General features: G+C 31.9%; 9 protein-coding genes, 2 long non-coding RNA genes and 1 pseudogene across 17 annotated transcripts; 5 read left to right on the plus strand and 7 right to left on the minus strand.

Annotated features, from left to right (window-relative positions):
- Nucleotides 1-6798: 6798 nt before the first annotated feature.
- LOC127716584 (regulatory factor X-associated protein-like) lies at nt 6799-277705 on the minus strand. Its single transcript, XM_052222820.1, has 5 exons — nt 277692-277705; nt 13205-13345; nt 9688-9787; nt 7803-7907; nt 6799-7165 (listed from the first exon to the last, which is right to left on the minus strand). The coding sequence occupies exons 3-5, from the start codon at nt 9754-9756 to the stop codon at nt 7067-7069; spliced, it is 273 nt and encodes a 90-aa protein (XP_052078780.1). The 5' UTR covers nt 9757-9787; nt 13205-13345; nt 277692-277705; the 3' UTR covers nt 6799-7066.
- LOC127716571 (formin-J-like) lies at nt 122979-176956 on the plus strand. The gene is made up of 16 exons (XM_052222799.1): nt 122979-123508; nt 134087-134202; nt 149630-149789; nt 151912-151945; nt 158950-159094; nt 160603-161322; nt 165050-165214; nt 165542-165627; nt 166114-166214; nt 167639-167709; nt 168824-168931; nt 169154-169224; nt 169802-169922; nt 170086-170250; nt 170888-170972; nt 171451-176956. Exons 1-16 carry the CDS (start codon nt 123052-123054, stop codon nt 175368-175370), a joined length of 6525 nt encoding a protein of 2174 aa, XP_052078759.1. The 5' UTR covers nt 122979-123051; the 3' UTR covers nt 175371-176956.
- LOC127716583 (heavy metal-binding protein HIP-like) lies at nt 205759-206848 on the minus strand. Its single transcript, XM_052222819.1, has 2 exons — nt 206691-206848; nt 205759-206196 (listed from the first exon to the last, which is right to left on the minus strand). Exons 1-2 carry the CDS (start codon nt 206800-206802, stop codon nt 205790-205792), a joined length of 519 nt encoding a protein of 172 aa, XP_052078779.1. The 5' UTR covers nt 206803-206848; the 3' UTR covers nt 205759-205789.
- LOC127716586 (heavy metal-binding protein HIP-like) lies at nt 213029-214483 on the minus strand (annotated as a pseudogene).
- Nucleotides 223697-240458, plus strand: LOC127716578 (uncharacterized). The gene is made up of 2 exons (XM_052222812.1): nt 223697-223760; nt 230338-240458. Exon 2 carries the CDS (start codon nt 230374-230376, stop codon nt 231676-231678), a length of 1305 nt encoding a protein of 434 aa, XP_052078772.1. The 5' UTR covers nt 223697-223760; nt 230338-230373; the 3' UTR covers nt 231679-240458.
- LOC127716580 (uncharacterized) lies at nt 244720-264712 on the minus strand. The gene is made up of 7 exons (XM_052222813.1): nt 264298-264712; nt 260928-261007; nt 257746-257852; nt 250608-250680; nt 249927-250003; nt 248624-248717; nt 244720-245861 (listed from the first exon to the last, which is right to left on the minus strand). Exons 1-7 carry the CDS (start codon nt 264591-264593, stop codon nt 245644-245646), a joined length of 945 nt encoding a protein of 314 aa, XP_052078773.1. The 5' UTR covers nt 264594-264712; the 3' UTR covers nt 244720-245643.
- LOC127716572 (exocyst complex component 1-like) lies at nt 264735-362840 on the plus strand. 4 transcript variants are annotated; one of them, XM_052222801.1, is made up of 26 exons: nt 264735-264817; nt 267190-267324; nt 270147-270280; nt 271164-271259; nt 272679-272742; nt 273999-274189; nt 274656-274781; nt 278239-278340; nt 281932-282064; nt 282360-282469; nt 285028-285177; nt 288549-288651; nt 289029-289186; nt 293595-293711; nt 323535-323593; nt 326015-326032; nt 328204-328263; nt 333420-333524; nt 334589-334715; nt 356598-356681; nt 357345-357498; nt 357787-357807; nt 359385-359509; nt 359973-360095; nt 360674-360745; nt 362227-362840. In XM_052222801.1, the coding sequence occupies exons 2-26, from the start codon at nt 267201-267203 to the stop codon at nt 362377-362379; spliced, it is 2709 nt and encodes a 902-aa protein (XP_052078761.1). In that variant the 5' UTR covers nt 264735-264817; nt 267190-267200; the 3' UTR covers nt 362380-362840. The 4 variants fall into 4 exon arrangements, with proteins under 4 accessions (XP_052078761.1, XP_052078760.1, XP_052078762.1 ...); XM_052222800.1 differs by having other exon boundaries at nt 264738-264840; XM_052222802.1 differs by lacking the exon at nt 328204-328263 and having other exon boundaries at nt 264738-264840.
- On the minus strand, nt 310392-458529 carry LOC127716576 (uncharacterized). Of its 4 annotated transcripts, none has more exons than XM_052222807.1 (6): nt 440577-440660; nt 438239-438359; nt 319515-320151; nt 316838-316897; nt 313532-313595; nt 310392-312647 (listed from the first exon to the last, which is right to left on the minus strand). In XM_052222807.1, the coding sequence occupies exons 3-6, from the start codon at nt 320148-320150 to the stop codon at nt 311842-311844; spliced, it is 1566 nt and encodes a 521-aa protein (XP_052078767.1). In that variant the 5' UTR covers nt 320151; nt 438239-438359; nt 440577-440660; the 3' UTR covers nt 310392-311841. The 4 variants fall into 4 exon arrangements, with proteins under 4 accessions (XP_052078767.1, XP_052078768.1, XP_052078770.1 ...); XM_052222808.1 differs by lacking the exons at nt 310392-312647; nt 313532-313595; nt 316838-316897; nt 319515-320151 and adding exons at nt 425825-427750; nt 428820-428883; nt 433810-433869; nt 436963-437593; XM_052222810.1 differs by lacking the exons at nt 310392-312647; nt 313532-313595; nt 316838-316897; ... (1 more) ...; nt 438239-438359; nt 440577-440660 and adding exons at nt 425825-427750; nt 428820-428883; nt 433810-433869; nt 457119-457743; nt 458442-458529.
- Nucleotides 380206-391738, minus strand: LOC127716577 (uncharacterized). The gene is made up of 5 exons (XM_052222811.1): nt 391666-391738; nt 385957-386587; nt 383358-383417; nt 381872-381935; nt 380206-381400 (listed from the first exon to the last, which is right to left on the minus strand). Coding segments are annotated over exons 1-5 (1563 nt in total). The 5' UTR covers nt 391668-391738; the 3' UTR covers nt 380206-380594.
- Nucleotides 394708-409349, plus strand: LOC127714443 (exocyst complex component 1-like; the record flags this gene model as incomplete). The annotated part of the gene is made up of 7 exons (XM_052220499.1): nt 394708-394769; nt 397102-397206; nt 399427-399553; nt 400508-400591; nt 401311-401464; nt 405938-406041; nt 409290-409349. Coding segments are annotated over 7 exons (696 nt in total), but the record flags the coding sequence as incomplete, so codon positions are not given.
- A 67099-nt stretch (nt 458530-525628) lies between the features above and the next one.
- Nucleotides 525629-526357, minus strand: LOC127716587 (uncharacterized). The gene is made up of 3 exons (XR_007989013.1): nt 526313-526357; nt 525953-526168; nt 525629-525880 (listed from the first exon to the last, which is right to left on the minus strand). It is a non-coding gene; the product is annotated as an uncharacterized LOC127716587 (long non-coding RNA).
- An 821-nt stretch (nt 526358-527178) lies between these two features.
- Nucleotides 527179-530783, plus strand: LOC127716589 (uncharacterized). The gene is made up of 2 exons (XR_007989016.1): nt 527179-527298; nt 530622-530783. It is a non-coding gene; the product is annotated as an uncharacterized LOC127716589 (long non-coding RNA).
- Nucleotides 530784-539466: the final 8683 nt, after the last annotated feature.

Here is a 539466-nt window from a genome sequence, read left to right on the forward strand (position 1 = left end):
CTCAAAGCCCAACATTTGAAAGCCAAGGATGTATAAGAACCGAAACAGTCAAATAGCTTTATAACCAAAAAGGACCTGTACAAATAGCCAAATCCATAAAAAAAAAATCAACACGTTTATCCAAGATAGCTGATATGTGCTGTTTTACATGATTACATTCACACTACTTGAACATTTATTGATTTACTGGGAAGAGTTCATTGATTTTCCCTTGTACATGCTTTGACATACTGGAAGATGCCATTGATTTCCTCTTGTACATGTAATGACATACTGAAAGAGCTCATTAGTTTCCTCTTGTACATGTAATGACATACTGAAAGAACCCTTTGGTTTCCTCTTTTACATTTAATGACAAACTTGGAGAGCTCATTGATTTAAATGACAGACTTGAAGAGCTCATTGGTTTCCTCTTGTACATGTAATAACGTACTGGAAGAGCTCATTGATTTCTCTTCATGTAATGACATACTGGAAGAGCTCTTTGCTTTACTCTTGTACATGTAATGACAAACTGGGAGAGCTACATGTAATTGATTTCTTCTTGTACATGTAATGACATACTGGAAGAGCTCATTAATTTCCTCTAGTACTGGTAATGACATTCTGAAAGAGCTCATTTATTTCTTCTTCTACATGTAATGACATGCTTGAAGAACTCTGATTACTAGTACCTCTTGTACAGGTAACGACATACTGGAGGAACTCATTGATTTCCTCTTGTGCATGAGATGACATGCTGGAAGAGCTCATTGGTTTCCTCTTGTATATGTAGTGATATAATGGAGGAACTAACTGAATTCCTTTTGTACAGGTAATGCCATGCTGGAAGAGCTCATTGGTTTCCTCTAGAACATGAAATAACATACTGGAAGAGCACAATGATTTCCTCTTGTACATGTAATGACATACTGGAGGAGCTCATTGACTTCCTCTTGTACAGGTAATGCCATGCTGGAAGAGCTCATTGGTTTCCTCTTGTACATGTAATGGCATACTGACAAAGCTCATTGATTTCCTCTTGTACATGTAATGACATATCGAAAGAGCTCAATGATTTCCTCTTGTACATGTAGTGACATACTGAAAGAGCTCATTGGTTTCTCTTGTTCATGTAATGACGTACTGAAAAAGCTCATTGATTTCTCTTCATGTAATGACATTTTGGAAGAGCTCTTTGCTTTACTCTTGTACATGTAATGACAAACTGGGAGAGCTACATGTAATTGATTTCTTCTTGTACATGTAATGACATACTGAAAAATTGCATTGATTTCCTCTTGTACAAGTAAGGACATACTGGAAGAGCTCATTAATTTCCTCTAGTACAGGTAATGACATTCTGAAAGAGCTCATTTATTTCTTCTTCTACATGTAATGACATGCTTGAAGAACTCTGATTACTAGTACCTCTTGTACAGGTAACGACATACTGGAGGAACTCATTGATTTCCTCTTGTGCATGAGATGACATGCTGGAAGAGCTCATTGGTTTCCTCTTGTATATGTAGTGATATACTGGAGGAACTAACTGAATTCCTTTTGTACAGGTAATGCCATGCTGGAAGAGCTCATTGGTTTCCTCTAGAACATGAAATAACATACTGGAAGAGCACAATGATTTCCTCTTGTACATGTAATGACATACTGGAGGAGCTCATTGACTTCCTCTTGTACAGGTAATGCCATGCTGGAAGAGCTCATTGGTTTCCTCTTGTACATGTAATGGCATACTGAAAAAGCTCATGGATTTCCTCTTGTACATGTAATGACATATCGAAAGAGCTCAATGATTTCCTCTTGTACATGTAGTGACATACTGAAAGAGCTCATTGGTTTCTCTTGTTCATGTAATGACGTACTGAAAAAGCTCATTGATTTCTCTTCATGTAATGACATTTTGGAAGAGCTCTTTGCTTTACTCTTGTACATGTAATGACAAACTGGGAGAGCTACATGTAATTGATTTCTTCTTGTACATGTAATGACATACTGAAAAATTGCATTGATTTCCTCTTGTACAAGTATGGACATACTGGAAGAGCTCATTAATTTCCTCTAGTACAGGTAATGACATTCTGAAAGAGCTCATTTATTTCTTCTTCTACATGTAATGACATGCTTGAAGAACTCTGATTACTAGTACCTCTTGTACAGGTAACGACATACTGGAGGAACTCATTGATTTCCTCTTGTGCATGAGATGACATGCTGGAAGAGCTCATTGGTTTCCTCTTGTATATGTAGTGATATACTGGAGGAGCTAACTGAATTCCTTTTGTACAGGTAATGCCATGCTGGAAGAGCTCATTGGTTTCCTCTAGAACATGAAATAACATACTGGAAGAGCACAATGATTTCCTCTTGTACATGTAATGACATACTGGAGGAGCTCATTGACTTCCTCTTGTACAGGTAATGCCATGCTGGAAGAGCTCAATTGTTTCCTCTTGTACATGTAATGGCATACTGAAAAAGCTCATTGATTTCCTCTTGTACATGTAATGACATATCGAAAGAGCTCAATGATTTCCTCTTGTACATGTAGTGACATACTGAAAGAGCTCATAGGTTTCTCTTGTTCATGTAATGACGTACTGAAAAAGCTCATTGATTTCTCTTCATGTAATGACATACTGGAAGAGCTCTTTGCTTTACTCTTGTACATGTAATGACAAACTGGGAGAGCTACATGTAATTGATTTCTTCTTGTACATGTAATGACATACTGAAAAAGCTCATTGATTTCCTCTTGTACATGTATGGACATACTGGAAGAGCTCATTAATTTCCTCTAGTACTGGTAATGACATTCTGAAAGAGCTCATTTATTTCTTCTTCTACATGTAATGGCATGCTTGAAGAACTCTGATTACTAGTACCTCTTGTACAGGTAACGACATACTGGAGGAACTCATTGATTTCCTCTTGTGCATGAGATGACATGCTGGATGAGCTCATTGGTTTCCTCTTGTATATGTAGTGATATACTGGAGGAGCTAACTGAATTCCTTTTGTACAGGTAATGCCATGCTGGAAGAGCTCATTGGTTTCCTCTAGAACATGAAATAACATACTGGAAGAGCACAATGATTTCCTCTTGTACATGTAATGACATACTGGAGGAGCTCATTGACTTCCTCTTGTACAGGTAATGCCATGCTGGAAGAGCTCATTGGTTTCCTCTTGTACATGTAATGGCATACTGAAAAAGCTCATTGATTTCCTCTTGTACATGTAATGACACATCGAAAGAGCTCAATGATTTCCTCTTGTACATGTAATGACGTACTGAAAAAGCTCATTGATTTCCGATTGTACATGTAAAGACATACTAGAAGACCTCATTTATTTCCTCTTGTGCATGTAATGACATGCTGAGAGAACTGATTGGGTTCCTCTAGTACATGTAATAGCATAATGGAAGAGCTCAATGATTTCCTCCTGGTACATGTATTGACATGCTTGAAGATCTCATTGATTATTAGTACCTTTTGTACAGGCAATGACATACTGGAAGAGCTCATTGATTTCCTGTTGTACACGTAATGACAAATTGAAAGAGCTCATTGTTTCCTCTTGTACATATATGATCACACTGGAAGTACTCATTATTTCCTCTTGTACATGTAATGACATACTGAAAGAGCTTATTGATTTCATCTTTTACAAGCAATGACATACTGAAAGAGCTCATTGATTTCCTCTTGTGCAGGTAATGACATAATGAAAGAACTTATTGATTCCTCTTGTACAGATAATGACATACTGAAAAAGCTCATTGATTTCCTCTTGTACAAGTAATGACATACCGAAAGAGCTAATTGATTTCCTCTTGTACATGTAATGACATACTGAAAGAGCTCATTGGTTTCCTTTTGTACATGTAATGACATACTGAAAAAGCTCATTGATTTCCTATTGTATATGTAATGACATACTGGAAAATCTCATTGATTTCCTCTTGTACATGTAATGACATGCTGATAAAGCTCATTGATTTCCTCTTGTATATGCAATGACATACTGAAAGAGCTCATTTATTTCTTATGGTACATGTATTGACATGCTGGAAGAGCTCATGGATTACTAGCACTTCTTGTACAGGCAATAACATACTGGAAGAAATCATTGATTTCTTCTTGTGCATCTGGACATAATAGAACAGCTCATTGATTTCCTCTTGTACATGTATTGACATACTGGAAGGGTTCATTGATTTCCTGTAGGATAACTAATGCCATGATGGCACATTGGAAACAACTCTTTTCAAAAGTCATAAGTGTGTTTTGACCAGCAGTTATTGAAACAATGACCAAGCATTTATGCTGTTAACATTTGGTTATGAGAAATGGTCTTGAAATGGTCGGCAAACTGAGATGTACAGACAGTAATGTGTCTATATAGAAAATATCGTTGTCTAAAGTAAGAAGTTCCTGTCAAACTAACCTAAGCAGAAAACTTAACATTGAAAATTGGTAATTAATTGAAAGTCACTGGACCATGACCTAAGGGGACAGGGCCTCGAAATAGTCGTCAAACTGATATGTACTGATAGTAATGCAACTTTATATAAAATATCATTGATCTATCACAAGTATTTCCTATCAAAATAATTTGAGCAGTAAACTTAACACTGAAAATTGCTAATTAATTCAAAGTCGCTGTACCATGATCTACGGGGCAGGGCCTCGAAATAGTAATCAAACTGATATGTACTGATAGTAATGCAACTTTTTATTAAATATCCATGATCTATCACAAGTAGTTCCTATCAAACTTACCTAAGCAGAAAACTTAACAATTGTTGACGCCAATCCCTAGGTTGCGACTATCGCCGCAGGTGAGACAAAAAATATGTATCAGAGGAGTTTTGGAAATGACTCTTGACACATTTTAGACAAAATCTTGGAAGATAAGGATAAAATTTAACACGAACAATATAAAACGAATAATTAAGTTAACAATGTTTCAGTTCTAAGCAATAGGCTGTACTTAATTGTATTTCTTCAGTTTTCAAATACAAACAGCAATATTCTAGAAGATATTATCTGTACAACCATCCTAGTACAAGCAAATGCAAACAGATAGCCTACATTAGCTCGAAGATAGTACTTAGAGTTAGATAATGACAGACTGTCTGTTTATTTTGGAATACATTGAATTTAGAGCCTATTGATTCAATGACAGGGATTTTGTAGTCTTTTGGAAGGAAACCGACATTACGTATTATAATATTGATTTGTCAATTCTTCCCAAAGGTAATCATCATCCCAGCCAGAATATTACTGGTTTTTCTAGGTGTAAATATAAGAATTAAAGAGAGGAAACTTTTAGGGTTACCAAATCCCTAAAATCCTAGATGAGGCATAAGTTCTTTGGAATGTGAAAAGGTAAGAAGTGAAATTTTATTTTTGGACAGGGGTTTTGGGTCATCAATGGTGTAAGCCTATTTGATGTATGATACATCAAATTGGTATGCAACACAGAGATGTATGATACATCAAATTGGTATACAACACAGAGATGTATGATACATCAAATTGGTAAACAACACAGAGTGTATGATACATCAAATTGGTATACAACACAGAGATGTATGATACATCAAATTGGTATGCAACACAAGAGATGTATGATACATCAAATTGGTATACAACACAAGAGATGTATGATACATCAAATTGGTATACAACACAGAGATGTATGATACATCAAATTGGTATACAACACAGAGGTGTATGATACATCAAATTGGTATACAACACAGAGATGTATGATACATCAAATTGGTATGCAACACAAGAGATGTATGATACATCAAATTGGTATACAACACAAGAGATGTATGATACATCAAATTGGTATACAACACAAGAGATGTATGATACATCAAACTGGTATACAACACAAGAGATGTATGATACATCAAATTGGTATACAACACAGAGATGTATGATACATCAAATTGGTATACAACACAGAGATGTATCATACATCAAATTGGTATACAACACAGAGATGTATGATACATCAAATTGGTATGCAACACAGAGATGTACGATACATCAAATTGGTATACAAATCAGAGATGTATCATACATCAAATTGGTATACAACACAGAGATGTATGATACATCAAATGGGTATACAACACAGAGATGTATCATACATCAAATTGGTATACAACACAGAGATATGATACATCAAATTGGTATACAACACAGAGATGTACGATACATCAAATTGGTATACAACACAGAGATGTATGATACATCAAATTGGTATACAACACAGAGATGTACGATACATCAAATTTGTATGCAACACAGAGATGTACGATACATCAAATTGGTATACAACACAGAGATGTACGATACATCAAATTGGTATACAACACAGAGATGTACGATACATCAAATTTGTATACAACACAAAGATGTACGATACATCAAACTGGTATACAACACAGAGATGTACGATACATCAAATTGGTATACAACACAGAGATGTATGATACATCAAATTGGTATACAACACAGAGTGCAAGTTTACTCAAAGTATGAACTTGCCAAACCCTCATGGAATTTACAAAACTTGGACAGAAGCTTCTTCATAATCAAAAGATCTCCTGGGCTACATTTTGATTTTTTCTTACTTATTTGTCCATTCTTTTACTGATAAATTCACTTAGTTTTTTGACAGTGGATATTACACTTTGACACTGATTGCATCAGGGGAAGGATAAACACAGGGTTGGGAGGAACCCTTTACAATTCGTATAAATTCAAAAATAAATTGTATGCATAAAATTTACTTGATAAAAGGCATAAAACAAGAGGTATTAAATTCATGGTTGTAGCAACATTTAACATACTGTTGATTTAAAAATATTCATTAATATGTATTGTTAATGTAAATGTAAATGTATTTAAAAAACTACATTTGTTGTATTTTATAAATTAAAGTCCATGTACATCAAGCCTTCATGTCTAACAAAGGGATAATCACAAATACAATATGTCAGCTTCTTTGAACAGTACACAATACAGTGATGTAGATGTGATTAATCTTCATCATCTTTGTTTGTATCTTTTTGTTGTTTTGCCAGCTCTGCTTGTTGTGACTGTAAAAACTTCATAACTTCTGGTGACCTCATTAAAGCCTGAAAGACAATACAAACATATTTTAAAAGTACACAACTTTATCTATCTGCTGCCATTTATAATTCCTCCATATACCAAAAAAGCACCAACTCCTACTCAATCTGAATTTTAATAATTTGGCTACAGGTATTGATAATAAACACTTGTTATTTTGGTGTAGTTAAGGTTTCCATATATCTACCAAGCAAGAAAAAATTGTTAAGAAAATAGGCAGTGATTCTATAGATACAGAAAATTGTGGAGAGTGACTCTCTGCATTCCAAATCAAATAGATTTTGCTCTGGACAACTGATAAAAGTTAAATGAAGGGAAGGCAATATTTTGCACAAGTTACTCACTAACATGCCCTATGATAATTTAGGAGATAGCAGTCTCAACTATACTGTGGATTCATTTATTTTTGTGGTTTAGCTAAAGTCTGCATTCATTCTAAAAAAAAAACAACGTTGTAATTCGTTGAACATTTAAATTTGTGGTCCACCTGTACCTTGTAAATTGGCATCCCAAGAATAATAATGATTCTACAGTATATAAAATTAAGGATTATACAGTGTTGATGATTGCACTTTTTACTTTTTAACGTTTTGTTTGAAACTGAGGTGAAGTTTTCTCCCCGAAGACCCTTAAACAAATTACCAGTTTCTTTTCTGCTAACACTTCATCTAACACACTGGGATTAAGAAGTTCTGTGGTTCCTTGTATATCACTGTCCTGTTTACTAACAGTAGATTCTGTTTTTACCTATAAACATATGTTCAAAATATCATAAGAAACTGTTTACCAACAACTGGTTATAACTGAAAATCAAATAGATGCCAGGTGAGCACAACAGGTTCCTCTAAAAAAAAAACTTTAGATGTTATACCACTGATAGTTTGTTTTTAAAAGTATATGTCTCTATGTATAATATTGACTCAATTTTTTACTGTGGATTCATTACCAATTTTCGTGGATTGAAGAAAAAATGTAGTTCATGGATATTTGATTTCATGGTTTTGTCAAAGTATGCATAGAAACATATTGTAAATTTGTATTTCTTTGAATATTTAAATTCATGATTACCTATACCTTCTAAATCTATGGAAATTGGTATCTCACGAATACTAATGAATCTACATGTACAGTAGCATCAATAATGCAAAGTAATGTGGTCTGAATACTAGTAATGTAAAACTACACGTATGTTCTCCAGTGTCAGGTTGTAAGAAAACACATTAGTGATGATTCAAATTTGTTTTCAGGTAGTTCTGTTGTACTATAACTCAAAAGAAATCGGTATTTTTTTACTTTCACTTGGTTGGTACCACTGCTGGTGAAGACAGGTAGCATGTTTATTTTCAGCATGCAAAGTGTTGCATGCATGAAAAAAATTAGTTAAGTTTACCGAGAAAACAAATCTAAATAAATTGCTTCGCTGAGCGCAGCTGTATACGACCACAGATGTCCAACCTTGAAAAGTTTGGGCCAAAATGGACACAATATTCATGCTTGATACAGGTCTGAATTTGGATTGTAATTAAATTTTTGACACATAATAGCTAGGTTTCTGACACAAAATACTGTAGTCAAAGAACTTCAAATTGGTTATATGATTTGAATTTATATTCAATTTTTTTGCTTTTGAGCAATACACTATGCGAATTGACCCCCCCCCCCCCCCCCCCTCCCCAAAAAAAAAAAAAAAAAATTACCCCGTTTTTTTTGCATTTGTGCAATACACTATGCTGTTGAATATTAACCACCCAAACAAAAATATGTGAAGAAATTTTCTTTTAATTTCTGAAATCTGAAATGAGAAAAATTGTCCCCCTCCAATTTTTTTTCACCTCCCCCTTTCCCTTATTCCAAAAAATAATTCTTTCCCTCAAGTTATGGTCAGTATCTCAGACAATCATCATTTCTTAATACATAATTTACAAGCAGTGTAAGGGAGATAATCAAACATTGTTATTTAAATTGATTTGGATTTTGATTTGGATTACTTCCCTTACACTGCTTTTAAATTGTCTCAATTGTCCTTTAACCAGAAAAACCCTTGTTTTTCCCCTTTTTTGCCCCTAATTCCTAAATGGTTTGAGCCATAACTCCCCAAAGTCAATCCTAACCATCCCTTTGTAGTATGGGAACTTGTGGTATAATTTCAGAGAGATTCATACACTTTAACACAAGTTATTGTCTGGAAACTACAAAAATGCTTATTTGGGCCCCTTTTTTGGCCCCTAATTCCTAATCAGTTGGGACCATAACCCCCAAAATCAATCCCAACCTTCCTTTAGTGGTTATAAACCTTGTGTTAAAATTTTATTGATTTTTATTTACTTATACTAAAGTTATTATCCGGAAACCATCTGTCTTCGGACGACGCTAACGACGACGATGACGACGACGACAACGACAACATACCAATATACGACCAAAAAATTTTTAATTTTTGCGGTCGTATAAAAACTCATGATTTCAATATATTGACTAAATCAGACTCATAAATTTAAATTTTCTGATAAAAAAAGCTTTATTTTACCTTCTGTTTCATAGTATCTTTTCCTGAGGAACAATTCTGGTGTGTGTTGTCTAGACTCTTTGATTCCATTTCAAAGTTACAATAAGCACTGCAGATGCACCTGTTTAAGACAAAATACCAGATAAAGATCATACAGTATGGATCAGTATTAAAATGTATGTCAACAACTTCTACTCTGGAACAAGTTTTCTACATTAATTTCAGGAAAGACCATGTCTAATTGACTTTCCTTGCATTTTTCCGTATGCAATGTATTTTAATTTCTAGTAGAAATGTTTTAACTATTTAACTATTTCATAATCATAAGAGTGTAATACATGTACTGTTTATAGACACTTTTCTAAACTTTCAAAAATTGCATTGAAAATCTGCAGTCAATGCTCATATTTCTTTACAATATGTACCCAGTAATATAATAAACTGATGACACACAAAGATATGTCTCGCTGTCGGCATAAAATTCAGAAAAAGAAAATCTGATGGACAGCAACATTGCTTATTATTTCAAAGTCGCTGCAGTATGATCTAGTGGGCAAGGCCTTGAAATGGTCGACAAACTGAAATGTACAGACAGTAAATTAAATTGTAAATTACTGTAATGTAACTTTATAGAAAATATCATTGTCTATTGTAAGTACTTCCTATCAATCTAAATATAACTTAAGCAGAAAACTTAACATTGAAAATTGCTAATTAATTCATGACCTGGGGGCAGGGCCTCAAAATAGTATTCAAACTGATATGTAATGATAGTAATGCAATTTTATTGAAAATACCATTGCCCTATCACAATTTGTTCCTATCAAACTGACTTAAGCAGAAAACTCAACATTAAAAATTGCTTATAAATTGAAAGTAGCTGGACCATGACCTAGGGGGTAGGGCCTTGAAATAGTCGTCAAACTTATATGAACTGATAGTAATGCAACTTCATACGAAATATCATTGATCTATCACAAGTAGATCCTATCAAACTAACTTAAGCAGAAAACTTAACAATTGTTGATGTCATTGTTGCCTGAAAAGCAATCCCTATATCTCGCTTTTCGCTACTTTCATCGCTGGCGAGACAAATATTGCCTTTAATATATTGTAACCAGTTTATTTTGTAATTTTTTATAAACCTTTCAAGACTGGAGGATTTCAATTTTGAGAACAAATATTAATCCAAATTATTTGATAAAGGAGATCTATTCTTTAAGTCTAACATGTACTATTATACAAAATTATTCTCAAGCTATCAAAAACAAAATTAAATATTAATGAAAATAAAAAAAAAAAAAAAAAAAAGAAAATATCCTTAGTTTTCAGAAATGAACAGGTAAATTATAAAAAAAAAATTAAGGTAATTTAGGACAATACTAAAATGCCTGTCTTTAGACTTATTTTTCTTCTATATGAATTCATGAGATATGGCATATATAAATTTCAAATAAAAAAATAGGTAGACGTTTCCCAGTACATTTTAAAGTCTTATTATACATCCATGAATCAATCAAAAATCAATAATTACATTTTTGTTTTTATTTCAATTCTACTTTCAAAAGAGGGAAGGAAAATTATCGCAATAACTAATACAAGCTCTTTGTTTATTGTAAGGCCACGAACATAGCTTACATTTTATAAAGATTGGTCAACAGAAATTACATATAACCCATATAAACTGTATACATTGTACCATAAATAACATAATAAATCAAGTTGATCTTATTACAATTTAAACAAAGTGCTTAAAATATTTACAACTCTATTAAAACTGCATGCATGTATTATATGTCATGTGCCAAAAATTTAACCGCAAATTTTCAGTTCAATAACATTGACCTACATTTAAAAAAAATTTACTACAAAAAAATAACAAATCATAATTCGATAATAAATCTTTCTTTATAATTTATTTCATCATTGATTAAACAAAATTCAGTTTTTGCAGAGTAACTAAATCAATTAAGTTACAATTGCATATTTACACAGATATTATAGAGTGGTCTATAAGTCTGCAAAAATTATAATTAAGTGGATAGAAGTAACGTTTAATGTGTAATAAATCCCACTTAATTTTTCTGTAAGTGAGATATAACAGTTTAGTTTGTGTATATCAGACAGAAGATTCTAGAGGGGTGACAAAGGTTATTTTTCAGCAACTAAATTCATGATTCTTTTTTAAATTTGGTAATGTGTGTTTCATGTAAACATGTATAAATGCACTGTTCAAACAAAAAAAATATTTTCCATTAATTATGAAACCATACTTGTTTCATGTTTTTCCATGCTAATGCCCCTGTTTTGATCCTCTCAAAGAAACTGCACAATCACAATATATTGTTGATTATTTGTTTGGTCATATATACTAAACTTCAAAGGGAATAAAAAAAGATTGTAAAATTTAGGGAAACCTCCTTCATTCTGTAATCATTACTAATGAAAACAACTTATGAAATACAAGTACCGGTAACCTAAATTCACAAATGTTAGCTAGTTTCCAAGGCAAGGTGATTTTACAATATGAATGCATTGTTTTATATGATGGTAAACTCTAATTCAAGCAAATGATTTCAAAACAATTTTCAGGCCAAAGATTTGTTCTAAGTTCTGTGTGACATCAATCACTATTCATTTTGTCATTATTAATTAATATTATTAATTCTGAATCAATAAAAATTTCCAACACAACAGCCTATTCTTAATTGTTACACCCTTCTTATTGCAGTCCATATCAAAATACTTAAAGAAAATAAGACAAAAACTAGAGGATCAAAGAAACTTGTATTGCTCACCTGGCATTTTAGCATAAAATTGATATAATGCTCCAATAATATTTGTCTTCAATGGAAAATGTGTGGGCCAAAATTTTGTTTTGCTGATGACATTTGCTGAAAATTTTTGTCAATTTGATATATTTGTAGTTCATATATTTTGCTGATAATTTTTGCTGTTTACAGTAACTACAAAATGTATACACGTAAACAATGCTAAAAATTATCATCGTTGAAGGGAATAATAATAACTCCTATTAGGAAAGGACAGAAGAGTTTGGCCATATTTCACCTTTTTTTTAGATCTTGTTTAGCTAATAGAATTTTATACTATTCAAATTTTCTCTCTATATTTTGTTTGGCTGATAGTTTTTTTTTACAATTCAAACTTTCAATCTATTATAGTTTTGAAAATAACCATGCCTCATTGAGGCAGGGCTATAAAACTAGGATATAATTTGGTGATATTTCATTACATACAGATCAGGGAGAAAGTTTAAAACTTGATAAATTCAGTTTGTATTAACTTCATATCAAGTTATGTATACATTACTAAACTGATCTAATTATCAGTATGTAAACACCAGGACAGAGGCACAATCAGGAATTTGTTATCAGAAATGCATCTTAATTATCAAATTCTTTTGCTGGAAAACCAAGTCTGACAGTTGCTTGTACAATATGAAATATATCCTTCAACTGAATTGTGTAATGCAAAATACTAAGAGAAAACACAGTACTCCATATAATAAATAACTAACTGTTAAATATTGAAAGACTTGTAGTATCTGTCAAGGTTTTATCACAAAATCAAAGTTCTCACAAATTTAAAGATGATTGGTTTCACACAATTTAGGCTTTTTGAAGTTCAACTTTGGTAACAGGTATCACTTCTTCTTCTTCTTCAAGAAATTCATCCTGAAAGAAATAAATATATTCATTAAAATAATTTCCTTTTAAGGATGTTCGCTACTCTGTTTCAAAATAACAAGCTTTTTAAAAGACTGTTGTAAATTGATAGTATATAAATAAAGGAACTAAAAAAGCAGAAAAAAATGAAGGGTCCGTGTGCTTGTTTTCGATATATAAACCATTGAAAATTTGGCAGGAAATAATTATCTCTAGACTTTTCATACATTTAACATTGGCACCCTTTTTCTTTAAAAAATTATGAAAAAAATAACAAGGATTTTATAGCATTTTCAAATATGGCTTTTTAAACTATATTTAATAAAATTATGAAAAGAAAAGTAGGGGTTAGCGGGGAAATTTTTTTAATGGCAGTACATGGATAAAACCAGAGGATTCCGAATATCTGGCAAAAATTCAAAAACAAGAGGAGCGAACATCCTTAAGCAAATACAATGAAAAACCTTTATACTGTAACACACTTAGCACATTAACGCTCCAGTTCAATGCATCATTCCTTATATTTTTATACAAAATTGGAATTCCCTCTGAAGACCGATCACCTGACATTGAGACAAGAACTTTTCAAACATAATGAACATGAATATTTTTTTTACTATATTTCATTCCTCCCCCTTTAATCTCTATTAGTAGACAAACAAAAGGTTAATTTACTAGATGTCACGCTTTAAAATGATTTCCTCCATAGTTATAATCTAACCTTAATATAATCAACTACAATGTCGTTAATTGTAAGAATGTTACACAAATAATTCAAATTTTAGAATTTAAATGATTTTTCTGATGTTTAATCTACTTACAATATCATATATAACTTTAACCATTAGTGAACAGCTAGGACACTTTGCTATATCTTCACCACTTTGTAATTCTTCCTACATAAATTAAACATATTTAACTTGAACCTTGTGTTTAAATTTGAGACAGTACAAACCTTATGTGATATTTTCTAGGTATACCTGATCATACTTCACATAACATGTGCAGATTTTCACATATGGCTATCCAATGTTTATTACAAACCTATATTTAACATTACAGAAGGTTAATAACTTATAATAGTTTTTGTAGCTCATTTTATAGTGATAAATGATAATTAGCAACAATAAAATACATGGTTGGAATAGAGTTGTGAAGACAGTGATCAGGAAGATGGGATGCGTCATTGGGGAAAACATACACAGAGCAGCCTTTTAAACAGTATATATATTTGTTGCTTTTTTTAAAAGTAGTTGTATATGTTTTTTTTTATCTATTGAATAACCAGTTATTTTAGAGTTACTGACAATGAACATACATATATGTGACGATCTTTTGTAGTGTTATTCACTTTTAGACACAAACAAAAATATTTGAAGTGTGGCAGACAGACATTAAATTGGTTAAGTTGCAGAGACAGAATTTCATATCATAAACTAATTCTATTAATAAAATCTCACAGGATAAAACTCCTGATTATCTGAAAAAGTTGTGTTCAGAATTCTGAAATTTATAAAAGAAATTTAAGATCCTTCTCAAAAAACAATTTGGTAATTATTTGGCCAAACATGAATATAATGAACAAATCTTTTGCATACAGTTCTGCAATTCTATGGAATATCTTACAAACAAAACATATTAAAAACAACATCTTTTTGTTTATTAAAATCTAAATGCTTCAAATATCTCTGTCAAGCCACACAGAGATAGATAATTAACATGAACACTATGAATGTTAATCTTATGTATATATACTGTTTGTGTGTTTTTATTGTTTATTTGTATGTACTTACTGTATGAGCATGAGGGCCCCAAGTAAGATTAGTGAAAACTAATTGGGTTACCCTCTTTAAATAAAGAATATTAATCAATTAATGTTTACTGCTATTATATTTTATTGTTCTTCCCTTTGCCTACATCTCCCTGCTTACATTTGTAGCTCTGTAATTATCATATCACTGCTTTGTGACATGTCTGAGGAGCAGACAAGTTATCAGTAAAGTCACAATGTGTCAGGAGATATTATCAAGCTTACCTTCGTCAAGCGTAAAACTGTCTTAGGGAGATGGAAAAGACCAGAAATAGTACGATAAACAGATTAACAGAGTATATATATATGCATTTAGACATCATAAAATTTCAGTCTCTCGACACAATGTGAAGCTATTTTACTTGTTTGCTACACTCACTCACCAAAAAGGTTCACATTGTGGCTTGCAGTTGATATTTTATTATATCAATCATGAATGTATAGAAAACCAAGAAATCTATACATATCCCCCTCAAGATAAAAATTAGGGAAAAAAAACAGTTCTAAATATAATAAAATGCTCCGCAGAGCGCAGCTTGATACGACCGCAGAGGTCGAACCCTGAACAGTTGGGGCAAGTATGGACACAACATTCAAGCTTGATACAGCTTTGCATTTGGATTGTGATTAAATATTTGACACAGCATAGGTTTCTGACACAGAATGAATGTGGTCTAAGAACTTAAAATTTTTAAATTGGACATTCACCTATTATGGTCCAATATCCAAAATCTAAATACATGGTTAGATTCAGCATATCAAAGAACCCCAAGAATTCAATTTTTGATGAAATCAAACAAAGTTTAATTTTGGAGCCTTTTGACCTCAATGTGGACAAAGTTGATAACGCGGCCCAAAAATCAAAAATCTAAATACATGGTTAGATTCAGCATATCAAAGAACCCCATATATTCAATTTTTGTTGAAATCAAACAAAGTTTAATTTTGGACCCCGATTTGGACCAACTTGAAAACTGGGCCCATAATCAAAAATCTAAATACATGTTTAGATTCAGCATATCAAAGAACCCTAAAAATTCAATTTTTGTTAAAATCAAACTAAGTTTAATTTTGGACCCTTTGGACCTTAATGTAGACCAATTTGAAAACAGAACCAAAAATTAAGAATCTAAATACACGGTTAGATTCGGCATATCAAAGAACCCCACTAATTCAATTTTTGATGAAATCAAACAAAGTTTAATTTTGGACCCTTTGGACCTCAATGTGGACCAATTTAAAAACGGGGCCCAAAATCCAAAAACTAAATACACGGTTAGATTCAGCATATTAAAGAACCCCAAGAATTCAAGAATAAAACCCCATTGAAATTGGTCAAGAAATAAGCAATTTATACGAAGTATCTTCTTTTGCACAATACTGTGCAATTAAATATTTCTTGCTATTGCGCAATACTGTACAATTGACAATTTCTTGCTATTGCGCAATATTGTGCTATTGGATATTTCTTGCTATTGCGCAATACTGTGCAATTGAAGATTTCTTGCTATTGCGCAATACTGTGCAATTGAAGATTTCTTGCTATTGTGCAATACTGCGCAATTGAAAATTTCTTGCTATTGCACAATACTTATTATATAATAATTTACACATCCTGTTTAGTGTGTATCTCCTACCATATCATTATTATTTGCTTTTAAATATAAATCAGAAATAACCAACTTAAAATGGAAAATTTTAAAAGAAAAAAAAAAGGAAAAAAAAAAAAATCCCCCCCCCCCCCCAAATTGTTTGAACCCCCTTATGATTCATCACCCCCAAACTCAATCCCAGCCTTCCCTTTGTGGAATGGTACCTTGCAGTACAATTTCAGAGAGATCCATACACTTGAACACAAGTTATTGTCTGGAAACTAGAAAAATGTGTTTTTTGGCCCCTTTTTGGCCCCAAATTCCTAAACGTTTAGGGCAATTACCCCCAAACTCAAACCCAGCTTTCCCTTTGTGATATGGAACCTTGTAGTACAATTTCAGAAAGATCCATACACTTACACACAAGTTATTGTCCTGAAACTAGAAAAATGCTTGTTTTTTGCCCCTTTTTGGCCCCTAATTCCTAAAATATTGAGGCAATTACCCCCATCATCAATCCCAGCCTTCCCTTTGTGGTATAGTACCTTGCAGTACAATTTCAGAGAGATCCATACACTTGAACACAAGTTATTGTCTGGAAACTAGAAAAATGCTTATTTTTGGCCCCTTTTTGGCCCCCAATTCCTAAACGTTTCGGCAATTACCCCCAAACTCAATTCCAGCTTTCCCTTTGTGATATGGAACCTTGTAGTACAATTTCAGAAAGATCCATACATTTACACACAAGTTATTGTTATGAAACTAGAAAAATGCTTGTTTTTTGCCCCTTTTTTGGCCCCTAATTCCTAAAATTTTGAGGCAATTACCCCCAAGATCAATCCCAGCATTCCTTTTGTGATATGGAACCTTGTGGTACAATGTCAGAGAGATCCATACACTAACACACAAGTTATGTCTGGAAGTTACAAAAATGCTTATTTTTGGCCCCTTTTTGGCCCCTAATTCCTTTACTGTTGGTACCATAACCCCCAAAAACAATCCCAACCTTCCTTTTGTGGTATTGAACCTTGTGGTAAAATTTCATAGAGATCCATTCACTTAAACTAAAGTAAGAGTGAGAAAACCAATGTGTCTTCGGACGACGCCGACGACGACGCCAACGTCATACCAATATACGACCACAAAAATTTTTTTGCGGTCGTATAAAAATAAGATGTGGTATGATTTCCAATGAGACAACTCTCCACAAGAGACCAAATGACACAGAATTACAGAGCTCCAGATAAGCTGCGTATTTGCGTGATCACGCAATACGAATAATTAAAAACCCAATGCAATTGCCCATTGCAGGGTTCAATAACCCAATTAATTCAAAGGAAAACCCAATTATATGCCAAAACCATGAGTTCTTAACGCTTTTATTCGCTATCGTTTGCGTGATTTACCCTTATGTGATAACAGTCGTCGCGTAAATCTTTTTTTATAATATTTATAATTGGAAATGTCCTTTCGTTCTTAAAATAGAGCCCTGCATCAAGTAGCTGTAATGGGTCCCTGTTAGTCCAAATAAGTATGACGTCTTGAAAGGCTATTATATTTTTTTTCTTTGACGCCTTACGTCGATGTAAGGCGTCAAAGAAAAAAAATATAATAGCCTTTCAAGACGTCATAATTATATGGACTAGGTCCCTGTTAGAATTTCCGTTGCTCAAAAGGTACACGTGTTTATGAAAACATTTCGATCTTCTCGGCGTTTATCCAATTAGCGTGTGACATGCTGTCATATTTTTTCGAATTGCTCGGGATTTATCATAACATACAATGAATTAAAATGTCCGATAAAAATATTGAATAGAAGCATGTTTTCGGCTTCTTTTTGATAGCTGAGGGAAAGTTATGATGATAACAAGACTCAGCTAGTGATTTTAGGAAGCGTCCATTGAACGCACGGGCGTGTTTGCGTACTTTAACGAGAACATTGCTATACACCTTATCGCTATTCCCGGCTGACCCGAGAATCTGTCCCGCTTGAACTATTGACGTCATACAACAATCACTTTTCCATTGTGGCGTCAAATATTTTGTATTATGACGTCAAAATTTTAAGGGAACCTGTGTGATGTCCATTAATGGCGGACAAATAGCGCGATAAGGTGTATAGAACGATAAACACGGGGTTTCGTCAAAAACGAAATCAGTTGGAAAAAGTGAAAGGCCAAATCAATTATGATGTGATATTTAGTTGGAAAGCATCGGAAACCAAAAGTTCTGATAAGGGACAACTTAACCCAGATTTATGTAAATTGAATTAAACAAAAACAGTTTATATATTTTTTTTTTTTCATTTTAGTTGATGAATGAATACACATATCCGTTTTTTACGTCAAATCATGCAGCTTGACACTTTCTTTGTTTTGGTCTAATTGTTCTGGATGCTTAGTTGTCTTATTGGCAAGTGCAGTATAACATTGTCATTTATTTACTTGATGTTGCAGAATTATTTGTAAATTTAAGTTGAATGTGGTCTCCATCATTAAACCACCCTATAAATCTCAAGGTTTTGGGGTATATCTTAAATCTGGGAACTACTTTTTATTTTTATTAAAAAGTAGATCTGGCAAATAGGTGAAAGGACTGGCAAAACTTTCTTACAGCACCTAAATTTCACATATATTACATGAAAATCTAAACACTTAGCCACACCTACCCCAACTATAAACTGTAGGGTGATCATATGGGATCTAGAAAGGCAATTAGTTACTGTCCAACTAGTGACACCAGCTGCAGTTTACATAAGTTTTGAGAAAATACGAAACTGACAGAACGTTTAAAACGGGACACAAATTAAACGTACAATTGCTCGTCAGTGAATAAACCAAATAAAACAGCTAAGCACATATACAAAGAAAGAAACACATTTAAGATGGAAACACATCTGGGGTTGATATTATGTGATTATAACATGCCTAAATATTCAATATTGTGTTGATGAAAAAACCCAATACATTAAGGAGCTTGGTGGTGAAAAACCCAATTTGATATTTGCTTGAGGGGTGAATTGGAATTGATAATGCAATTAAAAAACTTTATCACCCAATTACATAAAAAAAATGGTGGGTAAAAACCCCAATTTGTGAATTCTTATCTGGAGCTCTGGAATTAACAACCATAGGTCACCGGAAGGCCTTCAACAATGAGTAAAACCCATACCGCATAGTCAGCTCTGTATAAGCCCCGAAAAGACAAATGTAAAACAATTCAAACGAGAAAACTAACAGCCTGATTTATTTACAAAATAATGAACGAAAAACAAATGACATACAGCAACAAACGACAACCACTGAATTACAGGCTCCTGACTTGGGACAGGCACATACAGAATGTGGTGGGGTTAAACATGTTTGCAGGCGCCCAACCCTCCCCCTAACCTGGAACAGTGGTGTAACAGTACAACATAAGAACAAACTATAAAAATCAGTTGAAAAGGGCTCAACTCTAAACCTGTTTTATCTTTTTTTAAATGGATGGGTTACTTAGTCTAATAATTGCTTAAAATGACACATCTTTTGTTTTTTTTGCCATACATTTTAAGTGGTAAATTTTATAAGCAGTTATTATGATAAACTTTTGCAGCTAAAGTCCAGACGCTTATTTTTTTGAATATTTTGTATAGAATCTATTGGCATGAATCTTCGCTAACCAAGGGTTAAGATCCAGTCCGTAGGGGACTGGATCGTAACCCTTGGCTAGTGAAGATGATTGGCGTGTAGCAGAAATTCTTAAAGGCCCATTAGAAACTTTACAAGCCTGAGCTGGTGGGCATGTGGTCAAGTGTGAAGACTGTATGACGATCAATCAACTATACATTAAGATATTGTGAGAAAAACAAGAGGCTCTCAAGAGCCTGTGTCGCTCACCTGACTCTACTTTGGTTTTAGAAATCATATAAAGATATATAAAAATCATAACAGATACCCAAATAATGATTGAGGCCAAATTTGGTTTAATATTGGTCCCTTTATTTAATAAAATATCCTGGTGGCCATCTTGAACAGTAAATCGGCAACAAAGTAGCAACACTTGGTCAGCACCTCATAAGGAACATTCATGCCATGTTTGGTTTCATTCCATTCAATCGTTTTCTAAAAGAAGACATTTGTATGTATTTCCCATAAGGTCCTATGTTAAACTAAGTCCCCCGCTGTTGGCCATCTTTGATAATGAACCGACTGCAAAGTAACAACATTTGATCAGCACCTCATAAGGAACATTCATGCCATGTTTGGTTAATTTCATTCCATTCAGTGGTTCTCTTAAAGAAGACATTTGTATGTATTTCCCATAAGGTCCTATGTTAAATTAAGTACCCGCTGTCTGCCATCTTGGATGATGTTCCAACTGCAAAGTAACAACATTTGGTCAGCACCTCATAAGGAACATTCATGCCATGTTTGGTTTCATTCCATTCAGTCGTTTTCTAAAAGAAGACATTTGTATGTATTTCCCATAAGGTCCTATGTTAAACTAAGTCCCCCGCTGTTGGCCATCTTGGATAATGAACCGACTGCAAAGTAACAACACTTGATCAGCATCTCATAAAGAACATTCATGCCATGTTTGGTTTCATTCCATTCACTGGTTCTCTAAAAGAAGATATTTGTATGTCTTGCCCATAGGGTCCTATGTTAAATTAAGTCCCCTGCTGTCGGCTCATTGGACTGACTGCAAAGTAACAACACTTGGTCAGCACCTCATAAGGAACATTCATGTCATGTTTTGTTTCATTCCATTCAATGGTTCTCTAAAAGAAGACATTTGTATGTATTTCCCATAGGGTTCTATGTTAAACTAAGTCTCCTGCTGGCGGCCATCTTGGATGATGGACCGACTGCAAAGTAACAACACTTGGTCAGCACCTCATAAGGAATATTCATGCCATGTTTTGTGTCATTCCATTCAGTGGTTCTCTAAAAGAAGACATTTGTATGTATGTCCCATAGGGTGCTATGTTAAACTAATTCCCCGCTGGCGGCCATCTTGGATGATGGACCGACTGCAAAGTAACAAAACTTGGTCAGCACCTCATAAGGAACATTCATGCCATGTTTGGTTTCATTCCATTCAGTGGTTCTCTAGAAGTTCAAAATGTAAAAAGTTAACGATGACGACGCCAGAGGCCAAGTGATGAGAAAAGCTCACTGAACATAACTGATACAGTGAGACTGACAGATTTATATACAATAATACAGGGATAAGTAAGTCTTATAAAAACTAGTTCCTTGATTAAAATGATAATATGTCATGTAAGTATATAATGATGCCCTTAATGTATCTTTTGACATAATGAAGCTGCATATTTCTATTTTCTGTATTGTGATTATCATCTAACATGTCTAAGAGCTCATGAGATGTTCCGGGGACACAGTTATCGTCCTTTGATTTTCATTGTCTACAAATAGAGTCCCTAGTGTGGACAGTGTATAATTTGCAAATTTTTTTCATACATGTACATTTGTACACTTTCCAAATTTATTTCTTTATATTTTAGGCATAAAACAGTAAGTCATGTAAGTAGGGGGATGAAATTACATGTTAAAAAAAAATTGGGGCATGAATTTTAAGGTAAAGTAGTGATTTGGTCCAGTTTGAAAAGGTCAAAAATTAGTATGTCTAAAGCTGTCAAACTCAATTACAGGCCCCCTTTACATAAAATTATCCATACATGTATGGTAGACAGTGGGATTGTATTTCACAAGCTTATGTGAAATTTTAACCGGAAAGGATTTTCTGTAAAATACTTTCAATATAAGATCGAAAGAATTTCACTCCTCTGGAAGATGAAATACCATGTCTGGAAACTAAGAAATAAACCGTTACATACACTTAAAGAGATTCGTATATAATTTTCTTGGCTTTGTGACTTCACCCTTTTTAAATGCTGGTGCTATATTCGCGTGTTTCCAGTCTTTTGGTGTTTGGACAGTTTTTAATGACTTAGTGAAAATGCTTGTTAAGATCGGTGCTATCTGTGTTCTTAGTTCTTGTTGATAACAAAAATCAGCCTTCTCTTGTTTTCATTTTAATACCAGCTGTTTACCTTTGTTATTTGAAATTTGTCGCCGCAAGGGCAAGGATAATAATATGTTTCTGTGTCTTCGTCGTATTCAAAATCTTCAATTTCAACTTCGTCGTGATATATTGACATTTTCGAGAAATTTTACAAAATGTTGCACATGCATTTCTTCAACCGGAAAAGAGTGGATAATTATAACATCGGGAACAAATCGGTTAAGTTATGTGTGTGTTCCGGAAATTAAGTACACTTTAGCTTCAAGAAAATAGCTTGATTAAATTTATTAAACAGTCCAAATTTACTTAAGAACTGCTCATGAGAATTATAGTAAAAAAGTATGTTGTCCATGAACAAATCTCAATTTAATATCAAAGGCACTTGTCTCAGAATCTTTATTTACCTTTGCTGAGATAAATAACAAAACTGACTTCTAGACGGCGTATGGCGGGTGTCATTTCACGAAAATGCAACTGGTTGAGTACCTTGTGTTATATCAGAGACATATATATACATGTGTATATATGTCTCTGGTTATATATAGGTATACAAAAAATGAGACAAGTGCCTGTGTATACTGTCCCAGAAAAAAAACTGCGTGACAGCTTAATATGAAATGAGTAAACCTCATCTTATATTTGATACAGTATTGAAACACTCATCATTTTAAACTGAGACTTCTATGACACATCGCAAGAACATAATATAATTGTTTGGAAATGATGGAACATTTGCATGGTCAACTAGTCGAGGACCGACCATTCATCTTGTGTGTGTGTTTGTGTTTGGGAGGGGGGAATATTTCTTCTCCGCAATTTTTTTTCCAGGCTACTTGAAAAAAAAAACATTTTTCAACTTCATACAAGAGCAAAAAATTATTTAAGAAACGTCTCTTCTGGAACACTTTATTATTTATTTTGGTTCAAGATGTTTGACTGAAATCAACATCTGATACCCTCCCCCCCACACCCCGAAAAAAACGAACAAAAAAGAATAAAAAACAACAAAAAGGATGGATGGTCGTCGCCTTAGTATACATGTAATTTAGTGTAAACTGGATTTAAATACTGTGTACTAAGGTCATACATAGTTTATCATTTACTTATGATCATGTCTTTACATTGTTAACCTAATACTTATCCCTTTAAAAATTAGAAGCTCATGTCAAAATATAAAATTCAGGATCCTATAAATACCTAGTTGAACAGTTATTGTATGTAAAAATCTTTAATAATGATAACTAGACATAACAGCAAGGTTACAAAATTCTTTTGATAAGTAATATATATATTCTGCAATTATTCATATTTCAAAACGTTATCGAAATATACCCAGCTGCTAAATGTCCATTTAAAGACCAAACAGCCTATTCAGTTCTACCAGTGATTTTTCCTTAAAATTTTGTGTGAAGGTATTTCATGTTTTGAGGAACAAAATATGATAAAAAAAATTGGGGGTCACCGACTTAGTTTTGTCACTATAGCAACCTCAGTTTCGTGTTTTCCCGAATATTAACATGATATTTGCTTGTTATTTAAACTCTCAAAAAATACCATTATATCAAACCTACAAGCATAATTCTTGTTTCATGTTAAAGAGTAGACTTGTGTCTATCAAATACAGGTTCAAGACTTTAAGACTCTTATTGTTTTGATCTGAAAAAATATGATTTATTTCATTCCCGCCAAAAATAAAACGCAAGAATGAAAAACGTTTCAAGTATTAAAAAATATCTACCAGTGATTTTTTCATAAAAATTTCAAGAAAGAAAGTGCCATGTGTACTCTTCAAAATAAAGCAAAAAAATGTATATGTCACCGACCTTTCAAAAAAGTTATGATTAATTTTCATGTTTTTTTCTCGTTCGTTTTGAAGAAAAGAGTTGTCGTTCTTCAGAACATTGAATCTGACGTCATAGTACAAGTTTTCCTTGTTGTCGCACGGTTTGAAAAAACATTGCAAATTGGACGTTTGAAACCCACATTTAAATTTTTAAGAATCAAGAATAACAACTATATTCACCTACTTTATTATCCGGTAATACAAGCGATCACATTTATGTATCAGTATCAGATCTCATGATGTTGTTGCCGCACAAAATTAACCTTCAGAAACACCATCCGTCGGAATGAAAAATTGTTCGAAATAACCTTTTACGACGCTTTAGAAAGGAAAGTCTGTTTTTGTCCTCTCCATCTCATTAGCAAAATCATTGAAAATAAAAAGAGAAATGAAAGATGATTACTTACAGACTATTTGACTATATTAGACTAGATGTGTGGGTTTTTTTGTCGCGTCAATTTCAGAACTTCGCCCTAGCGCACACTTTCGCTACTATTGACAGACGGACAGACATTAGCACGGACGGACTTCTTTATACCATTATGTGTCCCGACTAAGACGAGCGTATACAAATTATTCCATCTAGTTTGTGGATTCATTATTTCTTCAAATATTTAAAATATAAGAAAATTTAAATTATAGGTATAATATATGAATTAAAGTTTTTGATTCCAAAACGTTTTACATCCATTTAACCTATCATAAAATACGATCCCCGTTATTACTACCTCACGTGTTTTGAATAAACGAGACAGTAAATATAAAATACAAATAAGTTTTTAATTCAAAAATAGATTTAGAATCTAAGAAATAATTTTCCGTTGAAAACTATAAAGTATTTCTCAAAACAGGATGAAATATTATGAATCTAAATAGCTCACTTTGGAAATAAAAACAAAGACAAGGTTGTATGTATAGCCGGATTGCCGGCATTGAAAATCGAAATTTATTTTCAATCTTTCCGGTCATTGTAGCTTTTTGAAAGTGAGAAATTTTATGTTGGATCTTATTCTTGAAGCAATTGTTTTTGTCATAAGTTAAATTTACAACAAGTTTAGTTTTAAAAACCGTAAATTTTTATTTTAATTCACATTCACTCAGTATATTAATTTCTTATATTTTTATCATTTCTCCTTGAGACAATTTGAAATGAAACAAAAGACAAAATACAATGTACCTTTATCATTTTTATTTTTACTATAAGATTTTGTCAATTAAGCAGTATAGATAAAATTTAACTTCATTGCAAGATCACCATTAATTTACGAGAATCTTAAAGAAATAAGTTAATCTCATCATGCATACGTTGCCAGTATATCGAAACTTCTAGAAAGTATTGTTTATCGGCCTAACCTTCTGAAAACTCAGTTTTGAAAATCACATATTAAGTTAAAATTCTAAGCGTAAGTCATATAAATATACCAGTGTAAAGTTACACGGGCGTACGAGATTTGCGCCGATTTAAAAAAAATTTCGATCTTTAATTTGCGCCGATTTGATTCTTTCATTAGCGCCTATTTTATTTTTTTTATCACTAGCCCCGATTCTTTATTTGCTATACGAGTAAATACATGTACATGCAGTAAACCTAGAATGTATATTGCATGGTAATATATGGATATAAATAGTGTTCCCTTATGTTTAAGATAATTTTGGTCATACTGTTCGAGAACTTCGTTTTTACACGAGAAAGAAAAGATGGATTTCGTTATTGGCAAGTACAACAAGTATAGAAAAGATAAAATGACAAGAAAGAATTATATATCAGATGTGTGGCATATAAATTCTCGGCAAGATAATAATTCATTGTACTAGTATTACATTTTTATGGATTTTATTGTGGTGCTTTGAAATGCTGTAAATAGAATTTTACTCCGTGATTTTAGTGGATGTAAACAGAGTGCACAGATATCTTTTAAATTGACTTATCCTTCTCGAAATTCTACTCCCACCTCCCCTTTGTGAGCAGGGGACAACAGTTATATACATGTTATAATTGACAATTCATAACATATGTACAACTGGCTAACGGAAGAGGTTTACATGATAAATAAAAAAATAACTTTCACCTATAATATACCTGTACACAATCGGCGCAAATGAAATACAAAATCGGCGTAAGTGAAAGAAAAAAAGTGAAATGCAGATCGGCGCAAATGCAAAAAGCCGAGTTCAAAATTTATATTTTTACTATTATTTTTTTTTGAACGGAGGTTACAGATAGTGTAGTATCTTTTGTGTCCATTTGTGTTTAATTTCCACTAGGTATCAGTGCGACGCTTAATTCCACTTTTCTTGGAAGACGTAGTTTTAAGCGTACACCATGTTGGAATCCGTGAAAAACGCGAAATAGGACGTTATAATTTGACGTTTTTTTTCATGGCTAGAAACAACGTCATAGAGCTTTTATGTCACTACCAAATTGCGTTAGTTGATGCGCATCAACAATAGGCTGTTTGGTCTTTAAGGAAAATTCTATTTAATTCTTGTAATGATATTAAAATTATTGGTTTTATGAATATGAATTTCTTCAAAATTTCAAATTATTACGACTTTGAAAAGATATTTAAATTTTCGCACTCATGCTAATAAAACCCCGAAACTAAACATATTATCAGGATGCAAATAAGATTCATCCCTTTCAAAATAATAACCCTACTGTGAGAAATAGAAAAGATTTCCACAGTTAAGTGAATAGAGAGAAAAACCAGTTATTCAAATATGTCCTGTCTTTAACCCCTACAGCTTCAAAATAACGGGTAATTTCCTCTGGGGACATTGACCGGCATTTTCCCGGTGATAATCGATTCCGTAATACCCGGGGTATAGTAATATACATTTTGTAATGCGATTTATATTTACGCAACCAAGTGCTAGTTATGCGGATTAAAATCGTATAAACTGACAGTGAATCATTTACAAAAATTCACCAACTGTAACACTAATGAAAACTTTTGAAGAAGATACGTGAAATTATATATACTAGTTTAACCTCTCTACATCAAGGAAGAAGTTTTTAATGTCCAAAACTTGAAGAAGAAATGTTTCAAAACGATCAGATTCAGAAGATTTAGAGGTAAGTGCATTATTATGTGCAGTGCAAAGTCAAGTAATCTCTATCTGAATCAAATTATTTTGAAATGTATGAATTTGCAACATAATAGTTCACAGCGTAAGTTATTGGGAAAACAGACGGAATAACTATAGTACCAATTTTTAGGATAATTGATACGTCAAAATAGTAAAACTCTTCATTTCTTTCCAAAATAACGTTAATCGTATTGATAAATTATATATATATATATATATATATATATATATATAGGAAGATATATGTTTATCCTTTAGTACATATCAAAAATTCTTAAAATTACTGTATAATTAATACTATATATATATGTATATGCTCGGAAACGGGCCCTTCAATTGGATTCAATAAATATTCTCATTCTTATTCTTATTAAAATGTTATTTTTGATGTCAATGTGACCTCACTAAAACAGAGAGAACTGAGCAATCACACTACAAGCAAAAAAACAAGATAAATCTGTGGCAAAAAGAGAAACATTCGATTAGTTCACAAACAACAGATTGACCAAAAGAAAACAACTCCAAAAAAACCGCGACGAACTCATGTGCTACGGAGATGTAAGCAAGCCCAGTTCCACAAAACACATCCGTTGTATTGACAATAAAAAATGTTTAATTGGTGATGCCGTAAACAAATAGTGGTCTTAAATAAGAATTTTGGTCAACCCGGCCTACTTCATTAGCCGACCAAATGTCAGTGTTATAAAAATTGGGAGAATATACATAGTAACAATAAAAACCATTTATAAGTAGAAGAAAACACAGACAACACCCTGTCCTCCCAAAAAAACGTTATTTTTTTTCTCAAAACACCATACAGAAGAATAATGTTCAGCAACACGAAAACCTTCAGAAACCGGGGTAAACTCGTGTGCTCCAGAAGGGTAAACAGGTCCTGCTCCACTACTGGCACCCGTTGTGTTGCTCTTGGCAAGTATAATTTAATCATCCCTCTTCCTTTTGTGACATCATCGATTTGATCCCTATGGCCATGTTACTACGGGGGACCTCAATATCGTTCAAGACCGAGAGTTTAAAAACTTTTTAAATATCGTCCTCCATCTTAGGGAGCTACCATTTGATTTTTATGGGGGGCTAGGATGAAAAATTTTGTCCTGCCTTTTTAGCTCACCGGGGCCCGAAGGGCCCCATGTGAGCTTATGCCATCACTTGGCGTCCGTCGTCGTCCGTCGTCTGTCGTCGTAAACTATTTAAAAAATCTTCTCCTCTGAAACTACTTGGCCAAATACCTTCAAACTTTAACTAAATGTTTCTTAGGGTATCTAGTTTATAAATTGTATCCGAAGTATTGATCCATCGACAAAAATGGCCGCCATGGCTAAAAATAGAACATAGGGGTCAAATGCAGTTTTTGGCTTATATCTCAAAAACTAAAGCTTTTAGAGCAAATCTGACATTGGGTAAAATTGTTCAATTGGTCTAGATCTATCAGCTCTGAAATTTGCAGACGAATCGAACAACCCATTGTTGGGTTGCTGCCACCGAATTTGTAGTTTTAACAAAATTTTGCAGTTTTTTGTTATTATTTTGAATATTATTATAGATATATATAAACTGTAAGCAGCAATAATGTTCAGCAAAGTAAGATCTACAAAAAAGTTAATATGACCATAATTGTCAATTGACCCCTTAAGGAGTTATTGCCCTTTAAAGACAATTTTACACAATTTGTTCATCAAGTTTGCTAACATTCAAAAATCTTTTCTGAAACTACTGAGCCAATTACCTTCAAACTTTAACTAAATGTTCCTTAGGGTATCATGTTTATAAATTGTATCCGAAGTTTGTATCCATCGACAAACATGGCTGCCATGGCTAAAAATAGAACATAAGGGTCAAATGCAGTTTTTGGCTTATATCTCAAAAACTAAATCTTTTAGAGCAAATGTGACATGGGGTAAAATTGTTTAATTGGTCAAGATCTATCGACCCTGAAATCATCAGACGAATCGAACAACCCATTGCTGGGTTGCTGCCACCGAATTGGTAGTTTTAGCAAAATTTTGCAGTTTTTTGTTATTATTTTGAATATTATTATAGATATATATAAACTGTAAGCAGCAATAATGTTCAGCAAAGTAAGATCTACAAAAAAGTTATTATGACCAAAATTGTCAATTGACCCTTTAAGGAGTTATTGCCCTTTAAAGAAATATTACACAATTTGTTCATCAAGTTTGCTAACATTTAAAAATCTTCTCCTCAGAAATACAGGTGAGCGATTCAGGCTCTTGAGAGCCTCTTGTTATTTTTCCCTCTATTCGGTCCTGCCTTTTTTTTTTAGTTTATCCTGACTTTTTTTTACATAAATTGTCATCCTGCCTTTTTTTTTGGCAAATAATCTCATTCTGCCTTTTTTTTTACTCAAAACTCCTGTCCTGCCTATTTTTTTCAAATTTCATCCTTTTATTGGTATTAATATTGACTTTGTTATCAGTAAATTAAAAGCAAACTAAATATTATTTTTATATACATATGCACATTCATGCCTTTACAATCTGTCGATACCTGTATCTTGGCATTGCACAAGGTCATGTTTTTCTCTGACTGTTAATGACGTCTTTACACTAAATCCATTGTACTGATTGATATTTTAGTCTTAGATGCATGATTTTTTTATTAGTTGTTATTGGCTTTGAACTAGCTGTCAGTAACTGCGAGTACTCTCAGGTCCGTACTTAGTGTCTTTTTATTGTGTTGATGTATAAGTACCCTGCCACGTCAACTTTGTTACTTGTTTTTGTGCTTTGTATCTATCTGATGAGTTAACTTCGGCCCTTTTCAACTGATTTTTATAGTTTGTTCATATGTACTGTTACACCATTGTACCAGGTTAGGAGGAGGGTTGGGCGCCCGCTAACATGTTTAACCCTGCCATATTCTGTGTGTGCCTGTCCCAAGTCAGGAGCCTGTAATTCAGTGGTTGTCTCTTTTGCTGTATATCATATTTGTTTTTCGTTCATTATTTTGTACATAAATCAGGCCGTTAGTTTTCTCGTTTGAAATGTTTTACATTTGCCATTTCGGGGCCTTTTATGGCTGACTATGCGGTATGGGTTTTACTCATTTTTGAAGGCCGTACGGTGATCTATAGTTGTTAATTTCTGTGTCATTTGGTCTCTTGTGGAGAGTTGTCTCATTGGCAATCATACCACATCTTCTTATTTTTATAATTTTTATTTCTAGAATAAGAAACAAACTTCAAGTACTCGCAAAGCGGTTTGTGTTTGTACCGGCCGACAAAGCAGCCAACAATTTGGTGGTGGTATGCCGTAAATACTACACGGACGTTCTTAAGAATGAAATTTTATATTCTTCTACATTCAAGTCCGTGCGCTCCACAGAGAGTCATATAGTAAACAATCATATCATAACAACATCACAGCTTAAGGCCTCTTCTGAACATTTGAAGGTCCCTACTATGTATTGGTTACCTAAACTACACAAAAACCAGTAAAATATCGTTTCATCTCGGCCTCTAGTAAGTGTTCTACAACTAATCTTTCAGTGTTTTTAACTAGTTCCTTAATTACTATCAAGGAACTTATTTTTAACTTTTGTTAATAAACATATGAAAATAGTGGAATTAACTATTTTTGGAGTGTAAAAAAATCTTTGGATGTTTTAGATAAATTACGTGCTTTTGAAGGTCCTTATGATTCTGTTGACAGTTTTGACTGTTCAACTTTTTACACTACACTGCCACACAATCTTATCAAACAAAAGTTTTTCTATTTGATTAAATGGTCGTTTGGTAAGTCTGAATGCAAATATATTTGCTGCAACTCATTTAAAGCCTTCTTCTCTAATGAGTAAGGTAAATATGCTAGATATACTTACTGGAGGTGTGCTGAGATGATTCAAGCTGTTAATTTTTTCTCCTTGACAATATTTATGTACGTTTCGGCAATAAAGTATATCGACATGTTGTAGGTATTCCTATAGGCACCAATTGCGCCCCTTTAATAACAGACTTGTTCTTGTACTGTTATGAATCACAGTTTATGACCAAATTCAGTAAAGACCCGTCTTAATTGCATTTAATTGATAAATTCAACAACACTACCGTTATCTTGATGATATTTTTTCGTTAAATAATCAAGAATATACTGCCGAAATTTACCCAAAGGAACTTACTTTAAATAAATCAAATATAATTGGTAATAACTGTCCTTTCCTAGATTTAGATATTTTAGTTTTACACGGGAAAGTACTCTACACTAAAATTTACGACAAAAGGGACGATTATTTGTTCCCTGTTGTTAATTTTCCTTTTTTTTGGACGGTGATGTTCCTTTGGCACCATCTTACGGTGTTTACATATCACAACTCGTTCGCAATGCCCGTGTCTGTTGTGACGGTTTGGATTTCAATGAACGTAATCTATGTATAACTGGTAAATTATTGAGTCTGGGGTTTCGTTACCACAAATTACTTAAAACCTTTACTAAATTCTTCCATAGATATATTAGTATTTGGTTTGGAAGTTTGGTTGTACCTTATTTTTAACTGGATAGCACATTCTAATTTTTACGGAGATGTTGATTACCGATCCCGGAAATTTAGATACGATCCGGGTAAACTTATCGATCCTTTAAATAAACTTATTCTTAAAGGTTACCGATTCAACTCTATAATTAGATCTTTGAATATTGTTTTATTGTCATTAATATTGATTTTGTTATCAGTAAATTAAAATCAAACTAAATACTTTTTTTATATACATATATGCACATTCATGGCTCTACAATCTGTCGATACCTGTATCTTGGCATTGCACACGGTCATGTTTTTCTCTGACTGTTAATGACGTCTTTACACTAAATCCATTGGATGTTGGATTTGTACTGATTGATATTTTAGTCTTAGATGATTTTTTTATTAGTTGTTATTGGCTTTGAACTAGCAGTCAGTAACTGCGAGTACTCTCAGATCTGTACTTAGTGTCTTTTTGTTGTGGGGATGTATAAGTTCCCTGCCACCTCCACTCTGTGTTTTTGTTACTTGTTTTTATGCTTTGTATATCGATCTGATGAGTTAAGCCTTTTTCAACTGATTTTTATAGTTTGTTCATATGTTCTACTGTTACACCACTGCCCCAAGTAAGGGGAGGGTTGGGTGCCCGCTAACATGTTTAACCCCGCCACATTCTATATGTGCCTGTCCCGTCAGGAACCTGTAATTCAGTGGTTGCCGTTTGTTGCTGTATATCATACTTGTTTTTCGTTCATTATTTTGTACATAAATCAGGCCGTTAGTTTTCTCGTATGAATTGTTTTACATTTGTCATTTTGGGGCCTTTTATAGCTGACTATGCGGTATGGGTTTTACTCATTGTTGAGGGCCGTACGGTGATCTATAGTTGTTGATTTCTGTGTCATTTGGTCCCTTGTGGAGAGTTGTCCAATTGGCAATCATATCACATCTTCTTATTTTTATATCTATATAATATCAATGTTTTAAGATCGTTACAGGGAATAACAATGTTTACCATGTGCTATACTAAATTACTAATCTGCTAAGCTATTCAGTAATCAGAATTTCAGTATGCCTTCAGGATGACAATCTCTCAATAGTCCTATAAAATATGCCAATCGGGATACCGATATGTCTATGTAGTTAGGTATATCACATCATAGTTACAACGTCGAATGATCGCTTTGGTATTTGGTTTAAAACGCAAATACAGAGGCCGTTTTATCTTTTTAAACGCATGCATTTTGGTTTAAAATTTCAGTATTTTTTAAGACTTAAGTTTAGCCATTTTAACATATCATAATACGCAAAGTTTGTTTGTAATTCAGTTTTTAATATAAATCCTCAAATATAATCACAAAAATAACTGAAGCAGCACTAATTGTTGCGTTAGATATAAAGTTAAATTGATTGAGTTTCTGTATTAAAGCCGTTTTATGACTTACATCATCATCAGTGTACGGCAAAAGTACAAATATGTAATTACTCAATAAATGACAATAAGTACACTATATATACTGTTGAAGAAGTTTAAATACTGTCAAGTTGTTTATTGTTCTTAATATTTTCAGAAAGTCATCACACCATTTTTCATATTCAATAAAACAAATATTTCAGTGACATATGTACCAGTGTTGAACTTAATGACCTGGATAGTGAAAGGCAACTTATTGAAAAAAGTCAGACCGTATCAGGGTTGGTCTTGACACTTATTTTAGTCAGCATAACTGGGTTTAGTATCAACAATACATTGTATTATGAATATTTCTTAAAGAAAGCAAAATTCTTTTATTTGCTACATGTTCGTGTTCGTATAAACACTGGTTCTACGTTGCACTATCTGATTCAAACAACTTTTACACCTTTTCCAGATTCTTGGAGCATGGACCCCAATTTTTGTATCGATTCTGTGCTGCAGATTTTTTCTAAAAATCTTTTGACTATAATTGAAGTTATTATTTCTTTTAAACATGTTCTTGTTCGTGTAAAGTTTTATTTAAATATCGTTAGATGAAACACAGTAATCGAAAAAGATATATATGCCAATACTGAATACATTACGTAACCCTGTGTCCGGTTTATATCGCCAGGCTCCCAACTAGGCTAGGATTATTCTGCACCATTACTGACTTGTATTAAATGGAGCAAAAGTGAATTCGTTATAGAATAATGCCGTGTATGCCCATGGAATAAATTTCACGCCTATAAAGAACAAATATCTCCCACATTCGGCGCGTGAAGAGAAACTTATTTCATTCTAGAAATTTAATTCAAACATGTGTCTGTTCAAAAATCAGTCTTGAATTGTGTTTAAAAAAATGTGTTTGCCTTAGATGTTAACTTAAACTTTTATATTTCGAACCTTCTAAATGCATTTATGACCAATTTCTCGTTTGATTTGTTTCTTATTTTTTCATGTCGAGCCTTTGATAATTGACATTATACATGGGTCTTTGCTCATTGTTGAAAGCCGTACGGTTACCATGAGATGCTTGCACACACATGTCATTTGGACTCTGATGGATAGTTGTCTCATTGGCAATCATACCATATCTCCTTCTTTTTATATTCAGATAAACAGGTGATTTTTTATAACACTGAATAATAATTTATGTCAAAATAAGATGAAAAGAATCAAATTGAATTACCTCCCTTACTCCAAAATTTAACATGCGTGTTAAATGCAAGTGTGATGAAAACATTATTGCGTTTGAAGATCATTAACCGTAGGTTCACTTCCAGTATCCAGACTGATAACCTTTTTATAGACGGATAATTTCGCTTTGATGAGGCAAAAAGAAAAAAAATCATATACACTGCGTTTGGGATAAAGGTTAAAAAAAGAAAAGTCCCCTTTCTTCTGCTATTGTTGGTATAATATTCGTTTTGGCAAGACCTCTATTTCAATCTCCTTTCCTTTGCATGTATTTTGCTTATTTCGTCAACCAGTGAGCTTGAAATGGATGTTTTCCTTGAGAATCTGTGTTCACCTGAAGAGGTATCACAACATATCGAATGATATCGAATGATATGATAAATGCGCTCAGTCGTAATGAAGTCGCATACTAACTGAACTTTTTCACAGAATTTTTATAAAATAAACGTTTCTTGCACAAAAAAATAGAAATAAAACAACTACATTTAAAACAGATTCCATTCTTGTCTTGTATCACAGTAGAGAATAGACTTATCACAAGCTTACATTCTTAAGCTATACATTGGCAGGTCCAGATGTGTTTAGGTTTGGTCCCCTTTCCGTGGAATTTGGAATGAAACACCCTTTTCTCAAGTGGAACGCAATAGAACCCTCCCTTTGAAAATTTTCTAGAGCCACCATAAACAACAATTTATATATAGAACTGATATCATCATCTTTCTTAAGGTACGTACATGCAAAGATATTTCAGGGGATTTTTAAAACACATCCAGGATTGTAAATAACTAGCTGGGTATTTGGTCGGAATGTAATTCTACACTGTCAATTATTGACATTTAATGATCAATTTTCAACTTGTTAAACAATCGAAAGATACAGTATCTTTATAAGTACTGATTAAATATTTGTGACTTGTAAATCACACAATCATTACTATGTTCATAACACTAGTCATATCAATTGCTTCTATTACCATACAAAAGACGGGTATTTACATTCAACGAAGAACAGCTCTTTGTTATCCTTAATTTGGTTACACCCATATCTTCAAACCTAAAAAATGTTAATCTTAATATAAAGAACAGTTTGATAGTGTAAACAATTTCAATCGTTGCTAATACAAATAATAATTATACACAAAAAATAATACACAGAAGATTATGATACTGACCATTTGGCGTAAAATAGTGTTTTTCAATACAACGAGCGTCATATTGGCTTACTATTTTCCTTTCTGATTCGTCAAACCAAGTTTTCAAGATGCTGTGTCAGCTTAATAGTAAAAATATTATATACAATATATAACCCAACGTCTCGGTAAAAGCGGAAGCTATATAACAGTGGCGTATTCATATCGGGCGTAGAGTGCATTTTACAGAAAAAATACACGTATCAAATGCATGAACTATGTGCCTGTCCCAAGTCGGGAGTCTGTAATAGAGTGGTTGTCTTTTTTGCTGTTTCTCATACTTGTTTTTCGTTTGTTATTTTGTATAGTTTGTTCCTGTGTTGTGTCGTTACACCACTGTCCCAGGTTAGGAGAGGGTTGGCGCCTTCAAACATGTCTAACCCCACCACATTCTTTATGTGCCTATTCTAACTCAGGAGCCTGTAGTTCAGTGATTGTCGGTGGTTCATGTCTGTCATATTTGGTTTCTTTTTCAAAAATTGTTTTATTATAAATTAGGCCGTTAGTTTACTCAATTGAAATGTTTAATATTTTTCATGTCTTGTCCTTTTATAGTCGATTTTACGGTTGCTGAAGGCTGTACGGATATCTATAATTGCTTACATTCACTTTCTTTGGGGGATAGTTGTCTCATTGGCAATCAGAAAGTGAGTCTATATTGCAGTAATGTAATAGAAGAATTCAATGAGGAAAAAAAAAAGCGTGGCCAAAAAACAACAAAGATTTTAAAGTAGCCAACTAAGTTATTGTCTATAATATACACAATGTATACATATTAATACATAGCCTTTTCACTATCGGCCCGGGTATCATCCCGATACCCCATGTCTCCCCGAGACGTTAGTCGAAGGCTGATATGGGCCAAGGGATGATACCCGGGCCTGTATTGAAAAGGACATGTATTAATCTTTTTATCATACACTACCGATGTACGAACACACCAGGCTGATAACCCCATAACCTCATATCATCCCGAGCACGTGACGTCACATAGGTCTGATATGGAATATTAGCCTTGTTGTTAATTTATGGCTAGTTTAATTTCGCTAGTTACACATGATTTGCAAAAACTATCATATTGATGCTAAGTTTAAGATAAATAAGTATTAACAATGTGCCATCTTCTGTTGTCATCATTCATCGACGACTTGTATTTGCGTTCTTGGTTTAGTTTTGATAAAATTGTGTCTGTCATTTTGAAAATATAATAATTCAATAAAAAATGGATTCCTCACAAACTCTTTTCTTACCTCATTTAGTACGTTTTCGTTCTTTTCGATGTATACAAGAATATCTAACCGTCTCTATACAGGTAACAGCTAATGTATTATTTGAAGACGATTGAGTAAAAAATAAAAAGAAGCTCAATTTATATAATATGACCTCTGTCTCGGATGTTTCTGTGCATGTAACCAACCGAAAATTTAGTTTTTTATGTCTAACGTAAAGTCAATACTATCTTGAATACACAATGTGTAATAACACTACGAGATTCGAATATAAAGATAAAAAACAAGTTAAATACACTACATAGGCTCGAAGAAGTAATAATCTACGTTATTTACAGCCCTCTACTTGACACAGCACAAGAAGTCATCCAGAATAATTCTCAACCAGATAACACGACAGTCAAGGCCCATGTTTCTCTCATGACATTGCATTTTTTTTATGTTTTGACAAGTTTATATCTCTACCCTTAACACAGTGGCATTGAAAAATCCAACAGATTTCAAAGGAATAATAGAATAGAGACCTTGTTTGACAGTACTTCCGACACATCAGTTACGGATAAGTATAATTACCCCTTCAAAAGTGATGCTTGTTTCTTGAACTTTGGTACTAAAAAGAGGCATGATACAAGATAATTTGTGTCACAGAGATTTCAATGTACAGTACTAAAATATTAAAATATCAAACGTAACTTTGATTTAAGGAAAATATTTTTGAGTTATAATTTGATTGATTCGGCCGTATGACTTATAATTTGATTGATTCGCCCGTATGAGTTATAGTTTGATTGATTCGGCCATATGAGTTATAATTTGATTGATTCGCCCGTATGAGTTATAATTTGATTGATTCGGCCATATGAGTTATAATTTGATTGATTCGCCCGTATGAGTTATAATTAGATTCGGCCATATGAGTTACAATTTAATTGATTTGGCCATATGAGTTATAATTTGATTGATTCGGCCATATGAGTTATATTTATTTGTTCTCGGTCAATAGTTTTTTTTTACATGTCTCTTATATGTCCGTTAATAAATTTTGAAATTATTAAGGTACTTAGGTTTCAACTGTATCTGGTAAAGTTGACCTTAGATAGATTTGGATATTTTTAGGTCCTTTTTGGTAGTATAGCTCTTCAACTGTTTCGATTCTTATACATCCTTGGCTTTCAAATATTCCACCTGCTCATTCATGAATTTAGAACAGACTCGAACTTCCTGTTTTAATGAGCATGTTGTACTAAGTATTTATAGTGGCTACCAGCTAGTATAATTGACTAACAGTCTCCATAGTTAAAAAACTAATATTACCTAATATTTCTGTAGCGTTATTTCATATTTTAAAAAGTTATTTAACAGTACATCGACGAAGGACGACCTTCTTCTTTACCTCAACATTTTTTACAAGACACGATTTCAAAAGAAATACAATATTTTTGTAGTTTATTTGCAAGTTTTTGTCATGTTTTGCTTAATCACCACAAAGAGTATGAAGTAAAATTATCTTTTCCTAAGTCATTTCACTTATCTGGTTACTGTACACTTGAACATGAAGTGACACACATATACAGAAGTACTCAGATTTTAAGTCAATACTACTAATTTACATAAAACCTCTCACAATAAATCATTCTAATTCGCTACCCAAAACATTACTGACTAATGAACGCTTGAAAAAGTAAACGATACATTTATTCGATTGATTATGACGGAATTTGAGCTTAAATATTTGCTGTGTAAATTTACCAATAGGATTAGAAAACAAGTTGGTATGTGTTTGATTTACAGTTCCTGGGATTTGTAATTGTTTTATGTTGTAAACCCGGTGCTTTTTATATTTAACGAAACGTGATAATCTTAAAAATTCAGCTTTGTACGAAAGATTTAAATTATCTGAATGCTACGTGGATTTTTGCAAGAATAGTCATAATACAGAATATCGTCTACTGCAGAGTTGAGTCATTTGCTTACAAATGTTTTTTTTTTATCGAATGACCATATTTTATTCATATTGGCACAAATCTCCTTCGATGTATAAATTGCAAAATATTTGTAAAATGAAATACAACCAAAGCACACTCACATTCCTGAGTTTGCTTAGCGTAATAGTAACCGTTGTCTTTTTATGGACTTGAAATTAGAACTTCCCAAATAATTGCTTAAATCAAGACCTTTAAAAAAGGACGGCTTTTCTTCCTTACCATCAAATGTCTTATCCTCGATGGTTGTGTTCCATTTCCCTCATTTTGAGTTTATATTTTGTTAGCTTTGACCATGGTAACAGTAACATCGTGAATTTTATTGAACGCAACATTGATATCACCTCTCAAAAGTGCTAGCCTCAAAAGTAGAGTATTTATACTAGTTTTCCTCCGTATGTCGATCCATCTGTCTTTAACACGTTTCTGTCGCATTTTTCAGCAACTACAAGCCTTAGCTTCTTGATATATATAAACCATATCAGGAAATGATTGAAAATCTGTATCACTGCTTTGTAGCACTATATATATGACAATTTCTTGCGAATATATTAAGCTGCTGTCAAAATTGAAGATCAAACAGCATATAAGTGTTAATCTGTATTTTAAATAAAATATTCATATGTGATCTAAATATCTGTTTCAAATGCCAAGGCGAGATAAATGAAACAGACTAAAACAATCTTAATACTTTCTTGTTGTGTTTCTAATAATTGACATTTCTGCTGAGGAGAATTTTGTACTACCTTATGATTATTTTGCAGATATGATCGTATGTAAGTAGTTTACGTAGAAACTCGACAAAATAATAAAACCAATTACAAAGTCATTTATAAGTTTCTTTTGCAAATAGACATGGCATAATGATGCACATATTATACTATTTTCCCCATTTTTTTTATTTTTACGCATATATTGATGAAAAGTAAATAAGTTCTAGTGCACTTTTACAAATTAACGACTTAATTGCACAGATCAAAAGCCGATATTATGATCAAATATTCGACTGCCGTATTTCTCGTTAGGATTTATACCTTTATTGATGTAAATTTTGTATGATATCTGAAGATTTTGTTCATTATGATCTGCCAAATAGATAATAAAATAAATTTGATAATATTTATTACATTGCCTTTACAGATCGAATTGGAAAAATTAATGTTGGTTTTTATTCTTTTAGTGATTTTGGTTTTGATTGGATATCTTGTATAGTCCCTATTATATTTCTTTATACTTTTTCTAAACTCAGAGATATTTTAAGAGCTCTTCATATTGTAGAAGTATGACTGTTGTTGAACACGTGTGTTGACCTCTAGATGTTGTTTTTATTTGTCATTAGTTTTCTTTTTAATTGTCGTACACCCCATACCTTCATATTGTTCATAATTATATAAGTTATAAACTCGAACATGTATACATACTTTTCATACTTGTGTTTGTATGATGACGACTTTGTTGCACAAATCTATATGTTTCAGATCTATATGTTACAGACCTATTTCACTTAACTATATTTCGCAATTTTTTATGTCACAAATCTATCGCACAGACCTATATGTAGCAGACCTATTTCATATAACTATATTTCACAAATCTTTATGTCACAAATCTATATGTCACAAATCTTTATGTCACAAATCTTATGTCACAAATCTTGATGTCACAAACCTATATTTCACAAATCTTTATGTCACAAATCTATATATCTTTTTGTCAAAGATATATGTCACACATCTATATGTCACAAATCTATATGTTTCAAATCTAAATGTCACAGATCTATAGAGTTATTACCGTAACAGTGTGGACAACCGTAGTACTTTTGTTGTTAATACTACTGAATCATTTACCTTTAACGTGTATGTCGTCGGCTATCGATAACAATGATTTTACGCTCACGCAGTCTGACAGAGGCCACCCAGTGGGGATTTAGATAAACACTTGTTACATATTTCGATACATAAAATGAAATTGTTGATCAAAACATAAAAAAACGCAAGTAAAGAACGTTTAAGTATACAATATTAATCAAAACACAAAGTTTATTCCTGTACTAGTTTTTCGAATTATTTGAGTCATGCGTTGAGAACCTTTGGTGACCCCACAGTTTAAATATCTATAATAAATAATAAATACGACGTGATAAGTGGGCGTTACAGACGAACGTTTACCTAATTTAACCCAGTCAAAGGGAGACTTGGGCGCGCCAAAAATTGGTCTCGTCCACACTGTTATGAAAACGATACTATGTCACAAATCTATATGTAACAGACCTATTTCACATAACTATATTTCACAAATCTTTATGTCACAAATTCATATGTCACACAGCTTTGTTTCAAATAAATATGCCACAGAATGAGATATACATCTACATGTTACAAATCTATATGTCACAATTCTATATGTAACAGATCTTTATGCCGCAATCTATATGCCACACATCTATTTGTCACTGACCTATTTCTCAAATCTAAATGAAATTTATACAGTCAAATGAACATTGAGTTGAGCGCGTCTGAATTGTGGCTGGTTGTTGAAATTAATCTTCATCAATGATTTATTTTAATAGATATTTGCTTACTTCCAAGATAAGCAAACAAACATCAATTGACACACGAACTTTAAGAAGTGAAAATAAATATTCATCATCGTGTTGCTTCATTTTCATCTTTATTACGAAAAGGTTTTGCTTTTGATTTTTACTCGATGGAAGCTGTCATCTGTTTATTTCTGCTGTGGGAATGTCATTGAATAATCATATTTTACCAGTCGGGATTAGAAAATAATTGAATCAATTTAACCTATCACTGATTGAAATTGATTCCATAATGGTAGGTGTGCTATAGACATGATTATGGCTATCTGGATTTATACTGTCCGGTAGTAAAATCAATGCTAAATGAGTGTTTGCATGTTAACCTGTTTGTAATATAAATATGCACAACCACATCCGGTTAATTTTGGACGTTAAATCCAAGGCACGTGTTAGGATGATGCTAAAAAACGAGTAATGACCTAGGGCGGACACTTGTTAATTCATTAACTCACTCATTATGTCCTTTACTTTCTGCTTACCATCAATGTATCTGCTCCACTCCAGGTTCTAGTACTTTTAAGGCCATCTTGATCTCTTTGCGAATGCGCAGGAATTGGTTAACCCTTAACGTAAACCAACCTACTATCATCGAACATTCTTCAACTACCTTTGACTTTTAAGCCATTTTGTATATATATATTTAAAATTTACGATTTCTTAGTTGTTGCACTTTACGGAGCAAGGGGACACCATTTGATAACATAAAGGGACGACCATTTGATAACATAAGGGAACGACCATTTGATAACAGAAGGGGACGACCATTAGATATTTTGTGCAGTTAGTCGGAAGGAGTATTTTGGAAATGAATTATCTGACCTAGAACGAACTGAAAAAATCTGCACAACTAATGTAGTCCCAGGATATAAATGCGTACAAAAGTGAAAGCCGCGCTAGCCACAGTTAAATTAATATTCGGCCTGAAAAAAATCTCCGTGCCCCCTGGTTGTCCCATAGACACCATTACTTTTATTTTTCGGGAAGGGGTATGGATTACTTACAGATTATCCTTGAATCATTTTAAAGGTCACATTAAATGATAGTCGTCGGTGAAAACCATAGGTTATAAAGACATCAGGTCTGTGAAATTTTAATCTTCAACTGACAGGTGATTTTTGACAGGAACTTAACCTTTCAGAAGAAGCAGTCGAGTTATTGCGTCCAAATAAAACGTTATAAGACCTCGAAACAATATCCCGTGATACTTCGGTAAGCTTTACCATATTACGGTTATATAAGCTATAAAATTCCTGATAGGATTTGTAACACCATAGATGCAAAAACCCAAATCTGTTTATACACCTATGGTAATACAGATACATTTCGACATGAAGATATATTTTTGAGGTTTTAGTGAAAAATATTGAAATTATTACAAATCGCGAAAGACCGTATAGTTAAAACCATTATGTAGTTCTTCTAAAAAAAAGTTGAAATATGATTTTATATAATAAAATGGACTTTCTGACATTAAATGACCGACATTTCAGAGCAATTAAACGAAAATCCATTCAAAGCAGATATGATATGTGATTTCGAACACAGTTATTTTAATTTATGATATACAAAGTAACTTCGTTTACTTTTAAGTCAATTGGCTGTCCTAAAAGGTTCGGTAACCCGTGACTATCAAATTACACTCAGTTTATTTTCATTTCATCTTTCACCTATACATCAGTCTCAAAAAGAAAAATATGACCTGTAATGGTAGCACTGTGTCATATCTAACTTCAAAAGTAATTGGGAAAGTAATAAAATATTTTAGGCTATATGATCTTCATCGCTCTTTGTTCTATGGTTTTATGGGACAAGAAAACGAGACCGAAAGCTGGTGCCCTGATCAATGGAAGACTTTTTATGTATTACGAGATATTTATATACTTCATAGTTTGAGATCTACATAAAAAAAAGAAGATATGATATGATTGCCAATGAGACAACTATTAAACAAAGACCCAAAGGACAAAGATATAAATAACTAAATGCTACTAGTATTTCTATTGAGTAATGGAGTTTTCTTCTACCTACAAGTATCAGCTGTTTTTGAATTCCTGCTTAGTGGTATCACCGTTGAAAACCAATATAATTATTGGCCGCTTTTCGATGATTATAAAGTAAAATTACATCTTTTATATTTTCGACCGTATTCTGTAGTCAATACAAAACATTTTGCACATCATAATAATTTGTGATTTTAATACCCCAAGACAAAATAATAGCGAAGACGGAAAAGTTACAAAACTTTAATTCCCACGACTCAATGACACGTCTGCAGGGTTGTATTGTTTTTGTTACTCTTCCGTTCACTGATGACCGAACAGTATACGATCTGCAGATAATCCGGACCAGGAGTCGGTTTCACAAAAAAACATACGATTAAGATTGATCATACTGAATTGTTCATGACTTACGATCAATCTTAGTCGTATGTATTTTTGTGAAACCGACTCCAGGTTTGTCATTTTTTGGCATTGCACGGGATAAGTCTGGAATTTGCAACTCTTTCCCCTCACCTTATTTTCTATTGGTTTAAGTAATAACTGTAAATACAGTCACATAAATATTTGTCATAAATAAAGGGATCACGCATTCCCATGTTTTTCTGTGCGTTCTATTTTTTGGACAACAACTTTGTATTGAGGCGCCACACTAACGGTCACTCAATTCTACTGATTGGAATCTATCTAACGATAAGAGATTCTCAAATAACCAAAACTGCACTTGCCTTGGGGTTAATATAACCTTTTATACATTTAACATGTTCTTTGCCAATTTTTGGAAATGATACTCCTTTAATGTGCAAGAATTCACCGTTTAATTACAAGAGGTCAAAATTTGAAGGTTAATGATCGTTTCGAATTTCAAATAAATTACCATTAGTGCTTTAGAGCTGAAATTATGACGTACTAAATATTTTCTTGTTTCAATTTTTCGCGTTACTTCATTAAGTTAAACACCCACTTACTTAAAAATATGCGGACTGTGAAAGCATGAAAGTTGTATAAAACATAAAAAAAAAGTTCGTCTGTGAAAGTGATAGCATTTTCTTTCCCGTACAACAAAATTAATATCAAGGCACAGTTTTGTAAACTTTGTCACGAGAAAAAGATTTCTTGTTCAATATATGTTAAATTTATCTAAAAATATGGTCCACCACCCGCGAAGAAAAAGCTAAACAGTTCTCTTTGTAATTTGTGTACTTTTTCTCAAATATGCTATAAAATTGATATGCAAGGATCAACCGTGATACAGAAGATCAGATCTTAAACTTATTTTTATTGATTTAAAGGTTTAAGATTTGAAGAAATTTCTAAATGTTTTATATTATATTTGAATTACTTGGCGCTTCACATAAAGAATAATATTTCATTGTTGACCTAGTCAGTTTGAGGGTAAGCTCATCACGAGCGAGAGACACATTTCTTTTGAATCGTCACAAAAACTGAATTTTACTGAGCTTATAAAATATTTGCCTCCTGACAAATTAAAGAAAAATATATTGCTTTGCCCTTAAGTAATGTTATATAAATATACTAACCAGAGTATTTGATTGATTTCTGGTAACCTAATATCCAGAAGCCTATAGAAGCTAAAGTAAACAAATGCATATAAATTGCCTTACATAAATGCTTCTAAACACATTTTTATTAGTTTTTGATCATGATATGAATAAAAAGATGTGTAGATGTAAATGTCAGTAAGACAAAATGTTGGCTTTGCATTGTTCTGGTCTCATCATTCTTTGCGCAAAGTTTAAAGCAATAGCACATTTCGAACCGAACGCAATGAATTCAGAAACTAATTTGCCTTTAACTCTGAATGCCATCTAATTTTGCAGTTATGTATACGAAGATAATTATTCTAAATAGAATTGGTCAGACAAATTACTCTTTATGTTTTTCTTTTGGAACCCAAACATGAAAAAAATCTTTTTGGAAACTATAACGAAAATGCCTGCCTTTGGTGGATTATGCTGATCTACCTGTCAGATAAACGTTTCGATGACATAGCTTTTGATCTTTGTAGCTAAAATGCTTAATGATAATATCTAAGTTTTAAAGTAGTCAAATTGCAAGGTTCTTTATTAAACAATAACAACAACAGTTGACAATTTTCTACTTTATCTGTTTTACTCATCTTAACGACAGAAATTACGACAAACTTGAAAAGAATTCTGACATTATTAAAATACCTTATAAGTTACAAGGACAGGTGTTTAAAGTAAACTTATCATTATAACACTTCAAATTAATTAAATTGTAGAACTTGGACACTGAGTCATTCATTTGTGATTTATTAAAGATACAGATGGGCCCGTTAACTTGGGAAAAAAGACGATGGTATATTGTTAGTTAATACTATTAGATAACATTACACACTATCATAATAGTCTTTTATGTTGAAAAAAGTCTGTCAATTAAAGATTCATATATTAAATCCTCCCAGAAAGATGAAAAGAAAAAATAAGGTTGATTAACAACCAGAGTTATTTATACAAATTACCCAATCGCCCCAAACGATATAAAATTCGGGAACCATTTTTGGTAAGGTTCGTGTTGCTCAGTTTTTAGCCTTTTCTATGTTGTGTTTTGTAGACTGTTGGTTGTCTTTTGGTGGTTTTTATATTTTTGACATGGCGTTGTCAGTTTATCGTCGTCTTATGAGTTTACGAAATAATCTTTTTCATTGACAGTAAGATATACCTTCTTTAAATATTTGGCTGAAGGAATAAAAGTTTCAAGACTATCACTGTGATTGGCAATCTGAAAAGGGGAACAATATATCTAGGTTGCAATCAGAAACCAACAGTAGAAGAAAAACAGACAACACCATAACCAAAAGAATCAAAACGAAAAGACCAACAACTGTTCACAAAACACTTCACAGAAAACTAAAATGTTACCCAACTAAAAGCAGCAGTGAACTAAGATGTAATAGTTTAATTGGCTTCTTCTTTTTGTTTAACATTTTTCCTATTCCTTGGCTTTGCATTATTCCTACTCTGACCTGACCGTTCTATGTTCGAGGTAAAACACATCTCGAACTAAACACATATTATGAATAAAATATGCATAAACATTATTCTATTTTGCATTTTGATTCGCATTTAAAGAAATATAAAACCTTAAAATGTTACATCAAAATAGGAATGTAAAGCAAGTTCCATTCGAGACAATTGTTGATTTATTCACTGATATGTAATAAAACCTTTTGTAAAATATCAAATATTAATACTTCAAATGAAAAGGGCGCAAACTGCACAAAAATGACGTAAGCAGACATTCCCATTATGGGATATGGGGAAAATGAGAAGCTTTATACCATGCACCTGTTCGTAAAACTAGTTTTAGTTCTTTGTTACAATAGTACTAACTTGCTATCTATTTACATGTATTGTGTTGACAGTCATTCTCTCTATTGGTTGTATGGTCACAAAACAATAAACACAAAGTTATAGTGAAGGTTAGTTCAGACATAACCGTTTAATGCTCAATTGTAATGAAAAAATCAGAAACCCTACATCCGGAAAGTATATCTAATCTGCTTGATGTAAAGTCTTCAGATTCTATAGGCTTTACTGTTAACAAATGTCAGGAAATGCCGAAACAAAAGATGATACTTGTCATTTGTTTTTATCTATCTGTTACAATGTCGCCTTGCTTTAATTAATTCTTTAAACTTCTCTTAAAGTAAACTTATTGTAACGAAACTTTTTTTCAAAGGCATACTTGCATAGCGTAATTGTTGTATCTTTGCCATTTAACCCTCCGTACTGTGTTGAGACTAATTAAGACAATATTAACAAGACATTGCCTAACAGCGAGTTAAGTAGTTGTGTGTTTTCAAAGCCAATCTTGTCAATATGAGTGAAAACCATCAACATGTTTAACTGCTTCATGTCGGGGCCTTTAAAGGTAACTGTACAGTATTGGTTTTGCTCATTGTTAAAGGTTGTACAGTGCCAATTATTTGTTTACACCCCCGTCTTCAGTATCTGGTGGATAGTTGTCTCATTGTCAGACATTGGCACTCACACCACATCTCCTTTTTCAAGTGATGTAAACCAAGGACGTGTTAACCAATCGTCGTTTGGCATTCTGATGAGCACCAGTAGTTCATATATAGCTCTTTAATTGTTTGTAATGAAAAAAGATTAGTCAAAAATTTTGAAAAATTGTACAAGAATTCAGCGCAGTACAGTTGATTAATTACGACTTTAATTGGCTTATATTTGATGTTCGTGTTTTTAATGGTTATATAAAATCTAAATTATTTTAGATTCTATCAATGAAAAACAGCTGCTAGATATCAATGATAATACAAAAATCAACAAGGTCTGCTCTCAACTGAACTTTCCCCTATATCAGTACACACCAAAGGTCATTTGAACAAAAAACTTTATTGCGAACATAATGATTTTAGTTTTTAGATACATGCATTTTTTTTTAATGAGCAACATAATAATTCAGAATCTATGCATGATGTAAACAAGTCATAGCTATTTCCCAAGCGCTGATTTCAGCTACAGCAACTTCCTTGAAAAGACACAATAAGTCATAGCTATTTCCCAAGCGCTGATTTCAGCTACAGCAACTTCCTTGAAAAGACACAATCATTTGTTGGTTGACATTATAGACCAACTTCAACGGACCGTTAACCTCGAAAAGTACCAATATAAAAAATTTAAATTATCAATACAATCTTAAGATATTAAAAGCGTATAAAACTTGTAATTTCAAGAACAATCATAGCAGTGACTTATATGAAACGTTACATCAGCAACATGTATTGCATTTTCATGAGAAATGGAAGACTTAATTGATTTTTGAAAGTCAGACGTCGGTTATTTGGTGAACCTAGTTAATATAACTTGAAGTCTACAAATATATCATGTATTGTACAAATTCTATAAAAGCCAGTAGGTTTTCACAAAAATCTTGCGAGTACAATTAATGATAAGTAATACTGATCATGAAATGTTCATTTCTTACGAGTATATTTATACTAATTTATTTTTTTAAAGATTTCTGCTGTTTCATGATTAGCATATATTCAAATATGTAGGTCTTGGTAGTTTCAACTAATTTAAATTATTTGAAATCAGAGTGTAAAATCATCTAAATGTTCGAAGGTTGTCGTCTTTACATCAGACAAGATACGACTTTAATTTATTCACAGACGCCTATATAATCGACATTACTATTCTATTAAGCTTGTGTAATTGAAAATATGGCGTTCGGTAATGTGTCGTAATGTCTTTCCTGCGTGCCTTATGCAATTGAAAACAATGACTTAGTTCACCTTGAATTGTTTAATTAATGTTGGTTGTGTCATTTTCAATGATGACACTTGAAATATTGAATCGTAACAAGTTATATGACGATTGGTCACATCATAGTAACGTCATTCAAATCTTCAAAGAAAAGAAAAAAATCTAATTAAACTGGAAAGATTTTTGAAATATAGTGATAATGAACTTACCAGATTACTTATATTTACCGTATTAAAATAAATGGGATTTTAATAACTAATTTGTTTTGAAAGTAGTTGATTCTCATCTAGGTTCTGGTGTATATAATGGCCTCTCTGTACTTTTTTGTAGCTTTTCTCTTGTTTATAATCTTTATCTGTAATGCAAAATCACAAATTACTGAAATTAAAATGTAAATTGTCCTGATTTTCTTTTGCTCACAGGGAAAAAATCAGAAAGCTGTCGAAAATCAAAGTAATCCTTTATAGAATTGTTTCGTCCGAAGCGGTTTCCTGCATTTACCTTCAACAGGAACACTCAAAGCCAAAAGCTGTATTTAGCCAATGGTGTGCAAATACTCAAACAAGAGCAGAGCTATATGAACATAACGGACTTAAAATAATAGCCAAATTCATCTAGGGTCTTTGCCTGAGAGAGTTGGAACCTTAGTTTCTTAATAATTTATGAATTATCAACGGAGAATCTTAGAAAGGTATCTTATAAATAATGGTAGTACTAAAGCGCTGACTAATGTTAGTACTAAAGCGCTGACTAATGGTTAGTACTAAAGCACTGACTAATGGTTAGTACTAAAGCGCTGACGCCCTCGGGGGACTTACAGTCCATCAGCAGTGGTACTGACCCAGCGCTAGAAAATGAAAATAACTCTTTATAAATTTGTTGCATTCAATGTGCTTTTCTGGATTTACCATCATCAAAAACACTCAAAACCAAAAGTTGGAATGTCTACTTACATGTATATGACCAAAAGCGTTCTAAAAGTAAACCTACGGGAATTGGAATAGTTAAGAGACTAAATAATATACTTTAAATATATTTGAAAGATTTTGCATGTTTCCATGTATCATGACATTGATTTTGCAGACAACTTTGATGCAATACGAAAATTTTAATATGTTTTGATACAAATTTTTATCGAAGGACATCTTATACCAAACTGAATTAAATTGTTTCAGAAAGAAAATAGATTTTTTTTATATAATTGGTTTCGATAAGATTCTACTTATTATTTTGAAAAAGCTCAAAACGCAATCGTTTAAGGTTATCATTTAAAGTTTTGAGTCATCTTCAGACATTTATTATGATTTAATCACATGTTCAGAAATACGTCTTAATTTTGTTAGAAAACTAACACATAGATGTGTGATACTATGAATTCAGTAAAGATTGAAAGATATATTTAAAAAGGCCCTTGTGTGAAAAAAAAAATCAGGGGAACTTGACAATACTCTTCCATATTTCGAGGGGCCTCGGTGGCCGAGTGGTCTAAGTAGTTACTACTGTAATCACTAGCCAGTCAACACTGAGGTTGTGAGTTCGAACCCCGCTCGTGCGGGTGCACTCAACTCCAATCTTAATTGACTAGGATTGTCAGTTTTCCTATCGAAGGTCGGTGGTTTTCTCCGGGCACTCCGGCTTCCTCCACCAATAAAAACTGGCCGCCACGAAATAGCCCAAAAGCGGTGCTTAAAAGTGGCGTTAAAACACCAAAAATCAAAATCAAATCCATATTTCTAAAATTTGTTACACGTGAATGATACCCAAAAACGATTACCTGATCATCGAAAGGATAACCTTTATAGAATCTCATAAATTTACTTCTTACTCTCAACTGAAAATTTCATAAAGTATAAAGTTTGGTTGGAAATGTAACTACATTAAAGTATAGAGATGTGGTATAATGGCCATTGAGTCAACTATTCATCAGAGACAAAGAACTAAACAGAAAGGATGTCATATATATATCACTTTTCAATTTCTTGATAACCATGAAAAAAAGATGTGGTATAATGGCCAATGAGACAACTATTCACCAGAGACGAAATGACGTGGATGTTAGCGATTTAAGCAACTATATAGATTACCGTACGTCCTTCAACAATGAGCAAAATACATACCGTATGGTAATCTATAAAAGGCACCAACAAAAAATGTAAAACAATTCAAACGAGAAAATTAACGACATGACCTATGTACAAAATAATAAACGAAAAACAAATAAGATAGACAACGACCAACCACTGGACTTGGGACAGGCACAAACAGGATACAGAATGTTTTCAGAATTTATATGTAAAACGCATTCTGACCAAATTACTTAAGTAATGAGAATTTGAACCTTTTATTATCATCGTTATACGCTTATACCAATACAAATGATTTACCTCACAGTTATCATCGTTATACGCTTATACCAATACAAATGATTTACCTCACAGTTATCATCGTTATACACTTATACCAATACAAATGATTTACCTCACAGTTATCATCGTTATACGCTTATACCAATACAAATGATTTACCTCACAGTTATCATCGTTATACGCTTATACCAATACAAATGATTTACCTCACAGTTATCATCGTTATACGCTTATACCAATACAAATGATCTACCTCACAGTTATCATCGTTATACGCTTATACCAATACAAATGATTTACCTCACAGTTATCATCGTTATACGCTTATACCAATACAAATGATCTACCTCACAGTTATCATCGTTATACGCTTATACCAATACAAATGATTTACCTCACAGTTATCATCGTTATACGCTTATACCAATACAAATGATTTACCTCACAGTTATCATCGTTATACGCTTATACCAATACAAATGATTTACCTCACAGTTATCATCGTTATACGCTTATACCAATACAAATGATTTACCTCACAGTTATCATCGTTATACGCTTATACCAATACAAATGATTTACCTCACAGGAAAAAATACCAAAGTTTGGAGAGTATCAATGGTGAATTGATTAAAATCACTAAAACTTTTAAATTATTTAGTTTGCATGCTTTGAAGTGTTTTTAACAGATTTTAAATGTAACTTTTTGAAGAGGTAACAAAGGTATGAATTGTAGAAAATTGTGACAGAATCTATTACGTCAGATAAATACTAGTTAAGCACGCGAGTTGTTGTTGTGATTATTAAGATATTGTTCTTTGATTTTTTCTTCATCAAGATGATAAAGTTTCTTTACACCTATTCACAAGAGAAACTTTCACCTCATATTTTGGCTATCAGTTTCTTTTTGTGCTAATAGAAAAATTTACGATTTACTGATAATCTTGACCCAATTGTTCAACTCCCTTTGATTTATATCGTTGCAAGAGGTTTTTAACATGGAAAAAATTCCCTTGCTTTTTGAAAACGCTAACTTGTCATATAAGAAAAAAGGCCTTAGTATGAGTTAATCACTGTTTTATTGCTACATATATTTGTCATCGAATTTTGAAAGTCTTTTAAATTAACAAAGTGTTTTTTATTGTAAAAACTGAGTGCTGTCAATTTTGCACAATCAAAGATTTAATCATTATAAAAGACATCTTATTACCCGTCTGTTGATGTGAAAGTAACTTAATGGTGCATAAACGGATGTTCAAGTCATCTTTTCATTATTAGTAACATTAAAATCATGCTTTCCTTATGATAATTGCCGATATTTGGTCCATATATATCAGTTATATTAAAATTCTAACAATTAAAAAGATTTTCATACTATGATACTTTGTCTTCATTGGCTATACGTTCATTTAATGACAAACGTATGTTACCCATATGTATTATGGCTATTTCATATGCATGGCACGTGTTACTGGATTAACCCTCTCAGATAGGCTCGAGAACAGCATTTTGGAAGTCAAAAATAGAAACTGTTTGCGGGTATTAAATTCAATAACTTTTAACAGTCTAAAGTCAAACATTGTCAGAGGCAGTTGCAACCCTAATTTTAGTTCAATACTTAAAGTGTACCACTGAAAACATGCCAAAGACTTTGAAATTGGTATTTGCTGCTTCTCCTCTAAGTACGCGGCATTAAGGAGTAAGAGCCAATATTGGTCGGCTCGGAGTTAGAATGATGTGTCAGGTAGGGTGACATGTCTTCCTGCGGACCTTGTGAACTAGCAAGTTAAAAATCCGACTAAGCGTGTTGGCCTAATACAAAGCAGGGTTAATATTCATAAAGAATTGATATGTTCTCGTCCGGAACATGTATTTAGTTTGCCGCTGGACGTTAAACAGCCATTCATAATCCTCTGAAAACATACCAGTAGGTAAAATCTGTATCAAGTACGAACCACACCAAAAATATGTAAGCCAAAAAATATAAATTGTTTGAGAGCATAAATAACAAAACAGAAAATCGTTGACTCAATTGTTAATCTGTATCAAGGGACAGAATTTTTCACAGATTGGTTACAAACTTTATTTTTTCTCTTATTGCCTACGTTCATTAATGCACTTAATTCGCTCAAACTCCATTGTCTAACGCATATTTGTTTGGCACAACGTGTATAGAAAAGTGATGATCCTGTCGACAAACCTTAACACAATATTTATTTCATACATTAGGATCCGACACTTTTTTTTGGCATGGAAAGCAGAACTCAAATATACTTATTAAATATGTCTAATTCATATCATTCAAAAAAAAAAATTTCAATTTGGTAATACATTATAACCGTTATCTAGTATATATAGTGAAACAGGAAACTGTTGACCCTTCCGGTCACTTGCATTTTTACATCGCGATGACCTTGAGGTCATCCCGATGTTTTGCTATCGCCTAGATTTCCATTATGTAAATTAGTTTTGGGTTTGTAACCGATCTATAAACATGATAAATATGCGCACATAAACGAGTGCAAAATAACATTCCTTGTCATTTGATATAAATACATCTCTTCAATGAATACTGATAAAAATATTTTTGTTTACAACATAAATTAATAATGTGAAAATGTTTTGTAGTTAGATATATATATATAAGTAAAAAATCATTGATAATATCAATGCAAACGTACCGAAAAATTGTGTTAAAGCATGCGGAAGAATATCTCAAAGAACGTTTTGAAACAGGACCGGTAACTCTGTAATTGTTTTTGCGGGAAAATATGAATGCCTACTCGTATCCAATCTTAGAAAAATCGAATTTTTACAGAAAAGTGTCCACCATGCACTTGCATTGCACTATTATTAGAACAGTAGAATAGAATGATATACAAACGGATGCAAATCATATATATATGTAACTGTTATTTTAATATAGTATATAACAACAAATCAGTGTATACTGATTTGTATCACTACAATATAATAGTTATTACGGTGAAGTTGAATTTCCTGTCATTTATTCATCATACTCGCACGCACTTGTCTAGAAAATAATATATCTCTGTACATTAACCTCAGTTTCAGGTAAAGAGATATGTTGTTTTTTTTCTGAGACAAGTGCTTTTGACCATCCTCAAGAACTTGTGGTCATCCGATGTTCAGTACTTCAGTACTTTGATTAATTGGTTTCATGTTACCCAGTATTTATTTGTCAGTGTATTGTTTATAAATTTTTATTTGTGTTTTCATAGTTTTACATTTTTTTTCATAGTGTTATGATATGAAATAAAGAGATATGGTATGATTGCCAGTGGGACACTATCCACTAAATGACGTAGATGTTAGCAACTATAGGTCACTGCACGACCTTCAACAATGAGTAAAACCCATACCGCATAGCAAGTTATAAGAGACCTCGACATAACAAAATGAAAACATATCAAATAAGAAAACCAACGACCAGATGTATGTACGAAATAACAAACGAAAAACAAAAGTGATATACAGCAACAAACAACCAATGAATTACAGGCTCCTGACATGGGACAGACATTAGCTCATAAGAAATTCAAACATTTATACATTGGGACGATCATGATAATAAAAGGCGAGATTTTTTTTATTTCACCCTTTTACTCGTAAGATTTGCCAACGTGTGCAGTTCATCAATTTACTATACTAAGTTCCATTATTTTCTTTTAACTCATGACTGGCCTATATTTTGTACACATGTATAGTCCTTGTCAATTTTTCTGAAGTAGGTCGATTTATTTTATTGTTAATAACTATGTTGCCTATGATCTAGACTGGAACAACTTATCATAAATATATATGCAGATAATTTGGGTGATTTAACACAGCTTAGATAAAAACAAGACTTTTCATATCTATAAACAATTAAAAGATTTAATTATGCAATTAACATATTTTGTTTAAATCAAAGACGAGCATCAAAGCCCTTAAGAAAAATAGCATATTCTGTGCGTTTTGCATGATGAGTTTCAGATTACAGATTTGCACAATATCCACGTGTTTTGTTTATTAAATGCAGCGTACCGTTGTACCTTTTGTAATATATATGGTTTTGTTATTGAATGTTTTCAAAAACATCTGAATATGATTACGTCTTATGTGTTCCAGTTTTTCCTTTGTAACCAATTTTGAAAGATTTTTTTTGTTTCCTTGTGTTTGTCATTCAAACTTCCTTTCAGTGCCATTTTGCAAGAATGCATATGTATAGCCTCAAAAATTATTTTGCAAGTGTTATTAAAAATCTATCTCGTCTTTTAAAGTTTCCAAGGATCTTATTTTCAACCGGCAATATACTGTTCATGAGAAATTTGGAGAAAAAAGTGATTGTTTCGTGTAATGTAAATAACACGAAACGTTGCCGCTGTCTTCTTTAAATTCAAATAAGACACATAGAAATGAGTGATAAAAAAATAGTTTTCATAAAAAGTGACAGAAGAGTTAGTACGGGTGATGCCTACTGTTTCAGTTGATTCTCGTTTCTAATGTTTCAAAGCAGTGACCTTTATAAGAACTTCTAAATCATTTCAACAGATACTGTCATTTCAAACAGACATTTAAATGATTTAAATCAGAGGTGTAAGCTATCGTTTTACATCTTTTTACAATGAGCATCATGCTCATCTTAACACCAAGCTGATTTTAAAAAATCAAATTTGACGTAAAATTGAATTCTTATTATACAGCGTCGATGAATTGATAGCCAATCGCCGTTGCATATTGGCTTATTCCAAATCTATGAGTAGTTATAAGCGCGTTTTCTGATTCTCCGCTTGCAAAGAAACGCATTGATGAGAGCAATATATTACTACACTTTCTTTATTAATTCTAAAAACACTTTATAACAATTTAGTGCTGGAGTCTTTCTAAGAACCAAACTGAAAAGTCTTAAAAAAAACAGTATTCTGTCGTAAATAACCTTGCGTATAAATGTATTCTTCCACATTCCGATGTCTTAAGAGAGATAAAATTACAGAAAAGTTAGATACCTATAGTCTACCGCAGTGTATATTCATAATTTAAATCGCTACATCAACATTTAAGTTTAACATTTAAAACCACGATTCGAGATATAGTGAATATAATATGTTTTGAATCTTTCGTTGCTTTTTTTAAATAATTATAATGGTACAGATTTTCATCAGATTGTAACATATATGTATCAGTCACTGAGCATGTAATTCGGTTTGTAATATTTTTGAGGTAATTAGTGACCGTTAACGTCTCGTAAATCTATGCAAATCATCTCCTTTAACATCCAGAACATGACCGAACATAACAAATAGTTATGATAGTAGGTTTAAGTTTGAATTTTGATTTAGTAAACTTCTGCTAAACATACAGGTGTGTTTTTTTAATCTAATTTGGGTTATTAAGTGGATACTATGTCAGTCAGAAATTTAGATTTCCATTATTGAATGTGCTCAACAGTTCAGCCTATGCTTGTTTTAATATCGGTTTTAGAAAAAAAAAACAAGTGACAAAGTTATATAAGAGTTTCTTGGATCTGTACGTATGACAGTTCCTATTATTCTACCATTATGAAGACCTAATCGAGTTCGACTAAATGTGCCCAAGCTGCAGATTGTTGGTACAACTTTAATTTTGGACCAACTATCTATTAATATGTGATAAACACAAATGTTTGCGATACATATCCAAAGCTGGTTGATTCTTGTGTTTGACTTAAATCTGTTATTGCACTTATATGACTATAGTTTTTCTTGAGAAAGTATAAGCTAACGTTACAGAAATACAACCAATTATATTGGAAAAAAGTGAAGTTGCACTATGTAAATACGCTTGACCTCGTTAGCTAACAATATTATGTAAAACTTTATTGCTGGTTAGTAGACATGACTTTTGAGCCCACCAGGTGAGATATTGTCTTTAACCAATATTAAAGTGCTTACTTCTCCTTTTGTCTTTGATCTTGGTACGTTTTCACAGTGATTACATAATCTTGATGCCTTGATTATTCTCTGATGCACCGATTATCTACCCACAAAAATCTGTGTTTAACACCCCTTTTCTAGTTATAAAGATGCATAGATAGCCGTCTAATCAATTTATGAATGAATGAACGAACGAAAAGTCAAATAGGCTGAATGACGTTGTAAAGTTTATTGTTGCTGGGACGGTGAGGGTGGGATGTGAACCCTTTTAATAAACTGCATTATTCTGTTAATGGGTGTAAAAGCTTTCACTTCCATATATGTCATATAACGGATTATCTCTCAAAACCACAGATCTAACAAGCCTTAAAAGATGAAAGTTAAACAAAGGATTCATATGGTAATTGTGTTGAGAAAGATTTACTGTAAGGACTAACAGGTGCCCTTTATAATAATAAATGTCCGCATGGATGAGGAATATTTACCCTGAGTTCAAGAAATCACATTATATATCAAAATAATGCATTTTATATTTCATGTGTATGTATTTTATTCCAATATTTCAAACTGAAGAATTTTGAGCAGTTATTTAAGATGGGGTAGATTATCTAGACAAATTTAGTTAATCGCTCGGGATTAGAAAACTATTTCTGTGTTGGCTAAACTATTCCATTGCAGACTTTATGGCTGACATGGGAAAACAACGGCATCAAGCTATATGACTGTAATGACTTGAACTAAATAAACTTTATAATGCTTTCAATTATAAAAAAAAATATCCAGGTATGCAAAGGAATTTCTTTGATTGGTTTTCTCTCCCTTGCTATAAGACTTCCATATCCAAAAACAAAAAGTTGATAAATTATAACATCTTTCGAAAGTTTTACGATCATCATCAAGACTTGGTTGCCTTTGCGGAATATAGGTGACTGTATATGTTTATAAGTAGATTTAAAGATTTAAAGATTTAAAGATCTAAAGTGGGTTTGTTTTGCTCTATCTTCGATACTGAATAGTGTTTTGTGAGTGACTCTTTTTTTTGTGAGTGCAGCCATGGTTTTTCCTGTCCATTCGACTTATGATTTCTTATTGCTCATTCTCATTTTCTAAATTTTTTAAAATTCGCTCATTCTTTTCTATTCAAAACCAACAACTTGTAAAAGTTACAACCTTTCCCAAACTGTTAATTGCGGTGCTGCGTGTAATGCATACCATGCCATTTTTATCCACGCTATACTGAAAATCCAACTAAAAATATAAGATAGTTTTCAGGCTATTTCTTTGGAAAAAGATAAAGTTTTTTTATTGTAAAGGAATTGACTATTGGAGAAAGTATACAACATACCAAAATTATGTGCATGCTTTTTGTAATCAGATATTATGCTTAATGTTGAAGTTAAGAAAAAAAATTAGATACTTTAATAATTACTTCTTTTTACTCATAAACGAAGATGTGGGATGTATACGTTGAATAGACAGCAACCAAAGACACAAACATGAAAAGACTCTATAAACTATCAACATTATGGGGTTCATTTTTTGTCAGTATCTTTCAATTGAAGTAGGACACTGACTTTATTGTGTTAATTATGTAATTAAATAGCTGTCAGATCGTACACTAACGACATAAGGCAGGATCCACATGGAAAACAGCATTCATTTTTCAAAATTCAAAATATTGTTTATAATAAGATACCCAAAGCTTCATTCTGATTGGCGATTTCCGGTATAAACTACCTACTGATTTGTTCAATTTCAAGTTTAACAATCTTACTTTCTACAGCTGTGTAACATTTCACATAGATAAGAAGATTATAATGTCATTTCATTCATTCATTCACATTCTTATATTTGTAATAAATTCATAGCCCTTAGCTCATCTTACAAAATGTTGGACAAAGTATCCACATAAGGAAAAATACATCTCATTTTTTGCTTGAGTGCATAGATGATATGCAACGTTTTTTCTCTCCGTTGTATGTATAATACATTTCACGGTTGTATCCTATTGCCGATCCTTTCTGGTCGTCAAGCATAATGTTCGTGTCTGGATGGTATTTGTACGTTAACCCACTCTAAATATTAAAGTATGTTAAGATTATAGTGATATTTGTAGAAGATTATCCACATCAATTGATTCATAAACTTTTCATAAACTGTATCACACCATCCCACCTACTTTAACTACATACATGTATTCGTAGTATTTCGTTCTCATAGAAACTCATCATCTCACCCACAACTATATAAGTACACACATCTATGAAGGACTAGTTCTAGTATTTAACTGTCTCAAATGAAATTATGTAAGCTGTTTGTATCTGTTTAATCTAAATATCTTGGTTGTTAATTTACTTTTATGGGAATTACTATAACACAAAAAGTTAACTGGTTTCAAAATCAGATTTTCTGTATAATTGTTTTGCTTATAAAAACCAATAAATAGCTGTCTGATTGCACGTTTCTAATCCTCTGTTGTTAGCTAGAGATTCATCAGTTATATCAATTATCATACTAAAGCATGAATGTATTATACAAGTAACTAGATATTACACGTTGAATGAGACTGGAAAAGATGGGACATCAGATGGATGTCAAGAAATACGAAATAACATCATAACAAAGAAAGTTTTCATCTAAACGAGTTCTTTAGTCAAACCTTTTCTGTACTCGCTCCTAGGTACGGGCTAATGCAATCTTTCATAGCTGTTTGACCAGTGATGTGACATTTTTGTTTAGTCTTCAACTCGTTTCGTGCACAAATCATTTGTGATTTTCAATCTTATCACTGATAGGATACAACTATCGCTGACTGGTTTTCTCCGTTTGGTAAAATCTGTTCAGATTCCAGTGGTTTGGCTATAGCATATTACAGATACATCATTATAGAATTTCCTAGGTTATCGATATTATGATTTATATGATACTTTTGTTTTGCACATGACTTGTGTTTCTGGAATGACATTCATCCGGGAACTTTGTGAAGCCAAATGCACAAATATTGAACTACAATTTAAATCGACTTTGACTGGCGAAGTTTTAACCTTTGGCTTATGGATACCTAGATGATAAATAACTGTAAAATCAACAACAACAAAAATGTATTATGGCAGTATTGAAGGACTGGATATTGGGCGGATGATAGTCCACACGCAGCTGCAATGACCCTCATGGTGGTAATACAAACAGGATATAAAATTGAGAATGGAAATGGGGAATGTGTCAAAGAGACAACAACCCGACCACAGAACAGACAACAGCAGAAGGCCACCAACAGGTCTCCAATGCAGCGAGAAATTTCCGCACCCGGAGGCGTCCTTCAGCTGGCCCCTAAACAAATATATATACTAGTTCAGTGATAATGAACGCCATACTAAACTCCAAATTGTACACAAGAAACTAAAATTACTTATTACAGTGCGCACGACACGTGTTTCTGGAAATAACTTCATCCGGTACACTGGAAACAGTATGTCTTGGAAACCAAAGATCCTGTTCCTAAGTCAAAGCGAAATTAGACTGGTACCCGTCCGGTATTTCACAAAGTTTAACAAAACTAATAATATATTAATTAATATTTTACGGAGGGAACAAACCTTAAGTATATTTATTGTTGAGGTTTTTTTCAAATTTCATATGGTAATATTTTGTTTATTTGACATTTTTAAACTTTCATACTTGAGAATACGTAATAAATATCTGTTCAAACAGAAATTCACAGTAAATTTAGTATAGGTGATTATTTATTCTCAACTACCATTCAGATGTGACTGACATATTTCCAACTTTCCTTTCTAATATAATGTATAAAATTGTTATTAGGAAAATAGAGTTGTGTGCCCTTAAATGGGCACCATTGGAATCTTTTTCTAGTGTAAGTGTTGTAAAATCATTCGCTCATTCTGGTTTAAATTCTAATGGCAATATAGATTTGAATTATACATTTGGATAAAACATTTAAAAGGTGAACTATTTTCCATAATTTTTCATATCGTCTGCTTATTGTGATCGCGAAGTGATGTGTAGATAATAGACAGAACTTAAACGATAAGCTGTCAACGGTCGACGGTCCTTTTAACTCACTTTCAATGTAATCTTCCGCATGATCGTTCGTTCTACAGTATGACCTGTCTAGAATGATGGGCAGTTTGAAGTTCTACATGATGTATTGATTTGAAAATTAACCACGTGGAAAAACTTCATTCACATTTCACAGCAATAGCTTTGTTCCTTAATGTTTTTTTCGTCCTCACATACACACCTTATTCATTCATAATTTCAATCAAGGACATTTCAATATTATATTTTGGGTCACGGAACCCATAGGAACTAATTGACAAACCGCAATTTTGATTTTTAATTGTCAAAAATTAACCACGCGTTCTCGATACATTTTTGATTTATTTTGTCTCAATTATATTTGTTTGGAATTAATCTCAAGAAACACATTGATGTAGCAATTTGCAATTAAAAAAAGGGAATAATTTAAGTTAACCAAGTATTGTATCTTCCTCAAATATAGATATATTCCGTATACTATAAACGTGTTAATAATCTTTGTTTTCTCTCGAAAGTGCATAACTGCTGTTTTCCCCACAATAACGATATATATATTTAACTATCATTAGTTAGCACAAAAATCCTTACGAGATGATATCATTTTTTTATTTTCAAAATTTGCAAAAGGCAGTGAGATACTGCACCAGGTGTTTTGGTTCCTCAATATTCAGCCCAATAAGACATTCTTCAATACTGACTGTATACATTTTAGCTTTAAGGAACATATAAGGTGTGAAATTGTTAAAATATGCATCATTTATTTAACATAGGTTATTCTGTCATTATGAATAAGTATTATGAAAATTGTTTTGAAGCAAACATTATTTTATTTGTTGGTTATTGCTGACATCAAATGTTTAATGAAAACTGTCATCGTAAGGTTAAATCATAAAATTGTATCATTTGTCCTTAATGTTTACCTTTTCAGTATGCAGCTACTTGTATGAAGCAAATAAGAAAATACAAAATGGCAATCGAAGGTCGTATTAGTTGATGAAGGTCAAACACCACTTAAGTCAAAAGAAAATCAGACTAAGACATTTCACAAAACAATACATGAAAAATTGTTGATTGAGCAACAATTAACTTATTAAAATACCGATTATTTTATGTTATTCGGGATCTTCACAAGGGATATGGGCTCATGTTCCCTGTCAGTGTTTTATATCTCCTGAGCCGCCTTCCCTTGTGAAGCCCGAATAAGAATTATATTATACGAAGTGTCCTGATTTCAACACTAATTACCATTTTATCTATGTTTTCCTTCCCTGTTTAGGTAACCAGTCAAATTGCATGATTAACCGGGATAATTCACTCCAGTATAAAATTAGCATATATATGCTCTGGAAGGGTGAACGCTTCCTGCTCCTTTAGTGACACCCGTTGTAATAATCGGTAATACGTCTTATCCGTTAAAAAGACGTGAACGGAATGGAATGATAAAAATCCAATGCTTCAGTATTCTGCAATGGAAATTCCTTCTCCCTGTTACATACACAAATAGTTTATTCTTTGGCAGTATCAAAAAGTATATTCTTTATAAATAAGTCAACTCCTGGTGGTTTTGTTATTACTTAATGGTTTTGTTGAGTAAATTTGTTGCATTGAAACTATTTTTTCAGTTTAGGGAGCTACCATTTGATTTCTATGGGGGGGAGGGGGTGGGGCTAGGATAAAAAATGTTGTCCTGCATTTTTTTTAGTTGTAATTTCTGTCCTGCCTTTTTATTTTTCACTCTATTCGGTCTTACCTTTTTTTCATTAGTTTATCCGGACTTTGTTTACATAAATTGTCATCCTGCCTTTTTTTTTGTTTTGCAAAGTTGCTCATCCTGCCTTTTTTTTTTTACTAAAAACTCCTGTCCTGCCTTATTTTAAATTTCATCCTAGCCCCCTCCCTCCATACAAATCAAATGGTAGCTCCCTTAGTGTTTCGGTGTCTGATTTGTTTGTTGTTTGGTTTAAACCGGTCTCGATAATCAATATTTGACATTAATTTATTAAACTGTTCAAACCACACGAGGAGGTTTCAAAAGTGAAGTAAACCGGTTTTGGTTTTCAAAAAAACCAAACGTAAAACCAGTTTTGATTTCGAACTAGTTCGGAAGCGGTTTGAAAGAACAAATAGAAGATTTATCAACCCTAACCAGTTATAAGGAAAAAAAGGGCCCACTATTTGTTATGGCTATTGGCTCTGATGTGCATAGTTAACCTAATCTTGTTTCAGTGTAAGGGGTCTTTTGATTTACAATCTACTACAAAAACTTGTTTACCTGTTCTCAATGCATAGTTCTTACAATGAAGTGTGTTTTATTTTATGGATGCACTTTTTTCAAATATATCGTTAAGCACAACCAATAAGCAATTAATCGTTCATCTGGGATCTTTGCTATACAATGCTTTTTATTTGCATATTTTTTCACACAGATTGTTTAGTAACCAATAAAAATTTTATGAAATGAACCATATCGCCAATTATTCAATATTGCATTTTCTGGTATTACTTTTGGTGTTGCTGTGTTTTTGAAGAAGCTGATATCGTAATCATTGACCGAGGTGATTTCCCGCCTTATTGTTGGATTGTAATCTCATTGACATATTAGTATACCACTTATTTCTTGTTATTCGTATCTTGCCTGTAATTTACAAAAGAACGACATATAAAGAAAGAGTCATGTGCAGGTTTAAAGCATAGCTACTAGACCGGTAGTGACATGTTGTTCTGATTGCAAACTTGACATTTTTAACTTCCCTTCCAACTTGACATTTTTAACTTCCAACTTGACATTTTTAACTTCCAACTTGACATTTTTTAGTTCAAGTTGACTTCATCTTATCTGACATTTAATTTGGTCACTACATATTTTGAATAAATTTTTACGACACAATTATGATTCCTTATATTTTGTCATTACTTTGGCTTGATCATCGCAACCTAATTTCTTAAAATTTCGACTATTTTATATTCGAAATGTCAATATTATTTACGGTTTAATCATAGAATAATGAAGTTTTAAATAAAACTATTGTATGATATGAATCGAATTAAAATTCTATTTGCATTGCATTTTAAAACTATTTGGAACTAACTTAAATCTTTAAATATGTCGAAAATATGATAAGTAAACGGTCAATTACATGTTTATTGCCTACATGGACTTCATCGTACATACAATGATAAAAGTAAGTTAAACGTTATATTATTATTTTATATATATGTTAAAAGCATATATGTCCATCCAACTTCTTTCTACTAATTCTAGCACAAAATAATACCATTACTTCTTACATGAATAAATGATAGGTTTATAAAAATTATGTATATTTATAAAAGAGAGGCGAAAGATACCAAAAGAGACATTCAAACTCAGAAGTCGAAAATAAACTGACAACGCTATGGCGAAAGAGGAAAAGACCAACATTACACAAAACACATCATAGAAAACTAAAGACTATAATCCAAGAACATGTGTCCCAAAATCGTCACAAATTAAATCTACTCATGGGAATTACAAAAATAGAATTCAAGTGTGTTTGTATGGAAATTTCAAATTTGTAAAATAAAAGATTTCGTTGGATATAAATAGAAATAAGTGAAACATATCCTTGTAACTGTGCTAAAATATAGTAATTCTAAAGAATTTTTAAATTTATCTTTCATGTTAAAAGCTTTTCATCTTGATTTGATACATGACTTGGAAAAAGGAGGTGTAACTAGAACTAATATCTGTCCCCTTTAAGTACAAAAACCTTAAATGTATTCACAGATAAAATTATTTCATTACCAAAACTATATAAGACTTTTATATCTTCTATGTAATTTCAATAATGATGTCAAAGTGATATCAAAAGAAACAGCGATGCCACTGAAAAAAACCTGAAATGCAAATGGTACTTTGTATTCGTTTATTGTTTTTGTATTGTTTGTTGTAGTGTTGTGCTGTTGCACCACTGTCCCATGTTAGGGGAGGGATGAGCTTTCGCTAACGTGTTTAACCCCGCCACATTCTGTATGTGCCTGTCCCAAGCAAGGAGCCTGTCATTCAGTGGTTGCAGTTTGTTGTTGTATATCATATTTTTGTTGTTGTTTTGTACCTTTTATCAGGCCGTTTATTTCAACACTTCTTGATATTGCTTAGGGTATAACACATCTGCCAAACGAAATGCTCTTTTATTGACTTTTGTTGGGCTCACGGAACTCATATCATAGACCAGAAACTATGTCAATAGGTCAACTTGATGTCCGAATTCTTTTGATCTGGCTTTGATCATCTGTAAACAAATAATTTAAGAACAAGTGGTTATCCCAACAAACTACACAAACATTTCTATTTTATATCATTATATTTATCTTTAAATAAATCAAAAGTAATTCCTAATTCGTGTAAAATCTTCCAAACTCAAAGTTTAACTTTATTTGTAACAGTGTAATTATAAGACATGTGATGTTCTATGGTCTGATTATAATGGCTAGATCATGTGCTTATAATCCGAGAACTAGTATCCTAAAATCTTCACAAACCAAATCTTCTCATGAGAATTACAGAAAAAAGAATTCAAGTGTGTATGTATGATAATGTCAAATTCGTAAATTACAAGATTTCGTTGGATTTAAATAGAAATAAAATGAACTAAACTAGGAGTTACATATGGTAACTGTACTTGATTAAAGTCATTTTTAAAATAAAATGTGTTTTTCTTGTTTTAAATGATCTTAGATGATTTTGATTTTTTCTGAACAATGATCATGCTTTGGCCTTCATTTCCTAAGATAATAACTAACATACATATATGCATTTTTGCCAAGAAGTATAAAAGTATTTAAACACGACATAAAGAGGATTTTCTAACGGTTGAAAACCTTATACAAACATAAAATATATTCGAAATCTTCATAGTGCAAAAAGGACACAGTTGCTTATGATTTTAATATCAAGTACAACAACCTGTTGGAAGTAGTATAAAATGAGTACTGTGAACAACTTTACGATAAAAAATACAAGATTTATTATTGAATTTAATAAAAAAAATTATGATACAATTCTCTTGGCAAAGTTAAATTTTAACAATTTGGGTGTTCTTTTGGGTTATGCAGCTCATTGTGTAATTTTTTTTATTTTGCTGGCCTGAGCGTTCCTCTTGAATGTTTGATTATAGTGTATACTACTGCAATCAACGTGTCGATACCACTACTGTTGGACTATCTGTCACCCAGGATATCATTTGCTGAGTATAGTCAGTACCTCGATACTGGCATGATTGGAATGATACATTCTTCTATTTTAATCAATAAATGTATACGTTATGTAAGTGAGCTAAAACTTAGGTTTCAACTCATTCAGGCAAAGCTAAATACGTGGATATAGATATTCTGTTTACTAGTATTTGTTTCGATGCTTCAAAAATTTATGTATTAGGCTGCTCAAGTGTAAATGTTTTAGCGTAGCTATGATGTTGATTCAGAAACGTGTGCCGTGTAGGATAGAATAGGTATCATACGTAACATTATCAAACTACATATAACGCAGCAAATACACGGAATAATCTCACGCCTCAGCCAAAGAGTCAAAGAGAATGCAACATATACGCATTCATATGAAATATATTTTATGATATCGGAAGCCTTGTACCACTTCTAAAAGATAAAAAGAGTTAATGCTTTATGAGGTGACTCAAAAACTTGAAAAAAAAATCTGCACTGTACAAAAATTAACTACCACTTTCAACAATAGACTTTAATACCTAGCAGATCATTTATAAGAAAAAATGAAGTTTTCTCTCTTGTTTTATTACTACGCGATGTACGTGTGTAATAAGTATATTTTTATGTGTGTTTTGCTGTGCAAGATAAGATAAGAAGATAAGATAAGAATTTTATTAATCTAATCAAGAACCCATAAAGGGCATCATTTACAACAATATTAAGCACAATATGATTAGAAAAAAGAAAAACTAGATCCTAATATAATATACTATCATATTATGGACAGGATCAGAGCCTAACACATCATGTGTCTTACATAACTATAACAATAATTTCATAATAATTAAATATTATTTTATATATTTTGTATCCACCTGGATCTTATTTCTAAACACTTAATTATATAATTGCCTAGGCACACAAGAGTTGGTAAATGCTCATTTGTGAACAACCAGAAATATTTTTTATCCTTGGGTAATTCTTTAAAATTATTACAAAAACTGTTTACTTTATCCCATAATAATTTTCTCAGTTCGTTATATAAAGGACAACTTACTGTGAAATGGGTCTCATCTTCAATAGAATTTGATCCATGTGATAGGCAGTGATGACATAGACGCTGACTTCTCTCTATGTATTATTTACTATATCTATCTTTCTCAATTTTAAGATCATGTGCACTTATTCTCAATTTACATATAGCTCTTCTTATATTAAAATCTTTAATTGATAAATAAGCCTCCTTTACGAAGTCAGTCTTGAGGTTGAAATAATTTTCTAATTTACTATTACCTTGTGATAAGGTATCAGATCTTTTGACCAACCAAAATGTTTTAAAACTGTTACAGAGTTTACATTTTACAAATTTAATTGATTTATTGAGCTTTGTATTCAAATTTTGTATATCAAGTGTTTGAAGGACATATCTCATAGATGAATACCAACAATTAATGTTTCCTGCATCTAAAATTTTATTACAAACATAAGCATCATAAAGTAACCCATCGTCCAATTTGTTAAGCCTGTGTACATATTTTACCATATATTTAATGACAGAAAAATAAAGAGGAAATCTTGCAACCTCTGATAACACTGCCAAATTTGAGGCTTTTTTATTTACACCAAGAATATATTTTAGATACCTGAAATGTGATTTTTCCAAATAATCATTTATGTAAATTAATTCAAATAGATAATCACTTTTTTTGTGTGCATGTACTGATTTTGTGTCATGGATGAATAGACCATTTCCTTTGGTTTTCTATCATAGGATATCTGTATGTAATACGTATATGTTTTTTTTTTGCTGTGCATGTACTGATTTTGTGTCATGAATGGACACCCCTTGCTTTTCTATTGTATGATATCTGTATGAAATAGGTATATGATGTATTTGTTTTCAAGTGGTTTTTCTTTGCATCTCTGTATCACTGCATTGAAAACTTATTCTGGTGGTTGATATCGCAAATTTCATAAGATATACATGTGTTGCAAAGACCTTTTCTATACTAGCAATTCTCTCATTCTAAACGTCTATATTAAGTTTTTAACACATTTATAATCTCTGTTATTTGCAAAGTGCAAAGTAACATTCTCAATGTTAGTGTTACTTAAAAAAAATCTTTCAAGAATAGTTTTGGTTAACAATTTTTAACCTTTAAATGCTAGTTAGCCCCATCAAAGACGAAGAAAGTCCATCAATAGGTGAGCCAGCATGAAAAAAAAATATAAATAGAAATTATATTTGCATGCAATAAAGGTAATGATTACCAAAATGTCAAACAACCATTCAATCTTATTGTTAATACCATATAATACGTCATTTCATAACATGCTTGCATAATGGTAAGTCTGTGCTTACAATTTTTCTAATTTACACCTTTTTCTTGTGAAGTTAATATTTGAATATAAATTTTTAATGTACATTATTTTTAAGTCAGCTAATTTTCCATAGCTATAGCTGTTTAGTGTGGTATTCTTTTTAAAATTAAGCTGTTCAAAATGTGTCTTTGAACGCAACTACATCTAAGGTTGACTGATAGTCCTCGAGGGTCGCGTCAGCTCAGTAGTCAGTGCTTCGGTACGGGCACCATTTCAAACAGACTTGTCTTGAATTCATTCTCCATTGATAACTTAAAAATTGTTAAGAACGCCAGCAGGCAAAGTTGATCTTTATTGATTTTGGGTATTCTTTTTATGTCCCTTTTGATTATATAGTTCTTCACATATTCATGTATCTATACATCACTGGCTGTCAGATGCTTGGGGTAAAGGTGTTTCCAATAAAGGTAAATACAGAAACTTAGTGCTTCGGACTCAAAAAATTTATAAAGTGTTTTTTTATTTTCAACTAAATCAGGTAAATTTTACCTTAGAGGATTGAATATTGAATTAATTGGTTTCGATGCTCGATGCTATGGTAAGTCTGTGCCACGTGGTCTGTGCTTACAGTTTGTCTGTTTAACATCCTTTTCTTATGAAATTCATATTTTGCTTAGTATCAATTTTTATTTTACCCAAATTTTGTGTCAATAAATCTATCATTGCTGCTGCTTTTTAATGTGATATTTTATAAGCAATGATGTTCAAAATATGTGTTTAATAGAAAATGTAAAAAGGGAAATTGACTATGTTAGATAACCAAAAATAACATGACAATGATTAAACGGTTCATATATAAAAATGAAAGAGACAACAGAGTGTGAAATACACGAGGTCAAATTAGAATTTCATAGAATGGCAGAATATACAACGCAGATGTTAACATGTACATATCACATCATATTTTCATAACCACGTTATTGATTAGTTTCGCTCAAGGCATTTGCAAAAATCATAAGATGCACTCGATCTTTATTTATGTAATAAAGAAAATACAAAGATCAGGTATAATACTTTAAAGAATATAGTGGAAAATCTGCTAATAAATTTCGCAATTTTTGAGAATTTTTTGTTGAGAAAACAGTTTTTGCGAAACAGTTTACTTTCTCATTTACTAGTACTATGTGGGTATCTCCCTTTGCAGATATCTGAATACTTCCGAAGGGTGTCAGCTGCTCAGTAGAGGTCATTTGTCCAAATTTCTAACGTAAATGTTGAAGAAATTTTAATTGATTATATCAGGTTAACTACGGTAGCAACTCTCTCAGACGAAGTTTATGTAGACGTTTGTCTAGTTCCTTTTGGTTATTCAATTTTTCAAGTATCTATATGTTTTCTGTTATCCAAGAGAGGTCTCGGTGGCCGAGTGGTCTAGTTAGTTCATTTACAGTAATCACTAGACTGTCAACACTGATGTTGTGAGTGGCAAGACGGTGCATTCGACTCTGATTTTACGGACAAGGTTGGCCAGTTTTCCTGTCGAAGTTCGATTGTCCTCCGTATGTACTCCGCCTTCTTTCGCCAATAGAACTGACCACTATAATAAAGCTACGTGTGCTGAAAGTGGCGTACACACCAACAATCAAACAATCGAACAATAGGCTCTTCCAGTTTTTGACTAAGGGATAGTGATCAGACAGTACCAGAAATTGACCCGAAAACAGCAAAATCGTTCCGGTTTGCTTTGATTTTCAATTACTTACATTTTGTTGACTACACAAAAGCCGATAGCCATGCATTAAAATAATGCTTTGAACAAGCTATGCCACACCGATAAGTCGTTCGCTGTATCCATTTTTATTCTAGAGATTACAGACATATTCTTCAGTATCTAGGATTTTACGGTAACGACCGAGAGGGCTCATCTTTTTTTCTCTCGATTTATATTAAAGAATAACCCATGACATTTAAGAAAAGAGCGTGTAATGTCATAGACTTATAAAGAAAGCGTGACGTATAAATTGATCTATTGACCAATTATACCAGCAGCATTATAAGTATCGTCTATAAAAAGACATGCCCCAGGGATCTTCAATGTGTAATCGTTCTTAAAAGCAAACAAATTACACTAATTTTATTCATCACAATGCATCTTAAAACTCACACGTTCTTTTTCTGATAAGAACGTTTGTTTGATCAAGTCAACATAATCTGAGATTAAGATTTCATTTTCTAACATTTCACCATCACTGTCTAATTTCTTATAAAGGCCATATCCTTTACTGGATATGGTGTTTAAATACTATCAAGACAACTTAATCTGAAAGGCCAAACAATTTCAGAACATTAGTTCAATTGAAATGTACATTTATCACTAGAAACGTCGAAATAAAGAAAACTTTTGACGCAAGCAGAAGTAAAAATACCCGTATGAAAGTGCAGACTTTTATTGAGTTTGTCAGGAAGGGGAGCGAGGCAGATGACCTCGTATACCTCCTCGAAGTTACCAGTTTAACTTGTGAGTACTTTCGTCTAATTTGAATTGATAACTTATTTTATATAAATTTTAGTCTAAATTGAACAAAAAAAAAGAAGATTCTGAAATATTAACACATGTTTTCCTGTCATAAATTATGTTCCGCTTTGCCTTTCATAGATTTGCATGTGTAATACGTTATATTATTTAACTTTTTACTATTTGACATTTCATCAATTACACTCAGTATGAAATAATGCGTAAAAATACAATGCAAATACAAATAAAAGTTAGGGATTTACTTTCGTTTTTTAGAAAATAACTGAAACGCTATTTTATGAAAACAAAATATTGGTTCAATCATTTTCCCTTTGATTTGTTGCCTCCTTACTATAAAGTTGTAAGAGGACCATCCTAGGATTAAAATGACCATTCTTTTGAATATAGGGGAATATGACCTCTCTTCTCTCTATGCTTTCCTTATCCATGTATTACTGTATGATTTCATTCGAAACCACATGTCAATCGATGAAATATTTGACAGAGTAAAAACAGAAGAATAGTTTACATGATCACTAGTTAGAATCACCATAAAACTGTAAGCATAATTAATTTTTAAGTATAGTTGCACTGGGAAAGGTAAACCACATTCCACAGGAAAAACATATTTCAAGTTAAGGTGACATTAATAAAGGTCGAATACATGTTTTTTTCACCAATTTTAAAGAACCAAAAGACTTCTAATGCGATATATATCAAAATTGCTTGTAAAATGATTGGAACATCGAACGTGTAGATGTCTTTTGATTAATTGCGTCGTTAGTTGGGTTTACGTTCACTCCATTTTTTATTTTATTCATATAGTTCTAATATGACGATTTGTTGCTTCAGTAAATGCACATAAAATTGAAATTGTAATAAACTCACTGAATTCAATGTCATTTTTGAAACAGTGAAGACTGACTATTTCTTGGTTCTTTGAAAATCGCATTTCATTTAAAGCAGCATAAAAGACAGGAAACTATAAACGACACAAACGTAAAATACAACTTTTGCTTATCATAATACAAATTCTCATCGAAAATACCAGACTTATTAAATTTTGTACGCCAGACGCACGTTTCATCTTCAAAAGACTCATTCGTGACACTCGAAAAAAAGGTTAAAAGGCCAAATAACTTCGCGTTTATATTGAACTTACAAAACATGTAAACTTGGTGCCATGAATCAGGTCCATATAAGCTGAATAGGTACACAATAGTGTGACAATGAAACAACATGGACCTTAACTAAACAACCAATATTTTTATCTGGCTATCTTGAATTAAATGAAAATTCTAAATTTTAGTTCGACACTTTCGGTTAAGGACGGAACTGAGTCGTCTTCAATGTTAAAAATTCAGCTTGATGCGTCCTTTCAGATATAAAACAAAGAGTGCAAACTTATAAAATTTGTAAAAGACACGGAAATAGTTCTCCAGCCAAAAAAAAAAAAAACAGAAAAAAAAAATAGTAACGGGGACATACGCTGAAGTAATTAGATTGTTCCGGGTCTGTTCTGTAAGAATGATGCCTCGTTTAGGCTTCAATGACATTTTCCAGAAAACAGAGATATATGCTGGACTGACATAATAAAAAAAAAACCGAATAATTGTACAATTTTACGATGACAGTAAAATAGAAAGTTCGTAATGGCGTTTCATCTCAAATCACAACAGTTCAAACACATTTACCATTAGTATTTGCCGGATAAATCGTCGTGTCTAAGCATTTCTTAATTGGAAGAATTAGGAATTAAGCCTCTGATGAAGTAATGAAGCCTCATATCTAATTCTGAGAGGGTTTGGTCTTACAACTAAGTCCGACCCATGTTCCTGCTAAGCGTCCACTTCTATAAAGTACAAGTTTTCTTTAATGTTGAAAGATGATCCACTCAAGATATGTCAAGGACTATTTAACTAGGCGTAAATACGAGCAGAACTAGATCTGTGTAACAACAACCACATGTACGTACAGAAGGCCCACTGTTTTACATAGCGTCGTTACTTACTACATGAAAGGCTTTTATATCTATAATGCCGACCAATGTTTACTGTAACTACAATCTACAACTCAAGTTAAAGATGTTATGAAAATATGATAATAAATCATTATATAGGTAACGGTATAATGAATGACACGTGACCTTTTCTGAAATATAATCATGAATAAGCATTAAGGTGGTACCCAACACCTTGACCAATATTAATTTGGCTCGTTTAATTTTCATAAAATTTTGACAAAATGCATTCTTTGACCCTTTGACAAAAATACAAAAATTTCAAAAAATTTCAACCAACCACTTTATCAGAAAAATTTCATTGGTTATATAGCAGTTTGACAACACTAATTTTGATCATTGAGAAGCTTAATATTTCCTTAACAATACAACGTGATTAAAACGTTAAGTTGATTTTTACAGAGTTATCTCCCTGTAGTGTTAGGTACCACCTTAAGGTGCAAACAGTAGTTTGACCAATACCTTTTTCATTTTTTTCAGACAAGTCAAAAAGTCTTTCGATCTTCACTATAATTCATATATTGTTGGTATATTCTCTTGGTTTTTGATAATTGCTAACCTGAAATATCTTTGAATTTCCTGATGTATATTGTTTTCATCATCTTTATTCTTGCTATTTTTAAAACAAGTCCATATTTTACATATATCAGTGTATTTTCCTTATGCTTCTTAACTAACTATTGTTTATGCACAATCATAAAGACTGTAGACAAAAGGGCAAATGTCGAATAGTTATAATAATTTTATAAACAAAAAACATCGACAGCGTCACTTCCCATATCTGAACTTGTACATTTACAGTGCTTTCGTCAATATACATTTAGCTCAACGTAAAACAGCTCTGAAAAATATTTAATTTTATAAGCCCTTGACTGTACAGTGTATGTGACAATATGATATCTATCAATTCATTATTTTGATTACCATTTTAATTGTTAATCAAATTATGAAGTGATTGACATCAGGGTTTTTACTTCACTGGAAAATAATTCTTGTAAGGAACTTGATATAGGGTGTGTCAACCGTGTTCTAAAGCATTGAACTTAATCCATTATTCAAATCCAAACTTCAGAAAATGTTTTGCATAGTTGCACTTATATTGATTTTAATCTGAAATTATGATTAAACTCAATGCTAGAAGTTATCCAAACCTTGAAAAAAAAATTGCAAACTTGCACATGGCATTGCTTCAAAACAATGATGTCGATTTTGCTAAATTCTTCAAACAATCGTTGCATATAGTGACGATAAGCATATGTTTATAAGGGTAATTCGCCGAAAACCAGAACAAAATAATGTCGTCAAAATCAATAACGCTTGTTTCGGGCATCATTTGGCGCACATAATACCGCTACTGGCCTACTTACAATGATCGATTATCTAAAGTGATCAATTACTCCTCGATTCATATCTTAAATGATCCTTTAAATTTCTTAAAAGGTCAAATCAATTTAATATTAAAGTCAGACAGAATGACGATAGATATTTTAGTATATTTTGGTAGTTATATAGCATCTAATCAGTGGAATTATAAGTTTCTCGCTACTTTGACGTCATGTAAACCGTTAAGTAAACAAATCTATTTATGTATATTGATAAAATTTTCGATAATTTTGACTTTTCAATATGTTAATGAAAGGGTTGATGTCTAAATTATATGAGTAGTGAATTTATTAATAGTTAAACAAGCTTTCTTTGATAGACGGAGTTAACTTTGAACGTTTTCTTGAACCGAAAGTAGGTTAGAAATTAAAAAAAATATAATAAACTATTAGCCGATTCGATTTTACAATTCATCAACTCTACTAGTACAATCCCAGTATATACTTTTATAATTAATGATTAAGGAATTTTTCTCCTTCATGCAAAATTCTGATTTAATGTCCGAATTTGGCTATGATTTTGGTCCTTTTTTGGTTGATCATCTCTTCAACGTTTGTTCAAGTTTTGGTTTTTCAAATATTTTGGGCCTCGAGCATTACGGAAGAGACATCAAAATGCGCGTCTGGTACAGTAAAATGGTACTGTTAATGTTATTATATAATCAACATGAGTTTTGCTTTACTGCATGTGAATTTTTTGAAATGACAAATGGAAACAACAATCATTAAAAACTTAAAGGAGGTTTGAAATGCACCTTTAAAAAACAAAAACGGTCGTCTTACACGCGTCCGGTCTCGTTACATTTGAAGTTCATGCGATTCAAGGTTGTTTTCACTTGTTTGTTAACTCAAAATGCGAGATTTGAACATCGGTAAACTACTGAGTGGCCTCCCATTTTAAGTTCATTAAAAGCATGTTTGAAAACTTAGTTTGTGTGTTTGTGTGTTTTATACATATTTATAAACTTTGCAGGTTTTATTTGTCAAGTTTTCGTAAAGAAAGTTTGTTGTGTGTTGTTTCATTGTTGTTCAACTTACCTCTTTGCATTCGTCTCATCCCGCTGCGCAATCATTTTACTTTTTCAAAACAAGGGCTGCATTATTCCAATTCAAAACAACTTGGTAATTATATGACCCATTGGCTAAGTGTTTTTTAAAAATCGCAATATTTTGTTTCCTTGCCCTTCTGCTTTTATTTCTATTCCCACTATTCGATTCCTAGCAACTCGAAGCCATTTAAAGAAGTAAAAATCAGACATTCAAAATTAGTGTGATCATTGTATAAAATCAAAAATACACTGTCCAGTTTTCAAGTTCAAGTCACTCAGCTTAATGCTACAAGGGGTTTCACGCAGCATGGTTCACTGACTCCCCGAAGCAGAAGATTTCGTCTCCGATTCGGGGTTGGATTCCTTTTTTTGCAATTAACATTTCTCTGTGGAGTATTATGGGGAAAAATTTGCAAAAGATCCCAAAATTTACAAACTGGAAATATGGTTAAAAGGTTTGCAACAAATACAAGCTGAAGTACTAAAATATAACAAATACGTATCATTATTTTAAATGGTATCAGTACTGATACGTTACTGCAATAGTAGATTCTACTTCTTGCCCACTTAGAGCAAGCATAATACGTTAGTTTTATAAAGTACCTAACATTTCAACAAGTGTATTATAAAACACTTTCAGAAACCAATTATCAATCATTTATGTATGATACATGTATATTAAAGAGCAGAAATGTTTATAAACAAAGGATTTCAACACATCATGACAAACCGTTGTGCGCTCTTGTAAATTCGAACAGGGGGTCGGATGACCACTATAAGTATTTGTTACTACTAATCTTTCAACTACTACACAAACATTTAAAGACAATATTATGGTAGTTATAACAATGCTGGAAATTAATATGCCTTATCTCTTCAACATCAGGTAATTTCCCCCTGAAGATATTTGATCAATAATTTCAAATATAATTAAATTATAAAGCATCCTACACGCAATCCTCTGACCTACTATCATAAACACAACGAGTAATACTCGACCTTAGACACAAGGAGTTAATACTCGACCTTAGACACTGTCCTGGTATGTATTTGTTTTAAACTTAGGTAATTACATTTAATATTTTCAAAAGTTATACGCATTCATGCACCTCACTTGCAATTATGATGTAGTGACCTTTACGTAATTACGGAGGCGCCTGATGGCAAATTACACAAAAAGGTTTTATATTCAAACCTTTTGAATTTTTTAGTAATGTTAATAGTTTCGAAAATAGTCTTTTTACGAGAAAATGTTTGCTTTCAGTAAATAACTCATATCCAGTAAATTGTTTTTGAAACTTTTTATCGGAAAAATAGTCTTTTTCAGACAATTTCGTAAAAAAAGTAAATTTATTCGTCTACAATTCTATAAAGAAAATACATACTGTGGTATAATAATAGATTTCACTATCAGATATTGACATAGCGACAAAATGCCTTAAATTCGAATTCAATGCAAGAACCACAAGAAATTAAAATTAAAAAAGGCAAAGGGTTTCGTTCTAATCGATGATGGACGCCTCCTTGAACTTGCAGTGACATTTTGCTCATTACTGATGGTACCATTGAGACTTCGAGATGATCAGGAACTTGTTTCTTTGTAATTGATTTTGCCAAGTATGAAGGGTATTGTTTTCATAATAAAATGCACCGTAACAAACTTCTTTTGCTGTCCATTCAAATTATTTCCCCTATCAATACACTATTTCCTGTCCAGTTATCTACAAAATATCTTAATGTGCACCGGGGTTGTTTAAAGGATTGTATTGCTTCTGTATTATTTCCTCTGTCCATATACTACTTCCTGTCAAATAATCTAAAAAAATATATCTTACTGTGCTCCGGGTTGTTTGAATGTTTCTATTATTTATAAATATTTTGCAGTTAGATTATCGGGTTATTTATGACAATATTTGTTGAATTTCGTTGCCCGTTCTGTCTATAATTTAGTGATTTTACCCCTCAACTATCTTCTTCAATGCACAGATATAACGTAGTCGATATCTAGCATGGATTTTGCTGAAAGTTGTGCATTGGAATCGTCTTGAACTTGAAGTGAGGTGTGACCTTTTGTTCCTTTACGAATTCGTAAATATGACTTTGACTAAACAACAGCAAAAATCACATGGTTCCGTTGCGTTTGGTTTTCTTAAGTACGAATTTGTTTTACGAATTAAAACACCATATCCTTCTTCTTTATAGCTTTAGTTTTTTTTTCTCGCGCTGTGTGGTCCGTTTCAACATGCTTCAGATATTTGTTTTTATAAAGTAATTTCATTAATGCGATGTTAACAAAATGTTTCTGGAATAACCACCAGTATCAAGAAACATGATTGTTGATGGTACTGACATGTGAAATAGGCACTATGCGTTCAAAAAGTATTTCAGGTTTTCCATTCCGTAATCTGGGCTAGTTTCATGGTAGAAATCATCCATCATAATCAGTAACTAAGACATGACAGATCTCCCCCGTATGTCTTCCTTAACAAAATTCTATCTATAATCAACCCGTGGTCAGTTTCAACAATCTTTTCAATTAGTGAAGATCTTGATGTTATCTCTGTTAACAAATATAAAGTGATAAGATATTTAATTTCAGGGTATTGTTTTTGTTTAGGTTACACCCATAACAATATACAAAACAAAAAATGCTATCAATTATTCAATTTATCTAACCCATTTGTATCAAGTTCAATGAGGTTTGTCGTTTTATAGGTAAGTCAATAAAAACGTTTAACATTTCCTTCTTGATACAAGATGTATCAGATGTTAGGACGATGTGAAATTGGGTGATTTTGTTAATAGACTACTAACTTACTTTTAGAGAAAATTTGGTGACGATTACCGTGTAGGCTTATCCATTCTGTCTCCATTTGGAGTTTCATGCGATTCCGTCTGTTTTTTCTCATGGTTAGAGTTTTCAAATAGCATTACGAATTTTGGGTTTCTAAACGCGCGTTAGGCACATTTGATATCTTCGATGCGTTTTATTCACACCAGTAAACTACATTACCTCCTTTTACAAATAATTTAATTTTGGATGTAACGCGTCTTCCCATTGGCTGACGTTGTTTTGTTTATCAGCTCATAGACATAATTTTGTCATGTGACCTTGACGTCATCAGCGTTTTTTCATGATTTACTCCGGTTTAAAATGGAATTAAGAATTAAATTATAAGAAATGACTGTAATATTTTTTCTGTCTATTCGAAATAACATAAAAATGTGGTGCACACTTTAAAATAACCCGCTACGCGGGTTATTCAGTGTGCACCAAATTTTTTATGTTATTTCTTCATAGACAGAAAAAAAATTACAGTCATTCCTTAAATGTTAAGAACGCGAAATTAAAGTTGACATTGAACATTTATTTTGTATTTTGCTAAAAAAAAGTTATGGTATAAACTTTAATTTTGATGTATTTTCCATCGTAATAACAAGTTTTGGCGCAATTTTTCACGCTTCAGGCTAAACAAACAAGAACTAAAAGTATCCTCTAGTGGTTATAATTAAAATAAGAATGTATATAACATTTATAGTGTCATTCCAATATAAGATACATGAAGGAAAAACAACTACATATGTTTACTTTGTTATCTTTGTTATTCTGAATGAACTTTTATCAACTTTGGATACTTGAATCTTTAGGTTGTACTTCTTTTTCCCTTTCGCTAGCTTCTAAGTCACTAGACCATCTCTTTTCCTTTTCTGCTCCTAGATCATTTTGCTAAAATGTAACGACAGCTGTCCTTTGGAAAAACCTGGGCCTAATTGAATTAAAGTCGCAAGTTCCGATTTGATCCTTGGTTTGTTCCAATCCAAAGTTCAAAATGGACGCCGAGAATCATAATGCCGTATGATCAACCGTCAATTTCAAAGATCTTGTTTGCAACACCACAGGTACACGAACCTGACTGGTGTATATGTTTTGTTTGCTGATTACAACCAAAGATAACAACCACAGTGGAATATAGGTTAATATAATACAAGTGAGAGGTTGAGCTAGCTATAAAACCAGGTTTAATCCACCATTTTCTACATTAGGAAATGCCTGTACCAATTCAGGGATATGACAGTTGTTTTTCAATCGTTTGATGTGTTTGAGCTTTTGATTTTGCCATTTGATAAAGGACTTTCCGTTTTGAATTTTACTTGGGGTTCGGTATTTTTGTTATTTTACTTTTTTTTGTAACGTAAGTAAACAGGTTCTTCTTGAAACTGCTTTATACATTGGAGTAAACAATGTATAACATTTCTGTTTTTTCTATCTGAAATTCTCGTTGGCATCCGTCGTGGATTATATATAGTAAAACATAGAGGTACCTATGTTTAAGGAAAATTGCTGCTGACGAGGGAAAAAAACTCGATTGAACGTGTATGTTAAAATTTCAGCAGCGCCTGCATATGGAAAATATATCTCCCTGTTGATACGATATTCAAGGGCTTGCATTTCCTATCATGATTTCCTTGATATAGGGTTGCTTTTCACAAGGGAGCTATAAAACCAAGAGTTCCAAGTGGTGATGTTGAAATCATCCCTTCGAAACATTTACGGACGCCATCACGAGTTGGTTGACCGTTATGGAATATCTGTCTCACAGATGACGACGGATATGTTCCTGTCACCACAATCCTGTCCTTTTTTTTACCGAATATGACCTACCGAATAAGACTTATCACCGTATTTGTACTTACATAAGCAACCACGACGGGTGCCTCATGTGGAGCAGGATCTGCTTACCCTTTCAGAGCACCTTAAATAACCCCGGTGTTTGGTGGGGTTCGTGTTGCTCAGTCTTTATTTTTCTATGTGTTTTGCATGCTTATGTTTGTCTTTTTTGTTTCAATGGTGTTGTCAGTTTATTTTCGACTTATGACGTTTGAATGTCTCTTTGATATCTTTCGCCTCTCTTTTAATGTTGGTATAATGTATATAAAGTCATAAAAAAATAAAAAAATAATAAAACCTGAGTTCAATCTTTTTTCTAATTTCACATGAACATGCAACCAAATTAAGGTTTCTACTCAATTTATCCATCTAAAAATGGATAAACAGGAAGGTAATACGTTTTTATTACTATGACAAATAACGCTGGGTTACAAGGCCTACATGTTTTCTCATTTATAATAAGTTTACAAACCAGTGTCACAGTGCACTGTAAAATTTGCTTCTTTAACCAAAAAAAGAGTTAATAAACTTAAGAATGATGTTTTCCAATCATAATTTATGACATAAAAAGGAGTTTTAATTATTCCTTTTTTTGTTTGTGTATGTTTCCTTGAACGATTAGGTTGTTGTATGATGGTTTGATTAGTTTATCTACTTTTAGAAACTAAAAAAAAAGTCCTTTTATATCTATACGGATTATCTTCATACTCTTATATCATATCTGTCCGATGTATTTTAACCGAAGTCTGATACATGTATGTGACCGAGATATGACATCTTGACAGATATAGTTTATGATTTGTAAAATATTTCGGAAATTACCATTGTGTAAGTAATGCATATCATTTGAATTGTGTATATAAGGACAATTGGTAATTACATGAAAAAGAAGCTACTTGTGTTCCGCATCTGTTCAGGAACATAGAACTTGTAAACACGCAATTCTTCCGAAGCTGGCTGAAACTAAATATACCCACATCTCATATGCCATATGACTGCGACGTCGCAAGATATTCACCTGAAATGGATAAATTGCCGCGTAATAACACGATATTTTACAGATATGGCCATATCAGGGAGTTGGGCTGATATGATATTATCATGGTCGATACAAGCAAACAACATGGACATCAATGATAAATGCATTATAAATATTATTCATACATTGATATATTAGCATGTTTGAAAAGACCTCTTTCACACATTTGCATACTTCTTACGATAACTTGATGAATTTCATTGTCGTATGTAATGACGAAGTAATTTCACCGAATAACTAATAAATTATAGTAATATGTGTGTTTCTTAATATATGTCTTACACTGACGATGTTGATTACGATCATTAGAACTTCTTAATGCAAAATTAAAAACTTGTGTTATTCGTTTTTCTTTTTTTTTTTGTAGCATAAATCATCAAAATGTATCGCTGTCTCGTTTCAATTTTTAAGTTTTTCCAGTTGTATTTTGGTCTTCCACCTACAGGTCATTTCCGTACGTAAAGGTGTTGAATCTTCAGAGAAAGAATATATATCTTCATCACTAGTTTGAGATCTTTTCGTTTTTGTTTGTTTGAGAACAGCTTAATTTCATAGGTTTACCTGATTTGTGGTAATTATTGAACACTTCTGTCTTAAAGGAAAATATGTATGGCGGGAGCTGATAGTGGAACAAGAACTGTTAACCCTTCCAGAACACTTGAGTTCGCTCCATTATTGAAGGACTCTTGAAATATTTCGTTTTCTTTGATGTGTTTTTACGATTGGTGTTGACTTTTGGGGCCATGGTGTTGCCTGTATTACTTCGACTTCTGCACCTTGATTCCCCAATTTGTCGTCTTGCCTTTATTTCAATACATTTTTTATTATCAATGAGAAAAAAAAATCGCCCAAAGTAAAGAAAAGATTTTATAAATTTAACAAACACTACCAAATGTTGTATGATCATTTGACGTGTTTGCACATTGCTGAAATACTTTCAGCAATGTATGATCAAAGAAAAATCTTTTCTTTTCGTCACTCTTTTCTCTTTAAAATCTAAAACATCGAATTCAAGTCCCCATATTGTGAATTTATAAACGGAAAATTGTGCATATGACAAATTGAAGACTTATTTACTACAATGATGAGTAGATGTAATGATAACATTTTTTTGTGAAGTCTTTACTATATGTATAATTATTTAATTGGTATAATTTAGCATTGACGTTTTTTTCCAAATAAATCCATCATTAGTTAAAAGCTGCACCTTTTTTTCAATTACGGATGTCATTTTGACTGCCATCGAGAAAGGGGCATCATTTTTTTTTGTATAAATGTTGACTGTAATTATTAATTATCCATATTAAATTAAGATATTAAGTTGAAAAATGGCTCACGTCACGCAATCCTGTGAATGACGAACCCATCCTTTTGCTTTAGTGAAAATAAAACTTACAAGAACACTTTAAGTCCTATAAAGAATACAAAATACATCGTTAAACTCCAGTTATATATCTTTCAGAATAAAAAGTACATGAAGGGGTCATTTAAGAATGAATTTACAAACGTTGTTATATAAAGCGACCATTCGTGCCTACTTGAAAATAGTTAAATATTGTGTTATTTACTTTTGACGTCACCAAAATGTGGAGAAATGATATTAATTTGATGTAATTGTACTTACACTTTTTTAATTTCCTACTTATGAAGAACATATGTCATAATAAGTACAGCGTTTATGAATGAAATGCTTCATTTAAAGTTCGCTGATTTACGATATATGTAGACATAGAGACGTATTGCATGTTGCAACTCTCTTTGAAGCATGCAGCTTAAATGACTATAACATTGCTCTAACGTCTGGCGGCTTTTTGAGGGAAATCTCAGCCCCAACAAGTCCCCTAAAAGCCATCTTATTATTTTAGACTAGATTTACAGTGTATATGTGTTGTAATTGGTCCCTAATGCTACAACTGAATGAGGTAAATTGTTTCTATTTAGACAGTTTGAGCTTTCTTAACTCTTAGTTTAAAGTGTTCTAGAGTTTTCTAGGGCTTAACCGATTATGGCAACTCCAGCAACATGAGTCGTTGCCACTTAACTTGGCATCACATGTTTATGATATTTTCGTTTTGTTGTGTGATAAAATAGTCACCTGGTGTGTAAACTTATCGATCATGTACTATTCCTTATTACGCCATTTTCACTGAATTTTGATTTCGCATTACTAGTGATGCAAGCAGAACAGGAGTCGCCTACCCTAACAGGAGGGATTGTGCCTGATATTCATATGATGAAGACATAATCTTTCAATCAGTTTAATTGAGGTCTGGAGCTGGCATGTCAGTAACTGCTAGTAGTCTGTTGTTATTTATGTATTATTGTCATTTTGTTTATTTTCTTTTGTTTCCTATTCTGACATCGGACTCGGACTTCTCTTAAACTGAGTTTTACTGTGCGTACTGTTGTACGTTTGTTTTTTCTACATTGGCTAGAGGTATAGGGGGAGGGGGGAGATCTCAGAAAACATGTTTAACCCCGCCGCATTTTTGCGCCTGTCCCAAGTCAGGAGCCTCTGGCCTTTGTTAGTCTTGTATCATTTTTAATTTTAGTTTCTTGTGTATAATTTGGAGTTTAGTATGACGTCCATTATCACTGAACTAGTATACATATTTGTTTAGGGGCCAGCTGAAGGACGCCTCCGGGTGCGGGAGTTTCTCGCTGCATTGAAGACCCATTTGTGGCCTTCGGCTGTTGTCTGCTCTATGGTCGGGTTGTTGTCTCTTTGACACATTCCCCATTTCCATTCTCAATTTCACCCTGTAGTCTTGATCCGTTTGGAGTTCATGCGATTCCGTCAGTTTGTTTTGTTTTGTATATTGGAAATTGATTTACGAGCTTTGAACATCGGTATACTACTGTTGCCGAATATTTAAACTTTAACATGGATAGCCTTACTTGCTTTTATGTATAGTTTGTTTACACTCATAATAAATTTTGTTTAAAATCTAAAATCTGAAAAGAAATCTAAAGAACACAGTTGGTAGGCACTTAAAATAGAAGGTGGAGTCACGCTGTATCTTGTTGTCGGGGTAAAAATATCTCTCTTTTTGTCCTCCCCTCGACCAGTTTTTGAGTCAAAAGTATTATAAATGTTAATAATACAGCGAAATCCGCTAATTCATATAGCTGTACCGTTATTTTAATACATTCTCTTGATAACAAGTTTGTTTATTCCCACCAACTCTTAAAAGTCATAGACATATATGTACATACATGTTAACCATGTTAAGGTGTATTATCAAGAGAAGTAGACGACAGTGGTATTCATATATAAATAAAGCAATTTCAATGCGAGTACGAACAAACTTACTTTCTTCCTCATCCTCTGCACTAATCGTCTGCAAATAATCTTGCAAAGTCATGGATGTGTCGCACGTATCTGGTAGACGGGCTTAACACTTACATGATATTACATTTGCATCATTTTAATGTTGTTTGCTAACATGACATCCAATCAAATTCACTGAAGAAGAGCCAATTATTTTTTTTATTTATCATTTAATATGATTTTATAGAAAAGTGAATATATTATTGAAAAGTTTTTAAAAATATGTTTTTTATTTGCAATGATTCACACTTTTACATAAGTTAATAAACCAAAAAGTTACGTAATAACTTAGTATCCAAATTTCAATTTTGATATCGCTTTTTTATTTTGTATAAATTATAACTGGTTTCAATTATACAGACTCGCAGGTCTTTAACATTTAATTCAAAAGAACACTGAACTACAGAACTACTAAAACGATCAATCAAATCGTTTTTGTTTGACAAGTTTTGTTACTTTGCACAAGAAGTAGTTAAGCATTCTATGCATATATCTAACCATTTTACTTAACACATGAAACAGTTATAGGCCCATCTTACGAAATGTTACAAGTTGGTAAACAAGAGCTCTTAAATGGATTAAAATTATCACAACTATATTGATTAACTGTAATATCTGATAACCCTTCGTGTCGTAATCATAAATGCATAATAATCCAACAAACCTCATACTTGTCGATATATTCAATCTTTAAACATTATTTTAAAGAAAAGTAAGTGGTTTTTATTTTTGTTTCTTTTAACTAAAAACATTGATTTTTGTACACAAACATATACTTACAATTCTATGATGTTTTCGTCAATAACGATCAAATGCTATAGTTAACCATGTACGCGAATATTATTCAATTGATTGTTTTCAAAATATCTAGATACTTTTGCAAAAACTTTTCTACAGACATGTACGAAAATTATATATAAGTGGTATAAATTATAATTTTGGCGGGAAAACAATCTGCTATCGCTATCTTAAATGAAGAAGATATATAATGTAATATTGTTGTGATTTTTTGATATTTCTGATTTGTTTCCTGTATCAGCAGATATTTTTTTCTTTTCTCGATTTTTTTTTCACGATTAACTTATCCAAATCATTAATTGGCAGTTGAAAAAGAGAAGCAAAAGTATATATTCCTTTCCACACGGCCTTTAATAAAAATGCTTCGTACATAGTTTATGTATCAATGTTTTATTGGAGGCCCAATTTTGAAGCATTATTAATAAGTTCGTGATTTAAGTTTAAAAAGAACCACCTGAAATCATCTTCCAAAATTTTGATTACACATTTTCTTAGTTCAAAATAGTTAAAATGATCTGTTTTATCATTACCTCAGTGAACTTAAAATATATATGATCGTTTGGTCTGATCTGCTTGCAAGCATTTAAACTGAGGTTTATCCTTATTTTCAAATCTTTTAAACATTGATTTATCATTATTATCGGGAATCCGTATTATTTGTGTCTATAAAACATTATTTTGTTTAAACATTTATTTTATACAATTCGTATATAAATCTTTATTATGTCATTATAATGTCATTTTGTATTGACTACAATTTGTTCTGCCTATCTTTATTATGAGTATGCCAGGTGTGCATATACACCATGCAAAATGTATTTACTTTTTTTTAGTTTCATCAAAAGTCCTTAAAGTTATAGTAATTTATATTACTCGGAATAATTCTAGTTTTAGTGTATTTGCACTTTACTTTGGTATACTACAACCTCGTCTATGAAGGGTACGGCCATTTGACATTTGGAGGGGAACGAGGAGGGGCACTCAAAACTTGAAATGACGAAATGAGCTTCTTGAGGTTAAATTTGAATTTACTTTCACATATAAAGATCCTAACGTTGCAGCGTTTTACGCATCCCTTGCTTTCAAATTTTCATTCCTTGTGACGGTTAATTTAGAAAAACGTTTGGGTCGCACGAAATTTATAAAAAGTTTATTTCATTTACTATGTATTGCAATTTTACTGAAGATTACAACCATGTCTCATTTAAATTGTTAAGTGTATCCAAATATGCATTGCTTCATTTATGAACATGTCTGTTTATTCAATAGATGTAAGATACCCGTCGTGTAATGGAAAATTCATATTTTCATTTAAATTTCTTGTGTTAATATTTGTTTTCATAAGGCAGACATTTTCTGATACATTTTAGTGAAAGGAAATTATACATCATAATTTTCAGTAATAAAATGTAGGTAATCTTTGATGTCCTTTAACATCTTCAGGATCTTGCTTGTTTTTTTTTTTGGGTAATTTTGTTACGAATAAATCAAAGCATTGAAACTTTTACCAATTATGTGTCTGGGTATTTTCCTTGTAAAGACTGAAGAAGGATGCACATGTGAGTTTTTCATCAATAATTTATATCCCATATGTTTATACTGGATGAAAAATGGACATCATTACATTCAACAAGTAAAAAATATGTTCTCGTTTCAGGTTGGAATCTCATGTTGAAAGTTCTATAGAATATTTAAGGTAGGTCAGCTTTATTTTCCTAATGCTAATGCTAAATAAGTCATGTAACAACACTGCATATCAATACAACTTGTGTCGTCGTGTATGTTTATATGTATGTATCAGGGGCGGATCAAAGATTTCAGGTTAGGGGGGGGGGGGGGGCAAACTTTTTTTTTTGAGGTAATATTATCGAAATATTCTTTGTTAAGCTTAGGACAACCCACTTTGCAAATTTTAGCACGACCGCCACGGCCCCGCCTGAATCCGCCCCTGTGTATATCATATGTTTATATTGTACCGTTTTTCGGTCGGAACCACTGCTATTAATAGATTATCGATGATTTTTCAAACATCAGGGTGTTTCCCATGTACAATCTCATCAAAGGGCGACAACCCTGAAATGAGATGTGGCCGAGAAATATTCTTGAATTTGAAAGACTTTTTGATAATCTGATTATCGATATTTTGCCTATGACGTCGTTGATGTTTACACTGACAACGACACGAGCGCCCTAAGTGTCTGACGATAATTTTCTATCTCAAGCGAGCAGCATTATGGAAAATTATCCCAAAAAAAAAAATACACAATAAATACACAAAAAAATACACAAAATAGCGATAATGCTTGTTAGGTCTAAAAGGTAGCGTCCACTGAGTGACCAGTACGTTGGTTCTGGCATGATTTGAATGAAACATGTTGATTTAAAAATTATTAGTTTATGTTATATATGTGTAATAATACTTTACAAAACTGCGGTTGCCACTCCCAAGGCAAAGGTATGAAGCCGAAGACTGTATTATTGTTCTTTTTAGGTGCTTGATATTTTGATGCTCTCAGACTTATCTTATGAATCACATATGCCATGGTCACATGAAGAACGAGTTCACATAATCATTGAATTCAATGTACGAACACATGAAAGAAAGAAAGCATCAAATATATAGCACATATAAATTGTTATTCCTGTGTAGAATGTCCAGTTAAAGACGTCTAGGTAGAATAAATGCAATATATCAGTATTCGAATATTTCACAACTAAAAAATAAATTCACACAGGTTTAAGATGTGAATTATTTTTCCAAAAGAGAACTCTTTTTCCTTACGTCTTTTTCCCAAACGTTATAATAGAACAAATCAAATTAAAGTATTCGTTTTGAAACAGTTTTAATAAAAAAAATAAAATAGGTCGACCCGCGCATTCAACAGATATTAAAACTCAAAAGTAATGAACAAGTATTTCAAACATTGCCCTATATATTTCTAAATGTATATATAATGTTTTAATGCACTTTAATGGATATCAAATGTAGTGACAGGGCAATTAATAAAATCTTAATTTTAAGTAGACGCCTAATTATAACTTAACATTGATTTTAATCTATTTAACACATGTAATACAAGTGTCACAAATATTCAATTTGAATTCATTCATAAAAACAGGCTAAATACTTTTGTATAAGGTTTAAATGTATCTAGCTGTTGGATCTTAGACGGTTAGGAAGCTTTATGAGTTTGACAGTTCTCATGGATGTCACCACAATAACAAGGTTTATTCAGTAGTTCCATATATAACAATTTATGGTCCGGTTGTTTGTACTTCTGCAATGTCACGGTTCTATTTTGTCAGTAGTTTTGTAGAGTTCAGTTGGCACATGCAAGACTTTGTATTTGTCTTTGTCTTTTAACTGTGATGCAAGTTATAAAGAATAAGAAAAACATGCCAATGTTGGTTTTTTTTGTTTTGTTTTTTTTTTTTTGGGGGGGGGGGAATTCCTCATTGCAGATCCAATCTCGATCAAATTAAGAAAACGTTAAAACATATATTACGTCAGACGAAATTGGTTTACCTTGGAAATTAAGCTTAAGTGTTCATCAGAGGTTTGTTTTCCATTGCAGATTATAAACATACACAGTTAAAATGGCAAATTCTATGTTTATCATTTACGATGTTAGTATTCACAAAGGCACAATACAATACACTGGAAATGATGATCACATTTTATATGTTTCGTGCGTCCGAATCACCTATCTGGATTTACCTTCTTCAGGAACGCTCAATCATAGGTTTCGTGCGTCCGAATCACCTCTGGATTTACCTTCTTCAGGAACGCTCAATCATAGGTTTCGTGCGTCCGAATCACCTCTGGATTTAACTTCTTCAGGAACGCTTAATCATAGGTTTCGTGCGTCCGAATCACCTCTGGATTTACCTTCTTCAGGAACGCTTAATCATAGGTTTCGTGCGTCCGAATCACCTATCTGGATTTACCTTCTTCAGGAACGAGCAAACCAAAACACTTCAATCAATTTCACTCAAAAAATTACGAGAAAAAATACTGTGGAGTCATGAACATTTCTTTAGAAGTTACAATCAATTTTTGCCATAAAATGTTTTGTTGAAAGAGCACCAGGGATGTATGAATACGAAGAAACGTTATTGTGAAAATATACGATCAAAAAGGCACACAAAAAAGAATGACCAAATTCACGTAAGACCTGAGGGAGTTAGAAGCGTAGTTTCCAAATAGTTTCTTAATTTATCAACGGGGAATTTAGAACATGTTCTCTAATTTCTACATCTCTCTGTTAAAGTCTGGCGTACCTTCCTTTTCAATTATTTTGTATAGGCATTCGACGTTATTTCTTTTCTGAACATGCAAAATGTTTGAACTGAGGGCAATTTTTATCCTTCAAATACAGTTTTTATTCAAAACCATTAGTTCTACAAGGGGACGCATTGACTTTAACTCTACAATTAACAATATTGTACTGACCTCTATCTCTTTTCAAATGACTGCACAGTATTTAATCGCATCTACTTGCTAAACCACTCAATCATGTTATACATTATTACAAAACAAAATAAATTCCACCCTTTCAGCAAATAAGGCGTTTGTGAAAAATAAAATGTAGTTAACATACTAACTTATTTCATACTTTAAATTGATGTTCTCAATCGGTCTGGTTTCCTGTATTGATAGAAGTTCAATGACAATGCGGAGAAAAAAAAGATATCACATTTTTATCTCTAGTCTCTAAACAAACTGAAGAAATCTTATGTCAACAAATCTCAACAACAGTTTATTTCAATGACTATCAAATTTTCAAAGGTTAAGCAAAATTTTGATTGACTAACTTTTCATTGAAAATAGATACCTTTCAAACTATAACATAACCTATTTACTAATTCCTCCTTAAACTCTGCGGGAGCCGTTTATATTTGAAGAAGATGAACTTTGAACTTAATTGGCAAAATCAAAAGTGTCTTTTCTGATGAAGGTCTTCCGGTCTCAAAGCGATTAAGACTCAAAAATGCGAGGCGTGGAATGGTGTCAGTCTTAGTTCTTTTGACATTAGATATAAGCCGACTAGACTGAAAGAAAAGGACCAAATACCAGGATATTTTTATTCGATTGATTGATTGTTGTTTGGCTGAAGATGGCGTTTGTCGTTAAGACACAGTATACTGCGCTAGCAACTATTCTTATAAGCTTTAATTGATTGACAACGATACTGTGTATATTTATTATTCTTTTAGTAAAATACCGTTGCTTCTTTTCCATGATATTTAAGATTGAATTAAATGGATAAACGGGTATATCTATATGGCAATAATACTTTATTGGAAAATCAAGTTCATCATACACTAGGTAATAATACGTCATATGTCTATTTTATGCTTAACCAAGTATTGCAGTCCTATAATTTAATGGATAGGAAAATTGGATTGTCATTTCCTCAAAAAGTTGAAAGATCAAATCATATAAAATAGTATCTATAACTGAAACTATAACATAAATATCTCAAATTTATGGTTAGAAATGGATGTGCTTTTTTTCATTATCAAGCGGAGGTTGTAATTTAATAGTATTGATATAAAGTGCTGAATCATTTCTTTAAATGCTTGACTCACTTTTTATATACATAAACATATTGAAAGTTACATTAAACCGTGTTTAGTTGATCTTTGTAAAATATAAAAATAAGGAGATGTGGCATGATTGTCAATGAGGCAACTATTCAAAAGAGTTCAAATGAAGGAGATATCGATTGTTATAGGCCGCCGTACTGTCTTCAACAACGAGAAGTTGTTAGCTCATTTGGTATCTGGTGGAGATCTTTTTATTTTTATAAATATATTATAGGCAAATCAAAAAGTCAAAGAAAGAGAAGAAATATTTTTTACTTACACAATTTCTTTTACTCATAGTCGTAGAGTATATGTAGATGTTTCTTTTGTGGATGAAACGCGCGTCTGGTTTACAAAATTTTAATCCTGGTATCTATGATGGGTTTATTTACAACCACCGGGTTGATGGCATTGCTGGTGGAGGTTTCTTCTACAGGGTATCACCAGCCTAGTAGTAAGCACTTCTGTGTTTACATGAATTATCATTGATATGGTCAAACATTAACGATAAAACTTTGTACTGAGGATTTTTTAATCCAGGAATAATTACCTTAGAAGTAATTGGCAATATGCCCTTCAAATTCATAATTTATTTAGCCTTTGTAAATTGTTTTATTTGAGCGTCACTTTCGATTATTTGGTGGGCAAATGAGTTAATTTACAACCACTGGGTCGAAGCCACTGCTGGTGGAGGTTTCAGGGTATCACCAGCCCAGGAGTCAGCACTTCTGTGTTGACATGAGTTATTATTGATACGGTCATAATTATAGATTAACTGTTTAGAAAAGTTAGCATTTTTCGAAATACTAAGGAATTTCTACTATAGGAATAGATAACTTTAGATGTATTTGGCAAAACCTTTCGGAATGTTGGCTCCACAAATGCTCTTCAAATTCGTACTTCATTTGACCTTTTTAACTTGTTTCATTCGAGCATCACTGATGAGTCTTTTGTAGACTAAACGCGCGTTTGGCGTACATAGTTTTAATCCTGTTATCTATGATGAGTTTATCTACAACCACTGAGTCGATGCCACTGCTGGTCGAGTTTTCGTCCCCGTGTGTATCTCCAACCCAGTAGTCAGCACTTCTGTATTGACATGAATTATCATTGATATGGTCATACTTTAAATTAACTGTTTAGAAAACTTTGAATATTTCGAAATGCTTAGGATTTTCTACTCCAGAGTTAGTTTACCTTAGATTATTTGACAAACTTTTCGGAATTTTTTATCTTCAATGCTCTCCAAATTCGTACTTTATTTGACCTTTTTAACTTGTTTGATTCGAGCGTCACCAATGAGTCTTTTGTAGACGAAACGCGCGTCTGGCGTTCAAAATCTTAATCCTGGTAGCTCTGATGAGTTTATTTACAACCACAGGATCGATACCAATGCTGGTGGAGGTTTCCTCTCCGAGGGTATCATCAGCTCAGTAGTCAAAATATCTGTGTTGACATGAATTATCTATTATGTTGGCATAATTATAAATTAACTGTTTAGAAAACTTTGAATTTTTCGAAATACTAAGGAGATTTTCTCCAGGAATAGATTACCTTGACTATATTTGGCAAAACCTTTCGGAATTTGGGTTCTCAATGGTCCTCAAATTCGTACTTTATTTGGCCTTATAACTTGTTTGATTCTAGCGTCACGGATGAGTCTTTTGTCTACGAAACGCGGACTGGCGTACAAAACGTTCATCCTGGTATCTATGATGAATTTACTTCCAAATGTACAGATAATTCCTAAATAATCCTCATTAAAAAAATGTTCACCAAGTATAATGAATATATACAGATGAAAAGACCAAAAATATTAAAGAGGAATGGCGATCATGAAAATAACTGGCGAACAATATCTCATCATTAATAAACATAATGCAAAAGTTTTTGTCCTAGGTGAATGCAAGTGAGTTATTTGCAATTTGTTAACTACGTTAACACTGTTGTCCCCCTAAAATAAGACCCAAAACTCAAAGAAATAAATTACAAATCGAGACTTGATGTGCGTATTAGAACAAATTTCTCTATAAAGTTATAAAAGTGTACCACGTTTAACATAATAGAGCATTAACACGGTGTTATAAAAACTCATCACAGATATCTCAAATTATATGGTCTACAAATTCAGAGATATGGGCTGATATGCATAAAACTACTTAAGGTAAGATTTGTTCACCGGACGGATTTTTTCCACGTGTCCTACTATAAATTAGTACTACGATTGGATATCTTAACTTAAGTGGTTTTATGCAAATCAGCCATGGTCTAAAAACAATGAACTAAAATTAGTCTCAAACTGATTCTTTGTATATGTAAGAGAATGTTAATCATGCGACGGTGTAAATTTGATGTCAGATACATTATTCTTTCAATGCCAATGTTAGTGTTTGACACTCTAGCTAGTTACAATGACAAGTCAAAATTATGAAAATGATATGAGGAAACTAAATTGAGGAAATCTAATAGGAAAATGAACAAGAAAAAGTATGAAATAGATACAATAACAATAAAAAGAACGTCGATACCTATTGACGGTTATGATATCTAAAGTTTTTGAACTACAACATTTTAATATGAAACCTTAATACTCTTTCCGGAGAACATTAATATTAGAAGAAATTAAAGATATGTTTTGGTAAATCCTTACATTTATGTTCTACAACGCCAACAAAGCTAAAATAAGGAGGTACTTACTTACATTAATAAATTAATTGATTATAGACTGAAACGGTTATAACCATTTTGAAGTGTTAAGATTAGAAGGCAATTTGAACATCTACACGAAAAACAATCTCAATTCTTTGGTTCGCGATCACGTTTACTGGAAATGCTTAGATTTGAATGTATATCCACAAACAGTCAGGTCTATTATTGTCTGAAAATTTAAATTTCCTTATTTCCTTTGTAAAACATATTTAACTTTACAAACAATCCTCATGATCGATTGTTTATTTCTTGAAACTCTTCAAACAAAACTGTTATCAGACATTCCTAAAGAGGTCGAAAGCCAATAATTCCTATTTTCAAATACTTTGCTTGTAAGGAAAGGTTAGATTGGGAATTGCAAAATATAGATCTGAAGTTTCATATATATTCATACAAAAAGAAGGGTCATTTATGAATAATCTAACATTTAATTGATGTTTCAAGCCTCCGTAGGTTTTACACAATCTCCATTAATTCAGTTATCTTAAAATACAGAAAATATGAGGTCGATTTAAAATTCAATGTGACATAATTGTAAATCATTATACTATTTCGTCTTGTGCGCCAATACACAAGGCTTTTATTGCTGTTTTTTTTATTTCAAAGTCACAATGATGTCATCCATATCAAACAAAATCTCACGCGACCATTGAGTTGAAGACGACTCTAGCACATTATTGAGTGGAATTCCTTTGCTAGATGCGATGTCCTTGATATCCATCCTGATGCAGTTATATGAAAATCTTATATCCAAATTGTGTTTATTTTTAAAGTTTTGATCACTATAGTTAATCCAGTACGGTTAAGACGACTTATCTGTAGTTAAACAACTATTCAGATGATTCAGAGCTTCTTTGAATAAAAGCTTTCTAGTTCATTGAACATATAAGATATATAAATTATTTGGCTGCTGGATCCCACTTATTGTCACATTAACCTTTTATGCCTGTTTGGGTTGCTCACCAAATTTTGTCTATATAACGGAACTATAAACAACTGTCATGCAAGTGGGAGATTTAGCTAGCTATACAACTAGGTTTAACCCACCATTTTCGTCTTTATGAATTTGCATTGGAACACAGTAATTTTGTTAAACTTTTTTATTGACGCAACACAAATATATATTTAATTTAAAGGTAGAGTGACCAGGTACACACATATATATATATATATATATATATATATATATATATATATATATATATAAATAAAAACATAAAGCGTGTAGTGCGTGCATCTGCCGTTAGACAATTTAAAATTCGTCAATAGTAAAAAATCCTATTAAAACTAACAAAACAGGTGTATTCACAAACAAGAAAGTCACAAACACTAATATACAAACCTTAAACCCAAAGCTAAAGGCTTATGTATTTCCTTATTTGCTAATATAGATTTATATTCATTTTTGGTTGCTTTATTAACCTTAAATTTATATTTTGGGTGTTTTTCCTTATTTGCACATTAATTCAAGCACCATAATTTTTTTTATTCAATTTGATGTATTTCCATGCATATTGAAAAAGCTAAAATTGTCTTTTGAATTTTTAATGATATCATGATTTATGTGAATCGTGACACAAGCTCAATACTTTTAAAAAAATTGACGCATTTAATCTGGAAATATCATTTCATCCTTGTGCAATTTTTTACTTCCTGAATAAGATTTAAATTTCATTTTTTTTATCAAAATTTTAATTGCTTTTATTTTTACTTGTATATCTGTGTTTGACTTGGTATTTCCACATCCAACCGATTTCAATTTGTCTGAATATAGACATAATGTGAAATATTGAAAATTAAGTTTCACTAAAAGCATTGTGACTTTAACCAGGACGAAAAATTCTTTATTTTCATCACTTATGTCACTCTTCCTTCAAAATGAAGAACTTGTATTAAACACCGATACTATAAAACATCGTTTGGGATATAAGAACTACAAATGCTTATTGGCTTATTTTGAAATTTCGCAGAAAAATTAATTTTTTTATTTGACTTTTCCTTGTATTCAAAGTGACTATGTATATTTGTGAAAAGACGTCAATCAATCAATCAACCAATCAATCAATCAATCAATCAATCAATCAATCAATCAATCAATCAATCAATCAATCAATCAATCAATCAATCTATCTATCTATCTATCTATCTATCTATCTATCTATCAATCTATCAATCTATCAATCGATCAACCAATCAATCAATCAATCTATCTATCAAACAATCAATCATTTCCCTATATTATTTGCATAGTTTGCTATCTTATATGGCGTTTGTTTTCTGACTTCTTAATAATAACATTCCACACAAACAAGTCATAATGATCGAGTGTTGCTTCAGCGCTTTTCATCTGTTTTTAAAAGTAACTGGATTTTAAATTTTCATTATTAAATCTATCCATCTCTTTATCTATCTATCTATCGTTTTACGAAGATATGATTATTATATGAAACTACAAGATAAAAATGTTTTCAATATTCTTAATAATTTCGGCATTGTCCTCAAAGATAACGTGTTGACGTATATCTGGATGATTCGACCATACGAATATAGTATTATAGTACGGCCGATTAATTTTTGAAGGGTATTATTTTAACACATGTGACGTAGATCAGTTTACAATCAACAAAGCAACAAATTCTGCTTTGGTATTGTTTGTAGAATATGTTCTAACCTGATACGATTCATCTTTAAGCTTTTAAAATTCAATAAATTATAAAACTACAAGGTTCGTTTAAATTCCTCTATGATGAAGCAAACGTTTTTGAAGGGCCTTTAGATACTTTTTGACTAGAAATAATTCCGCTTTGATGACTATTTTCAGTACTAGTCTGTAACTTATCGAAAATTATCATAACTCTGGCTTTGAAATTTGACCTTTTAAACAATACACGGGTGGTCCTTTTGTTGGCAAACTTTTTTGACTTTGAATGGTTGTCTTAACATTTGGCAGTGGTCCCTCAATACAATGCATTGATCCTTCATATCAATCTGTATAGTAATTTAGAAGGTCGTGTGTAGACTTCATGTGGACACTTAAATCTTTTAATTAGTGTAATGAATACTTAGATATAAAATGTCACTTTATAAGTTGTATATCAAAGACGTTATTCAATAGGTAAGTCCATAATATTTATATCTTATTAATACCAATTGAGGATTCCAGAGGATTCAGTCATGCTGATGTCTTGGAAACCGTTTGTTATGTGGAAATTTTGACACAAATTGTAAATTCCAAAATGTGAAGCATTCAGCATTAAATTGATGTTTCCTAATGACGGCATGCTGATAAAACGTAAACTTATTATAGAATCGATAAGTTTATCCCCTCTTATTCCTCATAATTCGAATGCTTAGCATTTTTAGTTTTTTAATCCAATTAAAATCTTAATAACATTATAATGTTAAGTCGATATATTATGACCCTGAACCATTACTTTAAGAAATTACGCAACATTTTGCTGAAGTTTGGCTTCAAGCCGAAGGCGTTTATGAAAAACGCATATCTCATTTATTTTTGGTTTGACTATCTACAGATTCTGATTAAGGGAATACGACAACTGTTGTACTGCCGAAAATATATCCTTGAAAGGTCTGGCGAAAATATATCCTTGAAAGGTCTGGCGAAAATATATCCTTGAAAGGTCTGGCGAAAAAGTTCTTATAATAAATTCACATAATTTTAACGTCTTTTTTCTGATTGGTGACGAATGTTCCTCAAGGCGAATCCTATGGTTTTTCGGCGGTGCCGTTTACTAACGTGAATGAATCTTGATATTTTCGAAGGTATATAAACTATACAATCGATATTTGATATATATGGCTTATAATCTGCAATTTTCATCTGATTTGTCAATTGTCCTTGGTCTCGTTTTCAGAGTTCAATGACTTATAAAAATGAATATTGTTTCCATGATTAATTCAATTTCTCAGTTACTGTAAATATCTAATCAACCCTATTTGGTCTGTAGAATAATTGTTAGATGATGGTGTCTGTCTGACACTTGATGGTTCATTCTTCAACGGTAAGTTTTTTTTGCATAATTCAGTTTTTTTAGAATCTACAGTTTTCGTGTCAACTAAATTTGGGCTATATAATCATTGTAATGTTAACATGTCAGTCTAAAAATGGTCATCTGACCGTGACCTAATTTTCATCGTTAACTAATCAATGTTTAGTTTTCATATTAGTTTGCATTTAAATAACGAAGGAAGACATTTCTGCTTATCTTATCAGGTTCATTATTTTACTCAGAGTAAATATCAAAAAGCAACGACATTCTAATCGTAACCCATAAATACCCAAGCATAAACAGCACTATCTATTTCATATTGAAAATACATATACATATGGAGACTTTTCTGTACTTATTAACATGGAATTTGATAACAAGACGGATTACTCCTGTGGACGTATATTGTCTTTCCAATTTCATCCCATCTTTTCATTCTTTCTCAATTTTATTGGTTTGATTATTGATCTGGTTGATATTCTACTCATCTCTTCCTTAAACGTATAAATCGCCCCCGGATCATACATTAACACCAGAAGTTAGGGACTATTGCTTTGTGGATTTATTGGAAATGGCTATAATGTAAAAAATATTAGTCTATTTTTGTGCATTGTAACAATAAACGCGACAATATCTATTCAAACATAAAGCACAAGCTATATCAGATCTACAATTAACATTGACTACCCAAAAGTTACATAACATTTCACCAAAAGAAGAATAAGATCAAATACCTCGTGACCTTGTGAAACATTAAGATACTATCAACATGTCATTGTTTTGATTTCTGTGTTAACATGTGCAATTACTGCACAATTACTCATTAAAATGCGGTTGGTCTAAAAGTGATCGTATCACCGTTTATCGTGTCTTTACTGTGTAGAATTCAATATGTTTCTTCCTCACTTCGGTGTAATAGATACCATACATTTATGAATATATAGTATGCTTATCTTTCGAATACAATAAACTGTTTTTTGGAATATACGGCATGGAGATATTTATAGCAGATTGAATGTATCCGCATGTCATTTATCACAGCTTGTAAAATATCAAGTATGTCATTACTGTTACAGTTACAAAAGCAAACTATCAGATTCTATAGCTTTTTAGAGATTAAATATCTTAATTTTCATATTTTAGCTATATTTTACAGCATGTACAAGATAGAAAAAAATACTTTATATATTTGGTGCGTTGAATACGCTGCTTTTGGATACTTACGAAGCGCTTTTCTGGTTACCTTCAAAGCGCTTTTCTGATTAAAATTCAAGAGTAACGCGCAAAACCAAAATATTGAAAGCCAAGGATAAATTTCGAGCCAGTTATAAATACCGAAAAGGACTTGAAAATAGTAGCTAAGACCATCTAAAGTCAGCTTTGCCCGAGGAATTTGGAACCTTAAAATCGTAATAACTTCAGTGGAAAATATAATACACAGCCAGGACAAATTCATGAAATGTTTGTTATTTTTTTCTTAGGTCTGTGTTAAAGTTAAACTGTTTCATCACAATGGTTCTTTTCTTATGAGTTCTGTGTAAAACTATGTCTTTCTTTGGTCACAATAATTTTTCAAATCAGTTTATCTGCAAGTTCATTATTTTCTAGACACGTGAAAAGTGTATTTTGTTCGCAACACGAGTCAGCCACTTACTAATACAGAAATTATTTTCCATTTTTGCCTTTGAGGGTACATTTTACATAATTTACCTGCAGAGACAAAAACAACAAATATGAATTATATCCTTGGCCCAGATGTTCATTTATTCAATGTTAAAAAATACATACTTTTGTATATAGTCATTTGTTGTGATGCTTTTAAATTATAAGTTATATTAATGAAATGCCCCAGTCTGCTAAGTGAAGCAAAACAATACGATAATAAAGATGTGTTAAAAGTAAGGGATCAAACAAGTATGGTTCATTGTATATAATCATACAATACACTGTAGGTTAAACATAAAATATGAATCGTGCAAAATGTTGCATGATTAACATTGATCTGTCGACTTGCATAGCAATCCTTTGACATCCTAATGGATTCCAACTGTACATCTTATTTCTAAGCAAAATATCTCACCTTAAAAAGTCTCATGCAAGTGTTTCCGACATTTACAGGTGTCTACAATAAAGGCACCAAATAATGGATTCATAGTTGTTATCTATCTAGGCAATCTTCAGATCACCGGTAGCACCGAAACAGTTCATAATATAACAATAGAAATGAAATTGTAACATTTTATTCAAACCTAAAGCAGTATTGAACAGTAATTGCATTGCATTTTATATTCTTTATTTGTAACTATATACTCTTTGTTGATAAATTTTACTAATTATTTATTTGTCATCACTGCATAATAATATGTTAAGTTTTGTTTGACCTCCCATCCATTAAATGAAGTCTGTATCCAACTAAGAGGACTTCCCCTTTAAAATAAAATGCTTACAGGATACTGTCTAAACATGTACATCAGCCTTTCATCTTTTTTTCTTAATAATTGTGGTCTCATTGATGTTTGCATGGTCTGTGATGACATCATTTCACTGTATAATTCATTTTAGTCTTTGCTAATAGTACACATTTTCTGAACATGTATGAAATATTTGCCACTGGGCGTAAAGCAAACAATAATTAATCATTAGTATATATTCCAATTTCATTTTAGTCTTTCCTAATAGTACACATTTTCTGAACATGCATGCAGTATTTGCTTAAAGGAAGCAATAAGCAATCAAAAGTATCTATTCCAATGAACTTGCAATAAAAGATGTGACCTGCGGATTTCAATTTCGGTTGAATTGTATTGCTGGGTTAATTCTTATTGAACTTTAGCCTACAGTTTTTTCCTCTATTCAGACAGTGACCTAAAGTTGTTAACTTCTACATTATTTGGTCTCTGATAAGAGCTGTCTCATTGGCAATCATACCACATCTTCTTATTTCTGTATATATCACAGTTACAGTTCTAAAATATCTGCTCTATAATCTTGACCTAACTGAACCGAACATCAAGCGAGTCAAGAACGTAACGTAAAGACAACCTGCTGCTCAATGAGCACATTCCCATTCATACATAGCAACATTCAAGCAACCCCTTCATATAAAATTTAAATCTCTTACATATCACTAGATTAGTACATGCTTCACAGTCTCTGTTTCGTATCATCATTGTCTTGGTATTGGGATGCGACTAGTATGGATATGACAGAATGGTAAAGTTTAAATCATCACTTCGAAATTTAAGTCATAACTTTGTATATATGTGTCACATTTCTCTCGGCATATAAACTAGCCAACTGCAACAATACCACTGAAACATTTGTTCGGTCTTAACATATACTCCATGTACTTAAATTTACTTGTAGAATTGTTAAGAGTGCTTACTGGCCATAATGTTGATGTACAAAATCTACTTGGCAGCGTTATATCAGTATATATACGATGATATCTTTAAATACAAAATGAACCAGCACTATGCATCATCGTCATTTGTACTGTTTTCAATGTAGTGCATGCAGGACCGCAATACGAATAAGGCACATTTTTACCTAGTACAACACCCTTAACTCGAGACAAATAATTATCCCTATTACTAGAAAAAAAAAACTATATAGAAACGAGGCAATATTCTTTGCCATCTTTTTTTAACGAAAAGACCATGTTTATCGTTGATTATATTTTTAAAAAACATGAAATGTTTGATCAGTCTTACAAATGTTCTATTTACATGTTATGGATATCTGCCAAAATACTCGGGCTTAAAACAAAATCTATAAAAATAGAGCGTTTATCTTTTCCTTATTTGTAAAGGATGATAACGATGGACATGGAGAATCATATTATATATTATACAAGCTATTTATTTTAAAGTAAAACATATCATTAAATTTACTTTGATCTAGCTACAAATACACACTTAAAAGTTTGTTTTTCGTGTAAATGCACTGAGACGAACCATATTTGCAACGTTTGAAAATAAATAAGATTTTATATGATAAATATTGTTAAAAAGACCGTTTATTATCATATAGGTGTAAGAACTGACGTCTATCTCTTTATTCTACTAAAGATGTATCCAGATTACACGTCTTCTTTATTAAATTATTTGATCAAAAGCAGATAGCAAGGTGAAGTTAGTTTATTACATATATTTTACGATGAGTTATTCAAATACTTTTGTTCAACGCACAAATGTAATATAACGAGGAAATGCATGTCACTTCAGAAGGCAACAATGTGCAGATCTTATATAACTTTTTTTTCGGAGGTAAATATGCTTAATCGACGATCACAAATCTTTAATGAGTCAACAAAAAACAAACAATATAAATGAATAAAAACAAGAAGTTACCCCCAACTCGTTATTCAAAAGTATGTGAAGAGTAAAAAGTAGAAGTCTGACAGAAACGAAATGCATTCAAATGTTACAATTCATCACTGCCAAGCTGCATACCAAATATGAATTCATTCTGTTCAGTAGTTCTTGACAAAAACAACGGCAAATAGAGGATAACATACAGTCTTCAACGAATGTCTACACAATATGCCTCAATCGTCCCTAGTATATATTCCTTCTTTCAGTATATCTTAGTGATGAAACACACAATTTACTAAGTGAACGTACACAAACATCTTAGCAAAAACAGCCCTTACTTAAAGTGTCGACCGGTATACTAAAATTACACATATAAACAACAATAACTAGAATAAGGTGATCTTGAGATAACAGATACCTTCGACCCCAACCCCTTTTACGGAAACCATTTTACGGGAAATATCCACCATTTGAATCAAACTTCCCCTTTATATGGTTAATAACATAATGTTAAAAGTTAAAAGAGATGTCAAGTATAGTACTTTAATTATCACCAGTAAACCAATTGATCAAATCCCAATGTTCATGTTACTTAAGGGTACATGTAATACCTCATGAACGGTAAATATTGAAAGTGATCTTACCCTACAATTTATGATTCATAACATTGTATTAAAAGTTTAAATGATTTGGTCAAGCAGTACTTTATCATCTTTTGGAAACCAAAGGAATCCCAATTTAACTAAGAAACTAAGCCAGAGATTTTGAACGGTAAATGTCAAAACCATCATAATTAAACATGGTCTATATCTAATGATCCATGCCATTATATTTAAATTTCAAAAGATTTGTTCAAACGGAATTTAATCATCTTCCGGAAACAAAAAGAATCCCTATTTTTAGGATAACTAAGGTGAATAACTCTTGAATGATGAATGTAACAACCATCAAAATTAAACATGATCTTTATTTGATGACCAATGCCATTGTGTTCAAATTTCTTACGATTTGAACAATCAGTTCCGGAAACCAACGAAATCCAAAACTTTAAGGTAACGAAAGGGCAATACTCTTCAATAGTAAATTGCAAACACTTTTTGACTTGTTTATGCTGACCCATGACTTTTTGTTCAAATTTCAAAATATTTGGTCAAACGGTTCTTTAATTATCACCCGTAAATCAAAGAAACCTCAAATTTTAAAGGTAACTAATTTATGGACAATACTCTTGAATGCTAAGTTGCAAAACTAACAAAATCGTAATTGACATGGGTTTTATGTAGACGAATCGCTCGTCTGGCGTATTAAATTATAATCCTGGTACCTTTGATAACTATTTACACCACTGGGTCGATGCCACTGCTGGTGGACGTTTTGTCCCCGAGGGTATCACCAGGTTAGTAGTCAGCACTTCGGTGTTGACATGAATATCAATTATATGGTCATTTTTATAAATTTCCTGTTACAAAACTTTGAATTTTTCGAAAAACTAAGGATTTTTTTATCCCAGTAATAGATTACCTTAGCCGTATTTGGCACAACTTTTTGGAATTTTGGGTCCTCAATGCTCTTCAACTTTGTACTTGTTTGGCTTTATAACTATTTTGATCAGAGCGTCACTGATGAGTCTTATGTAGACGAAACGCGCGTCTGGCGTATTAAATTATAATCCTGGTACCTTTGATAACTATTGTGACCCTTAATATTTTGTTCAAATTTCAAAAGATTTGGTAAAGCGGTGGTTTACTTATCATCCGGAAATATATCATAAGGGACAGACGAAATAAAAGACGTTTGCATCAATATAGACTTCCCTCTTTGAGCCACGGTGCTGAGGCAGGGTATAACTAGCACAATAAAAGAAGGCTCGAAGTTTCGAAAGCTTTAAGTAAAACGTTTTACACACTTATGTATAGTGCAACATTATACTTCAAGTTCTTCTGTTCCAGTTTTTGTTTTGAAGATACAATTTGCCTTGACCAAATATGTATGCTTTTCAAAATAAGGATTTGATATTTATCATAGCCCAGCAAACCAAATTTAGGGAGATATATAGGAATCACTTTATCCTTATTTTCCGGCTTATTCAGGTTGATATAGCCTGCCTTCTAAGTCTAGTCAAACACTTATTTGAGATAGTGACATAAATTCTTGTCCATTTTATAACTTTTTAATGGCTTGAAAAACATTGAAAATGACTATCAATTTGTGAACGTTGCTCACAGCATCTTTAATATAAGCAAAATAAGTTGTCAGTTTCCAGTCTGATTTAAAAAAAAAAAAGATCCCAACCGATAACGAGATCAATGTTGAAAAACTGTTGTATGTTATCATGTTTAATAAAATGAGACTTTTGAACTGAACTTGATTTTGATAGAGTACACATCAAAACTATGTTAAACTTTGGGTGTGATAATATTGTTTGTCTGGAAAGTTTCAACTGTGAAACATTTAGACTGCCATAAAAGTGTGATATTTTGTGCCATTAAACATATGGCTTTATCAAGTCGGGAATGTGGAATTTGTTTCCTTTTGTTCCAATTTAGGTTGTTTTTTTACACTTTTTTGCCATTGAATAGCCTGACTTAAACTTTTTTGGAATTGTCTGTTATTTCGTTTAGTTTGAAATATGAACTAGAGAGAAAAACATGTGTTAACTTTGTCATCTATATAGAAATTAGAACATTTCTGCGTTTTGTGTAATGACACTATATATTTATAGTATATTTATATTAATTTCGGTTTAAGAGATGCAATAACTTTTTTTTTCGATTTGAATTCTAAGTTGGAAGTTTAATTGTTTGTTAATGAGGTTAGAACAAAACAGTAGACGAAATTATCATTTTAATTCTCGATGACATTCCTTACACAGGTGTAATTTAATGTAAGTAATGTAAACGTTTATATGCATCATTTACTTATAACCATTATGATACTTCAACTTTTTTAAAATGAATAGTACAAAACTACAAATTATCTACCAGTAACCTGTTATTTTCTCCCTTTTTTAAGTGTTAATTTGTCTTGCAATAATATAATTGACATTGAACGACCTTGGCAGATAACTGCTGAATCACTACCCCAGTGACAATGACAAGGAGTTTTGGGTGAGAAACGGACAATTGAAAGTTTGTTCCACTCCCCTGCTGGGTGGGGCACAACAGTTTATCGTTAATATAAAGAAACCAATAAGAAAAAGCAGTAAATTAAATTAGTTAAACACATTGTGTCGTCCTTCTTATTATCACAAGTGGATAACTGTTCTATATAAGGAGACATTGTATCTCGGTCAAACAATGATGTAGCTAAAATGTTCTGAGGTGTCGATAAAAAAATGCATTTATGAAAATTTTGAATATTTTTTTTGAACAAAGGTTGATAAAAGCAACATACTTCTTGAACGCACTCAAAGTATCTTTAATAGTCCTTGCATAGCGTATATTCATAGCACTTCTATTAATAAGAAACGCATCATAGATACCAGGCTTAACATTGTCTACGCCAGACGAGCGTTTCATCTACAAAAGACTCGTTGGTGACCCAAAATCCAAAAAGGTTTTGCCAAATACAGCTAAGGTAATCCATTCCATCAAATAGTCAAAAGCAACATAAACACGTATGCTTAATTAAATATCCCGGTGTTCGGCAAATGCTGCACAAAAACAAGAGTAAAAGTACCACTTTCCGTTGATAACCTGATACAAATTTCTCAGTTTTGACGTTGAACGATTTTTTTTTTTTTGATTTTGAAATGGTTTCCTTCAGGTTTTTTTCATTTATGCTTATCTCGTTTCTTTGTTTTATTATATAAGTACTTTCTGAGGACAGCGTCTTCCAAAGACTCGTTGGGCTTATTTTTATAACTTATAAACAGAAATTAAAGGAAATTATGAGCGGATTCGGTGTCATTTATAGCTGGTACTTCCGATTTTATTTACATGTTAATGAAACGTAAAGCATCAAATACAGATCGGATTGTTTAAATCATGAATGAACTTTTAAAAATAGATATAGAATACATGAATGAAAATAGAACAGGTGAATCATGAATTCAATTTGGTAAAATGCAATTAAAAATATATATATATGTCATTCGAACTGAGAAAACATTTCAAGACTTTGTCGCCGTAAATTGTGACAGTAACACTTGTCGAAACAAAATTATCATGTTAAGGTGAAATGATTTATGGATGATTCAGAGTTTGAAAATGATGAAGATTGATTAAAAAAGTTCAATTAAACTTGGTATGTTGATAGCATCTGGGTAAAGCTCTTATCTTATAACTATTTGTTAATTTAAGTTGATAGCCCAATAGTTGATTTCAACTTAAGTCAACATTGTTACATTAAATCTGTAGTAAAAATTGTGATAAGCATAGAGATTACCCCGATCACAATCCCTTCGTAGATATAACTCTTCATAGAGCATCCTTGCCTGATGTTACATTGCTTGTTGAATTAGATTTTTAGATATTCAGACATTTGTCATTGGCCTTAAAATTTCTTCTCACTGACGTTATATATATTGGTTGATTGTAGAGATCTTATAATCACTTGTCGACCCCGCAATATTTTGATGTCAAAGGTCAGGAACTAATAACTTAGTGGTTGTCTTTTTTTATCAATGTTATACTTTTTATGTTGATAGTTTTTTTTTTGCCTCTGTTGGTTTTTAGACTTTTTTTATTTTCACTTACAAAGACATAATTCCTTTCCATTACGACATCCACTCACAGACACTTGTCTCTACTGAACAAAAATAATCATATATACCCTAATATATTAACAGTCTATAAAACACGACATAAAAAACTTGTTTAAAAATAGATATCTTTTTTAATTAATATTTTTGTACTTTTACGTTGTCATAATTCAAGGGCTATTAGACAATGAAAAGTCATGAATACGAAAAATCTTATTTGCATTCACAAGAATCGCTTTACTACCATTTCAATAGCCAGAAATATTATATACAGAGTTTTGAAATATTATTATTATTATTGCAGTTATATAGGTTCAATGCCGTTATAACAAATTGAAGAAGTAAAAGTACACTTGAAATTTAACTTACGGGCTGACATGTTTGAAAGTCTTTAATAATAGTAATTGTAACGATTATGTTTTATTTGACTCCTGACCTCTTTAAATGGTGATGTTATTGCAAATAATTATGTTTTTTGGGATCAATGCAGGGGTAGTTTTTAAAATTTAGCTAATCGTTTAAATTTTCAGATGGCTTTGTATAATAACCAGAGGCATTTGAAATAAAAAATAAATAACATTACTTGTGGTTTCAGATCAATTACATTGAAATAAGCAAGAACTACAGGTCTAATTACCCGTATAATTGTATATTTTTCATTTTGGTCACGTGAGGAAGTGGTTTATATCAAAAATAAATATGGAGGTCCAAATAACTATTGTTTGTGAATGAACTTAACACGATATACCGCAAGTCTTAAAAGAATACTTCTACAACACAATGATTATGTTTTCTTGCATTATTGTGGTCATCGAGTGTCCATCTTTTGGGAGATTTTTATCATGTCTAATATTCAATGGAAATGCACAATTTTCTCACGTTGTATATGTACACTTACAACTTATTCACCTGTTCATGGTCTAAAGTACTTTTTTATTTGTGTAAAATTGGTAAAATGTGATTACATCTGAACAAAAAGAAACGATATTCTAGACCAGGGGTCACTTTTAACTGTTTCTAATTGGTTTGGATTTCAGTTAATTATGTATAAATCACTTATTTAAAAAAAAAAAACAAGACACCGGAAGCTAAATAGCAGACAACACACATTAAAACTAAGCTCAATGTCGGACTTTTTGTTATGATATTTATCATTAATTAGAAAATGTGTATCCGAGCGTAGATGATAAAAATCAAGATAGCAAATGGTAAATAAATTCCTTCAGTTTTATAGCTCGTGGAGATTTTATGAATGACGCATTTTGTAGTCCACGAGGCCAGCTTGGTTATATGAACAATTTGTGTATTTCAAACCACGTTCTTTGCTGCAGGACTTGTATGATTATCGTTTGGAAGACAAATTTATGGCTAGATATAATCTCTTAAACTTAAAACACTGTGACGAATCGTGACCTAAAACAAAAACATGTAAGGATATCTTTAATAAAGATAATTACAAAGACCCGTGCACTTAGATATAACAAAACATAAGAATACAGAAAAAAAACCCAACATGTATTGAAATGTTAAATAGCAGAAGAGATAGTTAAGTATAAATATAACTGAAAACTGTCATTATTACAAAAATTGGAAAAAATTGGTATAAGGTATGCTGGGACAATATTCATGCATGCTACAGGCATACACGCATGTATACATTGTTGAAGGCCGTGTTGTTTACCCCTAGTCTGTTTGTCTCTGGTGGATATTTGCATCATTGGCAATCATAACACACGTCCTCATTTCTATATACGGCTACCCCACTGAATAAAGGTTCTAGTAAGTCTCCTTGCCTCAGTTTTAATGACTGTTTGATTAATTGATTAATTGATTGTTAGTTGTTGAACGTCCAGTGGCAAATATTTCATGCATGCTCAGGACGAGAACAAATTAACAATAAATTCAAAACGTAGGTCCTGTAAAAAAGGCCACCCAGACGTGGCTGCGTACTTGTACATCTCGCAAAACTAAACGGTCGGAAGAAGACCTGTAGTGACCATATTTCTATTCCCCAGTCACCCTTGTTTTATTAAAGATACAACTGAAAATATCCCCAGGTGTAGATGGAAGCAGTATTGTACTAAAATATTTTATAACATAACATAAGAATGGTTCTCTAGTATTTATATTTCTAAAGAAAATACACATTAAACATTGGGATTTTATGATATATTTATCCTTGTCCGTCTAGAAGAAATGTGACACACACCATAGTTGGTTTCTTTTCCATCCTTTCTAAATAAAGAAACATACCAACTTATCTTGATTAATTGCTCCTACACATAGGATTTATCTGTATGTAAGTTAAACTAATAAAATGGTAATTAAAATCATATTTAAAAATCATACGTAACATTGAAACCCAGGCGTTCACTTGATATATAGAATCTTAAATAAGCTACACATTGATGTTCATATTGAGTCACTCTATAATTGGGCAGTGGGTGAAAATCTTGTTGCCCACACTGGGGTGGTTCATTTTCTAAATATATGTAACCTGTCACTTTATAAAGATCCTCCCGTCCTAAATTAGACAGATTTGATATTTATTTTTATTTTTCCTGTTCATTTCCTAGTTCTTCCCACTGTAGTCTTCAAATTACATAAAATTTACATATGTTTTACAAAAATATCGTCAACTGACTCATGTTAATATGTAGGTTATATGCAAAAAATATCAATTGTGTTGGTGTTTACGAGAAAACAAAAAATAGTCAATACACAATTCATTGTGACGTATGATTATGTAGGTATCATAAGGTCATCAAGATCAATATCAACAATCATACTTACATCTGATAAAAAGAAATATGTTAACAGTGTTTTCATCTAACATTGTTCCTTGCGTAATTTTAATTGACCATCAAATGCTATCGGCTGTTTTCCAAATACCCACAGATCACCAACCGAAACTTGCGCACATCTGTGACATTCTTATGTACGATGCCTTTGGTAAAACAATTTTTGAATAAAAAAATAGATAGTAAAACAAAACGTTTTGGACATTTGATCTCATCTTGAAGTGTTTCTAATCTGTCATATAAATATTCATCAGCAAAAACTATGGTTGCTGGCAGCAGTATATGTAAAATATGTTTTCTGTGCTCATTGAATGCTCATAAAATTGAGAATGGAAATGTGGAATGTGTCAAAGAGACAACAACCCGACCATAGAGCAGACATCATAGTACATTGGTGTAGTTCTAGTACATTGTGTCTTGGCTTCTTATGTGCCGAACATGCAACGTCAAACAATAGACGCGTTTTCAGAGGGAGAACGTAGCGTTTAGACTGAAGATCAAGATTTGTTGTTTCTGAAACGCTTCATCTGGACCTCTCAAGAAAACCAGCAACGTTGTTCCTGACTTGGGACAGACACATGCACCACGTGACATGCACATATTTGTATATTATTATTTGTTGAATGTCCTGTAAGAAAGTTATAAATCTATAGTACGAATTATAACGAAAGCAAGACTGGTAACAATTTGACCTTAGGAAACGCATTTCTATAGTGTTTTGCCACACAATATTTGAAGAAGTCATTTGAAAACCGAAATCCCCCCAACGCGTAATATTATACGCATTTAATGAAATTTATTCATGGAATTCTTGATAAATAACAAATCTTCAAACTTAAGAAATAATCTGTGAAATCAATTTGAAAGGATCATGATGATTTGTTTACTTTGAGTTCTACCGTCAACACTCATAAGGAACATGTTAACAATCATTCAAGTTATAAATTATGTTTATATCACTTTGGAATATCTAATATGGCTAGAATTATAATAATTTTGCAATATTTCGTACTTTACCCATATTTTTATTGATTATAAGTGAAAAACGAGCCGTGTAGTGTTACAGGGATATATTTCTGTAAATAAAATATAAATTAAAATCAGAGCAAATATAAAAAGTTTTCTGGCGGATGCAAATGATAAATTTTCATTGAACTCCTATAACAAACCAACATTCTTTAATAAAATTATAAACAAACAAACAAATAAATAAATAAATAGAAAAAATTAAGAAAGAAAGAAAATGTGTGTCGAAATGGTTCGTGTTTCGTATACCATATGCGAGCATCTGGTTAAAGAAGATTGCTGAAGTATTTTTCGTGGTCGTCACAGACAAAGAAATATACTACGACTAAAATGAAAATTGTGGTCACTATCAGTGAAACAACAACCAAACAATACAACACACACACAAAAGATATCTTGGGTCATCATACGATCTAAAACAATTGTAAATCAACAGAGACTTCGAAAATCTGACTTTAACAATTAATGTCTTAAAGAAAATAAAATATAAAAAGATATAGATAAAACTACTTGTATTCATTCAAATATATCGACGGTACTGAATACACTACTAAAAACAAAGAAATCAACAGGGGACTTATCATATAAATGTCATAGAATAGTACGAACACATTGATTGTCAAATTTATAGCTGCAATACATATAAAGTCACTCTATATATGTACTCTCAAACGTATATCTATCTTAATACCGTTAAAACAAGGAGAATTAAGAGACAGGAATGCTTTATTGACTAACAAGGTAAACAAATACGTACTAAAAACTTAGTAAATCATAGCATGGGGGATACATAGACAATATGTAAGTTTGAATCATTAGTTGTAAATAAATGTCAACAGAATCGGTCTAGTTCAAAGGACTTGCCATCTTTAACACTCATCCCACTCACACAACAATAAACTAGGGCCATTTAATATCCATTCATGTACTTTTGTTTTTGGTTATCACAAATGTTATAGTAATCTAGACTCAAGTGTTTGTTAGAAAGCTTGGTCATTCATATTTTATTGTTTGGAAGATATTATTTAGTTCACTAAGGACTGTTGGAAATTAAACAATATACGTGAGAAATAAACAGTTCAAGTTTAAATAACTATTTTGTCACACGTTTACTTTCCTGGGAGTTTCTGGTACGAAAGTATCACCAACATTCTCCTTTTGTTTGGTGAAACTGGCAGTGGAGGATCCAGAAATTTTCAACAGAGGGGGAGGGGGGGATGGACTGCCTAAGAGGGGGCCCGCTCCAGTCATGCTTCAGTGATTCCCTTAATAATCAACCAAATTTTTCCCACAAAAGTGTGGGGGGGCGGCCTCCTGGACGCCCCTCCCTAAATTCGCCTCTGACTGCAGAATGATGAGAGCTGCAGGTTATGAGAGGTGTTAGTATATAAATCGTGGCGCTTTGTGTTTGCTGATTACGAGTCTAGCCTATCAAGAGAACATTTTATATGTGGGAATAAGCCTGGGTTAAGGGGGTTACATTTTTAATCAGTAATGCGTTTGTGAAATAGGCAGCTTCGTTTGTGCTCTTTTAAGCACACATGTTAATTAAATGCTTAAAAAAAATCAAGCATGAAAATGTTAGACACAAACGTAGGAGTAATTTTTAGGCCGATGTCCCTTACCCTAGATCTAGCTACTTAAGACTTAGAATATAGGTTAATTTTGGTTTCAAACGTGAATTAAAAAACCATGACTTTAGGTTAATATAACCGTGACGACGATCTTTGAAATTGCAGTTATATAAAGACCAAAGTATTATTGCTTAGAAATCTAGGCTGTTTCATTAAGACCCATATTACAGCAGTATATTTTTGTACGGCTTTTATACTGGTTATATGCATAATTACATGGGTATAATTATTCTTAAATATTTTATTCAATTAAATACATGTTTCCTATTGAAAGAGCAATACAAGCAAAGTGCATATCATGTTTCATTTAAAAATTAAAAGTACGTTTTACCTGCAATTTATCGATATATTTGGACATAATTCATAAACGGGTACAATAGCTTCTAACCTGAGTTCAGTGAAATATGAAAGATTAGTTCAAACCACTTTTTCTTTAGAACGTATATATAGAAAAAAAAATAGTTATGAAGTCCTCGCATTCATGATTAAGATATACATAATAAAATTCGGTCAGTTCGTTCAAAAAGAAGAATTTCAACAGTATCTCCATGCATACAAAATACTTTGTTGACGTAATATTAATTATCACAGTCTCCAAAAATGTACCAAACAATGATTAATTTGATTGTACTACGATTTCAAAGACTAGTCATCATAAATGTCCACCACGCTACATAAAATCTGTCCCTGGCTATTAGGTTAATATGTTTTAGCAATTTATAATAAATATAATGGTGATTAAGGAACCACAGGTGACGAAAGGTTTGTTTTGATAATATACCATAAGATATCATGACCTCACAAAGAACAAGTATATAACCAAATGACAAGCCGATTGATAAAGTACAGGTGTACATTTGATTGCACGGACTTTTTATTCAATTATAACAAACAAAAAAACGAATGGCTTATTATTTGATATTCTTTATTTTTCTGCATTACAGTGAAACCTGATTAAACCGAACCCTGAATAAACCGGAAACCTGTCTAATCCAAAACTGGTTCTGAAGACCAATCATATCACATTTTATGCATTGTGAACCTGATGAAACCTGCCAAAACCGAACAAAATCTCAAGTCCCGAAAGGGTTCGGTTTATTCAGGTTTTACTGTATATTCAATTTTTTCACATACGCTAGAAAAATAAATTTTTGGTAAATATAATATGTAAAGTATATGAATTTTCAGCGATGTGAAACAATCCAGCAACATGAGCAAGATAACATAAAAATAGTTTTTCTAAAATTCATCATTAGTATATCATAGCATGCTGATGCCGGAGGATTTGATGGAAATAATTGGACTACCTGAAAAGCTGAATTTTGTTTGAAATGAAACCTTTTTTGTCGTTGGTGCAACGCCTAACGTCCAGTACCTATTTGAAAATATTGCCTCCCGAAACCCCCTAACAAATATCATCCTATGGGTGATAGTTAATGAACAGATGCAGTGGTAAAAGGGGATCCAAAGACTTTATGAATTGACAATGACAATTCAGTTTACACTGCCACATTAGCCAAGGACGCTAGTTCATCGGTTTCATCTTTTCGGTTCCTCATGTTTTTAAAATATCCTTCAAATGTTTCAATCATTTCAAAATCGTAAACCCAACAATCGGAAAGTATCAACAGTACCTTTTTGTTAAATGAACCAACGTTTTCGCTAATTCGTGCAAACGGATGTCCGGCGATTTATTACAGGTTCTATTTATATTCACATCGGATAGCTAAATGTGATCAGATGACAATATTACAGAATTCATGTTATTAATCATATATAGAACTTTGAGATAAGGTACAGGGTTAGATGAATCAACAAGGTAAGCATTTTCTTCTGTCCTGATTGGAGCGTCACTGATGGATATTATTTAGAGGAAAGGCGCTTCCAGCGTACAAAATTATAATATAAATAAGATGTGGTATGAGCTCGTTGAGAGTATGAGTGCCAATGAGACAACTCTCCATCAAAGTCACAATATATAAAAAGTTAACAATTATAGGTCGAAGTACGGTCTTCAACACGGAGCCTTGGCTCACACCGAACAGCATGCTATAAAGGGTCCCAAAATGACTAGTTTTAAAACAATTCAAACAGGAAAACCAACGGTCTAATTTATATAAAAAACGAGAAACGAGAAACACGAACCACACCAACAAACGACAACCACTGAACAACAGGATTTTATCTGCATTTTATCTTTGATGAGTTTTTATGCCATACTTGCAAATTGTTAAAACGTTGTTATATGAAACGCAATCTGATATAAAGCCGCCGATACATTTGTACTTTTATAGGACGGCATGATTTCATATTATCAGGTTAAGAACAATTTGAGGTTGCATTTAATAACTACATGTCCTTTTAAATACGGTATTATTGATGACTATTTTACTTACACATGTGGCTGAGCTGATTTTTATTGCATGTTTTTCTATGTACTTTTTGTTATTCTTCTAATCGAGGTTAAAACGGTAACAGGATAGAGTATTCACAAAAGCTAATAAAAAATATCAAATCCAGACGCATATTTATATGTACGTGCATGCTCGTCTCAAGTCAGGAGCCTCGTCAGTATAGCTGTCTTATAGACTTATTTTGATTGTTGTTTGCTTAACGCCTAGTGGCAAATATTTCATGTTTATTCAGGAGGAGAACATATTAACAATGACTTAAATAATTACCCTGTTCTGCATAGTGGGTCGACCGTGCTGAGAGTAGGGAAATTTAATCTGCCGCTGGAAACAGGGAGTATATTGTATTGGGAAAGAAACTCTGTACCGGTCACATACGGACGCCTCAGATGATTTTGCTCCTTATGAAATTTGGTGGTGATGGCAGATCTTACGCAGTCATTTAAATTAATTCATAAAATTTCTGATCTCAATGGCGGTTTATAGAGCTTTACATATTGTATGGAAACGTGTATGTTGTTTAAGATCATATTTTGATACTTAGATATTAATGTGTTTGTTTGGTGTCTCATTGATAAAATACTCTTTATCTCCTTTGGTTCCTCGTTTTACTTCTTTTCAGTTCACAACAGGATGGGTTGTGAATGTATATAACAATCGTATACAGAACCACAATACATAATAAAAGGTTTTTAGATGGAACACTTTGACACAAGTCGCATAAAAAGTTAAAAGTTGTCGTACAACTAAAATACAGACGTTTGAAAGTTTGAGGCGACACCCCCTTACTAGGCGTGTTTCTTTTATGATATGTCCATCCTGCAATTGACTTCTCCTGTTTTTGCACGACATGCCATTTATTTATTCAATTCGTGATATTTCCGGATAAGTGCCTGCCATGATCACTTCATGTTATTGTTTGGGCAGCACGGTGTCAAAAAAGTGGAACATAATAGACTTATTTGGTCAATGAAATTCCCACTAAAGTTTTTGTATATCTGTAAACGTAGACATTGATATTAAAAACATGCATTCATAAATAAAAAGTGCAAATTAAAGTACAAAAATAGACTGGCGACTGAACACCCACTACTAGATCAAACTTATAATATGATAAACAGCTACTGTAAACAAATGTCATTCTATAAGGAAAATTATTTTGAAATGCAGACTTGCGTCTTTAAAAACGTTCTCGACAAGAAGCAGTATATTATATTGTCATTTTAATATCCAACAACTCTTGATCATGAAGTAGCCGTAACCGGACGAAGAAGCCGTGACCGGACTTACTTAATTTGCAGGTTGTAATCAGTATTTTATGTATGGAAAATAGATACAAACATGTTGTTCTCCTTTGTTCTTTCCTCATGTCGGTATTGTCAGCACGAACCATATATCTGTGTTGATATGAACAGTTAAAATATAGTGCTAAATGTTCAATGAATAAAAATGAGATGAACTTATAAGGAAATGCTTTCTCTTTCCTTAAAAAATGAGTGATAGCTATTTTATGAAAAGTGATACTTTAAAATACTAGATATTTATGTAGTATTGAAGAATATATCATTTAACCCTCTGCTTTCATATAAACATACTGGAAAACAAGCTAAAATAATAATTCAAGAGGAAAAAGAGAAAAATATGAAATATCGACCACCACCGTAGATTGAGATTTTTTGGACTATAGTAATTATGGTGTCTGCTGTTGTTTTATACATGTATCATTAACAAACATTTTAGTTTTAAATGTAAATGTATAAATATATATACATATATATGTCGAGTGGTCTATGGCGCTGGACACGGTGCTGGTGGTGTTGCCACGATGTCACAGAAGCAAGGGTTCGAATTCCGCTGAGGGAAGAACAAAAATTTGCTAACGCAAATTTAAGGATCTAACATTATTGGGCTAAATTTGAGACGAGTTATATATTCTGTCTTAACAGTCTCTCATTAAATCTTGTTAAGATTGATGCATACATTGCAAATGTTTTAATCGTTTTATATGTTATTCCGTGAATCTAATTATATGTTTGTATGTGGTGAGACTTTGATTCTGAATTTTAATAAAGGATTTTTTTTTTAATTATAAAGAGTCGAGATGAAAATGCAGTGAATCCACTATTTTAAAGTATGAAGTCCATGATTAAAATCTACATTTGGTTTTAGCCGTACTGCAGTAGACAGTAGACAATCTATTGTTTTATATAATAACCACCATGAGTTGATAAAATGTATACCTAGGGCGCAAAAATGTTATTTATTTTTATGAGAAAAGAAGCAGAAAAAACAGACGGACACACAAACATCATCATGTGTGGGCTTTATCCTAATTAATAGATTGTGTTTAATTAAATTGGCTTCTGTGTCTGTCTAAAAACAAGAAATTAATTACAGTACAAAAATGATATTACATTATTCCCTTCAAAAAGTAAGACAGCTGGTTTCTCTCACTTGGAAAAAAAAAGAAGTGCAAATTCTTTAAAATTTCAACAGCTTCCGGGGCCTCGTTGGCCGAATGGTCTAAGTAGTTCATTTAATTTATCACTAGCCTGTCAACACTGAGGTTGTGAATTCGAACCCTGCACGTGGCAGGTGCAATCGACTCCAACTTAATTGACTATGATTTCCAGTTTCCCGCCGAAGGTCGGTGGTAATCTCTGGGCACTCCGTATCCCTACGCCAATTAAATCTGACTGCCATAAAATAGCCAATGGTGCTGAAAGTGGCGTTAAACACCAAAAGTCAATCAACGAATAGCTTCCAGCCTGCATGTTATATGTTTCGTTATTATTTTTGTGTTTCTAAACTACGTTGATTGTTAACTGTATAAATAACACCACAAAAAAGCTATTGCTGACTGCAAATTATAGATTGAGCTTAACTAATACGTCATTTGGTCTCTAGTGGAGAGTGGTCTCATTGGCAATCATACAATATCTTCCTATTTTTAAACTTAACTAGTATATCTATGATAGGTGCATCAATTAACTAGTACCTATAAGTTTCAGATATACAAGTCGGGCTTTACTGTAGGTCGAGTCGGTATCATATGTTTCCTTTGTATTTAAACATTATTTTAGCACAGTGAAACTCTATCATATTGTTTTCTTAAGGGAGATACAAGCATAGTTGGCAGAGAAAGAGAAAATAGAAAATAAATATACCACAGAGAAAAGAATGATAAAACTACATGGAAGCTAATTGAATGATAATTAATAATTAATTTATAACACTAAGAAAAGAGAGGTTCACAGCAGTTCAGAAAGATTAATCTATAATCAGCTATATATAATATATATGAACTTTTCCTTGTCATCACATAGTAAGAGTTTTATCAAAATTGGATATAAAATTGCATTTATCTGCGTCAATAAAGTGATACGTTACACTTATAGAAAATCTAAATCTGTAATACAAGTTAACTCTGTACTTCTGCCAACAGTTTAAGATATGCTGTTATAATTAATTTACTGGTTTGGCGAAGAAGTTTATTGGTATAGTAAGTTACTCCGTTTAAGCAAACTGTTCAAAATAAAACAAGAACAATACTTTGATGTTTATGATCAATTTTGTTAGGTATATGGTATCAAGAAATATACACAAAGAACTCATCAATATCTAAAAATAATATATTGCTGTAGAAATTAAAAGCGAAGCTAATTAAACATGTATTTACCAGTAAATAAAACGTCCTTCGGTCAAACATGTACATATTCATGCATGTACCAAACGATAAATATGATTAACTCTCTTCATTCCCGATAAATAAAACTATCCTGCATTGTCTATAGATACACCCTTACATATTTGTTATGAAATGATACATATACAGATGTAGCAACATTCTCATGCATCAGAATTGGTTTCTTAAGGTACAGTATCTTTTTTGTAACTTATGTTTGAAACAGATTTACTCATTGTAAATGAATGATTGATAATATTTGTATCTTAACATTCAACCTTTCATATTCATAACTCAGTAAGAGCGAAAACAAGTTCAACACTAAATCAATTTCATGATGATAGACCGATTTGAAGGTTTACTTGCATGTTTTTTCTGATACTAAAAATTGAAAACAACTTGAAAAACATGTAATGACTGTGTTAGAGAGTCTTAGAGAGCAATTTTTGTAGTTGTTGCAAAAATAACCAAAACCCACATATTTCATATATCTTATATCAAGACGTACAAGTATTTGAAAACGTAAACATTTTCCGATATATTATTAACCCGAATAATTCTATCACTCACTGTGATCGTCTCTCCCTCTCTCGAGGTTAATATACAGCCATGGTAGAGCAGCGGAATATAACGGCTGATTTGGGTTAATATATTATCAATAATGGTGTAATTGCTTATAGCAGTAGCAATAACGATAAACTATAGCCTATATATGACATTGAAAGATATTTATTTTATTATATCGTACAAGCTACAAAAATTTCTTAAAATATAATTATTGAACGCATATACAATAATGGTATACATGCAGTTTTATTACAGGTACATTTTGCCTGCATCCTTTTAAATACATATTTCCTAGCTAAATACAATGATTGATTGATTGAATGATTCTTGGTTGCACATCCAGTGGCAAAGTTTTAAGAAAAATAAAGAAAAATATGACTACTAGTATGCAACATTCATCAAATTTTTAGATAAACAGTTGTAAAACTATACATTATTTTTCATTGTTTAAATGTAAAAAAAAATAAATAAAAACTGGTGGTGGAACAGCAATTGAAACTTTGTAGCATGATATATTTTGGGGTATTCATTCTATTCTATATCAATGTATGTACTCAGGATCTTCAAGTCCAATTTCTGACAGTCTATATCAATGTATGTACTCAGGATCTTCAAGTCCAATTTCTGACAGTCTATGTCGTCTTCTTCGTTTTTTTATTGACAGACAACTATCAACTATCATTTAACAATAAAGTATAGGTGCAACCTCATTACACTATGTTATTTAATATATTATTTTGTAATGAACACTAGGTACAAATACATATTAATGTTGTCGGTATATATACATGAATAAAAGCGACAACTGTTACATAAGAAAACTAAACAATTTATCTTGTTCTGACCTGTTATAATTTATGACAAATTTTTGAACAACTTGCTCCATTGTGTAATTTATGTACCAATCTTCTGCTAATTTGTACATGTTACACCAATGACAAATATATCGTGTACTGCTGTTTGACCTATAACCCCGCCACATGTGTTGACCTATAATTTTGTACAAGGTCAACATGCTAAAGGCTTAGCATAGTCAGACCTTGTGAACAAGTTGTTTTGGAAGTAATACACACTCAGAAAGGATAGTACATAAGATCTGTTTTATTGTAGTCAGTGTTTCTATCGTTTACAAAGTAGGGTGGTGGCTATAAATCCCCATCCCTACCACTTTGTACATTAGTAAATTTAATTTACAAAAAAATCATATACTTTTAGACTTTACAAGTATTACATGTATGAATGTTCTCCTAGTTGTGATACCTGGATTGCCGAGGTCTATCATGTTGCTTGATCCTGTAGAGAACCAATGTTGACGAGGCTGTCTTTTCCTTTGTAAGACACTCCCGAAAACTGTTGAAGAAATAACAATTTGTACTTTATTTTTGACAAATTAATTTGTGTGGTCTTTGAAATATAAATTTTGTAGCCCTCTTTTTGATAGTAGCAGCCGAAAATTTGGTTTCCATATAAATGGATTTCAGCATCCTAGTTTGAACTGTTCTCGTCTGTAATGTATTTATTGCCTTTTAACATTCATTGTAAGCATTGAATTTGAGAGAATACCTCACATATATCTAAACTACTGATACATCAATTCAAGGTCAAAACTGATTCATGTACTTAAGTTTCATCCTTAACTATTTGTCACTTACACTTTTTAAAGTTTAATGCCGTATATTTTAACAAAACCACGTAAAAATGTTGTGGTTAAAAAATTTAATCCTGTTTACGCAGGTACTGAACCATCATTTAACAGAAGAACAATTTTAATATAAACGATGACATGTTTTTAATGAGAATTTTCTTCAGAAAAGAGGGATAGATTTACAGTATTAGAACACCACAGGAATTCTCGACGTAACCTGTATACTTGCCATTCATCTGCACTGATATACATAGAGGTCCATTGAAGTCAGATTAAAAATCGAAACTATGCAGGTCTCATTTATCTTTTTTTAATTATACAAAAGTGTTCTTCTCTTATAGATATTTGAGACATTCTGGCATGTTTAATTCTATTGTTAAAGTACAACAATGTGCCAAATATTTTAAATAAGATAATTCTGCTCTTTTCTAATAAGCTGTCTTGCAAGTTTTCTGCTTTTTTCGTAACCACCAAAGTAGGTTTAATGTTACAGCTGGAATTCAAGGATAAATGTGTTTTTGTACTTTGGTGTTCATTCATGGTTATACCTATATCATTCAGTTAAGCGTTATTTTCTCTGTACCTTGTGTATTTTTTTTTCGTTCAATAGATTTGAAAGGCAAAGACATGAGTAATCACAAAAAGTTACTTTAACTCACATCATTTCAATGTGCATGGTTGCTATCGTCAGCCGTTGTCATAGTTCATATTTTCAATGTTTTTTATTCGTTTTGGAATTAGAAATTGGTGGTCGATATGTGGCAGTCCCTTTTGAATTCAGTTACTATTAGTCTAGACTTTTAAAATTTTGTGTATATTTTACTGTGTTGTTAGGTTGCTGTCACCTTTACTTTACCCCACTACTCCTTTTAATGGTATAACAAAGGCTTTACTGAGAAATGGGATTCCAAATACATCCAGTTACTTTGCGTAAACGATTTCCTCTCTATTGTGCAAACACATTTATTCATTTATCTCATATTTCCTGTCAGCATAAAACTTTCACATTAACCTGATTAAAATTAAAATAGATTATTATGAAAAGCAAAAATCTGCATTTATAAGAAAATAACTGTTTGATTGTGATTTATTGAAAAGGATTTCCGGAACTGATTTGGAATTCTACAAGTGTTTCAGGGACGATCAAATTTCACAAATACAATATTAACACTATACAGACTACCGTATAATGACAAAAATGCAGATTCAACTAGTAAATGAAAATCATGCACTCTGTCTTTGTGTTACGTTCGATGCCTTTTCCTGGTTCAATATTTTTGAAGATGGCTTAAAACACCAAAACTTTGGAATGCCAAAAAAAGACAGACATGTTGAGAGCAATACAAAAGCAACAGTTACAAAACCACATTTATTCGATTAACTTTACTGTTTTTATTGAAGAAATTTTACTATGCAAACAGTACACATTGTAATAAAATAGTTGAACGAATATATTTCAGCGATTTTGTTACAACTTGTGCACACTGAGACTTATAAAATCATATTAATTACATTCCACTTGAAGAATTTGTAAACAATTATTCAGACTTCTTATTCGTGATAGCCAAAATATCATGTGTATTCACGAATAAAGGCATTCTATTTTAAGTACCTATATAAGCATCTGATTGGTTTTTTTGTGTTTTTCTTCTATTTAAATTAAGCAAACCCCATGTGGAAAATTGTATGAAAATTTGTCTTTAATTTATACAGAAAATATAGATTAATATTTAAAAGTTGGTAATCATTTGCATATCTTTTGAAAAATAAATAAGAAAACATAAAAGTGCACATTAAATGTATAATGTGTACATCATCTCTCATTATATTATTTCTTTATATTACATTCAAGATATGATATAATATTCATATCAATAAACAACAAAAGCTGTCTTCAAAATACCATAAAAATCTTCCTTTCAAAAGTTCATTTTTGAATTCATTGACAGTTCAAGGCAGAGATCATCATAAAATCCGCCAAATGACATAGCATAATCATTAAGAGTAAAACAAATGTTCATAAAATCAAAGATAAGTTAAAATCCATAAACCACATAGAATTAAAATCATACATGTTAAAATTTCCTATATCAAAATTCATGTTTTCTTTTTGCTAATTTCAGTAATCCGTCTGTTGAAGCTGCAAAATGGAGGAAAGTGTTTCAGACTCTGAGGTTGATTTTCATAAATCCGAATATGAACAGCATAAAATTGGCAGTAAAAGGTGGAACTATGCTGTAAGACGGCAATCGATTGGTTGGTCACCCTATCAAGGGGCGGGACCGTCTATTCATGATTCAATCAGTCAACCAGAATGTGTCGTTGAATTACTGAGATCTCCTTCCGTTCAAATATATTCAACATTGAAACGAAAACTTCTGAAGGCTAGATCGAACCCGGAATGGATTTTACAATTTTTACATAATGATGGTTTGGAATTACTTTTTGAAAGTTTGGATGAAATCTGTTGTCAGAAAACATCCAGTTTTCTTGATTCAATTTTACAAGTTGGATGTGTAGAGTGCATTAAGATAATTATGGATACCTCTATAGGATTAGATTATGTAGTTGAAAATAGTGATTTTATTCCAAAATTCGCTTCAGGTAAGCTTTTTCTAGATATTTCTTTCTCTTCTACCTACAATTTTCTACTATCAAATATAGTTGATACGTTTAAGTTTATAACATGAAACAGGTGACAATTTTTACCTGTTCGACGAGATAGCTCTTTAATACTTTACAATAAAAGGGGTTGTCAGACAAACTATCATAGATATATATTTACATTTGTCAACCTTTCCAACAAGTTATATTCCTAAAACAATAACATAATACTTAAACAATAAGTTTGAATGACAATTTAACGATTTGATTTGTCATAATGATTTATTTAAATGTTATTTGTATATTTTAAAAATTACAACCTTTTTCCGTCTCCAACAGCCTTTTGATTCAATTAAACATTGTATAAGATCGTTATGCCACCTTTTCCTTTTGAAATAAGTAGGCGGTTAATGTCTACGAAATCGGCAACGTCTCAGCATCCTCGATCGATTTTCAATATTTTCTCCGCGTTCCATCAGTGATTAAAAGTCATTCTCAAATGGCAGCAATACCTTTCTTCAGAATGATATTGCAATTTCTATTCCGAATGAGACTTTCTCATCATACCTACAGGTGAAGATGAATTATAAAGATATCAGTATATTCGATACCCACATCCTTTGTCTGGTCATTCTTATCAATAGTCAAAGGCAGTGCACAAGAAATTGAAACATCAAGAAAATTTGAGACAAGCTCACGCAACATTATAAGATAGCAGATATCTTGTGTCTGTATTAAGGTAACATTTTGTCAGCGCATCAATTGTCAAGTTAAAACACAAATTTACTAATTTAAATGTACACGCAATGAACAGAATTGATGCCTTACAGGAGATGAACAATTTTATTTAGACAAAATACATGGGGAAGTAAGACTACTGTAATGTCGGATACTTCAATAGATATAATTATGTCATTTTTAGATTAATTACATGTAGTTGTTTGGGACCCTCTTACTCAAAGACCATATCTGTTTTTCACAAAATGCTTGAAATAAGCAGAAACTACCCAGTAGAATTTCAGCACGTCTGAGACACCATTAAATATCCACCCCTTAAAATATTAGAAAAAGAAAGCACGTGATCTTGAAAAGTATCATTCTTTAACTCCACTGATTTTCTTCTCTCGCTCTTTGAACATTTGATATGTTGTTAAATTTAATATTTTATATATGTAACTGCGCATACGACTAAAGGTTAAACTATAGAACACTATTTTCATAACCAATGTTAAAATTTCTTCCGATGAGATTTTTGATAAATATATTTTTATTCTTGGGATTGTCCGTTGTAGGCGTTTGTAAAATCATAACAAGGTCAAGTAAAATTTTAAATCACATTCAAATGTTCAAATTTGGGTTAAACCCCTACTGCAAATTCGTTTTAAAACGAATGATCAAGCATTTTCATTGTTATAAAGAATAAATATGAATGGTCAAGCCCTCTGACCATTGTTGACCATCTGGCTTGAGGCCAGTACACTATTATTAACAACTTGTTTTGATACATTGTGCTTCATGGACAGTTGACTGTTTTTGGAATGTGTATTGTATAATGATTTTACACTTTAAGCTTAAGCAGTTCTATTGTTTGTAAAGAATTATTATTTCAATAATTATGATAGGTTATTGACAAACATGTCAACAGTATACTTGAAATTATCTGCAGAGATTTTTGAAATGAACAAGGAATTCACAGAAAACATCTTTGCAATAGATAACTTAAAAATTTTAATTGAATAAAAGAGAAAATTTCCAATAATGACTTTAAGCTTCTTTCATCTTTTTGAAAAAAAACTATGGCTAAATTAAGATACTGACGTGTCGTCTTTTAATTTTACAACCTGAAAATCCCAGCAATTAACATATAAATGTAACTCGTAGAAGGAAACTTTTATCATATCAATCACTTAATATGATTGTCGGCCTCTAATCTATATAGCAATACAAACTGGCATATATACAGAGATTTCAGTCCGAACGTTCTCTGGTACGATTAAGATAGGATACGTTTGACAAAAACCAATACAAATCCAAGTTTGATATATTAACGGCTTTACCCTTCATTGTGACAAAATCATATTGGAAATTAGTCTTCTGGTAAATTTGTGACGAATTATTATAAAATATCTCGTTATTATTTTGAATTGGAATCCGAGGATAAGTTTGATATTATAGTTATTTAGTTATTAATATTTTATAATTCTCTGCTCCTTCTTTGTTTCTTAAGATTTTGAGTGTTATGTCTAAGTGTGAAATGGAATTGTGACATTAATCTTTAACACGAAAAAAGACTGTTTTTCACACTTTCCTGCCGGCTCTACAAACTAAAGGATAAAACAGTTTCTTTACCCCTGAAATGACAAACTGTTAAATAACTTCCTAAATATATCGATAAAATATTATAAATAATCCGACTTAATGACGAAAAAAGATATCGTACGTTCTGAGGACAGTGAGAGATCAGACAATGACTAACGAAACGCTGCTGGACGTGTAGTAATGACGATTATGTGGTCACGAATAAAGAAATCACATTGCTACATAAAATAAAGTTCATTTTAGTTACTATTTTCTTTTATTGTTTGATAAGTTTTGGCTTAACCTGTCAAAATAAGCAAAACCGACCAATTTAGGTCTGCATTCCGCCATCATGCTAACACCACTCGCTTTATCCGTAAGATTTATGTATTTTGGCCTTGATCATCTGGTGCAGTACAATTAGTACCATGAATGTTAGTACCATGAATGTTAGTACCATGCATGTTAGTGCCATGAATGTTAGTACCGTGCATATTATTTTATTAACTAGGGACGAGTAAGAGCTTGACATATTGTATAAATACAAATGTCTTTTGGTTATTGTTTGTCGTTGGTTTGCTTCCCCTTTAATGTACGCCCTCATTCCCCTTTATTCAAACATCGCCATATGTAATTATATCATAGTTTAACAAAGAAATTCCAAATATACCTATGTATAATGTAAGTACAAAACAAAATCATTCAGTTTACATACATGTATTGAGAGATTAGAATATATATTTTAAAGCTGATATAAATAGCAGAAACTATAACTTCAGATGTTCAACATTAGTTATACTGGAGATAGGCAAAAGAAACGTCTCTAAAGTTTGGAAAATACACCAGACAGAATCTTTTTTGAAAAATTCTCTCAATTTAGCAAGAAATACGAGATTTTGTTACTTGTTGTTTCTTAGGTGTAAACAAATGCTACGACGAAAATAATTTACCCAAACGACCTTTAAAATATTCTATCATTTTAATTGAATACTAATGCCTTTACTTTGAGACAGATTATACTATAATTTACATAAGAATTTCCATTCATTTGATGTAGCCATTAAGTCATTTGTTTGCACAATTAGGTAGTCAACATAAGCATGGTCATGTTTAGTTTGAATTGAAGCAAGTTTGCAAAGGTCAAGTTCAATCATGCAAGGTCAAACTTTACTTTTAAAAAGATCAATAAATGTTAACAGTGAGGGGGAAAAACAAAAATCTGCAACAGAGAACCATAAAAAGTGAATGATTAAAGAAGGCCTGTAAGATAATGAAATGTATCGTGAGAGTCTAGCCAATTTTACATAATTCATTCAATTATCACTGCAAAATAAAACCAAAGTATTCGGATAAATATTTAATTTTCATGTACATGTACAGTCATATAGAAATGTATAACTATAGTAAATACATTGTTTGAAATAGTATCTTTCTAACAGAAATAAACTTGTGTTTACTAATTCACTAACAGGTACTTGTTATTTGACGAATGTAAGGGGATCTTTTCCATTGATTACACAATAATCATACCCTGTTTAGAAAGTCCATCTTATTTTTCCTGTACAAAATATGTCTTGAGGATTGCATTTCAGTTTGTCTCTTTTTGTTCAAATTAGACAACGTGGGATGATTGATGAAACCTTGGGGTTTTGTATGATATTAAAATTGATATCTTTAATATTTTTGGAAGAACAATATTTAAATGCGTAATAAAACGGCTTGTACACTCTAACTTTGATCTATTCAACGATGCCTATATATGATAAATTTAAACTTGCGGTATCGGGTACTAGACTATAGCCATGCATTGAGTTGAAATTTCGTAGAAGAAAGAAAACCAAAGCTTCACCACAGATACTGATGAGGACAAGACATGATTAAAACGACTCAAACAGTTTAACAAAAATAAAATTTCTACATATACTTTTGATCCATCCTTCTTTCTTCAAATTTGATTTTTGATATACTATATAGGTAACGTGATGAATTCCGTAACGTTTTATGGAGTCGTTACTTCTTACTACGAGTTCAGCACATGTTTTAGTCAATATCCCTTAATACCAAGTTACCACAAGGGATGACTACGGTATAAAAAATATGGTAATCACAGTAAGTATCCCACCTGGCAGATAAAAATCATGCTAAATAGGGGCGTCCGTTTCACTGTGTGGGATGTATTAATACGCAGCCACGTCCGGTCAGAATGACAACGTTAAATCCGATGCCTTGTCGTAGGGAGAGTATTCCTTGCATGCTAAACAACTCTCAAGCTTGCAACAAACCTTTTGAGGGGTCCGTAAGTGGCCCCGTTGCAAAGAAAAAATTCTTTCCATTTCCAGTGGTGTGTTTATAATTGACGATTAAAATATAAAGACTTTTAAGTGTCTTTTAACTTCTAACATTTTATTCATAAATCAGAATGAAAATACAAGCTTATATTAGAAAAGTACAGCCTTAATGTGGATTCTTTCAAACTAAGCATTTCTGTCTACCGACTGAAAAGTTCACACGTTAATCAATACTTAATTCTGTATTGCCAGACAACAAATTTGTAGAGAAACATCGGCAGCAGACTAAATTAACTAACCATAACATATAATATCTATCTATCACATGTCGGCAGACGACATTATTTACAGGTGTTGTTTTCATTGTCATTTTCTGGACATATATGTCATTAGGACAGCGGTCACTATTGAAGACAAACGGCATAAGTGGCAAAAAATCAAACATAATTATTTTCTACATTTGTTGAACGGAACATAACTGTCATTGAGTCTTGTCAAAACAGATCACAGATACATCTTTTGTGTATTTTTTAAAACCGTAAACATATTCTTGCTCAGGTACTACAATGGCTAAACCGGAAATCTGACACTTGTTTAATGCGCATCGCAGGTACGAAAAACATCATTATAATGTTTTTTTTCAGTATTAACTTTTGCCAGCAAGGTGAAAAATCCAATGAATAAATTCAAACTTCTATTCTTATTTTATAGGTTTGATATCTGATACGTGTAATTATGTTTGGACATTATGTCCATTCTACCACCCAGGGTTTGGTCAGTTGGCTGTTTTAACACTATTCAGAGTCCCACACTCAAATACCGATTAATACCAGTTTTAATCAAATGTCTAAGTTACACTTTAATTGAGTCCTGGTTTAAATTTAAACATTATGTTTCAATAAAAGTTCAATTCGGCCATTAAATGTGTTGAGGTATGTTTGAAAGGGTACTGGAATCCATAGACGATTCTAAAGGCTGCTAATAAGGTTTACACTTTGAATAGCAACAATAGACAGACCCAGGAAGTAATTGGGATGACTGTTAAGGTATTCTTCATTTTCACAATATTATTTCAAAGAAATGCCTGTTTTGTAAACAAACCGTCAGATTTGGGTAATTGAATAGAAAGAAAACAATTGTTTACGAGACCATAATAGTTCGTAAAAGTTTTGATGTCAGAAGAACTGCTCCTTTTGTATACTCTGAAACAAATTGCAGAAGAACAAAATATTCCTTATTTAGCATGAACCTATTCAAATCCAAAAATATATCAAACATAATAACACATTCCTACATAAGTTCTTAAATCTGTACTGGATAATAATATAATATATCTATTACATGGTATTACAAGTAAGCTTAGTTTTTATTCCCTTGTTGAACTCTGTTGAACGTTTCTTTAAGTCTAAGCTGTTATGTCTGATCTTCTTAACAGTTATGAAAATGACCAGTTATTTATATCAGACCTTTATTTATCACGACTGTATTCTGTCGTATTATATTTTCTTGACGCAGCCCATTCAAGCGGAAGTGACAGTGTTCTTTTCTGCACTACGGAGTATACTATGATCTATTTGCAGGAGCACCATTCCAATATAGATAATACGCACGTGAAGTCATCCTCAGTAACATAAACGTGGAGATAGCTTAAAAGAAAAGCACAGTCATGATTTACCAATAAACTTTCCTCTTTTTGTTTGTAATTTTTTTGGCAATAAATCACTACATAACCTTAAACGGGCCTCGTATATATTTTCGAACTAATGATCTATCAGTTGGACAACTTAAAACAAAAGTAAAACATCTATCATTAATCTTTGTTTGGGGATTTATTCATGACTTTCAATTGAAAAACTGATATGACTTTTGGCAAAATCTATAACAAAGGTTATTTCATGTATTTAGGACCACAAAAAAAGAACGTGTTTCTCTATAGATATGTACTTTGTATTAAATGGAGGTCAAAATTCATAGTTTTGTTCACGCCCTTCCATTGAAACTTTTGTATCATATTTGAAAACGATCGATTTTCACATTAATATGGATTTCAATTTATAGTTTCTGTATTAGATACCACAAAAGTTAACGGATAGTATGACTTTTAAATTTTCTTTGTTTTCACGCGTGCCAGCTTTTGTGTATAGAATTAAATGTTTATATTTAAAGCGAAAGAATAAGCTTGTGATTTTTCAAATACACTTAGTCCAAAATTAGTCTTTATAAAGAAATTAGACGTATCATTTTAGAACCTTTTTATTCTTGTTGATGTACTTTTTCGCCGAGTTAAGTGCAGGATTTTGTGACTCAGTATTGCTAACATTTACACACACTCGCTGCATTCTACATCAAAGTATAATTGAAACAACTCCTGTTTCAGACATCATTAAAACCTGTGCAACAGATATACTGAACAAACATTCGCCATTGATGAAGAATTAAGTTGTTAGGTTTAGAGTTTATTTGTTCGTCGGATGTTTGACTTTGTACGATTGACAATATAAACGTCTACAGCCAAACAACCAACTAGTGAAAGAAGCACCTTGTCCAACTCCCAGAGTATCTCAAAATCTAGGTGTGTGCAGAATTGACTGATCTTTGTTGAACACAATGCCATAGGTGTTTGAGATAAGAAATTTTAGGTATACTATGACAATATATACAAACTACGATGACTCATTTTACCTGTCGGCCTGGATGATAGGTGAAACACTTTGATATTGCTGCCCAGGTGTTTCATTCAGCAGTTACATTTCATGTCATTTTAAATACTTTCTAATTTATTGAAATTTGTTTAATTGAAATAGGTCGATTTATGACCGAATATTGTACATTGTTTTAAATTACTCGACAGTTATTTTGCAGTATACGTACGATTTATGACAATCCCGTTTTTACATCATGGCCTACAGATTTACCCGCGATTAAATGGATGAGCTCCCATCCAAAAAATCTCGTCCTTATTTTAAGTGTTATCGGGTCATCATTTACCTACTATTAAGATTCGGACAAATATCAATTTACATAAACATTAAATTGAGTTGGGTTGTCAGTCTTTTAACAGATAAAAGGCGAATGACAAGCAATTTTACTTGTGTTGATTTATAAATGAACTATCCGGGATTTAATAGTTTTAGATGAACTTTTTTTGTCTTTATTTTTGAACGAGTGAGGGGGAATAACTTTTAAAAAAATGCTACACAACATTTAGTGATAAAATCAACAATTTATCTGCTTTTCTACATAATTAATTACATGAAAAACAAGTTCAAAGTATATGCATTAATGAAAAATTGAATAAAGACACATGAGAAATTAGAAAGATAAAAATACTTGATCTGCATTGTCACCTACTTCTTTGAAACCAACAATCACATGATCGTAACCCAAAATTGCTGTTGGAGTATTAGCTGTTTCTGCAGTGTATAAACCAGATGTTTTCTGCATATTAAGTGAATTAAAAACAAAAATCGCGAGAAACTAGAGAATTTGTGAACGCGACATAAACATGTCAGCTTATAAACCTATGTAGGAGGTAGCGATCACTTACTACTAGGTACACATGTATTACGGTGAAAAGCATACATTGACATTTGAACTTTTAACATTCTGCCAACTTTATTAATTAAATAATGGAATTGAAATAATTCAAAATGAAGTCCAGGGAACGAGTTTATCTAATGCTTAAAAATCGTGCTGGACAAAGTTTGTTTTCTGCTTACAAGCAGTTAGCAAACATTTAGACAGAAAAAAACCAAACAAATGGACAGTTGAGTGTAATTGTAAAGTAAATAAATGTTTGTCGGTGAACTATAGAATTGTCTTACATACGTAAATGTATGGCTTAACACCTATACCCTCAAGTTCTAATTAATATTTAAAAAAAAACTTTAAATGTGAACACATTTCAGCATGACAAACGATTTCTTGACTTGTAAATAACTTGATCAAACAAACAATCCGATTCCTATAACCATTGTATAGTTATATAAGCTGTATGCTGGTTTCTATTTGTATATAGTTATATAAGCTGTATGCTGGTTTCAATTTGTATATAGTTATATAAGCTGTATGCTGGTTTCAATTTGTATATAGTTATATAAGCTGTATGCTGGTTTGTATTTGTATAAAGTTATATAAGCTGTATGCTGGTTTCTATTTGTATATAGTTATATAAGCTGTATGCTGGTTTCTATGGAAATTAAAATGTTTGTCGGAAAAATCAAATGCAGGCAATCATAAAAATAAGTAAATAATTCAAGGGAAACAAATACTGGAATAAAATGACAAAAATTTAACTCTAAAAAGGAAACATAATAGGCTGAAATTAGATATCAATAAAAGCTTTGAAAATAGTTTTAATGCTTATTTAGCGTTATGAATAAGACCTTCCTAGGAATGCGGTATTATAAGGCCTTTACAAATTACGAAATTTATGATTTTTTAAGAACCAAAAGGCCTTAAACTGACAATGTTAATACTGAAATGCAATTTTATGTAACGTGCTGCACTCGTAAATATAGACCAAACGTGGTATAAGGTATTGTTATAATTAGAATTTAACACCAGTGTATACATTTTAGAATGACAATAATGGGGATAAAATACTTTTAAAGTTTAACATACTCCAAACGTGGCTAGGTACGGACATCTAATACATAGTTTGATATAAGTTCGTGTTGCATAGTAGTGTAAACATGCTGTTAATGTTGTACTAACAAGGTTTTTGATGCTGTGTTTATTAGGTCGGGTTTAAGTTTAAAAAAAAAGAAAAAGGTGAAAATTTCACACAAAGAAAATATACAGTCTATACAATATATGTAACAGTAGTTTTCTTTGGACTGTCTTATCAGGAACAATTAATTCGAAGGACATACATACAGCTAAAACGGTTAACAGACTTTTTCTTGTCTATTTTGAACTAAATAAGTTTTCCTCTAAATGGTTTAGGAATAGGGACAGTGAGATATCCAGTTGTTATTCAGTCTACTCTCAAACTATTTAGTATATGTTATTCAGTTATTCAGTAAAACATATATAACGAAGTGAGATCTTTTGAAAAAATCCAACAAATTAACTATTTACAAAATTTAAATTTCCTGTTTTGGTCAATTTATTGCTATTGAAATGTCCTTGAGGGAAGAAGGACATAGAAAGGCCAGTCAGGAAATATTGAACGATCGTTAACTTTTGATCTTACAATGGCAAAAAGAAAAGATCTTAGCACTGATAGGTGACATTTAGAAACATGTAAACAGCTAAACATAATACTAAAACAGACATTATGTTAGCTCATTTAACTTGTATAATAGAGTTAAGCAGAGAAAATTAATCTTTCATCTAGTATCTAGCTTGACCAAATGTTGAACTCTTAATTTCATAGATATGCAACTTGAAGCATGTCGAGTAATAAGTACACATTTTCACAGCATTTTATATTTTCAAAAGAAATTTCATAAATCTTTTGCATGAATAGTTACTACACGTTTTTGCCAAAAGACAAGAAAACTAAAGTGTACAGAATTATGCATAGAATGTAATGGTGTCAACGTATATTTGTTCCGCCTAATAGAAGTTCCACTGGAAACTTTGTTATAAACAATGTCTTAATATCTGTTCCTGTTGGAACAAATATTCTATACCATTTATTCCGTTGGGAACATTTACTGTAATATTTATTCCAGTGGAAATAATATTCCAGAATATTGTTTCCATTTGGAACTTATATTATGAAGGAACTTCTATTCCGTGACAATGGCACTATGTTTAGGTTTCGGCTGTTTTCTGCTCTTTGGTCGGGTTGTTGTCTCTTTGACATATTCCCCATTTCCATTCTCAATTTTATGCAATGTTAAAATGGAAAGTAAAGTATGAATAAACAAGTAAAATTCATTGCAAGCAATTATTTTTTGGGATAATAAATAGATGCAATAAATTACCTGCCTTATCTAGTTTACTATTATTATATAAATATATTTACATATTTATATTTTAGCACTCAACACTGACAATGAGGCAACTAAGAAACAAGTGTTCGAACTTCTTTCAGCTCTATGCGTATACTCGAAAGATGGAACACACTATGCACTGGAAACTCTGGCTCATCTTCAGGTAAGAATAGTTAAATGTATGACATCAGATGATGGCGAGTTCCTGAACCTGAATGACATCATAGTGGTTTACATACCCGGGAGGTTCTGATCGTAAGTGATATATGAGACAAAATGCATAGAGCCATCCACTTCTGTGTACGAGGTTGGATGCTTCTCTAATATGGCGAACTTGACCAAGTTAAACATATTTTCTCTGTTCTCACGTGTTTTAAACTTAACTCAGATAAGAACCCATGTCCCCTGTTCGGGGCCCCCTGTTCTCGGTTGGTAAACTTACTCTAATATAAGGACCGTTGTATATAACTGTGTGTAAAAATGGTAAGTCTAGCCTATTAAGATTACAAAGAGTCCGAGAGTACACTGTTTATTACAAACTATAACAACTGATTTAAGATGTAACCCTGATATGAAAATACAAAATTTATACAATAATCACTCTGATACAGCATTTATCGAATCACTATACATAAGTACATAAGTTAGACCTTGTCATTGTTGTGGATAACTGACCAGTGATATTCTATTGTGGCCTTTATCACTTAATTACAAGGACCACCATTAAATCACCTATTATAAGTAGTAATTGAAGATCTGTATTGTAAGATTCGGTGTTTGCTAAGGTATAATTACAGTCTTTTCAACCTGTTACCAATTACTGCTATGTTTCTCAATTTATGTCACTATCCTCGTGGATAAATAAAATTTACATTGTAATTTCGTGGTTATAATGAGATGAAGCCTTAGAACGATGTAATTGAAATTCACATAACCATAGTTAGACGACTTGCTAACTATATAGATTAAAATGAAAGCACCTGTTCAGTTTACTTTTTAATTTTTATTCGGGCACAAATGTTAAAAATTAGGTCAGGGTGCAAATGTTCATAAGTCGGTCAGAATGATTGAAGCTGCTGATCATGAATTACTCAAATGAAACAAACAAACAATGATTGACTGATTGTTGCTTTCTAAACGTCCAGTGGCAATTATTTCATGTATAATACAGCATGTTTTGCACGTGGGACGACAGAAATGAAGGACAGGTTTGGTCTGCCATTTGAAACAATGGTATGTACGAAACAAACGAGCAAGATTTTAATTCAAAATAGAAAAAAATATCAAAATGCTTTATGAAATAGCTTGCATATGATCATCCATTTTGGAAAATCTTTGAACCGTTATTATCTCTGCCCTAGATACCTATTTAAAAAAGAAACTCAACCCTACTTCCTTTTAAATTTTGTTATCTACTAACAAAACTTCAACAAAAAGAAAAATTAGCTTTATGTCATATGTTTTAAGAAAGGGTATTTTATCGAACGACAGGGTTGAAAAATCTTCCCCTGTCAATGTATTTACAAGAAGTGTTCAAAACAAGGTATTCCTGAGTATACTAGTGATAGGCATCAGAGCTGTCTGTGTTATGTCACTCATAGACTTACTTAAACAACACCTTAATATAGCTTAACCAAGGATAATACTTATTATATCACGCCTTTTATTGGTAATCTTCTCACCTTGTATTTATTGCTTAAGGTGAAGATTGTACATATCCATGAATTATGTGACAAGGCTACCGGATTATCTCTCAATGAATGCAATTTTTCGATTTTTTTTCCTTATTGAGGCCGTTGCTAGCGTGGAGCAGTACCAAATAAAAGTTAGCTATGCAAGTTGTTTTAATGGACATTATTTATCTCTATAAAAAAAAGACATCCCACAGTGCTGTCCAAATTTAGACAGCACGGCATTTATTTCGACATCAAAATTTACTGCGATTTATTGACATTTTCTACTTAGTAACCTAGCAATAATGTTATAGATTGTAATAATTAGCTGGCGATAAAAAAGAACTTTTCATTACCCAGAAAGATATAATCGTCTTTCCATAGCCAGACACAAAAATCCTTCACCCAGCAGCAAACCAAACATCTTAACAACACGGATGCGACATGAGTATCATAAAAAGTATGAAATAAGAGACTATACTTGATGGAACAGACTCTTCTGTGTTGTCTGAGCACCCGATCAATGTACATAACTATAAATCTGTCATCGGTTTGTAATGAAAGGGTTTGCGCAATTCTTGGTTGAAATCCAAAGTTTTTTTATACATTTGTATATTTTACTTTATTGCATTTAGTGCAATTTTTGACTTCTGGCGTCAGTTTTTTCTGTTGAATTTGTACTCTTTACTGTCAAAATATGAACTGTACTCCAAAACATAGTTTTGTTTTTGGCTTTCAAATCTTAAGGTATTAAGCATATCGTAATATGACGGTAATTTCAGGACAGTGTACTATGCGCCCTAAATATAGGCACCATAATAATTTTTTTTTTATTTATCAAGTAAATATATATCCAGTGGATCAAAGAAAAAAACAAAAATGATTTTTAATTTGATTCTTTGGTCAAAGGAAGCAGGACTTTTACAGTTAACGGCAGTTCCGTTTTAGTTTCAGTTACAATAATTTTTTAAAAATCTATTTATAGTAACACAATTTACGCAATGCTTCAGTTCTAAAAGTCGACCTTTTATTTTTTATATGATCTAATATTAATTAAATCTTTTCGACACATCGAGTCTCAAAATAGGCGTTAAGATGTTAATCTGTAAACGTAAAGGTAAATTGTTTAATATTTTCACTATAAATATTACCCCGTTACCTAGCTATGATTGAGGTCTGCCACAGCACCGTTATATGTTGATCTGTTTCCACGTTAACTGTTTAAATAAACCATTTTATTTACACCTCGTGAATTATTTAACATGACAAGATGAAGCTAATATCAATAGTAATTAAGTTTTATTAGTTAAATATTCAAATATAGTGGTACCTTTCACAGTCCAAGAAAAAGAGCATATCTTTGAATAGATATCATATAACATGTTAATTTTGATACATACAGCGATATCCCATTTAAAAACGGATTTATTTAGGTATGGATGAGGTTATAGCTATAGTCTGGTTTAGTACATTGAGTACACATGCAGAATGTTCTGATACACACGTTTGTCGTGTTCGTTTAGTGCATTTTAAAAAATTAATCAAGAATTTGTATTTCCTTGACAGTTATTTTATAAGAGATGTGCTTTACACACTATAATTATATACTTTATTCTCGAAATTCAACCTCAGTATAGTTTTTAACCATTGGACAAACGATAAAAACAGTAATTTTCCTTTATACAACCTGTTGTTCGCCACGTAAACACAATTAAACTAGATAGCATGCTTGTGTCCTGAATTGTGATAGATGAAGGAAGGAGTTCAGCAATGAACGTCGGTGTTCTCTCGTTTCTAGTACAAATTATCATCCTCTATCATATAAATTACTCTAAATATAAAATGATTCATTCAGTAAATGAATTACTAATATCATACTATACTTCATACTCCATTTATGTAACTAACAGTTGTCACATTTAAAAAGTATTACAAATAAAGAATTATAAATCATATGTAATTGATGTCACTTATTGTTTATTGTTGTTCTTTATAGATCATAGTATATAATTAGTAGCCTACTTTGTTACATTGTAATCTAATTTTAGTAATGTGTAAATTATAAATTACTTCATGTTCTCCCTCTTTTTGGACTAATTATGCGTGACGGGAATATGCAGCTAATGTAACATTTTATAGTATTTTTATTACAAAAGAAATGTTTGATAGATTACTTTATGATTAACCACAAATTTTATTAAAATTCAATCGATTCGTCTGATAGATCAATCATCACCACTTAAAGCATGTATATTGGTATATATGTGTAAGTTGGCCGGTAACTACATTCTACTCAACCCGAGACAAGCGACGGAGCCAGAAATAACCTCTCTTTTCTTCGTTAAAGATTGACCTTGACTATATATATTTAATAAAAACGATTCTACCCGTCTTTGATTTGAAGTGATGTTATCAAAGTACTATCCCGGATTAATCCTCTTCAGAACCTTTCGGAGGCAAACATAAAAGGAAATAGCATTGTTTGTTAGAAATGTATTTCTGTGCTTTGAAAAACACAGAGGCTTAAACTAGAAGATGGTTGGTTGAGGCATTATCTGCAGCTTATTACAGCTTGTTTTGGATATATTTTGGCTCATTCTAGTTAGCTTTCTTTACAGTTGTAACTAATCTGATTGGTTCATTTTAGTTGGCTTTCTGTACACTTCTTACTTATCTTATTGGTTCATTCTAGTTGGCTTTCTGTACACTTCTTACTAATCTTATTGGTTCATTCTAGTTTGCTTTCTGTACAGTTGTAACTAATCTGATTTGTTCATTTTAATTGGCTTTCTGTACAAATGTAACTAATCTGATTGGTTCATTTTAATTGGCTTTCTGTACAAATGTAACTAATCTGATTGGTTCATTCTTGTTGAATTTCTATACAGTTGTAACTAATCTGATTGGTTCTTTCTAGTTGGCTTTCTGTACAAATGTTACTTATCTGATTGGTTCATTTTAATTGGCTTTCTGTACAAATGTAACTAATCTGATTGGTTCATTCTTGTTGAATTTCTATACAGTTGTAACTAATCTGATTGGTTCATTTTAATTGGCTTTCTGTACAAATGTAACTAATCTGATTGGTTCATTCTAGTTGGCTTTCTGTACAGATGTAACTAATCTGATTGGTTCATTTTAGTTGGCTTTTTGTTCAGATTTAACTGATCTGATTCGTTCATTTTAATTGACTTTCTGTAAACTGATCTGATTGGTTCATTTTAGTTGGCTTTCTGTACAGATGTAACTAATCTGATTGGTTCATTCTTGTTGGCTTTCTGTACAGATGTAACTAATCTGATTGGTTCATTCTAGTTGGCTTTTTGTTCAGATTTAACTGATCTGATTGGTTCATTTTAGTTGGCGTTCTGTACAGTCGTAACTAATCTGATTGGTTATTCTAGTTGGCTTTCTGTACACTTCTAACCAATCTTATTGGTTTATTCTTGTTGGCTTTATGTACAGATTTAACTGATCTGATTGGTTCACTTTAGTTGACCTTTTGTACAGATGTAACTAATCTGATTGGTTCATTCTAGTTGGCTTTCTTTACAGTTGTTACTAATCTTATTTGTTCATTCTCGTTGGCTTTCTGTACAGTTGTAACTTAACTTATTGGTTCATTTTTATTAGCTTTCTGTACAGATGTAACTATTCTGATTAATTCATTCTAGGTGGCTTTCTATACACTTCTAACTAATCTGATTGGTTTATTCTTGTTGGCGTTCTGTACAGTTGTAACTAATCTAATTGGCTCATTTTAATTGGCTTTATGTACAAATCTAACTGACTGATTGGTTCATTTCATTTAGTTGATTTTCTGTACAGATGTAATTAATTTGATTGGTTCATTCTAGTTGGCTGTCTGTACAGATGTAGCTTATCTGCTTGGTTCATTTTAGTTGGCTTTTTGTTCAGATTTAACTGATCTGATTCGTTCATTTTAGTTGGCTTCCTGTACAGATGTAACTAATCTGATTGGTTCATTTTAGTTGGCTTTTTGTTCAGATTTAACTGATCTGATTCGTTCATTCTAGTTAGCTTTCTGTACAGATGTAACTAATCTGATTGGTTCATTTTAGTTGACTTTTTGTATAGATTTAACTGATCTGATTCGTTCATTTTAATTGGCTTTCTGTACAGTTGTAACTAATCTAATTGGTTCATTTTAGTTGGCTTTCTGTACAGTCGTACCTTATCTTATTGGATATTCTTGTTGGTTTTCTATACAGTTGTAATCTAATAACCAGTCATGCATTAGTTCTTCATACCTGGTTGATCGATTGATGTTTTTATGCTGCCTTAGCATATAAGGCTACATATATTAGTAGTTGTCGACTAGAGCTTCATACAAAGATAAGATATTCTAGTAATATAACAAGATTAACCGTTAGTGTTTCATAATTCAGCCTTAGGAGACTGTGTCATGGAATATGAACCATAATATTTTTCAGAATTTACGTTTGATGTAATGAGATCGTTGCCATATTATGCTTTTGCATATTTTGCATTAGTTTTAACTGATTATGGTGAAATCCGATTTTGACAGCTCGATTTATATGTTGAATAAGAATTTAACTCCAATGATAGGGTTTCATTGAGACATTATTTAATGACATTGTCTTTAATTCTAAATTTCAACAGGTTCTCATGATGGCGACCATTAAGTCTAAATTAAGTGGCAATTATTCAATTTTTTGATATGATATCTTTATGTATATATGAAAGGTTTTTTGTTTGGTCTTTATATAAACGACCTCCTGGTGTGGAGCTCTTCATTAAAGGAAATAGATAAAGACGACTTAACGCTATCAGACGTGAATCTCGCCTGAAGTTACACGCAATCAAATCCAAACGATACAAAATGAAATATTTGAAAATAGGTCAAATGGTTTCTTTTATTCACATGTCATATTAATTGTCTTCCACCCATAACCGCTATAACCTTCTTCCATGCGCTGAAGGTCAACTTATATTTATTATTAATGACGAATCATCATTTCTCTACAAAAAAATATTTAGATAATATTTAGTGCGTGACAGTTATCGCCAAAACACTTCCGCCTTAAATTATGCCAATGCTTTTCATACTGTTATGGTTTTGACTTGATATGATGAATCGTTTCCGTAAAAACTTTAAACCTGATTATTTGTAACAAAGTTAAGATCTATGTCAATCAATGGGCGGATGATACTTGAATTTATCAATTTCCTTCAAATCTGTGAAAAAGATAGAATAGAAATATAAACAAAACTATCAACCGAAGTGCTACCTTAATCTGGTAACGACAAATCTCCACCCATCATGATGTAATCATAAATCAAAAATAGGGCCAAACCATACTGACGGTAATACTCAATTTTCTTTGGACCGTTCGGCAATAGGTTATCGTTTTGTGAAAACGCGTTAAAACCCATGTTTGGATGTGATAATGTTTAATGGAGTTAACAATACGGAGATTATATATCATACAAATAAAGATTTTGTGTCTGTGAGGAAACCATTTTATGTTTGTTCAGTCATGTGAGAGAAATGGACTGAAAAGAACTAATGTATCTTTGTATAAATTTGTTATTTAAAATATATGCGAATTTTAAAATGCTAATAAACTGAAGAAAAGATATTGTCAGTCTGTTTTGCAAAACTATCTGAAGTGGAAAATCTACAAAATGTTCTTTGCACACTTTGTACCGAATACCCGCAAGCGAAGGATTTCAGTGTCAGCAATTTCTTTTGAATATATGTTATAAAGTACTTGGCCATGATCATTATTCTCTGATATACCCTAGTTTTAAACCGAAGAACAACGACACATATGGTTTAAGCATAATATTCATTCGGAATTTTAGATATTCAATGTAGAGCTATCTTTAAGAAAATAAATTCACTCATATTGTCTTATTGGAACTTCTTTCTCTCTTTCTTTCGTTCTTTCTTTCGTTCCAACAGAGTGACCTTTTCAAATAGACTCAGACAATAAAAGAATGTTTTACAAGAAGGAACATATAAAACATCCAATAACTAAGTGATAAATGCCTTACATTATAAAGTTTCAACATAAAAACGTTCTGTTCTTGGCAAACATTATTGTTGACACATTAAACATAGACTATATTTTAATAGGACACCAAACGAAAAATAAAATAAAACTGCATAGCCATTTCAAGTATGTTTTCGTTATACTATACATGTTAAGTGATTTTACAACCTGTATTATATAAATTTTTACACCTATATGTTGTTTACCTCAGAATTAAGACATATTTGACTTACACCTGTGTTATATTACCACATGCTGAGTCCAGAAGCTTGCTGTTCGACTGCTGGACATGTTTATTTTACACCTTTACTTTTGGTACCCCATACTGAGCCTATAAGCCTAGAGGACGTTCTGTTACGGCAACTCCATGATCTGACTTTACATCCTGAATACATTTATAGGCAACAGTAGTTAATCGATGTTCAGATCTCATAAATGGTTTAAAAGATACAAATCAGAGGTAAAAAAAATAAAAAACAAAAACAAATACAAATACAAAAAAACCCAAACTCCATAACTAGCGAAACCTTTATTTTTTTTGTAGGTATCACCCTGTAAGTTTACCTTTGCATTATCTATCCATGTTTAGCAGATCTAAAAAAAATTTACGCGAGTCGTATTCAGGCACTACTCTCATCCCATTGGATCATGTTGGAGGGAAATTTAATTTAATCGTTGTCAAACCACTACTCTAGTCACGTGACTAATATCTTACTTCCTTTGATTTATTCAGTCATTGAATTCTTATCCTAACTAAGTCCACTTTCAAATTTAAAATTTCAATTTCAATTGGAGATGATACAATATCTATTATAGGTTTTGTCGTACTAAAGTCTAAATAACAGATTTAAATCAAATTAGTAATTTTATCAAGGTGTTATGGTTGTTAAGATGAGTATACATCATAAGAAATGAAGAAAAGTCTTAAATTGAATAACGTCGCCTTGGATATTTTCTATTAGAAACATCTTTAACTTTGTTTTTCGAACAATTTAAACAAAATGTTTTCTTCTCCATTTCACATTTATTTGCAATTTCACCGTCATTTACCTCTGGTTGAACGTAACTAAAAAATTATCTGTTTTCCCCAAAAGGATCATGCCATACTTCTGCAGGAAGCAAAAAACACTTTGCGTGTTCTTTCTATTTATAAATGATTATATTAAAACTGGTCCATAGTATATTTTTACTGTATGTATGCGTTAGCATGATTGGTTTTGGCTGCAAAAAAAAACAAAACAAAACAAAAAAAAACCTTCGGGTCTATTCGTGCAAAATGCTTGTCATTCTTTAAAAAACAAAATCCGAACAAATAAAAAAAGTCAATTCGTCCTGTGGGAAGATTTGCTATAGGTATAAGATGATTGATGTAATTAGTCTTAATCTAAAGAAATTGATACAACCTAAATGATTACTTGCATTTTGTTTTTCCAATTTGCCACAGTTATTTAAACATCTCATTTCATGCATATTTGGGCGTAAAAAGACTTTGATTTGATAGATAGGTTTGTTCGAAAATAGGTCTGTTTGTCACAAGTATCCAACCGTTCGCCGTGTTTGCTGCGACAGTGTGACCAAAACGTTTAAGTTGTAATCATTTATAGACTTAAATTATAGAAATCATGTGAAAATAAAGAATTGAAAATGACTTGCTTAAAATTGAACATGTGAAATTTTAACTCCACCCAAGAAAATTGACTGTATGCACACTGTTTATCTCTAAATAATGCATCAGTTTGGAGTAAATTGCCGCCAAGTTTGTGTTTCATATTACAAATTTGTCTTTTACTTAAGCGACCTTCTTAAGGGATAAACAGTTACCATTAAATATATAATATGGGCCAAAGACACTGAGGTATTTCATTGAAAAAGAGGAAGAACAAATACGATTTTTTGGTCATTGCATAGATTTATATCTCAAAGCAAACGTTCCGTTTTAATTTTGTTTCTTTGCTGTGTCCGACGAGCTTTCTTCATTAACCTTCCTTGGGAAGGCTTACAGTCAAAGTATGGACAGCAAAAACGACCTACCGTGAAAGAATTTCCAAATAGCCAGTCGTAATGGGAACACCATTGTACTGAGCACATTTACTGTAATGGTCCTCTTTTGGAAAGTTGTTTCAGAGCCTAACAATAAGTCAAGTTTTGAGACCAAAAAAAAGTTGCAATTAAGCTGATTATTGTTTGCTTAACGTCCAGTGATAAATACTTCATGCATATTCAGAACGGAGGCCATCAATAACAATGAATTGTACAAAACATACACGTATCTAAAATCTTTCAAGAGACGCAAAACCAGAGATCTGTCAATTTTTAATCAAAGCAACTTTATAAGTATATGACAGTGACACAATATTAACGAAATACACGTTTTAAAAAAATACAGAAGCATAATTCCATGGACTCAAAAAGTCACTTGCACTTTTGTTGTTTTTGGTGTCATGTCGCACTGCTTTGTTGAATTCAAAGATATACAAGACCACCTTTAAATAATAGAGAAGAGTTGATGTATTTTTATTAACCCTTAAGAACCATAAGAATCCATGTTTCGAAGACAAAACCACAGAAATATAGGGTCAAATTACACACACAATTACCTTTTCTTTCATTTAAAGACCTGAGAGGAAAAATTGAGAACGACAAAGTAAACACAAAAACACTTTCCCAATCAATATTTACTCTATGATGTAGACCCTTCCTTTAATATGTTTCAATAGGTCGTGACAGGAGGACCTAAATATAGGGAAGGTTATACAAAAGTTTAATCTAAAGGTGCTTTAATGAAAGGGGGATTAACAAAGAGGAAAAAGCTCACTTTTATGTTTCAGATTCGGATACCTCTCAGGGCTTGTTTCTGAAATTGACTGTTCTACTTTCAAGTTTACCTGTTTGATCTTAAAATTCCCATAAATTTTGAGAATTAAGCTAATTTAATCTTCATTTAAGAAATTCTATATTTTATTTGCACTTAAAGAAAAGCACAAACGAAAGATAAGTCATAGATTCGATAAATCTTTATGCACTTTTTGGAACTTCAGCCGGAAAATATAAATATATTATTCATACATATATGTTCTATTTTTATTCATATATATAAATATATATATATATATACTTTTAAGAACATTAAATATGTATAATATAAACTACCTACAAATGATACAACCTACCTACAAACGACCTACAAATGATACAACCTACCTACAAACGACCTACAAATGATACAACCTACCTACAAACGACATATAATGATACAACCTACCTACAAACGACCTACAAATAATACAACCTACCTACAAACGACCTACAAATGATACAACCTACCTACAAACGACCTACAAATGATACAACCTACCTACAAACGACCTACAAATGATACAACCTACCTACAAACGACCTACAAATGATACAACCTACCTACAAACGACCTACTAATGATACAACATCCTACAAACGACCTACAAATGATACAACCTACCTACAAACGACCTACAAATGATACAACATCCTACAAACTATTTACAACCTACCTACAAACGACCTACTAATGATACAACATCCTACAAACTATTTACAAAATACCTACAAACTACCTTCAAATGATACAAAATACCTACACACTACCTACAAATGATATTAAATACCTACAAATGATACAAACGACCTACTAATGATGCAACATCCTACAAAATACCTACAAACTACCTACAAATGATACAACCTACCTACAAATAATACAACCTACCTACAATCTACATATAAACTACATACAAACTACCTACAAATGATACAAAATACCTACAAACTACCTTCAAATGATACAAACTACCTACAAACTACCTACAATTGTTACAACCTACCTACAAATGATACAAAATACCTACAAACTACCTACAAATGATACAAAATACCTACAAACTACCTATAAACTACATACAAACCACCTACAAATGATACAAAATACCTACAAACTACCTATAAACTACATACAAACCACCTACAAATGATACAAAATACCTACAAACTACCTACAATTGATTCAAACGACCTACAATTGATACAAAATACCTACAAACTACCTACAAATGATACAAAATACCTACAAACTACCTACAATTGATACAAACGAACTACAAACTACCTTCAATTGTAACAAACTACCTACAAATGATACAAAATACCTACAAACTACCTATAAACTACCTACAAATAATATAAAATGTATAAGTATATAACAAGGAAGTTTAGATGGTTCAACATTTCATCAAACATGTCTTTCGTGTAATGTTTTTTTAAGCAAGTCTTCACACATATTTATTAAAATCGTATCTATCTATACTAACGGGTAATATTTCTGGCACATGTGTAATCATTGAACAATAGTTGATGTAAACTGAAACTATGTTCACTCTGGATTCTTCTTATTTCTTTGTACCACTCTGGATTCTTCGTATTTCTTTGTACAGACAGATGTAATATAAGTGACAAGATAATATGTCAGGTTATGGTAATTGACTTTTTTCAGGTATTAAAAAATGATAAGTGAGTCCGAAAAATTGCAGAATAAGCAATCTTTAAATACTTTCAAAAACATATATGTTTACCAAACTGATTTATTAAATTTGTCTACAAACTAACTTAGCTGACCAGACGTGTCACAATGTAAACTAATTTCATTTATATATGGTCGAGTTCTTTCTAATTTAACGCAAAATAAAACCTGCACGAAATAGTACATTATTTCGTTGGCAAAGAATAAATTTTGACAAAATTGAATTAAAAAAACTAATGGTGATAAATCGTTTATGAAATTGCATTCCTGGCTAAGAATGTTTATTTGTGTATATATATGAATAACCAACATCTTTGATGATTTGCACTGTACACGTACGACAGTATTCAGCTGACACAACAAGATTGATATTCTGACTACCGGGGCTGTAAATACAAGAACAATTTGTACCAACAACTTCTTGTTACGAACTTAGTCTGTATCAGGAGAAAGCTTTACCGATTTTAAAAACATATACTAGTATATTAACATTCGTAGTATTGAAATTTTAATTTGTTTAGACCAGTTTTCAATATGTAAATGTAATACCATTATGAGAAAGCCGTGGAACTAATTACCCTGTATGCACATATATATGTTATCAAACATTAATTGTTTACCGTCAAGTAGAGTTGTAAGGCCAAAAAGTAAGCAAGACCCTCCTAGTTATAAAGAAATAAGGGAGGACCCATTGGAATGTTTAGTTGAGACATACACTATAAGCTACGTTACTGTTAACCTAGGATCCTGGCTGACTAATTAACTTACTGGCGGGAATGAGGGTGGACCAGAATCCCAGGCTACACCACCAGCGTAATTCGGTTTGTACACATACATGTGTCCCTGTCATCGTCTTACTCACTGTATTTTAGAATGGACCCGGCGCTTATCATTTAAAGGTTAACTCCTTATACATTACGTATTGTATCCGAAGGAGGAAAGGAGCATTAAAGTACAATTGACTTTGGTGTGCTTCAATGTGCAGATCCAAAGCGAAGCAGAAGTATGTAGGAACATGTCTTGTTTAAAAGTCTTTTTTATACCGACCGTCCGAAAACTTGACGGGTAGTCAAGGTCGTTAAACACCCCCTAAAGTTTATTTAAAGTCTTTGAATCGAATGGGTTTTCTTACCAAGGGGTTACATTACCTCCTTGTTTTGACATTAAAACATAATAGATAAGAGGAGATACATGTAGATGTGGCAATAAGTAGGAGTTATGGTTCCTATTTTATAAAAATATAATAGGTTAAAGCCAATATAAATACAAGGTAAACTGCTTGTCTGAGGCAAAAAGACATCACCTCAGATTAAGTTGAACATCATTGGACTAATTATACAATTGGCGTATCTTTATTGTAATACATGTGTACAGATAACGGAAACAACACTGGGGTAGGCATATTCCTGTTGCAGCTTACTTGCAGAATCTATTTACAGGTTATGATTATAGTAACATGTCAAATTGACACTATGTTTATATAATTTTTACCAATACATCAATTTATCATAGAGAACATGTGAATTCAACAAATTCGTATTAAGTTTTTATCAAGTTTTGTGGAGTTGTAAATTCCGAATATATAGTGATGGATCATGTATTATTTTACAAAAAACGGGTTTATGTCACATTGGGAATGTCGCGAGGAGGAAGTGCCAAATCTCTGTATTGATTTGATCAACAGAGTTCGAAAAGTCCTTGCATAACTGACACTAATGTATAACGACAAATATAAGTTGAGAAAGCACATCAAGTCGGTTAAATATAGACATCTTTGAATCAAAGTTATTCTGAATTTCTTTCTCGTTGCAAAGTTTCTTGTATATTTGTAAAACTGTTGAGGGATTTTTTTATATTTATTCGGACTCTACAATTGATTTCCAAATACAGAAAGAGTGCATACCTCGAAAATAAGTTTTATTTCTATGAAACATAATTCTAAATAGTTCTTGGTATTTTAAGAAATAGAGTCGCATGACGTCCAGATATTGTTACATGTACAAACGTGATAGACTTTACTGTTGATATGTTTTCTTCACATGAAATAGAAAACATTTATTTATAAAGTACCACAAAGCCAATACGAAGCAAAGTGCAACTAACATTTAAGATGATCTTTTGATATTAACACTGAACAATCACAAAAATAATTTAGTAATGTGAAAGTAATTCTGAACAATTTTGATTGTAAGATGTCTAGATTTCACTGACTTGTGAGCTATATCAACTAATCTTAATCTTTAGATTGCATATAATTTTACTTTTAAAGTATTAAGTAATCTATGGTGATTATATTGCCAATCAAAGAGTATGCTTTTTTTTTTAAATCAAATAAAAATTGAAAACAGTTTTGCATTGTACGTCAAGTTTGATTATAGGTTGTTCCCTTTTCATTCATAATTCTGAGTCAGGTTTGCACTTATTTAAACAGAGATACACTTATCCACAACAAGCTACTCTTTCATAACAATGAAGTACTTTATGTTGCATATGTTTTATAATTAATAATTGTTTTGAAAAGTGGATTGAGATATATTTATTAAAATTCCATCTCAGTTTGTCATAATATATACAGTACTATTGACACAGTTAAAAATAACAACAACTATTAGGCGGTACCAAACAGGGAAGTCACTTGTAGTGCAGTCAGTGTACAACGTAATAACGCCATCATTGTCCTTATTTGGTTCGTTTCGTTTAAAGATGCAGGATACAAGTGTGTTTTAGTTGCGTAAGACACTGGTACCAGTGTGTATGCAACGTGTTAGTACCTGGAACAAAACAAAGGACCGAAATAACCAAGATGACCTAATGATTGAATGAATAAATAAGCAAACTGTTAACAAGTAAATACATGTTTGATCAAGTTTCAATATAGCTCTTCTGAATATCTTGGACTATGTCCCAAAAAAAATTCAAGGATGTTTCCGATGGATTCTATCTTATTTGTTTCGGAATTTCGAAAACCAAACCTTTAGTTTTCAATGGTGTCTTATTTATTGTTGTTGTTTGTTTGTTACTAAACCATGTATACCTTTGTTTGTTTTGTTTATTATTTGTTTGTTCTTTTTTTGTTTTTAACTTTTAATCGTCTGTATTAATTTCATCCATTTTTGTTTTGTTTTTTTACATTAACCACCTGACAATCTCTTTGGTGCTCTGTTATAGACTTGCTGTCTGTCAACATCCGAGTTTCTATGAAAATCATATAGCGAGATGCTTCCTATCTAATAAATAATATCACTACAGATTTATATGTTACCATACAGTATCGTATTATAAATTTCATCAATAGAATTAACATATTGTTTCTTTTATTTACAGAAACATAGACAACAGAATTACAGATTTTCCACACTGATTGATGAACTGCGGAATACAGACAACACGGACTACAAAACGATATTACTTCAGTTAATTAATTGTATTATAATATACACAGAAAAAGTGGAAGACAGAATTCGGACTCGAAATGAGTTTTTCGGTAAGATTTGTTTAAATGTTGATTCTGAAAGTATGAAGATAAAAGTTCTTTTTTCATTGAACGAACTTGCAATATGTCTACTACAGAAATATCTTTAACAGAGGAACGCTATTTCGTTTTGTCTGGTCTTAAGCTGCCTTGCCTCTTGAAGCGTAATAGACACAGGTGCACATATCTAAAAGAAATGTTTTACATGTATATTCATTTCAAAGTATGGGAAATCTAACCATAATTCTGTCAACAATATCAAAAGATCAGATTTAAAGACAACTTTTTTCAAGCCATTATCAATATTAATATAACTAAACAATGTGAGTATTTAGGAAGAACCAAAACACCTGACTGGCAACACTGGACCAATATAGAAATCATTTAAGTCCTAATTTCCTCCTGGGGTCTAAATTGACCACAATTCGATGTTTTAAGTATTTTGATAATGAATATGAATGTGAGAATCTCGTACTATCCTTACTAAGGCGACTTAACTAATGTAAATTTCACATACAGCCTTTGGCATGTTTTAATAGTCCTTATTGAGTTATGAAGTATTGTGTATTTTAAATGTTTTTTTTCCAAACTTTGAATATTTTGACAAGGATTTATAAACATAAACTGTTCTAGTCAGGTCGCCATATATCTTGTTGACCTCTATTCGAAGATCAAGCTAAAGGAGAGGTTTAGCTAATGTTGATGATATATACGAGGACATCGTACTTAAAAAATTAATTAACAGTTTACGATTCTTTAAGGAGAGTACATTCGGTTAACAATTTCCATTCCTTACTTTCACTTCCCATCTATCTGACAGTCCCAATTCCCTTTGTCCTATTAACCAACGTATTGCCACGTCCTTTTGTTTTTTGCTTCTGTCTACAACAAATGTTCACATGACATCCTCATCTCGTTTCTACACTAAACTTCAATGTGTATAAACAAATAAGTCTTTGAAGTTTTAAAAATTGTGTTTTTAAATGAAAAGAGTCGAAGTAAAAAAAAATATTGTTATGAAGTATATCATATGTACTCTTATGTCATTCGTGCAGGAATAATTCAGTTAAAAATCTGAATTAAAATTTTCAATCAAGTTTGCCTGCTATTGAATCAATATAATGATTCTACTCATATTTAAAGTACATGTATACCTTGAAATATCAATAAAAAACGTTCTCTTCTAAGAATTTGTTTTGGAATATAATACAGTATTAGGTAACTCAACTAATTCCACGTCTAGGGATAATTTTCTTCAAATGATGATTTGATGTTTGTGTTGTCGTGTTTATACTATTTTTATTTGTCGTTAATATGTAATAGATTGTCAAAGTTAAGTACGTCACATTTCCACTTAGCAAGTTATTTTAATAAAACCATTACAAGCTACTGAATTATGTAAAAGAAAGGTACTTTACCATGAAATAATCATTTCTCCACAATCAAATAACCGCGATTGCTAGCTCAGAAACAGGCCTTGGTATCAATATATTCAGTTGACTTCACAGTGCTTATTTTTATCTAGATTATTTTTGAATAAAAGTAAATATGGACACAAATATCAGTGAGAAAATAACTATATTAAAACATGGTGGAATTGCGCCTGTTCTACATGCGGTTATTAGTTTGAATACGAATATCAAACTTATATGACCGTATTGAATATTCATGTAAATGAAAAAGACCATGAACGTATTTGATATTCATGCATATGAAAAGGACCATGAACGTTTTTGATATTCATGCAAATGAAAAAGACCATGAACGTATTGAATATTCATGCAAATGAAAAAGACCATAAACATATTGTATCACAATAAATGAAAACAAATGAAATGACCTGAAACTCAATTTTAATAGAAGATATTTATTAATACGACTGGTCACCATTTTGAAGACAAACCAGTGTAAATATAAAAGGCTGCGGCACAACTTCTTGTCGTCATTTGAGGAAATTGGCCATAGTTTGAATATAGATGAACAATTGCTGTCAGAATATAAGCCACAGCTTTTCACAACACGGAATTGCAATGGCATTCATTTTAATAACTTGATTACTTTTGTTTTCCTTGTTTCTGCATATACAATAACAAACAGGCCATTTTGCTGACTAACACTTCCTTGTCTTTTTAAGGTCTTCGGCTGCAAGAAATCATTAATAAACTAAGGTAAGTGAATGTTATTGATATTTAATTATTTAATTGACATTAATTATTGAATTGAGCTGTAAATCTGTCTTAAAACTTGTAAACCTTAAACCAAAGAAGTGAAGATTTGATTGGCGTGTTTGTTTTGATAAAAAGAACGTCCTATACCACAATATGAATCATGACTATTCAACAAACCAGATATAAAACAATTAGTAGAACCAAGGTTGGGTAAACCACACAGAAATTTTTGTCACGTCTCAAAGTGCAATCTAGTAATGCGGTTTGTGAAGTTTCTGCATTAAAATACTAATTAAAAGGGGGATTTTGTCCTCTCCTTTCCTTTTTTGCTTATCAAGGTCGACGGTATACGATGTAGTTATACGTTCAACTTCTAGATTCCAGTTGCACTGTCATTGTAAGCTTTGCTTCCGCTATTAATGTTTCACATAGTGAATATTTTACTTGTAGCTTGTGCGTGTTTAACTTGCAGAATGTGCATTTTCGTTTAACGATTTCTTTTGTCGATTTATGCCATTAAGTCGTTTTCCATTTCCTTTGTCTTGAGCATTTCCTTGTTGCATGCAATTTTACTTCCTGGTTCTGCTTGCATCGTAACACATCAATGTAATAATTGATTATTGTATATATAGTGAAGGTGCACTTCTACTTTATCTAAGATTAACAAGCACCTGGTTATAATTAGAAACTTATTTATTACACAATATGTTCTAACATAATACTGAGGTGAAGATGATTATAACTACGTACCTTCACATGTTGAAGGAGGAGATACTGGGGGAAAAGATCACATTATAACCGTTCTTTTGTTATCTACTACTACAGAATTACAATACAACTGTCGTATAGTAGATCGAATAATTGACTAAATCAAGGCGCATACTTAGGGTTGCGAAATAAATAGCAATAAATAAATAGGAGCTAAAAATATAGCCTGAATTCTATGTATTGGTTTACTTACCTCTTTAAAACATAAGTTAAAGTAATTACCAGACGTCTTCTTTAATTAAATACTCGATATAAAACCCTCTCGTGCCTCCATTAATACGAGAAAAGAGAAGAATATGATCAGTCTGAGACAAGATCTGCTATTTCAGCAATTAGTTTGGTTTAGAGGAACCGATCATTTCACTATCAGTATAATGCTATGTCTTGGCTAGGCTAATCATGAGTGGACCGGGGTGGTTTCGGAGTTTCAAATTTATTTTCATTGATCCAAAAAATGACAAGGGACTTCCGTGGCAACAAACAAAGTAAGTCTCCCAGTTTTTGAACAATTTAATTATCTATTTATGATTTTATTGGTGTAAATCAGATAAAGTTATTAAGAAACAATCTCCGTTTATCCATTGATAAGAGATAAACGTACTTAAAGTAATAGCTAATTGTTATTTGCTATCTTTATAGGTGAGGTATGGAATCGTTCTAGTACTTTGTCATACATTCACGACAAATAAGTACAATAATAGAAATATTGCTGACAGACTTTCGTGTCTAAATCTGGATTTTACAATGCTTTATTCTTTTATTCTTTCAAAATTTATGAACGCAGCATTCATTTTTTTTTGTAAATTTATTAGCTCCAATTTTGCAAATTAGATTTTTTTTGTTAGATACTGCAACGAGCGATTGGTTCTACTTTCAATTGAGACTTTAAAGTTAATAAATTAAGCTATTATTCGTTTACACTTATTTACCATTTTGTGCAACTTTAATATAACAAAAAGTTTTCCGAAACCAATTTAAACGTCACAATTATTCTGGAGGCATACAGACGAATATTTTCGAAATCTCTTTGTTGCATGTTCTTAATCAGCAAAACCTATGTTTCTTACATGCGTTCCTATAAAAAGGGCATTATAGAAACAAAAGTCATTAGTACTGATTGTAAATCAAAAACTGATTAATCATTATAACTAGGTCTATTAATGTATTTCCTCATATTTTAATTGATTTATAAAGACGGAGTGGTTGTTTAGATTCAACACATAATTTTCTGGCACACCTTTCAGACTTCATTTTTATTTGGCAATGAAATGGTAATAAATAAAAATTGTTTGACACTAAATCTGTTTCTTTGTAATATTCTGTAATTAGCTTGAAATCGCTCACATTTCCTGCATCTGTTGCAGTAAGAAAAGATCTCAAACATCACAAAATAGAAACTTTCCGAAGTGTCCGTAGGTGGTCTGTTGCAAGGCAAAATGTATGCCTTCAATCATAGATTTCCTCATTTTACAGAGCAGTCTTAATTCCTCGTCCTTTATCTCGATTGACCTATACCTTCCGTAACCTACCTAATCTATTAATTGTGATTTTGTTCTACGTTTGATTTGCATGAAATACTTGCAACTGGACATTAAGCAAGCAATAATCAATAATCAATCTTTCGTCTGATTCAAGTGGTACCCAAAGATCTCATACTTCCTTTTCAAAGCTGGTCAGAGTATTGATTTATATTTAATATCCTTTCAAATAGAAATAAATATACAAAAACAATTTAAGTAATTGGTAGTATGTACACGGGAAATCTATACTACAGGTTATTTACCTTTAAAGTTAACTAAGTGTTTGATTTTAGTTACAAACATTTCAATCATCTTAGTCAATAGCCAATGCTTTTCGACAAATTGTCGTCATTAATTGAACAAACTACTAGGACATCATTTCAAACTTTCAAACAACATGCCCCCATCGAAGACTGAAAGGCGGAGAACTGTCAAATATAAGCTTCTATATAGCACACATTCTCATTCCGTCCTCTGTCACACAGGTAACAAGTTCCTATCATTGTTTTTATTGTACATATATTCTAAATAAACAAACCTTGTCATAACATCAATATTTTTGTCTCTTTACTAAGCCGGTGACAACTTACTATGAGAGTCTCTTCTGATATAAAAATAATCATTTAATCTTTTATTAATGCAAACGAACCGAACACGCCGTTGGATTAACTAAAGGTATTGCAGATTTTGGTGCACTGTTATTGTCTTTGCTTGCAATCTTATACGACTGAACCGTGTAGTATCTTTAGGATGTTGATCCAATTCTTGAAGTTGCAAAGGTGTTTATTTTGGATGACAGAATGACCAATATGAAACGTTCTTACTGTTCTTTGAGCGTACACGTCTTTATGTTAAACATTTGTTTTGTCTCCTCATTTTTCATGTGAAATCTTTCATTCTTCACAAAGTGATACTATGTTTTTTTAAAGAAAATCTGAATACAATGAAAGCGTACATGCATTAAAGATGTTGATTTTAATATATTTTCCCTCTAGCTACGGAATGTTAACACTGATATCCCTGCATAAAATAACCATATATATTCATATCTACTATTTTTCATACAAGTACATCATGGTATTCAATGCCTTGATCAACATAAACAACAAATATATGCATGCCTTACATGACCTTTGAAGTCTCGGTAGACAAGCAACGAGAAGCATGAATAAAATGCATGCATGTCCATCATGTGTTATCATTAGCCATCTGTGAAAAGTGACATAAATATGCATTTGTATGCACCTTTATTGTATTGCATAATAATAACATTATTTATTCATCTTCAAAGCTTTTATCTACATAATAAGTAGTACATGTGAAAGACTTGAAGGTTATAATGTACATTGAATCATGTATAGGTAAAAATCAGTCTAATCGTTTGCTTTCTGGTTAAGTAGTTATCTAGATAATTGTTAATACATGTTCGATTGTTTAGGGTCAAAAGGGATCATATCGAATGTGAGAAATTTCTTAATAACTAAAGATTTCACTTACAGTATAGAAATACTACATTGCAGTCAAAATATAATACTTTTTTAAAAGCTATAGTAAGAAGAAAACCTATGAACAGTTACATCATTGGAAATGTCAACGTCTCATGTCCCGTATAAAAAGTGTTATAATCAAAATTGGCTTAAACTAATGACTGTAAACTATCTATGAAACCGACATTTCCCTCCCAGTCATATATGTACTATAAATACCTCTCTGATGCCTTAAAGCATGCATACCTTTTATATTGATATACAGATATTTTATAAGTAAATGTATATGCACACGCGTTGGAAATCCTCGATATCGAAAAATTCCAAAAATGCAATTCGTTTAAAGTACAATAGTACATTTTAAGTGTTTTAGACCTGTGTACGGCTTATGAATTTGCGCCGTACAAACTTACGTTAAAATTTGATCGAATCCTTTAAAATAAGGGAAGGTGGTCTGAAAACGCATAATTTACAATAACATTGCCATTTTAACCTGACATATTTCCCAATGTATTTTTGGTCTAAATATGATTTGTCATCTGTGCCAACACGAAACATTAATTTTAGATTTAAGATTCCACCATAACACAACACAGAATTAGTTTTGACAACACATATGGTATAAAACCTAGGGAGAGGATAATGAATACTAAGACATGGTGAACATCCGAAGATCTTCTCGTGTGAATAGGGGGTGGACGAATTAACATCCAAATTACAATATAATTGATCGAAAGTCTGTATAACAAATTTCCCACGTTTCTAATAAATCGAAGGAACGAGTTGGTTTTATTTACTAATTTAAGTAGGTTTAATATTCATGCCATTGATCATTCCAACCCTGATCAGAATTTTCAATTATACCATGCTGTGTATGACTCACTATACAGTATACTTGTATATTTGATAATTTTACTTACTTGAGACACTCGACACCTGTTTTCAAAGGTGTTTCAATGTACTCTTGCATATTTATTTAATATCAAGTATATAAATGTACCATTGTAATGCATATGTGCCTTTCCGTAATGTATGTGGATGCATTTAAACTTGATTGCACCGGACTTTAATTTTTGTAAACCGGGTATTTTACTGTGTGTTCGTGGTATGTTAACTTCTGAATAAGACTGGGTCACCTGTCCTTTATCTGTTTTACTTCAAGTTCGTCTTAACCCTCTTTATTATCTATAGTTTTTGGTTTTATTAGCGTTTTCATCATGTCAGAATTGTATACAAGTTTCCCCAAAAGTGTCTCTCATTTCTTCTCATTTGATCTGTAAGCTCACTCACTGATCCTTCACTTTAGTGATAACTCGTAAGGGGGTAAATTGACTCCTAATTGCATTTTTTTTTTGTGGTGGCGATGGGTTGATGTCTCATTGACGTAAACCCAACACATCCTTTCCTTTATACAACATATTGAAGATTTTTAAAGGCAAGAGTAAACCAAATTAAATAAAAAAATAAAGATAGAAAATGAAATTGCTAAAATATGCCTATGTAATTAAGTTCAATATAGCATCATAGGTTGCCGCCTAGTTTTATTGCTCAAAGCTGTACACTACACATATGTGCTAGTAAACTACACATATGTGCGAGATGTGGTGCTTAAATTAAATCATGTTCTCTCGTCAATGTAGGGGGTAAACAATTTTCACAGTAAACCTCTAAAAGTCAACTTACAACTTAATTTCAACACTCTGATTTGAATTTTTCTTATGGCTGATTGTACAAACATGTTTGTTATGGTAACATAGATTGCTCAAATTAAATTTTGTGGACATCTAATATATTCTACTTTGACTTTGATCTTTTACATACATAGCACTTCATTTAAATTTGTTGTATGATACAAAACTGAGAAGACTTAACAAATTTTAGTATCAAACCCACGTTTGATTAAAAACTATTGAAGCTCCTAAATCGTATTTTGTAACACGCATAAGTCTTTTTATGACAAATAAGGCATATCAAAAAGAATTTGACAAATTAATTTATTATATTGGGTGGGAGGGTTTTAATTAGCCAAAGATCCCACTCGTAACATTTATACAATGTTAGAACGATGACAAAAGAGCATCGACGTTCAACTAAAATTCAATGACACTTTTGTGAGACATAACGAAATGAAAAACGAACAATTGTTGCCGATTATTCTCGGACAGATTGAGTTACGATTTAATTTTATGATTTGAATCCTTTCACCTTTAACTACAATTCTAAATTGACCTAAGTGAGAGCGTCGTGAGACTTTCTGTTTAAATATCATGAAATTTTAAACTTTTTTGGGTAAGTGACCTGTTGGGGAACGTTTCACTAAGTCATTATGGAAGATTATTTTAAAACTAACATTTAATTTTGTTATTTGAGAGTATTAAAGTACAAAGTTTTGGTTCATTATATGGAAACTTATACCCTCAAACTAATCAAGCATGAGAATATAAAAATAAAATTGATATGTAAAAAAGTTTTGTTTAATCATTTTGTATATTTTGACAACGAAATCTATTTATATACTAGTATATTGAATGATTTTGAACATTTGAAGCTGTTAAAACATCATGGTAACAACTTTAGGAGCAACGTATGTTATAAAAACCTTATGTATATTTAAGAAATCTTGTATAATATACACAAGTATTAACAGCTCTTTGAACTAAAGATAAAGCTGTAACACTGCCTGGTTTTAACAGAATGTTTATTTTAACGTTTTGTTTACTTTTATTGATAAACAATAGCCAGTGTATACAAGGGCTGTTTTTGTTTTACACTAATGGGAATTATGACATCAACGAAATGTTGTACTTTAATATTTCAACACTTATCTTAGAACATATGATCTTTTCTTACAAACTCTGCCACTCTGCACTTACAAACTGCTTCTTCGTGCAAGACTGTTTCAACTTGTTACTATTATCAATCTGTAAACATACTTTCTCTATCAATCTTTAAACCGATACATTTTCTTTGTCCGCCGTATCATTGGCTACTTTCTTTACATTTTCTTGTTTTTGGGGATATCAGCTCTCTGCCTTTTGGTCCATATAGTGTGAGTAATGTTCCAGGCTATTTTTATATGGAGGAATTGATAGCGATATAGAGATGACTTGTATAACTTTTAATACTCAGTCCAATACAAAACATCCCAAAAGTCATTGCAATAACTATTATTTTGTAAAACCAGAAAATAATTGAATGATCAATAGGTAAAATAAAGTTTCTTCTTCAGAAAACAAGAAGACGTAGACTCACAGATTCTTGTTCAGCTGGACGTTTTCGATGAGCAAAAGTCTAATGATGAAGAGCAGCTACCTGGTGTCAAAGGTGTGGACCTTAACAGTCCGCTTGACGTTTTTCATGCCATATTTACACAGGTAAGATACAAGCGGAAAGTTTTTTTATTTTTTTATTCAAAGAAAACAAATATCAAACGAATATATTATAAGTTATGTCAATGTCGTCTTTTTATATTTCTTGTGATAAAAATGTGTTTAGCTATTGTTAGAAATGTTTATAGTGTTTTGATAGAAAATTGCTTCCATACACAAAATTGTGTAAATAGTTTAACTAAATTGTATTTAATTTTCAAACAATTTTGAAAAAAAAGTTGTGTCATAAATGAAACAATTAGTTCAGTTTGGAAAATGATTAGCTTTCTGTTAGTTTGTGAATGAGGATCAAAAGTTCAAATGTCTAGAGGCCCATTTAATTTTGAAAAAAAAATCTATTATTTGTCTGTTTTTCTTACATAATTTGTGAATGCAGGATAAACAAATGAGTACACAGACAGGTCTCGCTGAGTTGATAGTTAACAATTGGCATAATTCGACCTATCAGAATCAAATTGTTATGCTTTCACACTCATTGAAATGTTTTGAGACATTTTCATTTATCTGTTACATGTGATATCCCATTAAGAAGAACAATCATTTATGACACTCGAATGATGACAAGTTACTTTATCAATCATTAATTGGATTTTTACCGGAGGTGATTTCTTCACAACTTCTTATTTTTAAAAGTCTAAATTAACTTCATTAGATGTCATTTCAAAATTACATAAATACAGATGACATTTATTTTAAAAATAAGATGTAGGATGATATTGAAATTAGAATCATAATTCAAATATTTTTAGAAATAAAAAAATTTCAGTTTTTATGAGTAATGTGATTATCATTTTACATTGTCTTTCACATTAAAATCTCTGTTAAGAATCAATCGAAAATATAAAAAAAAATATAGATGTTTATCTTTGAAAAATGATATAATAATTATTCTACTATAAACAAACCTAAACCTGATAAATACCGTAACTAACAATCTTAATCTGCCAATTACACCAGGGGGAATTGGTTTCTATACCACTATCAATATTTATTAATCTTTTTGTTGGTCTTTTGTTCATCCCAGATAGGTACAATCAAATTTCTATTATATAAGTTTGTTTACATTATAAGTATATGTATATATTTGGTAAACATAATTTATATAATAGTATCAATATAAACACTTCGTGTAGTCCTTTTGTTAGCTATTCAGTAAAGAATCTAGGTCTAAGGAGAAGATTTGGACAAAAAAAAGAGGTGAAAAAGTCAATATTTGTCTGTCTGAGTCACCATAAGCATGGAGAAATGGTTTGTACTTTCCGGATACCTGTAAGCAAACTAAAAGAAATCCTACGGTCACACATGCACCAAATACCATTCCTTTCATTTGTCTCATACAGCTGTAAATTATATGTGTTTTGCCAAAAAGTAGATAAGATACAACTGTTAACTAATATGTGCTGTGCAAAGAATGACTATTTTTAGCTCAATGTGGATTGATGAAACAATGTTGCAAACAATTCAATACCAGTCATATGCTTTTATCTTTACAGATTACAGATACAGCTCAGGAGATTTGTTTCCTAACGACGCTTCAGCACATGCTGAAAATAGACCCGAGTGATGAAAATAGTAAATTAATATGGCAGACCGTGGAAACACTTGTATCGAGAGCAACTCTTATAGAAAACAATGATGACTCTCAGAAACTACTTAAATCTTTTATGAGACAGAGAGAAAAATCAACTGATGGGAAATGTACGTGTGCGTGCCATGATGGACGAACTCGTGTAATGTCTCCTAAACGGAATACAGACAATTCACATCCGGGAACGATAGATTCATCAAATAAAGCCCCTGCGCCACCTCCACCGCCTCCTCCACCGCCTCCTGGTATAGGAGCACCACCACCACCGCCGCCACCACCGGGCATGCCACCTCCTCCACCGATGGCCCCGGGAATGCCACCACCACCACCTCCGGTTCCAGGCCTTGCCAGGCCATCTCCAGTACAAAAACTACCTCAACAAAACATTCCTAAACCTACAACAAAGTTACGGACACTACAATGGCAGAAAATCTCAGCAACAAAAGTGCTATCAGGCAAACCAAACATTTGGAATACGGCAGGGAAATTATTCAATGGATATGTATCAAAGTTTGACTTCGGAACAATAGATGAATTATTTAGTGTAAATTCAAATCCAGATTCTTCCACGGATAAAGCTGCTGGGATAAGTTCATCAGAAAAGAAAAGAAAAGAATCAACAGAGGTAGGATTTCTTTATTAAGCATCCTCCATATAAAATCTTTAGCATATTTCTTAACCACACAAAATTTGGATAAAATGTCCGTAAATTATATATAATTAACAAAATATTAAATTATTTCACTTTTAATTTAGATTTGCTTTATCCTTTTCATGTTATTTACCAACAAGACGTGACTATTTATAATTTGAGTTTAGGCACTTTGTCTCTTTTCATACAGCTTCTATTGATCAAATGATATCTTATCATAATCAATCATCTTCTTGCAAGATAGTTCTTCAAACTGATATCAGATTGGGCAAAGTGGTTCAGATTTTTTTGGGGTAAATTCATTTTGCAGGCAACTGCTTATGAATAGTGAAATAATTTGTTAGCATTTTCGAAACACAATCTGATTTCGTCATCGACCTGTCACAAGAAATTGATAATTCTATACAACCTTAAAACTTCCTGATCAAGTTATACAATATTTATATGATTCAGAATTTGTGTTTTTTAATCCTCTGGCTGCATATTCAGTAAGCAATGATACAGCACATCTTTAGAAATGACATTTTCAATGTATTCATGTGTATATAATCTTCACACTACTTAATATTCCTAAATGACAAAACACCCTTTAAAGTTTGAGTTCTCACATGTGATTTTATCTTTTGGGAATCAAATTGTAGATTAACGCATGATGTCATATGTATAGATTTATGACAAGAACTGCACTACATAATAATATGCTTCGCTGCATAATGCAGATATACTGTAGTGTTGGTTGAAGAGGACTAGATAAAAACCATGTGATCAATGCGTGATGAGATGTTTTTTAAGTCGTAAGGCAAAAATAAAAAGATTTCTATCATTATTTAAATTTGTATTTTGTAATTCATGACTACATAAAATTACATACAAAAAAAAAAATCAAAAATGTACAAATATGAGATTGCCATAAATAATATCTTGATCGAATCCGATTAAGCTCGATTGATACAGGAGATATTGGGGCATAGGTAAACCTGTAAGGAAATGAATTGCGAAGAACGAGGACAAAACGTTCTTACAGCCTAACGATAACTAAGATGAATTGTCATCAAAACCATTGGCTTGAAATTAAAGCTTATTCTTCTACAACGACTAAGCGTCAATTAACATTAAAAGTAGTTATATTAATTCGAAAGATATTGAACACCTTTTCTTCATAGACCTTTTTTGATTACAAGGTGAATGTTTCGGATATTTCTGATGTTTTACAGTTCTTCCTTTTTAGACTAAATACAAATAGAACCAATATATATATAACGAAATATACACACACATATTTCAAAAATTTATTATCCAAACATAAAAGCGGAACAGATTTTAGTAATCGCGATTTGATTGTTGTAGACCCCTTTAAAATGAAGCAAATATTTTATATATCATGAATATTCCAGTGCTTTATAATAGCTGGATTTGTTATAAATATATTATCAACAATTAATATTACAAAGCTATCAATATCTTTCTGTACAACTGATCCGCGAAATCGCACTTTAATATCACATCCAGTAAGCCGTGGGAGATCCTCTTTACACCAAGAACAATTGTGCCCTGTTTACTGTCTTTTCGGTAATTGTACAGATTACAAAACCCTGTTACCACAATCTTTACTGTCAATCTGGTATTTTTCTTTAGGTTAAACCCTTCATTGACCACGATTTGCATTTATTTAAAGGGACACGTGCAAATTATCAGAAGGATAATATTGTTAAGCTTGTTCAATCTGACGTCACTTTGATCTTCGTGTTCCAGGGGGTTATTTGCTGAATTTTTCCAAAAGTTCAATGTATACACGAACACCTGCTAAAGCAAAACACGTCACAGTTCGAAAGACATAAGATCGTTTAATATTTACTGTTCTAGATGGCTTTTTATATTTGAAAAAGCGACGGGACGTATTAAAAAATTTCTTGTTGTAATATCTAATAAAACTAGCGTGGTGCATATTTTGAACATCTTCATTCGCTTTTGGGAAGTAAAACGAATATTAGATTGATATATAATCCTGAATATTGATTCGAATTTTAAAAAACGAGAACATTTATTTGACATTTGTTTTTGTTCAAGTTTTAATCAGCGATAATTCAGGGTAACATACCATCTACCATTCTGTTTAATACGAAAGTTGTAGCAGTAATCAGTGTGCTTTCTTAATTAACTTTAACCAGGAACTCTTAGAGCCAAACTTCTGAAACAATTCTAACTACACGAAATTTTCTACGTTCGAACAATCCCTTGTAGTTAAACATGCATTATGAAGGATCTGTACCAAACGTATATATTCTACATAGTTTTAGATTTACACCTATGCGTAGGAACTATTTTGTTTTAACTATGCACTACTTTCCAGTATGTTCTTTTTTTACCTGGCCCGATTAGGTGGTGTTACATCTTACAAAGTCTATCCAAATTTATTTTTGCAAAGAATTCCGCTCAAGCCGGTGCTAGGGGCCGTCTTTAACTTGCAGTGAGGTGAGAGTTTTTTTTGTTGCTCCATGTTGAAGGCCTCACTATGACTTTGAGATGAAGAACAGCAATAAAAGCACTGTTCCTTTGCTTATTGTGTGTCATTTTGCTGTGCATGTACTGATTTTGTGTCCTGGATGGATATCCCATATCCTTTGTTTTTCTAGTAACGCTTTCAGTATTCAAAAAGTATTATGCAGTCAGTGGGGCCTAAAGAAATTGTTGAAACAGTATTAACTCACCCCCATACGAGGGCGTAGGAAATAAATTGTGTGTAAAAATTTCTAAATTATCAGTTGAGAGTTTATCAAAATATATCCTGTTGATACACTAAGAGCATCTAATTTAAATAAATATTGGTACATATTTTGAAACAACTCTGAGAATTCATTGTGTCTATAGTTGTAATGTATGGAAACATTTTACATCTGATCTTTACACCTGACAAACTTAGATTTAACCTAGACGAAGTGTTTTCATTTATGTGTACAATGCTTTATGAAAACAAAAATGACACATTGAAAAATGAGTATAAACATTGTCAATTATAATTTTTGAAAACGTTTTTCCTTATTTTACCGTCACGCAAACATGTGAAAACATAATAATATAAACATAATTTATATGTAATTTTCCGCGCTATTAGATTTGGGTAGGTCAGTCTGAAAGAAGTGTAAAACATACTTATTCATTCAAAACAAAGACTTATTAAGTCAGTAGTAGACAAAATGGTCACACAATTGAATGTATAAAAGACATTAAATCAAAAATCATTTCAACCTTTTACAGTTTGTGACCTTTCTGCACAATTACATTTGAAAGCGTTATTTTGTATGTTTGAAATAATTAAATCATAATGCGTTTCAAAGAAGAATACAGATATGTATAAAACATGAAATATTTATACTGAAAGTACATAAAACACATCTTGACAGGTTAATATCGATCACTCCCGATCTAAGTATAACGGGAACTCACGATCACTCCCCATCTGAGTTTAACGGGAACTCACGATCATTCCCGATCTGAGTTTAACGGCACCTGATACGTTAAGACCAATACACAAGACAAAAATGAGCATATGCAATGTTAAAATATGGTACAAACAATCCAAACATTTGAATTGTAGATAGAAGAAACAGTAATTTACCGATGTCTTAAATCGTTAAAAATTTGGAAACCATTTTGAATAAAAAAAAACGAACATACATTCAAACTTTTTTTTTTATTTCAGATAAACCTACTTGAGGGAAAGAGGAGTCTACATATTAATATATTGTTGAGACAGTTTAAAATGCCGAGTGACGAAATCGTACAATTAATAAACGAAGGTGCTAGTGATAAAATAGGTGCAGAAAAACTCAGAAATCTTCTTAAAATTCTTCCATATGAGGATGAAGTAAGTGTTTTGCATTTACTAATATCAGATCGCACGATGTAACCATTTGCAGTTAAATAATCAAAACTTATTTATCATAAAGATATATGCAGAAGTACTATAAAATAATAGAAAGACATTCTTTAATATATTGTAAAAGACAATAGCATACACTCGTATACTGTCAAGATCATCATCTTTCTGTATCAAATATTGTAATATAATGTATTATACTTATGTGACATACATTGCAAAAAGAACAAATTATAAAACATTGATTTAAGACTAAATATACAAAGACCAGTTATTGATATCTACTTAACATACTTCGTTATATCTTTTATAAAGGTTGAGAAGCTTAAAACTTTTGATGGTGACAAAAGTAAACTTGGTAATGCAGAGAAATTCTTAGTTAGTCTTCTTACCATACCATAGTAAGTACATGTGTAAGATTTATATATATCATTTAAATAATTTGTAGGCCCTTACAGTAATGCGGTATTCTTTCAACATGTATGCACATTAAAACATTTGTTTCAATAAAGTTGCTATTGTATCTATATTTGAATATATACACGTGGGTCTGGATAGAATAGAGAATAATGGGCTGAAAGCGCCGAATAATGGGCAAAAAGTGCCGAATAATGGGCAAAAATTGCTGAATAAAGGGCAACCAAATTAAGGAAAAAGAAAAATATGCCAAAAGTATAGAATAGAAAAGAATGGGGCTCTAAATAATAAAAAAATAGACACTAATGGGGCGCTACTGTATAAAGAATGGAGAATAATACGCAAAAAATAGAAAGAATAGAGAAAAAAAGGTAAAAAAAATTAAAGAATAAAGTAATGAAGACCCCCCCTCCAGACCCTCATATATGCATTTGATACAACAGCATAGAGCAAGTTTCTTTCTATTACAGTTATAAATCCAGAATAGAAGGTTTTGCTGTGAAAGAGGAATTCAATACGAACATGGACTGGATAAAACCTGCCATAGAGGCAGTGATTACAGCAGCAAAAGGTACAACTTAGTTAAATGTACATTTAGTTTTGATTTTAATGTGTTTTCTCACTGTCTACACCATTTTAATGTGTTTTCTCATTGTCTACATCATTTTAATGTGTTTTCTCATTGTCTACACTATTTTAAATGCCACTTTAGTAATTCATTAACTTAGGTAATTTTTGTTTTAAGCTGTCTAGGAAGTGATGATTTGATAGATAAGTCTATCTAAACAGTAGATATTTGATCATTTTTGTGAGAACTTTTTGAACTTTGCCCAATGTTATTAGCCTATGGATGAGAACATGAAGCATCAATTTAACTTTTTTCACTTCACTGACAACTGTGATGTATCTTCAGCGACTTACAAACAAAACAACAGTTCAAACCACACAGGTAAAAAAAGGCATAAACAAATGTTGATATATACACGAAATACACATTAATATCTATAGTTCCTTAAAAGTTAAATTAGTATCTTTGATGACGTTGTATATATTTATGAAATGTATTAGTCATTATGATAATTTTTTTCAACATAAGTACATTCTATTAAATTTTTACCCACTACTTATAAATTTTGCGACATAAATGAAATTTAGACTAACACATCCGTTTATAAGATGTAGATACAAGGTGGGAGTTTATTTGTCATGCAGTCTAAATAACTTAAAGATTTACTTATACAAAGTTAACACTTCAACAATATTAAAGCTATAAGGCAAATGTCAGATAAAGTTGAAGGTTTTGAGGCTGCTATTGAAATACAATTTGTCACAAATAATTGGACAAGTTCAATTTTTCAAACCAATGAATCATATGATGATTTATAAATTCATGATGTTTGATTTTAAGATAGTATAAGTTAATATACAAAGAACCTATCCAAACCCTGAAAGATAGTATAAGTTAATATACAAAGAACACACCAAAACCCTGAAAGATAGTATAAGTTAATATACAAAAAACCCACCAAAATCCTGAAAGATAGTATAAGTTAATATACAAAGAACCCACCAAAACCCTGAAAGATAGTATAAGTTAATTTACAAAGAACCCACCAAAACCCTATCGATGACAAACTTCAGATTTGTTACTGCTTATGTAAAATCATTGAAATATGTTCCAAACGTGTATATATCTTAATTTTTCTGAAATAAAAAAATAAAAATAAAAAAAAACAGTTTGCAATATTCATTGTTGCTCTATTTGCTTTTTTACTGACATTGGAAGTAGTTTGCATAAGTTAGGCAACAGAAAGGTTATTCAGGTCACATTACTTATTAAAAAAATGGTTTCCTTTGCAAAAGAGAGCTATTCTTGTATCCAGATTTAAGTCCTTACCAATACAAACGTATTTTAAGTAATGTATCCACTTATTAAATATTGACTTATTAACACATTTTCCAAACATTATTTATTATTTGGATTATAACTTTCAGAAATCAAAGAGAACAGTCATCTTCACGAACTGCTATATTTGGTACTGATTGCTGGAAACTACTTAAATAATGTAAGTTTATATAAGGACTTATGTTGAACCGATTTTATACTGTTACTATATAATGGTTTTTATTGTATGATACCAATGAGTAGTGTGCAGAAGGATTACTTATTTAGATCAGAATTGTTAAAGTTTTGATTTAATGCAATTTAAAATTTGAAATATATATGCCTTTGCCATAAAATATCTTCCTTTAATATTAAACTTTTATAAAACAAAACGAATTAAATAAGGGAATCAATTATAGTATTACATCATATTAACTAGGATATAAATACACTTACATTCTTATTTGATAACAAAATAAACCTTTAAACAACAACAAATGTGAGATATTGTTTCTTATATTAGAACTTTTAACATTTTTCAACTTTCAAGATTTATAATTTGTGAATTATATATACAAACATACAATATTTGTCTTACTCTTTAAAGCGGTTCCTAACCTTGGTTAAATGTTATGAACTAATCACTTTGTTCTAAGTTATGAAACTCTGCCAGTTTGAAGGAATTAATGCTATTGAAGTATATAATATGTTTTAATACTTTGAAATATTTATACACTGACTCCTGTAATGGTTGTTATTACACCCAATCATATCATACCTAAATATTTGCTGTAAGGATTAAGGGCCAAGCCCTCAGTCAATCTGGTACTTGATTAACATTTAACTCAATTGGTAACTGTAATGTTAACAGAGAATGTTCACTATAATCCATTTATTTTGTTGATAATAATTTTCATTACTTGATTGTTTACGACTATAAGGTTAAAGATCGTTGATTATTTTTCTTCTTATGTAATGTGTAAATTTGGTCAAGTGTTTATAGATTTAGAAACAAAATGTTCTAAATACAGCCGTGCTTTAGTACTCCAAAAGTTATAAGGTTTAATACAACAGAGGAAGAGACGAAGTACAACAACAAATTCCTAAAGGGACTTTACAGAGAAAATCAAATGGAACTATTGAAAAACGACAAAGACCAAAAACCATGGGTACATATAAACTAGAAACATCGTTCTTTCTCTGCTGCTGTCACTTGTCATCACCTTTTCCCCAGAATATAGAAATATTATCTTTCTTTCAATAAAATACAATCATGTTTTTCTTCTACATTTCAGGGTAATTATGCTGGTGATGCAGCAGGATTCAAATTGTCTTCTCTCATAAAATTAACAGAAACTAGAGCAAATAAACCTAGGATGAACCTTCTTCATTATGTCATTTTGGTAAGTGTCTTAAATATACAAGTTTAGTATAAAACATATAGGCCAATTATTTTGAAACCTAATATTCTTACATTACTTTTCAAACTTGTCCAGTTTTTTTCAGATATATTAAGTATGCTTAATTTCACAAGTTAAAATTATATTCATGCTTAAACGACCAATAAAAGTCAGACAATACTTTTTGCTTGAATTTGTGGTCACGTTCCTTTTTATATTTTTCAGCAAGCCGATGAGAAAAATCCAGATTTGCTAAAGTTTCCTGATGAAATGAAATATTTAAAAGAAGCCTCTCAGTAAGTAAATCTTACTTGACCTTGCTTGATCTTGACATGAAATTAATGCTGAGCACACACCTATCATAATAAAAAAGACCTGTTAATTTATTTTCATATTTGTTTGTTACTCTGACCTCCCGATGAACCAAATAACAAATTAGTTCTGTTATGAAAAGGGTGTATTCCAGGACATTGAAAAAAATCTTTTCTTGAAAAATGTTTGTTTTTATACAAGAATTTGCATTTATTTTATGTCATGCTAAAAAAACTATTAACATGCTTGAACTAAAACAGAGAAAGTAAAATATTACACAATCAAAAACAAGTACAGTACTGGATATTTGATGATACCCGTATTTGCAAAATCATGAAGCCTTTAGGAAATTTACTTTTAACATTTGCCTACTAGACATATCCCCAAAACAAAGTAAATTTTGTATTTTATCAATGTCTATGGTATTAATGAAATATATCTTACTCACTTCTAGTTAGTCAATGAACTTCGACAACACACAGAAAAATAATATTTTACGTTTCATCATTCATGATTATATATAGAAACATAAATAAGTAACAAATTGATTTTCATTTTCAGGGCATCACTAGAAAATGTTACATCTGATATAAATGGTCTTCACGATAAAATCACCAAGCTATCAATGCAAGCTGAAACCATTGGGGCAGATTTCCAAAAACAGATGTCAGATTTCTTAAAAGTAAGACACTCATTCCGATAGTTTTTATATTCGTATTTTGTAGTATATTATAGACGGTCATTGTTATTCTTTTTATAAGTCTTTCTTAAACATTAACTTTAATTCCTTATGCTCTACATTAAATTACATTGTGTTTTAAACTATTGATTTTAATTCTTTTCAGTTTGCAAAAGATGATCTATCTGAACTCCAAGAAGATTTAAAAGACATAGAAAGTCTAAAGTTAGAACTGGCAGATTTCTTCTGTGAGGATTCGTCTTCATTTAAATTGGAAGAATGTTTCTCTGTCCTCAATACATTTTGTACCAGATTCAAGAAAGCAATAACCGTAAGTTCAAGTTATTAAAAATTTATCAAAAATACCAGGCATGTAAATTGGTACATCAGTATCGCGTTGGTCTATATAAGACATATTTATGGCGCCCGAATCAAAACATTTGGAAGGCTTAATCATGTGCGAAGTTGTAGAACTTTAAAAACCGGAAATTCCGAAAAGTTGTGCCATATACGACTAAGGCAATCTATAATAAACCATCTTCAACCAAATAAAATAAGATCAAGCATAAAATGATACAACAGAAATCATCATTCAAATTTTTAAGCTGCTTATGAGCTTAATAATTATTCAGGGATAAAACATTTTGGAGGTTTATTTTGTTGAAGAAATTAATAGAAATCAATACCAGAAAAGTACTAATTACCCTATTGATATGTTTGACTCCTTTGAACAGTCATATAGCCATGTGAAGATGTTGACTACATTTTTGTAAATGTCTAACTTTCTGTTGTCATCTGAATGTGCACATATGACGTGTAATACAAATCTATTCAGAAAAATAACTCAACATTATATTCTTTTTTTCAAATGATAAAACACACTTGAATTTAACAATACTAGATAATACCTTTTCAGAGAAAGTGGACGTGATTCCTGATTTAGGTACAATGTATTATGTTTTTTCTAGGAAAATGACCACAGGAAAAAAGTTGAAGAAAAGCAAAAGGAAAGACAGAGACTACAAGAAATTGAGAGAAAGAAACAATTACAAGGTATGTTCCACGATAATGTTAGGTAAACAAATTATACAGTTAGATGATCTGATGTATACTTTGATGTCATAGCAGATAATGTTATGATTTAAGTTTAAAAATAAATCGTACAATAGCATACAAAAAAAAAACATTTAAAATATTAGATACAGGAATTATAGATTCCGAAATAAAAAGTACATGAAGTGCTTCCACTATTTCGAGCAAATTCTAAATTTACATTCTTGAAACAGTTTTGAAGTCAAATAAAGACGTTCCATTGGTTTAACTGGAAGATATGCAATTTTTTTTATTTAATTTTATACAATATTTGTATAGTAAACACAGTTGTTATAGAACAAATATTTAACTGTCCGACGTATATTTGGAAATTGAAAAAAGGGAAAACTGTAAGTATGTAACATTTTAAAGTAATAAGCCATTATATTAAGTAAAACAAATTCAAGTCGGGACTTAAACAGTTTTGATTTCCTTTCAGATGAAATAGCAGCTCCACCTGAACAGAAAATAGATCATGGATCTGAAAACATAGTAGATCTACTGCTAGCTGATGTTAGAAGCGGATTTGCAAGTAGAAGATCCGGAGAAAGCAGTTTCTCTGTTACTAGAGTAAAGAAAGTAAATTTGGATTCTAATGAAAACATTACAAGCGCTGACGCAAAATCTGGAAATCGAGATCAGTTTGTTCGTCAAGGTTATGGAAGACGGAGCATGCGACGCCGGAAACCCGATTCCGACGATAATGCTGATTCGGAAAGTACATGCAGTAGTTTAGAAGATGCTATGGAAACAGACAGAAAACGTGTTTTACAAGGTTCACATGATACATTGCTCGATATTCTCTCTCAGTCTGACAGCAGGTCATCAGAACCACAATTTGAACGATATCCGAGTTTACGCAAGAAACGCCAAGAAAGGCGCGAAAAACGAAGTGTAATTGAAGTTTATGGTGATAGAGAAAGAGCACCTTCTCCTGCTGTTGATAGTCACATGAATGTTTCTAATTCTAGTCTACCAGCTCGGTCTAAAACACCTAAATCAGAGCGACCAAAATCCGCGGAATTTAGTGTAGACTATCAAAGTTCGTCTATACGTAGAGTGAAAAGTATGAATGATAAACGTGAAACGGAAAAACCAATTGCAGAACAAAAAAGTTCTGTAGATGCAAATAATTCAAGTGAAAGTGATGATTTAGTTGAAAGATTAAAAAGGAAGTTGCAAAGAAAAGAAACTAAATCACCAGACATTACAGCAATTAAACCTGTTCGTGATCATCATGTTGCCGATAATTCTTCATCTGATGAATCACGACAAAGATGGAGAAGTGGCATTGCATCAGATTTACAAACAATTGACGAAAAGTCAAGGCTTCAGTCTCCAAGTAAAAGAATGTTTGACACATCAGTAAGGACTTCACGCGAAGAAATGGAACGGCGTGTAAGTCGACATTCTTTAGATCCTACAGAGCTTCAAAAAATGTTGGAAAAAGTCGATAAAACTACAGTTGGTCAATCAAATGATACCAAGGCTGAAGATCCGAGGGTATCAGTTTCTGTTCGGAAACAAATAAATCATCGATGGAAGAGTGATCTTGGTAAATCTGATATAGACAAAGTGCTAAAAACAATTGAAGACAGGGAGAAACAACAAGAACAACAACAACAAATGACTACTCAGGACGATTCTTGTATAGATATACCAAAATCAGACTCAAAATTCGAAGAAACTCTGCAAGTTCGTAGAAAACAACGCAAACAGCGATCAACATTAGATATGGGCGATGTTCACGCAGCATTGCGTAAAATTCGCACTGACGAGGACCCTGAATCGCTTCATTCTCATACTACTCTAGTGACTGCTCAGAGTACATCGACTGAGAGGGAATGTTCTCCTCCGCCTCCTATACCACCACGTTCACCATTTAAAGAAAATAGTGAGTCTGATTCATCATCACCAGCTCAAAAATCAAACATGAGCAAAGCGGCCAAATTAGCAGCAAGGCGGAAATTTAATCACAAACGTTTTGGTGATAAGGATAGACCGGCTTCTACCGGTGGAAATAATCGTTGTAAAAGTGATGTTCATAAGGAAGAGGTTAATCAGGCATTAAGAGACGTTAAGAATGGCATGAGCAGATCCAAATCTTATGACGAATCAGTTGCTAGAAAGGCCAGTAATCAAAATGAAACTGTTATCAATGGTGATGTATCACCTTCACAACGGAAATCGTTCCGTGGTAGTGTCGGTCGTCTTGGATCAGACGGTCGTCGAAATGGTGTATATATTGCAAGTAGTGATAGTGACAGCGAAATTCCACCTGACGGTACCTCATCTCCGAAGCGACCGTCTAGTACTAAAAGTGATAGTCCAAAAAGTGACAGTCGGTTATCAATTAAATCGACAAGTACTTCTACCGAAACATTACGCTGTGATACACCGTTTAGTGATAATGAATCGCCTGTACAGAAACGTAAAAACTCGACAAGCAAAAGTCAAGACCTACTTGACAAAGATGATATTCAAAAACCAATATCAAAAGACTTCAACCAGCCTATGGTTCCACCTCGAAACAATAGAAGAGCCGTAAGTCTTGTTGAAAGTTCAGAAATTGAATATGCAGTTACAAATCACGAATCTAGACCGAATGATTTTGAACAATCACCAGCTTCTATAATGGCACAATGGAAAAGCAAACGGAAAAGTAACCGACGTCAAAGTTTCTATGACAACGTTCAAGAACACGAAGGGCCAACATCTCCAAGAAACAAAAACTTTAACGATGTTAATGAATCTAATATGTCAACAAGTCCTAGAACAAATACAGGACTTATTATTAATGATATAGGATCGAGATGTAGTTATGCTAGTAGTAGCGATAGTGCAAGAGATGAAGGATTTGAAACAATGTCAGGAACTGTTTCACAAAGGACCTCAATGAGTAGTACATTAGAGTCTGAATTCACACCAACTTTGTCTCGCAAAATACTTAATAATATGAAGTCTGATCAAAATGAGAAGACCAACTTAATAGAAAATTTAAGACCTGCTTCACAAGAAATAGTAGTAGCACGTGTACATAAACAAACAGAACTAAAAACCCGAAAACAACGAACGGAATCCTGGACTGAGCAGGTCGTGGCAACTACAGCAAACATAGACAAAGATTCCTCACTTGATTCATCAATGGACTATTCTGTTGCATCTCCCGATAGTGGTCATGGAACATTTAAAGAGGATGTTTGGAGTGAAAATATGGACCTTGAGTCAACCCTTAGAGTAGGGTCGCCTGCACCGTCTGTTGAAAGTCCTCGATCTACTACAAGTAAAAAATCACAGGCGCCTCTTGCAACAGCCGAAAAGTCTCACAACTTATCAGGGAAGAAAAAAACAGTTCCAAGTTATATGCGTGGAACAACAAGTAGTACAAAGAGAGTAGATCGTACTAGTACGACACCCGTTGATACAAGTAAAAGGAAAAGTACAACCCCATCACGTACGTCGAATCTCAATCGAACAAAGACTGATTCAAATACTAGCATTACCTCTGCAGTATCAGAGACTAGTACCAAAGTTGGGAACAAAACGCCCAACAAACGCTCATCAACAGGTGTTGGTAGTACACCAACTACTCGATCAACCACACCACATCCAGTGCCTCGATCAACCACACCACATCCAGTGTCTCGACCAACAACACCGCGAGTATCAAATTCAACAACAAAGACAAAAGGATCTATTGCCACTACTCCACACCCATCAGGCTTTAATCGTACTCAGTCTCTGCGGCTGCCGAAGAAAACAAGACCATCGATAGGAGATTCTTCTGAAACTACTAGTCCAGCAGGGTCTAGACCATCTTCAGCATCATCTAAGTCATCATCAAGTCGAAGTGGATTTATGTCTCAAACAGCTTCATCTAAAGCAAGATTGGATGGCACGACATCTCCAGCACCAACACCTCCTCCACGTACAACATCTGTTGCCTCGGGAAGAACAACACCTACGTCAGTAAGGAAATCACCTGCATCCTCCTCTAAGTCTACCCCAGCTCCCTCACCTTTGACCCGACATGGAAGTTTACGATTACCGGCTCGATCTGCCTCAAAACTAGTGTATGCTGATACACCTGGAGATAGTGATAAAGTGGAGGGCAAAGTTAAATCCTTTAGAAGTAAAATAGGCGGGAATAAGGTTAAACCAGAATCGCCAACAAAATTAGCAACTGTAACAGAACAAGATACTCAAGAACAAGAAGCTGCACAGTCACAGGAGAAGGAAAAAACAGGCTCCTCTATCAAACGTATTGTTAACAAAACAAAAGATAAAATCATGCCCAAAAGGTCTACAGATTCAGCAAAAAAGGACTTGTCTGACAAAAAGAAGACTTTGAAAAAATGAAATCCTAGCAAATGAACATATGGAAAAAAATCGTCCTTATAAAAGCAAACAAAAGATTTCTTTTGTTTACAGCTCTTTGAACACATCTCAAATTCAACAGCTGTTCAATGAACGAAGCACGCCGAGGAAAAAAGAAACGAAGAATGTGAGAACTTTCGGAATCGGTAGTGTTACTACATGATGTAACGACGGACAGCTTTCTTTTGAGAATGTTGTTACGGCTTGCTGTGATATGATTGACTTGTACAACCCGATCAGGTGCCAAATGATATTGACAGTTAATTCACATAATTGACTAAAACAATTTAATAAATTGTAACCCATTTAAATGTATAGTGCTCGAAAACATCGAATTACTTTGTTGGAATGACTGGTTTTCATTTTTCAGTAGTTTTCATGCCATTTTCTAGTCTCATTTCAACTGTGACACAAATTATAATGTTGTATTGAAGATAATGGTGTTGCATTATCATGCTGTATGTATACAAAACATATCGTAGAAATATATAATTCATTTTTCTATTTAAAACAACGTATTTGTTTTTTAATATTTCGGATAATTGTGTATAACAGAAAAAATTGTAATAATGGATGTATTTATCAAAATGATTGAATTTAACGAGAAAGAATATATCCTGGACTCTTAACATATTGTGAAAAGTTTGGGAATTACCTAGACTAATGATTTTTTGGAAGGGTTAGAAATGATATTGTGAAAGGGATTAGGAATGGTCTTCCTACAGGACATTAGCTTAGGTAGACAACATAGTAACCACTTCGCTAGAAATTTTAATTTTTGACAAAATCCTTCACGGATAAGTATTAGCTGCTAAGCTTTTAGTTAATAGATAAGCTATATAGAAAACTTTGGTAACTTAACCAAATGTTTCATTTCGAATTACTAATGTAGAATCCACCGTTTCGATTACTTTCGACAACGTAAAACATTTGTATTTGAATTCCTAGTTTTTTCGAGCAGTGAGTAACTTCTTGCCTTCAGTAATTGGCTAGCATACCAGTGTTGATATTGTTAGGACATTTTGAGCGGGTCTCAATATAAAATATTTTGTAGGAGTAGATTTTAAGTGACAGCTTATCTGTTAAAATATCACCCAACTATGCAAAACATTTTTTGACTGATATTGTTTTCATATATTATATATATTTTCTACATTTTTTTATTTCCTTAAATGAAATCATTTCACCTATTTTCATTCTGTCCAGCTAGGAAAATATATATTTTGCACATTAGAATATCATTTTCCAAGATAAATATATAAATAGCCCATTCAATAAGTTATCATGATATTTCGCATGTCAAATTCAGATGAATTTTGAGACATAATTTATAACTACTCAAAACGTCTACTAATTGTGGTTTTATGTTAGGAATATGCATTTTATAAAATATTCGTCCATTTTTTATAATTCCCATAAGCACATATTTACATTTTAACAGATATTTGTAGATTTTGTACATTATTATGTATATCATTTGTATATTGCCTTAATTAATTATTTGTTATACTTGTTATGTGTTAACGTGTTTAATATATAAATACAAATTAAACTATATTCATAAATTACTTACATTTTCCTTTACATTTTTTATAATTTTAAGTAGCTGCTCTTTAACATTTGACTAAAAAAACAAACGGAAGATACAAAAGGGAGAATAAAAAAAGAAAATACATTTGTAAAAACGAATAAAATAAAATCAACAGTATACATAACACTTCATAGAAAACTGAAGACTGAGCAACACGAATCCGTCCAAAAACCGGGGATGGTCTCAGGTGCTCCGGAAATGTATGCAGATTTTGCTCCACTAAAATTAATATATATATCTCATATCTTTAGCGTTTACACTGAAAAATAATCGAATAAACTTTGTAGTAGTTAGCTTTGATTATTACTATTTACAATTTCCAAAAATATGCCTTTGTCACGGAATTTGACCAGTTGACGGATATTTATATATATGTACTTGCAATGATCAACACGACATGTGCCACTATAAGGGGCAGAGCTCCGGATTTTGGTGGATTTCGTGTTCTGTGAAGTATCTTGTTGAGTGTTTTTCTGTTCGCCTTTTCCTTTAGTTAAAATATGTTCCCCTGTGGTATAACCGTTCATGAGATATAATATGACACTCTAATGATAATTGGACGGAGTAAAAACTTAACAAAGATGTATCAACATAACTCCAGGACAAAAAAAGAACAACTTGAAACACATTAGTAATGTTATTTTCAAACGTAATTAGCTTACTTTTAATACAGCCGCCATTTTGCTTTTATGAAGGTAAAAAAGTTTTATTTTTTTATAATTTATATGCGTTTCCCAAACATATGTAAGTTCCTTCTATGCTGGAACACTATTAATCTATCTCGGACTTTTCACTTGATAATTTCCCAATTAATCACTATTGATACTATGTCTGAAGGATGGATAATATTAACTCTGCTTCGACAATTTTCATAGAAAGACGATATGAACTTTAATTTTGAATGTCATTTTTCATATTTTAATTTCGTAATAAAATTTCTCAGCTGATTTACATGTAGTGTTTAGCTCCAAAGAAACCATTAAACTGCGAAATTGCACTTTTTTTTTATAAAAGCTTTACGTAAAATGATTGCTATTTAAAACTGCATAATATGTGTAGAAAGTGTTCGTTCAATGACATGACTTTTTCTTTGAAGTACCTATGTAGGAGTTTGAGTTGCCTTTTAAGATCAGATAAATGTGTATGATGACATCTAATATACCGAAAAGCTTTAGAATATGGATAGGTTTACCAATTGAAACCACCAAGAGATGAATTATAATATTTTAATGTGCATCACAGTATGAAAATCACCTAAAATAACATTGAAATAATCAAACACTGTGACTACTAGATTTTTAAAAAAAAGAAGTAAAACAAGGAATATTTACGAATAGTCTGTTTAAAGGAAATATATTTGAGATTGGGATAATCTAATTAAGTTGCTTTTTACTCCAGCCTATTAAATTTCTTTAACCAACTTTTTATGGAGAAGCGAAAGATACCAAAAAGATATATTCAAATTAATTTGTCGAAAACAAATTGACAATTGGCAAAAAAAGAAAAACGTACAAAACAAAACATAGAAAAACTAAAGACTGAGCAACACGAACCCACAACAAAACACAACATAGAAAACTAAAGACTGAGCAACACGAACCCACAACAAAAAAAACCGGGAGTGGTCTCAGGTCCTCCGGAAGGGTACGCAAGTAATATAAAAAACCTCCGTTAAATATTTTATAAGTTACAATCTATAAATTTTTAAATGTAAGCAAGAAAGAAAAGAAAGAAACTGATGTTATATTTTTTACTTCATTTGTCTTGCTGTTAAATATTATCGAGTATCGTTTAGACGTAATTGGTTGAAAGAATTACCCATGCAACATATATGGTGACATATATCCGCTTAAAGATAAAAATATAAAAATAACATTTTTAAAAAGCACTTGCTTTCTATAATGAATAAAAGGAGATATGGGAAAATGTCAATAGGACAGCAACCCAACCACAAAAACAACCTAAAGATGTGTGTATTTTTCAACAGTAGATGCATGTTTTTACAATATGCCAAGCCTACATTTAAAACCATAAACCCTTTCTCAACGTCATCAAATTATTCAAATAATAAAAATACATTACAATATGATATATGAAATCTATGACGAGTTTCCTGACTAGGGACAGGTGCATCAATATGTGGCGGGATAAAACTAACTTTTGTTCGGATCTCAATTTTAAGGCGAAAATCCCCTCATTACAAGAATAATGCAGTGCTGTCCTATTTCATCACGACGGCGTCATCTGAGAGACACCATTAAACAGTGGTCAAATAAATGCAATTCAGTCAGTCTGAAAGGAGATTTGAAAAGTACACATAATGGTGTCGTTTGGATACAATGAACCTCTATGACCACCAATATCAGCGAGAATAACAAGGGGCTTGTCATGTATTTCATATTTACCCGAAATATAAATGTCGTTTTGGACCTTCCAGATGTCAGATAATATATTCAAAGAGCTAATTCCACCTAGATTTATATTTTCCACAAAATGGCAAATACGAAGTATTATAATTCAGAAGTTGGATGCAAGCTTGAATTCTATTGGTCGTCATGAAAAACAAAATAATTTACATATTGATGTAGTCATTTCTAGACGCTGCAAATAGAAATTCTGCATAAATCCAAATACTTCCGTAAATATTCATTCACTATGAAATGAAAATACAATTTTTTAATTTAGAGCAATTCATTATAATTATAAGTAATAATGATTATTCTAAAGAAATTATTGATATGTAGACTCATATCCCAAACTTGACAAAAAAGAAGTGTCTCGGATTTCATTCAGTCTTTGGGTGAGTCGGCCGAATGAACATATACATAAATTCCTTCAAGATAGCCTATATTGCTATTTAGAATGTAAAAACGAATGAAAAATTTGTGTATGCATGCCTCATTTTAATTTAATTTCATAGTACATTAATGCGTGTAATCACTCATGACAAAATCTTTAATGTGATTCGTATATTACAATTAAAAGTTAATATTAAGACCCCTAGTGTAGGCGAATAACATACGTATTATTATAACATACTGAAAACCTCCGTGAAATCTATATTTGAGTATCATGTAAGAAATGGGAGGATAATTGCGCATGAATCATCAAGTGTACGGATTTATTTATAAACGGTCAAAGTTTAAAATTATTTGAGTAGTAGCGAACTGTTATTCAATATTATCTCTCCTGTGTTTGATGTAGTAGTTTCAAAACCGACAACATTCGAACAAATGTAATTTGGAACTAACTGAGCTTCCAGTTTTGTTTTAAGCCGTTTTTCTTTAAATATATTCCAGATTTCCACAATTGTTTTATGAATCCAAAGTCTGTTACATCATTTACAAGTTAGGCGAAATTCAGATGTCCACTTTAGTGAATAAACAGTTTTATTTAGTAAAAATATAACATTCAGGTGAAATCCTTCTTTTTTGGTATTATGAATACGAAGGAACTGCTACAGATATATATATACAATATTTTCTGGCTTTGACAAGGTATGTTCTGTGTCCTAACGATTTTTCTATGTTCAGAAGTTAGGGTATCTAGTAAAAATTAATCTTAGATAGGAAGGAACTTTTAATGGCAAAAATAATCAATAATACAAGATCTTAAAAAAAAATGTATCTCCCTCATTCATAGTTCTGATTCCTAGTCTGGGTTCGACCTTACTTGTCCTTTTTGGTATCCAGCGTTTGAATACAATTGTTACCGTTGATATTAGAAACTGTAAATAGTAAAAATAATCAGCCATACAAGATCAACAAAAGTACCCGGATGACCTAATCATTGGATGACTCCTTATGGTTTTGTACAAAATCTATAGTAGATAGAGAGAAACTATAGCAGATAGAGAGAAACTGTATATATAAATCTATAGTAGATAGAGAGAAACTGTATATATAAATCTATAGTAGATAGAGAGAAACTGTATGTATAAATCTATAGTAGATAGACAGAAACTGTATGTATAAATCTATAGTAGATAGACAGAAACTGTATATATAAATCTATAGTAGATAGAGAGAAACTGTATGTATAAATCTATAGTAGATAGAGAGAAACTGTATATATAAATCTATAGTAGATAGAGAAAAACTGTATGTATAAATCTATAGTAGATAGACAGAAACTGTATGTATAAATCTATAGTAGATAGACAGAAACTGTATATATAAATCTATAGTAGATAGAGAGAAACTGTATATATATAGATTCTACCATTGCATCGAGTGTGATACGATATTTATCCACTCGAGACAGTTAAATATTTAAAATTTAACTGTCGAGAGTGGATAAATATCGTATTACACGAGATTTGGTGGTGGAATCTGTTTCTCTAATGATTTTCAAACAATACGCAGGCAAATTTATTCCTTCTTTTCGGATGATCTGCAAAAAGATGTGTTCTTTCTACGTGACGTCATCAGGCATGGTCGCCTTTTTTCATGCCGTCACAATAGGAAATTCAGAGGAAAGCAAGAAAATTCGACGTCATAATGGGATTTTCACCAATGAAGAACTGAGATCAAACGAACCACACGTTGATTAAATTTTTTTTATACAATGGGTGCAGAAAGGGATAAATTGACGAAGAATTAGAGAAATAAATCTATAGTAGATAGAGAGAAACTGTATATATAAATCTATAGTAGATAGAGAGAAACTGTATGTATAAACCTATAGTAGATAGAGAGAAACTGTATGTATAAATCTATAGTAGATAGAGAGAAACTGTATATATAAATCTATAGTAGATAGAGAGAAACTGTATATATTAATCTATAGTAGATAGAGAGAAACTGTATATATAAATCTATAGTAGATAGAGAGAAACTGTATATATAAATCTATAGTAGATAGAGAGAAACTGTATGTATAAACCTATAGTAGATAGAGAGAAACTGTATATATAAATCTATAGTAGATAGAGAGAAACTGTATGTATAAATCTATAGTAGATAGAGAGAAACTGTATATATAAATCTATAGTAGATAGAGAGAAACTGTATATATAAATCTATAGTAGATAGAGAGAAACTGTATATATAAATCTATAGTAGATAGAGAGAAACTGTATATATAAATCTATAGTAGATAGACAGAAACTGTATATATAAATCTATTGTAGATAGAGAGAAACTGTATATATAAATCTATAGAAGATAAACAGAAACTGTATGTATAAATCTATAGTAGATAGAGAGAAACTGTATATATAAATCTATAGTAGATAGAGAGAAACTGTATGTATAAACCTATAGTAGATAGACAGAAACTGTATGTATAAATCTATAGTAGATAGAGAGAAACTGTATGCATAAATCTATAGTAGATAAAGAGAAACTGTATATATAAATCTATAGTAGATAGAGAGAAACTGTATGTATAAATCTATAGTAGATAGAGAGAAACTGTATGTATAAATCTATAGTAGATAGAGAGAAACTGTATATATAAATCTATAGTAGATAGAGAGAAACTGTATATATAAATCTATAGTAGATATATATAAATCTATAGTAGATAGAGAGAAACTGTATGTATAAATCTATAGTAGATAGAGAGAAACTGTATATATAAATCTATAGTAGATAGAGAGAAACTGTATGTATAAATCTATAGTAGATAGAGAGAAACTGTATATATATAATAATATCAGGAATACAAGATCAATAAAAAAAATCTTTTAGTCATGAATAATATTTTAGTCTATAATGTAGGATGGAGTTCATTTTTAAAAAGTACAATCTTTGATGAGTTTATAGATCCAGAAGAGCGACATAGGCTCTTTAGAGCCTCTAGTTGTTGTTTTCTCGGACTATTGCATTCGTTATAGTTATTATATATCCTATATTAACATTATAAAGGTTTTAACTTTATAGCTGGGCGTTCAATTGGAGAGTAAACAGGGAATGTCGTCCTGCTAATATAGGTACATACCAGTCTGACATTTTATATAGATATACATACACTCCCTCTTCACACAAGCGTTTCTTACCTTCCTAGTATCAAATGTTGGTACATATATAGCCAGTCTAGATCGTTAATAAACAACTTTATTTTTTCAATGGCATACATTGTTCATTTGTTTACCTACAGCCTCAGCTATTTATGGTTGTGTTTAGAAAATATGTTTTTATATTGTAAACAGAAAGCACAAACACAACCTTTTTGTGTTATTTAAATGTCTTTAAAATTTAAAACATTACCAGCAAGCAATAAACAGTACAAAAAAGGGTAGCCTTCGGCATGCAATGAATTCAAGGTCAATACTTGTTGTTTTTGCGTTTTTATATCTAAACTGTTTTGTAAACCACAAGTAAAAGTGTACTTTTTAATGAATGGGTCTTCACAAACTTTAATTCACAAAAATTCTTGACTAAACCATCACATTTGCATAGCTTTTATGAACAAAGTAATGATACCCACGGAAAGAATAAATCTCTCCGATGTATTGTGTAAAACCGCAAACCTTTTTACTACAGTATACATTTTTTTCCGCACTTGTCTATTAAATTTTTCGCGGATGAATACCATTGGTACTAATTAAATGCAGAAATCTTCTTCTATTCACTTTTTTTTCAAAAGACTAGTTCGGAATTATTCATGATTGTAATTCAGGTGCAAATGAAATCATAAGATGTAAAGAAAATGTGCAATATCATCATGGATATATGCCACAGAGGGGCAAACGGATTAAAAGAATGATTTAATATAATAATTTCACATGTAAAAAGTCATTTTAAATAAAGAAATAAAATATGTTATGTAATTTCTTAAAATGTAATTTGAACAGGAATTCCTCGTCCTCGTATTACCCATCTGTGACTTTAAAATGTCTTCATGCATGCAGCTTTATACAATCGGTTGTAAACTCAAACCAATTGTGAATGCGAATTCGGAATTATTACACTAACTAAAAGTCAATATATTAGTCCTAGCTTAAAAAACAAGAGGCTCTCAAGAGCCTGAATCGCTCACCTTTATTTTTTTGCTTAAATCTTTCATCAATAATTTTTTTTTGCTTTTCAATATATATTAATGAGTGGCTTAAAAATGCCATTTAAATGTTCTTTGTACCTGTCATATTTTCTTCAAAAGCAAAACAATGCATTTTACCCCAATGTTCCATTTTAGCCATAGTGGCTATGTTTCTTGACGTACAAGGAAATAAAATACAAAATTTACTCTTAAACTCATTCAGCCCAAGTTTGGCTGAAATTGATTCAGCAGTTTCAAAGGAAAATATTTTTTAAAGTAAGCAAACTAGATGAACAAATTGTGATTCCTTTTTTTAAAGGGCAATTACTCCTCAAGGGGTCAATTGACAATTTTGGTCATGAAACTTATTTGTAGATCTTACTTTGCTGAACATTTTTGCTGTTTACAGTTTATCTTTATCTATAATAATATTCAAGATAATAACCGAAAACTGCGAAATTTCCTTAAAATCATCAATTCAGGGGCAATAACCTAAAAATCAGACACCCGATTTGACTGATAATTTCAGAGGAGGTAGAACTTGACCTAATGAATACTTCTTGTCTGATTTGCTCTAAATGCTTTAGTTTTTGAAATATAAGCCAAAAACTGCATTTTACCCTTATGTTCTATCTATAGCCATGGCAGCCATGTTTTTTTTGACGAAACAGAAAATAAAACACAAACTTTTTTCTAAATACCCTAAGGATCATTCAGCTTAAATTTGGTTGGAATTGGTTCAATAGTTTCAGAGGAGAAGATCTTTGAAATATTTAACACCGGACGGACGACAGACCACGGACGACGGACGACGGACAACGACGGACGCCAAGTGATGGCAAAAGCTCTCATTTCCTTTGGAAAGGTGAGCTAAAAAGAACAGAAAGAAGACCCCAAGGACAGACAACACCAGAGACAATACAAAAAAAAAACGAGAGAAAAAGACCCCCCCAAAAAACACTACACAGATAACCATAAAATTGGTCAACGCGAATCAAACCAAAAATAAAGCAGGATAGGAACAAGGGGAGCTGCTTTCGAAATACGTCTACGGCTGTAAATCATAGTTGTCCAAAGAAAGTCATAGTCAGGTCTTAGAACAATCCTTCAATTGTAAATGCATTCTTTTCTCGCTGCGTTGAATACCCATTGGTAGCCTTGGTTGTTTTATGCTCTTTGGTCGGGTTGTTGTCTCTCAAATCTCCATTCTATTACATCTTTTACATTAACATAATATGTATTAATTACTTTAATAATAACGCCTCTTTGGTCGGGTTGTTGTCTCTTTGACACATTTCCCGTTTCCAATCTCCATTCTATTACATCTTTTACATTAACATAATATGTATTAATTACTTTAATAATAACGCCTCTTTGGTCGGGTTGTTGTCTCTTTGACACATTCCCCGTTTCCAATCTCCATTCTATTACATCTTTTACATTAACACAATATGTATTAATTACTTTTATAATAGCACTTTCATTAAGATATTAATTATGACATTAATCTAAAAAGTAAAATCACAAAATTACTGAACTCCGAGGAAAATTCAAAACGGAAAGTCCCTAATCAAATGGCAAAATCAAAAGCTCAAACACATCAAACGAATTGATAACAACTGTCATATTCCTGACGTGGTATAGGCATTTTCAAATGTAGAAAATGGTGGATTGGACCTGGTTTTATAGCGCTAAAATATCTAAAGGAAGATGACAACGGTAATAAAGTAGAGAGAATAATTAAAGGAAAATTATTCACCATCAATTCGTTGTTTAGATAAAGTTTGTTTGCGATTGGATATTGATAATTTCATATTATATAATCATTGAATTACTTTGTTATTGTTTTATACGATTGAAAAAGTTATGCTGTATAAAAGGCAGATCGAGACTCTCGGAATTTTTTAAAATTAGGGAACAATTTTTGCACATCGTACATATGCATATATGCAACATAATGGTTTCATGACCAACACTAACAACTCATTATCACATGTACAAGCATGTTATATTTAAATTGAACAGTTAGATGAATCAGCTAAATATGTTGAACGTCTTACGTCTTACATGATAATTTCATGGGAACACATTTAACGGACAATGTATATCTTATAAAGTTGCCGTTCACATCATTATCATTGGTTTTTTATACAATATATAGTCAAATAACATAATTAAAGCATGAAAGGCTGGGTGTAGCAAAATAAGTTTTATCGATATAGTTTGAAAGGAAAAACATTTTGGAGATCATATGTATTATGATGTCCTAACTTTACGATAAATCTCTAGTATTGTAATTATCTGAACAATTTCAAAAACATCGCTTATAATTAAGATATGTCCTAAGATCATCTCAGAACATGTCTTAGTCCTAAGATACTTTCGAAAAATCAGGGCCAAGGTGTTCTGGAAATCAAATGAAAGCGCCTTCGATCTGCAGTGACAAATCCGCGTTCAATAATCAACGAGGAAATGGGTTCAGCATTTGGCTATAACACATGGAACATATCCGTATACGTAGGAAATTCTAATAGGAAACAAAAGCTATGGAAATGGTATCAATTTGAAGACATATATTTCACACGGAGATGGTTCTGGTATTGTGTTACTCAAATGGAAAGTTCACAATAGGAAAGTTGAAATTGCCTCTTCTGTCGAAAAGGTAGAGCTCAACCGACCCTCACTATCGAGTTATAGGTGTATATCAAAGTATTAGGCAAACCTAGCTGTGTTTGCAGTAACCTTTATTTCGAGCGGATACACTAGTACGTGATCAACATAATCATCAAACTAGCTATATCTGTTAAAGAACATTATAAAAGTATAACACAAGCCTCACTACGTTCTTCTTGATTAAACACTGTATGAAGTCTGTCGTAATTGAATGAAAAAGTAAGCAAGAAGAGAACAACACAGTTATTTTCTTTAATCCAACAAATATAATCTATAACAGTACAGATATTGAAATAGCAAGTTCTTATACTATTTCTAAAATATCAAACAACTATCAGAAAATGTATTTTATTCGAAATCGAGTGTGACACTTTGTTTGGTTTTCATAAAAGATGTTATTATTAAAAAGAAAAAAAAAGTAGAGAGAAATAAATAATTAAAAAACTAAAAGAGGAATAAATAAAATAAAATAAGTAAATCAAGTATAAAATTGAAAAAAAATGGTTTGCTTGAAAAATATTGTTTCCTGTCTGTTTATACTTTGTAATCGCTAATCCCTCAAAATATCACGAAAACCATCCTGTTGAATAAGCCAAGCTTGGCTGAACTTGTCAAAACATTCATTTTTAAACGCTATATTTCTTCTCCAAATAATAATAATCCTTTATTTTTTTTCAATCAATTTCTGATTCACTCAACACGGTTTGTACACACCTAGGCTCCAAACTGTCTGTTAAAAAAAACCTCTTCCGCCAAAAATAACAAATAGGTTTCAATAAAAAAAAGTAAAAAATCTTGATAAATTTTGAGCGCAATAACAGGGCAGGTAAAAGCTGATTCCTCTTTGAGTTCTATAGCGAGATTACACGATAAATTTGATATATTTAGATACTAATTGCTTGCGGCATACAAATAAAATTTAAAACGAAACTTTGTGATGTATTTTGTGCAGAAAAAGTCATTTTATCTGTCACAATAATACTTTTTAAAGAAAATTTTAATAAAAAAAAAAATGCATCCAATCCGCTTTAATATAAACAGTGACAAGGGATTTGTACGGCTCCAATATATACATTACAGCTTTAGTTGGAACGTATAATAGATTATGCAATAAAAGTGACAGAAACAAAACAAAAACAAACATTACAAAATAAAGAAGAAAAAAATCGTTATATTTAAGATTTGAAGCGGTTCCTCTCTGTCTCGTTGTCTTTATCATTTCGTAATAAACCACACGTTTATACCGTTACATTCATGACTTATTTTGTTCATTTTCTTCACAATACATGTATATATTTCGAGATCTTAATCAAATGTTCGGATGAAATAAATTTACATAACTTTTATGATTTTTAAGAAATGTTTATTGGAATTTCTTTAGAATAAAAGATTATTTCTAGTTTATTCCTAACAGTATCCAAATACGATTATCATAACTAAACTCGACACTTTTACTGCTCCTACTTGATACGCGACCATTTCCATGTCATCTGATCTCACGACACAACCCTACTTTTCACACAGGTCATTGGATGTTAGAGACATCTTTGATTGATTGATTGATGCATGCTTAATTATCAGGGGTAAATATTTCACACATATTCAGGACGAGAACAAATTAACTATTGATGCATTTATTTAGGTAGTTTTTGCAAGGTAGGTTGGACGGGATTAAGGGCGGGCATTCGGACTGCCACTGAAAAATGAGGGTATGTTGGATAACTGACGTTTTGCTTTGGAACAGGCTAACTACAGACTCATCAGAGATTAGTTGTAGGCGTTCTTTGGACATTCTAAGAGCATGGCAATACATACACCGTACATGTAGGATGAGGCATCGGTTTTAACGTTCCTTTTCTACCCCGATGTGGCTGAATATTTATACTTTAAAGCTAAAGGGAGGCCCGGTCCGCACTAAGCAAGGGTTTTACAGCCGGATGGAAGAAAATTATATTTCTTTACACCAGTCAACATTTTAGGTATAGACATATCTTAACACAGAAGGCATAACACAGTAGGCCGGATTTACTTACAAAACCGTCTCAAGCTATAACTGAGTCTGAAGTGGTTTAAAACTTATAGAAATTTAATATTAAATCCGTCACTTATTTTAATTAATAATGAGCTCTGGTTAAGATTACATAATAATATATTTGAATTTAGTAGTTAACATTTTCCCTTCCGCTATACTTATTTATTGCAAACTTTGGTGGTTTTTAAAGGCGTCCTTATCGACAATTAATCAATTGTTCTGGAAGTAAACGGTTCAGAAAAAAGAACAACGTTATAAATACCAATAGAAGCATATATATTTGAAGGTCAATAACTGCAAAACCATACACATAGAATGAGTTCATTCTATAATAGAACAAAGGATATGTTTAGTTATAGTGATCACGCCTCATACATTGTCCTATGCACAAGATGCACCGAGAGATAATTCTATCACATCAAATTAATCTATCATAATAACTTATGTGTACATATATAAAAGGTTTAAATATTAATGCAAAATGTCGACCTTCAAGAATATTGATAGTCATTTTATCCAAACCATTGTTTGGTTTTGATACGTTTTTACAAAATTAGACAAATCTGGCAGGCCTCAGATTTGATATTCATATTTTATTCAAAATTTTGCGAGTTATTTGAGGACAATTTTATAAAAAGGAAAATCCTAAACAATGTTACCGATAAGACCTATTATATGTAGTCAACATTTAGGTTTGACGTGGCATGTGGTTAAAATAACCACAGAATAAAGTAAGGTGACCAGAAGATGAAGAATTTTGAATACTATAATATACAGTTCAGTGTAGTTATTTATCAGACATTACCCAAAACTTCCCAAACTTCAAAACATGTCAATCAGTTAAATTAAGTATGATTTTTTTTTCACATGATTAGAAAAGGCTCATTACAACAGTTTTATTTAAGAAATGGAGCAATAGTACAAATGTTGGCATAAATGATAATATACATTTTGAAAACTAACGTGAAAACGTATAATTGGCAAAAAAAGAGAGTTTTTATCCAAAAGGATGAATGGATATTTCCCATAGATACAAGATGATGTATTGGATTTAAAACCAACTGAAAAACACTGTCTTGCTCGGAAGTAGTATGTCAAACTTTCTGAATGACAGAGACCTTGTCAATTATTAAAGTATCTGTGATTATATGTATATAAAAAAGATATTCCTAACATTTACTTACTCTTTTAAAGTAACACTCTAGAGCTGATTTTTCATCATACATGGTACATTAAAAGAGATCCCACCTAACAATGGACCAGTCATTGTATAATTGTAGATAAACAAGAGAAGTAAACACTTACATACGTAGTAGTGTGTTAAATTACGACAGGACAGAATTGATTTCTCATTTTTTTCGGAATTGTTGATCATTTATTATTTTATTAGTAAATCTGTTTAAAATTCTTCTTTTGTATTACTTTCTCGCGTTTTTTTTTTTGTGTTTTCACTTATTTTGAGAACGTGTCTACTAGGGCTGATGTCTCATTGTGGTGACTTATAGTTGCTAACTGTACCGTCATCTAGTCTATGGTGGAGATTTGTCTCATTGGTAATGATACCACACCTCTTTATTTTTACATGTGTATCCCACATCTCCTTATTTTAACATATGTATCCCACATCTCCTTATTTTTACATATGTATCCCACATCTCCTTCTGTTCATATGCTAGTACATCTTTTAAGTCTGTTCTACAATTGTTGATATAATATTAAGATTTTATCTAAAAAAAGGGACAAATAACAACTAATAAACCTTCTCAATTGATGATAGGGTGCACATTATACTTTTTTTTTACATCGGATGACCGTGAGGGCATTCCGGTGTATTGCTGTCGCCTAGATTTCCATTACGTAACTTTCGTGTTGGGATTGTAACCGATCTATAAACATGATAAATACGCGGACATTATCGAGTGCAAAATAACATTCCTTATCGCTTGTTATAAATTCATTTTTTCAATGGATACTCCTAAAAATATTTTTTTTAGAACATAAGTTAATAATATGAAAATGTTTTGTCGTAAGAAATATATAACGAAAAAAATATATAAGTAAAAAATCTTTAATATCTATGCACACGTACAGAAAATGTGTGTTAACGCATGCGGAAGAATATCTCAAGAATGTTTGCAATCTCCCATGCAGAGTTATCGGTTCTCACTCTCTCTCAATGCCCGATACCTCTGCATGGGAGATTGAAAGTTTGGCGGGAAAATATGAATGCCTACTCAAATCCAATCTATTAGAAAAATCGAATTATTACAGAAGAGTGTCCACCATGCACTTGCACTGCACTATTATTAATATAGTAGAACAGAATGATATACAATTGGATGAAAATTATATATACATGTAACTGTAATATACAAATATTAATATAATATATAACAACAAACCAGTCTGAGAGTATACTGATTTGTATTACTTCAATATCATATTTATTACTGTGAGGTTGAATTGCATGTCATTTATTTATCATCCACGCACGAACTTGTCTAAGAAAAAAAAATATATCTGTACATTAACCTCACTTTCAAGTATAGAGATGTGATTTTTTTTCTGAGACAAGTGCTTTTGACCATCCACAAGAACTTGCAGTCATCCGATATTCAGTACTTCAGTACTTTGATTATCTTCTGTCTTAACTTGTTTTTAAAGTGGCGTGTGAAAATATTTTATATCAAAAATAGATATTCAACAGAATTTAAACATTTAATCCGTCTACACGCCCTTCAATCTTTACTTTAAAATCTATTAAAATTAATCAAAATGAAATTCGAAACTTATATATAAAGATATTAAATGAACATGTGATATAAAAACTATGACTTTATACTAAAGCAACTTGTTACAGATTTAGTATGGACAAAAGCTGACACTGAGATTAGTATCTGATTAATTGATAAATAATAGGTCTAAGTATAAAAAAAACATATTTCTCTATTTGTGGCATTATTTTTGGCGCCAAAATAAACCACAAGGGCTAATCGTTTTCCTTTTTTGCAAAAGGAAATACATAAACTGACCTCAAGTTACCTTTATATTTGGTAATATCCATAGTACTTTGTAAACATTAATTTAAAAGTTAGTCCAGGGGGTGGAATGAGTTGAAAGTGATATCCCAAATATTTGACCAACATAATATGTTATTTATTTGCTTTACCTAAACTGGTCATAAATGACACGGGTTCTTATAGTATTTTATTATGTACAAAAACTTATATTGAACAAATTGGTCTGGTATTATTTACTGGCACTTTAAGTACAAAATCATCAGTCTTTTTGTTCCAGACTAATTACATATATGTGGTTTTACAGTATATCAACTACATGACTTAGTAAACTAATAAAATCACATAAATAACCATATGAAATATTTTCAGTCTTTCAGTTTTTGCATGAAGATGTAGCTTCAAAAAAATAGATTTGCTTTTGCATTTGACATTTTTCGCCAGTAGTTTTTTTTATTTAATTTTCTTTTTTGAAATTCAGCTAAGTGCAACCACTATATACTGGAACGGCGGTTAACATATTCATATGTGTGCTATAGCCATGCAGTTAATGATTTGTTTCATCTAGCATTTTGTTAGCTTTTATCATGTTTGTAAGTATGACTTATTAAAACTTTTTAATACGGAAATGTTGGACACAAAGGTGAAAATCAATATTTGATGGTAGAGTGCACATGCAGATTTTATTAACACATCTTGTGAAATTTTTCCATTATGAACTATTTTGCATTGTCTTTGCTTTTAAAGTTTGAAAAACATTCTACATTAAAAAAAATATTAAGTGTAAATAATTTTGTGACTGAAATCTACAGATTTTGTAGTTAACATATGCCTATCACTCGTTATGTCGTTTATAAAGGTGCTATATTCTAGTGATGTATATACGACGAAACACCAATCGACAGTAAATTTGAATATCTTTCAGTTATTTTTATCGTTACATTATAAATGCCGACCTAAGATTGTAGCATTAGTCACCGTTCAATGGAAATGCTTTCTGCTTTATTGCGTACTATATATTATATATGTATCAAATATCTGAGTAAACATAAGGTCAACCGTATTTTCTATTTGAAATCTGTTATGATATTGTTTGATGTTATTAATAGTGCAACAAAAAGGAGGACACAAAAGTTACCGGGTAGATAGGTTAGCTTTCTGCTGTATTTATTGGTGTTTTGTATATTGCAATGATAAAGAGAAAACACCAGTTACCCTCTAAGTAGCTTTCTGCTTTTTTATCGGTTTGATATAAAGTGAAATATTAGTAATAAAGAAAAAAAAAACAGTTAATAGCTAGGTAGTTAAATGGTGTTTTATAGATCAACCATAATGAATTAGCACTAATCATCGTTCAATTGATAAGCTTTCTGTTATCAATTTAATATATAAGGTATTTGCTATATATACTGGTGTTAAATATAGTGCTTCCAAAACGAGGTAACGCCAGTCACCCGTTTGTTTTATTAGATACATTTATTGGAGCTATATGCGTATTGAAATGACACGTCAGCGATTTTGTCGATAAGCTAATGCGCTATATGATCGATTGACTGTTGGTTGTTTAACGGCCAGTGGCAAATATGTCATGCTTTTTCAGGATGAGAACAAATTAACAATACATACAATATACAGGTCCTGTAAACGGGGTCGACCGAGATGAAGGGCTGGAAATGTGGACAGCCATTAGAATATGAGGTTAAATTGGATCTGGACTGACACTAATGCGCTATATTCCAACACTTTAGAAGGAAACTTCACTTAATTACTTTCTCGGCTGCCACCATCCATTTGTTGATAGTGTGCATATGATTTATCACGACTATGTTTTACATGTAGCTTTGTTAGTCATAGGTTATAATCCTTAGACTGAAATTAATTGTTATACGTCATTTTAGGGAAATTTACGACGAAAAACCACTGGAATGAAAATAATTCGTGAGGACACATCATTTTAAATTGCAAAAATAGTACAAAACAGGTTGTTTGTATAACATGCCGCACGGGTCACTGCAAATGTCAAAAAGAACATTTTTACAAGTTCTGTGTTAGAGGAGCGACGTGTACATGTTAATACATGTTAATACATTTATATGGTTATCAAGTAATTTATCCAATATAATATAAAACTAACCAAATTCTTTGCTTAGAGTTAACAGGATAACCTTTGCTAATTTAGGAAATGAAGCCGAAAATAGAAATCCACAAACCAGTAAAAGGTATAGGTTGAATCGACTCGTGATAATAATTTACTTATTAACTGTTTACAAAACTTTAAATTGTACGAAAATACTAAAGATTTTCTACCCTAAGAGTATCAACATATACTATTGAAAAATGGTAAAAATAGAGAGCAATCAGACATTCCTATTGAAAAACGTTTTGAATTTTTTAAAGCTTTAAACGAGGAACCATATGACAAGCAAGACTGTAACATATATATTGACCCGAACGATATTAATCGTCTGAACTAAAGTATAAATAGGAACATTTCAAAAGACGAAATTAAAAAAAGTATTAAAAAATCAAAAAACAATAAATCCCCAGTGGAGGATTTAATTGTAAATGAGTATATTAAGTCAACAGAAAATATATTCATAGACATTTACGAGCAACTATTTAATATTATGATAATTTATCTATGATTTTTAAATTTTTTAAAATTTTATAAAACAAGAAGAAAAAAAATGTTTTGCGCATTTATTGATTTTGAAAAAGTTTCGACAAAGTTTGGCGGGATGGACTATGGTATTATAAGTTGCTAGTGAATAATATGAATGGTAACATGTATAATATAATTGTAAATATGTATAATGGTACAAAGTTCTGTATTTCTTATAATTATGATTGTAAGTCAGAATTTTTTCCTTGTAGTAACGGTGTACGTCAAGGGAAAAATGTGTCCCCTTTTCTTTTTGCCTTATTTATGAACGACCTTGAGTCATATTGACCAATTTCAAGATTATTGTTCTAAATGGAAACTGAAAAATTAATGCTGATAAAAGTGAAATCATGTTTTTTTCAAGAGAAACACTTCCAAGGAACCTTAGATTTAACTTGAACGGAATAGAACTAGAAATAATGAATAGTTTTAATTATGTAGGGATAGAATTGGCCAGGAGTGGGAACATTAAGAGAGCGAAACAGTCCATAGCCAACAAAGCTACTAAGCCTTTCTATGAGGTTCTGAAATTAGGCAGAAATCACGGCGTTGCAATCAAACCACAGCTCGAATTATTTGATAAAATGATAAAACCTATTTTACTGTATGGGTGCGAAGTATGGGGTTTCAGCAATAAGGAAATAATCGAAAAAAAGTCCACTTAAAACTATGTAAATTGCTGCTACATTTGAAATCTTCTACACCATCGTATATGATATATGGTGAACTTGGAAGATATCTTCTAGAAATTGACATAAAAAAATAGAATGATATCATGCTGGGCTAAACGTCTTTCCGGAAAAGAGTCAAAATTGTCAAAAATTGTTTATAACTTATGTTTTCAATTGTTTTCAATTGTCATATGTGAACGGAGGTCGGAGAACGAAGTTATGGTTATATCGCATAAAAATGTTCTAAATGAATGTGGCTTATCATATATTTGGAACACACAAATTATTATGAATTTGAATTGGCTGCGTCTGACAGTTAGTAGAAACCTTATAGATCGATTTAAACAGAATTGGCACTTATGTTAGAAGAATCACCCAGAGTTGTGAGTATTTAAAGAAAATTTTTGTTTGGAAGTTTATTTAGATATTTTAGATAACAAAAATGTTGTAGAATTTTGCAGATTTAAAACAACAAATCATAAATTACCTATTGAAGCTGATAGATGGTTTAACACCAACAGACAAAACAGTAACTGTAATCTGTGTAGAAAAAATAAAATCGGGGACGAATTTCACTTTATTTTGGAATGTCCATTTTTTGAACAGGAGAGAAAAATTAACATACAAAAATAGTTACACCAGACCAAACATCTTAAAAAATAAATTAGTAGTGTCATAAAAAAAGAAAGCAAAGCTTATAGATCAATTTAAACAGAATTGGCACTTATGTTAGAAGGATCACCCAGAGTTGTGAGTATTTAAAGAAAATTTTTGTTTGGAAGTTTATTTAGATATTTCAGATAACAAAAATGTTGTAGAATTTTGCAGATTTAAAACAACAAATCATAAATTACCCATTGAAGCTGATAGATGGTTAAACACCAACAGACAAAACAGAAACTGTAATCTGTGTAGAAAAAATGAAATCGGGGACAAATTTCACTTTATTTTGGAATGTCCATTTTTTGAACAGGAGAGAAAAGTTAACATACAAAAATAGTTACACCAGACCAAATATCTTAAAAAATAAATTATTAGTGTCATAAAAAAAGAAAGCAAAGCTTATCAAACTCTGCAAATTCATCAAAATCATAAATAAATCTGTGTGTACTCCAGGCTTAATCTAGTGTGAAGCCACCCCTATTATTGTTGATAAAATGTCTTGTACAAATTGTATTTTATTAGATATTGTATTGTACATATGTATTTCTCTATACATGGTCAAAATGATGGTTTATTGAGAATAAAGATATATATAGATAAATTACTTTAGCTGTATTTAACAAATTGACTGGTTTGATTCGAGCATCACTGATGAGTCTTCTGTAGTATAAATGCGCGGTCTGACGTACACAATTATAAGCCTGGTATTTTTTATGAGTTTTTTGTTATATTTCAGATGACAAGCCTCGTTGTGGTTGATTTGGTCATTCAGGGCATTCTGTGTTGATGGTATATCTTTTGTAGTCTTTAGACTCGGACCGCATAAGGGCTGGAAATATCATATAGACGAGGGACTTTTGTGAAGGACTATTGTATGAATAGAATATTTTATTTTCCAAATTACAGGGCCCATAAAGAGCATATAAATCAAGTACAATGATTGAAGTAATTCACATCTGAACTTCTTTTTGAGTATTTTGTGTCATGTTTTACTGTCACAATTTGGTAAACCATACTCCTTTCTTTTTGTTATTTTCTTGAACCTAAATTCAGACACATTTTCCACTGTGATATTACCCAAAACAAACAAACCACAGCAAGACAAAAGACAAATCGACCCATTAGAGAGATGATGGTGAACCTATAACTAAATTGATGTTTAAATATTATGTGATAATACCACTTTTATAGTAAGTTTTCATCAACTGGCTCTCCGATCTATAGACATTGATAAAGCATCTAAACCAATTAGTAGTAGTAGATTGATTGATTGGTGATTGCTTTACGCCGCATCAGCACAAAAAGGCTATATCGCGGCGATCGTAGTAGTAGTAGAACTCTGCACTGTAAAAATCTTATTTCAAAGGGCAGGTGCAATTTTTTTTTAAATTGGCATTTATTGTCTAAACGAGATGCACTACACAAGAACTATGTTCTCCGACCAAGAACAGTAACATTCGACTGAAAATAGATAGTGAAAATATACCGTTTACAATATGTATTACTTAAAACATGAAAGACCAAACACAAAGAAAGCTTTCTTTATACATATTTCCTTTTCATTTCCGTTATTAACACATATTTCTACGCAGTTGCATTTACGTTTTAACTTCAGCATGCGACGTTATATCTCAATTAAAAAATGTTTACATAGCAAAGTCGAGTGTTTGCGTTTCTCCTCCTACTATTTTGTAAGATAAACAAACTAATTTAGGGAAGGAGGTAAAAAAAAGTCTTTTAACGGTTTATATACTCCTCGCGGTACTGACCGAATTCTTGATTACTTTTAATATTTTGCTTCATAGCCATTTCACTATTTCAAGAGGTCCAAAGTACTTCTGTTATTGGTTTAGATCCTGTTAGTACAGACCGATTGAAATAATTATTGTGGGACATTAATAACCACTGACTATTCAAACTCGTTGACAACTGCTTACAACGAAGAAAAAAATATAGTGTTTTGTGAGTAGAATTCGCTAAGGTCTTGGATGCTAGCAAGTTTACATTTGTTTTCAACGGAAAAAAATGTATAGAAAAAAAAACAAACCTGAAAACTTCAAAGATAACCCAACACCTGCCATGTGATTTACTTACACCGAACCAATTGCATCTAAAATTTTCAACCACAAACGGATGTCAGAGCCCTTTTACCCTCATGGATGTAAAATACAAACATGGGATTCAATCCTTTCAAAAAGCCCAAAGTTAAGGATGATTAATCCTCTCTTCACGACAAATCTGTTGTTGGATCAGCAGACAAAACCACATACAATACTGTTTTTGGTGCAAAAAGTCATTATTTAGAATGTCTAACTAAAGACATTGGAATTCACAGCAAATCTTGATATCCAACAAATACCTCTATAAAAAAAATTATACATCATTCACGAAAGAGGAGATTTTAGGAAATCACAAATCCGTCTTTATCTCCTTTAATTTGGTATTAACATAAACATGACTTTGAAAATCACCCGTCTTTATACTGGATAACTAAACTTCACAAACATCATTATAAAGAAAGATATATATAGCTGGGTCGTCTAGACGTTCGATCAAACATCTTTATAACGCTTACCACCATTCTTTTGACAGTAAAAGATGACCTTCAAAATATTGTGATGATGTATATTCAGTGGTATATAACCAGTGGTGTAAATAAGATGGGAATTCGTAAAATTCTGAAGATTTACTCTTAAATCTAAGATCAACTACATTAAACTGTATTTTTCTACAAAATTGGAATCGTAGACACAAATTCCTTTATTAGGTCCTGAAAAATGTTATTTTGTGGAGAACTACACTGATACCATCTACAAGTACACAGATGATGATACCATCAAATGTTGGATTTTTTTATCGAAATATATTTGTTGAAATTTAGTGGGCTAATAATTCAACAAATAGTTGGTATTCCAATGGGTACTTATTGTTCAACCCTTTTAGTCGTTTATGTTTTGTACTTGAAGCAGAATTCATACAAAACCTTCCCAAAGACGAAAAGAAAAAAATCTTTCAAAGTTCTTTACTTTCACTTTGAGATACATTGAATATGTCTTGTCGCTCAATAACCCCAACTTCGGTGAGTGATTGCATCTCAATTATTCCAGTGAATTGAATTGCGATTAATATCAGCGGTACTAGAAGGTTTGTTTCATATCAAGATTTTTTTCTACTAGATATTGAAACATGTTTCTTCCTTTAAGCCCGAATCTATGAAAAACGTGATGAGTTTAGCTTTCAAATGGTCAAACTATATATTATTGTTATATACATATGCACATTCATGTCTCTACAATCTGTCGATATCTACATCTTGGCATTGCACAAGGTCATGTCTTTCTCTGACTGTTTATGGCGTCTTTACACTAAATCCATTGGATGTTGGATGTGTACTAATTTCTTGATAGAGGGTTGCTGCTCACAAGGAAGCTATTAAACCAAAGGTTCCAAGTGTTGAAGTTGAAATCATCTCTTCGGAAATTTTACGGACGCCATCATGAGTTGGTTGACCGTTATGGAATATCTGTTTCACAGATGACGAAGGATATATTCCTATTCCAATCGTCGTAACCGCAATCCCGTCCTCCTTTTTCCCGAATGTGACATATCGAATTAGACTTATCACTAGGTTTGTACCAACATGAGCAACAAGACGGATGCCACACGTGGAGCATGATCTGCTTACCCTTCCGGAAAACCTGACACCACCCCCGGTTTTTGGTGGTGTTCGTGTTGCACAGTCTTTCGTTTTGTTTGTTGTGTTTTGAATACTGTGTTTGGTCTTTTTCGTTTTTTTCCTATGGCGTTGTCCGTCAGTTTATTTTTTACTTATGAGTTTGAATGTCCCTTTGGTATCTTTCGCCTCTCTTTTACAGAAATGCATCTGCACTTAAGTTCAAGCTCTAAATATTTAAAAACTTTTCGTGCATTAAAGTTGTTGCTATACAGATGCACAAAGGTTGAAACTTTGAAATAATTTAGCATCTTCGTTGTCTTTAGTAATATGTATAGACAGACATCTAGGTTAACGTACGTTACACAGTTACACAAAATATTTTGACTAGATAAATATTATTTACTTTATAAATCAAACATGAAGAAAAATATTAATACTTTATCATTTAAAAAGAAGTATATGCAAATGCCAATATGACATTATATTTGCTAATAAAACTAATATTGATCGAAAATCAAATATAAGTTCTTTGTTTCTTTAAATGACCTCTCTAAATAATTTTCAATATTGACTCTCTTTGACAAAATGACATTTAGGGGATGAAAAATAGATATAAAATCAATGTATTTGACCACAAAAGCTAAAAGGAGAATTTTAAACATTCGTTTTTAAGTGTGTTTGTCTTTAAACTGGCATGTCCTCATGTTTGAAGTAAACTTAGAGAATAAGCCAAGTATTAAGAAAAAAGCAAATGTCATGACTCTAATCAAACTCTTTAAAACAAATTCAAATAATCTTATTGAGCCGCTGAAAGTACATATCTGTTAAACTTATTAATAAGATTATTCAAACTGAATATGACACCAACATACAGTATGTTTCTCCTGTTTGATACGCAAAGGGTTCCATACAACCGTATATACATCCTTTAAACACTGTAAATCACATGGAAGTGTTAACCAGGAATAATTACCACGGTTTTTAATAAAAACAATTTTAATTGTTAGAAATAAAACAAAGACACAAACAAATAAAACCCAAAAGACACAAATGTTGCCTAATGTTTTCGATATTTGAGGACTTTGGGATTAAATTTGAGATTTTTTTCTATTGTTTCTATTAAATTTATTCACAACTCTTATAGCCTCTGAACGATTTAGAGCTTTGAATGTTGACATATATCTTATGCTGGAGACTGTGTGTTTCCCTCTAGGTGTCTTTTTGGTTATTGTAATACCAACAACACCTTTTATTCAAACTACAAAAAAAAAAAAGAAAAAAAAAGAGAAAGGCTAGAATGAAAATGCCATCATTGGTATAATATTTTCTTGTATCATAAATGGCGTTTTGTACATCATTATTTTTCTATTTTTTGTGCTTTTTTGGGGGGTATTGTTATTATCTAAATCCTTTCATAAGTATTTGATGTTTACAAAGAAAAATTCGACAAAGTACTTCCAAACTATACACTCGTGCATGAGGTGCTTATTTTTCCTGTAGTATACGTAGCTGCATCTTGATGATTATTTGGGCTGAGAACTTGAGACTAGAAGCTAGTACCACCAATTGGCTTCGCTTCATTATATTGACTACCAGTAATTTTAAAAAGGACATTGTGCTATTATGTTGTAAAAATGCAGTCAACTCCATTTGAAAAAAATAAATGAGCAGGGGTTAGTTTCTCATACATAGACCAAGGTTAATAATGGCGTTGTTTAAAAAAAATGAAATACTATGGATATTGATGACAAAGAACGACGAACAATGGACGTCAAACGTTGGACGTCTAAAGATGGCAATAGCAATAACAAAAAAAAAGTACTTAGTCAACATGGGATTGTATCATACTAAAATTAAACTAAGCCAAGAAACACATTAAATTTCCTCTGTTTTATTTTTTTAGACAAGCGCAAAAAATAGTTCAGTTTAATTTATAGCCAGTAAAACTACTCCAACCATCTCCAAATATCCTCTCGTGTCCTTGTCCAATTATTTCAGATACTCTAACGGCATCTCCTCTTTTCAATTGAATAGTTAAAACAATAGACCCGGTAGCATCGTGACTACTACCATAGCCACGAGCAACTTCATGATTGTTCCTTAGCAACAGTAGATGAGTGCTTCCACCAGCTGCGAGGAAAGACACTGCAAAGTAATACATTCCGTTTACAGGAGCAGTAAAAAGACCGGTGTGTGCGTAGATAATACAATTAATTATCTAATTACTACCACAATTTGATATTAATAAGTATTGTAATTTTCATTGTTATCAATAAATGTAATGTCAGTATTACAAATCTTATCTTGAATCAATCCTAATCCTATCTTATTTTTGGGAAATATTTTTACAAATTCAAATGTGACGTCACTTTGTGTGTTTTTTTTAGAATTTCAAATGTGACGTCACTTTGTGCGTTGAGGCTTTGGCTAACTCGGCTGTGTATTTTTATGTGTTGGATTAAGTTGTTTTAAGAATGTATCCGTTTTATTCTGTAGTTAGTCCCCACTTCGGTTTTATCATGTATATCTATTATATAGTCATTTTATAAAATTTACTGTTTGCAAAATTATAAATTATTCTAAATAATAAGGATGTTCTTGTCCCAGGCAGAAAACCCTGGCCGTGTTAGGTGCAACTTTTTGGAAGTTTTGGTCCTTGGTGCTCTTCAGCTTTGTACTTGTTTTGGCTTTCAAACTTTTTTCATCTGAGCGTCACAGGTTGGTCTTGTGTGGACGAGACGCACGTCTGGCGTATTGAATTTTAAGCCTAGTACCTTTTGTTAGCTATTATTCGTGTGTTTCTTTGTCCTATATGTTCTCCCATTTATTTGTATTGTAGTCCTGTCATGTGATGTTGTCGTTTTGGTGTTGTGTTTGACGTTGCCATAAAAGCGGGAGGTTTGGCATGCCACAAAACCAGGTTCAACCCACCATTTTTTTCTTAAAATGTCCTGTACCAAGTCAGGAAAATGGCCATTGTTATATTATAGTTCGTTTCTGTGAGTGTTACATTTTAATGTTGTGTTTTTGTTGAGTCGTTGTTCTCCTCTTATATTTGATGCGTTTCCCTCAGTTTTAGTTTGTAACCCGGATTTGTTTTTATCTCTATCGATTTATGAGTTTCGAACAGCGGTATACTACTGTTGCCTTTATTTGTATCCTCCGCCTTCATTTGAGTAAACTTTGTCAAATACCAGTGTTTGAAAGGGAAACAACGTGATGTCAGATTTCCGTGTTACGGAAAAGGCTATTGATCCACGTTGTGATGGCTTGATTTCAATATCTGAAAAATAGTTAAATATCACTCTAAAATTACATGTAGGTCTAAAGATCAATATTTGATTAAAATGGTGACTTTGATTCTGTCAGTCTGTCCTGTCCGTTTTTGTTTTTTGTCGTGTATTTGTTGTTTCTAGTACATTTTTTAAAACGACATGCTACTGGCATGTAAAAAGGTCAAATATGAAATCAATCATACCATTGAATTAAATGTCATAATTGCAATACTAAACAATAATGCACCATATTATTCAGCAATCGCAAGATTTGTCCCATTTTTTGAAAAAACGAAACCGATCCGTTTATTAACCTGAACAAGACAACCTGCCAGAACACCATGCAATTGGCTCTCAATGCAATGTTTTTATATTGATTTAAAATTGTTCATCAATGATACATTCATAACAAATACTTTATATATATAAACTATAAAAAAAATATTCAATGGCAGTCTCTTTATGGAGCGCCATCTATAAAGAACCATTTATGGTAAAAATAAAGCTGACATTTGGCTGCTGGGCTGTTGTTACGTTAACGTATATACACCACACAAACTGTTTTATAAACATTCTAGTCATAAGAAAAATGCAAGTCGTATTTAAGGAGTATGACTTTACGCTAACATTTTTTTTATATATATTTTAAACAAACCTTTCCCAGATATGCAAGTTTCAAGCTGTTTCCATAGTGTTTCCATAGTGTATGACAGTTTTTTCGGACACTGATTCCGCAGTGGCGGATCCAGGAGGGGGGGGGGGGGGGGGGGTCCGGAGGGTTGGAACCCCCCTTTTTTGACGATCAATGCATTTGAATGGGGACATATAGTTGGAACCCCCTTTTATCCTGGGTTGGGAACCCCCCCCCCTTTAAAAATGGCTGGATCCGCCCCTGTTCCGTATGGTAACGAACGTAAAATTAACAGTATCGTATCCACAAATGTGACATCATGTTTCATCAGAAATGTTATTTCTATGTTTGAAAAAAAACATGGTTTTATTCTATATTCTGAAATCTTTTTCCACTAAATGACAAATGCACAGCTGTCCCAAACACTGAATAAAACATGATTGTCACGGGTGTTGATAATTTCAGCATTCACTGTTTTACTGAGTTACTTTACTCCTGTAAACAATCAAAGTGCATCAACCAGTATCGAGGCACATGTCTTTACATGGATAAAGATATATAACAAGAATACAAAAATATATCATATATTAGCATGCTGCAAAAAGTTCACTCGGCAATCAACCTAAATGGTGAGAGATCATTGACTTTTATTAGAAAAAGATAGACGTTAAACAAATAATCATCGAATGATATGATTGTGTGAACATTATATATATATTGTACGTATATATATTATTCAATGGCTATTCTCGTAATTACAGTCATTATCCCCCCCCCCCCCCCCCCCCACCCAAATAAAAAAGAAGACGAGAGACAAAAGTGAGCAAAAGGACAATCATAATTCATAGGTTTCCCCAAGTTTATCAACATCATTAATCGTCTTTCAAACGTACCAAGATCTTACTACTGCATCTCAAGATCTATCCTGTTATTAATTGCAAATATAGTATGTCCTATTCGATGCAGGCTTATGCGCTGCTTGATAGGACATTCATGACATTTGCGCTTTTTCCACACGACTATTAAGCTTTTATCTTTCATGTCTTCCTTCCTTTTTATCCGGTCTTAAGACCAGCAGATTTAGAACTGGTGGAATTAAGGTCGCATTCTTAAACGTTAATGAAGAAAATATGTTAAAAATCAAATTCTTAAAAGTTTAAAAAAAAATATAGAACACCTAGTCATCATAGGTCTGCTTTGGCTTACCCGTAGTCCAAAAAAAAACAAAAAAAAACAAAAAAAACAAAATGTGACTCGGTAAGCTGTCCAAATAGGAATTAATCCTACATCTGAAATAAGTATTCCAACTTCTGACTTTTAATTCTAGACTGAGGTGCAGGCTAATCAATATATCCAATTTTGATGAAATATAGTTCACGGATAGCTGTTTAAGAATTCTCTTCATTAACTTATCAAATAGATTATTCAAACTGAAAACACCTACATGAAGTGTTTTTCTTCTGTGATACGAGAAGGGTTCTATACAACCATATACACATCCTTTAAACACTGTAAATCACGTGCAAGTATTAACCGAGATTTATTACCACGGTTTTAATAAAAACAATTTTAATAGTTAAAAAAAAAGACAAAAAGACAGAAAATAATAACCAATTGTCATGTCTGAACATTTTCGTTATTTGGGAACTTTGGAATTTTAACTGAAATTGTTTTTATTGTATCGTTAAATAAATAAATAAATTCACAACCCTTATAGGCTAAGAACGATTTAGAGCTTGATATATTGTATTCACACAGATCTATGGGTGTGTATTGTCTTCTAGATTTGTTAATATTTTCAGTTAAAAAAAAAGTTAAACACACACACACACACACACACACACACAAAACCACATCTAAACAAGACAAAACAGATAATTCTTAGATTAGAAATGCGATAATTGGATTAGTATTTTCTTATTTCTAAAATGACCTTTTTGTACATCCTTATGTATTCAATTGTTTGCGGTATAGTCATTTGGGATAAAGTTATTATATTAATGTTGTGATAAGTATTTGGTATCAACAAGGTACAACTCGCCTAAATATTTCCAAAAAAAAAATGTATATGACAAGTATGTGTGGTTATATTCAAGTAGTATAACTAGTTGTGTTTAGACGTTATAATAAGGTAAAAAAAGAGTTTCAAACTTAAAGTTAGTATCTCCATTCACAGAAAAATTGAGCAGGGGTTTCCCATGCTAAGCCCAAGGATAATAGTCGCAAAGCTTGAAAAAAAAATACTATTGGTATGAATAAAGAAGGACGACGAACAACGATGGACTCCTAATTACAATAGACAATGACAAAATGAAAAGATAAAAAGGTATTGAAGAAATTTGTCAACAAGTAGTCAAAGTTAGCATGGAATTACTAGTATCAGAATTTACGTCCATCACTTAAATTTTGAATTACTACAAATTATTCATATTTTAATGACAAAACAGTACGTAGTCAACTTGGGATCGTATTATACTAAAATTAAAAGAAAGACATTCAACTTCATTTGTTTAATCTAAAAAAAATTCAGTTAAATTTAAACCCAGTAAAACTACTCCAACCATCTCCACGAGTTCTATCACGGCCTCTTCCAGTCATCTCAGCTATTCTTACGATATCTCCCCTTTTCAATAGAACAGTCGAAACAATAGACCCGGTTTCATCGTGGCTATTTCCATAGCCACGAGAGACTTCATGATTGTTCTTTAACAACATTAAGTGAGTGGTTCCTCTTACTGCAAGGAAAGAAACCGCAAAGTAATACATTCCATTTACAGGAGCAGTAAAAAGACCGGTGTGTGCATTGTATCCTCCGCCTTCATTTAAGTAAACTTTGTCAAATACCAGTGTTTGCAAGGAAGACAATGTAATGTCTGTCGTCCGTGTTGCCGAAAAGGCTATTGATCTACTTTGTGTTGACTTCACTTCTATACCTGAAAAAATTTAAATGTCACTGTTAATTGCATGTAAGTCAATAGATGCATGTCAATATTCAATATTGTATTTGTCTTTGTGTTTGTATGTTTTTGTCAGCATGTATGCGTGTGTGTATGGTACATTGTACATTTCTCAAACGGTATGGTCCTCGCATGTATACAGGTGTTATTTAATTTAGATAATATGAAACAATATGTGTTTACATTGAAATAATGTTCTATTTTCAATACTAAGCAAAAAAAAAAAAAGCATTATATTCAACAATAGAAATAATTGTCCCGCTTGCCTAAAAAAATAAACTATTATTAACTTCAATTAAGATGCATGTATTGTCTGATTTTACTGTTGTCTCGTTAACGTATCTACCCCGAACCTCGTTTTACTCATATTTTAGACATTAAATATGTAAAAAGAAGACAACTATATGTTGTGTTTAAGGAATATCACTTTACGCTTAACAAATTTTCTAAAAAAAAAATTTTAAACACACCTTTCCCAGATATGCAACTTTCAAGCTGTTTCCATAGTGAATGACAGTTTTTTCTGACAGTGAACCCGTATGGTAACGAACATAAAATGAACAGTATCCACAATCGCGACATCTTATTTTCGATAGAAAGGCTTGTTTCTATTTAAAAAAACATTAACAAACAGAACACATGAAAATTATAAGGTGTTGTTTTCATTTTTTTAAACATGGTTTTATTCTATTGGCTAAAATTTAATACAAGGAAATCTAATCTCTGATAAATGATACATGCACAGCTGGCAAAAAAAAAAATGCTGAACAAGCATAGTTATCATGGGTGTTGGTTATTTAAGCATTCATTGTTTTACTGAGTTTGAAACTTTATACTTTAAAAAATTACAGCAAAGCAAATCAGCCAATACCGAACCATATGTTTCTCACCAATTTCTGAATGGGTCAAGAAATATTACAAGAATACTGATACATATCATAGATTTGTATTTTGCTTCCAGCATGCTGCAAAAGATCCAATCAGCAGTTAACTTAAATGTTGAGAAAACATTGACTCGTAGTACAAAAAATGGAGAATGTGTCCATGGGACACATATGATGCCCCCGCTTCCATATAACGTTATAAAGAGGTATAACGCGAGATCGGTAAGTGACACCACCCAAATTCGAACTTGATCTGAGTTTTGTGGTAATAAACATTGTGCATAAGTATCATAACATTTGGTAGAGTCAACTAAAGTTAGAAAACGGAAACCAGTTTTGGGACGTACGAAAAAGGTAACACTTAATGTCCCTCCGATGACGGCGGAGGGCATAATAATCCTCGAATGGTATGATCTTGTGAACGTTATACATACGTATTATCCAGTGACTATTCTCGCAATTACAGTCATTTTTAGCCCCCTCCCCCTCCAAAAAAAAAATGGAAAAAAGACCGAAGTCACCAAAAAGACAATTATATCTTTTAAGTCGAAGAAAACCTGACAAAACTATGGCAACTTGAAATATTGAAGCGTATGTTACTATGTGTTCAAACGCAATTTTATATGAATTGCCTTTTAAGAATGTGATTAATTGCTTCTCAAAAATCTCCGGTTAGAAATTATTTCCCAGAGTTTTTCAACAATATTTATTGCATTTCAAGCGTACCAAGATCTTACTCCTGCCTCTTAACACATATACTGTTATTAACATCAAATAGAGTCGGTCATGTACGGCGCAGGCTGATGCGCTGTTTGATAGCACATCCATACCTTTTGTAATTGACATTTGTGGATGGAATTTTATGACATTTATGCTTTTTCCACAAGACATTTGAGCTTTTGTGTGTCATGTCTTCCTTCCTTTTTATCCGAGCTTTAGACCAGCAGATGTAGAACTGGCAGAATTAAGACGCATTCATAAAAGTTTAAAGGTCAATTAATATCATAATAATTAGAGAAAATTAGAAGAAAAAAAAATAGTCATACCCATAACTAAATGTTTTCCAAGTCTGTAACATCATTATTTGCCGTTCGATATGGCAGAAGATTTTTTTATGACGAAACATTCAAGTAATATATTGTGTTTTAAAGTCGTTTCCATTCAAAGTCCAGGTTGGTATAATTGGGTTTTGATGATTGCCTTTGCAATGTTTTTGTTTTCATTTTACGGCCTTCTTTGGGTTTAGATATTAAGGGTGACCGGGGTCTAGAGTTTTCTCCCTTCTGGTAGTAAAACCAATGCTTTAGAGGGGTGTCCGTTTAGCTGTGTGTGTGGTATATATACATAGACAGAAAATGGACGTTAAATTCGATGCCTCGTGTAGGGATAGTGTCACAGGAGTCCGCAGGTGGCCTGTTTCAGGACGAGAACTTTTTAAACTGCCGCATTAATTGTTAATCTGTTCTTGACCAGAATTAACACTGTGTATAAACTACCCCGGCAAGAAATTTTTGGATTCAATAGTATCTAACGTCCGGTACGGTGACGGACCATCAACAGACAGAGAACGGTAGGCTTTCAGTTTATTTATTTGTTATTTTTATGATATTGAAGAATATACATACACATATAACTGTTTACGATTGTGAGATGTTTTCTACAACCGTTCTCGATTAATTGAGAAATAAGTCAAAAAGCACATCAAAATGAGGAATTGAGTGAAATGAGTGAACCTTGCCTCGAATTTGTTAAATTGCTCTTTAAATTGTGCACATTGTACGAAAAGAAAGGTACGGAAAGAACGATATTATCATGGAGATTGCAAGACTAGTCACTTTGAGCACCTCATTATTTGTATTTCTGTGCATGGAACGAAAGAAATGGGTCATGTCAAAATGGAAGAACACGGTTTTGTAAATGTTGTTTACCACATAAGGGCCCGGTTTTATCTTTGTTTAGGTGTCAGACCACCAATTCACCAACAACAATTTAGAACGTATGTAAAAGTAACCCTTCCCTGACAAAAAATAGTGCTTTTGATGTCATTGTTTACTAACCAACAAATTTGCAGAAATGAAACTTTTGTTGAAAGAGAAATATATGTAGACCATTTTGAGTCAAAATTTACTTGTCCATGAGTTTACATTAAAAGTTGAGGATTAATGCGCTCCATAGTATACTTATTTAAAAGACCAAGGGTTATTTGTAGCAGTTCTTGTCTTCTGAGCGTTAGTATTTCGCTACAAGACTTTAAACATTGGTTGAAAATTGGCATGTAGAAAGGTTGAAAATTGGCACGCAGAAAGGTGAAACATGTACAATTCAGGTTATACCTGGTTTCTATGAAGTTAAACTTAAGGTAAAATATTTAGAAAGCTGTGAAAATTGCAAAATTTGGTTGGATAGGGATTTTGAATCGGTGGTCTGACACCTATAGGACCCAGTTTTGTTTTGTTTTGAAGCCACAAATTTATGCAAAGCAATTAACACGGATCTGAACATTGTCCGTCCACAAAAATTAAATATATGAGCCATAAAGATGTTATTGTAAAACAAACCTGGCGTGTTAAAATTTTAAACGGGAACTTAGGGAGTACACATTTTTCGAATGCTATACGTTTACCTTATTGCACTTATCTTCGAACTAAGTATAAATGGAATATGAATACTTTATAGCGTGCACTTACCTTAATTTTTTTATAACATTATGATGTTTGTTTGTTTTCTATAATAATGTAATGATGTAAAAATAAGAAGATGTGGTATGATTGTGTTTATCAAAAGAGTAAAGCTAGTATGCTTTACTATACTATACGCTATGTTTACAATATATTTACTATCATTTACTAATTCATTCATTCATTGACGGACAGTCAGAAAAAAGACTTTAGTCTATACTATTCTGCACGAATTAATCATACATGCAAACCCGCTAAATTTTCTGGTACTATATATACTGTGTTACTCGTACTAATGCGAGTTTTAACACTTGAGCACGCACATAACATAGCTGTGGGAAATTTCAAGTTAACATTTGAAATAAATGTATATTACAATTATGTATTTTCAATGTGAATACAAGTTGGTTTGCAACTTATTAACGTCACTATATCTTCGTCTTATTTAGAACAGTCAAGTGGCCATTTACCTCGTGAAAAATTCCAAATGAGCCAACTTTCAATCAGAAACCAAATGACGTAAAAGTGAGCAAATATAGGTCACCGCATGGCATCCAACAATGAGAAATAATGAAAAAAGCCCCGAAATGAAAAATGTAAAAAAAATTCAAACGAGAAAACTAACGACCTGATTTATGAACAAAATAAAAAACCAAAAACAAATATGATATAAAGCAGCAAAAGACAACCACTGAATTACAAGCTCCTGGATTCGGGACTGGCACAAAAAGAATGGCGCGGTTGAACGTGTTATCGTCCCCCTTAAAAAAAAAACAACAGAAATGTGGTATATCAGCACAACATAAGAACAAACGATAAAAATCAGTTGAAAAAGGCTTAACTCATTCGATTACAGCGTCTGTATAGTAAATACGCGACTGAGTTGTTTTCTCTTTTTTATTAAATTTTATGATGGTATGCGATATATTTATATTATATCAGAGGCGGATCCAAGGTGTGTAGAGGGAGTACGCCCCTTCCCCCTTTGATAGATAGAAATAATTATTATATCATGTTTTTTTTTCACGATTTAATATGAATTACGTTCCCCTTTAAAAAATCCTCGATCCACCCCTGCATATTGCAATTGACAATTATATACTTGACCAACGTCACTAAAATGTAGAACGGTCTTTTGTGGTGAGTTGTCTCGTTGGCAATTATACCACATCTTCTTATCTTTTTTTATTTTGAACATTTGTCAATGTACAATAACAATTACACAATGGAGAGATAAAAGAACCGTTTATTTATAAAATTATTGATAAGATAATCACTATTGTATTTTCTAGATGGCCTGGGACTATTATACTAATTTATATTTAGTATAATAGTTACATGGAGGGGTAAAAAGATTTTTAACGCGTTATTATTGTGATCCTTTCCGCCTTATGGGAATTCATTTTCTAGGGCGATTCTGCATGCATATATATTTGTCTAATTCTCTTGCTTTATAATGAACATTTAGTTTTTTTGCGCATGTCACAAGTCAGGAACCTCTTGTCTTTGTTAGTCTTGCATGGTTTTTTACTTTTGATTCATTTATATGTTTCGGAGTTTAGTGTGACGTCCATTAGCTGAACTAGTATACATTACTGTTTTTTCTCGCTGTGTTAAAGACCCATTGGTGGCCTGGGGCTGTTTTCGACGCATTCCCCGTTTCCATTCTCAATTTATTTTATTTAGTGTTCAGAATATTTATTTTCAAACGATCATACTACCCTCCTATTTAGAGTGGAATATCTATTAAGATAACCATCCTGTTGTCCAAGAAAATCACATATCAAATGTGTGTCCTTCAATTTTCAAGGCCGTACACTATCCAAATTTGAACACTTAAATTTACATCATGCATGTAAAAAAAACTCAAATTGTGTTACAAAACCTTCGTTTCTTTGTATTTCGCCGTTAAGAATTTGTTTTATATACAAAGCAAAATCAAAATTATTTTTGTTCCATTAAAGCAGGGATTCAAGTGTTTACGGATTCAAATAAATAATAAATAATCCTCTGAAAGAAATCGTTTTCCAACGAGCCATCAAACTCCTGTTGAACGCCGGATTTGAATTTATGCATATTCATTTTTTTCTATGACAAAACCGGGTAATACAAATCGACAAAACTGGGTCCTTCAATTTTGACATGACCCATTTCTTTCGTTTCATGCACAGAAATACAAATATTGACGTGCTCAAAGTGATTAGTCTTGCAATCTCCGTGTTAATATCTTTCTTTCCGTACAAGGTGTACAATTTAAAGAGAAATTAAACAAATTCGAAGCAAGGTTCACTCAATTCCCCATTTTGTTGTGCCTTTTTACTTATTTCTCAGTTTATCTAGAACGGTTGTAGAAAATATTACATATCACAATCGAAAATAGTTATATGTGTATGTATATTCTTCAATATCATAAAAATAACAAATAAATAAACAGAAATCCTACCTTTTCTCTGTCTGTTGATGATCCGTCACCGTACCGGATATTAGATACCATTGAGTCCAAACATTTGTGCTGGGGTAGTATAGACACAGTGAATTATGGGGCGATTTTTCGGGTTGAATTTAAAAGGGGCAGCTATAGGAGGATTTTTAAAATAAAAATCATGGCCTGAGAAGAACTGGGGGAAAATCTTGCCTGAGACAGGATTAAAATCAATATATTGCAGAGTATAACTGTTTGTGTTTAGACGTTATGATAAGGGAAAAATAGATTTAAACTAGAAGTTATTATCATTAATTGGTGTCGCATCATAATATTGACTACCGGTGATTTAAAACGGGACACTGTGCTTTAAAACGGTCAAAGAGAAGAAAACTCCAATCAGATAAAATTTGAGCAGGGTTTTCCCATGCCTAGCACGAGGATAATAGTGGCGAAGTTTAAGAAAATGCAATTGGTATGAATGACGTGGGACGACGAAAGATGGACTCATAAAAATGACAATAGGCAATGACAAAAAGAACAGATAAAAAAATATTGTAAAAAATTTGTTTACAAGTATCCAAACTTTGCATGGAACTAGCAGGTCCGAATGATGGCGCTAATTCTTACGTCTTTATTGAAAAAAAATATGTAAGATGGTTTTAAACAGAATTCAAGTCCATCACTAAAATTCTGAATCAATACAATATATGCCAATCTTAAGGACTAAAAAAAAGTACTTAGTCAACATTGGATCGTATCATACTAAAATCAAGATATTCAACTTCATTGGTTTAAATTTTTTTACAATTTAAAACGATATTTCAGTTTAATTCAAAGCCAGTAAAACTACTCCAACAATCTGCACGAATTGCCTCACGTCCTTCACCAGTTATCTCAGCTACTCTGATGATATCTCCCGTCTTCAAATGGGCAGATGAAACAATAGACCCGATCTCATTTGTGCCCCTAGCGTACCCTCGAGCGACTTCGTGATTGTTCTTTAGAAGCAGTAAATGAGTGCTGCCACTTTGTGCCTTGAAAGAAACTGCAAAGTAATATATTCCGTTTACTGGAACAGTAAACCAACCGGTATGTGCACTAACCACCTCCTTCATTTAAGTAAACCGTATCAAACTCCAGCGTTTGTAAGGGGGATAATCCGATGTCAGTTGTCCGTGTTACGGAAAAGGCAATTGATCCAAGTTGTGTTGGCTGGATTTCAATATCTAAAAAATAGTTAAATATCACTCTAATATTACACGTAGGTCTAAAGATGCATATCATTATTTGATTACAATGTTGACTTTACATGTCAGTCTCTCTAATCTGTTTTTGCTTTTAGTCGCGTGTGTGTGTGGTTTTTGTACATTTTTAAAAACGTTATGCTACTGGCATGTAGAAGGTCAAATATACAATCAATCATACCATGAAAATAAATGTCATATTTGCAATACTAAACAATAGTGTATCATAATATTCAGCAGGCGCAAAATTTTCTCATTTATTGAAGAAAAAAAACAACGAAAGCGTACATTAACCTTAACAGACAATCTGCCAGAAAACCATGCATAAAGCTCCCAATGTAATATCATATTGATCTAAACATTTTCATCCATGATACATTCATAACAAATACTCTATATGTAAACTATTCAAAACAAAATATTCAATGGTAGTCTCTTTATGGAGCGCCATCTATAAATAGCCATTTATGGTCAAAATAAATCTGAAATTTGGCTGTTGGGTTGTTTTCTCGTTAACGTATCTATCCCACACGCACAGTTATATAAATATTATAGGCATTAAATGATTAAATAGAAGAAAACTGCAGGTTGTATTTAAGCAATATGACTTTGCGCTCAACACGTTTTACATATTTTTAAACAGGGGCCTCGGTGGCCGAGTGGTCTAAGTAGTTACTACTGTAATCACTAGCCAGTAAACACTGAGGTTGTGAGTTCGAACCCCGCTCGTGCGGGTGCATTCGACTCCAATCTTAATTGACTAGGATTGTCAGTTTTCCTATCGAAGGTCGGTGGTTTTCTCTGGGCACTCCGGCTTCCTCCACCAATAAAAACTGGCCGCCACGAAATAGCCAAAAAGCGGTGCTTAAAAGTGGCGTTAAAACATCAAAAATAAAAAAATAAAATCATATTTTTAAACAAACCTTTTGCAGATATGCAACTTTCAAGATGTTTCCATAGTGAATGACAGTTTTTTTCTGGCAGCCCGTATGATAACGAACATAAGATTAACAGTATCCACAATCGTGACATCTTATTTTCCTTTTGGCTGAAATTGAATACAAGGAAACCTTTTCCCTGATAAATGATACATGCACAGCTGTCTAAAAAAGAAAAAAGAAAAAAAAACGCTGAACAAACAGGATTATCGGGTATTGATTATTTTAGCATTCATTGTTTTACTAAGTTCGATATTTTATTCCTGTAATAAATTACAACAAATCAGCCAGTACCGTAGCATATGTTTCTTAACAATTTCTAAATGGGTCAATAAATATTTCAAGAAAAGTAAAATATATCATAGATTTGTGTTTGGCTTCCAGCATGCTGCACAACGATTCAATCAGCAATCAACTTAAATGTTGCGAGAACATTTCCTTAGACAAAGAGAGTCGCGAAACAAATAATCATCGAATGGCATGATCTTGTGAACATAATATATAATTTTATCCAATGGCTATTCTCGTAATTACAGTTTCTGTTGTTCCGTTGTTTTCCTGTTATAGTTGATGTGTTTCCCTCGGTTTTAGTTTGTAACCCGGATTCGTTTTTGCTAATCGAATTATGACTATTGAACAGCGGTATACTACTGTTGCCTTTATAATGCATAAGTCGAAGAAAACCAGGCAGAGTATGAAAAATTGAAATGTTAAAGCGTTTGTTATTATTTGATTTTAAATGAACTGCCTTTTATGAATGTGACTAATTGCTTTTCCAAAAGTAGAAATAATTTCCCCAAGTTTATCATCAACATCATTAATTGCATTTCAAGCGTACCCTGATCTTACTCCTGCCTCTTAAGATATATTCTGTTATTAACCATAAATAAAGTCTGTCCTGTTCGGCGCAGGCTTATGCGCTGTTTGATAGGATAGTTATGCCGTTTGTAATTGACAGTTGCGCATCGGTTTTTTATGATATTTGCGCTTTTTCTACAGGACATTTGAGCTTTAGTGTTATTACTGCCTTCCTTTTTTATCCGTGCTTTAGACCAGCAGATTTGGGAACTGGTGGAATTAAGGTCACATTATTAACAATTTAATTCAATTAACGTCATAATAAATATAAAATTAGAAGAAACAAATAAACATTGAACACGTACAGTCATCATAGGTCTGCTTTGGCTTGATACTCGTAGTCCAAAAAATGACTAAAATGTTGATCCCGTAAGCTGTCCAAACACGAATTAATCCTACATCTGAAATAAGTATTCCATAACGTCTCTCTTTCAATTCTAAACTGAGGTGATGGCTCATCAATTACATATCTAATTTTAGATGTAGTTGACTGATTGCCTTCAAACAGATATAATGACATGATGAGTTAAGTGAAACTGTTTGTTCTAGTGATTCTGGAACATTAATGTTCGTTTAATGTGTGGTTGATGTTATTAAGACTGTCCTAGTTTTTCAAATCTGTAACATCATATAATTGCCTCTCGAAAGCAAGAGGATTTTTTTTCAAACGGAATATTCATTTCCCCTTTTGCGAGTCTCGCCTTTTCATTTTGTTTTGTTTTGTGTATGGTTACATGTATTTATTTTCAGTTCATACCAGGCCAGACTATCGATTTCAAAATCTTACTGCCACCGGGCCACCCCCCCCCCCCGGAATATTAAATGGTCGTCCCTTTATTGATAGTCTTGAAATATCGTTCTATCATTTACTGCCGTACAAGGCCTATTCCATGTTTATTTGCCTTTCACGTATATTCCATAATGAAATATCTTTCAAAGTCTTCCTCATATTGATTGACTTTATAAATGGTCATTTCATTCATTGACTTGCAAAGCCAATCCCCTTTTTTGTTGCAAATAAAAAAAAAATATGCCAAGAATATTCCATTATTAAATGCTTTTCAAGTTCTATCCCGTTATTCACTTATTTATAAGGTCCATACCGTTTTTAGGTGATGTGAATGTCCTTTCAAGTCTATCTTGTAATTTGTTGCCCTTTACGATCTTTTAGAGTAATGTATTGTTTTTTTAAATTCATTTCCGGCGTACAAAATTTTAATCCTGGTATCTATGATGAGTTTATTTACAACCACTGGGTCGATGCCACTGCTGGTGGAGGTTTCTCCCCGAGGGTATCACCAGCCCAGTAGTCAGCACTTTTGTGTTGAAATGAATTATCATTGATATGGTATTAGTTATAAATTTTTAGAAAAATACTTAGGATTTTCTACCCCCAGGAATAGATAACCTTAGCTGTATTTGGCGAAACTTTTCGGAATTTTTAATCCTCAATGCTGTTCAACTTCGTACCTTATTCGGCCTTTTTAACTTTTTTGATTTGAGCGTCACTGATGAGTCTTTTGTAGACGAAATACGCATCTAGCATTTTAATCCTTGTATCTATGATGAGTTTATTTCAATTCAAAATCCAGGTGATTATAAATTGTTTATTTCGTTCTAGGGTTTTAATGATTGCCTTTGCAATGTTTTTGTTTTCATTTTACTGCCGTCTTTGGATTTTGATCTCAATGATGATCGAGGTCCAGAGTTTTCACCCTTCTGGTAGTAAAACACATGCTTTAGAGGAGTGTCTGTTTAGCTGTGTGGGAGGTATACATACTTAGATAGAATGCGGACGTTATATTCGATGCCTCGTGTAGGGATAGTATCACAGGAGTCCGCAGGTGCCCTGTTTCAAGACGAAAATTTGTAACTTTTTTAACTGCCTTTTGTATTTAGGTATTTATTGTTAATCTGTTCTTGTCCAGAATATGCATGGATAATTAAAAACTTGACGTTAGGCAAACAACAAACAATCTTTTATCCTTACATGCCAAGAAATTGCCTCCGTTGAAATTCTGCAAACACCCCATAGAGCAAATTACATGGATGATTAATATTGACCATTTGGTATATGGCCGTGTTCTAAGCGATAGCTAGCTATAAAACCAGGTTCAATCCACCATTTTCTACATGTGCATAAGAAAATGCCTGTACCAAGTCAGGAGTGTGACAGTTGTTGTCCATTCATTTGATGTGTTTGTTTTTTTGATTTTGCCATTTGATTGGGGACTTTCCTTTTTGAATTTTCCTCGGAGTTCAGTATTTTTGTGATTTTACTTTGTACCTGAAGGTCATAAATTAATTTGTTGAATGAAATCAAATCTTTAGCTATACTAATGAGTTCCGTAGGAGGTCGACCGGAATTTTTAGCGAGGATTTCTTGGCATGTAACAGATAGAAAACTCAGGGTTAGAATTCATAGAACAGAAATGGGACAGTGGCAAATATTTCATGTATATTTTGAACACAGAGAGAATTACCCCGGCACCCTTTGCCAAAAAACAACCATTCTTTTTCTTATTTGTGCCTTCGGACTTTATGTTTTGAATTGTAGTTTCACTTTCCATATTCGATATTTATTCAAATGTAAGCTCCACGTGGTAAAAATCACGTGATGTAGGAATACAGTATCTTGGAGTTAGTCTATTTCTTTCTTTTCGGGCGGGGACTCCAAGCAAACAACATGCATGTGTAAAACGGCACTGCAGATTCGTATTAAATAAAGAAAGTTGCCGGTCCGGTACATGAATAGATTGGTTAGAAAGCAAGGTTTTAATTTTAATTAGATTGAAAAGCTTAATTCGAGGGTTGAAAATAGAGAGCACAAAAAAAGGGTGAGGTGTTCCACAGGGAATATTTTTATCTTATGAACTCTACATTTGAAAGGTTTATTATCTTTTTTATTTAATTAAAAGAGAGAAAAACAAATGTAAGAAAAACTGTGAATGGTCTTTCTTCCTTTCTCCCATGCCAAGAAATTGCCTCCGTTGAAATTCTGCAAACACCCCATAGAGCAAATTACATGGATGATTAATATTGACCATTTGGTATATGGCCGTGTTTTAAGCGACACGTAAATGAAGGTCATAGATTAATTTGTTGAATGATATCAAATCTTTATCTACTAATGAGTTCACGGCGTAGGAGGTCGACCGGAATTTTTTTAGCAACGGGATTTCTTGGCATGATAATTATAGGAAGACCTTTTTGGTTGAATTTAAAAGGTACCGCTATAGAAGGATTTTTAAAATAAATATGGCCTGAGAAGAACGGGAAATTAAAAAAATCTTGCTTGAGACAGGATGAAAATCAATATAATGTCCAACATAATGCCGGAAAATCTGAGTGCAAAGTTGTAAATAAAATAGGTGACTTAGCAAAAGGTGAAAATAAATACTCAGTTTGCGAGAAATAATTCCCTTATGCCTGGCGTCATTTTTAATATTCCGAAGACATGATTTTATTGTGTTGAACGTAAACCATGCATACAAATGAAAATCTTTCAATGGTACAGAGTTCATTAAGTTACGCAAACGACCTTTTTGACCAGAGGTAGCTTCTATTGGTCACCTGATTCTGTCACTACGATCATCATATCTTAAAATCTAGAAAAAATAATAAAAAAAATGTTTATGATATGTTTCAGTTGCTTTTATTATATTCAAAAGCATATCATATATATAAAGCCTTTAAGCGAATTCGAATTCTTACCATGTGGTTACCAACATCTGCATAAAAATTCAACTTTTGACTTTTCTTCTATAAATTTCTCGTTTTTGCCTTTTTTATGTCATAAATATATGGGAATCAAGTCATTTAAAATGTTTACAGGTCCTAGGGCATACAAATTACAAACTTTAATGCCTTTTAATGTGCATTGCATAGAGCAATGGCAATTAATAACATGAACATAATTAATTCAAATCAGTCACTGTGTATCTTATCTAAACCAACACCCAAACTTTTTTTCTGAGAACTCTGATGAATGCACGCTGAATGTTGTGGGTTGTGTGAAGTGAATATAAAGTTATAAATACGAATATAGGAATACAAATAAAAAATATTCGTATTCGGTTTTGATTTAATTGGCTGAATGATTACTGGCGTTTCACGCCAGTTTCTGCACTATTGGGTATATCGTGGCGTCCAGTTTTTATTGGTGAGGAAGCTAGTGTCCGGAGAGGAACACCGACCTTCGACAGGAACACTGGTAATCCTTGTTAATTAAGATCGGGAGTCGAACGTACCGTGCTGCCACGGCATCCGATTTAATTGAAAGGGGTAGGATTAAATTCAAGACTTTGCACATAAGACTTCATCAAATGAAGCAATTAAAAAAAAAAAAATTAAAGAAAAGAAAATATTTCTTTAAAAATGCTTCTCGCTCTCACTGTTCCAATGTCTTATACCGGTATTTTGACAAGAGCGTGAAGAGATTTTGTGCCATTAATCAATAAACTATATCCCTTATTTCATATGCTTAAAGTCAATGCGAGATCCACTGAAATCAGAAATCTAATACAGCATGTTTAAGATGCCTTTTAAATTAATTTTCACTGAAATCAGAAATTAATAAAACAGCATTCTTAAGATGTCTTTTATACACAATTTTCTATATTCATAACACGTATATATATAACACGTCTATTTGAGAAAAATGACACAAAAATCCTATTAAAACGACAACATTATCATTTAACATATCGTGCACATGCTTCTAATCCATGTAGTTGCTATACAGTATTCAGATTGCACATTTTTTTATTTGTAATTATTTTTCATGAAACATATTTTTATTATTTAACGAAGGGCAAAATATAAAAATAAACAAATATTTACTGGTTTGATGACCAAACATTAATTTGAATAATATAAAATGCGACATCATTCACGCTTACTTTTAGTACAGCTGTTAAAATGTAAAACGTTTTTTGTGGGGTCCTTCTGAGTTAATTAGACCTTAGTTATTGCTAACATCCTGAATAAAATAACCGTAAAATTTGAAATGGCTACATAAAAGAGACAAAAATCATTGTTAAATGTCTTTCCAAATGAATTCACATCAAAGAGTAAGGACTAATAAAAGTCGTAACCGTCACACTATTTGTTTATCTCCTTTCGGGAAGTTTTAGCAACTCGTTTGAATGATGAATTTATACCCGGCTTGTAAGATCTTGTAAGACAAAACGACCTGAACTAATTGTTCTTTTAACAAATAGCGGAATAAATGAATTCAAACATAACACTATCACTTATCTCACGAGATTTAGAGCATCTCACGTTACCATCGTCTTCTTTTTAAGCCTACGTGTTTTCATACTTCATAATCACTTCAATTGATTATCAAAGATAAGTCAATAATATTGTCATCAGTAAGTGTGGCATCTTTTGTTTTAGAGGTTATTTGCACTTTTACATATCTATAACATCGACGTATTAATTACTTAATTGAAAAAGGGAATAGCTTATGTGTATAAACAATCCCACAAGATGCAAAAGACGTTTAATTAGTCAGATGCTTTTAACTGGACGACAGTTATTGTCCCATTGTCGAAGTTATAACAAGGCCGTAGATCTTTTCACTGATCTATATTGACTTTTTATATAATAGTCGTCATCAAGTAAATAAACGGTTGGAGTCGTTGATCAAGTCCAAGAGAAATAACTCAAATCTATTTATATAGACGTCTTTATTTCAATACATTCAGTCCATGTCACCTTATTTTTCCATTATTCAATTCCAAAATGTTTTAATAACTTTATTGATCGTTTTGTCACCATGCGGGATTATAGTAAAATGGTAAATTTTAAAGTTAACAATTTTGGAATTAGTTTTAGCAGAGACATATATGTCTCTGGTTTTAGTCTGAATAAGCCTGCAAATATAGAAATGAAGTTTCAATTTTAAGGAGTGTAAATTTTATTGCATATGACTTCTGAACTGCACAAAATTAGCTTACGACGTATTCCTCAAGTCAAATTTACTTTAGGATTTCTGTGAAGACAAAATAAACAGCATTTGAATAATTTAACCGAATATTTAATAAAGTTAAGGATAATAGAAAGTTTCTCATATAAACGATTGACACCAGAGATTCTCTTGATTGACACAAAGTGTTCACGAAAACATCTACAATTTAAAAATTACTTTTTTAAAAGATGATAAGAATCACTACATGCCTGCCTTCTGTTAACATTCTGAAATAAATAGATATTTGATAGATTTATTCTCTAGAATACTACCTACTTCTGGTGAAGAAAAAAAAACGGCATCAACTTACTATCACTAATGTCACATACAAGTTAAAATTTGACACACAATGGTGACATCGACAAAATAAATCTTTACTTTTATAGATAATTAGAATTACTATACCTACCTAATTGTGATTTAATATTCAAGAGGATTGTTTTTCTTTGAAGTATGGTATTGTGTTAGAAGAAGGACAATCTTTTTATTAATCTCGCATCTTTGAATTTTTCCGACCAGCATGTAGGAACTGGGAATGTCCGGGCAAAGGGAGATAACGCTAATAACATTAGAATCATATCGGATTTGTTAAGAATCGCAGAATTCCACTAGTAATATGGACTTCTGGTATCAGTAATAATGTTAACGGGAACACAAAGGTGAAAGTTGCAGACTGCATAACGGTCATAAAAAAGTGGATATGTCTTTTCATCTAAATATCTAGTAAAAATATTTGTGAGGTCACAGAATTCTACTATTGGGAGAATTAGCTTTCAAAGGTTTATAAAAAGTGCATTTCCAATAAGCGAGGAGAAAGTAAATTTGTGATAGGATAAAAACAATTGAAATAGCCACCTGTACAATCTTAATTAGATCTCTTTCTTTTAGAGCCACTTGTTTTCCTTAAAATCGGCAAAATCGTTCCTTCAATATTTGGTGCTCTATTTCCACCGTGTTGTTCCTTCGTGTTACTATACAGCATCCTAATTGTTCCATACAATGTTAAACAGTTTATGATTTTTGGTCTGTAGAATTAATCTTTTAATAGAGGATGTGTTCGATCGAATCCAGGATATACAACATTAGTATGCGTCCCCAATGTACTAACAGTGGAAAGGGAAAAGCAACTGTTTTCTCAATTCTCCGTTTATAGTCGTTTCTTTGTATTAGACATTATCTATAAATCTCAAATGTCGAAACTGGTGCTTATATTGTGTTCTCTACTGCATGACTAGCAATTTTAATCCATGGTCTGATGTCCGGCTTCATACCCCCCCCCTCCCCCATTAAAAATGTTACCTCGCCGATGATCAGTATGATGGTTTTTCTGCTGTCTATGTCTCATTGATTACATCATCTGTTGAAATATTTCTTAACTCCCAACACGAGCATGTGGTAGTGCTTTCCTTCATTTCTGTCTGGATTATATTGGAATACTGCATCTCTTGTTGAAATCTATTTTAGCAGGAAGACGACTTAAACCATTTGCATCTGCATTGCCTTTCCCTAGTCAAAGTTTGGGTTACATTGGGATCAGAATGTCTGTCCATCCGTCTGTCCATTTGTCCAAGCTAAGATTTGTTATGTCTTTGATTGTCTTTAAGTTCATTTGACGATAATCTATACAAAGCCAGTGCCATTCACCCCTCATTAATAACAAAAACTACGCTAGGGGTATATACGGTGAATGAGTCGTCTCATGATTCAGTTGTTGAGATGGTTAAGTAAATGTGACACGAATTCGACGCTGTATTTAACCAACCCGATCAATGCTTTGTTGCATCGTATCGATACGTCCGATTATAGTACTCCGATATTTGCTGATCACATTTAAAGAGGATGTCCTTGCAATCAAATTAAAATTCAGATCTATCACAACTCTGATAGATTCAAAGATTTTATTGTTTTAAATCATATCATATTTAAACAAAGGGATTGGGTATGAGGATAACGAAATCATTGATCTATATTTTAATTAGATTGATGTCCTTGTATAATTTTATCTTCTTTTCCTTCTTGAAATTATAGATCTGTCAAGTCATTCTGCATCATATTCTGAACTTTGTATGCTACTAGAATATCATTAGTGCTATCAGGTCATCCTCCTCAGCAACTAAAGTTGCTTATTGAACTTTACAAACTTAAGCTTTTGTTTAAAAGGCTACAGTACAAAGGCGACCACTAGCTAATTAGTCCGCATTTTAATGTTGACATAATTGGTCATTGATATATTTTCGTTTTCTGTAAATTTACTGTTTAAAATTCGTTGACCTATTCGAAACACTAATGTTTTTACCATGTTTGTATTCTTAATTGATTTATGATCTTGATCATGAGATTGGCACATCGGTAAAAGACTGCTGCCTTAATTTGCTACCTATTCTGTAAACCCCATCCAGACCCTCATACAATGAACCAATAACCGTAAACTTTCACCGTAACTGGTTTGTGATCTAGATGCTTGCTTTTGTTTCCGGGGAAAAAAATCAACATCAAGTCTCTTCCTCAACACTTCTTCGTTTTTTCACAAACTCATATGGTATTTTCTGTTAATTAACAGTATTAAACACAATAACTTTATAAGCAATGACAGGGTATCACTTGTTTAAGGATCATAAAGAATATTTTTCAGCAAGAAACAGAGAAGCAATCAATCGGTACAACGATTTGCCAAGAACAGGTCAGGAATAACCACCAATTGGTGGATTATACCTCAATTGACGTATAATCCACCAATTGACATATAATGGTATAGACCAATTGACATATAATTCTTTGTTTTTCAAAGCAAATTATTCAACCAAAATGGAGCATTGTTTTCTGAAAACCATATTGTTGTATGAAAACATGTCAAACATTCCTAGTTTAGTAAAGTGACATAACATATTGCATTTAATCAATAATTGTATTTGCAGTTTCTTCTATTGTTATCTTGTCAATTCTGGATTGGCAAATTTACCACTAATCACCTGTCAATGGACATCATTACTGTCTGCAGTCATGTGATTATGAGTACAACTCCACAGGTGAATGGAGCTCTTTGTTTATACTTGACTTTCATTATTAAAAGTCAATCATGGTCAATAGTACAGATGTTTCAACAAAAGAATTGTTGTACACATGCATTCTCAAGAGATGCAGCAGGCTTTGACAAAACTGAAACTTTCGGAGGACTCAATAATGGTCATAAAATAGGTTGTAAGTTGCAAAATGATGCTCCTATCTCACACTAGCATTTTATAACAAAAAAACCTGCATTATACGTCAATTGGTCTATACCAATATATGTCAATTGGTGGATTATACGTCAATTGAGGTATAATCCACCAATTGGTGGTTATTCCTGACCTGAAGAACTCGCAAAAACTCAATATGAACCTGAGAACCGATACGATAAGTAATTCTCCTCGGTAGTATACCGACCGTGCAAGACCCTCGTGGGTAGTCAAGGTCGTTAAACCCCCCCCCTCCCTCGTCGTCGTCGAGAAGCCCCTGGACCTGACAACATCTCAAACCACATACTCAGAGTGTGTTGAACAACTAAATGTAGCACCAATTCTACAAATTATAATGCAATGCTAGCTCGACACAGGTGAACTACCAAAAGACTAGAGGGTTGCAAATATATCCAGTATTTTCAAAAGAGGAGACAAACACCTCACAGAGAACTATAGACCTGTATCTTTAACATCTGTCAGCAGCAAAATTCTAGAACACATCATATGCAGGCACATCCTAAAACATCTGGAGAAAAACAAGATCCTAACCAACTTAAATCATGGATTCAGATCAGGACTTCATGCGAAACACAACTCATCACTACCATCAGTGACTTCCTACAAGAGCATGACAAGGGACATCAAATCAACGTAGCAATAGTAGACTTCTCCAAAGCCTTTGATACAGTACCACACAACAAATTACTACACAAACTAGATCAATATGGAATCAAAGGAAACACACACAAATGGCTATCAAACTTCCTAACCGCCAGATCAATGCGTACCATCGTGGAAGGAGAAATATCTGACATAACAACAGTTGACTCTGGGGTACCTCAGGGCACCGTCTTAGGTCCAATCCTGTTTCTTTGTCACATAAATGACCTGCCAGACAGCGTAACACCTTCAGTTAGACTCTTTGCAGACGATTGCCTATTATACAGGACAATTAAAACTAACCAAGACCAACAAAAACTTTAATCAGACTTGGAAAAACCAGAAATTTGGGCCGACAAATGGGGGAAGCATGTAGAAAAGCAGCATACATGTCCATGGTAAGATCTACAATGGAATATGGCGCAACCATCTGGAACCCATATATGAAATGGGATATTGACAAATTAGAACACATACAAAACAGAGGCATACGATTTATCAAAAAAATCTACAGGAGTCGAGAAACAGGGTCCATAACCAACATGAGACGTCAGCTAGAAATTGAGACGCTACAGGAAAGAAGACACAACCTCTGCCTGATCCTGATATATAAGGTGGTTGAGGGTCTGGTGCCGGCTCTGCCATCCGACAATTTCATCACACCAGCAAGACCGAAAAAGAACAATCAAAGCCAAAACATTTGCTAATTGTGAAACAAACAATATATGTATAATCGAACAGCACATAGTAAACAACACAAGAGGGCTTAAAGTGCCAGAAAGCAATAAGCAACAATATAAACACTCATTCTTTGTGGAAACAATCATAAATTGGAACCAACTGCCAGATAAAGTTGTGCATGCAGATTCTGTAGAGGCATTCAAGACCGCTCTACAGGAACACTGCCCATAACAACGGCACTCTTCTCCACCGTGTATAAAAGCCTAAATAGGATTCTACACGTACCAATACAGATACAGATACAGATAGATATAACCCAATAACTTTACTGTATATATTTTTTACTCAATAAAAGTGCAATTTAACTTAATGAATTCGATTAGTGTGTCTTTTCTGCGGTTTCTGGATGATTCATTCCAATTCCCATAATTTCAATCCAACCCAAGTTGCTTGGTCAGTTTGTTCCATTTAAAAAAAAAAAATGTTTAACCATATGAACTGCAATCAAACCTTATTACGTTTATTTTTAATGCTGTACACCATATACATTTGTAAAATAAATATAAATATTTATTTAAAAACTTTTCTATGGTTTATTCTGGGAATAATATATTGGAGTTATGCTGTTTATTTAAGTAAATAATTAATGACAATTTAATATAAAAAATTATTAACTTATTTTATTTTCATAGAAATCATTATTTTATTATAATCATGATAATTGCTTATTGTATTTTAATACTATGCCCATAAAAGTCTTATATGCATTCATCAAAAGAATCAAATAAAACTGTAATCACCAAACTGAGTTTTCAATGCACAAGACAAACTTTCATACAGGTTTAATACTATGCCCATAAAAGTCTTTTATGTATTCATCAAAAGAATAAAATAAAATTGTAATCACCAAACTTATTTTTTACTGCACAAGACAAATTATCTCAAATTATACAGGTTCAGACCAGGAAAAAACAAAGACAACCAAAGAAAAATGTATGACTGAATTTAAACCAATATGGTTTTCCCTGGGTCAATTTCTTTTTTCCCCACCACTCTCGCCCAAACAATTCTTTTTTTTGCATACCTGTCAACTGACCCGTATTTTGTGGGTTACACCAGTAAATTTCCCCTTCACATGGGATTTTTTAAAATAACCCGGGATTTCAGAAAATGACCTGTATTTACCCGTATTTCTGACTGGTATTGTTTCTGGTATTTAGAAGTCAAATATACGTTCGTTTTTTTCTGATTTTTTCCTTTGAATAGGTAAACAATTGAAAAGTCAAAACTTAGGATTTGATTATTAACTGCCCGATGACAACTATCAAAACATTACATTTGATTGAAAAGTAACAATTCGAGAATTGACTCATTATTTGTACCCCAGGAAGTCAGTCATGCTTGACATACAATTTTATGTTCTTATTAAAAGATTTACCGTTTGCAAATATCAATTATCCTGTAAAAATCATTTTAAAACAATTGAAACCTTATACTGTGAAAGTACTTTTATTCGTTGGGTACCAATTTTCATGGTTTTCGTGGATGGCTTTATCCACGAATTTAAGTGTCCAAAGAAATATAACAACTGTTGTCCAATTCCAGACATGGAAAGATCCCCATGTAGGTTTGACTACATGGGTGCCTGCATATAAGCCAACGCACTATGAACTATTAATATATACAACTTCAGACCAGATTTTACCCATTTAATTTATAAAAAAATCTAAACTGTACGACTTTAAGCCTTTTAATTCTCATGAAAAATAAGTTTTGATCGATGAATCAAGTCAGATTTCCGGTGATGATATGCGATACTGAAATGTTCAAATTATTTTTTCATAATTCTCATACGAAAAAAAAATAATGATTTCTTTTTGGGTTTCCTTTTTTATTTCATAAGAATTAATTTTACAATTCAAAGTACATTTGTACATGTTGTAGCATTTTCTTTTATGAAACCGTTAGTGAAATGTTTATGGCCCAAATTACACCTTTGATGATTGTTAATCTGTTGATCATTCGATCTCGAGTTATTTAGTGTCATAACTTCTTATTACACGTATGCAACAACTAAAATGTTTACTCTGTATTTTCCTTCAATTGAGACAATTTGTAAGCATAGATGAATCAGCTTATTTCCAAAAGCAATTATTTTATTAAAAATATGAATGTTGTTAGTAATGAAAGACGAACAAGTGAGTGAAAATGAACACCTCATTTTACAATATCCCACAAATCATAATAAAATAACATATGATTAATTTCACGAATATTTGTTTATGAAGTCTTCAAATTTTTCACTCAATTTTTTTCTTCAGAAAACTAAAATCCACGAATTTAAGAACCCACGAACATGTAACTTTTACTGAAACATCGAAAATTGATACCCATGAATAAAAGTACTTTCACAGTAATACATTTCTGTTGGAGAGAATAATTTTAATATCTCTTATATGTAAAAGCATTAAATCAAATCCAAATGCTCTAGATATTGCACTGAAAAGAAACACACTAACTTCTTTCTATATATATCTTCCTCCTGTGTATACATTGTAACTATAGGAGCACATTTTAGCTATAAAAATAAGAAGATGTGGTATAATTTCCAATGAGACAACTCTCCACCAGAGACCGAATGTCATGGACGTTTACATTTATAGGTCACCTTATGGCCTTCAACAATGAGCAAAACCCATACCCTATAGTCAGCTATGAAAGGCACCCAAATGACAAATGTAAAACAATTCAAATGAGAAAACTAACGGCCAGATTTATGTAAAAAACAATGAAGGAAATACAAATATAATATACAGCAACTAACGACAACCACTGAATTACAGGCTCCTGACTTGGGACAGGCACAAAAAAATGTGGCAGGATTAAACATGTTAGCGGGCGCCCAACCCTCCCCCTAACTTGGGACAGGGGTGTAACAGTACAACATATGAACAAACTATAAAAATCTGTTGATAAGGGCTTAACTTATTAGATCACAAAAACACAGACAGGATGTAGTAGGGTATTTATACATCCCTACAACAAAGCAGACATTACGTACATATCTGAGAGTACTCCAAGTTACTGACAGCTAGTTCAAAGCCAATAACAACTAATAAAAAAATCATGTATCTAAGACTAAATTATCAATCAGCACACATCCAACTTCCAATGGATTTAGTGTAATGATGTCATTAACAGTCAGAGAAAAACATGACCTTGTGCAATGCCAAAATACTGATATCGACAGATTTTAGAACCGTGAATGTGCATATGTTAATGTATATATTTAAACAATAATATTAGTTTGGTTTTAATTTACTGATAACAAAATCAATATCTATACTAATAAAAACAATATTTAAGGATCTAACATGTCTAATAACAGTGTTGAATTGGTAACCTTTTAGAATAAGTCTATTTAAATGATCGATTAGTTTTTACCCAGAACGTATCTTAATTTCTTGGCTTGGTAAACAACATCTCTGTAAAAATTAGGATGTGCTATCCCGTTTGAAATAAGTTTTCTACAGGTACAGCCAAACTTACAAACCAAATCTTTGTATCTATGGAAGAATTTAGTAAACATGGTAAAGGTTTTAAGTAATTTGTAACATGTTTTTGAAAAAAATCATTAAAAAAACATAAATTCTAATTCATACCTGCTAACTTTTCAAAGTCTCAATGGAGGATTTTAAGCACAAGAGGACCTAATACTCCTCTTTTATTGTCATAAGTGCTTTTTTTAATTTACTACTATAATCATGTGATAATGTATAAATGAGTGTTTAATATAAATACAATAAAGAATTTCAAAATTCATGTCAAGACCTTTCATGGGGGAAATCCCACATATAAAATAGTGTTAGTTGGGAGGTCTGCTATTTATTTTGTTTAATAAAATTAAATACAATGTAATTTAACATAATTTGCACCTATTATTGTTTTTAAAATATGTGTTTATCAAAACAACAGTTAACATGAAGAAAATCAAATATATAAAAAAGGCAAAAATCATACAATCAAAAGCACAAATTTACCTGTACAATTTTATTATTATAATAGATATCTGCCTGTACATTTATCTAAATAAGCAGTAGGTAAGTAATGTTTCATTTATGCAATGTGTTCACTCCTTTTAAAAAATATCCAACCATTTCAAGTAATAAACCTTAAAGGACATAGAGTAGTCAAGAATAGATAGCAATATAAGTATAACAAAGGACTGTCAATTACTGTTGATGAGGGTCACAATTCTAGACAATCTTTAGAATTATTTGTAATGATTTACAAAAGTAAACAAGATTATCAACTTCATATATTTGACTTGTTTAAAATTCTTTAAATTTTTGTTTGTTGTATTAATAGGTGCTGCAACTTTATTAACCTTGATTATAATATCTGACAATTTTATTACATTTGTTTTTTTTTGGCACATTTTGTTTCAGTAATACACCACACATATGGCTACCAGCACAAGAAATTCATGTCCATTATGTATTATTCATAATCATGTATATATAACAACATTGTAATTGTTTTGTATTTGTTTTTCAGATAATATACATCTACTCATAACCAACAGATGACAATATGGCAAGGAAAGGAACATCATTTATTACATTGTCAAAAATAGAAAACATTTTGATGTTTGTCATAATTTGGGCATGTATTTTAAGTATACACTATGCCTATAGAAAATCAGGGACAGATGCTCTTAATAGAATTCGTAGCACAATAAATATCATTCCCAAAAGTGTTGGGAAAGAAACCATAAATAAAGACAGTGACAAAAAGGTTATTTTGGAGGAATCTGATTTTCTGCAACCTGACTTAGAAGCAAAAGTACAGAAAGAATTAGAGGAAATAAAAAAAGAACAAGAGAAAGAATTAAAGAAAGAATCTATTAGGAAGAAAGAAGGAGAGTTTTATAGCACATATAAGGAAGATGAAGTCTATAAGTGGTTTGATGAAAGGCCTAAACGAACTGATCCCTTAAAAGATCCTAGTGTCAAAAGCTCAAACCAACCAAAATATTTGATAAAAGGAGAAAATATTTGCAAAGGGAAAACAGATATTTTATTTTATATTCATAGCAAAATTAGCAATGAGAAAAATAGAAAGGCAATTCGACAGACCTATGCTCATCCAGAAAATTTTAAAAAGTTGACTGTAAGGGTTGTTTTTATTCTTGGAAAAGGAGCAAATGAAGCAGAGAAAAGTAAAATTATCAAAGAAAGTGAGACTTATAAGGATATAGTTCAGACAGATTTTGAAGATACTCAGAGAAATTTAAGTTATAAAGTTTTAACATTTTTACAATGGGTTGTTGATTTTTGCTCAAGTCCAATACCTAGATATATAGTTAAAGTGGATGATGACTTTTTCGTTAATCCATTTATGCTTGTTGAAGAATTTATTTCAGAAGTATGGGATAAAGAGAATTTTGTTTCTTGTCATTACAAAGAAAACAGCCGTGTAGTCAGAACAAAGACTAGTAAATGGAACATTCCAGAAACTGCATATCCATTGAAAGATCCTGATGTATTCCCCAAAACGTGTTCTGGATATACAGCAATATTTCCTGGAGATTTAGTACCAGTTTTACGCAGCATTTCAGTTGACACTCCATTTATTCCTGTTGATGATGCTTACTTATTTAGTGTCATGTTTGAAAAGCTTGATAATCCACAATACAAACAGATTTTAGAAGGGATGACCTTAAATAAAGATATGGGACTACAGGATTACAGTGGGACCAAGAGGTTACAGTACATGTCTGTCAGTGCCTGGGGTGATATCACAGAAATAATGAATATCTTATGGAAAGGAACAATGAAACATTTAACAACATTAGGTAAACAGCTTATCAATGAAAAACGCTTCACAAAACAGTAGCTTAACAGTTTATAAATTAAAAACGATTACTAGAAAATTTGGTAACAGCTTATCATTGATAGGCTATTACCAAAAATTGTTCAATCATGTTAAAGTAATATATAACTTTTTTAATGAAAATAATGAAAAAAATATGTTTGAATTCTTGGCACCATTATAGTTGGTTATGTCAGACCCTAAATCTAAGTTTACTTTTTTGTACCTTTTGAAAATACTTTGAATTCTCTGCTGAGTGTTACAATAAAAGCAACATTATGAATTTTCATACTTGAGCCATTAAATGAGAAAGTTACCTTCTTTACAGTTTTCTTTTCAAATCATATTTTTGATGTTAGTCCATTAGTACACAATGTTCACAACAAAGTCCTAATGGTTCTAAGAAACCTGTACAATGAAGGCAACCAGTAGTCTTCTGACTTTAACAAACAGCTTCTTGTCCTGTAGGGGGTCTGTATATTGAATGAAATCAAGATAAAATAACTACTAATATAAATATTAATTTGCGCATTTTAAAACAGAAAGGTTAAAGTCTTTAAAGATGGAAGAATTTTATTCAGTGGTCAGACACAGAATCTTCACAAACTATTTTTTTCAAGCATGTCCACATACTTTTTTTTTGGCTTATGCAAGTCCAAAGTTCAAAATAAAAAAAAACTATATCACTGCCTTTTATTTATCATTAAGTTGACTGGTCAATGCACTGATCGTCCTGAATATGCATGAAATATTTGCCACTGGACGTTAAGCAACCAACAATCAATCAATCAATCAATGCACTGATGCACTGAAGCAAATAGTTCATTGAAAGTGAACTCACAAACATGCATTGATAAGGCCAGTAAGTATGTGAGGAAACAAATCTAGTAGAAAGGTGCTTAGAAACTTCATGTTTTGTAATATCCTTTTTGATAGATGTAGGGATTGTCTTTAATTTGCATTGAGCTGTGAAGTTTTGATTTTTGTTGACTGTGTCATTCAGATGAAGAACAGCAATCAAAGTATTGTTATTTTGCTTTGGGTTTTGTGAATGATTTGTTAATGTACCGCATCCTTAAGCCTTCTTTTCAATATTCTGGGATATCATTGTAAGAGAAAACAACATGAACAACAAACTCTTTACTTTTGAATTTTAATTGTTATTCTTGTTTCTTCTGCTTCATTGTCCAAGTTATGTACAAAGTTAAATAGAAACAAATAAATGAGATAAATTAAAGGAATAACAGTACTGTAGTTGAAAAGTTGCCGCTGTCAATTGGCAATTTGACAGTCGCAAATACATTACAAGTCACCAGTAAAACGGATGTTTGTGACTCAAATTAAAAATTGACTGCAGCAAATCTTCAACTACAGTACTGTTTTTCTGATTCTAATGCGTTACGTTAAAAAATGTATAAATTTGAAATAAAATAAAATTCTGCAAAACTTCTTGAATGATTTTAGTGCATAGACTTCATGGTAAAACTGACGTCATATGAATGAGAACTTACAAAATGAAGATTATAACGTTGCTTCTATGATTCAAATTTGGATATAATCGCATCAAAACGGGGTTTTTGAAGTAGGTGGTGTTTTATTTCGATTATATTGTAGTAATCGAACATTTCTTGATCCAAGCAATTCAAAATGGTGGGTCACTCCTTAGTTACGACATTTCAACTGTGGATTTGGTGGTAACTTTTGGCTAATGAAAAATATTGTTACATAAAAATTGCATTAGATTGTTTATTTTACAGTATAGTACTCCATTGCCATGTATGTGATGGGTGTTGTTTTATTTCTTTGTGATATCTATGTTTGTCGTGGCTTGATAAGTACCTTAAACATATCATCTGAAATAGTCTCTCTGGAAAAACATTTGATGGCATTTCTTCATGTGATATAGTTGATCTCAGATTTTAATTCATCATTTTAACCAGTTAAAACAAATAACAGTATATATTATGGCAGTCAGCGATAAAACTTGTATACAAATAAGTTTTATTTACTACAGAAAAGCGATCTCTTGCAATGAGAAATCATGTCTATACAAGACATGACATGCCTTAATGCATGCACTACAGGTTATAAATTTGGGAGTAGAGTTATCTCCCTAATTAGTCATCCATACATATTTTATTCATATAGGGATAAATAAGAAAGTCATATATCTTCTCTTCTTGGTTTTCTCTTTATAACATTGCTGTAATAGAATGTTTAATTGTCTGTCCATTATTTTTGTCTTTATTATTCAATGAAGTACAATTTCATGGACAACTATAATTTTCTTTTGTCTCTATTATTCATAAAAGTACAAGTTCATGGACAACTAAATTCTCTATTGTCTCTTTTCAAAATATTGACATGCCACTCTTGAACATTTTTAAAGGCCTTGCTGCATTAGGTAACTCTTGAGAGAAAAGCTTGAACTCTAACAAAAAAGTTTTACAAAAACCAAGAAAAATTTTTTTCGAGTAAAGTTATGACTTCCCAAAACTTGACAATTGCAATGGTTGAAAACGAGTTAGATGTACATAAGTAAATGTTTGTAAAAGCGTAATATGCATTCAAAACGTTGATGATTTTTTTTAAATATGACAAAACTGATAGAGGTCAAATCTTTTAAAAATTGTATATTATGAATTAAAAGAGAGATGTAATACATGTATTGTACATGTTGTATTTGAGATAGAAGTGAAAACAAAAGGAAAAATATTACTATTGATCAAATTACCCCATAATTGCTATATATTTATACAAATGGTTCTATGTTGTATACCATGTATGTAATGATTATGGACAAAAGCAGCCTCATGTTTTGATATTTTCTATCTATATTAGTTATTTTGGATGTCTCATATAAAAAAGCAAATATCTGTATTATTGTTCATTCATGATTTAATGATCAGCTAGTATTTTTTATGTGAGTCTTGCCAGTCGTTAATGTTTACTTTTATACACATGTATTTAATTTTGACATTGTGCAAACATATTTAATTTTGAAGATCCATTTTGCCTTACAGATTCTTTTTTGTGGAAGAATGCTTCCAAACTGTAGGTTCAATTTATACAGAAGTGGAATAAGGGAGCTATAGTTTTACCTTTTAACCAAATGTTTTGATAGGAGAAATGGAAAATAAAAAAGATGACAAACCCACAAATTATTCTTTATTTGGCAAAAAATCTAAAATTGATTATCTGAAATTAAAAAAGTATAGAAATGGCAAAACCTTATGTTGGCACAAAATGAATTAATTATATAAAATAGTATCTGTTGATAAAGATTAAAAACCCACCTATGTTTATTTATAATAGAATATTAAGATTGTATATTTTTATATAATATATTGTTTTATAGTAGAGATGGCAATGTGCATTGATTATTACCCTTAAGTTTGTAAATCTTTAATACTGGTATGCACTGTGTTTGTATTTGGTATTTTTTTCAAACCATGAAATAGTTTTCAGTGAAATTAACTTTTTTTTAGCTCACCTGGCCCAAAGGGCCAAGTGAGCTTTTCTCATCACTTGGCGTCCGTCGTCCGTCGTCCGTAAACTTTTACAAAAATCTTCTCCTCTGAAACTACTGGGCCAAATTTGACCAAACTTGTCCACAATCATCAATAGGGTATCTAGTTTAAAAAATGTGTCCGGTGACCCGGCCAACTCACCAAGATGGCCGCCATGGCTAAAAATAGAACATAGGGGTAAAATGTAGATTTTGGCTTATATCTCTGAAACCAAAGCATTTAGAGCAAATCTGACATGGGGTAAAATTGTTTATCAGGTCAAGATCTATCTGCCCTGAAATTTTCAGATGAATCTGAAAACCCGTTGTTGGGTTGCTGCCCCTGAATTGGTAATTTTAAGGAAATTTTGCCGTTTTTGGTTATTGCCTTGAATATTATTATAGAAAGAGATAAACTGTAAACAGCAATAATGTTCAGCAAAGTAAGATCTACAAATAAGTCAACATGACCAAAATGGTCAGTTGACCCCTTAAGGAGTTATTGCCCTTTATAGTCAATTTTTAACCATTTTTCGTAAATTTTTGTAATCTTTTACAAAAATCTTCTCCTCTGAAACTACTAAGACAAATTTAACCAAACTTGTCCACAATCATCATTAGGGTATCTAGTTTAAAAAATGTGTCCGATGACCCGCCCGCAAACCAAGATGGCCGACATGGCTAAAAAATAGTTCATAGGGTAAAATGCAGTTTTTGGCTCATATCTCTGAAACCAAAGCATTTAGAGCAAATCTGACAAGAATAAAATTGTTCATTAGGTCAAGATCTATCTGCCTTGAAATTTTCAGACCAATCAGGCAACACGTTGTTGGGTTGATGCCCCTGAATTGGTAATTTTAGGAAAATTTTGCAGCTTTTGGTTATTATCTTGAATATTATTATAGATAGAGATAAACTGTAAATAGCAATAATGTTCAGCAAAGTAAGATCTACAAATAAGTCAACATGACTAAAATTGTCAATTGAACCCTTAAGGAGTTATTGTCTTTTATAGTCAATTTTTTTATAATTTTCATAAATTTTTGTAAATTTTTACAAAATATTTTCCACTGTAACTACTGGGCCAAGATCATTATAGATAGAGATAATTGTAAGCAGCAAGCATGTTCAGTAAAGTAAGATCTACAAACACATCACCATCACCAAAACACAATTTTGTCATGAATCCATCTGTGTCCTTTGTTTAATATGCACATAGATAAAGGTGAGCGACACAGGCTCTTTAGAGCCTCTAGTTTTATCTGCTTTGCATTTTTCTACACGAATATTTCTCAAAGACTATAGATTATCCTCAAATTTTATTTTATTATAAAGAAAGAATAATAAGTCTAGTACCTTACTGAAGCTCATAGTGGACATGGTAAAATATATTACTGTATGATTGAGCTTTATAGTTTAATAATGAGTTTTTGTTTGTGGACTTAAAAAGACCAATACATTCTTTTTTTTACCTTAATATTTGAGTTTATATTCATAATTTCTATTATGTATCGTTGTTCAGGGTGTAATATATCTAATTGCAAGTTATCTAAAATTTTGACTTTTCTTGCTTTTGGATTTCAAAATTTATTCAAAGGAACTAATCTGATTGTAAAAGAAAATGTATTTATTATTAGTATTGTTTACATTGTATTTATCTGTTTATAGATTTATAGATTTATGTTTTTATTGTTGCATTGATTCTGAAATCCATTTTGATACTTTCTCAGTAATTGTTGTTTATTGTATTATATTATAATTGTTATAATTTAGTATTTGCTTATACATGTATAATTAGTAAGTGATCTATAATCTGTGGCAAATCTTTTTGTGGGAACTTTTTGCATTTTTTTCTAATTTGTTCATTAAATATAAATACTGCTAGGTAAATGGAAAATTTGAAATATCTCTATTTTTATATGTGCATTGGGGAAATACTGGCAACTTAGTAAATCGGTTAAAAAGAAGATGAATGATTTTAGGAATTTGTGAAAAATAATGATTTTCTGTGAAAGATAACAGTAATGACACTGGTAAATTTTGAATTATAACGTCTAATTGGTTTTATTTGATTATTTCAATGCTATGAAACTATGTTATACTGAATTAGCAGAAGTAGCATAATTTTTATGCCCCCACCGTAGCGGAGGGGGCATTAAGTTTTACCCTTATCCTTCCGTACGTCCCAAAGTTGGATTCCGTTCTCTAACTTAAGTTAACCTCAGCCAAATGTTATGAAACTTATACACAATGCTTATTACCACAAAATACAGATCAAGTTTGAAATTTGGTGGTGTCACTTTAACCGTTCTAGAGTTATGCCCCTTTACAAAAGGAAAAATTGCTGTATTTTTCGTTTCCGTTCTCTAACTTAAGTATGCCTCAACCAAATGTTATGAAACTTATACACAATGCTTATTACCACAAAATACAGATCAAGTTTGAAATTTGGTGGTGTCACTTTAACCGTTCTAGAGTTATGCCCTTTACAAAAGGAAAAAAATGCTGAATTTTTTGTTTCCGTTCTCCAACTTAAGTTTGCCTCAACCAAATGTTATGAAACTTATACACAATACTTATTACTACAAAACCCAGATCAATAACAAATTTGGGTAGTGTTACTTTTACCGTTCTTCAGTTATGTCCCTTTATAACTTTATATGATATGTAAGCGGGGGCATCAATTGTGTCCTATGGACACATTCCCCATTTATTTGTAATCTTTTTCTTTTTAATATTTGTAGACATTTGTCTAACAATCTGGAACAAAAGTTTTGAAATAATCTGTCTTAATACTCATGAAATCTTGTTATGTTATGTACAATGTATATATATATATTTCACCCACCGGAAAAACAGAACACTAGTTCAGTGATTGTTGATCTTCATATTTATATAATGGACACCTTTTATGCTAAGGACATTTTAAAAAAAAATTTATTTCTATTTCTATTTATTTATTTTTTTTTGATAATTAAAATGGTAATGCATTGCATGTTTAAAAATAACTGAAATCCAGAATATTCAAAATGTTTAAAGTTCTAGGGCACTGTCTTTTTGCATTGGTACTATCATATATTTGGCAATCCACTATTGCATTTGTAGGTTCATATATTTGGCAATCTAGTATTGCATTTGTTCAATGGATATTCTTTCATTGTTGGGAAGATCATATTTTTAATATAGATTTACATTGTAGTTCAGTTTAGGTTCTACTAAATATGGATTTTTTAAATATTTGTCTTTTGTTTTGTTTTGTGTCATTGTCCTTATCAGCAATTTTTTACTTTGCAGCAACTCATGTAAAACAATAACAGAAACAAAACAAACTTTGAAGGTCATACACAAACTTTGAAGGTCATACAGTGACCTGTACATGTCTTTAGTTCTACAGGCTCTGAGGGACAGTTCTTATTGCCAATCATACCACAAGTCCTTTTTGTCGAGCCTTCGACTTTAGTCGAAAAAGCGAGACATAGCGATCCTACATTCCGTCGTTGTCGGCGGCGGCGTCCACAAATATTCACTCTGTGGTTAAAGTTTTTGAAATTTTAATAACTTTCTTAAACTATCCTGGATTTCTACCAAACTTGGACAGAAGCTTGTTTATGATCATAAGATAGTATCCAGAAGTAAATTTTGTAAAAATAAAATTCCATTTTTTCCGTATTTTACTTATAAATGGACTTAGTTTTTCTGCCAGGAAATATTACATTCACTCTGTGGTTAAAGTTTTTAAAATTTTAATAACTTTCTTAAACCATCCTTGGTTTCTACCAAACTTGGACAGAAGCTTGTTTATGATCATAAGATAGTATCCAGAAGTAAATTTTGTAAAAAAAAAAATCCATTTTTTCCTTATTTTACTTTTAAATGGACTTAGATTTTCTGCCAGGAAACAACACATTCACTCTGTGGTTAAAGTTTTTAAAATTTTAATAACTTTCTTTTACTATTTTGGATTTGTACCAAACTTGGACAGAAGCTTGTTTATGATCTAAAGCTAGTATCTAGAAGGAAATTTTGTAAAAAAATAAATATATTTTTCCATATTTTACTTTTAATGGACTTAGATTTTCTGCCAGGAAACAACACATTCACCCTGTGGTTAAAGTTTTTAAAATTTTAATAACTTTCTTATACTATTTTGGATTTGTACCAAACTTGGACAGAAGCTTGTTTATGATCAAATGCTAGTATCTAGAAGGAAATTTTGTTTTCTTCCAGTTAACATTACATTCAGTCTGCAGTTAAAGTTTTTAAACATTTATTAGATTCATAAACTATCCTGGATTTTTACCAAATTTGGACAGAAGCTTCTTACAATCAAAAGATAGTATCAAGAGGAATATTTTTATTGATTTACTTCCTCATTTTTGTTGAGCCTGCGTTTAACAGAAAAAGTAGGCGAGACACTGGGTTCCGCGGAACCCTTACAAATTTTTATTATATTGAACATAAGCATTGTGTCACCAATTAATTTTTTTATTCAATTGGCTTTTGGAGTTTTCCATTTAAGGGCTATTGCAGGTATACACATCTTATCCCCTATTCATTCTAAACTATGCAACAGAAGCTAACATTGCAGGAATAATTACACTGAGTGTATTATGTCACTTTTAATACTGCTCAGTATTATTATTCTTTGCATTTTCCCAAAACCAATCCAGGGTATTATTGAATTTAAAAGATAACCTAGTACTTAACCACAATGTTTCTTAAACCACAGTATTTACAAAAACCAATACAAATATTATATATCCACTGACTTACACAACAGGTAAACCTAGTGAACATGTAGTTTTTGGTCTGTGTCTTATAAAGAGTAATGTTATAATTTGCAGGAAATTGTTTGCAACTCATTTGTCTATTTCTGTTCTCCAGCTCTCATGAAACAGTGCAAAATGATATTTTTACCTGACCTCTTTGAATTTCACAACCTAAAGTTACTATCTGATGAATAACAAAAAACGTATACTTTATGTCAGCAATTTTTATGAGACCTACCAATTATAACATCACTTTTGTGATTTTGCAATATGAATGTGTATATTATCTCAATTAACCTGACGATTATCATAAAAACCTGTTTGAGATATTGTACAGAACATACATGCATCTGTGATATAAGATAAATTTTGTTATTGTTACCTTTATAGACATTTGTATGGATATAATGTATGATCAAGAAGTGAGAATTGAGAACTACCAGCAACATTCCCTTGTTTTATTGTTAGTATTTTGTATATTTATATTATATGTCACAATGTGGGACAATAAAAGATATTGGTTGTTATTTTTGAATTACTTCAAATGCCCTACCAGCTATACGTCTCTCTTCAGACTTTTTTTTACATGATCTATATTTGAAAAAGAGGAGGTTTTTACAGATGGGAAACTGGTCTAACCCAAATCCCAACAGTATTCACAGTGTGCCCGTACCTTGTCAGGCTACCTATTTCATGTGTTGTTGATTGCAATTTGTCTTGGTGTGTCTTTTTAAGGAATCAGTTGTTTGTTGTGCTATTCATTAATCCTGGTAATTCCTGTTAAAGTGAAAGGAACAATAGAACATCATCACGATCATAGTGACCTACATTCCACAGCTTGTGTATGAAAACCTATCAGGGTCATCTGTGTTATGTGTTATTAAAGAACACATTTTAGACAGCATAGATAGATAGTATAATCTTACATGAATTACATCACAGTGCCCTTTATTAGTTCAATGTGATTCAAGTTTGACATAGAATGACAAACAGTACTGCAAGTTCAATGTGATTAAAGTTTGACATAGAAGTACATACAGTACTCCAAGTTCAATGTGATTCAAGTTTGACATAGAAGTACAAACAGTACTCCAAGTTCAATGTGATTAGAGTTTGTCATAGAAGTACAAACAGTACTCCAAGTTCAATGTGATTCAAGTTTAACATAGAAGTACAAACAGTACTCCAAGTTCAATGTGATTAAAGTTTGACATAGAAGTACAAACAGTACTCCAAGTTCAATGTGATTAAAGTTTGTCATAGAAGTACAAACAGTACTCCAGGTACAATGTGATTAAAGTTTGTCATAGAAGTACAAACAGTACTCCATGTTCAATGTAATTAAAATTTGACATAGAAGTACAAACAGTACTCAAGTTCAATGTGATTAAAGTTTGTCATAGAAGTACAAACAGTACTCTAAGTTCAATGTAATTAAAGTTTGACATAGAAGTACAAACAGTACTCCAAGTTCAATGTGATTCAAGTTTGTCATAGAAGTACAAACAGTACTCCAAGTTCAATGTGATTCAAGTTTGTTATAGAAGTACAAACAGTACTCCAAGTTCAATGTGATTCAAGTTTGACATAGAAGTACAAACAGTACTCCAAGTTCGATGTGATTAAAGTTTGACATAGAAGTACAAACAGTACTCCAGGTTCAATGTGATTAAAGTTTGACATAGAAGTACAAACAGTACTCCAAGTTCAATGTGATTCAAGTTTGTCATAGAAGTACAAACAGTACTCCAAGTTCAATGTGATTAAAGTTTGATATAGAAGTACAATGTGATTAAAGTTTGACATAGAAGTATAAACAGTACTCCAAGTTCAATGTGATTCAAGTTTGACATAGAAGTATAAACAGTACTCCAAGTTCAATGTTCACTGTTGAAGGCTGTGCGGTGACCTATAGTTGTTAACTTCTATGTCATTTGGTCTCTGGTGGAGAGTTGTTTCATTGGCAATTATACCACATCTTCTTATTTTTATATTTCAACAAAAGACAAATATCTGAGCAATTAAGGTGTGAAAATAATTATTTAAATTATTTTAAACAGTTTTAAAAAAGTGTTCTGAGAACTCAGCATAATTGATAAAGAGTATGATGAAAGTGGAATATCAGTATAATTATTTTAGAGGAACAGCGACTATACATAAATAAACTGTTATCACAGAGATATGTCTTGCCTTTTTGTAATTTTGAAAATGCAAATGTTGAATTTAAAATAGCAATACTTTAACATGTAAGTTATGCAAATATTCAAAGTCGATGAACTATGACTGAAGGTACATGGCTAAACAATCTCCATGGAATGAGATGTGCCAATGCTAATACAACTGCCTACCAAATACCATTGACTTATTATAAGTCGTTCCCTTTAAACACACCTAAACACAAACATTAACTTGTAAACTATGTAAAAGTTTCAAAGTCAATGAACCATGATCAGGGATGGGGCTATATAATCCCCATGGAAACGATACTTGCAAATGCCAATAAATTTGCATACCAAATATCATTGACTTAACATTAGCAGTTCATCTTAAACTGATCTAATCACAAACTAATACATGTAAACTAAGCAAAAGTTTCAAAGTAAATAGACCATGACTGAGGGGGCAGGGCCAAATATTCTCCATGGAAATGAGATGTGCAAATGCTTATACAACTGAACACCAATTAACATTGGCCTACCACTAATGGTTTCCCTTGAACTGACCTAATCATAAACTAATACATGTTAATTTAGCAAAATTTTCAAAGTCTATAGACCATGACTAAGGGGGCGGAGCCAAATAATCTCCATGGAAATGAGATATGCCAATGCTTATACAACTGCATACCAAATATCATTGACCTACCACTAGTGGTTCCCCATAAATTGACCTAATCACAAACTAATACATATAAACTAGGAAAAGTTTCAAAGTTAATAGACCTAGACTGAGGGGGCGGGGCCAAATAATCTCCATGGTAATGAGATGTGCCAATGCTAATACAACTGCATACCAAATATCATTGACCTACCACTAGTGGTTCACCATGAACTAGACCTAATCACAAACTAATACATTGTTGACGTCGCCGTAGCCGCTGCCGGAAACAGCATACCTATGTCTCGCTTTTTGACTCCTTCAAGGCGAGACAAAAATCAGCAATACAAGATGTAAGAACATATGTATTAAGAGATGGACAGAAGTTAGTTAATCTATCTGCAAGATCTACTTCAGGTACAATAGGGGTGTGGAATTTAATTTTTTTTAAGGACAATATCATGAATATGTTATTGCCAAGGAAGAAACAAAACAAATTAAGAGAATAACATTTTAAAGCTACTTTATTATCTAGCAAATTGTCATCTAAACACATTTCAAATGGAAGAACTAGTCAAAATTATCACAAAAATAACAAACATGAACTCATATCAAAATACATAATACAAATATACAATTGTTCACCTTTAAAATATAAAATACATAAAATCTATAAATATTCTTATCACAGATACATATAGTGGTTTTACAAACCTAATTACATTCTCGATTATTACACAAGAAATTTTGAAGGTAAATGAACTGAAACCTGCCGTTTTTCATCTATGTAAGCTAGCAAAAACAACACATTGAACTGCAAACAAAACTGTGATATTGAAACCTTTATAACAAGTCAAGTTCATAAGTTTTGTATTTTTGTGTATAAATATTTTAGTTTATATGTGTCTACAGTTGTGCAAATTATAACCATTCTTGATTTGATATAACGTTGGTATGATTGTAATTATATTTTCACTGTATCCAAGGAGGACATTTAGATATGAAACCACGAAAAATTAAATGTTTCCTTAACAGTAAAATCAGTGTGTATATAAAGCATACTGATATAATTTATAAAATACTGTAGTATTTTTTTTTATCCTGTATGATGAAGAATTAATTTCTTGTCACAGCTGCTTGACATAAATGCAAACTGTAATGCATTAGATTTTGCTTTTAAATATATGAGTTTTTTAGTTCAGAAAGAATGCTTTATATCCATAGTACTTCATATACTTAAATTTTATGTGTTTGTTGCTATCCAAGTAGCAAGCATTTCATTTATAACATAAATAAGTTGTATGCACATACCCAGGAAAAACATTAAAGTTGGCATCAAATTCCTGTATTTCGGGAAAAAAATCCTACAACTTCTGGCCAAGCATAAATCCTTAAAAATTTAAACAAATCACTGCTGCTTTCATTTTGTGTGATCTTTTATTTGCAACACAGACCTTTGAATAATAATGACAAAACATTTATCAATCAGTTTATGTTTTGTTCATAATAAAAGGCTGTCGTACAAAAATTAGAAATTTTGTGCATACAATAAGGCTTATAGGTATATAATTTTTCATAAAAATCTAAAAAGTGCAATCATTGTATAATGTGTGGTTAGGCACTAGATTATTTTAATACACTCATCAAAATTGCTTAAAAAATAGAAGTCAGAATATACTTACAATTTCACATAAAATTATGACTAACGATTTTTCAATGGAAAAATATATCACCCACAAACTAATTGCTGTAGATATCAAAACTTTTCAAATTTGTCTCATAGTCATATTACAAATCAAATATTTTGCCGAAATTTTTTTTCTCTAATTAATGTCAGCAATACCTTTTGTGAATTTAACTATTTATAACAGAGTTAAAAAACAAAAAAAGGGTTGCAATAACCTATAAATATTTTAAAATCAAACATAACCAATAATGGAAAGTATGTGACAAATTAATAAAGTATTTTCACTGTCATCATGGTCATGTTGCAAAAAAAGAGGTGGTCACTGTACTAGTAACAAAACACATATTTCAGTGATTTCCCCCTTGCTCATAATTTGTATCTTATAACCTTAACAAGTACAAACCCCAAATATATAATAACAAAACTTAAAACAAAAACAAAGAATTTATCTTCAGAACTTTTGGCAAATGAATACCGGTAATAAGGCACTAAAACTCAAATAACATAGAGTATAATGATTCTTCTCATTTTATAAAAGTGTAATATTGTTAAACATAATATAAACATCCCTTAAGATACACTGAGTAAATTCACACAGTGTTTTTGAAAATAAAAGACATGAAGGAAACTGATTTTTCAGGACGCTTGCATATAACCATGTTTCTCTCTGAGTTTTTTTTTCACCTAACAATTTAGTATGAATCGTTTTCTTTGGCTATCATGTTGTGCTTAACCTAATTCTATGCATTTTTATACCAAATCTAAAATTTATACTCAACTTAACAATAAGTTGTGGTTATCTTAAAACTAATGTTTAATTAAGAGCTCATATATATATATATATATAATGTTGTTTGTGCTGTATTTAGACCCCTCTACCAAGAAATTTGTTTTGCATGCACACGTATAAAAATTGCTGTTTTAATCCAACGCAATCATAGGTTTGAATGTTGTTTTCAATTTAGACTTGTATATATATATATATATATAATCACATAAAGCCAATTTTTATATGACTGAGTCAACTGCTAAAATCCTTTATACAATAAAATATATCTATAAAATATCAAATTGACTTATGGAAAACAAATCAGTAACAAAAAACTGTCTTAAAGACTGTGTTAACAACTGTAGAATTTCAAAAAAATTGCATATGAATTTTAAAATCTTCATAATTAATGAGTTAAACTAATTTAAAATTTAAGTAACTATGGAAACCAATGATGAGGTATAGAAGGAGGCCATTCAGGATGCATTTGGAATTCTCCACGAGTTTTTGTTGGATTGACCGCTTTTCTCATTGAAATCATATCATGCATCCGTCTTTGTCGTAATGATGTATTACTGCCAACTCTAGATGAAGAAGGACTACCTGTCATTTTTTCCCGTCTTATTTGCTGTAAAACTCTTTGAAGATTGGCATTTTCTGAAAATAGCAATAAGATAAATTAACCAAATCCTTTTGCATGCTTGTCTCATATTAATGCACAAATCTTTAGAAACACACTCCAAATCCTAGGCGTATTTTTAGCTGTTAAATTGTGCTTAGTTAGTATAAACAAAATAAATGAGAACCTGGCTAAAATGTAGTTACATGTACAGACTGCAATTTTTTAATTGTATATAAAAGAGTACTGGTCTTAGAATTGATGAATTTAAAATAATGATATTATTACATCAGGCTCATGAAACAACTAAAGAATTCGGTTCTTTTAATCATTTTAGCTTTTTCATACTTAACTGACATATTTAAAAAGTAAAAATAATACTGCTCTTAGAACTGTCCCTTTTGACTTTTCAAGATCTGACATTGGACCAAGATTATCATACTGTGACCAACAATTGAATACAATATAAAGATATGACAAAGAGTCCTTTAATTCTTTTATATTGTTGACCTGCAAGGCATGATCTTATATAAAATATGTGTCTCTATGTGTGATAAGATCGTGCATGGAGCTATGGCTTGAATTAAAGCAGGATTTACCAAAAATGACCTGGTTAGGAAATAGCAGATAGGTAAAACCTACGCATCATTTATTGGGTTGTATTAAAAAAAAGTTTTTGTTTTAGAGATTAAATTTGATATTTGTTTAAAATATATGTACCTTTTTTTCTCTCAATATTTGAACTCAAGTAAATTCATATAATTAATTATGTCGAAACAGTAAATTTGTAAAATTTTATTTTTCTGAAATAAACTCTGTGATACATGGAAACTACCATTCCAATGGTGAGAAATATATAATTTGCATTCCACTGTGCAGGAAAGTAACTCTGAATAATTGTAATTGCTACCATAAATATTTTGAACACTTTAACAAACTGTGTATCCTTTCATGCAACTGGTAGGAAAAATTCATGCAAATGAAGATTAAAATTACTAAAAGGTGTTCTGGATATGATACATTGTACGTTAACAACAAGCTTACCTGCTATTTTTACCTGGAAGGATTTTATGTTCTATAAATTCTTTTAAAAGTTATCAATTTTATTTTATACCAAAAACTATTTTGTACCATTCATATGTTTAAAAATTTTCTTGCAAGTTGTCCTTTCTATCTTTAATATAAATAACTCCTATTTAAAAGTTCACATCATGATGAAACCCTAATTTGCTGAGATGCAACTGAAATAATCTATGATAATGACACTTTAACAATACTGATTTCAAGGCCTTTCATTTTTTTAATAGCTCTTGATAAACTGACAAAAAAAGTTGAAAAAAGGGTTTAGACATAACCATAATGTAAATAGTTTTGTTGTAAAAAGTGAAATATTTTTATGCCAAATTTCTGTATTTATATAAACAGGAAAATAGCTACTAACTTATAATAGCTGTCAGACAAAAATATTTCCACACTAACCAAATATCAGTTGATATAATTAATTGTTTCTTATGTTCCCTTGAAGCACATTGCAAAATTCCTAAAATATTTGGAAGATTTAGTGAGTTATCTCCCTTTTTCAATGATTAATATTTGACTTTATCAGATTTTACAAAAAGATCTTACAAGCTGGTGTAAATTTTTTTTATAAACAAAACTTAATAATCAAATGACTTTTAAGATACACAGATAAACTGCGCTCCAATTGAGCATCAATCAATGGTTGACATCTTAGATTTCATTCTTGTTGTGTAAAAACACTTCCATGTGTTTTTAAAACTTCAAAGCATTTACAGAAACCTTTAATTTTTATTTTCTTGGAATACACTAAAAAATCTCCTAAAATCACTTTTTATTAATGCTTTAAAAGATAGGTTGATAACTTATGCACATGCATGTTAAATTCAAGGGGAGATAAATAAGTTTGATACTACTGAAAATCAGCCAAATTTTAAAACTATTTGTGAAATAGAAAATGAAGAATGTGTATAGTACATTTTTCTTTCTGTTTTATCCACCAAAGAATGATTTACCCCTATATAATGTACACAATTATTAAATTTTAATCCCCTTATTTTATAAAAAAAAAAAAACAAAAAAAAAAAAAACAGTGTAAATAAATCTTCTCACTCTCCAGGAAATTTAAGATTTCTTTTTAGCTTTTATCCACCCAGATAATGGCAAATATAAAAACCATTGGAAAATTTGTTGCATACTGAAATGTTTGTTCTCCATAGTTAAAGGACACTTTCTATACATTTGTACAATTTTATGCAGTGAAATTTCAAACATAGAAAAGACACAGGTGCTGAATACAAACCATTAGCTTTTGAATTAACTGAAATGTAATGAAATCAAATTTTGAATTTCAAAATAAACATTATTCAGCCAAAAAAAAAAAACCATGAATTATTTCATATTTTTCATGCCAAGGCCTTTTATAGCCAACTATACACTCATTGTTGAAGGCTGTATGGTTGCCTATAATTGCTTACATCCACTTCATTTTAACTTTGGTGGATAGTTGTTTCATTGGCAATCATACCACATCTCCTTGATTTAACATATTACTTAATGGCATTACATATTTACTGGTAGTTTTTGAAAGCAGGGGGCAAAGCTACAATTTCTTTGTTCAAGAATGAAGTATAAATTAACTAAAATAAAGTCCAAATTGTTGATGGTGCCATTATTATCATTATATAATATATGATGGCAATATAAATAAGCAATTCAAAATTGATTTTGGGTAATTGTCCTTTTTGTGACCTTTTGAACCTTCTATGGACATATAACATACCATTGGTACCAGCAAATTTCATCCATCTATGAAGTGAAGGTTGTGGTATAACTGCTGTTGTTACTGGCATTGGTGAAGTCTCTACTCGATCAGTCTGAATTAAAGAAAATGATTACATCACTCCAAGTAAATTTAAATCATGTCTGTGGCTTACAAAAAAGATATCTGCAGAAAATGTTGTAAGGTACAGCTTGTGTCAAAATGAGAAGGTAAGATTTGGTGCCACTTTGGCCCCAAAATCAAAAATATTTCAAAATATATCAGATATTCACAACTAAATGTTTAATGTATGCACATTAATAAAACAATGCTGTTTTGGTTAAAAATGTATCCTTCCATGAATTATACAGCCATAAAATGACAGTTATTTCTGTAAAATGGTGAAATCATTCAAAACCTTGACTATTTAACCTGAACATGCTTCAAAAAAAAATATAGAGCATAACTGTTGCCCAAAAAGATATTTACACAGTAAGTTGATTTTGTGTTTATCTATTCACTGGCAAAATATTTTTGGGGCAACAGTTGTGCTCCATGTTAATTTAACCCAAATCTTCTTACAATAAGGCTGTTTTTTCTAAAAATCTTACAACTCTTGCTAAGGACATCACTTTAAACATATTAAAGATGGTACATTCTAATTGTGTCATCAAGGCTTGGCTAAAAAAATGTGATAAGTAATGACATCAGGCAAGTTTATTTTATGGTAAATTTACAGTGCCAAATATGCCCAAAATGTACCTTGTCTTTTGGATGCATTTCAGTTATTTGTAGTCGTAAAGAACTGTAGAAGTAAATTTAGTAAAATCTAAGGAAAATTTTTTCATGAGTGCACTGTATTCATGTTTGACTGAGGGTTATAGTGTCAATATCAAAATGACAGAATCAAAATGCTGTTTTTTTTCTTTTTTGTAGCTATTTCCTGTGAGTTAAAATGGTATTCACTATTGTCTCTTGCACCTTTATAAAAGCACAGGTGTTTTATCACTCCAAATTATCAGTCTTTCCACTTAGCCACTGGCCCACCAGCCTAGGCTTGTAAAACTACTATCAAGCCAATAAGAAATTCTACTACAGGCCAATAGAATCCTTATCCAATAAAAAAAAAAATATGTGGATCTGGTCTGTTGCTGCAAAAGTTTATCATGAATACTGTAATCAAATAACAAATAGGGTTTTCTTGAGTACATTTGAAATTAAAGAATATTTTCACAGATGAAGAGAAAAGAAATAGGTAGTTTTTCATGGTTTAAATATGTTAACCATGGAGACTGTGTCTGAATAACCTTATACCCATACATACCCATGTGGGTGGTTCAACTTTTGTTTCTCTTTTAAGGTCTTCCAATGCATTTATAAGTTTGTCTTTCTCTTCTCTTGCTATACAATAGATAATGCACTTTTCTTATTAACATTTAAAGGATAACATGATAAACATCAGTAGATAATATATGAGCTACGTTGGATAGAAATCGACCTAATGCAAATAAATATTAATACATATATTATCCTATTTCAGGTTGAAAAATATCTCTATGTAAAGACTGTAACTGTTTGAAAATTGAGTTGTTAAAAGAACCCTACAAAACATAACAAACATTCATCATTTATTTTGTATTTGAATCTTCCCAAATCAATCAAAGTTTTATACATGTGCATGTATATGTGTACTTGCATAAGGTCGATTTCTATCCGACACAGCTCATATGAGGTATAGACAGATTTTTTTTAAAGATTTCAAAGATCTACAAAACAAGCAAAACATATCAAGTTCTAAATAGATTGTCTGTATTGAGTTATTAAAATTGAAGAAATTCATATAGTTAAACCTTTTTATTCTTATGTTTTAATTCAGTATTAAAAATTGTCATTTTTTTTCAGTAGATCGCATCCATTTTATGCTTTTAAGTTTAAAGAGCCAATAGCAGTTGATAATGTTTATTAAGATCAGTCATCATTTGTAAGATTTTGAAAAATTAATTACTTTTATCATCAGCCACTTTCATCCAAGCCTCTGCTGCAGACACATCTTCAGGTTCAAACTCTTCCCTGACACCCTGAAAAATAAAAATGTCACGGTTATAAAACAAAAAGCAGCTAGAAAGGAGAAAAAAATAAGCTTTGGGGTCAAATTGGGCCCAAGGTTAAAAGTAAAACTAATTTGCCAAAAGTGCAAAATTAAACATTTCAAATGATGAATGTATGCACATGTATCTAAAAAACATTCCAGTTTCCAATATGGGTACAAATATTCCCTTCTCTTATGTTGCAAGACCATTAAATCACAGTTAATATCCTTTAGTGACTAGGAGAGGTATTATGTTAATATGATTGCCACTGAAACAATTACAATCCATTAAGACCAAAAGACAAAAAAAGTGAACAGTTATATTGAACTATAGGTCACCATTCTGCCTTCAACAATGAGAAAGACCAAGTAAATCTCAAAATATTGATTGTTAGACTCATGTACATGCTGAGAAATAATACAACTTAAGATTGCCAAAATGCATTTGGACATACAGATAGAGATACAGAAAATAAGTGTATGTTTACATAATTTTTTTGGGTGAGACATGTTTAACCTAAGTTGGAAATGCATGAACACTTGAAAATGTTTTTTTCAATCAAAATATATCTGTCCCTCTGAAACTAAAAAAACCATGTGTACAGAACAGTGTTACTAGCAGACTTACCAGACATCTTTTAGCTTTTAACAAACTTTTCATTATTTGATTAATCAGGATTTTATCAGCCCTTAATTATAATTAATGGACATTTAACCTAGAAAGGTACAAAAAAAGTAGTAGAAAGAGATGTACCAGGATGCTAAAAACATATTGTTGGTAGTAAAGAATTTACGACTATTATGCAAAAATCCTGAATCTTTTCAGTTATTGCAGGTGATAAATAAAATATAAAAAGTGTGAAAGTATCATTAAAGTGGTTTTGGAAAAGTTGTAGATTCAAGATGCCTACCACTAATAGCAGAAATGGCAACGTCCATATTCTTATTCAGGAAACTCCAAAAATCATGATTTGGCTAAAAAATATTGACGGAGCCCAATGGTAATATGTAAGATTTAGTTGTGGTTAGCTTATACAAAACTACCATCCACTTTTTAAGATACATGTATGACAAAGTCCATGTTTTGTTACATGTATATATGGGAAACCATGCACATTTCATTTGGATGATAACATGTAATAGGAGTTGGAAAATTCCTCTTAGGTACTTAAGATTCTCTCAAAATTTCATTGAAATCAAGTCAAAAGTAAAATCACAAAAATACTGAACTATGAGGAAAATTCAAAAAGGAAAAGTCCCTAATCAAATGGCAAAATCAAAAGCTCAAACACATAAAACGAATGGATAACAACTTTCATATTCCTGACTTGGTACAGGCATTTTCTTATGTAGAAAATGGTGGATTGAACCTATTTTATAGCTAGCTAAACCTCTCACTTGTATGACAGTGGCTTCAAATTCCATTATATTGACAACGATGCGTGAACAAAACAAACAGACACAATAGGTAAAAATGTCAAAAGTAGGGGTACAGCAGTCAACATTGTGTTATCATCTTAATCACTATAAAAACAAACAAATGTAACGAAGAAGCACAAAATGGCATACCGGTACATCAAATTTAACATCCTCATTTTGCTTTTTTATTATACGATTTTATTTATCTATGTAAAATCCTCCCATAAAGGATGGAAGGGTTTAAGTACTGGCGTAAAATCGCGCGTTTGAAATTCGCACAGGTAGACATAAAATAATTTTGTCGTTCAAAGTATGACTGGATACATAAGTACAGTCTCACGTAAAATGAATATCACAAAAAACAGACTTAACAGTAAAAGTAATATTAATAAATAAAATAATATTGTGGTTCAAAGTATGACGGGATACATACATGTAAGTACAGAGTAACGTCAAATGTATATCACAGAAAACAGACTTAACAGTAAAAGTAACATTAATAAATAAAATAAAAGAATACTATAACACGATATTAAGATGATAAACAACGTCAGTACGCAGAATCTATACTTCAAATCCATCGTGTATTATTTGTGAAGTTGATACGGAATATTTATCAACAAGGTCTTCGTACCTTTCCGATGAACTTTTTTAGAAAAAGGACGAGACGTTCTTTGACATACCCCTGGTTCATCAACTTTCTGCTCAGACACTGGTGACGTTTTACAAAGTCTGAGTAGGAGCTGCAAGCTCTTGAATACCAAATAAGTTGGGAAATGTATATCCCATATGCAGGTGAAGTTGGTATATTGCTACTAAGGTGGGGTAAATTGAGAATTTCAAAATTAAAATCATCTCACTTGTCATAAATTCTGGTACTGAGATGACTGTGTATGTCAAATTCGAGGTACAAGTCTAATAAAATGCTTCGCTGGGCGCAGCTTGATACGACCGCAGAGGTCGAACCCTGAACAGTTGGGGCAAGTATGGACACAACATTCAAGCTTGATACAGCTCTGAATTTGGATTGTGATTAAATATTTGACACAGCATAGGTTTCTGACACAGAAAGAATGTGGTCTAAGAACTTCAATTTTTTTAATTTACCTATTATGGTCCAATGCCCAAAATCAAAATACATGGTTAGATTCAGCATATCAAAGAACCCCATATATTCAATTTTTGTTGAAATCAAACAAAGTTTAATTTTGGACCCCGATTTGGACAAACTTGAAAACTGGTCCCATAATCAAAAATCTTAACACAAGTTTAGATTCAGCATATCAAAGTACCCCAAGAATTCAATTTTTGTTAAAATCAAACTAAGTTTAATTTTGGACCCTTTGGACCTTAATGTAGACCAATTTAAAAAACGGGACCCAAAATTAAAAATCTAAAAACACGGTTAGATTTGGCATATCAAAGAACCCCAATAATTCAATTTTTGATGAAATCAAACAAAGTTTAATTTTGGACCCTTTTGACCTCAATATGAACCAATTTGATAGCGGGCCCACAAAATAAAAAATCTAAATACATGGTAAGATTCAGCATATCAAAGAACCCCATATATTCAATTTTTGTTGAAATCAAACAAAGTTTAATTTTGGACCCCAATTTGGACCAACTTGAAAACTGGGCCAAAAATCTAAAATCTAAATACATGTTTAGATTCAGCATATCAAAGAACCCCATATATTCAATTTTTGTTGAAATCAAACAAAGTTTAATTTTGGACCCCAACTTGGACCAACTTGAAAACTGGTCCCATAATCAAAAATCTAAACACATGTTTAGATTCAGCATATCAAAGAACCCCAAAAATTCAATTTTTGTTAAAATCAAACTAAGTTTAATTTTGGACCCTTTGGACCTTAATGTAGACCAATTTAAAAAACAGGACCCAAAATTAAAAATCTAAATACACGGTTAGATTTGGCATATCAAAGAACCCCAATAATTCAATTTTTGATGAAATCAAACAAAGTTTAATTTTGGACCCTTTTGACCTCAATATGAACCAATTTGATAGCGGGCCCACAAATAAAAAATCTAAATACATGGTAAGATTCAGCATATCAAAGAACCCCATATATTCAATTTTTGTTGAAATCAAACAAAGTTTAATTTTGGACCCCGATTTGGACCAACTTGAAAACTGGGCCAAAAATCTAAAATCTAAATACATGTTTAGATTCAGCATATCAAAGAACCCCATATATTCAATTTTTGTTGAAATCAAACAAAGTTTAATTTTGGACCCCAACTTGGACCAACTTGAAAACTGGGCCCATAATCAAAAATCTAAACACATGTTTAGATTCAGCATATCAAAGAACCCCAAGAATTCAATTTTTGTTAAAATCAAACTAAGTTTAATTTTGGACCCTTTGGACCTTAATGTAGACCAATTTAAAAACGGGACCCAAAATTAAAAATCTAAAAACACGGTTAGATTTGGCATATCAAAGAACCCCAATAATTCAATTTTTGATGAAATCAAACAAAGTTTAATTTTGGACCCTTTTGACCTCAATATGAACCAATTTGATAGCGGGTCCACAAATAAAAAATCTAAATACATGGTTAGATTCAGCATATCAAAGAACCCCAAGAATTCAATTTTTGATGAAATCAAACAAAGTTTAATTTTGGACCCTTTTGACCTCAATGTGGACAAAGTTGATAATGGGGCCCAAAAATCAAAAATCTAAATACATGGTTAGATTCAGCATATCAAAGAACCCCATATATTCAATTTTTGTTGAAATCAAACAAAGTTTAATTTTGGACCCCGATTTGGACCAACTTGAAAACTGGGCCCATAATCAAAAATCTAAATACATGTTTAGATTCAGCATATCAAAGAACCCTAAAAATTCAATTTTTGTAAAAATCAAACTAAGTTTAATTTTGGACCCTTTTGACCTTAATGTAGACCAATTTGAAAACGGAACCAAAAATTAAGAATCTAAATACACGGTTAGATTCGGCATATCAAAGAACCCCAATAATTCAATTTTTGATGAAATCAAACAAAGTTAAATTTTGGACCCTTTGGACCTCAATGTGGACCAATTTAAAAACGGGGCCCAAAATCCAAAAACTTAATACTTGGTTAGATTCAGCATATTAAAGAACCCCAAGAATTCAAGAATAAAACCCCATTGAAATTGATCAAGAAATAAGCAATTTATACGAAGTATCTTCTTTTGCACAATACTGTGCAATTGAATATTTCTTGCTATTGTGCAATACTGTACAATTGACAATTTCTTGCTATTGCGCAATATTGTGCTATTGGATATTTCTTGCTATTGCGCAATACTGTGCAATTGAAGATTTCTTGCTATTGCGCAATACTGTGCAATTGAAGATTTCTTGCAATTGTGCAATACTGTGCAATTGAAAATTTCTTGCTATTGCACAATACTTATTATATAATAATTTACACATCCTGTTTGGTGTGTATCTCCTACCATATCATTATTATTTGCTTTTAAATATTAATCAGAAATAACCAACTTAAAATGGAAAATTTTAAAAGAAAAAAAAAAAGGAAAAAAAGAAAAAAAAAGAAAAAAAAAAATCCCCCCCCCAAATTTTTTGAACCCCCTTATGATTCATCACCCCCAACTCAATCCCAGCCTTCCCTTTGTGGTATGGTACCTTGCAGTACAATTTCAGAGAGATCCATACACTTGAACACAAGTTATTGTCTGGAAACTAGAAAAATGCTTATTTTTGGCCCCTTTTTGGCCCCCTATTCCTAAACTTTTCGGGCAATTACCCACAAACTCAATTCCAGCTTTCCCTTTGTGATATGGAACCTTGTAGTACAATTTCAGAAATATCCAAACACTTACACACAAGTTATTGTCATGAAACTAGAAAAATGCTTGTTTTTTGCCCCTTTTTTGGCCCCTAATTCCTAAAATTTTGAGGCAATTACCCCCAAAATCAATTACAGCCTTCCCTTTGTGATATGGAACCTTGTGGTACAATGTCAGAGAGATTCATACACTTACACACAAGTTATTGTCTGGAAGTTACAAAAATGCTTATTTTTGGCCCCTTTTTGGCCCCTAATTCCTTAACTGTTGGTACCATAACCCCCAAAATCAATCCCAACCTTCCTTTCGTGGTATTGAACCTTATGGTAAAATTTCATGGAGATCCATTCACTTAAACTAAAGTTAGAGTGTGAAAACCAATGTGTCTTCGGACGACGCCGGACGACGACGACGCCAACGTCATACCAATATACGACCAAAAAATTTTCAATTTTTGCGGTCGTATAAAAATGAGGCGGAGGAAGCCGTGTCTGTTGTTTCTTTAATTTCTAGTTCTGGTGGATATATTAATGGAACCCAATCAGTAAAGTTCGGATTGTAAATGGAAAGAACATCATCAATATATCTGAAAGTGAAATTAAATAACCTGGCTTCTTTGATCTTCTTGTTTTTGACAAGTGTCTGAAGGAACTCCGATTCATATGAAAATAAGAAGAGGTCGGAAAGGAAAGGCGCACAGTTCGTTCCCATAGGAATGAAGACAAAATTTGTTGAAAAAGTCTACCTCCATATTCAACAAATATGTTTTCAAAAAGAAACTCCAGCATACTGATCACTTGTTCCTCTGTGTAGCATGTTTTACCCTTTTGTTCACTATTAACAAAATATGCCTTATGGTATCCAAAAGTAATAAATTTATAGCGTATGCTACCATTTTTATGTTGAAAAGCATTGTGGATTATTTCTTTCAGACGGTTTTTCAATTTCACATGGGGAATGGTGGTATACAAGGTTGAAAAATCAAAATTTTGATAGAACTAATTTCAGAAAAAGACTGAGATTTAAAGTTCTTTAGAGTTTTTAAGAATCCACATATGCATGGTTAATATGTAACAAAGGGGTGCAGTTGGTATTCTTGTCTTGGTTCCCTAAATGTTACGGGGTCATGATTTTCACACCTTTAGTATGAATTAATGTCTTTCATATTAATTTCTGTAACTCAATAAATATATAAATCTGTCACAAATATTTGAACATCAATTGTCACTAATTAAGATTAACACATTATTTGTCTATACATGTATTGAATATTTGAATTTGTAAAATAATAAGTTTTCTAAAAGTCCAATTTTTAAATAAATGATAAAATTAGAATTAAGTCCAAATAAGCCTGGTGACAAATACCACTACACGAGTAAACAGTGTCACAGTATTTCTGAAGACCCTCTTTCACTGCGGACAGAATTTTAGTCAATCTAATTGACAATTCTTTAGTGGAACATGCATATGGGCCGGCAATGTACCGTTGTTTGTACGGAATTTTGTGAAGTTTAGGTATCCAATACAAACAAGGTAAGTCCTCCGATTTGTTGTTCAGTGCAATGTTCATTGAAGCCATGAAGGACTTATGATTCGCCAAAATCTCATCCTTGTCAAATGATATGTTTTTGTATGTGGAATTACCTGAGTGTTGAGTGTCAACTGATTGGGACTAGGTCCAAATGATATCAGTTTTGATGGATGGACCAACTTAATTACCAAACATGAGGATCACTTAATTACATACTGCAGTTACAGTAAAATATAAGTTAGGGCTATAAATATTAAGTAAGATCACTCACCATTGGATCTTTATACTGGTTCATAGCTGGTGAACTTTGTCTAGCTATAAACTTTTGTCTGATCTGTCTTCGTTCCATCTGATCATCGTATGGCATGAGGGCATCAACTTTAATTACAAAAAAGTTTCTGTATGCATAATTTATAAATAATACATTACATGTATCAGTCTTTGCATGAATTTTCTGTGATATCGTTAAAATCAGTATTTCAAATTTTACAAGAGTGAAGAAGATTTCTGGTCTAGTTAGTATCTATATATATATATCAACCATACAATCTCAAAATTTGAGTGAAAGGCAGAAAAGAAAATTCCGTAAGGATGGCATCGAACATATCAATCCTTCTTTACCATCTGAAAAAAAGAGAAAACGAGTAAGGCGCTTTAAACGTAGGTCACTAGAGACTGATTCGCCCTCCAACATTGTGGTCAATCTTTCCAAACACCAGTTAACGGAAGCTGAAACATCTCTTCTCTCGAGAGGCTTAAATTTCTGTCCTTTACCTGCCCCTGTCAATGAAACTAAATTGTCGGAAGACCTTGACAATTTTGCCAGAAGTCTACGCATTAAGGAATATTTCGCGTCGAAGGAGAACAACAACAGATGCTCGGATAGCGACTCAGAAATTTCAGAAGACGAAAACAACTACAAATTTATAAAAAAGAGTACTTGGATCCCTAAACCGAGCAAAAATGCCACCTTGGAATCATTTATTGACAATTTTAAGTCGGACATTATTAGAAATACAAGAAATAACAATAAAACTTTTGACAATCTTACCAATGAAGAACGAACTGCACTGAAAAACTTACGATCTAACGACAATATCGTCATTAAACCTGCAGACAAAGGCAGTGCAGTGGTTGTCATGGATAAATCTGCCTATATTCAAGAGGCTGAACGACAACTTGGCGATGCAAGGTTCTACCAAAAACTAGACTCTGATCCTACAACATCTTTTAGCAGAGAAATAACTGATAGTTTGGTAGAAATGCACAACGATGGTTTCATCGATGAAAAGACTCTAGAATATTTGAAACCAGAAAATCCAAAACCGGGCAGATTTTATCTTTTACCTAAAATTCATAAGGCCAATAACCCAGGAAGACCTATAGTTTCAGTGAACGGTCATCCGACGGAAAAAATATCGGAATTCGTTGACTTCCATCTTCGTCAACATGTTGAGGACTTACCATCTCACATCAAAGATACTACCGATTATCTTAGAAAATTGCAGGCCTTAAATCCACTCCCCTCCGACACGACACTTGTCTCTATGGACGTCACCTCCCTCTACACGAATATTCCACATGCAGATGGCATTGATGCATGTAAAGAAGTTTGGAATTCCCGACCAGTGAAATATCCACCTACTGAATGCCTGGTCAAAATGCTCACGCTGGTACTCAAAAACAACAACTTCACTTTTGATGGAGACCATTATCTGCAAGTTAATGGAACTGCTATGGGCACCAAAACGGCTCCATCATATGCCAACATATTTATGGGCAAATTAGAAAAACAACTCCTTGAATCTTCCATCGAAAAACCGCTTTCCTGGTTTAGATTTATAGATGATGTGGATATGAAATGGAATAAAAGTGACGAGGATTTAGATACATTCATCACTCATGCCAACAACATACATCCAAGTATCAAATTTACTCATGAGAAATCTAAATCCAAAATCACCTTCCTCGATACCTCCAGCTCGCTCACAGATGGCATCATATCCACTGATCTATATTCTAAGCCTACTGACCCTCACCAATATCTGTCCCCTAAAAGTTGCCATCCTGCTCATTGTACTAAGAGCATCCCGTACAGTCAGGCACTCAGAGTCAAGCGAATATGTTCCAACTCAGAAACAACTAAAAAACAACTACGTCAACTCGAAACCCGCTTGAAGAGAAGGGGCTACAAACACAAAACTATCCAAAAAGGCTTTCAGAAACCGGAAACTATCCCAAGGAGTAAACTGTTAGAATACAAATATAAAAAGAAAAATAAAAGGACTCCATGTGTTCTTACTTACCACCCATCTCTCAAAAACAGCTTCGGTGTCATTCGTGAGCATTGGAAAACAGTTGAAAAGAATTCCAAACTATCCAAGATTTTTCCCGAGCCTCCCATGATAGCTTTTAGGCAACCCAATAGTCTGCGTAACCTGCTGGTGTGGGCTGAAGTGTCTGATAATAGAAGTACTTCTGGAGAATGTCGTTCGTGTGATGAAAAACGCTGCAAATGCTGCCTACAGATGCATCACTCATCAACTTTTCACAGTAAGGCAACCGAAAATAACTATAAGATATTTTGCAATGTTAACTGCAAAAGTATGAATGTTATTTACATTCTAGAATGTTCGGTTTGTGGCCTCCAATATGTTGGTGAGTCAAAGCAGCCTTTCCACAAACGCCTCAATGGCCATAGGAGTGATATCTCTAAGAAGCCACTTCTCCCAGTTTCTCAGCATTTCAGATAGTCTGGTCACACACTTGATGACTTTAACCGCATGAAGATCCTAGTGATTGAACAGAACATTCACTGGAGTGATGCCCAACGACAGGTTCGGGAAAGCTTTTGGATAAAGGAACTTAATGTGCATCATCCAAACGGCATCAATAAAAAATACTAAGTTTTATTTTTCACTCATTTTGGGTTGTAAATATACACAGTCACGTATATTTGAGTATTGAGTTTTGTTTTATATTATGATGTTCAGGATTTTGGATTAAATCAATAGACCAAAACTTACCTGTATTATTGAGCTATTTTTATACATATTATCAGTATTGTTAAAATAATTGACACCGAAGAAGGCTATTTGTTAAGCCGAAATATTTGTCAACACGATTTATTAACAACATCTTCGTATAATACCATCTTATATTAGTATCGTTGTGCAAATCTCTAGACTTATATAATTTTTTCCTTATCTGCACAGTATCGTCTATTCTAGACGATCCGGTACATAGTAAATTTGCTGGTTGGTCCTTTTTATAGACTTCTATATATATATATATATATATATATATATCCAAGAGTACATCAGCAGATATGTCTCATTCTCATATTAACTGATTTTAACTGATTAATACAAACACAAAATAAAAAAAACAGTTTTACATGAAGATTAATATCATGAATATAAGCTACCATTACTAAAAATATTTCCATTTTACCTCTGTAAACATCTTTATTCATTGTAGAGTCTGGATTGTGGTACCCAGGTATATAATGAAGTCTATTGGTCAGGAAAACTCTGAAAGAGAATTAAATGTATATCATGTATATATGTTATGAATACAATGAGATGTTATATGCAGATTATTTCAATTTGAAATCAAGACTAATATTATGGTGCAGCAACTGATGCCATTTGTAACAAAAATGCATGAATGCAAAAGGTTACAGAACTAAAAATAATAGTTTTCTATTGCAGATACTTTGTCATAAAAACCTAATTAGAAATCCTTACATTTAAACCTTAAATGCAGCATTATGTAGACTAATTGTCTTTTCATCATTTTTCTTTTTTTTTTGTCCATTTCTCTTTGACTTATGAATTTTGATTGTCCCTATGGTATATTCCCCCTCTTCTTTTTAAACATGTAAGACTTAAAAATCTAATAAACATTAACATGTAAGACTTAAAAACCCAATAAACATGTAAGACTTAAAAACCTAATAAACATGTAAGACTTAAAAACCCAATAAACCTGTAAGACTTAAAAATCTTACAAAACATGATCAAAAGGACAAAACTTCCTACTCTGGCTGAACCTAGAATGAAGGGATAGTTAGTATGATGGCATACATGTACCGAATTATATAAATGCTATGTTATAAGTTATTATTATAAAAACACCTCATAAAAAAAAACAAAAAAAATGACCAAATTGAAATATGCCTAAGGGACAGAACCGAAATGCATACACTGTTGCATGTAATGCAATAGAATATTGAAAGTTAAAATTTTTTTTTCTCTCTCAAGAAATCAATTAAAAGCTAAATTACACTTCTAATGAAGAAATATTAATCAAATGCATTCAATATAATTCAGTGTTGAAAGTGCACATTTCTTTATCCATGGGACATAAAGCTGTTTTAAATTAGTTTCATATCCTTATTGATTCCATGTAAGTTTATAAAGCATAATACTCTGAGTATTATGGATGATTTAAATCCATTCAAATCTTACATATCAGTAATTAAAAAACTGGATGATCAATTATTTTAAAGGTGATTGGATTTTAATAAACATATCAGTTGATCTCCTAGTTTTATAGGTTTTAAAATATTACATGGTGCTATTGTTTTATTGTCAGAAATTTAAACTCAACAAAGATGGTCATAAATGATAAACAGTTTATTGTGAATATTAAAGCAGGGTTAACACATGGTTAAATCTGGTATTGTTTTATTGCAGGTAATAAACATGAAGGGTTAAAAAAAATTTAGGATAAAAAATTGTGTTGGTTTTGAGAGACCACTTTAATGACATTATTGTTGAATAATTTTTTTTTTTTCTTAAAAAAGGTACACTACAACTTTTACTGTTTTTGGTATACATGGATCAAATAAATACTACTACTATAAAATTACCTTAAAGGGCCTTAAATTATTGACTTTTTTTTCAATAATTACCTTATTCATATGAAAAAGAAGATAACTGATAGTTGTGCCTAGGTCAAATGTTTTTGAAACAGTGATGAAAATTATTAACTCCTGATGAATTCATTCATTAAAAAAATCTCTTTTTTTCACATAAACATCATTACATCATGTACATGTACTTAAAATAATATCACCAAAATAGAAAAAATCATTAAAAGCCCTTATTGACTTTTGATATATTATCATATTTTTCATTTATATGTTCTTATATTGTCATAAGAGCTAATCTGTCAAGAAACGAAAGAAAAAAAACCCACTTATAAATGGTATACATGTGCACTCTCATTTTGTTGTTTAGGATCTCTTGATTTAAAGACACATTAGAGGGCTATGATGATCTCCCATTAATTTAAATAATATTTTTTTTTAGTATCATTTGTCAAAAAACAAATCCAGTAAAAAAATAAGCCACTCTGATTTTTTTGTTAAATCATTAATGAAAGTGAAATAGTGAAATAACTATTCGCTTTTAGCAGCCAGTATGGTTCAATTTTGTCAAAATAAGCTAAGAAACATTGATGACGAATTATTCACTTGCAAGTGAATATTTCGACCTCATTGAATCCGTATTCATGTGAACTTCAATTTAACCCCTTAGCTAGACATGCTAGAGATGGATAACGCATGAATTGTTCCTATAAAGTTATTTAAAGGAAAAGAATGTCAACATTGAAAGTGAAACAAAAGTAAATCATTTGATTGACTGATTCGATCCACAAAAATCATTCTTATACAGGTAAAAACGATGATAAACATATATTTTTAATCTTTAATACGAAATTTAAAAGACATAGAAAAATCCCATTGCACGAGTTCGCTTAATCTATTTATATCTATATTTATGTTTACATCGCTTATATGGTCATCGGACGACTTCGGAGGTCAACGCGATAGTTAATTAAATGGCGTCAAGACTAAAATACACACGAAACGAAGCTACATATTATTGAGCCCATGCCCTGTGAATTGTTTATTTTAGACTTTTAATAGTTTGGATAAATGTTTTACATTTATACAAATCAAATATGAGAATTTGAGTCAAATCGGTGAACATGAATTTGACAGCTAGTGCCCCTTTAACAAGCCCAATTAGTCAATATAAAAAATCATAGACTTTTAAAAGCCAACAGAATTTTGTTACAGATGAGACACAGGATATTTTCAGTATAGTAATCACTTTGTGTTATGAGACCCAGAGTTTTAGTTAGGATTTTGAGGGGTTTAGTAATTTATGAATGACATGAAAACATATAATATCTTCTTGGTGTTTACTACTTAGCTTGATAGTAACTTTATAAATGCAGTTATTGTAAGAGTTTAGATACATGATGATGTTTAATATGTGTAGTTTCATCTAATTACATAGTAACTCAAAATACATCATTAATTTAATTTACATGCCATAGAGCATGTAAAGTGAGAAGAATGGAGACAGATCTTGAGTAGGTCCTTCAGTACTGGCTTAAATGATTATTGAGTTATCTTTTTTTGAATTTCTGGGAGGTGATTTCACATATACATGTACCTTTGTAAATCTTAAACACAATTGACCCTTTCCTAATATTCATGATTTTGAAAAAAGCAGTCACAGCTAGGCTGGCCTAATTTGGCCAATAAATTTCACAGCAGGCCAGTAGACATCTGTCTGCGAGAGTATCAGCAAACTGGATAGACATTAGTCCAAATAATTATGACGTCTTGAAGGGCTATTTTAATTTTTTTTCTGTGAAAAAATTAAAATAGCCTTTCAAGACGTTATAATTATTTGGACAAGACATATCACATAAAAAATCATACCACAGAAAAAACATGATTGACAATGTATGATTTAAGAACAAACATGTTAGATTTTTGCATTATTCATTTTTAACTTACTGACGTGGATGTGGCTTGTTTCGTCTACATCTTGAAGAAGGACGTGATTGTGTTGGTTCATCCAAGAATTTCCCTTCAAAATGTGAATTGTAAGTTGTTGGCTGGCGTGCTTGAGCTGACCAAATACGAGTTGCTTCATTTCTGATGTTCAACAATTCATTTTGATCTGGACCTGGATTATTGTACAATGCAAATTCCCTCAGTTTTGCCTTGTCAAGAGGCAGAGTTGCAGTTTTTGCTCTTCTTAAGTTAGTAACAGGATTTCCGTAGCCCGGTAGAATATGTCCCGTAGCCATTGTTTATTATTTGCTATATGTTTTACGACATGAGAAATTTAATGTCAAAATACTTAACTTAAGTAAAGCAAAAATTTCTGCAAAAAAACACCTGTGTTTACACGCACCAAGCAACAAGATAAAACCGGAAGCGGAAGTCATGCAGAATCCTATTTCCGGATGGAAATGATTTTACTTGTCAAGTTTTTTTTTCATATTTGGTGAATTTTAGATGAAATTCAGTGGTATCACATCTTATCTTTTAGAAGTACTCATTCTTTATATCATTCACACTCTAGTCTAACATGCTTTTGTTGAAAGTAAAACAAATCGCTATATTGTGAAAATAAACTGATGTCAGGATGTGGGAGGGTGCAGTTGCTGCACTTATTTATGCTAAGATAATATTACTATTAGACTCATCTTCTAAGAACAATATTCACTCTAACAATTTTTATTGGTTTCCACTGTTGATCTTACATCTACAATGTCAAATGTTTTTATTTACCTACATTTATTTGTCAATGACGATGATGCTTTCTTTTGGTCTCGCTGGTCTCGCTAAATAGTGACAAGAAGTGCTAAGAAGTAAAATTTAGGGTAAGGGGTCCTATCGCCCTAATAAGGTGTTTGCCATGAATTCGTTTGCCCATAGAGTCCAATCGTTAGCCCTAACTTAAAAAAAAAATTACTATTAATGGTAATTTAAGGTCTTATAAACTGATTCAGATATTGATACAGTAAATATAAAAGATAAAATTGAGAATGGAAATGGGGAATATGTCAAAGAGACAACAACCCGACCAAAGAGCAGACAACAGCTGAAGACCACCAATGGGTCTTCAACGCAGCGAGAAAATCCTGCACCCGGAGGTGGTCCTCAGCTGGCCCCTAAATAAAATTGTGTACTAGTTCAGTGAAAATGGACGTCACACTAAACTCCAAAAAAAAAAAAAAAAAAATGAAAATATATATTTCTCAAACATTTATGTCAAAATTCATGTTAAAACATGGATATATTTAAAAATTAATGGCTGGTTTTGGAACATTAAATTGCTCTATCATGTCTATTGTTATGTTTGTTTTTATTTAGAATTACTTTTAATGACTGTTGATTGTAATTTAGAATGCTGATCAGGTATAATTACGATGTCTATGATCTCACTGATTTTTGTAGTAATTGTTTTTGGTGGATTTATATTGAACATAACATGTTTTTAAATTATCAAGTTTAATAGCTTGAAATGAGTAAAAACAATAATGTACGAATTGTAAGACATGGAATGGAATTTTTTTTCGCAGCTTGGCTTCTTTGATCTCAAGGTGTTAGGACATGACTGGTGTATTATGCGAATGACTAAGTTCGAGTTGTATCTTGTTATACCTGTTTTGAAATTGTTAGAATGTATGAATAAAGATAAATAAATTCGGATTACTTTCTTTTCAGCTGTACACTTCAGTGCAAATAAAAGAAAAATAATCATCTAGTAGCAGCAATACAACATAAATATTCGGCTAAATTTTCAACAAACTTTAACATTTTACATTATACAACATGAAAAAAAAATGAAAGAAAAATCAGGGAGGACGGCCCAGTGTGAACATGTATTAAGGAGAACAAGTTTTGGTTGATTGGATCTGGATTCAAAATTTAGCAACCAGAAGACAAGATTAGCGATAAGAACACAAGATTAGCGATAAGAACACAATATTAGCGATAAAAAGACAAATTTAGCGACACGAAAGTTTATATTCCATTAAAACAAATAGATTTTAAGAAAAAAGTCAAATAATTATAATTAATTATATGTTGTTTTTTATAAAGTTTTAAATTTCGTATCTATTTAAAATTTGCACCAATTTTCTGTTAATAATCAGGTTTTCTTGTATGGGATATAAATAATACAATAGTTAAGTAAAAAATATAGTATGATACAGCATCACACATTTTGAAAGATGGATCTAACTGCTACATATATATTTTTTATAGGTATTACAGCAAATATCATGTTTTCCTGATCAATATTTACCTGGCATTTTAGAACAGTTAATGTTTATCTTATATTTTTTTTTACTGTCTTTGTTTACATCTTTGGGGAAAGCAATTAAAGAGCTTAAACAAATGATTGGTGCAGAAATATAAACATCACTAAACATGCTAAAGGAATAAATATAAAACTCCATGCAAAATGCTTTATTTGTGTTTCGTTGTCCAGAAAATACAGACATATTATGTGATATAAAGATACAATGAACTAAAAGCTGAAACCTGAATAAATATACATGATTTTATTTTGTTTATCCATCATTGAATGATATTTATATATAGTTTCTTGTTAATTGAAGATTAAAAGTAATTCTAATTCTAATATTTTTATTATTGTTTCATCATGTTCATGTGTTTTTATGTAAAACAGATGGTTTCTTTTATTGATTGAAAAAAAAACTATTTTATTTTAAAGCTTCAGATTTATACCTTAACACTAATACAGTTTCTTAAATTTTTTGGTTCAACATTAATGATCAGGAAAACTAGAAGGTGATAAATATTGTGTTCAAATCTTTAATTAGAAAATTGGTTCTGATAAACTATAGATGAATGTTTTGCCTTTTTCAGGTTAGACAGAAATGACAGCTATAAAACATACTCTGCATAGAGATGTCTTTCTCCCTAACGATGAACAACTTGTGGCATTCGTTCATGTCACAAAAGTGGGACGGAAAAAGAAAAATAGTTTTCTTTGTGCTGTTTGTAAGTTAAAGAATTAAAATATACATGTATAATATCATTTAGTTTACCATCATGAGGTCTGAGTACACAGTTATCGTCCTTTGATTTTCGTTGTCCACGAATATAGTCCCTAGTGTGGACAGTGTGTTACTTGCTAATTTTTTTTATACCCCTTCCAAATTTATTTTTCCATGTTTTATGACTCAAAAAGCAAGTAGGGGGGTGAAATGACACTGTAAAAAAATTTGGGTCATGAATTTTAAAGTAAAGTAGTGATTTGGTCCAGCTGAAAAATGTTAAAAATTAGCACTTCGGAAGCTGTCAAAAGATTTGAAGACCCCCTTAACATAAAATTGTCCATATTTTGAGTTAGAGCCGATGAAGTTTTCTATAATTTTGATATAATTTGTCCCAAAAGTAGTACAACACACTGTAAAAATATTATTGAGAAAGCGCAGGTGGGATTTTTTTAATTTTCATTTATTGTCTAAAAGAAATGCACTACGAAATAACTGTGTACTCGGACCTAAGAGGTGAAATCAGGAAATATAGAATCTGTACTTTGGCAACTTCCTCGAATGATTTGATGATGTCAATTTGTCAAATAGCATAAAACTAAAGTATTTAAACTTTTATTTCATAGAATTTCTGCAAAAATGACCAATTTGGGCATTTTATGGTCAAAATAAGCATTTCATAGCTTTTTCAATTTTGATGCATAAGTGGCATTCTGACTTTCTATCTGACAGGTTTTTATGTGTCAATATTTGTGTTTCTATGCTTCAATCCAGTTTTATTACTCATTTGTGAACTCTGAATCTACAGAAAAGAAGATTATCTCATACAATATGTGCAAAATGTGTTGTATATATGACCCTCTTCTAACGCCCTGTTTGGATCAAGTTAAATGTGAGGAGCTTGGAACATAAAAGTTGAAGTCCATAAATAAAGATCTCACTAAATTTGTATAAAAAGCACTTAACAATGTCTTTTGTACCTGTTTCATGTCACATAATATCTTTCTTTTCTTCTGTAGGATAGCAAGTGGTTCAAATATAAGCCTGTTGAGACTAAAATTGTATGCATGTTTTTCACTAAAAAGTGAAAAATCTTTGTATCAGACCATACTGTCTGCCAAAAAAGTTGAATGCAAGAGTCTTTTTGTGCTCAGATTTATTGTATCATGTCACCTGAGTATAGAAATGATAGAAAAGACACAAATTTTTATTTCCTATAGCTTCAATATGCATTTTTAAATGTAAATATGTGCTACGGCCTAAATTGACCCTAAATTATTTTCAGTCTTACTTGGCCTAAGACCCTTTTAAACTAATATGATATGTTATTTGTAAGTTTTCTTTCCATTTAAAGTACATTAAATACATATGTAAGGATTATTTATAAACAAAAAGATTTACAAATTTAAAATTGCTGGAAAATATTACATCTTCATGTAAGGCCCCCCCCCTTCATTGGAAAACCTCCATTTTTAGGCACAGGCTCATATAAATTTGACTTTTTAATAATAATGTTAAGTCTGATAAATCAAATGAGTACTCTATTGCTTTTAATACATAATATATTATATATTAAGGCATTTCAAAAGTTTTTTTTTGCAATATTTGAATTTTTTAAGCCCCAAATGTTGATAGTTGAAATTTTTCAATTTTAACGTCTAAATTTAACACGCAAAGTTGAATATAGAATTAGTCATATTGTCTATAATATATATCCTATTGCCATGAAACTTTGTAAGCAGTCTTATAATTTATTAAGCTTTGGTCATACCAAGTTTCATTAAGATTGGTCAACTTTTTCTACCCTATTAGGTCCGAGTACACAGTTATCGTCCTTTGATTTTCGTTGTCCACGAATATAGTCCCTAGTGTGGACAGTGTGTTACTTGCTAATTTTTTTTATACCCCTTCCAAATTTATTTCTCCATGTTTTATGACTCAAAAAGCAAGTAGGGGGGTGAAATGACACTGTAAAAAAATTTGGGTCATGAATTTTAAAGTAAAGAAGTGATTTGGTCCAGCTGAAAAATGTTAAAAATTAGCACTTCGGAAGCTGTCAAAAGATTTGAAGACCCCCTTAACATAAAATTGTCCATATTTTGAGTTAGAGCCGATGAAGTTTTCTATAATTTTGATATAATTTGTCCCAAAAGTAGCACAACACACTGTAAAAATATTATTGAGAAAGCGCAGGTGGGATTTTTTTAATTTTCATTTATTGTCTAAAAGAAATGCACTACGAAATAACTGTGTACTTGGACCATGACCATGGGCTGCAATATCCTAGATATTTTTAGTGAAATTTTATTTTGCTGTATACATTTAACATGTTCAATTAAAGGAAATTCTTGTATTGTATATTGTACATCTAATCTACACATGCAGGACCAGCAAGGTTGGACAAATTCCAACAGAAATAATTTTAAATCTTGCTGTATGGGAGAGTTTATTATGATGTGACAGGACTGTGAATTCACCTGTTTTGTTAGAGAGATGTGGGAAAAGTATTTGTTGTGTTTGTATTTTGAGCCAACTTTAAATTGAGATAATCATAGCTTATAGATATTTCAAAATAGTGATCAATATAAAGACTCATTGAATTCACTTCAATGATTTGATATAGAATTATTCAGAGTACAAGTAAGCAAATCAAACCCCAATTCTCTCAGTTTTGTATTGATAAAAAAACATTTGAAAATTTGAAAATTGGAAAAATATAATTATCATATTAAAACTTAAGAAATGTAAAATTTACACAGAAAAAAAGATGCAGAATTAAATCATATTGATTGGTTGTATTGAGTTTTTATGTTGGGTTTATTTCAGTATCAACAGATATTACCCCTATACAGCCAAGAGTATACCAAGTGAAGAAGGCTGACAAAGGGGAGTCATATAAGAAAAAGTTATCATGGTTACTTAGAGAACTAAAAACTGTTGATGGAAAAAGTACAAATAAGGTAAGTATAGTAGATCCTATCACAGTTATCTATAGACATGCTTTATAATGATTTAATGAAAGACAAAATACTTCATTTCTAGAAATATAAATTGTAATATTCAGTTATGAAAATAATGTAGCAACTAAAAGGGCTTCCGAACTTGTCTCCGTATGATGTTGACTTGCGTTATAGTAGAACAATTCCGATCTATGACCTCTATTTGATTTTTTGTTGCAACTAGTTTGATGTCATTTGATTTCAGTAAGTATTAGAGCTGTTCAAATCAAGGCTTGAAAGAAATTTACCTATGAAAATACCTGTACTTCAGAATTTGGTATGAACAAAATTAATTTCAGTAGCTATTACCTAAATGTAAATTCTATAAGTGAAATTAGAGTATATCTGACCAATTGTTAGAAAATGTATATGGTTAGCCATTTCTTGCTTTAACTCTCTTTAGTTCTTATCTGATTGAATATTGGGTCTTGAAATTAGTATGCATGGATTTTTCAACAATACCAAGGTTTGTATACTTGTCTATTCTAATGAAATACTTTTTGAGCCCAATGGTTAATGAAAATCAGCTACAGTTCTCTGAAGTTTAAAATAATCAGTGAGGTTATTTTCATTTGTTCATTTTACAATGTACTAGAATTAACCTTAACAAAGAAAAATGGATAATTGATGAAAAATAGGGATCACTGAAAATGTCAATACTACTGAAATTGCTAGAATAACTTAAATAAGTTATGAAAGAAGAAAAAATGTCTTGTGATGTTTAGTGACAATTTTTTACACAAAGGAAAAGAATTTTGTTCACAATGCTATTTAAAATTATTTAAAATTGTTAAAGCTTTCATGGAATCAAATGTAATAAATATTTTACTGTTTATCTTGGCAGGAAACAGCTGAATTTGATCTCCATTTTGAGAAAATATTTAAATGGAGTGCCAGTAGTGTTGCAGAGAAAGAATCTTTTCTTTCTTGTCTTTGGAAGGTACATTAAGTTATATTTAGTACGACCATTTAAACTCAAAATGTACATTTGATTTGATTTTGATTTTTGGTGTTTTAACGCCACTTTTAAGCACCGCTTTTGGGCTATTTCGTGGCTGCCAGTTTTTATTGGTGGAGGAAGACGGAGTGCCTGGAGAAAACCACTGACCTTCGATAGGAAAACTGACAATCCTAGTCAATTAAGATTGGAGTCGAGTGCACCTGCACGAGCGGGGTTCGAACTCACAACCTCAGTGTTGACTGGCTAGCGATTACAGTAGTAACTACTTAGACCACTCGGCCACCAAGGCCCCCTCAAAATGTACATAAATACATAATAAAACTGCAGTCACATAAATAAAGTATGTCTATTTTCATAATGGATCTCAAAATAGACTTCACAGTAAAGTCTTTCAGTTTTAAATTATTATTTTTTTTAACATTGCAATTTTGCTCATATTGTGAATAGCTAGTTTTGGTAATCTGTAAATGAAACCATTGTTTAACCTATTTTTAGTAAAGGCCTTGAAAATTTTAAATAGGTTTTACAACTTCATCTGCACATTGTACAATCAATTATAACAAGACACATAAAAAGTCACATTTTGGTTTGTATTATCAAGTTCAACCCTTAATGCATATATATATGTAAACACTTAATCTCACCTGAACATGCAAAAGGCGGGACATAAAAAGGGGTCATGGGGTATTGGATTCATGACATGAAATCCCTACATGCACTTGACCAAACCCAAAGCAGAGGCACAGTGCTTTTTTTGCTATTCTTTATCTCAAAAATCACATTGAACTTAACCATTGAGTAATTGTTCACAACTTACTACAAGCTGAAGATGGCCTCTAGTACAGATTTGAATGATTTGTTTGTTGGTTGTTGATAAGTTGGAAACACTACATCTCTGAATTAGAAGCACACATATGGTGGATAGTGACTGCAAATCCCAGACTATAATTGGGCAATAAATATAATAAGTATCATACAAGCACTAATATTTATAAAACTATGTGATATCAAAACTTTAGTAATTACTGTATACATAACGCTAATAATTCAGTCCTTCCCTGTAATCAATATCTACTACTTACGAGGGCCTGAATTCCTATTACACTAAATACTATTTACGAATCCTGGATTTTTCTTTGGGAGAAGTGACCAATCAGCAGTCAGCTCCATTTTATCGAGATAGGTAAACCCCAAGCTAAGTCTGAATGATTAATGGACGATTTTTCATTGTCTATGAAATCAGGCATTAATGTAGCAATCGAAGATCAGCGAAAAAATAATGACTGAATTATTCAAGTTTCTGTATCCATTTTAATTTAGCAATTTTAGAGGATGAAAGATTGTATTGTAAAACATTTTCCTTTGACAAATGATTAACTTCACACTACTTCTTTTCAGTTAAGCCAGAGATACTTAATACAGAAGGCAGATTTTGTTAATGTACCAAGACATTTACTTCAAGGTAAAGCTTATTCTGTTATGCACAAGTTTCCTCAGGGAGCTGTATTTCAGAGGTGTTTATCCTGAGTGAACTTCCTACATGACCTCCTCATATGTAAAGTGCTAGTTCAGATAATTGATATGACACTTATTTTCCATTATTTCATCAGTTGATTATATATTTTGAGTGTTATTTCTTTTATTTATTTGTTATTTCTTATTACATATGCCATGCGTGTACTTATATTATTCTATTAAATTTCTATTGAATTAAGAGCGAAAAAGATTTTTTGTTTTAAATCTGATCCCTACCCCTGCATGACTTAAGAAAATAAACCATGATGTCATCAAAACAGAATGTACAGAATTATTAATGTTTATAACAAAAAAGAATTATTAAATATATAATAAAAAAAAAGACAGTCATAAAAGATATAAACTGGGGAGGTTATGAAATCACTAACATAAAATGTTATTTTTGAGACCTCAAATTGTGACTTTTTGGGGAAAAGATGCATTTTTCCGACTGATTTTAATCAGTAGCATGAAAATGAGTTCATGTACCCCTCTTTTTTTTAAATGACATTTGGCTTGATTATGTATTGTGAAGATCATTTGTGCCAATTTTTATGAACAAATCACTGATGAATTAAAAAAAAATAGATAAAAAATATACAGCAAAATAAAAAAAAATAAAATTGTGGTATCAAAACTATACTGCATACCCTTAAGTTTACTTTAGGTTCAGAATTAGCCTCCTGCAATTGGCACAAGCAAAACACCATCCAACAGATTAGATCAATTGTGGATTTAACTCATTATTCAGATAAGAAAGATAATCTTTTAAATTTAAATAAGCTAATAGATATTTCATTTAAAAAGAAATATCCATAGAAATAACTTATTGAAACTACATGGATATTGCTCTATGAGTTACTTCCCTTTGGTATTTGTTCAAATTTGCACAAAATGATTATTGTAAATTCAGAAATTTATGTGTGCATGTATTATTTCAAAATCTATTCTGTTGCAAAATTTGCAATAACAAAAACAACACAATTTTTTTTTCAGAATTTACAGAAATGATTTGAAAAATTATAAATTAGTCATTCTTTTGCTGCTAATATATTTGACTGAAAAGGCGCTAATAAGGTTTAGTTATAAGATTTTTTTGTTTCTCACATGGCTTTGTTAATCTTTATGCCAATCAGCTCTGTCATTCTCTCATTTTCATTTTCTCCTAAATAGTAAATTATATACACCTGTCCTCTTTTACAGAAGTGAGCCGCCCAACAGAACGAGTAACACAGGCAGCAGATGATATTGAGGTCTTACAAGAAGATTACCAAGCATTATCATCTAAAGAAGAATCTGACCTTGACCAGTTAATGTCCGAATGTCAGGCAGCTATTAGTAATGCTGAGGTGTTTTCTGAAAACTTGTCAAAACAGCTGTCAGTCTTAGATGGGGTAAATATACTTATGATGCAACAGATGGATCATAACTTTAACATTTCTGACTTGTTACAGACACTTTGTAATGGAAATTGTGAATCATAGCAACAAACCTACAATCTACGACAATTATTGATGGTTTTATATATATACTTAAATCTGTCTAGACAAATAAAAATAGTAATAACACTCAAAGTTTCGTTTGAATATACATGAAATTATTACTACTGGATGTTAAACAAGCATCAATCAATCAAGTAAACTGTACAAGAATTTGTAGGTAAAAAATATCATTTATTTATAGGTATTTCTTCATGTTCTTCAAAACTTTTGCTTTGACAGGTAAGACTTAAAAACTAAATTATGAAAATGTAACACGCTAATTTTTGTGAAATGCACACCATAATTGATATTATATGTTTAAATTTGTAAAGAGAAAAACTTTATTTCAAAGTATGAGCTGTTTTCGTTTATAAATCAGGCCAACATACACTCCATAATGGGTTCTGAAGACCAAGTTCTCAATCTAATGAGGTTGTTAGATGATGGTATAAACCAGGCAGAGAGTATTGAGGGTAAACTGGAATCCTACGATAACATACTTCAGGTAAGTTTATGGCTTATTATAATTAGTAGGACTTCCCTTTTAAGCCTTTTAAAGATGTAATATCATAAACAAATTTTAGTATAAAAATAAGGAGATGTGGTATGATTGCCAATGAGACAACTATCCACCAAAGTTCAAATGAAGTGGATGTAAGCAATTGTAGGCAACCATATGGCCTTCAACAATGAGAATAAAATGCTCCGCAGGGCGCAGCTTGATATGACCGCAGAGGTTGAACCCTGAACAGTTGGGGCAAGTATGGACACAACATTCAAGCTTGATACAGCTCTGAATTTGGATTGTGATTAAATATTTGACACAGCATAGGTTTCTGACACAGAATGAATGTGGTCTAAGAACTTAAAAATTTTAAATTGGACATTCACCTATTATGGTCCAATATCCAAAATCTAAATACATGGTTAGATTCAGCATATCAAAGAACCCCAAGAATTCAATTTTGATGAAATCAAACAAAGTTTAATTTTGGACCCTTTTGACCTCAATGTGGACAAAGTTGATAAAGGGGCCCAAAAATCAAAAATCTAAATACATGGTTAGATTCAGCATATCAAAGAACCCCATATATTCAATTTTTGTTGAAATCAAACAAAGTTTAATTTTGGACCCCGATTTGGACCAACTTGAAAACTGGGCCCATAATCAAAAATCTAAATACATGTTTAGATTCAGCATATCAAAGAACCCTAAAAATTCAATTTTTGTTAAAATCAAACTAAGTTTAATTTTGGACCCTTTGGACCTTAATGTAGACCAATTTGAAAACGGAACCAAAAATTAAGAATCTAAATACACGGTTAGATTCGGCATATCAAAGAACCCCAATAATTCAATTTTTGATGAAATCAAACAAAGTTAAATTTTGGACCCTTTGGACCTCAATATGGACCAATTTAAAAACGGGGCCCAAAATCCAAAAACTTAATACACGGTTAGATTCAGCATATTAAAGAACCCCAAGAATTCAAGAATAAAACCCCATTGCAATTGATCAAGAAATAAGCAATTTATACGAAGTATCTTCTTTTGCACAATACTGTGCAATTGAATATTTCTTGCTATTGCGCAATACTGTACAATTGACAATTTCTTGCTATTGCGCAATATTGTGCTATTGGATATTTCTTGGTATTGCGCAATACTGTGCAATTGAAGATTTCTTGCTATTGCGCAATACTGTGCAATTGAAGATTTCTTGCTATTGTGCAATACTGTGCAATTGAAAATTTCTTGCTATTGCACAATACTTATTATATAATAATTTACACATCCTGTTTGGTGTGTATCTCCTACCATATCATTATTATTTGCTTTTAAATATAAATCAGAAATAACCAACTTAAAATGGAAAATTTTAAAAGAAAAAAAAAAGGAAAAAAAGAAAAAAAAAGAAAAAAAAAAATCCCCCCCCCCCAAATTTTTTGAACCCCCTTATGATTCATCACCCCCAAACTCAATCCCAGCCTTCCCTTTGTGGTATGGTACCTTGCAGTACAATTTCAGAGAGATCCATACACTTGAACACAAGTTATTGTCTGGAAACTAGAAAAATGATTATTTTTGGCCCCTTTTTGGCCCCCAATTCCTAAACATTTCGGGCAATTACCCCCAAACTCAATTCCAGCTTTCCCTTTGTGATATGGAACCTTGTAGTACAATTTCAGAAATATCCAAACACTTACACACAAGTTATTGTCATGAAACTAGAAAAATGCTTGTTTTTTGCCCCTTTTTTGGCCCCTAATTCCTAAAATTTTGAGGCAATTACCCCCAAAATCAATTACAGCCTTCCCTTTGTGAATATGGAACCTTGTGGTACAATGTCAGAGAGATCCATACACTTACACACAAGTTATTATCTGGAAGTTACAAAAATGCTTGTTTTTGGCCCCTTTTTGGCCCCTAATTCCTTAACTGTTGGTACCATAACCCCCAAAATCAATCCCAACCTTCCTTTCGTGGTATTGAACCTTATGGTAAAATTTCATGGAGATCCATTCACTTAAACTAAAGTTAGAGTGCGAAAACCAATGTGTCTTCAGACGACGCCGGATGACGACGACGACGACGACGACGACGCCAAGTCATACCAATATACGACCAAAAATTTTTTAATTTATGCGGTCGTATAAAAACCCATACCGTATAGTCGGCTATAAAAGCCCCCACATGAAAAATATGAAACAATTCAATTGAGAAAACTAACTGCCTAATTTATAACAAAATGATTTACGAAAAACAATTATGACAGACATGAACCAACGACAACCACTGAACTACAGGCTCCTGTCTTGGGACAGGCACATAAAAAATGTGGCTGGGTTAAACATGTTTGTGAGCGCTCAACCCTCCCACTAACCTGGGACAGTGGTGCAACAGTACAACATTAGAACAAACTATAAAAATCAGTTGAAAAAGGCTTAACTCATCAGATGGATACTAATAGAAATACATCTAACAAAAACACAGAGTGGACGTGGACAGGTACTTATACATCTCAAAAACAAAAAGACTCTAAGTACAGATCTGAGAGTACTCACAGTTACTGACAGCTAGTTCAAACCCAATAACAACTAATGAAAAAAATCATGTATCTAAGACTAAAATATCAATCAGTAAACATCCAACATCCAAGTTCCTTTGGGTAAATTTCAGTAGTATATTTAGAGAAATCTTGATTATTTAATGAAAAAATATCAAGATACCGGTAAGTGTTATTGAATTTATCAATTAAATGGAATTTAGACATCTCTTTACTGAGTTTGGTCATAAACTGTGATTCATAACAGCATAGGAACAAATCTGCTATTAAAGATTAAGTGTATATATATATATATATGAAATAAACTAAGTACATATCTTTATGCTTAGAGGTATTATGTACAGAACCAAGAAATTCATCATTGGTTATCAATGTATTTTGCATTGTGATTTTGATATCAGTGTAGTTTGAATCTTTTATTTTTCCATTTTAAAAATATGATTATAAATATTCTATAGTTATGATGAATCCCTGAATGAAATTTATTCATGGTGTCTTTGTAACTGCTTATTTGTAAAGCAATAAAACTTTATATCATGTTTATGTTTAAATGAAGTAAAATTATGTGTTCTTTGAGAATGGTCAAAATGGACAATGATTGATTGATTGGTGTTTACTGCCACTTTTAGCACAATTAGCTATTTTGAAGCGGTCAGTACTTTTGGTGGAGGAAGCCGGTGTGCCCCGGAGAGAACCAAGTCCTTTGGCAGGACAACTAAAATGGATAAAGTGATGATGAGTGATATATAATGCAAACATATACATAAGTGTTAACGCTCTTACCTGAAATAAATTCAATCAATGAACCTTGCTGAAAATGCATTTATACAAGTGACTTTTTAATTATTTATTTTGTATTAACATTTTTATCCTATATATTTAATGGTTTTATAGAATGTAAAAGAACAGATGGAAGTAATGAAAGATAAAGATACACTGATTAAAGTCAGGAATACAAACCATCAAAAATTACTGGAAGAACTGGATAATGTTGTGGTATGTATTCAAGGGCAGATATATATTTTTTTTAGTTTTCAATGTTAATGTATTAGAAGTTTTAGAGACAGCTGCAGACATATTCTTGCTAATTTGACTGACAAATTTTAAGATATCTATTTTGTCAATCTATAACATGTTATTGAGTTTACAACATAAGAACCAGAGATTGACATCTGCAACTCTGTCATTCCTTACTGTTATAATTTATTATATTCTATAATATAACTTACCATAGCCAGCATTGCTTACATTGGAAAGTAATAAAGTAAATTAATCTAGGCTTGTAGTTTCAAAACATTTGGGAAGAATAACAGTATGTTACAATGTACTGTGAAGATAAAACATTATTGTAGTATAGGTTTTTAGAAAAAAAAGCTATTTATCCATGGTAACACCTCTAGATTGAAATAAACAATTAATTTCCCCATAGGCGACAATGATAGCCTTTTTTGAGATACAGACTTTAGAAAGTTGATTTTTTTAACGAAACCTTGCTAGAATTACAGAAACGTTGTTCGGACAGTATTTTTTGGTCCAAAAAATATAGGTTCGCGTTGCTTTTCTTAACGTATTTTGTACTTATATCCCATGCCTATCAATTTTGCACTTAAAAATACATGTCTTGTCCTAGCGTTAAAAAGACATCTCATTTCCGTTAGGGCTAAGGAAAATAATTTGTTTGGCCTTTGATATAATGCAGAATGCACGAAGTCTCTTATAATAAAAAATAACGGGCGCACATATTAACCAATCAGGATTAGCCATACTCTTAATTCTGAATACCATGTTATGCTCATAAAATGGCTGCGCCCATACAATCTAATGGTGTATTGTAACCTTCAGGTATTTAATACTTACTAGAATCATGCAATTCACAGTGCGTTAGATGCATAAATATATATGCCACACATAAATCAGCTTCAAACCGTTCTGGCATTACTCTCTGAATTTTCACAATTTTTTTTCAGAGGTGACCCCAGGCGAAAAATGTGAGAAAAAAAATTCTGATTTTTTTAGTAAATGCGGTACTGCTAAAAAGGGCCTGAAGATAATATCCACTTTCTCCAATGATTCTTTATATGTCATCAAGTACTGATTATATTGATACCAAAACCGATCCAATATGTAACTACTACGGTAAATTTTGAACAGCAGTTTTAAATGAAACCATTTTCGTATAAAAGTACATTTTTGAAACAGACTATAGCATTTCAAAATATGAAAAATGTGTAAATATTGGTGTTTAAACATCGAAAACTATTCGTTAACTAAAAAATGTCATGTCTATTCTAATTTTTATAGTTTGTCATTCGAGTGAACATTTCAATGTTCGAAGGGGACCATTTCTGTTCATTTTCACTAAATTTGGTAATTTCGATAACAGCAATTGGGTCGATATTGTCATGTTTAAAAATCGATTTTTATATCTAAACTCTAGACGTGTACGTGCTTTTTCAAACAAATCAGCAGAAGTTCAGAAAATGACATATTCTCTACACAGTAAGTCAAAAGTCGAGCCCACCCTTGTTTCCAAGGTAAAACGCAATACAAATATGAAACAGACTATAGCTTAAAAACTAGTTAATCAATAATTCATTTATCACCAAAAAATACGGTTTCACATCAAATTTCAAGTAAAACAAATGTTTTTGACACGTTTTGAGCACTATGATTAAGCAATGTCGACTCTGTATAGATTGAAATAAACAATTAATTTCCCCATAGGCGACAATGATAGCCTTTTTTGAGATACAGACTTTAGAAAGTTGATTTTTTTAACGAAACCTTGCTAGAATTACAGAAACGTTATTCGGACAGTATTTTTTGGTCCAAAAAATATAGGTTCGCGTTGCTTTTCTTAACGTATTTTGTACTTATCTCCGATGCCTATCAATTTTGCACTTAAAAATACATGTCTCGTCCTAGCGTTAAAAAGACATCTCATTTCCGTTAGGGCTAAGGAAAATAATTTGTTTGGCCTTTGATATAATGCAGAATGCACGAAGTCTCTTATAATAAAAAATAACGGGCGCACATATTAACCAATCAGGATTAGCCATACTCTTAATTCTGAATACCATGTTATGCTCATAAAATGGCTGTGCCCATACAATCTAATGGTGTATTGTAACCTCTAGTTATTATCTTCTTCTTTATCTGTTAATTCAGTATCCCTAAAATAGAAACAGTTGTCTCCCTTTGACTGTTGTGGAAAATAAAGCATGCAGAATTTGAATATATTTTTTTTAGCTTACCTTAACTTAAAGATCATGTGAACTATTGTCATTACTTGACATGTGTTGTCTTTGTCTGTTTCACATGTCCATCTTCTTCTCTGAAACCACTAATCAAATTTTAACCAAACTTGGGAATTATGTATAGAAAGTCCTCTACAAACAATCCTCATTTTATTCTAAGTGTATAATAGCTAGAAGCGGTCTTTGATTTGTATTGAACAATTTTAAAAACTATTCTTTTTCTGAAAATATATGGTGAATGTTTTGAAATTTTACTGGATTGATGCTTGAATCTCTACAAGTGATTCACATGATTATCAGGTGGTTAGCGTGCAGTTTGCAGCATTGGTGGCATATAGTTCCGATGAACACTCTATGGGATTGGGAAATCACATCTTCATCAATATCTCTGAAACTGCTTAACCAGCTAGAACTAACCAAACTTGACAGGAATGATGTATTTAAGGTCCCCTACAAACAATTCTTATTCTTTGGTTCTGATCTGACAAAACTATGGTCATCAGATGCAATCTTTTATTCTTATTGGCCAATTTTCCCCAAATCTTCTACTCCATTACTACAAGGGAAAATGTTTTGAAATTTTATAGATGATTGAGAGACCCTCTACAAGCAATCCCAATACGATGTTGATTGTGTGACAAACATGGTGGCATTGGTGGCAAATAGTTCTAATTAAAACTCAATGGGAAATCACATTTTCTTTTCAACTAAAGTAATCAAACTGTGGTAATCTGGCTCCTTGGAGCTTCTTGTTCCACTTGTGGTTAGTTGATGACAAAAAAAGTGATAACAAAGTATCAAAACATTTATTTTACATAGTTTAGTACATAATCTTCATACATATGTATATTTTAATGTGATCCATGCGGCTTAGCTTTTACTCAACTTTCAGTCCAGTAAATATTCATCTATTATTGGACCATACAGTATTTTACTAGACTTTCCCAGATTTAATACTGATGTATTTCAGATAACAACTGCAAATCTGACCAAATATATAACAGTATAATCACTTTTTACTGTACAAAATCTTGCAATATCTAAAGGACTTTTGAAATGGTGATACAATTGTGAAGACAGGGTAGCAATTAGATGAGATAAAGTCTTCAGTTTCTATGAAGATCTGTTTGCTACAACAATTTTTTTCTGGACAATGGAAAATGGTAATACTTTTGCTGTGATTTATGTATTATTAAACAAAATAGATTAAAATGCACATCCAGATTCTTAAATCCACTTCATTAGTCCTTACATTATGACAGTGGCAATCATGCCACCATTTCTTATTTTATACACGTGATCCAATAATTGTTATCCTTATATATTGTAGACGCAACTAGACTTAGATACCAAACATCTGAAGGCTTTACAGGACGGTGAACTGTCAACTCCTAATGGAATCTATGAGTGTACAGCTGCAGCTTTAGCACTCCATAAATGTGTGAATATAAACATTCATCCAGGTAGGTGTCAGGGCAGGATGACATCTGTCATGCTTGCTCATTTCTGTCTTGTTGGAAATTAATTCAGAATATTTACAAAGAAATATATTTTTAATTAAATTTTGTTATCATTGAACACATCATACATAGACTGCATCTTAATAAAATTCTTATTTTTATATTTTCATTGGATTCATATTTTCTACTAAATTTTCTTTTTAAGAGTTTGATCTCATGATGATTTTATGCCTTTGAGAATAAAGATATATAAGACTTATGCTGGCAATCATTATTCACCAATATTCCTTTTTATAAGCTTTGACAAAGATGGCTGCTGTAGAGGAACAACAGAAGAAGTTCACCAAGTTTGCTGCTAGTTTTGCCAAAAGACTTGCCCATCATCTGAATAATTTATTTATTCATCAGGTATTAGCTTTTCATTAATTAAATATTTGTCCAGTTGTTTAAAATATTCTATAAAATGAAAAACTTGTTCAGATGTGGTGAATTTTAACACCTATGAATTTATTTCAAAGCAAACTACTTACTACAAAATTCAAGGGATTACATATTAGGGGACTGCAACTTTAAACCATCACTACCATAACACTTCATTAAGTGAAAATGCACTTTTGAATAGAAAAATTACTGCTGGAAATTGCTTCCAAATTTGATAATGGCTTTCTCTCAGTACTACATATGCTAAAATGGAATACTTTTTATAACCTGAATTATAAGAAAGAAACATCCTTTAATAACAGAAAAGTTAGTTATTGGTAATATATGCAGAATTTATATAGCCAGAATTGGGTTTCAAAAGTATCAGCTATGTTCAATTTAAGAATATAACACTTAATATAGGCTGAGACAGCTGTATTTATTTAGACTTGAAAAATTTCAAATCATTATTTTCCTTTTGCAATCAGAAGTATGCATAAATTGTGGGAACCTTCTTCAGATTAATTGACAACAGTATATATAGTCGTTTTCCTTGATGTCCAAACTAACTTCATCAATATTTTGATTTGTCTGTAACGTGTTGTCCATTGTAAAAGATGTTATGACTAAAACACAGTGGAAGTTTAATGAAATACTGATGATTCACTATAATTAGTTGGATACCTATTTTCCTGGATTTTGTGGGTAAAGGTGAACAACGAATTTAAATCTTCAACAAAGTACAAATTCTATATAGGCTTGTAGACAGACTTTCACAAAACCATGAAATCAAGTATCCATGAAAATATAATTTTTCCCCAATCTACAAAAATTGGTACCCACGAAATGAATGAATCCACAGCATCTCTTTCAGTCACATTCACCAACTTCGACTTGTTTTAGGTTACCAAATCAACTTTCTTTTTGACTTTGAGATTTATCACATTAGACATTTGATATGCATCAAATCTTCCAAAAGTTGTTACAAATTCTGATAATCAATATCATGCCTGTCCTTCTAGTTAGATTCAAATGTTAAAATATTGAGTTCTTTTTTGACAGGGAATTAATTTAAAATACAAATTCCAAATTGATTCCTTAGGTTTCATAACGAGTGAGAATTGGACATCGCTTGATATCAACTCGAGTTATTATTACTATTTAAATTAAATAACAAGAGTTGATATCCAGCGATAAATTCTCATGAGTTGTAAAACCTATTTCTCTTATGGTCAACACTCATTGTGTTAAATAAAAAATTCTGCGAATTGTTGATCTAGTCTTACACATACCAATATGATGTCATATGTCCTGTTATGGTGTCAGACTTTAACATCAGACATTTAAACTTTTTCTGCACTTCAGAATGTAATAGAATTTGACAAAAAGCAGATTTCAGATAAAAAGTGTGAGTGTTTTGTATATTAATGAAGAAGTCACATATGTCTGTTGCCATGGACACCGTCTTCACCTTTGAAAATAATCAATGACCTAAGGAATAGCCAATGAAAATGTTGTTGTCCCATGATGCTGGATAAGCCAATCAAATTAACGCAGCTTTCGTATCAGTTTTTCATAGAAATAATGGTTCATGCAAGAAATAGATAACAGGCCACAACCACAAGAGAATTGTTTATATTTCACAAGTATAGTGGTTCAATTTATGTAAAAAATCAGGAAAATTTTCTTAAATCCAGCATATACAATTTAGTTTTTATTTTAGTATGCCTTGTGAGCAGTTGTAGAATGTTTATAATAAGATATTGCCAATATCTCTTTGTAATTTTGCTAAACAAATAAGTTTTGTATTTTACCCATAGTTTGCTGAAATGGTAATAAGTATAATGAGCCAGTACTATTCCAAAAATATATTTCTGTATTATACATAAGAATATTTAGAAATGACATGACACATGTAAATTTCTTCTTTTACTCCTAACTTTATATTGACAAGCGACACAAATCCCATCTTTGGTCTAAACCTTTATTAACTTGCTCATATGCTGTCTTATTTTTTCTAAGATTTATAACTTTTCTTCTCATTGTAATTACTTATTCTATAAACTGTTATATGTTTTGAATGCTCTCAACTGTATGACCTTTTATTATGGAATTGAAACTGTACGAGTTTGTATCTGAGGTCTTCATAGATATATTTCTGATTTCTGTCCTAAATCCCTGATTTGATTTGAGAGAAATAACTTATATTCTATTATTATGTTTTAAGAAAGAAAGAAAATTAAAACAAGAATATGCAAAAATAAACCCATATTGACTAATTAATCATGTGCTTTAAGTAATGAATACCGATATGGATAGAGAGCTATACACTATGTTGTAAACTTTTTAAAAAATAGTTAAAGAAGTAATAACTGAGCCAACTTAGTACTAAAAATGGTCACAGGGTATTGGGAGACATTATTAATATAGACTTAAGAGTATAAACTAACAATACTATCAATTATTCAAAATATTATAAAATAAGATAAACTTTATGTAGACAGCTGACTGCAAAGGATAATATAATTACAATCCTAATTTGATAGGGTAATGAAATGGGAGAGACATTATCCAGACAGGCTGCGGAGTATAAACTCACACCACATCATACCCGCCATAGAGATCTTACTCCTTATGCAGAATTAATGGCTTGGTTAAAAGCTGCTGATTCAAAGACATTCACTGACCTCTCAAAGGTAAAACCATTATTTGTCTGCTAAAGTCCCCCTTTTTATCATGTATCAGGGTTTATATCTGAGAAACTATGAATGCAAAGAATCATAGATGATTGTCAGAAGATATGTTTATACAAAAATTGGGTCACAATGACCTACATTTTATGCATGAAATAAACAACTGGTGAAGTTGTGTTAAGGTTGATCTGCATGGTTTAACCACTTACTTTGTGTGTTTAATGTCAATTAAGACAGCAATTAAAATGAAAACCATAAAGCAAGATCTTAATCATTCAAGGTAAAAATGAATTGTTAGTAAATACTAGAGACATCTGAAATTCAATACAGTAAATACTAGAGACATCTGATGTTCAATACAGTAAATACTAGAGACATCTGATGTTCAATACAGTAAATACTAGAGACATCTGAAATTCAATACAGTAAATACTAGAGACATCTGAAATTCAATACAGTAAATACTAGAGACATCTGATGTTCAATACAGTAAATACTAGAGACATCTGAAATTCAATACAGTAAATACTAGAGACATCTGAAATTCAATACAGTAAATACTAGAGACATCTGAAATTCAATACAGTAAATACTAGAGACATCTGAAATTTAATACAGTAAATACTAGAGACATCTGAAATTTAATACAGTAAATACTAGAGACATCTGAAATTTAATACAGTAAATACTAGAGACATCTGAAATTTAATACAGTAAATACTAGAGACATCTGATGTTCAATACAGTAAATACTAGAGACATCTGATGTTCAATACAGTAAATACTAGAGACATCTGATGTTCAATACAGTAAATACTAGAGACATCTGAAATTCAATACAGCAAATACTAGAGACATCTGATGTTCAATACAGTAAATACTAGAGACATCTGATGTTCAATACAGTAAATACTAGAGACATCTGAAATTTAATACAGTAAATACTAGAGACATCTGAAATTTAATACAGTAAATACTAGAGACATCTGATGTTCAATACAGTAAATACTAGAGACATCTGAAATTTAATACAGTAAATACTAGAGACATCTGAAATTTAATGCAGTAAATACTAGAGACATCTGATGTTCAATACAGTAAATACTAGAGACATCTGAAATTTAATACAGACTATTAAAGAACTGATAAAGAATGAAAATAACACTTTATAGGTTTGGTTTGTTTGTAAAGCTCTTTTCTGCATTTAATTTCATCAAAAATGCCCAAAACCAAATATTTGGAAGGCGAGGATGTATAAAGACATAACTACATCAGGATACATATGCCCAAAAGGGATCTAAAAATAGTAGACAATTCCATCTAAGGTCACCTTTGCCTGAGGGAGCTGAGCCATAGTTTCTAAACATTCTAAAAAAATCAGCACCTAATGACAAGGTTCCTGACATGGAGCAGGCACATTCACATGTGGTTTGGCTAAAATAGTTTGGAGAGCTCCAGCTATTAATAAGATTCTTAGCTTAATCAACAAAGCCATGTTCTTATTCCAATAAAGCATTGGGGTGCACATGCTTGATGTCACAATGATAATTGCATCATCAGTTGTATTTTGAAAGACGCTGGATATCAAAACGGACATTTTTATCGGGTGTTGCCCACTTTACAAAAGTTAATTCAGAATGATATTTTCATGTAGTGCTTTATGGTCATTTTTACATGGGTTACGGCATTATATTCCTCAACATTTTACATATTGCTAATGCTCTGTGTAAAAATATTTACAAATATAATGCATACTTATGTTAAAATGAGCATTGAGCTAGACATGAAAGGGTTATTATTTAAGTAATTGCATTTTAAAAACAAGACACCAAAAGATAATCCAGCAGGGATCTCCATGACCTGTTTTATGATAGCGCACTGCCATCGTTAAATTATCTTCAGCCATCGTCAAATGATCCCCTCCATCGTTAAATTGCCTTCCACCATCGTCAAATGATCCCCACCATTTTCAAAATTTGTTTTCGTTTCACTAGCCGCCGCACTTTTTGTAAGCAATTATAATCAATTGCATATAATTGCATAATCCTTATTGTATTATTATCCAAAGTGTTCTCCTAATTACAGAAGCCCTGAGGGATATCCGGCTAATAACGCTTATCACTTGTACAGGTAGATCGACAGACCTGACAGGAGAACACTTGTTTAAGATAGATGATTAATTGCATTATTTAATTACTTTTCAGCAAATGCTAATGAAAATTATGATTACAAAAAAATTTTAAATCCAGTTACGAAGAAAAAAGTTTAAAAAGTCGAACATGTGCTTTTATTTTGACTTACGCAATCCGCATCCTCCTTTTTAAACGAGAACAAAATAAGATGTAAAACAGAACATGATTTCGTGCCAAATAACATGAGTACAACAATTATTGATAATATTGAATCAATTTACATGTTTAAAAGTAAATACATGAATATTAACTGAAACTTGAGAATCTGAAGAAATTTCGTATCGTAATTCTGAATTCATTTCGTAGTTTACAATCAAATTAAAACATCCGTTTTTTCATTCCGAATCGAAAGATTCATGTTGCATAGTCTATTACCATAAAATTTGCTATTTAAAGTCATTAAAACCATTTCAGTTGTAAACATTTACCCTCCAAATCTTTCTTCAACGTTTTACAAAACTTGTACGCAACTTCTTGTTGTTGATGCTGCAAATAGTCGATACCAGTTCATGACTTCTGAACACACCTTATCACTATTTGTCTGCCATTACTGGACATCACAAAGGTTCCCATATAATTTTGAAGTCACAATATAAAATATCTGACGCCACAATGGAAAAGTGATTGTTGTATGATGTCAATAGTTCAAGAGGCGCAGATTTCCAAATAGCGACAAGGTCTATTAGACCATGAAAAAAAGACCCCCCTCCTGACTTGTAAGTCCTAAACCATTACGAAAATAGCAAAAAAACTACTTGGGAACATTAAAGGCAGCTTGTGGTCATTGTTGACTAAGGGGAAGCCATGAAGGCTTGACATTTGAATTGTTAAAAATGACAATTATTGAAAATATTTGTTATTCTACATTGAAATAAATATAATAAGCAATATATCAGTCTGTTCACCATTCCTTACATAGAAATGGAGGAATGAAATACTTTTGATCACGACACACTGTAGACACGGGTTTTTGTTATGGTGAAAGTTCCTCCATCGTTAAATTTTCATCCATGGAGATCCCTGATCCAGATATTTTACTTGTAGAACTTGTATTAATACTGTGACATTTATAACAATTTGTTAAGTGAAATCACAATTTCTTACAACTGTATAATGAACATTCAAATGTTTACTTACATTATTTAATTGTTTGTTAATTGAACCTTTGTCAATTATTTGTAGGTTTATACAGAGAGCTTGAGTAAATTGTATAAAAAAGAAGTCCTAGATTTTATTGAATTTTCTAAACAAAGATTAACCACTATTCCAGATAGAGTAAAACTAGGTTGGTATAAGTTTAGATTTCATAGAGAATTGTTTTGTTGTGAATAAATTTTTTTAATTTTAATAATTCTACAGTGCACATGTACCACAATTGAAGAAAAAGTTGAAATAAAGATAATTATAACAAAACTTACACAAATCATGAATTTAGGTGGAATGAAGAGTTTCATTTCAAATGACATTTTCCTGACCTACTGATTAAAGAAACCATAATTGAAAGGGCTAAAGTATTATCGGTAGTATAAAAATAAGGTGATGTTGTATGATTGCCAAGGAGACAACTATATGTGTCCTTCAACAATGAGCAAAACCCATACCATAAAGGAAGCTATACAAAAATTCTCATATTTTGAAGTCATATTTGAATGTTTCAAACAGGTGCACAAGCAGCCTCAATGTTGTCTGGATCATCAACTAGTTTACAGAGATTTGAAGCCAGTAGAAAGAGATCAGGCTCAATGCAGAGCGTAGATTCAGGAAGTGTTTCATTCCATGGGTCAGATGCAGATATAGCTAGTCGTCATTTCTTTGATCAGGTAAGTGGAGATATATCAATGGGAGATATAGCTAGTCATCATTTTGTTGATCAGGTTAGTGGAGTTATATCAATGGGACAGTAGAGTACACCCCTTAGATTGCAAGATCATGTTTAAAAATTGCCTTAGGTCACCAGGTCACTTTTAAGCAAATTTGACAGGTTTATGTTTAAAAATAAACCTGTGTTAAAGGTCACAGGTCCTTTTAAATGAGAAGTCAGGTCACAAGGCTGCCTGCCAAACGGCCAAAGGTGGCAGGTTGCATTTTATCATGTTGGAGCCACATCTATGTAGAATGTTGATTCAGGAAGTATTTCATTCACAAAAACAAAATAATTACAACAAAAATCTCATGAAAGTCCATCCAGAGCACCTGAGATCACCCCAGTTTTTTGGGGGGTTCGTGTTACTCATGATCAGTCTTTTGTTTTCTATGCTGTGTTTTGTAGACTATTGTTTGTTTTTTTATTTTTCGTTTTTGTTTTGTTTTGTTTTATGCTATGATGTTGTCAGTTTGTCTTTGGCTTATAAGTTTGAATATCTCTTTGGCATTGTCCGTCTCTCTTTCATGAACATAAGGATAAATTTTAGCTGTATATTTTTTTTGTGTATAGTGCCAGAGATGCTTAATTAGAATTTGTCGCTTTTTATACGGCCGTTTACGGGACGTAATATGGTATGCTGTTGTCTGTCTGTCCGTCTGTCTGTCTGTCCGGTCTTGTTAGCGCTCTCACGTGTAGATTTCAATAAAACTTATATCATATGTTTATATCCGCATTATCTCAGACAAGTTTTGAAAATCAGTTCTGATCAACAATTCTTAAAAGAATTATGCCCCTTGGAATATTAAATATATGGAAAATTGCATTATTAGTGCCCTCATGTATACAATTCTTGCCAGATTTTTATAAAACTTATATCATAAGTTTATATCAGCACTGTCCCTGACAAGTTCGAAAATCAGTGCCAATCAATAATTTTTACAGCTCTTTTCATAATGCTAGCAGGACAAAGGTTTGTTTCGCTTGCTTGCTTTGTTTGTATCAATGTTTGCTCAAGCATTGTAATTAAGATTGACATCTGAAAACAACATAAAAAGGCGGATTTAAACTTGTATACATTATATTTAAATTTGATTGGACATTATCAAATAATCAGATTTACCTATACACAGGTTTAACTCTGCCTACTTATATTGTTTGCAGATATCAATCTTAATTACAATGCTTGAGCAAACATTTATACAAACAAAGCAAGCAAGTCAAACAAACCTTTGTCTTGCTAGCATTATGAAAAGATCTGTAAATGAATAATGCCCCTTGGAAACATTAATTATATGTAAAATTGCATTGCTAGTGATCTCACATGTACAATTCTTGCCTGATTTTAATAAAAATTATATCATAAGTTTATATCAGCAATGTCTTTGACAAGTTCGATCAACCATTTTTGTCGAGCCTGCGACTTTTGTCGCAGAAAGCTCGACATAGGGATAGTGATCCGGCGGCGGCGTTAGCTAACTTCTTAAAAGCTTTATATTTTAGAAGGTGGAAGGTCTGGATGCTTCATACTTTGTATATGGATGCCTCATGTTACGAAGTTTCCGTCAGTCACATGTCCAATGTCCTAGACCTCATTTTCATGGTTCAGTGACTACTTGAAAAAAAAGTTCAGATTTTTTGTAATGTTAAATTCTCTCTTATTATAAGTAAAAGGATAACTATATTTGGTATGTGCGTACCTTGCAAGGTCCTCATGCCCGTCAGACAGTTTTCACTTGACCTCAACCTCATTTCATGGATCAGTGAACAAGGTTAAGTTTTGGTGGTCAAGTCCATATCTCAGATACTATAAGCAATAGGTCTAGTATATTCGGTGTATGGAAGGACTGTAAGGTGTACATGTCCAACTGGCAGGTGTCATCTGACCTTGACCTCATTTTCATGGTTCAGTGGTTATAGTTAAGTTTTTGTGTTTTGGTCTGTTTTTCTTATACTGTATGCAATAGGTCTACTATATTTGGTGTATGGAATGATTGTAAGGTGTACATGTCTAGCGGGCAGGTGTCATCTGACCTTGACCTCATTTTCATGGTTCAGTGGTCAAAGTTAAGTTTTTGAGTTTTGGTCTTTTTATGCCCCCGCCGTAGCGGAGGGGGCATTAAGTTTTACCCTTGTCCGTCTGTACGTACGTCCCGAAATTGGTTTCCGTTCTCTAACTTGAGTTTGCCTCAACCAAATGTTATGAAACTTATACACAATGCTTATTACCACAAAACACAGATCAAGTTTGAATTTTGGTGGCGTCACTTTAACCGATCTAGAGTTATGCCCCTTTATAAAAGGAAATATTGCAAAATTTTTAGTTTCCGTTCTCTAACTTAAGTTTGCCTCAACCAAATGTTATGAAACTTATACACAATGCTTATTACCACAAAACACAGATCAAGTTTGAATTTTGGTGGTGTCACTTTAACTGATCTAGAGTTATGCCCCTTTATAAAAGGAAAAATTGCTAAATTTTTATTTTCTTCTAAATATCAAGTTTATATAATATATTTTTAAAATTGGAGTTATCTTCCTTTGACCATGATTATAGTTGGATCAACTACAATCAATGCTTTATACAATGCAATGTTTAATTTTGACTTCCACTGATAAAACACAGATCAAGTTGAATTTGGGTAGTGTCACTTTAACCATTATTGAGTTATGCCCCTTTATAAATAGAAAGATTGCAAATTTTTTTAGTTTCCATTCTGTAACTGAAGTTTTCCCCAGCCAAACATTATGAAACCTATACACAATATTCATTACCACAAAACTCAGTAAGGATCAAGTACAATTTTTTTGTTTCAGTTCTCTAACTTGAGTTTGCCTCAACCAAATGTTATGAAACTTATACACAATGCTTATTACTACATAATACAGATTAAGTACGAAATTAGGTGGCAACACTTTTACCATTCTAGAGTTATGTCCCTTTATAAACTTAAAAATTGCTGAATTTTTTAGTTTGTCTCAACCAAATGTTGTAAAACTTATACACAACTGTTCTAGAGTTATGGGTGTTTACAAATAGAAAAATTGCTGAATTTTTAGTTTCTGTTCTCTACTTAAGTTAGCCTCAACCAAATGTTATGAGACTTACACACAATGCTTATTACCACAAAACTCAGATCAAGTTCAAATTTGGGTAGCGTCACTTTGACCGTTCTTCAGTTAAGTCTCTTTATAACTATATGATATGCAAGCGGGGGCATCATCTGTGTCCACATGTGGACACTATCCACATTTATTTTCTAATACTATATGCAATAGTTCAACTATATTTGGTGTATGGAAATATTTTATGATCTATTTGTCAGTCACGCAGGTTTTATTTGACCTTGACCTCATTTTCAAGGTTCATTGCTCAGTGTTAAGTTTTTGTGTTTTGGTCTGTTTTTCTTAAACTATAAGCAATAGGTCAACTATATTTGTTGTATGGAAGAATTGTTAGCTGTACATGCCTGCCTAGCATGGTTCATCTGACCTTGACCTCATTTTCATGGTTTATTGGTCAATGTTTAGTTTACTTGGTTAATGTTAAGTTTATGTGACAGTTGTAATAAAGCTTTATATTTAGGACTATCAACATAATATCAATGATTAGTAAAGAAGGCGAGACATTTCAGCGTGGGCACTCTTGTTAAAAGAGTTATGCCCCTTGGAAACATTAATTATATGGAAAATTGCATTGTTATCGCTCTCGTGTACAATTCTTGCCAGATTTTTATAAAGCATATATCATAGGTTTAAATCAGCAATGTCTCGGACAAGTTTGAAAATCAGTGAGGATCAATTATTTTTAAAAGAGTTATGCCCTTTGGAAATATTAATTATATATCTGAAATTGCATTGCATTTACTCTCAAGCCTTCATTTCTCTAATATATTTATTAAAAAAAATTAAAGAAATTTTAAGTTTTTGCCTATGGACAGATAAAAGATGTTGGACATTGGAACTCTGTTCTTTTATTCAAGTTTCTAAGACAAGGAAAAACAATTCTAGCAATGTAATTCCAAAAAATTCAATTTCATGGATCCTTGAAATATGATTTTAAAGAAATGTGGTGTAAAGTTAAATGACGTCAACCCAACTACTCAATTAATCAAGAGACAGATTTTGTTTGGGTTTAAGGTGAAAATGAAATTACCATTTTGCTAAATCTTTTTAGATTTTAACAAATAGCTATGGAACATAAAATACAGATCACATTCAATTTGAATTTTGGTTTTGGTGTGTACCGTTAAGAGCTTTCCTGCAAGTTGCAAGGTTATCTGTGATCATTAGATTATTTTATTCGAGTTTTATATTTTAATCAACCATTCAGAGTAGATAATATTGTTTTCCTGTTTTTGTTATAGGTATTGGATAAACTACTGAGCGAGTTGGAGCCGTTCTGTTTGGCAGAACAAGATTTTTGTGTCCGATTCTTTCATCTGATTGGTGATCCAATGAAGGATGAAAAGGAACAAGTCAATGTAAGATTGTTATTGTTTTTGAAACTATTGCCAAATTTTCTGCAGTATCATTATTTGTGATTGCCAACATGAAAATTTTCAGAAACAGTAAGGTTATAACTAAACCTGCCCCTCTTTCAAAAAACCCATTCTTTTGTTTCTTATATAACTTGGTGCATTTACTTGATAAATATTTCAGCTGATTTTTAGCTCACCTGGCCAAAAGGGTCATGTGAGCTTTTCTCATCACTTGGCGTCCGTCGTCGTCGTCTGTTAACTTTTACAAAAATCTTCTCTGAAACTACTGTGCCAAATTCAACCAAACTTGGCAAGTTTTGTCTATTATTTTGAAAACCGTTATAAATAGAGAATAATATGACGGAGCAGAAATGTTCAGAATGTTGAGCTCTACCAAATGTCTTTTTTGTTAAAACTGTCAGACGACTTCTTATAGGAGTTATTGCCCTTAAATGACAAATTTTACCATTTTTTTTTCATTTTTGCCTACTATCTTGAAAACTATAATAGATAGAGAGAAACTTTAAACTGCAAAAATTATCATCAAGACAAGTTCTACAAATAATTCTAATTGTTGAAATCATCAGTCAACTCCTTATTAGAGTTATTACCCTTTGATGAAGATTTTTACCAATATTTTGCGTTTTTGCCTTATATCTTTAAAATTATAATAGATAGATAGAAACTTAAATAAGCAAAAATGATCAGCAAGACAAGATCTACAATTAAGACAATATGGTGGAGATTGTCTGACAACTCCTTATTGGAATTATTGCTCTTTAATGATGATATTTACCATTTTTTTTGCGATTTGCCTTTTATGATAAAAATTATAATAGATAGATAGATAATTAAATAAGCAAAAATGATCAGCAAAACAAGAACTACTAACAAAATTTTTGCCGATATAGTTAGTAGACTGTCACTCTTTATTGGAGTGATTGCCATTAAACGAGGATTTTTTTTTTACCCTCCTTTGTGTTTTGAGCAAAACTAAAGAAGATAGAGTGAAACTAAACAGACTAAATGATCAGAAATACAAGATCAACAAAACAGAGATTTTTGTCATGAATTCTATTCTCGTCTACAAAGTTGGAGAGTGTCCTTTGAGGAATATGCATATAGACCAAGGTGAGCAACACAGGCTCTTTGGAGCCTCTAGTTATAGTTTGTTCTTATGTTGTACTGTTACACCACTGTCCCAGGTAAGAGAGAGGGTTGGCGCCAGCAAACTATTTAAACCCTGCCACATTCTGTATGTGCCTGTCCCAAGTCGGGAGCCTGGAATTCAATGGATGTAGTTTGTTGCTGAATATCATATTTGTTTTTAAAGCAATTGCTTTAATGCTATGGTGTATAGCCATCTTTGTGACCCAGATCAAGCCAAAGTTTATGAGCAGATTCCACGTCTGTCATTCTAAAAATCTTCTGTATGTTTTCTTATGAAATACATTAAATGGAACAGTTGAAAAACAACAGTGGTCTTGTGAAGTTTCAACATATGTTCTTGTAGATGAATTTTTGTATTTAAGGGGACAACCGTTTGACCATCAAAGGACGTAGAAGTCCAAGTGAAAAAATGCATTTTTATATCTGCGATTTTGTTCTTGAGATGTTACAACAAAATATTGAATCATGTCAGTTGTTGATTTAATATTGAAAATTTGATTGAATTATCCCTTATATGGTTTAATGTTATTAAATTCGTGTTTCTTTTTGAAAGAGGTCAAGTTGCTCTTGTTCATTCACAAAATTATCATTCATTCATAAAATTATCGGGAAATCACTACACTCGTTATAGTAATATAATCTTATCTCACATTATTTGTTTTTTTTACATTAAAAGGAGCAGTTTATGTGTTCTGATTACGCTTACCATGTTTCTAATACTTCCTTGAAATAACGGGCACTGTTATTTATTATGGGTTTCCTTAATTGCTGATTGATGCTGATAAACTCCGCTCTGTAGACAAATGATATAATGATCAACTGATCAAGATTACTTCTCAAGACAGTGCCAAATGTCATAATGACTCTCTAGGGAATTGAAAATGATTACCTGTAAATCTCGGGAATAAAAATCGTTTTGTGTTTTATATACTGAAGTTTAAAAAATCAAAAACATTTAACAGAAAGATTGTTTCTGTTTGTTGTATGTTAAACCCAAATAATCTTTTTATTTGCTTTAATAATGTTTCGTCATGTCACTGGTTTTGTGTAGTGCGTGATCATTGTCTTTTCATTGGATGGTTTAAAATAGATCTTTCCAGCATTTACCAATTTATTTATTGTTCCACTTTGATCGTTTTAACAGGGCAGTCCTCCCACCCTTACCCGACTGACGCCCTGTGTTTTTTATGATTCTCTGTGCCATTTTTAAAACGCCTTCCCCGATTTTGTGAATTTCTACACGAAAAAATGAGTGTTTCTGATTTTGAACTTTTCCCAAGGGAGACAATCATGATTGGCCAATCAAAATTGTTTTTTCTCGTAATTATTAGGCATTACAAACATGCTAAATTTAAAAATTTTTTGGAACATTTTAGTTGTATTCCTCTGTCTGTATGTCAGGTTGTACAAATCGTGATCATGGCAGATGAATTTTTATCTGGAGAAAGGTTCTTACACAGCCTAAGAAGGAAAAAATGGCTGATTGACAAAATTCAAAGATGTAGTACTACATGTACCATAAAACTTATGACAATGCCCTTGCTGGAAAGACGTTTGAAAGGAGGATTAGAAAAAAAGTAAAGAATCAAACAGGAGTTTGACTGACTTCTTTTGTACTACATGAGTGGTTAAAAAATAATTGATTTACAATCCTATGCAGAAAATCGTCAAGCATATTGACGATGACTTCATGAAACTGTTAACTGAAAATTTCTTTATTTTAAAATCTATTGCATTTAATTTTTTATGTGATTATTTCATTAGTAACTAACTAACTGGTGGTTTTTAACGACCTTGACTGGCTGTTAAGCCCTCGCACGGTCGGCAGTCATTAGTAATGAAAGGGGTTAAGCGTTAGCCAGTTCCCAGGTTAATTGACAGTTAACGTGCATTTCATGAAAATTTAAGAAGCCGGTCCCATCTTCAAATCTTTAATCGGTATGTATGAATGAATGATTCTTATTATAAAAAAACTATAGTTCGGTAGAACACTGGCGTCACGAAAGTTGTAATCATCAGCTGAATGGTTAAATTTAAACCATGTTTAAATTATTAAAATTAGAATAGAAGCAATATAAAGATAATGTAGACAGGTGCATGGATTGTCATGTAAATAATTGCCCAGTAATAAACACTCCACAAGGGATAATCTGTTAAATATTTTCGGGAGTTATACATTTCCACAAATATATGTGCCTCCACCTAAAACCAGGTAAACGTGTCTTCTCCCTTGGAAATGTAAAACATTGTAAAAATGACTTTCTGCTGGATGTCTTTTATTGATATAAAGTTAAAACTTCCATCTCACTAGATAAGGCTCCTCTCAGGTTTAATTCTTTTACATGAGGATGAAAAATAAAAGTCACAAAAACATTAACTAGGCAGCAATTGCTTTAACAGCATTTAAGGCTTTGATTCATTTATTGGTTTGTACATAAATCAGGCCATTAGTTTTCTTGTTTAACTGGTTTTACATTTGTCATTTTGGGGACTTTTAAAGCTGACTATGTGGATGGGTTTGCTCATTGTTGAAGGCCGTACGGTGACCTATAGTTGTTAAATTCTATGTCATTTGGTCTCTGGTGGAGAGTTGTCTCGTTGGTAATCAAACCACATCTTATTTTTATATAACAAACCATCAATAATCATGATAATAGTTTTTTCAAACTAAAACAACATTTTGACACTGTAAATTCAAACTTTTAAAGCAAAAATTGCAACAAGATAGGTTTCACTAAAATAAAAACTTGCTATTTAAATTTGAGGAAGCATTTCTTGTTTTCACAATATCTCATCTTGCATATGTGTTATTGGTCAACAACTGGAAAAACAAATGGACCCTTAAATTTCTGAACTTATATAATAGTTAAACATATGAGTTGTGTTGACAAAATCTTAAGATAGTAAATTTCTCAAATGGCAATTAGATATAAGAAGATGTGGTATGAGTGCCAATGAGACAACGCTCCATCCAAGTCAAAATTTATAAAAGTAAACTATTATAGGTCAAAGTACGGTCTTCAACACAGAGCCTTGGCTACACCTAAATAAGCTTAATATCCTAAACAAATATATGTAATATTAAAAAAAAGAAATATGAGACTCACGTTTATTTAAAATCTACAAGCATTCAGTAAAGAACAGTATTTACAACATCAAAACAAAATTGTTTATTTACAATTGCAAACTGAATCATCAAATTATCAAACTTTTAAAGTTATTCATTGAAAAACAGCAAAGTTCCAAGCAAAAGGCTACCATGTACAAATGGCTATTTCTTAGACCAGGGGTTGATGAGAGCAAAATCCATAAAGGTGTTTTCTTTGTAATATTTAGCAGCAAGGGACATTTGAATATTGATATTTTGTCCTTTCATATTTCTAGTGGACTTGCTTTTTTGTGAGAAATAGCAAAAATGAAAACAAATACTTGAACGTCTTTGTTATTAAAAATGAATATAATCACCATCTTTCTTCACTTCTTGAATACAAAGTAGTGAAAAGCCAGAAAACCAATTTTTAGTCAGTAGAGTGAAAAAATTATATTACGACCAAGGGTCTGGAAACGGTCATATTTGCCAGTCATGACCTAAACTTAAAGCTATTTGTTCTAAACGGCAGATTGGGATTTAGGACAAATTTTATATTTTTGCAGAAATAATTTCGGTCATGATTGAGATCGGATTGCTTAATAGCCATTTTGCCCTTGTTTTTTTGTTTTGTAATCCCTTTCTGTAATAAAACTGCTACTCCAATATAGTATAATCCTGAGGGCCCTCCTAATAACTATATTACTGCCTCCGGGAATTATTAGCTTATGATCGCTAATCACTTTTTACCTGTGTTTTTAATTCACATCTGACATTTGTCTGACATTGATCACAAGCTCCGACCTAATATCATAAGAAATTAAAATTCCATGACAACTGTCTTCATTATTTAATTACTTTTCAGCAAAGACAATCATCAATTCTGATTTAAAGATTAAAACTTATTTTTACATGTTTAATTTACGTAGAAAAAAGTAATTTTTCACGAGTTACACATGTGCTTTATTTACTATGTAATATGCATGTGTGAAATTGTCTTCGGCAGATTAGACACTTAATCGTAAATTCAAAATGATTTTATGCTAAATTAAATAAGTGCAACTATTATCTGTTGTATTCAAACACTTTTTAAGGTAATAAAAACAAAAAGCCGGTGATTTCCTGTCAATTTGATAAGCAAATCAAATCCCGGAAATGAATCCGGAATTACTCGTACTTTAGTATTGTCGCAAAACTTCCGGTTTTAATTACGTCTTCAAAATTGAGACAAACGTTAGCGATGTCTAAGAAATTTACCATTTTGAATTATTAAAATCATTTCAATTTTAAACTGTTGCCTTCCCTAAACTGTTCTTGAACGTTTTTAGAAAAATGGTTAGAAAATTCAAGAAGTAAATGCAATGAAACAGTCAATACATGTTCGTTGATGCTACGAATCTAGTGTGATTTCGAAATGGGCAATGTGTCCATGGGACACAGATAATGCCCCCGCTTACATATCATATCAAGTTATAAAGGGACAAAACTGTTATTTTTACAAAAAAGTGACGCTACCCAAATTTGTACTTGATCTTAGTTTTGTGGTAATAAGTATTGTGTTAAAGTTTCATTGAGGCAAACTTAAGTTAATGAACAGAAACGAAAAATTTAGCAATTTTTCCATTTGTAAAGGGGCATAACTCTAGAACAGTAAAAGAGATACCACCAAAATTCCATCTTTATCTATATTTTGTGTAATAAGCATTGTGTAAAAGTTTCATTAGATTTGGTTGAGGCTAACTTAAGTTAGAGAACGAACACGAAAAATTCAGTAATTTTTCCATTTGTAAATGGGCATAACTCTAGAACGGTTATAGTGACACCACCAAAATTCAAACTTGATCTGTATATTGTGGTAATAAGCATTGTGTTTAAGTTTCATAACATTTGGTTGTAGAATACTAAAGTTAGAGAACGGAAACGAAAAATTCAGCAATTTTTCCATTTGTAAAGGGGCATAACTCTAGAGCGGTTAAAGTGAGCGGTTAAAGTGACACCACCAAAATTCAAACTTGATCTGTGTTTTATGATAATAAGCATTGTGTATAAGTTTCATAACATTTGGTTGAGGCAAACTAAAGTAAGAGAACAGAAACAAAAAATTCAGCAATTTTTCCATTTGTAAAGGGGCATAACTCTAGAATGGTTAAAGTGACGCCACCAAAATTCAAACTTGATCTGTGTTTTGTGGTAATAAGCATTTTGTATAAGCTTCATAACATTTGGTTGAAGCAAACTAAAGTAAGTGAATGGAAACCAACTTTGGGACATACGGATGGTACAGACGGACAAGGGTAAAACTTAATGCCCCCTTCGCTATGGCAGGGTCATAAAAAATGTGAATTCATATGAATTCTATTGATTTGACCTTTGATTTTATTAAATATTTTAACAATTTCTTGATAGAATCAATTAAATTTTTTTAAGTTTCAAAAGAATTACATTTTTTAGTTATTTATATAGATCTAAAATATTTTTTACTTTATGATTATATGAATGAAGAAATATGTATGAAAAGGCATCATATCTACATGGCATTACCTCTTTAAAATTTGATTATCAGTATAAAGAGAAAAGTATCCACTGAAAATCCTCAGAATGTAGCTGTATGTTAGCACGGGGCAATCTGAAAAATTGAATCTCAATAAATCAAACATTCATATGTCAGCAAAGTATAACAGCAAATTCTGTGGCATAATGTTAGTGTAATCTATTTAAGATGGTACATAACACTACAGGGAGATAACTCTGTAAAAATCAGCTGAACGTTTTAATCACGTTCTATTGTTAAGAAAATATTAAGCTTCTCAATGATCAAAATTAGTGTTTATCAAACTGCTATATATCCAATGAAATTTTTCCAATAAAGTGTATGGTTCAAGTTTTTTGAAATTTTTATATTTTTGTCAAAGGGTCAAAGTAACTATTTTGTCAAAATCTTATGAAAATCAAACGAGCCAAATTAATTTTAGTCAAAGTGTTTGGTGGTTTGTACCACAGGATAGTGTAAGTGTCTAGTGTGGTTAGAGCCAAAGCCTCTACACTATTCAAGACTTCTACAATGCCTCCCTGCGACAGCACATGGTAACTAGAATCTAGCATCCTAGGCATTATTGTAGAGGATCTTGGAGCAGCTAGGGCCCTAGTGATGCAGTGTGTAGGCCCATCGGTTCATGGACATGCCCTTGCACTCATCAACCTTGTCCCAACTATGGGTAAATAGTACTACTGCCTTGTGGTTAGATCTGGGAAGATCAAAGGCTATGGGAGAGGACCCAAAAAGAAAAGCAGGAAAGATGGAGCTCGTCAGCCATAGTAGGAAATCGTCTATGGGAAGGAAAACCCAGACAGCAAAACTCCATCCTGCAGGTAGTAGGTTTCTCGCATGGCTAATCACCAGGCATAGTAAAAAGAAGCTGATTACTGAAACCACACCAAAGGAAACACTGAATTGCGTGAACGAGGACATACGTCACACAGATGACCCAATGAATGTGTCTAGTGAAAGCAGAAATGCAGCTAGGGGCAAGAAGTGTGGACTCTTAACGCCAAAAAATGTTCTCAGCATAGGGCATGGAATGTGCGGACCATGTATGAGACAAGAAAAACAGCACAAGTTATAAATGGGATGAGAAGGTATAACATTAGTATACTAGGTGTTAGCGAATGTAGATGGGTAAACAACGGATCGATTACAACTGACACTGGTGAGACCATACTATACTCAGGCTGAACAGACAACAAACACTATGAGGGAGTTGCTTTAGTATTGAGCAATGAAACAAAAAGAGCTCTTCTAAAATGGCAACAAGTTGATGAAAGGCTTATTACGGCAAGGTTCTACTCAAAATATTCAAATCTGTCAGTGATTCAATGCTATGCACCTAGTATTGAGGACAAGAACAACTTTTATGACAAATTACAATCACTTGTTAGTAAAGTACCAGCACATGATTTATGTCTTGTAATTGGTGATTTAAATGCAAAGATTGGGGCAGATAACTCATGTAAGGAAAGAATAAAGGGCAGACATGGATGTGGAGAATGCAATGAAAATGGTGGACTTTTAGTAGATGTATGTGGCTTGAATGATCTAGTTATTGGAGGATTCTCATTTCCACACAAGGACATGCACAAGCTTACATGGACCCACTAAATGTCAGGGACCAAAACCAGATAGACCACATAATTGTAAATGGAAGATGGAGAAAGTCTCTGATGGATGTCTGTATTAAAAGGGGAGCAGATTGTGGAAGTGACCATCACCTTCTACTTGGGAAGATTAAACTTAAACTGAGAAAGGTAGTCATACCACAACATAACAGAAAAGCATATAACATTCACCACCTTAAAGACAACCTGATAAAACAAAAATTTTACATCAGCATAAGAAACCAATACCAAACATTATATAAATAACACATAGCTGAGAGGGTGATAGAGCAGATTGTTACCCTGAGAAAACATTGTCAACTGAGGCGAAGCCAAGGTTGACAATGTCTTTTTGAGGGGTAACAATCTGCTCTATCACCCTCTCAGATATGTGTTATTTAATTTATTATACTGAATGTTCTGTTATAACTGTCTATTAAATTTCAAATTCAAAGTAATAAACTATGTCGTCTTGTACATAACAGTCATCCGTATTTATTAAAGCGCACACTTGAGCAAGCATCTCCGTGAAGGGTAATAGAGTATTTGGCATGGGATAGACTAAATTGTCTCCCACGTATTAACCAATCAAAATCTGGCATTTTGACATGAAGTATAATAGTACAAAATATCAGTGAAAACAACGCATGTTTTAGAGCCAATAAAGGGTGTAGTGACCACATATTCACACTCAGAAACATCATTGAACAGTCACATGACAGTGCATAGAATGGCAACACAACATCGTCATAAATTTTGTGCACTTCGAAAAGGCTTTTGATAGCTTGGACAGAGCCAGCATGTGGGAAATAATGAGAACATACGGCATACTTGATAAAATGATTAACATGATCAAATTATTTTACAACAAATACAGATGCTGTGTCCTACACAATGGAACCCAATCCACCTGGTTCAATGTACAATCTTGAGTAAGACAAGGAGGCATCATCTCTCCCTATCTTTTCCTCATTGTCATTGACTGGTGCATGAGAAGAACACTTGGGAATAGAGCAACTGGAATAAGATGGTCAATGTACCTGTACACAATCTTAGAAGACCTAGATTTTGCAAAGAACATATGCCTATTATCAACAAATCGAACAAACATGCAGAACAAAACATCAAGACTAAATGGGACTGCTCTATCTGTAGGTTTAACGATAAATACACAAAAGACAAAGATAATAAGCATAAATGACAAAACTAGAAAACAACCAATAACACTTAAAGGAGGAAACATAGAAGTGGAAAATTTTACCTATCTTGGTACTAATATCAGCCAGGACAACGGAACTAGCAAAGATATAATGGCAAGGATCAACAAAGCCAGAACTTCTTTCTGCAGACTACGGAAAATATGGAAAACAACATCAATATCCAGGTCCACAAAAATCAAAATCTATAATAGCAATGTGAAATCAGTTTTGCTATATGGTGCAGAGTCATGGAGGGTTATAAAATCTGACTTCAACAAACTGTCATCATTCCATAATACATGTCTTCGTAAAATTTGCAAGATCTTCTGGCCAAAAACCATAAGTAATAAAGACCTATACAACCTAACCTTACAAAGAGACATCAGAGCAGAAATTAAAGAAAGGCGATGGAAATGGATTGGCCATGTTCTACGAAAAGACAATCATGACATAACAAAGGTAGCTCTTCGATGGACACCTGCAGAGGGGAAAAGAAAGAGAGGGAGACCGAAAGAAACATGGCGATGCAAAATAGAGAGTGAACTGAGAATCATTGGAATAACATGGGGAGAGGCAGAAAGAAAGGCACAAGACAGGCAACAGTGGAGGGCGTTGGTAGTGGCCACATGTGCAAGTACACACGAAGAGGATTAAGTAAGTAAGTTTGGTACCACCTTAAGTAAATTACACATAACAAGCAAGGAAAAAATTTGCAAATTAGGGAGGCATAATAAGAAAGATAAACTGTTAACACAGAGATATATGTCTTGCCTTTTTGTTATTTCGATAGTAAAATGCAAATGTTGAAATGAAAATAGCAATACTTTAACATGTAAGTTATGCAAAATATTCAAAGTCAATGAACCATGACTGAAGGTACAGGGCCAAACAATAATATGGAAATGAGATGCATACCTGCCAACCTCTGAAACCTTCTGAGGGGGAGATTTTGTGCGAACGACATTTCCAAGTTTTATATATGACCTGTTTAAGTATTCATCTACAAAACACCAATAAGAGTTACTAAATATACTTTATTTCTCCAATTCATGGTGATAATCTATACAAGGTGGTTTTTTCATTTACACTTTTTCTATACCTCCGAGTCTCATAACTCATAACATTCCATATTTTTTTTTTATCTTTTATTTGTTTTCAATAGTCAGGATTTTACAATACCCCTACAATCACCACCTGACTATGGTTTTTGGGGCAAACACTGAAAGTTATATACAAGACTATCCATTTTTTTTTTAATTTATATTCATTATCATAATTCAAGAATATAGTTATTAAAGAAAAAAAAAAAATAAATAAATAAATATAGCTGCTCACACTCACACTTTCTCTCACTGCTTACACACAGTCCTTGCGATCTTACCATTAGTATGCATGTATGTCTATATATAAAGTAAAAATCAAATATCAACTGCTCACTATAGTATAATTTAAAGTATAAACGATAATAAATCATGAAAAAATTGTATGTAGTGGGGACCAGAATCTTTCATAAGATGCTGCTCTATTATTTTTGTTTGCAATATAAAATTCATTTGATTGGTATTGTTTTATTCTGGATTTAAGTCCTACAAAACTAGGAGCTATATTTCTTAACTTACATCTAAAGATGTAGTTTTTAGCTAAAATAATTAACAAATTTATAAACAAACTCTTAGTAATAAATCCCAGTAAAATTTCCATCTTACTGATGCTGAATTGCTCATCAAATAATTTGATTTTCTGTAAAAATGACAACCAAAAATTGTATGTAACATTACAATCATAAAATAAATGTTCTATTGTTTCCTCTTCCTCATTACAGACGGTACATAGACTTGTTTCCTTTTGCTTAATTCTATATAAAAATGTATTAGTAGGTATAATTCTATGTAATATTTTATATTGAAAATTCTTTAAATATGTATTACTACAACATCTTTTCAAAAGAGAAAAATACTTCGACCATTCTGAGATTTCAGAATTTGTTACATCCTCCCATTTCAAAAATTTCTCATATGGGAGTATGCATATTTTATCTACAAGATCTCTGTATACAAATTTTAACTTCTTATTTTCCAAGATCCTTTTAGAAAATGCATCAAAAGGAACAAAATTTTCTAAGTTCAAATCACAATAATCTTTGATGTATTTTTTGATATATTTTGGAATGTTAGATAATAAACTATAGTATTTCAAAAAATTTTCCAAATTAAGTTTTTGTCTTACTTGTTGAAATGTTAATAGTGATTTACTTTGACTATCTACAATGTCCCTTATAAACTGTATGCCATATAACTTCCATTTCATATATACAGGATATTCAGATATTGGTATAAAGTTAAGAATATCCAATGACAAAATTTCTGGAACACATAACTTTGTATAGGGCTTTGCCATGTGTAGACAATCAAATATGTCTTTCCAAAATGGATTTTTTAAGCAATTAGAAACTTCTTTAATCTTATCCTTTTGTAATGTAAAGACTCTGTCACCACCTAACTGTTTTAGTTCTGCTAGTAATAAATTCTGCCAAGTACCATCTGGATTTGATAAAAATCTCTTTACCCAAGATAATTTAAGATATGTACAGAAAGACTGCAAATGCACCATATTTAATCCTCCCTGTGAAAAATCTGCAATAAGAGTACTACGCTTGACTCTATCAGTCTTACCATTCCAAATGAAATTAAAAAACATAGCACTCAGCTCATTTAATTGTGAGTGAGGTAAATTTGGCAGGGCAGTCAACAAATGAATCAGTCTCGGTAATGCCAGAGTCTTAATTACAGTAATTTTACCTAGTAATGTTAATTTTCTATGTTGCCAGCTTTTTAGTATAGCTGAAACCTCTTTGATCTTTTTTCTAAAATTAATATCAAGAATACATTTTAAATCAAGCGAAAAATCTATTCCTAAAAGTTTAAAGTTTGTGTGTGACCACATAAGATTGTAATTAGGACACAATATTTGATCAGAATATTTTTTGTTACCAATCCAGACAGCTCTTGTCTTTGATTTGTTCATTTTTAATCCAGATAACATATAGAAAGAATCAAAACAATTGAGGCTTTCTTGTAGTGATGTCTCACTACCATCTAAAGTTAGAAAAGTATCATCTGCATACTGACTTAATAGTGTTTGTTTTTCATTGATGAGGATACCATGAATTTTGGGGTTTGACTTAAGTTTCAAAGATAATAACTCTACACCAATAACAAACAAATAAGGGGAGAGCGGGTCCCCTTGTCTACAACCTCTCTCAAGATTGAAAAAATTTGATAGATTGCCATTGTTGATTACACAACTTTTAGCACTTTTGTAGAGAGTCTCGAACCATCTGCACATTGAAGGACCAAAATTAAAACTTTTTAATGCTTTTTGTAAAAAGACCCAGTCAACAGAGTCAAATGCCTTTTCAAAATCAACCAATAAAAGTAAGGCGCTCATGTTGTGATATTCAAGATAATGCATCAAATCATACAATAATCTAGTATTCTCCCCAATGAACCTCCCCTTGATAAATCCCTTTTGAGTGTCACTAATAATAAATGGTAATACAGACTTGACTCTGTTTGCTATAGCTGCAGAAGCTATTTTAATGTCTGTATTTAATAGGCTGATAGGTCGCCAATTACTAATATATCGCCTATCTTTTCCTTCTTTTGGTATACAAGTTATGACACTTTGATATTGAAAATCTGAAAAAAGACCAGACCCATATCCATAGAATAATGATCGATAAACAAATGGTCCAAGATCTCTCCAAAAGAATTTGAAAAAATCGACAGTAAATCCATCGCTTCCTGGGGATTTTCCATTTTTCATCTTACTCAATGCTATAGCACATTCCTCATATGTCAAGTTACCCTCACACAGGTCATGTTGTTCCTGTGTAAGGGCAACATCGTGAGAAAAAAAACTTTCACTTGAACAATCAATTTTTCTCTTTGAATACAAATTTTTATAAAAATTATGTTGTTCTGAGAGAATCGTGGATTGGTCAGATATATGATTACCCTGATCACCAATCATTTCAACCATTGTCTTCTTTATAAAATTTCTCTTTTCTAATTTTAAAAAATATTGGGAACATTTTTCACCATTTTCATGCCAGTTTGCCCGGGACCGTAATAGTAAACCCTCTATCTTCTGCTCTCTCATGGATTCTAATTCCACTTTTTTATCATTTAAAGTGGTCTGTACAGCTTCAGTAGGGGCTGTATTCATAATAATATCTAAATTTTGTATGTCTTCTTCAAGTTTCAGAGTGGCTTTTTTTTCTTCTTTTGATTTAGATATACTGTGTGTAATGGACAAGGATCGGATTTTCATCTTCAGTACTTCAAGAAAAAATTGATCGTTACAAGTAAATTGTACATGGAATAGGTCATCTATACTGTCTGAAAGATAGAACTCAGAAACAGTATCCTTAATACACATCTTTACCTTTTCAACATATTCAGTATCTCTCAACAACTGTGAATTAAACTTCCAATATCCCTTACCCCTTTTATCAAGACTGGCAGAAAATGTGAAAACAATGGCTGAGTGATCGGTTTTGTATCCAGGTGTAATTTTTGTATTTTTCATAAGTGAAAATAAGTCTTCACTCACTAAAAAATAATCTAGTCGACTCTGCTTGATAGGAGAGGTTTGACGCCATGTAAATTTTTTGTCATCTGGATGACAGGTTCTCCATGGATCCAAAAGTTCAAAAGTATGTGAAATTTCTTCAATCTTATTACGAGAGTTCAAATTTCTATTGTGCAGAATATTATAAGTATCCATTTGAAAATCTTGTACAACATTCCAGTCACCACACATTAAGATACTAGTATTAGTATAGCAAGAGATGTTGCGTAAAATATCACTAAACAATGATGGTTCATCAGTATTAAATCCATAAACAGTGACAAAGGTTAACCTTTGTTCATATAATGATAAGTCTAAAACAATAAAACGACCTTTCTGGTCTATCTTAGAATCATGAATCTTAAAATCAAGACCCTTGTTAAACATCACACTAACACCAGCACTTTTATTGTTGCAGTGACTGAAAATGCATGTATTACCCCATTCATCTTGCCAAAGTTTCTCAATATCCTCATTACTGTGAGTCTCTTGAAAACAAACAATAGATACATGTTTACCTCTTACCCAATCAAAAATATCTAATCTTTTTTTCTTGCTTGAAAATATGCCCCTTACATTCATAGATAAGACTATAATATTATTATCAATACTCATTAGGTAATATGTTCAATCAGACAGTAAAAAAGCAAAGCAGTTTTACAATGCTGAAAATAAAAATGCATACCCATACTAACAGCACATTTATACATCACAAATACACACAAAAGATGGCGCTTGAAACAATATTTAATACACATCAGATACTTTTTACAGATTGGCTTCATATGATAAATAACATATTATTTATTCTGATAATTTGGTGTTAAATGATTTATTTTCATTTTAAATTAACAGAAATGAGAACCTAGTATAATATTTTCTTTTTTCAATATTAATATAAATTTCAAGTGTTGAAAATGATTTTATGGTAAAAAAAAAAAAAAAAAAAAAAAAGTTTTTGAAAATTGAGAATTAGTCAAATAATAAAGTTAAATTGTTTTATTCAAATCTAAGCAAATCTTTGACCATTTTTTCTTTAAGAAAGTTATGAGTGAAAATTTCTTTCAACTCCATATTATAAAACATTCTAGTAATATAGAGTTACCTCCCATTTATGAACAAACAAACAAACGAAAAAATTACCACAATTAATAAGGTAGAAAATATTTACATACTTGAAAGTTTACATACTTGAAAGTTTTTTTTTAATTTTTTCATCTATATTGTCATAAAGATCAAATTTGATTCTGTACTCACTGTCCTTCAATTTACCATATACACTACAGTTGTAGAACCAGGCATTGTTTAGCATCTCGTTCCTGTTTAGTCTAGCTAATAGTCCAAGATTTCTTTGGGTTATATCGTCATGAAATTTAATGTCATTCTTCAACCCATTCTTATTTCTCATTATCTTGATTTTTATTTCAGTGTTACAGACTTTTGCTATCACAGGTTTGATGTTACCTTCTTTTCCTGGGATTCGATGTATTGCTATGACATCTGATGGTTCTATCTCAACATTTAAGTCTTTCTTCACAATTTTTACGAAAACATCTCGTAAGTTCTCATTTCTCTTTTCTGGAAAATTCACCATTCTTATATTATGTTTCCTGGAGTACTGTTCATTATAATTTGCAGATTTAAGTGCATCTATGGACCTAAGGTTGCAATCTGCCACTTTTTCCTGAAGCTCTTCTATTTGCCTATCTTTAGTTCTAAGTCTCTCTTTGAAGTTCTCATTGTCTATATTAAGAGAATCTATCTCATCTTTCAACTTTCCAGTTCTTTCCCTTAGTTTGGTGTTAAATTCCTCAGTGATTGACTCCTTCAGTGTAGACAAAAGCTTACTTACAATGGTTGTCACAAGTTCTTTTAAGTCCTTTTGTTTGACAAGATTGTCCAGGTCAGATTTTTTAACAGTATCTTGAAGGCTTTTTTTGATATCTTTTAAATCTGAATGAATACTCATTAAATCAATACCCTCTAGGCTCTCCTCTGACACATCTGAGAAAGTTCTTTTGTCACGCTTAGGTGGTGGATTTCCTTGATTAGCTATTTGTTGATCTTTCTTTGGTGCTAATAAAGACTGAACTGTTTTATTTCCTTCTTTGTTCTTAATTTCCTTATTGTCCTTATTATCCTTGGTGTTTATCTTATTGGCCAGAGGTGGTGGCATGTTTAAGTTTGCACTTTCAATACACTGAATAGTAATCACTGAAAAATGTTTTCACTATAGAAAAAAGTTTCTACAAACTGTATCTTTCACAAATTGAAACTATGTCCATAAATAAGCCCAAATCCAGGTTGTATTTCATAAGTTGAACACTCTGGTATAAATTTTATCTCATGAAAATATCAAAAATCACTATAAAAACTGCCAAAACTGCAGAGCTAGTTTAGCTCACAACTACACTGGCGGCCATCTTTTTTTTCGATCATTCCATATTTTGATTTTATTGTGAGCCTCACACTGAGCATGCTTTCAAACATTGAACAGACCACCAGAAGAAATCGAAAAGTTGATTGTACATGATGTGCAAAAAGATTCATTGCCATGTGAACTTGGTCGTAAAAATTGAAAATCTTTCATTCAAATCTGCTTGACATTTTGATTTGCAGTTATATTTTTCTGTTTTTTTACACTGCCACTTGGTCCAGACAAAGACTTCTATCTTGTTGGAGTTGACATAGCAGAAATGAGTTTTATACATCGAACATAAAAACTACTGACCAAAGTTTTCAAATGATCGCCGATTGTTTGTTTATTTATATTGAAAGTAATGAAAAAGTCAGAGAATTACGAACGTGGGTTATTCCAGAATATCCGAAAGTGGGAGATTCTATACTTCCGCGCGGGAGATTTCCAGAATTTCGTCGTTTGCGAGGGAGACTCCCGCTCAAAACGGGAGGGTTGACAGGTATGGCTCATATGTGCCAAATACTAATACAACTACATACCAAATATATTGACCTATCACTAATGGTTCCCCATAAACTTACCTAATCACAAACTAATACATGTATACTAAGCAAAAGTTTTCAAAGTCAATGGACCATGACTGAGGGGGCAGGGCCAAATAGTCTCCATGGAAATGAGATGTGCCAATGCTAATACAATGATACAACTGCATACCAAATATCATTGACCTACCACATATAGTTCCCCATAAACTGACCTAAACACAAACTAAGACATGTAAACTAAGCAAAAGTTTCGAAGTCAATAGACTATGACTGAGGGGGCGGGGCCAAATAATCTCCATGGAAATGAGATGTACCAATGCTAATACAACTGTATACCAAATATTATTGACCTACCACCTAGTGGTTCCCCATAAACTGACCTAATCACAAACTAATACAGTGTTGACGCCGCCGCCAGACACAGCATACCTATGTCTCACTTTTTAACTCTGTCAAGGCAAGACAAAAGCAGAACATTTCTTCACATAAAACCTTTGGTATGCATAAAAAATGAAATGTCTAGTACAAACATAAAGCATATGAAGTAATAAAACAACTTACATCACCTATTTTACAATATAAAGTTAATTGATAAATTGTAGATAAAAACAAATGACCAACCAACATTAATTACTTGTTAGCTCATTTAAGATAATAATTATTATATGAATTAATAAAAACACTCAAATAAGTAGTTCTGAATATCATATTTCTGAGTAGGTATAGGACTTGACCGTAACAATAAGAAAATTCTGAATGTATATCAATTGGTTTCAGTTATTGTAAATGACATGCCAACATTTTATTTTCACATACACTTGAATAAAAGGGTCTGTGTGTTTTGTTCATTCAAAGCCGAATACTATATTGTTTCAATAAAACATGTTATGGAAATGTTAAAATTCCTTGTATAACATAGACTGTATAATTAATCACAGAAGACATCAAATATTGTCTTGTCCATAGACTTTGTAACCATTTGTCTTTGCTTAAGATTATATGTCAAACAATCAATTTTTTGAAGTCCCTTTGTTGTAACAGTTTTATACTCTTCACCATCAGATGACACATGTTGTAGTGATCCATCCTCACACTTTACATACAGACTGCCATCTTGTAGTGTAGTCATCCTCCTGGGTGGTGATGGTAATGTTAGGGTATGATGTCTGGCATCAGTGTAACTGTACCAGTACAGCTTGTTGATGTACTGGTAGTTAACCCAGTAGAATATTCTGTCACCAGAACCATGTAACCTGTCAAGAAAACAGCTAGTCTGTAATTTCTGTATCACCACTCCTGTCTGATGATCTATGATCAATAGGCTGTTGTCACCATGTACAACTAACTTGTTGTTTATAGTTGTAATGCCACTCCCCCACCACCACATTCCAGGTACTGATATTGATTTAAGTTTGAGTTTATTGTTTATGTCATACATCTCTATACGCCCACTATCATACAGTGTAACAGCTACTGTAGAGTTGTTGACTGCTGTAAGATACAATGGTCCACCCTGTAGATCTATACTATCTACCTGTGATCCATCTGTATTACAGATCAGGAGTCTCTTCTGGTCAGGTAAGCAAATCACCAGTCTACCATCATCCATCATTTCTATATCTGATACAAATCCATGAATACTCTCATGAGTTTCTGACGTTAGGTTAATCTGATGATGTAATTGGAAAACATCTTGTCCCAGTGTGTATGGTTTTATGTATCTTGGTTCTTTGTCTGAAAGAAGGAAGTCGCACATAGTTGGTTGTTGTATTTGGTGTATATTCATATAGTGTGTTATTGTATTTATAACTGGCTTTAAATATGATCATCTAAGGATATTAAGTGCCAGTCTTTGTAAGAATCAGGCAATTTTGAAAAAAATCAAAACATGGCTGAAAAAAACCCACCGACCTAACCATCCTATTTTGAAGTTACCCTCATCCTGAGTTAGAAATGGTAGGTCTTTCGTTTCTGCATGTCTGGTAATTCGAGAAGTCTCTAGATAAATTTTGGTTAGAATGATAGCAAATTACGGAGTAAGCTCCCCTTAATTTTTCATTTCTTGTGCATTTCAACCTAATTATATCTTGAATTACCAGAACAGGACAAGGAAACGAATGTTATATTCGTGCACCATTATACATTTTGAACAAAAATTAATGTAAACTTGAGTGGGTTTTTGTTTGTCATGTTTTCACCACTGCCTGATTCTTAGGCAGATTGGCACTTAACTGTAGCTACTAGACTTTATCAGTGTTAACAAAACAATACACTAAAGTCTTTTCAGAATTTTTAATGAATGGTCTTTAAACAAATGTAGCTCTTTTAAGGATGAATACTAGATAGAACATCTCAGTTTTTTATTTGTGTGATATAAACAGTTATTTTCAGTTATAAGAATAATTTAATAGAGTTGATAACATAAACTGTCTTGCATTTGTATAAAAATACAGTTTCACATCATGATGAGACTTCAAATGAACTGTCCTTATATCTAAGTTGGTCCTTTGTCCAATAGTACCAGGTTGTCATTTGATAGGAACACAAATTGTTTTATTGTTAACGGCTGTTAGCAACCTTTTTTTATATCCTTTAATTACTAATATAATTATACATACTCTGTTGTTCAGATTTTTCACACAGACAAGAGCACCTATCTTTTCTGATGTAAAGAAGTATCTCCTGTAAAGTAATACAATTAATTTTATACATATAACAACATGTTAAAACACAAAACACATATAAATGGAGTCAATATATAGTTTTTACATTGTATTGTGATTTTTGTGATTTTGAGAGATGGCTGGATGTAATAAAATCACAACATATTAAACATAGGTTACTGTGATTGTTTTTTTTATAGAAAAATTGAGTAAAAATTTCGAAATTTTGGTAAAGTTGCACTTTGTAAATACAGCTGTTTCCTAAAACCACGCCTCTTTTGGGGAAATATAGAATATTCATAGATAATTAATTTTGTTTACATACTGGTTCCCAGTTATGATCTCTATGTTTCATCTCATAGAGACATAACTTGGGAATGTTACCAGTAAATATACATATGCATATTGTTTATATTGAAATCTGTGGTAATCCTACAGTCAAGGTAGGGATAGTTAAGAAATTTAGTGTTAGTTTAAACTCTTAGAAGTTCGGGGCATATAAACGTTGAAAATATGCCGCACAGCCCTATATTTTGACCTTTGAAAAAAATTGTAGTGCATATTAACTTTCCATTCTAGGATATGATTTTTTTTCAAAACTTCATAGTAAAAGTGGTGCAGTTTTAGCCGTAAAAGGAGTTCCTATGGGAAATTGCATTGTCAATATTTACAGAAATGCAACCTATAGTTGTTAAAATGTTCTGACAAATTTAATTTCGTTGTTGACTGGAGTATACATATATGGTCATCCCTGAATCTTGTCTGGCAAAAAAACTTGTGCTAATGAGGGGATGTCTGATTGGTTGCTCTTAATTAATGAAAGCCAGGCCATGTCCAATCAGAATAGGGATGTTCATACTAATGATATATATATATATATGTTAGTAGAATGTTACACTCTTTCCACATTAAGGAAAACTTTTTAAGGGGTCTAAAAGTTGGCCAGTTGAAAGGCAAAATTTGTGTTCTTCTCCTATATACCCTCATTTTTCAGTGACATCATTCATGTCAACCCCCTTTGCAGAACTTATCTATTAGATTTATTGTTAATTATGGCACCCTGAATGGAGTTCGGGTGACATCTTGTTATTGTTCGTTTCTTTTTTTTTTTCTTTTTTTTTTTCTTCCACACATTTTGTCCGGGCTGGTTCTTGGATATGAATGGACAAATGTTGATGGAAGATTACCTTAATGTGGACCGCCAAGTGAAGTTGTGCACCTGACTTTGGAATGTGCAAGATGGCCACCGTTTCCATGGAAACAGCAAAAATGGAAAATTTTTGAAAATTCTAAATCTTTTATTTTTAGGCCCAACCTAATGAAACTTTATGGAAATGTTGCCTGTTATGCCTAGATTGAAAATCAGTATTAAGAACTTTCAAAATGGCTGCCTTTGCTATGGAAACTTGGGAATTGTATTACATTGAACATTATGGGAAAATCATTAAAGTAGCAATTTTAAGCATAATATGGTGGAGTAATCCCAGGGAAACTTCATTGAAACGTTGCATATTAAGTGTCAATGTGGAATCTGTCTTTGAGAATATGTAATTGGTCGCCATAACCATGGCAACAGCTAAAATGTCGAAAAATTTCAAAATGCTCTAAAGTTTATGAAACTTTACAGAAATAACAATTGGCATTGGTAGAGTTAATGTTTGACTCTGGAATTTTCAAAATGGCTGCCATTGCCATGGAAACAGCAAAATATGAAAATTTTTCAAAATGGTCCAAACTTACTGAAACTTAATATAAATGTTAACTAGTATGTGTCGATGCCCTGTTTGACTTTGGAATTTTCAAAATAGCTGCCGGGACTGTGGCAATGGGCGGACCAGGGTGCCATTCACTATTGCTTGCAATCGCAAATATAGTCTGCTTTCTTTCTGAATGTAAATGAAGTATTTGCCACTGAACATTAAACAAACAACAATCAATCTAAAACTGTATTTTAGGCTAGAAATTAAAAAGTCATATTTGTTTTGTTATGAAGCTTACATTTCAGTAATTTTGTTTCATTTTAGAACTTGATTCAGTTTATAATTATCATCCCAAAAAGTGCAATTTTTTTTTGACATTTATAGATTCTTGTGTTTTCATTTTTATAATAATTTTTATATGAGTTCGCTTTCATTGTGCATTTCAAAGTAGATAAATGAAAAGTCTGTTAGATCATGCTAGTTTTCAAGAAAACTTTGACTTTTTCATATATCTGATTAATAAGTTAGAGTTTTCAGTATTTAAATAAACAAAGGCAAATACTTTATTCTTTTTTTATGTCTGATCTGTCAGACATTTTCAGAATGTAAATCCCAAAAAATGCAATGTTTTTGTACATTTAGTTTACAAATGCAATTGTAGACAGTTCTGTAATTGTTCACAGCTTTGTCCTTTTGTCTTGATGGGTAGTTGTCACATTGTCTATCAATCAAGGGTGTAACTTAAATAAGTTATTAGAGAAACATAGCATACTCGTGTTATTACAGATACTTTCAGGAGTTGTCTACTCTTTTTTTCTTAATCTGTAGTAACATATGTTTGTTATTAGTTGAATATATCATTAATATTTTTAATTTTAGTGGGCACTTGGGAATTCTTGAAACTTTGCGCAGTAACTTTATACATAACCTTGATAATTAATTTAACAATTCAATTAATGCATTTTTTATCAACCCTGGTAAATCAATGAGACAAGGCATTTCAGTGATAAACTAAGCTGTAATAACAAAGCTTAGTTATTACAGGCATGTAATTCACTATATAAGACACTTGGGAATTACTTGGAAGCTTGTGCAGAACCTCAGTACATGCTCTGATCATTATTTCTTACAATAAACTAAAATTAATACATTGTGATATATGTCTGAGAAAAGGCTTTGAAGAGATGTAGAGAAGCTGTAATAACACCCTTTAGTTATTACTGGCATACATTTTCTGTAATAACATAGGTGTACTATGCATGATTGGCAAACTATGGACTGTTATATCTTTCTGAAGTTTAGTATACATAAAGACAATAATAATATCATTAGAACTTGTATACAATTTAACAAAATAAAGGATGTATATTGCCCCTTTGAAACATGTAACATACATATGTTATCACAGTTTTTTGATTTTTTAGCCCACAATAACACATGTATGTTATTTTTCTCTTATAACTTATTGAAGTTACACCCTTGACTATCTTTTATACTACATCACATTATTTTTTTTCAAGATACAGTCAGAAAAATATAGCGAATGTAATGATGTGTCTACCTGCATGTTAGCATTGTTTCCTTGTATATCAGATCTTACACCTTGAATTGAAGTATCAATCTGAAAATAAAGTAAAAACATAGAGTATGTATGCTGATACCATTTCTTTTTGTCCCCTGTGTGATGTGTTGCAGGGGACATAGAAATACTGGGTGTCCGTTTGTCCGCCCATGTGTCTGTCCGTGCAGTTTTGATTAGCACTCTCACGTGTACAATTCTTGCCAGATTTTATAAAACTTATATCAACGATTTACATCAGCAATGTCGCTGACGAGTTTGAAAATCAGTGCTGAAGAACTATTTTTAAAGGAGCCCCTTGAAAACATTAATTATATGGAAAATTGCATCGTTAGCGCTCTCATTTGTACAATTCTTGCCAGATTTTTATGAAACTTATATTGTAGGTTTATATGAGCAATGTCTCTCATGAATATGAAAATTAGTGCTGATGAACTATTTTTTAAAGAGTTATGCCACTTGGAAACATTAATTATATAGAAATTTGCATCATTAGCACTCTCATTTGTACAATTCTTGCCAATTGAATGAAACTTGTATTGTAGGTTTATATCAGCAATATCTTGGACGAGTTCGAAAATCAGTGCCGATCAATTATTTTTAAGAGAGTTATGCCCCTTGGAAACGTTAATCATATGGAAAATTGCATCATTCAGCGCTCTCATTTGTACGATTCTTTCTAGATTTTTATGAAACTTATATCATAGGTTTACATCAACAATGTCTTAGAGGAGTTTGAAAATCAGTGCCGATCAATTATTTTTAAAAGAGTTATTCCCCTTTGAAAAATTAATTATATTGGAAATTGCATTGCATGTTCTCTCAAGCCTTCATTTCTCTAAGATTTTGTTTTTGTTTTTTTAGGCCATGTTAGTTATTGCCTTTGTACCATGGACTGTAGATAAAATATGTGCGACACAGTGGCCCAAATGGCCGAGTGAGCTTTTCTCATTACTTGGCATTCGTCATTCGTGTGATGTTGTTGGATTTAGATTAGTCCCTTGTAGGATATGTTGAAAATTGTCATTCAAGTGGCAAAATAAGTCTACACTTTGGTCCATTGTTTTATATACACCGAACAAAACATATATACAGCTTCTTTTAAACAGTCTAATTTGAGCAATTTTATGTATTGATGAAGAAAAAATTACTCTTCATTTACCTGATATTACATCTTTAGAAAATTTATTTTTCATACATTTAGCAATATTTTTTACCCAAAATGAAATAACTTAACATGTCATATGAGTCCTGAATCCCTGTTATTTGACATTGCATCATCATATACAGATGAGGGACATCTTGCATAATGAAATAGGTTGTAATCCATATGATAAACAGCTCATGCAGGTGCATGAGGTTTCATTATAAGAGATTAGTTTATCAAAAAGTAAGTTATATGTCACAAAACAAGTGTAATGTTAAATGTCATGAATTTATTGGTTGTCCCACAATTTTCAGTTTCATTTTTTTTCATTGTAAGCCCAACTAAAATTAATACTGTAGAGTTTCATCAAACTTTTAAATTATATACAACCGGAAAAATTTTTGCATTCATATTATGTTATGGCGATATCTGTATTGGCGAATTTGGCATCCGAAGACATTTTGGTTCACAGACAATAACTTGGAGTATAAGTGTATGGATCTAACTGAAATTTTAGCACAAGGTTCCATACCACAATAGGAAGGTTGGGATTGATTTTGGGGGGTAATGTCGTAGCTGTTTTGTAATTAAGGGCCAAAAAAGTCCAAAAACAAGCATTTGTACTGGTTCATAGACAATAAATTGGTTTGCAGACAATAAATTGAGTATAAGTGTACGAATCTGTATGAAATTTTAGCACAAGGTTCAATACCACAAGGATAGTTTGGAAGTTAATCTAGTTATATGTTGGCCTACTTTTTATACGATCAACAACAATGTAATACATTGCACAAGTTTGTAATTGCTTCACTTTGATTTCTTTACTCCAGTCATGTTTTGAATACAAATGTGTGTCATGATTCTTGCGCTAATAATATCATTCATGGGGGTTTATGCACTTTATGGTAAAAAAAAATCCTGACACAGTCATTGTTTTATAAAGAATCACTGAAATTGGTACGTACCATGATTTGTTTTGTTTGACACCGCTAATTACTATGTAACCTGGAATATTTCAAGCCCTTCCTGTAATCAATCTCTCATACTCGCAATGTAGTGTAGCCATCGTTGATCAACTGAATTATTCTGGTTAAACTACTCTAAGTAATACGAAAACCATGTCAATATTTTGCAATAGGAAATTTTGTATGAAACGAATGTTAACGGGAAAGAACAAAATCTGGAAATTGTTAATTTTTAAAAATAAAATAAATTGAGGTGGGATGATTTCAGAGGTGCGGGCGGGGATGAAAATCTACCAATTAATTTTGAATGCCTTAAGATGCTTACATATAAAAATAGCTACTAGTATCATAAATTAGAAATATAAGTACCTGCCTCACAAATTGAAAGTATCAGCCCTAATTAAATGACAATGTTTATCTCTCTGATATTTTGTTAGGCTGTTTGTTTGTCTTCCACTTTTTCTGTTTATATGACCATGTAAATGCATCATGAGATGAATTTATTAATTTTATTAATATATTTATCCCAATTTTTTTTTAAAGTTACCTCATCAAGCTTTTCATGAAAGTCCAGTAGATTAAGGGTGTAGCTGTTACACAAAACCTCATCCAATGGTCTCCTCTCGATCCTCATCAAGTCATCTTGTTTACTAGGATCTAGTTGTAGGACAAAGTTTGTCAGATCTGTCCATAAGCTGTTGTATTTTGTCTGTGATATTCTGCTTGTGGTGTTATGACTCAGGTTGTCATTCTTGTATTGTCGTAAGCATTTTACTGCATCATTATCAGCTGGTGTCAGATTATTGCAGTTCAACAAAATCAGGCTGGATAAGGTGATATCAAGATCTTCTAGTTGAACAGGATTGGCTGTGAACTTGCAGTGGCAACTATGATTGGCATTGCCAGGTTTCTCTGAGTATAACTGTTTCCATTGAAAGTTAATCAGTGGTAAGGATGGTTGCTTATACCTGTTACAGTTTTGTCCACCGACACAGCACTTTGAAATTTTATGATGTAGATGAAACAGAATGTGTATTACTGGCTGTGTGTTGAGGAAAGCCTGTAGAGATGTTAGTCCTTTACTGGTGTAGTCTCTTTCAAGTCTGGTCCTAAACAGTGGTGTTACAACCTCCATTATAACAGACCCTACTATAAAGTATCGTCGTTTATCATCCCTGTCCATCCTGTAATGTAACAGACAACAAATAAACATAATGTCCAGTGTAAAACTACTATAACCAAGACAACTCTAAACTCTAGTATTTTCACTTAAGTTGCAAAAGTAGAACATTTACTGTAGTCTTAACTGTTTACTGTCAATTAAACTGTATCTTATATTCCAAAACCAAAGACCAAAAGAAATATGATGTAGGAAATCTTATCATGTTTATGAGACTTATGTATTACTTTTACTTCTGGAAGTGCTGGAATACATATTGTTGGCCAGGGTTCATTATCATGAATTATAAAATTGAGAATGGAAATCGGGAATTAGTCAAAGAGACAACAACCCGACCAAAGAGCAGATTATTTGTAAATGAAATCAGAAGTTTTCTACTCTACACATTGATGGGACTAGTAGATTAGAATAGATTAAGCAACTTTTAGAAAGTAACACTATATGTCTGCAGAATGGAATGCTGCTGTAAATATTCAGCGCATCTTTTAACAAAAGTGTTCTAATCTAATGGTATGATGTAATTTTACCAATGGTAGCTATTAAAAAAATGTAATCCATTCCTTAAAGGTGCATTAGCTGTCAAATTCATGTTCACTGATTTGACTCAAATTCTCATATTTGATTTATTACATACTAAAATGTATATCCAACTTACAAAAACCCCAAACGTTAAAGAAACAATTTACAATGTATGGACTCGTTATAATGGATCAGATTTTGATATGTATTTTAGACTAGACACCATCTAATTAACCATTGAGATGGCATCCAATTAATGCAGGTTGTAATAGAACTCAATATAAACATAAACATGAATATAAATACACAGAGGCTGAGGCAATCTTATAACAGCAATTTTTCTAGGTCTGTTTTATTTCATGTTTTTGCTTAAATTGTTTTAACCGAATATGAATGATTTTGTGTGTGCAGAATCAGTCAATGAAACAAATCTTCTCCATGGCTCCTTAGTTTCACTTTCCAGTTTTGGTATTCTTTTCTTTTGAATAACAGAACATGCTTTATGCATGTGTAACCCATCTCCCCCTGAGGGTTAAATTGAAGGTTGGATGAATATGTATTGAAATGAGTTGAATTATTATCTTGCAAGCCAATAACACAATACCTATGTTTTGGTTTTTTTTTTGACAAAGTTGAATCAATCTGACTGTTTTAAAATAGCAAAATATTATTTCACAATTCTGCTTTAACAAATGTTTGAAACTAAGAAAATCGTATTTTGATTTTTTGTCATAATAAAGCTAATGCCCCTTTAATCAAGTAGTCAGGGGCATCAATAAAAACGGTCCCTTTTTTTAACTGAAAGTGATGAACAACAAGATTAAGTTTCCTCAGAATAATTAATTTTTCTCATATCTATGAAAATTGATACCAACAAAATTAAATGAATCAACAGAATTTCATTTTCACAAGTCTTTTGTGAATTTTAGACTTAAACAATAGGTCTCCTATCATTTGACACTGTTAACTGATTTCTTTGTGTGACATATTATTATTGTTATAGACATTACCAATTAGCAGATGGGGTGTTTATTTTGTACATAAAGATATATGGATTGCAGAAGCCATTGAATATATAAAATTCTAAAAAAAACTTAATAAAAATGAAAAGTTTTAGCACTTTTGAGAAATCCTACACTATAATAACCACAGTAAAAAAGATGTTAATCAAGTCCATGCAGATTAATTAATATAATCTTAAGGGAATGACCATTTAACTTCAAGGAGGGGCTATGGTTTTTTCCTAAAAAAATATTCTGATCCCCAATTTGATGAAAAAAAATATTGTGGTCAAGCAGATGACAAAAAAAATTATTCTGAATCCAAATTTTCCACATACCTTATAGTGTTAAATTTTGAAAAAAAATATTTTGATAGATAGTGTCGAAAAACTAAAAAAAATGTTTGCGCTTTGCTCGAAAAATATTTTCTGACTCAGACAAAAAAACTATAAACCCCCTTAAAGTTAAATGGTTGCTCCCTAGTTGACTTGTTTTTGTGAAATCCCTGTTCTATGAAAACCATAATAATATTGTTGCTTAATTACCCATCCAGGATAGAAAGTATATGCAGTGTTATAATTTAATTATATTTTTATGCTCCACCTTGGCGGATTATGTTATTCGGTCTGTTCGTCCCTCCTACCATTCGTCCTACCATTCGTCCGTCTGTTCGTTCGTTCTTCCGTCCGTCTGTCCCGCTTCAGGTTAAAGTTTTTGGTCAAGGTATTTTTTGATGATGTTGAAGTCAAATCAACTTGAAACTTGTTCCCTATGATATGATCTTTCTAATTTTTATGCCAAATTAGAGTTTTGACCCCAATTTCATGGTCCCCTGAACATAGAAAATGATAGTGCGAGTGGGGCATCCGTGTACTATGGACACATTCTTGTTGTATATGTTATTGATATCAGATATTTATTGAAAGAAATATAATCTTGAGCTTTGGAAGTTTAAACAGTCTGTACCCTAAGCCATTAGTCCGATGCACCAAAATAGAAAATTTTATTTTGACTAGTAAGCATTTGCAAACTTTGTATAGACACATAAGAAAAATGTCGAAATATTGGTCTTGTAATAGACTATTAGTTCGAAAAGATTTTGGTGCAGACTGCTTGAACTTAAAATAGATTGTTTTAGGTCAAGCTATCACCATCTATGCGATTTAGTATTTAATTTTATTCTGTAGTTTAATGGTGTGTATACTCACATCAAGCTTTTGTAATAACTATATTGTTTTGTCTTGTAATCTTCAAAATACAGGTACTTTAGAAATACCCTTTTCTATTTATAACAATGTCAAGGTTGTTTGGAAATACCCTTTTCTATTTATAACAATTTAAAGATAGTTTGGAAATACCCTTTTCTATTTATAACACAGGTCATGTGATTATTTCAAATACAGCATTAGCCCAAATGGATGTATCTAATTTACACCAAGATATTATTGTCACTGCAGAATTATAGATGGGGTCTTTCAGCGAGTTGACCATATGTTCATGATATTATTGAAAAGCGTGATAAAACAGGGTATCTAATTTCACTGTAACAACATTTTGGTGTAAATAATAAAGTTAAAAAATTTAACAAACTAAACACACAAGTTTGCACAATGTATACATTTTTAATTCCCTGTAATTTCTTTAATTCTATACAATGTTCATACTTTCTCTATCTGTGGTTTATAATTTATCTGTATAATGCCAGAAAAATATGGTTTATTGTGTTTATTGATGTATGTTATTGATTAATTTAAATGTTGCATTTATATAAAAAAAAAATCATGATTTTGGTCTTTTGATTAACTATTTTCTTTCAAATGCAGTCGCGATGTAGCAGTTTCATATATTGTTGGTCCTACTTTTCTAGGAAGAAGAGGTTGAGACTGGAGATATATGGATGCCAAGAAAAGAAATTCCTGTCATAGAGTAAGTTTGTAGATATATATGTAATGTAATACAATTTCCACACCAGAGGATAGGCAGAATTCTTTTATTGTTATTAATGAAACTGGGTATTATATGAGGGGATTTAGAACAAACAACCTAATTGCTTCTCTGGTTCCCACCCCGTAAAAAAAACCCACATATCTTTGTACTTTGAAGTTCCCTGGGATAGATATAATCAACATTATGTTTAATGATTTAACAATTGGAGGCCCAACTTTTTACACTGAAATCTATATTTGATCCTAGTAATCAACAAAATATCTATCCTTTTACTCATATTTATTACAAAATTATATTTAATGGTGTTGGAAAAACCACAGTATAATAAATGCTGAGTTACACATAAATCAAAAAATGGAATTTTTAAATGATGTAAAAAAAAATTATTCTCTGAATATATCATTAATGACAGATGAAGTTCACAAAAAGGTCTTTAAGGTATAGAACCACTAATTAAGGCCCGGTCGGAAAGAACATACAAGAAAGTAGTACATATTTTAAACAAAATAGTTCCTACGCATAGCTTTATCTTTGTCAATAGGTGGAATATTTGGGTAGTTTTGGTATCAAATGAAAGCTTGGGGACTTGGGATCACTGTAGAACCCGTGTTGAAAGTTTCTTTTGAATAATAAAGAAGTATATACAATTTTAATAGGAGGGCACATTTGCCCTGTTGTTCAGATCAGAAGTACCTGTTTTTGTACTATCAAACTTCCGGGAACCAGTACGCTCTAAAATGCAATTAAAGGTATGTTGAATTTTTCAGCACAAGTCAGGATAAGGTATAGTTTTGACATGAAATAACTGCTACTTTATTTGAACTTAAGACAAATTAGCCATTAATGCTTGAAATTGCAGAATTTAACATAGAAAGCAATGGGGCTATGAATTAGTGGTTTTATACCTATTACTGAAAGGCATGTGAAATTCTATTTTTAGAAATGACACCCTTTACAATGAAATTTAGTCACATTTGTTGTCAGTAATCATGTTACATTATTTTTTTTATGTAACAATTATGTTGGTGTCAAATTACAACCCTCAAATTGCTACAATAAGGTATATCAGCCTTTTTTGATCATTTAGCATGCACACAGTTAAGATTTTACCTGATGTTTGAATTTTTGCATTACCTAAGACTGAAACCAATGAAACATGTACATTTTGACTAGTTAATAGTATAAATATTGCTTTTGGTCAAATTATCTAGTGAGTGTTCATGTTTTATTGGGTTTCTTAGTGAATCACTTATTTCAAATGAAATTGATGTATACTTATATAGGATTTCCCAAATCTCACTTGAAATGCATTTTATAACCAGTTTAGCAAGTTGTCTAACTGGGAGATACATAAATTGCTCTTGTTGATCCATGTTTATACATAAAAGTATGGTTTTTACCAAATCACTCTCCTTTTTCAACATGTAGAAAAAAGGGGGGTCAAAATTATCTATTATTTTTTTTATGTTTGGACCACTGTATTTATATTCAAGGAAGAATCTTTGATAAAAATAAGACAGATATGTAAGGACACTGCTATTTGAGTAGATATTAACAAATAATAACTGGTAAACATTGAAAAAGTGTCATATCTGTCACTATTAGTATCCATATGGAGTTTTCTTTGTATAACGCATATATTACTACCAGTCCAATTTGAGCTTGAATTCAGTGATATTGTGTTTTGACTAAAGCTTTATGTGTTTTTCTATGCTAGAAATAGATCATAGAAAGAAATTAAGTCAAGCAGAAGTCAATATAACAAGTTAGGTGCTGTTATAGGTATAGAACCACTAATTAAGGCCCGGTCGGAAAGAACATACAAGAAAGTAGTACATATTTTAAACAAAATAGTTCCTACGCATAGCTTTATCTTTGTCAATAGGTGGAATATTTGGGTAGTTTTGGTATCAAATGAAAGCTTGGGGACTTGGGATCACTGTAGAACCCGTGTTGAAAGTTTCTTTTGAATAATAAAGAAGTATATACAATTTTAATAGGAGGGCACATTTGCCCTGTTGTTCAGATCAGAAGTACCTGTTTTTGTACTATCAAACTTCCGGGAACCAGTACGCTCTAAAATGCAATTAAAGGTATGTTGAATTTTTCAGCACAAGTCAGGATAAGGTATAGTTTTGACATGAAATAACTGCTACTTTATTTGAACTTAAGACAAATTAGCCATTAATGCTTGAAATTGCAGAATTTAACATAGAAAGCAATGGGGCTATGAATTAGTGGTTTTATACCTTAAAGACTATAATCTTTAGTTGAGGATATCATCAGGCAAAATAAATAGCTATTGGCAAACACTCTTATGTTACACTCTTTGTAAATAAAACCTAGAATTCATTTTATTTTGTTAAGCCTCATGTAAATTATTGTTGTTTATTTACCCAGAGTTGAGCATGTAGCTAAGTAAGTATACAAGCACATAGATGAGTTTGTTGTAACAATTTCTGATCTCTTATTTCCGACTGTCATCGTACTTCTTTTACAGCATCAAAGCTATACTAACACATAACTCATTTCTTAGTAGTTAATTCGATCAATATTATATCAAGACATTTTTAGAAAATTGTCAGGTATTGAAATTGTGTTGGTAAAATTAACATATAAATGCTACTGCCTTTTCCTGACATGTAACAGAGTATAACCTGACCTCTTGTTTTCAACACTATTTTGAAAAAGCTCTAGATGAAATAGAAATAGAAATAAACAACTTGTAAGATATTAGATGAACACATATATGGTTTATACTGTAAACTCATGATTTTTTCTCTTAAAAAGGCTCTTGAAATTTGAAATTAAAAAGCTCACTCTGTCTATGAAACTGTCTCTAGCGTCTCTAGTTGTTTAGAAAGCAAGCAATAATTTATATAGCTTTGTATTAGCTTCTAATACTCTTGATATAACTAATCAGGGATATTAGAAAAGTGGAGAATTAAACCTTTGTTACTTGCATATAAGCTTTGTAAACTGCTTTGAGAACTTAAGGTCGCCACTACCCCTGTTGTGTTGGTTTGTCACAAAAATAATCTTAGATACAATGATAGGGTAAACTGTTTGGATCTGAACCTCACTTTCTTCAGAACAGAGCAATGAGTTTCAATGATAAAGAACAACACATATTAATGGGTTTTATGCATAAAGATAAAAATTGTGCATGACACTACTAAAGTACCAAATTAATCATAGGTCACCCACAATAATATGAATAAAAGGTTATATTGTGTATAGGCCAATGAGACAGCAACCCAACAACACAGAAAATCACAACATCAAGAAGTTACCATATGGTCTTCTGCAGTAGACATGTGCTTTCTGGAAACTAAAAAATCAGCAATCTATTGGCTGTGGAACTGCGTATGCTTTACCATGTATATTCTATAGTATATAGATATAAGAAGATGTGGTATGAGTGCCAATGAGACAACTCTCCATCCAAGTCAAAATTTATAAAAGTAAATCATTATAGGTCAAAGTAAGGTCTTGGCTCACACCGAACAGCAAGCTATAAAGGGCCCCAAAAATTACTAGTGTAAAACCATTCAAACGGGAAAACAACGGTCTAATCTATATAAAAAACGAGAAACGGGAAACACTTATGAACCACATCAACAAACGACAACTACTGAACATCAGATTCCTGACTTAGGACAGGTGCAAACAATTGCAGCAGGTTTAAACGTTTTAATGGTACAGTATATACTTAAAGCAAAACACTGCCAGAAGATTTATCAATAAAAAAGGATCCAAATTCTGAAACTGAATTACTGATGCATGATATATGTAACATAACTTTCTGCTCTGATCTCTTTTTGATAGAACTGCAGTATCAGAATTGAAACTGTCAAAGGTTAATCTCAAATCATCTCAATATCTGAAGGTATGACAGATGGTGATTTAGAACAGTTGGGAGAGTAGGCAATGTTAAAGCTATATGTCCTTGTATGGCATACAAAATGGCGATGAGGTTGCACTTTCTGTAAATATAGACAATACAATTTTCCATAGGAACTCCTTTTACAGCTAAAACTGTGCCTCTTTTACTATGAAGTTTTGTAAAAAATTATATCCTAGAATGGAAAGTTCATATGCACTACTATTTTTTTCAAAGGTCAAAACATAGGGCTGTGCGGCATATTTTCAACATTTATATGCCCCGAACTTCCAGGAGTTGAAACTTATACTATTCTCTGTACTACCCCTCTCTTCAATTTGGGTCTTCCTCAGAATTCTATTTAGCCGTTATCCATGTGGATTTATACTGGTAACATTCCCAAGTTATGTCTCTATGAGATGAAACATAGAGATCATATCTGGGAACCAGTACATAAACAAAACAAAATATCTATTAATATTGTATATCTCCCCAAAAGAGGCATGGTTTGTGAAACAGCTGTATTTACAAAGTGCAACCTATGAATTAACAGTGTAGGTTAATAAGAAATGGTTTAGTTATTGAGTAAAGCATATTGGTATATAAAGGGATTTTTGTTCAGGTTATGTGATTAGCTTTTAATTGAACACCTAAACAATTTTTTCAATACCTCATATGAATATGTTTCATGACATTTATATTTTAGGGAGTATTTTATGGAAAATTTAGGTGAAGGTTTATATCAGAAACGTAGAACTGTGCTAATGTAAGTCAGACATGGACAATGAACAGCATACAAGTTTGATTGTTGTCATGTGGCTTCCATGCAAGCTTACCCACCTCCACAAAGAAGACTCATTGACCCCATTGTAGACCATATTAGTTACCTTACCAAATTTTGAAACATGTTTCACCTGCACAAATATGTCATCTATGTATACGGGGCTAAAAATTCAGCACACCCTTTATTTTAGATGTTTTATGATTTTTAAGACCACACAAATACTAATGATGCTGTCCTCCTCACCAAATATAAATAAGAAAATGTGGTATGAGTGCCAATGAGACAACTCTCCATCCAAGTCACAATGCATAAAAAGTTAACAATTATAGGTAAAAGTATGGCCTTCAACACGGAGCCTTGGCTCACACCCAACAACAAACTATAAAGGGCCCCAAAATGACTAGTGTAAAACAATTCAAACAGGAAAACCAATGGTCTTATCTATATGAAAAACCAGAAACCAGAAAAACATATTTATTATCTCCTCAATCTAAAATTAAGTGAAAAATCAAGAAAACTTTCTTTGATGACTCAGACTAATAACAACAATAAATTCTAAAGGCAAACAGAGTTCAAGGTTTAGGTTAAGTCTACAGTACACTGCAGGACAAATTTACATGAACATATATCATAAATATTTTCAATAGAATTAAACCAAATAGATATCATATGATTTTTAGGATGGAAATAAACATGTATCTGAGGTCTAGGGTCCTATTTATAACATTGTCAATACTATATAAACAAAACGGCTGAAGAAACAACTTAAAACTCCTATCTGTACACTTATGTGTAGATGTAGATGAAAACATAATATCAAGTCCTTGAAAAGAGTGATGGGCAAATTTATAAAAGGAGGCAAACAATCTACATACAAACAACATAACACCTATACCTCCTTTTTGTATGAAAATGTAAGAAAAAACAGCATTGTAAATACCTGATGTAGGTTCAGAGTTTTTGTTTGAGACATTAACCATATTAACAGATTAAGGAAATTATCTGCAACAAATCTTATTTATCAGAAAAATGAAAATAAACTCTTTCTTGTACATCTGAAGTGCTTTTCTGTATTGACCTCCATCTGCAAAGCTTAAACCAAAACATTTGAAAGCCGGGGATGTATAAATAAGTAGAAATGACAGGAGCTATATGACCAAAAGATACCCCAATTAAGGTCAACTTTGCCTGAGGAAGTTCGATCCTTAGTTTCTAAGTATTTTCATAATTTATCAGAGTGGAAATTTTAGAAAAAAATATTTTTTTAACCAGGTCAGTATTGAAGAACTGACATAAGAATATTGATGAAAATTTTAGCATAACATGGTTGAGCTAAGTGAGAAAAAAACCTTTATGCAATTTATATCATGATTTCAATTTGAAGCTTAAGATTGTACTGTCATAAATTTTTAAAAAGGGATAGAGATGTAACATGGCCTCTGCACTCCATATCCTTTAAATCCCTCTTTGAATGCTGCCAAATGCAGATGTTATGCTAGTATGATTATATAACTTTGGAATGTTTTTATTTTATATTTTCCTGCCTGCATATATTTTATGATAAACATTGTAGTTAAATTTTGTTTTGCAAGTATATCATATAATTACCTGTATATATTGTAGATATGTTACAGTGAATTTGTATAATCAGGGATTATGTAGAATCCCTAAAATTTTCAGGGATTATGTAGAATCACTGGTTAGTTTAGGGATTATATATAATCACTGAAATTTTCAGGGATTATGTAAAATCACTAGAAAAAATGTCAGGGATTATGCATAATAACTGAAATGAAGAAACAGTTTTGTGTATAAAAATGAATGAAAGTTGAAAAAATTTATTCTAACAAATCAAATTCAACATGTTAAAACTTCATAATAAACATGATTTGTAAAATGTTAAGCACAATACATGTATTTATTAAAATGTTTGGCACAATTTATTTAAATGTTAAGCACAATATATAAAAATGTTAACCTTATTAATATATATAATTAAAGTGTTAGTCATAATATTTTAAGATGTTACACAAAATAAAAATATTAAGCACTAGATATTAAAATGATAACCTCAATATATATCATAATGTTACACAATGTATTAAGATGGTAAGTACAATATACTAAAATAATCATTAAATAAATTTGGATGGCATCGACTATTGCACATTTGACCTGCTTTTCTGCAGGCACTTCTAATTGATTTGCATCTTTTTTTACCACATTATCCACATTTAAAAAAACCTTGTCCTTCACATATCGAATCAGATTTTATGGAACTAGTAAGAGAAATAAAGTTTTCAATACAAACATCTGAAGGTACCGCAAAAAAAAGGAATCAGCAGCCTCGAACTGATTTTTGGTGTAAGATCCGAGCAGAATTTTATTGTATTATTTCTCTCAGTTTGAATTTCATGTTCATTTATCCCCTCTTTGCACAACGCCTGCCATCCCAACGAATCAATCACTGATTTGTTATAAAAAAAAATAGTATACTAATGAGACGCAAATAGTATAAATGTGCATATTATAAATGGTACTTTTGTTTTTGTATATCTAGTTTTTACAGCTATTTCTTTACACAAAATATTTTTTCTTCAGATATTTAAGATTATGTTTTTTTAGATCCATGCCCAATAACCTCCACCCTCTCCTATAGTAATTAAAAAATGCTGTAAAGAGTGTAAAATGTAAGAAATATAAAGGATAGTAGCCATGGTAGCAGCATAAAACAATTAGATATTTATTTGTCAGCAGATAGTAATATGTTGTCTTCTTTACTTGGAATTCAGTATTTTTGTGATTTTACTTTTTTACTAGGTTCTTTTGTCATCAAAATAAAAAAAAAAACTGTATTTGTTTCTTGTCCATATCTTGTATTTTGTTTTTTCCTCTGCCATTATCATTTGCTTGTGAAATAATGTGGTTCAATAGTTGAATAAAACTTCACTTAATTTGATTTTTATTATTATTGATAATCCCTGAAATCATATTAGGGAATTTGTAAAATAATTAGTAAAATGTTCAGTGATTATGTAAAATCACTGGTCAATATCAGGGATTATATATAATCACTAATGAGTTTAGTGATTCTACATATTCCCTGAAAAATCAGGGATTCTACATAATCACTGATTATACAAATTCACTGTAACAGATATACGTTAAGTTGTATTATTAATTGATTACAGAAAAAAGTTTGACAGGAAATTAAAGATTGAAACATCCATGCAAAACCTTCCCCCATTTTTACACGAAAAACATAGTGTGAAATGAAAAGGGTCTTCAAATCACATCAGGCATATAGCTTAAAAACTCAATTAAATTGAATGCAAAAGAGATAAAGAAGGTGAACAATCTATTTGATATATATAAATAAGAAGATGTGATATGAGTGGCAATGAGACAACTATTCATCCAAATCACAATGTGTAAAAAGTAAACAGTTATAGGTCAAAGTATGGCCTTCAACACGGAGCCTTGGTTCACATCGAACAGCAAGCTGTAAAGGGCCCAAAAATGACTAGTGTATAACAATTCAAACAGGAAAACCAACGGTCTAATCTATATAAAAAACAAGAAACAAGAAACACTTATGAACCACACCAATGAACGACAACCACTGAACAACAGGCTCCTGACTTAGGACAGGTGCATAAAAATGCAGCGGGTTTAAACGTTTTAACAGGCGCCAACTTTCACCCTAACCTGAAAGAGTGGTGTAACATTACAACATAAAAAGACACACAATAAAATATCAATTGAAATGGCTTAACTTGATCCAAAAGGACATATACACAAAAACAAGTAAATATACACTGAACGAATAAGTTTGATCTATGACACAATATAGATAAAAAAGATGTATCGATGTCAAAGAGACAACTTTCACTTATGACAAAATGGCGTTAAATAAAGTAAGGTACAAAGGTAAATTAAGATATAATAATTTTGTTGTTAGGAGTACAGAATAATTTTTACAAAATAAATTTGTTGTTCATAGTACAAGTACAGAAGCGAAAATTTATCGTCATACTAAATACTTATCAAAGGTGGTACATATTAAAAATAGTAAGACGAGATATAACACAAAATAAGTAAACATTGAATAACAGAAGTGCATTACAAATTGCGTCAACAGGTCAAATTAACACGAAAGTACGATTTGAGAGTACTCGCAATAACTGAAAGCTAGTCAAAAGCCAAAAACAATTAATAATGAAAAATCATGCAGTATGCTTTCATCATGGTCTTTTAAATTTTATATAAAATCCCATTATTTTTAAAATCACATAATTCTTTATTTTTCAAATACATGAACAGCTGCTCATACATTTTTCTGTCATACATGTACTTTTTATTAGTGTTTTTTGTTTTGCATGATTTACTGTAAACATATAAGTATGCATGATTGTGATATTGTAAAATGTTCAAAATGTTTATACCAAGTATGTATTTGTTAACAAGAACAAAGCTAATTTTTCTCAGAAGACATTTTATATTTCAGTTAAAGAAAACATGTTTTCAGTTTCAGGACTGTGCACTTTCGAAGTTTTTTTGTATGCTGTTCTTTCTAACATAATTTATATATTAATGAGTAATTAAAATATTTTCATTTGTTGTATTGTTGTATTACATATGATGACATAGTTCACTATTACCACATATTCTAAGTTAGTTTTTACACTATTCTTTTTACAAATATTTCACAATTGTACACATGTTAATCTCTGATCTTTTAAAAGAGTTCAGTGTTGACCACATTTTGTAATTATATGACAAGGACATACATGGTAAAAAAGCTATTGATATTAAGCAGCCAGCATCAATCATCAGGTAAACTGGTAGATAAATAATTAACAGTAGCTGCCCCATTTTTCAGATAATTTACTGCCATTTAGTTATATTGGTCCAATTTGCTTACTGTAAGAATCTCAATTTACGATGATCGGTTCAACATTTTTACTAATTTGTGTCAGAAAATCTTCTTCCATTGAAATTTTTATAATGATATGTGTTATGCAGGAACATGAGGAACATTTATCTCTTTGCCAACCACAGCAAATGTAGGTCACATGATTTTTTATGGAATCTTAGATATTTTTCAGTTAAAAAAATAAAATGACATGTATTTACAGGAGACAGATAAATGAGGAAGTGAGAAAAATGATGGGTGAATTATTTACCAACCTTGAGGAAGAACTAGAGGGATTTATTTTTTATGCTGATAAATTGGATGGATTGTAAGTATGCATACCATTGCAAGATTGTCCTCAATGATAACTTCAAAGCAATGATTTCATTGTTGCCATATTAGAACCCAGTTAGGGGTGGTGCAGTTATGAACAGAATTTAAATAATCGACTTTCTGTACATGATGTTGGGTATATTTTCCTTAAACAGCAACCTAGTGATATGAAAATCCTCGAGACATCTACAGGTAAACCCATAGTAAATACAATAGTCAAGTATCTATATAGAGGTTACTTTCATCTGCCAGTTGTTACCTTCACCCCCCCCCACCCCCCCCCCCCCCCCCCCCCAAAAAAAAAAAATCCCAAACAGCTCTTGTCAAACCATATGACAACACCCCTCCGTAATTATGGGGATGTTTCTAACTTTGTTTGTTGCATGTTATGTATTGGTGGTTAACATCATTTTCTCTTTGATAATTCTGTATATACCATCAAAGGCTGAGGACTGTTATCACTGGCCATGTTGGACAGATTTTATAGCACACAAACATATTATATCAAGTGTTTAGTTCTTATGTTTATAAAGTGGATGGTGCATATGTTTATAGAGAATAGTGTGACAAATTATATAATTGAAAATATTTTATATGCTAACAAACCAAAGATGCTTGTTAAAAAATTAATTTCAGGAATATTTTCTAAATTTGTCCTATGCAGATCTAGATCTTGATATAGCATTTATCCTAATTATATCTTACAGTGTTCTCCCCAGAAATTTTGGATAGCATCACATTTGGCATTAAAAAAATAAATAGTATTATTTTTTTCAATGACTTAAATTATGAATAAAAAACATATTTATCCTGGGAATTTTGAAAATTGATACATTGGAAAGGAGTAAGTGTAATATGAATTGTGAATATGAAATCTTTATTGGTAATTATGCTGTATGTAAGTCTGTCATTAAAATATTGGGATCTTTAGTATTGTTGGTTGTGATCTTTCAGTTTTATTACAAAGTAAAGGCAAAAATACTTCTAAAAATAGGCTAATGATATATACTTTAGTACTTTTTTGAATGATAAAAACATAAGAGTACTTTATTGTTACAGTTACTCCATGTACATGTTAGTAAGAATGAGTCAACATGTTAACAATGCACAAGATGCTGGATCATTCCTCAGTGTCACATTTGCAAGCTGTTTGGTGAAGATTAAGAGAAACTTTGATAAATTTATTGTGAGTACTATAATAAGGCTTTATATAGAATGGGGCATATAAGGTTTTTTTTTATCTCAATGATTAAAAACATTGGAAGAAAATTCACATTGATTATACATGCTGTACATGCTGAAGAATGATACTGGTTACAGTCCCTGTAACGTAAAAGTTAACACTTTTTTCGTTCGGGAATCGTACGTACAGCGTGCGGGAATCGTTCGTATAGAGTTCGGTCATCGTTCGTACATCATTCGTATAGCGTACGTACAACGTTCGGTTAGCGTTCGTTCATCGTTCGTATATCGTATGGTAAATGTCATCGTTTAGGGTTCAGTATATCGTTTGCATCATGGTATCGTAAAGCGTTTGATTTGTCGTATGGTACATGGTATGGTTTAGCGTTTAGCGTTTAGCGTTCGTTTATCGTATATGGTATATGATATCGTTTAACGTTTCATCTATCGTGTGGCATATCGTTTTGTAAAGCGTATGATATATATATTAGGTTTTTATTTCAGAAAATTATTTCAATTATTTTATTTTTTAATTTATTATAAAAAAAAATGCGGGATAAAAAAAAACAATTATTAGATTGGATTGATTTATAGTTGGTTGCGTACTTGTATATCCCGAACAACTAAATGGATGCACCTCTTTGCCATGGTTGTTCTTTACTGCCAGCCGGAAGAAGACCTGTAGTGACCATATTTCTATACACCTGTCACCATTTGGACTATATTAGATTGGAAAGATTGGATTGATAACATTTCACTTGTTAATTAAATAATTAAAGCAAATAAGTTATCTTAATTATTATAATTTTTGTTTTATACTAATTGCGTAATTTTTGATGTCTTTTTGTAATTTTGAATCATTGTGTTAATAACATTTCAAATTCGATCATTATAAAATTTAAAAAAAAACCTAAACAATACCCTTAGTTCAATGGAACGTGAACTATCTATTCTAAATAAAATTTATTCAGTCGCAAAAAATAGTATTGGTTGTAAACGTTTTATCTTGATTGAGAAGCGTTTAGCAATGCAATAAACTTACTTTAAATGTACTATAACTTAATGTAGATAATTAGATTTCGAACTGTATACCTTTTCTTACCGATAGAAAAAAAACTGTAACTAATATAATTACACTATGGAATACCCTGCTATATAAAACGAAGGGGAAACATTTCCTTCCATCACATTTTGACATGAGTAACACGAGACCAAATACAGCGAAAAATATTAGTCTCTCTCTCTCTCTCTCTCTCTCTCTCTCCTCTTCCTCCTCCTCCAAATATTTCTTTGATCCAAATATTTCCTTGACACAATATTATATATAAAGTTCTATAAATGAGGCTTTATATGAGATACACGTTTTATATCTAAATGTATTAAAAAAGACAAGACATCCATGGTAGTATATGTTCCCCTCAATATCAGAGTCTGATATAAACCGAAGATGGTCAGGGATTTATAAAAATTCGTGAAAACTTATATGGAACCAGCGTCGCTTGCAATTGCTGCTGTCGGTGTTAAAACTGTTATTTTGACTGTAAAAGTGCTTAAGTTCATGTATGAGTAAAATACAGAAGAAGAAAATAACTCTTCCTTTTTTTTAGATTTCTTTATTTCAGAGGTAAGCTTCACAAACTTTCATGCATATCATCAAGATCGAATCACCTTAAATAACCAATCAAATGTATTTTAAAAGTTTTTGATTTGTTCTATGTACGAACTCATGAAAAATTTGTCACTGGACATTATGCATGCAATCAATGATCAAACACAAATCTACAGTATTTATAAGCATACTGCAATTGTATATATGAAAGAAACTATCAAAGAATATTTTACACATATTTGAAGGATCAAAAGAATCAGTTCTACAAATGGTTGTTATTAATAGACTAATTCAATTTTACAAATAATACATGCCTCTGTAAAATTTCATATCGACGCACAAGACTATTTTCTTTTATCGTGCATAGCTCATTTTCCGATACACTTCAGGTTTTTGACGATCTTCTTACTTGTTCGTTACTTTCTAAAATTAAAATCCTACACTAATTGCTTTTAATCCCATGCTAGACAGCGTAAAAGATAAATACACGTTTGTTAGTGTACAAACGGTGTTTTAAAGGCCGATATCCATTTGCACAGAAAAAGAATCAATTTTCGCCACAACTTAATTACGCCAATTCTTCTTTTGCGTCACTATATTTTGAAAACTGCAGCATTCATTTGCGTCAATAAAACAAGTATACAATTGCGCAAATGTTATAGACTTATATACTTTTACTTTGATATTTACTGAAAAACTGGATTTCCTCCTCCTTTTTACGAGCTAGTTTCTGAGTGCTTATTTACCATTCAAAATGATTGTGTACGAGTCATCGGTAAATAGCCTTGAAAAGCATGATTAAACAGCGTGCATTATATTTCCATTTATAATTTCTCCATTTTTCCCTATAAAAGCCTGGCGGAATTTATAATCTTCACAACCACGACAGCTTTCAGGCCCTATATCAGACTCTTATCTTTAAAAAAAAAATCAGTCATCCTTTCAAGTGAGTATTCTAATGTTACATGTGGTACAGGGACACAGTTGTCGTCCTTTGGTTTTCATTGTCTACGAATATAGTCCCTAGTGTGAACAGTGTATCAGAGGCGGATTTAGGGGGAGGACCCAGGGGGCCGGGCCCTCCTTTTCTGGGAAAAATTTGGTTGATTATATAGGGAATAACTGAAGCATGACCCTCTTAGGCAGTCAGTAGGCCCCCACTTATGAAAATTTCTGGATCCGCCACTGTGTATAACTTGCATTTTTTATTTAATACACTTTCCCAATTTATTTCTTGATATTTAATGCATGAAATATTAAGTAGGGGGATGAAATTACATGTTAAAAAAATTTAGGTGCTGAATCTTTATGTTAAGTAGTGATTTGGTCCAGTTAAAAAAAGGTCAAATTTTATTACGTCTGAAGCTGTCAAACTGAACTTAAGACCCCCTTAACACAGAATTGTCAATATTTTGAGTTAGAGCTGGTAGAAGTTTCTATAATTTTGATATTATTTGTCCCACTAGTAGTACACTACACTGTAAAAATCTTTTTGAGATAGAGCAGGTGCGATTTTTATACGACCGCAAAAATTAAAAATTTTTTGGTCGTATATTGGTATGACGTTGGCGTCGTCGTCGTCCGGCGTCGTCGTCGTCGTCGTCGTCCGGCGTCGTCCAGCGTCGTCCGAAGACACATTGGTTTTCGCACTCTAACTTTAGTTTAAGTGAATGGATCTCCATGAAATTTTACCATAAGGTTCAATACCACGAAAGTAAGGTTGGGATTGATTTTGGGGGTGATGGTACCAACAGTTAAGGAATTAGGGGCCAAAAAGGGGCCAAAAATAAGCATTTTTGTAACTTCCAGACAATAACTTGTGTGTAAGTGTATGGATCTCTCTGACATTGTACCACAAGGTTCCATATCACAAAGGGAAGGCTGTAATTGATTTTGGGGGTAATTGCCTCAAAATGTTAGGAATTAGGGGCCAAAAAAGGGGCAAAAAACAAGCATTTTTCTAGTTTCATGACAATAACTTGTGTGTAAGTAATTGGATATTTCTGAAATTGTACTACAAGGTTCCATATCACAAAGGGAAAGCTGGAATTGAGTTTGGGGGTAATTGCCTGAAACGTTTAGGATTTGGGGGCCAAAAAGGGGCCAAAAATAAGCATTTTTCTAGTTTCCAGACAATAACTTGTGTTCAAGTGTATGGATCTCTCTGAAATTGTACTGCAAGGTACCATACCACAAAGGGAAGGCTGAGATTGAGTTTGGGGGTGATGAATCATAAGGGGGTTCAAAAAATTTGGGGGGGGGGGGTTTATTCTTTTATTTTTCTTTTTTTCCTTTTTTTTTTCTTTTAAAATTTTCCATTTTAAGTTGGTTATTTCTGATTTATATTTAAAAGCAAATAATAATGATATGGTAGGAGATACACACCAAACAGGATGTGTAAATTATTATATAATAAGTATTGTGCAATAGCTAGAAATTTTCAATTGCACAGTATTGCACAATAGCAAGAAATCTTCAATTGCACAGTATTGCGCAATAGCAAGAAATCTTCAATTGCACAGTATTGCGCAATAGCAAGAAATATCCAATAGCACAATATTGCGCAATAGCAAGAAATTGTCAATTGTACAGTATTGCGCAATAGCAAGAAATATTCAATTGCACAGTATTGTGCAAAAGAAGATACTTCGTATAAATTGCTTATTTCTTGATCAATTTCAATGGGGTTTTATTCTTGAATTCTTGGGGTTCTTTAATATGCTGAATCTAACCGTGTATTAAGTTTTTGGATTTTGGGCCCCGTTTTTAAATTGGTCCACATTGAGGTCCAAAGGGTCCAAAATTTAACTTTGTTTGATTTCATCAAAAATTGAATTATTCGGGTTCTTTGATATGCCGAATCTAACTGTGTATTTAGATTCTTAATTTTTGGTTCTGTTTTCAAATTGGTCTACATAAAGGTCCAAAGGGTCCAAAATTAAACTTAGTTTGATTTCAACAAAAATTGAATATATGGGGTTCTTTGATATGCTGAATCTAACCATGTATTTAGATTTTTGATTATGGGCCCAGTTTTCAAGTTGGTCCAAATAGGGGTCCAAAATTAAACTTTGTTTGATTTCAACAAAAACTGAATATATGGGGTTCTTTAATATGCTGAATCTAACCGTGTATTAAGTTTTTGGATTTTGGGCCCCGTTTTCAAATTGGTCCACATTGAAGTCCAAAGGGTCCAAAATTTAACTTTGTTTGATTTCATCAAAAATTGAATTATTGGGGTTCTTTGATATGCCAAATCTAACCATGTATTTAGATTTTTGATTTTTGGGCCCCGTTATCAACTTTGTCCACATTGAGATCAAAAGGGTCCAAAATTAAACTTTGTTTGATTTCATCAAAAATTGAATATATGGGGTTCTTTGATATGCTGAATCTAACCATGTATTTAGATTTTTGATTATGGGCCCAATTTTCAAGTTGGTCCAAATCGGGGTCCAAAATTAAACTTTGTTTGATTTCAACAAAAACTGAATATATGGGGTTCTTTGATATGCTGAATCTAACCATGTATTTAGATTTTTGATTATGGGCCCAGTTTTCAAGTTGGTCCAAATCGGGGTCCAAAATTAAACTTTGTTTGATTTCAACAAAAATTGAATATATTGGGTTCTTTAATATGCTGAATCTAACCGTGTATTAAGTTTTTGGATTTTGGGCCCCGTTTTCAAATTGGTCCACATTGAAGTCCAAAGGGTCCAAAATTTAACTTTGTTTGATTTCATCAAAAATTGAATTATTGGGGTTCTTTGATATGCCAAATCTAACCGTGTATTTAGATTTTTAATTTTTGGTTCTGTTTTCAAATTGGTCTACATAAAGGTCCAAAGGGTCCAAAATTAAACTTAGTTTGATTTCAACAAAAATTGAATATATGGGGTTCTTTGATATGCTGAATCTAACCATGTATTTAGATTTTTGATTATGGGCCCAGTTTTCAAGTTGGTCCAAATCGGGGTCCAAAATTAAACTTTGTTTGATTTCAACAAAAATTGAATATATGGGGTTCTTTGATATGCTGAATCTAACCATGTATTTAGATTTTTGATTTTTGGGCCCCGTTATCAACTTTGTCCACATTGAGATCAAAAGGGTCCAAAATTAAACTTTGATATGCTGAATCTAACCATGTATTTAGATTTTTGATTATGGGCCCAGTTTTCAAGTTGGTCCAAATCGGGGTCCAAAATTAAACTTTGTTTGATTTCAACAAAAATTGAATATATGGGGTTCTTTAATATGCTGAATCTAACCGTGTATTAAGTTTTTGGATTTTGGGCCCCGTTTTTAAATTGGTCCACATTGAAGTCCAAAGGGTCCAAATTTTAACTTTGTTTGATTTCATCAAAAATTGAATTATTGGGGTTCTTTGATATGCCGAATCTAACCGTGTATTTAGATTTTGGATATTGGACCATAATAGGTGAATGTCCAATTTAAAATTTTTAAGTTCTTAGACCACATTCATTCTGTGTCAGAAACCTATGCTGTGTCAAATATTTAATCACAATCCAAATTCAGAGCTGTATCAAGCTTGAATGTTGTGTCCATACTTGCCCCAACAGTTTAGGGTTCGACCTCTGCGGTCGTATCAAGCTGCGCCCTGCGGAGCATTTTATTTAATTTGAATTTATTGTCTAAAAGAAATGCACTACGAAATAATTGTGTTCTCGGGCCATGTAGGTTAATCGTTTGGAGGTAAATATGACACAATTAAGTTCCATTTATTGGTGCGATTTATACTATAACACTAGCGGATTTAGGGGGGTTTGGAGGGGGTTCCCCCCCCCCCCCCCCTTCCGCTTGAAAATCTTAAATTAATTTTTGTATTTACCATTTCTTGTTTTAATGTTATCTTTACTATAAATTGAATATCCAGCACTGAATAGGGTGACACGTTGCCGCTACACTCCTTTAAATATACACATGTCATAATTACATTGGCTTGAGGGTAACTTGATAATAAGAGGATCAAAGGATTTAATTAAGACAATCAAAGGCAGCTATCCCTATATTTTATTACTTTGTATTTTTATGATTAAAACGACGTTTTTTGTTAGCTTGATTTGAAGAAAAAACTTTTTCACCCTATCATATACATAAGATTTTTTTTTAGAAAATGACACCTGCTGAATCTAAGGATATTGCAAACTTTATTTCCACATCTGTACCTAGTGCTCAAATGTATAGCATTCTAAATGAAAACTGGAATCCACCTAGTTCTTTTCCTTTTCATAAACGTGAAATGTACGGATTAAAAAGATGCTTCTAATATGCGTGGCTGCACTACTTCCCATGCATTGTCTATTCAACTTCACAGGACGGAATTTATTGCAAAGTTTGCGTTTTGTTCGCTACTGACGACAATCCCGGACAGTTTGTTAAAAAAACACGTTCAGAATTGGAAAAAGCAAATGGTGAATGTTAATCTCACAAACAAACAAAAAAATACCACTTAACAGCCTTATTAAGATCACAAAACTTTATCAACACACATGATAAGACGCGGCTAGTGGAATAGATGCAAGGGGTGATACAGCAATTGCAAAACGGGTAGATACGATCTGTAATTAAATAATTAAACTAATCTAAAGAGTTTATTTAGAGTAACCATATGCCGGATGAACAAAAAGGTTGCCAATTATTGAAAAACATATTGTTTGGTATAACAAGAAAACTTCTCTAGTGTTCAAAAACATTTCTCACAACCCCCCCGCTTAAAGCTCTGGATCCGCGCCTGTATAAGAAAAGAAGAGATGGGCGCGATTTAAACATTTTCAATATGGTAGTTGGAACAAATAACACCTAACCGTTCTGACACAGCGGTAATTTCTTCGCCCGGGGATATGAATTTGACATTAATCTTCCTTCAGTAACTTTACAATACCCAGCCGTGTCATTTCTGTATATTGTACATGTAGATAGTACGTGTGATACATGTATATGTTACTGTGAATTTGTGAAATCAGAGATTTTGTAAAATCACTGAAATTTCAGGGAATTTGTAAAATCACTGAACTGATTAGTAATTTTATAAAATCCCTGATTTTAACTAGTGATTTTACAAAATCCCTGAAATAATTAAGATTTTTTTTACAGATTCACTGAATTAAATTTAGGGAATTGGTAAAATAAATTCATTCATTTTTATTAAGAATTTCTGTGTAAAAAGCCTACAATAGTAACGTACACTCAATAAGTTTGAGGTTAACCTAGCCTTTATTTTAATACTAAGTGAGCAGTTTGCATGCACTATACAACTGACATACTGTAGAAAAAGGCTCAGGTACAGATGTCTTTAAATCAAGAGCAAAAATACAAACAAAAATTACTTCAAATAATTGAGGTAAAATTAAAGTGCAACATATGCATGGAACCGGGGAAAATATGATGAAATTTTGGAACATGTTGTCAATGAGCCACAGAAAGAAGACAAAACAAGCTCTTATCACTACCTTGTTTGAAAGAAAGTTACTGTTTATTATATTTTTTCTGTAATTACTGTAAAAAATAAAACCAATTATATCAAATTTTAAAAAATCAAATATAAAAACGGATCATTAGGTTGATTGCTGTCTTAAAGAAGAAAAACACATATGTTAGGTATAAGAAATTGAGTGGGTTAGGGTATGTGATCCAGTGGCAAATATTACATGCATTTTTGAGAGCAAGAGCATCTTATTGCTGCATGAAAATTGGTATATAAAAAGCAAATAAGTGTTGTATCATTAATTTGCTGCCTACAAAATAACATTTATATTCACAAAATAATAATAAAAAAGACAACAGAAAATATAGGTAAGAATACTTTGTTTTGTACTTGCATGTTTATGAATAGGTTCTAACCAAGCAAAAATAAAAAAGTTTTACTTTGGTTGATTTGATACAGACATGCATCGAAAAGCAGGGCAATTATGTAACAATAGATGTCACCCAAACTTGCCATGCAAAAATAAGTAAATTTACAGTGGTCTAAATATCCGTTTATATGCCTTTTAGTCATTATCATTATACACTAGTTCTAGCTCATAGTGTTTATTAAACAACTATATTTCAAAATCATTAGTGATGATAACTCTATTTTTATATTAAGAAAAACAAATTTCTAATAGCAAGTTATACTTAATTGTAATCAGGGATTTTACAAAATCCCTAGCTCTATTTTCAGTGATTTTGTAAAATCCCAGACAATTTCAGGGATTTTACAAAACCACTGAAACTGTTAGCGATTTTACAAAATCACTGATTAGTCCAGTGATTTTACAAAATCCCTGATTTTACAAATTCCCTGTAACATATATACACCAGAAATACCAATTCAAGTGAATTTTATCTTTAAGAGGACTCCATATCGGGTAACATTAAATATACATAAAAATAAAATTACAAATAAAATAAAATGATAATGATAAGTTCAAACGTTGATTTATTAAATGCACATAGTACGTATTTGTAAACCTATATTATTACTTTATTTAAAATTTTATTTTTCTCGTTGGGTTGTTGTCCATTTACGTTTACCCAATATTCTTTTTTCGGTATTTGTATTTTTGTAAAAAGCCGCTCAACAATCAATTTCACTAGAAATTTAACAAGAAAAATACTCATAAGTCATGAACATTAAAGTATAACTTGCTATCAATTTTTGTTGAAAAATTGTTTTTGTGCACTCATGACTCGTATATGCACATATGACGAATGTAAATATTCGTTGAACGCTTTTTTTGTCAGTTGTTATTTTGGAAAATTTTGATATTTAACTTCGAGAGGTATCTAATTATTTTTATAAAATATTGAGGGCACGTGCCACTGATTACACAACTATTAATTCGTGAATTATCCAATCAACAAAATTGATTGGATTATCCTTATTGCTTATGAATATTATATCATTTTTTTTTAAAACAGTGTTTTGAGTAAAATTAAATTACACACATTATACATTATTTTTCAGTTGTTGCGGAATTGTTTCATGTTTACTTTATGCGTTGTTTATTTGTACGATTATGAAGAAAAAAATGCATTTTTCAGTTTCTCGTATAATCTTTGTCTGTTACATGTATATATTTCCTGCATGTAGATACATAGTTCTCGTATCACACTGCACGAACGGAGTGTGATAAGAAAATGATTCACGAAAAACTTAATTTTACTTATTAGAAAAATACCCAAATATGATAAATGACAGAAACTGAGAGGAAAACGGAGATTATCTAAATTCCTTCCAGGCTTTTAATACTGGGCCCGTATGCATCATAAAATTGAAAATGGAAATGGGGAATGTGTCAAAGAGACAAAAACCCGACCAAAGAGCTTCTTCAGTTAAAATTCGTTCATGTCCTACGATAAATGACGATACAAAACAAAATCTTGCTTCTTGAAAATTAAGGAGAAATGTTGTTGAGAAATTCAAATCTTATTTCCCTTTTCAAACTCTGGTCGTTCGAGGAATTCATTATTGGACAAGAACGAGTTAATTGTAAATAGGGGAATAAATCTTACTTCATACAATTTGAAATTAAATCGTACTTTTTTTCACAAAAAGGCTATCGTAATAGAGATAATTAAAAAAAAGATATTTCAGAATTTCACTCGTTCAAGAAATGTATTACTAGACAAGAAGTCTTCAACTTACCAGTTTATTGTGTCCCTGTTTAGCACATACCTAAATATCATTTGATCCCAAAATTGTCAACAACATTTGATTTGTCGTAGTAAATTCTATCGAGCACAAAACAAATCCAAACCAGATTTGAATTATATGGATATTCATTTTTTGTCTTAAAGAAATATAAAGAAAAATAATAATTCACTTGTTTGACTTTGAAACACGGAGTTCATGCAATGTACTTTAAATTACATTTTGCACAAAATATCAATTTCATCCTAGAAATGAGAAACTCTTTCTTCATAGAAATGTATGAAATAGTTTACACTGGACATTAAACAACCGACAATCAACCAACTAAAATATATCAAAGGCATTATCATTATGCATGTATATGTATATAAATGCCGGATACCATAAAAAATATATTGAACAATCAACAAAATATAAGTGCTGTCAAAAGAAAAATAATTGATTATCATTAGGATATCAAAATAATTCGCGTACAAAGTTTATAAATCGATCTATTTAACACACTATATAGATGTATTTAGAAGTCACAGTAAGCATTAAACTAATGCATGGCGAAAAATAAATATACGAAAACAATAGGTACAATGTGCAAATTATATTTAAAAAAATAACATTTAATTTATGAAACTTATGACTTTAATTTAAGTATTTTTGATGGGATGTTGAAGTTTCCAGAACATAGAAAATACAAAAGAAAACCTCTAATTATACTATCAAAATGTCCTTGTGGTACATTTAACTTTATATAATTGTTTAAAAATTTAGTTTATTCTTACTCATTCGGACATCTGTGTCCCTGGGTCTGAACAAGAAATTTCGAGGACGTTATGCTGATCAGTTTACCTATAAATTGATTTTTCAACAGAATTTTATGTTTATAAAATTTTTAAATTTTAGTTTTTTCTTTGTGAAAACAGAATGGCCCTAAAGCTAAATGTCATCGTCAGATGTATAATGGAAGGCGCTAAACATTTTAGAATATATACCACCTGCTGGTTATTTTTTTACCTGGACACAGATCTTATTGATGTCTTCCTCGAATGCCAACATTTTATATGTTACCTATTCCTTGAACGCCAACAAAAATATTTCAATAGATGTTTATATAATAACAAGAGGTGTTTTTATAACTATTAAAATGTTTTTATAAGTATTAAACTGTTAAAAATAATTAGTGAACTTGATAAAATTGAAACATTTTATCACTTTTTGATAAGAAAAAATAGTAGATTTTGGGGTTAAAATTATTATGAATTTTAAAGAAATAAAGAAAATTAAAAGATTTTTATTACTTTTTAAAAAAAAAAAAAGGTATTTTGGGAATGGCATTTTTTAATAACATAAGACATATAAGAAATTTTAGTTAAATACAATTATTACAAACTAAAAAATGTGTATGGATAGGCTGATATGAAGCACTTTTTCAAGTTATTACATAGTCTTGTTATGTGCTGTGAGTGATTTTTTTTCAGAAAGACGGACGGACCTTTGACCTAAAAAGTTGTACATACATTATGACACACCCTTTAGTGTTTGTTAATATACAAGTATAAACTTTGAAATCAAAACCGTTCTCAAGATATAGAGTGGACACGATCTTTACCATAGGACATGGGGTTGTCAACTGAAACCAAAGTTTTTGACCTTGACCTTTTGACCTGGGAAGTTGTACATACATTATGACGCACCCTCTGGTGTTGGTTGATATACATGTCAAGTATAAACTTTGAAATCATAACGGTTCTCTATATATAGAACGGATACAATTTGTTACGGACGGACGGACTGATTACAATAGGCCCACCGCCACTAGGCGGGGGCCCTAATAACACATAGTAATCTTACACGAGATACAAAGTTTCAAGAAATTGCATCAAGTAATATAGGAGAGTATTACAGCACACACAACTATAGAAATATTGAAAAGCAACATCAAAGTCCAAAGAGTCTAATGTATAATTTGTGCACACTGGAATTTTTGAAAATATGCACATGTTAACTTTGTAATGCAACACGTTTCAAAGTTTCATTTTAAGAGAATCCATATTTGTGCAGTAACAGCAAAAAATGATTTTCAACAACTTGACAAACATGAACTAGATTTAGCTACCTGTAATTTACCTATCTGTTTAATTAGTATGATTGTTTTGCTAAGCATGCACTTTTGTTGTGATAACTACTTACACCTATTCCTTGAACGCCAACATAATTTTACAGGTAAATTGTCGGTAGATCAAAGGATGTTGGCATTCAAGGAATAAACCATCTTATTACGTAACAAGTACGAATGTAAAACTATCGATATGGTTTAGTCAGTAGAATATACACGGTATCACTGGACTGGGGTTTTTAAGATATTTTGATCTGACAATGTATGTAAATTTATTTGTGCTTTATGTAAAAAAATTCTTTTAAAATGTGTTGACTTGGCGCATATATATATATATATTCAAAATCGGAGAACTGATTTCCAATTATAGACCAATCACATTATTATCAGCAAAGTATTTAAAAAAATGTACTTAAAAACGTATTTAATCACTTAATTAGTTATAATATTTCAAATAGACAAGAAAGCAGTTTTTTTTAAAGTTTATATTTGCCTTTTGAGAATACTAATGCAGGAGTGCACAAGGCTCTGTATTAGGTCCCCTACTGTGATAATTCCTTATTCATGTAAATGACATAGCTTGTAATTTGATAAGTCTAACTCGATTGTGTGCTGATGAAACATCCCTTTCTTATTCAAGTAATAGTCCTTACACGATAGAAGATGTCTTAAATAGCGACTTAGAACAAATCTCAGCATGGTCTAAAGATTGGCTTATTGATTTTAGTCCTAACAAGACACATGCTATTCTCCTGTAGTTCTTGCTCAGATGATATTAAAATAGAACTCAAATTAGTTATTAATTTATCCTGACTTGTTTTAAATAAATTATCATCCTGCCTTTTCTTTTTGGCAAGTTGCCCATCCTGCCTTTTTTTTCAAAACTCCTGTCATGCCTTTTTCAAATTTCACTCTAGCCTCCCCCCCCCTAAAAATCAAATCTTAGCTCCCTTATTTTGAATCAGTTTTCCTCCGACAATAAAGTACAAACTAGCAGTAGTGGCAGTTTGACATTCCTTCATAAAATGAGCTGCGTGTCGACTTACTTTTAGATATGCTTATTGTAATGTATAGTTAAAACTTATAAATTTCATTCTTCTGAAAACGTAGTTTCAAACATTAAAATGTTGTGAAGACTAGTACACTGTGTGTGTCCATGTAGCCGTGAGATATGGGACTACGTGTTTTCACGTCAGACAAACTTCTTTGTGCATGTGACTTCATATTCGATTAAGTAATTTGAAAAAGGAATTAAATGCCCATCGATTGATAAGTGGGTACAGTAGATAAAAATAAAATTAGTCCATTCGATCATTCTTAAGCTCATGTATAAACGTATATGTTAATTCGTTATTGTGCATTGTTCAATATAGTCAACAGGGAATGCAACTTGCTGAAAGTCACAAATGATAGCTGAAATATATCATGAAACAATTACCCTTATGATATTTCATTTGACTTCTCGGGTCTTCATGAAACAAAGAAGTAATTCGTATAAGAAATGTCTAAATTAATAAGTTCAACATTGCATTTAAAAAATCCATCGCAAGAATATTGTATAATTAGAAATCATCGCCCGCTGTTGGAAGTTCAGTTTCGCCATTTTTCGTGCTTGTCATGAAAAGATATTCAGGGGGTATGGATTATTTAACTCATTGAATCAAATAACGAACATATTCCATCTCAACCTGAGAAAGAGTGGCTCATTTACCTCTATCAATGTTTATCGTTTATAAGATGTTGTACGTTCAATGCTATTTATAAACGCAGAGTAAAATTGTAAATGTTTGGTATACAAATTTTATATTATTCATCTTAAAAAAAATCAGAAGATAATGGGAAATATCAAAGAATCATGATGTAAATTTAAAGAAAAGAAGAAAACCCAACACATTTTTTTTATCAAAATTGAAAGTCCAACTGATTAAAAGTCTAATTGACCTCTACAATTCTATACACATAAAACGAGTACTTATAGTATCTCAAAATGTACAAAAAGAGCCCGTTTTATAAACGCGCACTGGACATAATTGTTATATTTCTATTTAGACTTCCCAAATTTCATCAACCGTTTGTGAGCTATTTTTGAAAATTACGAATCCGTGGCTTGATTGCACATTTAACGCAAAATACATTGACTTTTTTTTTGTTTTGTTAAGAAAATAAAATACGCAGTTACTTGTGTGTAAAATAATTTAAATGGAAGCTTTCTGAAGGTATTTGATAGGACGTACGCCAATTCATGAGGGCGTGACAAATTGTCACGAATGTCCAGTCAGCTTTTATGTTGTACAAAGTTTGACGTGCGTTGATGTTTGAACAGTGTAAATGACATTGTTTATTGTAAATTTTACGGACGCCATTATGAGTTGGTTGACCGTTATGGAATAATCGTTTCACAGATGATATCGGATATGTTCCTTATGTCATAACTACAATCCACTTCCCTTTTCACTACGAATGTGACCTACCAAATTAGACTATTTACCGGGTTTGTAATAACATGTACAACACGACGAGTGCCACATGTGGAGCAGGACCTGCTTACCCTTCCAGGGCACCTGAGATCACACCCAGTTTTTGGTGGGGTTCGTGTTGCTTAGTCTTTAGCTTTCTATGTTGTGCCTTTTGTATTATTATTTGTCTGTTTGTCTTTTTATTTATTAGCCCTGGCGTAGTCATTTTATTTTCGACTTAGGAGTTTGACTGCCCCTCTGTCATAGTATTATGACATTGTCTTTTAACATGAAATAACATTGAAAATGGAAATGGGGAATGTGTCAAAGAGACAACAACCCGATCATAGAGCAAGCAACAGCCAAAGGCCACCAATGGGTCTCCAATGCAGCGAGCAACTCCCGCACCCGGAGGCGTCCTTCAGCTGGCCTCTAAACAAATAAGTATACTAGTTCAGTGATAGTGGACGTCATACTAAACTCCGAATTATACACAAGAAACTAAAATTAAAAATCATACAAGACTAACAAAGGCCATGCAGAGGCTCCTGACTTGGGACAGGCGCAAAATTGCGACGGATTAAACATGTTTTTTGAGATCTCAACCCTCCCCTATACCTCTAGCCAATGTAGAAAAAAACAATCGTACAACAGAACGCACAGTAAAACTCAGTTTAAGAGAAGTCCGAGTCCGATGTCAGAATAGGAAACAAAAGAAAATAAACAAAATGACAATAATACATAAATAACAACAGACTACTAGCAGTTACTGACAAGCCAGCTCCAGACCTCAATTAAACTGATTGAAAGATTATGTCTTCATCATATGAATATCAGGCACAATACCTCCTGTTAGGGGTTTAGTATTATACTATCATGAAATATATGAGAAGAACATAACCCGTGTCATGCCAACAACTGGTTTTAGAATATATGTGTTTAATTCCGATGCAAAGACCCTATAAGTGAATCAATACTAAAGCTAAAATATGCAATCTTTAATGACCTGACAACAGTATCGTACCTATATCCCTTCTTAATAAGGCTATTTACTGTACACTGTTGTGACTGTTATCCTGATTCAAAACTTAATTGATTTTGAAAAAGTACTTTGCAACCGCTGAGAAGACGTTGGGTGTATTTTATATTTGTCATTTCGGAGCCTTTTATATCTTACTATGCTGTATGGATTTTGCTCATTGTTGAAGGCCGTACAGTGACCTTTAATTGGTCATTCTAAGTTATTCAGTCTCTGGTTAAATTCTCTCATTAGACTTTATCCCATCATAGATGATCATGTGTAATTAAAAAAAGACAACTACATTATCGTTTCTCGTATACATATCTATTAAATATAATAATGAAAACTTCAGTAATATTGAGTACAACAAAAGCTTTGCCTTATTAAATCCTTGTTGCTATCTCCTTCAGACTGTCAAACACCGCCACCCTAACTGTTAACGTGGTATTATATGTGATAAATTGCTGTTAACAATAGTAAACTGAGTATTTATTCACAGTACGCAATTCAATTTAAGTTGTGGTGATAGAAATCTTAATATCACTGATACACGTTTGAGACATATGTGCAGTTCTTAAAATTCAGATTTAAACCTTGTTAATATTAAACCCAATCCCGCATGCAGCTATATGGCCATCCTGTTGAGGATGATATTCACTATTATTTTAGTGCCCTTTTCACAACGAAGTAAGAGAAATATTGTTTTTCAAAATTAGAAAGATTAACTATATCCATTTTGCATCTATTGGCTGGTGACGGTGACCTTTCATTTCAGCAAAACAAAGAAATTGTTGACTCTGTACAATCATATATCAGAAAATACACAAAGATTTAGAACTTTCAATTAAAAAAATTCGGAATTCCTACTTTCCAACTCTTCACTCTAGTCCAGTTTTATATATTACTCTATATTATATTGTATTTTTTTGTTTTTTGAGACAAGGCCATATTTTGTCAAAAGAGAAGCACAAATACTCCAAAGCGAATTGCGAGAAGTGGTTTCGTATTTCGTTATAGAAAAAAAAAATACCAGAAGTTTATGTAAAGTAACGACTCTCGTACGTTGATATCTTTTTAATAAATTGGTGCAATTGGATGCAAAACATAATGACCATAAAATGTCAGGTTTGCGAGATCAGACAGTAACCCAACAACCAAACAATTGAAAATCTATAGGGATCAATATTTAACATTCGTCAGCAATACGAAATTTTCATAAATAAAACATGATTTATTCGAATACTGTTTAAAAAAAGAAATAAAAATAACTGTTTGGTTGGTTTTTTTTTTTGGCAAATTAGTAAAATGACCGTTTGATTTAAAATCGTTTGAAATAGATTAACGAAAACAATTTATTTACATGTGAAAAGACTGGACTTTGTGTCGTATGGATGTGATTTAGTGGATTTGTTTACAATTATTTCCCATTATTTCAATAGTGAAAATCTTCAATTGTTTCATTATGCTGTTCGATTAACACATTATAACAAAACTAAAAATATGACGGATGAATTTATAGTTAGCTGTTTAACGTCCAGTGGCAACTATTAGATGTATTATTAGGAGGACATTTAAAATGTTATAAATATGAACAAGGATATCTTTTGTTATGGAAACATGTGTATCACGGCACAAGCGATGACCTAAAGACACTGTGTATCATATGTGTATTTAGGGTGGGGTTGCTCCGAATAAAGGAGGTATATATATATATATATATATATATATATAGATACAGGAAAATAAAGCAATCAAATATAAAATAAGAATAGAATATAACGGGCAAAATAAAGAATAGAGGACAATGGTCTTAGAAAATTAAAGAATAGAGGGAAATGGTCTAGTTTTTTGTTGTTTGAAAATACAAAAATGAAACGTTGAATTATAATTTCACTTATGAATTAGAATTTTTCATTTGCCGGACACGCTCTTTTTTTATGATTGTTTAAAGTGCATTTGTAGTAAAAATAATACACAATCGTTTGTACATTGGTAGGGATTTATGTTTAGGGTTGATATGGCACCAGGGACTTTCTATACTAAAGTTAATATAGAAAGTCGCTGGAGGCACATAACGGGTAATTGTTTCTATTTGAAATTTCTCGAATAAATTGTTTTTTTTCGACTGATTTGATAGATGAATAAAAAACATATCTATAATCTAAAAAAAAAATGGTTTAATTACGATATATACTTTTATTCAGTCGATGTTAAAATACATGCGATAGAAGAGAAAACATAAAAATAATTGAACCTTTTGAACAATAGGTCAACCTTAAGACCCCGAATCAGGGACTTTCTATACTAAGTATAGAAAGTCCCTGCCCGAATATACTTTTGTCAGAACATTAGATTAATTCCGAATTCCATCTAAAATAAATTGTTCATTTAGGTAAAAAAAAAAATGTTAGTACCTAACTCGAATAATTCAACGCCCTCTATCCACTACTTTTCTCGGAGTGATCGTAGTGATCGTACTAATATAACGACTGGATTAGTTAATACCTTAGACTATTTTCAAAAACTGTCTGAATACCCTGCAGACTGTAGTTTACGCGCACATTCACCAACTACGTATTTCCACGGCTAACAAAATTCATAATCGTATCTTTTAATTTGTTTCAATTTATTTCAGTGTTTTTTTTTTCAAACTTTTTATGTAAATAATTTTGGATCAACATCGAGTCAGATTAAATTATGATTTACTAAATGATTAATTAAAACTAAAATATGCATCCAATCTAAATGTTACGCCTATTATCACCTACCGGATATATAAAAAGATTTAACAGAACACAATTCATGTTTTATATTTAAAGAAAAACATGTACGCTAAACGAAACTATGCACGTCAAGAAACGATGTACGCTAAACGATACGATATACGCGAAACGAAACGATATACGCTGAACGATACGGTATACGCTAAACGAAACGATGTATGCAAAACCATACGATGTACGATAAAAGGGCGCTTATGTTATCGTTTATGGTATGGTTTATGGTACATGGTTTCGTTCGTACATCATTCGGTCAGCGTCCGTACAACGTTCGGTCAGCGTCCGTACAACGTTCGGTCAGCGTTTCGTTTGCATTCGTACACCGTTCGGGAAGCGTACGTACATCGTTCGGGCATCGTCCGTACATGATTCGGGCATCGTTCGTATTGTTAACTTTTACGTTACACGGACTGTATGTTCTCGTATATTTTATGATGGTGTGATACTAAACCCCTAACGGGAAGGGTTTGTGCTTGATTTTTGTCTCGCCTTGACGGTGTCAAAAAGCGAGACAAAGGTATACTGTTTCCGGCGTCAGGGGCGGCGTCAACAATGTATTAGTTTGTGATTAGGTCTAGTTTATGGTGAACCACTAGTGGTAGGTCAATGATATTTGGTATGCAGTTGTATTAGCATTGGCATATCTCATTACCATGCAGATTATTTGGCCCCGCCCCCTCAGTTATGGTCTATTGACTTTGAAATTTTTCTTAGTTTTCATGTATTAGTTTGTGATTAGGTCAGTTTATGGGTAACCACTAGTGGTAGGTCAATGATATTTGGTATGCAGTTTTATAAGCATTTGCACATCTCATTACAATGGAGATTATTTGGCCCAGCCCCCTCAGTCATGGTCTATTGACTTTGAAACTTTTGCTTAGTTTTCATGTATTAGTTTGTGATTAGGTCAGTTTATGGGGAACTAATAGTGGTAGGTCAATGATATTTGGTATGAAGTTGTATAAGCATTGGCATAACTCATTTCCATGGAGATTATTTGGCTCGGCCCCCTCAGTCATGGTCTATTGACGCTGAAACTTTTGCTTAGTTTACATATATTAGTTTGTGATTAGACCAGTTTAAGATGAACTGCTAATGTTAAGTCAATGATATTTGGTATGCAAGTTTATTGGCATTTACAAGTCTCGTTTCCATGGAGATGATATAGCCCCACCCCTCATCATGGTTCATTGACTTCGAAACTTTTACATAGTTTACAAGTTAATGTTTATGTTTAGGTTTGTGTAAAGGGAACGACTTATGAAAAGTCAATGGTATTCGGTATGCAGTTGTATAATTAGCATTGGAACATTTCATTTCCATGGAGATTGTTTAGCCATGTACCTTCAGTCATGGTTCATTGACTTTGAATTTGTACATAACTAACATATTAAAGTATTGCTATTTTAATTTCAAGATTTGTATTATTGAAATTACAAAAAGGTGAGACATATCTCTGTGTTAACAGTTTATTAATATGATGAAGACATAATCTTTGATCAGTTTAATTGAGGTCTGGAGCTGGCATGTCAGTAACTGCTAGTAGTCCTTTGTTGATTTATGTTGATCATTGTCATTTTGCTTAGTTTCTTCTGTTACTTATTCTAACATCATACTCGGACTTCTTTTAATCTGAGTTTTACTGTGGATATTGCTGTGTGGTTGTTTATTCCACATTGGCTTTAGGTGCAGGGGGAAGGTTGAGATCTCACAAAACATGTTTAACCCCGCCACATTTTTGTGCCTGCCCCAAGTCAGGAGCCTCTGGCCTTTGTTAGTCTTGTATGTTTTTTAATTTTGGTTCATATATATGTTTCGTATTTTATTTTGATGTATATTTTTGCTGAACTATTATACATTATTTGTTTAGGGGCCAGCTGAAGCCTGCCTCCGGGTTCTCATTGTGTTGAAGACCCATTGGTGGCCTTGTGCTGTTTTTTGCTCTTTGGCCGGGTTGTTGTGTCTTTGGTACATTCCCCATTTCTATTGTCAATTTTATTCTGTATCTTTAATTGCACAAATTTGAATTTGTGTTTTAGTGAATGCAAGGCCAGGTAAATACATCAACAATTTCTTCTTTTTATCTGATTGAATAATTTTTTTAAAGCCAAAGGAATCTCTTTTATTCTTTTAAGTCAAAGATTTGATTTTGTCTTGATAGCCAGTGTCTGTCATATTTGTTTTACGTAAATTGTTTCATAATATTCATGTCTGGCCTTTTATAGCTGACTATACAGTATGCGTTTTTCTCAATGTTGAAGGTCGTACGATTGCCTATTATTGCTTACATCCACTCCATTTAAACTTTGGTGAATAGTTGTTTCATAGGCAATCGTACCACATCTTATTTGTACAGGAACTAAACCCAAAAGGAAGTTGGCTTTTTCAGTACATTTACCCCTAGCATGTTCCCTGTCGTCAGAATGTATTCAGGTGACAATGAGCTAATCATATGAGTAACCATCTTAAATATATTATTGTAATTTCTTTTCCACCTGTTTTCAATCAGATTACAACTGCCATAACAGTGAACATTAGAAGATGATGTATAATTAACAAACCTAACTTGAGGGTTTATTTTTTGTGGAGTGCAATTTATTTTTCAATTATCAAAAACAAAGTTAAAGATATAATGTAAAGTCAGAAATTTTTGCATACATATGTTATTGCCATTGTGTAAAAATGGACACAAATTTAATGTTAGGATAGGTCACTGGTTAGTCTTTTGTAGACGAAACCTGCATTTGGCATACAAAAAACAAGAAATCATTTATATTAAGAAATAAAAATAGTACAAAAGTATAAACAAAAATACCAAATTCCAAGGTAAATTAAAAAAGTCCATAAAACCAGACAGAATCCAACGCTCAACTATACATACCATTTGAAGAAATTGGAAAACAACAGACATTTTCTGAAAAAGATGGTGGGTTAAACCTGGTTTTATAGCTCGCTAAACCTCCACTTGTATGACAGTTGTTTATGATTCTGTTATAGTGAAAAAATAGTATTTTTACATTTAAGAGAGTAAGACTTATGTGCTGTTTTTTGTTTCAATGGAGGATAAAACTTTTAAAAAAGTAATATGATACTAAGGTAAATACAAACTGTAGTCCACAAAAATATTCCACAAATAACTATATATATAAACAAAAAGCCACCAAGCACTTGTATGTTCAAAATTTATGTAACTGTATAAATGTATAATGAACAGACTTAACATAACTTATATTTTTGTCTCAACTTAATAGCAAAATCAAATAGCTGCAATAGAAGATTATAAAGTTCAGAAGAAAAGCAGATGTGGTATCATTGGATTTGTACACAATTTTGGGGTAAGCTTGTTTTTGAAGTACATACTTCTTATTACCAATTCTGATTGTTAAATGAAAACAAGAATCCTTTTTGTGGCAAACATACATATATGGTATTGGTATTGATGAATTCTTTTGGCATATAAATACAGGAGGTCTGTTATTTAAATGATTATAAATACATCAGTTCAATATATTATTAATAAAAGGAAATGTGGAGTAAATAACAATGAGGCAGAATCCCAACAACACAAATAAAACAAAACTAGACATCTAGACATAATATAATTTCCTGATTCAAGAATAAATGCAGAGAGAACAATTACCACCTTGTTATTGTATAAGCAAGCATGTGTTGATTCAACTTTGGACGAAGCAAAAGTGGAAGTGACAAAACCACTTCAGACTGTATATTATTTAGACTGTAAAACAGTTAATTTGATACACATACTTACATTATGACTCTTATTTTGATTAATTGCTCAGGATTCTCACATTAATAATTTTGTTAAACTAGAACAGTTTATGAAAAAAATTGGCTTGATTTAAAACCTATACAGTCTTAGAATTAAAAGGAAAGACAAACCTATGATTCTTTTGCACACAACAAATTGGAATGCAAAGGTTAATGTTTTCTAGTAAATGATATAATAAGTTAATGATAATAGTATTTATTTTATAAAGGAGTTTGCTAGTCAGGCTGAGAGTATATTTAAGGGATCAGATAGACACACCCACCTGGACAAGTCTTACTCTGCTCTTGTTAAAGTTGTATTTCAACAAATCGATAGGGTATCAACAGAACATGGGAAAACTCCACGAGAAGTTGTAATGTTAGGTAAATATATTATCGTTAAATGCAAAATGATAGCTTTCAGTTATTTAGTAGGGGGCAGGGATCTTTGACGAATTAATTAAACGAATGATGTCATACTACATTTAATGACCACAAGTAAATTATATTATATAATGACTATGTTTCCTTTAAAAGGAATGCTGCCTAGACTTAATTCGAAAATAATATTTCACAGTTCAAATACAGTTACATATATATATATATAAAAAACCCAGGTTAAAACCAGTCTTATAAGCTGGGTCAGACATAGTCTCTTTTTTTTTATTTCAGAAAATTTTCATCACATGGGTTGTAAGTATATTTAATGTAAAATGAAAGAACACTTTTTCTGCATGACAAGTATTGCTTAATTGTTAATTTAACTCAATGAAAAAACTAGACAATGCAGCTCAGTTACACAAGCCATGTTTAAATAACTTATTATACAAATATGGCTAAATGGCGATGTTCATGTGTTTAAAACAAATCAACTTACATACAAAATCACTGCTTAGATCTTTCTTACTTCATGCAAATATTAAAAAGTTAAAAATGAATTTCCAAAAGGCATTACATTTTCTGCAGTTTTGGACCTTTTTTCTGGTCACGGTATCTGCACCTTTCACATTTCAGACTTTAAATTAGATAAATTTATGTCATATAAATGTTATAGGAATATGATGTTATTGGTATCAGTATTAAAATTTTACGTTCAATAGAAACTAAATATATGTTAATGTTTTGTGTAATGTATTAATAAGTATTGTGTATATGGAAAAAGTATACTGAGAGTAGAATGTGTATTTTCTTCAAAATTTAAAACACTTCAAATTGGTCCTTGCATCCTGATTTCAATATAAAACCTGGAAATTTAAATAATACATGGTTAAATGAATTAATGTTTTTTATATTGTCTGTGTATACTTACAAATGAGTAGATGTGCATTTTTATGCCCCCGCATAGCGGAGGAGGCATTAAGTTTTATCCTTGTCCGTCTATACGTACGTACGTACATCCTTATGTCCCAAAATTGGTTTCAGTTCTCTAAATTGATTTTGCCTAAACCAAATGTTATGAAACTTATACACAATGCTTATTACCACAAAATACAGATCAAGTTTGAATTTTGGTAGCGTCACTCTAACCGTTCTAGAGTTATGCCCCTTTATAAATGAAAAAAATACAAAATTTTTAGTTTCCGTTCTCTAACTTAAGTTTGCATCTACTAAATGTTATGAAACTTATACACAATGCTTATTACGAAAAAACACAGATCAAGTTTGAATTTAGGTGGGGTCACTGTAACCATTCTTGAGTTATGCTCCTTTATAAATGGAAAAATTACAAAATTTTTAGTTTCCGTATCTCTAACTTAAGTTGCCTCAACCAAATGTTATGAAACTTATACACAATGCTCATTACCACAAAACACAGATCAAGTGTTAACCATTATCGAGTTATGCCCCTTTATGAATCGAAAAATTGCAAAATTTTTAGTTTCTGTTCTGTTACATAAGTTTGCCCCAGCCAAACCTATACACAATACTTATTACCACAAAACTCAGATCTAGTACAAATTTGGGTAGCGTCACTTTTATTGTTTTTGAGTTATGTCCCTTTATAATGTTGTATGCAAGCAGGGGCATCATCTGTGTCCATGGGGACACATTTTCCATTTATCTTTTCTGCTGTCTATCACTCTGAAAAACAATAAGAAAACATTTTCATGCTTTGATACATGCTTTTATTTTTCTGTATATTTCAAAATAAAAATATTCAACCTACCTTTATTGATATGGAGTCTTTTAACTTATGGAAATTTCCTGATATAGCTACAAGCAGCTACATTACTGTTGGACTGTCTAATTTCTGTTTCTCTCTTTTCAAGCTGTGTTATCACAGTTAAAGATTCCTTGTTTAGATGGAGATAGGAAGGAAGCAAAACAGGTCTATCAAGACAACTTATCAGTTTACACCACAAACTTACTGGGTAGACCACTGGAGAAAATTCAAGTAATTTTACTGTAATGAACAAAGGAGATATAGGGTATACATCATTGAGACAACACCCAAAACATTTACATGTGAATTGGGTATTGGGTCAAATTTCCACATCCAGTGATACCTAGTTATGAAATGAATGACTTAAGTTATGAACAACAATCAGCAAAATGTTAATTTTATCTTGTCAATTTATCAAGGGATACTGTTTTGTACTTAAATACTAGGATGAACAATACTACAAAAAAATTCAGTGGCACTCTTGTTCTGGATTTATAAAAAAAAATCTTGTTACCTTGTTTTAAGGATTCCCAACCAATTTCATGTAAGAAATTTTATATAATAGCTGTCAAATAGGAGTAATTGAAAGTAATCTGCCTACAAATCATTTTGATTACAAAAATTTAGGTTTTATGCATTTTGGGAAATTAGAATTGAAGATGATTTTATAAATTTTTACACATATATTTTGTAGGTATTTTTTGAAGGAGTAGAAAGTAAAATTGCATCAGGTGTCAAACCTGAAGAAGTTGGATACCAGCTAGCTTTCAGTAAGCAGGAACTGAGAAAAGTTATCAAGGAATATTCTGGAAAAGAGGTAAGGAGAGACTAGTAAGCCCTCAGTAAACAGGAAATAGAAAATATTCTTGAAATTTTAAAGTCAGATGAGTTACTGTAGTATAAGTACCAAAATTCCTCCACCTTATCTACACTACTGGGTAAATTTTCTAGCTCTAGAAGTTTTTGTTTAGGTATAATGAATAAAGTAATTTTGAGTATACATAATGAGACAGCAATCCAACATCGATGTATATATGTGCCTATAACAATGCAGTCTTAAGCTTGTTATTCTTTGATTGATCAAGATAGGTACACTGTTAGGAATATAAATAAGAGGAAAAGTTTTCAAAAGCAAAACTTAATAACAAGTTGTGTCCAAATCTTGCTACAGGTATCTACGACTAGTTTAAACAAACTTTTTTAATTTAAAAGTGTCTGTAGAAATCAGGACTATACCAGTCAATCATCAGTTTGAGATTTGTTTAAGAGATTAATCCATGATATTAATATCTAGATGAAACCTTGAGGTTTAGTACATATGATATTGCTTGTAATTTTTAAGAGGGTCATTTGAATTTTAACATGGAATTTTGAAGATGCCAAATTATTTTTTAGGTGAAGAAAGGCTTGGACCATGTTTACAAAAAAGTAGAAAAACATTTATGTGAAGAAGAAAATTTGTTACAGGTAACAGAGATATATTAATAATCAGATATTCAAAACAATATTATTATATTATATAAAACATCAGCAGAAAAATGAACAAAAATGAACAAATGCTTTAACATACAAATTCAAAACTAAAACCTTAAAGGTGACAAAAAAGTTCAAAAACTAGGATGAGATAAAAATTCACAAAGACAACTTTTTTTCATGATTAATTATATCAAATATCAATAAATGTAAGACAGTCACAAAAATATTTTGAAGATTTATGTAAAATCTATGAAATGTTTTGGATTAAATTACTACATTAGCATATTTCCTCGGTCTAAATGAAAATATAAAGTGACAAGGCACATGGGAAAATAGAACATATCTAAAACTTTCTCTGTTGATATCATACATATCTATAATAAAAGACATAATAATCATAAGTCTCATGTATTCAGATTGTCAAGGCAACATAATAGGGAGAAATATGACAATTGATTAAATAACAAAACACAAACAATCAGCAAAGAAAAAAAACCCCAAATACTTTGACAATCAAAACTCTAAACTTAAACTAATGAGAAGAAAAAAAAAGTAATATAAGCCAAACATGCAAGACAAAAGAGGAGGAAAATCATGAAGAATGAGGAAGAAAATTCTTTCCAGTTTATTTAACCTGCTAACAATATTCACGTCTTCATGAATTATATCAAATGTTCGCCACAAATGTAAGATTGTCAAAGCAACAAATAAGACAGAACATTATTTAGACACAGAAAACAACACTTAAAAACGTAGGCAACACATACTCATCACAAAACCAAGAAATAAGTTTAAAATATATTTATGGTTTTACTTCTTTAGAACGATTGTGAATCAATTTGGATAAGATTGTCAAATATTGTGATATTTAAATGATATAACCCAGAACATTAAAATTCAGCCTTTTTACAAATGTTGATTTTTTTTTTAGAAATTTTATGAAAGTTTATTCATAAGATTTTATATATATAAAGGTATAACATTAAAGTATGTGGATGTGATGTATTTTTATTTTTGGTCCATGATCTGTAGTCAATGGCATTGTTTAGAGTCGTTCCAGTGGATGCTTTTGTCAACTCTGTAGTTTAAAGAGTAGTCAAAGAAAAAAGTTTAATTTTATTGCAATTAATATCATTTGACCTGCATAATTTAATGAAAATAACCATTTTTTGCTACTTTTTCAGATATCAATGCAGAGATAGAGTCATTTTTTTCAGAAGCTCTTATGAAATGATGAGGTTCAGATCCTTTGAAATTATTTTAACATGATTAACATGGTTCAGAGCTAACTATTCATTTGGCTAAGTGTTTGGCATTCCTTTCCGAGGAGGTCCCAAAATGTTTTTTTTTGCGGATTTCATTAATACAAATAACTACGAACTCTAAGTATATCAGTATTTTTATAAAAAGATGTTTGGAATTGTCAATAGTGACATATCAATCCACACACATAAATCTTTCTTCTATTGTAGGTAGTGTGGTTTTCAATGCAGGAGGAATTTATCAAACAAATCAAACATTATGAGGACCTTATAAATAAATGTTATCCAGATTCTGGTATATCATTGTCATTTAGTGTCACTGATGTTCTTCAATTCTTCTCAGAAATTGCACAGGCACACTGAGAAGTTGGATACAGAAAAGTACAAAGGCAAGAGATTCCAAGACTGAGAGAGTATAGGCATTTATATAAATAAGTGTTTGAAATTGTTTTGTTTAGTTTTTCCTTCTTTCATCAGATAGAACGGTGATTATATATATATGAGTGATATATACCAATGATTATACCTGATGAGAAGTTGTAAACACTGAATAGGCCAATAAGGATTTGTCCTATAAAACACACGTGAAACTAAGCAAATACCTCTGGTTGGTATTTCCCTGCCTAGTTTATATGTGCTAGGTAATTTTAATACTGTTAGCACAGATTTACACATACTGAATTAATTTTAAATTTGAATTGTGAACCCATTTCATATATGTAATTCATGTAAAACAAACTTATATGTAGGATGTATTTATATATGTGCTAACCTGTTAATGAAGTGCAATAGTATTGTTCATTTAATAAAGTTGTCCAAATGAACTGCTTTTACTTGTCATTGGTAGTCCTTTATAAACAAAATACTAAAGTTATGGTTAATTGATCGTTTTTTTTATGCATAAGATCAAAATGCCACTATTTACAGTATGTTAGTCAAGAATAAGATAATTATATATCAGATTTTAGTGAAAACATTAATGCATCTAGAGAAGGAGCTGATATTAGATCTATAAAACAAGTTCGTAATGTTTACATTCAAGAACTCTGCCTTTACCTTAAGAATCCCTCCTATATTTTGTCACTGTTATTTGTTTGGTGTTTTTTGTGTAGACCAATGCCTTTTATTTAATGACTCCAGTAATTTTATACATGAACCCTAATGTTTAAATGCTCCATAGCCAAATAGACAAGTTACAGTAACAATGTTTTAACTGCTAAAAAGGATTAAACAAATTATCATAAATTCTACACCCAAATATTATCTTGTTTAATTTAGGTTGTGTGTTATACCAATCTACCAATTTAGGGCCTTAAATGCCAACCGGCATGAAGAGGATAGGTGAGGTGCGGTGAGGTTATACCAATCGCTCCTCAATAAGCATCAGAGAATCACATTAAGCTGTTAGGAAAACTTGGCTGTCTGCTAAAGCAATTAATCATAAGTTGAATACATGTACCGAGAGTAAATGTTATATGATATAAAAGCAAACAGATGTATGATTGTATATGAAACACCTTTCTGACATAGAGCTCAGAATGATATGTAAGCGATATAATAATGTTTTCTGAAAATGGATGAACTGCAGAAACTTTTCATTAGTACGGATTTTATAAAAGATTTTGTTTAGTAGCAGATACCAGTATTTGTATTAAGTTGCCTTAACAAAGTTTAGGGAGGCGATTTTAAGAGTCATTGATGTCAACGTCTGCTGCAAGCAGTTTTCAAACTAGTTGATACATCAAAGAGTGTTTGACCATAGGCATTAAGATGATAGATATTGTTTTGGTTTACCAAATACAGTCCACACTTCTGTTTAATGTCCAAACCAACTACTCTGACATTAAATACCCAAGTAAAATAACAAAAATACCGAACTATAAGGAAAATTCAAAACGGAAAGTCCTTATCAAATGGCAAAATCACAAGCTCAAAAACATGAAACAAATGGAAAACAACTGTCATATTCCTGACTTAGTACAGGTATTTCCTTATGTCGTTGTTGTTATGATAATGTTTAACAAAATAAAAAGAACAATTTTGGTTCGCCTAAAATGCGAAAGAATTTGATCGATATTGTGAATATAACAAGACAGTATAAGGACCCCATTTCTGTATTATCATGTTTTTTTTCTCCCTGGATCATCACAACAAAACACAAGAATTTAAAGCCAGCTGCTGATAGAAAAAGCTAAATAAAATTCACTTTTCATTATAGGATTTGATAATGGCATCACATAAACTACATTATACAATGTATTTAAACATTTCATCAATTGTCGTTTATACTCCTTTACTACAGCAAGTGTTACGTTTGTTTCAGATCCAATATAACAGATAATGCAAAGTTATATTGCATGTTGTAATTCCGCATCTTTAGGAGTTTACCATCCTCCCAAAATGACCGACCTTCATCGAGTACATGTCAAAGATTAATACTCGGATTTCAGGTTGCCGATTACCTTTTGGAAGTATGCCTCTCATGTCACTCTACAATTCCCATTCATCGATCTATCGATCTATATATTGAGTTCAGGTCTCAGAAATGGAATATTACTTGATCTACAACCGCCCTTCATTCTGTGAAGTATACACCGAAAATCTAAAAAAGCTCACTTTAATCTGAATTTAATTCCTTATGATAAAAACTATACAATTTCACATACATCATTATAACAGTTTTTTTATTATTCAAGTTCATCATTCATATGGTAAGGCCACTGTATCTACGTATTTTGGTAACTAAATAGATTCAACTGAATATTATATAATAAAGAGATGTAGTATGAATACCAATGAAAGAACTGTACAACAAGTTCAAATAACGTGGATTTAAGCAATTGCAGGTCTTAAACAATGAGCAAAACAGATACCGATTAGAGTGCTAAAGACCTCGAAATGACAATGTGAAACAATTCTAATGAAAAAAAACTGCCCCATTTACAAGGAAACAATGAATTTATAAAAACTCGTAAACTTTTGGCTTATGGCAAGATATGTTTCTGTATACGCAGAATAAGCGCATGCAGCTATTTTTACCTTACTTGCGCGCAATTTTTCATAAAAAAAACCAGACTTGTTAGTTTTCACTTGAGTGCGTGAGGTCGTAGGTTCGACAATGAATTTAGTTTGTATTTCCTCTCGACAAAGTTCGTAATACTTAGAAGAAAGATGAAAACTCGTCCCTGGTTAATAATGGTCTCATTGCAATCATACCACATACCTTTGTATAATGACTGTTCATGTTAGAGCCAGAAATTACATGATGATCAAATGAATTGTTTTTATAGGATTAAATTGTGAAATTCAATCGAAAGACTATCAGGTGTCAAGAAAATACTGAACAAACCCGTAACAGAAATTTCTCATACCATAATGAATGGCAACAGAATTAATTAATACTGTGGATTCCTTTATTTTCGTGAATTAAGGAAACAAATGAATTTTCGTGGATATTTGGTATCATGGTTTTACAAACGTCTTCATACAAGCCTATAGAAAATGTGTTCTTCGTTGAATATTGAAATTGGCGGTTCATCTGTACACACGAACTCCACAAAAATTGGTATCCCACGAATGATAATGAATTCACAGTTCTATTAAAAAACAAAGGTAAAGTCAAGTATCGAGTATATTTCATCAGATAGTGATTAAGGACGTAGACAAGCAAGTGATGCATTACAAAGCGTTCATCGCACACTACTAGATATTTAAATAGTAGATTCTTCAAAATAAAATTAAATAAAAAGTGTGTTCACATATAGTTAATTTGAACGCATTGATTAGCGAAATATACTCCATGTATTTAAATTTTATTATCACTGAAAGGAATAAGGCATTTGTACATACATTTACAAAGTAATTTATAAAATAAAACAGTGGTGTACTATTTAAACTTCCAATTACCATTTGTGTTCTACCAATGTACACAACGTCGTATAGGCGAAATGTCATATTTTATCGGGCTAGCATGCTATATTCACATCTTTATAAAAGCAAGTAACAACAAACAGTACAATTATTTGTCTAGATGCTCATTCTTACAATTCAGTGATGCTCGACACAAAATATTTGAAAATCCAAAAGTTTAAACAAACGTTGCGGAGCTGATCTACAATGTAGCAAAAAGTCCCAAAAGTGGGGTCAAAACCCTGACGCGGAATCAGAGCAATGAATGTGGTGTGATGCATTTCTTAATTTCCAAGTTTTATAACCGTAAAATGTTAATAAGACAACATACGTATCTTAATGACATTACTGAAGTACTGAGTTACTGGGCTGGGGATGCGAATTAGGTAGATATTCCTACAATTGCATATCCTGTTTATTTCAAGAAAAGGTGTACTGTGAATTCATTTATTTTAATGGATTAAAGAAAAAATGTGTTTTCGTGGATATTTGATTTCGCAGTTTTGCCAATGTCTGCATACAAAATGTGAAACAATTCAAACGAGAAAAATAACGGCCTAATTCATAACAATACTATTTACGAAAAATAAAATGACAGACATGAACAGCAACCACTGAATTACAGGCTCCTGGCTTGGGCAGGCACATAACGAATGTAGCGGTGTCAAGCATGTTTGTAAGCGCGCAAGTCTGCTTCTTAACTAGTATCTAGAAATTAACAATGTGGGTAGGTAACAAAATTAATTTTACAATTAGAAGGATGATTTACATGTTTTCATTTCTCTACAGAAACATTCCAGTAGCACCTGATTATAGGGTATATGTCTCAACATGAGACAACATACCAGCGCCTACAAATGCTATCATTGTTTTCGCGGTAGAGTGAAGCTGCTTACTTAGAACCAAATGGATATTTCTAATTGCTAAGTTACAGCATCCTGTTCGAAAGTTTACGAACGCATTTAATATTCAGTTAACCGGATGTTACTCCAACGAGAAACACGACCAGTGTCACTTAACCAGAATAATTCAGTCGTTATATTCCACCGATCGATCTACGATTACTACAACCTCGCAAGAAGGAAAGACCGATTACGTGGAGGGACTGAATTATTCGGGTTAAGTGTCACTAGTGCAAAAGAAACGTCCATCATTCCGGAGGATCTGAGTTCAAGCCTCGTTTTGGTGGTATTCAGGTTGTTCCGCAAGTTTTCTTTGTAGTGTTGTGTTGACTGTTGTTAGCCTGGTTGTTTTTTGTTTGTGTTGCAATGATTTGGTCTGTATTTCATCGACGAATTGACAGTGATTGAATCCTTGGGATATTATCCACCTTAAATTCATAATACTTTGTTGCCACCTACTTTTTCAATTCCACTATAATTTAAATAAGCATGATTAATGTTAGTACTGTACCTTGCAATTTTTTACACTTATTCTCGGGTACCATTTACTATGTAGGTATCCTAAAATACATACAGGCTAGCACCTGTCTTAAATCAGGAGCCTGTTGTTCAGTGGTTGTCTTTTATTGGTGTGGTTCTTAAGTGTTTCTCGTTTCTCGATTTTTATATAGATTATACCGTTGGTTTTCCTGTTTGAATTGTTTTACACTGGTCATTTTGGGACCCTTTATAGCCTACTGTTGAGGAGATGTGGTCTGATTGATACATGTATGTTTATTAAATATAAAAATAAGAAGTGGTATGATGGCCAATGGGACAACTATCCACCAAAGTTCAAACGAAGTGGATGTGAACGATTATAGGCAACCGTAAAAGTCTACTTATTTATAGTCTACTTATTTATCTTGTGCCAAGGTTGATATCTGAGTAACTTCAAATCAAAAGAATGATGCACTTTTAGAAATCGTATTTAGATAAGTTCCTATATTTTTATACAAAAACTTGGTCACCGTGACCTAAACTTGACGCATATAATAACTAAGTGGTGAAATTGTGAGGAGTTTGATCTACATGGTTTAACCACTTACTCTGTGTGGTAAATGTCAATGAAAATGAAAACCATACAGTCAATTTCTTATCATCTAGGGTTGAATGAGTTTTTGGCGAATCATAAGTCCTGCATGGCGTCAATGAACATTACACTGAACAGCAATTCTGAGAACTTGCCTTGTTTCTATTGGATACCTAAGCTTCACAAAATTCCGTACAAACAACGGTACATTGCCTGCTTATCTGCATTTTCTACAAAGGAATTGTCCATCAGATTGACAAAAATGCTGTCCGCTGTGAAAGAGGGTCTTCAGAAATACTGTGAAACTGTTAACTCGCGTAGTGGTATTAACCATATAATAAAGAACTTCAGGATAATTTTAAATCTCGATCTTTCTCTGAAATCAATTTTATCAAAACTTTCGAATTTTCAACCCTGTATACCACCATTCCCCATGTGAAATTGAAAAATCGTCTAAAAGAAATAATCCACAATGCTTTTCAATATAAAAATGGTAGCATACGCTATAAATTTATTGTTTTGGGAAACCAATCGGCATATTTTGTTAATAATGAACAAAAAGGTAAAACATTATACACAGACGAACAAGTGATCAGTATGCTTGAGTTTCTTATTGACAAAATATTTGTTGAATTTGGAGGTAAACTTTTCAACAAATTATCGGCATTCCTATGGGAACGAACTGTGCGCTCCTCATTGCCGACCTCTTTTTATTTTCATATGAGTCGGAGTTCCTTCAGACACTTGTCAAAAACAAGAAGACCAAAGAAGCCAGATCATTTAATTTTACATTCATATATATTGATGATGTTCTTTCCATTAACAATCCAATCTTTCCTGAGTAGGTTCCCTTAATATATTCTCCAGAACTAGAAATTAAATAGACAACAGACACGGTTTCCTCCTCATTTTAGACTTATACCTGAAATTTGACATAAGTGGTCATCTTAGTACCAGATTCTATGACAAACGAGACGATTTTAATTTTGAAATTATAAATTCCCCTCACATCAGCAGCAATACGCCAACTTCACCTGCATATTAGATATACATTTCTCAATTCATTCGGTATTCAAGAGCTTGCAGCTGCTACTCAGACTGTATAAAACGTCACCAGTGTCTGAGCAGAAAGTTGTTGAACCAGGGTTATGTCAAAGAACGTCTCGTCCTTTTTCAAAAAAAAAAAATCATCGGAAGATACCAAGACCTTGTTGATAAATATTCCGTTTCAAGTTCACAAATAATACATAATGGTCCTGAAGTATAGATTCTAGGTACTGATGTTGTTTATCATCTTAATAACGTGTTTTAGTGTTCTTTTTATTTTTCTTTGTATATTTTTAATCTTTACTGTTTAGTCCATTTTTGGTAATATGCTTTTAGCGTGGCTCGGTCTTTATACATCCCACCATTGTGTGATTGTGCTTTGGTCATTTTTTGTATTCTTGTCTTTCATTTTTGCTGATGTACTTTGTCTATAGAGTGTCTATATGCCAATTTTCTTTCTTTGTTGAAATAGATATTTATTTTTAAAGTGATAAAGATTATAACACAATGTTGACTGCTGTACCCCAATTTTTGACAGTTTTACCTATTATGTCTGTTTGTTTTGCTCACACATTGTTGTCAATATAATGGAATTCAATGCGAGTGTCATTCAAGTGAGAGGTTAAGCTAGCTTTTAAAACAGGTTTAACCCACCATTTTTTACATAAGGAAATGTCTGTACCAAATGCGGAATATGACAGTTGTTTTCCATTCGTTTGATGTGTTTGAGCTTTTGATTTTGCCATTTGATAAATGACTTACTTGGATGGAGAGTTGTCTCATTGGCACTCATACCACATCTTCTTATCTATATTTACTGTTGTGAGTTTTCCTTGGAGTTCGGTATTTTTGCTATTTTCTTTTTATATAGCTAGTCGTCATTTCTTCGATCAGGTAAGTGAAGCATATCTATGTAGAATGGTGATTCAGAGAGTGTTTGAATATCCATTTGGTATCTTCTGCCTATCTTTCATGAACATAAAGACATATGAGGTGTGTTGACAAAATCTCCTGCTTAATATAGTAAATTTCTCAAATGACGAGCATACCACATCCATATTAGCTTAATATCATAAACAAATACATGTATATGTAATATAAAAACAAAGAAATATGATATTAATGTTTATTTAAAATCCACAAGCATTAAATAAAGAACAGTATCTACAACATTAAAAGAAAATTGTTTATTTATAATTGAAACTGAATCAGAAAATAACATTTTGTCCTCTTATTCTTTAAGTTGACATACAATGTTGTGCAAAATAGCTGAAATAATCCAAAAGTGTATTTAAATATGAAGCAGCGAAACGCTGAATACAATTGTTTTATCAATGTAGTGAAGAAATTATATCAAAATCATGAAATGACCAATCACAATTAAACAGACGTGAACCCATATGGATTCTATTGATGTTATTAAAAAAAAAAATAAGAAACTCTTTCTTTTCAGAATCAATTAAGTTTTTAATTTGTAAAAAAGATGAGGAGCCATGATAAGGGAACATGGAAAATACTTCATTGGTATGCATAAAAATGAAATGTCTATTACAAACATAAAGCATGTGAAGTAATTAAACAACTTACATTACCTATTCTACAATAAAATGTTGATTGATAAATGATAGATGAAAACAAATATCCAACCAACATAACTTGTTAGCTCATTTAAGATAATAATGATTATATGAATTAAAAAAGAAACTAAAATAAGTAGTTCAGAATATGACATATCTTAGTAGGTCTAAGACATGATCATAACGATCCGAAAATTTTTTTAAATGTAAATCAATTGGTATCATTTTATGTTATGGAAATGTTAATATTCCTTGTAACTTAGACTGCACTATTTCTCATAGAAGACATTAACTTTTCTCCGGTTTATAGTCAAAGTAACCAGTTGTCTTTGTTTTGGATTATATGCCAAACATTCACAGTTTTAAGTTCCTTTGTTTTAACAGTTTTATACTGTTTACCATCAGTTGATACATGTACTGATTCATCTTTACACACCACATACATACTTCCATCTTGTAGTGTAGTCATCCCTTTGGGATTTGATGGTAACTTGATGATGTGATGTCTGTCATCAGTATAACTGTACCAGTACAAATTGTTGTCGTAATCACAGTAGAATATTCTGTCACCAGAACCATGTACCTTGTCAGGATCACAGTCAGTCTGTATTGTCTGTACCACCTCTCCTGTCTGATGATCTATGATCAGTAGTCTGTCGTCAACACATACAACTAACTTGTTGTTTATAGTTGTAATGCCACCCCACTGCAACAGTCCAGGTACTGATATTGATTTAAGTTTGAACTCATTGTTTATGTCATATATCTCTATATACCAATCAATATACCATACTTTTACAGCGACTGTAGAGTCGTTGACTGTTGAAACACATACTGGTTCACCCTGTAGATGCATACTGTCTACCCGTGATTCATCTGTATAACATATTAATAGTCTGTGCTGGCAAGGTAAACATAACACCAGTCTACCATCATTCATCATCACTATATCAGGTATATCTGTAACATATCCATAAACATCCTTTTGAATTTCTGATGTTAGGTTAATCTGATGATGTAATTGGAAAACATCTTGTCCTAGTGTGTATGGTTTTATGTATGTATGGTCTTTATCTGAAAGTAGGAAGTCACTCAGAGTAAGTTGTTGTAAATGCGGTATATACGTATAGTGTGATATGCTCATCTAAAGGTATTATCAGTAGCAACTATATTTTGTCAGTGTTTGGAAAAAATAACACAAGAGTTGTATTCAGATTTTTTAATGAATGCAGGTTTTTCAAGGATGAATACTCAATAGACTATTTAAGTTTTCACCTGACTAATATAAACAGTTATTTTTAACATATACAGTTTTACATATGTATGAAAATACACGTACAAATCATGACAGAACTTCAAATGAACTGTCCTTAAAAGTCCAAGTAGGTCCTTTTATTTTAATAGAAACAGACTGTCATACGATAGGAATACAAATTATTCAAGTATACATTGCTGTGAATAACCGTTTAATCATATAATAGCCAGTATAATTACACATACTTTGTAGTTCAGAGTTTCCACACTGACAAGTGCACCCATCTTTTCTGATGTAAAGAAGTAACTCCTGTAATAAACTCATTTTATACTTTATATAGTTGAATCTGTACTTTCAGTCACCTCTAATCAGCAGTCACTTTTGTCTAACGGTCATTCGAAAGGAACCTGTCTAACGGTAATTCGAAAGGAATATGTCTTCCATCAATAATAATGTTGTGTTGAATTGTATGAGAATTGAATAATGCGAATTTTAGATATCGTACGAAGTGTTGAAGGACGGACGGATGGACATTGGGATACCATAATACGTCCCATCCCGTCTTCGACGGACGTATAAAAGTGGTAAAAACTTTCTTTATGTAAAAAAAAAAATCCCAAATTTGAGAAACATCTTTTTGTGGTCGGATGTCATAAACAATTGATATATAATATAGGCATAATATACATTCCAATCTGTTTCTTCAAGTCAAAATTGTGTTAAGAACTTAGTTTTTTTTTTATAAAAAATGAAAATTCTGAAATTCATTTTTTTTTGCAAGGATTTAAATGTAAAAGGTATCGCTTGTTGTCACGAAATGATTTTCTGTGCCATTGTTTATGAAAATGCCCCCAAAATACATACGGCTTGGATTTTAACAAAACACATATTAACCGAGAACACACCCTCAATCAATTGCATGTGTGAAAATTTATGAAATTGTCATGGAAATTTGTTTTGTATGCATAAGTTTTTGCCTCACAAAAACAATTCGCAAGCGGGGCCTAGTTTTTTAGTTTGTGCTCTTCCTGAATATATATCCCGCCGGGTGTAAGGCAAACAACATTCAATCTAAAAGTAGTATTTTGGCAATAAAATGAATACTCGGTGCTTGTTGTATAATAAGCTCTGACAGATGAGCATAATGGTATACAATTAGATTTCAATAAGTTTGTTTCATTCCAGCACTTGATTGCATTTATGATATCATCCCAAAATTATTTGTTTTCAACAATTAGTAAGCACTTTTACAAGATTCTTGTGTTTTCATTTTAATGATAATTTTTATACGAGTTGAATACATTGTGCATTTCAAAGTAGATAAATGAAAAGTTTGCTGTACCGTGCTAGAATTGTCTTCAAGAAAACTTTGTTTTTCCTTATATCTGATGAATATATTCACTTTCAGTTTTCAGTATTAAGGTAAGTAAGCCAATTACTTTATCCATTATATATGTTTGATAAACAGAACAGTTATTGATCCTAAATAGTACAATCTTTCTGTACTTAAAGTTAAAAAGTAGACAGTCCTGTATTTATCAATATTTTTGTCCTTTTGTATTATGAGTAGTTATTTCATTGGCTATCATACTACATCTCCCTATTTTGATAAAGATACAAAGTCAGGAAGATAAGGTGATTGCAAATATTTATTTACCTGCACGTAAGCATTTTGTCCTTGTATATCAGATTTTATACCTTGAATTGAAGTATCCATCTGAAAATACAGTAAACACATAGAATATGTATATTGATACTATTTATTATTCCTGCAAAGACAATCATGCTAGCATCTATGTTTCTCATGATAAAACTTAACATACATACAAGTTGTATATCAAGCCTCTCTTAGTTTCAGAATAGGTTTTACCAAAATTAATAAATTTGTTTAATGAAAAAAAAAACCCAAAAAACATGATAATGGAATCATCCTGAATACGCATGGAAAATTTGCCACTGGGCATGAAATAAACAACTATTTATAAAAACACCAGGAATTGGTTGATATGATTACCACACTGAACAAAGAAGAATGTTTCATATAATCCTTCTTATAACAATCAGTCTTTGAAATGTTTAAAGTATTTAATTCAGATAACCTGAAAAATCCGAATCAGAACTTGCTCGGAATTGACCTATCTCAATAAAATTTACCATACTGTTGATTGGTAACCTCTTCTACAGGGCACCAATCAAAATCCAGGATTCGTGAAAAGATTTTAGCTTGTAAGGAATTCAGGCCTCGCAAGTAGAAAAGATTGATTACGGGGAGGGACTGAATTATTCAGGTTATTATGTATCAGGTGAATACTGTGTGATCCAATAGTTTGTAAGCCATATAAAAATAGAAAGTGTCAGTTTACAATGTAAAAAATTGATTCTTTTAGATTAATTGATTCTTTTAGATTTCCCAAAGAAATACATCATTGATGAAGGCCATACTCGACCTATAATTGCTTACATCCACATCATTTAGTCTTTGGTGTAGAAATGTCTGATTTGCAATCATACCACATGTTTTATTATTATATGGTATTATGTAGAAGTTGGCCAACACAAAGTCTTCTACAATTTATGTAGGAATAAAATTGGAATTGACAGAATTACTTCACACAATGTGTAGTTTTGTATATCCATTTATTGTGTATCAGACTGATATAGCAAAACAGCCACAATTTTCTAACATAACTTTGCCATATTTCCCTCATTTACTTTGGAGTGAAATCAAACTTGGCAGAATTATTTCATACTTTGTGAAGTTATCCATCTGCTTTTTCATGTGTTGATTGGATAGACTTACATGGTTTCCTAAGCAAAACAACGACTTTGTTTTTCTTATCATGGGGAAGTTTGTCAATACAAAATTAACAGTTTGCCATGATCTGACAGGAATTGAGGGAAACTTGACAAAACTACCTTGTTACATTTGAAGTTTTTTGAAAGTCAAGTGGTTTTTGATATTGCTTTCCTTCATAAATAGGAAAGGAGGAAATTGAGTTTTTTTTTTTTGGCGATAATAACTTTGATTTAGTTATTCTTTTTTGGCATTTCTAAGGTCCACAGAAATATGTTGTTTTTGCATTATGTCATTAGATATTCTAACTTATTCTAGTGACGCTTTATCAAAAAATAGATTATGTATCACAAAAAAAAGGGCGAAGATAAATGCCACGAATTTGACTGTTCTCTCACAACTGATTTATACCGAACCTTTCTAAAATTGTCCGTTTATAAATTTTGAAGCTATAAAGAAACTAAGGTTTCAACTTCCTCAGTCAAAGTTGATCTTAGATTGATTTGGCTATTTTATTATGTCCTTTTTAGTCATATAGCTCTTCAACTGTTTCGGCTCTTATACATCCTTGGTTTTCAACTATTCGGCTTTGTGTGTTCTTAATGAAGGTTAATCCAGAAATGCGCTTCGGACGCATAAAATGTATAACGTGTTGTTTTCATTTGTTTCCATTGTAATTTAGTCTGATAACACAATTATCATCCTTGGATTTGCATTACCCTGAAATATAGTCCCTAGTAACTGGACAGTGTATTATTTTGAAATTTTTTTCATACACCTTCTCAATTTATTTCTTCATTTTTCATGCCTAAAATAGCAAGAAGGGGATTAAATTATTACACTAAAAAAATTTGGGTCACGTATTATTTTAAGGTAAAGTAATGATTTGGTCAAGTAAGAAAAGGTAAAAAATTAGTATGCCTGAAGCCATAAAATCTAGTTAATGACCCCTTAACATAAGATTGACCATGTTTTGAGTAAGAGGCTATGTAGTTTACTATAATTTTAAAGTTTGTCCCAAAAGTAGTAAAAAGTAAAATAACAAAAATACCGAACTCCAAGGAAAAATTTAAAACGGAAAGTCCCTAAACAAATAGCAAAATCAAAAGCTCAAACACATTAAACGAATGGAAAACAACTGTCATATTCTTGACTTGGCACATGCATCTCCTTATGTAGAAAATGGTGGATTAAACCTGATTTTATAGCTACAAAATGTAGCCAAACCTTTCACTTGTATGACAGTCGCATAAAATTCCATTATATTGACAACACTGTGTGAGCAAAACAAACAGACATCATAGGTATAAATGTCAATAGGTCAAAAACTACACTTAAAAAATCTTATTATGAAAACGTAGATGGGATGTTTTTAAATTGTATTTATTGATTTATAGAAATGCACTACAAATTAATTGTGGTGTATCGGGTTATTTGTTTTCATTGTAAGATGCTTACATATAAAAATGGCTACCATAAATAAATATAAGTATATGCCACACCAACTGAGAATATCAGCCTGAATGGAATACACAATGTTTATAACATGTCTTACATTCTGACTGGATATTGGTTTATCTTCCTCTTATTCTTTTTATTATATGACCACCAACACATGAAATATGTCTTGAGATAACATAGTTTAGTGAATTAATCTATCAATATAAAATACACATTCATTATGAAAATTACCTCATCAAGCTTCTTATGAATGTCTAGTAGATAAAGGGTGTAGTTGTTACACAAAGCCTCATCCAATGGTCTCCTCTCAATCCTTATCATGTCATCTTGTTTACTAGGATCTAGTTGTAGGACAAAGTTTGTCAAGTCTGTCCATAAGCTCTTGTATTCTGTCTGTGATATTCTGCCTGTGGTATTGTGACTCAGGTAGTCATTCTTGTATTGCCGTAAGCCTTGTACTGCAGCATCATCAGCTGGTGTCAAATTATTGCAGTTCAACAAAATCAGGCTGGATAAGGTGATATCAAGATCTTCTAGTTGAACAGGATTAGCTGTGAACTTGCAGTGGCAATCATGAAGGACAAGACCTGGTTTCTCTGTATATAATCTTTTCCATTGACAGTAGATGAGTGGTAGTGATTAATGGTTATAACAGTTTTGCCAATCTACACATCATCACAAATTTCTATGCCGGAAATGAAACAGGATGTGTATTACTGGCTGTGTGTTGAGGAAAGCCTGTAGAGATGTTAGTCCTTTACTGGTGTAGTCTCTTTCAAGTTTGATCCTGAACAACGGTGTTACAACCTCCATTACAGCAGACCCTACAATAAAGTATCGTCGTTGGTCATCGCTGTCCATCCTGTAATATAACAGACAACAAATAAACATTATGTACACTATAAAATTATTATAGTCAAGACAACTCTAAACTCTAATATTTTCACTTTAGCTGCAAAACTATACCATTCACTGTAGTGTCCACTGTTTACTGTCAGTTAAGGTGGCTCACCACAATAAGGACCCCCGGTAGATTTTTTTATTTTCACATATTTTGTAGATCTTTTTATGCTGAATCCAAAAATGCAAAGAAAAAAGAGGGTCACCAGTTCCTTTTTTCCTCAAAAGGAAGCGAAATGTGCGATTTTGACCCTACTTTCAAACATTTCCAGCCTGTCAACAATAAGGGCTACATCAATTTCAAAGATATAGAACTAAGTCAGTATGATTACTATGTGAAAACACATTAAAATTCTAAATGTAAACGTTTCCCTTGGTTGTTTTATGCTTAAAATTCCTTTTATTTATAGATTTATGTTCAAATTTTGCCAAATTCTAATTTCAGTTTAAGGCTAAAAATATTGGTTTAATCGATTTTTCGTAAAATTTCTCGGGTAGATTTTTTTTTAAAAACGGATATGTCAAAACTATGAACTTTTCAAACATTTTAAGGTAAAACAAAATGGAGGTCACAAGGCTTTTAAAAATGTTACGGGCTTTTGTATTACCCCTCTACCCCATACGGTCTGATTTCAATGCACTCCATTAATTACTTTGTTGTGAATTCTTTATTGATCGCTTTAATATAATAATGTGTGAAATTATATTAATGGACGATATCTGAATATAAATTTATTTAACGTATGATTGTTAGTAATAACAAAGCGAAATTTTAATTATTTTGGTGAAATACGGTAATTTTGTCAGGCGCGAGTTGTTTCCCTTTAGTTTGGCGCCAAAATCGGACAACAGAAATTTCAGGGTCGCCATTGTCGTATATTTCTTTGTGTATAGTGCTAGAGATGCTTAATTTGAATTTGTCACTTCTTTAATAATACCGGTATTAGGTGAAATGTTGAGTTTTGAAGCATTTCATTTTTGAGGATCAGATCATAGTTGACTAGATTGGTTCAAGTTTTTTTTGGCAAGGAAAATGATTCTAACAACTTTTAAATTTCATGGATCCTTGAAATGCAAATTAAAAGAAAGTTAGGTGTAAAGTTAAATGACATCGACGTTACCTTTTACAGTTAATCAAAAGACTCAGATTTTGTTATGGTTTAAAGTGACAATTAAAGTACCATTTTGCTAAATCTTTTTAGATTTTAACACATAGCCATTGAACATAAAATATAGATCACATTCAATTAAAATTTAGGTTTTGTCATGTACCTTTAATAACATTGCTGCAAGGTGTGATTACCTGTGATCATTAGATATTTTTATCCAGTTTTATATGTTAATAAACCTTGCAGGGTAAATAATATTGTTTTCCTGTTTTTTGTTGTAGGTACTTGATAAATAACTGAGCGAGTTGGAGCCTTTTTGTTTGGCATAACAAGATTTTTGTGTCCGATTCTTTTATCTGGTTGGAGATCCAATGAAGGATAAAGAAGAAGTCAATGTAAGAATGTTATTATTTTTGAAACTTTTATGTAATTTACGGCAGCATCATTATTTGTGATTGTCAAAATGAGAAGTTCATAACAGTAAGGTTATAACTAAACTCACCCCTCTTTAAAAAAAACATTCTATTTATTTGTTATATCAAAAATTAAGTGTATAAGTTTATTTTATTGATTAATATTTCAGCTGATTTTTATAGTTTTGATATTGTTGTACTGTTACACCACTGTCATTTGGTTTCTTGTGGAGCGTTGTCTCATTGGTCATCATACCACATCTTCTTTTTTTTATATAGCAAACCATTAGTTATAGTTTTTCAATATAAACAAACATCTTACCACCGTAAATTCAAAATATTTAAGCAAAAATTGAAAAGGGATAACTTTCAATCTTAAATTTTGAAAGCATTTCCTTTTATCACAATATCGAATCTTGCATCGGTGGCTATTGTTTAAAAACTTGAAAAACAAATACACGCAAAATTTCTAAAATTACAAAAGTAAGACGTAAAAGGTGTGTTGAAAAAATTACTGTTTTTCTACATAAGAAAATGCCTGTTTCAAATCAGGAATATGACAGTTGTTGGCCATTCGTTTGATGCGTTTGAGCTTTTGATTTTGCCATTTGATTTGGGACATTCCGTTTTGAATTTTCTTCAGAGTTCAGTATTTTTGTGATTTGACTTTCTGCTAAATTTGGTAATTTTCTCAACCGGCAGGCATAATACATTCATATTAGCTTAATATCCTGAACCAATGTAAATGTGAAAAGAATGAAATATGAGACTTTTTTTATTGTAAATCTACAAGCTTTCAATAAATAACAATATTTACAACATAAAAAATAAATTGTTTTAATTTGCGAACTGCGTCACCAAATCATGTATCTGAAGCATGGGTATTCATTCGGAAACGGTCATATTTGCAGCATATAATCAAGCTGGAAACTGAAAGATATTTGTCCTAAACAGCAGAGTGGGAGTTGGTGAAATTTTATTTTTTTACAGACATAATTTTGGTCTTTTCATTGAGATCAGGTTTCTAAATCACCATTTTTCACTCAATTTTGTTATGAAATGCTTTTCCAGTAATAAAACGACCACTGCAGAAAAGTATTATAACCCTGAGAGCCCTCCTGATATTGGATAATGATCGCTAAACACTTTTAACTAATGTTTTTCACACTTGACAGCACAAGTGATCAAGCTCAAAACTGATATTTGAAAGAAATTTTATTCCGGTACAACTATCTTCATAAACTAAGAACTTTTCAGTACACATGAGAAAAAATGATTTTCCATTAGTTAAACATGTGCTTTATTTACTATGTAATACGCATGTGTGAAATTGTCTTCACCAGATTGGATACTTAATTGTAAAATGTAAAATTATTTCATCATCCTGTAAATACATTTTGAATCACTCGTAGTTTAGTATTCCATTAATAGTTCTTGAATGTTTAAAAAAAATTAGAAACTGCACGACATAATGTGATGAAACCAGTCAATACAAGTTTGTTGATGCCATGAATCTTGTGTGAATAATTTGACATTGGAAAAAGACCTGAAAATTCAAGTCATCTCAAAATGTCCAAAATTGTGTGATTTTTTTTAAACCCAGGATTGATGTGAGCAAATTTAAAATGCATTCCCAAAAATCTTGACCATGAATATGTGTTATATCTTGCTGCAATGGACATTTAAAATATACATTGATGCTTGGTCTTTTTATGGCCATACAATTTTGTTAGAAATAGCAACAAAAATATACTAGAACAACTTTATTATCAAAATATATATTTACTCACAATCTTTATTCACTACTGGAAGACGAAGCAGTGAAAAGCTGAAAAGGTGTTTTCAGTATGGTCAGTATAGGGAAACATTACAATCTTGAAATTACAAAACGTACTTTTTAAGAAGTATATTCATTGATATTTACCTTTCTTGTATTAAACATAAAAATTTTAACTTTTTCTTTTAATTTCCTTAATGTATTTACATTTTTCTCATTTATTGTTATTGAAATGCCACCATTATCACACGAACTTAAAGTAAACAGTCTATATATCTAATACATTCAAAACTGAAACCTTTATTTTCTTTCCATAAAAAATGTTATGGAAATGTTAAAATTCTTTTTGTAACCTAGACCCATTATTTCTCATAGAATACATCGAATATGTTCTGGTTTATATTCTTTGTAACCAGTTGTCCTTTTTTTGGATTATATGCTGGACATTCAAATTGTTCAAGTCCCGTTGTTTTGACAGTAGTAAACTGTTTAATATCAGATGACACATGTTGGACTGATACACCTACACACAACACATACAGACTACCATCTTGTAGTGTAGTTATACTCAAAAGTGATGATGGTAATGTTAAGGTGTAATGTCTGTCATCAGTATAACTGTACCAGAACAGCTTGTTGTTGTTGAAGTAGGTATCATAGTAGAATATTCTCTCACCAGAACCATGTAACATGTAAGGGTAACAGTCAGTCTTTATTGTCTGTACCACCTCTCCTGTCTGATGATCTATGATATCTAGTCTGTTCTCACAACCTACAACTAACTTGTTGTTTATAGTTGTAATGCCACTTAACCACTTCATTCCAGGTACTGGTATTGATTTAATTTTGAGTTTATTGTTTATGTCATACATCTCTATACACTCACTCCCGACCACCGTTACAGCTACTGTAGAGTTATTGACTGCTGTAATATCATATGGTTTACAATGTACATGGAAACTGTCTACCTGTGATCCATCTGTATTACAGATCAGTAGTCTCCACTGCCCAGGTAAACTCATCACCAGTCTACCATCATCCATCATCACTATATCTATTACAGTTCCTTGGATTCCCTTACCAATCTCTGATGTCAGGTCAATCTGATGTTGTATTTGGAAGACATCTTGTCCTAGTGTGTATTGTTTACTGTTTGTGTGATCTTTGTCTGAAAGAAGGAAGTTACACGTAATGTATTATTGTATTTGTTGAATATGCTTTTAGTTTTGTTGTATTTATTACTGAATCTAAAGATATTAGCAGTAACAACTAGCCTTTTTCAGTGTGAACAAATAAAAACAATAGTCTTGTTTTCAGAAGTTTTAATCGATGTTCTTCAGAAAAAGGCTGCTTTTATAAGGATGAATGCTCATTAGACTTTTTTTTAATTTTCATTTGTGTATTATATAGGATTATTTTCATTCTTAGAATTGGTTAATTATGATGACCAGAATTACTATCTTGCATAAGTTAAACATAGAGGTTCACATCATGACAAGCCTTTAAATGAACTGAAGTGTCAAAGTAGTTTTGGTCAATAGTATCAGACTCATTTGATCAGAAAACAAAATGTTATAATTTGTATATCACTGTGAAAAACCTATTTATAACCTTTAAATATCAATATTTTTATACATACTTTGTAGTTCAGAGTTTCCACACTGACTAGAACACCCATCTTGTCTGATGTATAGAAGTATCTCCTGTAAAGTAAAATAAATTTTATACATATAACATCTATAACAACATGTGCAAATAAAACCCATTTCAGTGGAGTCAATACAGCTGTTACATTGTATATTGTGATTTATGTTCTTTTGAGATACTATTGGATATGATAAAATCACAGCATAAAACATAGGATACTGTGAATGTAAAAAATTAAAAATTTTGGTAATGTTTTTAAAATGTTCTGTGGATTTCAAAATTTCTTGGTTAACTGGGGTATAGAAATATGGTCATCCCTGACTCTTGCCTGGCAAAATAAACTTGTGCTGATGAGGGGATGTCTGATTATCTGCTTCTTATTAGTGAAAGCTAGGCCATGTATGATCAGAATAGGGATGTTCATACTAATTTCTCATGTAATTATGAGGAGATTGCCACACTCTTTCCACTTAAAGGATCCCTTGCAAAAAAACTTTTTAAGTAGTCTAATGTTTGCCAGTTGAAATGCAAAATTTCAGTTCCTATCCAAAATAACAAAACAAAATATGTATGAATATTATATATCTCCCCAAAAGAGGTATGGTTTGGGAAACAGCTGTATTTACAAAGAGCAGTCTACATATATAATTGTAAACAGTTCTGTCTTTGTTCACAACTTTAATTGTTTTGTTTCGCTTGATGGAGTCAAAAAGCGAGACATAGGTATGCTGTTTCCGGCGTCGGCGACGACGGAGGCGGCGGCGGCGTCGGCGTCAACAATGTATTAGATTGTGATTAGGTCTAGTTTATGGTGAACCACTAGTGGTGAGTCAAAGATATTTGGTATGCAGTTGTATTAGTATTGGCACATCTCATTACCATGAAGATTATTCGGTCCCGCCCCCTCAGTTATGGTCTACTGACTTTGAAACTTTTGCTTAGTTTTCATGTATGAGTTTGTGATTAAGTCAGTTTATGGGGAACCACTAGTGGTAAGTTAATGATAATTGGTATGCAGTTGTAGAGGCATTGGCATACCTCATTAAAATGGAAATGATTTGGCCCTGCCCCCTCAGTCATGGTCTATTGACTTTTGAAACTTTTGCTTAGTTTTCATGTATTAGTTTGTGATTAGGTCGGTTTATGGGGAACCACTACTGGTAGGTCAATGGTATTTGGTATGCAGTTGTTTTAGCATTGGCATATCTCATTACCATGGAGATTGTTTAGCCATGTTCCTTCAGTCATGGTTCATTGACTTTGAATATTTGTAAAACTTACATGTTAAAGTGTTGCTATTTTAATTTCAACATTTGCATTATCGAAATTACAAAAAAGCGAGACATATCTCTGTGATAACAGTTTATTGTCTTTATTAATAGTTTTCTCCTTTGCTTTTACTACTCCACCTTATTTTTTTTAAAGTTACAAAGTCAGCAAGATGCAGTAAGCGGTAATGAATGTAATAATGTATTTACCTGCATATAAGCATTTTGCCCTTGTATGTCAGATCTTATACCTTGGATTGAATTATCCATCTGAAAATAAAGTAAAAACATAAGCTATGTATTCTGGAACTATTTTATTTTCAGTAAAGACAATCATACTTGCCCTGACTTAAATACCGTACTTTGGCCTATAATGGTCTATTTGTGACTTGGATGGAGAGTTGTTTAATTGGCACTCATACCACATCTTCTTATATCTATTTGCAACTCTATTTCACTTTATCCTACTAAACTTAAACATTGAACCATCATATAGTCGGGTCAAATATCAAACAGATCTAAGATATATTTAATCTAAGTTTCAGCAATCCTTCTAATATCATGTTTTTTAGGGTTTTTTTAACATAATATTATTTATTCATCAAACCTTGCTTGTTTCACCAAGAGTCAAAGCTTCTCTAGATCTTGATTTACTCTATTACACTCCATTTCACTGATTATCCAGGGAAATAAACAGCTGTTTCAACTTATCAACTTATAAAAATGCACAATTGTCCTGTACAGCGACTAATTATTGCTAAAATTCTTTTTAATTGACAATAATAATGTTGATTTAAATCCATCCGTATCTACTCTATTATTCAATTCATTTTCAAAAATACTATACACATCAACAATTTTTGTTCTTTGCTCAGATACATATCATTTGAAAGAATATAATATTTCAAAAAAAATCATGTGGCCCAATGAAATTCAATATAAAAATAATGTACAGGAATCTTTCGGAATATGCATGACATATTTGTCACTGGACATTAGACAAACAACTATTAATTGATCCGCTAGGAATTGGTTGACATGATTATTACACTGAACGTAGACATATGTTGCATATATGTTTTTCATAAATCAACCTTTATGTTATAAATATTCTAATTTAGAAATCATGATATCATAAAAAATCCAAATTTGATGTTACTGGTTTTAGATAAGTACCTTGCAGAATATATTGAAAATTGGCATTCAAGTGGCAAAATAAGTCTACTCTTTGGTCCATTGATTTATATAATTACACCTTATGTAAGAATCCTGGGTTTTGATTGGTTGATAGCCAGTGTATTTTTCACCAATTTACTTTTATCAAATGAATATCGTTCATTTCTAAACAGCGCCGGGGTATATGCAAAAAGGATATGCCTTTTTTACCCTCTCCGCCGTGGTATTTGCCAAAAAATACTCTATCCGACTGGACGCTTGTAATGTCACGATCATCAATGCGTTTTATGTCACAATCATCAATGCGTTTTGTACGTTAACATTCGGTGTAATTAAACAGATATAGCATATTCTTGAGGGGTATTTGCAAAAAATACCAGTCTTGAGAATGAATTTTCCTCGCCTTACGGCTCGCGAAATTTAACATTCTCTCGACTGGTATTTTTTGCAAATACCCCTCCTTAACATGATATATCTGTTCATAATCCATACGAAACATAATTATACAGCTTCTTTTAAACAGTCAGTCTAATTTGAGCAATTTGATATATATTAATGAAGAAAAAAAACATTCTTCATTTACTTTGGATTCATTTATTTTCGTGGGTATCGATTTTTGATGGATTGCTGAAAACTTGCATTTTTGTGGATATTTGATTGTGGTTTTGCCGATCTCTGTATACGAAGCCTATTGAAAATATGTTTAATATTTGTTGAACATTTGAATTTGTGTTTCACCTGTACCCACGAAAGCCACGAAAATTGGTATCCAACGAATAATAAGGAATCCAGAGTACCTGTTATTACATCTTTAGAAAATTTATTTTTCATACATTTAGCAATTTTCTTTTCATAAATGAAATAACTAGGCATAAACATGTTATGTGAGCCTTAATTTGGGTGTCGCTGTAATGTGACGTTGGATCATCATATCAATACAGATTAGCGACAAATTGTTTAATAAAATAGTTTGTAAGCATTATAAAAAGATAAAATAGACTATAATAAAATTGAGAATGGAAATGGGGAATGTGTCAAAGAGACAACGACCCGACCATAGAGCAGACAACAGCCGAAGGCCACCAATGGGTCTTCAATGCAGCGAGAAAAGCCGCTCCCGGAGGCGTCCTTCAGCTGGCCCCTAAACAAATATGTATACTAGTACTAGTTATTTTAAATCTATAATAGATTGTTTTATCGAAAAGTAAGTTATGTGTCACGCAACAAATCAGTTGAAATTTGTTTTCATTGTGATAACATAAACCGTACCAATTGTTCAGCACCAGATGCGCACTTCGACAATCAATGTCTCTTCAGTGATAGTCGAGGCCAAATATTTGAAAATCCAAAGCTTGTTTAAAGGATGAAGAGTTATAAACCAAAAAGGACAAAAAAAGATATCCAAAGATAGAAATCATAGTTGTGCACGAGGGAGAATGCTCACAAATAAAAATAGCTATCATAAATTAAGAATATAAGTATTTGCCTCACAGATAGAAAGTATCAGCCATAATTAAATGACAATGTATATCTCTCTGACATTCTGAATGGCTGTTCAACTTATTCTGTTAACATCACCATTGACAAATGTTATTTTAAATCTATTATCAATAACAAAAACATTGAAAGTTACCTCATCAAGTTTTTTGTGAATGTCTAGTAGGTTAAGGGTGTAGCTGTTACACAAAGCCTCATCCAATGGTCGCTTTTCAATCCTTATCAAGTCATCTTGTTTACTAGGGTCAAGTTGTAGGACAAAGTTTGTCAGGTCTGTCCACAAGCTCTTGTATTCTGTCTGTGATATTCTTCCTGTGGTATTGTGACTCAGGTAGTCATTCTTGTATTGTCGTAAGCTCCGTACTGCTTCATCATCGGCTGGTGTCAGATTATTGCAGTTTAACAAAATCAGGCTGGATAAGGTGATATCAAGATCTTCTAGTTGAACAGGATTAGCTGTGAACTTGCAGTGGCAATCATGAAGGGCATGGCCAGGTTTCTCTGAATATAACCGCTTCCATTGACAATAGATAAGTGGCAATGATGGATGGTTATAACAGTTATGCCCATCAACACAGCATCGCGCATTTCTGTGACGGAGATGAAACAGTATGTGTATTACTGTCTGTGTGCTTAGGAAAGCCTGTAGAGTTGTTAGTCTTTTACTAGTGTAGTCTCTTTCAAGTCTAGTCCTGAACAACGGTGTGACAACCTCCATTATAACAGATCCGACTATAAAGTATCGTCTCTTATCATCCCTGTCCATCCTTTAATATACATGTAACAGACAAAACATAAACATAATCTCCAGTATTAAATTATCATATTGAAAACAACTGTAAACTTCAGTTTTTTCACTTTAACTAGAACATTTACTATAGTCTCAAATGTTTTCTAATCATATCATGTTAACTAGACTTGTATATTACTTTTACCTCAGGAAGTGCAAAAATTCATATTGTTAGGGTTCATTATCATAATATGTAAATTTTATTTTGTAAATGAAATCAGAAGTTTTCTAATTGTAAAACTCCAATTATGTCTATAGATAATACAATACTGCTGAAAAGCCAGCTTTTTTTGTAACCAAATTGTTGTTATAGTATGATGTTACACACATATGGTAGAAACAGGAGAAAACTATTGTCAGTCCAAGCATTAACATTAGAAAAAGCTGTGCAGATTTCTGTAGCGATGGAAACAGCTACAAAAGACGCATTGGAGCTACAGGGAAAACAACCAGTCAGCTGTACATAAGGTTAAAAGTAAAAAACCGAAGGTTAGCTTCCATCAACAGAAACTTATAACGTGTTACCGTTGCAACAAGCAAGGACATTAAGCCGATACATGTCGTTTTAAAGATCAAACGTGTCATAAATGTAAGAAGAAAGGACATATTCAAGCAGCATGTCGTAGTAAAATGATTAAACGGAATATGCACTCACTTAATAATGATGATTCTCAGGATGATGAATTTGGGATTTACACAGTGTTCGTAAACAAAGATACACAGAAAGGAAACAATGATGTAGGGATTTATACAGTGAATTCCAAAACAAAGGAGATAACTGTCGACGTGAAAATCGACAACAAATCTGTTGAAATGGAAGTGGACACAGGATCCGCTCTCTCGATTATTCCAAAGAAGGAATTTGATCAAATGTTTCCGAATCGTAAGCTTGATTCAACAGACGTTATTTTGAGAAATTTAAACCAGGAGTAATCGCCGTAAATGTAAACTACAACGACCAAAGTGAAATATTATCGCTCTATGTCGTACAAAAAGGAGGAGGAATCTTATTTGGAAGAGACTGGTTACGAAAAATCAGACTTGACTGGAGCAAAATCAACAAAGTAAGTGTTGAAAATGTTACTGAGAAAACAAAAGAATTGCTTGATCAAAATGCATCCGTATTTAGTGACAACATCGGTTGTGTGAATGGAATTAAAGGAAATTTAATTACGAAAGATAATGTTAAACTTGTGTTCATGAAGGCGCGACCGATACCGTATGCACTAAGACCGAAAGTTGAACAAGAGCTCGACCGTCTTGACAACTAGTGAATGGGCAACGCCTATTGTGCTTGTCGTGAAGAAGTCAGGAGTCGTGAGAATTTGTGGCGATTTTAAGGTCACAATTAATCAGCAGCTTCAAGTTGATCAATATCCTTCACCTAGAATTGACGATATTTTTGCTTCGTTATCTGGAGATGAAAAATTTTCGAAAATAGATTTAAGACAGGCATATTTACAGCTCGAGATGAATGAGGAATCCAAGAAGTACTTGACTATAAATACGCATAGAGGACTTTATCAGTACAACAGAATGTTATTCGGTGTAGCGTCCGCACCTGCGATCTGGCAGAGAACCATTGATCAAATACTCCAAGGGTTGACAAGAGTGCAATGCATATTAGATGATATTGTTATAACCGGTAAAAATGACCGAGAACATTTAGTGAACCTCGACACAGTTATGAAGCGATTAGAGATGTACAACCTTTCAGTTAATAAGGACAAATGCGAGTTTTTCAAAGATGAAATCAAGTTTTGTGGACATAAAATAGATAAGCATGGATTACACAAAACTGAGGATAAAATTAAAGCGATTTTGGACACACCAGAACCACAAAATGTTACTCAGGTACGTTCAATTCTCGAATTAATGAATTACTACCATAAATTCCTACCAAATATCTCATCTGTTGTGTGCCCATTACACAGACTGTTAGAAAAATATGTCAAATGGGATTGAAATGTAAGGTATCATTCAAGAGGGCCAAAGATTTGGTAACATCTGAGCAGGTTCTATGTCATTATGACCCAGAACTACCTATTCGATTGGCTTGTGACGCTTCTCCATATGGATTAGGGGTAGTTTTGTCACATAAAATGCAAGATGGAACGGAGCGCCATATTGCTTTTGCGTCAAGATCACTTAATAAAGCAGAAAGAAACTACAGTCAAATCGACAAAGAAGCTCTAGGTATAATTTTCGGCGTTTAAAAATTTCATACTTATCTGTATGGTCGTAAATTTACACTGATAACAGACTATATGCCGCTTGTGTCAATATTCAATCCGAAAAAGGGAATTTTACCACTTTAGCAGCACTTTTACAGAGATATGAGTTATTTTTAAGTGGATATACATATGACATCGAGTACAAAAACACTAACAAGCACACAAACGAAGATGCGCTATCGAGAATACCACAGGAATGTACAGAATCAGATGGTGAGGAATTTGATGCAGTTGATGTTTTCATGTTAAAGCAGGTAGAACATTTAAGCTTAACAAACAACAATATTAGACGAGAAACTGCGCGTGACAAGATCTTATCAAGAGTCTATGAATTTATACAAAAAGGTTGGACCGTCAATGATGATATTGACTTGAAACCGTATTTCAACCGGAAAAACGAACTTTCAATCAGTCAAGGTTGTTTACAGTGGGGAGTACGTACTATTGCTCCGACAAAATTTAGACAGCAAACTTTAGAACTGTTACATTCTGCGCACCCAGGAGTAGTGAAAATAAAATTATTAGCAAGGAGCTACGTATGGTGGCCACGTATTGATTCTGAGATAGAATCACTAGCAAAGTTGTTCCGGATGTCAAAAGTACCATCGTAACCCGAAACAGTCACCACTTCACCCATGGGAGTGGCCGTCAAGTCCGTGGAAACGTATACATATTGACTTCGCTGGACCATTTATTGATTACATGTTCTTGATTGTCATTGATGCTCATTCTAAATGGCCTGAAATTATACCGATGAAAAGTACCACTTCAACACAGACAATCAGAGTTTTAAGGACTATATTTGCGAGAGCAGTATTGCCAGAGCAGATAGTTAGCGACAACGGACCACAATTTGTGTCAGAAGAATTTCAAATATTTACTAAAATGAAGGGAATAACCCATATCAAGAGTGTACCTTACCATCCTGCAACAAACGGACTCGCTGAACGTTTTCTTCAGACTTTCAAACAGAGCATGAAGGCAATGAAAGGGGAAAATTCAGAATTAAACAAAAAAATAGCAAATTTCTTACTTGCGTATCGCAATACTCCCCATAGTACAACGAATGAAACACCTGCTAAGTTGTTTATGGGTAGACAGTTACGCAACAGACTTGACTTGCTCAAACCAGATATTAATAGACAAGTTCAGGATAAGCAGATAAAAATTGCAATTAAAAGAGACTTTACGACAATTTCCCGAGGGAGAAACAGTAGCCGTACGCGATTACCGTGGACCAAATAAATGTACAAGTAGACTTGTAACCAAAATTAAAGGACCGCTAAATTATCAGGTAGAAGTTTCGCCCAACAGTATCTGGAAACGTTATGCCGACCAGGTACGAAACTCAGACTTTCACGATAAACAGGGAGAAGAAATTAGAAATGACAAAACAGTTGAACTAGAGATAATTCCGGATGAACCAACTGAGCAACCACAAGATCTACAACTGAAACAACAAGACAGCAAACTACCTTTGTCAAAACCAATTCAGAGAAGATATCCGTTGAGAACCAGAAGGCTGGTTACTAGGTTAAATTTGTAAAATTGGTTGTAGTGCCGTAAGGGTAATAATAACTCCCTTTACAACCTATGTTAGGCGTGAGAAAATGATTTTTTTTCTATTGCAATCACTGTAGGAATAAATATTTTGGATGCATGATATACGTGTTTTTCATACTTAAAGTTTTTATATACACATAGACAGTAATTAATTTCTTTCATTCATTCTTTCCACACGTGCCTTGAACAGCTGATTTTTATCAATGACCTTATCATTCGCATACTATAACTTTACTATGGAATTCGAAAATTAGAAGGGAGGAAATGTTATGTCTAATTGAAACTGTCAATATAAACTATTAAAGGTACTATGAATGGTTATCAAATGAACTGTAACCTCAAAGTGATGAAAACCATATGGCACCGCCTAGACTACTACCTACCACAGTTGTATCAATTGTCGCGATATATAATTTGTTAACTTGCTTGATTAATTTAGTGTAGAATAAAATGCTAATCTGAACAGATGCCTTCTACTCTCAATAATGTTATAGTAAGTAATACATAACACTTATCTTTTAAATAAAAATGATGAAAATCAAAATTAAGTTTCCCCAATATAGCCAATCAACTCATATTCCCGAAAATTGATACCGACGAAAATATTTAGCAATCCACAGAAGGATTTCTTAAGCACAAACCAGATGTCAGATTAGGATTACTCAATTTGTTTTCATTACTTTATATGATATATATCTAAAATCAACAAAATATACAGATAATGTCTAAATGACAGATTGACTATCATTTGAATTAAATGTAATTTTAACATTGTTAACTGATTTCTTTGTGTGACATTATTATTAATGTTAAAGACATTAATTACCAACTAGGAGCTGGGGTGTGCTTATTTTGTATGAAATCCTGTTGTTTTTTTTAAATCCCTTTTGGTGAAAACCATAATAACAGTGGCGGATCCAGAACTATTCATAAGGAGGATCCCGCTGACTGACCTAAGGGAGCCTGCTCCAGTCATGCTTCAGTGATTCCCAAAATAATCAACCAAATTTTTCCTCCTGGTTCCGCCTATTGTTGTTTGATTACCAATGATATGCAGTAATATAATTTACCTGCATAAATTGGTATATATGTGTGATTGATATCAGATATTTATTGATAGAAATATAATTTTGAGCTTTGGAGAAGTAGTAAACTGAAAGTAAAATATTTTTTAAGGTCAACTTATCACTATCTATGTGAACATTGAGAAGTGTATTTTATACTTTAGTTTAATCATGGTAATGACATGTATACTCACATCAAACGTATATAATAAATGGTTTTATCTTGTAAACTTAAAGAATAATGAAACTTCCTTTTTGATAATGTCAAGGTAGAATGGAAATAACCTGTTCTATTTATAACACAAGTCATGTGATAATTTCCAATACACATTCTACATTAGAAAATGATTAGTTATTTATGTCAGATACAAACAAGTTCAAAATACACAACATTTAAAAGCTAGACAAATATGGTTTACTGAGTTCATTCATTAAAAATGTTATTAATTTATTTAAATGTGAAAATAATGTGTGGATTTCTTTTTTTGTTCAAATTGACTTAATTGTACAATAGTTCTAGCTATATATAGAAATCATTTATAGCTACTTCAATACAAACACCCCCTCCCCTTTTTAATCAAATGAAAATCTAAATTAACTCATGTCAGTAGCTAAAAATAGTTCAAGAAGAAATGCTTAAGCTTTCAAGAATGTGAAAAAATGATTTGAATCCAGTGTAAATAAAATAAATATAGTGCATTCAATTAAATATTGATGTCTTTGTAGTTTTTATTGATGATTTTCTTTTTCAAATGATGTTGAAATATAGAAGTTTTCATATATTGTTGGAACCATCTTTTCTAGGAAGAAGAGGCTGAGACAGGAGATATATGGATGCCAAGAAAAGAAATTCCTGTCATAGAGTAAGATTTTAACAATATAATTTCAACACTAGAGGATAGAATTCTTTAATTTAACCAGTATATTTAAGGTGGCTAGGGCGTCTTAATTAAAATTAATAGATTTTTTTAATAATTTGTCAAAATGAAGTATTTATCATGCTTTTTTAAAAAATATAATAAAAAGTATGGGTCACTGGACTTTTTTCATGCTACAGGTAGTGCAAAATTGTCAGATTTTGTATAGATAATGCATGGAAAATCAAATTTTGTGTGATAAAAAGAAAACTACCTGATAGAATTTTAAGATATAATGTGAGAAGATAGCTCTTACAACATGCTTTCAGATAAGAAAAAGAAAAAATAGGGTCATTGAACTTGTTTTCTTGCTACAGATCAAAATAGGTAAATTCACAACACTTTCTATAATAAAATTGACTTTATCGGAGTTATCTCCCCTTATTTGGCAAAGTTGGAAAAAAAAATAATTAAACACAAATAAGGTGTTTTTGAGAAATTACAGCAATAATTATGATAAAACATACAATTTTCTATAATTATATCAAAAGTCTAACACATAAATTGCATACTACTCTCAAAATTTGCACATTTAATCAAAGATCTAGACCAACGTTATCTGCTACTTTAGAATCCAAGATGGAGGAAGACACCCGAGCCACCTTAATGCTGAGTTACACATAAATCCAAACTGGAATTTTCAAATGAAAAAAAAACCTACAAGCTTCACAGAATAATTTTGTATTATTTGGGTGTTGGTGTGGTCTGTTGGTAACTGTCCATATTGTTCATGATTCCTGTTATTCTTTAAATGTATTATTTATGACAGTGGAGGACCATAAACATGATAAAGAGAACTTTAAAGACTAAATTATTATATCTTAAGTTTAGGATATCATCAGCCAAAATAAAAAGCTATTGACAAGCACTCTTATGTTACACACTTTGGAAAGAAACCTAGAATTCATTTTATTTTGTTAAGCCACATGTGAATGATTATTGTTTATTTACCCAGAGTTGAGCATGTAGCTAATTAAGTATACAAGCACATAGATGAGTATGTTGTAATAAGCTCTGATGTCTTACATCTGACAGTTATCTTACTTCTTTTACAGTATCAATGCTATACTAACATATGACTCATTTCTTTAAAGTAGTAAATTAGATCAAAATTATATCAAGACAATTTTAGAAAATGATCAGATTGAAATTGCTTAGGTAAAATTAACATATAAATGCTACTGCCTTTTCCTGACATGAAAGTATTACTTGACCTTTTTCTTGACGTTAAAACTTCGGAAATGAAAATAGAAATAACAACCTTTGTAAAATATTAGATGAACACATGTATGTTTTATAAAGTAAACTTATTATTTTATCCCTTAATAAGACTCATTTGAAATTTGAAATTAAAAAGTTTACTCTGTCTATTAAAGCTTAACTGTTGTTTAGAAAAGCAAGCAATAATGTATATAGCTTGATATAAGCTTCTAACATTCTTCTAATACTCTGATATAACTAATCAGGAATATTCAAAAAAGAGGAGAAATAAACCTTTGTTACTTGCATATAAGCTTCATAAACTGCTTTGAGAACTTTTAACAAAATGTCACACTACCCCTGTTGTGTTGGTTTGTCACAAAAATAATCTTTGATACAATGAAAGGATAAACTTTTATGAACTGAACCCCAGTTTTTTCAGAGCAGGGCATTCAGTTTCAGTGATGAAGACCAACACATAATGGGTTTATGCATAAAGATAAAAACAACTAAAATACAGAATAAATATTAGGTCACCAACAATAATATGAATAAAAGGTGTGTATAGGTCAATGAGACAGCAATCCAACAACGCAGAAAATCACATCTAGAAGTCACCATGTGATCTTCTGCAGAAGACAGGTGCTTTCATGAAACTAAAAAAAATCAGCAATCAAACTTTATAATATGCCATGTATTTACTTAAAGCAAAACACTACCAGAAGATTTATAGATAAACAAGGATCAAATTCTTAAAGTGAATTACTGATGTAAAAAAAATATTCTGTTCTGATCTCTCTTTGATAGAACAACAGTATATGAATTGAAATTTCAAACTTAAGGTTAATCTCACTTCATCTCAATATCTGAAGATATGACAAATGGTATTTAAGAACATGTTGTATTTAAGGGCAGGATATTAGGAGAGAAGGCCTTGTATGGCATACAAAATGGCTATGAATTATACAGTGTACATAAATAAAAACGGGTTTAGTCATTGAGTAAAGTATATTGATATATACAATAAGTTTTTTAGGTTATGTAATTACCATTTGATTGAACACCTCAACTTTTTTTTTCAATACCTCATATGAATATGTTTCATGACATTTATATTTTAGGAAGTATTTTATGGAAAATTTAGGTGAAGGTTTATATCAGAAACGTAGAACTGTGCTAATGTTAGTCAGACATTGACAATGAAAAGCATACAAGTTTGATTGTTGTTATGTGGCTTCCATGCAAGATTTCCCACCTCCACAAACAAGACTCATTTACCCCAGTATAGACCAGATAAGATTCCTTACCAAATTTTTAAACATGTTTCACCAGCATAAACATGTCATCTACAGGGCTAAAATTTCAGCATACCCTATATTTTTAATTGTTTTTTTTTTATTATTTTCAAGACTACCACAAATACTAACGACACTGTCCTCCCCCAAACCTATTTAGTATCTCCTATGTCCAAAATGAATTGAAAAAATGAAGAAAATTTCCTTTAATACATTAATGATAACTCAGGCTTAATATATAACAACAATGAATTGAAAAGCAAATTCTTCTCGAATTAAATGAGAAATTGAAAAAGAAGAATTTTGTCCGAATATTTTATATGGATATAGAGGTCAGTTTACTATTTATGCCATTACTCAAAGTACAGGAATGCCTGTATAAAGTGTCATTGATAATACGGCAAACAGGAGCCAAGGGTTCAGGGTTACTCTACAGTACAAAGCTGCAACTGACAAACATACTTAAACAAATATAAAAAATGTACAATACAACTAACACAAATAGATCTAGAGAGGGTAACACCATTTGACTTTTGACCATTAGTGTGGAAATAAACATCAATCTTATTTCCAGGGTCCTATTAATACTATTTACAATTATATTCAAACAAAACAGCTGAATAAACTACTAAAAACTCCTTTCTGTACATTTTTGTGTAGGTGTAGATGAAAACAAAAATATTAAGTCCTTGAAAAGAGTGATGGGCAAATTTATTAACAGAGGCAAAAAATATACATACAACCAATATATCACCTATACTTCCTTTTCGTATGAAAATGTAATAAATGTAAGTAAAATGCCTTGAGTTTTTAACAAATATTCTTTGTTGTCAGAAAAATTAAAAAAAAACATACTAATTCTTGTGCATCTGAAGTATTGACCTTCATAGGAATCGTTCAAACCAAAATATTAGACAGCCTGGGATGAATAAAATGTAGAAATATTAGGAGCTATATGACATGATTGTATATATTGTAGATATACATTAATTGTATTTTTAATTGATTTAAGGAAAAAGTTCATGGTCTTTTAAATTTCATACAAAATCACATTTTTTTAATTAAATAACATAATTCTCTCTTTGTCTTATACATGAAAAAGTGCTCATACATTTTTCTGTTGTAAATGTACTTTATATTAGTGTTTTGTGTTTTGTGTTTTGCATGATTTACTGTTTACATATAAATATTCATGGTTTAGTAAAAAGCTCCAAATTTATATACAAAGTATTATGTGTTGATAAGTACAAAGCTATTTCTACTCAGAGGACATTTTATTTTTCAGTTAGAGAAAAAGTGTTTTCAGCTCCAGGACTGCGCACGTTGGAATCTTTTTTTATAGAGTTTTTAAAATTAAAATATATTCTTTGCTGTATTGTTGTATTACATATAATGACAATGTTCACTATTGCCAAACATTGTAAGTTAGTTTGTACACAATTCTTTTTACATGGCACTCTACAAATAATTCACAATTGTACACATGTTGATCACTGTAGGTTTTTTAAAAGTGTTCAGTGTTGACCAAATTATGTAATTATATGACTAGGACATGCATGGTAAAAAAAAACAACTTATTGATATAAGCAGCCAGCATCATGCGTCAGGAAGACTGGTATAAAACACTATAATAACTATAACTGGCCCATTTTTCAAATGGGTTTCAGCCATTTAAGGAATGACTGTAATATTTTTTCTGTCTATGAAGAAATAACATAAAAAATGTGGTGCACACTGAATAACCCGCGTAGCGGGTTATTTTTAAAGTGTGCACCACATTTTTTATGTTATTTCGAATAGACAGAAAAAATATTACAGTCATTTCTTATAATTTAATTCTTAACTCCATTTTAAACTGGAGTAAATCATGAAAAAACGTTGATGACGTCAAGGTCACATGACAAAATTATGTCTATGAGCTGATAAACAAAACAACGTCAGTCAATCGGAAGACGCGTTACATCCAAAATTAAATTATTTAGTTATATTAGTTCAATTTTCTTACTGTTAGAATTACATTTATGATGAGAGGTTTAATATTTTTACTTATGTGCAGCAGATAGTATTCTTCTTTGGAAATTTTTACAATGATATGTCTTTTGCAGGAACATGAGGAACATTTATCTCTTTGCCAACGACAGAAAATATAGGTTACCTGATTTTTCTTATGTAATCTTAGATATTTGTGAAATAAAAAAAAATGACATGTATTTTACAGGAGACAGATAAATGAAGAAGTGAGAAAAATGATGGGAGAATTATTTACCAACCTTGAGGAAGAACTAGAGGGATTTATTTTTTATGCTGATAAGTTGGATGGATTGTAAGTATGCATACCAATACAAGATTGTCCACTATGATGTCTTCAGAGCAATGATTTAATTGTGGACACAGAAGAACCCAGTAAAGAATAGGGTAGCTATGAACAGAATTTGAATAATTGACTAATTTGTGTACAAGATGTTAGGTATATTTTCATGAAACATCAACCATATGATATGAAAATCCAAAGACATCTACAGGTAAACCTAAGTAAGTAAATACAGTATATACTATACATTTATTTCCTGTGCCTGAGGGAGATATGAAGATTTGTTCACCCAAGAAAAATCATATTTCACGAGGGCATCGCCCGAGGGAAATATGACTTTTCGAGGGTGAACAAATCTTCATATCTCCCTAAGTCAAGGGAAATGAATGTTTTATTCCACTGCATATACTTTTTGTTTTACTTCTGAACATAACATATTAATTTACATAATTGTTTTCTCATCTGTTAGTTTTTTCATAACTAAATACAACATACACAATGATATATATAATCAGTACCGATTGAAAGATAATTATTAATTTTATTCATTTCTGTTTGTTGTTAGAACCATGGATTTGTATAGAAATTAATATACTATCCCTAAAAAAACGTTTTAAAACATTAACCGCAGGTAACGTCGAACAAGACAATCCCGACGATCAGAGGGGAATATGATACTCAGAAGGGATTATGAAGTTTTGTTCGACATCACATGGGGTAGTTTCAACCAATCAAATGTTGATTTCGCAATAAAAATCAACATGCGTAGCGGGTTATTTTAAAGTGTGCACCACATTTTTTATGTTATTTCGAATAGACAGAAAAAATATTACAGTCATTTCTTATAATTTAATTCTTAACTCCATTTTAAACTGGAGTAAATCATGAAAAAACGTTGATGACGTCAAGGTCACATGACAAAATTATGTCTATGAGCTGATAAACAAAACAACGTCAGTCAATCGGAAGACGCGTTACATCCAAAATTAAATTATTTAGTTATATTAGTTCAATTTTCTTACTGTTAGAATTACATTTATGATGAGAGGTTTAATATTTTTACTTATGTGCAGCAGATAGTATTCTTCTTTGGAAATTTTTACAATGATATGTCTTTTGCAGGAACATGAGGAACATTTATCTCTTTGCCAACGACAGAAAATATAGGTTACCTGATTTTTCTTATGTAATCTTAGATATTTGTGAAATAAAAAAAAATTATATGTATTTTACAGGAGACAGATAAATGAAGAAGTGAGAAAAATGATGGGAGAATTATTTACCAACCTTGAGGAAGAACTAGAGGGATTTATTTTTTATGCTGATAAGTTGGATGGATTGTAAGTATGCATACCAATACAAGATTGTCCACTATGATGTCTTCAGAGCAATGATTTAATTGTGGACACAGAAGAACCCAGTAAAGAATAGGGTAGCTATGAACAGAATTTGAATAATTGACTAATTTGTGTACAAGATGTTAGGTATATTTTCATGAAACATCAACCATATGATATGAAAATCCAAAGACATCTACAGGTAAACCTAAGTAAGTAAATACAGTATATACTATACATTTATTTCCTGTGCCTGAGGGAGATATGAAGATTTGTTCACCCAAGAAAAATCATATTTCACGAGGGCATCGCCCGAGGGAAATATGACTTTTCGAGGGTGAACAAATCTTCATATCTCCCTAAGTCAAGGGAAATGAATGTTTTATTCCACTGCATATACTTTTTTTTTACTTCTGAACATAACATATTAATTTACATAATTGTTTTCTCATCTGTTTGTTTTTTCATAACTAAATACAACATACACAATGATATATATAATCAGTACCGATTGAAAGATAATTATTAATTTTATTCATTTCTGTTTGTTGTTAGAACCATGGATTTGTATAGAAATTAATATACTATCCCTAAAAAAACGTTTTAAAACATTAACCGCAGGTAACGTCGAACAAGACAATCCCGACGATCAGAGGGGAATATGATACTCAGAAGGGATTATGAAGTTTTGTTCGACATCACATGGGGTAGTTTCAACCAATCAAACGTTGATGTTGCAATAAAAATCAACATGCTGTGGAATAAAATTCTATATAGAGGTTACTTTTATCTGCCAGTTATTTCCATCACAAATGGTTTATGAAAGTATAATAAAAAGATGTATACTTCGGTAGTTTGTTAAAAAAGGAACATAATTGTAATATGTTTTTTACAGTTACTCCATGTATATGCTGGTAAGAATGAGTCAACATGTTAACAATGCACAGGATGCTGGATCATTCCTCAGTGTTACATTTGCAAGCTGTTCGGTGAAGATTAAGAGAAACTTTGATAAGTTTGTTGTGAGTACAGTAATAATGCTTTATATAGAACAAGGAAGAAGATGTGTTATTTTCCTTAAATGGGCTTAAATCTTAAATATATCAATGAGAAAAAAAATATCATTTCCACCTGCTTTCATTACAAGTGTCATAATCCCATTTCAACATCTGTGGAAGATGATCTATAGTCAACATTTTCAGCTGGAGTACAAAACCAAAGGTTTTTGTCGAGCCTGCGACTTCTGTCACAGAAAGCCTGACATAGGGGTAGTTATCCGGCGGCGGAGGCAGCGTTAGCTTACGTCTTAAAAGCTTTATATTTTAGAAGGTGGAAGTCCTGGATGCTTCATATTTTGTATATAAATGTTTTATGTTATGAAGTTTCCGTTTGCAATATGTTCATTGTCCTTGATCTCATTTTATGGTTCAGTGACTACTCGAAAAAGTTAAGATCTTTTGTAATATTAATTTCTTTCTTATTATGAGTAATAGGATAACTATATTTGGTATGTGCGTACCTTTCAATGTCCTCATGTCCATCAGACAGTTTTCATTTGACTTTGATCTCATTTCATGGATCAGTGAACAAGGTCAACTATATTTGGGGAATTGAATGATTGTAAGGAGTTCATGTCTTATCTGACCTTGACCTCATTTTATTGGATCAAGTTAGGTTTATGTAAAAGTTGTAGTAACGCTTTATATTTAGGACTATCAACATAAAATCAATGGTTAGTAAAGAATGCGAGACTTACAAAGAATGAATAATATACTATGAAAAATATACAGTAGTTTACTAAACAATCCTCTGATATTTAGCTTACAAGCACTTGTTAGTTCAAAAATAAGGTACCTCTATAAATATATAAATGAACAAACTTAACATAACAGCTATACCAAAAGGTGACTTGACAATCTTAAGATGCAGATTAGAGTTATGTTTATTCTTTTAATATTTTTTTCACAACTTATTAGCAAAACCAAATAGCTGCAATAGAAGATTATAAAGTTAAGAAGAAAAGCAGATGTGGTATCATTGGATTTGTACACAACTTTGGGGTAAGGATGCTTATTGAATTATATTTCTAATAAAAATTCTAGTTGTTAGATAAAAACATTATTTTGTGGCAGAAAGACAGACATTCAAGAAGTATTCATGTTGATAAATGCTTTTAAAATATAGATATAGACAGAAAAAGCCTCCTATTTACTGTAAATTCAGAAATTATTGCGTGCATTTATTATTGCAATTTTGTCATTTAACACTTAAATGCGATTTCCTGTTTAATTCATATCAAAAATTTCAAAATGGGAGTTTAAATTATTGCGATTTTAACCCTATCGCATTTTTCGCAATAACAAAAACCTTGCAATAATTTCTGAATTTACAGTAAATGATTATGAAACATCAATTAGATAGATTATTAACAAAATAAAAATAAACAATGAGATAGAATCCTAACAAAACAAGACATGTAAATATAATACAATTTCCTGATTAAAGAATAAATTGAGAGAGAGAACAATCACGATCTGGTTTTAATATTTATGTTGATTTCCACTTTGGATCAAGGAAAAAAAGGAGGTGACAAAACCAGTTAGACGACTGTATATTATTTAGACTTTAAAGCAGTAAATTTGGTGCACATTATAACATAATGATTGTTATTTTGATTTCTGAAACAGGATTCTCACAGTTATGATTAAATGTTAGATTAGAAGGGTTCCTGTAAAAGACAAGTTATTTGAGTAATGATAATTGTATTTATTTTATGCAGGAGTTTGCTAATCAGACAGAGAATATATTTAAAGTATCAGATAGACACACACATCTAGACAAGTCTTACTCTGCTCTAGTAAAAGTTGTATATCAACAAATTGATAGGATATCAACAGAACATGGGAAAACTCCAAGAGAAGTTGTAATGTTAGGTAAATATATGTATTTTAAATATAGTTCTATTAAAATTAAAATTACAAGTTACAAGTTAGTTTTCATGGTGTCAAATGTGTAGCAGGATCTCCTTATCCTTCCAGAAAACCTGAGATCATCCCTGGTTTTAGTTGGGTTCGTGTTGCTCATTCTTGAATTTTCTTTGTTGTGTTTTGTGTACTTTTGTTTGTATTTTGGTCTTTTTCCTTATGTTACATGAAGGGTATTCAATTTTATTTTATGCCATGGTTAACTTATACTTCATTTGTACTTGTGATGTCATTACTTTTCTTAAACTTTCCAACAAAGGGCTCGATGGCGTCAACTTAGGCAATATCCTTCATCACAAATTAGTTCAGTCGAAAATACCTCCTTATTTTAAAAATCAGTCTGTACCAATTATTTCTTATACCTATACCAAACCAATTGCAATTAAAATTTTCAGTTACAAACACGTTTTGCACGATCTCAACATTGACGACTTCAAGTCTATACCTCCTGATTGCACCTGTGCTAGTTCCCAATTCACATATAATCCGGCTGGTCACGTTATTACCGGATACCTCAACATTGTCAATAACACTTCCCTGCGAAATTTGTTATCCAAAGGTCCGAAATATCGTGAGCCTAAATCCATCAATTGGAAATACAACTTTAAAATACTGATGGATTGAGTCTAGGATTGTGCCAGGCAATGGGCTAAACGCGAGAAAGAAGACGTAGATACTCTTTCCGAATGGAGTAAGGCTGTGAGGTCGTTGATACAAATCCGAATTAAGAAACTAAATGGGTCTATCAATACCCACGCTACGTCAATTTTTAAAGACCCAAATGTTGCAAAACACTTGTCCTACCTCCATGACAAATATGTTATTGTCCCCGCAGATAAAGCCCCAAACAACATCGTTTTTGTGTGTAAATATAATTACATAAACTGCTTGATAAATGAATTAGGTATTGACAATTCACTTGGAAACTCAACATATACCCTCACGACACTTACCAAAGAGGAAATCCTTGATAATCATAGGTCTGTTCTATATTCCTTTGGAATTTCAACCAAAGATGAAGAACTGGATCTTCCATCACTGTATTGGATACCTCAACTACATAAGTGTCCTTACAAACAACGGTATATTGCTGGGTCTTCCAAGTGCTCCACGAAACCTCTTTCTAAATTATTAACATCTATTTTATCAGCAATCAAACCCGGGCTTCAAAGTTATTGTGAAACTGCCTATTCCAGAGGTGGCGTGAATCAGATGTGGATACTAAAAAATTCCAAAGATCTTTTAGAGTACATACAATCTAAGACTCTTTCATCTTGCGATAGTATTAAAACATTTGACTTTTCTACACTTTACACAAGTATTCCCCATTCCAAACTAAAAGACAAATTGAAAGAGTTGGTATTACTTTGTTTCATTAAAAAGAATGGCGAACGTAGATACAAGTATCTTGTCTTGGTGAGGGATAAATCCTACTTTGTAAAGAATCACTCTGATTCAAACAAAAAAGTCTCTGAAACTGACATTATCAAGATGCTTGATTTCTTGATTGACAACATATTTGTTACGTTTGGAGGACGTGTTTTTCAAAAGACTGTCGGGATTCCAATGGGAACCAATTATGCCTCTCTTTTTGCCGACTTGTTTCTTTATTATTATGAGGCTGACTTCATACAGGAACTTCTTATCAAGAAAGTTAAGAAGTTAGCAATATCCTTTAACTTTACGTTCCGCTACATAGATGATGTTCTCTCACTAAATAATACAAACTTTGGTGACTATGTTGAACGAATCTATCCCATCGAACTAGAGATAAAGGATACTACAGACACAGTTAAGTCTGCCTCATATCTTGACTTACATCTAGAAATTGACAATGAGGGTCGGTTGAAAACAAAACTTTACGACAAGAGATGATTTCAGCTTCCCAATTGTGAACTTTCTATTTCTTTGTAGCAACATTCTAGGAGAGCCTGCATACGGAGTATATATCTCTCAATTGATACGATATTCCCGGGCTTGTATTTCCTATCATGATTTCCTTGACAAAGGATTGCTGCTCACAAGGAAGCTATTAAACCAAGAGTTCCAAATCATCCCTTTGTATATTTTACGGACGCCATCACGAGTTGGTTGACAGTTATGGAATAACCGTTTCACAGATGATATCGGATATGTTCCTTATGTCGTAACAAAAAATACCCTTCCCTTTTCATGAATGTGACCTACCGAATTAGAAAATTTACCGGATTTGTAATAACATAAGCAACACGACGGGTGCCACATGTGGAGCAGGATCTGCTTACCCTTCCGGAGCACCTGAGCTCACCCCCATTTTTTATTCGTTGTTGCTTAGTCTTTAGTTTTCTATGTTGTGTCTTCTGTACTATTATTTGTCTGTTTGTCTTTTTATTTTTAGCCATGGCGTTGTCAGTTTTTTTTTCAATCTATGAGTTTGACGGTCCCTCTGGTATCTTTCGTCCCTCTTTTACATGCCAAAATTGACATATTTGACCCTTTCTACCCTTTTTTGACAATATATACAAATAAGAAGATGTGATATGAGTGCCTATGAGACAACTCTCCTTCCAAGTCAATAAACATGTGAATGCTCTCTCACAGGCAAATAACCCACAATTGAAAAATATAAGAGCATACAAAACAAACATGAGGACACACATTGTACTACGAAGATATGGAATGAGTGCCAATGAGTATATCTAGATGAGCCACAACGTCATAAAAAGATATTTCAAACTTCTTTATGGTATTTATATTGAACCAAACAATTTTTTTGGGCAAAGACTTGGCTCACATCTAAATATTTGTGTCAAGATTTCATAATGAGTCCTATTTGTCAATCTTAACACTATATACGAGAAGTAGGAAGCCCTTATTCAAATATGCCAGACTCATTTCAAAAATATAGATACTGATGTATGAGAGACTTATGATTATCTGAAAGATGTCATTTTGTAGATTTATATTCCCTAATGAATTTTGAAATTAAGTGGCAAAAATTAGCCTAATATAAACATGATAAGCTTCTCATGTATTATGTGTATAAATAATGTAGTAGGGGTAGGAATCTTTGAGGAATTTAATCTTATTTTATGAGAAGGCATGATAAATGAATGAGGTTAACTACATTTAATGACCATATGTAGATTATAGTATATAATGTGTTTCTTTTGTAAGGAATGCAAATAATATTTCATAGTTCAAATACAATTGCATATATATAAAATCAGCCTTATAACCTGGGTCCAATAGACACTTTATTTTATTTCAAAAAATTTTCATCACATGTTTTGTAAGTATATTTAATGTAAAATGAAAGAAGATTTTTTTTGCATGAAAAGTTTTACTTCATTGTTAATTTACCTCAATGAATAAACTAGACAATGCAGCTCAGTTATACAAGCCATGTTTAAATAACTTGATATACAAATATGGCTAATTAGTGATGTTCATGTGTTTAAAAGAAATCAACTTATAATCAGTATACAAAATCACTGCTTATATCATGCAAATACCACATGTTGACAAGTTTTTAAAAAGCCTTCCAAAAATGCTGTTTACAGTTTCTGTTATAATTATCAGCACCTTTTATATTTCAGATGTATAAATGATATCTCAATATGCTATTATTTGTATCAGTATTGAAATTTTACGTTTATTGGAAACTGTATATAAGTTAATGTTTTGTTTAAATAAGAAATGTGTATATGAAAAAAGTACACGGAGAGTAGAATGTGTATTTTCTTCCATATTTAAAACGCTTCAAAATGTTCCTTGCATCCAGATTTCAATGTACAACCTGAAACGAATGACTTAGATTATGAGGAACAATCAGCAGAATGTTCATTTTATTTTGCCAATATATCACGGACACTGTTTTGTACTTAAACAATAAGATGGACAATACTTTACAATTATTGTCTTTTGATGAGGTAAATATGTGGTTTTATTGACTTTTGAAAAACTCATATTCACTGAAACCAACGGCCGAAGTGAATATCTTTTTTTTGAAAAGTCAATTAAACCACATATTCACAGAAACAAAAGACAGTATTTGTTTATTTCATATTCTGATGGAAATGTTCTTAATGGCAATTATTTACAAAAAAACATTTATACATCAAACATTTCTTTGCAGGTAATTTGCTCATTTCATTCAAAATCCCATTCATATAGAAAAACCTACTATAGTTTTATCAATATGGAATAAAACAAAACATTCAGTGGCAATCTTGTTCTTGATTGAAAAATAACTGTCTTGCTTACCTCCATCTTATAATGCCCAACCAAATTCATGTAACAAATTGTTAGATAATAGATATTAAATAGGATTAATTGATACTATCTGTCAACTAATTATTTTGAAAAACAAAAATCTAGGTTCTTAGCGTTTTGAGAAATAAGATTAAAGATAATGTTTACACATCAATATTTTGAATGTAGAAAGTAAAATTGCCTCAGGTGTCATACCAGAAGAAGTTGGATATCAGCTAGCTTTCAGTAAACAGGAACTGAGGAAAGTTATCAAGGACTATTCTGGAAAAGAGGTAAGGTGACTAGTTAGCAGTTTTAATTTGTAAATAGGGAATAGAGAATATTCTCGAAATTTTAAAGAGTAAGATGGATTACTGTAGTTTAAATAACAATATTCCTCAACCTCATCTACACTACAGGGCAATTTTCCTAGCTCTAGAATTTTTGTTTAGGTAAAATGAATAAAGTAATTGTTAAGTTTACATAATGAGACAGTAATCTAACAATATATTATATATTAACCTTTACCATGCAGACTTAAGTGAGTTATTCTTTAAATGAACAATATCTTTAGCAGAAAGTTCATGACGTATGTGGGTACATTGTTGGGATTATAAATAAAAGTTATCAAAAGGAAAACTTAACAAGTTGTATCCAAGTTTTGGTACAGGTACAGTATTACAGTTATATACCACTAGTTTAAACAAACCTTATTCATTTAAAAGTGTCTGTACAAAACAGGGGCTTCTTTTACGAAGCTATCCTCAGTTATAAATAAAAGTTATCAAAAGGAAAACTTAACAAGTTGTATCCAAGTTTTGGTACAGGTACAGTATTACAGTTATATACCACTAGTTTAAACAAACCTTATTCATTTAAAAGTGTCTGTACAAAACAGGGGCTTCTTTTACGAAGCTATCCTCAGTTATAAAATATATTTTAGGACATGTCTAATGATCTCCTTATGACTATTCTAGTACATATCTCAGACCTCTCCTCCAAGCTGTCTTAGGATGATCTTAGCAAAGATATCCTAAACCTGTCGCAAGTTCTTTAAATTTTCAAAATTCAACCAGGATTTATTGAAAAATTCATGTAAATGTAGCATCATGTCTTTCCCACTAATTATTTAACGTATTGATTAATTAATTATCAAAAAGAATTAATATAAAAGATAAGTGTACTTTATATAACCAATCTGTTAATAATACACCAATATACATATAAAACTTTAAATACAAAATTGAGAAAAAAATTTAAAATGATGACATTTTTTTATACCAGTGAGTTGAATTCAATTTGTCACTGTAGTGGTTTAATAATGTTATAAGACCTATCACCGGATTTGTACTAAAATGAGCAACACGACGTTTGCCACATGTGGAGCAGGATCTGGTAACCCTTCAGGATCACCTGAGATCACACCCGGGTTTTGGTGGGGTGCGTGTTGCTCAGTCTTTATTTTTTTTTTGTGTTTTGTGTACTGTTTGTGTTTTCGTCGTTTTCGTTTTTCTTTTACCATGGCATTGTCAGTTTGTTTTCAAATTACGATTTTGAATATTCCCTTGGTATATTTCGCCTCTCTATTGTAGAGTTCTTTTCAACGTTTTTTTCGAACGCCTTCATTAGTTGTGTGACCTTTATTTAATCTTTGTGGGAAATATGACACATTCAAATTGTTTTAGTTGTAAGATCGTCTATTATTCCTTGAACTAGTTATCAAAAATTTGCAGCTAGTAGAAAGACCCACGCACAGTGTAGATGAAGGACGTGTTTCATTCCATGGGACAGATACAGATTTAGCTTGTCGTCATTTCTTTGATTATATGTATGGAGCATATATATATGAAGGATGTTGATTCAGGACGTGTTTCATTCAGTGATCGAATAAGGAACCTTTTTCACAAAACAAAATAATAACAACATAAATCACATAAAAGTATTTTTGGAGCACATTAGACCATCCCCCATTTTGGCTGGTGTTCTTGTTGCTCAGTCTTTGGTTTTCTATATTGTGTTTTGTAGACTGTTGTTTGTCTTTTTTTATTTTTTTGCCATGACATTGCCAGTTTGTCTTCAGTTTAGAAGTTTTAATATTCGTTTGGTATAACCCGCCTCTCCTTCATGATCATAAAGATAAATTTAGTTGAATATTTAATTGTATAAAATGCCAGAGATGTTTAATTCGATATTCGTCTCTTCTTCTATCAGGTTAAGAAAGTGTTTGTTTTGAATGTTTAATTAGTATGCATTTAATTCTGAAGATCTTAATATTGTTGACTTGGCTGCTTCAAGCTTGTTTGGCATAGAAAAATAATTCTAGTAACTTAATCCTAAACATTGAACTATACATTAAAGAATATGTGGTGTAACGTAAACTGAGTCATCAACTTAATAAAAAGGTCGCAGATTTTTATTTGTTTCATGATGATGATGAAAGTAGCATTTTACAAAATCATTTTAGATTTAAACACAATGATATAAAACATAAAATACAGTTCACATTCAGTTTGAATTTTGGTTTTGGGCATGTAAATTTAAGAGATTTTATGCAAGATGGGATTACTTAATTCTTTCATCTGATTGGAGATCCAATGAAGGATGAAAAGAACAAGCCAATGTAAGATTGGAACTATTTTTGACACTTTCACCAAATTGTCTGCAGCATTATTATTTGTGATTGCCAACATGAAAATATTTTCTATCATGTTTTGTTTCCTATCTGTATCTTCAGTATCAACATTTTCAGATCCAGTTAGGTTATAACTTAACCTGCCCCTTTAAAAAAACGCTCTTTTGTTCCTTATATAGCTGTGTGCATTTACATGATAAATATCAAATAAAGGCATAACAAGACCATTACTGTAATTTCAAAAACGTTTGAGAAAATTGCCACAGGATAGGTTTTGCAAAATTAAAAAAATTGCATTATAAATTTGGAAGCCTTTTTTATGTGTTTACAAATGCGCTTAAAAATTTATGAACTTCACTGAACTAGTACACATTTTTGTTTAGGGGCCAGCTGAAGCCCGCCTCCGGGTGCGGAATTTTCTCGCTGTGTTGAAGACCCATTGGTGGCCTTGGGCTGTTTTCTGATCTTTGATCGGGTTGTTAACTCTTTGACACATTCCCGGTTTCCATTCTCAATTTTATTACAATAGTTAGACATATGAGGTGTTGACAAAATGTCTTGCTTAATAAGGTAAATTTCTCAAATGACAAGCATACAACATCCATATTAGCTTAGTATCCTAAACAAATACCGGTAGATGTTATATAAAAACAAAAAAAATATGAGACTAATGCTTATTATAGATCTACAAGCATTCAATAAAGAACAGTATTCACAGCATCAAAACAAAATTGTTTATTCATAATTGCAAACTGAATCAGCAAATAATCAAACTTTGAACTTATTCAAGCAGGAAAGTTCTAAGCAAAAGGCTACCATCTACATAATCTTGTAATAAGTTTTGACTTTTCCAATGAAAAAATAAGTATCAAAAGTCATCATATCCACATGGCATAACCTTTTCAAAAGGTGAATATCAGTATAAAGAGAAAAGAATCTACTGAAGATCATCAGAATGTAGCTGTATGACCTATTCTATAATAAAAAGTTGATTGAAAAAATGGTATATAAAGATAGATAAATGGTAGATAAAGATAGATAACTGGTAGATAAAAACAAGCAACCAACCAACCAACATTACTTGTTAGGTCATTTAAGATAATAATGATGAATATGAATTATTAAAGAAGCTTAAATAAGTAGTTCAGGATATGATATCTCTGTATGTCTAGGACTTGACTGTAAAATTCAGAAAATTCTGAATGTAAATTTATTGGTTTCATTCTTATGCCCCCGCCGTAGGCAACAGGGGCATTAAGTGTTACCATTAACCGTTCGTCTTTTTGTCCGTCCGTCCGTCCGTCCCATGTTTGTGTAAAAACTTAAGCGGGGGCATTCGTGTCCTCAGATACATTCTTCTTTTATTTGTAAATGAGATGATGCCACCATTTTATTATCACACAAACTTGAATTAAAGGATTTGTGTATCTTGTTCATTCAAAGCTGAATACCATATTGTTTCCTAAAATGTTAAAATTCCTTGTATAATCTAGACTGCATCATTTCTCATAGACGACATTAAATTTTCTCTGGTGTTTAGTCTTTGTAACCAGCTGTCTTTGCTTTGGATTATATGCCAAACAATCAATAAGTCTCTTTGTTGTAACAGGTTTATACAGTTTACCATCAGATTATACATGTTGTATTAATCCATCTTTACACCTCACATACAGACTGCTTTCCCGCAGTGTAGTCATCCTCCTTGGTTGTGATGGTAATGTTATGGTGTAAAGTCTGTCATCAATATAACTATACCAATACAGCTTGTTGTTGTAGTAGCTATTACAGTAGAATATTCCGTCACCAGAACCATGCAACTTGTAAGTCAGTCTTTATTGTCTGTACCACTTCTCCTGTCTGATGATCTATCATCATTAGTCTGTTTTCACCACATACAACTAACTTGTTATTTATAGTTGTAATGCTTCTCGGCCACAACATTCCAGGTACTGATATTGATTTAAGTTTTAATTTATTGTTAACGTCATACATCTCAAGACACTTATCAAAAAACAGTGTAACAGCTACTGTAGAGTTGTTGACTGCTGAAACACACACTGGTCTATCCAGTACATCTATACTGTCCATCTCTGATCCATCTGTATTACAAATCAGTAGTCTCCACTGGTCAGTTAAACAAATCACCAGTCTACCATCATCCATCATCATTACTATATCTGATACCATTCCATAAATACCATCAGAAGTTTCTGATGTCAGGTTAATCTGATGATATAATTGGAAAACATCTTGTCCTAGTGTGTATGGTTTTATGTATCTTGGGTTTTTGTCTGGAAGTAGGAAGTGCAACATATTTGGTTGTTGTGTTTGCTGTATATACATATAGTGTGTGTTATTGTATTTTATAACTTACTTTACATATGATCATCTGAATATATTAACTGTAGCAACCAGACTTTATCAGTGTTAGCAAAACCATACACCATAGTCTTGTATTCACAATTGTTAATGAATGGTCTTTTTAAAGAATGTAGTTTTTTTCAGGATGAATACTAAATGGAACATTTCAGTTTTCATTTGTGTGATGTAAACAGTTATTTTCAGTTATGAGATCATTTGTATAAAAATACAGTTGCACATCATGACAAGACTTCTCATGAACTGTCCTTAAAGTTTAAGTAGGTCCTTTGTCCAATAGTACCATGTTGTCATTTGATAGGAACACAAATTGTTTTATCCTACATGGCTGTTAGTAACCTTTATATAGTCTTTAACTACCAATATAATTATACATACTTTGTTGTTCTAAGTTTCCACACAAACAAAAGCACTTATATTTTCTGATGTGTAAAAATATCTCCTGTAAAGTAATAAAATTATAACAACATATTAAAAACAACTCATATAAGTGGAGTAATACAGTTTCTACATTGTATTGTGTTTTTTGTGATTTTGAGATATGGTTTGATGTAGCAAAATCACACCATAAAACATAGGCTACTGTGATTTTTTTTTATAAAAAAATTGAATGAAAAATTCGAAATTTTGGTAATGTTGTTGAAATGTTCTGACAAGTTAAAAATTTCTTGGTTGTCTGGGGTATAAAAATATGGTCATCCCTGAATCTTGTCTGGCAAACAAATTCTTGCTAATGATGGGATGTCTGATTGGCTGCTCTTGATTACTGAAAGCCAGGCCATGTCCGATCAGAATAGGGATGTTCATAATGTCTGATGTAAGGAGAGTGCTTCATTCTTTCAATATTAAGGAACCCTCACTAAAACTTTCCAAGGGGTTTAATGTTGGCCAGTTGAAAGGCAAAATTTCTGTTCCTATCCAAAATACCCCATTGTTCAGTGACAGTCAAAATTGATACATTCATTCATGTCAACCCAATACCGGAAATTTACCTATAAGATTTATTGTTTATTTGTTTTCTTTCTGAATATAAATGACGTATTTGATACTGGACGTTAAACAAACAACAGTCAAACTAAAGCAGGTATTTTAGGAATGAAAAACTTTGACTTTCCTTACATCTGATTAATAAGTTTGAGTTTTCAGTATTTAAGTAAATAAGGAAAAAATACTTAATCCTTTTTCTATATCTGATCTGTATTGGGATGTTTTTCCAAAAAGAAAGACATTTTCAGAATGTAAATCCAAATATGTCTCATTGGCTTTTATACTACATCACATTATTTTTTTTCCAAGATACAAAGTCAGCAAGATAAAGCAAATGTAAATGAATGTAATGATATATCTACCTGCATGTAAGCATTTTGTCCTTGTATATATCAGATTGTATCATTGAATTGAAGTATCAATCTGAAAATAAAGTAAAAACATAGACTATGTATGCTAATACTATTTCTTTTTCCTGTAAAGGCAACCATATTTCACTTTATTCTACTTAATTTAAATATTTAACTGTTACATAGATAGGTCATATATCAGACCGATCTAAGATATACTTATTTGATGTTTCTGTAATCATTCTAGTAGTTATATTATTTTTAAGAATATAATATATCAAAATAAATCACTTTGCTAAATGAAATCAAATATCAACAAAAATAAGCAGGAATCTTTCTGAATATGAAATATTTGCCACTGGACATTAGACAAACAATTAATAATTAATCCACCAGGAATTGGTTTACATGAATATTACAATGAACAAAGAAGGATATCATATAATTCTTTTTACAAAATCAACCTTTATAATGTTTTAAATATCTTAATTCAGATAACATGATATCCTGAAAAATCCACATGTCATGTTTTTGGATTTAGATCAGTCCCTTGTAGGATATGTTGAAAATTGTCATTCAAGTGGCAAAAGTTATACTTTTGTCCATTGTTTTATATAAATCGAATAAAACATATACAGCTTTTTTTAAACAGACAATCTAATTTTATGCATTGATGAAAAGAAAAAAAATCTTCATTTACCTGATATTACATCTTTAGAAAATGTATTTTTCAAACATGAGGCAATATTTTCCCCACAAAATGAAAAAAAAACTAGACATAAACATGCCATATGAGTCTTAATTCCTGAGTGCCTGTAATGTGACATTGCATCATCATATCAATACAGATCAGGGACATTATGTATAATCAAAAAGGTTGTAAGCAATATAAAAAAAAAAACAGCTCATGCAGGTGCATGAGGTTTCATTCTAAGAGATTGATTTAACAAAAAGTAAGTTATGTGTCACGAAACAAGTGTAATGTTAAATGTCATGAATTTATTGGTTGTCCCACAAGTTTTAGTTGTCATTTGTTTTCATTGTAAGATACGCATAAGAACAGCTATCATAAATTAAAAATATTAGTATTTGCCTCACAAATTGAAAGTATCAGCCCATATTGAATGCCAATGTTTATCTCTCTGACATTCTGAATGACTGTTCCACTTATTCTGTTTATATGACCATCAACAAATGAAATGTGTCATGAGATAAATTTATATTTTTTTTTATATATTGATCAATAAAAAAATATTGAAAGTTTCCTCATCAAGCTTCTTATGTATGTCTAGTAGATTAAGGGTGTAGTTGTTACATAAAGACTCACCCAATGGCCTTCTCTCCATCCTCGTCATATCATCTTGTTTACTAGGGTCAAGTTGTTGGACAAAGTTTGTCAAGTCTGTCCATAAGCTGTTGTATTCTGTCTGTGATATTCTGCCTGTGGTATTGTGACTCAGGTAGTCATTCTTATATTGTCGTAAGCCTTGTACTGCAGCATTCTCAGCTGGTGTCAGATTATTGCAGTTCAACAAAATCAGACTGGATAAGGTAATATCTAGTTCTTCAAGTTGAACAGGATTGGCTGTGAACTTGCAGTGGCAATCATGAAGGGCATTGCCAGGTTTCTCTGAATATAATCTTTTCCATTGACAATAGATGAGTGGTAATGATAGATGGTTATAACAGTTTAGTCCATCAACACAGCACCGTGCATTTCTGTGTCGTAGATGAAACAGGATGTGTATTACTGGCTGTGTGTTGAGGAAAGCCTGTAAGAGATGTTAGTCCTTTACTGGTGTAGTCTCTTTCAAGTTTGCTCCTGAACAGTGGTGTTACAACCTCCAGTATAACAGACCCTACTATAAAGTATCGTCGCTTATCATCCCTGTCCATCCCATAATGTAACAGACAACAAATACAATATTATCATAGCCAAGACAACTCTAAATAAATGCAACAGTAGTATACCGCTGTTCAATAGTCATAATTCGATTAAGCAAAAACAAACCCGGGTAACAAGCTTAAACCGAGGGAAACACATCATTTATAAGAGGAAAACAACGGCACAACAGAAACACTGAGCTACAACAAAAGCAAACGCCAACATACAAAAAAAAACGGACTGTATATAATAACTGTCATATTCCTGACTTGGTACAGAACATTTTAAGAAAAAAATGGTGGGTTGAACCTGGTTTTATGGCTGGTCAAACCTCCCGCTTATATGGCAATGTTAAAAATACCGCTAAAATGACATCACTACATGACAGGAATACAGTACAAACAAACGCAGTAACCATTGAAAGAAGACGTGTCCAATATGTCAGCATATTAATTTTCTAACAAGAGTAAACACAAGATTTGAACAATCTGACTTAAACAATCAAAGGTTTGCCTGCTACATCAGTCTCTTTTGAATCTTAGTATGAATAAAGGAATACATTATTAAATTAAAGAACTCAAAAGACGCTTTTCAATTAACTTCTTAACCTGTCCAACATGTATTAACAATTAAAAAGGAAAATGTGTCACAAATTTGTTTCCTATAGTCATGTGAAGTAATCCTCATTTCATAAGAACCATGGACTGTAAGCAGGAGTAAATTTCTAACTACTTCTTTTTTAAACACTACAATTGTGCTATTACAATTATAAATGTGGGGCAATATAATAAAATTACAGAGGACTTATTATATGATTTCAGTGGCCTTACTACACCATACAGAGACACGGGCAGATTGGCCCCCGAGGAATTAAAATTCAATCAAGTTCATTCTGCTACAAGAAATAAGATAGAGTGTACCTTTGGTTTATTGAAAGGAAAATGGGTGCGGTTAAAGTATTTAGATATGTTGGACATACCATGTATGGTTAAGTTAATTTTAAGTTGTAGTGGTGTACATAATTTTGTTATTCTCAGAAAAGGTACTCATCTTGATGATGAGTTTGCTGAAGAAGACAATCTTCAACCTCCAAATTTAGATGTGCCAACGCGTTTGGCACTTCAAAAGAGGGATATGTTGAAAATGTCTATTCTGTAAATAGCATTCTATCTTGTCACCAGGTTTTATTATTCTTTTAAAGTCCCTGTAGGTTTTACAGCTCCTTACAATTTTTTACATCCTTAAAATTCTAGTTTTTCATGTTGAAGGAAAATTGTTTGAGTTTTTAAGACATACCAAATCAATATTTTTTTGGTTTTTTTTGGCTCATTTTAAATCATCGTAAGAAAATATCTCTTAAATAATTTATTACACTCTCCCAACAAATAAAAATACAAGTATTTAAAATAAACTTTTGGTTATTTCTGTCAAATTTTCTAGACATGGTTAGAAATTAAAACTCAGATATTCCTTTATTCTCATACAAGTTTGTGCTAAATGTATGTACTTGAATTAAGTAATTCATAATGATTTGAAAATAAGTATCAACAAGATTATTTTCATTTACCTGTGTTTAAAGTTATTGCAAATGGCTGATATTTTTGTTCGAGCATATTGTTTTTCTTAAATTGTTTAACATTTCATACCGATATAACATGTTACTTTTATCATTCTTCCCTTAGTTTATTTATTTTGTATTTACATTGTATCATAGGTCAAATTTATTTGTTCAGTGTTGTTCACTGGTGTTAATATGTCCTTTGATTGAGTTAAGCAATGTCAGTTGATATTTTATAGTGTGTCTTTCTATGTTGTGATGTTACACTATTGTTTTAGAAAACGGGTGAAGGTTTGGTACCATTAAAACGTTTAAACCTGCTGCATTTGTTTGCACCTGTCCTCAGTAAGGAATCTGATGTTCAGTAGTTGTCATCTGTTGATGTGGTTCATAAGTATTTCTCGTTATTCGTTTTTTATATAGATTAGACCGTTGGTTTTCCCGTTTGAATGGTTTTACACTAGTAATTTTTGGGGCCCTTTATAGCTTACTGTTCGGTGTGAGACAAGGCTCCGTGCTAAAGACCGTACTGTGACCTATAATGGTTTACTTTTATAAATTTTGACTTGGATGGAGAGTTGTCTCATTGGCACTCATACCATATCTTCTTATATCTATCAGTAATTATTTCATGCATAGTCACAGAGGTTTCATTTCAGTTCACTTTTATCTAGGTCAAATTAGTAAATTGATTCTGCAACCATTTCTGAAAACTTTCAAATAATAAGATGTTAAAATCTATTTAAATTTTTGATGATTTACATAATATTCTGTTATATAAAAACTATCAAAGTTTGCCATGATGATAGAAACTGATTACAGAATCAAAATAATTATCACTGCTTGTCGCAAAAAAAAAACCCAAAAAAAAGCATTATTGTTAAAAACTAAAATTAAACTTGCTATGACCTTTTTTAAGAGTTTTACCTCCACCAAACATTATAAATACCTTTACATAAATGGCATGCTGTTTTAATCAGTTCTTATACAAATTATCTGAAATAAACCTTTACCAATAACTATGAATCATAGATCTATATATAAAAGAAACATGAATACCTTCTGTGCAGAATAAGTATGTATATTCTTAAAATGAAATAAAAGCGCAATATTTTGCACATATCTTTAATCATTTCTTTAGCTATGATAGTCTTAGCATTAAATTTTTTCTGTTTATATTAATGACATTTATTTTAATAAAGGATAACAAATTGAACCAGTGGCTCCATAAAGAGGAAATATTAATGCATGTAAACTTACAGTTATGCAAATACAATCATTTATGTCTAATGTAAAAATAAGTATTAGAAGGAAAAGGGGAAATGGATTTTTTTTCAGGTTTGTTTTATTTCGTACAGAAGAAGATGAAACAAAGGAGAAGGTCCGGTAAGGCTTTTTATGACCTAAAATTTACAAGTACATCTGATGAAAGATTTTTGTCATTTTTTAAACACTTAAGTGTCTTTTTCAGTCGATTCAATTTAATTATGTAAAAGATTTGAACTGATATGATCATGAAAGACGCCTAAATTCAAGCTTAAATATAAAAAGTCTATCAATTATGCAACAAAACGTCACTTTTCAGATCTTTTTTTTTCTAAAATGGAAGTGGCCGCATTCGTATTCAGTCTCAACCTTTATATATATTATGAATTATCATCAAATACAACATATATCTAAATATTAAGACTGAACACAAGTGCGGCCACTTCCATTTAAGACAAAAACCGTCTAAAAATAGGCACAAATGCTAAAATTGTGAAGATTTTCGTAATTTTGCATGAATTAAAAATGCCAGTACCTGATGCATGTACATTGTATTGTCAAAAACAGCTCATATTTATGTAACAACAGAACACTTCTTTCCAATAAATAGCTGAAAGTTTACAGGTTTAACAAATTTTTGAAATGCTATATTTTGGGGCCAAAAAGGGGTCTTACCGGGTCTACTCCTTTAAAATCTTAATTTTATAATCTATTAATGGTAATGCAAGATGAAAGCTAATGAACTAACAAAACAACATTCAATCCAATAAAAGTATAGTTACATGTAGTAGAATTTTTATTTATCTGGTGTTGTAATTCCTGATTGTAATAAAAACATTTTTAAAGAACTGTTCAAGAAAAACAATCTAAAAAAAAGTTTCAATAATCAGATAAAATATATGAACAACTTATATTTTGGTTTTTCATTTATATGCAGAGGAAATGACTGTTCTTTCTGAGGTTATCATAATAAAGCATAATATGGATAATAATTACAATAGTACATGTTTCTGTACTTGGAAATTTTTCAATACTTAATATCTATAAATTAGATCTTTTTAACTTTGCAAAAAATTGCAACTTGTCAAATTAATTATTATAAAGAAAAAACTGACCATTCATAAAGATGCATTCAGTTTTATTGGATTGAATGTTGAAAAAAAACCTGGTTTACTCATGTATTACAACTATCCTTGAACACACTTATAAATTTTGTCATCAAATCACACCTCTCTTTATTAATTTCTTTTACCATACTCTCGAACCTTTCATACCTGTCTTCCCTCTCCCTCCTCATTTTCCCAAATGAATCTGCTAATTTAATAGCCTTTCTTTTCATGTGTTGTTTCCCTTTTCTTTCCTTTTCAATTTTCTTGGTTTCACTATTCAAATCCACGGAGGAAATAGTTTTAGCTGGACGGATGTTGGGGTTGTCACCAACAGCTTCTTCCATTTCCTCCATGTATTTAAAAGAGTGTTGGATTACTGTTCATGCACCTTTTGACATCTGACATCTGTTAAGCTTGATTGTTGATGACATGACAATTACAGTAATGCCCGTTTGTGGTTCTGTAGCTGCACCCAGAGATACCTTTAATCACTAGAATGCATAAATGTAGTTAATAGTAATATAATTTATCAACTTATTTAAAGCAATGAGAACTTTATAAAGTGGCTTATATTTTGTGAAATGATTCAATTATCAGTTATTTGCATTATATTAACTATCATCACCATAGAGTCAAAATTTGAAGTAATTGATGGTTTTTCTTAATTCTATTTTTTTTTGGTGCTTCGTGTTAATTTTTTTTTTTAATTTGTTAATCTCAATCACATACATATTTAACACTACCACATTCATTATATGCGGTACTAAATTAATTCTGTTGGAACTGGTCGGTGTGAGTCATGATTTATCCCATGATGAAGGTTTTATCAAAGACAATTCTTTATGCTTTTAGCCTATGAGAAAAGATATTTTTTTGATCACATAATAATTGTTTTTGTATACCATCTTTTAATTTTAGAAAAACATGATAAGGTCTCTATGATATACATTTTTTTTATTTGATGATTAAATTCCAATAGTATATATTTTTTCCCATTCTGTTAAGTCTGCAGATGCATGTTATAAAAGTGCATACCATTGTCTTCATCTGCAGCCTTGCTGGTTGATGGAACTTCTTGGTTTGCAACTATTTTGTCTACAACAACACTGGTACTTGTTGATTTAGTTAGTAAAATAAGTTTATCCCAAATTAATCTTTAGAAGTAAATTTAAAAAAAATGAACTTTAGTTTAAAAAGAATGATTGTTATGTCTGTCTTTAAATATCAAAATGAGTATTTTTTTATGTCTTGGATTGTTGTGTTTTAATAATGACTTACAAATGTATCTAAGTTAAAATTATAAAAACAAACATTGAGTCAATTCTTATATTAATTAACATTTGAAGTAGATATTATGATTTCAACATTTTGTCTGTTGGAGTTTAAAAAAATGGAAAGAAAATATTTTTACATATATGAGTATCTGTTAAATGTTTTTACTATTTTTACTATTTTATTCATACGTTAATTTGTGTTTGAGCTTTTAATTTTGCCATTTGATTAGGAACTTTACGTTTTGAATTTTCCTCGGAGTTCAGTTTTTTTGTGATTTTACTTTTTTTTTCATAAAGAATTTTTAAGAACAGGTTGTCATATTTTTTGTACATACATATTGTTTCCTCATTGTGTTAACATCAAATTTTGTTATTGGAATAAGGTATGGGTGGCATTTATCTAGTAGTTTAATTTTAAAAGTTTTATATAGTTGTTGAATATTTATCAATTTTCAATAAAAGAAGAAGGAATGTGATAGAACATGTAACAAAGACATTTTCAATTTTATATTGATAAACAATTACAAAATGTATATAATATATACTTTTACAGATGGTTTGTATTTGATAATAAGTACAATTATATATATATGAAAAAGGATAGCAAACACCCTGCAGACATCAAAGCAATTACATTTATTTTACCATAATGTTCATATTGTCAGTTTAACCAAAAAATATTGTAAGCATTATATGAGGACATGGATTACTTTACAAAAGTAATTATCTCAATATGTCTTTGATGGAATAAATTTAAATACATACAGTAGATAATATTTATTAATGTGTATGTTTACAGATGTATTAATATTTCAAACCTACTGTACATGTATTCCAAGTCTTTCAGAAAGGAAAACGTTACCGTAAATATAGTATGCCACCACCACAATAACATTTATATGTTTACAAAGAATAAAAAGAACGTGCTGGTGATACTTATAAGATATGGTATATTTAAGAGTTTAGTTGTAGCTTTAAAGTCATTACCAGTCAGATCATTGTAATAAGAAGTACATGTATATTGACTATATTGCTATGGAAGTATGCTAATGTTTTAATTTCCTGCTCATACACTGCATTTAAAAATGCTGTTGAATATTATTATATACATAATTAAAGATATGCACATCTTCATAGTGTTCTTATCATCTACAAAGTCAAAGAAAATTATGTTTTGAGATTTCAGCAGATTTGCGATGACATACTGTTGCAATATTATATTTATACAAAAACATCTATGTGTAAAGGGGCATAACTCCTAGAAATAAATTTGAATCATAATTTTCAGTTGCTATGCATATCTGCATAGTATGTCCTTATTATCTACAAAGTTTCATGAAATTCTGTTGTGTGGTTTCAGAGAAATTGCAATGACCAGAACAAGAATGACAGAAAAAATTATAGTTAGAGTATCAAAGAACTCTATCCATCAATATTATTACATTCATGGTTTAAGGACAAAAGTCTCCTCTTCTTCTGTTTCCTCTTCTCTTTTCAAGATATTCAATCCCCCATCTTTATTCAAAAGATGCCCCTGCTCTGTTATGATGGTTCTTTAGCATCTCTGGATCTACAATATAAGGATACGTATGTTTAAATATGAGGTGGTTTATCGTATAATCTGTGAAAGAGGATGAATTCCTTTAATATTAATTTCATGGTACTATTTTGTAATTTGATATAAAAACTAGCAAGACATCAGATGCTTTATAGTCAACAGATCTATATTTATATGCTGTATGTCATTGTATGTGAAGTTATACCAATAAGTTAATCAAAGTTACATAAAATATTTTTTGAATGTGTTTAAAACTAATAAGACTTCGATATTCGATTAAAAAAAAACCAATAACATGGGATCTGACATTGGACTTGGCAAACTGAATTTTCCATAAAAGGATGTTTTGAGGGTAAAGGTATATGTAATATTTGAAACTAAAAATGTTAGACACATTAAAAAATATCATGTATAATGATAATAGAAAAAGGAATTAAAAGGTGTCACAAACATGTCTATTTTTTCTCACATGCAATTAAAAAGGTTTCGGTTATTTGTCAAATCTTTTCATCTCTCCATGAAATAGCATGTCAAAATTAAATGATAGGGTGTGTATGTACTTTTGGTTTTTCAAACTATATACATTGTAAGGGTGGAGTACTGAACGTTTCGGCTGCTCACTCTAACATTGAAGAATTGAAGTGACCCCAGAGAAATAAGATAAATAGTGGTTATGCTATATTAATATCCTAACTACTAATGCATTATTACCATGTATTACTCTCAACATTTTAAGGTCATTTTTGAACTTGCAATATTGAAGTCTGACTATTTATCCTGCTTCAACCAGTCAAAATATTAATTTCTCCATGACAGAAAAAAAAACCAGGTACATGTATATTTTTTAAGATCTTATACAAGTATTGTCTGGTAATAGGTTCTCAATAAACATGTAAGTCGTGCTCATGAGATCGGTATCATACGTGTACGAGTACGTTAGTCCCCAGGGTTTTATTTATTTTTTTTTGGTTAAGGGTTAGTTTAATATAACTGTATATGGGTTGGAACCGTAAAATAAGAAAACCAGCATGTTACAGTCTGCACTGTTAGCCCAATCTTCAAACTGGTAAAATTTTATTCAAACTAGTAAGTATTTCTAAACCTTTGTTTAGACATATAATATGAAACAGTCTGAAAAATTACCAGGCTTCTCAAAAAAGAAATCAAAGTTACTCAATTTTATTACGGCACAACATCTTAACAAGACATACAAATATATTTCACAGAACAAGATAAAGTATTTAACTGACAGTCACATCAAATTGTTAGTAAGCAAATTAGCGACAAGCCATTAGAAATAAATAAATATAATAAAGCCAAACAGATCAAATACACATTTGAGCTAGCCAGAGTTAAATAAGCACTATTTCATAAATGAATACAAAAAAAAGTAATAATTAGCACAGTTGTAAGCGGCGGGTGGGAGGGTAAATAATTTCTACAATAAATGTGCCGCGAATCCCCAAACAAAGAAATATATATGAGCGTCCTGTATCCAGGTAACATGCTAACCAATCAAACTAAAGAATACTCGGAATAATCTCTTCCGAGTAATCTGTATACAGTGATCTACGTTGTAATTATCAATTTTTATAAAAAAAAAAAAAAATCACAATTACCAGGCTTCTCACAAAAGAAATCAAAGTTACTCAATTTCATTACGGCTCAATATATTAACAAGACATACAAATATGTTTCACAGAACAGGATAAAGAATTTAACTGACAGTCACATCAAATTGTTAGGAAGCAAATTAGCGACAAGCCATTAGACATAAATAAATATAATGAAGCCAAACAGATCGAATACACATTTGAGCTAGCCGCCAAGCTAACGGCCGCCAAAAAAAAAAAACAAACAACTGTGCTGAACAATGATTATTTACCAAATAGGTAAAAGATAAAATAAGAATTAAACAATATGCTTGTAATCTAGCATGCATGAAATTATATCAAGCAAAAACTAAATAAATAAAGCAACCAAGGAAGAAACAATATCAACCATGAACTTAAACTTTTCTCCATACAAGAAATAGTATATCGTATGATAAGAACAGCCCCAACAGTGTGAACAATACTCACCGAAAAGAGTGCCTTACCTGCTATATAAAATTAAAATCATTAGTACATAAAATGAATAAACTATAAATAATAAAAAAGACAACTACATCTTAAGGACATTATACACAAATAGAAAATTCTGGCAATACAAATTTTAGTATGGAAGAAATAATATTCACCATAGACTAAAATATTAAAAGGCAGAATGACAGAAACAAGAAATTCAACCATTTTTAATCCTTCAACTCCACATGAGAGAATTATCTCAAATGGTAAGTAATCATAATCTAAATTAAATGAGCAACCCTTCTTTTAAAATATAAACCCAACTGCATAATTAAGATGTAAAACACCATCTTTACATGCAAAAAATTCCACCTTTGGCCTTCCACATTTCAAGAAATATCTATATTAATGGATGAATTCTAATTTATAATGCAAACATCAATTCAACAAGGCCATATTAACTACCTTAATTTCTGACCAGTTTCATCAAAATCTACAGGGCGAGGAAGAATACCAGACAATGCAATAACCATAGAAGGAAATAACGATTTAGCAGTAGAAATTAAGTTACAGCTGGCAGACTTAAATTGATCAATGAATATCATTAGTACCAACATGAATTATTAAACAATCGTAACCTTAATAAATACTCCCCTTGCACTTGTTGAGTTGATAAGTGATATCTCCTATAAAAGCCCCCCCCCCCCCCCCGGAAAGCAAAACATCAGCATTTTCAAGTGACACATGCTTTGTAATAGAGTCTGACACTATAAGAAAAGTTCTTGGCTCTGCAAATAAATAATTAAATTAATAACCTAACAAGGAAATAATCTGAAACATCATTTGAGAAACTTGCAGTTTCTGTTTTAATGTAAATTCTAAATACTTCTTATACGCATCACTATGCCAATCTCCATGCAGTTGAATTACCTCTGCAGGAACCTCTGCATCAAAGGCGAATGAAGCCCCCCCCCTCTCCTAAAACTATGAGTAGAGTTAGCTAAAGAATTTCGAACTGTTTTTTGTATTTAATATCAACAATTTTCAAGAAAAATGTCACCTCTACATAATTGTTTATTCTCATCAAACTCGTTTTCTGAATTTGGAACAAGATTAGAATTTCTATTATCATGAAAAAGGCTAACAAAAATAAACTCCAGAAAGTCTTATCCAGAGTGTCATCCAAATCCATAAACTCATAAATCTGTTTTAAAATCAAAGGTGTTATTGGAAGAGCTTTCCTTGGCAAATAAGGATTTAATCTATGTAATCCTTTCAAAGTACGTTTTAATGAAAAACTAAAGAATACTTGGAATAATTTCTTCCAAGTAATATGTAAACAGTGATCCACGTGGTAGTTATCAATTTTTAAAAATCAAAAATTTCACTATATATATATATATGTCATTGGACTAGCAGTTGGTTGAAAATATTTTTTGGGAGACAGCATATTTTTTACTTATTTCTCTGGGGCCATTAATTTGTCATGGTTTAAAATTTTGAGTTTCAATATTAAGGTAAATCATTTTGCCTTCTTTTACTTTAAGGGTCCCTATACTTTAGAGTTAGGGTTCATTCATGGTTATAGTTAGGTTAGGGGATGTTTTAAGTTAGGGTTAGGTTTTAGGGTTAGAGCTAGTGTTAGGTTTATGTATGGGTTAGGATAAGGTTAGAGGGTTAAGGATAGTTTAGTATAGCTCTATATGGGTTAGGACCCTAAAGTAAAAGAAGGCCAATCATTTATATAATCATGATTTTCCTTATTAATACTTACTTTTTTTTGTAAATATCCATCAGACTCCTTTCCGATTGAAACCGGAATCCTCCAAATTTAAAGGTTATTTGGTCTATTGTAATGTGTAACCTTATAGTTTTACAAATAAGCTTTAAAATTAACAGACTACAGTCTACACTACCGGAGGCAAATGAGTAGAGTGCAGACGACAATCAACTAATAGAATTTATACAACAAACAAATTAATCTATCCTTACATATCAGATGGCACCTCAAATGTAAAACAAAAAGGTGCACAAACGATATATCAAGACGATTTTTTATTGCATCTCCTGCAGACGAGAATACACTTTCACTCATATATCTTAGGATGAGGTTTTATGAATGAGCTTGAAAAATCACAGGTATGCGGCAATTTCACTGGTGAAAATCCAAAAAATTAACTAGGTTGTTGACTCATATGTTTTCTTTTACAATAGCAAGTTGTCTGCAGTGTTGAAACAGCATCAGATATCATAAGACTTTCTGTAATCTCTGATTGAAAATTGTTCATATTATCCAAACATCGATTTTCAGCCATCTTGGATCTGTATTGGTTCGGGGAAATCAACGAATCAGAAGAACCATATGGTACGGCGCGTTCCATTTCAGGTTCGAGGGGTTCGACTGGTACATACCGCATAATGGAAAGCACCCCAGGTTTTTTTTATTGTACCAAGTGTACTAGTAGTCAATGTTATATTGCCATTGTGTTTGATACCTTTGCCACATTTTCTGCATCATCATTATCTGTGATTGCCAACATCAAAATATTTTCTATTATATTTTGTATGCTCTCTGGATCTTTAGAAGGGTAAGGTTATAACTAGACCTGCACCTCTTAAAACATTCTTTTGTTTCTTATATACCTTTGTGCATTTACTTGATAAATACAAACAAAACCATCAGTAATGATTTTTCAAAATGAAACAACATTTTGAAATTGTAAATTCAAAAATGTTTTGCACAATTTGCGACGGGATTGGTTTCGCAAAAAAAAAATCGCCTTTTAAATTTTGAAACCATTTTTTTCATATGCATATGTATGTGTCTATTGTTCAACAATCGAAAAACAAATGCACTAAAAAAATATGAACTTACAATAGTATACATATAAGATATGTTAACAAAATCTACTGCTTGATATGGTATATTCTAAAATGAAGATCATACTACATCAATATTAGCTTAATATTCTTAACAAATATATGGAATATAAAACCAAAGAAATATGAGATGTATGTGTATTATAAATCTATAACCACGCATTGAAGAACAGTATTTACAACATGACAAAAAAATTGTTTATTCATAATTGCAAACTGAATCAGCAAATCATTCAAGCAGCAAAGTTCTAAGCAAAAGGCTCCCATGTACAAATAACTATTTCTTAAGCCAGGGGTTGGTGAGAGTAAAATCCATAAATGTGTTTCTTTGTAGCAGCAAGGGACATTAGAATATTGACCTTTTGTCCTTTTATATTCCTAATGGACATACAATTTCGTGGAAAATTACTAAATAAAAGATAAAACTTTAGCTTTTTTGTTATTAAATTGCATTTAATAATAATATTTATTCACAATTTGAATACGAAGTAGCGAAAAGCTGAAAAACAATTTAATGTCAGTATAGTGAAGAAATTATATTACAACCATGAAATGAGCAATCAAAATTTTAAAAGAAGTAAATTTATATGGATTCTATTGATTTGACCTTTCATGTTATCAAAAGTTATCATTTGACTCTTTCCTGAGAGAATCGATTAAACTTTTACTTTGTAAATAAAACAAATTAAAAGCGTTTAGAAATAAAAGAGAAAATAATATACTGAAGATTCCCAGAATTTAGCTGTATGTTAGCATGGTGCATTCTGAAACTTAAATCTAAATAAATGAAACATTCGTATGTAATCAAAATATAACAGTAAATTATGTTCCATAATAAATCATGTCAGTGTTATCTATTTAAGAAAATTGCACATAACAATCAAGGGAAAATTTTGCTAATTGGGAAGTCATGACAAGGAAGAAAAACCTTTGGTATGCATACAAAATAAAATGTCTATAACAAACAGAAAACATATAAAGTAATGCAACAACTTACATTACCTATTTTACAATAAAAAGTTGATTGACTAATGGTAGATAAAAACAAACATACCAACATTACTTGTTAGCTCATTCAAGATAAAAAAGATTATGTAAATTAATAAAGAAACTAAAATAAGTAGTTCAGGATACGATATCCCTGAGTAGGGCTAGGACTTGACCATAACATTCAGAAAATTTAAATGTAAATCAATTGGTATCATTTTATGATATGGAAATGTTTATATTCCTTATAATTTAGACTGCACTATTTCTCATAGAAAACATTGAATTTTCTCTGTTTTATAGTCTTTGTAACCAGTTCTCTTTGCTTTGGATTATATGCCAAACATTCAACATTTTTAAGTCCCTTTGTTTTAACAGTTTTATATTGTTTACCATCAGATGACACATGTTGTACTGATTCATCATCACACTTCACATACAGACTACCATCTTGTAATGTAGTCATCTTCCTGCATGGTGAAGGTAATGTTAGGGTATGATGTCTGTTATCAGTATAACTGTACCAGTACAGCTTGTTGTAGTTATAGTAATTATTATGGCGGTAGAATATTCTGTCACCAGAACCATGTAACCTGTAAGGACTACAGTCAGTCTGTATTGTCTGTACTACCTCTTCAGTCTGATGATCTATGATCAGTAGGGTGTCACCAACCCCTACAACTAAATTGTTGTTTATAGTGGTAATGCCAATCCACCACCTCATTCCAGGTATTGATATTGATTTAAGGTTGAGTTTATTGTTTATGTTATACATCTCTATACATTCACTTTGCCCCACTGTAACAGCAACTGTAGAGTGGTTGACTGCTGTAACACACCATGGAAAATCTTGTACATGTATACTGTCTACTTGTGAACCCTCTGTATTACAGATCAGTAGGCTCCTCTTGCGAGATAAACACATCACCAGTCTACCATCATCCATCATTACTATATCTGCTACAGTTCCTTTACAATCCTTAGGAATTTCTGATGTCAGGTTAATCTGATGATGAAATTTGAAGACATCTTGCCCTAGTGTGTATGGTTTTATGTATGTGTGGCCTTTATCTGAAAGTAGGAAGACACACATAGGCTTTTGTAGTATTTGATGTATATACATATAGTGTGTTGTTGCATTTGCTTTATATATACACATAGTGTGTTGTTGTATTTGCTGTATATACAAATACATGCAAGAGTGTTGTTGTATTTGCTGTATATACATATAGCGTTTAAGAAATGCTATGCTAAAACATATAGAGTTTAAGAAATGCTATGCTCTATGCTCATTTTAAAATAGGTAGACATTATATTTTTCAATATCATAATACCGAGCGTAAACGAGGTGTAAAATATTGAAAAAAAAATATAATGCCTACCCATGTTAAAATGAGCATAGAGCATATTATGATACATTTACTAGAATTATTTCGATTCTAATAGGAAAATTTAGAACTTTTGTACTTCGAAGAGGACCTATAATACACGTTCGAAAGTCAGTCGTTTTGATTTAATGAATACACAAAGGTATAGAAAATCGTTTCACGAAAAAGTGAACAAATACATGTAGATCTACATTTAGAATGATTTTATTTTATTGAGCAACACCAACACAAATATTCATTTCGATTTCCGGCGTCTTTCAAAATACAATTTCAATTATGACGTCAATCACGTGCAGCCCATATTGTATTGTAATTATAACATGGCTTTCTAAAGAAGAACGGTCATACTAGAACGTTGTATTTTTTACCGATTTTAAATATGAGCTTCTCAAGATATTAACAGTAACTACTAGACTTCATCAGTGTTAGCAAATAATTACACCATAGAATTTTTAATGAATGCAATTTTTCAAGGATGAATACTCAATAGATCATTTCAGTTTTCATTTGTGTGATATAAACAGTTATTTTCAGTTATAAGACTCGTTAAATATAATATTACATATTATTAAATATTAAATACCAACATATACAATCTTGCACTAGTATAAACATACAGGTAAAAGCCTTCATATGAAGTGTCATTAAAAACCAAGTCCTTTGTTCAATAGTACCATACTGTCATTTGATAGGAACACAAATTTCATCATTGTACTCTTTTATCATAAGATTACCGATATAATTATACATACTCTGAACTTCAGGGTTCCCACATTGACAAGTACATCCATCTTTTCTGATATATAGAAGTATCTCCTGTGAAATAATATAATAAAAGTTATTTTATACATATAACATGTAAAAGGAAGAATGCATTTAATGGGAGTCAATACAATTTTTACCTTGTATTATATTTTGTTTGTGATTTTAATATATATTTGGATGTAATAAAATCAAGAGCATAAAACATAAAACATAGGTTATCATTATATTCTTTTTTTAAAGACAAATGTGGTTAACAGTTTTGATAATATTGTTAAAATACTTTGACAACTTTAAAAAGACACGGTTCTCCGTTGGCCAAATATGGTCTTGAATTTCAAGTTTATCATACACTATCTAAATGGCCGTAGTTTTGTTCTTAAAAGGATAAATTTCAAAACCTACATACTTGGTAAAACAACTTAAAACTTGATTTTACAAGAGAACATTATAGGCTCCAATGTCAGGACATTTTGGATATACATGCATCGTCAACATACGATAATTGATCATGATTGTGCGCACATTTCTGACCTTTAGGCTTTATGTAATGATTATATTGAATCCCTAGACACAAAACTCTTCTGGATCATTTATTGTGGCCAAAGTAAAGTATGCAAAAAAAAATGATACAAATTATGGAAAAATGGACCAAGACTGATGTTAAAACGTACCAAACAGAAGTTATTTTGTATTAGAGGGAATATCACATCTATTTATATATGAAATTTGTAGTAGTTCGCGTGTTTGATAGGCTTGAATACCAAGACATTTAATGTCAAAATGGGAACTTTCAAACTAATATCTTATGTTAGAAGAGTGCCCCAGTCTCTGCACATTTAAGAACCCTCGCAACACCTCTTCTAGGGGCCTAATATGGTTGATGAAAGTCAAATTCCTGTCCTTTTCCAGCATACCCACATTTTTCACTGGCAGTAAAATATTTCAGTCCTTCATCCATGTTTACCTTCTTTGCAGAACCTTCCTTGTGGATTTATTATTAATTTGTTCATGTCCTGAATAAGCATGAAACATATGCCACAGGACATTAGACAAACAATAAGGAACCGAAATCTTGTATTTTTTATAGTTAGATAAATAAGCTATATAAAATAAGGTGTAGCACGAATGCCAATGAGACAAGTATCTTCCAGATTTCCAACGACGAAGATGTAAGCAATTATAGGTCACCGTAAGGCCAAGTTAAATTTATAATATAAATGAGACTATTGGATTTTGATTTTATCAATCAAAAACATTTTTTATAGGTTGCACTTTTATAAATATTGCCAATGCAATTTCAAATATGAACTGATCCTTATACGCCAAAAAATTGGGCCACTTTTTTAGCTCACCTGGCTTGAAAGGCCAAGTGAGCTTTTCTCATTACTTGGTGTCCGTCGTCCGTCGTCGTCGTCCGTCGTCGTCCGTTAACTTTTACAAAAATCTTCTCCTCTGAAACTACTGGACCAAATTTAACTAAACTTGGCAACAATCATCATCGGGGTATCTAATTTATCAAATGTGTCCGATGACCTGGCCCGCCAACCCCGTGTCCGATGACCCCGCCTACCAGCCAACATGGCCGACATGGCTAAAAATAGAACATGGGGTAAATTGCAGACAGAGACCAAATGACGTAGAGGTTTAGCAACTTATACTAAATATCTGTAATACCCCTTCCTTTACTTTGAGTCATCCTGAGAATTCAATTTGTACGCTAAACAACTGTATTTATATTGATAAAGTTCCAAATTTTGTCACTACGAGATTAAAATGGAAATCATATCTGGGAAACAGTATAGTGGGTAAACAAAAACAAAACAATGCAAAATAATTGTGAATATTAAGTAATCCCCAATGTGAATCAGCTATATTTACAATGAGTAACCTGTACATATAAAAAAAATGTGGAAAAAACATTGTTCATCACAACAATACATATTTCTCAGAATCATAGTCTTAATTAAATGAAGAAATCACTGCATATTCTCTAACTTTGCTTTTACAAACTGGCCCACCTGCGTTGCAAATTTTAAAGAACTTAGCCAGCCGTATGTGCATGTTTTCTGACATGAATTGCCTAAAACCTGAACAAATCTACTCTGATAACAAATTAAAAACATTTCAAAATACAATAATTGTGAAGTTTAATAGTAAATCAATTCAACTTTCAAGATTATATATATAATATAAATCATGTGGCTGTCTCCGTTCTACATTTAACTGTATGCCCATTTACCTTAAAAAATTCTCAATTTCTGCTTAAATTAGTCATTTTAGAAATCTTGTCACAACCTTATTTTCACTAACCATATGTCTAACATAATTGGTGCAATATTTTAATTAGAAATGTTTAAATAAAGCTAGTTTTGCAACAGTTGTATTGAATTTATGAAGTTACCAGTTTGATATATAAATTGAATAAAAGTTCTCTTTGGGTACTCTGGCTGCCTTCGCCTATAAGAACTGACCATCATAGTATAGCCAAATGTAATGCAAGTGGTGTTAAACATTAACAATCAATCAACTAATCAAAAGTGTAAACCCTAAATTTAACAATATGCACATTTGTACATTTGGTTAAGTAGAAAGTGACTACTAAACATCTAAGCCTTTTTCCAGATTCAATATATGTTTTAAGAAGCGACATGCAACAATTTCTTGAAAATTTTTTTTTATAAAGATTGTAAAACATTTTTGACATTTTATAAGCAAAATAAAATAAAGTGTATTCCCTAGATAGCTGTATGCCCCTTAGATTTGCCAATGCATACAAACTGAAATATATAAACAATAATGTAACCCCGTTTCTGCTACTCTCTCAAGGTTTTAAAACTTTCCCATTACACACAAAAACTGAATTCGTAATTATTATTATTATTTTATAACCTACTCTATTAGTGTCACTACTATTTTACCCAATCAAGTAGTGGCGGATTCACCTTGCGTTTCTGTTTGTCTGTCCATCAGTTCATCCAACAAATATTTCCTTCATACCGTTCTCAGATACTACTGAACAGAATGACTTCAGATTTGAATAGCAGCTTGATAGTGATAAACGGTGATGTATGATCTGTTTTAAGATCTGTCAGACACCTACACTGTGTACTTACTGTTTGGCAGTACTTAGAATTTTTAAATATGTGCGTAAACTTCAAATGTTTTGCAACCAACATTTTTCTCAAAATACAACTGAACAGAATGACTTCATATTGAGTTAGCAACTAGGCAGTGTATATGTCATATATATGTCATATTTGTTTTTCGTTATAAGTAAGGCTTCATATTTTAGGGCTTTTATAGCCGACTATACGGTATGATTTTTCCCATTGTTGAAGGCCTATAATTGCTTACATCAACTTCGTTTGACCTCTGATAGATAGTTGTCTTATCTCATTATTTCAATATTGGGAGCTTAGTCGTTTTTTTCTGAATTTTATGAAAGAAGTACAAGTTGTGAGTAATCAACTCTTCCTACAGTTTTCAAGCCAGATCCATGAAACGTTCACTTAATGTAATTGCAACTGAATTGTAAACATTGTACATTGATTAGTCACAAATATTGCTACCCAGCCATGTGAGACTTTGACCAATTTATTCAATATGTTGAATGAACTAAAATTATTCAAGTTTTGCTGAACACAATTGATTCATTTTAGTCAACAGCTTCACATTGATGAGGTGTAACCTGTGTAAACTTTTCGGATCTGTCAAAGACCTACTTCCTGTTTGCCCATATTTTGACTTTCTTTATATGTTGAAGAAATTTTTAAATTTCTGCCACAAATATCTCCAGTACGACAGAAGAGAATTATTTCATACTTGGTCAGCAGCATGACAGTAATCATTCTAATATGTGAGTTTTTAAAGATCTGTCTGATACCATCTTTCTGTTTTTCCGATTCTTTTAAGAGGGGGTCTACAAATGGGGGTATGCTTAGCACGACAATATATGCATTCTTGTCGTTTTTGAATATTTGTCATTTATGGTGGTGAAATAAATTTCATGATAATCACAAAATGATGGCTTTCTCGTTTATGTGAAGAGAAATTGATTAATTAATAGATTTCAAACTTAATTCTAAAATGAAGTTTTTCTCTCGCTTTGTGAACAAAGCTTTTTGCTAAAACATAAGATGCACGTGTATCATATCATATTTGAAATTGCAGGGACAATTGTATGATCAATGCCAGAGTTGGTGGTGCTTGCTAGGAAATAATATAGAATCATTCTAAAAGTAAATTGACATGTTTCAATTCGTCAACAGATGTTTTTGTTGAACGTTTGTGCTTCATCAACCTAAAATAGCTGTTAGAATGTATATGTTTTATTTGTCTGCTTGGATGTCCAAAAGTTCTGATTTTTCCTATCAGAATAGAAATAATTCTATCATGCCATGCGCTATGCTTATTTACATAGGTAGGAATAATGCTAATGCTTGGTATAAATATATTGACAAATAATGGGGAATAGAGCATGACATGAACGAATTATTTCTTAAATATTCATTTCTCATATCTTAAAATTTCTCGTCTACAATAAAAACTGTTATTGTCTTGAATCTGATGTTTTATTTCACAAAGTTCCAAAATAAATCCATTCACATAATCCAATCAGTTATTGTAAACTAAAATATGTTCATTCATGAACGATTAAGAGTTCCTGCATACATTACCCCCTTGCCTGATCCATTACCAGCAATGGGAAGAAATCCATACCCTGTTTAGGGAGTAGTAGACACAAGGTAACGACATCCTATCTAACTAAAATATAATCCCCATTTACACAATAAGTTGTAGATACAAAAATTATGAAATATGGAATATAAAGCCAGAATCCAGATAAAACATCTACGCATATATGTCACTCCTGTAATGCTTGCTTGATATGAACACGTGAACTTTTGTTTTGTGTTTGGTGAATCTAATTCAAGGTCATAAAGATGTAAATGTAAATGAATGTAATAATTTGTCTACCTGCATGTAAGCGTTTTGTCCTTGTATATCAGATCTTATACCTTGAATTGAATTATCCATCTGAAAATTCAGTAAAAAAAGTTTGTTATAGATATCATAAGGCTAACTGAGTGTTAATTATGTTATTTCTTTATGGAAAATTTACTTGCATCACTACATCTTGAAAAGTAACTTAGATGTTTAAGTGGTATAGTTTATTCGTAAAACAGGTAGATCCAAGTTCGCACAGATCACATGATATCTTGAAACATCTTAATGTGATGTTGTTGGATTTATATCAACCTCATTCAGGATATGTTGAAATTTTCATTCCTATGGAAATAAGAAGCTAAAATAAATTAGCAACTTGGTCCATAATTTTTGGCTTACCTCGACGAAGTAAAAAAATCGAAACATAGCGTGATGTTTCCAGCGGCGTCAACAATATATTAGTCTGAGATTATGTCAGCTTAAGTTGAACCACTAATAGGTCAAGTATATTTGGTATGCAGTTGAATTAGCATGAATTAGCATGGGCACATCTCATTTCCATTGTGATTTTTTGGGCTCACCCCCTCAGTCATAGTTTATCGACAGTGAAACTTTGCTTTTTTATATGTTACTGTTAGTGATTAAATCTTTTTAAGTAGATCCACTAACTGTGGGTCAGTAATATTAGGTATGCAGTTGTATAAGCATCGACAAATCTCATTTCCATGGAGGTTATATGTCCATGTACCTTCAGTTATGGTTCATTGACTTTGGATGTTTTGCATTGTTTACAAGTTTTACTGTAGATTCATTTACTTTCATGGTTGCCAATTCTTGTGTATGAAGGAAATATTGTAATTTCGTGAACAATAAAAATCCAGGAAATTGGCATCCAACGAAAAATAATGAATCCACAGTATCCTTTTAATTCAAACATTTGCATTATACTATTAAAATTACGTAAAGGCGAGACGAGACGTATTTAGTTTATATATTAACTATACAAAAATGTATAGTTTTTTTTTAACGGAAAGTCTGTTTAAAGCAATGTTATACAATGGTGAAGAAAAGCATTCTTCATATACAAGATATTATTTTTGTAGAAATGTTGCCCCCTTGTATTTATCAGTTTATTTTGCCCAAATGAAACACCTAAACATAAAAAAGCCATATGAGTCTTGGTTGCTGAATGCATGTCCTGCAACATTGCATTTAATGTATATTGATAAACAGTAAGGGCATCTTGTGTAATCCAACTAAGGTTGTACGCCATATCAAATTATAGCTCATGCAAGTTTGAGGTTATAATGTAAAAGATTGAATTTTTGTGGGATTTTCATAAGAAGACATGGTTTTGTACTTCTTCTTCATATGGTGAAATTTGTTAAAACATTTTTGTATGGTTTATTTAGGAATAGAACAGAATTTGACAAAAACACTTCACACAATGTGTAGTTTTGTTTCTCCATATTTTTGTGCGTCTCAAGACTTGTGGTTTATTATTTTACGATTAAATAACTCCAATTCAGAATTCAACCAATGAAAATGCTTGATTTGGTGTTTCAAGCACAAGTTTTATGATTGTAGGCTCTGATTGCAATAGCAAATCATAGACATTATTTCTCTATCATATGGAAAAAAATGTTTGTCAGTGCAAAATTTCAAACATTTTACTTTGGAATGAAACCAAACTTGACAGAATCATTTTATATCTTGTGATATTATGTATCTTTGTTTTTAAAATGTGTTGATGGGATAGACTAAGGGGGTTCCCTACGCAAAAAAATGAGTTTTGCTTATCGTATCAATTACAGCTTGCAGAGCTGATATACCACATTTGAAATTTAGTGCAGATCAGGTTGTTTTCCAATACTGTAAAATTCAGAAATTATTGCGATATTTTTCTTGATGCGAAAAATGCAACAGTATCGGGTATGCAATGTCAAAAACTTGCATTCATAATTTCAGTAGTGATATGTCTATAAAAATGCTTCAAACGCTTTCTTTAGACCTTGCATTTTTACCAGTAAAAGAGGGACGAAAGATACCAGAGGGACATTCAAACTCATAGATCGAAAACAAACTGACTACGCCATGGCCAAAAATAAAGAGACAAACAGACAAATAATAGTACAGATGACACAACATAGAAAACTAAAGTCTAAGCAATACGAACCCCGCCAAAAACTGGGGGTGATCCCAGGTGCTCCGGAAGGGTAAGCAGATCCTGCTCCACATGTGGCACCCGTCGTGTTGCTTATGTTATTACAAATCCGGTAAATAGTCTAATACGGTAGGTCACATTCGTAGAAAGGGAAGGGTATTGTAGTTACGACATAAAGAACATATCCTATATTATCTGTGAAACGGTTATTCCATAACGGTCAACCAACACGTGATGGCGTCCGTAAAATTTACGAAGGGATGATTTCAACTTTACCATTTGGAACTCTTGGTTTAATAGCTTCCTTGTGAGCAGAAATCCTCTATCAAGGAAATCATGATAGGAAATACAAGCCCGGAAATATCGGGAGTAAACGATGATTTACAATAATAATGCATGCATTAATTTCTGAATTTTCAGTATTGCTTTCTTTCATAATTTTGAGTAGGCAATGTTTTTGTGCCGATAACAAACTTTTATTTGGTCATTGTTTTCTTGCATGTCTGAGGTGGGCAGAAATCTGTTGTTTTTGCAGTAGGCTATTATATATTGTAACTTAAACTAGCTAAGCTTTATATCAAGAGGTTAAGAAAAGCAAAGATAAATGTCATGAATTTAATGTTGTCTCAAAACTTTCAATTGTTATTTGGTCTGATAACACAATTGTCATACTTCGATATTCTTTGACTTAAAATATAATCCCTACTGTAGACAGTGTACTACTGACAATGTTTTACATTCACCTTCCCAACTCATTTCATCATGATTTATGCATAAAATGTCAAGCAAGGAGGTCGAAATTTGATTGTAGAAAAATCGGGTATATGTTCTTTAAGGTAAAGTAGTTATTCGGTCCAGTTGAAAAAAGGTAAAAAAACTAGTACGCATGAAGCTGTAAAATTTGAATGAAGACCCGCTTACAATAAAATTGTTCTTATTTTAAGTAAAAGCCGATGTAGGCAAAAGTAACAGAAAAAATAATAAATCAATAAAAAATTAAAAGTAGTCGCGAAAGTTACCTCATCAAGCTTCTTATGAATGTCTAGTAGATTAAGGGTGTATTTGTTACACAAAGACTCATCCAATGGCCTACTCTCGATCCTCGTCATGTCATCTTGTTTACTAGGGTCAAGTTGTAGGACAAAGTTTGTTAGGTCTGTCCATAAGCTGTTGTATTCTGTCTGTGATATAGTGCCTGTGGTATTGTGACTCAAATAGTCATTCTTGTATTGCCGTAAGCTCTGTACTGCAGCATCATCAGCTGGTGTCAAATTATTGCAGTTCAACAAAATCAGGCTGGATAAGGTGATATCAAGATCTTCTATTTGAACAGGATTTGCTGTGAACTTGCAGTGACAATCATGTAGGACAAGGCCAGGTTTCTCTGAATATAACCGTTTCCATTGACAGTAGATGAGTGGTAAGGATTGATGGTTATAACAGTTTTGCGCATCGACACAGCATCGTGCATTTCTATGACGTAGATGAAACAGGATGTGTATTACTGACTGTGTGTTGAGGAAAGCCTGTAGAGATGTTAGTCCTTTACTGGTGTAGTCTCTTTCAAGTCTGGTCCTGAACAGTGGTGTTACAACCTCCATTATAACAGACCCTACTATAAAGTATCGTCGTTTATCATCCCTGTCCATCCTGTAATGTAAAAGACAACAAATAAACATAATGTCTAGTACAAAACTATTATAATCAAGAAGCACTTTGAATATAACTGCAAAACTAGAATATCTACTGCAGTGTAAAAAGTTAACGTCTGTATTACTTTTACTTCTGTATTTCTTTTACTTCTGTATTACTTTCCTTTCTGTATTACTTTTACTTCTGTATTACTTTTACTTCTGTATTACTTTTACTTCTGTATTACTTTTACTTCTGTTTTACTTTTACTTCTGTATTACTTTCCTTTCTGTATTACTTTTACTTCTGTATTACTTTTACTTCTGTATTACTTTTATTTTTATAAGTGCAGGAATGTATATTGTTGGAGAGGGTTGATAATCCTACAGTGTACATCTAATAAGTAAATGAAACAGTTGTTTTATTACTCTATTTTGATTGGACTTGGATATTGAACATATAAAAGTATTAAAATATTTTATGATACAAGAACCGTTTCTTTTCGTAAGCAGGAAACACCTGAACAATAAAATGATTAAAAACTGAAAAACAATACGATGACGTGAAGGGTGAAAGCGGTAGAATTTAACATTTATGTTTATTTTGATGTTAATTGTATTTCAATATATATCATTTTGTGCATTACTGAAGAAAAATATATACCTATTGTACTAACTCAAGGTTAACTTGACCTAGTTTTCAGACTCCACACTCTCGGTATTTCTAAATGAATATATAGCTTCTTTCAACTTAATACACAGGTTCCCTTTCAAGGATATATGATCTAAAATTTACAAAAAAACAACATGATCTTCATAGAGAAAGATAGCTAAAATTTTGCACTTCCGTTGGGTTTCATTAATATCCATAGTATATCAACTTTGGTGTGGATAGGGGGAAACATAAAATTTCAATACTTAACAAAATACAAATGTTCAGTTTCTTTGATACAAGCAAATGATGAACCACAAAAGTTTCCTCAAAGCAGCTGATTTGTCTTGAACCACTAATATTAAAACCAATGAAAATAAACGAATCCACAGTAGCAAATTGGAACACTGGCCAGATGTCAGCTTAAAACAACTGATGTGATCTGTTTTTTAATTACTCGTTATTGGTCAATTGTCGCAATTAATTTAATAAAGTGGAACAGTGTAGCAGTTACTCCAACTCCGCAATCAATATATTAAACGTGGCGTGTATGATGGCTTCTTTCAAGCTCAGACATTTTCACATATGTGGTAACATTTTCTGTGTTCGAAGTGAGACTCAACATTCCCCAATTTTGCAAACCCTGAAAAGCTTTTTGTGATGAAACTTCTCAAGATAAAATTTTTCTATTTTCACACAAAAAGTTATTTAGTAGTTCAGTTCTGTGTAAACAATAAATAACTCTATAGTTTTTACATCTTTGTTCTATGTTCCTCACTTTTTTAAATAAGAACAAATGGTTAAGCGTAATTACTAATTCCACTATCACTGCACAGAGATTTTTTGTTTACAAACATTCCATTTGAGGTACATAAGGGATATTGATCCATATGGTAAATCTATATCAAGAAAATATTATATATCTTTTGAATAAGAATTGACTTCTATTATGTATAAAAATAAGAAGATATGGTAAAATTATCAGTGAGAAAACTCTCCACCAGAGACCAATTGACATAGAAGTTAACAACTATAAGTCATCGTAAGGCCTTCACTAATTAGCAAACCGATACTGCATAGTCAGCTTTAAAAGGCCCCGAAATGACAAATGTAAAACAAACGAGAAAACTAACGGTCTGATTTATGTACAAAACAATGAACGAAAAACAAATATGATATAAAGTAACAAATGAAAACCACTGAATTACAGGCCCATGACTTGGGACGGGCACATACAGAATGTGGCGGGGTTTCAATTGTATGAAGGCGCAAACCCTCCCATGAATTGGGACAGTGGTGTAATGTCACATCACAAGAACAAACTATGCAAAACAATAAATGAGAAACAGCAAAAAACAACACCACTCAATTACAGGCTCCTGACTTGGAACAGGAACATATAGAATGTGGCGGGGTTAATCATGTTTGCGGGCGCCCCACCCTCCCCTTACCCGGAATTGTGGTGTAACAGCACAACATATGAACACACTAATAAAAATCTGTTGGAAAGGGCTAAACTCATCAGATCGATACAAAGCAGATAAACATGTAACAAAAACACAAACCAGGTGGCAGGGTATTTATACATCCCCACAGCAAAAAATACACTAAGTACAGATCTGAGAGTACTCGCAGTTACTGACAGGTAGTTCAAAGCCAATAACAACTAATAAAAAAAAAAACATGTAGCAAATAATAAAATATCAATCAGTCCACATCCAACTTCCAATGGTTTTAGTGTAGAGTCATCATTTATAGTAAAAGAAAACCATTACATTGTACAATGCCAAAATAAAGGTATTGAGATATGGTAGAACCGTGAATGTGCATATGTTCATGTATATAACAATAATATTAGTTTGGTTTTAATTTACTGAAAAAAAATCAATATTCAGCATATTATTTTTTATAGACAGTAACACTAGATGATGGGGTTTTTATTTTACATTCCTATAATGTTTTTTCTTTGGAAAATAACACTTAAAAAAAAAAAAAAAAAAAAATTAAGCCCTTTTCAAGAAATAAATATACTTTGATATAACCACGGTACTAATTAAATAAGATTTATAAATAAAATCTTGTTTCTGTACTTGGTGAAAATACAGTGGTCTGGGAAAATCATCAAAATATTGTTGCTTTATTAATATTACACCTTCAGATTGAAAAATTAAAGCAAGAAAGTATATGCAGTGATATATTTGAAAAACATTTTGTATATGGGGTATTGATATCAGATATAATAATTATCACTTGAACTAAAAATACAATATGTTTAGGGTCAATTTATCTCTGTCTTTTTGAACCTCTAGTTGTGCACTTTAACATTTAGTATAATAGTTTCTATACTCACATCAAACTATGCTGTTTTTCTATCTAATAATCACGTTTTATAATATAGCAAAGAAAATGAAACTTTCTTGTTGGCAATGTTAAGGTAGTATGGAAATACCCTTTTGTATTTATAACATATAAATTAAGTGATTTTTTTCAATACAAACTCATAAAACAAGTCAGATAGGTTTTGATCTGGTGCCATATCAGTTAAAATATAACAAACTAATCATGAATAAACCAATCTTTGTGAATACACAGCATTTGAATTATAGGTCTTAAAAATTATCGATAATATCTATATTTCTATTTATTTTGTATACTATATTTAATTCATCAATGAAAAACCAGAAAAAAAACTTAGGGTATGGATGTATGTAATTAATTTAGTAATAAGTAACATTTTAAAACTTGACTTTATTTTATTGTCCAAATTGATTTAATTGGACAGTGGTTTGAGAAAAGATTTATAATTACTGGAAATCCCCCCTCCTCCCCGCCCCCCAAAAAAATACTTAATGTGGAAAAAGTTATCAATGCAAGTCTTTAGCTCTTTAGCAAATTTTTGTTCAAACACGATTATATTAATTTCGGTACTTATACATCCTCGGATTTCAAATGTTTGGCTTTGAGCGTTCCTGATGAAGGTACATCCAGAAAAGCGCTTCGGACGCATGAAATTATTAAACGTGTTGTTTTCAATTTTTTACAGCACTGGGTCGATACCTCTGCTGGTGGACTATCAGTCCCCGAGGGTATCATCAGCTCAGTATTCAGTACTTCGGTACTGACATGATTTATAACAAACCTTTCTAAAATTGTCCGTTTATAAATTTCGAAATTTCAAAGAAACTAAGGTTTCAACTCCCGCAGGCAAAGTTGACCTTAGATGAATTTGGCAATTTTTTTAGGTATTTTTGGCATATAGCTCTTCAACTGTTTCGGTACTTATACATCCTCGGATTTCAAATGTTTGGCTTTGAGCGTTCCTGATGAAGGTATATCCAGAAAAGCGCTTCAGACGCATAAAATTATTAAACGTGATGTTTTCATTTTTTTACCCTTTTGAAATAGTTCTAGATGGAATAGAAATGAAATTAACACCACTTGTAATGTAATATTATATTAACGCATGTATTGTTTATAAATTTTCTCTTATAAAGACTGAAAATATTTTTTTGAAATTAACAAGAGTCTTTCTGACTGTCTTTAAAACATAGGCAGTAAAAAGGAAAACAAAGTGTGTATAGCTTTTTATAAGTTTTTAATACTCTTAACTTAGGAGGAATACTAAATTGAGGGATGCTTAAACATCGGTTTGTTGCATTTCAGCTTCATTAACTTCTTGGGAAAAGATGAAAATAAAGGTTAAATCCAATGTAAGATAATAATAGAAAGTTGCAATGAAAGGTCAGAACCACTTTAGTGTTTGTTAGGCAAAAAAATAATATATGATTCAATTATATGATAAACTGTTTAGATCTGAATAAAATCATCATAGATACCAGGATTGAAATTTTGTAACACCACACTTCTTCAGAACATATTTTCAGTTATAAAGAACAACACATTATGGGTATATGCAACAATATATGAATGAAAGGAAGTAATTGGAATAGGTCAATAACACAGAAAACCAGAAAGACATTTAGAAATCACCATTATATCTTCAGCAGTAGACATTTACTTTCTGGAACCTACAAAAATAGCAATCCATTATCTGTGGACTTGATAATAACACAAGTAACTATAGTGTATAGTTTGTTATGGACTAACAATAAGTAACTGCCAGAAACGTTATTGATTAAAAAAAATCCATATTCATGTAAATTTACACTAACTTCAGAACAAGTACTAGTTGAAGGCTCATTTTGATAGAGTTTCAGTATAAACCTGGAATTGTCAGTTGGGATACCTGCTGTTACACCTCAATATCTGAAGATATTACAAAACGTATCTCTGGACGTCTTAGGATTGTATTTTAAGGCATGTTGGAAATGAGAAAGGATAAAGCTAAATGTCTAGGCAAATTGTTGTAGAGTATGAAGAGTTGTGTTTGATTAAGCATTTATAGAAAGGGATAAGTCATTGAATCTAACATATACTGAGTATACCTTTAAGAATGTTTTTTCAGGGTATGTAAGTAGCTTTCAATTAAACAAATAATATATGTTTTTCAAAACCTCATATGAATATGTTTCATGACATTTATATTCTAGGGAGTAATTTATTGAAAAATTTAGGTGAGAGTTTATGTTAGAAATGTAGAACTGTTCTTATGTATATCAGAAATCGACAGCATAGAAGTTTGAGTGTTGTTATGGCTTCCATGCAAACTTTCCCACCCCCCAAAATAATAATCATTCATTTCAGTAAAGAACGAATAAGTTTAATTATCCATTTATGAAATATGTTTCACCAACACAATTATGTCATCCGTAGTGCCTAAAATGTAACACCAAACTATTTCAGACATTGTACGATTGTCAACTAAAAGTCACGAAAAGTTGCTGAAATACCTGGTTGACTCAGACTGATAACAAATTCAAAAGCAAATACGTCCAAGGTAACAAATAAAGGAATGAAAAAAAATATTATTCATATGTGGATTTAGAGGCAACTTTAGGTGCAATGGCTTTATCATAACTCACTGTACTTCCAATGCCTGTAAGAAATCATGGGTAAAATGGCAAGCTGAGATTAAAGGTTCAGGCAAAATCGTTTCAGTGTAATACAGCTGACTAATCTTCTTTGAGCCAACTCCATCAAATCTTTAAACACAATTAATGCAAATACAGGATATCCCTATTTATTTTCCGGGTTGGGGGGGATACAGGAGTATGGTTATGTTCCTTATATTATGCTGTCAATACTATGTAGACAAAACAGCTTGTTTTAAAAACACTCATAACTGTACGCTTAATATGTACGCTTTATATGTAGACGAAAACAAAATATAAGTGATGCAAAGATAGATGAACATATGTCTAAATGGAAACAATCAATCTAAACACAAATAATGTAGCACACCTCAACTTCCTTTTACTACAAAAATATAAGTATAAAACAGCATTGTAAATACCAGGAATAGTTTCAGAATTATTTTGTTGGGGGACATGCATAATTAAGTAAAATATCTATGTTTTCTGTTGATGAAATATTAAGTATAAAATGGCTGAGCAAAGCAAGGCAAACAAATAACTTTGTAAGATTTATTATGATGACAAGATGTTAAATTTTATTTTTCCGTTATAAACTTTTAAAAAGAAATAGGAATATTACATGCCATCTTCACTCCTAATCCTCCGAATCCTCCTTTGCATGCTGCATACTGTCTGTTGTCTTACTTAGCATTTTTGCTATTTGAAATGTCTATCTATTTATCTATCATAATTTTCAAAATAATAAGTAAAAACACTAAACATCGTTAAAAATCTACATTCACGGACAATAACTCCAATTAATAATCTGGAGAATTCAAACCCATCGTGATTAATGGGCAACAATTTTAAGAAGGATTCGTCGGGTGATTTCGACCATTCGACTGATTTGTAGCTCTATTATTGCTGATCACTTTTGCTATTTAAAGTGTATATTTCTTATGTTCTTTAAGATATCAAGCAAAGAAACATAAAAATGGTAAAAACTGTCTTTAAAGAGCAATAACTCCAGTAAGGAATCGTCGGACTATTTCAGCAGTTCGTCTTATTTAAAGACCTTAACTGATCATTTTTGAAAATTTAAGTTCATCTATATCTATTATAAAATAGGCAAAAAGAAAAAAAAAATGGTCAAATCGTCATTTTAGGGCAATAACTCCCATAAGAATTGATCTCACAGTTTTATGCAAGTAAACAATAGGTAGACCTAAACATTTTGAACATTTCTGTAACGTCAGATTTTCTCTGTCCTCGATGGTTTTAAAGAAAATAGGCGAAACATAAATTTTACTCCTATGTTTTATTTTTAGCTATGTTTGTCATGTTGTTTGGCAGTCGGGGTCATCGGACACATTCTTGAATTAGACACTTTACCCAAAAGATACGGGTGACGTCGTTTGATTATATTTGGCCCAGGAGTTTTAGAGGAGATAATTTTTTTTTAAATTTAACGGACGACCACGGATGGCAAACAACGGACGACGAACGTCATGTCATGAGAAAATCTCAGTTGACGCTGTGGTCCAAGTGAGCTTAAAGATAACAATAATGACTTAGTTGTACAGGTTATGATATTTCTGAGCATTTTCGAACTTAACTATTAAAATTTGGAAATATTGCATTTTAATGTATTTGAAATTAACTGTAATTTAAGATGTCACTTGTTTCTATTGGAATTATTTTATAGAGTCTATGTGTATCATCAACCAAAGCTAATAGCTATTATAAAAGTGATTCAATAAAATAAACCTTTACTTTCACAAAACATGTTTTGAGAATGCTAATATTCCTTGTATCGTAGACTGCATTATTTCTCATAGAAAACATTGAATATTCCCCAGTGTGCAGTCGTTGTGACCAGTTTTCTTTGTTTCGTACTATATGCTAGACTACAACGTTTGTTAAGTCCCTTAGCTGTAACAGTTTTATACTGTCTACTATCCGACGACACATGTTGTAATGAATTATCCTCACACAACACATACAGACTGCCATCTTGTAGCGAAGTCATCGTCCTCGGTTCTGATGATAATGTAAGGTTGTAATGTATATCATCCTTATAACTGTACCAGTACAGTTTTTTGTTGTTGTTGAAATATTTATCACAGTAGAATATGTTGTCACCATGACAATGTAATCTATAAGGACGACATTCAGTCACTATCGTCTTTAACCCCTTTTCTTCCTGATAATCAGTGATCATAAGGCCGTATGCACCACATGCAACCAACTTGTTTTCTATAGTTGTAATATCTCTCCACCTCCACATTCCAGGTACCGAAATTGATTGAAGTTTGAGTTTACTATTTATGTCATAGATGTCTATACATTCACTATTCATCAGTGTAACAGCTACTGTAAAGTTGTTCACTGATGTAACATAACATGGTCCACCCTGTACATTAATACTGTCTATCTGTAATCCTTCTGAGTTACAGATCAGTAGGTTGTAGTACTGCCAAGGAAAACAAATGACAAGTATACCATCATCCATCATTACTAAATCTGATGCAAATCCTCTTAAGCCATCAGAAATTTCTGATATCAGGTTAATCTTATGATTCAATTGGAAGACATCATGTCCTAGTTTGTATGGTTTGATTATGCATCGTTGGTCTTTTTCTGTAAGTAGCAAATCAATCATCGGTTGACTTTGAGGTTCAAACAAATAAAAACTGTATACGTAATCATTTACTTGTTTTTTAATGCTTGACAAATGTTGAATTTTGATGAAAACTATTTCAGTTTTCATTTGTGTGATATAAGTGGGTATTTTCAGTTATCAGAATCAATTAAACAGAGATAATATTTAATAATATTTTGAAAGAACAATGTTTTCAAATTGGAAAGTAAGGTTTTTGTTAAGTGATAAAATTGTATGTCAATTCATAGTAATACACTGTGAGTGTAGTACTTAATTGTAAATAACCTTTCTATATAATTTAATTACCATATAATTATACATACTATATAGTTCAGAGTTTCCAAACTGAGAAGTACATCGTTCTTTTCTGATGTATAGAAGTATTTCCTGTTAAATAATAAAATACATTTGATACATATTATGCAGCAAGCGAAATACAATAAGGAGGAATGAATATAGTTTTCACAATGTATATTACTTGCTCCTGATCCTATATCCTGTCGATACTGTGTACATATATTGTGGCACATGCGCTTCACAGACTGGTCATACATCTTTACACTAAGTCTGTTGGATAAGTACTGGTTGATATTTTAGTCTGGTAGAACATGATTTTTATCTTTGGTTGTTAGTGGCGTTGAACTAGTTTTTAGAGGTGGGACTCGTATATCGGTGTTTTGTGTCTATTGTTTTTATGTTACCAGTAGTTTTGTTTGTGTTTCGTACTGATCTATTCAGTTAAGTCATTTTCAACTGATTATTCTCAGTTTGTTTTTATGTTGTGCTGTTACAATACTGTCCTAAGTTAGGGGAGTGTTCAACTCTCACAAACATGTTTAACCCCGTCATATTCATTGAGAGACTGAAATGCAGTGTTGTCCTTGGTCCATGCTTTTCATATTTGTTTTTTTAATCAATTGTATTATTATACATAAGGCCGTAAATTTTCTCGTTTGAACTGTTCATATTGTTCTTGTCGGAGCTTTATATAGCCTGTAAAACGTTTAACCCCTATACAAAACACCCTCATGTTCTAGCCGCAGTAAAATATTCCAATTCTTTGCTAAGTCCACTCACTTTGTCAAACCTATCTAGATCAATTCAAAACTGGTATTTTTGACAATTAAACAGTCAGATTTGTTTTATCATAAATCTCTTTTTTTTTTCTTTTTTTTTTCACTCAAATTGATACTTTATTGCACAACTTGCTGTTAACAATAACACTTGATGTACAGCATTCCATCAAGTATCCCTGTTAATAGTGCCACCGAATATCCAGGGAGAATATTCAGTAGAATTAACAAAAAAAAATTCTATCAATATCTAATTAAATAAATTTTCTATTATAAATAGCTGTTTTAAATAGTCTACTACAAAATATGTTTATTTTTTTCTATATAAAATACTATATATTCATGTAACATTACACACGTTATCACACAAGTTCGTCAATATATTACGGAATTTATCACTATTTATTTCGGAATGAGTTTTTGTATACTATCTTAAATGTTCCAGAAACTAAATGCGGTCACTGGTCGATGACCTCGCACGTTTTTTGTGCTTCAAGTTGGGATTTACACAATTCTGCAATGTTTTGTAATTTGGAATAAAAATACGAAAAGGTGAGATGTTTTAATTATATGTTTTTATCTGTTATAAATCAAATGATTTGAAATAAATGTGTTATTCATTTGACCTACATAACGTTATGAACAATTGAACATGATCCCGTGTCGTGACCTTAAAATACCTATCAGCTATTTTGTAAACATACACATACTTGAATTTTCTGAAGTCATATTCGTACTACACACACACAGACAGATTCAAACATCCAAGATACACACACAAAACTCCTTCATAGTTGCATGTTTTATACATTTTAAGCATCACATTTGAAATTATATGCAGATAGGCTATAAAATATTAATTGCCTCAAATTTTCAAGAATAGCATCAAATTCTGTACACTTAGTTACTATATCTGCCCAGTAACATGGTATTAGTTATATTGTTCTTTATTTTTACCCCTTTTTCTTTATTTCTTAGCCAATTATTTTGAAGCAAATAAAGTATCCACACCCATATATACATACTTGAACAATGTAGACACACACACCAACACACACACACACCAACACACACCAAGTACAGATCTTTTCATATATATATTATAAGTAGATAATAAGTACTTGTATACCTTAACATTTAAGGTATCAGGTGCATTTATAAGCACATTGACAGCATATTGATATTACAAAATACTTTATGCTACATGTATATTTTCACATTTCTATAACATTACCTTAGTTTTTTCTCAAAATGTTATACACTTTTGTTAATAAACAGTTTATCTTCATGTTTACCAAACTATATAATTCTACTATATTATTTATTTCATATTTAAATATTTTCATTGTATCTACCCATTTAGATTTTTTATTCGAAACATAGTGTGCCTTATAGACTGAAAAGAACATTAAACTAAGCAAATGATTAAGTGCAAAGTAAGCTTTATCGTTAATTTTGTATCCTATGACAAGAGAACGGAGACTTATAACATGTTCTTCTATGCCAACTCTTTTGAGTAAATTTTAAATCTTTCATTGATTTCCAAAATATTTTATGATATTGACATGTAATGAAGGAATGGTTATAGTTATCTAGTTCATTGCAATAAGTACATAGGTCATTTTGTGCAATTTTCCACTGGAAAAGCAGCTGTTCATTTGGTAAAATAAAATGCATTAATTTCCATCTGAACATTTTTATTTTATTATCTTTTAGATACTCAAAAGTGAATTTAATAGAGTCTTTAAATTCATTTTTGAGACTTCCATTACCAAAGAGTCTTTCCCATTTAGCAAATCCAATTGGCGTTTCTGTTATTACTTGACCTAGCACTATTTTATATATGTCTTTATTATTGATAGTAAGGATATCAGTATTGTCTCGAAATTTGATTCTAGTTCGGTTAATATGAACATTAGTTTTGAATGATTCTTCTGATTTTAATATGTTGACCCATCGTTTTGGTATGGAATTTTTAATTTTTAAGATTTCTGCAATCCAATTACTTTTATTTTTCAATTTTGAAATAATTTTTTCTTCTGATATCTTCCCCCTTTTATCGATTATGTCATTAATATATAATATATCGCTGTCAATCCAGTTATCAAAGAACAAACATTTTCTTTGAAATTTTATAAATCTATTTCCCCATATTATTTGTTTTCTAATATCTAAATAATTCTCAATTTGATCATGATTAATATTGTTACAATTGTTAACATTTATCCATGTTTTTATCATCTCTTGATAGAAAATTGGTGTTTCGTTCCATATTTTTTTATCTAGCATTTTTATTTTATTCAAATTTATCTTGAAAATAAGTAAGTTTTTGCCAAATTTATTGAGGTATAGCTTTGGTAATACAGCCCAATTTGCATTCCCTGATTGTATTATTTTTATAATCCATTTTATATGTATTGATTTTATATACGACTCGATATCAATCATATTTAAACCCCCCTCTGAAAAATTTTTAGTAATTATTGACCTTTTTATTTTATCTTTTCCTCCCTTCCAAATAAATTTATATATTAAATTATTAATATTTTGTAGTTTATCTTTACTTATGATACTATTAGTTGCAATGTAAGTTATATTTGGTAGCAAAAGAGCTTTTACGATTAATATTTTTCCCAATTGGGTTAATCTTCGTTTTGACCATCTATCTACAAGTTTCGCTATTTTATCCATGACCTTTTCCATATTCAGTGTGTCACATTCTTTTCTGTCATAACCAAAGTAAATACCTAAGCTTTTAATTGGTTTATTTGTCCAATTTATATTTTCATATTTATCTTTTGAACTTTTTAATTTTCCTAACCATATCCCCTCTGTTTTATTTCTATTTAGTTTTAATCCTGAAAAGCTGCCGAATGTTTCAATTATACTAAGAGCCAGACTTATTTCTTTTCGTGACTGAAAAAAAAGAGTTGTGTCATCAGCTAATTGACAAATTTTTAAATTACATGATTTTCCATCTAATTTTATTGTTATTCCTTTAAAATCTTTATTACTTCTTAGCCTTATTGCCATTAATTCTACTGTTATGACAAAAAGAAGAGCAGAAATCGGACACCCTTGTCGTATACCACGATATATTTTAAACGGACCTGAAACCCACCCATTATTTAAAATACAGCCTTTAATGCCATTATACATAGTTTCCACCCATCTGATAAAGCCATTTTTAAATCCAAACTTTTTTAGCGTTTCTGTCATAAATGTCCATTCCAAAGAGTCAAAAGCTTTACTAAAATCCAAAAAAAGTATTGCTCCTTCTATGTTAAATTTTTCAGAGTAATCTATAATGTCTTGTATTTGTCTAATATTAAAACCTATGTATCTATTTTTGACATATCCAGTTTGATCTAGACTAATTTTTCAGTCTCTGTGCCAACACATAAGCTAGTAATTTCGTATCAATATTCAATAATGTTATAGGACGGTAGTTATTTAATGAAAAAGGGTCATTCTTTTTAAAAATAAGCGAAATAGCACCTTTCTTTTGAGAATTTGTTAATTCTTTTTTTTCAAAATTATTATTGAAAACCTTGACCATAATATTCTTTAGACTACCCCAAAATTGTCTATAAAATTCTACTGTCAGCCCATCCAGACCAGGGGATTTATTTAATTTCATTTTAAATATTGCATCTGTACATTCAGTTTCTGTTACATTCCCTTCACATTGAATACTATCCGAGTCTTTTAGTTTTTTTGGTATTTCTGTTTCTTTAATATACATTTTAACATCATTATCATTAGGATTAGTTGACTCGTAAAGCTTTTTGTAGTATTTCACTTGTAAATTTAGAATTTTATCTTGGTCAGTTGTCGTAGATCCATTTTCATCATATAATTCAGTTATGATCTTTTTTGTTTGACGACTTTTTTCTAGTCCCAAGAAGTATGCACTATTTTTTTCCCCTTCTTCAAACCATTTTACCCTTGACCTAATATTTTGCCCTTTAATTTTATCTTTATACAAACCCTCTAACTTATTTTCAACCTTCTCAATTTCTATTTTTAAGTTTTGACTTTTATCAATACCATTATCTATTTCATTATTAAGATTATTCAGTTGTTTTTCTAGAATATTAATTTCATCCTTTTTTAATTTAGCTTTAATTTTACAGTAGTCTAAACTTGCATCCCTTACTTCTATTTTCAAGTTATCCCATAGTATCCCCAGATCATTGCAGTTGAATGAATCTTTTTCATATTTAGATATCAACTTTTTGATTAAAATTGTGTAATCTTCATTATTTAAAACACTTGAATTTAATTTCCAATAGCCTCGTCCCTTATTTCCTCTGTCAGTATTAATTTTTAATGATACCGCATTATGATCAGTTAGTTTTTGGATTATAGGTCTAATGTCACAACTTTTACAATTTTTTTGTACTTCTTTTGATATAAAGAAATAATCAATCCTTGTGGCTTCTGATCTATCTTTTCTACACCAGGTAAATTGTCTTGTGTTTTTATTTTTGATTCTCCAAATATCTATTAATTTGGATGATTTTATCAGCCCTTTCAAACTTGTTACTGGTTTATCAAATTTTTTGGAGGATTTAGTTTTGTTTTTTGTATCAGTCAATGACCAAATATCATTGAAATCGCCCCCAAGGATAGTTTGGCCTAGTCCATTTTTATTTATATAAGATTTAACTTTTTTGAAAAAACTATTTCTTTCTCTTAATCTATTTGGAGCATAGATATTAACTAGTGTGTAGATATTTTCATTAATTTTAATGTTAATTAAGATAAATCTCCCTTCAGAATCCTTGTGTTCATCTATAATTTTGAAATGAATTCCATCCCTTAACCATATTGCTACCCCACGCGAATTACTTGTTCCATCACTTCTTGAAAGATTTTCAACAAATTCTTTATTCAAAGTATCTTGCATTAAATCTGTGAAATGAGTTTCTTGAATAAATATTATATCACATTTTTGTTGATTTGCCCAACTAACTATTTTAATTATTTTGTCAGGTTGCTGCAGGCCATTAGCATTGACCGTGCATATATGCAGATATTTATTCATGGTGGATTATAGTTAAATTTATTTATCTTCCTGAACTCCAAGCATGGTGAGTAATTATTCTTATTATCTCTGTAGTATTTTATCTTCAGCATTATTTGTTTATTACTTTTGATTGTGCCTACATTTATTTTAACTTTGAATTCTTTTATTTTTTTCCTTTTATCCGTTTCATAGACTTTACATGCTTGGATGATTTCTATTAGATTATCAGATCTGAGATATTTACCTGTGGAGTTGAAATCTACATCTTTGTTCATATGATTCTTTAAATGGCTGTCTAATATTTTGAGCAGTTCTTTATCACAAGCATTAACATATCTTACTTGATTTTTTTTGTACTTAGTTTTTGATAATCTGTGATTAATATATTTATCACTTTTATAATGTTTATTCTGTAAGAAATTTAAACACCTGCTCCCCAGGTATACTAGTTCTCTATTTACAATTGTATTCGATCTATATTTTGACCTCATCCTATTTATAGCCTGTCTGGTCAATGTTATTTCATCTAGTTTTGAGGAGTTCATTTTAACTTTGCTTAATTTGTTGTGAATAGAGCTTTTTATGTTTATTTGTAAGATGATACATAAACACCTATTTAGTACATTAAAATACAATATACTCCACACATACATTTTGTATAACATGATTATCAAAGTTATTAAACAAATAACTACTTTTACACAGCATACTACTTTATTAGCTAGGCTTTCAGAGTAACACTTCTTTCCCTTTTTCTTACATATTTTTACATTCTTATACATAATTTCATACATATTGTTTTTATTTCCATTTACAAATTGATTAATTGTTTTATTTGTCTTTTTCAGGATAACAACTACCTGAATTGATTGTGGATAACCTTCAACAGCTATACCACTCAAACAGTTTAAATGATATTCTGGATAATATATACAGTTAAAAATAAGTAAAAACAGTGCTATACAGACAGTATTGTGAGGAATGTTATTTTTATAATGCATTTTGGTTTTTCGATTTTTTTTATTTTTTTTTATTATTGTTATAATAAATAAATTTTAGTCTTTATTTTTTGTAGTTCTTTACACATATATACAGTTTATGGTTTCTTTTTCTGCTTCTTTGCAGCTTCCTCTCTTGTAGCGTCGTGTAAATTTTCAGTTGGCGTTACTGGTGATTTTTCAATGTTTTGAGTTCTTGTTCTTGACTTGTTAGGCGTTTTGTTTGTTGCATTAGCCTGCTCATGACCAGGTTTTATTAAATATCTTGAGATGCCAGGTCTCCTGTCATCACTTTTAGGATGTTTTGGTTTTTCCTTCTTTTTTGGTGAATTGTCTTTTCTGGCGGACACCCTATCGTGATTATCGAGGATCGATTGTGAATGTTCTGTGTCACTCTCTGACCTACTCTTATCCTCGGTACTCATGAGAGGTTGTGTCGAACTCCGGAAATGGACCTCACTCTCCTGACTTGGCTTGTCGATATCATCATGGTCTTGATTCTGCTCATAATTCTCACTATTGTCGTGAACATTAGAATTATCTTTTTTATTATCGCCATCAGTGTTAGTCATATATGAATCATTACCTTCAAATTCTCCTTCTGAGTTTTCGTCGCATTCATACTGCTTATGGCCTGTTTGACCACATTTTTTGCACTTCCATCCATTCGGACAGACATTTGCTGTATGACCTTCGGATAAGCACTTACTACATTTCATATTTGGTCTGTTTGTTTGTTGCTGACCATAATGGTTGATTGTGGCCCAGTATTTTCCAATCTTTAATGACTTTGGAAGCGGTGGATCAAATGGTTTGCACACAACAATGCGATCACCTGTCCTGCAATTTGTGAGGAGGAAATCTATTCTTAGCCTCTCCCTGAAGTGGTTGAGTACCTCACATTTGCTAGCTGAAAGCTCAAGGGATCTTATAATCTGCTCATCATCTGCTGATAGGGGTACATTTTTTACGCGTACCTTAATTGTATCTTCTTGCTCGTTCATTGTTACATTTGGGTTTCTGGTGTACAAAGTTACAGATTTTGTTCTGATTGTTAGACCTACAGACAGTAGATCTTTTTGTGCGTATTCATTGTCAAAATATATTCGCCACGTACCACGAACTCTCTGTAACCCAATTAAGGCTTTTACAGGTACTTGCTCATTTATTGCTCTGTACACCTCAGGATGTGTCAGAAATAGTCGCTGGCCTCTATAGTTTGTAGCATTTTCACCAAAGACATCGGACTCTAAGAGAAATATTGGTTTAACACTACCAATCTTGTAATCATCGTTTTTGTCTTCACTACTTGCTGCTTTAGCATAAAAGGCAGCCATTTTGTTTTCTTCGTTTGGGTTTTCTTTGTCAGTACACATCAATAAATATTACAATTGGTTATCAAAATGGAAAGTTTTAGTCGTTTTAGTACGGAAATTATATGTTGCATACACGATACACAAAATTCATACCATACTTTTGTTGAAATCTTCAGAAAATCAATTTTTTTACGGAGCTATGAAACACTAGTCACCTTAGTTCAAGGGCCATAACTCATCCCTTCTTTATCATAAATCTCTGGTTAATGAGTTACATTTCAGTGATATTGTTTCATTTCAAAACTTGTTGAATTTATAACTTCATGTAAAGGGATGTTAAAAAGTAAAATAACAAAAATACCGAACTCTAAGGAAAATTCAAAACGGAAAGTCCTTTATCGAATGGAAAAATCAAAAGGTCAAACACATGAAACGAATGAATAACAACTGTCATATTTCTGACTTGGTACAGACATTTCCTAATGTAGAAATGGTTAATTAAAACTGGTTTTACAGCTAGGTAAACCTCTAACTTGTAGGACAGTCGCATAAAATTCCATTAAATTGACAAATTAAACATTAAATTTCCCGACAACTAGTTGATCGCTTTTATAATATTTGTTTATACCAAATATATGTTTCCTTTGACTTTCCCTAACTGATGTATATATCAACATTAAGTTTTCAGTAAGAAGATAGATACGTTTACTGGTTTTTATATATATGTTTGCCCTGTATTCGGTGTTTTTTTTAAAGTGAATTAATCTCAGAACTATAAATTATAAATGCTACAATGAGGGGCCTGATGGGGAGGTCTCATCACGATTCACGAGTTGATTTTTTTGTCAATCACAATTCACAGAAAATAAATTTCTATAATCACGGATCACGAAAATATAAAAAAAAATAAATCTGTAGAAAAACGGATCACGATAGCGAAAATGCGCCGATCACGAAGAACGAAAATAACCCATCAGGCCCCTCTACAATGTGTTTGTACTTTTATTTCAAAGGCAGATATTTACTCTTTCAGCTGTGAGATACATTTTAAGTAGCGACTTAAAAAAGTTTATTTTTGATCTTATATTATTGTTCAAATACTCTCCCAGACATACATCATCATCATCGTAAGCATATCAACACCACACTGATAATGTCATACAAACTTAAATGTAGTCCAAACTCACACAACAAGTAGTATATACATCCCAAAAATAGTGATAAGGTTTGCTCATTGTTGAAACCCGTTTGGTGACCTGTAACTGTTCACATCTTAGTCAATTTTCTTGTGTCTTTATAGATATTTGCATCATTGGCTATTCAACTACATCTTCTATTTTTTATATATAATTCAGAAAAACATAGTAAATGTAAATGAATTTTATAATATATCTACCTGCATGCAGGCATTTTGTCCTTGTATATCAGATCTTATACATTGAATTGAATTATCCATCTAAAAAAAAAGTTAAAAAATCAATCTAAGTTTGTTGTGCATATAAATAGGATATTTGTACCCGTAATGGTATTTCCTTTTCCTTTGTTTAGACAATCAAACTGCCATGGAATATTTTTGTTATATTTTTTACATCTCTATTTCATTGCCCTTAATTTACATAATTGACTGTTATATTTCACTAGAAAATCAGATATATCTGACACAATCTTCCTATTAATGGACAGAAATGGGCTGATGTCATTATTTCACTGAACAAAGATGGATATTACACAAAATCCTTTTAGAAAAAAGGCAAACATTACAAATATTTTGAATATCTCATTCAAGATACACGATACTCTGAAAAACCCAAATCTTATGTTGTAAGTAAAAACGTATTAGCAAAAATACCGAATTCCAAGGTATATTCGAAAAGGGGAAGTCCATAAAACCTAACAAAATGAAAAGTTCGACTATATCAACCAACGGAACGAATGGAAAACCAAATGTAAACAAATGTAAACATGATATTAAGTCTTTGTTCCACCATGATTGCCTTTTAGTGAAATTGCATCAAAATATCAATAACAGATACATATCGTGTGATCCAGTAGGTTTTTACGCTATATTAAAACAGTTCGTGCAAGTTTAAGGTCACAATGTAAAATACAATTTTTCTGAATTTGCAATAGGTACACAACTGAAATCGACACACCATAAGTTTTACTGTCCTCGTCATGAGTTATTTGACCGATACGATGTTATGCGATTTAACTGTCTAGTGACATGTTTTCGAAGTCTTAGATTTTCTTATATCTGAATAGTCGTCTGCTCTGTAATTTTTATCTATTGTGACCTTTTCCAGATTGACAGTTTGACTGAATGTGGATTCATAGGGCGGAGGATTCATGCTCAGCAGCAGACGTTTACTCTATGGACGCATCCGGTACAGCTGCTTTTGGAGTTCCCTTAGTTGTGGCTTTTCTTCTTGCTTTGTATCTTAATCGATTAAAGAGATATGAGCATCGGTAAAATACACTCTTTTGTCCATCATTCAGATTTTTATGGTTCGTCCAAAGCAAATTGTGGACTTTGCATTTATTTAGTAATTTGTACATTGTACAGGTGGTTGACACAGCTGCAGCTTGCATTAAATTGATTGGATAAGCGGCATAAATATGCAGTTTGGTGCAGAATAGGGTATGTTTGTAGTTGCTCTCCTTTTGTTTGACGGGAGAAGAATTATTCTTCTGAAAAAAAAATGTTTAAGACTAAGAATGCATCCAAACCTTGAATAGTACAAATTTTGTACCTGATTTTTTTTTCGTAGTGTACTATGCTAACATATAAAAATCGAGTATTCATGAATAAAAAATATCCAATTGATGTTTGAAAATTACCTCATCAAGCTTCTTATGAACGTCCAGTAGGTTAAGGGCGTAGCTGTTACATAAGGCCCCGTCGAGTGGTCGCTTCTCCATCCTAACCAACTCATCTTGTATACTAGGGTCAAGTTGTAGGACAAAGTTTGTCAGATCTGTCCATAAGCTTTTGTATTCTGTCTGTGATATTCTGCCTGTGGTATTCAAGTAGTCATTTTTGTATTGTCGTAAGCCCTGTATTGCAGCATCATCAGCTGGTGTCAGTACACAGCAGTTCAACAAAATTAGGCTCGCTAATGTAACATCAAGATCTTCTAGTTTAACAGGATTGGCTGTGAACTTGCAGTGGCAACCATGAAGGGAGAGGCCAGGTTTCTCTGAATATAACCGTTTCCATTGACAATAGATGAGTGGTAATGATGGATGGTTATAACAGTTTGGTCCATCAACACAGCAGCGTGCATTTCTGTGTCGTAGGTGAAACAGGATGTGTATGACTGGTTGTGTGTTGAAGAAAGTCTTTAGAGAGGGTAGTCCTTTCCTAGTGTAGTCTTTTTCAAGTCTGGTCCTGAACAGTGGTGTTACAACCTCCATTATAACAGAACCTACTATAAAGTATCGTCGTGTATCATCCTGGTCCATTCTGTAATGTAAATAACACAGTCAAGATTATTCTACTTTTCCTCTAGACTCAAGTATTTTGACTTTATGTGCAAACACGCAAATATACTGAGCATCCAATGTCTACCATCATATAAACACTATCAGATATTAAGTGTTTCTTTGGTTCCAGACTGCAAAATAAGACACGCAAATTTAAGCCAATTTCAATCAAATACCGACATGATCTTACTGGTATATTTTCAGCCGAATTGTTCTGGTAAGTTGATTTTATAAGACAATGATTGCTACATCAAAAGTTGTATACCAACATCTTTACCAAGGTCAAATATACACTTATAAGTTTGATTTGACTTGTTTCATTAAAGACGATAGTTTGAAATTTTAGTAGGTAACTTTACTCATTAGTTTATTATCTCCAGTCTTATGTAAATTTCACATAACCATTACCAGGTTTGCATGCATCAGATATTAATATCAGTGTTGCTGAATTTGTGCAAATTATCACACTTCATATGAATAAATTAAGTAAAATTATACTTTCTTCAGCTTAATACACAGTTTCTTTCTGAAATAGATATTATCTTAATTTCGTTAAAAATTTGATCCTCCTATGGAAGATTGTTTCAGATTGTTTACAGTCTTTTCGAAGAAGGAATTCTACAACAAATTGTCCCTTTATTAGTGAATACTGATTGATATTATTGTGTGTATACTCACATCTAACTTTATTGGTTTATTTATCTTTTAGCTAAAACCTTTTGTCTTGTAATCTTCAAAAGTAAATGAAACTTTCCTTTTGACAATGGCAACGTAGTATGGAAATACCCGTTTCTAATTATAACATTTCTCATATGTCTATTATCATAGCAAACTCTATATACCTGTTATATACCTTTAATGTGATATGTTGCCAAATACGTTAAGATATGTGTGATTATATTTAAACTTAACTGATCTTTTATGATTCAATAATGATACTGTCATTGTCTTTTACTTCATCCTTGGAATAATGCAATGTCAAAAAATAATAATTAATTGATGCTTATTATTAATTTAACAAAATAAATATCCTGTTATACAAATTTGACCAATAGTGAGTGCTATAGTCGTAAAACAGAATAATAGTTACATGAATTACCCCATCCCTCCCATTGAAAACAAAAATCTTAAAGTGAAGAATCACTCTTTAATGTTTTATTCAAGTGCAATGCACTGTCATTTGACAATAATAGATTATATATCTACATGAGAAAATGCCTGTACCAAATCAGGAATATGACAGTTGTTATCCATTCGTTTGATGTGTTTCTTTTTTTGATTTTGCCATTTGATTGGGGACTTTCCTTTTTGAATTTTCCTCGGAGTTCAGTATTTTTGTGATTTTACTTTGTCCTTAATACCCCAAAAACGTCTTTTCTATCATCTACTATATTGTTGATCTATCTGTTCTACGAAGAAGCTGAGACAGGAAATAAATTGATGACAAGAAAACACATTCGGTATTGTTATCTCTTTTTATTATCTGAAATGGAATAATAACTTTAATATCAAAATACTTTATTTTGTTGTTGTTTATATCGAAACTGGTATTCTATGAGGAGATGTGTCCCAATTTTTTGTAATTCCTGTAATTGTTTTATTTCAAGGAAGAAAAAGATAACACAGGTAAAGCTCAACGTCCTGGTAAAATGAATGTAGTGTATTCAGAATTGTAATTGGGCACTAATAGAAAATGGATTTTCCATTGAATAAAACATAATGATATAGAAGAGAGTTTGAAGGTATAAAAAGAATATTTAAACTAGTATTAAGTCGATATGTATAGCTTTAAAGATTGTTTGCTTGGGTTATGTGATTTAAAACAAAATGGGTTTTCCAATACCTGACAAGAATATGTTTTGCTATATTTATATTTAAGGGAGTGTTTTAAGAAAATTATAGACACCGGTTTACACTGAAAAGTAGAAAAAACTCATCAACTGGTTATAATTTTGTGCGCCATACGCGCCTTTCGTCTAAAAAACGCTCATCAGTAAGGCTTAACTCATAAAAGTTGAAAGGCCAAATCAAGTACGAAGTTGGAAAGGATTGATCAAGGACCCAAAATTCCGAAAGGTTTTGCTAAAGACAGCTAGAGTAATATTTTTCTGGGGGTAGAAAATCCTTTGTATTTTGAACAATTCAAACCTCTGAAAGCAGGTAATTTATAGATATGACCATATCACCAAAATAGTGCTTAAAAAAGTCAACCATAAACAGCAAATGAGTTTTCCTTCCTCTATAAAGAATTTTCTGAAGATTTGGTTCACATTTTTCAAAATTTTGAATTAAGTAATGTTTCTGCAAAATTAAGAAAAGATGGTACTTGTTTTGTTTGATTAACATCACATACATTGTCCCATGTCCCTGAGAATGCACAGATACATCGCACACATATTGAAGTAGTGACCTGCTATTAAGGAATTGTTGTGTTTGTTTTCCATTTATCTAGACGTGGGAGGTTAGTCATTTTATTAGCAAAATTTACAAAGCATGGTACCAATTAAGTATGATCATCTTCTTCAACCCAGATTCCTTTTTACTACACTTATTTACGCATGTTGAAGTGCTACTCCTGTTATGAAATTGCTTGCGGAATTAATGCAAATTTTAACAGACTTGGGAAAACTTGTTCAGGAAAATTTACAAAAGACAGTCCTAGTTTTGTGTTATAAACTTCTCAAACAACAGTTTGCAATCATGATCCTTGAAACTACACATATAGATTGCAAACACTTTGAAATTGTGCACCTGCTACTATGGATTTGCTTGACTAATTGTATCCATTATCTGTATTGCCAAACCAGTAATTTTGTAGGAAAAGTTTATTAGTTTTGTATGAATTTGTTTTACGACAAAAATTTCCGGATTTTAAACCTATTTAGTTTGTGCAGTTTTTGTTTTGCAGTCATTAAAAGTTTTTTCCCCATTTCACATTTTATATTTCCATATTTTATCTTGACAAATGTTCATTATATAAATAAAACTTCGTGGTGTATGAAACACTCCACGAAACCTGGTTATTTTGGTATATAATCTATTTGAAGACTTCGACTGGTTAAAAATAAAAACCCCACAGTATTGTTGAAAGCAATTTTATTCGCATCTGTTATAGTATCTATTGTGTGTAGGTGTGGACTTTATTTTAATCATAACAATATTATTACCCTCTCTATTTCTAAACTACACTATGTATAGGTGTTAATTATGAGTTTCATCACAATAAGTTTGATTTCTCAGCTGATAATTGTTTTATGCTAGAATAGTATTGTGTTCGCTTAAAATATCTTTCTGCCTTTGTTGACCTTTAAATTTTCACTAAACTGTTTCCTTCTTAGCAATAAATATCTTTTTAATTTTGTATAAAAATCAGAATATCAGTAATAAGTTAAGCACCAGATATATATCCAATGGTGTAACTCAGTTTTTGCCTCACTCAACGTATACCACAAATATAAATTACACGTGTCTTACATTCGACAAATTCAATAAGAAAAATGTAGTGTACGGTAAACTCTCCGTAAGGACAAGAGAAACACTATTGCTGAGAAGGACGTGTAGATACGCAGCCCTGTGTTAATGGGTAAGTTGTCTTAGGGTTCCACGTCTGTTTGACTAATGTATGTTGTCAAAACACATCAAATGTACAAAACATATAATTGAGCACGTCAGATACTTGTTTTGCCTACAACATACTCATACGTCGTAGCGGAATTCAAACAGACAGGAAATCGAATCAATTACAAAATGGGAAAGTTTGCATTACCAAATCTTCCAAAAACTGTTTCTAAAACTATTTACGGCTATCTTTGATGCCTTTAATCCTACCACTTTAATTCAAAAGTGTCTGTACCAATATAGAGCATAAGTTTAAGAGTTTTATGAGATATGTGTTTTAAGAGATTTTTCAATGACTATTATTTCTAGACGAAGTTTGAAATTTGATTTGTAGTCTATTGTTTTGTAACTGACAACATGATTTAGTTGGTATCTGCCATCTTAAAAATTATGTGTTAAAGTTGCTAAACAAAAGGAAAAAAAGTGACTAATTATACACGAATTTCGATCTGAATAACAAATTTCACCTTCAGACTGTTAATACATTCATTATCTTAGTTAACAGCCGTTCAAGTGCGTGCTGTACGCAACTCAGTGGTTTAAAAAGTAGTCATAGATGAAAATGAATTTTGTTGCAGTCATTATCTGACTTGCAGGGGTTAAAGGAAATAAACATTATCTGTTTAATTATAATGCAGATAATAAGTAGATTCAGATCTTTTCATAATAAATATGGTTGACTTGCTTCAGAAATAACAACACATTTGACTCAGTATGTGGATCACTATTAAACTATTTTGTCCGGTTTAATTCTGCATTTTATGATCGCAAATTATTGCAAATTCTAGCTAGATTAATAATGTTTTCAAGTAATGTTTATTGTTAATAATGACATTTTAATCTTAACTTATCGGTCCATCTCCTTTATAGGTAGACTTGTTCTAAATGCATGGAGTAAATAAATCAAGCAAATTAAACAGCATGAGAAGCTTGTTTGTGAATGTTATTCAGATAAATTATGCAATAATTTGAAGAAAAAAAATCTGCGAAATGTTTTTGAATGCAGTAAATATGGAAATGTTCAACAAATCGTTAATATTGAGGATGTTCATGACATCAAGTGCATTTCTGTTTATGTATGCAAAGGCTTTCTGTCACTGCAGCAATTTAAGGTTCCAAAAATGAGTCTTCAGTTAAGACTAATATGTGCTTGGAGTCCTCTAAAACATTTGTTCTCTGTTCATCCGGTTGAAACCTTTTTTTATTATATCTAAGAAATAATTTATCATAATTTTACCACGCGTTGGCCCTCTATGATCAATATTTTACAACGAGCGACAGGGTTGAAAATATCAGCATAAAGGGCAAACCCGTGGTAAAATCAATATACACTCAAGCTCTATAAATTATTTCTATTCTAATAGGACAAAGACAGCAATTCTTTGGATCAGAGAGCTCTATGTTAAGCGGAATGTTTGCTGTTTCCGTAATTGAACAACTATTAATATTGACGTAAACGAAGAAGAAAAACGAATGAGTGACATTCGTAAACTATATACAATAACATACTAAGACAGATATGGATGAATTTAATTAAAATTCGTAAATGATTTACAACGGTTGTACAATAACATACTAAGACAGATTTGGATGAATTTAATTGAATATCTTACTTTCATTTAAGAAGATATGGACATAATACAAATTCTTACAATCATTTATCTATGTGTTGACAACTTTCATTTTCCCAATCCTTATATTTTAACGTCATCGTTCAATGAAGCCATTGACACCATTTGACGTGAGGTAAATCATTCATAAAAAGCATTCGACGTGGGAGTAGAATTGGAACAGTCCAAACAAACCATGATGTTGTCTATCAGCTGACATATGAATAAACTCGAAATTTACCATGGATGTGCCGTCAAAGTGTTTAAAGAATGTCATACTAGAATGTGTGATATGTTCTACTATGCTATGACTGTAAATTTTCTGTTTTTGCATTGGATAAAACCATATGAAATCCTCTTATATGAAACATTATATTCACCGGGGCTGAAATCACGAGAGGTTAATATAAGATTTGGAACAGCTTCCGTGTATAAACATAGATAATCCTAGGCAACGTCAAGGACGTAGGTTTTTGACGGCATGTAAATTCCCGTTTTTTTTGTATTTTTTTTTTTGTTTTTGGTGTAATTTCTCTTAGAAACTGCAGAAGCAAATGATATATTGAGTATAAAAACGGGAGAAGTTTTAAAAGTATCTTGATCAAATACAAGAAAATTGATGAAGGATAAAAAGTCATATTATAAAACAATTGTTGACTATGATTTCAGTTGATACTATAATGTATCAACACAAGAGAAAAATCATTGTATCAACCTCATCAAAAATCAATAATTGTATAATGTATATACCTGATGACATTTATAGTAAACAGCAATTTCGCCGATAAGGATTTCTCCTAAAAAACCGGAGAAATTCAGCAAATACATCTGGTGTTTATTTATTAAAAATGCCTCATGAACTTCTATTTTCCATGTTGTGAAAACATCAAAAATGTTTGGGTAAAATGATTGATGTTATGCGAAATATGAAATAACTAATTTTTTGTTAATTTCAGGAAAGACTAAGATTATTTGTATCAGATTTAGATTATAAAATTATAAAACAGGAGAAAGAGATGAGACTTGCGAGAAAAATAGAACCATTATTGATATATTCAAGAATTGTGTCTTGCATATTAGGTTCACATTAAAGTGTGGTTAATTTTTCTAAAAACCATTAAATTCTAAACACACGCCTGGATAACATGAGTCCAGTGAGACTAGAAACTATTAAAAGTTTAATGCTCATTAACAAAAAACCAATTACAGCAATTATTTTGTTATTGCTGGAAGGAATGATTGAAGATTAACTGTCTCTTTGGTTCTAAACACAAGAGACACAGAGCGAAACTTCCTCGGAATTAAACAACCCCATAGTAAATGTTTATAGAAGAACTATACTTTACGATTGAAGTGTTGATTCAACGTCCCCCTTATTATCGTTCTTGTTTTGTGCAGCAACATGCCAGATGCACCTGCATATAGGGGTTATATCTCCAGATTGACGCGACATTTCCTCAGATGTACCATAACATATTAAGACTTATCACCGGATTTTTACTTCAAATGATAACTACTACCATATAATACGAGTTAGTACCAATGTTTTGATGGGATTTGTGTTGCTCACTCTTTAGTTTTCTTGTTTTCTATACAGTGTTAATGGATTTTTTTTTCGTTTGGCCATACCTTTGTCGATTTTTCCAAACTTTTGTATATGCACTTTCTTACCTTAATATTTTGTAACTGATTTTATTACGGTACTTGCCGTAATCGTTTTACATCATTTTATTTTCTTTCAAATGCCATTTTCTATGTTGCTACCTTTACACGAAGACAACAAAGCACAATAATATGGTTTAATCTTTTATTAATAAAACAAAACAGCAAATAACAATAAGTTGTAAAATAATATCAAAAGAACAATTGAAAAATATTAATAAAAAACAAAGTTTGAACTAAGAATTATCAATCTCATATGCAGTAGCACTCATTAGAATAATTATAATACTCTAGAATCAGTCGTAACGTATATGTTGGATGTTGTTCATCCATTTCTACGAACAATTGTCTTCAAGAAGTTGTATAATATGATGGTCTTTATTGATATGTGCACAAGTTAGAGATGTTCTTCCATATCTATCACGTTTACGAGAGTTTGCTCTTCTGTTCAATAATATTCTGATAAGATCCATCTGCATTCGTTTAGTATTACTGCTAGGCTTTCCATCACATACCATCAGTAATGGAGTTTCTCCTTCTTCATTTTGACAGTTTACGTCGACTCCACCCTCTACTAATATCCGTGCAAGTTTGTAGCGTTTTTCAGATATAGCTTCAAACAGTTGATATTCCATTTCGTTGAATTTGTTATGTTTTCTTCTAGTTAAAGGTATTGTTTAGACTGAACATTTTAAACAAAGCACAGTCCTTTTATACTTTTGGTTGCAAATAACGCAATGTTCCTGATAATAACATACTGAGATATACTATTCTAAATATAATACTTAGTGTGAAACATTTTAAGACAAACATGTTATTGTTTTTGAATGTCAATCATATTATGACGTATTATAGATACACAGTACTCTGAAGGATGTAATGCCAACTTCTCTATAATAATAGATATGAAAGGTTTCGTATGTGATAGGGTTTAATAGTCTTTAAATATTTAACAGGAATTTATTTCGAAGACACATGTAGCTGAATCAAGTCAACTATTTGGTTTTATGAGGTGTCAAAGAAGGCTATATATATATATATATATCCTACCCCACCACTCCGTTAATTACGATACTTACCGCTGAGAATGTTCAATTCATAAATTTGAAACATAATTATCGAGAGTGAAAATAATGGTGTAACCCCAAGGTTTACCCGTCGTTGTCTCTGATTCTCTTATGAATTAATGGAAAATGACGATCGTAATGTCCCACATACACATGACCGGAAATGATACACGACAAATTCGTTTATGTGTTGTTTGAAAATGATAAAACTTGATTAAAACTATACTCATACTCGGTTACAATGCATACAGTATAGTACAACATGTCAGCTGGTGGTTTCTGTCTGTCATAGATTATTTTTGCGCGTAATGTTTTTAGCATTAATTTCATTTTATAAATTCTTCTGCAATGTGTTGATTAATGTATTATAATATTCATTATACCATGTTTACTGCACCAAATTAGCATTTTGACACAATCAAGGGTTGTTCATTGAGGACGACATGCCAACTAGTGGTGGTTGTTGGTTTCTCTATTTCATATTGATTTTGCACTTATAGGTTTTAGCATAAATCAAACTTTATCATTCCGATGTCATTTATTGCTTAATGTATGACATGGGTATTGCTCATTGTTGAAAGCAGAACGGTGATCTTTAGTTAATACATCTACATCTCGTGTCATATGGGGGATAGTGGTCTTGATGTCAATGATGTTAAATCTCTATGATATTATATAGTAAATGATGTAATGCTAAATTGATAATTGGGACTTTTGAGGCAAATTTGTCCTGTATCACAATGAATCTAATTTATGCAATTTGTTTTGGCATATTTGAATGTACTTCATAGTGTCAATACGGTAAACAAAATATTCGAAATATCCCATTACCCTTCGAGTATACTTGGTTCAACTAAGGTAGTTTTGAACATTATCTGTAGTCATATCAATTAAAATATCAAGTTACAGTCTAACCTTTCCATGATAGGGAGAGAAAGAAATTATGATACTTTCTAATTATAGATTATTAATGGTACCTAGCACAAGAAGCAAAATCATAATCTTTCTGTTAATTCATTATATATTTATGCTCTATTGAAAAATGAAATATTAAGAATCACTTTAAATTTGTTTAATATTGCATGATATAATTAGCGATTACAGAAGTCGTAACAATTTAAAAAAAAAAAAAAAAAAATAGTATCTTGTGTATCTATTTTATTTGCATATTAGTATCTAGGATAGAAAATATCAATGTATGATGTTGATAACAATCCCGACAGATAATTAGTATGCTTAGGGTACTTGCTGAACACACTCATTCTTTCATTAAAGATATATCGATACTAACGTTTCACTGAATCGGCAACCAGTGAGCCATTACACATTGTTAACTCTGTGGTTTTTTTTTAAAGTATTAGAACTTAAATTAGTAAAATGTCTGGCGTTTACTTTGTATCCTAAATGATTGATGATAGTGAACAACTAAAACAATATATATGCAAGTTGACACGCGTTTCATCTACAAAAGACTGATCAGTGACGCTCGAATAAAAAGAGTTAAAAAGGCCATAAAAGTACGATGACCTATTCTTTACGATTAAAATGTTGATTTATATTTCTGTTTGTTCACATTACTTTTCTGTGTAGCAACATTTCAGCAGCACCTACATATAGTGTTTATATATTCAAATTGACGCGATATGAAAGATCTTACTATTCCTACACTGATTTCTTTTAAAAAAAGGAAATATTGCTTATTGAAGTGAAGCAAAAGAACCAAACGATCTGATTGCAAAATTGTAATACTCATTTCGACAGTTTACAAACGAGTCTTTTGTTTCACCATACTGTTACCTTTATATGTTGTTATTAATTTTATAACGGTATTTTTAATTATGCCATGATAGGTTTATCACAAATGTTTTTGTCGAATACCATTTTCTATGCTAGTACCTTTTGAAGAAGAAAACAAAAATAAAATTTTGGTTTTTGATCTTTTATCAATTAAACACAAAGCAAATAACAATATTCTTGTAAATTGGTATCAAATAATCAATCAAAAAGTTTAAACTTGGAATATTGAATCTGATTTGCAGCAGCACTCATCACAATAACTACCATACTCTAGAATCAGTCATAGCGTATATGTTGGATGTTGTTCATCTATTTTTACGAACAAGTGTCTTCAAGAAGTTGTATAACATGATGGTCTTTATTGATATGTGCACAAGTTAGAGATGTTCTTCCATATTTATCACGTTTACGATAGTTTGCTTTTCTGTTTAATAATATTCTGATAAGATCCATCTGCATTCGTTTAGTATTGCCTCCAGGTTTTCCATCACATACCATCAGTAATGGAGTTTCTCCTTCTTCATTTTGACAGTTTAGCCCACTTCACTCTCTTCTAGTATCCGTGCAAGTTTGTATCGTTTTCAGATAAAGCTTCAAACAGTTGATATTCCATTCTGTTCAATTTGTTATGGTATATTCTTGTAAAAGGTATTCGTTAGACTGAAAATTTCAAGCAATATGCAGACCTTTTATACTGTTGGTGGCCAATAACATAATGTTCCTGATACTTACATACTGAGACAAAAGAGTCTAAATATAATACTGAGTGTGAAACTTTCTAAGTCAAACATGTTTTCGTCGGAGCGTTTCTAAATGAATAGAAATAGAAATACAGTACGCTGAAGGAGGCAATTTCACTTCCGCTATATTAACTAAAACAAAAGGTTTAGTATGTGATAATGGTTAATAGTCTATAAATTCTAAAAATAATTTTATTAAGATGACATTTTGAACTGGATGAAGTCAACTATTTAAATGTGTAAAGAAGGCTATATATATATTTCTACCACATCACCCCATTTATTACGATACATATCGTTGATAAAGTTCAATTCTCATATTTGAAACTTTTACTATCGAGAGTGAACATAATATTGTAATCCCCAAGGTTTAGTCGTTTTCTCTTGTTCTCTTATGAATTATTGAAAATGGCGATTGTAATGGCCCAAATAAATATGGCGGGAAAAGGATACTCGACAAATAAGTTTACGTGTAGTTTAAACATGTTTAAAGTTAAAAAAAAATAATTAGAAACAATTTAAATGCATACAGTCTCAGCACAATATGTCAATTGGAGGTTGTTGTTTGATGTCTGCCATATTTCTTTTCGATTATTTTTTTAGCATACATCACATTTTATCATTCCTGTGCCATTTGTTGCTTTATATCTTATATGGGTATTTTTCATTGTTGAAAGCAGTACGGTGATCTTTAGTTCATACATCTACGTTTTTTGGTGTCTGGAGGATAGTTATGTTGTTGTCAACCGTACTATATCTCCAATAATAGTAAATGATCCAATGCTAAAGTGATAAACGGGTCATTTGAGGCGAATTCCTCTCCCATTACAATATATCTAAATTATTCAAAATATTCTTGCATAGTCGAAACAACTGAATTGTGTTCATCCGTCATAACAAACAAGTCGAAATGTCCCAGTATCTTCTCGAGTATATGCAATTCTACTAAGGTAGTGTTAAACAAAATCTTTGGAATGTCAAGTTACACTCTAACTTTTCCATGAGTGCGAGAAAAAAAGATATTTAGTACAAATTTTAATCTAAATGCATAATATGTATGAAGCACATTAATACTTTTTTTGTTAATTCAATATGTGCTATATAAAAATTAATTCTCTCAATCATTTCTTATCTATTTAATGTTGTCTTACATAATTTGTGATTACAGCAGTCATACCAATAAAAAAAACTAAATATCTAGTGTCTTTTGTGTCCATTTTATATACATACTATAAACCAGGATAGAAATGATCAATGTGTTTTGTGGATTTTTTATTCAACAGATAATTAGTATTTTATATTTCTTACTGTACACTTTTAATAAAGATATATCGATTTTGACGTTTCACTGAATCGGCTGTCAGGGACCCTTTACACATTGTTTACCTCTGTGTACTTGAAATTATTTAAATTAAAGTTAGTTTAAGGTCTGGCACATTTCTAGAATCTTGAAATAATGATGTTGTTTGACAACTGAAAACATGGATGTTTACAAATTGAATGCTATCACTTTTTTATTTCAACTTCGTATTCTGTATTAGTACAATACTGTTTGTTCCAGCCTACGTATTTTATATGTATATATATATATATACATTAATTAAATAATACTTCTCAAACTCATTAAAAACAATTTTAGAAACAAATAATCAGTTTATAAGGCGTAAATTTATCTAAGCATTCCTAAAATTTTAAAATAGTGGCAGATGATACCAAAGGGATATTGAAAGTCAAAAACGAAGTGACAATGCAATGGCAAAAAACAAAAAATGACGAAAAGACAAACCGCCGTCTACAAAACACAACATAGAAAACTAACAACTAACCAACATGAACCCCTACAAAACCCGGGGATTGATCTCAAGTACTTTGGTAAGGTAAACAGTTACAGATCCATATGTGGCACACATTTTGTGATTCTAAAGGTCGCATTAGAGGAACAAGTAAAATAACAAAAATACAAGAATAATTTAAAGAAAAGTCACTTATCAAATGGCAAAATCAAAAGCTCAAACACATCAAAGGTATGGAAAACAACTGTCATAATCTTGACTTGGTACAGGCATTTCCTTATGTAGAAATGGTGGATTGAAAAAGGGGGCGGGATTGTGGTAACGTCAATATGAACATATCTGTCGTCGCCTATTATATCATCAATTCACAAGATCTAGTTCTTCTATTGCCTTCATGAATAGGTTGATTGTTAGAGTATCATAAAGTTTAAACTTGAAATGACAAAGAAATATCTCATAGATCTGACAAGTTCACTACTTTACATCTTGCATTATTACCAGATTTTTAATCGTCTGGTTTTTACTCCGTCGGCTGTTCATGAGATTCTGAATGTTTTCAGTCAAATTGCGATCTGTTATCCTTGGAATAATGCCATTGCGCCTTTATAAATGTTATTGTCCCAAATATTGAAATGACGTTATAATCTAAACGTGATGGAAAGTTAATTTAATGCGCAATAAACGATAAATTGTTAATGATTGATAGCTGTCAATGTATTGTAATTTTCTTTGAAAATATAGATGGGTTGATGGTCAAAGAGGTGGTAGAACCAGGACAGTAGTCAGCACTCTGGTGGTAATATGAAATATCAATGATAGGTTCATTTTCTGAAAAAAAATACTGGTTTTAAATGTTGAATTATTCAACACCAACCAAGGTGTTCTACCCTCAGTAAAAGATTGTCGTAACCGAATTTGGCACAACATTCCTGATTGTTTAGATTCTTATGCCCTCCAAATTCGTATTTGATTTAGTCTTTCTGTTGTTTTGATTCTAGCACCACCGATAAGTCTTATGGAGAGGAAATGTACGTTTGGCGTACACATTATAAGCCAGGCACTTTGGCGAAACTTTTAGGAATTTTGGTTTCAACGCTGTTTGATAAGATCAACTGTTTTTATTCGAACGCCAGTGATGCGTTTTATGTAGACGAAACTCTAATCTGGCGTATCAATTTAAAAGCCTGATGAGTCTTTTTGGACGAAAACATAAAGAATGTTTCAACATCCCCCAACTTTGAACAGTAGTGTAACAGCTTAACATAAAAACGAGTGTAATAAAATCAGTTTGAAAAGAGCTTGACTAATCGGCCGGTACGAATATCAAAACAAATATGTTTAAACAAAAACTCTTACAGTAAGTCACAACACAGTAAAAGTATTGTTAAATTTTATATTTAGTAAACAACAACAAATAAGTAATAAAGTAATAGTACATTCTAGGCATATTCTAACATGCCTTTTCTTTCATTTCGTTATCTCTAAGATAGATTGCTTTCCTATTCATTGACGATCTGATAATCTCCATCTGGATTTGTTTAACGTTTACCATCAGTCAATTCATCACTACCAGTAACGAAATGTTTTGGTTTTGCAACTTTGAAAAGTTAAATTGACAGCATGGTTTGTTAGATAAAGCATAAAATGGCTGATATTCCATAATTTCAATATGTGGTAATTTATTCTATTGTAACGGATTCCTTGAAGGTTTTACGTAACACATAAGCCTCTTTATTAAAGGAGAGCCGAAAGATACCAAAGGGATATTCAACCCTATAATTCGAGAAAAAACTGACAATGCAGTGGCTAAAAAAGAAAAACGACTAAAAGATAAACAGTAAACAAAACACAACATATAAAACTAAAGACTGAACAACACAAAATACATAAAAAAAAACCGGGGGAGGGGGGGGGGGGGGGGGGGGGGGTCTCAGGTGCTCTAGAAGGGTAAGCATTACCTGTTCTACATGTGGCACCCGTCGTGTTGCTCATTAAAGTATTAAACATGCATAAAAAACCGCACAGTATTTAAGCTCTGCATCATTAGGAACAAATGAACAAGTTTTATTTCTATAATCATTACTCATATCAACCAGTTAATGCGTCGAGTTTAACAGAACGGTACAATGAAAACAATCAACATGAATGATGAAGTTACTGTAGAATAATTTACAGCTTCTATTCCATCTGGCTGGTATAATTCATGAGAATTAAGGTACCCATTGTCCTTGGCCAATATTCTGGAGAATTTTGATAACTTGAAGGTGTCTGTTGATATGTGCACAGGTCAGAGATGATCTTCCATAATTGTCACGGTTGAGATAGTTTGCCTTATTGTCCATGAATGTTCTGATAAGTTCGATCTGCATTCGTCTCTCATTTCCAAAAGTTTTCTTATTGTTTACTTTTACTAACCGAGTTTCGCCCTCTTGATTTGTACAGTCCGCATAGATACCACCTTCTATTAATATCCATTCAAGTATACTGCTTCAAACAATAAATTTTCCATTTGATAATGTTCAGAGGTTGCCTCTAAAAATCTCACTGTACTGACTATTTGACATTAGAAACCAGTCATTTTGAACTGTTATCCGATAATTACCTCCTCTAACAAAATCAATGACATGTTGACTATTTATTTACCTGAAAGACAAATATGTTTTCAATTTCGTAACATATTTATATCGTCTTCGGGTATTGTGATTGTGTATGAACTTAATTATTATCATATAAAGACAAACAAAACTGATTTCAGTATGTACCACACGTGTCTGGAACAAACAACATATATGAGAAATGCACGTTTATGAAACATCATTCAGAAAGAGTTTTTGACCATCAAAACCATATAATTGTATATCTAATGAATGACTAGTAAGGCAATAGTAACGGGGGTCAACATTTTATCAACTGACTAAGAAAACAAGTCATGATAACGATCTAATGTATTCAAATTAACTAAAAGTGATTCCGATTATATCGACAGAGTAAAAGAGGGGCGAAAGATACCAAAGGGACATTCAAACTCATAAGTCGAAAATCAACTGACAACGCCATGGCCAAAAAAGAAAAAGACAAACAGACAAACAAAAGTACACAAAACACAACATAGAAAAACTAAAGACTGAGCAACACGAACCCCACCAAAATCTGGGGGTGATCTCAGGTGCTCCGGAAGGGTAAGCAGTTCCTGCTCCCGATGTGGCACTCGTCGTGTTGCTCATGTTAGTACAAACCCGGCAATAAGTCTAATTCGGTAGGTCACATTCGGGAAAAGGGGACGGAATTGTAGTTACGACATTAGGAACATATCCGCTATCATCTGTGAAACGAATATTCCGTAACGGTCAACCAACTCGTGATGGCGTCTGTCAAATTTCTGAAAGGATGATTTCAACTTCACCACTTGGAACTCTTGGTTTAATAGCTTCCTTGTGGGCAGTTACCCTCAATCAAGAAAATTATGATAGGAAATACAAGCTCTGGAGTACCGTATGAACTGGGAGATATATACTCTGTATGCAGGCGCTGCTGGAATGTTGCTACATAAAAATGGGAAGCTGAAATCATCTCTTTTAGCCTAAAGTTTTGTTTTCAACCGACCCTCATTGTCAATTTCTAGATATGAGTCAAGAAATGAGGGAGACTTAACTGTATCTGTTGTATCCTTTATCTCAAGTTCGATGGGATAGATGCGTTCAACATAGTCACAAATTTTGAATTATTCAGTGAGAGAACATCCTCTATGTAAGGGAAAATAAAGTTAAAGGATACTGCAAACTTATTTTCTTTCTTCCTAAGACGTTCCTGTATGAAATCAGCCTCATATGAATAAAGGAACAAGCCGGTAGAAGAGGGGCACAGTTGGTTCCCATGGAAATGCCGATTGTATGTTAAAAATACATCCTCCAAACGTAACAAATATATTGTCAATCAAGAAATCAAGCATCTTGATAATGTCAGTTTCAGAGAATTTTGTGTTAGGTTTAAAATGTAAGTTTCTGGTCAAAATGTAAATAACGATATATTAAAGATATCATTGTTCTAAAGTGTTCGAAAGTGTCCATACGCTGCCATTTTATCTTTTTTGAAATCTATCAATAATGAGTTGTGATTTTCCAAAAACTTGAAAACGAACCCATATATTCAACACATTCCGAAAACGAATATATACGGAATAATCCTCATCCCACTATCCATTTTTTAGAAGTGTTTGCTAATCTTTTTTTTTAAACAATTTTGTATTGTTAGAATACATTTGATCTGTCTGACTGAAACATTGTTTTTTATTTTCAATTCTATTCCTTCTTCCGATCAGTCTATACATTACATTTTTCTTTATCCTTTCTGGTCTTTAATCATTAAAGAAATGAACAACGTGTACATGTACATAAGTTTCAGCAGAAGGAATTGAAAATACAATTAAGAACATATGAAGATATGAAGTTTACTTCAACTTACCAAATGGTAGTTCTATTTACTAAGTTGAATGAGACAGTCGAGCGTTTGATTTTGTCAGGTTTTATGGACTTGCCTCTTTCTGAATATACCATTGAGATCAGTATTGTTTTCATACTTTATACCAGAATGTTAAACAAAAGTTCACTTGAATAGAGATTTTGAGGCACACATGTGGTTTTATTAAGGTACCATAAATTTAGCTATGATAGTGGTACAACAGTTTTTTTCAAAACCATTTTCCATATTGATACCTTTACATAAGGACAAGCATAAGGGCTGACTTAAACTTGCAGTGAAGTGAGAGTTTCTTCGCTCCGTGTTCAAGGCCTCACTGTGACTTTGCGAGGAAGAACAGCAATAAAAGCGCTGTTCCTTTGCTTTTTGTGTTTTTTAATGTGCATATATTGATTTTGTGTCATGAATGGATACCCCATATCCTTTCTTTTTGATTAACAAAAAATAGTATAGTTTAATTTTTTTTAATTAAACAAAAAAAGCAAATAACAATGGAAATTGTAAAATGATATCAAATAAACAATTAAAAAATGTTAATAAAAACAAAGTTAAAACTTGGAATTATCAATTTCATTTGCACATGTTGCAGCAGCACTCATTAGAATAATGATCTTACTCTAGAATCAGTCATAGCGTATATGTTGGATGTTGTTCATCAATTGTTACGAACAAGTGTCTTCAAGAAGTTGTATAACAATATGGTCTTTATTGATATGTGCACAAGTTAGAGATGTTCTTCCATATTTATCACGTTTACGATAGTTTGCTCTTCTGTTTAATAATATTCTGATAAGATCCATCTGCATTCGTTTAGTATTACCTCCAGGCTTTCCATCACATACCATCAGTAATGGAGTTTCTCCTTCTTCATTTTGACAGTTCACGTCGACTCCACCCTCTACTAATATTCGTGCAAGTTTGTAGCGTTTTTCAGATATAGCTTCAAACAGTTGATATTCCATGTTGTTCAATTTGTTAAGTAATATTCTAGTAAAGGTATTCGTAAGACTGAAGATTTAAAACAATACGCGTGTCCTTTTATACTTTGATGATAAATATACAAAAGTTCAGGACTCTGACAAAATAGTCTAAATATAATTCTAAGTGTGAAATTTTCTACGGCAAACATGTTTTCGTAGGAGTGTTTTTGAATGTCAATAATCTATTATGACGCATTATTTACAGATACGAAGGTTTAGCTCTTTCCGATTTCGGATGTGATAATGACTTAAAGTCTTTAAATACTTCAAAATATTTTATTTAGATGATATCTCTAATTGGATTGAGTAAACTTTTATAAAAAAAAATTCAAGATGATGCATGTATATTGTTTTCGTGACGTTACTTCATCATATTGTTACACTGTTTTATCTATCTTATTGTTCGGATGTTTCCATCTGTTTGGATAAGAAACAGATCTCATTTGTTTGGCTTTGGTTTGAATTCTTTATAAAATACTTTTCTATTTGTTCTCTGTATGTGTCGATGTCTTTTTTAACATACATGTATATAGAATGGGACAATTTTGTATTTATTATTTCCGCATCGTTTAGTGTGTTTGCTGTAGGAAATTCGGGTCCCGTATTTGTTGTATGTGTACCCTGTCCCTTAAACAAAGGCTATGTCCCGTTTGTCCAATATAGTTTTCCTTGCATCCTGAACAGGTCACGCAGAATATAAAATGGACATGCATTTCATGATGGCGTTTATCTTGAATGATTTTCCATCTTTAAATATCTTTGAAGTTCCGATCTCTAGAGAAGTATGTTGATCCCTATTTTTCATTTATATATGCAGTCCAACAAACAGATCCTCTCGGTGACCTATGATTTTTGAATTCTGTGTTATTTGGTCCCTGGTGGAGAGTTGTCTATTTGGCAATTATACCATATCTTTTTATTTTTGTATCCACATCTTTGCTACCAAAAATATTGAAATGAAAAGTTGACCCGGTCATTTCGAATTTTGATCGTTGTTTTTTTCAGATTACTTGCCTACCGGCGACTATTTATTATTTGCTTTTCCATGAGAACGTTTTTACTGTCTTTTTTGTAAAAGAATCGGTAGGTTATTTTTGCGGCATTAAACATGTTTGGTACTCCAGGATCATATGCAGTAAGAAATGGTAATAATAAGCTCTTCGGTTCTTGTTCTTTAATAGTACGTACGCAGCTGGGTAATTATTAATTCCTTTGCCTTTTTAATACCGTCTTCGATTAGTTTGACTGAGTAATTCTGCAAAATAAGATATTCTTTCAGTTCTTTCAATCTTTATTTTATCATTATTTATTTATTAATGACGTAATTAATTATCGAGAGTGGAACAAATATATTAAACAACTGGGTTTAGTCGCCTACCCGAGTTCCCTTTTGATGATGTAATTGAAAATGGCGATTGAAATGTCCAAGACAAATACGGCGGAAAATGACACAAGTCAAAATTTTGAACGCGTTGTTAAAGAAATTATTAAACTTGATAAAACTAATCAGAACCAGTTCAAACGATACATTGTTTTTAAACTAAATCACATTTTATCATTCTGGTGCGTTTTAAAGTGTAAGTTGTGCATGTAATACTAGTAATGAGTTTAATAAGCATACTAGTACTTAAACATTTATTTAATGATCGAGTTATGTTTTGTTTGGCAAATAAATCGGTATCTAACTTAAATCTTGATAGAATTATAATAATTTATACTCAAAAGATGTTTCATCCGTAAATATTCAAGATCTAAATATGTAGTATTATGTACACTTAACCTACAGAAGGCCTACACTGACTATCGACTGCATGTACACTTAACCTACAGAAGGCCTACACTGACTATCGACTGCATGTACACTTAACCTACAGAAGGCCTACACTGACTATCGACTGCATGTACACTTAACCTACAGAAGGCCTACACTGACTATCGACTGCATGTACACTTAACCTACAGAAGGCCTACACTGACTATCGACTGCATGTACATTTAACCTACAGAAGTCCTACACTGACTATCGACTGCTGATTTAAACTACATGTAAACATTGATTGTTGTCAATGATGCGTAGTAGAGTTTAGTTAAGGTGTTGAGGACACCAACACCACATCGAGTTTAGCTCAATGTGAACATGGCCTAAAGTAGTTTTAAACACAATCGCTTGTCTCACACACAAATCATTTTGATTATCAAGTTACACACTAATTTTTGCATGGCTGACAGTAAAAATGAAAGATGTTAAGTTCACATGATAGGTCTTATTTAGAAGGTTGCATTCGAAGAAAAGGGGACGGGATTGTGGTTATGACAATATTCGTCGTCATGTGTTAACAGATATTCATCACTTCACTAGATCATGTTCTTCTATCTCCTTTATCAATGTTTATGAATTGGTTGATCGTTAGAATATCATAAAGTTTGAACTTCAAATTAAATATAAATCTCTCATAGATCTCATACGTTCAGTACTTTACGTTTGCATTATTACCAGATTTCTAATCGTCTGGCTTTGACTCACTCCTGTGCACGAGATTCTGATTGTATTCAGTCAAATTATGATCCCTGGAATAATGGGATGATAACTACACGTGCAGCCTCTATTAATTCTATTGCTTGAAACTTTGAATAACTTGATAATCTAAATCTTATTGAATACAAAGTTAATTTAATGTGCAATAAACTTTTAAAAGTTTTAGGTTGATAATTTATTGTGATTTTCTTTGAAAATATAGAATCGATGCAACTTCTGTTGACGTTTTTCTACGAGGGTAGGACCAACCCAGTAGTGTTGACATGAAATTTTTTTTTTTTTTTTTGAAAATTCAATGTTATAAAATGTTGCATTATTCAATACACCAACGTTTTGCTTCTCACAGTTATAGGTTGCCGCAGCCGAATTTGATACAACAATCAAGAATGTTTGGTTTTTAATGCTCTCCACATTCATATTTGATTTGGTCTATCAGTTGTTTTAATTCTAGCGCCACCGGTGAAACTTATGTTAACAAAACTCGTTTTTGACGTACCACAATATAAACCAGGCATATTTGTTGATTGTTTACAACCACTGAACCGATGGCACTGCTAGTGGACGTTTTGTCATCGAGGGTATCAACAGGCAAGTGCATTTGAAGTTAGCATTTGAATGTTGGCATGCAATGTCATTGATATGTTCCTATTCTATACATTTACTGTTTAGAAGAGCACAATTTGGAACAGCACATACATAATGGAGGTTTAAACCTCCAATTACCTTGAACAGTAGTTTAACAGCACAACATGGAAACAAATGTAAAAATCAGTTTGAAAAGAGCCTGCCTAATCAGCTTAGCACAAAGACCAAAAAAACACACAACAAAAAGACAAAGAAAACACTCAAAGTACCCTTTTAAGAGTACTCACAGTTACTAAAAGCTAGTTCAAAGTCCAAAACTTTAGTTTTATTTGTATTTTATGCATCCTTTGTAAATATTCTACTGTTACCTATTGTTCATGGGAACAGACTGTACAAGTTTGATTAACTTGCGTCTCATCCCTTTGCATATTTAAAAAAAAATATGTTTAAACATAACTCTTACAGAAAGACAAAATACAGTTATAGTGTGGCTAAATTTTATATTTAGTTAACAATAACAATAAACAGAACAGCACAATAAAAACAATCAATATGAATGTTGTAGTTACTTTAGAATAAGTCACAACTTCTATACCGTGATGGTACAATGCATGACGTTTTGGATACCCACTGTCCGTGACTAATATCCTGGAGAATTTGAATAACTTGAAGGTCTCTATTGATATGTGCACAGGTAAGAGATGATCTTCCATAATTGTCACGGTTGAGATAGTTTGCCTTATTGTCCATTAATGTTCTGATAAGTTCGATCTGCATCCTTCTCTCATTTCCTTTAGTCTTCTCATTGCACACCATTAGTAACGGAGTTTCGCCCTCTTGATTTGTACAGTTCGCATCGATACCACCTTCTATTAATATCCGTGCAAGTTTGTACCGTTTTCCACATACTGCTTCAAACAATAGATTTTCCATATGAAAAAAGTTTACCTTTACAACGGAATGACTCTCTTAACTGACTATTTGACACTATGAAGCAGTCGTTTTATACTGTCGATGACCAGCAAAAACCAGTTATCTGATAATTACCACCTCTAACAAAATCAATTACATGTTGACTATGAATTTATCTGAACAACAAATATGTTTTCCATAGTGTCACTGCTGAATTTTAAGACTCACCTAAAATATTTGTAGCCTTCAGGTGTTATTTTTTGTGAACTTCAGTTGTAATTATTAGGAGTAAAAAATAAAGAAAAAAAATTTCAGCTTGTACGACACGTTATGTCTGGAAAACAACTGATATGAGACATACAAGTTTTGGAAACATTATTTAGAAAGAGTTTAGACCATCAAAACCTTGTATATCTAATAAATAAAGGCAACAGTGGTTAACCTTTTTCAAATGTTATTAATCGATAAGGAAGACAAATTAAGATAACAAACTAAGGTATTCGAATGAACTCCAAAAGAAGCGATACCGAGTGCGTAAACCGGGTAAGCGTCTTCTGCTTTACATGTATTACATGAATCCACACGCAGTCAAAATGTCCCAATAAGATATAGAGCATTATCGGTTACATTACAGAGTATACGTCTGGTATCTTAAGATCCAAGACCGCAAAATTAAGTCGGTAGTTATAGTGAATTCAGACACGTTGTATCGGTCAATACATTCATGATGATTATCGTTACACTTATGAAGTGTCAATTTCAGTTCTTCTTCATCATAAGCATAAGTCTTTTGGAGCATTTTTTGTGTAAGGAGCACATACCTGTTAATGAGGTGATTATAGTGTCAATATGGACGAACCCTTCGTATCATTTGAAATATGTAAACGCCATACGATGAGACAGAGCGTATGTTGTTGTTAACGTTAATATATAAATGTGAAAGTAAAAAAGTAATTTTGTCACATGAAATGAAAAATAAAATAATTTTAACTTTTCAAGCTTGAAGATTTTAACTCAGTATACATAATTTGCAATACTGCCTATTTCAGATCGTGTCTTTTGTATAAACACAGACTGTATATGTGAGGAGAAGAAAGTTATCGAAGAGGGCACAACAAAGACATACGACTAAAAAAAACAATAATCGTCTTTAACCTATCGATGTCATTTGAAATTGTGTGTCGTTCGGCTGCTTTCTCGTATACGTATTTATAACATATCATATATATATATATATATATAGATACAAAAAGTCTCTTTTTATTTGTTAATAGCCTAATTACTAAATTGAAGTGTTAGCAACAGAGTGATATCATAATTAGTGCAACTAAATTTTTAGACGTCGACAGGTAAAATTTAGATGTGTTCCAAATAAAAGAAGAAAAAACGAAGACTAGAAAAACAGCAGTCTTCAACACACGACATAGAAAAATAAAGACTAAGAAACCCGAACTCCCATTTACTGTGAATATTATAATCGTTGGAGGTGGTAAAGATTTACTATCAAGTTTTATGACAGGGATTTGTCATCGAAGGAGAACAAAAGTTCACATTAAAAGAAAGGAAACTATGCAAAAATTTCTGAAATCTGTGTTATCATTAATTGTTAGAAACCATACTTACACCAATAATCCAAAAAGAAAATGTATAGATAATCCTGAAAAATTTTTGGCTCCTAAAATTCAATAACCATCAAGGATCTGTCATATAAGATTCATCAGATGTTCACAAGACATTATCAGTCTGTTAAATATAATACTAAATATACATGTTTGCTTTCGGATTGAAACTTCTTGCATTAAATGTACAACTTACAAACAGGCCTGAATAAACTCAGTCTGACATCTTCTCGTAAGTATTTATCAATATGCTAATGGTTCTTATTATACCTTCTTCTTAATATTATTTTGGAAATTTATTTACAATGAATCATGAATGGACCCATATATTCAACACAGTCTGGAAAAAAACGATTATGTACAGAATAACCCCACTCCTCCCAAAATTTCCAAATTTTTAAAAGAAATTGTATTATCTAAATACATTTCATCTGTCTAACTGATACAGTTTTATATTTCTAATTTTACACCTTCCTCAAGTCTACCTATATACTACATTTTTTGCTTCTTTATTCTCGTCTTTCATTATCATAAAAAATGAACGACGTGTACATCAATTTTGGCGGATTGAATTGAAAATACAATGAAGATCAAAAGGAGATATAAAGTGAACTTCAACCAATACAACAGTTGTTTTCTATTTGTTCTGTTGAATGGTATAGCCGAGTGTCCGATTTTGTCCGATTTTATGGACTTTCCTCTTGTTTTGATTTACCTTGGAGTTCGGTATATTTGTCAATTCATTTTTACCAGAATGATAAAAGGAAAGTTCATTTGAATATATATATAGAGTCCAATGATAGAAAATCTTTTTTGTATTACTTGTTGAAACATTTCTTATATACTTTCTTTTGTCCTCACATAAATATAACTTTATTAAAAAAGACTAAGAAAAAGCTTGGGGCATTGTTGCTAAATAAGTTACAAACATTCAGAACCGCCAATTATCTTTTGTGTCTTTTAGTTCAACTGGTTACGTGATACCAGCAGAAAACACTAGTGGCTGGAGTTAGCACTATGGTATTTAAATAGATTGAAATTAGTTGACACCGGACACAATTCACACCCGGTAATTTATTTTCAGTGTAAAAGATTATACTGAAATGTTTGACATCTAAATGTGCAAATATTTACTTTGTGTGAAAAAAAAATTCGTGTGTTAAAATGCATCAAAGGCACAGTGCTAATTGTTTGGAATTTCTGACGTTTACATAACCCTTAAAGTCGATAAAAGAAGAAAAATTCAAATATTGTTGAAATGTGTTTGAAGACGTAGCTATATAGACAACAACAGTAAAAGTATTCTTTAGTTAAAACATAAAATAGTTTGAAAAACTTTCCTATTGTTTTTCCTCTTGACACTTATTTAATACCTTCATCCTGGTCTTTGCATTTATGTGGTCTACTATGAGCACGATACCCTTAAGTCGAAGCAACCTGTCTTGGTTCGTATGAAGTTCAAAGATTTTTCACGCTATTTTTGCTACATCTTAAATGAATAGCACTGTGCAATTTTAACTTGTATAATTCTAAAATTTCAGTGTTAAATTTAGGTAATTTATGGTAAATCATCACAAACGGGACTCATGTTGACATTTTCTGTTTATTTTGCAAAAGGTCATTTCGGCTGATGTTGTTAGCACGAGAGAAATCTTTATCCATGTTTTCTGTGGCCCCAATTGTTTAGATGATTGCGAAGTTCTTGTTATTGCCTTTTTGAAGTATCATTGGTGGAAAAAATCCGCTTTATTCTGATTGCCTTGCTTTAGAGAATGCTCTTGGTGTTATATTAAGGATGACACACTTTCTCTTTTTATTAAAAAATTGCTTTTAATTGTATCATTCTTTATGAAGTTCAGTGTGTTCATTTACTTTTGTGTATGTTACAATATAGAAATTTGAAAAGTAATGTTTTGTCACGGAGGATAAATAAAGCAAGTAAGTTTCAACATTCCAAACTAGAAGATTAAAAGTCGGTTTACAGAATTATCAATACTACCTATTTTCAGTCTGTGCCGTGTTCATAGATAACAGACGCAATGTCTATGAAAATGGGTGGAAGATAAAAATAAAGATTGACCAAGCCAAACTCCAGGATCTGTGGATTTATTATCGTTGAAGGTGATGAATTCCTACGATGATTGATGGCGGGGATTTGTCATCGAAGGGTTACATAATATCACATTTAAAGAAAGAAAACTATAAGTTTCTGAAATCTCTGTTGTCGTTTACAGTTTGATTCAGAAGAAACACCGACATAGCTAGATAATACTATTAATTATCTAATTACTACCACAATTTGATATTAATAAGTATGGTAATTTTCATTGTTATTAATAAATGTAATGTCAGTATTACAAATCTAATCTTGAATCAATCCTAATCCTATCTTATTTTTGGGAAATAGTTTTACAAATTCAAATGTGACGTCACTTTGTGTGTTTTTTTAGAATTTCAAATGTGACGTCACTTTGTGCGTTGATGCTTTGGCTAACTCGGCTGTCTACCTTTATATGTTGGATTAAGTTGTTTTATGTAATGTATCCGTTTTTGTTCTGTAGTTAGTCCCCACTTCGGTTTTATCATGTATATCTTTTATATAGTCATTTTATAAAATTTACTGTTTGCAAAATTATAAATTATTCTAAATAATAAGGATGTTCTTGTCCCAGGCAGAAAACCCTGCCCGTGTTAGGCTCAACATTTTGGAAGTTTTGGTCCTCGGTGCTCTTCGGCTTTGAACTTGTTTTGTCTTTCAAGCTTTTTTCATCTGAGCGTCACTGGATGGTCTTGTGTGGACGAGACGCACGTCTGGCGTATTGAATTTTAAGCCTAGTACCTTTTGTTAGCTATTATTCGTGTGTTTCTTTGTCCTATATGTTCTCCCATTTATTTGTATTGTGGTCCTGTCATGTGATGTTGTCGTTTTGGTGTTGTGTTTGACGTTGCTATTAAAGCGGGAGGTTTGGCATGCCACAAAACCAGGTTCAACCCACCATTTTTTTCTTAAAATGTCCTGTACCAAGTCAGGAAAATAGCCATTGTTATATTATAGTTTTAATGTTGTGTTTTTGTTGTGTCGTTGTTCTCCTCTTATATTTGATGCGTTTCCCTCAGTTTTAGTTTGTAACCCGGATTTGTTTTTATCTCTATCGATTTATGAGTTTCGAACAGCGGTATACTACTGTTGCCTTTACTTATCATACTTATTTGTTTAGGGGCCAGCTGAAGGACGGCTCCGGGTGCGGGAGTTTCTCGCTGCATTGAAGACCCATTGGTGGCCTTCGGCTGTTGTCTGCTCTATGGTCGGGTTGTTGTCTCTTTGACACATTCCCCATTTCCATTCTCAATTTTAATTTTACCATATCAACACAAATCACCCAAAAAGAAAAGGTATACAAATCAAGAAATGTGTTTGGCTCCTAAAACTCAATAATCAAAACGTATCAAGGATCGATCATATACATTTCATCAGATGTCCACGAGACATTATCAGTCTGTTTTAAATATCTTATTAAATATACATGTTTGCTTTCGGCATCACACGTCTTGCATTAAATGTACAACTTACAAACAGACATGAATACACTCAGTCCGAAACCGTCTCGTAAGTATTTAGCAATGAACCGCTGCCTTACAATATAATTATTATATAAAAGGTGTCATATAGAAAACTATTAATGTATGTAAAATATCTCTTGAAGTATAATTGTTGCGAATCAGTATTTTCTATTTACAAAAGTTATGTTTATAATGGTAATTTTAAGTCAAAATGTAAATAAAGATATGTAAACGATATCAGTGAGACCACACTTGTATTTCTTTTCTAAATTGTCCATACTCTGCCATCCTGTTCACTAAATAAAGGCAATAGTAGTATACCGCCGTTAAAAAGTCATAAATCGATTAAGAGAAAACAAATCCGGGTTACAAACTAAAACCGAGGGAAACACGTCAACTATTAGAGGAAAACAACGGAACAAAAGAAACACTGAACTGCAACAAAAACGAACGCCAACATACATAGAAATGTACTAACTGCCATAGTCCTGACTTGGTACAGGACATTTTAAGTAACAAAATAGAGGGTTGAACCTGGTGTTATGGCTAGCCAAACCTCCCGCTTATATGGCAATGTTAAAAATACCGCTAAAATAATAACACTCCGTGACAGGAATACAGTACAAACAAACGTAAGAACACTCAGCACAGAGAAATACATGAATAAATAATATAATAGTACATTGCATGTAAACCGCAGAATAACAACGGATACCTTCTATAAAATTACGACAGCACGGGACACAAAAACGAAGTATAAACTGCGTCACATTAATGGATCAACGCAACAAAAAGTGACGTAATTTTCTGACGTCACAGCTAAATTTCTAAAAATGAAATAAATTAGTTTTATTCATAACGTACACGTACAAGAATATTAAATTGGGATAATGTTAGTAATGGTGTTTTTTTTATGTATATTCTAACCATGACAAGAATATTAAAATGGAATTGTGTTTGTAATGGTGTTATTATTTGTATTTTCTAACCATGTCGGTTTTTCTTTTAAATCAAAACAGTGTAAAAACAAACAAAAAATCCTGTTCATATAGTTGCTTTAAACTTAAAATCATATAAACGAAATAACTGATTTTTTATCATATATATAGAAAATTAAAATAATGATAATAATAAATAAACTGTAATATAATGCAATTAATATATTGTTAAAAGAAATATTTTATGTTTGTGTTGTTTTTTTTAAATATTTAGGCTTTTTTAAGAGCAGGTCAATGATTCTCATTCTACTTTCTTCTTAATATTTTTTTTTTGACAATTTGTTAACCATGAATTGTCATTTTAATAATAATCCAAACGGTCCCAACACATTCCGGAAAACGATTATGTATGGAATAACACCACTTTTACTACTTTATCTAATTACAAAGTTTTTTTGTTGTGTTTGCTAAGATCATTTAAGGTGTCAAAATTGTTTTTATAAAAAATTTAGGAGTTTCTATTATTCAAACACATTTTATATAATGTTAGGGATAAATCGTATTTAAAAAAAAATAATAAAAATACTTCGATTAAAAAATAACATTTTCTGAAACTGACATTATCAAGATGCTTGATTACTTCAACACCATATTTGTTACTTCGGGAGGCCGTGGTTTTCAAAAAACAATCGGCATTCCCATGGGAACCAACTGTGCTTCACTTCTTGCGGACGTGTTCCTTTAGGCTGACTTCATACAGGTTCTTCGTTAGCAGTATCTTTTAACTCCACTTTCCGCTATAAAGATGATGTTTTCTCTCTTAATAATTCAAAATTTGGTGACGATATACAACGCATCTATCCCATCAAACTTGAGATAAAGGATACAACAGATATAGTTAAATCTGCTTCATATCTTGACTTACATCTGACTATTGACAATGATGGTCGGTTGAAAACAAAACTTTACGACAAAAGAGATGATTTCAGCTTCCCAATGGTGAACTTTCCATTTCTATGTAGAAACATTCCAGCAGCGCCTGCATACGTAGTATATGTCTCCCAGTTGATACAATATTCCTGGGCATGTATTATAAGCAATATACCAACTTCCGCTGCAAATTTCCCAACTCATTTGGTATTCATGAGCTTGCAGCTGCTACTCAGATTTTATAAAACGTCACCCGTGTCTGCGCAGAAAGTTGGTGTACCATGGTTATGTCTAAGAACGTCTCGTCCTTTTTCTAAAAAAAAAAAAAGCTCATCGGAAGATACAAAGACCTGGTTGATAAATATTCCGTATCAACTTAGTTTTTTTGTCTTTGTATATTTTTAAAAGAGAGGCGAAAGATACCAAAGGGACATTCAAACTCATAAGTCGAAAAAATACGCCATGGCTAAAAAAAAAGACAAACAGACAAACAGCAACACACAAAACACAACATATAAAACTAAAGACTGAACAACACGAACCCCAACAAAAACTGTGGGTGATTTCATGTGCTCCGGAAAACAAATAAATATTGCTCCACATGTGGCACCCGTCGTGTTGTTCATGTAATTAGAATCAAAGTTATAAATCTTATGTGGTAGGTCACATTCGGAGAAAAGGGGACGGGATTGTAGTTACGACTATTGTAACATATCCGTCGTCATCTGTGAAACAGATATTCCATAACTGTCAACCAACTCATGGTGAAGTCCGTAAAGTTTACGAAGGGATGATTTCAACTTCACCACTTGGAACTCTTGGTTTAATAGCTTCCTAATAGCAACCCTCTATCAAGGAAATCATGAAAAGAAATACAAGCCCTGGAGTATCGTATCAACTGGGAGATATATTCTGCATGATGGCGCTGTTGGAATGATGCTACATAGAAATGGAAAGTTCAGAGTTGGGAAGCTGAAATCATCTCTTTTGTCGTACAGTTTTGTTTTCAACTGATCCTCATTGTCAATTTCTATATGTAGGTCAAGATATGAGGCAGACTTAACTCTATCTGTTGTATCCTTTATATTAAGTTCGATTGGATAGATGCGTTCATCATAATCACTAAATTTTACATTTACTGTTTATTCAATTTTTTTATTAATATCCTTTTGGCGCAGCTCGGTATTTATATATCCCGCCATTGTATTATTGTGCTATGGTCATTTTTTGTTTTTCTTGATTCAATTTTGCTTATGTGCTTTGTCTATAGAGTGTCAACCTGCCTTTTTGTTTTTCTTTAGTTGTTTTTTTTTATAGTTATTAAGATCACAAAGTTGACTGCTGTACCCCAATTTTTTACCGTTTTACATATAATGTCTGTTTGTTTTGCTCACACATTGTTGTCATTATAATGGAATTGTATGCAACTGTCGTTTACATAATATAAGTGAGAGGTTTAGCTAGCTATAAAACCAGGTTTAATTCACCATTTCTTATATAAGGAAATGCCTGCACTAAGTCAGTAATATGACAGTTGTTTTCTATTCGTTTAAGCTTTTGATTTTGCCATTTGTTAAGGGAATGTCCGTTTTGGTTTTTCATTGGAGTTCGGTATTTTTGTTATTTAACTTTTTTCAATTATCCTCTAGCCATAAACATAAACATATTGTACGTGATAACCACCGATAAAACTAGTTGCAATTTTGAATTTATATAGATTTGACCTTCAGCTGAAACTCGATAAAATGAACACCCAGTACTTTGTTTTCAATTAACAGGTATATATTGAGCTAAATAAATATTTGATATCTAAATGTGGAAAACTTGACTTGGTGTGAAAAAAAATCTATGATTTAAAACTCATCAAAGGCATACGTGTAATTATTTTTAACGCCTGTCGTGCGTTACTTTTACATAACCGTCTTCAGTGGGCTCTTGATTTGATAATAGTTGACGGTCAAAACTAACAAGAGTTGAGTAGCAAGGAAAACTTAACATTCCACAACATATTAAATCTGGCAAAGACCATATTTGACAGTATCGAAAATATAAGAAAAAATTCAATTTTATTGGAATGTAATTGAATACGTAGCTCTATAGACAGTAGCGGCAAAATTATTTATCAGTCACAAAATATAATACTTTGAAAACTTTCCAATTCTTTTCTTCATGACATTACTTTGATACCTTCATCCTGGTCTTTTTTCAATTACGTGGTCTTCTATGAAAGCATTACAGATGTAAATCAAAGTACCATTGCCTTAGAATAGACAAAGGAAAAGGGGGAATGTGTCAAAGAAAACAGCAACCCGACTAAAGAGCAGAGCAGAAAACAACCAAAGTCCGCTTAGTTGGTTCATTTCAAATGGATATACGAGTTTTGAACTTAGTTAAACCAAGTTTTCAGAAGTTTAAAAATAATCATCAAAAGTCGTTTTATTTTCACTTCATTGCAAACGTAAAACAGAAAGAAAAGTGTTACGATGAATTTAGTTTTTGCTTTTGGTAACACATGTTTTAAAAGATTTTTAAGTTTTGGGAAGAAATATAAATAGGATACAAAGCTGTATGTTGACAATTAAGGTCAAGTTACAGTAAATGGTTACAGTAAAAGCTATGTCGTAGATTTTGGTACAACAATTGATCATTGAAATATAACTGAAAAACAGAAAAAATGATGCGTTTGTATCTTTTTTTTCTGAAATATTACTGATTGAATTCTTTATAAATATGTAAACATTTGTATAGAAAAGACATTAAATTGGCAAAAAAACCCTCTTAAATTTGTCTTAAATCATCAAATCTTCAATTTCAAATCCATAGATTTTTTTTTTATAAAAAAGTATTTGTTGTTGATACATAAATTAACATTTTAATGATGTAAACAATACCGACTTCTATTTTACGGGACACATCATTCAAAGTGGTGAAATAGTACCCCCAAAAACCGTTAAAATAAGCATAACTTCATCCCGTTGTAAGGCGTAAAAGATCGATTTTTAACGTTTTTCACTACGAACCAGGTAACAGATTGGTTATTACACCAAAAACGAAGTCGGTGACCATAAGAATATTTAATATCATTGATACGGAAATTTGATATATGTATCAACAACAAATATATCATCATCAAGTGATAAAATATTGATTCAACTGCAGTCTACACTAGAATTTGCCTTTTTTTACCTTTTTATATGTCATTTTATTAAGTCTAGAGCAATTGTTCAAGGTTCAGCTCTTATTGTTTTGCCATTTTTATCAAATCTTTGCCATGGCATTGTCAGTTTGTTTTCGACTTATGAGTTTGATTGTCCCTTGGTATCGCCTGTCTTTTACAGGGTTACAGTTTTCCAAATGAATATAGGATAACTGTCACTATAAGCACATGAAATTCGCTGTCTTGTATCCAGTTAAAAATATTATCTTTGAAACGTACATTTTAAAAGGTAAACAAAGATTCAGCTGTTTGGCTTTCTTTGTGGTAAAGTTGTGAGACCAAATGACGTAAACGAAAGCAACTATAGGTTACCCATACCGCACATCACGCTATCAAAGTCCCCGAAAAAAAATGTAAAGCAATTCAAACGAAAAAACTTGCTGTCTAAATCAAGTACAAAACAATAATCGAAAAACCAATATGATATACAGCAACAAAAGGCAAACACTGAATTAGAGGCTCCTGACTTGGACTGGCGTATACAAAAAGCTATTAGGTTAAACATGCAAAGGGCACTAAACCCTTCCGTTTATTCTCGGACAGTAGTGCAACAGTAAAGTGGACGCACCATTTGATTAACATGAACGAAAAAGATTTTCATAGATACCCACAGAAATATTCCATGCCTTCTAGCTACGATTATTTCTTCCATTTATCTTTGATAAATGACAAATTCGACTTCTTATCGGATTGTTGGTTTGCATAGGAAACATGAAAGTTACCGCTATTAGAGCAGTAACCTCATACATTTTAAAAGGTGCCAATTTCAGATTTATTTTCGACTGTTTATGGTGCTTAATGTTAACTTTACTGTTTATTGTTTTGGGGATGGTTGTTTAACTTTTAGTCTTTTTGGCCACAGTATCGTTTTCCTTCGTCGACTATGTGTGTCGTAATAAGAGAACACTATTGGGTTGAACAAGCGGTATGGCATTGATACTGGTTTTAAAATGCCCCCATTTAAGTTGACACAATACCAGATTCACACATTGACAATTGATGATTATTCGACATATAAAAAATATGCTTGATGTGAGTAAATCTCCATGTAATTCTATTCATCAAAGAAAGAGGCCTTACCATTATGAACACCACACATGCGTTTCGCCTACACAAGACTCATCATTATTAATTTGAAATAGTTGAAAGGCTAAACAAACGAAAGAGTTGGGTAGCATAGAAAACCAAAAATTAGACAATATCTTGAATGTGGTAAAAACAATATTTGGCTTGGAGTCTAAAATAGAAGAACAATTGCAATTTTATTGAAATGTAACGGAAGACATAAGATTATAGTAAAAGTCTAAAGATAAGTAACAAAATTTTATAATTAGAAAACTTTTCATTTTTTTTTTCATAACACTACGTGCTTCGATACCTTCACCCTGGTCTTTTTGTTATTACATGGTATATTATAAGAGCACGATACGCCTATCACATCGCAGCATCCTGTAATGGAATAAAATAATTCATAGTTCCATTGCTTTCTAAGTTAAATTTTTGAAATTTCACTAGTCTGTCAATAATGAGGTTGTAAGTTCGAACCCAGTAAGCAATATTTGCGTTCGATCCCAATCTTAATTGCAAATTGTTATTCGTATACGTATGACAACTATCTTCTATTTGTATCAAAACTGTTTACTCCATGTCAATTTACCATTATCAAGTTCCTTAAATGTCATCATCCACTGCTAAGATATTGATTTAACTATAATATCTACTAGAATTAGAATTTTCCCTTCTTTATATGTAATTTTATAAAATTTAAAAAAGTTTTCAAGGTTCAAGCAACAGTAAATAATTCGTTGAAACTTATTGTACTCTCACAGATGGCTCTTCTTAGTCTTTATGTACAATGTCTTACTTGTATATATATATATATATATACACACAAATGTTTTCCAATTGTACTATATATTAATTATTTTAGTTGTGAAAGAGTTTATCGAAATCATAGAAACGTAAGTAGTAGGTTCCGCCATGTTTTATTTTAAACTTTTACATTGTCAAATATTTTGTGCCGAAATGTATTAATACTAGTAATGGTTCATCACATCAACAATATAGTAAACAATATAAGATATAAGAAGCAATTAGTTGTCGTACATGCAAGACATCAAATCAACTTAAAAACAATCACAAGTGAAAATATCTTGTTGAAATTTATTTTACTCCAGCATATGACTAATAATGGCTAACAAATATGCAAATAGTAAAGACGTAGCGACGTAACGCAATAAGTTAATGTCCCAAAAGTTTGTTTGGTACGTTCCCGGAATAATCGAAGACGTTACACCTTCTGTCTCTCTTTTCTACTTAGTCTTTATACACAAGTTCTATCTATAGTGACCTATTGTGCTATATAGAGTTTTTTTATATATAAAAGAGTAAATCGAAATCACAAACACATAAAGAATAGGTAACTCTTAGTTTATAATATTCAAGCGGGTGTAATTCATATCAATTTTTTCTATTTATAGTAGCGCCATTCACATGGAGGCGATTGCAATAAAGGTTCGTAATCGGAAATTTGAAGTCAATAAGTCGATGCTAGCATCATTTTATTTGACATGTGTGAAATAGATTTTCAAAGATGCACACATATCTATTCCGTTCATTACAGCCACAATTCTTTCTTTCATTTTTCTTTTATAGATTTTAAACTAATGCAACGTCTTATCGGATTGTTGCTTTGCAAGGGCTACATGTCAGTTATCGCTATTAGAGCAATAACATAATAACCTTTTAGTACTTCCAATTTCGGCTTTATTTTTACTGTGGTGATCAATTTTACCTTTACTGTTTATTGTTTTGTGGACGTTTGTTTGTCTTCTAAACATAAAAATAAGAAGATGTGTTATGATTGCCAATGAGACAACTCTCCACAAGAGACCAAATTACACAGAAATTAACAATTATAGGTCACCGTACGGTCTTCAACAATAAACAAAACCCATATCGCATAGTCAGCTATAAAAGGCCACGAAATGACAAATGTAAAACAATTCAAACAAGAAAACTAATGGCCTAATTCATGAACAAAATAATGAACGAAAAACAAATATGAAACACAGCAACAAAAGACAACCACTGAGTTACAGGCTCCTGACTTGGGACAGGAACATACAAAATGTGGCAGGGTTAAACAAGTTTGTTGGCGCCAACCGTCCCCTAACCTGGAACAATAGAATACAATACAATAAACGATAACAAATTTAAACAATAGTAATAAACGACAACCACTGATTTACAGGCTCCTGACTTAGGACAGGCGAATGTAGAATGTGGCGGGGTTAAACTACATGTAGTTTGTTGGCGCCAAACCCTCCCCTAACCTGGGACAGTACAATATAAGAACAAACTATAAAAATCAGTTGAAAAAGGCTTAACTCATCAGAGGGATACAAATAGAAATACATCTAACAAAAACATAGAGTGGACGTGGCAGGGTACTTATGCAACCCCACAACAAAAAGACACTAATTACAGATCTGAGAGTACTCGCAGTTACTGACAGCTATTATTTCGTATACATACAAAAATAAAATCAGCAGGATCGATAAGTTTACCCGGATCGTATCTGAATTTCCGGGCTCGGTAAACAACATCTCCGTTTGAAATAGGTTTTCTACATGTACAATCAAACTTCCAAACCAATGCTTTATATCTATGGAAGAATTTAGTCAAGGTTTTAAGTAATTTGTGGTAACGAAATACCTGACTCAACAATTTACCAGTAATACATAGATTACGTTCATTCAAATCCAAAACGTCACAACAGACACGCGCAGAGCAAACATATTGTGATATATTAACCGTAAGAAGGTGTCAAAGGAACATCACCGTCTAACAAAGGAAAATTAACAATAGGGAACGAAAAATCGTCCCTTTTTGTCGTAAATTTTAATGTAAAGTTTCCCGTGTAAAACTGAAATAATTAAATCTAGAAAATGACAGTTATCACCGTTTATATTTGATTTATTTAAAGAAAGTAGCTTTGGGTAAATTTCGGCAGTATAGTTAGAACATTCTTAATTATTTAACGAAAACATATAATAAAGATAACGGTAAGTGTTTTTGAAATCATCAATTAAATGCAATTTAGACGGGTCTTTACTGAGTTTGGTCTTAAATGCTATTAAAGGAGCGCAATTGGTGCCCATAGGAATACATACAACCTGTCGATAAACTTTATTGCCGAAACGTACATAAATATTATTAAGGAGATAATGAACAGCTTCATTCATCTCATCACACTTTCAATAATTATATATCTAGCATATTTACCTTTCTTATTAGAGAAGAAGGTTTAAAATGAGTTGCAGCAAATATATTTGCATTCAGATTTACCAAACGACCATTTAATTAAATAGGAAAACTTTTGCTTGATAAGATTGTGTGGAAGTGTAGTGTAAAGAGTTGAAAAACCAAAAACTATCAACAGAATCAAAAGGACCATCAAAAGCACGTAATTTATCTAAAACATCCAAAGAATTTTTACACTCCAAAAATAGTTAATTCCACTATTTCAGATATTCTATTTCAAAAGTTAATGATACTTTCGTTGATAGCAGTTAAGGAACTAGTTAAAGGCACTGAAAGATTAGTTGTAGAACACTTACTAGAGGCCGAGATGAAACGATATTTTACTGGTTTTTTGTGTAGTTTAGATTACCAATACATAGAAGGGACCTTCAAATGTTCAAAAGAGGCCTTAAGCTGTGATGTGGTTATAATATGATTGTTTACTATACGACTCTCTGTGGAGTGCACGGACATGAATGTAGAAGAATTTAAAATTTCATTCTTAAGAACGTTCGTGTAATATTTACGTCATATCACCGCCACATTGTTGGCTGCTTTGTCGGCCGGTACAAACACAAACCACTTTGAAAGCACTTGTAGTTTGTTTCTTATTCTAAAAATAGGCGTATTATGTACTCTTTTATTTATTTGTATAAATAAATTTCAAAATATGATATTCGAATATCCACAACATTCATACATTTATTTAAATTAGAATCAAGATTTTTTTATCAGATTTTTCCTGTTTACACCAATTTTTACAATGCGATGAAAAAGCGTCTTTTGTGACCTGACGACACTGTTTCCAATCTATTTTAGATGGAGGACGATATTTTGGTCCTGTTTTAAAAAGTGTTTTACCTCTCGGTCTTGAACGATATTGAGGTCCCTCGTAATAACATGGCCATAGGGATCATATCGACGATTCACAGTCTCAAATTAGAGTAGTGTTATTTTCTACAATGACGTATAATTAAAAATTAAACTTCTGCTGATTTTTTTTTTGTATGTATACGAAATAATAGGTGGTTCTGTGTTATCAAAATAGGGAGGTATAAAGTTTTGAATAGTAGAGTATTAAATATAGTCTTTTTTTGGCGTCAGTATCGTCTGTCCTTCCTCGACTATGTGTCGTAATTAGAGAACACTACTGAATTGATTTAACGCTATGACATTTGTACTAATTTGATATTGCCCCCACTTAAGTTGACACAATACAAAATTCTCACCTGCTATTTTTTTTTTTTTGCAGTTCACATATATATATATATATATATATATATATATGTTAAGATAAGTTAGTGAACATTAATAAATATTTGACATCTTAATGCCAATTGGTTTTTTACATAACACTACGTGCTTTGATACCTTCACCCTGGTCTTTTCGCAATTACGTGGTATATTATTAGAGCACGAAACGCTAATAATATCGCAGCATCCATTTACTGAATCAATAGTTGTTCAACACTGAGGTAGTGAAATTGAAACCCGCATGTGGCAGGTGCGTTTGACTCCTATCTTAATTGCAATATGTAATTCGTATTGTTGGCCACAGGATCTTTTTTGTCAATTTTGTATCGTAGTTTGTTTTACGTTTCATATTTATTTTGACATTGTAATTGCAAAAACAATTCAATTGACAAAATGTTCTTTATGGTTACTTCGTAGATGCATCGGCAGGAATTATTTAAAGAATTGATATCAAAGTCAACATCCTTAATGTCATTTCCCTCAGATGGATACTGCTAAAGAGAAAATAAATAGCCGAATGATTAATATATGTCAATGTCATCTCTCCGCTAAGAGATACCACATAGGATGATTGGCTAATTTATATCTAAACGTCATCTCTTTAAGGTTTAGATAGATACAATCATAAATGTATGTCAGGGTTAACCTTCAAATAGACATATATACCTTAATATAACACAAGGAATCCAACGTGCATTTTTGAGTAATGGCACTCGGTCGCGAACTTTCTTGTTTCGATTCCACGGTCGTCTATCCTACTGAAACGTGTTATGTCGTAAATATACATTTAATTTTCTACAAAAAGGTGTAAAAGTTGAAGTCATACCTACAAACGGTTTAGGGAAGCCATCATGATTCGATTGACTACATATAAGTTTCACGGATAAAATATCGTATGACATCACCATATGTGAATGTTATTTACTTAAAGGTGTTGTCAGATACTTACATGTTGCCTACGGATATTTTTGCAACAGGTCTTTATAGATTTCAAGAAGCTACTTATTGCATAATCTCGGGTCATTTTGATTGCCGAAGACTGTAGATGTTGTTTGATTATTTGTATTGTTTGATTGCAGTCTCATTGACGTAAACCACCAATCTCGTTTTATCCTTTTGAAGAATACTGACTTCTGACTGTTGCAAATAAAAACAACAAAGATTTTCAGACTCATCTCATTGTAAGCAATACTATATAGCAGTTCACTATCGATTGACGTTTTAACAAATTTCCAGTCCTTTCCGCCTTCCCACGCCAATGTACGATCTAATAACTGTTAACTGTTTATTTTTGTTTTGAAGAATTCTTACATCATTCCTTAAGTTTAAAATGATAATAATTGATATAAATGTGAAATAGCACCAGGATACGAAGAATTTACGCAAGCTGATTCTGTTTACTTAATAGTCTAGTCTCTTTTGACTGCACCAGATTGTTATCAACACGAAGTTCAATAAACTCGTTGAATTTGTCCATCGAACGTATAACAGTGTAGTTAAAGGTATTCATCTGATAAAATTACCAAGCAGTGAAACAATTAAATTTTTAGAAGCCACTGTGTTGAAGAGCAATTATTTCAAATTTTTAATTTTAATTATCGGTACTTTAAACAGATGTTTGGCGCAAGTATTGGAAGTGCATGCAACTCAGACATGTGTGATATTAAAACTGTCGAAGTTATCAATGAAATCAATGATTAATATCAGTTTGAATATGATATTTAGTTTTTGGAAGGTATAGAGATGATGCGTGTATAATAGATCATTAATCAAGGAAAGGAGTTGAATTTTCTTGATACAGTCATACTTATAGGTTTAAGAGAAAGCCTATATTTTAGAAAAAAAGAGCTAAACTTCACATTTAACTTATTTGATTCTAGCGTTGCTGATGGGAACGCGCGTCTGGCATACAAAATTATAAGCCTAGTATGATGAGTTTTTTATAACCTTTAGGTCGATGCCACAGCTTGTGGAGGTTCCCTCCTCTAGAGTATTATCATCCCAGTAGTCAGCACTTCTGTGCTGGCATGAATTATCATTGACATGATCCTATTTATATTTATTAATAAACTGTTTACAAAATGTTGAATGGTTCAAGATTGATTTTCTACACCAAAAATAATAATAAATCAACCTAGGTGTATTTGGCAAAACCTTTCAGAATTATGGTTCCTCAATGCTCTTCAACTTCTTACTTTATTTGGCCTTTTAACTTGTTGATTCGATTGTCACTGATGGGTCTTTTTGTAGACGAAAGGCGCGTCTGGCCTACAAAATTATAAGTCTTTATTGAGTTTTTCTACGAATATATATCAATACATTCATTTCGATATCGATCGATCGGAGTTACTCCGCTTTGAACAAGAAACAAGTTTCAACATGCATTAGGGAAGATATATAAATCTATTAGCAAACCTTATAAAAAAAAAGTATTTCGCAATGTAGTGTAGGGGGCTATTTCTAAAATCATCGATGATTTCTCAAAGTAGACATTGCAACTTAAAAGAAATAATAAATAGCTCGCTAGTCAAAACTTAGAAAACTATGAAGGATTGTGTCAGGGCCCCAAATGAAGAACCCACCCTTTTTTAGCAACGTTATATCATAAATTATGTCCTATTTTTTACTAAAGAAACACGATGTCTTGGGTCCTGTGGATAGGCGTACAGGACTCTTTTGGTACTTTTCCGACACATTGAAATATCGAATATTGACGTAATGTAAACAACCCGGCGCTTTTTTACACCTTCCTATGCGTATGTGGGATCTAATAAGTTTGTGTTTGTCGTTCAAAGTTGTTAATTGTTGTTTATATAGCTTGTTTACATCATTACTTCCTGTGGATTCAAATTATTAAAGCCTGTTCAGTATGATCCTTAAATCATTTTTAAACGCATATTTTTGAACATTGAAATAATCAATTGAGAAAGAATCCCATTTTGAAGGATTTTTTCGGGGTATTTATGATAAGGTTTTATCACAGTAAGGCTATCTGCAAAGCTTTTGATGTAATTGACAATAATTTTTAAAAGCGTAAACAATTGTAAAACGTAATCAAAGTTAACATGTTTTCAAATCATAGATATGTACACCGCCAGAAGTTCACACCGTGTCTATAGATGGTTTGCTATCCTTTGTTTATAAACCTTTGAGACTTCACTATATTCCAACTGAACATTTTTTCCCGTACCATTATCAAAGCATAATTTACTATTTCAAAAGGTCCCACAATACGTCGTTTATTGATACAAATTCTGCTATTTATAGATGGGTTCCAATAAATATGGACAAGGATAACCATAGGCTATTTAAACCCGTGACAACTTCTTCCGAAGATGATGACAAACCGTAGATTTTTCATGTTGAATTCGCTTATAAGGGTTTAAATGACATCAAGGTAATCAATATGTTTATAAAAAAAACTGTGCAGAAAAAACCTGATTACTGCAAAGATAAGAAGACACTTATTATAAAACCTGCATTAAACCTATTGCTTTCAACATTTTCAACCACAGACGATGTTTCAAACCTTTACCCTCAGGAATTTAAAATACAAACCTCTCGATTGCTCTTGTGTATCGTCCCCATACAAATATAATCCCGCTGGTCATGTTATAACTCCAGACCTTGGCATCATTAACAATGAACAACTTATTTTCAAAGGCCCGAAATATTAAATTCCTCAGTCAGTCAATAAGAAAAAAAACTTTAGGTTCCTGAGTGCTGCAGTTGAGAACTATGCCTGAAAATGGGTAAAACGTGAGCCAGATGAACCAACTTTTGATACTTAAACTGTATTGACCGAAGCGGTTTGGTCATGCAATCAGAAGGAAGATAAGTTTAAATCTACGATGAACAATTTGTTCACCGGTGTCTGACCCTTTCTTGAAGTCCAATGTCTCAATCCTCTCGTTACGTCAAAAATGTGACTGTTTAAGCAGACAGAGCCTCAAAATATGTTACAAAATCATTATTCGGAATAACTCACTAAAGAATTCGGACATTCACAGCAAAACTGGGAATCCCACATATTCTCCTTCATCATTTACCAAAAGGAGAGATTTCTGAAAATTGCAAATCCGTCCTCTTTTCATTTTGTATTAACATAAAAAAGGACGATGAAAATCTCCCATCTTTATCTTGATAACTAATTTTCAAAACAAATCTTTATAAGGAAGGATGTATAGCAGAAACGTCAAAATGTTCGACTAATTGCTGGCCTTCAGCTGTTTTCTGCTCTTTGGTCGGGTTGAGGTCTATTTGACACATTCCCCATTTCCATTCTCAATTTTATTAAAACGTCTTTCTAAAGTGCTAATCATCATTATTTCTACAGAAACATACTCATGAGAAATATTCAACCAGCGATGTCAATCAGATGTGGATTCTTAAGAATTCTAAAGATCTAATACAAAACCTTCATTCACAATCCTTCAATTTTGCAGTAATATCAAAACCATTTGGACTTGTTCTACGCTGCATACTACTACTCCCGATGTTCAATTGAAACATCAGTACATCAGTCTCATTAAATACAGATTTTCAACAAAACTGTCAAAAATTGTATTTAGTGATTCCCACACCAAATATACCGAAGACGATATCATCAAATCCTCGACTTTTTGATCGACAACATATTTGTTGAGTTTTGTGGATTGATATTTCAACAGATAGTCTGAATACTAATGAAAAATTTTCTTCAATAATGGCTGACTTGTATGAAGCAGCATTCCTACAGAACCTTCTCAAAGACAAAGAGAAAAAGCAGATATATCGCTGATGTTCTGTCACTTAATAGCCCTCATTTCAATGAGTGTTTACATCTCATATATCCAGTGAACTTGGGATCATGAATACTTCCGAAAGTAGAAGGTTTGTTTCATAACTTATCTACAGATACAGTTAAGACTGCCTCATATCTTGACTTACATCTAGAAATTGACAATGAGGGTCGGTTGAAAACAAAACTTTACGACAAAAGAGATGATTTCACTTCCCAATTGTGAACTTTCCATTTCTATGTAGCAACATTCCAGCAGCGTCTGCATACGGAGTATATATCTCCCAAATTGATACGATATTCCCGGGCTTGTATTTCCTATCATGATTTCATTGATAGAGGACTGCTGCTTACATGGAAGCTATTAAACCAAGAGTTCCAAATGGTGAAGTTGAAATCATCCCTTCGTAAATTTTACGGACGCCATCACGAGTTGGTTGATTGTTATGGAATAACCGTTTCACAGATGATATCGGATATGTTCCTTATGTCGTAACTACAATACCCTTCCCTTTTCACGAATGTGACCTACCGAATTAGACTATTTACCGGATTTGTAATAACATAAGCAACACGACGGGTGCCACATGTGGAGCAGGATCTGCTTACCCTTCCGGAGCACCTGAGATCAACCCCAGTTTTTGGTGGGGTTCGTGTTGTTTAGTTTTTAGTTTTCTATGTTGTGTCATCTGTACTATTATTTGTCTGTTTGTCTTTTTATTTTTGGCCATGGCGTTGTCAGTTTGTTTTCGATCTATGAGTTTGACTGTCTATCTGGTATCTTTCGTCTCTCTTTTATCTTATTTGTCAATTATATCAAATAGATCAACACTGTCATTTTCTTCTTTACTAAAAAGTTTATAATATATTTCAATGTTAAGCGACTAGGCCTGGAAATAATTCAGTACTTGTAGCAGGCAATCGATCTTCAACAGTTGCATGTGTTTAATGTTATATTATACTTTTCTTAATGAGTGTTTATATAGTAAGTCGTTTTGAAAACAATTAAATGATTAGGAGTCCCAACGCTAATTAAACCTAGGTTACTTTCAATGTTTTATACATTGATTGGTTTGGCTATTCTGCTTAATGTTAAAACGCTTTTTCTAACCGTTAATCGTGAACTTTGGTTTTGGCATGAACATACGGATATTGTTTAATTGAAATACGTGTTATCAAATTTAAGATTTTTTTTATATTCCTATAAATAAGAAGATGTGGTATGAGTGCCAATGACTGTATTTTACTTCTGCATAGTTCTAGTTGATTGTTCTAGTTTTACTTTTTACTATTTTTGTTATATCAGCTCTTCAACGTTTGTATTAGAGTTTGGACGATCCATTAGTGCCTCTTGTATCACTGGCGAGACACTAATTGTAAAAATTCGCATCTGGTGCAGTCAAATTAGTAACGTTGATGTTATTATAACTAATACTTACAGGTTCTATATAATTTTCATATTGACCATACCTAAAGCACTGTAACACATGTAGTGCCCGAAAATTGATATGCAACCCTGTTTTCTTCTAAACTACAAAACCTACTTCCTTTGTCAGTGTAATATATGCTTAAAATGTTCAGTAATATATCAGTAGACGCTGAAACAATAACCTCAAACCTTATGTATTCTCTGTAATATCATTTGACGAATATCCGTATTTTTTTGAAAAATGTACACTAACAATATGTCTTATGATAGGTGATTTTCTGTTCAAATAGCAAGTATGTTTAGTTTCCATTAAGATATGAACATTGCCGCGATGACTGTTGATAGGCGCAATGTCAATAAATCAGTTATATTTGCATTAACCTGATATTTCCGCCAGTCTTTCTGTTTTATCATATACCGTCAGCACAGGATTTGTTATTTTGAACTTTTTTACTTGTGCCGTTTTTGTTAACACCAATGCATAAAGGTCCTAATCCGTATTTTTGAAAATTTTTAGGAATTGTTGGATTTCAATGCTACTTAACTTTGCACCTGATTTGCCCTTCCAACTGAAGAGATTCGAGCGCCACTGATGAGTTTTGTGTGGAAAAGTAAGGCGTATGTTCGTAGGTTTGCTTGTTAAACTGTTATCTACGAAAATTAAATTACAAATAAACTGAATGATGACTTGAACTGTGTTTAAAGGAAGACAACTAAATTAATTCTGATAGAATACTGTTTACTGAATAATACAATCGGCGAAGTTAATCGGGATATCCATTTTACATGAAAAGCATGGGTTTTCATAGAAAAAAATTGTTACACGGCTACACAAGAAAGAAAACATTTAAGGAAAAATAGTTCTGAGTTGAGACACAAACACATTGTAGCGGTCAACCTATTCATTTTTTCTTCCTCATAACTCAGGTTTAGCAATTTCTGTTAAAGGAGCATAACGCTGCAAACGAAGTTCATAAAGTGCAAACATGCATAAGCATAGCGTATTGGAAAGTTGAAATGATGACGTTTGTCATAGATATTAGTTTGTAGCAATATTCCAGCAGCGCTTTCATATGAAGTCTATATCTTCGAGTTGATACGATATTCCAAAAGCATGTATTTCCTATCATGATTTGCTTGATAGGGGGATACAGCTCACAAGGAAGCTATTAAACCAAGAGTTCCAATTGGTGAAGTTGAAATCATCCCTTCGAAACATTAACGTCCGCCATCACGAGTTGGTTGACAGTTTTTGAATATTTGAAGCACATATGACGACGGAATGTTCGTAACCACAATCCCGTCCTTTTGTCCTCGAATGTAACCTACCGAAATAGACTTATCACCGGGTTTGTAATTTCATTGCAACATGACAGGTGCCACATTTGGAACAAGATCATCTTACCCTTTCGGAGCACCTGAATTCACCCCGGTTTTTTTGGTTAGGTTCGTGTTGCTCAGTCGCTAGTTTTCTATGTTGTGTTTGTCTTTTTGGCGTTTTTCGTTTTTTGCCATTGCGTTGTTAATTTTTTTTCGACCTATCTGTTTGAACATCCCTTTGGCATCTTTCGGCTCTGTTTTGAAATAGCCCATCTGAATAAACATCAAGGAAAAGATCAAGATATGTAGCAGACCTTCTAGTTCGTTAGTATCCTAATGCAATGTTCAGTCTTATTAAAGAAAGCTTCTGTTCTGATAACATGTCGTCCATCAAGGCCGTGATGAGCGACGTATGAGAACTGAAGCAATTAAAGAATGTATTTTAATTATTTAATTTTATTTGAGATGTGAGTTATTGAGTGACAGAACATCATCAATATACAATGTACATGAAAGGGAAATTAAAACACTTTGCAAGATGTTTTATTTTCTTTTTATCTTTGAGACGGTTTTATATGAATCCTGCTTCATATTAGTACAAAATGAGTTGGCCAGTAGGGGTCTATTATAAGAACCCATTGGAATACAGTGTCTGTTGGAATATCAATCCACCGTACTAGACATATATGTTGGCGATCAAAAGTCCAGCATTTTGATGATGTCTTCCTCTTAACTTTAGAATCAGTGCTGTTCTTCACAAAGAAAGAATTTTAATGACCTAAAACAGAAGATTTGCATCGCCGGAGCCTTTTATTTTTGTAAAAATGCTTTGTTCATTAGGTCTGGTATTCGAACTTTCAATTGAGCATAGGGAAAATTAGGTAGATTAAAAGTTCAAGTATAAGCAAGTTACCGTGTACATTTTTGAATGTACTAAAGTTGAGATTTAAAAAAAATCTTGATAACTTGAAAGACGAATTTAATGGCAAAGCGGGCATATATGATTATACATTATCATTTATCTGTTATGTATATTACTCTCCATTTTCATTGTTATTCTTGTAACAACTCTATGTTCGGAGTCAAATATGGACAACTATAGCTTACCGATGTCATAAATACATTAAGATAATACAAATCAAAGTAAAACAAATAAAACGAAGGACTCGCATTTTATTCTAAAATGAGCGAGATCGGGTAGGTCAACGACAGTGTTTATCTAGCTAGACTTTTAACCATTTGTTCGTTGAACTTTTCGATTTCTCTTTATGCAAAGTTCATATTATCACATTTCTTTTTAGATTTTAGCATATCAAAGGCTATGGTGTCCAAAAGATGTTTGAACCTGAAATTTGAGCATGCCGTAGTCGCCAAAATTATTGTGCTACGCTGTATTTATGAACCCATAGATGTTGCTTTTTTTGGAATTTTAATAAATGTAGCTTAATTTTTTCATTTAATTTTATTTTGTTTTACATTTTGTTTGAAATAAAATAAATGTTGATAAAAATCAATGAAATAACACAAGCCTATAAAAAAGTATACTTCGGTGAACATTAAAAATCGTGGTTCACCGGTACACACAAAAACTAAGAAAATGCGTATCCCACGAATAATAAAGAATCCACAATATTACAAAATAGATTTTAATTCATATTTAAGTTGAATCTTTCGTATACACAACAAACACTTGTGGAAATCAAAACAATGTGCAGCTGTTTCTATGTCTTAATTTTGTACGGGGTGCGTCTTCGTGTACCCAGCAAGTGTTTTTGGTTTTCATTAAGATATCTATTACGCTTTGGTCTCTGTTGATATGCGCACATGTCAATGATGTTCTGCCAAATTTATCTCTCTTTAAAAAGTTGATTGGTTTGTCTAATAATGTTGTTATCAGTTGCATCCGCATTCTCTTTGTATTTCCTGCTGCCTTTCTATCACAAACCATCATTAATGGTGTTTGGCCTTCTTCATTTGTACAGTTAACATCCACGCCTCCTTCGACTAGTATACGAGCAAGTTTATATTGTTTTTTAGAAATCGCTTGAAATAAATTGTCTTCCATTTAGTAGTGTTTCTAATAATTGTAATGTATAAATAATTGTATACCTGGTCTGAAGCTGTACTGTAAACGTTGGCGTTTTTTTTTATCGAAATTGATTCGGAATATAAAGGTATTGTCATATATATACATGTTCCCACGTAAAATCTTGACGGTAGGTCTTTACAGTTATTATTACCAACTGATAGAATAACACCTAGCTGTTATTTTCATTTCAAATGAATAAATTTTGTAAACAGTGTAAATGAACCTGTAATCTTGCTTCATTTACCAACACGTTTTTGCCTACTGACTTCGTACGTAATATATGTTTGTTGTTTGTTGAGGTCTTGTGAGGTTTTGTTACATCATTCTTAAAATAATAAAATCAATGTTAAAAATATGAAATAGCAGCAGATAAAAAACGAATTGCAACTTCAGGTCAAATGATTCCCTAATTGTCGAAATGGTGCAGCAAAATTGACACTGTGACGATATACCCAATATCCTCTTTTATTTATACTTTCAGCTGCTCTTTTATTACATAAATAATACCAACTGTTTAAACAAATGATAATTCATGCCAACATTGGTTTGCTAATTGTTAGTATTTAATATTATTTGCAGCACCCTGGCTATATCTTAGCTGCAAGTTTTTAGTGGCAGTGGAAGAGATTGTCCGGAGAGAACTTGCGATATTCAGTACTAAACTTGGCAGTCCTAGTCAATTTAGACCGTAGTGGAACACATCTTGCTACGAGCGGAGTACGAACTCACAACCAAAGTCTTAACATTGTTTTGAGGTATTAAATAACTGTTCACTAATGAATTTGGTGCGTTTAATTTTTGGAAGCTTTTCTGGTTTTAGCTTCATCAAGAACGCCCAAATTCTAATATATTAGAGCAACGGTTTCACGGGTTTGATCGCTATAAGTTGGCGTAATATTTTTGACATTTTTGGCATAATATTTTTGACTATTTTACCTATTATGTCTGTTTGTTTTGTTCACACATTGTTGTCAATATAATGGAATTGTATGCGACTGTCATACAAGTGAGAGGTTTACCTAGCTATAAAACCAGGTTTAATCCACCATTTTCTACATAAGGAAATGCCTGTATTAAGTCAGGAATATGACAGTTGTTTGACTCGTTTAAAGTGTTTGAGCTTTTGATTTTGCCAATTGTTAAGGGTCTTTCCGTTTTGAATTTTCCTTGAGGTTCGGTATTTTTGTTGTTTTACTCTGTACCAGCCAATTACAACTTACCGTATACTACTCAGATCTGTTGTAGTAGTTGTGGTCGTATTTCTATGGAAATCTTTTGACGTACTTATTTATTTAACCTCCGCTTTTGGCGTACTTATTTATTTAACCTCAGATATTGACAACTTTTGGAAAACCCTTTTTATTTATTTTAAATATCTTATTCTCCATGCTCTGATATTGTAAATAATGTACCTTTTTGAACAATACGAAAAGGGTGGAAGTTAAGGATAACTCGTATATAATTTGTATTTAATATGAAGAATACAATAGTCTTTGACATCCCAGCATTAACAAATCTTAACTTTAATAGCACAAAGAAATTCTGTCATAGGTTTCGTTTCCTGTTTAAATTTTGAAAATTCGTTTGAATTTATCAACTCAATATCACTGTTTTTATTTATCAAAATATTTCAACAACATAGGATAATAAGACATAACAGACAAACAGGGAATAATGAATTATAGAGAATCCTTGGTTTTTGGTGGGATTCGTCTTTTTTTTTACATGTTAATCTTTTCGTTGTTTTTCGGTTTTTGTCATGACGTTGTCTATGACTTATGAGTTTTGTATGTGCCTTCCTCCTCTTTTTCAACATTCATGCATTAAATATATGATTTTATTATTGTTTAATTTGGAATCGAACAAAACGGATCGTTATTTCGTGTTAGCCTACTCGGTTCGACCTCGGGAGTTTGTCTGTTCAATTCAAGACCAAATCAAACTAATGATTTGAAAATTAGTATTTTCAGCTTCTGTTGATATTGTACTTTAATTTGCGTTTAGTTTCCGGTTCCATATTGTGATAATGTTATTATCGTCATAGAACCTCCCCTGCAACGTTGCTTGCTAATTATAAAACGTCACAGTCTTGACAAGTCCATTCGTGTTGATTTCGGATTCTGACACATTCTTTTCTTAAATTCCCCGTTGATTAATTTTGAAATTATTAAGCAACTAAGGTTCCAATTCACCTAAGCAAAGTTGACGTCAGATGTAATTTAGCTTTTCTGTAAAGTTACTTGTTGGTCGTATAGCTACACATGTGCAATGTATTCAAGTAATTAGACATCGTTACTTTCTGATATTTTGGAATGACCAGTTCTGATAAAGATACAAAAAGAAACCACTCCGATGCACCAAATCTATAAAGTGTTATTATTATTTACTAGCACTGCGTCGATACCTTTATTTTGTTTTTGTTTTTGTTTTTTGAATTCTTTGTATGTCTATTTTGGTCACATAGCTTATCACGTATTGAAGTACTTATACACCCTAGTTTGGCTTCCGCATTTTGAACATTTCTAAAGAAGGATAAGCCAAGAAGCGCTCCGGACACACCAAATTTACAAGGCCTATTTTCAATGGACTAGTAAGACATGATGAAGCGTTTGTTTACTGTAATAACCCACAGGATAAAAATCCATAGGAAGGAATGTCGCCATATCCGAATGATTTTTCCAAATTTGAGTTAACCGGTTTTATTTCTTATGTCGCTTACCTCCCGCTGAATAATCAAACATTAATATCAGTATTATCAGGTAAAGGGATTTTTCTGGTGTTTCTTTTTAAGTAATGCGTTCTTTTGTGTGTTTCTTCTCTGATAGAAAAAGAAGAGGGATGAATGAGTTCACGAATACAAATTGAAACCGACTACTTGTATATATCTTTGCATGAAATAACATATCCCATTGGTGGTTGCCATTCTTTAGTTGACGTGTTTTACTCACTTTGATGATGAAAACTTATCTTTGGTTACCTCTGGTTCACAAGTTGTGACTCTGAGTGTTTTAACGCTTGTTATAATGCATTCAAATTTCTGTAGTGTTAAAGATCATCTGTACACCGTCTAGATAAATTGTTGTATTTTCGTTTTATAATTATTTTACATGGTTCATTTGAAATAGTCACTTGTAGACCCGCCCCCACCCTCCGAGCCCCTCCACCCCCTCTACCAAACATATTTCTTTTTTACGAGTAAGAACCTATTTTTTGAATTATGACTTAACAGTGAGTTTATTGATCCTACATAATCTTTCTTTTTTAAGCTTCGTTTTGTCCAATCAGGAGACTAACAAAAAGTACACAAAAAAACATAGAATACAGGAGCCTGCATTTCCGTGGTTGGCGTTAGGTGGCTGTCAATTATATGTTTTTATTTATTGTTTTGTACATACATCAGGTCGTTGATTCTCTTGTTTTAATTGTTTCACATTTTGGTGAGTTCGGACCTCTTAGAGGTCCCTTTACGGTATGAGTTTTACTCATTGTTGACGGCTGTACGATAACCAACAATTGCCTATATCTATGCCATTTTGTCTAATTGACAATCATACAACATCTTCTTATTTTTGTATATATACTAAAATTAAGTACAGGAAATGCACTTCACAGTATAATAACGTACAACAATATCATAAACAGTACCGGAAGACGTGATCTTCAAATATGTGTTCCTTCCTTAAATTTGTGGGACGTGACGTCATGACACTCAAATATGTGGCAATTTAATTATCTAAATCCGTGGACGGTTTATAAGGTTGGCTTTCAGTAATTTGACGTAAATTTGAACAGGCACATATAAAATGCGGCGGGAATAAATCCCTCAAATCTAACTCATCTTGGACTGTTGTGTAACAACACAACATACGAACAAACTGTAAAAGTCAGTTGGAAACTTATCTGATCGACACAAAGCACACAATTCAACCAACCAGCAAAAAACAACATAAGACACAAATTGTGTTTACCGTTTGGCCTCCAGTTTTCTTTACTTTTTCGACACTGTATATTTGACAACCCTTTAAAAGCGCTTATGGTTGATGTGTCTATATTGAGAGAAATAAAGTTTTATTATTCTGACCGTGCTGTTATCACTAAATAATTAGTTTTTCTAATTAAAAATATTTTTTCTAAGAATTGATGATGAAACTAAGTTATAACCCAAAGATAAAAGTTCTTGTTTTTTACATTTTTTGATAACCCAGAAACTGAAAGCGTCAATTTAAGGGGTGAACAGGGGGTCCTAGATTCCAACTTCCCTCCCCTTATTCCCAGACGAAAATGGGTCAAAGAAACTTTTCAAGCATATCTCATTTTTTTAATCCCCTCTTTTCCAGCTTCTCACTCCTAATTCCCAAGCTCAACACACTTTAACCTTTCAATGACCTAAACTGAGAAACATTTAAGGGACAATCCAAGTATTTGTTAGCTAGATAAACCTAAAACCTGAAAAAAAACTAGATGTGAAATATCCCTTGTTCATATATCTTTTTTTAATGAATCCAATTGAAGTTCATTGAAAATTGACAGGTTAGTGTAATACTCACTACAGAGTAAAGGAAAACAAATAAGATGAAGACAATTTATTTATTTAAATATATACATATAAGTTTAACGGTTTGGATAACCCCTTAAAAAATATAATGAAACTTGTTTTGTATTGTCTGAAAATCTATTAGCATTAATAACTGGATACATGTAAATTTAACGTGTACACTTTAATTGTTAAATATGTCTGACTCTACATGAAAAATGTGCTTTTTGCCTGTTTAGAAACTTCAGCTGTTACAGTTATATACAATACCAATATAAAAGAATGAACTTCATTTCCTTGTATTGTTATTATTTAATCTAGATTTTATCAATCAAAACCAGTTTTGTGATGAATGTTAATTGTAAAAAGCAGTCGGTTGGCCATCTAGATGTTTATGTTTGTTCATTTGTCGTGTTGATGATTTGCACTGCAGTAAAACTGACGTTAACTCAAACTTGCCTGAAATTCAAATATGAAACAGTTTTAAATTATTTGTGTACAAAAACCTTTAGTGGCAATGCATTTTACTTAGAAGCTTGGCTATTGTCAAACTTACCGACATGTTGTAGAAAATAAACCTTACTTACTTACACATCGTTTTCATAGTAAAACTTCTCAAATAACGTTTCTATTGAATATATTTTGAGGACGCATATACTGTGTTGAGTTGAATATCGAAAAATTCTGTTTGAAACAGCAACTAGAATGTCGAAGAAGAGGAAAGGAATTTCCTTACACAGTTAAACAATTTTTGATTCACCAGTTCGAGTTAATCCATTTAATTATAACGAACTGAAATCATTGTCCTAAACGTAAGTAACCATGCATGAAATGTTATAGTAAACAGATTTGTTTTTAAATACAGTTTGCTAAAAAAAAAATAAAAAAATATTCAGCATATATATCTCTATTACACTTATTCTCCAGGTTAATTCCTTTATATTTGATCTACAATATCATGTACATCTAACCACTCTAAATGTGCTGAATTCAATGAGCTCCTGACAACACAAGTGTATGGATTGTCCGTCAAAATTTTCAGAATCACATGTTTTATAAACTTTTTTAAACTAGTATGCGAATGATCAAATGGTCGCCGCTTGCATACGCGTATAACGGCAGATGTTTTCCAAAATTATCCTTGGTCGACGAATCTGCTTTAAAAAGAAATACCTTTACTAAATCTGGCCTCAATCTCACGAAAGGCCTATTCAGTCTGTAGTCATATTTCATCGTATGAAGAGTTACTCCAGACTACGATAACCATTTATTCCACCTTCCTGACGACTGCTGGATAAATGTAAGTCCCCGAGGGAATCACCAACCCAGAAGCAAGCATTTCTGTACAAGAATGAAAAACCGGATATTGTGTTATTAAAAGTTGCTATTAAATTTTTTGAAATTATTGTAGATTAAGTAATATATATATATATCCCTCATACAAAGCTCTGATTCCTAATCCTGTTTTTTTCTGTACTTTGTGTCCTTTTTGGTATTATCATCTCTTCATCTTTTTATCAGTTGTTGAAACATTTACACATTTTTCTTCGTGTTGCTCAGCCTTTGGTTTTCTATGTTGTGTTTTGTTGACTGTTGTTTGTCTTTGGTTCTTTTTCTGGTTTGTTTTTTGGTTTTTTTTTGCCATGGCATTGACGGTTCTTTTTTTACTTATGAGTTACACCATCCATTTGGTATCTTCCGCCTCTCTTTTTCAATTTAAAATATGGGATTCAACAGATACAGTTAGGTCTGTCTCATATCTTGACTTACATCTATAAATTGATGATGGTTGTTTGTGAACAAAACTTTGCAATAAAGGAGAAGATTTCAGCTTCCCAATTGTGAACATTCCATTTCTATGTAGCAACATTCTAGCAGCGCCTGCATATGGATTATATATCTCCCAGTTGATACGATATTCCAGGGCTTGCGTTTCCTATCATGATTTCCATGACAGAGGGTTGCAGCTCACAAGGAAGCTATAAAACCAAGAGTTCCAAGTGGAGAAGTTGAAATAATTCCTACAAAAATAAACGGACGCCATTATGAGTTGGTTGACCGTTATGGAATATCTTACTCACAGATGAGGATGGATATGTTCCAATCGTCGTTAACACAATCCCGTTCTCCTTTTCCCCGAATATGACATACCGTATAACACTTGCTTTTACTTACATGATCAACACGACTAGTGCCACGTGTGGAGCAGGATATGCGTACCCTTCCGGAGCACCTGAGATCGCCCTCGGTTTTTGGTGGGGTTCGTGTTGCTCAGTCTTCAGTCTTCTAAGTTGTAATTTGTATACCGTTGTTTGTCTTTTAGTCCTTTTCTTTTTATGGCATGACTTTGTTGGTTTATTTTCGACTTATGAGTTTGAATGTCGCTTTGATATCGTTTATCTCTCTTTTAGTTTCGAAATGCGCATCTGGTACAGAAAAATGAGTCCCGTTAATGTTATTTCATCTAATATCTTGGCCAGTTTGAGCCTCCTTCCTGAAATTGCTCTAAACAATGTATCTTCCGTTGTATCTTATAAAATTCGTCTTCATGATTCTGGAAAACATGTCTACCTCATTATGAAAAGAGGACATTTCATTATGTTGTTCTCTGTTAGGTTTTGTTCAGATTTGTTAAAAATAAAAATAAGGAGATATAGAATGATTGCCATTGAAACAATTTTCAACCTGAAGACACATATATAAAGATATATGAACAATGAAATAAAAGAAAGTGTGTGGCTCAATTATACACACCAATTATAACAATAACACTCTAAAACTTTCGGTTTCTGTTTTAAATGTTGTTGTTTTTGCGAATTATAAATCATTTATATTTATTCTTGTCAATCATTGAAGGAAAATAAACAGCATGGCATTAAAATACTGATCAAATTCTTGCCAATATCCAACAGAAAAACACTTGGTAGCAAATGACAGTGCATGAAAATAAGGAGGCTTATTACAAAACAAAATAGTCAAAATTCAGGGTACAACCGATAATGAAAAATCAGGACTGATGTCCTGAATGATTTGACATCCTGCTCCTCGGGCAGCACCCTTTATATGATCTGAACGGTTTTTACATTGAGCCAACACAGTTTTTCCAAGAAAATCTTTTTAGTACTTATTTATTTAATCTCAGATGTTTGACAACTTTCGAAAAACCCTTTTTATTTATTTCAAACATCTTATTCTCTATACTCTGATATTGTAAATAATGTACCTTTTTGAACAATATGAAAAGGATGGACACGGATAACTCATATTTGTAGATGGTATTAAGAATACAATTTTTTTTGACGTCCCAGCATTTACAAAAGGTTTCTGTCAATTTATCTCTGGTTGGTTTGGCTATTTTTATTCTTTGGAGCTCTTAGTTGAGTAAACGCTGGTAATATCTAACATATTATAATCTTTCGTATCAATCATTCTTAAAGTCCATTAATATTAATTCTTATTCTAAGAGCAAATTTTACGTTGTATATGAATTGATATAACCTGCCTAGGTTAATTCACAAATCTTAACTGTAATAGCACAGAAAAAAAAACTGTCATAGGTTTTGTTTCTTGTTTAAATTGCGAAAATTCGTTTGCCTTTAACACATCCATATCCCTGTTTTATTTATCAAACTATATCATCAACATGATATCTTATAAGACATAACAGACAAACAATGAATGTGTTTTCTAACTAATGAATTCTAGATCATCCTTGGTTTTTGGTGGGATTCTTCAGTTTTCTTGTGTTGATTTGATCATTTTCATGACGTTGTCAGGTTCTCTACGACTTTTGAATGTGTCTTTCTCCTCTTTTACAACATGCATGCGTTAAATATATATATATATACATATTGTATTGTTTGATTCGGAATTGAACCAAGCGACTCGTTATTTCATGATAGCATACTCGCTTCGAACTTGGGAGTTTGTGTGTTTAATTCAAGACCAAATCAAACCAATGATTTGATAATTAGCATTTCCTGCTTCTATTGACGTTCTACTTTGCGTTTAGGTTCCGGGTGCATATTGTGATCATATTGCTATCGTCTTAGAACTTCCCTTCAATGTTACTTGATAATTATAAAACGTCACAGTTTTGACAAGTCCCTTCGTATTGATTTCGGCTTCTGACACATTCCTTTCTTAAATTCCCCATTGATTAATTTTGAAATTATTAAGCACCTACGTTTATAAATCACCTAGCCAAAGTTGACCTTATATGTAATTTTGCACAAAGTATTCAAGTAATTAGACATCATCACATTTCAGATTTTTTGGCATGAGTGGTTCTGATATAACAAAAAAAAAACCTCCGATGCATCAAATTTAGAAAGAGTTATTTTCATTTACAAGGACTGCGTCGATACCTTTATTTTCTTTTTCTTTTTTAATTCTTTTTATGTCTAATTTGGTCACATAGCTCATCACGTATTTAAGTTCCTATACACCCTAGTTTGGCTTCCACATTTTGAGCGTTTCTGATGAAAGATAATCCAGGAAAGCGCTCCGGACATACCAGATATACAAAAACGTATTTTCAATGGACTAGAAAGACACGATGAACCGTATGTTTACCGTAATAACCCACAAGATAACAATCCACCCGAAAAAATGTCGCCATATCCGAATGATTTTTTCAAATTTGAGTTAACCGGTTTTAATTCTTATGTCGCTTACCTCCCGCTGAATCATCAAACATCAATATCAATATTATCAGGTAAAGGGATTTTTCTGGTGTTTCTTTTTAAGTACTAGTAATGCGTTCTTCTCTGTGTTTTTTCTCTGATCGAAATAGAAGACGGATAGTTTAGTACACGAATACAAATTGAAACCGAATATTCGTACATATCATTGCCTAAAATAACATATCCCATTGGTGGTTTCCATTGTTTAGTTGACGTTTGTTGCTCACTTTAATGATGAAAACTAATCTTTGGTTACCTCTGTTTAATAAGTTGGATCTCTGACTGTTTTATGCTTGATATAACACATTCAGATTTCTTTATGGTTAAAGATGAGAATAATTATCATAGTTTCGAGTTATTAAAAAGTTGCATTACAAATAGTCACTTGAAGACCCCCAGCCCAAACCACAACCCGAAACATCAACATCTTCCTAGTTTATGAGTAAGTACCGATTTAGTTTAAGTATGACTGATCAGTGAATTAATTGTTTCTACTTATTATTACCTTTTAGTGACACAGTAAGGTACACAAATGAATATAGAAACCAGGAGCCTGCAGTTAAGTGGTTGACGTTGGTCGCTGTCAATTATATATGGTTTTTTTGTTTTTTTATAGAAGACAAGCAGTTGGTTATTTTGTTTAAATTTATCCACATTTTGTCGTGTCGGGGCCTTTTATAGCTTACTATTCGGTATGGGTTTTACTCATTGTTGAAGGCTGTACGATGACAAATAGTTGCTGCATCTACGCCATTTGGTCTAATTGATAATCATACAACATCTTTTTATTTTTGTATATATATCCTAAATGTAAGTACACGAAATTCACTTAACAGTATAATAACAGTGTGAAAAATAACAAAAATACAGGCAAAAAGAAAACAAATACACAGAATATCGGAACATAGATCGATTGCAGTAAATGAAAGCAGCGTAAAACAATTATTGATATGCGTAGATGAATACATGCTTTTCATCACTTTAATATCAGTAGGAGAACCTCAGCGTATATTGCATACAGAAATATCATATGGACTGCAGGAAGACGGGATATTGTCCAATGCCCGTAACAAATATATCCCGAATTAATATGCAGGAAAAGAAACGAAATAGTTTAATCATGCCTAAAACTTTAATCCAGCAGGGATTCTATGTTGATCCATCAATTATTAGACGCTAGGAACAACAGCAATATCATTAAATATATAAGAGTCAAATCTTATCCGGCTTTAAATCTGTGTCCTTTCCTCAAATCGGTGTACCGTGACGTCATGACAATCAAATATGTTGCAATTTGATTATTTAAATCCATGTACTCTTTATAAAGTTGGCTTTCAATAATTTGAAGTACATTGGGACAGGGTCATAAAGAATGCGAAGGGGTTAAAGCGTTCACCTCATCTGTGACTGTTGTGTAACAACACAACATAAGAACAAACTGTAAAAATCAGTTGGAAACACATCAGATCGAAACAAAGCACACAATTCAACCAACTAACAAAATGAAACATAAGACACAAATTTGTTTTATCGTTGGCCTTCATTATTTCCTTACTTATTCGACACTGTGTACTTGGCAAACCATAAAAAGCGTGTATGCCTAATGTGGCTATATTGAGAGAACTAAAGTTTTTATATTCTGACCGTGCTGTTACTGAACTATTTCTTGGATTTAAATATTTTTAAAAAACTTGTTGATAAGGCTTACATTAATCAAAAGATATAAGTCTATGCTTTTTTTTTTTACATTTTTTTTAATATGCAAGAAACTGTAAGCGTCTATTTGAAGAGGTGAACAAGGGGTCCCAGATTCCAACTTTTTCCCCCTTTACTCCCAGACAAAAAGAAACTTGCATATCCCTTAAGCTTTGTTTACTCCCCCTATTTTCCAGCTTCTCACTCCTCACTCCTCATTCACAGGTTTCCTTTTCCCTGTCCATCCACTCTATTTACAAAGCTCAACGCACTTTAAATTTCAATGACCTTAAATGATGAAGATTTAAGTCGAATATACAAGTCGTATTGGTGTCTTTGACAACAACAATATTTTCTATAATTCTGACGTCAACACAAATACAATTGCATGACTTGTAGGAAAGGACACAGATCTGAGAACAGAAAGAACAGAGATTTGTGATGTCTATGACGTAATATAGAATAGAAGACAGATCTAAGGAAAGGACACAAATTTGAGTATGGAAATAGATTTGAGGCTTACATATATATTAATTGGGAAATTAAGATTTAAAGGACAATCCAAAGATGTGATTGCTAGATAAACTTAAAACCTGAAAAAAAATAGATGTGAAATATCCCTTTTTATATATCTGTTTTTAAATGAATTCAGATGACGTTCATTGAAATCTGACAGGTTAATGTAACTGTTTGTATAACTCCTTGAAAAATATAATGAAATTTGTTTTGTATTATTTAAAAATCTATTTGCATCAATAACCGGATAGATGTAAATGTAACGTGTACTCTTCATATTGCTAAGTATCTCTGACTTTAAATGGAATATTGGCCTTTCGCCCGTCCAGTAACTTCAGCAGTTACAGTTATTTACAATCCCAATATACAAGAACGAACTTCATTTCCTTGTATTGTTATTATTCAATCTAGATTTTATCAATCAACACCAGTTTTGGAATGCAATTTAATTGTAAAAAGCAGTCGGTTGGCCATTTACATGTTTATGTTTGTGTTGTTTTGTTCCAGGGATTTCCATATGATAAAGGTCATTCACAAGGCCAGGTGTTCACCTTTTGATGTTATATTTTCTTGTTTTTTGAATAACCCAACTAATCCAGTCGTTATATTCCGACTCACTATCGATCGCTCATCGAGGACACTGACCGATAGAGGGCACTGAATCATTCAAGTTAGTTGTTGAAAAGAAAAGGTTCAATAAGATGGAAGATGACAAGAGGACAATCAAAATTGTAAGTCGAGAGAAAAAATGTAGAAACAACCATGACCATCAACCATAAAGAAAATCGATTACATGAAGAGTCCACAAAACAATACACACAAAACAAAAGATTGGGCGACACGAACCACATAAAAAAACAGTCATGAACTTCCTGCTCTATAAGGGAAACCGTCGTGTTGATAATTTGCACTGTAGTACAACTGACGATAAACCAAACTTGCCTTGGATTCAAATATGAAACAGGTTTTAGTTATTTGTGTACAAAAACCTATAATAACAATGCATCTAACTTAGAAGCATGACTATTGTCAAACTAACCATCATATTGTGGAAAATAAGCCTTGCGTACTCACAATTCGTTTTCAAGCACAGGTTGTTGTCTCTGAAAAAAATTTCCTATATACCTTAATGTAACACAAGGTGCTTAACTCGCATTTTTTTTAAAATGTCACCCGGTCAAGAAATTCCGTTATGTTTCGATACTCACTAGCAACATCTTTTTTGCGGTTTAAGATATCTAAATACTAAGCACCAGATCAATGTCCCATTCCTGTTTGTTACATTTTGAGGATTTTTATTCGCATGGCGTGTGTTGCATGCTGTTGACGAAACAGATCTGAACTCTTTTTGAAGTTGATGGGATACCTCAGTTTTTATTTGAAAAAATGAACATCGGTAAACTACTGTTGCCTTTAATTTTTCGTAGAGACATACAGATGAAATAGCTGCTGGCTCAAGTCCAGAAATCGAAGTCATGGGTGTCAAAGTTTTAAATCGATTTATTATTTTTCATATTGTAATAAAAAAGCTTCAAGCAAGTCAAGGGATTACATACTCTAAAAAATAGATTTAGGTAAAGGCTAGCTTGCCGTACAACCACTGTAAACCTTTACTAGGATTCAAACTTTATTCATCAATTACAAAAACAAATTTACAGAAAATATTTTTTACCAACAGCAGTGCGATTTCAATGCTAACCCTAGTTCAGATATCAAATCAATTTATACTGACCAGACCGTAGGGCAACACAATTACATGAATTAAGACAATCGGAAACTTTCCAGAAACTACAATCATGTGATCATGGCAAATGTATACTGTCGACCAGAGATGGCTTTTTTCTTGACTTTTTATAAGGGATATTTAGAGTTGCAAGCAGCAAGAAAGACTATTCCTTTCTGGACAGGGTTCATTTGACATTTGTTGGAGAAGAGCCCAAATGTAACAGTTGTTTTATGTCCTCCAATTTTAGATTGATATGGCCAAAGTGTATTCTGCAATGACGAAATGTTTTGAAATGTCCTATGATGCTGGATAAAAGCACGCTACATTTTGTACACAAACATTCGACCAGCACTCTATTCTATTGCACAACAAGTCAAATGTCCGAAGCTTAGCATTCATATTCGCAATATTATTAGGACTTTTGGTTTAAGAATTTTGTCGTGTTCGTTTACCACGATAGTGAAACTTTGGACCAATGTTGATATTCGAGATTTCGTTGCTTAGCCTTGCATGTACGAACATATATATTCCATCCAAGTGTCAGAACTTTGTTATATCGTTCCCACAATACAAAAGTCCTTTGAGATCTGAATTACTTATTAAAGTAACGTATATTTGTGCAATATTAAATTATCCTGCATAGAAGAAAATCTCTCATCTTGTGTCACTTAGTTTGGAATTGAACAACAGAAACTGTCTCAATTTTTAAACGGATAAAAGGCGGTTCTTTTCATCAAAAATGTTTTCTTAAAGATGTTAATCTATTTTATAAAGATTTGTGTTCCTATTTATACATTTCACTTCAAACAAAACGTCATGACACTGTTTAAACTCAAATATAAGTCTGTTTTGAAAGTATTTTTGTTGGCAGTTTTGCATGCACCGAATTCAACATATATGCCCGATACTCAATTTTCGACTTTCATTGAGGTATAATAGATACATATTTTTTTCATATTTGGCTATACATTTTATATAGTTTTGACGGTCGTTGTTCTTATAATTTGAAAAAAAAAACAGCTTTTTGAAATGAAAACCACCCCCCTTTTTGTAAAGACGCATTCGTTTACTCTTGTGTATTTTTCAAGAAATATCATCTAAATAAACTCATCAGAGATTCCAGGATTGAAATTTTGTATTTGCGCCAGACGCGCGTTTCGTCTACAAAAGACTCATCAGTGACGCTCAAATAAAAAAAAAGTTAAAAAGGCCAAATAAAGTACAAAGTTGAAGAGCACTGAGGACCAAAAATTCCTTAACGTTTTGCCAAATACAGTATGGGTAATCTATTCCTGAGGTAGAAAAGCCTTAGCATTTCAAAAATGTAAAGTTTTGTAAACAGTTAATTTATAATTATGACCATATCAATGATAATTCCTGTCAACACAGAAGTGCTGACTACTGGGCTGGTGATACCCTCGTGGAATAAAATCCCCACCAGCAGTGGCATCGACCCAGTGGTTGTAAATAAACTCATCATAGATACCAGGATTGAAATTTTGTGTTTGCGCCAGACGCGCGTTTCGTCTACAAAAGACTCATCAGTGACGCTCGAATAAAAAAAACTTAAAAAGGCCAAATAAAATACGAAGTTGAAGAGCATTGAGGACCAAAAATTCCTAAAAGTTTTGCCAAATACAGCTAAGGTAATCTATTCCTGAGGTAGAAAAGCTTTAGTATTTCAAAAATGTAAAGTTTTGTAAACAGTTAATTTATAAATATGACCACATCAATGATAATTCCTGTCAACACAGAAGTGCTGACTACTGGGCTGGTGATACCTTCGGGAAATAAAAACTCCACCAGCAGTGGCATCGACCCAGTGGTTGTAAATAAACTCATCATAGATACCAGGATTGAAATTTTGTATTTGTGCCAAACGCGCGTTTCGTCTTAGCTTCTATTCTTTTGTTGTCTCATAAGTCGAAAATAAACTGTCAACGTAATGGCTAAAAAAGAAAAAGATCAACAGACAAAAAATAGTACATAAAACACAATATAGAAAACTAAATACTGAGCAACACGAACCCCACCAAAATCTGGCGGTGATCTCAGGTGTTCCAGAAGGGTAAGCAGATCCTGCTCCACATGTGGCACCCGTCGTGTTGCTCATGTTAGTCGAACCCGGTAATAAGTCTAAATCGGTAGGTCACATTCGTGGATTGTAGTTATGACATTGAACATATCCGCTATCATCGGGGAAACAGATATTCCATAGCGGTCAACCAATTCGTGTTCTTTGTTTACATGAGCCAATTTTTATTTTGTATCTGCCTAAAAAGCATGGTCATTGTGATATGCCTTTTAACCAAGTTGTTTAACATGTAAAGGTCAATATACTCAAATCCTATGACGCTTAGATAGTGCAATGATATTTACGATAAAAAAAAGTTTTAAAATTGATAGCTAAGCCCACGTTTTAATGTTTACTTTGCAAAATGGAATACGAGGTAAATGTGTTCACCACACTGTCAAGGGCCATGTACAAATATAATGAAAGAAAAAGAACAAAATTTCTTGTGCTTTATATTTCCATTAATTCTAGTGAATTAATTTGCTTTAAGTTACATAATATTTACAAGTTTATGACAAGTATATTATCATGATATACAAATTTATATGTTTCGGAGTTTAGTATGACGTCTATTTTCACTGAACTAGTACACATTTTTATTTAGGGGCCAGCTGAGGCCCACCTGCGGGTGCGGGATTTTCTCGTTGCGTTGAAGACCCATTGGTGGCCTTCGGCTGTTATCTGCTCTTTGGTCGGGTTGTTGTCTCTTTGACATATTCCCCATTTCCATTCTCAATTTTAAACTTCTAAAGAGACAGTAGTATCGACAAAAACTTTAATTATTCCTTAACTACATGGCGAGGCATTATTAATATTGTCAATATAACTGTCCAAAGGGTTCGTTTATCAGGACAATGTCCTTTTCTTAGGTGTCTTTTCTCTCTCTTCTAAAATTAGAATACATTAACTAAGTCTACAATAAACCATGTGCGTAACTCAAACAACATGAGAAGGAATTGATATTATTGATAATGATGACACATGATTTTTCTTGATAATGCTGCTGAGATTGTTTTTTTTACAACAGAATAAGGAAAACACATGACAATTTTTTTTCACCAAAGAAAAATATGAATTAAGATCTGATATGAAAAAACAAACGGATGTTTCATTTTTTTAGCTCACCGGGGCCCGAAGGGCCACATGTGAGCTTATGCCATCACTTGGCGTCCGTCGTCGTCCGTCGTCTGTCGTCGTAAACTATTTCAAAAATCTTCTCCTCTGAAACTACTGGGCCAAATACCTTCAAACTTTAACTAAATATTCCTTAGGGTATCTAGTTTATAAATTGTATCCGAAGTTTTGATCCATCCACAAACATGGCCGCCATGGCTAAAAATAGAACATAGGGGTCAAATGCAGTTTTTGGCTTATATCTCAAAAACTAAAGCTTTTAGAGCAAATCTTACACGGCGTAAAATTGTGTAATTGGTCAAGATCTATCGGCCCTGAAATTATCAGACGAATCGAACAACCCATTGTTGGGTTGCTGCCACCGAGTTGGTAGTTTTAACAAAATTTTGCAGTTTTTTGTTATTATTTTGAATATTATTATAGATATATATAAACTGTAAGCAGCAATAATGTTCAGCAAAGTAAGATCTACAAAAAAGTTAATATGACCAAAATTGTCAATTGACCCCTTAAGGAGTTATTGCCCTTTAAAGACAATTTTACACAATTTGTTCATCAAGTTTGCTAACATTTAAAAATCTTCTCCTCTGAAATAGAGGTGAGCGATTCAGGCTCTTCAGAGCCTCTTGTTTTTTTTAATATTAATTGAGAACAATACTTACACGTTTCAATCAACACATCAAATATTTGAGTACATTCAATTTGAAAAAAAACATTGCGTGTTTAAAATGATTTTTTTCGACATTTTCCTTTCGCGCTATTAATTAGAAATTATTGAATTCTGTGATAAATGTCAATTGCATATTAAATCATTCTCACTATAATTCGTGTAGCTCATTGTAAACTATGTTCTACTTAACTTAGAACTCAATTTATTTCAATGAATCTATCATATCATTTGTATTTAAATGCTCAAAATGTACAGAAATAAAGGAACTCCTTATTACACTGTCTTTGCGAATGCGTTTGGCTTCAAAGTTTCCAGATTCCCATGCTTGTGAACTATTTTCAAGTAATGTACGAACGACTAAATTGTCTTCGCTTGCATAAGCATACATTAGAGGGCTTCTTCCAAAATTATCCTTTGTTGTCATATCTGCTTTGTTACGAAGAAGTACCTTTACTAAGTCTAGTCTCATTCGTTTAAAAGGACCATTAAGTGTATGCTCACATGTCATCATAAGAGGAGTTACTCCAGTTCTGAGGCTACAATTAACGTTTACCCCTCCTTCAACTAATATCTTGGCCAGCTTGAATTTCCTTCCTGCAATCGCTCTGAACAATTTTACTTCCATTTGTCTCCTGTTAAAGTCATCTTCATGATTATACAAAGACGGCATTTTGAGAACAACTATGTAAAATGTGTTCTTATTCTTGATGGATTTACTTTTATACGTGTATGAAAAGGTCTAAATCTATAATTTAACACTTTTATATTTATATAAATACATGAATAGATAATATCATCAGTGTCAATGATCTTTTCAAATAGCAGGCGTAATAAGTTGGTCATACCAGCATGAAATAATCTCAAAAGTTTTAAATGTAATCCATATTTATTTATCAAATGTATTTTATGAGGGCCCCGCCGAATGGCGGACGCCCTATAGTGATCAGTCTGTCCGTCCGTCCGTCCGTAACAAATTGTGTCCGCTCTATATCTAAAGAACCGTTATGATTTCAAAGTTTATACTTGACATGTATATTAACCAACACCAGAGGGTGTGTCATAATGTATGTACAACGTCGTAGGTCAAAGGTCAAGGTCAAAAACTTTGGTTTTAGTTGACAACCCCATGTCCTATGGTTAAGATCGTGTCATCTCTATATCTTGAGAACCGTTATGATTTCAAAGTTTATACTTGACATGTATATAAACCAACACCGGAGGGTGTGTCATAGTTAATGTACAACTTCCAAGGTCAAAGGTCAAGGTCAAAAACTTTGGTTTTAGTTGACAACACCATGTCCTATGGTAAAGATCGTGTCCGCTCTATATCTTGAGAACCGTTATGATTTCAAAGTTTATACTTGACATGTATATAAACCAACACCAGAGGGTGTGTCATAGTTTATGTACAACTTCCTATGTCAAAGGTCAAGGTCATAAACTTGGGTTTCAGTTGACAACCCCATGTCCAATGATAAAGATACAAATTTTTTACCACACATTATTCACAGCGGGGCCCACAGAGATGGCTCCCATCTCAATGATATCTAGTTTCTTTTTAAAAATATGTTTAAAGGATTTTTCTCTTCTTTCTGGACTCTTTTTGTACTGTACATGTAGTGTTTGAGGATTATACAGGTAATGTTAGGTTTTGGCTTTTGGAACTTGATATATACTTCATTTCTCACAAAGTTTGGATTCCCTAATGCGAAAATGAATTTTTGCAAGCTATCGTCTTCAACATGATAACTTATCCCGATTGTCAAGTATTAAGTATACATATTTGTGAGTAAAGCAATTATGAAGTGCGTACGTTTCTTATCAGAATTTCCTTGAAAGAGTTACAGCTGCTTTCGTATAAGCCATTGATTCAAGGGATTATAATAATGGTTGAATTGCATTTTTGAAAGTTTTCATCGTGACGAATGGAATATCTCCATTACTTATAACCAACAAATAAATGTTTCATTTTTTGTTGCCATCCTGCATGCAACACGTCCTCGTCCTCTTATTTTAAGTTGTTCTGAGTAGAAACATGGGTGCCACTTATGATTCAGGAATGATTAGCCCTTCTGGATAAGCAGAGTTAACTTTAAGTTTTGAAAGGAGGAGTTTTCGTTGCACAATCTTCATTTTGCATTCAAATTATTTTGAAGAATATTTTGACCGTACGATTTATGATAATTTGCTTTCAGTCATTCTCCGTCATAATCTTGCTGGAGTACTTTTTATGAAAAAATATTAAAATAGTCAATTTCTGATTGCAAAGTATTTATACCATCAAACGAATATGAATCCCAGTTTTTTTTCAACTTATTGACATTTCCATTGTCTAAGGGAACAGCCATTTGATATTCGAGAGGGGAAGGGCTGGACGATTTCGATAACTAAAAGTTGGGCGTGGCAAGATCTGAAAGAATTGCCTCTCCTGTTTGTGTCGAGCAAAATGCCGGAAATAAATGTGTACAAAAAAAAAAATTCTTGCAAAAGAATGAAAAACAAATAATCGAGACTCGCAAAAGGTGATAAAATATTCCGTCAGAAAAAATCCTCCTGAGTGCTTTCAGTTGTTCACAAGTCAAGATTTACAAAAAAGTAACGCTCATAAATGAAAAGAATTAAAATCAAAATATATATGTTTGCCTTTGCTTTACGCAGAATATTATTTCAAGTAATTAGATAAATTTAGTTCAATTTACAGTTAATGGGCCATGTTAAGATTTATCAAAAATAGAGCTGTGGAATGAATCGAAAAAGTGTATTCATTTCTTTTTTCTTAAAACATATTTAAAGTAGAGGCGAAAGATACCAAAGGGACATTAAAACTCATAAGTCAAAAATAAACTGACAACGCCAAGGCTAAAAAAAGTAAAGACAAACAGACAAAACAACAGTACACAAAACACAACAAAGAAAACTAAAGACTGAGCAACACGAACCCCACCAAAAACTGGGGGTGATTCCGTGTGCTCCGGAAGTAATAGTATAAATTGGTTCATTTGCAGTAACATCCAGTAAAATTTCCTCTCAGTAAAATTATTGTGCAAAAGTAATTTCCCTCATGTTAGATCTCATAATATCTTTTTCACACGAATGGTCAAATATTTAAGTCTTGAGTAAACTTTACCGAATTAGCAATTAATACATTATTACTTAAATGAAATGTTAGCCACATAAAAAAGTCTTTAAATAAGAGTCATAAGAGATATATAAGAGAGACTCCATAAAATGTGTGGTTTATAAACCAAAAAGGGACATTCATGTAACACACAACTGGATTGTACTGTTATTTATTTATGTTTCTGGATATAATAGCTTAATAGTAATTATAGGTCGTTGTATTAGAAGAAATAAACATTGGAAATACGAACACACTCCTTCATATGAGGTCAAAGATATTAGAACAAAATACGATTTAGAAAAAAAGATGACCGCCTACTATTAAATTTCAACAATTAACACTCTGATAAAGTTACAAACACTGATAATGATAATGATTTTCATATGTAAATGAGAAACAAATGAATTTCAGTAGAAACAAGAGAAAAATCGCAGAAGTTAAATCTTAAAATTACCAAATTAAAAAAAAAATATCATTCCTTTTTAGGAAACAAAGATCAGATCCAAGATGGTGCCTAAACCTCATTGGTGCTCAGGTGAAAGTTCAAAAATTTTAAGCCTGGTATCTATGATGAGTTTATTTACAATGCATATCTATCTGGAGTAGTCATAAAATAATATGAAATAAAAAATACAGTCACTTGAAATGCGCGATTTCTAAACTTACCTTCACCTAGTGTTGGTGACATTATATCTACCTACAATATGGAATTAGTGATTAGTAAACAAACAAATCGACATTCACCTAGCGATTATCGTATTATATCTACCTACAATATGGAATTAGTGATGAGTAAACAAACTAATCGACATATACCTAGCGATTATCGTGTTATATTTATCTACAATATGGAATTAGTGATTAGTAAACAAACAAATCGACATTCACCTATCGATTATCGTGTTATATCTATCTACAATATGGATATAGTGATAAGTAAACGAACAAATCGACATTCACCTAGTGACTATCGTGTCATATTTATCTACAATATGGAATTAGTGATTAGTAAACGAACAAATCGACATTCACCTAGATATTATCGTGTTATATTTATCTACAATATGGAATTAGTGATTAGTAAACAAACAAATCGACATTCGCCTAGCGATTATCGTATTATATCTACCTACAATATGGAATTAGTGATTAGTAAACAAACTAATCGACATATACCTAGCGATTATCGTGTTATATTTATCTACAATATGGAATTAGTGATTAGGAAACAAACAAATCGACATTCACCTATCGATTATCGTGTTATATTTATCTACAATATGTAATTAGTGATTAGTAAACGAACAAATCGACATTCACCTAGTGATTATCGTGTCATATTTATCTACAATATGGAATTAGTGATTAGTAAACGAACAAATCGACATTCACCTAGCGATTATCGTGTTATATTTATCTGCAATATGGAATTAGTGTAGTAAACAAACAAATCGAAATTCACCTAGCGATTATCATCTTATATTTATCTACAATATGGAATTAGTGATTAGTAAACAAACAAATCGACATTCACCTATTGAATATCGCGTTATATTTATCTACAATATGTAATTAGTGATAAGTAAACGAACAAATCGACATTCGCCTAGTGATTATCGTGTCATATTTATCTACAATATGGAATTAGTGATTAGTAAACGAACAAATCGACATCCACCTAGTGATTATCGTATTATATCTACCTACAATATGGAATTAGTGATTAGTAAACAAACAAATCGACATTCACCTAGCGATTATCGTGTTGTATTTATCTACAATATGGAATGAGTGATTAGTAAACATAAAATCGACATTCACCTAGCGATTATCGTGTTATATTTATCTACAATATGGAATTATAGTGATTAGTAAACAAACAAATCGACATTCACCAAGCGATTATCGTGTTATATTTGTCTACAATATGGAATGAGTGATTAGTAAACAAACAAATCGACATTCACCTAGCGATTATCGTGTTATATTTATCTACAATATTCAATAAGATAATGCGCAACAGAAATTCAAACTTCTTGAATTAGTCGTAAATCAACAAAACGGCATTCACATAACGCTTATATCTTATATAGCGAATTATATCTTCATACAGCAGTCTTTTAAGTAATATGTAATAGAAATTCAGTCGTTTGGAATGAGTGGTTAGTAAACTAACACAATGGCATTCATGTGGTGATAAATATGTCCACCTAATACAGTCAATTTTAAAAGTAATATATGCAACATAAATTCGTCCTTTTTAAATTAGTTCTATGTAAGCAAACAAATGGGCATTCATCTAGCGCTTATTGTATTATATTACATATGGTGTAGCATTCTCCTGTTTTCATTGGATATTATGATCACGTGTTTCAAAGGTTATTTTGTGTATCCGAAGCCTTGATTCTATTTTTAAGTATATTGACGCTATATTTCTATTTCTCTAATTCTTCGTCAATTTATCCCTTTCTGCACCCATTGTATAAACAAAATTTAATCAACGTGTGGTTCGTTTGATCTCAGTTCTTCATTGGTTAAAATCCGATGATGACGTCGAATTTTCTTGCTTTCCTCTGAATTTCCTATTGTGACGACATGAAAAAAGGCGACCATGCTTGATGACGTCACATAGAAAGAACACATCTATTTGCAGATCATTCGAAAAGAAGGAATAAATTTGCCTGCGTATTGTTTGAAAATCATTAGAGAAACAGATTCCACCACCAAATCTCGTGTAATACGATATTTATCCACTCTCGACAGTTAAATTTTAAATATTTAAAACGCTGGGCGAGCCTCGCGTTTTAAATTTGAAAATTTAACTGTCTCGAGTGGATAAATATCGTATCACACTCGATGCAGTGGTAGAATCTATATTTATATGTATATTGACGGTCAATATAAAAAATCTTGCTATAAATTTAGATTTATGACGTCATGACGTCACAAATAACAACCATAAAGGAAGCGCCGAGGACGAAAAGAAAGGTTGCAAGTTTATCAGAAGGAGATATCAAGAATTTTATGTTAAATACAGACGCTAAGAATACAAGAAAGCTAACGCAACAAGCTATGAAGTTGTTCAAAGAATATTGATATTTTGAATTACATGTTAAAATTCTTGCAAAATACATTTTAAAAATACACAGAAAGAACATTGAACGCCATTTTCCTAATACATTATTTACATATGTAATATATAAATTAAGGATTTTCACTCAGTCAATACGTTGTATATGGACCTGTTAGATTATATTGACACTCGGGCTTCGTCCTCGGTCAATATAATCTGAACAGGTCCATATATAACGTATTGTCCTCGTCAAAAGTCCATAATTGATAAATATCTACCTACAACAGTCCATTAGATAATGTGCAATAGAAGTTCAGACTTTTGGAATTATTGGTTAGATATAAGAAGATGTGGTATGAGTGACAATGAGACAACTCTCCATCCAAGTCACAATTTGTAAAAGTAAACCATTATAGGTCAAAGAACGGCCTTCAACACGGAGCCTTGGCTCACACCGAACAGCAAGCTATAAAGAGCCCAAAAAATTACTAGTGTAAAACCATTCAAATAGGAAAACCAACGGTCTAATCTATATAAAAAACGAGAAACACTTATGAACCACATCAACAAACGATAACCACTGAACATCAGGTTCCTGACTTAGGACAGGTGCAAATAAATGCAGCGGGTTTAAACGTTTTAATAGGCGCCAACCTTCACCTACCTGAAACGATAGAGTAACATCACAACATTAAAAGACACACTATAAAATATCAAATGAAATGGCTTAACTCAATCAAAAGATATATTTACAAAAACAAGTGAACATAGTTAATCAACAAGCAAGTATCAATATTGGAACGCCACTGATATATAAGTACAGAAACATGTGAAGAGCTATATGGCCAAAAGGGGCCTAAATAAACAGCCAAATCCTTCAACTTTATATCTAGGTTGATTAAGATGTAGGTCCTACATCAGGATGTCATGTTACTTTAAATTTGGAATCTGAGACAAGAGGACAAAGTCATAAAAACAAACGACTAAAATCGACAATATACAAGTTTTACGGTCAACATCACGAATTGACTGACAGAAAAACAAATTCAGCCTCTTGGAACAAATGGGTAATAAACCAACAAAAAAGCATGGGCCTAGCGATTATCACATTATATCTTATCTACAGCAGTTTTTTTTTTTAAAGTAATATGCAATAGAAATTCAGCCTCTTGATATTAGAAGTTAATAAAATAGGACATTCACTTATATTAGTGTTAAATGGGATTGTTATGTATCGAAACAGGAATGCGAATGTATTCTTATAATAAAGGTCGTTGATATTTAGGTCTTATTACGATGTAGGACATCAAGATGTCATGTTACACTAAATTTAGAATAAATTAGCAGTTGGAGGAGGTGAGTCCCCAAAATACAAACACTGGTAATAGAATAATGGGTGATTCTCTGGTGTGATTTCACAACAATTTCAGGAGACATATCTAATATCTTAGGAAATTTGTTATAAGCAACGCACATGATGAGTTCTCATCGATTGTTCTTCATTATGTATCTTCAAATGTGAGTTAAATTCTTAATTCACACAAAATTCCTTTAACTTAGCCAGAGCGTATTATTTACAGTCATTATTGGTGTTGTACTTCTGGTATTTTCACGTTTAAGCTCTTCCTCTGATGCCCATATATTGCAGCCAATTAACTGTATTTCCATGCTTGGTGTTAAAGTGTGCTTAGAGTTTAGACGGTCTTAAAGGTGAAATGTTGTGTCGTTTTTAGCTGTAGTGACGTAAACCCCGTGCGATTTTCATGTATGAGGTACTTTCCTGCATGACGCATATTTAACTGAAATGTTCCAAAGTCTTGGGTTCAACTATATGTATTTGCTTAGTTACCTGAAAGCCAGAAATACCAGGAATCTGTTTTTGTATGATGTCGGTACATGTATTAATGATGTTTGTTCAAAGCCATGTATTATTGAGGATCTTATTTTGTGCTCGAGATTGAGGCCACCTTTCGAAGGTGTGTGTTTATGTGCCCTTGGTGAGTAACTTACCGAGTGCAAGGAATAGCTTGTATTTCTGTCTCGGCTACCTCAGAATCTGGAGCAGTTACCACATCGACGTTCTAGTCATTTGCTCTAAGTTTCCTCTTCCTTATTGCTTTTATCGTTTCTTTTCAGATTTCTCCTTGATACATGTAGCAGTCTTTAATTCACAACTCTTGATCTTCTGTCAATTTCATCTCCAATAAACATCTTTGCCTAAAGTATATCATAATAAAATTTCATCGAACAAGATGTATATGATGGAAAAAGCCAAATGTTCATTATCAATATGTAAGTTTATTTAGAATTGGATTCGTATTAAGTATTAACAAGATTTTTGTTTTTCTTATCGTATACAATATGCATGGTATAAATTCCCGGATGGAGTGTAACTTTTAACATTTATTACAGGAGCAGTGAAAACGTTTATGAAGATATGGTGTACAGAGTTGACGTTTCAACCAAAGACTGATTCTGATTCACTGTCGACGGAAAAGGTGGAAGGAAAGAAATAGGTCAGACAAGGATGGATATATTAAATTGGAAACTGAAATATTCAGTATCATGCAGACGTGAGTAAATTGATCATCATGAACGGAATCATTCCTTTTTCATTATAGATCGTGAATATATACAGACCAATTATAACAATAAAACTCTAAAACTTTCGGTTTCTGTTTTTAAATTTTGGGTTGTTGTCTTGACTAATTATAAATTATTTATATTTATACTTGTCTATCGTTGCAGGAAAATAGGCAGCATGGTATTAAAATACTGATCAAATGTTTGTCAATATCCAACAGAAAAACATTTAGCATCAAGTAATAGTACATAACAATAAAGAGGCAGAATACAAAAAAGTCCAAATTGAGGGCATGATGTAAGAACAACATAGTGAATACAATGGATAGTATACAAAAACTATAGCTGTGCCAAATCGAACTAATATAAAAACCAGTACTGTAGTCAGTTGTTGCTCCGAATAGTTTGACATCCTGGTCCTCAGGAAGCAGCCGTCATATGATTTTAACTGTTTATACATTGAACCAGAGTAGCGCCAAATTAACAGTTTTAAATTACTGTTATGGCCCAATATCATTCTAACATGCGATGTGTTATTCAAACATCGGGATTACGTTTAACCCATACATGTATTGCATATACCACCTAACGTTGAGTCATCATGTTGTGCCAATATCAGCCCAATTTGTACTCATACATTTTAAGACAACGTTTATAAACAACGTTGGACCAACAAAATAAAGTATTTTGAGCCACTAGTGTCCCAACGTACTAATGTCGTCTGTGAATCCACTACTAAATCTTTAAACGTGATCAATCTTTTTAATTTATCACAGCGTTCATTCTTTCAAAAGTTATTTGTTATTCCGGAAAATAAATCATATAAATTCGGGTATTTCTAAGTTATCCACTTACCACAATGTTTAAACATGTCCTTTTCTATTTCATGAAATATGAGTACACACCTTTGCGACCACTTGCTTAGTTATTACTTTTTTCTCTTCATAGTCTCGTTCACTAGATGATCTTAATAGTTTGTTTTGTTGTATTTTGTAGACTGTTGTTTGTTTGTTGGTCGTTTTTCGTTTTTGCCATGGCGTTGTCAGTTGATCTTCAACTTATGAGTTTGAATATCTCACTTTGGTATCTTTTGCCTCTCTTATACACTTCAATATTGTAAAACGTGGCATTCTTTTCTGTAAATTGAATTTGAAATCATTTATAAAATGATTCCGACACATCACAGTTTATAGATATATGGAGAGTTTTAAATCATGATATTAAAATATTTACATTGCGTGGACCAGGGCTAAAACAAAGTCTCCTCTCCCAGATATATACAGTATCAGCTTCATATTATTGAAGATTACGAACTGTGGCATTCGTTATAGTCGTTTGATATCTATACTGACTTTGAGCCATTTGTGAAAAACGTAGAAATGGCGTCGTATGAATCTTAAAGTGTTATATTTCCATTTTTGATAAAAATGGAGATATGGCTGGATATTTGATATCCAAGTGCAATTGTCTACCTCCCTCTACAACTATAATACAAGATTTATACACTCTACGAGTGTTTGTCAGAACTACACTGTTCTATATCCACACTTCCATTAGATTATAATGGCTTCTTCATCTAGATAGTTCAGAGAAAATAGTTTTATAGAATTGTATCTCCATTATATATCATGTATTTTGCTGTAAGATAATTGTTATCAAAGTTGTCTAAGTAGTACTATGCTTAAATTGTTTGCATGGTTTGAACTCAATCTATAAGCAACTCGAAGACTTAGTAAATTCAGCAGTCCAGAATTGGGGATATTACACATTTATAAAATCCATGGTCTATCTCCAATAGAAATGTATGGACAAATTTCTAAAACAGCATTGTTTGTAATGAAGTTGTGTTATCTCCAGAAAAGGGGATGCTTTATTTGTCTAAGTTGCTTGTCTATTAAAAACGACAATCGTGTACGTAAATTCGATTCCAATATAACTTTTATGTCTCAGTCAAATATTTATGATATTGTGCTTTTAAACTTCATATTCAATTTCCCATCATATTAAAAAGTGAGTCCATTTATCAGTAAAATACAGAATGTTAAAAAAGATTCAAACTTTCTCTTTAGATGCTATTTCTTGGTTTTGAAGATTAGCTTCTGTTCAAGTTTCATAACAATCCATGAAGGTTAACAAACTTATCATGTCAAAATAAATGTATTCCCAGACTGTCAGTAAATGTTAACTGTAAAAAAAATCCATATATCAGAAAAATACTGAAAATGAAAAAATATTTTCAAAAGTGTGCTCAGACATTATCTCTTAATCCTAAAAAAATTTCATTAAAGTCTATGAAGGTTTGACAAAGTTATTGATGTGTAATAAACTTTAACCCCAGATTGTATCTATTAGTTAAATGTTAAAAAAATAAGTCCATTTTATCAGTAAAATACCGAAAAATGAAAATAGATATTTTCAAATTTTGCTCTAGATACTGTATTTTGGTCATCATGAAACAAGCTTCTGTCCAAATTTCATCAAATTCCATGAAGGTTTGACAAAGTTATTGGTAACTGAAAAACTTTAACCTTAGACTGAATATGAATGTTAACTGTAAACAAAACTAAGTCCATTTATCAGTAAAATACAGAAAAATGAAAATAAATATTTTCAAATATTGCTCTGGATACTGTATTTTGGTCATAAACAAGCTTCTGTCCAAATTTTATCTAATGCCATGTAGGTTTGACAAAGTTATTGATGTCCTAAATAAACTTTAACCACAGACTGAAGCTAAATGTTGACGCCGCCGACGCCGCCGCCGCCGACGACGGAATCTAGGATCGCTATGTCTTGCTTTCGCGAAAAAAATTTCGCAGGCTAGACAAAAACAAAGGATTGGGGTATCAATCCAAGACACAAAATCAGTACATGCACAGCAAAATAACACACAATAAGCAAAGGAACAGCGCTTTTATTGCTGTTCTTCATTTCAAAGTCACAGTGAGTACTATGGTCTATACAACTAAAGTAAAATATAGCAATAAATCAATACCCTCTGCCTGGAACTGAACTAGAAACTGAATTATTAGTAAACATACACGTATTTTGGGAACTCTTAAAATGTATGATAAAACAATACCATATGCCAGTTATATAAAAAAGAAAAGAAAAACACAAACACTGAAAATGATCTAGAAAGTAAGTTAAATAAATTACGCGAAAATTATGAACCAGATCCCCCTCAGAATTTATAAAAACAGAAATTGGTATTTTGGAAGACGAACTTGTTAAAACTTTGAGAGAAAAAGGTAACAGGTATAATAGCAAGAGTAAAGGAATGATGGGTAGCAGAAGGTGGAAAATGTACAAACTATTTTTGTATTCTCGAAAAAAACATTATAATGAGAAAATAATTCCAAAATTAATTAAGGAAAAATGGGGATAGAATTCTTATTCAACATGAAAGTTGTTAAATAAAAAATTCATTTTATGAAAAATTGTACTCATCAACAAATCTTATTTTAATTCACGAGAATAAAAATCTTATTTGTTGATGAAAATAGTCCTTTCATTCGCAAACTCTCTAATGAACAACGGAAACAGACAGAAAGTAGTTTGAATGTTAATGAATGTTAAAAATACATTGAAAAGTATGAAAGATGGGAAATCTCCAGGGATGAAAGGAATATTGTAAATTCTTTTTAATAGACTATCATGATTTTTTTAAATATTTAAATTATGGCTTGGGAGCTTTTTCTGATAGTCAGAAGCAGGGATTAATAACCTGTATACCAAAAGATGGCAAGTCAAAATTTCAGTTGAAAAATGGAGACCAATCACTTTATTAAATGTTGATACAAAAGTTGCATCAGCTACTTTAGCAAATAGAATTAAACTTTTTTAGTGTAACACAGCAAGGTTTCATACAGGAAAGGTGTATTGGAGAATGTACATGACTTATTTTTGATATTATGTAAAGGCAGATGAAGATAATCCGTTCTCAGTAGGTCTTTTACTTCATTCTGAACGAAGTATATCGATCTGGTTCTCATCTATTTTACCTGTTTTATGCCTTAGTTTATTAAAGGCACATACTTAAAATATGAGCATCATTGAATTCGGTCAAGAAATAGTCACTAAAAAGGACTATTAAAGAATTGTAAAAGTCGTAATAAATTCCATTGAGTATAAAACTATATACACTGATTTAAGATTTACATTGTACAAAAAAGTTCTCAGTTACACTGAGGAAGACGCCTTTCGCCTGTCCCTAACACTTTTACAGCTTTTATTTTATTTCATATTTTCGACCTATATGTCGTAATTGTACGGTAAGAGTACATTCGAAGTGTGCAGTATATCTGAGGTAGTTAAAAAGTATAAAGGTAAAAAAAATCATAGACAACTGCGTGTGACCTGAACGGTGATTTTTTTACCGGCTTACACGTATACGTTCTCTTTGTTCTTACTCTGCTATCTGAATCGAGATAGTGCACAGCTAAGGTTTGCCTACTCGTTATCTGTTTGTATGCATAGTTTATCGTTCGTATTTTAATATCCTCTGCTTGGTTGATAGAAGAATCTGCTCAATACTGGCAAATTTTATATTTCCTTGTCATTTGAATTAGTTTACTGGTCAATTCAACACTGACGTTTTATTCAAGTTACGCGCCCTCCGCCTATATTTTTGTATTAGGCCTACTTGAAAAATTTTGTACATGCGTTATACCTTATTAAACCAAGATGTTAGTTTGACCTTTGATAAAACTCATATTCGAAGAAAATCCGTTGGACAATAAATTTTATTAAAAATTCGTACATGTTCAGATCTTTTAGGTTCACGTGCAGGTTTACGTTCAGCTGGTCTTTAGTGTTAACCATTATTAAGTGTCACATGAGCTCACGCCTACTGTTTAACTTCTTGTAAGTAGTTTTAAACATCAATTCTCTGTAATAATAGACCAAATATGAAAAATTTTGGCCAGATTTTTTTTTTCGATTACTTTTTTTTAAGTTTAAATGGTCCAAATTAACAATCAAATTAAAACAAAATCAATAAAAAAAATCTGTATAGTCTGGTTGCCATGGAAACAACGTGACACCCAGACAAATGCAACATCATGAACATAACAACCAAAAGAACTCCCATCCACTTCTACTACAACATGTATGGGCACATCCTAGAATCAGTAAAACATGCTAAATATTTAGGTATCACAATCTCTTCAGATCTAAAATGGAACACCCACATCCAACAAACAGCCGCTAAAGCAAATAAATCTTTATGTTTCATCAGAAGAAATCTCAAAGTCCAGTCACAAAAAATAAAAGAAAGAGCATACCAAACCATCATAAGACCCAAATTAGAATACTGCTGTACTGTATGGGACCCCTATACAAGCGAAAACATTAGATCATTAGAAAAAGTACAGAGACGAGCGGCAAGGTATGCATGTAACAGACATCACAATACCAGCAGTATGTCTGAGATGCTAGATACCATGAAATGGCAAACATTACAAGAACGCCGACTAAGAACAAGGCTAATAATGTTCCACAAAATTATAAACGAAAATATTGCCATACCATCGCAAAATTTACTACAAAAGAGTCAGTCCACCACAAGATCCACCAATAAAGATGCTTACCGACAAATCCAATGTAACAAAGACAGCTACAAATTTTCCTTCTTTTGTCAAACAATTAAAGACTGGAACAAATTATCCTCAGTCATAACAAAAAACACCACCACAGAAACTTTCAAGGATGCACTCACTCACGATGTGCTCCTTGATACCTATCCGCACCTGAAGTAATCAGGCAATCATGTTTTTATCTTAAATTAAAAATAAAAATAAAAAATGAAATATTAGAAAAACTACATAAAAACGAAAAATCTAAAAACAAAGAAAAATTGTAAAAATCAATAATAATATAACAAATATACAAAAATATGGAATACAAAAAAATTTTACAATCTATGTTTAACTACATTTATAAATACATAAATTTGAAAAAATTTTACCAGGTATGCGCCGGAAAATAAACATCAGTATGTTGATGGTTTTCTGAAACTGAAGAAGAAGTAGTATAGCAAGGAGAAATGGCTAACATTGTATTTTATGGTAAAAATGAGATAAAGCATAACATTTTTTGTTATTTTCATAGGTATAAGTGAAGATTTTAATCATTTAAACTGCTAACTGACAAATTTTTCGAATAAAAACAGTTTTTTGGTACATAATGTGGTCCACTTAACACAAAAATCGGCATGATTTTTGTCATTTTTTACATCCGGTTTTACCGAAAACGCAGAAATCCTCACATAAAAGACTATAAAATTTAAAATTATGGATGTTTTGTCAACAAATTGCTGCAAAATTTTTTTTGGGTAAATGTTGCAGAAAGTTGCCAATAGAGGAATACTAGTCATTGTAATTTACCCTGAAATTTCCTTTTATTTAGGTTCTATTTGCAAATAAATATTTTATCAGAATATTTTCATGATTAAATAGTCCTTTCTTATGAAAAAAACTATTTTAGATGTATTGAGGGTAATTATATCATATTACATATTCCAGAAATCAAAAATTTCATGCTCAAACTAATCTGGATGTAATTTTGAAAAATGAGTTATTTCCCCTTTTTGAAAATCTTCGTTCAGGAGATAGAAAAAAACTGTAGCAGTAACAGCAGACAACTTGATTATACTATTTCTGGATCACTATTCCTTGTTTGACAGCTTTACAAAAATTAATATGAGGAAGGCGCTACCTTAAATGCCAGCTTTATACCAAAACTATATCCTATATATTGATTGATTGTTGGTTGCTTAACGTCCAGTGGCAAATATTTCATGCATGTTCAGGACGAATGTCCTACATATCTGTATAGTTTTTGTCTAAAATAAAATAATAAGTTCAGATGGAAAATGTTTAGGGAAAGATCATTGAACTTCAAAAGGCAGGAGGGGGTATGGTATTTTTTTGCTTTGACGCGTTGCAGGAAGGCGTCAAAGCAAAAATTTAAAATAGCCTTCCTAGACGTCATAATTATTTGGACTAGTATTTTTCTTATAAAATTGATGGAAAAAAAATTCTCTGTTCAAGCAGAGGACAAAAAAAAATATTCTGAATCCAGATTTTCCCCTTACCTTCTAGTGTTATATTTTGACTAAATAATTTTGATTGATAGCATTGCAGCACTTCAGGTGTAAAAAATCTGACTCAAACAAAAAACCATACCTCCCCCCTTTGAAGCTAAATGGTTGTTCCCTCATTATTTTCTGCTGAAAATGAATTTGTTGGTGATTATATAAATGACAATGCTTACATTCATTATCTTTTGCATTTTCATATCCATTTTTTCTTTCTTTGCAAATTTTACAAAATTTAAAACAATAAGACATTTGTTTAATTTCAAAACTATGAATACTGTTATACAATCCATAACTTTATTAAATTAATTTTTTGTTGATTTTCATGAAAAGGTGGAGGATTTGGAATATCTTTTTCATCAATATCTAAAAGTTGTAGCTGTTTTTTTATTTAGTAATGCAAACAACGGTCAACGCTTTCTGTTTGTTGAATTATTTTTACTTTCTAAATTAGCTGGTTGTTCATATTGTATTCCCAGTTTCCTGCATCTCATATATATGTGATCAGCAAGAGGATCATTCTGATTGTTAAAAAAGAAGAGTTTGAATTTACAGTGAGCCTGTTTAGAAGAATGTTTTGATCAGGTTTTTCATTTTGATCTAAGCATAAGGAACCATAAATAGGAAAGTAAATTTTAATGTGCGTATTGTTATGCGTTTACTTTTCTACATTGGCTAGAGGTATAGGGGGAGGGTTGAGATCTCATAAACATGTTTAACCCCGCCGCATTTTTGCGCCTGTCCCAAGTCAGGAGCCTCTAGCCTTTGTTAGTCCTGTATTATTTTTAATTTTAGTTTCTTGTGTACAATTTGGAGTTTAGTATGGCGTTCATTATCACTGAACTAGTATATATATTTGTTTAGGGGCCAGCTGAAGGACGCCTCCGGGTGCGGGAATTTCTCGCTGCATTGAAGATCTGTTGGTGACCTTCTGCTGTTGTCTGTTCTATGGTCGGGTTGTTGTCTCTTTGGCACATTCCCCATTTCCATTCTCAATTTTATTGTTAAGTTGATAATCTAAAGATTTTGCTATTTGCTGGGATGCTAATTAAAATTTGAGGGGAGAACACTGCTCAGCAGTATAAATGTATTCCTGATCATCTTCTGTTTGTGGGTTTCTACATCAATTTCATGTACTTATTCAGAGTCAGTTTTATGTCATTTTTGCATTTTGTTTTGTTAGCTTACTTTTCAAGTTTTTATACGACGGCAAAATAAAATTCAGAATGGAAATGGGGAATATGTCAAAAATTCGCTTTCGAGTAATGCAATCATGTCACTGTTGTTGTCTGAAGACACATTTGGTTTCCGGACAATAACTTTAGTTTAAGTAAATGGATCTCTATGACAATTTATGAAATTGTACCAGAAGGTTCAACTTCAATACACAAAAGGAAGGTTAGAATTGATTTTGGGGGTTGTCGTAATTATTGTACCAACAGTTTAGGAGTCAGTGGTCAAAAACAACATTTTTGGGTTGTTTTTTCCATAATTTTTGGTCTTTTTCTCCAAAAATTTACCATTTTTACATTGATTATTTCTCATTTATATATAAATGCAATAAATACTGATATG

This window comes from Mytilus californianus, unplaced genomic scaffold (genome assembly GCF_021869535.1).
Source record: "Mytilus californianus isolate M0D057914Y unplaced genomic scaffold, xbMytCali1.0.p SCAF_9, whole genome shotgun sequence".
In the NCBI taxonomy this organism is placed as follows: domain Eukaryota; kingdom Metazoa; phylum Mollusca; class Bivalvia; order Mytilida; family Mytilidae; genus Mytilus; species Mytilus californianus.

Excerpts from the sequence above, each read along its gene's own strand:
- LOC127716584 (XM_052222820.1), bottom strand. The coding sequence starts at position 9,756 with ATGGAATCAAAGAGTCTAGACAACACACACCAGAATTGTTCCTCAGGA. Across the intron at positions 7,908-9,687 it reads AAGATACTATGAAACAGAAG|GTAAAAACAGAATCTACTGT; the intron begins GTAAAATAAAGC and ends ATATGTTTATAG. Across the intron at positions 7,166-7,802 it reads TGTTAGCAGAAAAGAAACTG|GCTTTAATGAGGTCACCAGA; the intron begins GTAATTTGTTTA and ends ATTGTCTTTCAG.
- LOC127716571 (XM_052222799.1), top strand. The coding sequence starts at position 123,052 with ATGGAGGAAAGTGTTTCAGACTCTGAGGTTGATTTTCATAAATCCGAA. Across the intron at positions 165,215-165,541 it reads TTCTTCCATATGAGGATGAA|GTTGAGAAGCTTAAAACTTT; the intron begins GTAAGTGTTTTG and ends TCTTTTATAAAG. Across the intron at positions 168,932-169,153 it reads TTCTTCATTATGTCATTTTG|CAAGCCGATGAGAAAAATCC; the intron begins GTAAGTGTCTTA and ends TATATTTTTCAG.
- LOC127716583 (XM_052222819.1), bottom strand. The coding sequence starts at position 206,802 with ATGTCGCGATTGTGGATACTGTTCATTTTATGTTCGTTACCATACGGG. Across the intron at positions 206,197-206,690 it reads AAGTTGCATATCTGGGAAAG|GTATAGAAGTGAAGTCAACA; the intron begins GTGTGTTTAAAA and ends AAATTTTTTCAG.
- LOC127716578 (XM_052222812.1), top strand. The coding sequence starts at position 230,374 with ATGGCAAGGAAAGGAACATCATTTATTACATTGTCAAAAATAGAAAAC.
- LOC127716580 (XM_052222813.1), bottom strand. The coding sequence starts at position 264,593 with ATGGCTACGGGACATATTCTACCGGGCTACGGAAATCCTGTTACTAAC. Across the intron at positions 261,008-264,297 it reads AACAAGCCACATCCACGTCA|AGTTTTCCTGACCAATAGAC; the intron begins GTAAGTTAAAAA and ends ATTCTCTTTCAG. Across the intron at positions 257,853-260,927 it reads GAATAAAGATGTTTACAGAG|TTGATGCCCTCATGCCATAC; the intron begins GTAAAATGGAAA and ends TTGTAATTAAAG.
- LOC127716572 (XM_052222801.1), top strand. The coding sequence starts at position 267,201 with ATGACAGCTATAAAACATACTCTGCATAGAGATGTCTTTCTCCCTAAC. Across the intron at positions 274,190-274,655 it reads AGCTGTCAGTCTTAGATGGG|GCCAACATACACTCCATAAT; the intron begins GTAAATATACTT and ends TTTATAAATCAG. Across the intron at positions 293,712-323,534 it reads ATGAAAAGGAACAAGTCAAT|GAAGAAGAGGTTGAGACTGG; the intron begins GTAAGATTGTTA and ends CTACTTTTCTAG.
- LOC127716576 (XM_052222807.1), bottom strand. The coding sequence starts at position 320,150 with ATGGACAGGGATGATAAACGACGATACTTTATAGTAGGGTCTGTTATA. Across the intron at positions 316,898-319,514 it reads TTCATGAAAAGCTTGATGAG|ATTGATACTTCAATTCAAGG; the intron begins GTAACTTTAAAA and ends CTTTATTTTCAG. Across the intron at positions 313,596-316,837 it reads GAAACAATGCTAACATGCAG|GAGATACTTCTTTACATCAG; the intron begins GTAGACACATCA and ends ATTACTTTACAG.
- LOC127716577 (XM_052222811.1), bottom strand. Across the intron at positions 381,936-383,357 it reads GGCAAAATGCTTATATGCAG|GAGATACTTCTATACATCAG; the intron begins GTAAATACATTA and ends TTTACTTTACAG. Across the intron at positions 381,401-381,871 it reads TGGAAACTCTGAACTACAAA|ACAAAGATCACACAAACAGT; the intron begins GTATGTATAAAA and ends TCCTTCTTTCAG.